Below are 439,322 nucleotides of genomic sequence, written 5' to 3'. Positions count from 1 at the left end.
CTCTGGGCTCCAATCTAAATTACATCCCTCCCCCATCCTAGCACTTCACATCAGCCTGTTTGCAACCTGTTATTACTTCCTGGCTTTCTTCCCAGCGCTTATCACCACCTGAAATTATCTTGTTCACTTACTGGCTGGAGTTGTGTCCGTTTTCCCAATACTAGAATGTGAGCTCCAGAAGGGTAGTCACCTCTTGCTCATTACTGTGTGTCCAGTGCAAAGATTGTCCCTGCCCCCTGGTAGGTGCTAAGGAAATATGTGCTGAATAAATAAATAACTGGATGACATGTAGGGGAGGGGGAGGTGCGTTCCAGGTGTGACAACAGCATGGGTGAAATACAGAGGAGGGATTAATTGCAGGGTCTATACTGAGAACAGGAAGTAGCTTAGTTTGGCTGGAGGGTGGAGAGCACAAAAGGAAGTGAGCAAGGGTTTGATGAGTAGGTTAGTGAGTTAGGGCCAGATCTCCACACCACAGTGTCCAGCTCTTAGCTTGTATTTGTGCCAGCAGGACAAGGTTTTAGATAAGTCTCTCGTTTTTATAAAAGAATAAATTTCTAGTAGCTTCAGGTCACATAGGTAGTGAAAATTCTATCAAAAGACCTATTTCGTAATAATGCCCGATGGGAGCATTTTGTAATGAGCATAGACCTTTGTGGAATGTAAAGTGCTTGCTGGAGAAATGTCTTCTGTGCTCTGACAATAGCCCTAGGAACCACACAAGGCTGGTTAACAAGGCTGGCTAGCTCTGGTCACCATTCCAAGAAGCCTCGTGGTGTGGTGGAAAGAACAGTTGCCTGCATCAAGTTCAGAAGACCTAGGCTTTCCTTTTTTCTTTTTTTTTTTAATTTTATTGGGGAATGTTGGGGAACAGTGTGTTTCTCCAGGGCCCATCAGCTCCAAGTCGTTGTCCTTCAATCTAGTTGTGGAGGATGCAGCTCAGCTCCAAGTCCAGTTGTCATTTTCAGTCTTTAGTTGCAGGGGGCGCAGCCCACCATCCCATGTGGGAATTGAACCAGCAAACTTGTTATTGAGAGCTCACACTCTAACCAACTGAGCCATCCGGCCGCCCCGACCTAGGCCTTCTTTTTGCCAGTCGAGTGACATGGGCAAGACTCTCACCTTCCTTAAATTCAGTCACTTATTCATTCACTCAGGCGCTCCTTCAACAAACGGTTTTCATGTGCCTGTTGTGCGGGTTAATTTTATATGTCAACTTGGCTGGGCCACAGTGCAAAGCTATTTGGTCAACATTATTCTAGATGTTTGTGAGGGTGCTTTTTGCCTGAGATTAACATTTACATTAGTGTACTTTGGGTAAAGCAGATTGCCCCCATAATATGGGTGGGCCTCATCCAATCAGTTGAAGGCCTGAACAGAACAAAAGACTGACCTTCCCCAAGCAAGAGGGAACTCTCCAGCTTGACAACCTTCAAACTTGAACTGCAACATCGGCTCTTCCCTGAGTCTCTACCCTGCCAACCCACCCTACAGATTGTGGACTTGTCAGCCTCCATAATCATTACATGAGCCAATTCCTTAAAATAAATCTCTCTATATTTACACATCTTATTGCCTCTGTTCCTTTGGAGAACCCTGACTAATATCGCTTACTATGTGATTAATTCTGAAGACAGAGCAGTGAGCAAAATTGACAGTCTGCAGCTTCACTGAGTTTATATTCTAGTGGGAGAAGGAAACAATAAATAAACAACAAACATTAATCGCATAATTAGAGATGTGCTCGAGTGTGTAGAGCCCCAGGGCGTAGTTTGGACTGACCTGAAATCCTGGTCAGGTGAAGAGCTGGGCAGAGCAGCTTTTAGGCAAGGGCCAAGGCTTTCGTTCCAGTTTCCTCTTTTGTGAAATGAAGAAGATCCACTCTGTTGTCATAGAGAATGTGTAGAACGAGCTCATTTTTGTTTAAAACAAAAAAAGGATGGATATGTCTAGCAGGGTGGAAGGAATTGTCACCTTAACAGATGGCAGCAGGCTCCTTAGGGAGAGAATTGTCTCTCTTTAAGATAACATTTTGATGAACCACCTGAGGTGGGAAGCGTGTACATACCCAAGGGCATTACCTGTCAGACCAGCCAGTAGGAGAGATGCATTAGAAACAAGAACTGGGGTGGCACCTGCAAAGAAGAGAGGAAAGGAAGGACGGTGGGAGGTGAAGGCAGAGCATGCTGACAGAGGACCCAAAGACTATTCTGAACAGCATGTCAACCTTCAGCTTTAAAAGGTTTGTGTTCCTGTGACATAACCCCACTCTTTAAGACCCTCCTACCTTAGGAATGTTTGCAATACACACGTGACTTCTTGTGAATGAGAATTTTTCTGCAAATAGAGGAAAGGAGCTAAACTCCAGGTCTCAGTTACCACGAGGCCGTGTTGCCCCAGGAGTTATATACCAGAATAGCCAAAGGATGCAGAGCAGAGCCTAAGACCTCCACGGAATTAGGAAGCAGAGCCAGACAAAGGTGACTGTGCCCACGTACACCTCCTGGAGAAACTGGCTTTTGAGGAGGGAATTGGAATTTTCAGTAGGCACAGAATGAAGGGTTCAGGCCCATTTTACCTCAATCTTAAGACCCAGCTGAGTTCTGGGTGCCCTGGATATGAATGCATAAGAAAACAAAGTGTAGAAAGCTTGACACCAAAATGCTAACAGGGGCTATTTCCAGATGATGGAATGATGTGATTTTGTTTACTTTATATACATGTTTATGCAACTGTCTAAATCTTTTACAATAAGCAGAGAAAAATCCAACTCAGCTATTTTCATTTTTTAGAAATAAATCTCCTCCTGCTACCAATCCTGCTAAAGGTCTCTCATCACCAGCAGGGGACATGGCGAGGGGCTGGGAAGGAGAGGCGAGGTCTCCTTCCTCCACTGCATTTGGAAACATGACTCATCTTGCTCCTTAGGCTTCTATGGAAATGAAAACAGATCTCCCAAGGAGACTTGCAAATTGCCCATCTCTCCCTTCCCTCTCTCCAAAGTGAGAGTGAGAGGAACCCAACTGTCCTGCTCTTCTCTCCAGAGAGCTAATTCTGGGCCATTTGCCTGCCAGACCAGAGCTGCCTCCATTTTGCCCTCAAGGCCGGGCAAGTTAACGAGTTGGGTGTTCATTTCTGTTTTTTCCCCTCCCAGCTCCATATTCGGGCCTGGGTTCCAAAGAAGGCCTCCTCTCTCCGCCATCTCCAGAGCCCTCCTGCAGCCCCCAGCTTGTGCTGCCCACAGGACCTGATGTCAGAGAGGGCTGCAGGCCTCCGAGCAGGGCAAGGCTACCTCCCCGGCCCTCCTGTAGACCCCAAACTAAGACTTGCAGCCTGGCAGCGCAGTTATCATACGACGCCTCACCGACTTCCACAACCAGCCTCTTCCTTCAATTCTGGGCCAGGTAAAAGTCTGGTTCCAAAGAGCATTTGAGAAGGGGTTTGAAAGGGAAATAAAGGTAAGGAAACCCTAGAGTTCAATGTAAGAGTACATTTAGTAAATGGTCCAAGGGAGAGAAATTATTATCAAGATGGTAACAGTTGTACCATCTTGTACTGAGAGTCCCCTCTTTTCTTTTCTTTTTGTTTTTGTTGGAGAAAGATGGCAGACACTTTATGCTTTATTGCTTTGGGAGGGAGTGGTGCTCAGGAGCTCTCGGTGGGGCGAGCCCACTTCCTCTTCAGTGTCACCGGCTTCTGGCTGCGCAGGATGGCGCTGGCTCTGCAGGTGGCGGCCATGCGCAGGTCTGGAAGGTACTTGTTCTTGCGGATCATGTGCTGGCTGCTGCTGAGGGTGGCCCGGGCGTTCTTGTTGGTGGCGGTCCGGGTGCCACAGGAGGTGGCCGGCTTTCGCTGGCCAGATCTCCGCTTCATGACGACCACCACACCTTTGCCATCGGCTGCTGGCTCCACGCCCACCGTCTTGCAGTGAGTCAGCCCGTTGTAGCGGAAGGAGTTGCGGGCCTTCAGATTATTGGGCTTGGTGCTGTACGTCTGCTTGTTCCTTTGGATCAGGACGCTGGAGCGGTTGCGCACGACCATCCATTGCAGATGCGCAGACATGGTGACAGCTCCTCTCATTGCCGCAGCCGGAGACGGAAAGAGCGAGTCCCCTCTTTTCTAATCTTCCTGGCTTACCCGCTCCTTGGACATCAGAACCAAATAGTTCAATCTTTCCTTCGCAGGGACTGCAGGGGATCTAGTCTTCTTGCCAATATTTCTGAGGGTTCCTGGAGAAGAGGTACTTACTAGTAACAACAACAACAACAATAATAAAAAAATAATTAAAATGTCCTGTGCTTATTGGGTCCTTATTAGGGTGAACCCTATGAATTTGCCTCTCTTAACCATATTTGAACACAAAACAGCAATTTCATATGGTTGAACTGGAGTCTATGTGACATGAACCTACGAAGTGATGTACCTACCGTTTCTTTTTTAATCCCCATGGCAGCCCTATGAGGTAGACCCCGTTATGCTTATTTAATAGAGTAAAAGTGAAGCTCAGGGAAGTTAAGTAACTTGCTCAAGGTCACACAGCGTGTAGGGTAGAACTAGTCATCAAAACAAGGCTGTCGGCATCCAAAACTCACAGCTTCATCGTCGTCATAGGTCCTGTTTCCGTATAATCTGAACAGCTGCTCTGGTTTTTTTCCTGATCGTTCCAGGCTGTCCTGTAATCACTTTTTCCAGGCTGCTGCCACGCTCCTCATCACCTTCACTCAAAGAAAGGGCCACTCTTCTTCCCCTCACTCCCCAAGCAGCACTAGCCCCAGGTTAATTCCGGGGTCCTGGCAGCTAACAAATCTTGCTGACAGCTTGAGTAAATCCTGAGGAAGCTGCAATTCAGTAAACGAAAACTTAAAATGGATGTCCTACTGGAAAACTCAAATATAGACATTATAAGGCCCCTGAGTCACGGCTCTCTGGTCCCTCAGCCTTCCCCCCCCACCCCACAACCCCTGCCACACTATGGGGCCTTCCCTGCTCAGATCAGGTCTTCTGTCCCTACCCTTTCTTTTCTGGGTCCAAACCATGCCCCACATGCATTTCCTGGGTCCTCCAGAGAAAGAAAACAAGAACAGCATTTATAACCAGACAATGGCAACAACAAAATTACAACTAACCATATCTCCACCCAAAAAAGGCTCGCCCTTTATCTTGTGGTGCAAAGTGGTTAGCTCTTCTGGTCTCAGCATCTCCTTCCGCCTTGCTTCCCAGACTTGCTTTGCATAACCAGAGGCCAAGGAGTTATGATGTTCAGAAAAACGCAGTCACCCACCAAGGTGAAATCTGCCTTCGTACAGAAAATGCTGCCAGGCTGCGTTTTTCTGTTTGTTTGTTTGTTTGTTTACAGTTAAATATATATAACATAAAATTTTCCATTTCAGGCAGCTTTTTAAAATAGCATCTTTTTTTCTCATCCCTGCTAAGTTATAAATCAAACAGGCAAATGAAATCTGTGGAGAATGTGAATGGCAGGGGGCTGGGTGGGGGTGGGCGTGGGGTCATCGTCTTGCCAGGCAAGAGGCCCCCAAGTACCTTGCAGGGTGCCTGCACTTCTCCCTGGCACCGCCTGAGTTACAGCTCCATCTGCCTGGTGGCCTCCCTGCTGGGAGTGAGCAGCAATGCCAGCATACTCCTGAAACTGCTTTCTCCACAGTTACCAATGACCCAGGTTCTAAAGCTCTTTCTTTTTTTTCGAATTTATTGGGGTGACAATTGTTAGTGAAATTACATAGATTTCAGGTGTACAATTCTGTATTACATCATCTATAAATCACATTGTGTGTTCACCACCCAGAGTCAGTTCTCCTTCCATCACCATATATTTGATCCCCCTTACCCGCATCTCCTACCCTCCCCCACCCCCCCAAAGCTCTTTCTTGGTGCTCATTCTCCTCTGACTCTCAGGAGTGGCTGACACTATTGCTCACTATGTCAGCTGGCCTTGGTCCAGACTCTTCCTGCTTCACCCAATCCCCTCATGGGTACCAGGTTATTCTCCTTTAAGTACAAATAGAAAATCTCATTACCTTACTCAAAAATGTCCAAAGATGCTTATTGCCCACTGGTCTCAGTACAAACTCATCACCCATGCACGCAAGGCTCTCCACAAAACAGCCTCAACCTGCCTTCCCAGCTCTCTCTCTCACTGCAACCTTGCACAAATTTTGTTCCCCAAGTCCACCCTCACCATTCTTTCTTACCTCCCTGCCTTTGTGTATTTCCTCCCGGAATCTCCTTTCTCTGCTGGCCAAATGACTTTCCATCATCCAGCTCCATGCTACTGCTTTCTTGAAAATCTCTCTTGGTCATTCCCAAACATAATTGTAATAGTTAAGCTGCTGAAACAAAGACACCCTAAAACACACAGGTTTAAGTAAGCCCTCCTTGATGACTGCCTGTTTTCTGACCTTAGTTCTCCAGCTTTCCTTTTGATTCTGTGAGCTATTTGATAACCTCCCAATACTAGTCCTTCTCTGCTTAAGCTCCCTAGAATTGGTTTCTGTTGCTTACAATCAATAACCGTGAGTGACACCCCTGCCTCCCTCCTAGATTGCTATCGAATGAGATGCTGTGTACATGGGTGCTCTGTGAACAGGGAAGCCCGGCAGAAATGTGATTTATCATTCCACTCTGTAGTCCCCCATCCGTCACCTCCCATCACCCAGCTCCCTCCGACAGAAGAGAAGCTGCGAAACAACTCGCAATCACATTAGCCAAAGGGAATCAAGGGCCAGAAGAGCTAGCAATGAGGCCCCAAAATAGAACACTCATGTTACACTCGATAATTACCTCCCTGAATAAGACTTTTGCAATTATATAATCCCAAATTTTTTCCTGCACTGTAAACAGATAGCAAATAATCTCCAAAACCACTTACTGATGATTCCTGACTCCATTAGGGAGGTTTAAGTGCTTTGTTTAGATCCTCTCTTACTTAGCCACCAAGAGAGAAAAAGTCGGCAGCTCCCCCTGCAATCCCCCCTGCTCCCCCCGCCCCGGTCACACGGCCTTCCCTGTCCACACAGCTAGAAGAAATCTCTCCCTTCTCTAAACGCCTCTGGAGCAATTCTTCTTTTTTTTCCCCAATATAATTTACATACAGTAAAATACACAAATCTTAAAAGTGTACCATTGGATGAATTTTACATATTTCGCACATGCCCAGGGATCCACTACCCAGATCAAGACAGAGAACATTTCTAGAAAGTTAACCTCGTACCTCTTCCCAGCCAATACCCCACTGGGAACCACTGTGTTGATCTCTATCACCATAGACTGTTTTGCCAGTTCTAGACTTCATAAAAATGGCATCATGTAGTATGTACTCTTTTGCTTCTAGCTTCTTTCATGTAACAAGTTTTTGAGTCCCCTGCTTCTTTAAATAACCTTTATCACTTTGTACATGAAAGCTTCCTTCCTTATGTATACATGGCTTGGGAGCAGGTCCACGTCAGATGGCACCGTCCACAGGACTCTCAACCAATTAGATGCTTAATCAATCGTTCCCAAATGAATTCACCAGAGAAGATCAGGACCGCACACCTGACTGCTCTGTGCCCCTTCCTATCTCTGTCATGATGCTGTGCACATCTAGCCAGGCTCTGAGCCAAGCCCCCCATACACATTAGTGTCACATAAGTGCTCACAACAACCTAGGTGCAGTTATGACTTTGTCCCCATTTTCCACATGAGGAAACTGAAACTCAGAGATGTTACATTACTTCCCCCAAGGTCAGTTTACTGGGCAGTGACAGAGCCAGGGCTCAGCCCTTGGTCTGTCTGACCCAGAACCCAGACTGCTAACCCGCTGCCTCGTGGTTAGGATGGAAGCTAACATAATGTCATTTGTGACAGCTCATGAACCCCTCCCGTTGGCCCCTCAATACACACATTATTATGCCCGTCTTTCCTACAGGTAGGAAGGCTGAGGGTCAGAAATGCTGAATAACTTGTTCACAAAACTAGCAACTGGCAGAGACTGGAAACTAGAATCCCTTTCAACAGAAAACCCATGCTGTTTGTGTGACACCCTGGGCCACTCTTGTGTAGAATGACCTGACTGCATGAAAGGGCTTTATCCGCAAGTCTCTGTGCAGACTGCACGTTTGTTTTCTTGAACCAGGGAGATGCTGGGATCAATGGCCGCCTTCACAGCACAGCAGTGGATGATGGTCGTCTTGATGGCGCCAGGCTACGACTATGGCAGCATGTAAGACGTCGTCCTCAAATGTTCTAAAAAAGCAGATCCAAATGAAAAGGACATGTCCTTTTATTCAATCAACACGAGTTAATGACATGAGCCAGGCACTGCCAGGCCCGGGGGAACATGGCAGATCTGGTTTTGAGTCTCTTGGAGGCTCTGGGCCTGTGAGGGAAACAGGCATGAGTAATGAAGGGTAAGTTCAGGGCCATGAGAATCTATAACAGGGGTTTCTAACTGAGCCTGGGCAACCTAGGAAAGCGTCAGAGAGAAAACGCGTTTCATTTTGACCTAAATTAGAGTCAGAGTCAAAGGAAGGGACTAGAATGTACGTGCTGGAGAAAGAAATTCAGGTAGAGGGAGGAGGTGGTAAAAAGAGCATGAAGCAGGAAGAGAAAACATGGGGCGGTGAGTGAGGGGATTTCATGAGAACAGAGACATTCACCTTGTTAACACCCAAGCACCTAGTACCACACCAGGCACAAATGAGGCACTCTAAATATCTGGTTGTGAACGCTTCAATGAAATTCAAACGAGCTGGGGCCGGCCCGGTGGCTCAGGCGGTTGGAGCTCCATGCTCCTAACTCCGAAGGCTGCAGGTTCGATTCCCACATGGGCCAGTGGGCTCTCAACCACAAGGTTGCCAGTTCAACTCCTCGAGTCCCGCAAAGGACGGTGGGCTGCGCCCCCTGCAACTAGCTACGGCAACTGGACCTGGAGCTGAGCTGTGCCCTCCACAACTAAGACTGAAAGGACAACAACTTGACTTGGAAAAAGGTCCTGGAAGTACACACTGTTCCCCAGTTTAAAAAAAAAATTCAAACGAGCTGAAGTAGAGTGGGGAAAAGAACAGCCTGAGTTGGAGCCTAAGAGGTGGGAAGCAGCCAGCTCACACAGGGTCTTAAAGGTCATGTTTAAAGGGCTTGGATCTTATATAAGGGAAATGAGAGGGTATCTGAAGAATTTTCAGACATGCCATGATCATATTTGCATTTTTAGTCACTTTGGCTACTGAGAAGAGAGTGACCTGTTGAAGGGGCAGCTCAAGAACAGGACGAACAAATGAAGAAACAGGGGCAGCTGGGTGGCTCAGTTAGTTAGAGCATGAGCTCTCAGCAACAAGGTTGCCAGTTCAATTCCCACATGGGATGGTGGGCTGTGCCCCCTGTGACTAAAGATTGAAAACGGCAACTGGACTTGGAGCTGAGCTGCGCCCTCCACAACTAGATTGAAGGACAACGACTAGGAGCCGATGTGCCCTGGAGACACACACTGTTCCCCAATATTCCACAATTAAAAAATCTATTAAAAAATATAATACCAAAAATTAAAATTAAAAAGTTGGGCTGCTTTAAAATAAAAAAAAATCAAATGGACAAAACTCATAGACACAGATAATAGTTTAGTGGCTACCATAGGGTAAGGAGGGAGGGAGCTGGTAGATGAGGGTAAAGGGGATCCAATATATAGTGATGGAAGGAGAACCGACTCTGGATGGTGAACACACAATGTGATTTATAGATGATATAATACAGAATTGTACACCTTAAATCTATGTAACTTTACTAACAATTGTCACCCCAATAAACTTTAATTTAAAAAAAAGGGGGGCAGCTCAAGATGATGGTAGTGGTGGGGATGGAGAGCAGTAGAAAGAGTCAGGAGATATTGGGGGGGTGGAACGGTCAGGACTTGAGTCAGGGGTGACTCACACAGGCTTCCGGCTGAAGCGACGGACTGGTGCAGCCATTCGTCATCACAGGGACCCTGGAGGGAGAGCAGGTTCTGCGGAGGAAGATGAGGTCTTATACATGTTGAGATTAAGGTGCCTAAGACACATCCAAGTGACAGCGTCAAGTAGATTGCTGTTGGCTGCGGAGGTTGGAGCTCAGAGAGGGCTGTGGAGAGGACTGTTGACATCTAGATGGTAACTGAAACCACAGGAAGAATGAGATCACTCAGGGAGAGGATGAAACGAGGAGAGGAGAGGCGAGGGCCTAGAAGTCAACCTTTAATGGCTACAGAGAGCAATAAGAGAAGCTGGCAAGTGAAATCAAGAAGAGGAGAGAGGCAGGTGACAAACTGGAGCGTGCAGGGTCACACAAGTAAGAAGGAGAATGTTTCGAGAAAGAAGCAATCATCTGAGTTAAGTAAAAATGAGAATTGAAATGTTTCCAGTGGATTTAGCAACATGGAAATGATGGATGACATCAGTTGCTATAAAAATATAAGTGATGACTATTGTCTCAGCCCTAAGGAAGGAGGCTATCTGTGTTCAAGGAACAGGACTCAGGAATCCTCTAATAAGGCTCTGGATGCCAGGACCTCACACGGTACTCTAATCCTCTCCCCTTTGGGGTCAGGATTTCTTGTCTTTGGGGGAAGGAAAAGCTGTCTGGGAAGATCTTTGGACACAGAGGGCAAGGATCTTGGATAACACACTCTTAAAGCATCAGAAAGGACATATGACTTAGTGAAGAAACCATAGAGCCCCATAATTCATTCCACAACATATTAATTGAGCCTCTGTTATTCACTTAACACATAAATCTCAGTCCACTATTTCTTGAGCTCCTACTGTATGCATTCCATTAGTTAATTTCATAAGTCTTTCTTTTCATCAAAAATTCAGAAAGCAGAACTTTTTCTTTATGCTTTTATCTCCCACCAAACTGGGATAACCCCGCTATCCTCGGTAATTCACCATTCTCCCAAATTCCCGTGAGTCCATTCCTTCTACCTAGAATGTCCTCCAACCACATAAATCCTCCTCATTTTCAAGGCCCAGTTCAGATGTCACTTCCTCTGTGAACTTTCCCCAAATGCCTCAAACAAACTTACAACTCCCTTCTCAGGGCTCCTAAGGGTCAGAATAGTACTTGTCTTTCTATATGTGTTGATTTCCGTGTGGAGCTTCTGTCTCCCTAGCCCATCTGTGCCTCTTCTTACAATCCCTAGTCCTTAAGCCTAGAGCACTTAGATTTTTCAAAAATCACTTACCCTCTCCTCTGGTCAAAATAGGGCTCTGCCCCCAGACTGTGAAGATCAAAGTGAGCTGTTAACTCAGAAAGTGCTCCTCTAGTGCCACCTCCTGGCTAGATGAGGTATGACAGCTCTTGACTCGGCTTTCTCTCCTTGTAAGAACCTCAACTTTCCTTCCTTCATTTGTTTGTTCTATGCCAGGCTCTGAGTATACTGATGAGCAAGACAGACTCAGTTCCTGAGCTTAGGAAGTTTAGAATCTAGTGCAGAAGACAGTCTCAGATCTGAAGTCTGATGGAAGCTGTGATCCTGAATGTTTTGAGGTCACAGGAAATGGGTGGCCAGCCCAGCAAAGCCAACGCCAGGGGGGCCCATCCTGAGTGGCCACCAGCAGCCACCAGACTTCCAGAGGCACTAGACTCTTTTGAGCCCCTGACCCCGCTCCACCCCACTCCACCCCATAGACTAGGCAGGCTGCAGCAAGCAGCAAGCAGCAGTTGGGCTCTTTGATGTCACAACAGCAAAACACCAAAAGGGAACTTGAGAGCCTTGCTCTTTACTATCCAAGCCACATGTGAGCCTTCCTGACATCCCGTAACAGTGTGCCTTACACCAAGTCGCAAATAAACAAGCAGTAGCAAAAAAGGAAGACAGGGAGAAAGGGAGGAAGGGAAGAAAGAGAGGGGGCTTCTTTGCCTGTCGGAGGCTGCCATTCGTGGGGGCCATGACTGGGGCAAGAAGAGCAGGACATTGCCCTCTTGTGGCTACCTGGGCTCTCACTTGGGAAGCGTATCTGTGCCAGGGAGGTGCTCTACATTTTACCTTCCACACCGTTCTTCGTCACTTTTTTCAAAGCTTACTGATAACAGAGAAAACCAGTACACACCACACTACAAAACAATGCATGTCTCTTTCGGTGCCTCTGAATGGCTGGGTCCTGGAATCCATGTCTTATATGCTTGAAGCCCTAACATGAGAACCACAGTGTTAGAGTGGGGAGAGGACTTCATTCTTTCATTCATTCATTCTGTAAATATTTATTGAGCCCTATTAGGTGCCAGGTGTTGTGTTAAGTGCTGAGAACAAAAGAGTGAACAAGAAAGCTCATGGTATACACTCTCATGACATTTCTGTTCTCTTTGGCAAGCTAGGAAACAAAGCAAGTACACAACTTTTAAATATTTACTTATTTATTTTTAATAGGTGGTACATTATATGATTCAAAATACAAAAAGGTGCACAATGCAAAGCCTCCCACTCCTGCCCCTAGCTACCTAGTACCCTCCATAGAGGCAAGCGATGTTCTCAGTTTCTTCTGTACCCACCCGGAGGAAACATATGCATATACAAGCAAATATAGTCGTCTCCCCATTTACTATACAAATGCTGGTATTCTATACACTCTGTACTGCACCTTGGGGTTTTTTTTCACTTAACAATATTAGCTTAAGGAATCATTCTATATCAATACATAGATTTCTATCTTTTTTACAGTTGTATGGTATCTCATTGTGCGAGTAGTGCATGATTTAAAATAATGTTATGTTGTGATAAATGTTATGATGCAAGCAGAAAATAAGTAGGGAACTGAATTTCAAAATAACAAGGGAGATCTGGCTTTAGATACGGTGGTTCACACTCAGGAAATGACACTGAGGAAAGGCAGTTCACACTCAGGAAATGACACTGAAGCTGAGTCATAAAACATAAGAGGGACTCCACCAGGGGAACACGAGGAGGAAGAACGTGCCATCAAAACCAAGGATTTGCCAAGGCAGGAACGAGCTTGGCAAGTTGGAGGGGCTGCACACCCAATGGCTGGAACCAGATGAGGTGGAGGAAGCAGAGCCAGGTGGTGAGGGGCCTTGTAGGCCAGGGTGAAGAGCACACAGGTGACTCTAAGTGCAACTGGAAGCCACTGGAGGGTTCGAGAGAGAAATGGGCATGCCCTGATTTAAATATCTGTAAAAAAATAAAAACTTCACTTAGGCAGTTATATAGAAGGTAGATTAAAGGACAAGAAGAAGGGGATCAATAAGGAAGCTGATGCAGTAGCCCAGGCAGAAGATAACAGCATGGACAGAGGTGGCAGCTGGGATGAAAACATGAACAGCAGTGGGATTTATTTTGGAAGTACAGATGACAGGATTGGAGGTGGATTAATCTCATACATCATTTAGCCCAGTTCCTTCACTTCCCAAGCTGACCAAGCCTCGTGACTTGCTTGCCACAGATCAGAGAGCTCCTTAGTGATAATATCCAGGCCTAAAATCCAAGGTTTCTAACTCCCAGGTCGGTGTTCTATCACTCTAGGAAAGCAGGAGCTGGAATTGGAGAATAGAAACTGTATTTTTTGAATCCTGTCAACCAGTAATTACCAATACATTCAATTTTTAAAATTGTTTGACAGCTTTTTATTAATTTTCTTGATTTGCTCCCCCTCCCCCAGAGTAGAAAGAGACAGATCTGGGGTGAGTGGAATCTCAGGTCCACCTCTGCCCATGGTTAAGCCTGGAGCAAGAGAGACAGGCAGTGTGGGAGATGGGGACAGCAAATGGAAATAGGATAGTCAGGGAAGACCTCACTGGTAAGGTAACCCTGGCTGAAAAACCCTAAGGAGGTGAAGGTTTGAATGGGCCTTGCAAGGGTAACCCAGGTGGAAGACACAGTTGGGGTGAAGACCCTCGGACAGGAAACAGGCATGTCTGAAGGGTTGGAGGCCACGGTGAATGTAGTGGGTAAGAACAGTAGAGATGTGAGCAGAGAGAACAGTACGATGAAAGTGGGAATGGGGGGTCAGATGGCATAAGTCTTTGTGAGCAGTTGAAGGCTTTGGCCTTTACTCTGACATGGCAGCTGTGAGAGCGTGTGACCTAAGAAGTGACATTATCTATACATTTTCACAGGATCACTTTGCTGCTGTGTAGAGGGCAGACTGTAGGAAGCAAAGTGGAAGTAGAGACCAGCTGAGATTGCTGCAGTTGTCTAGGTGAGAGAGGATGATGACTTGGCCCATAAATGTGGCCACAGAGAAGTGGTCAACCAGTAAGACTTTCTGACAAATACATGAGAAAAGGAGTCAAGCATTACTCCCAGGACCTGGCCTGAGAAACGGGAAAGACAAATGTTATTAAATGAAATGGGGCAGATGAGGAAGGGGTTTGGATTCAGAAACATTGGGTTCAAGATGCTAGGGAGACATCCAGCGGAGAGGCTGAGCCCACTGCTGAACATACCAGAGTTCAGGAGACAGACCTGGTCTGGGAACCGTTGGCACATGGATGGTGTTTAAAGCCCAGGACTGGATGAAATCTAGTGAGTGTAGAGTCAAGGACTGTGCCCTGGCTCACTCTGCGTCAAGAGGACAGAAAGCAGAAGAGGAACCAGCCAAGGAGACTACGAAGGAACCATCAGTGAGATAAGAAAATCAGGAGGTATGCTGTGCTAGAATCCAAGTGAAGTCTATCAAGGAGGAAACAGCAACCATGTCACATGCTCTTTATAGGTCAGTTGAGGACTGAGAATTACCAATGTGCAGTCACTAGTGACCTTGACAAGACCCGTTCCATTGGAATTGAGAGGATGGAAGCCTGGTTGGAGTAGGTTCAAGAGAATGGAGAAGAAATGGAGCCAATAACTAACAGCTTCCTTTTTGGGGGTTTTGCTAAAAAGAGGAATAGAGAACGGGGTGGTAACTGGTGGAAGAAATGGGAGAAACAACAGCACATTTGTATGCTGATGGGAATGATCCAATGGAGGTAAAATTGGGATGTGGAAGACGGGTTTGATGGGGCCATTTCCTGGAGTTGGTGATAGACTGAAGTCTGGTGCACAAGTAGAGGGATTCTTTCTAGACAGAAACATGCATAGTCCAGGGGCCCTGGTTCTCAAACTCGAAGGTTCATCAGAATCACCTGGAGCACTTATAAAGCAACTGCTGCCCGTCCCCACCCCCCACACACTTCTGATTCATTAAGTCTGAAGTGGGGCCCAATAATTTGCATTTCTGACAAGGTCTCCAGAAAAGCCTTTAAAAACCACTGACCTACATTTATGTGAACTGAGTAGATGTAATGGGAGTCTGTGATGTTTCATTCTGATTGTTTCAATTTTCTCAGTCAAGTAGGAAGTCATTAACAGAGTAAAGATGGGATATTAAGTGTTGGGAGACTTGAGGAAAGGAAGAAGGTATGAAATGGTTATCTCGAGAGTAGGAGTGAACAGATGGGGAAATGCTGATGATTTCCCTAAGGTTAACGATCATAACTTTAAAATGAGACACTAGTTGAATGTCTTTCTCCAACCACCTTAAACTGCACAGGGGCAGGTAGGTGGAGAGCTGTATGTAACCAGGACTGTGGTTTGTCAAATTAGATGAAGAGAAAGGGGCAAGGGAGTGAATGAAGGTGGGGAGGGAGAGTGGCGAACCATGGAATTTCAGCTGGCAGAGACAAGATGCACGGTAAGGTAAAATGAAAAGGGGACTCCCCTTTCTCAAAAGTGGGTACTTCCTTCTCACAGCCTTACCCAAACTTGTCTTCATCTCTCTCCTCTCTGGGCTTGTTAGCATGACTCTCTCTTCCAGCCTCAAACCCTGGTGTTTTCTCTATAGCAGTCTGCTCACCACCTGACAAATCTGTCTCTCCACCAGAATTGAAGCCCCACTGAAGGCAGGGGCTGTTGGTGTTTGGCTGATGCATGCAGAGAACTCTGCCTGCCGCGTAGCAGCCCTCCCTACACTGTCCTCCTTATCCAGGCCTGGCCAGCTTACTCTCCAGCCACAGACCCAGGACATGTCCTACACTTGAAGATCTGGATGCCTTGATTTGGGATGGCGGGCATCGAAAAACTGAGTGCCTAACTCTTCAAGTGGAGAGACTTTGGGGAAGCAGTAATCTGAGAGTTTGGGTTTCAGTGCTTAAGAGGAACAAGATTAAGAGGACAGGCTTCTGCCAAATTGTACTGATGACAGAGACCCAGGCCCTTAGGGCGCTGCTCATGCCTAAATCCTAGGCCAGCCACATAAGGTTGTCCTGAGGACCTGGGTCCTTCTTTAGCAAACCAAAATACAAAATTCATAGAATTGCAAAATAAGGGGGTGTGGGACTTCTGCACATGGTCTGGTATTATTCCATTTTTGTAAAATAACTTTAAATTAGGTGTGTGTGTGTGTGTGTATACACATACACACATATATTTAGGAATACACACATGCTATATATACTGATTTTATGAATATATCATAAAGTAAATTCTTTTTTTAAGAAAAGTGGCTTAAAAGAACAGATAGCAAACGTTTACCAAGGTGTAGACAATTGTTATCCCATATATGTAATTGAACTACTTGTTTTGCTTTTAATTAGAAAAACACTAGTTAAAATAAATTTAAAGCCCTGTAAAAAGTATACAAATGGCTTCAGAGGTCATTTCCGCTTTCCAATGAAGAAATGTGTCAGAGCAATCCCGACTTGCCCAACATCACACAGCCCGTTAATGGTGGAACAGAGTACCCAGGAGTAAGAGCTGAAGCTGTGGAGGATGACACAGCAAGGCGCGCATGAGGTTTCCACCCAGATAAGGAAAAGCTAGGAAGAAAAATCCGGTATCAAAAGGGCAATCTTCTGAGTAGATATCCCTTTTCTCTTCTTATAAGCACCCTGTGTGTATCTCCCACAAAGCCAAACGTTTTACAGTGAAATCCTTCAACTGAATTCTGAGAACAAGACTGAGTCATTTACCTTCCCCTGTGCCCAACAGCACCAACAGGGGCTCACAAAATACAGGCTAAATGACTGAACAGATGAGTTACTCACATGCAAAACTGAGCAAAGCAGCAAAATTGGGAGTTTCCTCAGGGAGCTTTCCTTTAAAGGGCAACTCCTCAGTAACTTTTTTTTTGAGCACGTGAGCAGCGCCTATGGCCAGCAGGTGGGGCCAGAGTAATAGCTTTCCAAACTTTAGCCAGCCACACTGGAGCATTAAAAAGGTAGATGAAAGCAATCAGCATACATGACACGAATGACATTTCTTACCCCCGCCGCCCCCCAGCAGAATAGCACGAAATCTCATTTCCCCGTCCCTCAGGCCACCTACAGCTCACCTGTGAAGGTAAAGGGTTTGGCACTAGAGAGGTTTGTGCGCAGGTGCAAAAGCAATGGCAGACACCATCCTGAACTCACGGTTTCTCACGGTGAAACAGCCGCCTGATCAGGGCAGGGGAAAAGCGCACAAAAAACGAGACGGTGTGCAGAGCGGCCCCCGCAGGCTGCAACGGGCTAGAGTTGGCGGGGTCGCAGGAGTATAGCATCAGGTGAGCAGATCTGCACTCCAGCGGGCTTGAAGCCGCAGCCCACAATGTGGCTGCGGGCACCGCGCACGCGCTGATCAGTCACCGAGCCCGGCAGCCCAGAGGAACAGCGGCACTGGGGGTTGGGAAGTGCCGCTCTATGCTCCCCCGCAGGTGGGACTACAGAGCCAGTCCTGGAAACCTGGAAGCATAGCCCTGCAGGTCTGTGGGACCGTCTCCAATCCACTTAACCTCGCTGTGAGGTGGCATATCCCATAGCAATGTCAGCTTTCCACGTGCAAACCCAGCAGCTGTAATAAATATTACAGTTCCAAAGGCTTCTCAGGAGTAAGGAGTTGTCAACTATCAGATCTGAATCCTAGGGACACTTGCACTCTCATTTTCAGAACAAAGGGTCCTACATTCACGACACAGACCACACTTCAAATAAACCATTTTTCAAATAAAGGTCAAAGTAAGTGGCAATATTCAAGTGCTATCTATTAGCTCAACAAAAACAGAAAACTTTTAGTACATGACCATTTATTTTCTCACACGTAGAAAAAGCTCTGAACCCCTAAAATAGTTTAGTGCGATAGAAACCAGGGCTTCCAATATTTTGGGTCTCTATTTAGTAGGCTACAGAGAGAAATTATGGAAAGGTGCAAACTAATGCACATTCATTGGGCCCACTGTAGGTGATTATGCCAAGTGAAAGCCCTCTCCATAACTGTAGGATTCCTATATAGCACTATACAAGGGAGGAAGAATTAAGTGGTTAGGTATTTTGATTAGACTGAATAATCCTCCATTATCAGTAATAAAAACCCTGCTTTATCTTGCAATTTAAAGAACTGCTTAAAAAAAAAATCAAGGGATGGTTTCTAAATGTTCTCCAATAAAAGGAACCTGCTCCTTGGAGAAATGGGGCTGGGGCAGAGAAAACACAGAACTATCCAGGAACATCTTGTAGTACCAGTAAATAAGGGCTCCAAAAAATGTTGGGGGAAGTGAAAAAGACACAAGAGCCAACTTGAAGGGGCTCCCAATGGCCAAAGCTGGGACAATATGAGCAACAAAATAAATGATAGCACTGACTCATGGAATAAAATATTCCTGAGTCCATATTGGTGTAATTGAGTAAATAAAATGAGAGGGGACAGCTCATTACAGAATTCTGATTAGTCTAAATGTAAAAGGAGTAATATAGTGAATTAACACAGCAAACGCCACTTGTTGCAGGCAATGACAATTCAGAGATGTCAAAATCAGTGAACCAAAGAATGATAGTTTTAAAGCTTATCCCGGTTATTAATTACAAAGGGAAAATCATTAACTTTACAGTGGAGAAATCCAGCAGACACTACCTTAACCAACTGATCAAAGTTAGTATCACCAGTAATAAGACATACCAACATCATGTATCCTGATAAAATGTGCAGAGAAGGACACGTGACTTTTATGCATTCTTGCCAAAAAAATAACCTCAATCTAATAGTAAGAAAATATCAGACAAATCTGTGGGGCATTCTATCAAGTAACTGGCTAGTACTCTCCAAGTGTCAAGGTTATAAAAGTGAAGATTAAAGAACTGACAGGCTAGAGGTTAAAACAATTAAATGTACATGGGATCCTAGATTGGATGCTGAGCCAGGAAAAAAAAGACATTCCTTGGACAATTGGCACAATCCAAGTAAAGTCTGTAGATAAATTAACAGTACTGTATCAATATTTGCTGTTTTGGGTAACTGTACTATGGTTATGTAAAATGTTAAAATTTGGAGGAAGCTGAGTGAAAGGTATATGAGAACCCTGCATACTATTTTTGCAAAACTCTAAAATTACTCCAAAATAAATTTTCTTTTAAAAAAATGAATATATTGGGGGACAATAGCCAATCAAATATAACTAAGATTAAATTGAATAAATGGAAGATTTATACATTTTGTTCATATTAAAGGTTTAAATGCTTTGAATTGACACTGATGATAGGTATATGGTGAGACTGGTCAGTTTCCCCTCATTTTCAACAAAGGAGAAAAGGAAACAAACATGGCTATTCAAAGTCTTACATTCACAAATGACAACAGAACAAAAGCATTGAGGACAAATAGTCAAAAGTCAACCATTTCCACTGGCAAAGTTGTCAATTAGCAAATAAGAGAACTAGTTTAGATGCATTTTGGGGTCTTCACCAAACCAACTTTTGGACCAAACTCTTAGAATGAACATAATCTAATTTCTATACTACAAAAAATGCCAATTGGTTTTTAGGTGTTTTTTTTTTTTTTTTTTAAATACACAAATCCAACATCCTGACCACCCCCAACACTGAGGGAGAATAAGGTGAGCAATTCCTTAGGGTCTCCAATTCCTTTTAATTTGCACCCAAAGCCACACCAGTATTTTCTATAGGATGTGAAAAGACCAGGAAGCATTGGCTTAAACTAAACTAACATTTCAAATTACAAAAAAGCATCTTGAATGATCTCATATCCAACCTGAACACAAGGTAGGAAAATATATGTAAAAATTGCTTTTGAATTAGTTTTTTCTCAGGATATTTTCCCTTTTGAAGGTGAAATACCAAACAAACCCATGGGAGTCCTCAAGTCACAAAAATTTGAAAATTGGAAACACTAAATGTTACATTTCTAATTTGGAGACTGGACATCTTCAAACTGATGAAAACACAAAGGACTCCCCAATTTGGGGGGAATGTTATTTTATAAAACTTGGCAAATAGGAAGGAATATCCAGGTATACTGTACTGTGTCTCAGAAAGGCAGAGAAAAGCTCTCAACTTGAAGTGTCAGCTATCATGGTAATTACAAATCAGCATTTATTAATTTTACCACACCCTTGATTTAGTAGCCTGGACTCTGGATGTCATTTGAGGACAAAACACTGTTCACAGTATTAAAACCCATTTTCAGAACCCTTTCTTATAGAAGTTTGCACACATTTAACTAACTTTTCAACATTGGGACATCTTAAGGGCTAAAAATCTTTAAGGAAGAGGAGCCCCAAACCTTAGAAAATAAACAAGGGTGAATAAAATATCATTATGGTTACATGGTTCACGAAGACCCACACCAACTGGAATTTATTCTTGGACCTACATCCATGTGGAATCCTGTCTACATAAGCCGTATTTCAGATTAAACACTTACATGCTTGATACTGGGCTCTCTTTGCACACAAGACATCTATCTGGCCAGGTTTCTATTGAGTTAGCACAGTGCCTGGCACCTAATAAGCACTCACAATGAAATATTTGTTGAATGACTTAGCAGTGGCTCTACCTTCTTTGGGAAGTATCCAGAAATAAAACATTATAAATTTTGGCCCACCTTTGCAAAGGTCATGGTTATCTAGCCCTGGGTACAAAAACAAGCCTGAACGATTTCATCTCAGCAAAACTTTCTAAAAATAGTTGCCACCTCACTTATTTAAACTCCTTATACTCTAAATCTTTCATGAAATATACCAGACTCAAATAATACTAATAAATGGTAGTAGAAGTGATGCTCAACAGGATCTCACGTTTATTGAGAAGTGATTAATGGTAAAAAGAAAGGCAATGCCCTTTCCTCATTGGCTGAACAAACTGAAGAAACATTCACTACACGTTTTACAATATTTTTCTCTTTCCAAAATGCATTTCTGTAAACAAGTTTTTACCACTGTTCTTAGCTGTGAAATCAAATTAATCCTGACTTAATCAGTATAATGTACAAGAACAGAACATTTCTTAGGACTCCTAGTATTTTACTTTGAGTAACAAAGGGTAAGAGAAAATGAACCACCCTTAAAGACACAACCTTGGGTAACACTGTTAAATTCTCCAAGACAAAAATTCTTCATAAAAATGTTCTTCTAGTTCGGAAGGGAAAAACCAAATTCCCAAGTGTTCTCCAAGTGCAAATGTCAAAATGGGGGGAGGAAAGGGTTTAAAAATTAGAGAAAACTGTATGCACTTACGGACTTTAAAATCCGAAAAACATAGTAAAAAGACAAAAAAAAAAAAAAGCATTATGCTCTGAAATCACAACCAAAGCCAAAATAAAAAGGGACATTTTTCACCTACACTATCTAGAGGGATTTTTTGTTTAGTTTTTTCTTTTTCTTTTTTTTTCATTTTCCAGTTAAGTCCTATGTCTTTTGTGAAATTCCAATACTTAAACTGCAAGTCTGCAATCGTCTCTGAAGTCAATGAAATTAAGAAAAAAGTCCTAATTCTCTTGAAGGTCATTTTTTTCCTCTTAGGATATGCAGATGCAACAGTTGCTGCAGTCTGAAGAACTGCCCTTTATTTTCCACGACCTTGACGTTCCTAGAGGTTAAAAAAAAATTGAAATGGTTAAAATTTATTTGAATATGCTTAAGAATTAAAACTTCATAGAATAACTCAATAGAAATTTAATTTGTGCTACACAGAGTATTACCTATCAATAAAAAATTTTACTTCTTATATTTTAAATGAAAGTAGTAACATTCAAGCATCACAATAAATACAAAATTATTTTTCTTTGACTTTAAAATTTCTTACATGATTTGTTTTCCTATCATAGTTGGTTTAGGCTAGTACTTGTCAATCCCCCCAAATATGGGATTAATGGAAATAACTCAAACATCCATCTACAGCCTGAAGAAGGGAGGCAGCGCACGCACACGCACGCACACGCACACACACACACACACACACACACACAACACATACAGTATACTTTAAAAACTAAGAACAAAAACACACCTAACAGTACTAGAGTCATCCCATACTAGTCTCAGAGCCTTAGACATATTCATAAGCCTCAATTTTCATTTTTGTAAAGTGAGGATACGTATCTCAGAGGGCTGTAGGAGAATTAATGAGCTGACATATAGAATAGAAAGCTCTTAGTCCACAGCAGGTAAGAAAATTATCCTCTTCCCCTAGAGAGTTTAAAATACACACAGAGATGGATTTTGAAAACTGACTGCAATACCTAAGAATTCCCTGAAACAAATCTAAATGCTCATTTCTTATTAAGAATCATTCTTTACAAGCCTTTCATAAATTTATCCTAAGCAGCTTTCCATTTTACACTAGCTCATATATTAAATGTATGACTTAATCCACATGCCTTTTAAAAGCAAAAGCCTTAACTGGTTAGGAGCACAGCCTGAACTTGATTCATCAATCTACTCGAGTAGGATCGCTTGCTGCCCTTTACTTACACTGCGCTAACTATGGTTCTGAAGTCACACGATTCCTACTAAAAAGAACAGTGACTAGAATTTAGGGACTTCCATGCTCCTGTACATAATGATGATCTTTGTAATTACCCCACAAAGACTATTACTGACCAAGGTTTACCTAGTTACCTAACCAAATAAGAACCAAGATTCAAACCTTGGGCTATATGGCTCTTTTTCTATACCATGTTATTGCAAATATTTAGGTAAAAGTCAACAAAGTTAAGTGAGGCTTTGATGAACTGAGTATCCTATAACTAAATTACTTCATGGATATAAAAACAGTAAACTATTTATTCAGAAAGAACAATCATCTTTTTGTGATGTCCCACTTCAAGTCTCCGGAATTCAGGGATGAACTCAACAACATACCAACATACAAGATGTGGGGTATTGTGTGTTTTTTTCCAAATAAGCCATTTTGAAATTTCAAATTTAATAAATTTAATAATTCACCCATACACTATCTCTGGATATCAAACTCAATTCAAGAATAAGAAACTCAGTTCAACATAACAGATCTCGAAAGTTTTAATGTTCTTGGGCTACAGTACTGACTTTTTCTTTCTTTTTGGTCTTTCTATATATTCTCCCAAAGTTTTGATGATGAATATATTGTTCATAATAGGAAAACTGCAATTTAAAAAGATCTCTCGAGTTGACCAAAGTCAAGCTTTCAAGAGTACCTTGGGTCTCCTATCAATTTTAAATTCACATACTTGGGTTTTGCCTTTCAGTTTGGATGGACAGCATTGATCTAACCTCTCTTCTATTACTGATCAAAATCTGCCTTTGGCTTCAGGAAATCTGGACTCTTTGATGTGTTTCTTGATTAACTTTCTCATTCCTATGCTTTTATTATTCTTTAAGCCATGAATGTCCATTCTTCTGTCCTTCGAGGTACAGTTCAAAACCCTTTCCTACTTTGAGACTTCCTTAACACCTGCAGCTTTCAATGTGCTTCTCAATCTGCATCCACAATTGAAAATTAAATTGCACCATCTTGTTTCATGTAAAATTAGTCCCAACTCAATCAAAAGCTCCCAGAAAGCAAAGAACAGGTCCTCAATTAACCTCACTCAAACTACTTAAGCAATGGATAGCAGGCTACAATTGACTTTTAAATAAAATTCTGGTTCTCATCACAAGAAAAAAAAAATTGTAACTGTGTTAGGTGATAGATGTTAACTAAAGCTACTGTGGTAATCATTTCTCAACATATACATATATCAAAATCATTATGCTGCATGCTTTAAACTAATACAATGTTATATGTTAACTGTATCTCAATAAAACTAGAAAAATATTCTATTATCTCTTATTTTAATGAATACAATCCTAATACAAATTTAGCCCCAAATTGTACCAACAAAGTAGAAAACCTAGACTTCGCCAAATCCATTTTTGCCTAAGAAACACACTTATATATATAGTTCATCAGCATGGTTACTAAAAGCCATTTAGAGTAATCAGAAGAAATTCAGAACAGCAATGTATATTTGCACTTACAGCATCAACTCATTTTTCAAACACAAAATTTGGTCTTCTTTATAATATGCTACCGAGTCTCACCAATACGTGTTCAGTTTTGCCTCAAACATAGAACCATTCCTGAATCTTAAATACACAATGATGCCAAGAAGGCAAGTACAAAACCTGTGTCCTAATGGAAAGCTATATGCCAGGTTTACGTTATGCAAATTACATAAAAATGGCATTAGCTACCTTTAATCTCCTGCTCAACATCAAGAAAACATCACATTGGTACAATTCAGCCAGGTGACTAAATTGCTCTATTTCCAAATACAGTTGAATCCCCACTTATCCTCAAGGGATATGTTCCAAGACCCCCAATGGATGCCTGAAACCATAGATAGTACCGAACCCTACATATACTATGTATTTTCCTATACATGGGTATACCTTTTCACTTAAAGGAAGCACTTGACAGCTTCTCTTTGACATGTCTGAATTGCCAGCATCACTATTCTTGCGCTTTCAAACCATTATTAAGTAAAGGGTGACTTGAACACAAGCACTGCGATACCACTACAGGTGACCTGATGACCAAGATGGCTACTAAGTGATGTGTGGGGGAGCGCACGTGTGCACGCACTGGGGTGTTAGCATACAAGCGTGGATACTGGACAAAGGGATTATTCACATGCCTGTCAGGATGGAGCAGGATGGAGCGTGAGTTTTCATCACACTACTCAGAACAGCAGCCCCCAATTTGAAACTTATGAATTGTTTATTTCTGGAATTTTTCCACTTAATATTTTTGGACCATGACTCACGGCAGTTAACTGAAACCATAGAAAACGAAACCATGGATAAGAGGGGACCACTGTACAGTACTGATGTATACACAAAAACTAAGCTTATATAGTTGTAAATAATAAAGATGACATCCATCGTCTCGGAGATTATAGATACTTAAGCATTCAAATCATCCTATCTTACATAAAAAGTAAAATAAATGAATTTGGCACTAATTTAAAAAAACTAAATGATTCACAAGATTTTAAATACTAGGAATTTAATACAAGATTTAAATTAGTTTTTAAACATTTTCATTTTAAAAAATATAGATTGGAAACAGGAAATCAGTAACATCGTGCTTGAAGGGCCTCCCAACTGCCCAAATCTGTGACAAGTGGAGCATTACACAACCTTAATGATAAGTGAACTACTATCATAGTAACATCTGAAATATTAATAAGAATTAGCAATTAATGCTAAAACTAAAGGGTGAAAATCTGATGAGGAACAAGGCATTTATATAGTCTCAGACTATTCTTACTAAAAGAAAAATAGTAGCTTTATAGTGAAGAACCTGCTGAACACCTTAGACAAGTGATGCAAGTTAACATTACCAATAATGGCATAAACTTCCTAATGTGATGTGCCCTGAGGACACAAAGTCACGTATGTGTAGTATTCGTGCCAGAGAAGCATATTCTGAATATACCTAACAAAAAAAACTTAGACAAACTGAGGGACATTAAACAAAAATAAATAGCATATACTCTTCAGAAATGTCAATGTCAAAATCTAAACAAAACAGGGTGGGGTATATGTGTGTAACCACTGCAGATTAAGAAACTAAAAAGACAAGAAAACTAAAGATCCTCTACCGGAACCCAGACCACACAAAAAAAATTGCTATAAAGGAACACCAAGACTACTGCTAAAATATGAATAAAACCCGCAGGTTACATAATAGTATTGTCATTGTTAATTTCCTAACTTTAATAATTGCAATGTGATTATAAGTGCATGTTCTTAGGAACTACACAGCAAAATAGGAGAAAGGGGCATGATGTCTGGAATTTACTCTCAAATGGTTCAGGAAAAAATTACGCATGTTTCCAAAAAGGATGATAAAGCAAATTTGGCAAAATATTACACTGGTAAATATGGGTGAAGAGTATATGGAAGTTCTTTGTACTATTCTTGAAATTTCTCTCTAAGTTTCAAATTACTTCAAGATAAAAAGTTAATAAAATGGGAAGGGGTGACAGTTTTCAGTTACTTCTTTTGCAAAAATTGGCTGCATTTAAGTTATGTTTAACAATTCATAAAACCTTGAAATGTTTTTATTTCCTCAGACGTATACTAAGTCATCAAATACAAGAGTATTTTAGCAACAAAGAAAACAAAGTCTGCCTAGCAGCTTTTTACAAGTCCTTTAGAGTGAGAAAAGTTAATTCAGAATGTTCTAACACAAGGACCATTCTTTTTAACCACTTCTGTACATTAAAACCTTCTAGGTTTCTGTGAAAGACTTCCCTTACAAGCAAGTTTTCTTTCACTTTTGTGACTATTTCCTATTACCACTGGGAAAAATTCCACTAAATGCCTTGACAATTTATGGTCAAAAGGCTTCACTTGTAGGTCAGCTGTATTTATTGACATTTCTAATCAACCAGTCCTACCCTGGCAATATTTACTAAAGAAAAGACAAGGGGCGGGAAGAGGTTTCTAGCCCTCAATATATGGTCCTTCGCTTAAATAACTAGAGGTAAAACTCACACTACTCATCCACCCCACGTCAGCCCCTCCCCACTTTACATCTATAATTATAAAATAAAAAATTTCCGTCTCTAGAGGAAATATCCTAAGAGCCACAAGGTGGCAATGTTACTTAAAGTCTGAACATTTGAAATCTCTGTAATACATATACAGTTGACCCTTGAACACAGGGGTTAGGAGCACTGACCCCCCACCGCCCGAATACAGTCGAAAATCAGCATATAACTTTTGACTCCCCCAAAATTTAAATAGCCGACTGTTGACTCGAAGCCTGACCCGTAACATAAATAGCCGACTAACACATTATTTTGAATGTTACATATATATTACATACTGTATTCTTATAGTAAATTGGAGAAAACATTAAAATCATAAGAGAAAATACATTTACTGTACATATTTTGTTTAAATCTATGTATAAATGGGACGTGTGTAGTTCAAACCCGTGTTGTTCAAGGGTCACCTGTAAATAGAGAGCTTATCTGCTCTCTATTTAGCTTAATATCCTTTCTCATTTCTACTACCAACCCTTTCCCTCCACTTTTAAGTGGGCCATAAAATACAACCGAGGCATATTTATTTGTTGGGTATAATTTTATTAACTTTAAAATCTGATAAATGTTTATTCCCCCAATTAAATCTACTTAATATGGCCCTCCACTAATTTTTCCTATGTCCCCCCCCCCCCCTTGATAGAAAAGAACACAAATTTCTGTACCTCTGGCTAAAATGAGAATTCTTAGACAGGTTAACATGAAAAAAATGTGATTACATATTAAAATCACTTTCATTGCTTTCTATGGCTTATCAATCTTTACAGTTTCTGATATGTGAATAAGAGTTAAATGAGGCTAATGGCAGAAAGACTGACTTATATGTAATATTCTGCCTTCCAGAGACAAAGGAACAAAAATATTTTTCATCAGTTCTCCAATTTAAAGCAGGTCTGTAATATTTTATTAAAACAATTTAAAGCAGGGCTGCAATATTTTATTAAAACTATCTTCTATCTTCACGAACACTTTTGAGTTTTTCCAGGTGCAGAAATGGACAATTAGTTGAGATGAATTTAGTTGGACATTTAGTTGGAATGAATTTGTGGGAACTGAAATAGGAGCACCGATACAAAGTAAATGCATTAATAACCTTTCCTGCCATCAAATTCTTTATCAAAATTGTTAATTAGGGGTTGGCCCTGTGGCTCAGGTGGTTGGAGCACCGTGCTCCTAACGCTGAGGTCACGGGTTTGATTCCCACCTGGGCCAGTAAACTGCACCCTCTACAGCTAAGATTGTGAACAACAGCTCTCCCTGGAGCTGGGCCAGAGGTTGGTGTGAGCTGCCACGGGCTGCTGAGCGCAAGGCTCATAATACCAGCATGGGCCAGGGAGCTGTGTCCTACGCAACTAGACTGAGAAACAAGGGCTTGAACTGGAGTGGGGGCGGGAGGCGGAAGAAGGGGGGGGGGAAAAAACACTGTTAAATTAGTAGCTGAACTATATACATTTCACCAAAAGGGTCAGAAGTAAAAAGCCTGGATAAACACTATTTCAGTCCTTGAATAATAAATCTGACTAGTAACAGAACAAGGGATAAGATAAACAGATATGTTAACATTTTTCAGCTTAACTAAACGTAAAATTAGAAAACACTAGCTCCAAACCAAATGAAATGGTTTGACAGGTTTGACTACTCTCCGGATCACTCCTTGGTTCTCCAGTAAGAACTACATTTGAACCGAAACTAATTTCACAACAAAACCAATTTCTCAAAACACTTCAGAACATTTGTTATAAATAAACAAATATGGTATGTAATAGCTTGTCAAATCCCCTCTACTCCCACAATAAGCATACTCTGCATTTGTACCTTCTTTCAGTCTATTCCAAGGGTTGGGTCCAAAAATAGAAAACCAGTAGCACTATTAAGTACCATAGAAGTTAGTGAAGAATTTGGTTAGTCCAAGTAAACAAAGGTGTGTGTAAATGTATGTGTACACATGCCTATATAAGCCTGGCAATATGGATCACAATCATCCATAAAAGACCTGTATGTAAACACTTCATTTATATATACATTTGATCTTCCTAACAACCTGATAAGGTATTTTCCTTATTTTTAAAAAATACTAAGGCTTGGGCCAGCCTGGTGGCTCAGGCAGTTAGGGCTCCATGCTCCTAACTCCGAAGGCTGCGGGTTCGATTCCCACATGGGCCAGTGGGCTCTCAACCACAAGGTTGTCAGTTCAATTCCTCGAGTCCCGCAAGGGATGGTGGGCAGCGCCCCCTGCAACTAAAGATTGAACACAGCACCTTGAGCTGAGCTGTCGCTGATCTCCCGGATGGCTCAGTTGGCTGGAGCACGTCCTCTCAACCACAAAGTTGCCAGTTCAACTCCCGCAAGGGATGGTGGGCTGCGCCCCCTGCAACTAGCAATGGCAACTGGACCTGGAGCTGAGCTGCGCCCTCCACAACTAAGATTGAAAGGACAACAACTTGACTTGGAAAAAAGTCCTGGAAGTACACACTCTTCCCCAATAAAGTCCTGTAATAAAGTCCTGTTCCCCTTCCCCAATAAAATCTTTAAAAAAAAAAAAGAAAAACTAAGGCTCAGAGTTTACATGCTCAAATCAGTAATAGTAGCAGATATGACACCAGATCTTGTTCTAGAGCCCCAGCCTTTCCACTACTATACATATGGTATGTTAACAAGACCACAGAACCTAGGATTTATGCTTTATTGAGAATACCAACCTAATACATATGTATCTAAATATTTTAAAGGCCCATCAATGTAATATAATTAATAGAATCCCTTCCCACATCCCAAAAACTGATTACCTTTAAAAATCAGCCTTCAACATCTTAGTCTGGGCAACTTCAGGATAGCTAGTGGCGATTAAAATCTTATAGCTTAAAATTATCTAACAACTAAAAAATTAATGTGCCCACAAAAAGGAAGGTACAATAAAATGTAAAACTTAAAACATTAAAGCCTCTTAGAAGTAGCCATAATACCTCTAAAGAGTCGGTTATAACATGAAGTTACATGTTATTAGGCAAAAGACACTGCCACCTTTTAATGGACAAAAAGTATAGGCAATTCACCAGAGGCTCATAATACTGATAGCTGATGAAAAATGGGCAAGCTACTCCAAAGACCCTTTTAGCCTTAAGGTAGGCCAGAGAGCTGAAAGGTACAGCCCAGCCCCGCTTATCAGACACATATGAATTATAACATTGTTTCTAAAGATGAAGTCTCGAGACTAGCAGGTAATGGGGGTTGGGGAAAGCAGGATTACAGTACTAAGTAAGAAAACGTCAGAAAGCAAACTTGCAGGAAAATGAGCATGAGGAACGTGAGGTGGGGGGCACTCAAAACACTGACTGATGACATACATAATCCAGGAGTTCTCAAACTTTAAATACAAGAGAATCACCTACAGACCTGATAGAATGCAGATTCCAGAGCCTCACCTCCAAAGAGGCTCATTCAATAGGTGAGGGAGGCCAAGAATCAGTGTACGTATTCCCATATGGTAACTTGTACAAACGGAGAAACTTCTCTTCAATCACTCCTAATCCTGTAAGAAATACTTAGGGAGCTTACTAAATAAAATTTCTAGTTTAGTTAAGTCTGAAGGCAGAGCCTAGTTATCGGTATTTTTATAAATACTTTCCAGATGACTCAGTTTGTTTTCAATCTTTTTTTTTTTTTTGGTGGGGGGCGGGGGTTTATACAATGAAGCTCTCACCCAGGTCCACCCTGCTCCTCTCCCCATCCCTTTGCCGGCTTATGGACTCCAAGTAAAGTAACGTGTCATAAATGATTGAATTACCCAAGAATTTGTCTGGGTTCTAGTTCTAGCTATGCCACTAAAAGTAAGGTAATCTTGCAGTTTGTGTACAAAATGAGAGTGGGGTATACTTAAATCTTCCCGCTTAATTTTGTAACATTATCCAGAAACATTTTTGTTCCCCCTTATTCCTGCTGCCTGCCATTAACAGCAACTTTCACAAGGTTAGGTAGAGTAGATCCAATTCACTCCATTTTGATGCTCCTGATGAGAGACAATTAAACCTGAGTGCTTAAATAAAAGTTGAAATTTCAATTACGCTCTCCTCACAGACCCACAAAGAGGTGACTGGCTACTGGCATCAATAGGTAATAGAACATTATTGTTAGCTATTTTGAATAAATGTGAAGGTGCAGCACGGTATAAGAACAAAGCTCTGGGGCAAAACAAATTCCAGCTCCTCTACAACGCAGCTAAGTGTCTTCAGAAAGTTACTGCTTTTTGAATCTCAGTTCCCTACCTGTAAAATGGAGATATCTTAACTATTCCACAGGATTATTGTAAGGGATTAAATATATGAAAAGTGCCTAATATATAGATGTCAAAGAAATGACTAAGTATGGGTAAATACTTCAGTAAGGGGAAGAGCAGGATAAAACACTATACAGAATATAAACGTATAAACCACTTGTGTAGGTGAAGATGAGAAAGAAAAATGTCAAAATGAATGGTTCTCTCAGAGTAGAGGAATTATGGGTGATTTTTCTTTTTTTCCTACACATTATAATTTGGTTATACTTTACAATGAAAAACAAGTGCAATGGTAAAATTTGAAAATAGTAATATAAAATTTGCACAGTACAAACTTTTTACATGCAAACACTTTAAAGTTCTATATGCTTATCCACATCGATTACCAAAAAAGTTCACATGAAGCCAAAACTTATGTCTACCTTTTCTAAATGGCTTCATGATTACACAAGTGATATGGCCAAATTTTTAATTTCAACATATGTAGAGGAGTACTAATTATTCCATAAGAACCACCAGATATTACAGTAGCAGTAAGTGCAAATAAATTAGAAAGAAAAGAAACTGCCTGCCTCTTCCCTTTCCCCTCCATATCCAACAATTCAAACTTGGGGATTAGCCATTTTCCTCCATCTTCCCACTATCTTTTCCCATCCATCCTTCCAGACCCTACTCAAATCCAGTCTTCCATAAAAATGTCTTTACTCTAGTCATAACTGGTCTTGCTATTCTATTCTTCTGCATTGGTCTCATACTATAAAATTATCACTTTAATGTACTACACTGTCCTATACTGTCCCATTTATATCATCTCATTGCTTGGTATCTCCTCCCTGTGGTTAACTGGAGTTAAACCAGTTCAATGAGGGATTATTCAGCAAGCATCAAAAATGATTAGGGCGCTATAGGTTGAACTAACTGTTATAAGCAGAAGAATTTGGTTCGGGAAGGTGGCAGCAGCATGCGTATTTAAACTGAATTACCTGTGTCTGTGGAGGAGAAAGGCAGAAGGGGTGATCTAAGCTACCACACTCAGAGCCGGTTTCCTCGCTCACTTATAGACTTGCAGGATTCAATGGTAGAGATTGTTTTGTTTGCCCTAATTCAGAGAACAGCACTTTTTCTCTGAATGAAACTCCTAAACAGCTGCAGGTAACAGTTCCTTGCCTTACTGTCTCTTAAACTAGGGCAGTCAAAGCCAGCTAGGTACCCTCTCCATCTCCTGTGAGATGTATGTCTGCCTCATCCCCTTCTCCCTCCAGACTAAATAAACCAAACACACCTAGATGAGCTGCTGAAGCTGCAGAATCCTTACATTTCTTCAATTTCAAGACTCCCACACCAACTTCCGTCCACCATTCCTGTTTTAAAAAACTCATGTCATCCAATGAGTTCCAAATTACTCATATGCTTCATAGAAAGATGCTTGGGGGATCTCCCAGGAGGAAAAGGAAGCTAAGCATGTAAAGTTAGACATTCATGGGGGTTCTGTTTAAGGTTTTGTTTGGGAGCAGGAGGGGGAGGGGTAATTCCACTACAAGATTGAAAATTGTTAGTCATATCTGTTAGCCATATCAAAAACAGAATACTGCCATTTTTAATACTCAATTGTATTTCAGACATTTCTACATGGTCTAATGTACCAAAACAGCCCATACTAACTAAATAAAAGCTGGTTTTACTTCACTAAATCTCTATAAGGCTTGTAACAGACAGCTGAAAGACTTTGTGGGTAAGGAGAACTGGAATAATAGAATCAACAAATGCAGTCTGTTAAATGTGTCGAGACTAAAACCTTCAAACTCCTAAGAACAAAGCACTCTGATGTTACTTTTATTCAACAGATAGCCGGTTGGCATTTGCATTCATCAAGTGCTACCTATCTGCAGTCTCTGAATAAACCGATTATACCTCACTGCTTGAAATTCTAATTCAAGATATAACACTTTTTCGGGCATCCAGTTAGCTAGGTTGGTTAGAGCACGATGCTCTTAACAAGGTTGCCAGTTCGATCCCCACATGAGCCACTGTGAGCTGCGCGCTCCACAACTAGATTGAAACAACTACATGACTTGGAGCTGGTGGGTCCTGGAAAAACACACTTAAAAATTTTTAAAAAAGAATAGCTATAATCCTTTTCTTGTTTTCTTTCTAAAGCTCAGACTATTCCATGTCAATCTATTTCACTTGCTCCCTCTTTAACCCACGCTTTAAATTTTGTTATTTCTAGTTCTTTCTTTCTTTGGCCCTCTTTTCTCACTGCATGTTGGCTCTAGAACTGCACTGCAGAAGTAGGAACAGCTCTGCTTTCTTAGCTTGTGAGACTTTGCAACGTTATTTACTCCCTTCTGTGCTTCAGTGACTTCATCTGCAAAACTGAGCTAGTTGTACCTACCTCACAATTTGTACCTACCTCACAATGATATGAGAATTATGAGAACTTACATATGTATTCAGAACAGCTGTGTACTGACAATATATAAAGTGTTCAGCCATTATTTTTATTACCAATATTCTTGAATAATTTAAACTCTTTCATGCCTTTGCCTATACTGAGGGCTGAAAACTCCCAAATTTCTATCAACAGATCTTTCTCCTGAACTCCAGATCCTATGCTCAGCTTATTGTCCCACAGGCACCCCAAACACTATTTCCAAAAGCCAACACATCTCCAAACCCTAACCCTAACCTGCTGCTCATCCCATATTAATTTTTTTAATCACTAGTCGGCAAACACATCTACCACATTCTTCAAATCCAACTTCCCCATCTCCATCATCTTGGTTCATGCTCTCAATGTCTTTTTTTCCCAGACTAGCCTCTCAATCTTTGAGTCACTTACACCTATCTCTCTTCATTTAAAGAAACGAGTTTAGATAAATTGCTAACCTGAGTTTCCCTTTCCCTATCTGCAAATATGGGAGGAGATTGCTTCCCAGGGTTGGTGTGGGGATTAAAGTCTGTGAAAGTATCTACCAAAGTCAATGCTCAGTATTTCATCCTTCCTGTCCTCCAAACTGTCACTCCACATTAACTACTACCCTTTCTCCACAATCCACTGAAACTAAATAGGATAAAATCCAAAGTCCTGCATAAACTGGGCCCAACCAACCTGTTCAGTTTTATCATTTACCATTCTTTTCCACATTATACTTCTCATTATTCTGAAAACATAACCTAAGCATTCACAAGACATTCTGTCTCTTCCTAGAACGCCCTTCTCCCCACTTTTCTGGGTTTGGGGGCTAGAAAGACTGTGGCTCTTTGGGTATAGTTCCAACATATTTGTTAAGACAAAAGTGAAAAAACAAAGACATGTCAGAACTTCACTGGTTCGTCAAGTGATTTGAGGAACTTCTTTGCAAAACTGGGTAATTTAAAATTTCCCCAAATTTTTGTTATTCAAAACAGATCAGAGGTACAAACATGACACGCTTAAGTTTAACTGCATTAACATTTTTTCTATCACTTTAAGTCTAGAAAAGCAACATAACTCAAGTCCTGATTTGTATATCGAATTTGCCAGTTTCCACTGTGTAAACAACATGGCTGATTTCAAATACCAATGTGGTATCACTGAATGTGGCGTTGAGATGTATAAATAGCACAGTATTATATATTGATACAATGGGTGTAAATAACATCAAGAGGGATGAATCTGAATATTATGGTTCAATGGTAACAATGGTATTTTAAGTTTATGTAGTTTAATTTTAATTCATATTACAAGCTGTAATTTATAATGTAATTTAATGTAACACCTTTTAATACAATGTATTTAAGTTTCTGTAATTTGTCTCATAATGACTTTTTAACAACCAGCTTGCTAACATTCTTGAAAGCTAAACAGCTGGCTCACAATTAGCCAGATCCGGCACATCTTTGGACTTACACTGAAATACCAACTCCACCATTTATTAGCTATGAGACCTTGTATAAATAACCTCTTTGCACTTGCTTCCTCATCTGTAATATGAGAATGATATATTAGATGAGATCGCTTACTTTTATGTGCACTATGTGCCAAGCAATTACATGCTGAACACTGTGCTATCATTTGAGTACTTATTACTCATTCTATTTGACATAGTTCAAATGTTATTCCGCCATGAAGCCTTCCTTCATTTCCCCAAAGTTATCACTCTTCTCCAGAAAACCAAAACATTTCTTCATTCTTCTAGTACAACTCTTATACCATATCCATTCTGTTGTCCTCTTAACAACACTGGTCTATCCAGCAATCAACAAAAAATTTTTTTGAAAAATGGATACAAAAGCATGAGTCAAAGAGATCCAAATTCAGTGCCATCTATTCTCTTACAGTCCTCCTTTAAGGAGTTGCAGAAAGGCATTATTTTATCATCCACAAAGCAAGGAAGGTGATGAGTAATACAAATAGAATTTCCTCAACCCTTTTGGCAGATAGACAAGTAAATTCATCTGCAAGACAGTAGGTAGACAGAGAAAGCCTTATAATTTTACATAAGTTCAGGTTTGCCATCCCAATTAAAACAGGATATCCACTAGCTAGTCGTGAAGAGGAAATTTAAAACAGCAGTGGAGCAGGGAAACATTAAATGGAAAGGAACAATACCCATGGTTATTTATTTCCTAAGGACTTAATAAGAAGAAAACAATATATTTGGCTAAAGTGATGTTTTCTTCCTCTCTGACTTTTGTTATCATTAAAACTTGGCTATTCTTAAATTTTTCTAAAGTTGAAAATGGAGCTATGGTAATTACTTTGAATATTTCTCAACAAGGGGCAAAATGCCCAAATTAAAGGGTTATGAGGGGGAAAACAATGGCTGTAAGGAAAAAATATACTTCCTTATAAAGAGAAACATTACTTTTGCCAACCCTACAGAAAAACTGGATTTTAGAAAAAGAAAGCATTTCTCTTCAATAATCATGCCTATGGTTCCTTTAATGAACAAGTCTTCAGTACATTCTAGGTAACAATTTTTTTCACTAATACTTAACACAGTACATATATTAGAAAATAATTACCCACATACCTAATCTGTAGTTAAGATTCATTAGAAATCCACTAATTCTTTCTGCCTTCATGTCCTTCTAGCCTCAAGTCCTTTATTTTTTATATGTCATTAAGTATTTAGGTACTAAATTATTGAACAGAAACAATAACCTTCCAAAAAAGACCTATTTAGTAGCATCACCTCCTCTTCCACGAACTTCAAATGTTATCTTGGACCAGCTAACCCCCTCATCCCTGGTGTCTCTGATTTAGATTATCCTATGTATGAATCTTCCCTACAACTCTGTCTAATAAAAGATCTTTTAGAAACCCTGTGACTAACAACTCCATTTTTAGAAAGTTCTCCCTTTCACTTACAAAAATCTTCCTCCCTAAAACCTCTACCCATTGGTTCCCGTGCTCTTTGGCATAGAGAATAAACCTACCAGTTTTAAAAGCATTTGATAACTGCTATCATATTCCCCTTCCAAATCATCTCTTCTAAGCTAAAGATTCTGCCAAACACGAAGGCACATTATGATGAGAAATAACGGTAACATATTATGAAACACTGGGAAGAAGTGAGCTGTATGTATTTAAAAATATATCTATTATTACCACATACTTGTTCACCGTCCTTGCAAAGGTTACATGAAGGAGCTCCTCCATCCTTATTTAAATTAGACTCAAATACTTTTTTAAAGCCAACTTTGTACCTGTCTTAATAGATTTTCTATATCGAAGTAACTGCATAAACATTTCATTCCACTCCTTTTTACTAATTTAACCTCCAAACTTCCCCCTTGAGAAACTCATTCCACAAATACCAATTAGACTTACTCTTGAACTGTACAGGAATTCCCGTTCCAAGTTATCTATACAGTGTTACAGATTTGGGCTTTTCTGAACCTATCTTCTCTACATCTTTCAAGATTCAGCTCAGAGATCACTTCTTCCAGGACTCTTCTATGACCAATCCACCCACAGACCAGGCTGGGGTTAGGCAATCTTCAACCTTCCCAATTGGCACCCTGTACAAACTTTGAGAATACACTTTTCTGTTTTGTGCTGTTACCTGTCACTAGAGTAAGGATCCCTGATAATACACTCCTGGTTTCTCTGTAGTGTCTAACACACAGTAAAGCTGTTCAAAGAAAAGATAAAAAGCTTCATCTCATTCCTTAAACAGCACAATAAAATTTAAGTATGTCCAAGTCACCATTTTTAAGTTGTCTGCTTGAAAATAGGAGTTAATTTTAGAGGTACTGAAATCCTGCAATTCTATGATTATCAGGTGGGTACTAGACTTAGCAGGGGATCACTTCCTAAGTTAAACAAATGTCTAACCACTATGCTGTACACCTGAAATTAATATAGTACTGAATGTCAGCTGTAATTGAAAAATTTTTTTTAAAAAGAAATCCTGCTATTCTCACCTAACAGAAATGAAATTTTTAAATATACACCTTGAGCTGTTGTCACTATAATCACATCGTCTCTAGATGTCTATCTCTACTCGCCCATTAGCTTTCCTATTATTCAAAAAATTCATTTACCCAAGTGCCTGAGTGTAACCTGGCCTAGGCTTTAAGAGAATTATGCAGTTCTTAGTCCCCTCTACTATTCTTTTTAACTATAGTCAAAAAGCTAGAAATACAAGACAAAAACTAAACCAACTATTATGAGGTTTATTTAAAAACATTATCATTCATGCAGGACTATTACAAATACTGCAGACTATTCCAAAGTTGAGACTGAATTAGATCATGTGACAGAACAAGCCAGTAATAATACTAGGCAAAAATGGCTGTGATGCTGCTTCAGTGTTTCTGCCAAGATACGTGCCCAGTATCAGAACTTTGGAATAGCTGTGACATCATTTTCAGGATGAAGTTTAAGTATTTCCCTACTTACTGAGTTACCATGCCCATCTGGCACGAAGATGTTTTGCAATCTTGTAAATAATACAAAGGCACACACACCCAACCTAAGGGAATCTACTGCCTCAATAAGCTACATATCAGCCCCATTCTCATGAAACTTGTTTTGTCTTGGAAGCCTAACAAAGACTGGAAGAACAGTTTACAGTCAGTTATGTAAGGATGTTAAGGATAACAGTGGGCAACGGAGTAAGGCAATACTGACTGAAACGGTAACTGGGTTTAGAAGTAATCACAGGGACCTTTCTGAAACCCCAGCAAGTTCTTCTTACAGAAGGGTAAACTAAAAAGTAATCTGACACAAGTATAATAGAAGCTTTTTTTTTTTTCTTGGTGGTTTGTTCACTTGCCTGAGCACAATTAGGATACTTATTCAAAGGTCTTTATGGAATGGTTTTAAGGAAGATCCATTAATTAGCTTAACAAAGACCCTAAACCTTATTACATTCACTCTGAAAACATCACAAGACTGGCCAATTCCAACATATGAATCTTATACCTACTTAAAAAGTTAAAATTATCATTCACTGAACCACTCAAGTGAATTTAATACAAACACATACTTGATTAAAAGTTTACATAAATTAACAGTCCTCAAATTTGCTACTTCGTTATTATTATTATTATTATGTGTGTGTGTGTGGCTTAAAACAACACAAATTTATTCTGTTACAGTTCTGGAGGCCAGAAGTCTTAAATATTTCACTGGGCTGAAGCCAAACTTTCAGCAGGGCTGGATGCCTCTGGAGCTCTATGGGAAATCCATTTCCTTGCCTTCTAGCTTGTATAGGCCACCTACACTTTGATTTATGATCTCTTTCTCACATCACTCCAACCGCTTGCTTTCATTGTCTCATCTCCTACTTCTTCGTTTGACCTTCTTGCCTATCTGGGCTACTTTGTTTTTAAACCAGTTTTCCCACTGGCGTGGCCGGTTAGCTCAGTTGGTTAGAGCGTGGTGCTACGTTCCGCATAGGCCACTGTGAACTGCGCCCACCTTTAAAAAAAAAAAAAAAAAGTTTCCCCACTGGCTCTAACACATATCAGTTTATCTTAGCATCTATGCTATGCATTCCTAAAAATATTCCTCTCTTTGTCATCCTGCTTTTAATCACAAGATGTAGGACAGAACTTTGCAGACGAAAGGAGCAGATTGATAGTATGAGATGGGTATTATGCATGTTTCAAGTGGTTAAACTAAGCACCTGGATGCCCTCTATACACATTAAAAATCTGTCATGCCACTACATGGTCACGGCTCCCTTCCTTGAACCTCTAGAAACAGGAGCTTCTGAAGGCATCTTTAGAGCCTTTCAGCTATCTGGCAAAAATAACCAGTAAACTATCTTTTTCTACAAGATTATGGCAGATTTTAAGTTAAAACTTTGGAGAAGAGGAGAGTTTAAAGGACTAAAAAGGAGAACGTTTCTGACAGCCAACATTTCCCCAACACTTTGAGCATCATTGACAAGTGTATCTCCATTTCTTATTTGTCTGTACACACTAGAATATCAGATGGCAACCATCCTGCTTTAGTTGGACAACTATGCACCTCTGATTCTGTTATAGAGGTGGAGACTCTACCAGAGTCCTCCTCCCACTGCTCAAAGGATTAAGTTTTTATAGACATAACAAGTGCCTCAGATCCTAGATCAAATATATAAGGTCCCTATGAATTCACGACAAATTTAAGGAAAATACATTTACATAAGTTTGTTAGGTTGTTTTTTATTTTATACTTAAGGCTAACCACTCAGGATTCTCAATCATTTTATGGAGATCTTTTTTAAAATTTTCCTCCTGGCCCATAATCTTTTCACCCACTTCCTATATTTAAATATGTCTAAATTCTAGATAATATTAATATATGATCTGCCTCAACCGATAGTTTATCACTTCCTTTTGGTCCTAAAGTTTACATTCACTCAATACACAGGGACCAGGCATTACCAACTCTTTCAAATAAACTCAACTCTTTAGTTTGGACCTATTCCCCATCACTCTGCCCAACATTCCCACTTGTTACAAAGGAAACAAGAGAAAGTGACCCTTCAGGAATACAAAATATTAAAGGCAAGAGGTCAGCTTTTCCTGATTAGCTGTTTTCCAAGTTTTATATAATAAACATTAACTTTTCCAACGGGGAAAGGATTTTGAAAAAAGAACACTACTAAGGATAGAAATAAGAAAGTTCTAAAAAACATCCTCTTGACATTGCCAGTTGTCAGCAGGCAGGTTGAAGAGCAATGTCAAGGCTTGATGACACACCAACTCTTGAAAAAAACCACAGTATCCCTTAGGCCAAGTTAATTCCAACAGAACTTTTATCTTTTTTTCTGCCTTATTACAGCCTCAATCTTTTCCTACTTTAATTTCCATGATTCTATTACATCAATCATTCCCTTTGCATTTCTTTTAAACTCATTCATTCTTCAACCCTTTCTGCATCATATAAATTCAGTTTCTCAACACTTTGTTTTCAAGCCCACATATGTCCTCCATTAATGTTCCCACATTCCTTCACACTAAGGTTCAAATAGTAAGACCAATTATACTTCCATAAAGGCTTGAACTGTTAAGTGATACTTGTGTTATTTACAGAGCTTTTATTAACAGTCAATACAACACCTCTCCTGTTCTCTCTAGTCCTTCTCCTTCCCTAAAAGTCTTAAGAATGGTAAGCTGGTTACCTTTTTAACACTTTCTTCTTCCTCTTGGCGTTTCTCATAGTGTGAGAAGTCATCAAAAATGGAAGTGGTGTGCTTGTAGCTGGCTATGATTTTCAACACCTGCTTAGCTTTTTCCAGAGGCACTTCCTGAGTGTCCCTGGAGTTGGTCACTGGTTTATTCTCGTTGTTCTCTAGGCGAATGTGTCGCAGCTGGCTATTGGGAACGTCCTTCACAAAAATCCACCTGACATCAAAACGACCCTTCCATTTGTCCTGGGACCAGACACCTGCACATGTGTTGTAGTCCACAGCAGATTTCATTTCCGCAACGCCACAGAAGTGTCCACTGCCGTTGACACTGAAAAGTAAGTAAACGGGGCCTTTCCCGTTCATGGAGCGATAAGCAGCATCCAGTCTCTTGTTACCATGCTCTGTGCTGCACCAGATATTATACTTAATGGAACGGTGGATATCGTCCTCAGAGTAGCTCTTAATGATGAAAACCCGGCCATGTTTCAGATTCCAGTCAAAATCCTTGGGGTTATAGTTATTAATGGACCGTAGCTTCTCCAACACTGGGTGAGGTTCTGAAGGAGTAGATCCAGACCCGGCCTGAGACTGTCCTACTCCATTACCATCCACTCCATTATGACCAAACCCACTGCCACGGTTCCGAGGTGCTACCCAGCGTGTTGGCTGAGCTGCCTGTTGCTGGACTGAGAGCTGGGCAGGCTGTGGTGGAGGTGGGGGCAACGGCTGTGTCTGTTGCCCTACTGATGCCTGAGCCACTGGTGGGCTATTGTTAGCCTGCTGACCTACAGGCTGGGGAGACCCCTGGGTTGGCTGCTGACCTATATTCTGAACCAAAGCCTGTGAGGGGGCTTTTGCAACAGGACCCTTGTTATCCCAAGTTCCAATATCCATGTTATGCTTTATTGGGGGTGGTGGAAGACTTGACCCTGCAATGCCATTCTTGGTCTTCAACTTAGGTTGCTGTTTTGCAGGCTTGCTAGCAATATCAGCCCAAGAAGCTGGTTTTGGAGGAGCAATGGTAGCTGGGGGCAAACTATTAGAGGCCACAATGTTACTAGTAATGGATCCACTACCAACAGCAGAGCCTACAACTTTAGGAACATTGCTTGCAACTTCTGTGCTACCCAACTTCAGGGCTGCCATCCCTTGGTCTATAGTATTCATGCCAGGAGCTTTATTGAGGGTCTCACTGGCAAAAGCTGACTGTCCGTCAATCATGGCTCCACCTAAGGAGCTAGGTGCATAAGCATAATTGCTACTATATCCAGAGCTCTGAGTAGACTGTCCCTGAGAACTGTTATTTCCCCACGCTGAGAAGTCAATCCCACTGGGAAAGAAATTAAAACCATGCTGACCAAGAAACGGAGTGCTACCAAGGGCTCCTGGTTGTCCAAACATTGCATCTGGTAGGAAGTGAGGCTCTCCGTTGCTCAGCTGTCCATAAGAAGTTAGATATGGCATGGCTGTGTCGCCCCCAGTAGACCAAGCAGCTTCACCCAAAGAATAGGAGAAGCCAATCGAGGGACTGTAGTAACTGGGTAAGTAGGAATCTGACATGGCAGTATATGCATTATTCTGTGGAAGAAAAAAAAAAGAGGGGCAAATCAAAACTAAACACAAAAATAGACAATCAGGACATTTACTCTCCCAGTTATCTACACAATTCAAATATTTCCACTATTACCATAAAAAAGGTAACCATTTCAGACGTTCTCTTCCCATAAACTTGCTATTTTTTGTATTGCTAGATATTTTGGTTTAATAATTGAAATGTTTAAAATTAAACTGGCTTACAGTGAATATAAGCCTTAACTCTAGCACTGTAATTCAGTAAAGGGAAAACCCCAGATCTCACCAACAGTTAAGTATTGCTCTATAGAAAGTGTTGAGATGATGCTTTTATTAAAATCAGTATCTCTGGATGTGAGTGGGAATTTTGGCACAACAAAGGAGCGTTCAAAAGTTTCCTATTAAAACTATAACAGATAAAACAAAAAGAACTGGAAATTTCAAGTTCTATCCCAAAAATCTGTGCAGCCATTCTCAATCAAACCAAAAGGCAAGGTTCACTATACATAGTTTACAGTGGCAGCCTCTTGGCAAGCTACCTGGGAACATCAACAGATGTCACTATTAAATTATAACTTGGAAAGGAAATATAGAGTAGCTTCCAGAGCATTTAAAACTAGAAAAATGTTACTACCTGTTCTGCTTCTCCTATAAAATTAATGGCTGTAAGCTGAAATGCACACCTAACCTTTTCATTAAAAACAGGAGCATAATTCCAAAGACACTATACAGTCCATCATCTTTTAAAAAGGAATCATCCTAAACAACCAGAAATATAAACTTACATGCATTAGAAGACAGGTTACACTGCAAAAACCTCAATCATTTATCCGAGTTTGTGCTGAAAGTATTTTCACTTCTTTTTTATGAATCCTATAGTTCACATAATAGTCCTTTAAATAAGCTAGAGGTACCTAAAATTGATCTCTATAGATGTAGACACAGCTCAACTCAAAAGTAAACAATACTTTACCCTGACTTCAAAGTAGCTCTTGAACATAAGAATCCGTTAACTAGTCAAAATAGGGAGTTTTGCTCTTAAGATATCTGGAAGACCATAACTACATTAGGCCTTAGGTTTGTATTACCACCAGTAGTATTTGTCCCTAGTCACTAAAACACATCTCTTCAAAAGTAAATGTTTCCACTAATGTGGTTTGATAAAATGGTAATGCTTCTCTCTGCCAATTTAAATTTTCCTTAAAAACAAAAACAAAACAAAAAAACTGTCTTTTCACACGTAGACCTCTCTTAAAATTAAGTATCTCTCGAAGATAGTGTTCATATTTTAATAAACCCAAACCCATTATGTATAAGAAATTCAGTCTATAAAAACCAATGGATTAAGCCTGAAAGATTATTCCAACATAAGGCAATGAAAAATTGGTTTAAAAAAAAATAAATGAATTACTCTTGACGACAAACTACAATGGACAAAGAATCTCAGGCTGTCTATTCAACCAAGATTTATATTTTCCCCAATATTTTTTAAATAAAGACATTTCAACTTTAGCTTACAATGCACTTAAGAAAACAAATGCACTTAATATCACAGGTTATGCCATTATATAGCTGAATGCTTACACCTGAACTGGCAGGTTCCCACCTGCCCCTGAGCTCAAAAATCTGAATTACACAATGCTTCACAAGAACTACCTACAATTATATTTCCAAATGCTCCCACTCTCCCTGTTATAATTACGTAAGCAAACTACTTCAATAGCAGGAACCTATTAATAGTTCATTCCTCTACTTCCTCTCCTACTTTTCCTGATTAACTGGTTGTCTTCTGCAAAAACTTTTTTCCAATCACTTGCTTAAGTGGTTTCTATACATTCAAAGCAGAAATTTTTACATAAGAAATCTAAAACTTTTATGTAAGAATTGGGTCCAAATATGGGCATACTTTAATACGTCAAGTTATTCTAGACTATTACACATATCATACAGCATCTGTTCAGAATTTATATAAATGTTCCATAAGCTTCTTTTAGGATATTTTGGATGAGTTATTGCCAATTTTCCTTCTGATTTATTAGTCTGGGGAGTTATACTTAATTGCTACAACTTTGTGACTACCTTTGGTATGCAAAATACTTATACAAAAGAACTATAAAGTTTCCACGTGCAAGGATCACGTACCTGGATGCAACTAATGTTCACATCAGAAGACAAATTACACTGCAAAAACCTCAATAATTCTTGATCTTAGTTCGTGCTGAACAGTATTTTATCTTCCGTTAACTTGATTCTGTAAATACTATAGCTCCCTTAAGTGAGACTCCAGAGATATCCAAGTTGATCTCTACTGATGCAGATACAGCTGTACTCGAAAATGTGAGTACCTAACTCCAAAATAGTTCTGCTAATCTAAAAACCACTTACTAGTAGCCACAGAAAAGGAAAACTATTCAGTTCTGTAGTACTGAATACAGTTCAGGTGATTTTATATTAGTTTTTCCCATCACAAATGAATCCAATTTTCCAAACAGAAAAGATTTCGGGGGTGAAAATTCAGAATGTTTAACACTGGAAAGTATTAAGTTTTGCACTGTATATTCTTGGTAAGGAGGAAGAATTACTCAAACAGATGTTACTGTTAGTACATTGTAAAATGTCACCAGGACTAGTCTCAGTACAATATGTTTGCTGACGAGAGATGGAAATTTTAATGATCTATGACATTTGTAACAACTTTTTAATATTAAGAAAGTCACCCCCAGAAAACGAGCTTTATTGATAAAGCAGAGAAAGAACAATGGTATACACACTTTGATCAGGTATGTAAATGGTTAACTACTCACGGGCCTTGCCTGTGGACTCAAGTAAGGTTCAAAATCGTCATCATTTAATCCATCCTTTTGATGTACAGATCCATTTTGTACTAAAGAGAAAAAATTCAAATTAGGAGTGCCTCCATCGTACAATCTCCCTCCCAAACTAATCAAATATATCCTAACCAGGGAAAAACCTTACTAAATAGAGCAATTAAGTTTGAATCTCAAAAGGATAAAGATGAGAGTGACTGCTGAATAATATTCGTCAGTGAAAGTCTCCCTCCACCCAGAGCAAGTTGAACTAAAAAGGTCATTTTATTGGCTCCTCTAGATTTCAATGTCCTCCCGCTTCCCCTCCCCCGTCACATGTGAGTACTTCCAGAGTGTGATCCACGAGGATGAAAAACAAAGGCCTTCTAAGACCTACAGGAAACTAAGGACCTGAGTGAGACATTTCAAAACCGAACCCACCCCCACCCTTAATGAATTACTCCTTGTTCGCTAAAAAGCTGTTAGCCAGCTGCAAGAACACACCGAAAGAGTCGAATACTTAAGTATGAGGCACCTGCGAACTAAGCGGCTTGAGAAAGGTCCTAGCCCAGGGGCGCTTCCCGGAGACCCCGCCCCCACTACTCCGGGTCCCCCTCCCAGCCCGGGGCCACTGGCGGAGCTGGGCTCACCTTTGTTTCCTTGACCTTTTGGTCTCTGCGGGCGAAGGAAACGTCGCCGAGCAGCAAGTTGTCCGAGGAAGAAATGGAAAAGGAAAGACAAATTAAAGCCTGGCCCGAGAAAGGAATAAAGGAGCAGGCCTGCGGGGAGGCGTCAGGAATGGTGGGGAGGGGGAGGCAGGAAAACACGCTAGGCCGGGGGCCCGTGGAGAAAAAGCGGACGACGCGCCAGAAGCAAAGCGAGGCGGCCAGGGATTCAAGGAAGGGGAAGGGAACAAGGAAGAAAAATGAGGCCCGCTGAGAAGGGAACGCGGCGCAGCCAGTGAGAGCCGAGGCCCAGGGAGAAGCGGGAAGAGCGGGCTGAGGGCGAGGCGCAGGGCGCGGCCGGCCTGTGAGGCCCGAAACCCGGCCCGCGAGAGGCGCCGCCTCGGCTCGGCCAAACCGGGGGCGGCGGGCCCAGGCCTAGTCAGGCTCCCTCTCGCCTCACACAATGGCCGAGGCATGAGGGCCGGGCCTGTACCTGCTCCAGGAGGCTGCTGGCCGACATGGCTCTCGGATCCTCACGGGTGGCGACGGCGACAGACTCTCCTCAGGGTGGCGGCGGCGGATGAGCCCCGGCGGCGGGAGCAGGCGGCGCAGCGGTGGCTTTTGTCCCTGACACTCGGGGGCCTCGGCGGCGGACGCAGCGGAGACACAGCGCGCGGCTCGGGCTCCGGCTCCGACTCGGCGACGCTCTAGCCCGAGAGCTCAACGCCCGTCTCTATGATTTTACGCGCGCGCCCGCCCCTCGCAGCCGAAATAAGGGCGCCGCGCGGCGGAGGCGGACGGCGAGCGCGGCGCGACGCTGACTCTCATATTCACTCACCCACGCGGAAGGAGCCCGGCGCGAAGCACCTCGGGAAGGACCAGGCGCGGCCGCACCGCCCTCTAGTGGGCTGGAGGAGCGGAAGCGGCGTGCACGTCTTCCCCATCCCCGCAGCCTCAGGGTTGGGGCCTAGGAGGGTGGGGGCGGCCAGGAACGCGCCACGAGGTTTTAACTAACACCAGGAGGGAGTAACTTCAGCTTGAGAAAACCTACCAAAGCTAGTTTTTCAGTTTGGAAGCGACCCCTGAAGACTGAGAGACCTTAAGCCCGCTTTCCAGTTGCAGATGGCACTCCATCTGGGAGGGAACCTGAAGAGGGGTCACAGAGCCTCTAGGGAAACATCATGGGGGCCCTGCCTCAGAAAGACCTCCCCATCCCCCCGCCAGGAGCCTGGTTATCCATCCGCTGTTAGCAGACTGTAAAAAATGTGCAGCGAGAACAAAAACATCCACAAAAATATGCTCCCCTGCAAAAGAGATTCATCCTTTGCCATTGTAAGGAGGAGAATCTACAATTCTTTTTTATGGAAGTCACTGGCCCCCCCATTATAATCTGTGAAACTGTGGATTTTACTTCCAAAGAAGACACACCTCACATCTATACAAAATTTTACATGTACTTTCACGGAGTCCAGAGAATCTCTAAATCTACAAACTTCATGAGGGAATGTCCTTATCTGGGAAAGGAAGGAAATTAATGCTACTTGAATTACTGCTGTGGGTTAGGTTGTGTTGTTAGGTGCCTTCAGCTACGTTAAAGACTTTCAGCATCTTCAAAATAGCTATCAGTTTCTCCATTTTGCAACTGGGGAAACAGGTTAAGTAATGTTTCCAAGGTCACAAAGCTATTTAACAGTCAGTTGTATCTGACACCAAGCACATAATAGTGTCCCTCCACCCCCAAGAGAAATCCTGTATTCAGGAACCAGAATACAGAGGTGATCCAAAGAATGGGAAAAACATTTTTAATCAGAGGCAAACCCAAGTCAGGCAGGGATATTTGATCCTAGGACAGCCCATCTCCTAATAGCTATTGGTATTGCAAATAGTAGTAAACAAATAAATAATGCACTGTTAAGTGTCAACCTGATATCATTCACTCCCTGAATACAGGAGGCTTTGGTGGACTCCACGGTGAAATAAATGATAACACGGCATCTTGGATTTTGCATCATAATTTTGCTCAAAATGCTCCAAGTATTTTTTTTCTGCCCATAATCACACTTATGGTTGGAATAAATAAGGTCAGGCACCAAATGTGATGGACTCCTGGAAGAGACGGTAAAACGTCAAGTCTCAGAGCATAGATCCCAGCAAGGGAATAAAAGAAACCTAGTAACCCCCTTTTTTAAAAAAAGATGCTCAGCCAATTAACCCCATGGCCCAGATTTATATATAAACTGTAAGCAATTGCCTACACTTACCCTTGAAAGCAGCATGGTATGATAAAAGTATTGACCAAGAGTCTTATCCTGGAGGGAGCGGGAGGTGGGTGATACTAACTAGCTGGCCTCCCCACCTGATTTGCAACATTAGGTAAATTACTAAACCTTTCAGAGTTTCCCTCATTTGATCAAGGGGTTAATAGTATCTCCTTAAAAGGTTTTTGTGAAAATAGTTTAAAAAAAAAAAAAAACAGATATTAAAGCAAGTCTGGTACATTGTAGGTTACTTTCTGTAATCCCATTAAGGCACGAAAGTGAAAATTCCCTCCTTCCAGTGATAGCTTCATAGTGCCTGAAATTTTGATTCGTTTCTTTGGGATAACTTTCTGGGACTTCCCAATTAAAATGCAAATATCCTTGGGAAAGGGTAGTCTCTAAACCTGGATTAAGTTCACCAGATTGGTTTTAACAGGCCCCTGAACAGAACATACAAGACTGATATATTTAATCACTGGAAAAAGGGAGAGAAAGTCTGGAGTGTGGGGTATCATCTTATGGGACAGACCCCTCATGGTTTGAGAAAAGAAATGTCCTGAAAATGGGTTTGTGTCCTAGTTTCAGCTCTGCAACTGTGTGGATAAAGTATTCAATCCCTCTTTTAACCAGTAGCTACTGAGGGCCAGGCACTGTGCTGGAGAGTCTTAAGAGTTTACTTTCCCTTTAAGCTTATAGACTAGTCAGGAAAACTAGTCTATAAGCAAATAGTTTTTCAATTACAGTTGTGCACAGTGCAATGAGAAAGCACAGACAGACCTAGCCTAGTTGGGGGAGGAGGGGAACGGAGCCAGGACGTTTTCCCTGAGATTGGGAGTTTCAGCTAAAAACTGAAGGATGGCCAGACAAGGAGAGAAGGAAGTGAAGTTACAACATGTGCAAAGTCCCCAAGCAGGGAAAGAGTTTGGCACTGGTGAGGAACTGAAAGAAGGTCAGTATGACTAGCACATAATAAGAGAGGGTGGCACCAGATGAGACTGGAGAATTGGGCAAGAAAGGAGAAAAACAGGGACTTTAGATGTTAGCTACAAAGGATGCTCGGCTAGTAGAGGGTTAATAAAAGCACAGCATTCTCAGGTTTGTGTTTTAAGAAGTTAACTGGCGGCAGTATGGGAAACAGATTTGGGGAGAAAAGAGAAGATTAGGAATTAGAAGAGTGTTGCAGTAAAATCTAGGCAAAAAATAATGGTCTAATATAGTGGTAGTGAGGACAGTAAGACATGAACAAAATGGACATTTTAGGAGGTAAAATAAGAAGTCTCGGTGATAAACTGATGGGATTGGGGGAAAAGCACTAAAGAAGAAGCAGGTATCAAGAATGATACCTGGTTTGATTTGAGTAGTTGGGTGGATGAGCTGCCATTTTCTAAAGTGGGGAATACTAGAGGTTTGTGGGGGTAAGGAAGGATTATAAATTTACCTTGGACCTGCTGGGTTCCAGGAAAATATAAAACATCAGAAATATTTTGTAAACAATTAAAGGGTTTGGGGCACAGAGAGAAAAACAGGGCTGAGAACACAAATCTTGGAGTCTTTGGTATAGGGATGGCAGATGAAGCCAAAGGAGTCCATGAGATTTCTTCAAAAGAGAGGGAGACCAAAAGGCCCAGCACCCAACCAGAGAGGTAGAAGGGGAAACAAGGAGAGTAAATCATTTCCTCACTCAGAGTCTATTTCCAAGACTGTAAAATAAGGAAGCTGAACCAAAACAACCTCTAAGGTTCCTTCTAGTTCCACCATTTTAAGACTTCCGGAAGGTGGAAACCAAAGAAATCTTTCTGGATATATAAACGGGGCAATGGGGATAAGAGAGAAAAAAGAAGTAGGAAAGGAGGACAGAGTTTACATACTCTTCAGGGACAGTAGACCTCATTACCCAAGTCACCCCCTTAGTAAGGCAGAAATAGAAGAGACCGCCCCCCTTGAGAAATGTTTATATCCTTCACGCAACTGACAGTGTAAACACTTTTAAAGACTTCTGTTGGTCTCTCTAGTCCACACAGTGTCCAAAGCTCTCCACTCTCTTTATCCTGTGTATTTCTCACTGTACATTTCATGCTCCAGCCACACTGAAGTTTTTCCTGGAACCCATGATTTTGCACATGCAGTTCTTTCTGCCTCAAATGTCCTTGCCATCTCTCCCACCTACCTCCTATCTGTCCTAGACCGTGCTCAGTGAAGGTTTATTTCTTCCCCCAAGCAGGAAGAAGTTGCTCTACTCTTTGTTCACCTATAATATTGCTCATATTTCCTTATGGTAACTTATTTTAGTATATTAACATTATCTGTTTGCATAAATATTTCTTTTGGAAGTCTTGGACAGTTGAGAATCTAACGGTACATGAATCTTCTCAGAAAAATGGCCATACACCCAAATTTTTGCTTGATTTCATCAAGAACCCTCTGCCCCAGACCCATTCATCCCATGAGCCCCAGTTAAGAAAGCCAACCCCTAACTTACATATTGCCTCTCCTATAAATCTATGACTGCTTATAGGGCAAAGAACGTTTTTCATTATTAATCTTTAGAATCCAGTGCTATTTGTTGAATTAATTTATCTCATTCATCTTCAAAATTCTTCCTGGTACTGTTAATCTCCATTTCATTAATGAAAACCTGGTGAGGCCAATTGTGTTAAAAAATTAAATGTGCAGACTTAACTAGCTTAATTGAATGTTAAAGAAAGGTACTGTGGAAATCCCAAGGTAAGTTGATGATTGGCTTTTTAATGTGCAGGTGTGTTTTATGAATCACTGGATGGAGGTGTGAAAAGAGCAATAGTGAGAATGAGGCTAAAGGAAGAAAAGACAGCTGGGCCAGGTGGCCTTAGGACACTAGGAATTCACAGCTGTGTACATCCACGAGCAGCTGTTCGAGACATGAAGGGCAAAAAAGAACAAGACCAAGAAAGAGCCAACAGTAAAGGAGCCTTGAGATTCAACTCAGAGTCTAGAGGTGAGAGCAGAAATTTTCAGCAGTCTTCCAGGAAGTGAGAAAGGTAATGATAATGTAATGAGTTTTTCATAAAGCTAATTCAATGTATTAAATTAATAAAGCTTATTCAAGAACAGAGGACTGTTCTTTATTCTGAGATTATTTCTCTCCTTTTTGAGGTAAAAATGCCCCTTCTTTTCAAATGACGCCAATAGAGTTGGCCATTTAAAAAAATATTCTTATTTGGTAAAATAAGTTGGGAACCCCATGTTGATTAATTAAGACTTTTTTTATGATGTTTTTTATTGATACATGGCATTTGAAAGTCCAAGTAGCACTGTGCTACGGAACAGTTTACATTACAGTCTCAATCTAAGACAATAGGCTCAAGAGAAAAATGGACATAAACAAGATTTCTGGAAATAGTGCCAAGGGGAAATGAAGGCAGGGAACCCCTGAACGGACTGGTTCAATTTTAAATCTGTGCCAAGGGAAAAACAATTAAACCAATGAATGTGTATCTAATTTACTTGTGATAATTTTTGCAGATAAATCCTCCCCTTTTGGTCCTTGGGTGGTAGCTACAGATAAATAAAGCAAGAATATGAGAGGCCATGTCCAATTTGCTCAGAAAGACTAACGAGAATGTCCTAGTCATGGAAGTGTTAACTTGGAATTTCTGAGTCATAGTAGTTTCATTTTTTGTTCCTGGAGCCGGGGAATATCTGCTTTTTGCTCAGTTGGCAAAGGCTTTACAATACTGTCAGTGTTCTATGGAGTAGGTTCCCTGTGTAACAACTGGTACATGGGGTTGGGCTCTGCACAGCAGGAGCTTAGCAAAGCAATGAAGGCGTTCTAACCAGGGACCCTGACATCAGCATTATTTCAATCAGGGCCATTAACAAAGTGATAAATCAATACTTCCAGTGACAGATGGACAAATGATCTGGGTTCTAAAATCCTTCATCGGGGAAGTGAAGTTTTTCTCCCTCCAGTAATCCCTCTTCAGTACTCTTGAGAGATGGTGAGTGGGACTTGCTGCTCCTCACATAGCAAAATCTGATCAGCAACCACTGCCCCAGATCTCTGAAATCCCAGCTAAGTTGCATCCTCATCTAGGCCCAGACCTACAACTGAAAATTTTAATATACTAAAAGTTTAATGTAAATAAAATGAGACAACTTAATGAGAAACTAAACATGTTATCAAATAAAACATCATTGTAAAATGATTCGTTGAAGGGTACCTTTTAGGTATTAAGATTCTCTAGTACATTTGAAGATTCTGTTTAATAAATTTGATGGGTACATATTAAAAATGTACCTATTGTTTAGAGTAGAAGATAAATGTTAGTTTCTTCATTGTAAAATGAAGAAAATGTTATCCACCATGTTGAATTGTTGTGAGGATCAAATGGAGTAACATCTGTAAAGTGCTTAGAACGATGCTTGCTTGGTACATAGTTTCCCTTCAATAAGTATTGGTTATTATTATTATTACTATTATTATATTATTATTGCATCAAATATCCATGAGCTCTACTACATGCCAGGCACTGATCCAGGGAATGTAGAAACAGCAGTGACTAAAAAACAAGAAAGATTCCTGCTCTCATGGAGCTTCCATTCTAGTTAGGGGAGAAAAAAAAGAAATGCATGTCAGGCGATAAGTAAAACAGAGAAAAATAAAGCAGGGTAATGGAAAATAGGAAGCCAAGTGCAGGGGAAAGCTGTCATTTTTCATAGGGTACGTGGTCAGGGTAGCTCTCTGATAAGGTAACATGTGAACAGACTTGAAGGAAGTGAAGAAATAAGCTTTGCAGTTATCTAGGGGAAGAGTGTCCTAAGACATTATTGAATCAAAAAAAAAAAAAGAAAAAAGAAAAGCGAGAGAAGAAAAGAAAGCTACCAAAATAAGGAGGTCTAGGTTTGTAATACAGTGACAGGGTTTGTAGAGAAGTTATGCCCCATCTAAGATAGGCCTCAGTTCCAGTCAAGTGTTGTTATGAGGAAATGGGGAGCCAGTGTTGTCAGAGCTTGTTTTTGTTTTTGTTTTAAAGAAAAACTGTATCTTGAATATTTTCATGTGAACTGCCCTAATGTTTGAAACTGTGTGTAGGCATAAATGGATATATATGTTCATCAAGAGACTTGCAAGAATATTCAGAGGCATTATTTATAGTAGCCCCAAACTGGACACTACCCAAGTGCCCATCATTAGAATGGCTCAGCTGTGGCACAGTAACAGTTTCTACACAGCAATGAGAAGGAACCAACTGCAGTTTCATACATTATAGGTGAATCTCACAACATAAAGATAAATGAAAAGAAAGCCAGTCACAAGAGTTCAAAAACAGGTAAAACTAAGCTATGATGTTAAGAGAGCTAGAAAGTGGTTAACCCAGCTGGGTGAAGTTTTTTTTTTCTCGATCTGGAAGCTGATTTTATGGGTATATTTCGTTTGTTAGATTTATGAAAATGTATAGTGATTTGTGCCTTTCCTGCACACATTTATACTTCAATAAAAAGTTAAAACAAAAACATGGGCCAAACAAAATAAGTCTTCAGACTGAATCAGGATTGTGGGATTCTAGTTTGTTCTATAATACATAGATTTCTTTAGAGAAAACATTAGAGAAGTTTAAAAAAAAACTTATACTTTGAAATGCAGGTAAACCCTCATGTATGCTTTCCTCGGAGAAGCTCCTACAAGTCCAATGAGGAACTTGTCTCCAGGGTCATTACCCAGCCTCACATTTACCCTTGTATGTAATCCAATACTGTGGCTCATTCTTGCCCTCAAACTAGAGAAATAAACCCATATATACCACATTACAAGCCATAACTATCAATAAAGGTACAGAATTGGAAAACATACACGCAGAACCCAAAGGCGATTTCAAAGTAGTCTGGTCTACTTTAGGTTGAGAGGGCATCAGAAGTCTTTAGACTGAGAGGCTCCTAAGACATAACAGAAATTTGGGGTAGTTGTGAAGTAGTAGGAATCATACTGGGCTGAAAGTATCCAGGAAACAGGTGTCTTAGCCTGGGTCACCCACCATAGGTAGAAAAATCAATCGGGTGTAAAAGATAGGTTTTAGAATCTATGTGTCCTGGGGAACTTACCTATGGTCACTGCACAAGCACACCCCAAATGTGCTTCAATTCAGGTGGTTGATGGAGTTAGGAAGGCTGTTCTAGGTACTGACAACTGCAGTCTCTGGAGGTATGCTGAGGTTTGGGTCTTGGGAGTGCCTTGAGAAGAAATGATTGTCTCTTGAGTAGAAAGTGTTACTGACATGGCAGAATTTGGGAACCAAACGTTATTTGGGTTGGGAAGTGAGTATGGATAAATAAGTTGGAGAAAGTAGAGCCTTCTAGAGTAGGGGTGTCCAAATGTTTTTCAACGTTTTTTACCAAGGGCCATATGCGGTAAAATACACAACAGCTGGGCCACTCACTCGAGGTGAAGTACGTATTGCCTCACCTGGTTTATTTAAGTAAACTAAATATATTTTTGGAATTTGCTGCGGGCCAATTAAAAATGGATTGCAGGCTGCAGTTGGCCCATGGGCTGCAGTTTGGACACCCCTGTTCTAGAGGAAGTCAAATTGCATAGCTTAGGGCAAAGAAAGGTGTTCCAGGATTGGGGGAAAAACCTGGAAAGGACTCAATTAGAGCCGCCTAAGGAGAGAGATTCCAGGAGCAGAGTCCAAATCTAGCAGAACTGATCCCTTGCAGTCCCTTGTCTAGTGCAACAACCTCAGTTGTTATTATAGTACATTTCAGACTTACACACGAACTTCCCAGGGAAGAGGTGTCCTAGGTATGAGGAAACTATAGTAGGTAAGTTGGCTGCAAATGCAGGGTCTAGCCTAGTTTTTTCTCAGAAAGGACGGTTTCCTCAGTATTATTGCCCAAAGTAAATCACAACCTTATGCCTATTTTCAGAATTCAACCTTTTCTTTATCCTTCCTACCTCGACCTGGATCAGTTATAACTCAATGAACTAGTAATCCTGTATTTTTTTTTTTTTTTACTATTTTTATAATCAAATGTTACCACTACCTATACTTTCCACCATACAAACTTACCTTTAGTGCCTTTTATGAAAATGGGATTAAATGCTACCTCCGAAGAGTGTCATACTATCTGAATTAATATTAACATCCAAGGCATTTGGATTAGCATTGGTCCTTCTTCCCTAGTGTGGACAGATGTGTAAAAGAACCTCCACATGAAGTGGCTTTGAATCTTGAATATTCAAGTCTATTGTCCATTTTTTACTTCAGAATAACTGTGAATGTTTTTGTTTTGTTGGGAGGAGACAAGGAAGGAGCCTGAAAATTGAAAAGGGGAAGAAAACAAGGGGCCAAACAGGGACATGGCCAAGGTGAGACAGTTGTACAGTTGACTCTAAGGCCTTTGTGGAAACTGCATGACAGGAAGCTTTGGGGCATTTACCTTCCAGTAGCTACACTCCAGTCCTGCGCTGGATTCATTTGATGGAAACTTGGAGAAGCCGAACATAACTCTCCAGTGGGGGTACTCTTAGAGACTGCCCATGATGCTTACTCTAGAGGCAACAGCAGTAAGAGACTAAGGATTTGTGTGTGTTTTTCCCTCTTGTATAAATAAGCCCAACTCCTTGAAAATGGCGTAAAAAAACTAGCCCAGGGCCAGCCCGCCTGGTGGTTCAGGTGGTTGTAGCTCTGTGCTCCTAGTGCCGAAGGCTGCCGGTTCGATTCCCACATGGGCCAGTGGGCTCTCAACCACAAGGTTGCCGGTTCAACTCCTCGAGTCCCGCAAGGGATAGTGGGCTCTGCCCCTGCAACTAAGATTAAACACGGCACCTTGAGCTGAGCTGCCGCTGAGCTCCCGGATGGCTCAGTTGGTTGGAGCGTGTCCTCTCAACCACAAGGTTGCCGGTTAGACTCCTGCAAGGGATGGTGGGCTGTGCCCCCTGCAACTAGCAACGGCAACTGGACCTGGAGCTGAGCTGCACCCTCCACAACTAAGATTGAAAGGACAACTTGATTTGGAAAAAGCCCTGGAAGTACACACTGTTCCCCAGTAAAGTCCTGTTCCCCTTTCCCAATAAAATTAAAAAACAAAAAAAAAATACTAGCCCAAAATGGTCTCTCCTAAACCAGCTTTGTTACAAACCTTCTCCAGGAAGAACTTCCATACTCGCTGACCCCTGCCCCCAGGCTGGATTAGGTGCTGGATCCTTTGTTGTCTCAGCTCCCAGATAAGAGCTCTATCACTGCACTCACCCCCAATATGATGATCTGTTTCAGTATCTCACTAGAGAAGGGCTTAACCGTTCTGTGCCTCTGGTAGTCTGCTGAAACCTATGGACCGATTCTCGGAATAATGCTTTTCAATGCATGAAATAAAATACATAGGATTACAAAGGAAACCAATTGTATTGAAATATAGTTAACTCCAGACAACCTCTGGGGTACGAATTTCTTGAGTGCAGAGACTATGTTTTCATCTCTGTAGTGCCAGTGCCTGGCACAAAGCCTGGCACATAGATGGTACTTATAAATGTTTATTTAATGAATGAACAGAAAGATGGCTACTGCCAAGTCAGCCTGAGGAATGATTCATTGCAAATGCCTATGCACACACCAATGGCTTGCATGTCTCACCCCATTTGAGATCATCTAAACCAGGGCTGTGAGGGAACCCCCACTCAACAATGGGTGCCATAGCATCTAGCAATAATGACAGACTATTGGAAAACCAGGAAAACAACAAAACTCGTGAATTTCCAGAATATTTAGAAACTAAAACAGGCTCTGTCTTTAGGAGGAAGAGATCTTTTGACTTTGGAAGCACAATATTCACACTACCACAGCTCTGATGAAAGGAAGAAAGGAACGTGAGCTAGCGTGTAGGTGTTCTCCAGGGCTCCTCCTCTGCCCTGAATTGGGACGCTTGTCTCTAGGAAAGAGAAAAGTCTCTCTAAAACCCACAATAGGGATGATGTCCCTTCTAGGTTCAAGTGGCAGTTTTAGGCTTAGACAGAAATATTGGTTTTGTTTATGTACCAACAGGAAACCTGAAGAAGCAAGAAATAAAAACCACTTCTCACTAAACGTATAGAAGGGGGTCCATAGGTTTGTTCTAAGCTGATTGCTACATCTATTAAATATTTTGAAAAGAAAAATAAAACCCCAGACAATTTTAAAGCTGAAAATCACAACTGTAGGGGTTCAGAAATCTCACCGTTAAGGCTTTTAAGACTGACCCTCCCAAGTTAGAGGGCTTCTCCAGCTATATACAGCCACCTGAAGGATGGCAGAACTCAGTTTTCACTTGCTTGACAACAGGGTTTCCAACATCTGTTGGGAGAAACATGGCTTCGGGTGGGTGCCTTCTTTTAAAAAACAAAAAAAAGGAAACTACAAGTCAAAGTTTTGCTTTTAATTAAAAAAAAAACAAAAAACAAAAAAACTCCCACTCCTAAGGTGTGTGCTTTCTTTTTTGACCTATTTTTCTTTTAAATTGTCTGCAGTTTCCCTATATTTTTCCTAGTGCAGTAAACAATGCAACCAAAGAAATAAAAACCAGGATCCACTCTTGCCCCAAACACTGAAGATGGTCAAAGAGAAGGAATCACAGCATGGAAAATGGCCCAACTCTAAATATACAAACATTAAAAAAAAAAAAAGGTACCCCTCCCACCCCCCGGACCCTAAAGACATTATTACTGACATTCCTGGTACATTTCCTATAATATAATGTTGCAGACAATGCTTCTTTCCCAGGGAGTCCAGCTCGCTCAGGAGGAGACATCTACTCAGTCCCTCAAAGATAGGCTGGGGATGTTGAGTCTTCCTGCCAAGTCTAAGGTGTGTTTTTTTTTTACGAGCTCAATATTTCACAGAAACATCTGTGGTATAAATGGTATAAATGAATCTAAAAGGGGATGAAGGCAGGCAGACACCTGTCACTGTTCTCCGAATCAGCCAAAAAGCTGAAGAGCGTGGGATCCAGGAAGACAGATGCCACTAACAGTTGAGGGATGGAGGGCAGAACAAGAGGAAGCACCAAATGAGTGGCTGCTTTTGGTTCCAAAGCCAAAAATGGGCCCCACCAAAAAGGGCAGCTGGTCTGGATGAGGAACTTCCCTGCTTCTGGAGTCATGCAATAAAAATGATGGCCTTGGAGGCCCCCCTCCCCACAACAGCCATGGTCCAAGAACCAGAGCAATTTACACATCACACAGTTCACAAATGAATGGATTGATTCTACTTTAGGAAGGTAAATGCTTTGACCAAGTTGGGGGCAATGTTGGCTTGAATCCCAAAGCATGGCTGCGATATCCCTGGACTTGTATTTCTGCAAGGCCACAGGCCCCTGATGCTACTTGCTTCATGGAGATGTACCCTCCCACTTATCACTGGCCTCTCCCATGATGGTAACTCTCAGAAATTTCAAGAGGCATCAGCTAAACTTTTGGAAGTAAGCATTTCTTTGCCCCATCCTGGCCAAAACACTTCCCTTTTTAAGCTGCTGCTCCAAGCAACAGAGTTCCCTTCCAAGCAGAGTTCAATTTTCTTTTGTTTCAGAGTTTTGCACTAGTCTCTGAGAGCCCTTTCCAGGACACAAAATAAAGTATCCTTCTGCATCCACATGTGAGTGGGTTGCCTTCCAGTGTCAGGTCTGTATTCCAGAGTTTGGTCAATGCCTCTTTACGAGAATAAAATCACATGTGTACACAGACAGACAGACTAGCCTGGAAAGGGCTTTCTGGATAGGGTTTCTGATTATCTTGATGCCTCCCTAAAAGAAATAACTTTCTTGCTGTAAGAAGATTAGAACATTGAATGACCTACTCTCAACTTCTAGAAGGGAAGCTTGTTTTTGTCGATTTTTCAATGAGGGGATGGGAGGGACCCAACATTTTCAGTTACAGCAACGAGATTTTGTTTTTGTTTTTGCTTTGTTTGTTTTTTTGTTGTTGTGTGTTTTTTTTTAAAAAAAGGATCCTGTGTGGAAATGAGTGGGACAATAAAAGTAAACAAATAATTAAAATTTCAAACCAAAACATATCTGCTGGCCCCCACCGCCCCATTAATCCTCTAAGACCACAATCTCCACATTATGGACTTGATGCTGGTGTTCTTCCATCTCAGCCACAACTTTCTCCTCAGTCCTCAGCTCTGTCTCCAAAATGACCGCTTTGCCCTCAGTGTCCTCGGCCTCTGGGTCTGGGGCTGGGTCAATCTCGATGATGGTCTGCCCATCCTCTGAGGTGCTTTCTACAGCCTGGATTGCTGAGGTCAGGCCGGACTCCATGGCCACCAGCTCCACAGGGCTCACCATAGTGGTCATGTTGCCCAGGGTACTCCCATCCTGCATGGCCGTAGAGCTTAGCAGCGCCAAGCTAGACGAAGGGTGGATGGTCACTGTGTCTGGTGAGCTGCTCTTGGCCGAGGAGACCACTGTGGCGTAGCGGAAGAGCTGAGGGCCAGAAGGTAGTGTGTGGACAGTCACAGGACTAGAGCCCTGGCTGAGGGTGGCCACTGGAATATTGCCCATGGAAAAGGACTGACCCACGGGAGTGATGGTGATGGGCGAGATGACTGTGAACTGAGGCTGCTGCACAGGCGGAGAAGGGCTCAGCACGGTGGTGGAGGCCGGCCGCTGCAGCCGGGGCCGTTTCGGAGGCTTCGGCGTGCTCACAGGCATCAGTAACACATTTTGAACCGTCTGGGATTTCAGCCTGTGATCCTGAGCTTGCTTCTTCTGCTCTTCCAACTGGCGTTCCAAGTCTGTGGGAAAAGAAAGACAGACTTTGTGTGGAGGGAAGTATAATCTTGGGAACTGTAAACTGGGAGTGAGGAGACTGGGGGTCTTGTTCTGGACTTGTCACTATGTAGCCTCAAGAAAGTCACTTCATTGTTTTCAAGAAGAAACTAGACTGGATGATTTTTTTTAAATCCCTCCAGGACTTACATTTCATTGTGTGATTACAGGCAAGGAAACAATTCAGAATCTTTTAAGGCTGTGATCCTACTGTAGCTCAACTCTAGATGCTCCTATGGCATTTTGTCACCTGTCACCAAAATGCAAACCAAACAAGCCTCCAGTTGGTCTAGCAGCTTATATATCCCCTGCCTTGGTGTATAGATGAAAATAAGGAATATCTGCACAATCCCTTTGGAACTGCCAGGAGCCACAATGGCCACTCTGGAGCACAGTGATTCCCAAACTGCCCTTCAAGACAGGAACACTTTGCTGGTGACCCAAATGGCCTTAGTCTACCATTAGCTCCCAGAGAAGTCTGCAGAAAATTAAAGAGGAAGTCCCTAGAATTACAGAACTGAAGAACTGAAGGAGGTCTTAGAGTTCTAACACATTCATTTTAACAGAGATCCAGAGAGGTAGAGTGGTTTACTTAAGGTCACAGAGCTTGGGACAAGACAAAAGTCTCTGATGGCCAACTTGGTGGCTTTTCCACAACAATACACCTATCACTACCTCTCTCCAGTGTCCAATCCAACCTTGGTGACCATTGGTGAGTCTGGCTCTAGACCAGAATTTCTCTATTGCTTAGCACCTGATAACAGACAATAATTAATCAGTGATACCTTAGAGCTCTTTGCTCCCTCTGGAACACCAAGAGCAAGTCAAGCCCTTGCTTGGAATAAAAGGAGTATGTAAGGATCAAGAACACGTTCAAAATTTTAAAATACGGCACATTTTCTATCTTCAGTAGTAATCAAAGAAATGTGAACCTAAACAAGATACCAATTAAATCTATAATTTTTTTAAAGTTATGCCAGGGAATATTATAAATAACAATGCCCCATTTGGTGAGTTCAAACTGGTGACATACATTGGTATAATCTTATTGGAAATTTGATGGTAATTCACAAAAATCCATAAAAAAATTATCAATACCATTTAACCTCATGCTTAGTCCTGGGAAGTAGCTTAAAAGGACATAAAGAGAAAAAGTTATATTCATACAAGTTCACTGCAATAAAGAAAGCTACTAAAGAAAATTTGTTTTTAATTTAAATGTCATCCCTAGAAAAATGTCCAGGTAAAGTACTAGGTAGCAACTTGGAAAATATTAATATGTCATAGTGAAAAAAATCAGAAAACAAACTTTATGATTAAAACTATCTAAAAAAAATAATATGGACAAGGAACCAGAAGCCTACATTTCTAACAAAACCATTTTTCAGGTAGTATGAAATTTCAAGGTGGAAGACAACACTGGATTAGAATAAGCAGAGTCTACTTTGGGCTTCACTGTCCAGTAGTGATGTAGCCGCCTGCAAATCATTTATCCCCTCTGTCCCTCTACTGGGTCATCAGTAAAATAGGGATAATAGCCTATGACATTCTTAGGAGGACCAAATGAAAAAAGGGTATCTCTGACAGTACTTAGCAAACTGAGTTTAAAATATAAACTAGGTATAAAAATAAGTAGAAAACAATCTAAATGTTCTTCTCTGATCTTTCTTGCCTTTTGGCTCTATGACTATTATATACATTCTGCATCACTCCAAGGCTGATCATCCATACTTCTGACTTGTTTTGTATCTTCTACCTGCCTTACCTCCTTCAAAAGCCTCTCTTGATTCTTTCCAGGTACTCCAGGTATAAGTGATTACTCCCCTTGCTCTTCCACCATACCCGCTATATGCCTCTGTCACAAAACAGATTACTTTTTGCACTTATTTCTATGTCTGCTTTCCCTTGAGTTCCTTGAAGGCCCTCAAGAGTCTCGTTCAACATTATATTTCTAAAACCTAGTTTGGAGACTAGCACAAAGTAAGTACTTGACAAAAAGAGTGAAATTATCCAATTGCTCATAATTTCTGATTACCACAAATAACGGAGAAGATGCTAAATGTATACCTATCAGAAGACTTAGTATTAATAATGTAAAAAAGACAAAGGCCAATTTGTTTCTTCTGCCACCAATATTACTGGATTAATGGAGCATTCTAGCAGACATCTTAGTCCTCCAAAAGACACAGAAGGAGGACGGTGATGCTGGTTTCTTTCTCTTTTCCTTTGTGCCTCTTCCGCTTCCCACCATTTCACCTCATCTGGGGCTGTGTATAAAGAAAAAGCCGAATCTGATACTATGTGAATTGAAAGAAAGAAAAAGAAATGGTGGGGGAGGGAGAGAGAAAGGGAAGGGGGAAGGAGAGGAGGGGAGGGCAGAGGAGGGAGGAGAGGGAGGGGGAAGGAAAGAAAGAATCAAGCCAGTCCCAACAGAAATCAACAAAGAAATGGCAAGACTCAAGGATATTAGTACTATAGTATCATCTAAGAAGAGAGAGAAGTTATACATACCTGTCAGAGTATAAAGAAACTGCTCTTCTCCCTGTTCTACTTGGTTCCTTCTGTTGTCCAAAACCTTCTTGACCGTGTCCATTAGGCCAAATGTATGTGCCACATTGTTGAGAACAGCAGCATCTATTTAAAACAAAGGACATGTCTGTCAAGTTGAAACAGAAAGTTTCTACCAACTCTCTATTGTGCTGTTTATAAATATAAAACAATCCAGAAATGATAGGACTATTCTAATGGTATTTTTTAAATTTTAACAAAGATTTATCACATGTATAACTAATTTTGATTTAATTGTTGTATCTATATTAATATTTTAAACAATATATTCAGCTCTAAGAGAGAGAGAGAGAGAAAGAGAGAGAATTATTTTCTAGCACCAGTTATAAAGGCAAAAATTACCTGTGGAAAAAGCATGGCCAGACCTGAGTTCAAAACCCAGCTATGAACTTTGGACAAATAACTTTTATGAGTTTTAGTTTCCTAATCTGTAAAATGGGGCTAACACCTATACCTCATGAGGATAACAGAATTGCCTATAGTTGTTAGTGTTTTATAAATGACTGATATTGTTAGGATTAATTCACTTACCTGTGACCTGGAAGGGAGCCTGGATGAGGCGCTGCTGAACCCCCCTGAGTAGCTCCTCTATTTCCTTCTGTATATTGCATACAACCTCTTCCATCAGCCCTACATCAGCTATTCCCTTCCAGAACATCAAAGTGTCCTCTGGCACAAGAGGGATAAAACAGAGGGTAAACCAGGGATGCTACATATACTTAGGCATATCTCTACAATGTGTCAAATTCAAAATTATTTCGATTCCAAAGGATTCCTTGTTGGGACATTTCTGGAAAAAGTAAAGCAGCTTTTGGAATACTAGCTGCCTCCCTAAGTTGGTAACTGATTATTTGATCTCTTCAGCAAAGTAGTGACTTAGGATAATTGCCTCAGTTTGTCATGCCCTCAATTTGTCATGGCTCTGGCTATAAGGAACAGGTATCTTCCAATAAATATATTAAACTAAATATTAAAGAAATACTAAATATTTACTTGAACAATTTGATTTAAAATTAAATATTAAAATTTTTTAAATAATAAAAATATTAAAGATATAATTTTTTTAAAAGGATATACTCCCCTAATCATATACTTAAAAAAAAAAAAGGTAGAACAGTTGACTAGGTGGTGTTATGAGCTCCATGAGGGCAGAGGCTCTTTTCATTTTCCTCTCTATCATCTAGCAACAGTACCAACTAAAAAGTGACAGCAATAAATATGTTAAATAAATGAATGAAGGATGATGTAAAGCTTGTCCTGGTCCCCTCTAAGTGAATTATCATCCTCTACACCACCTGCTACCTAATTTTTATTTCTAACATCTCGCAGCTTGGTTTATCTAAGAAATGTACCAAAGTTGGAGGCAGTTTGACACGATGAAAAGCATGGATTAAAAAAAAAAAAAAAAGCATGGACTACAGAGTCAAACTGCTGAATTCAGCTCTGATACTTATTGGTTGTGTTACTGGCCTTAGGCAAGTTGCTGAACCTCTCTGAATCTCAATTTCTTCATGTGTAAAATGTGACTTTGCAGGGCTGTTGCATGGATTAAAATAAGAGGTTTGCAGTTATAATTAGTATTAATATGCATGAGAAAAACCAGCAAAAGTAATTAAGAGGCCTTCTGTATCCATAATCATAATGGTGATAAGGTCACAAAACCCTGCAAGACATTTGAGCCCCGTAGAAAAGTACCTGAAATTTCCTCTGAGTCTTTCTTCACGTTCTCCTCTGTGGCCATGGTGACAGCAGCAGTGAGAGCTGAGTTCCATTCCAACCCTGCCTCTTCCATGCTCTCTTCTGAGATGGCAATCTGTGTGATGCTACCTAAAAGCAGTGCATTAGAGACAAGGCTGGTGAATTTTATGCCAAAGTCATAGCTATCCTCTATCTATCCTCACAGCCATTCTGGCCTTTTGCCTGCAGATCCCTACATTAAAAACTAGAACCCTAGGTAAGCCAGGATGAATACTGGGTTTTCTAAAGAAAACCTGCCTTGCAAAAGAAAATGTTTTCTTTGCTCTGTACAGAAAATGAAAGATAACTTATAAAATCACAAAAGCAATCTGCTTTCTGAGCAGTTATGTTTTGGAAAGAGACTGAAGGTGGGCATGATTGCCAGGCTGCCTGCCCCAGGCTTAGTAAGGATGAGGAGGACCTGAAATAATTTAGGAGAAAAATATGGTGCTTAGTCAAGAGCCCTACTACATACAAGCATGTTGGATACTAACCAAATAGGGCTACCTGAAGTTGCTGTAACTTATTTATCAGCCTATGTAAGAGAAAGCAAGAAAAATGAGACCCAAAAAAATCAGATAAGAAGTGACCCATGAACGGCATATTCACATAGGAAATATGTGTGAACTTTTGCTATCAATTCTATATTAAGATTTTAAACAAAAAGAATTGAAAAAATCAAACTGATCCAGACAGAAATATAGACAAGTGTGGACTCTACACATTGGAGTCTATCAATAATCAAGCAAAGAAGTTTATCAATATGGATAATCAAGTAAAGGAGTTTTGCCCAAGTAAAAAGGAAGTAAGTAATTTCACATCATTTTTCACTTTTCAAGTGAAAAGGTCACATGAACAAAAATTCAAACTGCTAGATATTATATCTTAGGTTCCAAGAGATTTGGCTTCTACTCACCCAGTCGTTACAGAATATTAGGTCTGGCCATAAAAAGCCTTAAGAGGTCATTTTTAAAGCACAGTACTTCCCTAACATCCTTTAGCATTCTTGCATCTCTGACAGGCATATTTAAATCTTCTGGAAGTAGCTGAGACAGATTCTAGCTAAGATCGTAGCTGTGCTAAGTCTCCAACTGGACCAACTGGATAATAATTTCACATGGCTACATCTTTCCTGGAGATGGGGAGGGAGCCCTAGTCCCTAATGCAACAATATTGAAGTTAAGTGTGTGCCCATTCTACTTCATTCATTAGCAAGCCTCAGCTTGGTTATCTGGAACCCTTCCAGGCAGAGCTCTTTGATCCTTACAGCATAGTCTCCAGAGTCCATCCCAGCCAAGGATACATTGTCTTTGATACATCTTAGTACAGCAATTGAAAACCATTCACCATTACTGCTTTGCACACTAGTAGAGCAAAGGATTTTCAAAACAATCTAATTTCAAAGATATGCCAAGTGGCCCCAAAGCGAGACCAATAAATAAACATTATAACTACTGAACCATCTTTCTAATGTTTACCATGCATTGCAAGAAAGAAATAAGGAAGGAGGTTGGACCAATAGGAACCAATGGAAGAAAACAAAGATCTGCTTCTAAACACATGGAATCTCACTCAAGATTACCATACTTTCAGGGCCGTCAACACTCATGAGAGCTGAGATTAAGAAACACAAGGAGAAATACGGGGAAAAGAGCTACTGAAAAACACAGTGGGTTTTCAGGTGGTTTCCTACCCCCTACCATCGGCCGAGGTGGGTGTCTGCACCACACTTGTCTGCTGTCCTGGCACTGGAGCTCTTGCACTGCTGATTAGAAGATCAAATTTGGTGCTTCTGCAGGTATTGGAGCAAACTTTGTCATGTTGGTAAAAATCAATCTGTCCAGAGTCCATCATCTTCCTGCACAAAGGGAGACAAGAAGTACCAGTTCAGCCTGCACTTCATCTAGAGGGAACTCGGTAGGCCTCAGGGATAAATAGAGACAAAGTTGCTGAGTCTACTCTTTAGATCAGTGAAACCTAATAGTATTAAAAGTCATTAGATTGCAAAAATTCTAATTGAGACTATAAAATTTTCATTGGTCCTGCCCACATTTACAAGAACTCCTCTTCCCTCCCTACTCTACTCATGAGTTCTCTTTTAAGTCCCGTTATCACTAAGCTTTAGGTAGTGATAAAAGCTAAATTTCTTTATAGAATCTCACTGAAAACTCCTGACAAAAGCTAAATTTCCTCATAGAATCTCACTGAAACCAAACCAAAAAGAGGAAAAAAAGACTACCTCATATGCCAGCACAATTGAGAAATGCCACAAAGGAATTAGAATTTTGTAATGAGATTCTGTTGTATTAGTATTCGTAGACCAGCAAGCTCTGTTGCCACTTTAGGAGACATAAAACTTCAGTATATTTCTTTCCTTAAAAAAAAAAATTGATAACAACTCTCCTATAAATACAGGGCAAAGTTGATTATACTGAACCCCCACTATAAAATGTCCTTATAACTGGATTCACAAGACACTGTTACAGGCCCTGAGCAAAACCATAGGGTATTTTAATTACAGTGAACTCTGTTATAATGTTACTTGTTTTTCACTAAAGACTTTTTAGGCATTCTCATTCCTTTTCACATTTGGGGAAAGTTGGCATTTGCTTGTTTTTCTGGGCAAATAAAACAGGCCAAGAACAACAAAAATGAAAATTTAAGGTATTCCTCCCCAATTTCATTCAACTACTAATTTCTACATATAAAATCTGGAATAAATTTTTTAAAAATTATGTGTCTCTGACTATAAAAATATGTGAAGAAAAAATTAATATTTTCTGTGAAAAATACAGAAAACTATAAAGAAAACAATTGCCTTATAAAAGAAATCCCCCAACACAGTAATTTTGGCATATTTTCTTCTACTAAATTTTACTTACGTGTGTTTTAACACAACTAAAATCATACTGTTTAATTGATTTTATATTTTGTATTTTGGTTTCTTTCTTTTCATTGTAAGTATGTTTCAATGTTAAAACTCTTTAGAAATATTTTAATGACCACACAATATGCCACAGTATATGCTCATATGTATTTAGATGAGCCATAATTTACTTTGGCTATACCTTGACTATATATTAAAGCGGATTGTAATTTTCACTATACTAATGTTGCAATGAACATCTTTATGCTTGAATCTCTACAAGTACTATCCATAGATTTTTCTTAAGACAGATTCCTTAAAAAGAATTAAAGAGAAAGGGTAAGGTGTTTTTGAGGCTCTTGATATATGTTCTGTGGGGAACTTTCAATTCTTGACCACATTTTAAAATTTTCTATCAATAGGTGAGTGCTCAAGGAATACCAAGTAATGTTAATCTTCAGAGGGGAAAAAATTACAATAGTAAACCTGTTACATAAAGAGATGGGGGGTGGGGATGTTATACATTCTGAATTTTCCTTCTGTGGTACAGTGACAGCAAGGATTGCATTCACCGTGCATCACTGGTATTTATTAACAGCACCCTTCTACTTTCCCAGAGTATCCCAGGATTTGTTGGTCAGCCTACACTTCTCCATACTGTTACACTTCCTCAGCACCAGGCTTAGCTCTGCCTATGCTTGGGAATCTCAAGCAGGACTGTCATCTACTCCTGAGTTTCTCTGCCCAGAGAGGATGCTACCCAACATCCTGACATCAGAAAAATTTGCCCTAGATGTTGGGAGTAGTGAATTTAATTCAATTTTCCTTCTCTCACAGGTATTTTAAGAACAAGTTGATAAATGTCAAATAATACATGGATTGCTTAAACCAATCCTTCAGACAGAATAAAAATTTCAAATTAAAGAGAAAAGACTGGATTCTCTGGATTCTACCAGGACTAAGTGCCCCAAAATCGGTTGAAGAGTATGTTCTTTGCTATTAAAGCTCACCTGAGCATGATTCCACCCAGACGAATGGCTCTCTTCCAGTCCTTTAGGGTGGACTTGCCAGCCAGATGAACAAAATGCTTGGGGCTAATCAACTGATCATTGAACTAAAGTGAAAAGGAAAGTCCAAAATAATCCAATGTCAATTTAGGCAGGCCAAGACGGAAAGAAAGAGATAACTCTACTTGCAATGTACAAAAAATACCCAGATGACATCTGAAGACATAGCCTTGTATTATCCAGCCTCCTGCCCTTTTGTGCCAGAAAAGACAATCCTTCTCTGAGCACTGACAGTGCCCTATCCTGGTACAAAGCTACAGATGACATGGGGAGGATCAGAAATTAACATACTGATTAGCACCTAAAATTCATTTATGCCCTGAATCAGTTGGTTGGGTTCAATGTTGCAAAGGCTATTTAAATAAACTGAAGTAATCTATCCAGCTCTAATGACAAGATTCAGGATATAGCGGAAAGAATTAATACAGTAGAAACCAATAACATGCAGAGCCTTGAAACTCTGTAATCTTTAATGATTCTAGGATGATGATAATGATGGTGACTACTATCTATGGGTATAGCTGTGACTACCAATGGTGACAGAATAAGCAATAATTTCACATTGTGCTCTCATGATTTTTTTTTATGAATAATAATTTTCAATAAACTCTACCATAATGCACATCAGTGTAAGGCATTTTATATATATTATCTCAATTCATTTTCTAGCAACCTTAGAGCATATACATACATATGTGATTACTCGTATTTTAATATATGAGGCTCTGAAATATTAAATAACTTGCTCAAGTTTACCCAGCTAGTCAGTGATGGAGATGGGACTCCATTCATCCAACAATTATTTGTTGATAAATACGCCAAGCGCCATTCTCGGTGCTGGCGATACACTGGTGAACAAGATAAACAAGTTATCAGCTCTCAGGGAACTTGTATTCTGGTGGGACTTGAATCTAGGTCAATTTCACTCCAAAGTTATTTTTTTCTACTGTGATGCAACGAGATTACAGTCACAAAATTTAAAATATTGATATGAAGGCCAGTCGGTGGTCCAGATGGTTGGAGCTCCGAGCTCCTAACGCCGAAGTCACCAGTTCAATTCCCACATGGGCCAGTGAGCTGCGCCCTCTACAGCTAAGATTGTGAACAACAGCTCTCTCTGGAGCTGGGCTGCCGTTAGCAGCTGGAGGTCACCCCCAGCTGCTGTGCAGCCATGGGCTACTGTGTGCTGCCTTGGGCTAAGGTGTGCTGCTAGGAGAAGCCGGCAGCCAGTGTGAACGGCTGGCAGCTGGTGAGAGCTGGCGTGAGCTGCTGTGAGCGGCTATCAACGGTATCAGCCGGGGGAGCGCAAGGCTCATAACACCAGCATGGGCCAGGGAGCTGTGTCCTACACAACTAGACTGAGAAACAATGGCTTGAACCGGAGTTGGGGGGGAGGCGGAAGAAAGGGAGGGGAAATATACATTGATTTGGTGGAAGAGAGAGAAGAAGCACTGAAACCACACCCTTTGAAAACAAGAAGCCCCAAAATAGGCCCCAGCGAGGAGAAAAGACAATTACCTTAACACACTTCACATTTATTCCTGGACACACAAACTTCTTCCAGAGGAGAATGGCTTTGCTCTCCCCACATGTTATGGGGTAAGCAATTTCCATATCCTCATTTGCTTCTATAGTGCTTGCATCTGAAAACGGAAAAAATACCAGTTATTTATCGAACACTCTTCCCCAAACCTTAATTCAAAATCTCTAGTCTCCTGGTTCCTTTGAGAGGCTAACACTGGCTGGTATTGTTTAGAAACCCACTGAAAGAAGTTTGGCACAACAGCTTTCTTACTGAGCTCCCACAATACACCACACCAGACACTGTGCTATATGCTTTTACATGCTTAATCTTATTTAGTTCTTACAACAATGCTGTGAGACAGTGATTATTTCCTATATTTTATTAATACATGTATGTATGTAGAATACAAAAGGTGAAGTGATTTTCCCGAGGACACACAGCTAAGAAGTGGGAAAGCAGGATACAAATTCAGGTTTGTCTAATTTCAAAGTTTCTTTCCACTGACTGCTTTACAATCAACACCTCATTAGTCTTCATCAGCAACTTCCCTAATGACAGGGATCAACCTCCACTTTCTTTGTGGGATTTTTATAGATGAAAAAGCTTTCCAGCAACCCTAGCAAATTGATGTTAAACAATCAACGGACAGCCCTTGCAACTGAGTCAGTGGTGTTTAAGTAATCATTGTGCTACCATCAAATTGACGGCTGCAGTATTAGCAGGGCACACTGGGTAGAGGATAAAAAAGTAAGGCATGAAAGGTAAGAAATCTCAACCTAGGAAGCTAAGGTCAAATGTATTAGAATAACAAAAAGACTTACCAATCCCTTCTTCAATTTTGTGTATCGTGTGAGTTTCTACTGCTACAACTGCTGTGTTATTCTCGGACCCAGCTTCATAAATCCTGTTGTAAAAGTGTCCATCGATAAACAAACTACATAAATCATGAAAAAATTAATATTCACAGCATGGGGGTTAAGAAATTTGTTTTACTCTATCTCAAAAGGAATAAAGTAAATATACTTTACAACTGTATGTTAGTGCTTTGACTAGTTCCCCATTGTTTTTAAACTCTAAGCTGCCCTTGACTACTTAGCATCTACTACCATGGAAATCAATCAATAACGTTCCTCATCTCAAAGGAAATTTCCTCTTGCTACTGTATGTACACCAGATTTTTCCTTTTATAACTTTAAAAGCTCATGACATAAAATGCTGCCTCAAATATAAGATTAAGTCATATTACAGAACAAGACTAGAAAGTAATACTGCTGCACAGTTCAAGACAGGAAGAAACTGTTGACCATAGAAGTTGATGTCCCTTGTTGGAATCTAGGCACTGAAGCATTTTTTGGCACTTTAGCATTTTTTTAGGCACCATAACCAACTACTGACTTGAGCAGAGCCTAGTGAAAAAAAAAGTAAGAGAGAGACTATGCCCAAAGTAACTAACAGTAACTAGAGGTACCACTTTGGAAAAGTGTCTCTTTAAAATGTTTCTATTTTCTAAGAAATGGGCTCATATAACTTAACATGATAAGTGATGTTCTTTGTTTAATATGTATAATAAACCTAATGTGTTCATTATTGCACCTTGTTATTTGAAAGCAGCCTGAATAATCTCCTTTGCATCAGTGATTACCCACCCCCCACAGTGTTGCCTCTAGTTCTGACCTCCCTTCTGAATTTCACCTCCCTTCTGAATTTCACACCAGGACAGTTAACTGTTAAAGGAATAAATACACTTGGATACCCCATAGGACTTCGTTGAATTCATTATGTCTAAAAGAAGCAAGTTCTCTTCCCTTTCTTGCCTCCCAACTACTCTTCTTCCTACACTCCCCATCCTTGTTGGTGGCACCACCCAGCATTCTGTAGCCTAACACAGAAGCCTAGGAATTACACTAGATTTCTCCCTTTCCTCCTCCTCAACCCCCACATAGGCAGTCACCAAATCCTGGCAGATGAGTCTCTTTAGTACCAGCCATCCTCCCTGTCTCCATTTCCACTGCTACCGCCTTAATTCAGGCTGCATCTCCTTGCATCTACTTCTATATTCCCACTAGAGTAATCACCTAACTTCCTCCTTAAAACCCTTCGAGAACTCTCTCCTTGCTGTGAAAATAAAGCCCCAAATCTTTGATTTTATACTGAAGTCCCTCCAAGAACTAGCCCCTGGTTTCAACTCTCCCCAAACCCCACTTTACAATCCAAGCCCTAGTCATACCAACTATCTGTGGTTTGCAAAACTGTCATCTTCTCTTACACGTTCTTCTGTCTTTGCTCTTCTCCCTCTTCCCAGAACATCCTTCCCCATCTACTATTTGTTCTTTTTTTTCCTTTTGAATAGCCCCACGATGATTTTTCTTCCACCTCAATCTCTCCAGTGTAATCACCCACTTCCTCCTTTGTGATCCAGCTGTACTTTAGGCTTTTGTCACCACCACACCTAAAACACTTAATACTAGTACTGTATACTTGTTTACCTGTCTGTCTGCCCTTTTGGCAAAGTCTAAGGGGTCCCCAAGAGCAGAGATTATGTTCTATTCATTTGTTAATTTTGTATGCCAGGACTGTAACATACTAACTGGAACATGGCAAAGCATCCATTAATGGATGGTCAATAAATGAGGGTTGTAAAAAACATGCAAAACCACTGCTTCAAGTAAGATTAGTAAACTCATTCTAAATTGATCAATATGTACAAAATCCCTTAAAAGAATAAATTCTTATTTATACATAATTTCAATAACCAGTAAGTTGTACCTGGGGTAAGAAATAGGGGCATATTCTATATTTTTATGAGTAAACAAAGTTTTATCCTAGAAAAATTTTCTAAAGCAACTCAGAATAGTGATGGGTTTGGCTTAATTTTCTATACCTACTATAACTATAGTCAAAAATCGTAAAACATTCAAAATGTTAAGACACTGTTAAGATACTGACATGCTTTATAAATCGTTAACGGAAGGTAAAATTATGTTTACTAGAGCTTTAAAGTTAAGTCTATATTATTGTATTCTAATTTTCTGAAAACTGAAAATCCACATATAGTTAAGTTCTTTTTATCCAGAATGTCAAGGAAAGATATTCTGATTAACTGAATGTTGGATTAAGATTATTACATGAACTAAAGGATACCCTACTGATCTGAAAGAGTTTATACATCTTCCTAAGAACTTAAACTTTCTTCTAGGGAGCATGAGCATGAAAGAGGAAGTGGGGAGATTATTCTACAAATTGAACTAATATTCCACTACATTTGGACTGAATTCCTCTACAGAACAAGATTGAAGTCAGGGGCGGCCTGTTAGCTCAGCTGGTTAGAGCACCGTGCTCTGAACAACAAGGTTGTCAGTTTGATCCCCACATGGGCCACTGTGAGCTGCGCCCTCCACAACTAGATTGAAACAACTACTTGACTTGGAGCTGATGGGTCCTGGAAAAACATACTTAAAAATAAATTTAAAATGTTAAAAAAAGGAAAAAGAATGATGTCAGCATATTTAGTAAACTTACGTAGTACTAAAAACACTATCCCTGATCTCATTATGTTAGAAATTCTATTATGCATCCAAAATAAATTGGAAAGCCAAGAACAGTAATAGAATTCTAGTATCTTCACTCCCCGAGAAATTTTTGAGTATGTTTTACCAAAATTGATCTGAAAGGTTAATAACCACTCTTCCTTTGTTTTTGTTTTTTAAAGAAAGCATATGCTGAACAAGTCATCTTATGTTGAAAAGCTCCCAGAATTAAAAGCCTTCTAAATACCTTAGTGCTTATGCTTTTTTTCAGGGGGAAAAAAAAGTTAAGTGTGGGCATATTTTAAAGCCAATCTATTGTTATTCTGAAAGTATCATCTTGTACAATGTGTCAGGTTCCATGTAATCATATGGGAAGACAGTTATCAAACACTCTGCTTTATAGTGTATTCCTGAAATGTGTACATAATAAATACTTGAAAAAGTATAAAATGTCATATATGTAAAAGCTAAAAAGATTTATAAGTCCTATATATTAAAATCTAAAAATATTTATATAAAATCTCTAATTATTTCTTTTGGATAAAATCGTTACCAATATATTCACAGCAAGTCATTTGTGTTCTTTGATTATTTCTTTCCTTCCTACTTGAACCTGCAACCAGTCAGGTTAAGTACTGAGGCTGAAGACAGACACCTGATGAGTTCCATCACTGTCTCAAGTATATTAAACTTATGAGACTTGTACTTCTTATCACTAGTATCAATGTTTTTGTTCCCCACTCATTTTTATAAGAGGCTAAAATGCAATAAAATATTCAAATAATTAAAAACACAATTAGAGAAATCAACTGAGCATCAATTGGCAGGCATCTCAAAATGCAGTACCTCAAAACGTTTATTCATGAACTCATACACTAAATTCAGTGTAAACAGTGGATTGGGAGTCAATATATATGCTGTACAAAGATGCTTATATCTGATCAAACAATGGGAGGTTTCCAGAAAAGACAACATCATTTGGAAAATAAGAAACAGGCAAAAGAAAAATAAGTGGAACTAAATCTTCAAAATAATTAAGTCTCCAGCAGGAAAGTTTTTTTCTGCCTTTACCAGGGACAGGATAAGTGACAACTGGAGCACTTTGGGAAGATAGAAGAAATGATGACTCCATGAGAAAATAAAGCTACGTACCCTTTAATTCTTCTTCATGTACCAAAGGGTAACAACTACAAGTATGTGTATGTGTAGCAAATGGAATGCCCACACAAGTGAATTTGAATAAGCACGCATAATCTGTTGGTGCCAATGAAAATGTAAATCACTCTATTGACTGTATGTCCGAAATTATTTATATCAGCTTTCCCTTACAGATCTTAGACTATTTCCTTAATGCTTAACAATATTCAGAAATGTAAGCAAACTATGATTATATTCCTAAAGCTAAAAAGTCCTTATCTTTTACAGATACATACTAAAGTCTGGGAGTTGCTTTAAAAAAGATCAGGAGTGGGTGGAAGTAGAGAAGAAATAAGACTGGCCATGTATTGATAATTGTTGAAGCTGGGCAACTTGGTACTTACATGGGAGTTCATTATAGTATTTTATTTTTGCGTACAGTTGAATTTTCTGTACTAAAATGTTTTTAAAATTACCAAGAGAGGTTGTCTTTCTCTAGAAGTGTTTAAGACAAGGTACATTACTTAGTAGTTCGGAATTAGACTATATGTTTGCCCAAGAACATTTTTAATCATATGAAGAATCTTTTATACATTCCCAGAGATAAAAATAACTGCTTCTCTCTCTGTAGATCCAATTCTTATTTACCCTTCAAAAATTATCAATAGATAATTTTTTTTTGTTATTGTTGTTTTTTTAACTTTTATTTAGTTACGTGTGTTTTTCCAGGACCCATCAGCTCCAAGTCAAGTAGCTGTTTCAATCTAACTGTGGAGGGCGCAGCTCACAGTGGCCCTTGTTGTTAAGAGCACCGTGCTCTATGGGGCGACCAGATGGCTCAGTTGGTTAGAGCGTGAGCTCTGAACAACAGGGTTGCCAGTTAGATTCCCACATGGGCCAGTGAGCTGCGCCCTCCATAACTAGATTGAAGAACAACGACTTGTAGCTGATGGGCCCTGGAGAAACACACTGTTCCCCAATTAAAAAAAAAAAAAAAAAAAAAAGAGCACCACGCTCTAACCAACTGAGCTAACTGGTCACCCCGAATAGATAATTTTTTTAAAAAACTTATTTCTTCTTTCAAATTCATAGTGGTCCTCTGAATTGAAAGCACTTCCTAACATGCCATTTAGCACTTCTTAGATTTTGCCACATAAGTGATCCTTTTATTTATACGTATGTGTTTTTGGTTTGCACATTTAGACTGCAAGCTCCATGATAGTCCAACACCTTCATAACACATGACATAAGAGTAGGCAGTTGATACATATTTTTTGATGGACTAAGCTCGATAATTTGTCCATCCATGAGAGTCTAGAGAGCTTCTGGTAGGAATACTTTTATAGTTGCCTTGCCTAATCTCCTCTGACTCTAACTACACTGTCTTTTGGTAAACATGTACCAAGGCCCTGTGCTAAACAGTGTGGATAAATAAAATGAGGGAGCTATGTAACCTAACCTCAAGGGGCTCACAGTGGAGAAGAGGGGGAGTGACAAAGAAACAGTTAATCATTGTAATAAATATTAAAATGACGAATACAGCACACATTACATTATAGAGATGAAAACTTAGCCAGCTCTGAGATTGATGTTGAATGTTCCATTGTGATAAACAATCATAAATTTATAATTTCCCCATTCTTTAAACCTCCCAAACTCTTCAGAATATTCAAATCTCTAGTCACTTACCCTTGTTGCACAGGCTGTAACTGCAAGATCACTTGAGTTTTAGTGTCTTCAGGGTTCTCCCCTTCATTTCCTTCAGTGGGTACCACAACCACATCCCCCACTGGGACACTCACTTCCGCATTGGCCATCTTTCACATGAAGTCAGATAGCTGAGTCTGCTGTCAGAAACAAGAAGCACCAATGATTTCCTCTGGTTTGAAAAGATGGCAACCATAAGAAAGGAACACCAAAATAATGACTACCAATTCCAAGGGTCACCCTGGAGATCAAGGATGAGAACATGAGAAAGGGCTAACATTAGGCTCTGATCTTTCCAGAAATGCCTCAGTACTCATTTGCTGTTATAGGTTTTCTTAGTATGAGTGATTCATCCAATAGTGTGCTGAAGCCAGCTCTATCAGCTCCTGAGAACCGATTGTACATGTATCTTCCTAACTCCAAGTTTAGTGACGTCAACTTGGTAGTTTAGAATCAGTGACTGGGAGTATATACACCACAGAAATTGGCAAGCACTACAAATCAAGTTGGGGTTTTTGTTTGTTTGTTTTTTTCCTAGAGATCTGGTTTACAGCACACCACTAGCTCCATCCCAAACAGTAAGCTCTTAGAAAGTAGGGCTCTATTTTCTTTGCAACCAACCGTTACACCTCATCAAGTGCTCTGTCTTTGGTAAGTACTTGTAAGTATCTGCTCTATGGGAAGAGAAAGATGACTTGCATTGTGTAGTTGCTTAATAAATGCTGAATCCAACTGTATGACCTCTAGGAACTTAATACCTCTTTGCCTCAGACTGAATGAAGAGATCTCACCTAACATCTACCTTGCTGAACTGTTAGGGAAACCAGTGTCCAGTACCCCGTGTTCCTTGACTCTAAAGTATCTGAAAGCATTGTCCCAATTTCAATGAAAACTCAGGAGGGCCACAGGATATTCTGCAGCTGTTAAGTCTTCACAGTTGAAAATAGAGAGTCACTTAAGAGAGTACAGGTGAGAGCACTGTATTTACTTAGAAGTGAGTATGTGAAGATGCCTAGGCCTGTGCTGAATGGAGTAGGCACATAATGGATGCACGTTTGAATATGTAACTGGTAGTCAGATGACCAAATCCACATCTCAGCTCTGCCATAGCACTTGTTTGCCTATAATATACATACTTAAGCACAGCACTCAGTCTCCCTCATTTGGCCCCAAAATACATTTCCAGTCTTATCTGTAACTATACTATCCCAAGAATCTTAATTTAAACTCTAGCCATACCAACCACCCACTGTATTCTGAATATACTAGGTAGGTGCAAAACTAATTGCGGTTTAAAAGGTTAAAAATAATTGCAAAACCACAATTACTTTTGCATCAACCTAATACAATACTTTCAGGTTTCTGTACTTTGTTATTCCTTAAGCCCCAAGCTCCTTTCTCCCTCATCTCCTTCTCCCTTCAGGCCCAATTCAAAGCCCACTCCTCTACATAGCCACTGCCAAACCATTTTCTTTTCTGCAGTGCCGCAACAAGTGGTTTGTAGCTCTCCTCTACTGTTTATCACACTGAGCCCTGTATTGCAATTAATTGAACAGATATTCATCTTCATAACTGCACTGTACTCTCTGTCAGGATAGGTGATACTTATCTAAAAATTTTTTTGTCTCCACAGACCTGCTCATCATAGGCACTGACATAGTTTGGTTCAATCAATTTTTGTTTGTATTTGACCTAGTTAAAATTCCTTATATCTGACTTATACTTCTGCCCTTTATGATTCTCACATTCAAACTTTGTGCCGGAATTTTATACCTCCTGTATCCAAAAGCCTCTTAAAAATATCTTGTAGGCACCTTAAACTTAACTCAGGTACCCTCTCAAACCTGCTCGTGTTTCCTCCTTCAGCAAATGGCACTACCCTCCACCCACTGGCTCAAGCCAGAAACTAAGGAGTTATTTTTTACTCCTCTCTTTTTTCTCTTTCTAAAGCTAATCAACCACAACATCCTTTATCCATTCTATCACCCATATATCTCTTTTTAACCATCTCCCATTCTCCGTCTGTGCTGCCACCACACTGTTACCTGGATTTTTCCAGGTGCTTCTCATCAGTATCCTAAACTCTGTTCTTGCTCTCCAATCCATTATCTACAGAGCAGACAAATTGATCTTACTAAAGGCCACAGGCCATTTCTCTATTTAAAAATCCTGCAGTGGATTCTCTTTGCTGCTAGAATAATGTGCAAACACATTAACATGGCTGACAAAATCTTCCAAATCTTTCCCCTGCCCATCCTGCTAGTCCCATTTCTCATAGTTCCTCTCACATTGTGGGCTCCTGTCATTGAATTTTTCCCAGTTTCCCAAACATGCCGTATTTTCTCACTGGAGCCTTCACACCTGTTTCCTTTATCTGGAATTGTCTTTTCCTTCCTCTTCGGCTAGTCACTACTAAATTTCTGTGACTTATTTAAAACATCACTTCCTCGGGAAGGCCTTCAGTGACTTCTATGACTAGATTTGAGCTTGTGTGCTCCCTCAGTGCCTGTAGCATGCGTCCCAGCCATCATCTCACTTTATCAGCCTCTCCACCAGACTACATCCTGGGAGAGCAAGGATTGCATTTCTTTTTCAACAGGTCCCCTGTGCCTAGTTCAGTGCCCAGGACACAGCAGTATAATAAATAGTTTTCAAATATCAGACTTGTCTACAAAACTGCCTATCTAAAACTTTCTAAGGAAATCTGGCACATAGCAGGTATGTAATATTTTTCTTTTAATAATTTTTTTTTTTTGTAATGAATGACTCACCTTACCCTAAAAGACTTCTACAATTTTCTACTTTTCTACCTTAGGGGATATAAATTTGCTTAGGCAGCTATGCTAAGCTGCCAGGCTTAATGCCCATCATTATGGCCAGTTCAACAAATATTTACTGAGTCTCTACTCCACATCAGGCATAGTTAGGCTCCTTGGATATGAAAAGGGACAAAATAGGAACTACAGAAGGAAAAAGAGATGCATGACATTGTCACATACTAGAGGAAAAAAGTAATTGCAAGATAATACAGTACACAATCTGAACTTCTGTAAATTAAAGGTTTAAAACTAGAAAAAAATAAAAGAGAATCAATGGATGGATTTGGCTGGTTTCTGGCAATAGAACCAAAACAATTAGGCCCCTTGAGTCTAGAAAAAGCCAAAAAGGGATATGATGAAGCATACAAATACCGTCAAATCCTAGAAAACTGAACCAATAGACATCTTCAAAGTTTGAATTATAAAAATGTAGGTGAATTAAAATAATAATCACAGCTAACATTTGTTAGACACTTGTTTACTGTCAAGCACTATTGTTACTATTACATATTTAATGAATTTAAAAGATGTAATACCTTAACCTGTATCAAACTTATATTATTCCAAAAAGGTGGTTTAAATTTTTAAAAAATTAATAGTTTAGGTGAATTAACAGGTTAGAGAAGCAGAATTAGTAGGATGCTTCTAGATTCAACCTTCTACCCTATGGTTGAGTCGTCTCTACAACACTCTGAATAAGTGGTTGACTAACAACTTGATTAATACTTTCCTAGGAACTCATATTTTATTCCTTACCCCTCCCACACCTGGAACCCAGGAGGAATGTTCTGGCTCCTTCTCTTAACTTCTGAGAGTTATCAAAGAAGATAATTATAATCATCCACAATATGTCTCTCAGTGTCAGAGACACAGGTCTGATTCAACATGGCAATTCTTACATTCTTTAGAGAAGTTGGTTTGGGTTGAATATCTCTTATTACCCTAAATACCATATTCAAGCAAGTAACCTGAAACCAGTTCTTCAGTCTAACTGCAAGGTCATCTCTTTGAGCTGAGTGTAAACTGAAAAGTAGCTCTTGTTTATAGCAACAAAAACTCCTGAGGCAAGACAGTGAGTTGATCCTTTGGGTATTTTATGGAAGGGGCCTTCCAGTATTCACTGTGTTATCATACAACACTCCCTGTAATTCTAGGGGAACACACATAAAGCTGTCAAATTTATGTGAAAAGTAAAAATCATTTTATAGTTATTTTCAAAGACAAAAAAGACAACTTGAAAACAAATTCATGTCTGCTCACATAAACCATCGGAAAACTAAACAAATGACATCTGACCTACTTTGGATTAAATTTTTTTTTTTGTCCTGAAAACTAATGTTTAAAACATGACAAGGTGCAAACACGAATGTCACATGATGACTGGCATCGAGTTGGTAGTTGATAAAGAATAAAAGAAATACCAGATATCCTGAAATTTTCTAACCCCAAATGTATTTATTCCACACTGCAGTGTAATTTTTGTAGACTGTGTATTCTTCAGAAATTTCCAAGTTAAAACTTGAAGCCAAAACTCCTTGATTTTTTTTTTCCTTCTTTATTCCTTCCTGAGCATTTAGGTGATCCAGAGTATATTATACCAGATACAATGAAGCCAACACAAAGGCTACACAGGACCACTGTGAGGGAAATAGCCAGAGCAAATGAAGTTCAGGGTAAGTCACTATTGGAGACCACTTATGTAGGTGTTTGGGGAAACAATGGAATAAAAGGATTATTTGAAGGGTCATCCTACTAGAGTCCAGGGAACTTCTGCTTAGGACAAAACCTAAATAAGGCCCAAAATAACCCAATGAAGTTGAATACAAGTGAGCTATTCAATAAATGTTTGAAGTAAACATTAATGGTTGACTGCTGAAAAAAATCGTCAGTAGATATTAAATACACATAATTGATAAAAGGCTGACAAATTAGGGGAGACTGTCCATTTAATGAAAAAATCCCCTCCAAAGCACTTTGGTAACCATCAGGAGAGGCAGAGTGGGGGTGGAGGGGGGAGAATTCCTCTATGAAGACTAGTATTATCTGTTTGTCCCTTTCCCTAATCCTCTAGGTTAAGGAGGAAAACCCCATTTCTTGGTTCTCCTAAACAGAGCCCCTTTGGTGTCTGCTATGAAGTGGTTTTGAGGTTTCCCTCATCTGGAGACGGGAATACAGGCCTCCTTCTGCTCCTAGGACAGCCAAGCCTTCCCCTGATCCCTCGGTCAAGGCTTGACAAGCCTTCCTTAATCTTGTGGATTACGCTCCAGGGCCCGCAAATCAGATTATGCTCTCATCTCTCCCACTCCTCAGGGGACACCTGGCCAATTCTCCTGTCATTTCCCAAAGTAGGGGGACTCTGAGCGTTCCCTCAAATATCTTCTTTCCGGTCCTCAAAAACCTGTTTCCCCACCCCCGGACATACCAGGTTACCCCGTTTTCTACCTCTATTTGAGATACTCAAATCCTTCATTCCCTCACAGATTTGGACCCTTTTCATTCCTTCTTCAGGAAGCTTTGAGGGGTCTTCCTACCGCCCCCTCATCTATAGAAAGGCAGAGGCACCTGCCTTTCCCACAGGACTGAATGGTCGAAGCCTCAAACGCGCCCCTCGGTCGAAGCCTGGACCCTCCTTTCCTCAGACCCCATTCTCTGCTCTTGTTCCCCAACCAACGCTCCGAGGGTCTCCCTCCGGGCAGGCATCCAGGCTTCCCTCACTTTTCGCTCCCCGCCCCCAGCACAACCCAGGCCTCTCCCCAGCTCCACATCGAAAGGCCTGGTGCTCCCTGGAACCAGCCTCTGGGGATACCCCTAATCCCGGACCCCTCGCCAGGGTCCTGGGCGTCCGGGCCTCTCAGTCCGGACTCTCTCCGGCCCCTCTTGGCCCTTCGGACGAGGACTTCCGGGCACCGCGGTCTGGGGGCGCTGGGGCCCCCCCAGTACCGGGCTCGCCGGCCCCCACTGCCCTCAGCCGGGGGCCGAACTCCGGCGGCTCGGCTAGCCGCACTGGGGGCGGCCCGGCTGCTCGGGCGGACCCAGCGGCAGCGTCCCCCCACCCCCCCGCGGCGCCGCGACGTCCGCTCGCTCCCCGGCGGCGGCGGCGGCACGCACAGGGCGTGGGGAGGCGCCCGCGGAGGCAGCAGCCCCCCGCCCCCTGTGCGCCCGCCCGCCCTCGCCGGCCGCCGCGCGGCCCCCGCGTCCGCCCCCCCGCCCCCACCCCACCCCGCGCCCGCGCCCGCGCGCCCACCCCTCCCCCTCCTCACCGTCTCCGTCGGGCGGGCGGGCGGCGAGCGGCCAGGGCGGGCGGGCGACGGAGCATGCGCAGAGGCCGCCACGGCTGCTACTGCCACTGCCGCCGCCAGGCCGGGCTTCAACACTTCCGGCCGCGGCTGGCGGCGAGCTGGCGCCTTAAAGGGGACGCGTCCCTATTGCCGACCCTGGGGAGGATGAAACAGCCGGAGGGATCTGAGTGAGCATTTACCTAAGCAGAGGTCTTCTGCTCTGAAAAGTCAGTGTTGAAAAAGAAGCTAGGGACCCTAATAACTCTTCTGCCCCCACTTCATGGATGAGGAAAAGGAGGCCTAATTAAAGAATCACCTCATCCACAATTGGGCAAAGGCAAGTCTCTTGACTTCTGAAGAACTCTGCCCCTTTTACCTCCCAAATCCTGTTTTATGAAACTTACATCTTACCAGAGCTCCAGAAATTATGACCCAACCATCAATTTGGCATCAAAAGATCTGGCTGAGTATGTAAAGTTAATAACTGGTCACAAGTCCTTGAACAAGCTGCTTACATTCTCTGATCCATGCACATTTGCCAAACCTTCCTGGTTTTGAGGGCCTAGGTGAAGGTTCTTTGGGGGAGTTATTTGACAGCAATAAACCTCAGTTTCACTTAAGGCATAAGGTTGTTATGAGTGTTAGATGTTCTGGGAAAAATGTTTAGGAAAATCCCTGGGGCCAGTAGTAGTAATTAGCAAGTATTAAGACCTTTCTATGTGGGAGATTGCCCGTCAAAATGGCAGGGTAGGTAAACGCTGTGCTTCCCTCCTCACGACCACATCAAAATTACAAGTAAACTACAGAGCAGTCGTCATTGAGAATCGCCTGAAGTCTACCTGAACAGAAGTCCTAAAACTAAGGATGTATAGAAGAAGGCACATCGAGACTGTTGGAAAATAAAAGGATAGTTAAAAAAAAAAAAAGACCTTTCTATATGGCCAGGCCTTGGGGAAGATGCTTTTGTCTCATAATCTTCATAGCAACCCTACTAAGTAGCTTCTTTTCACTCTTGTCTTACAGAAAAAAAAAAACAGGAAGCCAAAAGAAGTTAAATCCCTCAAGATCACAACCTGTAAATGGTATAACCAGCATATAAACTCAGGGCCTTTCTTACTCCAGAATCTACTTTTCTAACCACTGCTTTTAACCACTAAGATGGTTGCTATCGTTATTAAGAACAAATGAGGTGGTAGTTGGTATGCAGGCACTTTTTTGAGAGGGAAAGGAGAAGTGCTTCCCCATCTTGCCTCCTGTAAGTCATGTCTCTGCTCCCCATCCCCTCTGTCATGAAAAGGTGACAGAGTTTTACAAGTTCTTGATTCAAGGACAGGTAAGGCAGCCCAGGAGTAATCAACAGAACTGAAGTTGGGGCGGGGGAGGGGGTGGTCAGGCAAGCTGAATTTTCTAGGCTTGGCTTTAGCAGCTCAGGGTTCTCAACCAAGTCACACCTCCCTTAAACCTTGATTTCTTCATCTGTAAAATAGAGGTGATTTGCCCACTGTGCCCAACGCTCTCAGGGCTGTTTCAAAGATCAAAGGAGGAGCCTTAGTATCCATGTTAGTTTAGTGTCTGTTGGTGTGATCAAGAACTTACACATTAGCGGATGATTCTGAATGTGATGGGGGCTGGTCATGACTGGATTCTTAACCTAGGTGAACTATTCCTAGTGGGACCATTTATATCTTTTGATTATACATCACTCATTGAACATTTACCAAAACCCTGTCCCTGCCTTCCAGAAGCTCTAGGTCTACCTTCAGAGACAGAATTGTAAACATACAGGACAATACTGTGTGATAGGTGTTATGCTGGAGTTATAAACAATGCACTGAAAAAGTGCAAAGGACTCTCCCTGGAGAAGTCCTCAAAAGCTTCACAGAGGAGGCGGAGGTATTTGAGTCTGGTCTCAAGGATGAATAGTTCATCAAAGGGAAAAGTGGGGAAGAGCATTCTAAAAAGGACGACATGTACAGAAACAAAGAAGTAAGAAATGATGGGAGATGGGGATGAAGGAGGCTGGAACCAGAGGGTTGTCATAAGGAGGAAGGAGCTATCCTGCAGAGGGTGGCGACCCCCGGGAGGTTTAAGTCCTCTCCAGATACACGGCTAACACCCCGCCCCAGCCCACAGGACTTGCTTAGACCACTGCAGTAATTTCCCAGGACTCAGCAACCCTGTCCATCCCATCCTAGCACCTAGCGTAATCTCTTAAAAGAGATAAAGTCAAATATGATCTCCCTGTTTAAAAACCTTTTAATAGCCTCCCATTGCACTTAGAATGAAACCCACATCCCCCTCCAAGACCACCATGCATGATCTCCTTCCTGCCTTCCTCTTCTCTGCCCCTCCGCCCCTGTGCCTTCCCTGACTCCCCACCTAAAGTGGGGTCCCCAGCCACATTCTTCTCTATCACTGCTGCCCCTGGTTCCATCAGGGCACCTGTCACATTCATTTGGGGGACTATTTTAGAGCAAAACCACAGTTGACAGGACTCCCCTCCCCATGCCCGAGTTACTTTCTCTCAACACCCTTGCTTACTTTCATAGCAATCCCCACAATTCGAAATCCCCTAGATTATTTATTTACCTGTTTTGTGTCAGTCTTTAAAATTTACCCTACATATATTTGGAGCAGAGTTTGGTGCATGGCAAATGTTTGTTCATCGAATGAATGAATGATCTGAAAAATTATAAGATACAGACTAGAGAGGAGAAAGACCAGGAAAAGAAAACTATGTGGGAGAAACTGCTATGATCATGCAGGCAAGAGAGAAAGCGGGCTGCAGGCAGGGCAGAATCAGGACACATCAGCAGTGTGATGTGCTCCAGACAGTTCCAAATTGGAACCAACAGGCATTAGTGGCCAACCGAGTATGGGGGGTGAGAAAGAGAAAGGGACAAGGTGACGCCCAGGGAAGAAACAAAGCAGGAAGAGTTAGTTGGGGATTAAGGGAAAGTAGAAATGATGAGTCCATTTGGATTTGTTGAGTCTGAGTTGTCTGAGGGACATCAAAATGAAGGTGTTCAGAAGGGAGTTGGATGACTTGTCCTAGGCAAGAGGGCTGGAATTTAGGACCTGTCATGTAGATGGGACCACAAAAGCCAAGAGTGGATGAGGTCACCCAAGAAGAGTGTGCAGAGGGAGGGGGCTAAAGGCCCAAACCTGGGGAACATTAAGCCTTTGAGGAACCTTCAGGGACCAACCAGAAGTGATCAGAAAGGTTAGGTTCCTGGACAGAGGGGAGAGAGGAAGCCCAAAGAGCAGTCAGGGAGCTTCCAGGAAGAGATGGCACCAACAATGTCAGATCTTGGCAAAGCTCTGGCAAGGAAAAAGAAGCCACTGGCTTTGGCAACTAAGAGGTCATTGCCGATACTTCCAAGGTGGGGTCACCTCCGAGGTTGGGGAGGAAGCCAGATTGTGATGGATCAAGTAGTAAATGGGAAGGGAAGTGGCAGAAACAGCAAGTGGAAACAATTCTTTAAACATTTTTGATAGAAAGGAGGAGCTAAGACAAAGCAATAAAATGACCATTTTTAAGAGGAAAGTCATGTGAAGGCTTTCCTTTTTTATTTTTTTGTTCACGAAATTGTTTTTCCTGCTAATGACGTGTTCACTGTAGAAAATTGTAAAGCGCATAAAAGAAGCAGAGGGAAAAAAAACACTTTAACATCTGGCATATTTCCTTCCAATCTTTTTTCTATGCATTTTTTTCCTTTACCTGGATGAAAATTCTTGAATGTATAATTCCGTCTTATGCTTTTTTTCCTACTAAACATTGTATCCTAAGAATTGAAGAGAATTTTTCTTCTCCTTCTCCTTCATCTTCTTCATTTTTGATTTGAGAGACAACTGAATGGCCAATTTGTTTGTATCCTCCCCTCTAGCATTCTTGGGGTCTCTCTGATATCTGAGCAGATCGATTTTGTTTGGTAGATGATTCAGTTCATTTTGGGTGAATATAACATCTGAACAGTGGAAGAGCCAAAAATAACTTTGGGGGCAGCTGGGAGGGTTAGGAGAAGCCCCAGTGTGAGATGTTCAAGGCATCCAGGTCCCCTAAGAGAGAACAAGGGTGTGAGCTGGGCACAGACCCGCAGTGGCTGCAATCAGTTTTGAAACAGCAAGAAAACTAATGGGTGGTAACACCCAGGGCTGCTGAGATCTCACTAGCTTCCAGGCATTGCGCTAAGCACTTTAGATCTATACAACCTCCCAGGTCCTGTTATTAACCCAGTTTAACATGGGAGGTTAAGAACTTTCCCAAGTTAATCTGTTTATTGGCTGAGTTGGATGTAAACATAGGCAGCTGCCCTTCAGAGCCCATGCTCCTAATGACCCCTCCACTGTGGATCTTCTATCCCTGGCTACACGTAGAGTTACTTGGGGAAATTTTATAAAATACCCATACCAGAGTCCGACCCCAGATGAATTCAGGTGGGATCTATGAAGGTAGAGCCTACACATTAATCTTTTCTAAAATGTCCCTAGATGACTGATGGCCTGGTGTAAGAACCATGACTCTGCTGGCTCCTGAGTTTATTTACTCCATGCACAGTAACAGCAACAACAGCAGCAATAATAATGGCTAACACTCACTGAGTGCCATGCCATTCGAAGCACTTTATATTAACTTTAATCCCCATATGGTAGGTACTAGTAGTGTCCCCATTTTACAGATAGGAAAACTGAGCTTGCCTCGCTGGTGAGTGGTAGAGCCAGTACCTCTTAGCCTCTTAGCTATAGCCTCACCATTCTGATTTCCCAAGACTAGCTGCTCATCAGATTGAAAAGAAAAGAAACTAACATTGCTTGAGCCCCTTTCTTTGTGTCTGCCACTGTGCTAGGAGATTTCCCATAGATGAAACTCCTGGTAAGGAATTTGCTTTCTGGGTAGGGAGTGTTATCCCCATTTTCCGGAAGAGGCAAGACAGGCTCAGTGAAATTTCATAGAGGCACACCCTGGGTCACAAGGCTGAGAAGCCGCAGAGCTGCCACTCCTAATGGGGCCGTCCAAAGTCCAGGCTCTGTGCCAAGCCAAATTTTTCCTCTTCTAGGGTGCCACCTCCTGCCCAAGCCAGAGGTTGAACCTCCAGTGCCGCTAGGACCAGGCCTTGAGAGGAGTCCGCAGCAGGCCTGCTGGGGTCAGACCAGCCATTGGGTTCAGGCGCCATCTGGAGGGCAGCTGCTCCTCTACCAGCCTGCCGTGGCCTTCCCAGGATGTGGGCCCCGTGTGGCCAGAGCATCCAGTTTGGAAGAGGAGGTGGGAATCCTGAGCTTGTTTGATATCTCTGGATTGGTAAATGTTGATAACCAATTAAAAAAACAAACCTTAAGCATCCTTTGGGCCCTACATTACCCATCTGTGAAGAGGTTGTAGCCTATGTGTCCTCAGGTGGCAGCCTCTGGTAGCTGCTGTCAGCCTGGAGCAGTGTTGCCAGCTGCCTGGCCAGCCACTGACTCTGCAAACTCAACATGTCCACAACAGAATTCATAATTTCTATTCCCACCTCCCTTAGATCCTCACCACCAAACCTGCTTCTCTGTCTCTTCCGCCTCGGAGAATGTCACCTCTATCACTCAGTCACCTCCCAAAGAACGCTCTAATGCCACCTCCTCTCTGAATCTCCATTTGGCCCAGACCATCATCATCACCTGACTCTGTTACATTATAGACAGAACCTCCTAACTGGTCTCCCCACTTTCTGTTATGCTGCCTGCCAGTCTTCATTCTGAATTCCTCCAATGACTCCCCTTCCCCTTAGAATTAACCTTGAACTCTTCATCATGGTCTACAAGACCCTACATGAGCTGGTGCTGGGATCTTCTCTTGACTCCTTTCCTTTCTGTCACTGCTCCAGCCTCACTGGCCTTCTTCAGCCTCCCCCACACATGGATTTCATAGCCTTCGCCCTTACCGTTTCCATGGAATCCTGGAATGCTTTTCTTCAAGATCTTCAGCTGCCTCTTCCTCATCCTCCAGGTTCCAGCTCCTGAGCCAGTCCTTCCCTCTTCTTACTGTCTCCAGTGCGTCCTCTCCAGATCACTTTCTCACATTTCCTTCATAACCCTCACTGTCTCCTGACCTATATTGTTCCTTGTCTGTAGCCATTCCCCTCCCCTCCCCCACTTCCCCTTCCTTTCTACCCTATCCCCCACTCTACCTCATCCCCCCCCCACACACAGGTACACACTACAATGGAATCTCCTTGAGAGCAGGGACAAAATCTATTTTATTCACCGCAGGGCTCCAGCCCCTAAACATTGCCTGGTACATAGAGAACAATCAAAAATATTTGCTTGGGGCAGCCGGTTAGTTCAGTTGGTTAGAGTGGGGTGCTAATAACACCAAGGTTGCCAGTTCAATAAAGGAGGGCAACCGGGTGGCTCAGTTGGTTAGAGCGCGAGCTCTGAACAACAGGGTTGCAGATTCAATTTCTTCATGGGGTGGTGGGCCGCGCCCCCTGCAACTAAAGATAGAAAATGGTGACTGGACTTGGAGCTGAGCTGCACCCTCCACAACTAGATTCAAGGACAACGACTTGGAGCTGATGGGCCCTGGAGAAACACACTGTTCCCCAACATTCCCCAATAAAATTTATTAATTTTTTTTTTATTTTTGCGTATTAAGGACTGCCTACACTTGTGTGTCTACCTCTCTACCCCCCACCCTCTGCATCACATTCTCGGGAGCCAGAAGCCACTAACAGATGGAGAGTGAATCAGAAAAGGAGGCAAAGAGAGAAAAGGAGGAAGTTCTGCCAATGGATAAAAGAAAAAAACAGTCTGGGATGAATCTAGATACAGTGAAGGGAATCATCTCCTGCCCCACCCCTGCCCCAACTCACTGCCCACCACCAGGACCAAAACAAAGGCTGACTTTTTGGTTTGGGACTCAGAGAGGATACCATTCAAGTCCTGCTGGCTCTGTGACCTTGGATCAGGCTCTGTGACCTTGGATCTGTCTCTGTCTCCGCCTCAGTTCTTTTATCTGTAAAAGGGAGATGGTAATAGTACCTCACTCACAGGGGTGTTGTGAAGAGCAAATAAGGTAATCTACACTCACAAAAGGACTTAGAATAATGTCTGGAATGTAGTGAGCACTCAAGAAATGCCAGCTGGTATCACTATTAATACTCCGACTGGCTCCACCCACCTGCTTTACAGAACTCAGACCCAGTCAGCTGCCTCCATTGGCCACAGGACCTTAGCTAAGGTCCTCTCTGGGCTTCAGTCCCTTGGCCTACTGCTTTGCCAATTAGAGTGTAAGCCTTCTGAGCTGGTGACCAACTTCCAAACCCATACTGGCAACATCATAGGCAGGCCCAAAACCTTGCTACCATCTTTTCTTTAAATTGTTTTATTCAGTTTTAATATTTAAAATCATGGTAAAATATACATAGCACAAAATTTACCATTTTAACCATTTTTAAGTATGCAGTTCAGCGGCATTAAGTACGTTCACATTGTTGTGCAACCATCACCACCATCCATTTCCAGAATGTTTTCATCATCCTCAAATGAAAGTCTATTCATTAAACAATAATTTCCTAAACTTCCCTCCCCGCAGCCCCTGGTGACTACTATTCTATTTTCTGTTTCTATGAATTTGACTATTCTTGGTATCACAAGTAAGTAGAATCAGATGACATTTGTCCATTTGAGTGTAGCTTATTTTACTTACCATAATGTCTTCAAGGTTCATCCATGGTATCTGTACTTCATTCCTTTTTATGGCCAAATAATACTCATTGTGTGGATATTCATTCATTGTTTATCTCTTCATTCTTTGATGGACATTTAGATTGATTTCACCTTTTGGCTGTTGTGAATAATGCTGCTGAGAATATGGGTGTACATATGTTTCTTCAAGACTCTGCTTTCAGTTCTTTTGGGTATGGAAATGGAATTGCTGGATCATATGGCAATTCTATTTTCAATTTTTTCTGGAATCAACATACTGTTTTACACAGTGGCTGCACCACTTTATGTTCCTACCAACAGTGCGCAAGTGTCCCAATTTCTCCACATTTTTACAAATATTTGTTATTTTCTGGGTTTTTTTGATACCAGCCAGGCTGATAGGTATTAAGTGGTTTCTCACTGGTTTTGATTTGCATTTTCCTAATGATTAATGATGTTGAGCATCTTTTCATGGGCTTATAAGTCATTTGTATATCTTTAGAAGAATGTGTATTTAAGTCTTTAGTCTATTGTTGAATTGAGTTTGCTTTTTTATTGTTGAGTTGTAGGTGTCCATTATATATTCTGGATATTAACCCCTTATCAGATATGTCATTTGCAAATATTTTCCCCCATTCTGTGGGTTGCTTTTTCACTCTCCGGTCAGTGGTCTTTGGTGCACAAATGTTTTACATTTTTATGAAGTCCAATTTATTTTTTTTTCTTTTGTTGCCTGTGCTTTTGGTGTCAAATTCAAGAAATCATTACCAAATCCAATGTCATAAAGCTTTTCCCCTGTTTTATTCTAAGAGCTTTATAGTTTTAGCTCTTATGTTTGGATCTTTGATCCATTTTGAGTTAAATATATTTTGTATGTGGTATAAGGTAAGAGTCCAAGAGTCATTACATGATCAGCTAACACACAGAAGCTCAGCATGCAGGAAATCCACTAAGGTCAAGTTTCTAAATCAGAGAACTTATTCCATAAAGTGATTATAGATTCTCAGGCTCCTAGCTGGGTGAACATTTCTCCTTCCAGCTCTTGATTATTTTTTTTTTCATATAGAAATTTATTGTCAGTTTTGGAGGCCAGTAGTCTGAAATCAAGTTTTCAGCAGCCATACTCCCTCTGAAATCTGTAGGGGAATCCATTGTTGCCTCTTCCTAGCTTCTGCTGGTTTGCTGGCAATCTTTGGCATTCCTTCACTTGCAATTGCAGCACTCCAACTCTCCCTCTTTTTCTTTTTTTTTTTTCTAAGGAGGGTGCAGCTCACAGTGGCGCATGCGAGGATCGAACTGGCAACCTTGGTGTTATCAGCACCACACTCTATCCAACGGAGCTAACCGGCCACCCCTTGATTTTTTTTTTTAACAGCTTTATTAAAGTATAATTTACATACTGTAAAATTCACCTTTTTTTTTTCGGGACAGCGGTTAGCTCAGTTGGTTAGAGCACGGTGCTCTTAATAAGGTTGTCAGTTCTATCCCCACATGGGCCACTGTGAGCTGCACCCTCCACAACTAGATTGAAACAACTACTTGACTTGGAGCTGATGGGTCCTGGAAAAACACTTAAAATAAATAAAAGTTTTTTTAAAAAATCACCCTTTTATAAGTGTACAATTCAACGATTTTCAGTAAATTTATAGAGTTGTAAAACTCCTACTGTAATCTAGTTTTAGAACATTTCCTTCACCCCCCAAAAGATCCCTCATGCCCTCAATCTCTGCCCTCACCTCCAGCCTCAGGGAACCACTAAGCCTACTTTTTCTCTATAGATTTGCCATTTCTGGAGATTTCGTGTAAAAGGAATCGTAATATGTGGCCTTCTGAGACTCACAGCTTCTTTGTGAGTCTGATTTTTCATCATTTGTGTTCCTGTGACTATGTGTCCTCATTATTTCTCTAACCTTGTCATATACCCCATATTTAATACGAAAGTATAGATAAGCAAAAGGAGAAAAGCTTCACTTTCCCACTAAATCTTTCCTTCCTAACAGATTCCACTGTAGTTGACATTCCTCTTGGGCATTCTGTGCAGTCAGAACAACTTATTCCTGTCAGAAGACCTGAGCTCACCTCTTGCTACTTTCTGGTTATGTGATCTGGTCCTCCCAGAGCTTCTGTTTTCTCATTTGTAAAGTGAGCAGTATAACACCACTACCTACCTTAATGGTTTGTGTGATGATTTATAGGAGCTAATGCATACTAAGTGCTTAACACAGGGCCTGGCATTTGATAAGCACTCCATAGAGGTAAATCATAAAATGCTTCTATTTCAACATTTTAATGAGTGCATACTATTCCATTGTATGGATATCCCGTAGTTGGTTTGACTTGGCTCGTATTGCTTTTGAATGTGTAGGCCAAAGGCCAGTAAACTATAGCTCCCTGGCTGTTGCCTGAGAAATTAAGAATAATTTTCACATTTTTAAATGGTTGGCAGAAAAAAAAAAAAAAGAATACTATTTTATGATATGTAACAATTATATGGAATTCAAATTTCAGTGTCCATAAATAAGGTTTTATTGGAACATAGCTATGCCCAGTTGTTTATATCTTTTGCTGCTTTGCAACAGCAGAGTTGAGTGGCTAGCAAACACTCTATGGCCACAAAACCTAAAATATGTACTATCTGGCCCTTTACAGAAAATTTTGCTGATACCTGGTGTAGGTAAATTTCCATTTCTCCTGCTTTATAAAAAACACTGCAATGAACATCCCAGGCCTGTGAGTCCAGGCCTCAGTGCTGTCTTCAGGCTTTCCTGTATCCTGCCGTGTGGATATAGTTTCACTCTGGCCATCTTGGCCTTTCCGTTCTTGGATTGTAGCACATTCTGCACTCTCAAGGCTTTGCCTCTGCTTAATTAAACAGCCCTTCTCTCCCACTTTGTCTGGTTGTCTATTTATTACTTAGGTTTCAGCTTCAAAGTCTTTGCCTCAGGAAAGCTTTCCCAGACATCCCTCTTCCAGCCCAATTCAGTGTTGTTTTCCCTTTGCTATTCTTTCCCTTTACTAAACTTAAGCGTTGTGAAGTCAGGTCAGTGACTTCAGGTCTATTGGATCACAATAAACATTTGCTGTTATAATGAATGACCCCCTTACCGCTAAATCTCCTCTTAAAACATAACTTTACAATGGAGGACATATACTTAGGAGATGGAATATCTGTTGCTGAATTGCTGTCCAGAAAGGTTGTTGTTACCAGCAGTAACAGTGTTACTTAACTGGTGTTTTAAACTATTGCCTCTATTTTATTTAGTTACTTATTTTGTTTTGTTAAGGAGGGTGCAGCTCACAGTGGCCCATGCTGGGATCAAACTGACAAATCTTGATGTTATTAGCACCATGCTCTAATCAACTGAGCTAACCTGCCACTCTGCCTCTATATTATTAAAGGAAAAAGAGAGAACATCAACAGCTTTAGGAAGGTGTACTCCTATGTACACCTGGTAAAAGAGACTTTTTTACAAAGTCAAAGTTTTAAGTGATTCCATCAGGAACCTGGGAGGAGTCGGGACATTTCTCCTGGCTGCATAAAGCAGTGTGCTCTTGGAGAAACCTACTACCCCCACTAGTAGTTACTTTGCTTAAAATCTCAATTCTCTGATTGGTTAAGTGGGAAAACTTGGAAGTGGGCAAATTTAGAAGTGCTCTTCCACTGAGAAAATCAGCGGCTCCAACAACAGAAAACTCATTAACCAGGCTTCAGACCAACACGCCAACAACATGCAAAATAACATTTAGGATTATAACTGGCTACCTCACGTAGCGCGTGACACAAGCCTAACTCATTTTATGTCACAATATGTATCACAAATAGCAATTAAACACATTATAAGCGTCTAATTTTTCCTATATACCTTAAAACAAGGGCGCCAGGACCAACGATCACCAGCTGCCCAAGTACCAAAAAATTATGCTTCCGAAATCTCTTGATGTCGATTCCGCACGCAGAACAATCAAGCTGCCCTGCGTGTGCCACTCACGACAGAAGCCCTTTTTAAATTTCCACTTACGAAAACAAAGTGGTAACGTTGGCAAATCCCTATTTTGATAAAGGTGAAAAGAAAATATATGTAACTTCGTACCCCATATTCCTGGAGTTGAGGAGGAAATTTCAACATCTTCTGAGGCAGAGGGAAATCTTCACAAGGAAACTATATGATTTGTCTTTTCATTTTTATTCAGAAGCAAAGTAAAAAAACAAAACAAAAACGTGGTTGATATGCAAATAACGCAGTGCTTGCTGGGAAGGTGCAAGCGGGCGCAGAGGAGGAGACAGAGGTTGCTGGAGGGAACCGCAAATCTCTCCGCGCTGCAGTGGGCGGGGGGTTGGGGGGGGGCGTCGCTCTTGCTGTCAGCTGCGCGGAAAAACCCGTTTTCAGGGGCTGTGGCTATCTATTTGGGGAAGACACGACTCCACCCTATTAAAATTGAAAATGCATAAACTTGTGCCACTCCTACCCATCCACCTTGAAGCGGCCTCAGCACGCGAGCACTGGAGTCACGGGATCATCGTAAGAGCGAAAAACGCAGCAACCTAATCTTCACTGTCACAACAACGGATTAGCAGAATGTAGTGTGTTCATAACGTGGAATGCTATCTGCTGCACTTTCAAAGAGTGTTAGACATCAAAAAACACTATATCATTAACGAAGGAAAAAGGCAATACTGCACTTGAAATGATTGAAGTATATCTAACAGATATAAAAAAATGAAAAGGGTGTTGAATTGGGTACCGCATGATACCATTAATATAATAAAGAGCATACACGTGTGCACATGAAACCCAGTGTTACCTATTTTCTAGGCCCCATATTTGTATTAACTTTCTTAAAAAGATCTGGAGGAACACAAAATGATTATCCCTGGGAAGCAAAGAGGGGATCAGGATGGGGGCCACTACACACAAGACTAGATTGACTTGTAATATTCTAATTTTTAAAAGGTATAATGGATTATTAGTGTAATTTTAATACTTGTGTAATTAAAATATAGGCCTTGCTCTATATTTTCTCCATTTATTTCATTTTTTAAAGTCAGGCTTAGTGAGGTATAATTTACATACAGTAAGTTCACCTTTTTATCATACAGTTCTGTGAGTTCTAACTCATACAGAGATTTGTCCGTTACCACAATCAAAATATCAAACATTTATATCACCCCAAAAAGTTCCTTTGTCCCCCTTCCTAATCACCCCCTCTGGATTCCCAATCCTGACACCAAGTGCTCTTCTCTGGCTCCATAGTTTTGCTTTTTCCAGAATGGTATAAAAATGGAATCACTCAAAGAATGAAATCTTACCATTTGCGACAACAGGGATGGACCTAAGGGTATTATGCTAAGTGAAGTAAGTCAGACAGAGAAAGACAAGTACCATATGATATCATTTATAATGTGGAATCTAAAAAAACAAACAAAGGAACAAACTAAAACAGAAACAAACTCATAGAAACAGAGAACTGATGGTTACCAGATTGGATGGGTGGGGCTGGGTGAACAAGGTAAAGGGATTAAGAAATACAAACTGGCAGTTACAAAATAGCCACGGGGATGTAAAGTACAGTTTGGGAATATAGTCAATACTATTGTAATAACTGTATGTTGTCAGGTGGGTACCAGACTTATGGGGGGAATCACTTCATAAATTATATAAATGTCTAGCCATTACACTGTACACCTGGAACTAATATAATATTGAATGTCAACTGTAATAGAAAAATTTTTTTAATGGAATCATTCACATATACTTCATTTTTATTATAAAAACGATAGGCATGTGTTCATTGTAAAGAAATCAAGACAGTACAGAATTGTAAGAATGCCTTCTCCAAACTAACAGTTTATAGTATTTACCTTGCCAGACTGTTTTCTATGTATACATCATACATAGATTTTTTTTAAACAAAAAAATACAGACTGTTAGGCATTTTACTTTCCTTAATATATTATAATATGTGGAGGTCCCTGTCCTCTACAAAGTAGAAGCTGCAAAGAAGGGACTCATGTAAACGGCTAACACTATAATAGGAAGCAGATGTGTAGTATACATTGGTGGGAAGACCAGATACAGGCACTGTCAATTGGGTCTGTTGGGACTTCTATAATCCACCAGTCATCTCTTAAAAACAAATCATTTCACACCTCTGCCTTCCCATTGCACGATAAAATACCATGTCCCCACCATAGCCTACAACGTCCTGCCTGACCTGACCCCTGCCTGCCTGTCCAACTTCATTGTCTGCCACTCTCCCTATCACCTCTTTAAGTTCCAGCCACTTTAGCCAGCTCTTTTCTAGCAGCTCAGGGCCCTCCATCACTAGCTTGATAAATCTAGTTTATTCTGGTATTCTCTCCTCTTACACTTTTGTGTACTTGCTAGTGGTCTGTTTCCCACTTCAGACTGTAAACTCTCTAAGACCATTGTCTTCTAATAGATACCCAGCACCTCGTTAAAATCTTGGCACACAATGAGCACTCTATTTGTTGAATGAATGTACATTTAAATTGGGTCTTAAAAAAAAGGATAGGAGTACAAAAATAATAAGTGGTATGCCAGAATACTAGAATGAAGACAGCAGTGGCAGGGAAGTAACACCAGGAAGATGGCTTGGAGCCTAATGGTGAAGGGGCCTCAATTTTGTGAATTTGGAATGGTGGCAGAGAAAGGGTAGATTGGAAATTTGGTGGGATGAGGATGGAAAGATACAAAGATACCGAGGGCAAGTTGCTGCACAAATCCAGGTCCGAGGCAGCTCTTCCTGATTTCTGCTGGCAGTTACCAACACTTGCTCTGGCCTATCCCAGCCCTTTTAACATTCCTTTGTTTCCCCATCTTAGTGTGGGACCAAGGGTTCAGACGGAATTTAGGCGGAACCGGTCTTGTTTACATGCCTAGCATCTGATAAATACAGCAGTTCTCACCAAACATTTGACGGATGGAATAACTGAAAGAATCAGTTTAATGATTAGAGGACGGGTTCAAGAGGATGAGAGAGAATTCTGAGTTCAAGTTGAGACTCAACACTTACTGGCCAGGACCTTGCTTTATCTATCACAAGTTTCCTCTAAAATATTAAATGATTTATTGGAGGTGAGAAGCTTGGCAAAGTTCCTGGTAGACGGTAAGTGCTCAATTACTATTATTAATTGTCAATTCACAAGCACAACCAGTCTTTTGTCCCCAGGTTCTTGTGCTGCCAACTCCCCTGTTGGGGTCCAACACAATACCTATGAGTACTGCTGTCCCAGTTAATATCCCACGTCCTGCTCTAGCAACAAAGCCACCAACAAAAAACGGCGACCTCTAAGCCATCATAGCGTGTCAATTACCGGTCACGGTAGCGATATACACAACAGGCTCAGTTGGAAAGAGACGGCTAGGGCAGGGTTCGTAACGCTGAGCTCGCCCACGCTTCCAGTTAACCACAAGCAGGAAAAAGCCCAACCACTGGAGCTCAGCAACAGCCCAGGACCACGACCACGTGTCGGAGGGCAGTCTGCGCCTGCGCAAGCCAGGCGCGCGCCCGCCGGCCGGAAGAGCTGCGCGTTTCCGGGTTGGAGGCGGGGAGCGGTGCCGGAAGTACTCGGGGAGGGCCGAGCAGTCGGACCGGCTGCTGAGACGATCGCTTCTCTGGGGCAGTCTCCGCATATCATGGGGAGATAGACGCTGCTGCCTGTGAGTCTTGGGCCCTGGCAGTTGAGGAAGAAGAGCGGGAGGAGGGAGTCAGGACCCAGACCCACAGTCGGTCAGTGTTTGAAGAGCCAGGTTGTGGAGGAGACGGGGCTGTGAGGAATCAGGCTCTTGGGACGGGACTGAGGGGCTCGGGGCTCGGAGAAGACGCGGCTGTGGGGACCCGGGATGCCGACGGGACTTAGGGAACGGGAACGGGTATGAGTTCTCCGGCACTTGAGGGAAAGCGGTCTGAGAGCGACAGGATTGTGAGGACCCGCGCTCCTAAAAGGAGAGGGTCGGAACGGAACGGGGCGTTAAGACACGGGCTCCTGAGAGGTAAAAGCGGAGCTTGTGAGGACTTGGGCTCCTAAGAGGCAGAAGCGGGACAGTGAAGACCTCGGCTCCTAAGGATTCAGAAACAGAGCATAGAAGACTTAGATCCTTGAGAAGCAGAAGCAGTAAGAGAACTCTTGGGTTTGGGAGGAACAGGAGCGGGCAGTGAAGACGGGCTCCTGTGGGGACAGGATCGGGGCTTGGAGCCTCCGAAGTACCTGAGGGAACTGGGCTGTGAGGACCCGAACTCCTAAAAGCGAAGAGTATAAGGGGCCGTGGTTGTGAGATCAGCCTCCAAGGGAAAGGGAGAGAGATGGAAAAGATACAGTGATCCTTTTCCCCCCGTATTCTCTGAACCTAGAGTGGTAAAGGATGTGTTCGGGGGAAAGCGACTCCTCTTTCGCTCTGCCTATTTGGCGTTTGGCAGGCTTTTCTTGTGTAAGATACTTAAAATCTAGGAAGCCCAAATGCAAGCATCTTCATTTTCTGCTTCATTCTTGCGAAGCTCGGATGTGAAGTTGAAGCAGTTTGAACTCAGTTATATACTTGATAAGTGCTTGAAATCCCATTCCACTCAACCCTGATTGAGCACAGATCTCTGCATCTCAAATAAAAGAATGTGAGAGATGGAAGGGCCCAAAAAGATCATCTTTTTTAAACTCCTATGTTACATGTAAAGAGGCTAAGGTTCAAAGGGGCTTAGGATCACAGTGATTGATTAAATCATGATTTTGATACAGTACCCTGCTCTACATAGCAAATGGAAGTTGATGCTTGGTTAATATCCCTTGAAAACATGCTTCTAGAATCTTTGCTCTAACTTCAAACTCAAGAGGGAAATTTTTACAGATTCTACTACTTTATTTTGAGTCTTGTTACCGTATTGACATTGGTACAGTGAATGTCACTATCATTTAGGAAACCTTTAAATGAAGCCCACCCAAAAATATAGTAAGCCATTTGGAAAGTTGGAGATAAGTAAGCTCCATCCTATATTTTTAGCACAAGCATTTACTGGAGATGCCTGCTTTTAGATAAGGTTGGCAGGGAGACTTGGATCAGTCATGTCCCTTCTTCAGTAATATCTTTTACTGAAACCTACTTAGGCTAACTAGGCACCATCATAAACACTTTCAAGTATTAGTATATCATTTAAGTCTCACAGCCCCACAAGTTAGATATTGTTAGTCCCATTGTACAGATAAGGAGATCGGTTCAGAGACTTTAAAGTACCTTGCCTGAAATCACATGGTACTGAGTGGCCCAGCCCTAGTCAAACCCAGTTGTGTTTGTTTAAAACCTTTTCCTACTTTTCTAAGTGGATTCCTCTCCATATCTCAGTTTGCCCATCAGCAAAATAGAATAATTATACAAAGCATATCATTGACTGAAAGTACCCCCTCCTTAAGACTCATGGCAACTTCTATAACTTATTAGGGTACTTATGTAGTGTGGTGTTTAAGGAGAACTAAATTCCTGTGATTTGAAAGTATCATGGATATTCAAGATAGAAAAATGGGACCTGAATAGAACTTTTCCTCACACTGGAGCAAGATATATTTAATTTTAAGTTTAGCAGGCCAAGAAAGACCACTTTGAAGAACAAAGGCTTACATTTCATTAACTTTATAATTAATTGTAATGTGAACTAGATGATTGGCAAAAATGGTCTAACTTAGTTGAAACTACTATTTTCCCCCAATGAGTTAGCCTACACTATTTGCAAGTGCCTATACTTATGTAGATGATGAAAACGTAACACCAAATTATGAGGTGAAGCATTCCCATACCACCATTTCAAAATACTTGATGGTTTAATTAATGATAATTTGTTACTGAGTTAATATCCTCATCTGCATTTACAAAGTATACTTATTTCACTCATTGGTGGTTCTAGCATTGATTTGAGTTATTATAGCAGGATTTCAAAGTTACCTGATCAGAACATCATTGTGTTTGAGCAGATATGGCCGTAGAACATATTAGTTTTGACCTGAGGTCTCTGTGGAAAGCCCCCAAATACTTTGGAGGCAATACATCAGCAGTGCATACAATCTGCACTGTGAAACAGGTCTGTTGGAGGCAGAAGACAAACTTTGAAATCTGTACATATGGGCTTAATTTAAAATCTTACACTAATTGTTAGAGCTGGAAGGGACTTTAGAATTTGGCTGGTCCCACTGTAGAAACTCTGGTCAAAGGGTCCTCACATAATTCGGTGGCAGAAGATCGTTCCCAGCCCTCCAGACTTGGGTCTTTCTTGAGCCACAGTACCTTTTATCAATCTCCTGTTGACAATTTGCCACTGTTTTTTTTCAATCCATTTTCTTTTTTTAATGTCTGAGGTCATAAGAATGGTTATAGGATGCCACCAACACATAGTAGGATGAGTGAAACCTTTTAGTTTTAACACACTGGTTTTTATAAATAAGATTTAGAAGAGGAGAGCGTATATGTAATATTAGCAAACATGTTTAGAACATGTTCTCTTTTGTGCTTACCATGTACCACACACTCTTCCAGTGCTTTAGATACATACATTTAGTCAATTGCCACAACACTCCTATGAGGTATGCTTTGTGATTAACTCTGTTTTACAGATGAGGAAATTGAGGTATAAAGAGATTAGATAACTTGTTCAAGGACGTAAAGTTAATAAGTGGCAGAGTTGGTACTTGAACCCAGACACTGTTACCAGCATCCATGCCCTTGACCACTGTACTATACTACTTTTGTGTTAAGTCAAAGCCACCTAAACAGCATCAAATTAGTCCAAAAACTAGTGGAAAAAATTCCACGTTTCTCTTGCTCTCAAGTCTCAGACTACAGTTAATTGACTCTTTTTGGTTTATTTAGGACGGGAAATATGAGCTCATTTGGTTACCTCTAGAAGCCAGTGAGGAGAGAAACAACCAGGTAGAAAACCCAAGTCGTGCAGCATAGTGATAGGGCTTTTATGCCATCGGGCTGGTCGTCCCCTTCTCTCCAATATTTTGTTTAAATAATAAATTCCTAAACGTTTCAGAGGTAAAGGGTGTTAAAGCCAGTCTGGTCTACCATTTTTCTACTATTCCACAATTTTCTTCAATTAAAAATAATAATAATCTGTTAAAGGAACAGATGCCCAGAGAAGGCCAGGTCTTGTACACTACTACAAGGCCTCCGCTGGTTTCCTACCCTTTGAAAAATCATGTCTTTTTAATACAGTAATAGGATTGCAACTGGATTTCTGTTGAGGTACAAAGTCATTAAAAGGAAAAGCAGGGCTTGTCATCCTCAGCCTGTCAACCATAGTTTAAATGTGATGGGTTAGGGGAGGGAGGATAGGCTTAGCTATTTAATTGAACTCCCAGCCGTACAACCTTGTTTTGATAGAATTATTAAATATTTTTCAACTGTAGATCCCTGGGGCATTACTTTCTGGATTTACTTTGTGAATCCCATAACGTGATTGCCACATAGTAGGTACTAGTAAGGGCTTCCTACTATTACAATTGTCCTCTCAAACTGTCCCACAGTTAGTGTCCCACAGTTTTTATGCAGCAGTACATCCCTAGCTCATGGCATTCTAAGGAAGTGAGCGTTAGAAATTTGAGTAGCCGAAAGGTACTCAGTGGAATTCAGGTTATTTACGGTCACTTCATCCCACCCTGCTTGGTCAGCATCATTCACAATTGGGCTCCATGATAGTTGTCAATAAACAGGTAATTTGGATGGAGAGTCATTGACCATTCTGATCAGGTTGTGATGTTTTGTTTTTTAAATTTACATACCATAAAATCCTTTTTTGGGGGTATGGTTCCATGAGTTGTAACAAGTACATACTGTCATGTAAGCACCATAACACTTAGGCTACTTAACAGTTCTGCGCCCCCCAAATTTTCTCTCATGCTGTTCCATTGTAGTCAAACCGTCTCCCACCCCAAACCCCTGGCAACAACTGATCTGTTCTCCACCCATATAGCTTTGCTTTTACCAGTGTCATAGAAATGGAATCATACAGGGAGTAGCCTTTTGAGTCTTGCCTCTTTCACTTAGCATAAGACATTCGAGATTGTCCATGTTATTGCATGTGTCAATAATCCTTACTTTCTATTGCTGAGCAGTATTTCCATTGTATGGATAAACCCATCGTTTGTTTATCCATTCACCAGTTGAAGGACATCTGGATTGTTTCCAGTTTTTGGCAATTTTGAATAATGTTGCTATAAACATTCACATACCGATTTTTGTGTGAATATAAATTTTCATTTCTCTAGGGTAAATACCTAGGAGTGGGATTGCTGGATCAGATGATAAGTGTATATTTAATTTTATAAGAAACTGCCGAACTTTTCCAAAGAGACTGCACCATTTTACACTCACACCAGAAATGTATGATGGTTTCAGTTGCTCCACATCCTCCCCAGCTCTTGGTTTTGTTTTTTCTTAATTTTAAATATTCCAGTAGGGATTTAGTGGTATCTCATTGTGGTTTTATTTTGCATTTCCCTAATGGCTGTTGATATTGAGCATCTTTTCATGTGTTTATTTGCCATCTGTATATCTTCTTTGGTGAAGGGTCTCTTCAGATCTTTGACCATTTTTCAATTGGATTGTTTTCTTATTGAATTTTGAGAGTTCTTTATGCTGGATAAAAGTTCTTCGTCATATATGGGATATTTTCTCTTACTCTTTTTATTTAGGCTTTTTATTTTCTTTTGCAGAGCAGTTTTACATTTTAGTTTAAGTCCACTTTATCAATTTCTTTCTTTTGTGGATTGTACTTTTAGTGTTGTATCTAAGAACTCTGCCTGACCGAAAGTCATGAAGATTTTCTCCTACATTTTCTTCTGAAAGTTTTATACTTTTACATTTTTACATTTAAGTTTATGACCAGTTTTGAATTTATTTTTGTAGAAGGTATGAAATATAGGTTAACGTTCATTTTTGTTGTTACTACTGTATTTTTTTGTTATATTTAAAAAACGGATCAATATTACCTGTTTCTTCAGAGGGTACAAACCAAATAATAGTTTTACAAAATTTTTCATAGGTAAAATATGCATATAGTACAGAATTTGGGGTATACAATAAAAAGTAAGTATTGTACAAAATTTAGAATATACAATGAAAAGTAAGTCTTCTCCCAACTTGGTCCCATAGGCCATCCAGATACTGCCGTTGTCCCCCTCGTCCCCCAAGACAACCACTGTTATCATTTTCCTATGTATCTTCCCAGGAATAATTTACATTTGTGTGTCTGTGTGTTTTAATAAATGAGATAGCAAATTATTCTCACTATTCTGTACTTTGCATTGTCACTGAACAGTGTATCTTGGAGATCATTTATTGAGCTTCCTCTCTTTTTTTTAAAACAGCTTTATTGAGATAGCCTTCACATATCATATAATTCACCAATTTAAAGTGTACAATTCAGTGTTATTTGGTACATTTAGGATTGTGCAACCATCGCCACGTTCTAATTTTAGATTATTTTTGTCCCCCTCCCAAGAAAAACTCCACCTTGCAGCCTTAGGCAACTACTAGTTTACTTTCTGTCTTTATATATTTGTCTATTCTGGACATTTCATATAAACGGAATCATATAAATATGTGGTCTTTTGTGACTGGTTTCTTTCAGCATAACATTTTCATGAGTCTGAGTCTTTTTCAATGTATTCCGTTATATAGTTGGACCCTAGTTTGTTTAACGATAACTACTTTTGATGGACATTTAGGTTGAAATTTCTTGTATAAATAGTATTCTATCACAAGTTCAACTAGAATATAAAAAGCTAAAATGAAACTACGGGATCAAAACAATATATACTTTTCTAATTTGGGTAGATACTGCTGAGTAGCTCTTGATAGTAGTAACCTCTAGCTAATTCATATTCTCTTCACCCCAAAACACATGAAATGACTGTCCATAAGATTTTCAAACACAGTATAAAACTTTTTCATTGTTTCCAAATGGGGTATAAGAAGTAGCTTGTAGTTTTAATTTGCATTTTTATTATGAATGAGAATATGGATCATTTCATTATTTTAAGAGCTGTTTGAATTTTTTTCTTGAACTGTCATATTTTTTGCAGTTTTTCTTTTGAGTGATTGAGTGTTTATTGATTTGTAGGTATTTTTTATACATGGAAGAAATTAGTATTTTGATATGTATTGTGTATGTTTTTGCTAGTTTGTCTTTTGTCCTTTAACTTTTTTATTTATGTTGCCATGTAGACATTTATATTTTTATGTACTTGAATATGTCAGTCTTGTCTTTTATGGCTCCTGAATTTTGGGTCATCTTAAGAGGGCTTCAGTTACTCTTGAGAATATTTTTAAAAATGGAAGAAATAATTGTAGATTTATATGCAGTTATAAGAAATAACACAGAGAGAGCCCTTGTAAACTTTGCCCAGTTTTCCCCAGTGGTAACATTTTGCAAAGTTATTATGTAATATGACAACCAAGATATTGACATTGATACAACTCACCAATCTTACTCAGATTTGCCCAGTTTTACTTATACTCTTGTTTGTGAGTATATGTATATTAAGTCTTACGCATTTTTTTTCTTTGTTTTACTTTGTCTTTGTCTTTTTTTTTTCCAATTTATTGGGGTGACAATTGTTAGTAAAATTACATAGATTTCAGGTGTACAATTCTGTATTACATCATCTATAGGTCCCATTGTGTGTTCACCACCCAGAGTCAGTTCTCCTTCCATCACCATATATTTGAAGTCTTACGCATTTTAATCACTGTTATAGGTTTGTTTATCCATCATTACAGTCAAGATACTGAATAATTCCATTACCACAAGGGTCTCTGGTATTACCCTTTTATAACCACACCCACCTCCCTCTCACTCAACCCCTGACGAACTCACTAATCTGTCCTCTATTCCTAAAATTTTGTCATTTGAAAAATGTTATATATAAATGGAATCATACAATATGTACTCTTTTTGGATTGACTTTTGCTCTGCATAATCCTCTGGAGATTCATCCAAGTTGTTGTGTATATCAATAGTTCATTTCTTTTTATTGCTCAGTAATATTCCATGATGCGAATGTATCACAGTTTGTTTAACCATTTACCTGTTGAGAGACATCGAGCTGATTTGCATTTTTGGCTATTACAAATAAAGCTACTATGAACATTCATGTACAAGTTTTTGTGTGAACATAAGTTTTCATTTGTCTAGGATAAAAGCCTAAGGCTGCAGTGGTTGGGTCATATGGTAGTTGCATGTTTAGTTTTTTGTTTTTGTTTTTCCATTTCAAATGACTTGATTTAATTCCAGGCAGTACAGAATTTGGGATAAAACTGAAGAACACACTTTGGGAGGATTCTGGGTTGGGTTTACTCTGACCTCACAGCTAATGTTGAAATGACGGAATGAGAAGAATTAAAGAGATGACCCACTGCATGATTATTATTATTTTTATTTTTTACAAAAGTTTATTCTTAAATGTACAAGTCTCCAAGACAACACTTCATTCTAGCTATCGGTGGCAACACATGTTATGGCAGGGAATCCAGATGTTAAAACAGGAATGGAATTAAGGCTCACCATTGCCCCAGGCACAAGGAACAGCGCACTTTTTGCCAGACTTCTTTAATTCCTCCTGTGGCCAGGGAGCCTTTTTTCTGGCTTTTGCTTTTAGCTCGAGTTTCTTCTGATCCTCTTTTTGCTTCTGCTTGAATGCCTATCTTCCTCCTCTATCTTCTTGACCTGCTTCTTGGGCTGCTTCAGGGGTTTCTTCTTGCCACCTTGTTGCCAGACATGGCACCTCTAGGGTTTTCCCCCCCCAAAATAAACTTTATTGTGTAATTTGCATACAATAAAATGTACACATTGTAAGTTTATAGTTCTATGAGTATATATGCAGCTATGTAAGCCTCACCCCACTCAAGATATAGAACGTTTATAACCTTAGAAACTTCCCTAGTGCCCCTGTGCAGTCAGTCTCTGCCCCGTCTATCAGTAGAGATGAGTTTTACTAGCAATAGAATTTCACATAAATGGAATCATACAGTATGTATTCTTTTAAGACTGGCTTTTTCCCCCACTTAAATATCTTAAGATTCATCCCTATTGTTTTGTGTATTAGGTTTTTTTTTCTTTTTCTTAATAAACTATTTCTTAGAACAGTTTTAGATTTACAGAAAAATTGTGAAGATAGTACAGAGTTTCCATATACCCTATACCCAGTTTCTCCAGGAACATCTTCCATTAGTATATAGTACATTTGTTATCATTAATGAATCAATATTGAAACATTATTAACTAAAGTCTATAATTTATTCAGATCCTAGTCTTCCCCTAACGTCCTTTTTCTGTTCCAGGATCCCATCCAGAATATCACATTACATTTGGTCTTCGTGTTTAGGCAGTACATGCTTAGGTGTTCAAGAAAGTGCAAACCGTTTTACAGAGTGGCTGTCCCATTTACATTCACACGAGCAATATACGAGTGATCCAGTTTCTCTGCCTCTTTGCTAGCATTTGGGGTTGTCACTATTTTTTATTTTAGCTATCTGATAGCTATGTAATTATATCTCATTGTAGTTTTTATTTGCCTTTCTTTAATGACTAACGATGTTGAACATCTTTTCATGTGCTTATTTGTTGTCTATATATCCTCTTCAGTGGAATGTCTGGTCATGTCTTTTGTCCATTTTCTAATCAAATTACTTCTTTTTTAAACTGTTGAGTTTTGAGAGTTCTTTATACGTTCTAGGTACTAGCCTTTTTTTTTTTTTTGAAATATTTTCTCCCAGTCTGTAGCTTGTCTTTTCAGCCTTTCCATGTCGACTTTCAGGAAACTTTAAATTCGATGTAGGCTAATTTATCAACTTTTCCTTTTATTGATTGTGCTTTTGGTGTCAAGTCTAAGAACTCTTTGCCTTGCTAGAAAACTTTTTTTTAAATTTTATTGAGGAATATTGGGGAACAGCGTGTTTCTCCAGGGCCCATCAGCTCCAAGTCGTCTTTCAATCTACTAGTTGTGGAGGGCGCAGCTCAGCTCCAAGTCCAGTTGCCATTTTCAATCTTTAGTTGCAGGGGGCGCAGCCCACCATCCCATGTGGGAATTGAACCGGCAACCTTGTTGTTGAGAGCTCTCACTCCAACCAACTTAGCCATCCGGCCGCCCCCCAGAGAACTTTTATAGTTTTACGTTTTACATTTAAGTCTATGATCCATTTTGAGTTAATTTTTGTATACAATGTGAGGCTTAGGTTTCAGAATATTTTTTAAAATCTCCTATTTTTTCTCTACTATATGATTTTATATTTAAAATTTAAGTAGTTGATCCACCTGGAATGGAGGAGTGTATGAAGGGAAGAATATATATACCCCCCTCATTCCAGATGGATCAAATATTTAAATTTTTAATATGAAACCAGATGTTTTCCAGATGTACTCAGTTATACACCACCATTTATTCAATAACCTATCTTTTCCACATTGATATACGCTATGAGCATTAGTATACAAGTTTGTATGGTAACATAAGTTTTCATTTTGGGGGGATAAATGTCTAACCATGAAATCCTTTACCTGTTTTTTTGGGCGGGAGAGAAGGATTATATTTATTGTTCTTAATTTTGGTATAATTTACATACAATAAAATGCACAGATCTTAAATGTTCACTGTGATTAGTTTAACAATTGTATAAACCCATGTAATCATCACCCACCCAAATATGTTATGATGTTTTAAGTCAACAAATAAAAGAACAATCTAGGAACCTAAGGGCAGCGTCAGTCTGGTAATGAGTGTTTGGTTATCATCTGCTTTGTTTTGTTTTAATGGAAGAAGTAACTCATCCCAAGTTATTGAAAACTCAGAAGCATAGCTTGTTTCTCAGCAAGATCAATTATTAATAGTATAGTAAATTGCAGTCTAGTTTCTTAGGGAAAAACATTGATTTTTTTTTTCCCACATTTACAGAGATTCCAGTTATTTCATTGAAGTGACTTATTTCATTAATAACCACTGGAGTTATTCCTTAAGGTTAATTCCTAATTTGATATGTGATTATTCATATTTGGTACCATGCAGATAAGCTATATTTTTTGTCTATGGGTCTTATAGAAATTCCCATTATACAGAAATCTCTATTACCAAAAAAGTCTCCATTTATTTTTAGCAATATTCAGTACTATTAGAGAAGTCCTTTGAAGGTTGTGGGAATGTTATTTGAGAAGTATAGTATGTTCAGTGTGGTGAGCATACTGATAATCAAAGGCATTGTCATAAACCTTGCTCTGGAAAAATAGTTTGCTTTCATAACGTTAGAACAACTACAGTAGTCCCCCCTTATCTATGGGGCATACCTTCTAAGACCCCCAGGGGATGCCTGAAGCCACAGATAGTACCAAACCCTATATATATATATTAATACTATGTATTTTCCTATACATACTCGTACATATCTATGATAAAGTTTAATTTATAAATTAGGCTCAGTAAGAGATTAACAACAGTAACTAGCAATAAAATAGGCCAATTATAACAATATAGTATAATAAAAGTTATGTGACCGGGGTCTCGCTCTCTCTGAAAATACCTTGCTGTACTCTACTCACCTTTCTTCTTGTGATGTGAGATGAGATGATAGCATGCTTATGTGATGAGATGAAGTGAGATGTATGACGTAAGCCTTGTGACATAGCATTAGGCTACTGTAAGGGTGACTTGAACACAGGCACTGTGACACCATAACAGTCGATCTGATAACCCAGACGGCTGCTAAGTGAGTGACAATCAGGCAGGAAGCATATACAGTGTGGATATGCTGACCAAAAGGATGATTCACGCCCCAGGCACAAGTGAGCGGGGCAGGACGAGATTTCCTCATGCTGCTCAGAAGGGCGCGCAATTTAAAACTTACAAATTGCGTATTTCTGGAATTTCCCACTTAATATTTTCAGACTGTGGTTGACTGAAACCATAGGTAACTGAAACTGCAGAAAGCAAAACCTCCGATAAGAGGGAGGCTACTGTATTACTATGTCACCAATCTTTTCCTATCCTGATTTTTCCAATGGTAGCATTTGTGGGAAAGGGAGGAGGCACGGATGAAATGTGGCTACAAAAAACAAGTGATCCTCATGTTCTGCTGTCCCCCTCAGCCAGCTGTTGGCCAAAAGTTTCTCTTGGTCATTTAACCAGTGCAGTTAGTTGCTTTGATTAAGGGTGAGGCAGGGGAAGATGTCATATTGGTAAGACAGTGTGTTGGGGAGGAACTCAGCAATGGGGCAAGAGGAGAACACATGCAGATACTCACTTAGGTTGCTAAGCTTTACAAAGTTCTGAAAACCATTGCCGTGTTTCCTGCAAGTTAAAATTCCACAGCTTTGGCCAATAACGGTTTCACATGCTGCTAGTTTACCCCTAACAATAGAATATTCATTTTCTAGGAAGAGAGTCTATGTTATTATCATCATTAATTGATTTTAAAAGTTGTATATGAAAGAGGTGGAGATATTTTGGTTTGGGTTTTTTTTTTTTTGTTTTTTGTTTTTTGGTGCCCAATAGGGATAAGGAGGTATGTTTCTCCTCATTCAATTTGCCTGGATCCTGGTTGGTGAAGATGTGCCAGGCCACGGAACTGAAACGGTTCTACGGCAAGGGTGGTGCTTGATGCCAGTTGTTCATTTACAGGTAGCTTTTGAAAATGGCTGCCTCTCATTTCACCGGGCTCACAGCCGTTGCCGATGTTATTAAAGATCTAGACACTCAGATAGCTGTAAGTAAGCAATTTGAGGTCACTGTGGGAGGAACTTGGTGAATGTGCTTCTGATCTTGGCGACACCAAAGCTGATGTACACAAATTCAGCCTCATGGCTCTAAAATTTAGGAGTCTCAGCTACTCCCGGCTGGGGACTCTGCATGTACTTAAAGATTGGTAACACTCAGAGGAAATTTGCTCCTGATGACAAAGAAAGTTTTACTTTTAACAATTGCTAAGCGTTGTGTTTATTAGGCATAGCCTGACACAGACTTAAGCATGTTTGGAAATGCCAAAATGAACTAATCTGTTTTCTGAACTTTTGTGATTGGGTTTTAAGTATGTGACTGTGCCATGATTTATTTGAATTTAACATTATTTGAAGCTCAAAGATAATGCATGTATACTTAACCGTGTATTCCATTTTTACAAAGTCTTTAAAAATGTCTTGCTCATTCCAGTTTATTTTTGTATATAAGATTCTTCATTTCATTCACTTTCTTCCTTATTTCAATTTTGTGGACTATTTCATTTAGCTTTTGGAGAAGAGATGGTTTCTAAATATCAGGTGAGAGCAATGAATATTCTTCATTCCTTCCATGTTTAATGTGCAGGTATCAAATGGTCGCTATCCTTGACATACTGAAGACCCTTCAAAGTTTGACAGACCTCATATGATTTGACTTTCAAAACTCATCCTTTATTACAGGTGCCTCTGGAGTTAATTCTCGTGTTTTCCTTCCATAGTTGATTGGCCTTGGTCCTCATACCTCCAAAAAGAAACAGGATCTCGATAAGCTCTATGAGCTGAAGTCCAAAGCTCGGCAGATTATGAACCAGTTCGGCCCCTCCGCCCTAATCAACCTCTCCAATTTCTCCTCCATAAAACCGGAACCAGCCAGCACCCCTCCACAAGGCTCCATGGCCAACAGCACTACAGTGGTAAAGATACCAGGCACTCCTGGGTCCGGAGGGCGTCTCAGCCCTGAAAACAATCAGGTATCGTCCTCTGACTTTTTGCTCTTTCTAGTCGCCAGTTATCTGTTATTTGAACCAGTAATGCTTGGAGAGGTGTCCATGTCAGGTGCTGCCTCGTCCCCTCAGCTGAAAAAGGTCTTTTCCCTCCTTTGGACTTCTAAAGTTCTTTGTTTAATGATCATGTACAGCATTTATCAGTTTTCACCTGTGGTATTTATGTGTGTATATGTATACTTACATACTTATACACACACACACACACACACACACACACACCACCTTGCCTATGACAGGTTTTTACATACTTATATATATAAATATATGAATGCTAATATAATTGTTCAATAACATAAAATAGTAAAATAATTAATGGATTACTCATTATTCTTATAATAAAAGTACTCTTGCCTCCAGTCTTTGCATCCACCTGCTGCCATTAGTAGTTTTCTGCAGTGATTCTAAAATCTGCCCCCTTCTTGCTACCCATGATCCTGATTCTGTTCTCCGGAGCCCTAAGAAGTAAGAAATAAATATAATTTCTTAACTTGGGCCTTGTAGGCTGGATAGAATAGGATAAGGAGACAATATTTCAAATGAATGAGGGAAGGGACTAGAAAGGTGAATGGGGAGGGTTGGGCAGATTGTCAAGAGACCAGCCTATGCTGAATGTGGAGTTGATTGGAGAAGAGCAGGAGATAAAATTGTGCAGGTAGGATTACAGCAGAACTTACTGGGCCTACAGTAACCAGTTTCCATTGGAACTCTTAGTCCATAAACAATCTTTGCAAATATTTAATAGAGGAATAAGAGTAATAGAATAAAAGTAGTATGTCTTAGGAGGATTAACTTGGCAGTAAGGGGCCAAGAAAGGTAGGAAAGGGAGTAAACTTGGAGAAAGACCAAGTCAAAGACTTTGCAATAAATCAAGACAGGCATTGCAGTCTTGAATTAAATATTTATTTTAAAAATTATTTTTTCCTTAGTTCCAAAGTTATACATGTTTATTACGGAAACATTAGAAAAACTGAAAGAATCAGCCCATAATTCCATCACCACCCCAAAATTACTATGGTTAGCATTTTAGTGTATGTCTTTTGAGTATTTTTTTAAAAATGGCATACATATATGACATGAGTTTTCCTTTATGAAAGAGGAATCACACTGTACTTACTTACACAAATATTTAGTTATACAAAGATGAGCACATGTTCCCTGCCCTTGGGGAGCTTTCAGCCTATTAAATCAGAAAAAGGCAAATTTATAAATGTACACAATGATGGAAGGGTGCACGGGGTACCCCAGAGGCCAAAGGAGGAAGTGTTTGCTTTTACCTGCGTGGACTGGGAAAAGCATCAGCTGAGGCACCATGAGCTGAGCAGGTAGAAAGGAGTGGAAGAGCATGTCCAAAGATAAGAGAGGCGTTGTACAATTTGTGGTGGTCAGGAAATTGCAAGTTACTTAATGTAGAGGGAAGGTGAGGCACAGTGAGAAAGAGATAAGACTGAAATAAACTGTCTGACAGATGTTGGCCTCCCTTCCAAACTGCTCTGTCTTTCCCTAGGCTGCTTCTGTCTTGAGAGTTAGTCTTGTAGCAGTATCACCCGGTAGGCCAGACTGTTAACTCTTTGGACCATACAAACATTGACAGACAACCTTTCTTCATTACAGGGTAATACTGGGTGTGTTTTTTTGTTTCCTTGATACTTTGCTGAAAAAATCTTCTCCTAATTAACTTTAGGTATTGACAAAGAAGAAATTGCAAGACTTAGTAAGAGAAGTGGATCCTAATGAGCAATTGGATGAAGACGTGGAGGAGGTAAGGTGAGGTTGGGTACCCCAGAGACTGTGTCCCTGAAAGCTAGCATAGAATAGTGGTGAAGAGGCAGACAAATCTGAATTTGGATCTTGGCTCTGCCCCTTACCAGCTTTGTAGCTATGGACAAGTCGCTTAAGCTTTCTGAGACTCGGCTTCCTCCTGTGTTGGTAGGGTATTATTTATCTGTAGGATTATTGTGAGGGTCTCATTGGAATAACTTACACAAGTCGCCTAGGAGAATGCCTACCACTTTAACAGCAGCTGCCACTTTTGCTTGTCAAAAAGGGCATAGTCTGCTGCTGAGAGGCAATCATTTTCAACAATTTTAGTTTCTAGAATATTTCTCCATATTTCTAAGTAATATACTTAAACAGATATTCTTTGGTTCATGAGTTTTATAATAGTCTATTGACTTCCTGTTATGCTAGATGAGAATTTTGTTAAACCACTTACATCCAAGCCATACACTCTTTCCCTCATTTTCCCAAAAGTCTTTTTCCCAATGTTTTTTAATAACTCGAAAATCAGTTATTTACATTATTCTATGTAGATATTGTTCACCACTGAGCCAAGTCATGTCTGTGATTACCTTTCTTGTATAACTTATTTTCTTGAAGTTGATAAGTGACTCATTTTTATTAGTTTTTCCTTTGTGCCTTTTTAATTCTGCTTTTCCTTTCAATTCTGTTATACACCTATCAAAATTGTTTTCCAAATGGAAAAATAATTTATTGGTTTGGGTCATTCTCCCCACCCCTCCACACCATCCCCCCCAACCCCTGGCAAGATTTCAATCCCTGAATACTCCATGCTCTTGTGGCCACTTGCACAAACCCCTCCTGGGTCTTCCTTTTTCTCTTTTTCTCTTTGGATTTCTTATTTCTTAGATCACACATCCTCTTCTTACTTCATGCCCTTTTTTTGTTAGAGCACATTTTTTTATTACTTCTTACGAAAGGATAGATGAGAAGTAAACGTCTATTAGTGAAAATACCTACATTCTAACCTCACACTTAATTTTTAGTTTGGCTGGGTTTAGAATTCTTTTTTTTTTTTTTTTTTTTAAAGATTTTATTGGGGAAGGGGAACAGGACTTTATTGGGGAACAGTGTGTACTTCCAGGACTTTTTCCAAGTCAAGTTGTTGTCCTTTCAATCTTAGCTGTGGAGGGCGCAGCTCAGCTCCAGGTCCAGTTGCCGTTGTTAGTTGCAGGGGACGCAGGAGTTGAACTGGCAACCTTGTGGTTGAGAGCCCACAGGCCCATGTGGGAATTGAACCGGCAACCTTCGGTGTTAAGAGCCTGGAGCTCCAACCCCCTGAGCCACCAGGTCCTAGAATTCTATTTTGAAAATCGTTTTTTCCTTTCAATTGTGAAAGCATTGCTCTATCGTCTTCTAAAAATCTCCTATTAAGAAATGTTATGGTGTTGTGATCCTGATCCTTTTTGGGTCTTATATTTTTCCTGTTCTGAATTTTCATACAAGCCTTAGTATGTATCTTTTTTTTTTATTTGTTGTGCCAAGTTCTTGGAGGCTTCTTTTATTCTAGAAGCTCATGGCTTCAATTCTGGGATGATTTTGTATATTTTTGTTTTTGTTTTACCTTGCTGAGGAATATGTAATGATAGGGAAAGAAAATGCAGGTTATAAGAACAGTATAATTCCATTGTTCTTTTCTAAACCAGAGGACAAATATTTGCCCTCTTTGTGTCTGTATGGTTAGTTGTTTGTTTTTTGGCAGCAGTTTTATTAAGATATTAGTCACATACCGTAAAATTCATCCATTTGAAATGTACAGTTCAGTGGTTTTAGTATATTCAGAGTTGTGCAGCTGTCAACACAATGAATTTTAAAACATTTTCATCACCCCTAAAAAATCCCATACTCATTAGCAGTCACTCCCCATTTTTCCCCAGCTCCCACAGCCCTAGGCAACTAACTAACTACTAATAAATATATTTTCTGTCTATAAGATTTACCTATTGTGGACATTTCAAATAAATGGACTCATAATATTTGGTCTTTTGTGACTGCCTTATTTCACTTAGCATAATGTTTTTAAAGTTCATTCCTTTTGTAGCAGGTATCAGTACTTTGTTCCTTTTTGTGGCTGAATAATATTCCGTTATATGTATAAACCACATTTGTTTATCCATTCATCCAGTTGATGGACATTTGGACTGTGTCCACTTTTTGGCTATTATGAATAAAGTTGCCATGAACATTCATGTGCAATTTTTTTGGTTTGTTTTTTCCTTCTTTTTTTTAATTCCTATACAAGTTTTTATGTGGACATATGTTTGCATTTATCTTGGGTGTATACTTAGGAGTGGAATTTCTGAGTCATATGGTAACTCTATGTTCCTTTGAGGAACTGCCTGACTGTTTTTCCAAAGTGCTACACCCTTTTATATTCCCACCAACAAGTGTATGAGGGTTCCACTTCCTTATGTTAGTTTTTTTGATAATTTCTTCTCTATTTTTGCTCTTTCTAGGATGACAGTCTGTGGGATATTGGTCTTTTGCATTGATCCTCTTAGGTTTATCTTTTTTCTCCTATTTTTCATTTCTCTGTAATTCTAAGTTCTGCTTGCTGGGGAGATTTTCCTTAGTTTATCTTCTAATCCTTTTCACTTTTTTTTAACATAAAAATTTTAATTTCCGCAAGCTTCTTGTTGTTGACTGGTTCTTTTGTTATTTTCCCAAGCCATTCTGTTCTTATTTTATGGTTGTAATATTGTCTCTTATCTTTCTCTCTGAGGATATTAATTACATTTTTTGAGATTTTCTTCTTTCCCCTGCATTGTCTTTGTTTCTTCTAGGTCCTTTTTTTCCCCCTTTGGTTTGTTTTCTGTATTTTCTTTTTTGTGTTAGAGACTTTCTTCAAATGTCTGTTGATCCTGGCTATTCATTCTTAAAGAATAGCCACTAAAAAGCTGATTTGAAGCAGAATTTATTGACTGATGGGCTTTGCCCAATAACATACTGGTAACATAACTAACAACCAGCTCTAGAGAAAAAGACACTGATTTTCAGCATTTCCTGATTTTTGTGGTGTAAATATTCCCACCATGCCCTATTTTAAGCTATCAATATGTCACTGGATGTGAAATTGGGAAGAAATGCATATAATTGGCTTTCATGAGCTCATCTCAGCTAGCTCCAGCATACCACTGGCTTCACTTCAGAATAATTGGTTTACACAGCAACCTTCTTATTGGGGGATTCCCTAAATGTCAGTATCTGTAAGTCTTTTCTCTGGAGTCATTTAGTATCTCCAGAGAAAAATCTTCCTGTTTCCCATCTGGAGGGTTTATCTCTAGCTCCTAACATTCTGGAAGCCAGGCAAGAGCAAGGGGCTGTGTCTGTTCCCTACCTCTGCTGCGTCCTGTGCGTTCTTATCCAGAGCCTCTCCCATTCACTTCCTATAGGGCATAAACCTACTGTGTTCTGGGTCGGGTATGTGGAGGGAGAAGTCACTTGGCTGCTTTTGGAGTGCAAGGGTCAGTGGACTGCTCTCTCTATAGACATGTAACAGTTCCCCAGGTTTTAGTTCCATACCTCAGCCCAATCTTCTATGATAAATGGCACCTCCAAATCCTGGATCTCTTAGGGGTTATGAAGGGAAAAATCAGTTTGATTCTCATTGGTGTCCTCTCTATAGGTACTTGTGTTGTACCCTCTGTCTGCTAGTTCAGCTCCTCTTCTTCCTCTGTTACCTCTTTAGCAAAAATTTACTTTAAAAGTTTATTAGAATCTCTTGTCCGTTAAGGTTTTTTTCTCCTGTTCTTATTGTCTTTGTGGCTGTATGTCTTTTTTTCTTTACTGTTATTTTTGTGGGTTTAGGAAAGGAGAGGAGGTCATTTTTGGAGTTCATCTGCCATGTTTAATCAGAAATCTTTCCTTTAGATAGTATCCATTTGGTTCCATTGGAAAGATGACAATGCTTTAATGGTCCAGGAGAACAAGGAATGTGTATATCTATGGTTGTAATTTTACTTAATTTTAATTCTTGGTCAGTAGAGGAAGCCATGGGGGAATGTATTAACTTATAACAATTTTAACTTTTTCATGTAGATTTTTAGCTTCAGAATTCTGATTTTGCTCTTAAAACAGTCCAGGAATAATTTATAACGAAGTGGAACGAACCCGGAATTTAGACTCAGAACCCTGAAGCTGAATCCTAGTTCCACTGCTTAGTAGTTACATAGCCACGAGCAGGTTCGTCTCCTTGAACGTTAGCAACCTCTGCTGTAGCATGAGGATAAATTCCATGTCCTACTTTTTTCCACAGGATTATTATAAGGACTAGGTGAGATAATGGAAATTAAAATGCTTTTAATAGACTGTGAGTGAGGAATTATAATGATTCACTTTTGTTTTCCTACCTAATTCAGAAGACAGTATAGGGATGAGGGATTGGGCTGGTTAATGCTGGCTGGGTAGAAAGTACTGAAAGCTCACCCTTGGAAAGGTGTAAGTTGCGCTCCAGCTGGTTAATGAGATCTTGTGTTTCTATTGCCTCCTCACTCCTCCTCCCCACCTTAGCCCAAATGCTCATTACAGGCCTGCTCACAGAAAGCCTGACGAAATGTGTGATTCAGGCAGACACAGTTGTCCCAGCAACAGGAGCCTACCCTGCCAGTGACGTGGTTACTCTCCCCCACTTGTGTCTTCCCCAGATGCTGCTGCAGATTGCTGATGATTTTATCGAGAGTGTGGTGACAGCAGCCTGCCAACTCGCTCGGCACCGCAAGTCCAGCACCCTGGAGGTGAAGGATGTACAGCTGCACCTAGGTACGTGCTCTCATCACGCCCTGAGGTTCCCACTGTTACTGCTCCAGGACCAGGAGGAAAAATGCAGTCGGAGGAACCTGCGTGCTGGTAGCAGACTTTCTGGGCTCTGAGATTTTTGTGTTCGTTCCATAGTAGCATTAAATGGAAAAAGAGAAATGCACCCTTGGTAAGGGGAATGAGCTCTGGCTCTGGGTTTGCCACTTTCTAATTTATCCTTATCCTTCCTACTTCATCTCTCTTAGAGTCTGCTTCTCCTTTGTAAAGTGAAGATCAGAATATCCTCTTTACAGGGTAATTGTGAGGATCGTGGATTACGTCTGTAGAATGACTAGCACAGGACCTGGCGCAAAGTCAGAGCTTAGTAACAGTAGCTATTATATCTCCACCATTCAAGTAATGGTGCTTCCTGTCCAGTTTTTAGCCTGCATTCTTCCCCCAGAAAATTATCATCGTAATGCACATAGAATTTTGTATTCTGCTTTCCTACTTAACAGACACTAAATTTGAGCTTGGGTTTTTCTGGGAAATACTTATCCAACCTTGATAAGCATAATCCCTTTGAAATGAATAAGCCCCCTTCTGCGTTGTTACAATGTGGTGAAAAGGCAATTTTTTTAAGGGTCTCATGGTTGAAGTCAGGTGGTGGCTGAGGCGCACATTGTTTGGAAGGAAGGAATATTAGTATCCAAGGCTGCTAACAAAGTACCATAAACTAAGTGACTTAAAACAACAAAATTTATTTTCTCATAGTTCTGGAGGCCAAAAATCTAAAACCATGGTGTCAGCAGGGCCCTGCTCTGGGCAATGCCTCTATTGAAGACTCCTTCCTTGCCTCTCCCTTGCTGCTTCTGATGGTGGCCAGCAGTCCTGGGCACTGTCTGGCTTATAGCTGCATCGCTCCAGCCTGCCTCAGGCTTCACGTGGCCTGTGCGCGGTGTGTCTCTCCGTGTCTCTTCTCCTCTTCTCATCACTTACCAGTCAGATGGATTAAGGGCCCACCATACTCCTGTATGACCTCATCTTCACTAATTACAGTTGACCCTCAAACAACATGTGTTTGAACCGTGTGGGTCCACTTATCCACAGATTTGTTTCAATACATACATAGTCAGCCCCAGGTTTCGCGCTGCAGATTCAGCTAACCGCGGATGGAAAACAGTATTTTCTACCACAGTTGGGAATCTGTGTGTGCAGAATACCGACTTAAGCTATGCACAGATTTTCAACTGCGTGGGGGTCCCTAACTCCGCATTGTTCAAAGGTCAACTGTTAGGACTTCAAGATATCGTTTAGGGGGATACAGTACAATATATTGCTGCACATATTGTGTGCGTTCACTCCTGGCAGCTGCTCTCTTTCTTTAAAGTTACTTTGCATATCTATTTCCTGGTCCACTTTGTGTTGATTGTAAAGTTAAAGTCCCAGAGAATAATCTTAATGTCACTTTCAAGTATTGACAACAAATATTAGCAGAAGGCTTCAGATACTTTTATTTTCAAAAAAATATTGGAAGAGAGCTGTATATAAAATTATTCTAGAACCAAACATGAATCACTAATTCACTCAATATTTACTCTGTATTAGACACAAAGTATAACTATGAAACCACTAACAAATTTGCAAAACAAATGTTCTCAGTACTCTTGGGAAGTGTAATAAAGGAGTTCCCAGGTAGGTCCTTTTGAATAGATACTTATTCCCTAAATAATCTCATGTAAATAGAGTTGATCCTTGAACAACACAGGTTTGAACTGCATGGGTCTACTTATATGTAAGTTTTTTTCAGTAAATACACACAGTACTGTAAATGTACATTTTCTTCCGTACAATTTTCTTAATATTTTTTCTCTAGCTTACTTTATTGTAAGAATACAGTATATAATACATATAACATAAAAAATAAGTGTTAATCTACTGTAAGGCTTCCAGTCAACAGTAGGCTACTAGTACAGTTTTTGGGGAGTCAAGTTATACACGGATATTTAGGGAGTGGCGTGGAGTATCGGTGCCCCTAACTCCCGCACTGTTCAAAGGTCAACTGTAAAATATTTTTTATATTGGGTATGCTTAAAGTGCAGTACACCTTTATTTGTGGGTGTAGGGGACCACGCAGCTATGCCAGTTACTGACAAAGTAGAATAAACAAAATCTCTGCCCTCTGGGAACTTCTAGTGACAGTCTTACAGGGATAGTCCCAGCCAGCAGCACAAGGGCTTGGAGCTGTGGTGTAGACATACCTGTATCTATGCCCGTATCCTGTTATGGGGGAGGAACAAACTCTCCTCTGCCCTCGACGGTCTATCGGCTGGTCTAATCAAATAGGCATGAGACAAATTAGCAAGAGAGAATAACCAAATGTAATACATGCCTTTGTATGGGAACCCTGCATACCTGAGAGAGCCAGAGAACCCACATGCACGAGAGGTTCAGAGATAGAAGGGAGCATGGATATATATATATGACATCCTGAGCTAGGGATGAGGTAAGGTGCTTTGGGAGCTTCAGAGGGTCATTGCAGGATGATAAGAAAAGCAGACCTTTAATAAATAGAAGTTTGCCCTGCCCTATAGACAGGTCAAAAGAAGTTATCTCTGATTATCTCTTATGGGCAAGACCTCTAATTCAAATTTTTCTAGGTAGTTAAGGAGGGGGCAGAAGTTTCTCTTGAGCCTGCGACTAATGTTGCCTTTAGCTCAACACAAACTGCATACCACAGAGGCACAACTTGGAATGACTCGTTCTGGACCCCACAATATGTTTTTATCCCAGGCTCTGGGATTGTATTATGTCATTGAATGTGCTCAACCACCCTGGCAAGTGGTGGCTACTGTTGCTGCTACCATGGAAAAGATGAAGAAACTGAGACCCAATGTCATTCAGCTCCACGGTGAGGCAGCAGAGCTGGGACTTGGCTCTTCACACCAGAAGGCTGGGATGGCTTTCTGTTCCTCCTCTTCCTCAGGGTTTGAGAGAGGTGACTTTGAGCGTAGGAGTACGACAGCTGAAGAAACACATGACTTTCCTTTTCTGTGGAGCTGCATGGAAACCTTAGGGTGCAGCACCCACAGCTTTGACTCATTTACCCCTTTTGTCTTTGCAAGAAGGTTGAATGGTGTCCTTTAAAACCTTGGAGGCGCCACATGGAATTCCCCATTGGTCCCTCTGCAGGGTGACTGTTAGTACAGTTGCATCCCCCCACCCCAACCTCTGGCTGAGGGTCACACTGCACGCGGACACTGCCTTCCGGGTCCCCTCACCTCTCTACTGGCCTCTTCCTTGCAGAGCGCCAGTGGAACATGTGGATCCCTGGATTTGGCTCTGAAGAAATCCGACCCTACAAAAAAGCTTGCACCACAGAAGCTCACAAACAGGTGAGGAGCCATCAGAGCCCCAGGGCAGCCGGCTGACCCCTGGAGCTGTGTCTCAGAGGGAGGGCACACAGTTATCGCTTCCCCCCCACAGCGTGTTTCTCTCTAGACCAAAGGTCAGGGAGGGCAGGGGCAGCAGGCCTCCATGGGACATCAATCAGGTATTTCCTTGAGGCTTCACGGTTCCCACGGGGGTCTCAGTTTTTTCTCTCAACTCTCATGAGCATTGCTGAAGCTGGTGATCTAGGTTCTTCTAATATGGATGGAACATATTACGGAAGAACTCACCCCTGCCCATCTCCTTAATGAAGTCTTCCTTCATTGTTGCTGATCTGAACGTCATGTGTGGCCCTCTGACAGAGGCGGGTTAAGGAAAGCAGGAATGTGCATACTTGTGGCGGGAGGTAGCACCCAGACAGCCCTGCCAGGCATTCTGGCCTCTGTCCTAGCTTAACCTTTGATCTCTGTCTTTCTTACCGTGGAACGAAGGGGTCAGTGTGAGAACCTAATACCACTTCTGCCGTGGAGCAAATTGGCCCTGTCACTGGTCTAATGGCAACGTTAGCCTCCCTTGACAAGGCTGTTGTCTTTTCTGTCTTAATTTAACTGGCTATTCTGATTTGCAGAGGGAGCTTATTGTACGCTTGACAGGCACAACTGGGCAGTCTTGGCTGAGTGTCCCTTGTGTTTCCATAGCGTGGGATCTCGGGAGTGGGTATGTTTCCAGAGCTCACAGAGGAAGCCCTACAAGGAAGCCATCAGTAGCCCGAATCAAAGGACCTCTGTTCTGCCGAAGGGAGTCCCTCTGGACAATGGTCATTTTGGCTCTGCTCCCAAATTATCCACTTTTTAGCCCTATTTATGTAGCTATGTAGGATGTATGTGTTGATCAACAAATAACGTGGGGACAATCTCTTAGTCAAAGAGAGCGAGCAAAGCAAGTCAGTAATTTTTGCCTGGGGATGGTTAATAGTAAGATCTGAAGGTTTCCCTGATGGGTTGTGATGAGTTTCCCTCATCACAGGTCCTGTGAAATGGCTCCCTTTATGTGTGGCAACAGGCTTGAAACAAAGCCCCTTTCCTATTTTCTCCATCATCAGAGAAGAGATTGGGGTGTGTGTGGGAAGCGTAGAAAACACATGCTTTGATGGCCTTTCCTCTAAGTTCCCAAAAGGCAAGAGATGTCACCTTTTGCTTTTAAATTTTTTGCTGTCTGCTAGCCTAGAGCAGTGTGGGACTTTGGTCAGTGAAATAGATCCACTGGTCTATCTCAATATCTCTGAGCCCCTGAGACTCTCTCAGGTTAGAAGGAGCCTGCTGAGCTGCCCTGTGCCTGTAGGTTCCCGAGGGCTCCAGCCTGGGGGGTAGACCATGCTGCCTGCTAGCCGCACACGGACGTCCCAGGAAGTTCCTGACTCTAACCTGTGTAATGGCGTATTTCTCTCTCTTTTCAGAGAATGGCGTTGATTCGGAAAACAACCAAGAAATAACACATGGAAAGGTCAGGGAATGGACAACAATGTATTTGGAGATACTTGAGCTGAGATCTCAGCCATCTCATCCTTGGATTTTTTTTTTAATGCTTTACAGAGAAGCATATATTTTTTATTAACAGTGCAGCAATATCTATAATGACTGAGAGGATCTGCCAAAAGAATAAAGCCTCCTACCCCCACTTCCGGCCCCATTTCCCTGCCATCTCAAAGAGGAGTAATGTATCTTCCAGAGAAGATTTTATTTGTGGTTTATTATATAAGTGATTGAATATGGGACAAAGCAGTATGATCTTGTTTGGTGAGACAGTATTAGCAGGATTTGTAGAGGTTTTTGTTTCTTTCTCCCTCCCCTTTTGCCCTGTACTTTGTAATGTCAGTGTTTATATGAATATGACTTTCATTTGCTTTTCCAGAATAAAGAAGTTATTAATTGAAAGACACAGGGTACATGGCTTACAGCCTTTGAAATCCCAGGAGTTAGGAGCAGCAGCGAGGCTGGATGTAGCTCTCTAGTCAGCAGGTGGCAGCAGTGTTGCCCATTTTTGTGATTGAGAAAAAAACCCAGGGGTTTTCCATTACTTGACTCCAGGGAAGGCTATACCATCAGTAGAAGTTTGAGTCCAGTTTCTCTGTCATAGAGTCGGGTAGGGTGACCTTCTCTCATGAGCCACAAACTGAAGAGGCCTCCTGGTTTGGGCAAAGCCTTTTCTGACCTGCTCTTCTGGAACTCCTGGAGAAAGTTGTGTTCATCCTGGGCCTGAAGAAGGGGTGGCAGTAGCCTTGGGGAAAGGCCTGTCTGTGCAGGTACCTGTCTGTTCTTAGTTGTTGGTATATTTGATCCTGGTATTTTCACCATTGTGCAGAGGAAACCAGGCCCCTTGAGACCTCAGGGTCGTGACCTTGCGTGGCACCTAGCATCGCCCTGCCCTGTGCCCAGCATAGTCCGTGTGGATTGTGAGAGCTCCAGGGCCTTCAGGGGGTTTGGCTGTTCCAGCAGGGGCCAGCAGAAGAGCCACGTCCACCTTGCCCTGCTTTGGTCCTCTGTCTCCTGCGACTTGGCCGGCGCTGCGACCCTGCTTGTCACTCCCTCCCACCCTGAGTTGGCCCCATGACCCATCTCTTCACAGCCGCCTAGATCTGAGTGAGCAGCTACAGGCTGTGCTGATGTTGCTCTTGTTCTCAGCCAAGGTATCAACATAGTGAGCTCCCAAAGAGGCAGCCAGCCTCTCCCCTTCCTCCAGCATCACCTGTCACTCTTGTGGCCTGTCACCAGGAAGAGGATGGTGAAGGGTTTTACTTTCTCCAGAACCTCCTGCTGCCACTGGGTGACACCCTCAAAGAATGTGCTGTTGGTGCTATCAAACAGCGCAAGTCCTACTGCCGGGCTCCGACAGGAGAGCAGGCTTGCCCTCGGCAGCCAAGAAGGAATCCAGAATTCGTTTTGAATCCTCCATTGAGGATAGAAGGGGACAAGGGAATTTGGGCAGTTTAATAAAGAACTGGGGTGGAGTCAAGAGACCAATTCTTGATCAGCTGTGTGACAGGTAAGTGGCTTCATCTGAGTGCTGTCCTATTTGCACCTGGAGGGGCTTGTTCATCCAACAAGCATTCATGAGCTGAGCTTGGGCCTGGCAGTGGGCGACAGTGACGAACAAAAACACAGGGAACAATCATGCGATTGGATGAATATAAAACTGCCACTGTGACAGGGGCTTCAAAGGAGAGGTTCACAGAGCCAGGGGGAGTGGGGCCTGGCCAGTTGAGCCGCAATTTGAGGGACCCAGGTGAAAGGGTGGGGATCTCTTTCAAGGAAAGAGAACTGCATGGATGCCAGCCCTGAGGCAGTGTGGTGAGGCGAGTAGGGCCAAGTCATGTAGTGCCTTGCAGGCTGCAGCAAAGAGCGGGCTGTACCCAAAATGTAACAGGAACCATTGCAGGATTTTGAGCAGGAGCATGACATGGTCAGAAGTTGTTTACTGCGGCCAGTTGGCTCAGTGGTTAGAGGGCAGTGCTCGTAACACCAAGGTCACCAGTTCGATTCCCACATTGAATCGAATGTGCATGAGCTGCGCCCTCCACAACTAGATTGAAAACAACGACTTGACATGGAGCTGATGGGTCCTGCAAAAACACACTGTTCCCCAATATTCCCCAATCAAAAACATTTTTAAAGAAAAGTTGTTTAAAGTGGAACACTCACAAGGCTTGGTGACTGGATGTGGGGGTACAGGAGAGAGGAGTGTCACCAAGTGATCTGTAAGGGATCTTCTGACTTGGTTTGTCCATCACTTGTGTAGCTCGGCCCCCCACCCTGGGTACGAAGCCCTCTGCCTCGCTAGGCTAAGTAACCACACCTACTTGACTTTGCTGAACCCACGGAGGACTTAACATGTGCCGACGTGCTGGAGGGGTAGCCGGCAGATGGATTCGTGTGCTCGTGTAGGGAGGGTTGCAGAGTGCTTACTAGGTGCCGTGTGCTATGCTAAGCACTCTGTTTGCATTGTCTCATTTAATCCCATTTTTCAATGAGGAAACCAAGACAGTTTAATCTACCCAGGATCACACAGCTAGTAATGATGGTGCTGAGATTTCAGCCTGTAGAGCCTGCACTCTTAACTGTGCCCTAACCCGTCTAAGTCTTGTGGAGACAGAGATGAGAGTGACTAACAAATGAGGACAGCATATGCAACGCCAGTGCATCAATGTGGCAGACACGGTACAACATTAGGAGCCACTGGCCAGCGATAAGCAGAAAGTAAGCTTGAGGGGTGGACTGCTCAGGTTTAGTTGGGGGTCCAGGGGCCATCCTTTGGAAGTGTGCACTGGGAGTGTGTGTGTGTGTGTGTGTGTGTGTGTGTGTGTGTGTGTGTATGTCTTGCAGCGGGTGGAGCGTGCAGTGTGGTAGGCCCAGCAGGCTGGCTCTGGACTTCTTACCCCTCTTCAGCCTGAGCAATTGCTTATTTAATTGTTGGCCATTTTAGTACTGTGAGAAAGAGTCCATCTGACAAGAGTTTTCTGATGCTAAAAACAAGAATGTAAAAAAAAAGTTTGAAAACCACTGTACAAGTAGTGGGGGAACCAGTGAAATTTTAGGTGGAGGACTGATGTGGTTATACAAAGGTATGACAATTAATTCCACGAACTCATCCTAGAGGAAGTGCTACCTACCTCATTGCTGAATATCACTAAGGTCACCTTTGAAGTACTTCCCTTCGGAAACTGCACTGACGCCAGTGCCTAGTCCACCCTTCAAAGCAATTTTGGAACTCTTTCTGGAATGGCCATCAGAGCTGTCGTATTACCCTTGATGTCCTGAATGTCATCAAAATGTCTTCCTTTCAATATTTCCTTTATCTTCGGATAAAGAAAGAAGTCACTGGGGGCCAGGTCAGGTGAGTAGGGAGGGTGTTCCAATACAGTTATTTGTTTACTGGCTAAAAACTCCCTCACAGACAGTGCCGTGTGAGCTGGTGCATTGTTGTGATGCAAGAGCCATGAATTGTTAGTGAAAAGTTCAGGTCGTCTTTTTCACGCAGCCTTTTCAGCACTTCCAAATAGTAAACGTGGTTAACTGTCCAGTTGGTACAAATTCATAATGAATAATCCCTCTGATATCAAAAAAGTTGAGCAGTCTTGTTGCAACAAGTTCGCGAACTTAATCGTCAGACCTTTGTATTTACATGTTAAAAGCCTCACTCTGGCTGCCAGTGTGGAGAGTGGAATCCGGAAGCAGGCCAGAGGGAACCAACCAGGAAGTTGCTGCAGTTAATTTGGACTAAAGGGAAACGAATAAGGAAGGCTTGAGAGGTTTTTCCTGAGAAAGCATTTGCGAAAGGCAGCGGTAGGGCGTGGTTGCAACAACAGGTGAGTTTTGAGGACATAGAAGGAGCCTTGTGGGACTAGGAATCCATCCTGAAGAGGGTCCCCTGTGCCTGCATGAGGTGAAGCAGGGAAGAGGAAGGCGAAGCTGGTGGACTAAGGGCTTACAATTACCATTACCTGTAGTTAAAAGTGTAAAGGCCCCTAGAGTCACCCAGTGCAGCCCCTTATTTCACAGGTTAGAACATCCAGGTCCAGAGAGGTCATGTGACCTGTCCTAGGTCACTGGGCAGGCCAGAACTCAGACCTGTGCTCTTGGTCCAGAATCCATCCTACATGGCATCCAAGGCCCCTCCTTTTGTCCCTTCCCTTCCTGGTGGATGGGCTCTCGTCGTCAGGGGTGAATGGTATAGAAGACGGGGAATAGGGGCCTGCCCCTACCATACCCACCGGAACCTTTCCTAGCCAGCTGTGTCCCAGAACTGAAGCTTCACCTGCACCCCAAACTCAATTTCCACAAAATGCCCAGAAAAGACCACCCCCACTGTCTGGGTGACGCCCTCGATAAAGGTACCCTCCATGTAGTGTCTCAACAAGGATGATTTGCCCACAGTCAAGTGTCCTAGGAGTACGATAGGGAACCGGTACTGCCAGAAGGCTTTTCACTGGGCGCCGGAGGCCAGCAGGGAGGGGAAGCAAGGCCAGAGCTGAGGCACAAACCACGCGGCCCTGGGGCTGGTTCAGACTTGCAGTGAGAGAAGTGGAGCCAGAACCCAAAAGCGTTCAAGGGCTTCCGGGGCTGGGCTCCCCAGGACATGCCCATTCTCAGGCTTAGGGAAGCTGCCACAAGCCTCTGCAAGGACACATCGTAGTGTCATTTGAAACCACCTTGCAGAGCTCGGTCCCTTCAAGACAGAATCAGGGCTTCCCCAAAACAGAGACTCTGGTCCTATATCCATCCTGAGTGGTCCCCCCAGGTAGTAGCTTGAAAGACTATGGGCAGCCATCCACAGCCCCCATATATGCTAGGATGTCCCGTTTCCCTCTCTGCTGGCCTCAGTCCGAGACCTGGGCCTGTACCTGCAGGAGTGAGGGTTGTGCAATGTAAAGCTTGCCTTTCCCAGTGGGACCTCCACAGGCGATACTCCCCCTACCCCTCAACCACAGACAGCACCTGCTCCCTGCCAGGGCCAGGATCCTAGGAATAAACATTGATAAAGCGAGGGGGAAAGTCAAACAAGATTGGCCATTCCCGTTGGTATTTGTTGAAGCGGAGTTATGGATACAAGGAGCTCTTTATCCTATTTTATACTTTATATTCTTTATTCTTGGGTATATTTGAAAATTTCCATAATACTTTTTAAAAGCCTAATGTCCCCTGCCTGAGGCAGTCTCCCCCAGAGAACTTTAAAGTTCTTGGCTTTGAAGAGCTATGGCAGTAAGATACAGGGAGCAGAGCCTCAAATCTCCAGAGAGCCACTCAGGGGCCCTAAAAGTTCAGAAAAGGACCTGATATATTACGCTAGGCCAAGCCTTGATGGATAGAGTTTTGACAGATGGAGGTAGGACATTCCTGGTAAGGGAACAATACACGAAAGTCAAAGGGAAGGAACTTAACATTTATTGGGCACTTAACACATGTCATCATATTTGATCCTCTAACAAACCTGTGAAGTGGGACTAGTTCTCATTTTACCATGAAGAGACTGAGGTTGAGCGGTAGAGGACAAGCTGGTTCCCACCCAGGTGGCTTCAGTTCCAGCCTGAGCATGGTGGGCAGGATGGGTCTTCCCCTTTCACCCACTAGGTTTCAGTGGCTCCCAGAGCAGATACAGGATCTTCAGAAAGGATCCCATGAATGGCAGACCTTGGCTCTGTTCCTTCTAAGGGTCAAGGGAATGGATTCAGGCCTAGAGTACAAGGTATCGAACCGAACAGAAGAGGTGGATGGACGGTGTGTTTCAGGCTGAGGAAACAGCTCACAGAAAGGCCTGGAGGCTGGGAAGCCTAACCTTGGAGAGGCACCTTTGCTTGTTCAGAATGGCCTAGGGGCAAACCCAAAGGGAAGATTCTGGATTCCAGTCCATATCTCCAGATGGGGGTCAAGATCGTTAAGAACTTTATTCAAGTCCAAAATCCTCGTTATTATTTCCCAAAACGATTATTTTGGTTATCTCAGTTCCCTCACAGCGATTAACAGCAAAACCCTCAAGGGAAGGATTAGGGGATTTCCATTTTGTGAATTCCTACTGTGTGAGAAGCACAGCCTTTGATTTCTCATCTAATCCTTTCTAAAACCTTGTGAGTTAGGTATTATTCCTTCTCTCCCCTACCCCCCATTACGTATTTCTCCCATTTTACAGATGCAACTACTGAGTCTTAGGGAGATGAAGTGAGTTGCCCAGGGTCCCACGATTAATACCATGTTTCCCCAAAAATAAGACTGGGTCTTATATTAATTTTTGCTCCAAAAGATGCATTTGGGCATATTTTCAGGGGATGTCTTATTTTTTCATGTACAGCAATCTACATTTATTCAATAGTCATGTCATCTTCTTCTGGAACATCGTCATAACGTATTAAATATGTCCATCTGGCTGATGATCTTAACTGGGGCTTATTTTCAGGGTAGGTTTTATTTTCGGAGAAACATGGTACATAGTGGATCTGAGATTCAAACGTAGGTTTGACATAGTGGATCTGAGATTCAAACGTATTTTTGGCAGCTGGGATAATGTGATGGTTAAGAGTACTGCAGGCAGATCAGATAACACAGGGAAAGGGGAGAGGGCTGGGGCGCCCAGGCAAAGGAAACAGCATGTGCAAAGCCCAGGGCTTCAAGTGGTTCAGGATTTGGCTGGGCAAAGTGGGTTGTCATGCAGGGTCTCTGCTCCCGCTCCCCGCACAAGAACGCAAGATATGGTGAGCCATAGATAGAGGAGCCATACCACTATATTCTCAATGGGCCTGGTTGAGACACAAAAGCAAACATCCGCCAGTACCCCAACAGGGGTCTCCCTGCACCCCAGTCTCGCTGACAGCTGGCAAGACACAGGAAGTAGGATCCACACAATTTGCAACCCGCCATCCACTTCTCTACCAACAACCAACCCCCTAGCATAACCATGGCAGTTATATTAGTGGCTAATGGCTAACTGGTTACAGCTGATGGCCAGCTAGTCACAGCTGATGGCCATCCAATCACAGTTGATGGCCATCTACTACCCAGCCAGCACCTTTCCACATGAGGCTGAGAGCCTGGAAACTGCTCTCTGGGACTCTGTCCCCACACTCCACCCTTACAGGGTCTCGCCTCACAATCTACGCGACAAGAATCTTCCATGAGGGGCCCTATGTCAAGAACCCAGCTCATGAGAAAAAGTTCCAGTCCAATTCAAGTAGTGTCCCAGGGGGTGTCCCTCGATGTCAGCCTACTTTCTGGGCACAGCCAGACTTCCTGGGTACAGCCAGGGTTCCCAGGGCACCGTGCTGGAACAATAGTGGCTCACAGCCAAGGTGCTTACATATTCTTGACAGCAGCCGGTCGAGACACAGGAAGCAAACATCCGCCAGTTCCACCACATGGTGGCACGTTCCCAAGCAAACAGTCAACCGGTCCATCAAATCAGGGATGGAAGGCAATTCCCCATAGTCCACAGTCATTCGTCAGGGCTGTGCACCGGCCCCACAATGTGTGCCCTCTCCGCAGGGCGAGGGCTCCAAATCCTCCCCAACCTGGGGTTGAGGGACGACCTTGACCTCACCTGCATCCTCCACCGAGGACTCAGCAAGTGTTTTCCTCCTGGGACTACAAGTCCCGCATCTGAGCTGCCTCAGCAAGCACTTCCCAGCCCACAGGCCGCAATGGCCTTTGCTTTCTCCGGCCTATGCCAGTTGGAGAACCGTCCACGTCCTCCCACCCCTCCAAAGGGGTCCAACTCCTGAGGACAGTGGCCACAGGGCACAATACACTGTGTGGGGGGTCACATGTCCTCCTACCCAGAGTCAGACATCATTCCTACCTGGCCGGAATGCTGCTCGCCGCTCCAGGTGTCCGATTGAGTGGAGGCCTCGGTGTAAAACGTCCAAAGCTCTAGGAGCCCACGGCAGCAGCGGACCACCAAAAGGAAGACGACACTTGCTTTGGCCAAGAGGGTGGCGTGCCATCCAGAGGCTTGAGAGGACCACCAGTCACCGAGGGGTCATGTTTTTCCCAGGCAGATCGCATTTCCTGCTCCCAGCGCCGCTCCTCACGGGCTTCCTGAGACTGAGTGTTCATATGTACAAACTGCTCCACCATCTTTCAGAGTTCTGGCCGGCACCATACCCTGCTCACTGCGCCATGTGTCATGCAGGGTCTCTGGCCCTGCTTCCCGCACAAGAACCCAAGATATGGTGAGGCCAAAAAGGAACAACAACAGAGCCATGGATAGGGGAGTCATACCACTATATTCTCGATGGCGGCTGGTCGAGACACAAAAGCAAACATCTGCCAGTACCCCAACAGGGGATCTTTCTGTACCCCAGTCTCACTGGCAGCTGGGCAAGACACAGGAAGTAAGATCCACACGATCCACAATCCACCATCTGCTTCTCTGCCAACCAACCAATGAACCCCCTAGCATAGCCACGGCAGTTACATTAGTGACTATTGGCTGACTGGTAACAGCTAATGGCCAACTAGTCACAGCTGACGGCCATCTACTACCTGAGCCAGCACCTTTCCACGTGAGGCCGAGAGCCTGGAAACTGCTCTCTGGGGCTGTGTCCCCACATGGGTGGAGATGCAGCAGGCACCAAATCAGGAAGACGCAGGACTGGGGCCAAAGGACTTGGATTTTATCCTGTAGGTGATGGGGAGCCAGGGAAAGATTCTAGGAGGGGAGCGTGCAGGTTAAATCTGTAATTTAAGATGATCCCTTTGGGGTAATGGGGATGCTAAATCACAGAGGAGACCCGAGTCCCGAGACCCTCAAGAAAAGTGTCACAGTCTACACTAGAGACCAGGAGGCCTGAACTGTCACAATGACGGCAAACTGGGGCCTGCTAGAAGGAGAGAGGACCTGCTTCTGAACAGAGGTGGGAGGTGAGGCTGCAGCTCTCAGGTCAGCCTGCCCTTCCCTCCACTGCTGTTCTCGGTCTTTTTCTCTCTGGCCAGCGGGCCAGGCAGGGCTGCTTCCTACTACATCCAGAATCACATCCATCAAAGCCATGTACCATCTTCACAGGTTTTGCCACACTGAGGGGGCTTGTGAGGATGGGATCAGAGCCCTGGTAGGAACTTTGAGGCCTGAGGATGGATACTGGAGCACTAAACTGGCCTGGGTTCACCAATTCAGCCACTTTCGCTTCCAGCCCTGATTTTTAGGTCCCTGTCTGTGAAATGGACAAAATCAGCCTGACTTCACAGGGTTGCTGCAGGGTTAATAATAAGCCACTAGCAAGAGAAATAGCTCACAATGTGTGAGCCTGTCGACGTGGTAGGGGTTCATATATCATTTAATCCTCATAACAACCCTGTGAGGCAGAAACTTGTTTTCCCCACTTTACAAATGGGAATTTGAGGCTGAGAGAGAGAAGTGCGACTCCAGCCTGCTGAATATTCCTGGAAGGACGCAGCTAGGGACAATGGGCATTGTGTCTTCCTTGGAGGGAGATCCTACCCTAGGTAGGCCAGGGCTTCAGGCTGCTTCTCCAATGCTCAACCAGGATTCTGAGAAGGGAGCGGGTCAATTTTTTCTTCCTCTCTTTCTCCAGGGATGTGGGGCTTTGTTTGGAGCACCTAACAGCCAAATCCCTGCCTCCATCCCCAGGATTAGCTGCTTATCTCCCAAACAAGCTTCAGTTTAGACCTGTACTCCTATCTGGGAAACTCCTGGCAATTAGAAACCACAGACCAGGGGCGGACGGGTGACTCAGTTATTTAGAGCATGAGTTCTGGGCAACGGGATTGCGGGTTTGATTCCCACATGGGCCAGCGAGCTGCGCCTTCCGCAACTAGAATGAAGTCAATGAGCTGCTGCTGATCTCCCGGATGGCTCAGTTGGTTGGAGCGCGTCCTCTCAACCACAAGGTTGCTGGTTCAACTCCTGCAGGGGATGGTGGGCTGTGCCCCCTGCAACTAACAACGGTGACTGGACCTGGAGCTGAGCTGCGCCCTCCACAACTAAGATGAAAAGGACAATCACTTGACTTGGATGGAGCTGATGAGTCCTGGGAAAAACACACTACTAAATAAAAAAAGTCCTGGAAGTACATACTGCTCCCCCAATAAAGTCCTGTTCTCCTTCCCCAATAAAATCTTTTTTAAAAAAAGAAACCACAGACCAAGTTGAAGGTCACTCCGTTTCTTCACTTCATTCTAGTTTCTCAGATCTCCAGGAAATTCCTAGAAGGTGCCCCCTCTCTTATTTGCCTTGGGGCTCCCCTCTCTACTTACTGGCTTCTTAGCCTCTCTGGGCCTCAGTCTCCATATCAGTAAAATGGAATAACCATAGTACCTACCTCACAGAGTGTGGAAGAAGTGCTCAGTGCTGGCAGCTGTTCCTTCTGCCCAGATCTCTCCTCTTAGCTCGCTCCTTCTCCAAGTTTCAGCTCAAAGGTTATCTTCTCAGAGAGGCCCTCCCCAACAACCCAACCACCTGCTCTGAAGGAGCCCGACATTCTCAGTCCCATCTCCCTCATCTGTGCGCTTTATACCACTTACCATAACTGGAAATAGTTTGGTTCACTTATTTACTCGTGGTTTTCTCTCTCTTCCACTAGAACGTCAGCCCCAGGCAGGCTTTTCTGTCCTGTTCATTGCTGTATTCCCAAAGCCCAGAACAGAGCAGATGCCCATTTTTAAAAACTTGATGAAGAAATGGCAATGTGCTATAAAGCAATCATTTCCTTCTCCTGGTCTAAGTTTTCCCATCTATGAAATGGGAGCAATTATGCTAACCTTGCAAGATTATAATAAGGATGAGCAAATCTGTTTTAAAAAGAGGCAGGGAGAAAGCAGTGCACAGGGAGACCCATCTGGCCCAGCCCCCAGGGGGAGGAAGCTAAGAAATTCGCCCTGATTGGAAACCTCCCAAGAACCCTAGTGTGTAGACATTTACAGTTGACCCTGGGACAACTCTGAGTTTAGGGGCACTGACCTCCCTCGCAGTAGAAAATCCGTGTATAACCACACTCGGCCCTTCACCACATATGCGGATTCCCAACCATGGAGCTCACTCTTGACTAACACCGGTTTGAACTGTGCGGGGCAATTGGAAAAAGCCGCCTATAAGTGAACCGCGCAGTTCAAACCGTTCTATTCTGTGCTGTTCAAGGGGCAACTGTATTAAGGCCTCATTGAGATCAGTACCTGCTTGGGGTAGGAAAGCAGGATCAAGAAGAGGGAGGATTTATCTGTGATGTCACAAGAGTGGCTTCAATTGACACCATAATGAGTGATAAAGAGGGGTTTGACCTTCAGAATTGTCCAGATTTAGGACAAGAGGACTGGTTCCTTGAACACCCTCCCCCCATGAGATCAACGCTGAATGGGGGCTGCCCCTGAGGAGTGGGCAGTTCCCAGAGAGTGTGCCTCCTCGTCCTGCTGCACTCCCAGCATCTGGGGCTGGGGGGGCGGGGTGAGGGTGAGGGTAGGGGTGGGGGTGGGACGGAGGCTATGGGTCTTCAGCCCTGCTTCCCAGATCTGGCCCAGCCCCTGGCCTTAGAGCAAGGGCACTGCGCAGCAGCAACCGTACCTTAATCCTATGCTCAGACTCATCCAAGCCTGAGGACCTAAGGAGGCTGCAAGCCAGGCTCGCCCTGAAATTCCCTGCACCCATCCTCGCCTGTGCAGCGGCGTGCAGACGCTGAGCCTCTCAGCGTCCAAGCCCAGGAGTGCTGCTGGAAATGGCCATATTCCAGGCCAAGGGAAGAAAGTTGTGATGACACTTGTTGTCATTCAATTCTCAGCATGTGACGGGGCTCTGGCTGAGCATATCCATCACCTCATTCATGCACACCCCATCCCGTCCCTCCTCCCCCCAGGTAGGATCTTCTCTGAGGAAACAGGCTCAAGGACAGGAAGCTGCACACTTGCCTCTAGACCTTTCTGGTGGAAAGAGGCTGAGCTCTAAGACCCCAAAATCCAGGAGGCGTGACTGTGCCAGGATACTGTTTATATGAACCCTCCGGGTACATTCTGCCATTTTGCCCTTCAGAGAAACACTTTCTCCATCCCACCAACATTTCTGAGGTTGGCACTGCTTTAACCCTTTCCCTCTCAGTCAACACTGGCATGAGCCTGCATGCTGCTTCCCGCTGGGAGGCTTAGGGATCTGAGTCTTGTTGATGAGCCGGATGCCCCCCCAGTCCTCCTCCAGCTTGATGTCCCCCAGCTGCAGGGCCTGCTGGATGGCGTCAGCGAGTGTGTTGAAGACCAGGTCCACACTGTAGTTATTTTTGGCCGAGGTCTCCATGAAGGCCATGCCCAGGGAGGCAGCCAGCTCCTCCGCCTCCTGGGCTGAGACACAACGGGTGCTCTGCAGGTCACTCTTATGGCCAACCAGGAGGAAAATTGCCTTGATGGGACCCTGAGTGGCGGTGACCTCCTGGTGCCAATCTCGGATGTGTTCAAAGGACCTTCTGTTTGTCACATCAAAGACCAACAGGACACCCACCACATTCCGGTAAAACGACCTGGTGATGCACCTGATTGGGTTGGAGAGTAAGTTGAGAGACGTTCATGCCTTCAGGACACCCCAGAGCCAGGACCTCCCCCACATCCACGGACTGCCTCCCACTCCTCCCCCATTATAGCCCATTTCACACTGCCCTGTGCTTCTCTGTTCGTGGAGTCTGTGTCGCTCCCAAGAGACTGGGGAGCAAGGTTGAGTCACATACTCTCCGGGCCATTCCTGTATTGCTGGAGGATGCCTGATGGCTTCCTGACCGCATGTCAGCTTCTCCCTTGTTTGCCCAGCACACTCCCGTGCGTCCTTCTAGGCCAACACAAATCTCCTTTCCTACCTCCTTGACGGCCCTCTCTGTGCTCCTCTGGGCTCTCTCAGCACCCACATCACGCACCACCTCTAGGTTTCAATGTCGGGTCGTCCCCCTCTACCCCTAAGGCTTGAATGTCCCTCTGGGGGCACCAGGTCTCACACGTATCTGTCTCAGGGGCTTGGCCCACCCAGCTGTATCTGTAGGTTGAATGACTCAAGAGTGAGGGACCCAAGACTCAGGGCAGGGACAGCCAGACCTCCACTCAGACCACCGAGGCTGACCTCTCTGAGGGATCCCCACGGCCAGGTGGACCTGCCTGGATCCCTCGGGACCAGAGGTCCCTCACTTTCTGGTCCCACCCACCTCTCTTCCTTTCCCCGCCCACCTCACATCCACCGCACCCTTCCCCACCCCGCACCTGAAGCGCTCCTGGCCGGCGGTGTCCCAGAGCTGCAGCTTGACGCGCGGCCCCGCCGGCAGCTGCAGCGCGCGGCTGTAGAACTCGACGCCCACCGTGGGCGCTGACTCGAGCTCCGGGGTCCCGGTCGCGCCCTCCACATAGCGCCGCAGCAGCGATGTCTTGCCCACCGCCGCGTCCCCCAGCAGAGCGATCCGAAACTGGTAGCGGCAGCCCACAGCCTCCATGGCCCGCGTCTGGCCTCCTGACTGCCCCACGGTCATTGTCCGGCCCTGTCCGGCCCCGCCCCTCTCCCGCGGCCGGGAAGGCCGGCCCCGCCCCAGATGGTCACTGAGCAACCCTCGTCAGCACAGGGAGACCAACCCCCCCAGGAAGCAGGCGGGTGGAAACACTTGGGCAAGTCAGTCTCTCTGAGCCTCAATTTTCTCCTCTGTAAAATGGGAATAATAGTAACCCCTACTTCGCAGGATGAAGGGATTAAACTAGATACTGCCCTGGCCCGAGGCTAAGTGCTAGAGCGGCCACATCATTCATTCATCCATTGGAATAGTTTCTCCAGCCCCACTCTCCTGTTAGTTTCCCAGTTGGGTTCCTGCTGCTGGACCTGGAGACACCACTCTAGAAAGCTGATGGTTTATAGTTACTCCCTTCCCCGCTCAGGTGCCCCTTTCGTGGAGCCCCACTGACCCTGGCCTGGGTCCTGCCATTCAATGTTCAGGTTCAATGTTCAACAGCCCCCACTGCTTCCTCCCTGCCTGCCTGTGCTAGGTCCCAAGGCTCAGAGAAGGACGGGACACAGTCAGGAAGAGGACGCAGGACGGACACAGACAATTGTGATTTCAGAGGGAGTGCAGTTGGCCTGTGGACTGGACGGTTGACATTTGTGAGGCCAGTCAGCTCCTTATGCTGTGTGGGCAGCAACCCTTTGAGAGGGCCATAGCATGTCCATTTTAGAGCTGAGGAGACTGAGGCTCAGATGTGTGGCTTGTCTCAGATCACACAGCAGAGCTGGGACTCATAACTGGGTTTGTCTTTATTACCCCCTTGATGTGCCACAAAAAGGGATTGCAAAGTAGTCCCAAAAGGACCAGGACACAGTGGGCTTGGGTAAGGGGCAAGGGTAAGGCAGGCACATCTGCTTCCAAGATCTATTTCACCCTTTCCAGTCTGGCCTCTGGCAATCCAGGGCATCAAGACTGGAGTTCTGGCTGGTCCCAGAAGGTGGATTTTAGCAGTTTGATTTGTTTTAGCAAATTTGTGGGCTGAGGGGAAGTCCTCACTGCTGCAAACATCACATCATCACATTTCCTCCTCACATAACCATGTGAGTAGGTGTTGTTATTTTGCCCATGTTTACAGATAAGGAAACTGAGTCTGAGAGAGATTAAATAACCAGCCCAAGGTCCTTCAGCAAGGAAGACTGAGACTAGCTTCCAAGTGTACCCAAGGCCAAAGCCTTTGCTATTTCTGTTGCTGGCTAGACAGTTTGGGGATCTGGGAAGGCCTAGGTTTTCTTCTGGCTAACTCTGAACAAGTCAATGAAAAGCCATATTTTCAGGTCTCCAAGTAATCCTGGCTCTTGGTCACCTGCATGGTAGAACCTGAAGGAACCCGTCTCTGCTCGCCCCCTACTTCTAGGAGTAGGAGAGAGAGGAGCCTGAGAATCCAAGAACCACACGAGGCGCCTCAGGAAGTGTGTGTGTGGGAGAGGGATCCTCCCGTGTCCGCTCTGCCTAAACCAAGAGAGTCTGCTCCCTCCCACCCGCCTCACTGATTCCTCCATCAAGATGTTCTCTGGGGCAGGGGAGGGCTCAGTTGGTTAGAGCGTGAGCTCTGAACAGGGTTGCCGGTTCGTTTCCCACATGGGCCAGTGAGCTGTGCCCTCCACAACTAGATTGAAGACAACGAGCGCCACTGTGCTGCCAGAGGGGCGGCCGGGTGGCTCAGAGCACAAGCTCTCAACAACAAGGTTGCTGGTACATTTCCCGCATGGGATGGTGGGCTGTGCCCCCTGAAACTAAGATTCAAAATGGCAACTGGGTCAACGACTTGGAGCTGATGGGCCCTGGAAAAACATACTGTTCTCCAATATTCCCCAATAAAAAAAGTGAGGTGGAGATGTTCTGGAAAATATTTTTTGTGCCAGGTCCCTGGCCCTGACAAAAAAGAAGCCCCAAGCTCCTTCTTTACCTACCATTGGTGCTCTGAGCTCCAGCCATGCTAAGCATCTTTCCCCTTCTCAGTCCTCTGCCAGGAACACTCCTCTTCTGCCCTTCAGAGAACTAAGTAACCCCTACTTCAAGCAGGAACCTCTCACCGACTGGCCAATGAGGTCACATGCCCTTTTGTCCCCTGTGATACCTGTCTCCCCCTAGGCTCAAGTCCCTTGAGGGTAGGGACCAATGGTTGTATCCTCAAGGACTGACACAAAGTAGGAACTCAGTAAATATTTATGACTAAATGAATAAATGCTATTCATTCATTCATTCACTCACTCATTCATTCATTCAGTCAGTCATTAAGTCAAATACCACAATAGAGCAGGACTCAGAGAGGTCAAGGGTCAGAGAAGACCTCTCGGAGGAGGTGTTGTTGAAGCTGGGTCTCCAGGGATAAGTGGAGCTGGGGAGATCAGGGAAGAAGGGCCAATGGGCAAGGGCAGAGACGCAGGAAGCAGCTTGAAATGCAGTTTGAACCCAGCCTTCCCAGAACCCTTCGTGGTCAGTGCACCGTCAGCAATGGGTTCTTTGCACTTCCTCTCCCAGACATTTCTGCTGTGGGCTGGGGTCATGTGCCTGCCACTGACTGCACCTGGCACTTGCATCCAGATATCAGCTGACTTTGCCACAGACTCACTATGTGATCTGGGGGCAAGTCATCTCCCCTCCCACTTGCTTCCCCTTCTAAGTGAGGAAATCATGGTGCCCACCTCACAGGGTAATTCTGGAAGAACAGTGTAAAATAGCAAGTAAGGTTATGCAAATTTGCATTAGACAGATCAGGGTTTTAGTTCCAACTGCCACTTACTAGCAATATGGCCTTGGCCAAGTTTTATTCATTCATTCATTCATTCACTTAGTCATTATTTCAATAAGTGCTGGCCATCTCTTATAGACCAGCAGTGAAAATAAAAAGACGCAATTCCTGTTCTTGGGGAGCTCACATTATAATGGGGAAGGCAGAAAATAAATACATGTATAATGTGATGACAAGGAGCAATCAGTACTATAAATTACAAGCAGGGCAATGGCTTGAAGGGTGGTCTGAGGTGCCATCTGAACAGAAACTCAGGGGAAGTGAGGGAGTGAGGAAGTGGTGTGGCTGTCTGTGAGATCCGGGGAGGATGGTTCCAGGCAGGAAGAACAGCAAGAGCAAAAGCCCTAATATGGGAGCAGGGCGGGGTGCTCCAAGAAGAGCAGAGAGACTGGGAAGACGGAGCAAATGGAGGAAGAAAGTGGTGGGCTCTGATGGCAGAGAGGAGGAGCGAAATCCTGTGTGGCTTCAGAGGCCGCCCTGAGGACTTCAGCTTTTATTCCGAACGTGTAGAGAAGTCAGTGATTTGGGGGCAGGTGAATTACACGATCGAATTGTTTTCTTGCCTCCTTTTTTGTTTGTATCTTTATTGGGGTGTCACTGACACACAATAAACTACACATATTAAAAGGAGTTATGACATAAGTGTACACCCATGAAGCCATTACCACAATCAAGATAGTGAACATCTCTCACCCACAAGTTTCCCCATGTCCTTTTAAAATTCTTCTCTCCTGACTTCCGATCCCAGGCAACCACTAATTTGCTTTCTGCCACTAGAGATTACTTGGTATTTTCTATAAGTTTATATAAATGAACTCGTACAGTATGTAGTCTTTGGCTTCTTTCACTCAACATTAAGATTGTATCAATTTTGAAGCACATATAAAGTTCCTTTTTATAACTGAGCAGTATTCCATTGTATGAATATACCACAATTTGTTTACCTAACCCCCAGGACATCTGGGTTGTTCCCAGTCTTTGGTATTATAAATAAAACTGCTATGAACATGTATGTGTGCTTTCATTTCTCTTGGGAAATACCTCGTAGTGCAATGTCATAGGGATGGTGCACGTTTTGCTTTTTTAGAAACCACCAAACTGTTTTCCAAAGTGGTTGTACCATTTTACAATCCTGAACACTGTATGAGCGTTCCAGTTGCTCTCCTTTCTCATTATCACATCATATTGTCAACCTTTTTTTTTCTTTTCCTCTGAAAAGGTTTATTACACACAGAGTTGGGGTGGGGCTCAGTCCTTCTTGGCTGCTGTCTTCCTCATGGCTGCAAGGACATTGTTCAGCTCCTCTCTCTTCCTCTTGGCATGGATGTGTCCCCACCCTTCACTTGATGAACTTCAGAAACCACTTGTCCTTGGAGACCTGAGCAGCTCCATGGCATGCCGCTCACAGGGGGCAAGGCCACGTACCTCTCAGATCATATCTCACATGAACTTGATGTGCTTGGTGAGGCGCCCGCCACGGTGGCTGTCCTCCGCTTGCTCACGTTCTTGGTCACTTTGTGGCCCTTGACGAGGCCCACGGCCAGAGGATAATGCAGAGCCATGGCCACGTGGGGTCCAACTAACCTCAACCTAGCCATTCCAGTGGTTTTGTGGTGTTATCTCATTGTAGTTTTAATTTGCATTTTCAAGGACTGATAATGTTGAGTATCATTCATGTGTTCATTTGCCATCTGTTTATCTTCTGTGGTGAAGTCTCTTTCAAATTTTGTGACTTTTTTTGTGTGTGTGTGGCCATTTTCCTCTTTATTTTATTTTATTTTTTTTTTTAGATTTTATTGGGGAAGGGGAACAGGACTTTATTGGGGAACAGTGTGTACTTCAGGACTTTTTTCCAAGTCAAGTTGTTGTCCTTTCAATCTTAGTTGTGCAGAGCGTAGCTCAGCTCCAGGTCCAGTTGCCATTTTCTAGTTGCAGGGGGCGCAGCCCACCATCCCTTGCGGGAGTTGAACCGGCAACCTTGTGGTTGAGAGGGCACGCTCCAACCAACTGAGCCATCCAGGAGCTCAGCAGCAGCTCAGCTCAAGGTGCCGTGTTCAATTTTAGTTGCAGGGGGCACTGCCCACCATCCCTTGCTGGAGTCGAGGAATTGAACTGGCAACCTTGTGGTTGAGAGTCCACGCTCCAACCAACAACTGAGCCATCCGGGAGGCAGCTCAGCTCAAGGTGCCGTGTTCAATCTTAGTTGCAGGGGGCAGAGCCCACCATCCCTTGCGGGACTTGAGGAATTGAACAGGCAACCTTGTGGTTGAGAGCCCACTGGCCCATGTGGGAATCGAACCGGCAGCCTTCGGAGTTAGGAGCACGGAGCTCTAACTGCCTGAGCCACTGGGCTGGCCCGCCATTTTTCTCTTTTAATGAGTGTTTTGACTTTTCACTATTGAGTTTTAAGAGTTCTTTGTGCTGTAGATACAAGTCCCTTGTTGGATATGTTTTGCAAATATTTTTTTCCAGTTTGTCTCTTGCTTTTTATTTTCTTAAGAGTGTCATTTTAAGATCAAAAGTTTTTAATTTTGATAAAATGTAACTTAATAGTTCAACATCGTACTGGAGAGGCTAGTCAGTTCTATAAGATAGGAAAAAGAAAAGACATCCATATTGAGAAGGAAGAAGTAAATCTGTCTTTATTCATAGACATGTGAAAAACCCCAAGAAACTTACAAAGAAGCTTCTGGAATTAATGAGTTTAACAAAGTTGCATGATACAAGTCAATATGCAAAAATTAATTCTATACCTGTGTACTAGCAATGACCATTTGGAATCTGAAATTGATTAAGAATAATACCATTTAGGGGGGGCCAGATAGCTCAGTTGGTTAGAGTGCAAGCTCTCAACCACAAGGTTGCCGGTTCAATTCCCACATGGCATGGTGGGCTGTGCCCCCTGCAACTAAAGACTGAAAATGGCGACTGGACTTGGAGCTGAGCTACGCCCACCACAACTAGATTGAAGGACGACTTGGAGCTGACGGGTCCTGGAGAAACACATTGTCCCCCAATATTCCCCAATAAAATGTATTTTAAAAAAAGAAAGAATAATACTATTTACAATAGCATCAAAAATATGAAAAACTCAGAAATAAATTTGACAAAATATATACAAGATACAAGACTTGTACACTGAAAATTACAAAACATGTTGAGAGAAATTAAAGACAACCTAAAAAAATGGATATACCATCCTAATGGACGAGAAGACTCAATATTGTTAAGATGTCAATTGTTACCAAATTAATCTATAGATTCAATGCAATACCAACCAAATCTCAGTAGGCTTTTAAAAAAATACAAATTAGTTGACTTTAAAATTTATATGGAGATGCAAAGGGTTCTGAATAGCTAAAACAATTTTGAAAAAGAACAAAGTTGAATGACTTATACTACCCTATATTAAGGCTTATTAAAAAGCTACAGTAATCAAGACAGTGTAGTATTGAGTACAGAAACAAACCTACACATATGATCAATTGGTTTTTAACAAACGTGCCAAAGCAATTAGATATAAAAAGACAATCTTTTCAACAAATGAAGATAGAACAATTGGATGCCATATGCAATAAATAAATAAATAAATCATAAATAAAACTTTGACTCTTACCTCACACTATGCACAAAAATTAACTGAAAATGAATCATAGATCTAAATGTAAGAGCTAAAACTATTAAACTTTTAGGAGAAAACAGGAGAAAATCTTAATGTCTTTGAATTAGACAAAGATGAAAAATAGGACACAAAAGGCACAAACTACAAAAGAAAAAAAATTACTATATTAGATTTCATCAAAACGAAAAACTTTTGCTCTTTTAACCCCCTGGCTGCTGTGTTGAGACCAGAGTGTAGGGCACAGTAGTTAGGAAACTACTGCTATCTTGTCAGTCAGCGATAATGACAGCATCAGTGGAGGTGGTTACGAAATGGTGATTCTTGAGGCATTTTAAACGTGAACACAGGATTTGCTGGTGGATTGGAAGTGAGATGTTAGAGAAAGAGAAGAGTCCAGGGTCACTCCAAGGACGTACTGAGAAGGGGAAGAGCAGGTTGGGAGGAGGAAAGGCTGTGTTCTGAGAAGCCTATTTATCAGACATCCAAGTGTAGATGTCAGGAAGCAGCAGGATCTATAAGGTCTGGAGCGCAGGAGAAAAGTGGGGCTGGAGAAAAACCTTTGGAAGTCGTCAGAAAGTTTCTTACCCTCTCAGTCTGCTGCCTTCTCCACAAAATGGAGAAAATAGCAGTATTTACTTTTTAAAGTGTATGTAAGGATAAAAACTAATGAATAGATTAAGCACAAATAGGTGCTTAATTCTTGACAACTATTATTTGTTTGTATACTGAGGCTTATTCATTCGATGGACTAAACATGCACATGGCACAGTGATTATGAGTGTGGTCTCTGGGGTGTACTCCCAGATTCCAGTCCTTACCTCGTTTGCTAGCTGTGTGATCTATTCCTCAGTTTCTTTATCTGTAAAAAGGGCACAATTATAATACCTATACATAGGGTTAGTATGAAAAGTAGCTGAAATAATCGAGCATAGTTTACTTAGTAAGGACTCAGAAAAGTAATGTCTATTGGCAGAAGAGACAAGCCTTGAATAAATAATGCATTCATCTTATGAGTAATCAATTGCCTCTCCCTAAGGTACCCTCCCAAGACTCCTCTCCGAGAAGACCTCATAGAGCCCCTCCCCGAAACCCACTCAGTTGCCGCTCCTCCTGCCCACCTCAGTCCAAGCGCAACACTTGCCCAGCTTTGAAAATCTTCCCAGACTGAACTCCACAAGGCACGGCGAGTCTGATTCATTTGTAGGCCGAGTGCTATACGAAGGCGAAAGAGCTGCTTCTGACCCTGAAAAATCCCATGTACTTGGTTGCGCCAACCCCTGTAGTTTCCCGCCTCGTACGCACAGATACCTGGAAGCCGGAAGCACCGCCCTCCGTCGGAGGGCTAATGGACTACAACTTCCAGCGGTCTCCGCGGCACGCTGCTCCAATCGTAAGACGCGGCCGCGTGAGCCGGAGTCTATATAAACTCCTTGCCGGCACCCACTCTCCCTTTCTCGTCGCGTTCCTCCTGATTAGTGCAGTTGGGAAATTGTCCTGCTGTCCCCCACGCCCGTCTTCCACCAAAACCACCATCCTTAGCCTCGCCGCCACCGGCCCTGCACTCCCCGGCGCCGCCCCCGGGGCTGCGGAATGTTGAGTACGGCACGGCGGAGCCGGGCCTTGCGGCCTGCTAGGCCCAAGGTCCAGAAGCGCACGTCGGCTGCATGCGCCGGAAGAGGGGCCGGAGCCGGTGAGAGCCGCGCGTTTCTCCCGCCTCGGCCTGCGCAGCCCTGCGCTCCGGTGTGACGGGTGAGTAATGCCGTCAGTCGCCTGGTGTACGCCAGTCCTGGGCCTGAAGTGGCTTAATTGGGGGGAGGCCGCGTGGTGGTGTCAGCCACACTTTCTATTGGATCTGCCTGTGACAGCTACCTGCTGAGTGACCTTGGGCACCTAAATTATTTGGCTGTACAACACATGTTGTCACCCTGGTGGATATAAGAACAAGGTTATCTGGAGTACGGGTTTTACAGTCGTTCAGGTTGTATTTTGAAGCCATGTTCTTCGTAAATTGATAGACGACTTCGAGCAAGGAACTTAATTGGTCTAAGGCTCATAATCTGTAAAAAGGGGATGCCAAAATGGACCTTGAGACAAAACAGTGGTACGTAGTGTAAAATACAGTGGTATTTGGGACCTATAGGATGTCTGTTCTCTTTTTGGGCTTCAGAATGTTCCGATAGGTGAGTTTCAGTAGGCAGTAATGATGCACAGCATTTAGGTGAATCTGAGGGCTGAGCAGCAGTTGGGATTCTCATGTGACGTGGCCTAGATTGCCATGTGGCCCTTATCGAAGCTGCAGCTGCTTCCACATAGCTGCTGTGGTCAAAGAGGAGCCCAAAGGAACAGTTTTCCTTGACGGTCGCCGTTCTGTTTGCTGTAACAGATTGACAACATTTCAGGAAAATACAGTTCCTGACATTCTCAGGGGTAAACCTTGATTGATGTCTTTCCAGAGGCCGGAAGAAATGTTTAGTTGATGGGGTCCCAGATATAGGGTTAACAGAATAAGGCTTTTGAGAAGTAGCTTGTTGAGGCAAGGACCGGATGGAGGGGCAGATGGGAGTGGGTTGGGCGTCTGTACTGGGAAAATCTAGTGGCAAGGGGCAGAGATCTTGGCAGTATTTTAGGTCATTGCCCTCAAAAGCTTAAGGCATCAGTACCAGGACTAAAGGGCTGTTAAGCATTTATGATTTAGAAGACCAAGCAGAACAACAAGATCACTTAGGACAATTGTGTTCTTAGCTGTGCCGGATGAAGATTGCAGGATGACTCAAGTTGCATTCCGGTGAGGACTCGGGGGTCACAACAGTGGTGGAACAACCTCAGGACCTGGTAGGTTCCTTGTGGAGAGTAATTTGGGAGCTACCTGGTGGGGTAATACAGCATGTTCCCAAGGGCTGTGGCTGGTTTTAGCCATGGGCTCTCCAACTGCATGCGAGAGCAACCTGGAGAGACTTTGACAGTTCAGGTCAGCATAATACCTGCAGCTGCCACTCGCCTTTCCTATATCCTCTCAGGAACTGGGCAGAAAGCCTTCCACCTGAGTCCAGATGTTTCTATCAACATCCATGGGTGTATTGGACCAACTTTTTGGTTTAGAGTTTTCACACTTTTTTTACAGGTTGCCCCCAAGTTTCCTGGCTGTGCCTGATACTGAAGGACCTGAAGATACCAGCTTGTGCTGTCCTTGTGCTTTAGAGTAAGGTAAGTTAGATGTTGAAGACCGGAAGCCTGACCCTCCGGTTCCCTTTCCCATCGGATCTGAACACCGGTCTTGGTGGTCGTAAAAGGAGGAAAAGTAATACTGAAGCTGGCCTCACAGTGCTTGTAGTCTGCTATATAGCACGGGGGCTAGTTTCAAACAGGGCTGAATTCTCTCTGAATTTGTTTCCCCCTCCGTTTTTGTTTGTTTGTTTTTTTTGGTTATTTTAAATCGGGGAACTGTTTCTCCAGGGCCCATCAGCTCCAAGTCGTTCTCCTTCAATCTAGTTGTGGAGGGCGCAGCTCAGCTCCAAGTCCAGTTGCCGTTTTCAATGTTTGGTTGGAAGGGGTGCAGCCCACCATCCCATGTGGGAATTGAACCAGCAAACTTGTTGAGAGCCCACACTCCACCCAACTGAGCCATCCGGCTGCCTCTCTTCCTCCATTTTAAAATGGGATAATCTTAGGCTTAAAAGGAGGACCTGAAGCTCTGGGCAATTTGTAGTGATTGCTGGCTAACAGTTCTGTATTTGGGAGGGATTTATCAATGGCTTTCTTGCCTCTTGATTAAGAGTGTCATCCTTTTGTAGATTTGTTACCAGTAAGCTGTCTTCATCTGTAATAATGGATCTACAGAATTGGGTAAGTTGGATGAAGCTTTATCACAACTTCCTGGAGCTTCAGGTAGTGTTTAACTATTGTGAACCCTAAGAATACACTCAGGTCTATAAAAATCTCAGCTTTTTAATACATCATTTACACCTGCCTGTGTACTATACTTGTTAGCTGTTGATGGCCAAGGAATAAAAATACATGTCTGCAGTGTGACTTGGTCCGTTAGATTTGCCCACCCTAACGTCCCAAGAACACATTCTGCTGTGAATAGAATGTGGAAGTGGGGACAGCCCTGCACCTGCGGCAGCAAGTGCTTTGACTAGTGTAACAAACCAACGGGATCTTACCCCTCCCCAGGGAGAGGAGGAGATGGATTGGATAGAAAAAAAGTAGTCTCGCTCAAGGTATCTTTTTTAGGGTGACTGGTCCAGGATGAAACCTAATCTGAGTGGACATCTATGGATGATAAATGCGGATATGGGACTGAGACCAGCTTTAGGAAAATGCCTGTGAGTGGCAGTGATTAACTGGGGCAATATTAACACACTGGCTTATACTTCCTTTTCAGGAGAGAAGCTCTGGGAAGAGGCAAGCTAAAAGACAACAGGCTTGGAGGAGACTATTCTTGCACCAGGACAGTAAATCCCCTCAAACCCCTCCCTATTCCCCTCTACCTGCTGGTTCTTGGAATGGGCCTTTGGCTCACGCGGAGCAAGCATGCAAGGCATTTTCCCCTATCCATCCAACCCAGCAGCACAGATGGTCTTGTGTTCTGTTCCCTTAATAAAAACTCTTGATACAATGTTGGAGCTGTCAGCTTCTTTCTTCAGTCTCAGCCTGGGGAAATTTTGATGTCCCTCATAGTGTTTTTTTCCATCTGTTCCATAGATCCAAACTGATTTAGTCTCAATCTCTTCATAAAAAAAGGCTGACCTCTCAGAAAGGATATGATCCATTCCATAACTGCAATTAGATGTTTCTCCTTTGCTGAGCCTAACATTGGTGCTTCCTTAAAGATCTTTGAAGGCTTTTTATGGCATAGGCATTTGGACTCAAGCTGTATCTCCCCTGCCACCTTCCCAACCAAACTGGCGCAAAACTAAGATCAGATGCAGAATTCTAGCACACACCCAGACTTTCAGGCGGGTCCTGGAGATGACAATGTAAGTTGGAAAATGGGATTTTCTGAATTGGGAAATAATCACAAATGATGTGTAAAAGGTCTTCAATGCATTTTAGCTGCCATCACTTCCTAATGCACACTGGGCTATGCAACTTACTTGCCTGCTAGAATAGTCTTTACTAGTGGCTAGACTTGAGGCAAATGTTGGGGGGGAAGGAGTGCCTGAATGGCAGATGAAATTGCCCACTATTTGACATACAGCAGGTAATCCTTGCATTCTGATGCCAGACACCCTTAAGGACTTAGGTGCCTGTCACCTGAGAAGGGTCCTTGACTTTACTGATTCATATGGTTAGTAATTCCACTTTGGTTTTCCAGTATGGAAAACTACCTGGATAAACGTCTTGACAACTTGAAACTTTATTCAACTCTCTTCCATAGTTGGTCCCTTGGTTTTCAAACACAAATGACTCACTATATCAAATGAAGGCAGCAGAATTGCAGTAATATTCATAATCAGGAAATTTGATTGTTAAAATCTTATAAAACATTTCCAAAAAGGTAAAAGTTCAGTGTGGTTTTTTTTAAAGGAGTGTCATCTCCCTCAGTCCATTGTGGCTTGTCCTTTGTCCTGGCTACACCATGGCAGGGATCTCGGAAGACACTGTGTCCAGGGGCTGCCAGTGACAGTCCATCAGTGCATCATACAGCTCCTCACTCTGCTCCATGAACTCCTTGTTGGCCTCAGTCACGTCCAGCTGCGGCATGGGGTCTGGAAGAAAGGACGCGTTTAGGGAGCACCAAGGGTGAGAAGCACTCAGCAGCCACAAAAGATGGGTTTAATTCCCTACTCAGGACTTCCTATCTGTGTCCCAGTTCTCTCCTTCCTGGCAGACGCTGATAACTGCCTTTTCCTGACTGGATGAAGATAGGATAATGTACTTAAGTAAATGTAACGTGTAGTTAATACTCAATGGTAGCTGTTATTCCACATTTATTAAAAGCTACACCTATATCTAGCCATCACTTGCCCTGGATTTTCTGGTGTAGTTACTTCAATTTTGGGTTTGGAAAATCTGATCAAAATGACTAAGTCTAAAGCACTATAATTCTTAGACGATTACTTAGCACTGAAAATGTACCTTGGCTATACACAACTTGGGATGGATTTCACAAATAAAATACACAAGTGTTGAATGAAAGACAGTACATACAACTGTATCATATAAAGGTTAAAAACAGGCAAAACTAAACCAGATTGTTCAAGGATACCTATCTAGGTGATAAAACTAAGGAGAAGGAAGGAAATGGCTACAAGAAGTGGGTTGTGATTAGGGGAAGGATGGCTTCTGGAGACTGGCAATGTTCTACTTGACCCAAATGCAAGTTTCACGGGCAATTGCTTTATGACTACATGTTGAACTAGACATTTGTTTACGTACCTGTCTATAATATGTGTTCTCTTCCACTTACCAAAATTTAAAAAAATAATTACTATGATAACAAACATACTTTTAGTCTTGTGTTGGTTTAAAATGTATATTCACAAACACCCATTCATTAAAACATTTTAAAACTGATTAGAAAATTAAAGAAGACCTAAATAAAGACATCCCATGTACTTGAATTGGAAAAGATAATTTTAAGATGGCAAAATTCCCCAAATTGATCTACAGATTTAAGGCAACCTCTACCAGAATTGTAGCTGCCTTTTTTTTTTTTTGCAGAAAATGACAAGCTGATCATAAAATTTATATGGAAATGCAAGGGACGCAGAATAGCCCAAACAATCTTAAGAACAAATTTCTAGGACTCATACGTGCCCATTTCAAAAGTTACAGCAACGCTACTATAATAGACTGGCAGTGGCCTAAGGACAGACATACAGATTAATGGAATAGGATTAAGAGCCCAAACCACACCTACGAATTTACTGTAAACCGCTTTTCGACAAGGGGACCAAAACAATTCAATAGGTAAAGAACAGTCTTCAACAGATGGTGCTGGGACAACTGTCAGTTGTATGGTGACTGTTAACGACTTACTGTGGCGATCATTTTGTAATATGTACAAAGACTGCATCATGTATATATGAAACATACATAATAAAAATATAACACTAATACACTATACAAATATAATGTATATCAATTATACCTCAAAAAAAGACTACCATTATTCAACAAATCCTCTAGTGGATATTTTATCTGTACTATCACCACTGGGGGTAATATCAAGTAAAATTACTGATTCAAAGGATATGAAGAACTTTTTAGAGAAAAAGTATATTCTAATTTGTATTTATTATTATTAATGTGATGGTTAAATTTTATGTGTGAACTTGGTTAGGCTATAGTGTCCAGTTGTTTGGTCAAACACCAGTCTAGATGTTACTGTGAAGGTATTTTGTAGATGTGACTTTAACTAAAGGAGAGTACCCTCAATAATGTGGGTGGGTCTTATACAATCAATTGAAGTTTCCCAAAGAAGGAATTCTGCCGCCAGACTGTTTACATAGAAATCCTGCCTGAGTTTCCAGCTTGCTGGACTGCCTTACAGAGTTTATTATACACACACACACACACACACACACACACACACACACACACACATCTCCTATTGGCTCTGTTTCTCTGGAGAACCTTGACTGATACAAACAATATGTTTAAACTTTCCCCCCCCCCCCCCGTGGTTGACAGGCCATTTGTGTTTCTTTTGTAAGTTATCTCCAGCTTTCTCACCTAGTCTTTAGTCTGTCTTCATTCCCATACCAGTCAGTACTGAATCTTTTTTCATAAGTCCTATGCCTGTTCCTGCAACCAGAGGGATCTTTCTATCTCGTAATTTTAATCAAAGTTATAGGAGTTGAAGCTTTGAATATTTACACAGGCTCCATGTGGAAACTGTTAACAGAAAGCAGAATTCGGTTGATTCCTCCACTCAGTGTCGGTAACAGCTATGGGAACAGATTAGTAAAGGGCTCGATCAAGGACAGGCCTTTGCATGTGCTGAAGTCTACGGACACATAAAAGCATTCTTCCTCAATCTGAAGACAGCCTGGAAGATGGCCTATGGAAGCCAAGGACTAGATTAAGAAGGGTAACAATCCTTGCTGTGTCCCCCTCCCTCTGTGGCTTTTAGGTTCAAATGGGAGGCATTATAACTCAGTGGTAAAAAGCATCAAGTTGGGATGACGGCAGGGGTTCCAACACGGCCTTCATGTCGTGCTACTAAGTTGCAACTTGCAGTTATGTTGACCTTGAACAAGTAATTTAACTTCTTACCTAAAGTTTTCTATTCTATAAAATCAGGATACTAATTGTGGTACTGACCTCAAAACTGTTGTGAAGGTTAAATGAGTTAATACATGTAAAGTGCTTAGAACACTGCTCTGCGCATATGAAACCTCACTATTAGCCTCAATTTTCTTTTCTGTAGAAGAATGGGGATTAAAACGGTACCTAACTCATCATAATGTTGACAGGTAGCAGTGCTTAGCACAAAACATGTTGTTGTCTATTGTATTACTAGTGGATGATAAAGAGATTGGAAAATTCTATAGGGCTACACATAGATATTATAATCAGGTTTATTATTTCTAAAAGGGAGGCAGTATTTCTTTGAGGGAAGAGTTGAAGATTAAATATGGAAAGACAAAGACTCCAGGCCTGACTTTCCCCCCACTTGGGCTGCTGGTTTCCCCTCTGTCAACTGGAGACCCTGTGTCCTGTCCAGCCCACTTGCCAGGCGGCCCAGTGGCTCAGGTAATTGGAGCACTGTGCTCCTAACGCTCACGTGGCCAGTTTGATTCCCACATGGGCCAGTGAGCTGCGCCCTCTACAGCTAAGATTGTGAACAACAGCTCTCCCTGGAGCTGGGCTGCCGTGAGCAGCGGGAGGTTGGTGTGGGCTGTGGGCTGCTGTGTGCTGCCTTGGGCAGCCAGGAGCGGATGGCAGCCAGCATGAGGGACCAGCAGCCAGCATGAGGGACTGGCAGCCAACATGTGCTGTTGTGGGCTACCGTGAGGTGGCTGCCTCGGCTGAGGATGGGGGTAGGGGGAAGGGGGGAGGGTGGGGCGGGGGGAAGGGAGCACAAGGCTCATAATAACACCACCAGCATGGGCCGGGTAGCTGTGTCCTACAGAACTAGACTGAAAACAATGGCTTGAACCGGAGTTTGGCCAGGAGGCGGAAGAAGGGGGAAAAAAAATGCTATGAAGTGGACATGTTTGTTCTTTGCCTGAAGGTGATGTTTCCTTTAAAGGATATTTTGCTTATAGGCCACATTTTCCCTATGACCGTCTCTTGAAGGATAATCCTTAAAATAGATTTAGATTTTAATCTCTTGAGTTTTTTTGTACCTTAAAAAAGTTTTATTTACTTAGAAATCAATTCTGATTTTATGACTTTAAATTTTACTTCTTTAAAACTTAACATGTTCAAAAACACATTGAAAAAATTTTGTTTTTCATAATTTTTCAAACTTTAGAGAATCCTTTAATTATTAGGGTGGTGCAAAAGTAATTGCGGTTTTTGTAATTATTTTTAATCTTTTAAACTGCAATTACTTTTGCACCAACCTAATATTAACATCAGATTTAAAAAATTATTTGTATGAAGGTTAGCAATTCCTTTAGTTTTATTTTCCTTTTTTTCTGTTAAATACAATAAATGCTTTTAATTTAAAAAATTAATAATGGCTATTACTATGTAGTAGGATTACAGTGGTTTTCAGTTACTTCATAATAATTTACTGTATTTTCCAAAATTTCAATCATAACTATTACTTGAAAAGGAGAAAAACATGCAATATTATACAGAAAAAATTAAACCATGAAATAAAAAAATGATGATTTTCACAAACCTGTCAAACAAATACCGTGTTTCCCGGAAAATAAGACCTAGCTGGACAATCAGCTCTAATGCATCTTTTGGAGCAAAAATTAATATAAGACCCTGTATATTATATTATATTACATATTATATTATTTATATTATATATTATATTATACTATATTATATTATTATTACAAAGACTGGGTCTTATATTATAGTAAAATAAGACCCGGTCTTATAGTGAAATAAGACTGGGTCTTGTATTAATTTTTGCTCCAAAAGACGCATTAGAGCTCATTGTCCGGCTAGGTCTTATTTTGGGGGAAACACGGTACAAGGCAGTAGTATTTTTTGCTAAAGATCTACATCCCGGAGTAGAATGCCACTCATCTAGGGAGTGATCCGCTCCCTCCCCTATAGAGCTGCTTCCCTGTGGTCTCTGGGACCTGTACTCACACCACTGAGTGGCACTCATACTCTTACTGTAATTATGTATGTACGCAGTTCCTCCAGGCAGAATTCACCTTGCATTCCTTCAGCACCCAGCTGAAGGCTCAGTGCCAGCCACAAAGCAATCACAGCATATGGCTGACTGAGGAATGAGTGATGGACTCCTTCCTTACCTTCCAATGCATCATCTCCAACTTCTTCATATGTCTGTCAAGAGACCAGAGACATAGGTGAGAAGGATGGTGAAATCATGGCCCATGACTAGGATGGCTTATTTTTAACAAGAGGAACTAGGTTTTTCATCTTTCTCCATTTTTTTCCTGAAGCCCAAGCTCCCATTCTTATTAGTCCCATCTGGGAGAATGGCCCATGTCTCTAAAGGATGACGTAACCCAAGAAAACAGACGTGCCAAAGTAGTTACCTGCATGGTGCTCTGGGTATAGCCATACTGGGGGTAGCTATAGCTGTAGCTGCCTGTATTCTGGTCATAGCCCCACTGCGCATAGTAGTTCTGGTACTGCTGATAATACTGGTTGTAGCTGTAACTGTACATCTGACTATATTCCACTGGCTTCACACGACTCCTTAAATGAAGAAAGAACCCAAAATAAACAAATGTGAGCAAACATTTCCATAACACTTATTAATTGGCCAGGGACTGCTCTAAGTGCTTTATACAGATTAACTTCCTTTAATCCCCACAATAATCCTGTGTAATAAGTACACGTTATTTCTATTTTACAGTTGAGGAAACTGAGGAACAGAGAGGTTACGTAACTTGTCCAAAGTCACGCAGCTAATAAGTGATTCAAACTCAGACAGTCTTGCTCCAGAGCCCACGCTTTAAAGAAAGGAACTTTCAAAGGTTAGGTTTGTCTCTTTTATCACAAGTTCAGTACTGACTTTTCTTCTTCTCAAGATCTTAGGGGGGCTGCTTTTCTGCCAGCCAATAAGGCTCAGGAAAATATGGCCTGATGAATCTGGATTTAGGATGATTTAAGAAGCACTTCAAAGCACAAAATATCTTATCACCTCTTGCCCGCAAAAAAATAAGACGAGTGCTCCAGTAATCATATCATCATCACTGTAGTCATACCTACCATTTATGGAGTATGTACTCAGGCGTTGCACCAATTACTTCTCATATATGGTCTCCTATTTTAAGTCTTGTATGACCCTATGCTAGAGCTTTTATTTATTATTCCCATTATACAGACCAGAACACTGAGTCTCTAAAAGGTTAAGCAATTTACCAAGGCCACACCCAGGACTGGAGCTAAATATAACGCCAAGGCTCATGTTTTTAATACCATCACATACAGGGTCAGCAGAAAGATTTCTTATCCTGATTGCACAGCAGCCCCAGCTGCAGCTAACCAAAGACAGAATGTCAAGTATGCAAAAGATCCATTGCTTTCAAAAACATTAAAAAACCCACATGTGAATACGCTTATGAAACAAACAGGCCTGGAATGACCGGCAGTCCTAGCTGAGAGGAATCAACATAACCCAAGCTCAAGTCATGACAATGCTCTTCCAAAGTCACTGAACTAAGAAGGGCCAGAGTCTCTCATAAATGCACACCAAACACACACAGAAGGCACGTGTGCCAGCCGGTTTATAAGGAGACCAACTGTGACAGTGTGGAATGCACTATGTCCTCATGATTGGTGCATTCTATCTCCACAGTGAAGCCAGAGGAAACCAAGTCATAAGCAGGAGTTGAACTACCACAGAAATCTGTCACAGGAACCACAAATGCTCCAGTCTGAATGAGCTCTTCCCAAATTCCTTGTGAATTCAATGTCTGCTTGGTGAGGACTCAGCTAGAGCAGTTAGACAGATTCCCCATCCAATCACCTCCCAACAGTGTGGCTCAATGAAATCCTACTGTAGAGACTCCCTCTCCCGCCCAGGGCCAGGCTGGAAACGACAACATTTTGCCTCCATGACTCTCCTTCCATGGATGTTTCCAAGGATGTTCAGGTAACGGCAGGTATAGTTTCCCTGGCCTGCGTCTGCGTGTTCCTGTTGTTTTTCCACACCTGGCTTTTACAGTCTCACTCTTAAAGAGAACTCTTATTCCTCAATTCCTCGTGCTTGAGGGCACCTCCCCCGCAAAGGCAGGCACCAAATACCGACAACATTCCAGGAAGAACTAGACAGAATATAACGTCCTTGCAGAAGGGACTTTGTTTCTCTCGTCTAGGATGGGGCCGACAGAGTTATAGGGATTCAGTTTCTGTTGACTAAATGAATGGTAATACATCGGAAACAACTTAAAAGTCAACATCAGAGGAAGTGCTAGGCAGAATATGCAATCAAAAGAATATCCTGAAGCTGTTAAAAATATTATAATGATGATTGTGGAAATGTATGGAAAAGTGAGCGTGTATAATGACTAAATGGGGGGGGAACAGCTTTGTTATTGTAATTAAAAATGAATAAAGAAATAAGTCTACCGCATGTAAATTGACCCATATGTAATGTGAGGGTGCGTGTATCTATATACCATGGATGCCCATGGAAGCCTGGAAAAGAACTCAGAAATTATAATGAGTCATTTCAGGAAAATGAGGAAACTTCTTTCTTTTACAGAGTATCCTTAATTTGTTTATATATATAATAAAGTTTAGAACAAATAACATTTTTGGCAGGGGGAAGCACTCAGGCTGATCTATGTATTAAAAACAGTTAAATTGCAAAGAATCCCCAAATCTTTTACTGCTTTAAAAGCACAGAGTTTCTCAGTCTTGACATTACCAACTTGGAAAGAGGGAGGTGAGCAGCTAAGTCTGTTGTGGGGGCTGCCCTGTGCATTGTAGGAAGTTTAGGAGTATCTCTGGCCATTACTCATTAGATGCCAGCAGCACCTTCCCCTCGAGTTCTGACAACCAAAAATGTCTCCAGATGTTGCCAATGTTGCTAGAGGATAAAATTGCCCCCAGCTGAGAACCACTGCTTTGGCCAAAGAATGGAAGATTCTATGCAGAGAAAAGTTGCCTTACATCTGAGTAAGAAACCTGCTTGGACTTGTTTTCTGCCTGGCATGCAGGTACAGTAGTGATGTAAATATATAATATTTTGTTGGGTGTTTGAGTCATTAACTCTTAGCCATTCCCATAGCAAGGGACATTCACAGGTTTGTAGGTTTCTTTGATATAATAACAGTGGCACTACTGGGCAAAGAGCAGGGACATTAAGTATGTGGCATCAAACTGCTTTTCCAGCACTGCTATCAGCAATGTCCGAATGCATCTGCCTCCCCCAGTCATAGGTCTCTCCCCAGTTACGCTTCTGGAGGGGCGGGGCTATGCTGGTTCATCTCTAACAGCCAGCACACAGCCTGGCAAATATCGGGCATTCCTTATTTGTGAGCTGAACTGAATCTCCCTGCAAACTTCTATCGAGCACATGGATGCCCTGATTATCAACAAAAAGGAAGCAGTGCCCAGATGGGGGACAGTCCACAGGCCCTCTACCTTCCCTGCAAGTGCAGGACTCACGCTTTAGGAATTGCCACGCTCAGCCGCACTGGCTTAGACCCCAGTCCTACCGCTCCCTGGCACTCTGTCAGGGCTCTCTTCTGTTCCAGTTCATCTGTGAATTTCACAAAACCATAGCCCCTGCAGGAAAAGAAACACAGACTATAGAGATCACAAATGGGAGGGAGGTGAATGAAGTCTAAGAATGGCAAAGGGGCTGAGAAGGGAGAGAACTGTGGACAGGGATGAGAGCCCCATCAGGGAGGCGGGCCACAGAGCACCGCGGGATTCAAGCATGGAGGATTCCGAGACAGGTAGGAATCCCCACTTTCAGTTCACCGTTCTCTCAGTACCTTCGCTGATGGGGCTCTAAACAGTAGCTTCCCTCTCAATCCACTAGAAAGTACTATTATCATCATCATTACAGCAACAGCAGTAGTTAATAGTTGTAAAAGTTCATTCAGCAAATATATACTGAGTCTTCCCTGTATGCCAGGTATTGTATTAGGCACTGGGCCTCCGTAGTCATTAAGCAGACATGGTTCCTGATCTCCTGAACTCATATTTTACCTGAGGGAATAAATGAATGATAGCTGGTATTTAATGAGCATTTATTTCCCAGGTACTATGCTGAGCATTTCCCCAAGGTTATCTCATCGAATGATCCCACAATTTGATGAAGAGGGAACCAAAATTCAGAGATTTAATAACTTGCCCAAAGTCATAGTAGATGCGGGATTCAAATCCAGCTCCGTCAGACTCCCAGAGCCTGAGTTTTTAACTACTACACTGATCAAGAGTGAGCCTTTCTTGAGGTTTTTCCACTTCTGAAGTAACAATAATAAAATAGCAAACACCTATAAAGCTTTTCCTATTGCTTTATTTATATTACATCATTTAATCCTTCCATTGCCCCTATGAGAAGATACTATTAATCAGTCCTGTTTTGAGGAGATAGGGTCAGCGTCACTTGTCTACTGCATTATCCCTGGCCAGTATAGGAGCCAGGATTCAAACCAGGCAGTTTGGCTCCAGAGCCTGTGCTCTTAACCACCATGCTGCCTGGCCTCTCTATAACACCTCCATCTATGAGAAAAATGCTGAAACTAATAGGGCGGGCATCAATAACAGGTAAGGCCTTACTTAGACACTCCTGTCTGGTCCAAAACCACCTTGCCTCCCCGACAGGAGGGGTAGACTTTGACGAAGAATTCATACAGCATGCCATCATCCACATCTGGGGTCAGGTCCCCCACAAAGAGGGAGTACTCAGGGCTGAGAGAAGAGAACAAGATTCAGAGACAAAGACCAAAACCTTTGTTCTGACAAACTCCATTCTAGTTAGACCTTTCCTGGGCTTTCTTAGGGAACGACACATTGATAGGTCCCTCAGCGGGTCCTCTTTTGCTTCATTTGGCAGTCCTGGCAGAAGAGGTATAGCAGTAGTCTTCCTGCCCCACCCAAGTCCTTCATCCACTGCACAAAGCCTGTCTGGCTTCAAGTATCACATGAGTACAGACAGGGGACAGGGTCAGAGGTGCTCAAAATATAAAAGCAGACATTCTGTATTCACTGCATATTTTTAATTTAGATGGCGAAAAGACAGAGAAAGAATGAGAATTGGACTTTATCTTCTAAAGACCTAAAGACTAGCTAAAATGAAATCTCCCAAATTTTAGAATAGGGGTCAGCAAACTTTTTCTGTAAAGGGCCAGACAATAACTATTTGAGGCTTTGTGAGGGACCTATGGTCTGTCGCCTTTTGTTTTTTTCACAAATTTTTAAAAATGTAAAAACCCATTTCTACGTAGTTCACAGGTGATACAAATCAGGCCATAGTTTGCCAGCTCCTGTTCCAAAACATTCTTAAAGGAGAAAAAAAGCAAACTCTCATTTCAAGTGAGACATATTCCTTATATAAAATTAGAATACACAAAATGACAAGGAAAAATAAAATTACCAGTAACCCAACCACTATGAACACTTTGATATATACTTTTCTCTTTTCTTTGGCTTCTTCTCTTTTACAAAAGTTGGGTATGAGTCGTTTGTTTTGTTTCTAGCATTTTTTTTTTTTTCAGGAGAGAGCGCAAACGCAGTCCCCCACTACCACAAATTATGCAGTCAAGTTTCCCACATTTGGGGAAATCGCAGGGGTCAGCACATCCGGAGTGCAATGGATAAGCCTCACCCTGGGAAAACCACCTTCGTGATCATGGTATCTCCTCTGCCAGGTAAGTATTTTTTTCTAGCATTTTTTTTTCACTTTTAACATCACCAACACCCTGACATCTCAGTATTCTGCTACAACATGACTTATGAATGGATAAATAGCACTCCAGTTAATGAACATATTGTAATGTAAACCGCTTCCCTATTATTAGATTTGTTTTTCCCCCAATTTTGCCCACTATATGTAATATTTCAATGAACACTTTTGAAGCTAATCTTTTTTTTTTTTTTTTATTCAGTCTCCGTAGAGACTGTCAAAAATTGCCAATGCCGACTATATTTCAAGTCATCATGGTGGGGTATTGGGAAAAGTTTTCAATTAGCAATAATCGCGCCTCGGATAAACCTCATTGGCTACGATACTGCCACTGCGCAAAGCTAAGGCTAATCTTGCACACATCATGAATAAGTTCAGAGAAGCATAATTATGGGGTCAATGGGTACAAATCTTTCTCAAGTTTTTGATACATTGTTTTAAAGTTTTCAAACAGCAACCTGAAATGCTGAATCAACTTATAGTGCTCCATCAGGTCAGTTCTTACGGAATAAAACCTCAGCACTGTGGGCGGTAATGGGGTAGAGGGACAGGTGAAGGACCAAACCTAGAGAAGACATGGGCCTCAACATGAAGCATACCCGGAAGGTCCACCAATGGGGAATGGGAAGGTGTCGTCCTTCAGGAGGGGGCAAGGTGGAGTGAAAGTCAAGCGCTATCCTCCTCTTTGGCAGTGACCAGCAGGCACAGTGATGCCTCTTGTCTCTACCTAGACATTTCTCCTGGGGCTTGAAGCTACTTTGGGGCTTCTCTGTGCTTACCTGTTATCCGGTTGCTTCCCATAAGTGGCATAGTTCAGTTTAAAACGTTTTGCCTGGAAATTTAAAAACAAACGAACTAAAACAGAGAAAGGAGTTTCGAGAGTCAAACAATATTTGAAAAAAACTGAAATAAATTACCTTGGCCAAAACATCTCCCCCTCTCTAAGCCTCAGCTTTTTCTCCTGTATATAATGAGGGGTTTGCTCGGATGGCCGCTAAGAGCACTGCCAGCTCCATGGTTCTATGAGCCCAGGTGTGCCAGCTTGGTGCAGCTGTAAGCTAAGTAACTGTGGGAAGAGCAGAATGTAACTCTCTTGAAATGTGTCCTCACTACTGCCAGCCTGTTCTACTTTCTCAGTCAGGCAAAGGGTCTAGTTTCAAGTCTTCCATTAAGGGAGGCAGTGGTACAAAGTGCAAAAGGCATGGGTTTCAGAGGCAACCAATCTTCAGTTTGCAGCCTGTCTCTGCCACTTAATAACTGGGTTGCCTTGAGCAAGTTATTCCACTTCCCTGAGCTTCAGTTTCCTGGTCTGTCAAAGATAACAATGCCTACTGTTCAGGGCTGTTATAAAATTAAATAAAATAATGTACACATATAGTAGAGATTCATCATAGGATTAAATAAAATAACATACATATACAGTAGGGATTCAATAAACGATAATTATCGATGAGAATAAAAATGGCAACATCATCATTATCTAAGCGTCCTTACAGGTGTGGCTCCTGGAAGGGGTTTCCCGTTAATTTTATGCAAACACTTCTCAGCTGTGGCCAAATCTGCGAATTCTACAAAGCAGTAGCCAGCTGGGATCCTGGAAAGAATGAAAAGAGAGAAAAAAGAATGGTTACAGATGGGATTCCCAGATGAGAGACTGAGTCTTGGCCTGAAGGGAGGGGAAAAATGTTTTTCTAATCAGAGCACATACTGTTTTTGTTCCCTACCAAATTCCAGTTCAGAACTAACTTATGATCTTGAATATAAGGACTGTCAATCTGGGCCAGTCACAGACTCAGCAAACATTTATGTACTGTATCACCTATGAAGTACTTTTGCCAAAGTCAATCCAATCAATCCCTTAGATCTAATGTCCAGTTTACAGGAAATATTAGGGACAGATAAAGTAAAACACCACCACAAGAAAACAAATAAATCTAGAATATGGGACCAGAATCCAGAATGTAGGACCTTATGTAAGACAATTAGTCTTAGCTCTTTAAAAGTCAATGTTAGAAAAAGAAGAGGTGGGCTTTTCAACATTAAAAAAGAGAAAACAGACAAAAGAACTAAATGCAATGCAGGATCTGATCTGACTGGATCCTAGTTCATTAAAAAAAAAAAAAGCTATAAAAGATAGTCTGGAGACAATTATAAAAATTTGAATGTAGACTGACCATGATATGGTATTAGGGAATCACTGTTTATTTTGTTAGTGTGATATGAGCTTTGTGGTATGTAAGAGAATGTCCAGTTTTTGGCAATGTATGTTTAAATATTTAGCGGTGAAGTGTCACAATGCCTGTAATTTACATATGGTTCAGCAAAAATAAATTATTCATATATCTCTATCTACTTGAAACAGATAGATTTAGATAGATAGGGAAAATATGGCAAAATGTTGACAATTGTTGAAATTAGGCGCTGGCTATACGATAGCTCATTGTACTATTCTTTGTAGTTTTGTTTGAAATTTTTCAAATTAAAAAAGCTTTTTAAAATCACCTACCACAGGTCAGGGTGATCAAGTTGGAGAATGTGGTTCCGATCCTCAAGAAACTCACAGTCTAGCTGGATAGACAAAGTAAACTCATGGACCTTACCTAATTGAGGGATGTCTGTGAGATTCCTGGTGTTCTAATTTTGAAAGCATCCCTAAGAGACGTAAGTAGGATGTGACTATATCCTCTGACATCGCTTTCTAAGAAATTCTGAACACTGTTAATTTCCTTAACATCAACCTTAAAGCTATTACCAATGAAATAACCCAAAGTTTTCTGGAAATATTACTCTAGATTTTCAGTTCAAATAATTTTATGGACACAAAGCCAAGAAGAGCAAGGGCAGTATTCAAGCCCAAGGATCAAAGGACGGCGTCTACAAGCTCCATAAACGTTTGTGGATGCTAAGAATGGTGGGCCAAATCTGTGCCTTTTGTCTTGTGTGTGCTGGAACCTTAAGGCTCACAGATGTAAAGACCACCACCAGTAAGAGGTGACCAGTACCGAGCACTCACTATGGGCCGGGTACTGTGCTAGCCACTTCACATGTACCATCTCATCTAATCCTTACATTACTCTATGTGGTGAATGAAAGCATTACTCCTGTTTTCAGGAGGAGACTGAGATTTAGCAGGATTGTATGATAGGCCTTAAACCACACAGTTGGGATGTGCCAAAGGTTGGACTGGAACTCAGGATAGTCTGACTACATTCTTTCCCCATTTTATTATGAAAAATTCCAAACATAAAACCCGAAAGAACTGTACAGCAAACACCCACATACCCAGTACCTACAATTAATGTTTTCTGATACTTATTTTATCACATAGCTATCCATCCTTCTACCCATTTATTGTCCTTATTTTCTGACACATTTCAAAGTAAGTTGCAGATATCGGTATACTTCCCTCAATTACTTTAATATGAATATTATTAACTAGAGTTCAATTATTGTTTAGTTTTTTGTGTATGTTTTTTTGTTTACACACAATGAAATGCACAAGTCTTCTAGATGCTGAGTTATTTCCACCATAGATTAATTTTGTGTATTCTAGATTTTTAAATAAATGGAATTACACCGTAATGCTTCTTTCATGTAACATAACACTTTTGAGATTCTTTCATGTTGTTGCCATGTAAGTAGTCTGTTCCTTTTTATTGCTAAATGTATTTTATTGTATGAATGTACCAGTACATATTCATGGATACCTGGGCCGCTTGCAGTTTTCGGCCATTGCCATAAAGCTGCTACAAACATTCTTTTTCCAGTCCTTCATTTGGTGGCTATATGCTTTCATTTCTTTTGGTAAACACTTAGGACTAGACTTGTCCCCAGTGGTTTTACCATTTTATAGTCCCACCAGTGATGAATGAGATGTGGCTGATCCATATCTGACTGCATTCTTTTATTTCCTTTTTTCAATTTAAAAAAATTGTGGTTACACACTGTTCCCCAATAAAGTCCTGTTCCCCTTCCCCAATAAAATCTTTAAAAAAAAATTGTGGTTAAATATACATAAAATATATAATTTTAACCATTTTTAAGAGTACAGTTCTGTGGTATTAAATACATTCACACTGTTGTGCAATCACCAACTGCATTCTTAAGCACAATGCTCGACTGTCTATTATTTTTCCTTGGGTCTTTTTCTCTTATTTTCTCTGATCTTGATTTTTAAATTTACATTTATGTATTTCACAATATTCTTGTAAACTCCTTCAAAATCTCTGTCAAATAAGGTAGGATATAAATGTAATGTGTAAGGACCACCGTAACAGCAGAGTTTATTAATCATAGGTAGAGAAGGATAATTCCAAATCTTATTTCAATAAATTAAAATGTGAGAACACATATCAGTATTTTAAAATGTAGAAAGCATTACAGAATGTATCTTAATACTACCAATTGATTATCTGGGGTTTTCTGTCTACAAGAACAAGAAGAAAAATATTTAGACCAGCATGATCTACCAGTCAGAAAATGAGTCCCTGGTTTTTGGGGTTCTAAATACAAAAAGTACTTGTCAACCAAACAGCCAGAGTTGATCACACTTCCTATCTCTCATCTGTATTTTTCAACCATTTGATGTTTTAGCGAGATGATTTAGTAGAGTACCTGGCACAGAGTAGATGCTCAATAAACATTGTCAAATTGATAAAGGAATCCTTTCATTTCTAACTAGAACCCTAAGGAAACCTAAGACCCCCCCAAACAGAAAGAAGAAACTGGAGGCAATAGAGCACTACTTTCTGAAAATATTCTCTGCATTGTTTTGGTTACGTATTTCTTGTCTCAGTCCCCCATTAGAATGTAATAAATTCCAGGAGAGGAGAGACTATGTCTGGCTTGTTTCAGCCATGTATCCTGGGAATCTAGAACAGTAGTGCACAGAATGTCTCTATAAATAAAATTTTAAATAAATGGCATAAGAATTAAGGGTACTCATGTCATTGAGGACAGAATTGAATTTAAGTCTTGGTTTGTCATTTAATAGTTGTTTAACTTTGAGACAGTTATTAAGCTAATAATAGTACTTAGTTTAGCTCAGAAGTTTTTGTGATTTTAAAGGTGAAGGAGAGGTTAAGTAACTTACAAAGGATCACACAGCAGACACAGCTTTCAAACAGTCTGGCTCCAGACTGCAGTCCTTAAGCAATATGCTATTAATTCCTCTCAATAAACCCCCAACGTTAGCTTTTATAACGTTGTAATAACTATTATTAGGGGTGAGAAGCCCTGACTCTGCGATGTTTACATTCACCTGAATGATACTTGCAGCGTAACTAGGCGAGAACTGAGAAGATGGAAGGAGAGAACGTACCCAGTGAGGCGGTTTCGGATAATTTTGACGCTCATCACGGTCTCCCCCATGGTGGCAAAGGCCCGAGAGATGAAATTCTCATCCATGTAGGGCTCCAGCTGCATAAACACAAGAGCACAGCGACTCAGCCCAGCATCCTGGCTCCAGAACCCCACCCCCTCAGCCCAGAGCTGACTACACGCTGCGGGTGAGGGCGGGCAAGTGTGGGACAGGTTTTCGTCTGCAGAGTGGTCTGAATCCCAGCTCCTGCGTTCCCAATCCCTTGCCTCCCTTCCCCTTATACTTGCTCCTTTTAGGGAACCTCCCCTAGGATTTAGGAACCCCATTCCTCCCAATCCTAGAACCACAGCGCCCTTCAGTCGTTGGCATTCCCCATTCAATGTCCTCAAAGAATTTCCCTTTCCCTTCCATGAACCCAGGCGGGGCCCCAAAACCCCTACCCTCAGTTTCAGCCCCTTTCCCAAGATGTTGGGACCCGCTTCTGTGTTACCCAAAAGAACTCCCCTTCCCATTCACTTCCACCCTTTTGGGATCTGAGGATTCCTTCCCCTCAGACTCTTCCTCCCTCGTGATACTAAGATTTCTTCTCGCCGGACCCAGGCGGCCGCCCTCACTCACGTCGCCCATCCACAAGCTGGCCGCCATGCCCGCAGCAGGGCCTGGGCTTTGCGGGCTGCAGACCGCGCCAGTTCGCTGGGCCGGGGCCGCCACGGAGCATGCGCCTCCGACGCCTTCTGCGCATGCGACTCAGCTAAGCAGCGCTTCCGGATTCCCGCGTGACCGTGCGGAGCTGACTTTATCCTGCTCCAGCTGGTGGGTTGCTCAGGTAAACGGCCTTGTCGGGTTTCTTTCTCACTTTATTTAAACACACACACGTACACATAAAACTACAAAGCTAACATATGCTCATAATAAAATCTTGCAAATACAAGCACCTTTTTAAAAAAGTGAAAGGTCCCCTTTAGGAGCCTGGACGATCCACTTCCATTAACTGTGAACTTGGGAAAGCCACTGGTCTGCCCCAGTCACCCAGTTCTTAAGACACGACTTTTGTTGAAGCTGGAATGGGATTCTTCCATCATTCCCATGTATAGCCCTGGGATGCAGGGAGGTTAAAGGGAGTGTAAATTGGGGCATCTGTCATCCCAACCAATCAATCCCCAAGGTTTGTCACCCTACTTTCTTGAGTCCCACATCCACTACCCTAATCCAAACCCGCCTAGAACTTCAACCTGTCCAGAACAAAGACCCTCAGTAAACGCGATTTCCATGACTAGATATAATCCTGACAGTTTGACTCCCCTACTCTGTCCTGGGCCTTCCACCTCACTTTGGTGCCCATTTCTTAGACTGGGAAGCTTGCTTCTGTAGGTGATTATTCTAAGAGTGAAGCTTACCCAGAATACTTGAGGATCCCTTTCTGGGGCTCCCTGATGGAACACTAGTCTGAAGGCACACTAAGGCCCATCCTTACCAGTTTATACATCCTAAACTTGGTGTGTTGGGCCCCTTAGTCAAACACTCAACAGTCTGAAAACTTGAGATCCAACCATGAGTTGTCAAATTTCCAGCTTTATCCTACTCACTGTAATGGTAGTGCAGTGGTTGGGTGCTTTGGCTATAATTCAAACAAATGGAGCACCCATCCCAGTCCTTTCTCACTAATTATTCTGACAGGTTATTGAACTGCTGAGACTAATATGGATAATAGCAGTGCTTACCTCATAGGGTGCTCTGAGGAGAAAATGAAAAGTTTGGAAAGCACTTGGTCCAATGACTAATCCAGTAAATTCTCCAACATGGTAGTTGGATGCCTTCAAATGATAACTGATAGCAATTTATTTTGTACTATCTTCCAGGCCCTGTGCTGTGCTCTTTGCTTATTTTTAAAATACGGAAAATTTTAAAATAAGGGATAGTTGTACATGTTTCTAATCAAATTCCTACAATGGCATAGGCAACGAAAAAAAGTATCTGCTGAATTTATAACACAAACAGCAGTCCCTTACCCCATCTATCCCTAGCCCCAACTCTCACTCCCTTGGGCAACGGTTTCCAAATCTTTTCCCTAGAATCTGCATATTTCTTAATGACATACTTTCTATTCATTTATAGTTTCAGGTATTTTAAGCAACTGCCCCTCCTACATACACACTTCTCCCTCTTCTAATTATAATTTTTGTCAAAGCAATAGTGAACATTTACATTTTGACTGTCAATATTTTTTATAGCTGAGCCATATGGGGTACTATGATTACATTTGTTTTGGGGTAACCAATCCAAGTTGGAGGAGGATGGAGGGGGGAGATACAATTGAGTACTTGATGTGTTTGAACACACAAAAGATTTACACTTCTGATAGACTTTGGCACTGCATTAATGATACTTATACCAAAAAGCTAAGCACATGAAAACCAAGGCAATTATTAACTCTAGGGAACAAAAAACTGTAGGATAGTCATAATACCAAAGACTTACAGAGCATTTACTATGTACCTGACACGGTTCTAATATATGTAAGGCACCAACAGAGAGCTTTATAACTCTTAATGTGAAATATAAGGAAAAGGAATTGAAGTCCTGGGCTCAGATGTGGGCTGATTTAGATTCCAGCCTGTGCACTTGACTTCAAGCAAGTCACTTGAACTCTCAGGGACTGTTTCCTGAGGGACAAAAATTCCCACCTTGCAGGGCTGACATGAGGATTAAACAAGCTATTATTGCCTATAAAGTACTCAGCACAATGCCCATACTCAGTACTGGCCCATTTTAAGCCCCAATCCACAATAGCTATTATTTAGAATGGTACTTTCAACCTGCTATATTGTCAAAAGGGAAAACCTCCAGTAAATACAACCCAAATGGACATTTTTTTTTTTTGGAGGGGCGGGGATAGCAGACACAAATGCTTCTTCACAAAGAAAATATAATCAAAACTGATTTTCCTTTTTCAGAAGTCAGTTTCCAATCAGTATAGTGCCTGCATTAAAACAAAAAGTTCAAGGGGGGGAAAAATCACAGAATATATTTTAAGATATTTTACATCATATTCATTTTTCCAATAGTCACTGACATCCAAGAATCCTGGCACTAATAACTTTCCTGTTACACATATACATACCTCCTATATCAACATTGTCCATTGTAACTTTCTGCAATTACAGAAACGTTCCACATACGAAGTCTGACAATTAAGTTCACAAACTCATCCTAGGAAAAGTGCTACATACTTCATTGCTGAATATCACCATGGCCACCTTTGAGGTACACCCCTTGGGAAGCTATGCACCAATGCCAGCACCTAGTCCACCCTTCAAAACAATTTTGGAACTCTTTTTCAGCCTTTTCAGCACTTCCAAATAGTAAACGTGGTTAACTGTTTGTCCAGTTGGTACAAACTCATAATGAATAATCCCTCTGATATCAAAAAAGGTTAGCAACATCATTTGACTCTTGATATGGACTGGCGGAAATTTTTTGGTCATGGCTGACTTCCACTATGCACTTTGATGCTTTGTTTCAGGATCTTATTGGTACACCCATGTTTCATCACCAGTGATAACACAGTCCAAAACATCGTCTTGCATCTCTGAAAGGTCTTGGCAAACTTGGACTCTCCTTTGCTTTTGTTCATCGGTGAGCTCCTTCGGAACCACTTTTGCACACACCTTTCTCGTGCCAAGATTTTCCTAACAGTTTTTCTATTGATGTTTACTTGGTCTGCTATGCTTCTCAGTCAGCCGATGATTTTGACACACAATTCGATGAATTTTTGCAATGTTTTCATCAGTTCTGCTCATTAATGACTGCCCTGACCTCTCTTCATCAGTGACGTGTTCTCTCCCCTCAGAAAAAACATTTAATCCATTTGTACACTGCTGTTTCCTTCATGGCATTATCCCCATAAACTTGACTAACATGTCCCTGATTTCACTTCCACTCTTGCCAAGTTTAACAAATTTCATGTTTATTCGTTGCTCTAATTCAAGCTCAGACCTTCTTGCGACGGCACACAAAAACACGCAATAATGAATGCCACTCAGCAAGACACCAACGTACATGAACACGAACACAGCTGTGAGACACTGATACACCAAGGTTATGAAAGCTTACCAAGCTGTTTACGGTGCTGCCAATATAAGTGCATGGTGGTTAGTTCACAAACTTAATTGCCAGACCTCGTATTTAGGCATTTGCATAGCCCAATACCAGAGGCACTAGCCACATGTGACTATTGAGGACTTAAAACGTGGCTAGTGCAATAAAGGAAGTTAACTTAAAATTTTCACAAATTTTGATTTAAATGTAAATGGCCACATGTAACTAGTGACCACCATATTGGACATTGCTCTGATTTGGTTGCTCAAAGGCCTATGAAAATCAACAATAATATGCATAAGTTGTCTTAAGAGTTATTATGGTTCATGATCTTTAGTCAATTACATCAGTTGCTGAAAATGATGTAACAGCAAGCTTAACATTTCTAGAGATGTGTTGTCTTGGGTTGGGATTAGAATGTTAAAAGATCCATTCCATGTCTCATTATGAAGCATAATTTAAAAAGAACAAAGCCCAGTGATTCCTGAAACATAAATACCAAGTATCAACTCCTTCATGATTTATGGAACAGCCACATCAACAGCTGCCTGGCACACAGGACATCTTGATATCACCTTGTCCCAGTCTTGACAAGGTTGCTAGGTGTGGGTTTATCCTGCCCTTCCCAACATAGCAGGTACTCCCTTAAAAAGGCAGGGAGTGTGTAAAAAACAAGTGGCCTGTTTTATAAAACTCTACATTTATTCAAAATTTTAAAAGATTTCACTCTCCCCTCCAAAATACTTTACATTAAAAAAAAATCAAACTTGTTTCCTATTTTCTCAGCCACTGTACAAGCTGCTGCTTCCCTTTCTGGGGACCAGCCTCTGCCTCTCCAACCCTCTTCCCCTCCCTCCCTTCACTCTCAATATTGCTATAAATTTGTTTATAAAACCCTCCTTCCCCTTTCCCCATGTCCTGCCCTGCAGGTGTAGCTTCCCTTTGAGATTTCAGGCCCTTGGCTGCAGGTAGGCAGGCTGGATAAGCACTGCAGGGCAGAATGCTTTGTGCTTCTGGGAGAAAGGCTGGTTGGCTTTTTTCTTGATCAAGTGGAAGATCATTGTATTCCTCTCCCGCTCCCCCCCCCCCCCCCCATGGACAGCTGTTCAGGGCCAAATATTTGGCTTGGGCTGGTAGCCCTGCCCCTTCTCCAGTTACCCCCAGGCATAGGTCCATGACATGACAGCTGGGTCTGATGACTGTACCATTTGCCTGCCTGTAGACTGTGAAGGACAAGAGTGGCACATGACCAGAGTAGGGCTTAATGGAGCCCTAACTTCTCAGAGTGTGGGAACCAAACCCCCGGGGGAGGAAGTTTTGGTTTTGGTCGGCAAAACCAGGGTCAGCCAGGACCATGAGAGGTAGGGATGAGGGGGAAAGATCTAATCACATAGTTCTGAGGGAGCAACATTCCTTGACAAAACCCCCTCCCCTCTTCCATTCCCGTCCATCCAGTAGGTTCCAAGATGATTCCAGAAAAGAGAAAGAAAAGGAGGAAAAGGGTTCTGTTCTGCTAATGGGACAAAGGCAGGAGGTAACAGAGTACTAGGGCTGGGAGAGGCCTGCTGGAGTCTGTAGTCATCACGGCTTCCGTGTTCCAGGACGAAGGGTGGAGGGGCCGGGAGCCAGGCCCTCAGACGCTTCATCAGCTCTGTTCCTTGTCCTTGACTAGTAAGACTGTGTGCTGGCCCCCACTAGACACAGATAAGACCACTCGGTTCTCCAGTTGTTTGCCTGTCATCTCCACGGGGCTCCAGGCATCCTCCTCCTGCCCTGTGCCCAGCTGGAAGTTGGTGCCCATGCCCCAGGCAAAAACACGACCTACAAGGAAGAGAAATGGGGCAGCTGTCTCCAGGATCCCTAGCCCCACCTTTCTGTAGTGAGACATAGAGTGAATTTTGGCCTTAGCCTATAGCAGCCTGGTAATGTCCCAGCCTCTGGGGGTTCAGGGAAGCGGGGAAAATCCAAGATGACGGGTAAGTGCTTTGCCATCCAGAGACCACAGCCCTTACCCATGGCCAAAGACCTCTCCCTCTGCCTAGGCACAGCATTCAAGGCCCTACACAACTGGCCATGCCCCAAACCCCCATGCCAGCCTCCACTCCCAGCACCACCCACCTTTGAGACTGCTCTGGATGTTCCTGTGCCCTCCTTTGCTTATCATAAAGGACTGAACCTTCAAGATGTATTGGAAGCCCCAAGTTCCTCAGGAACTTTTCCCAGATAATCCCAGATCAAGCACCTCCGCCAGCCCGACTTCTCAGGATCTCCATGGCTGTCCCACTCACCCACTCAGGCTCTGGCGACTGCTCACACCCTCCTTTGCTATGCTTGCCAGAACCCTGACTACGAAGCCTTTTCTCCTAATAAAATTCTAAGTATAACTCCCTGGGAAGCTGGCACATACTAGGTTGTAAATAAAGGGATCACCATGGTGGAAATGTAAAGCCTGAGTTAGGAGTCTGAAGTCTGGAGACCTGGGTTCAAGTCCTACTGCCTGGCCTATATCCCCCTTTGCTGTTTTTCTGCTCTACAGAACAAATCATCTTTATTAAAATGATTTGTTTACTCATTTTATGTTCATCAAAGCCAGAGCTTTTGACAATCAGGAGAAAAGCAATGTTACCATAAACACTGCTCTGCATCTCAGCTCTATCTGATGGTGGACCTCAGAGCCTCCTGGGCAGTTTGGTAAGAATCACGACCCCCAGGCCCCAACCAAACCAAATGTGGGCAGCCCCACTCACCATCCTTGGTCACAGCATACCCCACAGAGGCCCCACAAGCCACTGAGGAGACAGCGGGCAGCCTGGAGATGAGGGTGGGTATGCTCTTCTCCTCAGCTCCCTCCCCAAGGCCGAGCCGCCCATACTCAGCCCGGCCCAGGCTGTATGCTTTTCCTGTGGGAGGGAGAGAAATGAGGCGTAGCAGAGGGCGTGTTCCAGGTTGGCCAGGTGAGTTCCCATACCCATGGGAGCCGGTCCCTATTCCCAGGGTGGTGAGGAGGAGGTCTGCAGTGTCTCAGTTTTGGGAGAGGCCTAGGAGAAGCCCCATAGACCCCCACTGAACTCATACTTGGAAGAGCACCAGAACTCTAGGGGGTGGGGGGTGACCCCTATAGACGCATACGTGGCCCAGCCCATGGAGCAGACCCAGGTTCCAAGGGCCATGTTCTCAAGAGTCAGGCCAGGCCTGTGCCCAGGGAACACGGTATTCTCCCCAGGGGTCCCACCTTCTGAATCCACGCAGACTGTATGGTGCTGGCCACCAGAGAAGCCCGCCCAGGACTTGGTGGAATTCTTGAAGGATGTCAGGTTCTGGGGTACAAAGCAAGATTCTGTGCCTGGGGTTCCTGGGGGAAAAGGCCAGGGGAGTTGTCAGGAGTGAAGGTGTCCAAAGAGCTGTCCTCCTCCATCCCCTCCCACACGGAGGCTACCCCACCCGCCAGGGTATGGATATTCTCACTTTATACATGACAAAAGTGTGGCTCTGAGGGGTGACCCCAGCGAGGGTGTACACAAATGAGTGGTGGAACCAAAATTGGAATCTAGGTCACTGTGGGCTCTGCGAGATGCTGGGCTTGAGACTCACCAAGCTGATGATAGTTGGAAAGGCCGAAGCCATATACATGGCCCTCGAGAGAGATGGCAAAGGTGAAGTAGGCACCACAGAAGGCATCCTGGAATTTCACACGGCCCCGGCTTCCCCTGGATTTCAGCATCACACACTTAGGAACTAGGAGTCGTTCTACAGGCAGAGAAGCAGCCAGGGTCAGTGGCAGACACAGACTCTCCTCTCTGGCCCATGTCAGTTTCTCCTCCATTTCTAAAGCCCTTGGAGAGAGGCTAAGCAGGGACTTTTCTCCCTATTATACAGAAGAGGTTACTGAGGCCAAGAAAGTACAAGTGCCTCAATCAGACTCCCACAGCCATAAGTAACATTTACATGGAACTTACCAGGTGCCAGCCACTCTTTTACGTTAATTCATTTAACCTCACAACACCCCAATGAGGTAGATAAGTTTAGAGATGAGGAAACTATGCCCAGGGCTCCACAGCCAGGAGGTGGCAGGCCCACGATTCAAACCCAGGGTAGCCTGGCTCTGGAGTCATAGTTCTTAACTACCACCGCAAGTGTATCTGATGTCAGCCTGAACAAACAGAGAATCCCTCCTGCCTTTGATCTTCATTGGGGGTGGACTGTCAAGCTGCCCTGCCAGAGGGACCTAAGTCACCTACCAAGGCCCTGCCGGCCACCACGATTGGCAAATAATTCAGGCACACGGCCCAGCTGGCCCTGCTCCCCGCAGCCCAATGTGTAGAGGTCACCATCAGCTGTCAGCATCACCAAATGGTCATTTCCTGAGGATGAGAGGAATGCAGGGGATGCAGGGCTTGTCTGTAAGGCCCAAAGCTGGGCCAGCCCAGAACAAGGTTTTCCAATTCCTGCCCAGAGCAAGTACCCCCAGGCTCACCTGAAGCCACCTTCACCACGGACACACTCAGCTGCACTTGCACGGGTACCATGCTCTTCTTCATGGGCTCCAAGAGCCCGATCACACCATTATTATCCTGGAAGGGAGGGGCACAGAACTTCTCAGCCAGTCCTGCCTGCACTATACCAGCCAGATCCAGGCTTGCAGGCAACCACAAAACTGTCTGGTGAAGGGCACTGGTGCCACTGGGGGATGGAGAGGTGAGTAGGAGCCAGGCCACATAGTGAAATATTTATGAATGAAATCACACATGGTCTGTGATTTGCATTAAAATAACAGGAGCAGTGCAGTGCATGGGAGAAAGGAAATAAGTATGGCCACAAATTGATCATTGTTAAGACGACTAGATGGGCGTCCATTATTCTGACTACTTTTATGTATTTGAAATTCTCCATAAGAACTTTTTTTTAAATGGGTAGTTTTTATTTGTTTTTTGTTTTTGTTTGTTTTTAAATTTTTACTGGGGAGTATTAAGGAACAGTGTGTTTTTCCAGGACCCATCAGCTCCATGTCAAGTCGTTGTTTTCAATCTAGTTGTAGGGGGAGCAGCTCAGCTCCAGCTCAAGTTGTTTTTAATCTAGTTGTGGGGGGGCGCAGCTCACTGGCCAATGGGGGAATCGAACCAGCGATCTTGGTGTTATGAGCATTGTGTTCCATCCACTGAGCAAACTGGCTGCCTACCAGTGGCTCATCTCCAAGCTCAAGCGTTGTTTCTCACTGGCCCATTTGGGAATCAAACTGGCGACCTAGGTGTTGTGAGCACTGTGCTCTAACCACTGAGCGAACCAGCCACCCCTCTCCATAAGAATTTTTAAAATGGCCCTGATGAGGAAACACCTCATCAGATTCCTTTACTTTTGACATTTCCAAATAAATACCAAAGTACCAGAACAATTTTAATGGTAAATCTGCTTTTTAAACTATACTCTCATGTCTTGGAAATTGTGAAATGTGACAATTTGTCCCTCCCACACACACACCCCAAGACCCCTGAGAAATGTGGGAGAGGGCTGGGAAGAGGAAGGGGGGGTTGAAGGCAGGGAGATGGGTGAGAACAGCAGGCTTCCTGGATCAGCCTCAGCCAAGGCATCCTTGACTCACTCACCCCTTTCCCAAGACACACACTTTGTAACATCAGACTCAAGGAAACAGCCAGTGGTGTAGACAAGCTTGGACGAACAAGCCACAGATCTAGGTCTGGGCCCAAGCTCTGCCTCTGGGCCTTGATTTCCCCACAAGTACGTACAACAGGGGTGTGGAGATGAGTTATCCTTGGGGCCCCACCAGTTAATTCTGCCTGCCAACCCCCATGCAGTCTTCCAGACCCAGTCTTACCCGGAAGGAGCCCCAGAGGAAGACACGACCATCCTCGGTGAGGGCCGCTGTGTGACTGTCTCCTGCTGACACTTGTACCACCTTCTCTTGCAGTTCCACTTTCCCAGGGACCATCTCTGAGCCTTCCACTGATGTGTCCCTTCCAAGCGCACCCTCATCATTGCAGCCGAAGGAGTAGACCTGTGCCCAGGACGCCCCCATTAGCGCAGGAAATGTATATGGCTCAAAGTTCCTTTCCCAAGTCCCCCAACCCCAGGCCCTGTCCAATTCTGTGCCACCCCCAACCTACCTGGCCACTTTTGCTTAGACACACGGTGTGCATGCCCCCAGCCTCAGCCTGCACAATGTCTTCTGGAATGGGCACCAAGGCTGGCTTCTTCCTCTCCATCACATTCTCGCCCAGCCCCAGCTGGCCCACGTCGCCCTGGCCCAGTGTCAGCACCAAGCCTGGTTCTGTGTTGTGGGACCTATGTGAGACTGAGGGGTGAAGAAGACAGCCCCTGAGTGTGTAGGGTGACGGGAGACAGGAGCAGTCATTGCGCGGGCTCTAGGACCACACAGACATGAGTTCAAGCCTCTGCTCTGCCACAGACCATTAGTATGACCTTTCCCAGCCTGATTTCCTCGTTTGTTAAATGGCAATCACAGAAATACCGATCTCATGGGGTTTTTGTATAGATTAAAAATTGAGCACATTATTACTGTGAGAAGGAGGAAATGGAAACAAGGAGACACTCAATATTGTGAAATGAAACTTGGTGGGGAGGGGAAGCACAGTGAAGACACAAGATAGTTTTCCTGATTAGCTGTCAGTTCCTGATAAGGAGCCATAGTGCAGTGAGGGCTCAGGTAATGTCTAACCTTTACTGACTGCTTACTCTGCTAATGTCAAACTGCTCTGTAGTTCCCAAAATTACACTACAGACCTTCCATATTCAAGATCTCATTTTAGAGGAAAGGAAACAGAGCCTCAGAGAGGTTGAATAACTTTCCCAGGATCATAGAGCTAGTAAGCAGTGGCGTTTGCACTGAAACCAAGGAAGCCTCCATCCTCAGGCTGTGACCACTTTTGGACATATTCACACTGATAACCTCTGTTCCTATCAGGGAGCAGATGCAGGCCCCGCAGCTGAAGAAGGAGGGGCAGGAGTAAGAGCCCACACAGGTATTTGCGGAGAAGCGCCAACCAGTGGGCGGCCCAGAGCCATCTACAGGCCAATGGCAACCGCCCGCAACTCCGGACAGCCAATGGCGTCCAGCCCCTCCCTCGGGGGGTGTGGCCACGGCTGCCAGGGCCACGGTGGCTGCGCAGAGGGAGCCACCTGGTTTGGTTTTCTGGTCAGGAGGGCTCGGCCCACAGGCACCTCGGAAGGAGCGGGCGCCAGGAACGCGGCGTGACGCACCAGCCCTCACTGCCCGGTTAGGAGAGTCTGCAAAAGACAGGCACTGTCTGAGTGTGGGCCCACACTACCGCTTCCCAGACTGGGGGTGGATGGCCCTCCTCCCTGTCTCCCTCCAGGGTTCCAGGCAAAAGGAAACCACAGCCACCCCCCTCAAATGCTACCTGGATAGTGCCTCAATTTCCTCACCACAGGCCAGTGAGGTTGGTGTTGTTCTGGCCTCTATTTTATGAAAAGGGTAATCCAAATTCAGCAAGTAAGTGACTTGCTCAAAGCTACGCTTTCTAGAAAGTGGCAGAGTCAGGACTTGGACCCACGTCTGGAAATTAGTGGTCCTAACCATACCCCATTATTGCCTGGGGCAAAGCCCTTGGGTTAGTTTTTGGCTAGTACTGCCTGAGTGCTTTTCGACTACTTTCTGTTCCCTTATGATTCCCAGAGGGTGGGATTCAATCAGCTACAAGGAGACTCTCCAGCTGGGGAGTTCCTGGACTTCCAGGCCCTTTAGCTTCCAGTATCAGGGAAAAAGGAACCCAGTCCCTGATTCTGGGGGTTCAAAGAGGCCACCCATAACCAGATAAAAGGCCAAAGCCAACTTACCCTTCACCTTCTTGCTTTTGGGGAGGGCATCTTCTGGGGGTGACCTTCTCTTAGTTACACGCTTGGGTGGCATCTTCTTATCCTGAAAAACCCAGACATATACTTACTTCATGTCAGAAATGGCAATCATTTTCCTGTTCTAATTAGGAAATGTTTATCAAAAACGGACGACTTGAAATAAGGTTTTGCCCAGCAATTCCACTTCTCAGAATTTATCTGAGAACAAGAACAGAATAATACACCAAAGACTAAGTTCCAAATATTCTCTACTGTATTCTTCATAACATTAAAAAAATAATGGAGCAATGCATGCGCTGGCTAGTTAAGATGTGGTATATTCACGATAGAACAGTATAAAGCCATTAAAAGTGATGCTTTCAGAGATTTTTGAATTAGGAAGATGGTCACCATTGCCAAGTAATATAAGCAGATTGAAGAACCCCTCCCATTTTTGAAAAATAAAGCACACACACACATAAAAATAATTGGAGAAAAATGTGAAGGAAATACATCCATTATTAAGAGTGGTGACCTCTGGAAAATGGCATTATGGGCAACTTTTGTTTTTCTCTTTGCACCTTCCTATATTATCTAAGATGTTTAACAAGGAGCATTACATATTTTTTATTATATAAAATTAATGACTCTGGGTGGTGAACACACAGTGGGATTTATAGATGATGTAATACAGAATTGTACACCTGAAATCTATGTAATTTTACTAACAATTGTCACCCCAATAAATTAAAAAATAATAAATAAAATTAAATTAAAACACTGAAGATTAAGTATATCCCCTAACTCTCGCAAACCCTGAGGTAATCACTAGTAACTATGTAACTAATGGTTAATAACCAAATGTCACTTTGATGCATTACTGTTATTATCAGATTACTGTTATTATCAGACTTAAAAAGATGGCCTCATGAAATAAAACCTTAAACCAGACCATTTGTACACTTTGATCCAAAAGTGCCACTTCTGGAAGGAGCCTGGCTTTCCTAAACGGCCCAACAAGAGATAAACACTATATATATATAGTCACACTAACATACAAACACCAGATATTACAAAAGGAGGAAAAGAAAATCACCTATGGGTGACAAGAAGGGTTATTGGACCTAGGATGATGATGGTCCAGGGTAGCTGAAAGCCTCAGCCCTGAGCCCCTCCCCTCCTTTAACTGCTGCTGCTTCCCAAGGTCTCTCTGTGTCTTCCCCAAGGCTGCTGAGAAGAGACATTCTTCCTCAATTCTAATCCAGCCCAAATTGTGTCCAAAGACTTTTTCCTCACACACTGGCAGCCTTGGAAATCTTGATCACACCTTGGTCTTTCAGGTTGTGAAACACAGTCAAGTTGTTTGAGCTCTGGAGTGTGAGCCCTCTGTCAGGTAGGGCTGGCTGGCACATTAGAGCTCCCCTGATGCAGAAGTGGTGTAGCCTGTGGCAATTAAGAGCACAGCCTCTGGAGCCAGTCTGGGCTCAGCTACTTTCTAGCTGAGTGACCTGCGGTAAAGTTACTTAATCCCTTCTCAATTCAGTTCCCTCCTTAGTAAAATGGGAATAATAATAGTACCTACACCTTTGTGATATATAGGATTAAATGAACTAATATTTTAAAAGTAAATAGTAAATGGTCAGTAAATCCACACTGGCGTTATTATGTCTAGGACCTAACCCTCAGGCACAGCTCTAGACTAATCTAACCCTCCTGGCCTCCATTTCATAGATAGGGATGGAGACTCTACCTAAGACTACAAATGGAATTTGCAGAACCACAAGCTCCCTGCTCAGGCTCAGCTGTGGGCCGAACCAGCAGCCCCTACCTCCCTTCCTTCCAGTAGGTCCTAGAGCCTCAGCCTCTCCAGCTTCCCACTCCACAGTATATGAACAAGGCCAGCAGCCTCTGAATTTCTGGGCGCGTTCTGCCGACCACCCTGGGGGAGAACAGAGTACTGAATGGGGAAGCAGTCAGGAGCCTGTGTAGGTTGGGCCTCTGCAGGTTGTGACTGGCCCAGTTCTGACTGATGAGGTGGCAGTTCTGAGCTTCACCCAACTTTTATTCTCCTGGGATGGGACTCCTCCCCTCCAACCCACTTCTTTGAGACCCCTCTCCCCACAATAAAAATGCACATTCTTTGGGACTGGAGGGAACTGGATTCACCTGCCAGAGCTGTGGCTTGTTCACTGGGCTTTTGTGACCATGGTTGGCCAGCAGCCTCAACCTCCGAATTATATCCCCATCTAGGAAAGGGGATGCCATGACCACTTCTCAGGGCTGCTGTCAAGACTGAATGAAATGTTTGTAAAGGGCTCTGCAGTGCCAAACACACAGTAAGTACAGTAAATCCTCACTTAACATCGTCAGTAGGTTCTGTGACTTTAAGTGAACCAACTACAGCATCTCATCAAGAAGCAACGTTGAATGAAACGTTATTCCTTATTTAATGACCTGCTGCATTCATACATAGCAGCATTGATTCATTCCACAAATATTTATTGAATGCCTAGTAACACTGTTTGGCTTTGAGATAGGTGTAGCAAGAAAAAAGAACACTAACCCTTTTCCTGTTCTCAGGGAGCTTACATTCTAGTGGGAAAGAAAAAACATTATTACAGGTGGTGCTGTGTGAGGGTAGGCAAGGTGATCTATAATAACTTGGGGGTGTACCATATCGTGAATGTACTCAATGTCACGAAACTACACTTATATAAATGGTTGAAATGGTAAATTTTACATTATGTATATTTTACCACAATAAAAATAAAAGAGAGGACAATGGGATAGGAGAGGAGAGTGGTCAGGGAGGGGACATTTAAGACCTGAAATATGTGAGAAAGGCAGTAGGGGAAGACTGGACGAAAGCACTGTGGTAAACAGTGGGATGTGCAGGAATGTGGGGAGGCTAGTCTGGCTGTGGCTGGAGCGTGATGGGTCAAATGTACAAAGGGAGCAGGTTGGATCATGCAAGACCTTTTAGGGAAACAGGCAAGTTTTAAGAATGTCTTCACCAGATTTGCATTTTTAAACAATTGCTCTGGATACTGTAAAGAAAACAGGATGGACTGGAAGAAGAGGTTATTCAAATGAAATGCCAGTGACTCAATTTGGTCTGAGGCAACAGAGACCAGTAGACAGAACAGATCAACTTAGGAGACAGACTCGATTTGCCAGTCGGTTAGATGTAGGGAGGAAGGAGAAGGAATCCAGAATGACTTTTCCATCCTAAAAACATCCAGGGGATCCGGCACAGGCCTTAGCTTGGCCCAAGACAAGGAAGGACTCCCAGGCTTTGGCTTCGATGACTCGGTGGGGGTAGATTTCCATTTAGTGAGATGGAGAACACTATGGGACAGGCAGGAGCCAAGAGACCGGGGGCTCCATTTTATCAGGTGTTTCCATTAAGTCTGAAGTGTTTGGGAGCCATCCAAGAAGGGATGTCAAGTAGACAGAGCTGGTGGATTGAGGGGTGTGGGATATAACAGGTACCCCTGTTATATGTGTTATATGTTTCACATGTAGCACAGCTTACCCACTGGCCAGGCTGGCAGCCAGCTCACTGTGTCCAGGGCCCCGTCCTGCCAAAGGCAAATCTTCAGTCAGCTCCTCAGAATGACCTGTAGCAGTTAGCTGTGCTGGGGAGGGAGACTATGGTGGTACGAAAAGTACTCAGAACAAGAAGTTAAGTGAAAACACAGGAAACAATTATGTCAGCACATTGGTACTGATGCTGGGCTGACCTGTAGACAAGGCCTAGAGTGGAGACAGAAAAATATCCAGGAGGGGGTTGGTGTCACGGGCTACTAACAAAAAAAAGTGTGTTATTGTGGGTTGGAACCGACCCAGTGAACCCACTTGTCTTCTGGCAAATATTTTGGGGCATCTCACTGCAAGGTAGCCACAAGGATCCCACTGGATAGATGAGGAAATTGAGGCTCAGAAAGCTGAAGTATCTTTCCCAAGATTGGAAGAGGAAATCAAGATGTGAACTGTTAGTCAGACTCCAGAGCTGTGCCCTGACCAGCTTCCTCCCCACCACACTCCTCCATTTCTCTGCCTGCCTAGGAGCTGTCGCTCATATCCTCTCCCCCCAGAAAAGACAGCAATTTGTCTCTGGTCTTGCTGCTCCCCCGCCCATCCCATTCTTCAAGTCACTCCTGAGCCTTCTAAACTTCAAACCTGAAACAAGCTGCTTCCTTACTCAGACACCTCAGTGGTTCCCTCTGCCTTTATCTAACGCCCACATTTCTTAGCCTGGGACTAACGACCCCGAGGCTCGGTTACTAACTTAACTTTTAGCTTCTTCTCTTATTTGTCACATCCTCCTCTCTCTTCCCCCCCCAATCTTAGAAGACTTACTGTTCTCTCCATGCCACTTGCATCTCTATTCCTCCCCATCCCTTATCCTACTGGAAGAACTTCTACTCAAGTCTCAAAGTCACCTCGGTGGTAAACCACCTCTGATCTATCTCCCAATCCTAAAGGAATCATTCTCTCCTAGAGAAATTAGGGCAGACTTTTGGAACATAATTACTTTAATTTACATATCTATCCACTATACCAGTCTACTTCTTAAAATATGAGCCTCTCCTATCTTCTATATGCCAACATTTTACTTCTCACAAACTGAAGAGGAAGGCACTAGCATTCCTATTTCACAGTTGAGGAAACTGAGGCTCAGAGAAATACTATTACCTGCCAAAGTTCACAAAGCTAGTAAAGGAGAGCCAGGAATAGAACCCAGGTATAGCTGATGGATTAAAAAACAAAAGTCGGCTAAAGGCGGGCCGTGATCCGGGCAGGGCTCAAGGCAGCCTGGGCAGGCCTTCCCAGGAACCCCCATGAGCTCAGCCAAACACAAGGAGCAGAGGGCAGAAGGCAGCTGACAGGGAGAGGATGGTGAGACCAGAGAGGAGACACTGAAGCAGCCAGGGCCTGAGAGGCTGGGCCAAGGGACATGGTGAAGGACCACGGGTACAGCTCCCTGCTGCAGCGGAGTTGAACACTGGCTCTAGAGTCCATCAGACCTGAGTTCTCTTTGAGCCTGAGAATCCTCATCTCTCAAATGGAGGTCTCTGGGCACTGCAGAGTGCTGCTGTGAGCAATCCTGGGGCAGGGCAGGGGATGAGAAGGCACCTCCTCAAAAATGGAGCCCTACACTCATCACCCACCTGCATCCTCTAGTGCATAAATCAGGCCTTTGTACAGACTCCCTGTCTAACTGCTCTGGGTGTGTTCTTAATTAGTGAGTGTGTGGGCTGAGAATAAGCAGGAGTCTTTTGTCCCCACCCCTCACCTCCAATGGACAAACACAGCTTCCATCTTCAAGGAGCTCACCGTTTGGGAAAAGAATGAGATACAGTCCCAAATAACTGAAAGTCAGATACAGAGTCAGCTTCCACCAATAGGCACCTATGCTGTGCCAGCCTCCCCTAGAATGCTCACATCTGCCCTCCGAGCTAAGTGTGATCATCCTGGTTTTACAAATAAGAAAGGAGAAGGCCCTCCAGGCCACACAGGGATGGGATAAGCGGGCAGGCCTCCTGCTCACTCCCCACCAGGGCCAGGACTCCCCTTGCCCACTTCACCCTGGGCCTTCATTTCCTCGTGTGATGAATGAAGTCACACCAGACTGGAGAGTACCAGGGGCCTGAGGTGCCTGCTGTGACCCCCGTGACCTCACCACAGCCTCATTTCTGCAAAGGGAGACAGAGCCCTCTCTGACCACAGCAGCTGTTCCCATTGCTACCCCCTGTTCCCCAATGTCAGGAGGCAGACACTTGCCTGCCAGACTCAGAAGCTGAAGAATCTCTTTGTAACAAAGGTCCCCAGGGAAGGGAGGAAAGGGGCTCATCTGTCAACAAACATTTGCTGAGCTCCTGCTATGTGCCAGGCACAGAGCTGGAATACTTCACCCTCAAGTTCTTCACCAGGGGTAGCCTCCTGTATACAGAGCTGCGCCTGGGTCTATTTTTCCCCAGAAGGAAAGGGCCACAGCTTCCACCAGACATTAGAATCACTGCTTTATGGAAAGTATAGGATATTAGTAACCCTTACCATATACCTCTTACCTTGATTTTACAGATAAGTGAATACTCAGGGGAGTTGGGTGGGTGGCCCAAGGGCACTCAACTAGTAAGTTGCAAAACTAAACAGGATTCCTGCTCTTGGGATGTTTTTGCAACAGAATCAGTGGTTAACTCCGAATTCATTGTTTCTGACTCCATTCTAATGCCCTTCTTGGATGAAGCCATCTCTGCCTCCTCCACCCCCACCCAGTGTTCCTCAGTCTTGCACCTGAGACCTTTTAAAAACCCAGTCCCCTGCTGTATCTGGTACCCTGTGTTCCGGTCAGACTAAAACACCTGTGAGATCTCTGACTGCAACACTCACCTAGACCTTCATCTTTGCATATGCCGTGCCCCCTGCCTGCATCACCCTGATCCCTCCACCCCCGGTGTTCCTGAATAACTACAGCTCCTTCAAAACCCCATTCAGGCGCCGCCTCCCCTGCAAAGCCATCCTTGACCCTCCTGGGCTGGGTTGGGCGACCCCCTCAGAGTTCCGGTAACACTCCATACCCTCAACTTACGCTAGGGCACAGAAGTCGCACTTGGTTGGAGCATCTCAATTACTATCTGATGAATTAATTGCCAGCAGCGGCTCCCGGGTATACTTCCGGTGACCACATTGCCGTTCATGTAATTATGCTCCTACACAGGTCTCCCCAAGGACACGGGGAGCTCCGTAAAGGTCACACGGGGCCTTTCTCATCATTGTTCCCCAGCCCTGTAAGCGCGGCACGGGGTAGACAGCCAGTGAATAATCTGTTGACAGATGAGTCGATGCGAAGTTCACAGCACACCGCTCCAAAGGGTCAACAGTCGTTATCGTGGTGCCTCTCGACGCTGAGATTTCTTTCCCTGCAGCAGACCCTCACCAGCTACCCTTGAGCTCCTAAAGCAGAACCTCATCGGGAAGGATTCGTTCCCCAATCTACAGCCACATTCTCGAACGAAAGCCGGACAAAATCACTTTCTTAGTTTCGGAAACGCAGCCCCGCCAGGGCAGCCCGCCCAGGCCCGCGGGTCTGCGCACACGGGCCAGCGAGGTCACCGCGGCCGCGCGCACCCCGGCCGGCCGCGCACGGGCCGTTTGAATCTCCCGCCCGCGCTGCCGCCGCGGGCCGGCTGTGAGAGGCGCGGCGGCACAGGGGCTGCGGGGCCCTAGCTCGGGCGAGACGGGGCCCGGCTGGCGCCCGGGCGCCCCGCGGGGCCGACAACCCGCGCGCCCGCACCCGCGCCTTCCTGCCGCCCGGCTTCACGTGGAGCCGCCGCCGTGCGACCTGGCGCGCGCTAGCAATGGCCGAGGCCCCCCGTGCTCCGTCTGTGGCAACTCAGCGCGCCGCCCTCCACCAGAGCCCTTGGTCAGAGACACGCGCGACCCACCTTGGTGCAGGTCCTCCGCAAGCAACTCCTCCGCTCGCCTGCCCGGCCGCGAACTGCCCCAGAGCATGCGCTTTGCAGGCCTCGGCCCCGACCCGGGCCAGAGAGCAAAACAAAGAGCCCGGCGGCCCCTGGTGGCCGCACCAGGAAGTGTAGGTGAAGCGCTGGGGCTGGGAGCTCTTGACCAAGCTCCCTCCGCCTGTACTCCACTGTATAGAGGGTGTATATTTTGAAGACCTCAAATTGGGCAAGTGGACTGACAACCAAAATAACCACTGGGAAAGGGGCGGCCAATTAGCTCAGTTGGTTAGAGCACCGTGCTCTTAACAAGGTTGCCCTTAACAAGGTTGCCAGTTGGATCCCCACATGGGCCACCAGGAGCTGCACCCTCCACAACTAGATTGAAACAACTACTTGACTTGGAGCTGATAAGTCCTGGAAAAACACACTTTGAAAAAAAAATACCACTGGAAAGCAGGGTTTGTTTGGGAAAATATGGTGTGGAAGGGACTGTACTGAGAGATTCTGATCTTCCCTGCTCTCAAGAGGGTCTCTGTCGGAGAAAGATAAGAATTCAGACTATCAACAACCACACGGAGCTATGACAAGGGTAGGCGCAGGGACATCCGGCTTAGCCTGGGACTTAAGGAAGCCTTTCCAAGTTGACTCGAATTGGCCAGGGCATTCTAGGAGAAGCATCTCTTGCAACGACGGGGAGCAATGAGAGTCCAGGTTGGTTTGTGGGAAACTGCCAAGGTCTGACTGGAGTAGAGGATGCCTGTGGGAGTGATGGTGGAGAGCACTGGAGAGGGAGAGTAGGGCGATGGATGCAGGGTCTTGTGTGTCTAAGCAGTGCAGCCTCTATCCCCAGGCAATGGGGAATGATGGAAGGGATTTGAGAATGTGAGTGATGTGAGAGGTTTGTGTCAGAACAAAATGGAGAATGGACTTGGGGGAAGGGGAAACCAAGAGTGGGGGGATCAAGTGCACCAGATTAGGAAGACGGTGTGAATTGGGGTTGGGAGCTGGAAAAGGAAAATAAGCACCAACTGTTTGGATACAGGATGGATACAAACAATTCTTGAAGATTTCAGATGTGCCAGGAGGTGACATCTCAGGCCATTTGATTGGGGGATTTCCCAGGTCAGGGCAGTGACCTCTGCAGAAGGGTATTTTCTCTATTTGATGTTGATTCTGACTCTGAAAGTCATTCTATCATACCTGAACGCTAGCTGGACACTTTTGATGAGTTTTTTTAATGATGAATTTCTTAATAAACTGAATTTCTTTTATTATGCAAAGCCCACCCCAAAACACTCCCCATCTTCAGGGTCTCTTACCTCTCCAAGTTTACCTCTGCCTCCATCATGGACTCCTCCTTTGCATGATATGTACTGTGAAATTTCTCCAAGTTTTTAGCCCTGGGGTCTCTGATCTCTCTTTGCTGTCTTCCTCCAAGATCTTATTCACATGGCTTAATGTAAATATAAAAAATATTGTTATTATCATCTATTTTGTAAAACCTTTTACTTTGTTAACTACAGAAATACGGCCAACCATGTCCTTACAAAAACCTCATGACAGGTGGAAAATGAGAAAAATGAGGTTCAAAGAGGTTAAGCGTGTTCTCTGGGGTCATCAGACGAGTGGCAGAAGGGAACCTGAACTCTTGTTCAGGGCTGAGCCATCACCTTTTAATGGAGAGGGCCGTCCGTCCAGTCTGGTTCTGACCTACACCCTAGTTTTCAGTCCTACGTCTCTACCCAGAAGACCCAACACCCAAAGTAAAACTTGTTTCCCATGGATCTAGACTCCCCCCAACTTCATCCTTCCAGCAAAAGTTGAGGTTCTCTGAGAAGTAGAGTCAAACCTTCTTTTCTGATTCCTCCCTCTCCTCTCCTCTTCAAGTTTCTATTTCTGCCCCTCTGGTCTAAAGTACCACCATCGTGGTCTCTGCTCCCACCTCTTATTTCTTCTCCTCCATTTTATTCCACCGAGATCCGCAGGTTGGTCTCCCTAAATCGCCACTGTGAGAACTTGCCCTGTTTAGAAATCCTTAAAGACTCAGGTATTTCTTCAGTGCTGTGCTTGGAGCACCAGGCAGCAAATACCCCAAGCTACTGATTTCCAGTTTATCCCCTTAGCCTCTGTTGTACTCTGAAGGTGCCCATGCTTATTCTTCCCCTCTCACCTTTATCTGGGCTGTTCTCCCTACCAGGTGCCTTCCTTCCTGCCTAGCTGAATGCTTGATGATATATTTTAAGATTCAATTCAGGCCCCATTTCCATGAAGCTTTCCTTGGCCCCACTTATCTTCTCCTTCTTTAAACCCAAATATCAATTTTACTTTTCCCACATGCTATGATTGTTTCATTTATTGAACAAAAAACATGAGAACAAGCAACTGAACCCAACCAAGAAGTGACACAAATGATAGCATTATAAATGAAGGACACTAAAAGTCATTATAACATATTCCATATGTTCAAAAGTTAAGTAGAGACATGGAAGATATAAAAACACTCAAAGTAAAATTCATGACAATATCTAAGATGACAAATACACTGGATGGAATTGGCAATAGATTAGATATTGCAAAAGCAATGATTAGTGAACTTGCAGGCATAGCAATAGAAACAATACAAAATGAAACAAAGAGAAAAAAATTTTTTAAGTAAAAATAGCATTAGTAAGCTATGGAATAACTTTAAGAGACATACTATACAGATAATTGGAGACTCTGAAAGCAATGAGGAGCCGGGGACAGAAAACATTAAGAAATAATGGCTAAAAAACATTCAAACTATAAACCTAAAAATCTATGATGGTTAATTTTGTGTGAGTGAACTAATTTTGTGTCAACTTAGCTAGGCTATGGTACCCAGTTTTTTAGTCAAACATCAGTCTAGATGTTTCTGTGAAAGTGTTTTTTAGACATGATAACTTTTAAATCAGTAGACTTTGAGGAAAGCAGGTTAGCCTCTATAATATGGGTGGGCCTCATCCAATCAGTTGAAGGCCTTGAGAAGGAATTCTGCCAAATCTGCCTCCAGGCTCAAAACTGTAGTATCAAGTCTTGGTGAGATTTCCAGCCTGCCAACCTACCCTACAGATTTCAGACTTGCCAGCCCCCATGACCATGTGAGCCAATTCCTTAAAACACCTATCTATCTATCTATCTATCTATCTATCTATCTATCTATCTATCTGCCTGTCTGTCTGTCTGTCTATCTACACACATACATCCTACTGGTTCTGGTTCTCTAGAGAACCCTGACTAATACAAAATACAAGGAGCTCAAGGAATTCCAAGTATGAAAAACGGCACATCAAAATCAAATTTCTCAAAACCAATGATAGAAAACATGTGCTATGTACAGAGGAACAAGACAAGAATACAATGTACAGAGAAACAAAAACAAGGATACAATGCAAACAAGAAGACAACCAAGCACCATTTCTAAAGTACTCTAGCAAAATTATATCTAGTAAAGTATACCCAGCAAAAACATCGTTCAGAAGTGAAGGTGAAATTAAGGTAGTTTCAGACATACAGAAGCTGAAAGAACTCATCACCAGCAGACCCACAGAAAAAGAAACATTAAAGGCAGACCTTTGGGCAGAAGAAAAGTGATAGATACCAGGTGAGAAGCTAGATATACACAAAGGAATGAAGAGCACTGGAAATGTAACTACATGGGTAAATATATAAGATTTTTGCCTTTTTAAAAAAGACAATTGCCTTTTTAAACAAAATTATAATGCATTGTGGGTTTTATAACATATATAAAATACATGACAATAATAACAAAGACTGTGGGGTGAAAATATTGTCAGGTTTTTATACTACAATAAGTGAAATGGTATGAAATCAATTGAATGTAAATTCTGATAAGTTAAAGATGTGTACTATAGGGACGGCCAGTTAGCTCAGTTGGTTAGAGCGCGGGCTCTTAACAACAAGGTTGCCTGTTGGATCCCTGCATGGGCCACTGTGAGCTACGCCCTCCACAACTAGATTGAAACAACTACTTGACTTGGAGCTGAGGGGTCCTGGAAAAATACACTTAAAATAATAAAAGTTTAAAAAAAAAGGAAAAAAAAAGATGTGTACTATAAACCCCAAAGCAACCACAAAAATTACAAAACAAAGTTATGGCTAGTAAGTCAGTAAAGAAGATATGATATAATCAGAAAAAGATACTCAAAAAAAAAAAAAAAAGGCAAAGAAAGAGGACAAAGGAGCAAAGAACAGATGAGACAAATAGAAAACAAATATCAAGATGATAAGACTCAAACCTAAGCTAATCGTATAAAAATATGGTGTAAACACTTCAATTAAAAGGCAGAGATTGTCATAATAAATTAAGAAAGCAAAACCCAACTATACACTGCCTACAAGAAATACACTTTATAAATACACAAATAGTAAAAATGAAAGGATAGAAAAAGACATATGCTGGTAACACCAGTCAAAAGAAAGCTGTAGTGGCTATATTAACATCAGACAAAGTAAATTTCAGAGCAAAGAATATTGAGATAAAGGTAATTTCATAATTATAAAGGAATTAATCAAAATGCACAATCCTAAACATATATGCAACTAACAACAAAACTTCACAATATACAAAGCAAAAACTGAGAACTTGAAGAAGAAATAGATAAATCCACAACTATAGCTAGAAATTTCAGTACCCCACTCTCAATAACTCATAGAAGTAGGCAGAAAACCAGCAAGGATATAGACCTCAACAACACTTTGAACCAATTTGAACCTTGACATTTATAGAACATGTCACCATTCATCATACTCCACCTTGTTTCTTCAAACAACAGTAAAACACATTCTTTTCAAGTGCACATGAAACATTTACCAAGATAGACCACACTCTGAGTCATAGAACAACAAGTCTTGGTGTATTTGAAATGATTCAAGTCATACAAAATATATTCTTAGAAAATATACAAAATATATTCCATTGTAAATGGAATTAAATTAAAAACCAACAACAGAAAAGATCTTTCAAAAACTCCCAAATATTAAAAAATTAACACACTTTGAAGTAACCCATATAACAGTATTTCATTCAGTTCAAATACTTTCAAATTCCCTCTTGAAGAAATCAAAAAGGAATTTGAAAGTATTTGAACTGAATGAAAACACAACATACTAGATTTGTGGGATATTGTTAAAGCAGTATTTGGGGGAAATTCATAGCACTAAATGCCTATACTAGAAAAAAAAGAAGGTCTCAAATCAGTGGTCTCAGCTTCTACCTTAAGAAATGAGGAAAAGAATAGCAAACTAAACCCCAAGTAAACCTAAGAAAGAAAATAAAGATCAAAGCAGAAATCAATGAAATAGAAAAACGAAGTTATCAACCAGTGTTTGCTATCTGCCAGGCACAGTACTAAGTACTGAGCTTACATATAAGGTCCTATTCCTTGAGGATCCCTCAACTAGTAGGTTAGATGGACATTGACTGGAAAATAGTCACATCAGAATGCTAATTATTATGATGGAATGCTCAAGGTGCCAGATGCTCAGGGGAAGGGGAAGTAAGGATGGTGGTTAAGTTCAGGCTCTAAAGACTCAGACCTTCAAGTTCCACGCTGCGTGATCTTGGACAAATAATCAAACCTTGATTGTCTTCCTTGTCTATAACATAGATTTAATAAAAGGCCCTGCATGGCACAGAGCTATTACAAGGTTTATAGAATGCCTAACACATAGCAAGTGCTCATCAAATGTCAGGTACTATTATAAAGACGTGGGTTCCATCTATCAGAGGGAAAGACATGCACAAAAACAGAAAAGGGTGAAAAGAGGGAAGCATGGCCAGGAAACTACTCATCTTTTTCCCAGTCATGTAAAGCTAGGCAGATAGATTTATAATTCATTACAACTGAAACTGAGTTTTTATGGTGTAGTGGTTACATTAGCTTAGTACAAAAAAATTCTGTGGTTTAAAACAGGTGGAAAGTTAGTTATTTTTCTGAGGTGTGATATATAGATTGAGTACAAGTTCAATTGAGTACAGGTTCAATTACCTTGCATGGTGCATGTCCTTCCACTCGCTACCCATTTTACTTGAGCAAGGTCCTCAAATCCTCCAACTTTGTAACCTTGCGAAATGGGTAGTTACCTACTTTACAGAGGTGCATGTAGTAGTAGGTGAAATAATGTACATATAATCTTACCATATGGCCTGTTCAAAACTAATGGTGTATTATATGGTTTTGGAGTTAGCTTCAAATCCTGGTTCTGCTTTCCTAGTTATGTGATTATGGGCAAGTTACTAATCACAATTCTCCCTTTTTCTCCTAGAAAGGTAGGGTCATTCTGAGCCAGGTTCAGTATAAATGAATGGTGGTAGAGTTCAACAAAATTTATTAGACACTGTATCCCTAGTTGTTTGCTTGAGAAGTCAGAGAATTTTAACAAGCTCCTAGTACTTACGGTACTGTAAAAAGCTTTTTACAAATTAACTCATTTAATTCTCACTACAACCCTGAGGTAGGTACTTTTATCCCCATTCTATGAATAAGGAAATTGAGGCAGAGGTTAAGTGGGTTTCCCAAGGTAATATGGACAGCATGTGGTAGCACCATGGTTCAAACCTAGGCAGCACGAGTCCGTTTGGCAACTGTCTGCTCATGTGCAGAAAAAGGCCAGAAAAGCCTGTTTGGATATGTTGCAAGATGTTTAGCACAAAGGGTGGGACCTAGAATACTTGCTGACAGCTTTGCTTCAGCTATACTTGGACATCAGGAGAGAAATGCATGTATTTCCTGCCCAGCATTATTTATCTAGCTCTACCCTGAGATTTTATACACTCTACAAAAGCTAACTTTATTCAGCCATTTTACTGAGCAACTGCTCTCTAAAGACTGTGCATGTGGTATTATCAAGACAATGCGTAGGGCTGGTCCTGGGGATACAAACAGGACCTTACATTTCATCTGGGATCCCTCCTAGCCAGTCTGCAGGGGTTGGCCAAGTTTGTGCAGAGGCTCCATTTCCAAGTTGTGGATTTGGGTAATTTAGTCTTTGTGTTCCTGGGTTCTCCAATCTCAAAATGGGTTAATACCCACTTCATTGCTGTGGAAATTAAACATAAGCCAAATGCCTAGAACAGTGCCTGGCACAGCTGTGTTTCCCTGAAAATAAGACCTACCCGGATCATCAGCTCCAATACGTCTTTTGGAGCAAAAATTAATGTAAGGTAATTTTTGCTCCGAAAGACGCATTAGAGCTGATGGTCTGGCTAGGTCTTATTTCTGTGGAAATATGGTAAGTAGTTAAGTGCTGCTACGTAAGACAGATGACCTCTCAGATGTTTAAAATGCCAACAAGCTATCCCAGATTGTTCTCCAAAATCATGGCTATACACAATAACCAGCTCCCATTCTCAATCACTTGTAAAACTGCCCATCGACACATCCCAGTTTGGGCCATTATCCACTAAACCCCAAATTCACCTTCCTTAAATCTGACCCCAATGGCTTCTAAATGGGTTCATGGCTATTCCACCTCCCCCAACCTCTCAGGTTCATATAGCTCCACCCAGAATACTCTACCTTCTAGATGGTTCCCAGCTAGTACTCATCTGAATCAGGGCCTATGACTTCAATACAAACTGGCAGCCTGTACAAGGCTTCCATTGTGACTCAACCTCACACCACTTAGGCAATTTTCTTTCAGGCCCAAGTGTCCCACCCAGATACTGACAGATAAGCCTAACTGCTGTGCAATTTTAACATTTATGACCAATCTCTGTTACTAACATCAATTTGCCTATACTACATCCTGGAACTCAAGGATATGATTGGTCTAATTAGCAATCTAGGCCTATCATTTAACACTATGTCTAGTGGGCTATTGTATATTCATCTGAGACCACACCCAAATTCCTAAGATGGATACCTGAATTTGACTCACCATTGAATTTAACCAGCTATTGAACTAAATGAAAATACACCTAGTCAGCGCGCTTTTACTTGGGCCCCATATAACTGGTCAGGAACCAGTTATCTTCCCAATGGCAAACAACTGCCAATATGAAGTTAAACATTAGAGACCATGAGAATACATAGGACAGACAAGAGGGCAGGGCCTTTAGTGTGGAACCAATCAGACATTAACCGCTATATGTAGTTTTGTGTGTTTTTTTAAAAGATTTTATTGGGGAAGGGGAACAGTGTGTACCTCAGGACTTTTTTCCAAGTCAAGTTGTTGTCCTTTCAATCTTAGTTGTGGAGGGTGCTGTTCAGCTTCAAGTTGTCCTTTCAGTCTTAGTTGTGGAGGGCGCAGCTCAGCTCCAGGTCCAGTTGCCATTGCTAGTTGCAGGGGGCACAGCCCACCATCCCTTGCGGGAGTCGAACCGGCAACCTTGTGGTTGAGAGGGCATGCTCCAACCAACTGAGCCATCCGGGTGCTCAGTTGGCAGCTCAGCTCAAGGTGCCGTGTTCAATTTTAGTTGCAGGGGGCGCTGCCCACCATCCCTTGCGGGAGTCGAGGAATTGAACTGGCATCCTTGTGGTTGAGAGCCCGTGCTCCAACCAACTGAGCCATCCGGGAAGCAGCTCAGCTCAAGGTGCTGTGTTCAATCTTAGTTGCAGGGGCAGAGCCCACTATCCCTTGAGGGACTCGAGGAATTGAACTGGCAACCTTGTGGTTGAGAGCCCACTGGCCCATGTGGGAATCGAACCGGCAGCCTTCGGAGTTAGGAGCACAGAGCTCTAACCGCCTGAGCCACTGGGCCAGCCCTATATGTAGTTTTAACAAGGACCCCACACAAAATTTTTCAGGATATCAACCACATTTCCAAACAAACAAAAAAAATGAACCACAAGTATGTATATAGTCATTTTTATTATAATTCATAAATACAGCAGAAATATCTTTAATAGGACACTTAGGTTCTCATGGGCCTCAGCTTTCTGTCCTTTCAGTCTAATTTCAGTATCACAATTTTTCACCTTCGGCATTCTGAAACGGTCTCTGGGCCTAAGTCCAAGGACAATCTCTTTTAGAGCTGCCCATGCTCAGTGCCTTGTGCAATTCCTTATAAATTCCAATGAGTCCAATGGAACATTCCATTGCTCTACTGGTTAAAGTTCTGGGGCTATACCTGAAAAGTTACATTTCTATCCTCCTGTTACCCTTTTACACTAAAGGGCAGTTACTTATGTTCCAAAAATAGTACCACTTTACCAATGCTCCCCACCAAATAAAGGACCCAAAAGCATTGCCAACCACCAGCAAGTAATGTGAGGCTCCTCTTCTCTCCTGAACAAAAACAGAAAAATATTAGTCATATTTATAATTTTACTTAAAACTTTAAATTTTAGTATATACTAGATGTTTCCTGCATGGTTTGTCTCCTCAGTCACTGTCCATAGGACTCTGAGAAGTTGTAGGAATATGCAGGTGCGGACTCGGAAGCCCAGCTTCATCTCCAACGCTGTGGAAAGGGACTGTACGTCATGGGGCAGAGCCCTACGCTCCCCTACGCCACTTGGACAGAGCCCCGGGGAGAGTGACCTCCCGGAGGTATCCACGTTGGAATGCCCGATTAATCACACACTAGTGTCATTAAAGGCAATACTGCCAAACAGCATTATCCCTCAAAACCCTTTAAAAGGATTTCATTTTTTTTCACCCCATACTACACAAGTAGAGTTGAAAAGAGCCTGTTGGGTTAGTAACTTTTTAAAAATCATTATCAAACCAGCCATTGTTTCACCTCTAATGTCATGGGAAGGAATAGCACATGAAACCAAACGCTTATCTCCTTGGACAGACCTGAGGGACTACGCACATTATATGGTTCACGTGCCAAGCTTTGCTGTGAATTTGGTTAAGTCAATACTAACTATCACCAAGTTTCTCATTTTCAAAACAGAAATAACCCCTCTATCACATGAAGATGTGAAGATCTTAGCAGTTTCATTTGGGAAAAAAAAAAACAAAGGCCAAGTTCCTATCTGGATGTATTAAACAGCAAGCAACAGCATCTTCATGAAAGGGGACTGAGCTCAGAATGATTAAATATCACATGCAAAATGTTGACAGGCAAACACTGACAAACCTAAAGCAATTCATAGATTTACTTACCTCCAACGAAGTTATTTGGAATCTTGAGTGAAGGCTGCAAAACAAGGCAGGTAAAGAGCTTAATCCAGCAGTACAGTAAAACTGATTACAGCAAATTTTCCTTTCACTGCTGATCAACCTAGATCCAGATAGGGCGCTCCAGAGAGCTGTTTCCTGCATGGTTTGTCTCCTCAGTCATTGTCCACAGGACTCTGAGAAGCTGTAGGAATATGCAGGTGCGGACTCGGAAGCCCAGCTTCATCTCCAACGTTGTGGAAAGGGACTGTACGTCACGGGGCAGAGCCCTACGCTCCCCTACGCCACCTGGACAGAGCCCGGGGAGAGTGACCTCCCGAGATATCCACGTTGGTTACTATAACTTATTTTAGACTGTGCTAGGAATCGACTTCATCCAGTTGGCAGCGACTTCCCAGGGATAGCCATGTTGAGGTGGATCCTACACTTGAGTCAACGAAACTCGAGTTCAAGACCGCTCAGCAGTCACAGATCAGTACCCGATTTTTCATCCAGGCACCACAAACATATCTAGAAACTACAACAAGCGATTAGCACGTTGCTGAAATGGTAAACGCACAACCGTTTTAGACAGCATTTAAGCCTCCGTATCTCCATCTTTAAACCCGTCATCTGTTGTCGTGAAATTATCCTTAATGACAAAACAGATCGGCAGAATTAAGAGCCGTCATTTCGAAAGCAGGACTTAAAACGCAGACGGGCGACAGGAATAATGCACTGCATGCAACTCCACTGAGGACACACGACTCCTGGGAGGCAGCGTAATAAATGGCACGATAAGCAATGCGGGGTAGTGGGGAGAGGCTGCGCTTTTAGCGTCTCAGTGAATAGGGTGGTAACTCGGCGCTCGCACCCGTTGGTTATGGCCCTCACTCGCGGCTCGCGAGGCCTCCACAGCCCACATCCGACCCAACCCCACTGCACGAGCTAAGCATAGTTAGCACGGAAGACGCTAAAGGCAATCCTTACAGATAGTATAGTCTCCACAGGAAAAGCTGGTGGGCAAGCCAGGGTACTAGACCTAGAACTGACAAACCACGCGCGTAAAAACACTCACCAGACCACAAGTACAGAGCGCGGAACTCTTCCCCCAAAAGGCCGAAAGAGTCGCGGAATCCTTATTTATACCTTCTGAAGCGAGCGGAAATCAAGAAATGTCTATTGCGCCTGCGCCCTGGCCTGCGCATTTAGGGACTCAGAAATTCGCTAAGGATGCTGGGACTCTACTGTCAGCTAAGCCCCACCCCTACCTGGCTCAAAGGCTTCTCGCGACGCGGGCGCCTTCGCGCGGGACCTTGCTGAGGAATGTAAATTAAAGAAACTGAGTTTTGTAAGCTCGCAGGCCGGTAGTACATTCCTGATGTCAAATCTACTTATCTACACGCAGTTAACCCAATCTGGAGAATATGCTGTTAGATTAAACTCGCCAAAAAATGACTTTGGCATAATAAGTATGCAAAACAGAAAAAGACATCTAGAGAAATGCGAGGAGTCTCAGAAAGGATCAATCTGCACTGTCACATGTGAAATAAACATTTGATAGCTGCGTAGGTAATTAAGACAAGTACTCCTACACAGAATTGGCTAAAATTAAAGCCTCCTATGCATACCAATGAATGTACTTAATACTACTGAACTGTAACTTAAAAATGGTTTAAAATGGTAAATTTCATGTTAAGTATATTTTAACACACAGCTAATGTAAAGAATTAGGCAAGAAACCTGAAGATATATGTGAAATGTGAAATATTGCAAATGTGATAGAATTTCAAGTATAGTGTTAAATGAATAAATATTACATAAATTGACATAGAGCCATCATTGCTGGGCTATCATGAGTAGAAACATTTATGGTATTACTTCTATAAGGTTTTATGCTGGGTGTTTTACTTACATTATTTACTATCACAATCATTCTAAGACATTGGAACTATTACCCAAATTTTAAGATGTGAAACAGGCCCAAAGAAGTGGTTCTCAAAGTGTAGTTGGCAGACCCTGAAGTCGCTGAGACTCTTTTGGAGTCCATGAGGTCAATACTATTTCATAATAATACTTAGACTTTCTTTGCATTCTTCACTGTGTTGACTCTTCACTGATGCTGTGAAATGAAATCATGGGTGAAACTGCAAATGCCTTAGTACGTTTCAAGGCCCTGTCACCAAACTGTACTGGTAGTTGTATTCATCATCACAAATTTACAGTTTTTTTAAAAAAGTCGATTTCACCTAAGAAGTTCCTTGATGAAGAAGTAAAAATCATTAATTTTATTAAGTCTCGACTTTTGAGTATCTATCTTTTTAATATTCTGAGTGACAAAGTGAGAATTACACATAATGCACTTTTGCTGCACACAGAGGAAAAGAAGTGCAATAGTTATCTTCAGGAAAAATACTTATGTGATTGAGTTGTGTACTGAAAGAGCCACATTTTTTTCATGGAATACCATTTTACTTGAAAGAACTTGAAAGCTGACAACTTTACCAACTATATATCTGTGCGAGACTGGGTTTTCTTCATTTACTTAAACCAAAACAGTATGTAGTAACAGATTGAATGCAAAAGCAGATACGAGAATTGAGCTGTGTTCTATTAAACTTAAGAGATTTGAAAAAAATGTAAAACCTCGCCACTCTTCTCACTAGTTATTTTTCATAAAAATATATTAATGTTATAATGAGTTATTTTGAAATACATTGTAAATATTTTTTTTAATTTGTCAGTTTTAATTTTAGTACAGTAAGTATAAGTAGATATCACCAACAGATACTGAAGTTCTTTGGAGTTCTGCATAACTTTTAAAATTGTAAAGCGGTTACAAAACCAAAATGTTTGAGAACCAGTAGTTCAGAGGAAGGAAGACAAATAATTCTGCTACTTCTCTGGTGATATTACCTCTATTTGGTTACCTTTCAATCATTCATTCAATATTTACTTAGTGGATATGACTTATTTGCTAGGCATTGTGCTGTAGACACAAAAGTGATTCTAGATGAAACACTTTTTCTGTCCTTAAGAGCTCACAGTGGGGGAAATAAACATGACAGCAAATCATACTACTACTGTATGGCATGAATAAAGTATTCTGAGAACACAGAGGACAGAGGAATTGAACAATATTAAAGGACAAGAGGGTTTGCCTGGGGAGTTAAAATTTGAGCTAAAACTTGAATGAATAATGAAGGGGTCGGTGTGGATGATGACAGCATTCCAGGCTGAGCTAGGAGGCCTGTGGTCTGTCGCCCAGGAAGAGTGAGAAGTCAGCTTGATAAGGAACATTAAAGGGAGAAGTGCCTGGAATGTTCATGAGACTGGAAAGTAGGTAAGAGCTGAATTATAAAGTATTTTGTAGTCTAGGCTAAGTTTAAATTGTATCTTGCTGGTAACTATGGGCCAATAAGTTTTGAAGTAAAGGATTGCTGTGACTATCTTTGCATTTTTAGAAAGGTAACTCTAGTGGCAGTATTGAAGGATAGATTGGAGAGGCTGGAGGTTATAAAGTCCTCCAGTCTTTGAATGTGGATGGTAAACAAGAAAAGAGGAGATTTAGGAATCAAGAGACATTTCCCAGGTAGAGAATGCACATAATTTATTGTCCCACTTGTACCAGCAAGAGAGGAACTTGCAGATAACACCAAAATTTCAGGCTTGTGAGGCTGAACATACAGTGGTCTCTAACTCTGATAATTGAGAAAGTAGGCTGTTGGGGTAGACACTGGAGGTGCATATGTTACCTCGGGAACATTTGGGTATACGAGTATATATGTCCAAAGGGCAATTGGATTATAGGGTTGGACTCCAGCAAGAAAGCTGAATTGTACATAAAGATTTAGAACTTATCAGAGTAAGAGTGATGCCAGAAGTCACTCTGGGAGAGAGAGCAGGGAGAGTGATGAGAGGACGTGAAAACCCATCATTTAAATGGTGGTCAGGGAAGAAGCCAGCAGGACAGTGAACGCATGATCAGAGGAGAACCAGGAGACACTGGTGTCTGAGAGGCTAAGGAAGGAGTTTTGAGGATCAGCACATGGTCGAAAGCATCAAATGCTGCAGAGTAGTCAAATACCTTAGGAGCTGGAAACAAGCTTTTAACTGAGAAGTAACTGGTGACCTCAGGGAATGCCATTTTATTTTAGATTTAGATTTTAATGTGTTGAGTGAACATGGCTTTAGAAATGGAAAAGTGTGTAGAAACTAGAGACCATAACCGATGTCAAGAAGTCTGTTCAGTTGACACCTCCATCATCTTTTTCCTTGTCACTCATTTAGCTCACTGCTTTGAAGGTACATAAATTTAAATTGCTTGACATTAGTATGTGAAGGGAGTGTAGGAAAAGCCGAAGATAGGGCAATAGATTGAAAATAGGGTCAAGGGAAAATTTTGAAGGGAGTAGGAAATAAACATTAAACAAATGAATGATTGAATAGTGTGTGTGTGCCTCCTCAGTATGGAGGGAAACTGAGGATGTTTATTCCTGTCAGATGACCTCTATGTTTTATGAAGGTGACAAAAATTCTTGGGGAAAGAAATTAATAGTATCCACAAAGTAGACAGTGGGAGTAAGTGGCCCAAGTTGCTGGTGGTCCTGCTTTTCCCTTCACGCCTCCTAGAGCTGGAATTCAAAGTGGTTGGCTGGGCCGGCCCGGTGGCTCAGGTGGTTGGAGCTCCGTGCTCCTAACGCCCAAGGCTGCCGGTTTGATTCCCACATGGGCCAGTGGGCTCTCAACCACAAGGTTCCCAGTTTGAGTCCTCGACTTCCACAAGGGATGGTGGGCTGCGCCCCCTGCAACTAACAACGGCAACTAACAACGGCAACTAGACCTGGAGCTGAGCTGCACCTTCCACAACTAAGATTGAAGACAATAACTTGACTTGGAAAAAGTCCTGGAAGTACAGTCCCAATACAGTGCTGTTCCCCAACATCCCCCCAAAAAAATGGTTGGCTGTTTTGGTTTTAAGGCTTGGCTTTCTTGTCTATTCTCATCTTTTGTAAACACTTTCTATCCCATCCCCTCCCATTTAATATCTACTGGACATGCCCTGATAGTGGTTTTACAAACCTCTCACTCTCTACTACACACTAATCTAAATCCGTGAAAACCCTAAATTTATTCTTTCGCAAACACTGGGCAATGTACACCTTCAAAACACCCCTCTGGAGACAATGCTTAACCTCGAAGGGGTAATGGCAATTTGAGGTCTCTTTGGAGGGCTAGTAGGAAAATCTGGGAGCAGGTAGAACCCAATGACATGAGCAGTTCTGACGCATGGTTTCTTTTAACCCTTGGTAAAGGGTGGTGCACTAATCAAGGCCAATTTCTGAAGTGACAGGTAGAAAGTGAGTCACTGGGAAGGCCACCTGGATTGAAACTGGGCTGCTAGCCAGAAGAGGAGTACGTGAGGTATAAACTGTCTTATTGCGATGTCAGCCTGAGGTCTAATGCTCTAATTATACGTGGTCCATACACAGTAATCCTCGTAGGGAATTGATTGGGATGCAGTATATTCATCCTTGAATATATACAGTGATTAATTTGGTTTGACTTTGGCGAAGCAACTTCACCTCAGGTTCTTCACTGGTAAAATGAGTCTATTTCCACTTACCTCTTAGACTAAGGGTGGGATAAATGGGATCAAGGACCTAGTGCAGTCCCTAGTATATACTGTGGGGTTCCCAGTCGGCTTTCCTCGTTGAGGCCTATTCTTTTTCCATTTGTATCTGTGCACAGAGACACAGCATGACTGCTCTTCATGTCTGGCTACGTTACTGTTCTTACTATTATCCTTCCCCCATCATCTAATCTCGTTGAGGGTGCCTGGCAGTATTTTAGGTACCATTTTAAGCTGGCTTAAATCTTTTGGAATAGGGTAGAATATAAAATAAATACTTCACACCAGAAGAGTATAGTTTCTTTTAATTTCTAAATTACTTTAATAATTAATATTGATAGGAAGACTGATATACAATGCAATTATTTATTTTACAAAGATTCTGTACATCAGGGAAGCATCTGGAAGTACAATACATCAAGCTTTTATTTCTTCTTTACATTATGATTGTGAATTGTTACTTACACGGAAAGGGAACATAAAATGCATTACATACATATACATATATATATAAACACCTAAAAATACTTGACCCCCAAAGTATCTTGTTTCAAAAGAACACAGATGAGAAGGTGAACTAGATTCCTTAGTGGCACATAGAAAGCAGATAAGTAGCTCAGGAAATCAAATCCTTTTTCAAGCTTGGCACATTAAGGGAAAGTAAGGCAGTGAAAGAAGGATTTGAAAATGTCTTCTGAAGCCACAGAGAATGCTGGCATACGCCAAATAATCTCCAAACCAACGAGACACGAAGGTTAGAAGTCAAGTTAGCAATTAATGTGTGGCCACCTTACATACAGACCTCTAACAACACTGTAGAGTTGTCACTTCCCTTCCCTCAGTTATACCAAATGTGAATGAGTTTTAAGGAGATGTGGAGCCAGTATAAGGTATTGACAGTAACTGAGAAATCCAAATACGTCCCCATACCCCATACAGACAGAAGACACTACTCTTTAAGGTCACTTCAGCTTTTTTGTTTTGACCTGATACTCTGATTCTTCAGCAAATCTTACATGGACATGAAAGGAGAAAAGAGAAACATCTACCGAAACGATTACATACAGAACAACAGGGACCATAGAAGAAATCAGAAGAAATTTATAAAACAGTAACAATTTTCTGAGCATGAAAGTAAAGGGGAAAGGCCACATTGATCAGTTAAATAGAAATGATTTTTTTTCTTCCACTTAGTGTGGAATTAGAGGGAAATAGAATTAGAGGGAAACAGTGAGGCTGTATGGTTTTCAATAAAAATTAAAAGAAAGTAATGAGGCTTGTTTTAGGAAATCATATTAATATACATTACAAGATAAAAAAAAGGGATGGGGGCTGAGCCCATGCCCAGGCACCAAATGCACTGGCTACATCTTCGAAGAAGAGGGATGAGTGAAATGGAAACTGCCAGAGAGCAGGAGGGTGAGCAGCACTGCGGAGGAGCAGCAGTGGGTCACGATCACACCCCTCCTAATTGTTTCTCCAAAGACCTTTTCCTATCTAGCACCCCACATCCTGAGGGCCTTGCTGTGATTCTAGTTGGAAGAGTGGGGGCCGCCAGTACAAGTGCTCCCACAGAATTGCCACAACTCTTCTTTATGGAGGAGAATACATCTATTGATCAGAATGATTTGAAGTATCATTTGGTACAACAAACGTACAAATAGCCCGTGAAAATCTAAGCCACAAGTCAGTTTTTTGTCAAGTTGGCTTTAACATAAAGTCCTTTTTTTTTTGTTGCTTTTGTTTTTGTATATAGAAAACATACAAGTTTTTGCATTTTCCCAACTTGGAATCTGGTTACAGCTCAAATTGTTTAATAGAAAAAACATAAGTTTCCATGACTTCTTTAATTTTTTTTTTTTTTTTTTTAAATAAAAATCAGGATGACATGTCAAAAAGGATGAACATGTCAGATCCTGAGCTTCTCTCAGGCTGGACTGACTGAAGAGGACTGTATTGCTGTGTGACAAGAGATACAGTGTAATGCTTTCAACTGACATACCAGCGTGGTATGAAGGCTTCCCCTGGAGGTGGGGGCCCCTCTGTGAGAAGGCTGCGGCCCTCCAGAGGTTTTCCCCACCACCAATTGATTTGATGACTGGAATTTAGCCACAAGTGGGTCTCACAACCAGGAGAGAGCAGGTAAGGCTGACGGTGTGAACCGTGCCTTAGCACCGGCAGATGTCTTGGGGAGAGGGTGTGGTGCGATAAAACTCGAACCTGCAAGTGGCCCAGAACATTGGTGGCTGGTAAGGGAAGACCTCTCAAGTATGCTGCTTTATTAAAAGGTTCAAAAGCACTGACAAAGTGTTCAGTTTTGCTCAAGGCAGCACATGAGAATCCATTCCAGTGAAATGCTACATTCATAGAAGTGCCATTCACCCCAGAAGTACAACCCGGGGAACTCAATTCTGGCTGTGCTGGTAAGTGCTCAAAGTTCCTGCCGTGTCATTCTGGAGACTGAAGCAGCAAAGCAGCTCTGTTTTCAGGGGTTGTTCAGTTCCTCTCAAACTTCAGCATCATGGACGATGGTAGCTAAAACAAAACAGACAATCAAAGAGCTGGGTTACCAGATAGTGCAGATTGCTACATATCAAAGGGTTAAAAATAATTGCAAAAACTGCAATTACTTCTGCACCAACCTAATAATAGTAGCAAAATGTTACGTTCTAATTTTTAAAAATTGCTTCTCCTCCGCTCTAATTCTACCTGACTTTTCTGTAGCTTCTGAAACTCCTGACCCTCTTTCTTGAAACTCTCTTCTCTTGGCTTCTGTAACACTATCTTTTCCCCAGTTTTACTTTTTCTTTAATTGCTTCTCCTCGGTATGCTTTCCTGGTCCATCTTCCTCCGTCCAACCTTTAAATACGAAACAATTTTTTGCCTGAGAACCACAATCTTTTCTCACAAATTTGCTATCTTTAGACCTTGCTTTTTCCTTGCACACTAGGTTGAATATCCAACTGCCTTTTCGACATTTCCACTTCAGTGTCACAGGTCAAACTCAACATGTCTAATTTATTTCCCACTTTGTTTATTGTCTGCTTTCCTTTTTTACAATAAAAGCTTGTTAAGGACAGGGACTTTTTATCTTGTTCCTGCTATATCCCAAGTGCCTTGCACTCCACCTATCATGCAGTAGGTGCTCAATAAATATTTTAGTGACTAAATGTCCTCACCTGTTCACCTGAGGCCTTGATGTCACAGACCTCAAAAATCCCAGGTGAGAAATCTAAGCGTCATTTTAACTACTTCCCCTGATTCATCCCTGGAATCAAAAGACTGCCAAATCTTGTTGATTCTAACCAATCTCTTGCATTCTCACTATCACTTCCCTGGTCTGAGATACCAGTATGCTCACTATGGCTATTTTAGTTACTTCCTAACTGGTTTCCTTACTGCTAGCCCCTCTATCCTTCCACACCACCTTCCACAGTTCCACCAGAGCCTGTTTTCAAATACATGGAACTCCAATGGTTCCGATATCCAGCATAAAAGCCAAACCTCTTCAAAGTGCTACCATAAGCCATCTTGTTGGTCTTAGCTTCACCACACTGTCCCCATACATCCTTTGCCCCATACATTTTCTGATACCCGGAAACATTGCACTTTCCTACTTCCCATAGTCTTGCTAAAGATGGTCCTTCTGCTTACAATGTTCCTTCCTTTCTTGTTCAAATAATGAAATAATTATTTTATATACTTTAAGATACAGCCTAAATGTCACCTTCTCTCTGACTGTTTCCTTTATTGTTGCTCACTATAGTTTCTAACAACTAGTGATAATAAAAATAGCTAACACTGACATAGATAGGAGATGGTGGTGTTGGGACACGAAACCTGGTAGATTTAGGACTAGGAATGACTGAGGAATTTATCATACTGATTGTACTATATTTAGTAGTACACAGGTCTTTTCCTAGATTAAACTACAGTCTCCTTGGGCGCAAGTGTGGTGTGTTATTTGAGGTCATATTATAGTGCCCTGAATAGTGTTATTGCCGTTCAAACAAAATGCCTTCTCTATTCCTGCCAGAGTTCAGTACAAAAAAAAATTGTAATTAAAATAATCTTTTGCCTATATTGTGATAGAAAACATTTAACAATGTTTTCCAACTTTGCTTCTTCCTCCTTTTTACAGCAAACTGGAATTGTCATTATGTTTTCTTTATAGCCTCTTTTTATAAATGTTCTGAGTCACCTAGATACAGTGATTCTATTTTTTGCTAGCTGATTCTTTAGGTAATGGGTGGGTCCTTAATCACAACAGTAATTCCAAATCAAAACACATCTTGGCTTGTTTCATGAAGACAGTTAATTAAAATGAAATTTTACACAAAACTGGTAAGATCAATTGTGCTAGAAAGAACTGAAACCAGAGAGGGCAAGATCTTACCTAACTCAGCAACAATTTCCTCATACATAACCTGGGACAGTGAGGTACAGGGAAGAGAACACCGTGTGGCTTTTTAGTCATTCATTCCTTTCTCCAAATCCTAGTTCTGTAACTTACTAGCAAGTCAAACAAGGTATTTAATGCTCTGAGCCTGTTTCTTCAATATTATGGGGGATATTAACACACCTTGAAGGTTTACTGCAAGGATTAAATAATACACATAAAATGCCACATTCAGTATAGGCATTTACTACTGACTCTAAGTTCTTTCGATGTAGTCTCCTTGCAATTGACACTGAGTGTCCTCTTTTAACAATGTCTTTCCTATCTGAACAACTCTGGTATGTTTATTTTTTGGTACAGCTCTACTTAGTACACAGTATTTGGGAGTTTTGGCTCTTACCGTGTAAAATGTTTGCTCTCCTCATGAACCTCCATCTCTGAGCTTTTAAATTCATTTAATTCTTTTCTTATGGCAGCCTGTGGAGTAGAAACAAAGATGTTGCAGCATGTTCTGTCTGCTGTGGCATAACAGTGTGATATGCCATCTGTCCTCTATTGTGCTTAACTTGTGAGTCACTGTAGCCTGGGCAGGCGACCCAGAAGGAAGAACGAAGCCAGGTCAACACACTGGGGGAAGGTTTGGGCGAAGCTTAGAGACAATACACGTCACCTTCCCTGACACCATTCATCTCATAATAAACCTAAAACTTCCAGTTAAAACACCTGAAGAGCTTAAAAGAGATATTATAGCTTTTTTTTTTATCGTTTGCACAGCATATAAAAATGCTTTTCCAGTTTAAGAAGTAAAATATGGGTAATTACTAAAATATCACCCAAACTCCCTTCAACCAACATAACCACTGTTAAAAACGTGCTTTTTTCCCTTCCAGATTTTTGTACTCTGTGAGGTAGTAGCAGGGATTTTCTTTTCTTTCAGTTTTGGTACTGGCGATGGAATCGTTAGTATCAAGTTTTGGTTTGTACATCTTGATGTTTTGTATCTTGATTACCAACTTAACATTATATCAAAAGTAGACATTTTGTTTATGGTTCCCGCTTTTAGTTGCACAATCAGGTAACCTTCTAGGTAGTGTCTTGCATCCTTCAGAAAGAGGGAGAGAGACACACACACATACACACACACCTTGTCAGCAGGGGTCAGTTTGGTCCAAGGTTTGTCGGCTCGCCGGTCGTAATCTTGAGCATCTGTCACCTCCACATATTCATTAAACCTCAGAATCTTCCTGGCAAGTAGTTCGGCCACAGTTGGCCTTTGACTGAGCTGAAAGAAATGGAGCCTCTTAGTTGGCTATGCCAGGAATCAGGCATTGATGAAGCGTTCAAATCGCCTCTAACTCAGTGCGTTAACTGTATATTGGAATCACATGGGGATGCCTGGGTCCACCATCCCCAGAAATTCTGGGGATTGGGAGTTTCTTTTTTTTTTTAAAGCTCCTGAATGCACAGCTAAGATTGAGAACCACTGCTATAAACCAGTGTAACCAGTATTACCAGTGCTTCTCAAGCTTTAACATGCATGCAAATCATTCGGGGCTCTGGTTACAATGTAGATTCTGATTAAGCAGGTCCTGATGTTCTCCAGCTCTTACAAGCTCCCATTTAATGACAATGCTACTGGTCCATGGGCCACGTTTTGGGCAGCAAAAGGATTAGGGCTATAAACTCACATATAATACATTAAAAAGTGAATACATTTAACATGAAAAAAGTATCTAGTAGGTCACATTCAGAGTGGACAATGCCCAGGAGAGCAGATTCTGTAATACATTATGGTTTAAGATTGCAGTCAGGTAACCTGCTCAACCTGAAGGCATCAAGTCTAGCGGTGGCCTCTAGCTACCCCCAGTCTGTCAAGGACGATTCCTCTATTCCTTGGGAAGGGGAAGAATCAGGAAGAAAATGTCTAGATCCCTTACTGTGCTAGGGATTCTTATAAGTTTTCAGAAATATCTACAGAACTCAGACCAAATTAGAACCTACAGGAGCCAATTACAAACTGTTACGGTGGGAAGGAAAGGAGAAAGGTATTAATCCCAGAGTCGAAAAGCTAAGACAGGTCTGGTACATGAAAGATTTGATCTGGGACCAAGGAAAAAATCCTAGTTGGTTTTTCATACTTTTCAGGTATTACTAAGGGTCAGTTCAGTATTTTCCCTGATTAGAAAATAACCTTATCTATACTTCAGCAGGTTTTGGAATCTGCATCAAAATCCCAGGTCTATCAAATGAAAGGTGAAATTTTCTGCAAACATTTATTGAGCACCTTCTTGTGCCAGGCTTTCTTTAAATAATAAAAGTGAAAATTAAAATGCTCTTGATAATGCTGAGTTGTTTTCTATATTTGCATCATGTATTTTATTTTTATAGCAATCTATGGGAATTCAAGTCAATCATTTATTTCCGATAAAATAGTTCAAATAGAAGATATGTACTCAGTAGACAGCCTGAAACCAAACACTCGGGCAACATACCTTTCTAGTGAGCCGACGTTTAATCTCTCGTTTTTCTGCCTGACGATCAGCTTCATTTTTAGCTATAGTTGACAGTCAGAAACAAAGAATATTCAAAATGGCAACTTGCATATCAAACTTTTCACTAATTATATCGCAGATATTTCTTACAGGCTCCAAGTCAGAATAAAAGACAAACATTGAGAATGGCTAACCAAGAGAACTTTCTTGCCAAGTGGTGTAGTCAAATACTTAAAGCAGGGATATCAAACTATGGACCCAAATCTGGCCAGTTGCCTGTATTTTTACTGCTCATGAGCTAAGAACAGTCTTTACATTTTTTAAAAGTTTGATAAGTACCTACACAATAGCTTCCTTTTACTTTTGGCCTGTAAAGCTGATAATATTTACTATGTGCCCTTTAAGAAAAACTGCAGACTTTCGCTCAAGAATAACCACTTAGAATGGAGATCACACTAAGTTCTGTGTGATACGTCTATAAAGGCTCCCACACTTTAAAATTTACTAAGTGACTAAGTCGCATGTATCTAAATAGTGATGAGAGAAGGGGATGGATTGGCCAAACTGGGCACGCCCACAAGTAACCTGATGAAGCCTAATCTTCCACTGTGAAGGTGTCCAGGGCCAAATTTCACCCTATAATGTGGAAAAACAAACCTGTACTAGGTTAGAATGCTGTTTTAGGAAGTTAACTATGTACACAGAAAAAAAAATTAAATACGTGGTTCTATTTTGTGACTTTAGAGGTATGAAAGTCTTAAGAGATGAAAAAACTGCTGCATTTGGGACTTGCTTTGGGCCCCAGCCTTTAGACTCCATTAGGAACAGGAAGGTCTCCTGCAAATGCACAGCCATTATTTTAATTCCCTGAAGACAGAGAAAAGTTGGGCAGTGTCCACCACACACTGTGAAATCCTCCCAAATGCCCAAAGTAGTCTCAGGATATTGAGAAAATTAAAACAAACTTTTCTGTAGTATCCAAGTACACAAACAATATACCATAATGATATCTTGTAAAGGAAGTTTGTGGGAACTCCTTCAGGGAAAAAGATATGAGTAGTCCTTCCTCGGCTGGAACACACTCTCTCCTTGACCCCTGTAGAAAATGCTTCTCTTCCTTGTTATGTATATTAAAGTCAGAAATATACAGAGAAAATCTACACAATTTTATTTCCATAGCTGGACTTACGCTGTAGTATATTTCGTTGTTCTAGTTCTTCTGCTGTTGGTCTTTGACTCAGTCGTCTAAAAGGAGATAAATAAGAGTATTGTCTATGGTAAACCTCCCAATCCTATTTATAAACATTTGTTTTGGTTTTAGCTTATATTAGCCCCTACACTAGCAAGAAATCAATACATTTTCAGACTGTCTCATATGTCATTTGTTTATCTGAGTCATTGTTTATGAAACAATTTTTACATTGAAAGTGTTCACACACACACAAAAAAAAAGTGTTCACACAGATGTTACATGTAAACAGGAGGCCAGGGTTCTAGTACTACCTCTAACGTCACCAAGCCCTATCACCACAAAAAAGCTCAATTAGACCCTGAATGTACTCATTGTATAATGAAGGTTTGCGATGGACTGGTGGGTCCCAAACAGATTTGCTCCTTCAACAAATAAACGGCACGATTTGATGTTTTGACATATGTATACACCTATGAAACCATCACCATGATCTTGATAATGAAACATATCCATCACCCTAGTATTGGTTTCCTAGGGCTGCCATAACAAATTACCACCAACTGGGTGGCTTAAAACAACAGAAATTTATCTCTCACAGTTCTGGAAGCCAGAACTCCAAAATCAAGGTATTGGCCAGGTTGGGTCCTTCTGAAGGTTCTTAAGGAGAATTTGTTCCCTGCCTCTCTCCTAGATGGCGGTTGCCAGCAATCCCTGACTTTGGCTTGCAGACGCATTACTTCAATCTCTGCCTCCATAGTCACACAGCCTTTTCCCTGTGTGTGTATGCCTGTGTCCAAATTACCCTCTTCTCATGAGGACCCCAGTCATAGGATTAGAGCCTACCCTATTCCAATATGACCCCATCTTAGCTTGATTATATCTGCATACACCCTCCTTCCAAATAGGTGGTACCAGATGTTAAGACACTTTGTTGGCAGGTGGTGGGGAGACACAATTCTACGACAATCTCCCACACAAAATCTCACTTTCTTTTGTAATCTCAACTTCCCTGACCCTAGGCAACACTGATCTGCTTCATATCACTAAAATTATTTCTTGCTTTTAAAAATTTTGTATAAAATCATACAATGTATACTCTTTTTGGTCTAGGTTCTTTCACTCAGCGTAATTACTGAGGACCACCCAAGTTGTGGCATTATAAATAGTTCATTTTATTGTTGTGCAGTATTGCACTGCATGACTATACCACAATGTGTTCATCCATTTGCCTTTTGACAGCTATTTCTTTCTTTCTTTCTTTCTTTCTTTCTTTTTTTTTTTTTTTTGGCTATTACAAATAATAGTTAATGGAATGGCTGGATCATATTTAGGTATATGTTTGATTTTTTTAAAAGAAACTTACAAATTGTTTTCCAAAGTAGTTCTACTATTTTAGATTCCCATCACCAGTGTATGAAAATACAGCTGCACCTCATTCTCAGCAACTCTTGGTATTATCAGTCTTTTAAATTGTGCAATTTTAGCCACCCACGTGGGCTTATAATGGTATCTCACTGTGGTTTTAATTTCCATTTTCCTAGAGAAAATGTTAAGTATCTTTCCATATGCTTATTTGCCATCTGTATATCTTCCTTGGTGATGTGTCTGCTGAAATCTTCTGCCCCTCTCCCCCTTTTAAAACTGGGTGGCTTGGTTTTCTTACTGAGTTTGGAGAATTCTTCATATATTCTAGATATGGGACCTTTATCAGATACATGGCTTGCAAGTATTTTCTCCCAGTTTGTGGATTGTTTTTACAGTTTCTTAACAGTGTCTTTCAAAGAACAAAAAGTTTTCATTTCGATGAAGTGCAATTTATCAATGTTTTTCCTCTTAAGAATCATGCGTTTGAGAGCATATCTAAGAAATCTTTGTTTGATCCATATTGTTCTGAAAGTATTACAGTTTTAGCTCTCAGGTTTAAGTCTGTGATGCATTTTGAGTTAAGTTTTGCATATGATGCAAGGCATGAATTGAAATTATTTTTGCGCCAGCACCATTTGTGGAAAAAAACATCCTTTCTCAATGAAATTGTTTTTGTCCCTTTGTCAAAAATGAATTGTACAAGACTGGGTGGGTCTATTTCTGGGCTCTCCTGTTTCACTGATTTGTCGATCTTTATGTCAATACCATACTGTTTAGGTTACTTTAGCTTTATATATGCCTTAAAATAAGATTGTGTTAATCCGCCAACCCTGTTCTTTTTCATAGTTGCTTTGGTTATAAAATAAGATTATGTTAATCCGCCAACCCTGTTCTTTTTCATAGTTGCTTTGGTTATAAAATAAGATTGTGTTAATCCACCAACCCTGTTCTTTTTCATAGTTGCTTTGGTTATTCTAGATGCTTTATATTTCCGTAAGAATTTTAGAATCAGTTTGTCAATTTAAAAAAAGCCTACTGCTAGACTTGTCGGGTGATCACTTAGCAAGGTATATAAATGTCTAATCACTATGTTGTTCACCTGGAAGTAATATAATATTGTATGACAACTATAGTTGAAAAATAAATTTTAAAAAATGAAAGTAAAAATTCAACCGAGAAAAAAACAAAAGCGGGGAATATTTTGCTTGGAATTATTTGAATCTATGCATACCTTAATACCGAGACTTCTGACCCATGAATATGGTATTTCTCTCCATTTATTTAGGTCTCCTTTACTTTCTTCAGCAGTATTTTATACTTTTCAGTGCACAAGTCTTACACAACCTTTTGTCAGATTTATCTACAAATATTTTTGATGCTATTGTAAATGTTAATCTCTTGTATTTTTAGATTTCAATTTCAGATTTTTCATTGCAAGTGTCTAAACTCTTCTAAGACTATGACTTTGAGTGAAATAACACTTAAAGATGAGCAACTAGCTTTGCAGTAAAGGGAAAAGGAATCAATGATTAAAGATCCCCATTCTTAACTAATTCCTAATCTTGATGGTTTCTTGCTGACAATCAGAAGGCCACAGTTTTGCATTAAGAGTGCCAGGTGTCTAAGATAGGAGAGGAGAATATATTTTAGTTAATTACTTTGTAAAGAATATGTCAAGAGTCCCACCTCCTTTTCCTCATTCTACCACGAAATACATCTGAGTTGGGCAAATACCTGCCTATATACCTGGACTCTTATGTGTATTATATGTACAAGAAGCTGGCCTGCATTCAGTGTCTCTGCTTTTGGTTCCAGGTGACTTGAAAAATGTACTAACACTTTGAAAGGAGGCAGTTACATGGAACATATGTGATAGATACAATGAAAAATGTGGGTGTGACCTTTAATTGGATTGGCATCTCATGGTTGAGCAGCTGGATAAATGACAGAGGAGTCTTGCTGTCCTGGGAACCACCTGAATTCTCTAAAGCTTAAAAAAAACCCACGTATTTATGTCTATCTTATGGTTCAAAGCTGTGAGCTACGTCAACCTCACAGTTTAAAGCTCTAAGAACCATCTAGTTCCTTAGTTTCCAAATTCTTAGAGGATACCCAACTAGGTACAATATGTATTTTTAAGAAATTATGCTATTTCTAAAATTAGAAAACAACAACAAAATGATAATGAATGCTTCGTCACAAAGTAAGTCTCCAATATACATCCCGGCATAATCCAATCCAATCAGTGTACCGCAGCAAAAGCCTACCGGATAAGTGTGTTCCCAATCTGGTGCCGTATTTCATTCCACTCCTCTTTGCTTTTTCGAGGCCAAGAATTCAAGTTCAACTCTGGTTCACTGGGTCTGTGGTTCAATTTCATCGCCAGTGTGTCTTTCCTCTTGACTTTGTTGGCCAGAGCACCTTTGCATGAGGGAAAGAACAAAAACATAGAAGCTTAAGGCTCTTCCTCACCTGGAGCCAGGCACGTCTGAACAAGTAATAGCACATCTCCAGCTTCCTACGCGGCCTCCAATCACCCAGCTAACACAAAGGTGGGGGTAAAGCTAAAGACATCTAAAATCTCAGCTGGATGGACTCATCTGAAGGTATCTGCTCCCTTCTACCAGTCCTCTGTATTTTTCTCCTTAGTCAAAATTGCTAGAGAAGAGAATCGAAGCGTGGGACAGCCCTCTGAATTACAACGAAAAGGCATTTGCACTCACACACCTCATAAAATTCCTCTTCTTAAGGCAGCTTTCCCATGTTTAGGAATCAGAATTCCATTGTTTGTAGATTTGTGGACCGAACATGTTTTTTTTCCTTTGCCCCACATAGTTAAGTTCATGAGACTGAAGGAGAGCGTCACCTTTGTCTTTTCAACACAGCCCAAATACCAGCTTTCCTCTCCTCCTCATTCTTTAATACCATCCAGGTAAATAATTTTGTAATCAAAAACAGACAAAAAAACCGAATGACTCATCTACTTGGCTCCCTCCCACTGGCTTGTTATAACATTGGGAATAGCAAGGACAAGTCCCTCAGAGGGGCTTCCAACATCAGGTAGCCAGATGGCTCAACGAGAGAGGGTGCCTGTCTCTATTTATCTCATACTTGCTAAGACCAGCAAGTCGCTTTATCTGGAAAAGAATTTTCTCCTCTGCTTTCCCCTCTCTTTCTTACTCTGCTGGCTTTCATCTTCATCCTCTTCGTCTCGGTATTGAATGGGACCTTCTGAGTCCGAGTCGCTCTCCTTCTCTTCCTCTTCCTCCTGCAAGCACTGCGGTAGTTTGGGAACGACTGAGGTAGGCGGCATGTCTTCATCAAACGCAGATGCAGATGGGCGGGTCTGCTCCTCTTCTTCTTCATCGTCTGGACTAACAAATTAACATAATTATACTTTCCTTTCAGAAACATAAAGGACAACTGATTTGCAAGGCAAAATACTGAATATCTATGGAAAAGTCCATGAATGAAATAATTTAGAATTCCTGTAACAATCTTGCTAAGAAACTTTAGCAGCTATTCATCTAAAGGCTCTGGGTTCAATCTCAGCTCTACAACTTACTTATTAGCTTGTATGTTACTTTTCAATAAATGGGAATGATACCCACCTCACTGGCTTGTTGTGAAAATGAAATAGACAAAAACGCACTAGTGTCTGGCACATAGGGCCCTGGTGATCTACATGGGAAATGTAAGTTTGCTTCAGTCTGATTAAATAAGAAGACTGTACAGCACCTAACACTGTACCTGGCTCATGACAGATACTTAATGCAAATATTTAACCCATTTCCCTTTGGTTTAACAATGCAGTAGGACAAAATGATGATCTCATCCCAGGAAGCAAAGAAAAACAAAGATGAAAACTAACTTCACCCCTTTACCCTCTGGAGGCATAAAACTATGTCTTAGTCTACTTTCAAACTCCTCACAGGTCTCTTTTCAGGATGTGAAATAAATACACCAGCACGTACAAAGATTATGGCAAGACAGATAAGTAGGATGTTGCAACAGTTCTATAACAATTCTTTTAGTTATTAAGGCACATCTCCAACTTGCCAAAAAGTGTTCATCTTCAATCGCAATTTGTCAGAATTTTAAAGACAATAGTAGGTGTTAGTACCAAAGCTGGTGTGAACAGATTTAGTGTTTGGGGACAGATGAGGGAAAGAACAAGCTGATCAGTTTCAGTCTATGGGGCTGTAATACTGAGCTATCTTTCAGTGCTCCCTTCTTTTTCTCTAGACTTCTCTTTGTCCTTTTCTACTTTCAGATTTGTCTCATTTCATTCTCACAAGCCTATGTAAATAGGCATTATTCCTGTTTACAGATTAGAAAAGGAACAGAAAGGTTACGTACATACTCGTATACTATTACAAGCTAGTAATTAAGAGATAGAGCTGGGCTATAAACCCAAAGCTACCTTACTCCCATGTATCTTACACACCATGTATCATGTTAAAAAATATAGTGGTTTTAGGGCCGGCCCAGTGGCTCAGGCGGTTGGAGCTCCATGCTCCTAACTCCGAAGGCTGCTGGTTCGATTCCCACATGGGCCAGTGGGCTCTCAACCACAAGGTTGACAGTTTGATTCCTCGACTCCCGCAAGGGATGGTGGGCAGCACCCCCTGCAACTAGAAAGGGCAACTGGACCTGGAGCTGAGCTGCGTCCTCCACAACTAAGACTGAAAGGACAACAACTTGAAGCTGAACAGCACCCTCCACAACTAAGATTGAAAGGACAACAACTTGACTTGGAAAAAAGTCCTGGAAGTACACACTGTTCCCCAATAAAGTCCTGTTCCCCTTCCCCAATAAAATCTTAAAAGAAAAAAAAAAAGTGTATATATATATATATATATATATATATATATATATATATATATATATACAGTGTTTTCAATTTTCAAGAACGTTTGTAATTTTTTGTATCATCACGAAAATTTCTGCCATGGAAACAATGTTATAGAAATCAGGGCAAAGTCCAAATTCTAGCACATGTCCTATTTGTTGAGTATTCTTCTTAAATGTATTCACATTTTCTTTTTACACATAATTCTTTCCAAGAAGGGCTAACTAGGAAATGAAAGTAGAATAAATAAGAGGCAGGCTCTAAAAGCACTCACACTTTCAGCATTTCAATAGTGATGGGAAGTGACCTGGTGCGACCCAGGGTACTGCTGTCCTCAGAAAAGTTGTCACTGTTCTCGAAGAGCAGCGAATGGGCTCTGTGAGAGCCCTCCAAGGACGGAGTCATGGGAAGTGGGCTGGTCAGGGCCTGCTGGATTCGGATATGCAGTGGCAGTGGGGGCAGCCTCGAGGTCACATGGGGCTCCCCAGAGCTGTGGTCCAACATCCTCTTGGGTACTTCCTTTTTCTGGTCTTCCTGCTGGGGAACCTCCTGGGGTTGGTCTAAGGAAGGTAGAAACTCAACTTCTGGCACAACTTGAAAAGTCTTAGCAGGGACGGGAGGGGACCGTGGGGGTTCTGGAGGTATATGAGTAGGCAGTGGGGGGGAAGGAGACGGAGGTGGGATCGTGAGCGGTGGTTCGGAGCCCGCAGAGCACGTGCTCTTCTCTCTCAGATCACTTGGTGCTTTTGTGGCGGTGGTGGCAGCAGCAGAGTCTGAGGTGGGTACCACAGTTGATGGAATGCCTCTCTTAGGCGGTAAGGGTGGGGAGGGTTTTGATAACAATGTACCACTGTTTATTGCTTGGGACAGTTCAGCTGGAAAAGAGAGAGAAAACCTCAATTTAAAATGGCTGTACAATACTTTGAGGGGACAGCTCAGGGCCTAGAATTGGAGCTGAGCTCAGTCTTTCAGGCAAAGTATAGCATTTCATGGCTTTGCCATTCCCTAGGTAGCTCAGCCTAAAACAAAATTTATGTTTATGTATCTATGAGGCTTAATAAATGTATAGAGGTCTAGGAAGACCACTACCTTAACAGTCTGATAAGAAATCTCTTCCTTCTTTGATATGTTAGAGATGACAACTTTTGATGACTTGATCTTGGTGTAAAGTTAGTGTGAATAGAGACAGAAAAAAATGCAGATAATAGGTTTTTTTGTCTAACAGTATCTATTTAAAAATTTAAACAAGCAAACAGCAATAAAAAAACAAACACTGGGTCAGCCCGGTGGCTCAGGTGGTTGGAACGCTGTGCTCCTAAGGCTGAGGTCGCCGTTTCGATTCCCACATGAGCCAGTAAGCTGTACCCTCTACAGCTAAGATTGTGAATAACGGCTCTCCCTAGAGCTGGGCTGCCATGAGTGACCAGCTGGAGGTTGGCGTGAGCTTCCATGGGCTGCTGTGTGCTGCCAGGAGCGGCTGGCAGTCAGCAAGAGCTGCCATGAGCTGCCATGAGCTGCTGTGAGTGGCCAATCAATGACCAGAGACCGACGGCCTCAGCCGGGGGGGAGCGCAAAGCTCATAATACCCGCATGGGCCAAGGAGCTGTGTCTGTCCTACACAACTACACTGAGAAACAACGGCTTGAACCAGAGGTGGAAGAAGGGGAAAACAAACAAACAAACAAACAAACATCATCTGGCTCTGTTACCAGATCCTGATAAATAGTGTTATCTAAATATCTCAGCTCTGTATTGTGAAACTATCAATAATGACATCTTGGATTTTTATAGCAAATGCAAAGGCCTTTGAAGGAATCAAGTGCTTTCCTATTCTTGACTTCATATTCTCCTTATATTAAGAGATTATCTTTACCATTTCACAGAAGGAAAAACTCAGGTCACAGAAGTCAGGTGACTTGCCCAAGATCATACCACACACTGGTAAGGGCTCAGCTAGTTCCCAGGTCTGTTAGGCTCCAAACTCTGGGTCTCACTGTATTTGATTTTATTAGTGTCCACCCCTCTTGCTGTCCTTTATGCCAACCCCCACCTCCACTCTGTACTATACTATGGGCTCCTTGATGACAGGGCCCTTACTTATCTCCATCAGCATATCCACAGGTCTGGGCACAGGGTTGGGCACAGTGCCTGGCACAATGTGGGTTTTCATACATCTTTATTAGATGAGAGGCCCCTACCCTACATCATGACATGTATCCCCATGTGATCACTCAAAACCCACAGTGACTCAGGTGGTGATTCAGCTGAGTCCCTCTGGAGGGCTCCAAATGGCTTTTACGAAGTGGATCCTCACATCGCACAGAGGCCAACCTTGCAAAATAATTAAATAGCAGCCCTCTTGATCACCAACCTCTAACCCTTTATCCAAATTCCTTCTATTGGCCCCAATAATTGTTTTCACATGGTTCCATGTATCTCAAGTTTCCCCAAGATAAAATTTATTTGCCTTAAATCCCATTTCATGGGCAGCATTCAGAGTAAAAGGCTAGGTAATCTGATATTTTAATGTCTCTCATTGCAAGTAAACTTTTCAAAGGACTTTGGAGAAAAACATTGCATACACATTTAAATAAGATTTTTAAAAATGTGAATTTTAGGATCAGTGCAAGAGATATTTTTGGGTAGACTGGACTTTTGCTGCCTCTCTAAAAAAATAGCACTTAGCTATGTCCCATTTACAACAAAACCACCTCTGATAAGACCAAATTTGAGTAATTTAATGTGTGACATGATAAGGCAAATTACCCTTAGTAATCTAAGGAAAACACACACCTAAAGATGTTAAATATACCCTGACAGTGGCATTTGGCTGTGGTTCTGTGGGACAGATGCCAGAATGTTCGTTGGAGGGGTTACAATTCCCTCCTACCGTTCAGCTATTTGTGGTGCTCCTTCCTTAGCTCTAATACTCCTAATTAGTCCTCAGTCCTGAGACTGTTAAGCCAGTTAGTAGATGCAGCAATGTCTACAGCAGTTTCCAGATGTCTGGATTTCATGGACCAACACAATTAAAAAGAAATTCTCAACCAACCTTAGGTGTCAATTTTAAATCCCTCCAAAACTTGGTATTAAGTAAACCATTTATAAACATACTCCTTTCATGAAAAAAATGGACTTTTAACACCAAAGAATAAGGTCGTGATTTCAGAATAAAGGACAGTCCTTTAAATCAAATCTATTTAACCTAAATAAAAACTTTGTGAACTGTGCTGTTTTTCTCCTTCTACTGAGAAACACTCATGGACTGACGGTGAACCCTGTCACAGGGCCTACTGCTTTGAGCTAGTCACCTTAGGCCAAGAGTGACCTATGCAGTTTAGCCTAGGATATAGTACACATAGTATCGTTTTATATGTTGTCTACTGTGAAAAGAGTGGCGCATACTACCGGTTTAGAGCAGTGGTTCTCAATGTGTGGTCCCTAGATATGCAGCATCAGTATTATCTGGGAACTTAAAGAGAAATGCAAATTCTCAGGCCCTACCCCAGACTTACTCAGAAACTCTGTGTTTTACCCAGCTCTCCAGGTGACTGTGATGAGAACACCTGTCTAGACAACATTTTGAGAACACAGGTATATAGAACAGAGTTCTGTACATAAGAGTTGAAAAGCCTCTATTTGGTTTCTGTCTTTCAGTAACTGCATCCTTGAATGAGTCACAACTTCTTCTTGTTCTACTTGCCCTAATAATATAATAGATAAAACCAGTTTCCTACTTCACAAGGAGGTTTTGAAAATAACTATATGAAAGCTCCTCAAGTTCTTCAGAGATAAGTCACTATCCACCCAACGCAGTGATAATAATAATAACCTTCATCCTGTTTTTATCAAGCTATCCCAGCCTGCCATATGCACAGTGAATTCTAAGCCTGTTTTTCAAGGTTCTAGTCACAACACACAGGTTGGTGGTATTAATCACCTAACAAACATACTTTTGATTCCTCAAATCATTAACAAGAACTTGAAGCAGTACTAAGCCTAGTATCATTTTTCCTGAAAAACTACCTTCCTTCCTCTCCTCCCTTTCTTGGAAATTCCTCTAACAAGTTATGCATTTATGTGAAGAAAACAGACTTAACTAGGCGTTCAGGTAAAAAAAAAAAAAAAAAAAATTACTACAAGCAATTATTTCCTATGTTTTCTCTCTTCAACCACTTATTTTGTAAGAGTAGCATTCTTAAGTCTCCCGAGATAAAACCTGATTTTATCAGGACAATTTAAATAATCTTTTGCAGTTCCCCATGAAGATGTTATGCCAGACACTGAATCACACATTACACTGGCATCTATACAACCATCTTTTCCTCTGTTGGGCTTATGCTGAAGGAATGCATTGGCAGTTTAAAGTAGGTTAAAAGAAACCTTTTCTCCATGCTAGTCAAACCTGTTGTGATCTTCACATGTCCAGTCCCCCAACTATTGACAGAATTTCAAAAACACTGATTTAGGAGAATAAATATTAATCCCCCCTTCAACTTAATTTTAGTGATATCTGATTTCAGCCTGCGTCCATTCACAACCATCTGCCTCATTGTCAAGACTTTTCTCTATACTGAGCGGCTTCAAAGGGATAAGATACAGAGATTTCTCTCACAGACCAAATCAATATTGTACCAGTTATCCAATAAAACAACCATCCCAAACCCAACCCACCCCAAAACAACGGAAACCCAAAGACTTACTTACCAATGACAGGGTTGCTATTTCTGTGAGTTGGTTTAGGGGGAGGAATGGGGGGCTGTTTGGTCGGGACTGTATGAGGGAGGCTTGGGGTAGCAGTAGTGTTAGTGCTGGCAGGAGCAGCAGGCAGAGTCCTGGGTGCTGGGGTAGGGGGGACAGAGGAATTAAGAACAGTTTTTGGTAGGTTTGTGGCAGTAACAGTGGCAGCAGGTGCAGTGGTGGTGATAGTGGTGGCGGTAGACGAGATGGACCTTGCTGTGCTGCCAGAGGAAGCGGCATCCTTTCCTTGACCTTCATTTGCTTCATGAGAAGAGGACAAGGGTCTTTTAGGGGGAAGTAAAGGCTGTTTGGGTGCATTCTCAGGAACGGGCTCTGCTTCAGAATTAGGCTGGCTTCCAGTTGAGCCTGTGTAATAACAGATAGGATTTAAAATGGAAGAGAGAGTAACAAGACAGATTGAAAAAGCTAACATGTCTACTGATTATGGCCAACTTCATCCATTATTTAATTTATAGATCAGTTAACAGGCAAAAGTTTCCCAACCTCAACACACTTAAGGTATAGGACACTTTCTCAATCAGAAGAGAGGCCTGTTATCACAGTGATTCTTCACACAAGAGCCAGGGAGAGGCACCTCAGAATCACGTGGCGGGGGAGGAGGAGGAATGTGTAGCTTGAAAAAGTCCTACAGGTATCTGATATTTAACATCCCCTTCTGTCCTTGAAAATCACAAATTTAGCTATTTTGTGAATGAAAAAATGAGAGGAGGGAAAGTCTATGTAAAGGTACAACTAGTTGAGGAATTGCTAAAGAACAGAATTCCCTCTGGATTTTATTTCTTCTCTGGCTCTTGCAAACCGCGGCAGGAAACAAGAATGATTGATCTATGGCTCTTAAATGCAAAAATCCAGCGTTCCTTACCTAGTCGCTTCTTTGGGTCCTCTTCTGGGACAGGGTTCCTGAGACTTGCTGTTTTTCCTGTCTCTTCTTCTACATGGACTGGACTAGAAGGTCTGGCACTCCCTATGGGGGTGGTGTGGCCATTCTTTAACATGACTTGGCTCGATTTCCCTGACTCTTCACCACCTGTACGGTCCAAAAGGAAAGAGCAAACTGACGGAAAGGGCCTGGTCATCTTATCCCATTTCCCCTTCTTCCTGTTCAGCTTATTCTGTAGATCTAGATTATTATTACTTTTCGAACCTTTATAGTAGTAACTGAAATTAAGTAATTCCTTTTTATAATAAACATTTGATTCCCTATTATGTGCCACATGCCTTGTTACATGAATAAGACAAACTTATTATACATAAATAATTATAATGTTAAACATTAAGAGCTACCAATGGATAAAGCGATATGGTAGGAATAAAGAAGAAATAATTCTCTTGGGGTGGGAATGGGGTTAGGAAAGCTTCACAGAAAGTGGCAGCTAAACTGGGTCTTAAAGGAGGAGTAGGAGCTTACCACACTGATGACAAGGTGGGGAGAGTCTATTTAGGAAGAAGGAATAGCATGTATGAAGGTAGGAAATTATTCGACATGTTTGGGAACTGGTAACTAGTTTGGTCCGGCAGGAGGACAGATGCACGTGAGAAATAGTTACGGCTAGGACTGGAGGGGCAAGCAAGAGCCAGGCATGAAGGATACCAAACACCATGTACAAGAGCCTGGACGGAATCCTGCAGGTAACAGGAAGCCAATGAATTAAAGTAGGAGAAGATATGATCTGATCTGTCTTTTAGACGGTTAACTCTGAGAGCTGCGAGATGGATGGATTACGCTGTGATTGGAACAGGAAAACTAATAATAAGCTACTGTTAGAATATAAGTGAGAAATAGCAGAGGGTGCCTGCAGGCATCAGGAGTGGAGATCAACGAGTAGCACTGACAGATGGATCAGAGGTAACCGTGATATACATGACAAATTCCTACCAACAAAACTGTAGGCATGATCACTAGGCTGGAGGCTCTGGAACGATCATTCATCACTATGAAAACTGTGGGCAAGATTCTTTCATGGAGCAATTAGACAAACATTCCCAGTTACTGCTGACATTTTCTAGACTCCTTTGGAGGAGACCTGAAAAACTGACGTCAGAGACTAAAAACTCTGTCTCCCCTCCCAGTGTCATGGGGACAGGAACTTAGGTGCTCTCTATATAGTGTCCTTTGCTTTCCATAGTGAGACACTCTGGGTAGTATCATTTTAGTGTCTCTTGAGTTGGTCATTCGAGTTCTCATAGACCAGTCTCCCTCACCCCAACCCACCACTTCCTACTAGGAGATCAGACAGTATCATTCTTCATGCAGTCTCAGTATGAGATGGGGAATCTGGGCTAGAAGTAGTGAAGAGACTAAGGCAAATGAGCACTAAATAAAAATGTACTTCTAAAGCTGAAATATTCTGACAGCTACTTTTTTATTTTAAAACAGGGGAGGGAAAAGATGACAACAATTATGCAGACAGAGTAAGTTACTACTTATGTTAACATAGCCCAACTTTAACAAAAACAGGACTCTCTAGAATATAAAGCAATGAATCATTTCAAAGCCAACAAAGACTGCTACTTTTGAAAACCATACAGTGAAAAGTTTAAGACACATTATTAATTGGTTTCTACTCAGCACACCCTAGTAAAATATATGCAAAAGTGATCAGTTTTCTTTTAAGTTACTTAGTCAGGTCTGACTATTTTAAAGTAAAATTTCTTATATTTAATGCAAAAGATTTCTGCAATGCTAATAGAGTGGAATAGAAGTAGTATCTGGCTTTAATACCCCCCACCCGCACCAACTCAGAAAATCTATTAAATATTTTATAATAGAGTCAAGTTGGAATCATAATCATGCCAAAAGCCATCTTCACGTATGAAAAGAACTTTCAGGTTCAAACACTGCTTTTGGCCTAAACTGGAAATATATAAGCCAGGCCCTGAGGCCCATCTCTGAGGCTCCCCTGATAGCAAAAAAGCCGAGGTCAGTTCTCTGGTTGGCAGAGTGGCATCTGGTCCAATGGCTGCACTCACTTATCAATCGGGCCTTTGAGTTTCCAGGCTAAAACAACTTGGATCAAGAGCCAATAGGAAACATAGGACAAAAGAGACTGAATGAAGGTGAAAAACAAGAAAGCAGTAACGTAAATGTTTGTGGTGAATGAGCAAGACAGATGAGAGGCAGGGAAGGGCATGGAATGAGGGAGGGTCATTATCAAAAAAGCAAGGGCCAAAGGTGCTGCAACAGAGGTATTATAATTGTACTTAACTACCTAAAGACCTAGGAGATTTTGTGTCTACTGTAAAAAACAAACAGACTCATGAGAAAACAAAAGGTATACATGTTCATAACAACCATGTAGAAAATTCAGAAAAGTAGAAAGAAAAAAACCCCTATATTCCCATCTCAACATCCAGAGGTCACCAATGCTAGTATTTTAGTATTTCCTTCGAGCTTGTTTTCTCTGCTTAGTTTTTATATAGTTGAGGTACTAAGTCTTTAATATACATAATGTAATTACATTCTGTGAATAAGCAATACATTCACATAGTTCAAAACCTAAAAGATATAATACTCTATCAGTCTGGCTCCTTTTTTCCATCATCCAAAGGACAGGACATTTTAAAATCTTGGCTGTTAGGTTTCGTCTCACGCAAAGTAACTTTAATGAAGAGAAATGAAATGCAACCAATGAAACTATGGTCTTAACTCTTCCGATAAGCTGCTTCATAAAAGTCACACACTGGAGAAAGTCCTGACATTATTAAATCAGCAATGAGTGTTGAAATACCAAAACATGAGTTTTATGACAAACAGAAGATTAGGGCAGCAATATGGGTGTGAGACAAATTTGTTCCTAAAAAAGGAAACAACACAGATCTGCAGCTGGCTCAAATCTGAGGATATTAGAGACAGAGAATGTCTACCCCAAGGAGCTTTCACCAACCGCTCCATTTCAGAGTTAAAGATCACAGCCAGATAACTTAGACACTTGGAAGGAAGGGTGAACAGTTTTTCCCTCCCAGCAAGAAAACAGACTTTAAAAAGAAAATAGGATGTAATTATTAGAAGAAATAAAATCATTTCATATTTATACCCTTAAGTTGAGAGTCCATTTAAAAAAATGTTATTTTCACTTGTTTTAATATTTTTCCTTTATTAGATATTTTCATTCCCACAAAAATACTTGCCTTCTTTAAAAAAATTAAAAATAGATGGGATAGCATTGAGTTTTATAGAAATATCCTATTATTATTCAGTTTTTTTGCTGTCAAGTATAACATGACGACAGAAAAATGTAAAACATAAATGTAAATTTCAATAAAATATTATAAGGAAAACACTTGTGTGATCATCATGGACATTAACAAATGTTTCCAGGGCCGGCCGGGTGGCTCAGGTGGTTGGAGCGCCGTGCTCCTAACGCCAAGGTTGCCGGTTTGATTCCCTCATGGGCCAGTGAGCTGCGCCCTCTACAGCTAAGATTGTGAACAATGGCTCTCCCTGGAGCAGGGCTGCGGTGAGCAGCCGGAGGTCCGCTTGAGCTGCGGCGGGCTACGGAGTGAGTGGCCAGCAACCGGTGAGAGCTGCCTTTAGCTGCTGTGAGCAGCCGACCGACTGCCTCAGCCGGGGGAGCGCAAGGCTCGTAACACCAGCCTGGGCCAGGGAGCTGGGTCCTACACACTAGACTGAGAAACAACATCTTGAACTGGAGTGGGTGTGTGAGTGGGTGGCTGGAGGCGGAAGAAGGGGGAGGGAGAAAAATGTTTCCAGACCCCTGAAGCCTCCTTCTCTCTCTAGTAACACACCTTTTCTTCTCCCACAAAGCAATCACTCTCCTAACTCTTGCAATGATCGTTTTTTTAAAAAATTATAGCTTAACCTCTTAAGCATGCATCTCCATATACTGTAGTTTAATATTGCCTGCTTTTCTTTACATTTATAGAAATGATACAATATATATTCTTTCATGACTGACTTCATTGCTCAATATTACTTACGAGATTCATATTACAACATTTAGGTTTGTTTTCATAGTTGTATAAATAAGTCATTTTATAAATACATCACAAGTTATTTATATAATTTTACTATTAATGGGCTTTTGGGTTGTTTCCAATTTTGCTCTACTGTCAATAAATACTGCTGCTACAAGCATCTTTGTACATGTCTCCATACACATGTGTATACAGACTATTGTTGGATACATACCAAGTTCCAGACATACTTATACATAGGTTTACATATCTCCAGCTTTCACAGATTACACTAAACTAGTTTTCAATGCAATTATTCCATTTTAACACTTCTACCAACAGTTGTCTGTGAATTCCATTTATTTTATACCTTTACCTCTTGCTTTTGGTCATTTGATTAAGTTTAGGTTTTCTAGTTTACATGCAGGATTGTCTTATTTTGGTTTTAATTTGTATTCCTTAATTACTAATGAAGTAAAAAAAAACCCAAACACCTTTTCATTTGTTTATTGGGCATCTGTATATACTCTAGTGAATTGTCTGTTCAATGCTTTTGTAGACTTTTCTATTGAGTTGTCTTTTTCTTTTAGAATAGACGTTTTGAAATATATATATTCTAGATACATGAACAGTTGTTTTTTTTAAAGCCCCCCCTCCCTCCCAACAACAGCAATAACAAAAGAAAGAAAATTCACATACCTAGTCAGACCAAAGACCAAGTGTACAGAGACAGCATATGCTATTTAATTAATTGCAAACTTACCCTGCTCAGAGTCTTCCAACAGAAACCCTCTTTTAACCAGCTCTTCTCTTGGTTTTCGCATAGATATTTTTCGCTCTAAAACTAACATTAAATTGGAAAACAGCACTCAGAAATGTGGCAGTTAAAGGTAAACTTTAAGCATTCTAACTCCATATGCAAAAGAATAAAGTGGTTCAATTTTCTAGTCTCTGGAAAGAAAAGAATAGGAAAACTAACTTTAAATTTAAAAACTTAATTTCTTCATATGCTGTGCTACTAGGAAAGTAGCATTTCCAAAAGGAACTATCCTTACATATATATTTTTTTATCCTTACAAAATTCTTTTTCTTTTTTTAGTAGAAATTTCAATAAGGTATTTATGGATGAACTTTTTCTGGGAGGAAGTGGCCAGAGAAGAAAAAAAGAAGCATCTTAGATTTGCTACAGTTCAGGAACTCTGTTACCACTTGAAAAATAAACTTTAATCCCATCAAAATACCAACCCGGGAATGAGGTTTTAGTATACAAGACTTAGTGAGTGACCACTTGGTTTTTTAATTCTAAAAGATTCAATTCTCTCTTCAAATAGGGAGTTAATAGAAGCTTGGAAAAAGAATGAAAAAGATAGGAACTTTCAAAATATGTAAATCTAACTCAGAACATATATTTAAATTTTATTATCTCACCTTCTGATGTCTCTTTGAATTTATCGCTACTTTTTTTTTTCCGCCATTTCCAGGGCTTGAAGATCTTCCCAAAGCCTGAGAACTTGCTCTTCCTTTTGGTGGGAGGTGTCGTGTCTCCTCCTGCTTCCACACTGTCCATGATCATGCCTGGCTCTGCGGTGGGCGGGCCTGCTTCTTCTGTGGCATGGTGAGGGGAAGAGAGGGAAGAGAACAGCCAATTTATTATTTCAGCATCATCTTGAAAATGTCCCTTCCCCTCTCTTCCTGTGGTAGTTGGGAAGGATCAGAGCAATGATAAACAACCATGCAGACAGTCAGACTCCCTGACATCACATGGACACCAAACATCAAAATCCATAACAGATAAATTACTAAGGAGGAAAAGGAACCAAATCAAGCTGACATAACTTTAGAACAAAAATTCAATGAGATGATCATAACCAGCTCAAAATCTCTTAAAGGCATATACACACAAATGTGTCTTCCCAATATGATTGAGATCTTGCCCCGATGTAGCCTAATGTTGTTGCCATTCTCATCCTTTCGGCGTGGGGGATGGGCTACTACTACTATCCCAGCTACTACTACTATCTCCTTGTCACTGAAGCTGGGAATTCCACGATTCGTGAGTGATTCACTATTCTTTGCTAAATATTGCCCTCTCCCTGTCCTCCTCTTTCAGGGTATAAATAGTGCAGAGAGGGGGTAACACGTTAAGTGTTAACACCTTACTTGTACCTGTTTTTCAGATTATTTTCTTCCTTCACAAGACCCCTGGCAGTTTTGGAGCACAGGAAGGGGTTTGGGGTGGGGGGTAGCGGCACAGAAAGAGTGTGCTTTAAAATGGAAGGAAATTGTTCTAGAAAGTAGAGCTGAGATTCCATTTTGCCTATCACAATGTTGCTTTAGGGACAATCCTCATTTCCAGGATTTTACAAGAAACATTAACTGACATGATAAATGTGCAGGATTGAAATGAAAGACCATAAATAAGTCCCTCATAATGACCACACATGCAAGGTTTCGTTAGGTAGCTTTAGTGGCAGAGAAAGGAGCAGCCAAGACTAAGGCCAAGAATAATAATTTAAAAAAAAGCAGGAAGGCAACAAAAAAAGCAGGAAGGCAACACAATACAGCTTTGCACTCCACCTACTGTCCCAGGGTTCTCTGGAGAAGTCTAGAGGAGAAGAAGAAAAAAAAGTCATGTGGAATAACAGTCCTGGAATTAAAGTGGAACCTTTACTTTATAGAAATACATCGAGGACCACATACCATATTATCCAATGTAATAAGTTAACATGTTTACTATAAACAATTTCACATCTGGAGCAAATAACATCTTTCTGGATGGGATAAAAAGGGCATAATAAAGGCACTAAAATTTTTTTTAAAATATTGTAGATATTTTTTCATAAGAGAAAATACACAATCAAAAAGCACTTTTTAAAAAAGAAATATTAATACTATCACAATCTATCTTTTCTAAACTGATAGACCTGGGTCTAAGGAAGTCCATTGATGAAGGTCAGGTTTACACAACTGTAATTATCCAAGTGACTGTAGCAATGATTGCTGATGCATTATTTTGCTGTATCCAGATAACGTAAGCAAAACAGGGTCCTGGTTACTGAAGTGCAACAGACCGAGAGGGCAGGACAGTGGCTCTTTTCTTCCTAGTTGATTTACTTGAGGGAGTCCTGGGTGTCAAGTACTTTAATTCTTTACATGAAATGCAATAGAATTTGATTATCACACTGGACCATATTTTAGTTTAGTTGCCAGAGATATTAGAAGAACTTCTGTCACAACAATTTCCCCTTGGTGGTGTCCTGGGATGGACCCCCAAGGGTGAATCCATGGTATTGCTTTTAAGAGTTAGTGCGTTCACTAAGACAGCATTCTCCCAATTATGGAATGTCAGTAAGACCTCAAGTATTTCAAAGCATTCATAATATCATAATATTTAACCTATGTTAATGATAACTCTTTGAGAAATGCAGCTAAGTAACATAAGCTGCTCATTCTCAAATAATAGCCTTACTTGCGTAGGCAAGGAGGGAGTGAAACTTTAAATGTCCTGCTAACCCATCCACTGAGTGAAGTTTACTCAGTTCCAAAAGACACCTAGTAAAATGCTTGTTTGATTAAAAGTAATAGGGTACATTAAAAAAATAAATAACCAAAAAAACAGATTAACAATATGAAAAAAGAGATTAGTGCCATGTGATATTTTTACGAAGAAAAAAAGCCATAAAACTTTAGGAATGTTAGATGGTAACACATTCACAGAAAAGTCCCAGACTGGAAAGTCTTTAAATGAAATAGAGCCAATGTAGCCTGCTCCCACTATCTTCTCAGATACCTGATCACTTTCTAAAGTCGAACTTAATTTATCCCTTTTAATTCCTCATTATATTGAACAATATATTTGTGTGCCCTTTCTCTTATATATTCAAAACAACAAAATAATGACATCCTTTAAAATATATTTATGCCTGCTAGAATATTAACTCAAAACAAGTTGTTTATATGAAAAAGCACAGGGATTGGTAGTTAGCTCAGTTGGTTAGAGCCTGGTGCTAATAACACCAAGGTTGCGGGTTCGATCCCCGCATGTGATCCACTGTGAGCTGCGCCCTCCTTAAAAAAAAAAAAAAAAGCACAGCGAGTGTGGAAAATACCAACAACTTATGATAAAAAAATGAATGTGTGCACTGTTACATCTATTGCTAATAGTTCTCTTCTATGTAAAGAAAGTCAATGAATACAGTCAGCAAAAAGAGCAAGTTTTTTCCTTTGGTGCTTTATGCAAATGTGCTTAATTTTCATGTTTATAAAACTCTTAGAAGTGGATATACCTGTTGCCACATGCATTGGGGTTCAGCCACACCCAGCCCTGACCCAGCTATTCCCCCCGATTGATTCATTCATTCATATTCTTATATTCTCCCTCTTCTCCCCCTTCCCTCTCCATATGACAAACAGAACATTATTTCAGTAACTCCCAAATCTGTTCAAATACTTGGAATCAGCCCAGTTGCCTTTTCAAAATACAGAATCTCCAGGAGGTGGGACCTAGGAATCTGTTTTTTTAAATCTTCACAGGTGATTCTCATGATCAGTCAGGTTTGTTAATCCCAATCCCATATTATTACTGGAAACCTGATGCATTTAAAAGAGACAAAGGCAGACGTTCTCTACATGCCTGTAACATAATAGTTTGTTGAAGAAAAATAAACTAGAAAATCATGGCATCATTCCAGAGTTTCCTACTGAAGCACAGTATTCCTACAGAAGAATTGTGAGAGTCTTCCTGTGTTTCTTAGTCTCAGATATGTTTAAATTAAAAATAAACAATACAAAAGTTTGCAGATATTTTTTCCAGATTTATAACATATTATGTTCCACGTGCACTTGGAAAGTCTATTGTGCAATTAGTAAGTATAGTGTTCTATATATGCCAATTAGGTCAAGTTGGGTAAACATGTTGTATAAAGCATTAACATTCTTTGTGATTTGTTGTCAGCTTGTTCTATCAGTTACTAAGAGAGGTATGTTAACATTTCTACCTATGAAAGTGGACTTGTCTCTTTCTCTTTTTAGTTCTATTAATTTCTGCTTTACATATTTAAAGGTATGTTATTAGATATATACAAATATAGAATTATATCTTCCTGTTGAACTGACCCTTTTATCATTATGAAATTCCATATATCACTCTAACACTTTGCCTTGATTTTATTTTTCTATCTAGTTTGACAATTGTTGTCTTTTGAAGTGTTTAGTCAATTTATATCTAATGCTTTTACTGACACAGTTGGGCTTAGGTCTATCATTTTGCTATTTATTTTCTATTTGTCTCATTGTTCTGTGTGCATCTTCAACTTATTACAAGTTATGTTAAGTTAGTACTTTTACTACTTACTGAACGCAAGAATTTTGCATTTCAATTTTATTTACTCTTTGTGTCATTGTCATATTTTACTTCTCCATACATACAACAATAAACCACAGAAAACATTATTGTTGTTTTAACAAAAAATATTATTTTTTATTTCCTACATATTTGCTTTTTCAGGTACTCTTCATTTCTTTCTACAATTCTGTGCTTCCAACTAGGATAACTTTATATCATCATTTTTGAAGGATATTTGCACTGGGTATAGTATTTTCAGTTGGGAGTTGAGTTTTTTGTTCATTTAATTTCAGCACTTTATAAATGTCATCCCATTGGCTTTTTTCCTGTTGGACTGCTTGTTTTTGTTTGTTTGTTTGTTTGTTTTTAAATATTGGGGAATATTGGGGGACGGTGTGCTTCTCCATATCCCGTCAGCTCCAAGTAGTTGTCCTTCAATCTAGTTGTGGAGGACGCAGCTCAGCTCCAAGTCCAGTCGCCGTCCTCAATCTTTAGTTGCAGGGGGCACAGCCCACCATCCCATATGGGAATTGAACCGGCAACCTTATTGTTGAGAGCTCACGCACTAACCAACTGAGCCATCTGGCTGCCCCCCAGACTGCTTGCTTTTGTATGTTTCATTCTTTGGAGGCTTTCAATTTGCCTATAGCATAAGTGATATAGATGGGATTCAAATCCAAGTCTCTCCGACTTCACTCACAGCCTGTGATCCTTTTGATCATGCTGCCCTCAGAATAAAGATTAAGCTGAAATCTTACAAGTCTTTCCAATATCTGGCTTCATTCACTAACAAGGTTTTTAGACTATAATTTACAAAAATGGCACATTATAGGATTTAATTCTTACAACAACCTGGATGATTGGTATTAATCTCTACCCTATATAATTTAACTGTTTGGTATTCATCTCAAATATTGCTCACTATCAAAATTTATAAAGGGTACAAATTCTAAAGTTAGGTTTCTTATTAAAGCCTCCTTATAAATTAATTTGCCACCAGCTATAAGCACTCCCAATTTCAATAGGTACTTTATCAATGCTTTGTTCACTTCTCTTAGAAGTCTTTACTTTGTACTTAAACTAGATGTAGCAATCAATTTTTATGATTTAGATTATTGTTGTTAGATCATTTACATTATTTTTACATCAGAATACTGATTTTTCTTTTTTATTCATAAATCATTGCCTGGATTTGGAGTCTTTCTTCACTGACTGCTGTGCACTATGTTTCCTTAGAAGATGCTTCAAGCTGAGGCAGATTCTTTATGCTGTTAATAACATACATGGGAGAGAATTCCAAAGTCATACTCTTAGGCACTTTTGGTGGAAATTAGCCTAGGAGTGCTTTGGAAACTCTTTTAGCCATTATTCAAGAGCAACAACTATAACTGATTAAAATAAAATGTTGATAAAATTCTTCCCACACACTTTTTGCTTAGGTAGGTGCCTGCTGAAAGAAAGAAATTTTGAAGCAAGGGAGTGTTCCCATGCATGAAAGATCAGAAAAAGAAAAGGAAACAGATTAATCATTCATTCCTAATGAAAAAGAAAAGAGGTAAATCATCTTCTCTTTTCCCCCATAATCCATTATGTTGACACCAGAGGGAAATCACAAAAACTTGATTCCATCAAATGTCCTACATAGAAGAGTGGGATCTTCAAATAATTAAATGATAATGGGGAGGTAGCCAGTTAAGCCTTTCCTACTTAAATCCAAGAGTATTTTCAAGAAGGGAAGGTAGCAGACTGAAAGTAGACTAATGGTAAAATTCACAGGAAACACCTACTAACTCAGCAGTCTTCCTAAATCCAACCTTGAAGAGTTATGAAACAGGTATTGGTCTCCCACTACCAAATTCATTTGGGCACATATTCTCTTGTTATCTGGCTAGGTATTATTTATCTGGAATAGTGGCTAGAGCCATGAACCCATTTTTTCTAATTTAAATTCCAACTCTGTATAAATTACATAAGACTATTTTCTCTAATAAAAGCGTAAGTTCTCATAACACTTACATAAAAGTCTAGAAAACTTAGCTTTAGAAGATAGAAGCTACCCAAAGATGTTATTTAGGGTATTAGGAATGTCTTAAATGTGCAACAATAGGTGTATAAAAATATATATATATAATCATTAAAAGTAAGTTACTAGAGTAATCAATAATCCTAGATTAAAAGTATAAATATAGGCCGGCCCAGTGGCTCAGGTGGTTCGAGCTCTGTGCTCCTAACCCCGAAGGCTGCCGGTTTGATTCCCACATGGGCCAGTGGGCTCTCAACCACAAGGGTGCCAGTTTGATTCCTCCACTCTCCGCCCCCCACCCCGCAAGGGACGGTGGGTTCCGCCCCTGGCAACTAACAATGGCAACTGGACCTGGAGCTGAACTGCACCCTCCACAATTACGATTGAAAGGACAACTTGACTTGGAAAAACCCTGGAAGTACACACTGTTCCCCAATAAAGTCCTGTTCACCTTCACCAACAAAATCTTTAAATAAAAGTATAAATACATTTTTATATGGAAATTATATATACCACGTTATCCAAACTATGCTAAAATATGTTAAAACGAACGGAAGGAACTAAACCAAAATGTAAATATATTTTGATGGTAGGATCACGGGAGACTTGTGTTTCTTCTTTCTAGCTTCCTATATTTTTTGTGTATGTTTTTACAATGAACATGTGTGGCTTTTATAATTGGGAAAATGACAAATTTACTTTTTACAATGGGAAGTGGGAGCTCTCAAACCGTGACTGTTAATGAATGAAGTCAAGTATATACATAAATACACAGCAGAAAACAAGTCTTTCTAAACATTAAGTTCCTATAAAAATGAATTATTTCTCACATGAAAATCATAGTCTGAAATAGTAAGCAAATTAAACCACTCAAGGATATATTTCTTTGGCATTTGGAGTAGTGACACATGTTAAAGTGAGTAGATTTGGATTTCCCAAACAACACTTTCTAGTCCTACATTCTTTTGCCATGGGGACAATCTTGTGCTAAAGGAGCTCGAGACCAAATTTAATGGTGATCTAAATTCACCCGGTGTACATTTTCCAGCTGTAGAATGAAGGGTTTTCAAGTACGCATAAATCCTTGTTATCAGTGGCTGACTAGGTTTAACTGAAGTCACTCATCTGTGGGGCATTCTGGCATCCATTCAAACTGTTGGTACCCCAGTTTACTGTGAATTGTTGTCTGACAGGAAGAAAACACAACTGCATCACTTAGAAAAGTAGAATAAAAAACTGACAAGTGAATAAATTATACAACAAAAAGTATATTCAGGTACCTAAAAATCTTCCCTCTTTTTTATTTCTAATGAAACAATACCTTAAATTTGCTCTACACTCATAAATAAAGGGCAGAGAGAGGTGAGTTTGAAACTGTTGATAAGCAAATTTGCACATCAATCATTTGTTCTCAACAACTCTGATTTCATGACCACCTCTCTCCCATTTTCAATTTGACAGAAGAAATACAGGCTTGGAGTCACATTTGGATATCCTAATGGTTCTGTTTAAACTAGCTATGAAATTTAAAATGGGCTATGGCCCCATTCTGCTTTCTGTGAGAGCCAAAACAAGGTAGTTTCCCTTTGTTTGCTAGAAAACAGGGTGTAGGATGCTGGCTTTAGTTTATGATTGTGTGTTCTAAAGAAAACACATTTTTCTTTAAGTCATGCAGCTGCAGGCCACTAGGAAAGCATGTTACAAAGTTGGAGGTCTTCATGTTTTTTGAAAGGGGTGGAGGTTGGGAGAGGAAGATAACTAACCGAACTAGAGAATGAAGTTTCTGGTTTGAGCAGTGCCCTGAAACTATGCCCTGGTATTTACACTACGTACTCCCTCCTTCGACTTGTAGCACCTCACATTTCATAGGCTTGTTTCTTATATCATGTACTATGCAGAGTTCTAGCAGTTTCTTTCTTCAACCCCCAGGTTTTTCTGGTCAACATTTAATTCAAGTTTTCTAGTTCAAGTTTAGCTGTTCCAGATGAATTCTGGAATGATTTTTAAATAAATGTATAGTATTATTAAAAAGTAATTAGCATTGTTCATCTTCAGATAAAGTATTCATTAACTATTTGCGATAGATATATTTTATACCCACATTACCTCCTAGAGATAAAGGATAAAACAGGGTTCAACAATGAGCAAGGGTCAAATTTAGTGTTCATTTGAGCATCCGATTTACAGCCAGTTCTTAATCATCCATATTAGAAGGCAATGTAAGGCACAGGCAATGGGAGCCAACGGGAAACTTAGTTCTCAACGTGGCCTTCACCACGCTCTCCCTTCACTAGGCTTGGTAATAAGCAACACAGTTACTGGGTCTGTCTTAGTTCCATCTCTATTTCTTATACTTTATCAGATTTTAAAAACTGTTTAGATTTAAAGTGCACAAAGTTCTTTGATTTTACCAATAAAATTTTTATAATAGTCAGTTATTTGTCCAAAATTTTAAAATCTATAGTTTTGTGCAACAAGATACATACTCCATTTATCAAGAGGTGCCAATTATCTCTTTTTTTAAGTTTAAGGTATACAGCACAATGACTTACATATATTGTTTGATTATATTTAGAATCTAGTGGTTGTCTGTTTAATGATCTTTTATGCCTATCTAGCTTGAAGCAGATCTTGCTTTTATACAAGCATGTTAACAGCATAAGACTTCGAAATGGAGGACATTAATTTATGGTACTTACACTCTTGTACTTACGCATTTTTGCCTCCTAAGAGGATTATTATTGGATTTAAAGAACTATGTTAGAAAACTGCAACAAAACTACAGAAAGCAAAAGCTGCCACTAATGAACAAAGCAGGCTTTGTCCAGTGCAGGCACGTAACTTCCCTAGGAAATACTGCATAGTTATGACCTTTGGGAAATAGAAAAAATTGGGCAAAGCACTCAAGAAGATAGAGAGAAGGTCTCTCTGTACTTGCAGGTACAATTAGGTCTGAGATTCCAGCTCTGGGAAAATACAGTTTTCTGGCCATAACTGAATCAAGAAGTGATGCTGTGTTACCCTTGGCAACTTGATAAAAATTTTCTGATAAAAAATTCCAAGTTGAGAGTAAGTTTTCATAGTGAGGTGCCAAAATATATTCTCTCATGAAAAAAAAACAAACCTTAAACTTTCCTTCCAAGGTTTACTTGCAAGTAGAAAGAGGGATACATTGTGTGATAACAGGCTATTCATAAAATCCAATGGAGCAGAAAGAGGGTACAATAATTTTTGGTTAGTATTCCACATATGATAACAGAAAATCCTGTAAGGAATCCACAAGAAGACTCCTATACTATCGCTTCCTCCTCATTCCTGGATTATATGGAAAAAGCGTGCCTGTTCCTTCTTTCTTAGAAGACAGCATTAATTATTAAACCTACAAGGGTATGAGGAATATCTCTGATAACTGATGACTAAATAATGCTAAGTGTTTTTCTTTAAAGTTCTAGGAAGTAGTTTACTTTTAATTAACTCATCTATTATTTATTCCTATGTTAATGCTGGTATATAGCTATATTAAAATTTATTCATCCATGGATAAAGAAGTTGTGGTATATATACACAATGGAATACTATTCGGCGGTAAGAAAAGATGATACAGTAACATTTGTGACAACATGGATGAATCTTGAGAGTGTAATGCTGAGCGAAATAAGTCAGACAGAAAAAGCAGAGAACCATGTGATTTTACTGATATGTGGTATATAAACCAAAAACAACAAAAGAATAAGACAAACAAATGAGAAACAGAAACTCATAGACACAGACAATAGTTCAGTGGTTACCAGAGGGTAAGGGGGGTGGGGGGTGGGAGATGAGGGTAAGGGGGATCAAATATATGGTGATGGAAGGAGAACTGACTCTGGGTGGTGAACACACAATGGGATTTATAGATGATGTAATACAGAATTGTACACCTGAAATCTATGTAATTTTACTAACAATTGTCACCCCAATAAATTTAAAAAATAAATTTTTAAAAAATTTATTTATCCATTAATCTCCCTGCTGATTTTGCCTCTGACTGACAATATATTTCTCAATCCCATTATTAGAACTACTCCCATTATCATGTGCATGAGATTGCAGAGCAAAATAAATCAAATGATGATGGAAAAGGAATGTAGATAAGAGAAAATATTATAATACAGTATCTTTTAAAACAATATATTCCTCTGTAAAAGAAAAGTGGTAAAAAAAAAAAAAAAGAGGCTAATTATGAATGAAAGGGGTATGAAGGGCCAAAAAGGAAGAGAAAAGAAAAGAGCTAGAGCTGGTAAAAGGAAAGGCAAAGAGAAGGAAAGTTCCAAACTAAATGGTTGGGCAGAGCTTATTAAAATTCTTTGGTCTTGTGCCTAATTTAAGGACATGTGCTAATAGCTGGTTGTTTTAATATGATACAACAGTAAAGAATTCTAGTGAATACAGAAACAGCTTTGATGTTGATCGATCAAGAACTACAAAGTATTATTTGAAATTTTTATCTGAGTAAATGTACAAACTTTCTCCTATGGACATATTTCACTTAAGGATACATTTTTTTATATGAACTGCCGAGGATAACTTTTTACTTTCTTGAATGGACACCACAGCATAAATTCCTACTCAGCATTCGGTAACTCGATTACTTCACCAGTTCTTATCTTAGATCCTATGGTAAAAACTCTAGTTGGATACTGACATAACATCTCATAAATGTGGATGAATCTCATGCAAAGATTATTTGTTTGAAAGCAGACTCTTTTTGGTTAACAGCTCTGGACATCCATCATAAGTCAAGGGAGTCAATTAACTTAGAAAAATAAATATGTCTTATCTTAAACAAATTTATAAATATTTTGAATTTTTTCTTTTAATTATTATTTAAATTCTAAACGAGAAAGTAAACTTCCTAAGTGCACAGACATGAGTTATACCTATACAGGATCTACTATAACATTCACAGTGCCTTGAAAATAATAAATCAATTCAATACATTCAGTAACTTATTCTACGTCACTTGGCTTGCCCAAAACTAGCACCATCAATTTTAAAGCTCAAAACTAACTACTATATTACAGGCCTAGAACCATAACCAAATTATTTATGTTTTAATTTATTTTGTACATTTATCCTTCCAAAGAATCTGGTAAGACTTTTCAGACACTTACTCATTGAAATGCTTTTTAAATTTCATTAAAAATTGTTATGTTTGGTAAAAGCCTTTGAAGTAATGTTATACGTCCTCAAACTTGTCAATGTTAAGCCTTTATGACTTGGTCCTGATTTTCTCAAATAGAATACAGTCTGAATTACAAATAATAGAGTCTGTCCATTAAAATAGCTTATAGTCACCTACAAATTATCTAGGTAATAGGAAATAAAACCTCAAAACTAAATCTAGAGAGAACATGAAAATTTATGTTAGGTACCTGAGTGATTTCTATTTCTTCTCTATAGGTCTCTTAATGGGGATATTGGTAATCATAAAAATCGATGAATTTGATTCTCACTTTTCTTTAGAAGCACAAAAAATATCACACTTTATCCACTCAGATGAAACGTTTTGTATAGTAGATAGATGTTTGGTGGGCATTCTTCCTAAATATCAGCACCCACCAGTAAGTTATACCTGCTTACCCATTTCTTGCTTTTCAAAGACCTTTCATTTCCACCTCAAGGACCTAGCATTATTTAGGTCCTTATTACACTTGTTAATAAAGAACTAATCTTTGGTGTAGAAACCACAGGAGAATTTAGTGGCCCAGAAGTGAATTCACCAAATTCCGGAGAGTGGTTACGTCTGACAGCAAAGAAGCAAAATGTCATCATAAGGGAATGTGGGCACAGAGAGAAGGGTAGGGTGGGGTGGGATATATCTCTGTTTTACATTTTATTTCTAAAGCTGGGTAGTGTCCCCAGAGGGTCCTTTATATTTTTCTCTATACCTTTTTCTACTTATGAAATATTTCATTTATAAACGAAAAAGTGAGTTAGTGAATTGATATGGACCAGCCCTAGTGAATGAGGTAAAGTGAGTCAACCCGACTTCAGTATTAAAAATCTGTTGCTGAATGACTCACTTTGCAATCCATGTGCCTCAGATTCAGTAAAATATTAAAAATACTTAGGAGGAATTTCATCTAGCAAGGTCTCAGGAGAAAACAAGAAACTAATTCATTAAATCTAGAAACTAATTCATTAAATCATAAGACATCTGGGAGTGATACCTGTATTCCTTCACTTTTACACTTTTCTTTAGTCACAGACATTTTTCATTTCTGAAAAAATAAAAAAGCAGCCTAGGACTTAACATGTTTTCTGCTGCTTCCTAAGTCAAAAAGAGACGGTATACATCTTTGTGATAGTATAATGTCAAGAAACGATTCACAGGTTTTCCTCCACTTTACTTATATTTAACAACCTTTAATGAACATCTACTTAAAACTATTTTTCTCATCTTCATCTTATATAAAACCCCACACTGGGGAAATGAGCTTTCAGTGACAAGGGACTTTCATTTCACTTAAAAGCTCTGAAACTCTGAGCTACACTAACAATGATCAGCTTGGTCTCTAGCTGTTTCTGAGATAATAGCACGTCAAATGTAAAGCACTGACTTCAGAAATGTTTACAGCAACGTGTTGCCTTACGAGAAATGGAAACACCAGCACAGTGGAAAGAGCCTGAGATTTATTTGGAAAATGTAAAACTGCGTCTAAAAATTTAAGTCAATTATTTTAAATGGTCCTGTTTATAGAAGTCAACAGTTCCAGTTCTATACCACATAGACATGTATCAATTGCCCAAGCCTTTGCAAAATACTGGTAAAACACCACTGAATTCTAAATATCCAGTTTCTGTACCACTCACTTATCTTCTGCAAAGGCAAGAAATTAACAGATGTTTTCCTAGAAATATTGTAGTAAAAAGAACTCCAAAGGGATCAAGTAAAACAAAACTATGTGTGGTAAATTCATATAACCAAATGAAAAATAACTGTGTTCATTCATTTTCCCCAAAGTTATAAACATCCCAAGTTATAAACACCAAAATCCTCACATTCAAATCCCTATAAAATATTCAACTTCACCTGCCTCGTCTCTGTCAAGATTTTGTTTCTTTGCCTTTTATTACTCACCAACTGCATCTGGATTTACCGGTCTGGAGACATCAGCTTGCCCCATGATTATATTGTCTGATGTGCCTCACGACAACAGACTGTCCCGAACCAAAGCAAACTTTTCTTAAAAGATAAATCCACATGAGGAGGGGACGTGCACTCCTCTCTCAGTGTCACTGCCAAACATCAGGAAACGGCATGAGGTCAATCTGCTGGCGTTTGTGTCCCTGTATCCCGTCCTGGGCACTGGTGGTTCTTATAAATATGTCTTCACGCTGGCTCTCTTCACACCGGAATGCCTGTCATTCCAGGGCGCACACTGTGAAGAGCAGAAGTGCAGGAAGGGGAGGAGACTGCCAACCACATTCTAGCTGCTGAGCAACACAGCCCTAAAAGTCCACACCTCCTTTTCCCGACACTGAGCTTGCTTCCAGCTCTCCAGACTCAGACATAGAAGAAAGGGAGCCTGCTCGAGAGTTTACCAAAGAACTTGTAAATTTTATCACACACACAAAAACATCAGGGTTATGCATAGCAGGCTAATGGGAGCAGAAGGCCACTCGAAAGTATGACACGCTTGCCTCAAAAATTATCAGACTGTTTTCACATTTCACGGCACTGCTTGCTCTAAAATTGTATTTCCTACCTGTGAGTGTCATACCCAAAGCAGGATGAGATCTATATACTAGGAATTAATAACATTAGGAACAATATTTTAGGATTGTGTATACCTTTTCTAAAAATACAAAGAAATATTTCTGAAATTTTTGCTTACTAAGATAGCAAATTTGAAATAAACGTTTGGAAGGTGTTACACAGGATTTCTCTTTCTGCTAAAGCTCAATAACCACCGTATGATCTTGGGGAAATATAAAGAAGTAGCCCCACATGCTGGGTAAAATACATGGAAATACCAGGTAACCACATACAGCAACCGAAGGTCCAGCTCACACACTGATTTTTCTTTTTTACTGAGCTATAACTAATTTACATATAGCCAAATACATAGATATTAAAGATACAGCTTGATGAATTTTTTATTTACATACATGAATGTAAACAAAATTGACATACACTAAATTTTCTAAATGCAAGAAAGCCACACACAACGCAAACTTACCACAGGGTTTGGTCACATACTCTGGATTATTTCACTAACACCTCAAGATAAAATGGGGAACTAACAATTTGAGCACTCTATTAAGGAATTCTACATTGGTTATTTATATAATCATCACCACAACTAACCGTGCGTTGCAAAGAATATATTATTTATCCTACTATCAGATAAGAAAACTGAGGCTTGTGAGGTCAAAGCCCATATCTTACGTCATAACGTTTGTAAGTGCCAAAGCCCTAATATTTCTTCAACAAATGACAACTACCCAAAACACGGAGCTTCTAGTTTAAATCTTTGTTCTACAAACTGAGATCTCAGAAAGGTTTCTAGTATATGGATTTTCCTTTTCCCTCTCCTTAGTCCTTTCTCCTTTCCCCCCATTATATTATTCCCATTATCTGCTTTGACACAAGGGGGAAAAAAGCTATTGTAACAAATAAGAAAACGACAATGCTAAGGCATCAGTAAGAAAAAGAAAGTGTAGAAATACTCAGGCAACATTTAATTGTTAAGACTGATAGTAGTCAGAAAAACATTATGATGTTGACCATTAAAACAGGAAAGGGCAAAAGGAAAACTAGAAAGAATGCTCCAATGTAAGAATGCCCAATACCTTCAAACCCTGGCAAGTATTAGCTTAAAAGCAGAACATGTACAATAACACTTTCCACTACTGTAAAATGGGGAGGCAAAAGGTGGCAGGTGCACTGCCCAGTGCCCAGTAGGTACTCAACTAATCAGTTACCATCATCATGATGGAGATAATACAGCATATTGCTTAAGAGGATGAGCTCTGGAGGCAATTGAAATTTTAATTCCAGATCTATTACTCGGTGGTAACACTAGTCAAGTTACTTCACCTCTCTGAGCCTTGGTTTTCTAATCTTTAAAATGGGTAATACCATACTTACCAGTACACGGCAGCTGTAGGGATTAAATGACATGAACATAAATAAAGCCCTTTGCAATGTGTCCGGCACATGGAAAGCTCTCAATAAATGCAAACAATAATTATCACAGTTGTTATAGTAAAAAAAAAAAAAAAAAAACAAGTCAAGAAAGGAGAGGCCAGGTCAAGAGCAGCCAGATTATGGTACATGACAAAAAACTTAGTCATTACAAAGAGGTTAGTCAGAAACGGAAGAGGATGACATTTCTGTACCATGAATCCCGAGAGCAAGCTGGAAGAAGCAGGCCAAGGAGGAAGTCTGAACACAAGCAGGTTTGGGGTACAGAAACAGCAAGCAGAAGGGACAGCCCAGACAAAAACATCGTGGATAAGTTCAAACCAGCCCCATTAAACACAAACATACACACAGAGCCCAGGAATTGTACTGTAAAATCCATGTTGACAGGACCACACAAGAGTAAAACAGATTTATGGTTCCTGGTATAGCTGCTGTTTACCACCTGCCAAATTTAAACGCCCATCTTGGCTTGGCTTAAAGCGGATTCTAGGTTATTGTGAAGGTGGCAATAAAACTTAAAAGATAAAAGAATAACCAAATTCTTAGCGATCATCTGACTCAATCTCCTATTCCTGACAGAAAAAGGAAACTGACAGTCGAAGAGGTTAGACGCCTTGCTCAGAGTCAGGACTAAAACCCAAGTTTCCTGATTCTATCTCCAAGACTCACTTCAGCTTTCATATAAATGGTCAAGGAAATATTTATTTCCTAAAGATAGTCATTTCCCAGGAACTCCATGATCTACAACAACAACAACAAATCTCTCAGATTTTATTGCCCAAGTACCAAGCCAATAAATGTTCCTTGACATTTTCCCATTTCATTCCAAGAATCAATATTTACTTTGTGCCAACTGGTAAACAGACAAGCAGAGAGAGGGGAAGATACTGGTCCACTGATGGCATTACAATTTAACTATCAAAGCCCCGAGTTCATTCTAGTTTTCCAGGCATTGTATTTTAGAAATGCAAAGGGAAGTCTCAGTTTAACTTTATCAGAAGTGGACAGCTATCTCTTCTTAGTTGTCACTTAGTAAGAGATACTCTCTTTTTAAAGTACTTTTCCTCCACAGCTTACAGCTTCAAGGAATGGGGGAAGTAACAGATCAAAATTTGTTAATTTCTTCCTATTTTATTTAGGAAAAGTGCAGTAAGGCCTTATAAAAAAGTTTAATAGGCAAAGGAATCTAAGTTGCAGCTTAGATTCAGGCAGCACTTGAAGCCCTCTAACCAGAGCCTTGTTTTATCAAAGAACTGTTTCTAAATGCTGCATGTAACCTATAAAGAGCTGAGCATTTAAAACTTTTAGTGACATTTAAAACTCCAAAACTCTGTTGGTAATCACATCATATCATATACTAACATGAGAACATGCTTCATATTTTCAATAAACAGTTTGTAAGATCAATCATGAGAGTATAATGCTTCCATTTACATGTACTTTTATGCTGAAGTACCAATATAAATTGGATTACCTAGGAGAAAAAACTCTTAGCTATTTTAATTACATCTCCCTCAGCTTAATTGAGCACACTACATACTTTCTTATGGCCTGAGATGTCCCAAGGAGGTGAGCTCTAGTGGGAGGTTAGGAAGCAAGTCACTTTCCTCCAGGAATGGTTGACCAACAGAAATTATTAAGAGGTCACACAGATACATATTCAAGTAAAAGATGAATTTTTAACTTCTGACTATATAATTGGGGGAGGGAGCAGCTTCCTATTCTTTACCCCATGGTCTCACTCTTAATCTCGTCTAGCTGGCTGTGGACAGTTGGAGGAGATAACATCTTACCGCGAATAAATAACCCGTGTCTCAAACTCCATGTGGAAATTAGAAAGCCTTGCCAGTCCCTTGTAAACTCTTCATCATCTCATCTATTTGTACAAATTGTTCCCTTGGCCTGAAATTTCGTTCCCATATGCATCTAGGAAAGGCCTACTCATCCTTTAAGAACTGGCTCAAATGTTGCTTCCATTAAGAGTCTTTCCTTAATCTCTCAGGCAGAATGCCAAGATTTACTGACCACTGCTTATGTGCCCAGCAATGTGTTGGTGCTAACAACAGTGTTTGCCTTTCAACATGCTTCCAGTCCGGGAAACAGTAGAACGTGATGAGTACTTAGGTACTACGCAAACACATACTGGCGGGGGCGGGGGGTGTCTCACTTTGTTCTGAGAAATCAGAGAGAACATCTTGAAAGAAGTGAGACCTAAACTGAAAGAGTCAGTCGTAGAAGGGATGACAGAGGTGAGGACAAGGAAGGAGCATCACAAGATAAGGCTGGAGGTAGAGAGCTGAGATCATGGCTGACTGTGCTGGACACACCCTCCTCCACTGCAGTGATCTTCACACTTCCCTGGTAGGCTAGAAACATCTCCTGCAGGGACCGCGATGACTTTATCCTGAAACTCTCAACTCTTGGCACAACTTAGTGCACAGTGGGCACGCAACAAGTATGTATCAACCTGGAAGGGAAGAAACAGCATTCTCCACTTCTAAGCTTTGCTCACAGAATCTAGTCACAAAGGGAAATTAAGATGCAACGCGCTACAGATGGAGGCGGGAAGAAATGTGGAGACCGTGGACTACCCCATCATCCAAACAACCTGAGGTTGCTGTGAAATCTCACTTTTGGGCGCGCGGGGGTGGGGGTGGGGGGAATGGCATGTTCATGATGGTTTTTGAGAATCTACTGCTTTGTCAGTATTATAGTAACAACTTTCAAAGGAGACAAATTTGTCAGGTGAATATTTGCATAAAACCTCATATAATCACTACTGTTAGCCTCAAGCTCCTCAGCAGAAAGCCTTTGGCTTCATGTGAATTAGCCTGAGGAACAGGCTGAGAGAGAGAGAAGGTTCAAGTTAAGGCAGGGCCACTGGTATCACCGGATACTCATCTACGCACCCCAAATAACACCAGATTCTTTCTGTAGCTGGCTCATTGGATGCAAAAACAAAACAAAAACAAATATACTTACCTCCTATTCTACATCAAATACTGGAACTCTTGTTCCTTGCCTACCTCCACTTCCAGAAGGCAGCACAGCTGACCAATGGAAGAAAGCAGAGGCTTTGGAGTCACATATAACTATGTAAAATTTCAGCTTTCCCATTTATTGATTAGGTGAACAAGTTACTGAACTTAGATGAGCCTCAGTGTCCACATCTGTAAAATGGAGATAATTACTCATAGAGTTGATGTGAGGATGAAGTAAGAGACTCTCTGAAGAGTTTAATGATTGAAGGTGCTTCATGTATTTGGCACCCTCTTGTTCCACTTAAGATTCTTTATAAGGGGCGGCCAGTTAACTCAGTTGGTTAGAGTGTGGTGCTCTTAGCAACAGGGTTGCCGGTTGGATCCCCACATGGGCCACTGTGAGCTGCGCCCTCCACAACTAGATTGAAACAACTACTTGACTTGGAGCTGATGGGTCCTGGCAAAACACACTTAAATAAATAAAAAAGTTAAAAAAAAAAAAAAAGATTCTTTATATAAATGAATATTCTCCCCCCTCCCCAAATGTTTAAGTTTAACCACCACAGTTTTTTAGGAAAAGTGGGAGGTTCTGATATGCTTTTATGTCACAGTGGCTCTATATAAGGCAGGCATGAAGTTGTGTGCATGTTTACAAGCCTGTAATACGTTGGACTGTGCTGATGGGAGAAAGAAACTGAAATTATGCCAGCAGGACTGCTTTCAGCTCCATGGAATGATAGAACTTAGGCTAGGAAATTGGCACTACAGAGAGTCTACCTTTTTGCTTTCAATTAAGGTTTTTGTTTTGAAGACAGTACGATCTTAAGGATGCCCTAGGGGTCAGGCGATGCTTCTAGAATTGAAGAGAGAGTTACAAGAAATTATATTAACCAGGAAAGTTTCAGTTAAGAAAGATGAAAAGGCTTTTCTATGGTTGGGTTAAGGGTTTGGGGAGTTCCTTCGAGTTAATGGGAAAGGTAGGCCTAGGTAAAAGTGAGAATTAGCTGAGTGGAGATGAGAGTATATGGCCAAAAAAATAATCGAGCAAGAAGATTCATAGGTTCTGGGGATGAGGGAAAAAGGGAGGTAAGAGGAAGATAAAAATGACATTCATGGAACTTTAAACCACTAGTTTGTAACAGCAGGCAGTTGAATGAAATTATTGCCAAGCTCCCTTCAGGTTCTGAAATTCTACAGCAGAATCAAACCAACAATTTCACCAGTTCAAGGTTCTGTATTAAATAATGGCTCCAAGAAATATTTTATTATGGCGAAGAGCAGTGGTCATAGTGTACTTTATGTGACTAATCTGACTCAATGATTGCCATATAATGCAAAACAGATGTTTAAAGAACTGGATAATTACTGGGAAACCACAATCCTCATTTATTCTTTCCACAAATATTTCCTGAGCACCTCTAAAGTATCAGGTATTGTTTCAGTGCTGGGGAAACAGCAGTTAATACAATGAGGGAAAAATCCATGCCTTCGTTCTAGTATGACAGATGATGACAGGAAAAATTATTCAGGAAAGGGAAATCGGGTGGGCTGAGAGAGAGAGAGTGTGCTAAATTATAAATTGTGGGAGTGGCAGGAAAATGACAGAAAGATCTGAAGTAAACAAAAAACTCCCCAATTAACTTTTTCTGCCATCTTCCTAATACTATAGTTTCTTCAGTTCCAACAGAAACAAAATAAAAGGCAACATTTCCAAACGTACTAAAAATAAATTTTAATTACTTTACAGTACATTTTAATGACATGGTTATCAAATGTGCTGCTCAGTTCTCCGATATCTAAAGATGCACTATCCAATACTGTGGTCACCAGCCACATATGATTATTCCCATTTATATTAATATTTAACATACTTTATATTAAATACAATGTGCAATTCAGTTTCTCAGTTGAACTAGCCACATTTCAGGTGATCAACAGCCACACATGGCTACCACACTGGGCAGTGCAGATATAGAATATTTCCATCACTGTAAAAAGTTCTTTTGGACCTGCTAGCCTAAAGGATTTTTAAAGCACACAGAACTCTTTCAGTATTTCAAAGCACTAACTCCATGTTTCATCAGCATGTGGTATCTACTTTCCATGGCACCAACTACTAAACACCAACTACTAAAGGCTGTATATACTCTGAAGGAATGTTGACAGTTAAGGGAAAAAAAAAGTTTCCTTTTATTCAGTACAAACTACTAAGATATTTATACTCTTTCTTTAGCAACTGAATTACTACTTTTTCTAATAACACTCAGTTACAATCTTTGACTATTAATAACAATTCAAAGTCTAAGGAAAAATAATGGTTTTATTTCCATTTAAAGATTTACTGAGAATTATATCTATTTGTTATCAATTGAACAAACTCCATCTTACTGGCCATTCATTTAATATTCTTTCTACTCCAAACTGTACTTTTTTCATAAGCTGAAGGTAGATTTTATGCAGTTACAGTTAAAGTAATTGAGGAATCGTAATCTTGAAAAAAACATACTTTATAAAACCACAAGACATTCATAAAAACTAACTTCCAACTGGCCTCTATTAAGGAACCAGAAGGTATCAATGATGTGTAGAAACTAACCAGTCAGAATCAAGTAATGCTCCCCAGTAAAGCGGCATTCATCGCTGGTGACTCAGAGGTGGCTCTGAGCCACTGCCACTGCTCTCCTTCCTCCTCTCTTTCATAACTAACTCATCTGGCCCTTAATTTCATGTTAAGTGAGTGAGAAAGAAATCTAAATATTACCAACACGGCCACATATCCAGTGGGAAGACAACAAATGTCTGATAATAGCTGTAACATTTATAAACATTATTCAGAAATTTCTAACAAGGAAATCTCCTTAGACATTCTTTCCAGTGTATGTGCAGGAGAATATAACCTTCATCTTCTACTAAATAAAAATTCTCAGTGACGAACAGCTGGTTATATAGGGAATCAACAGTAATTCCTGCAAAAGAACCAAGGATGACTACATAAACGGTGTTTCTATAAAACTTGCTCTAGCCAGTAATTCAAATGCACTTTATTCTTGTTTTCCACGCATGAAATATCTCTTTTGTACCATTCCCTTCCCTCAAAACCCTGACTCTTTCACACCACAGAACCTAGGAGATGAAGCACAGGAAAAAAAGTTACATATATAATTTCTAAATTAAAAAAGAATGATATTTTAGATTATATATACCCTTGCTTCTAAATCTTGTTTTAAAATGTAACAGTGAAACACATTAATAATTTGAGAAAATAATCTAGTGAGGTCAGAGAAAAACATGGACTTCGGCCTTTACTCACCTGTCTATGCTAAAGCAACCAGCCCAAACTTAGTTTAATCTTCTTGAACAATTCATCTTTATTAGTGCTACTGAGACTGTAAAACTAGTCACCGAATAAAACAATTCAAGATGCAAATTTGATGGTTTTTTCAGCCTAAAAATAATTTCCTTTATTGAAAAATCCCTAAATTAAACAGGCTCCAATCAGTTATTAAACACTGTCCCCATATTCACCTCATTCCCAGGTTTCGGAATAACACCTATCCTAAAACCCAAGGAAGAGCTGACTACCAGTTAGTCGTGTTGATTTCAAGTGAATGAAAAGAACAAAGATAAAACGCTGAACTGATTCTTCTGGGATTTATCACCTTGGGGAAAAAGTGTTCTATATATTTAAACAATTTTCTAAATCTTCCTGGTCTGACAGACTGTTTATGGAATACAAGTCTCAAATTTGACATCCTCCTATGTGTGCCTGGGGTGGTAATAATTTCTTTCTTCCCTGCCTCCAGTTTCTTACCTATTCTAAACAGCGATGCCACAGTGATCTTTATAACAACACCAATTTAACAGTGTTCTTCACAGCTTACAAAAAAATCCTTCAAGACCTGACCCAATGCCTATCTTTCGATCTAGTCTCTTCTCTCCCCACTCTCCCATACCTGCTCGTCTTTAGTTTTAGGACTAGTCTTTAGTCCTATTGAACAACCTGGAGTTCCTAAACTGTAACGTATTCTCCCAGGTCTATCTACCTAAGCATTTGGCATTCTAGCTCCCTGGAATGTTCTCTCCCTCTCCACATTCCCTAATTTAGCTAACTCCTGCTCCTACAAATTTCAGTTTATGCGTCTCACTTCCTTTAGAAAGACTCTGAACATCTCCTTTTCTACATTTTAAGACTGAGTTAGGGCCAGCCCGGTGGCTCAGGCGGTTAGAGCTCCATGCTCCTAACTCCGAAGGCTGCCGGTTCGATTCCCACATGGGCCCAGTGGGCTCTCAACCACAAGGTTGCCAGTTCAATTCCTCGAGTCCCGCAAGGGATGGTGGGCTCTGTCCCCTGCAACTAAGATTGAACACGGCACCTTGAGCTGAGCTGCCACTGAGCTCCGGATGGCTCAGTTGGTTGGAGTGCGTCCTCTCAACCATAAGGTTGCCGGTTCGACTCCCGCCAAGGGATGGTGGGCTGTGCCCTGTGCAACTAGAAACAGCAACTGGACCTGGAGCTGAGCTGCGCCCTCCACAACTAAGATCGAAAGGACAGCAACTTGACTTGGAAAAAAAAGGCCTGGAAGTACACACTGTTCCCCAATAAAGTCCTGTTCCCCTTCCCCAATAAAATCTTAAAAAAAAAAAAAAAAAAAAAGACTGAGTTAGGCATCCACTTCTGTGCTCCAAAGTCACCTTGAATATACCTTACCTAGAGGGGTACATATTACTCTTATTATAATCATCTATTTACTTATCTGTCTCTCCTACATTCTGAGAAAGCTGAAATTGTCTTTATATCCTCAGCAAGTTACATACTGCTCAGCACATAGTAGGCATTCAATAAATATTTGGAAAAAAAGATAGAGGGAAGCAAAGGAAGAATAGGGTCTTTTACTAGTTTAGCCTATAGATGTCCTTTCAGGTCATGGAGTATTTATGTTGGGAAAAGTGCCAGGCCTGTAGGTAATGTACATATAATAAATCACCGAGCAATTTCAAGACAAAAAGGAGGAAAAAAAAAGGCAGACAAATACTGAGATTATCGTGCAAGCTATGGGTTACATGTTATTATAAATTCACTTCCGTAGATGCTTAACAGCAAAGCAATACAATCTTTTAATTATAATTGCTTTTAGATTTATAAAAAACTTACATAAAAAACTAGCTCTGTTTTTCTTCTAGTTTCTAAAAGAAACACAAAGATTAAAGTAGCACCACCAGTTTTTAATCACTCAAAGCTGATTTCGGGTCTCTGCTTCTTCTCCCCTTCATTCCTGTTTCCTGGTTTCTGATCATTTCACTAAATGGTAAAAGTTTCCATCAGAAAAATCAGAACAGGAAGAAATAAAATACTAAATTCAAAATGATCTACTGTTACATATTAACATCTCTAACAATAGATATGAAAAGAAAGCTAAAACTTAGAAAAATAAACTAAGTTCAATTTCCCACGCATTTATTCTCCCCATTCTCTATGAATAATAACTAACATTAATTGAGCATGTATTATAATGCCAGGAATTATTCTAAGTGTTTTACATGTATTAATTTATCTAATTCTTATGACAAACATATGAGAAGGATACCATTTATTATCCCACTAAATAGATGAGGAAACTGAGTCACACAAGAGTAAACTTGTCCAAGGAGTTCAGAGCTAACAGATGGCAAAGTAAGGGTTCATATCTAAGTCATCTGGATGCAAATCTCTACTCCTAACTACTACACTATACGTGTAGACCTAAATATAGAATTAGATTCACACAATATTTCCTAGATGTTTAAAAAAGGACGTTTATTTTTAACCTTATAAAAACTCTAGGAGGTATTACTTTAAGAAAAGTAAAATTCAGACACAGAGCAGTTATGTAAATTGCTCAAAATGACAATGTTAAAATAAAAAAACAAACGTGTTTTCTTAGCTCATCCCTGATATTTCCAATATGACCACCAATAAGAATAATGCTTATCTCAAATGCAGTTTTTAAAGGAATTTCTTAGAAATTGAAAGGTCTAAAATCAAGAAAAGTTGGCTACCGGGGACAGACACATTTCTATCCCTCCTCCAATTAAATCTACAATAAAAATACTCCAGATCCAGTGTTTCATGAGGAACCCAAATAACTGAAGCACAGGTTTACAACACCTTTAACCTACATTATACAACAGCAGGCATTATTATTAGCATCATACAAGTATGTTTCATCACCAAGTACTATCTATCTATACTCTCGAAGGTAGTTAGGAAACCCCTGGTTTTTCCTATTTCCCCATGTTCACCAAATTCTCCTGTTAGATACAAGACAAAAACAATAAAACAAAAAACTCTCCTCAAAAAAATCACCACTACACTGTTCAAAGAGAACACAGATACAGAAGAGAAAACAAAAACGCTACATAAGCAAGTTTTGTTTTAATAATTTCCTAAGTACAAGTCATGCTGAATAACATGGCATGAAATTACAATAACACAACTATTTTTATCTGTATAAAAATACTTATTCATTCTGCCTAGCATTAATAGTTCTTAGTTTACTCTTTGAGTGAAACTGTATCTTATTTATTTTCCTTCATGGTAGCTAGGGTGGTGTGCCAACAAAAATTTATTGAGTGATTTAATGAATCAATCATCCATCCACCTTTTCACCTTTTGGTTGGTGTTACTGAGTATGACAATAAACAAGCAAAACTAAATGTACTTCATTGTAACCAATGTTAAGCCATTGCCCTGGAGACATAAGATTACAACCAGGACTAAACAAGAACACACCTTCAGTATTAAGTAAGCCAAGCTTCTCATCCTAGCAAAAACGTTTTTTCTTTGGTAAGACATAATTCTTGAGAGTTCTTGCTATTCAAACTCTTTGATTATTGAGTTCTAAACTGACGAGGGAAAAGACTGACCTCTGGGGAGAAAAATGGACAAAACAAAGCAGCCAGACCCATCTGTTTTATAACATGTAAATTCTTTTGGAAGATCAAAGAAGAAAAACAAGATATAAAATAATCAAAGGAAATTTAAATATGAAAATTTAATATATGAAATATATAAGATGTTTCAATGGCGAGGTCAAATGTTGTATTTCATCTTTTTATGCAATGAAAAAAAGGAAAGTTGTAGCTACAGATGTCACTCTGGCTGCCAGCAGATGAAAACACTGGTTTGATGAGGAAAAAACAAAACAAATCTTCAATGAGGAATTGGAGGCCACCAGCACCATTCCACTAGCCCATTATACTACAATCACATTTTTTTTAATAGAAGCCTCCATTACGGGGTGGGTGGGTGTGTGCACCTGTGCATGTGTTTTGGACTCCACTGATGTTTCAAATTGGAATCTTGTAAAATCTATCCAGCCACTGAGTCAGTCAAAGCTCTATCATGAAAGGTCATATTTAACATTATACAACTCTGAGCAAGCATGAGAAGCCAACCACTGAGGTTGTTTTGAAACTAATGGCTTCCTGCCTAATGGGAAATGTTCATACTAGTTTCATTACCAACTTTTAAATCCCAGTGACCACACTTAAACTGAATATGAAGTTCCCAGATGTGAAAAAGCTAAAAGCGTTAATTACCACCAAATTAATATTCTGAGAAACGTTAAAGGGGCTTCTTTAAGAAAAAAAAAGATTTGAAATATGAATAATAAAATGGCATTAACTACATATCTATCAATAATTACTTTAAATCCAAGTGCATTAAATGCTTCTATCAAAAGACATAGCATGGCTGAATGGATAAAAAAACAAAACCTATGCATATGCTGCCTACAAGAGACCCACTTTAGATCGAAAGACACCGACTAAAGTAAAGGGAGGGAAGAAGGTATTTCATGCACGTGGAAACAAAGACATGGAGAAACCTTAAATGCCTATTACTACGTGAAAGTAGCCAATCTGAAAAGGCTATACATGCTTTATCATTCCAACTATATGAAATTCTAGAAAAAGCATAAAAGGAATGAATTCATGATACATGCAATAACATATGACTCTGAACAGCATTATGCTAGGTAAAAAGAAAGATGCAAAAGGCTACATATTAAACAGTTATGTTTATATAACAACATTATGGAAAAGGGGACAGAACTCAGATAAGCGGTAGCCAAGGGCTGGGAGTAGAGGGAGGAAATTGATTATAAAAGAGGCAGGGAACATTTCGGGATAAAAAAATATTCTTTATTTTCAGTGTGGTGGTGATCACACAACCTTCTATTCTTGTCAAAAAACAAAACTATATACTTAAAAAGGGTAAATTTTCTTGTATATAAATTATACCTCAAATAACTTATTTAAAAAAAAGGAATCCTAGAGAGCACCTTGCAACTGCTTAACACAGACTGAAAACTCCATAAAAACAGGGTTCATGTCTTATTCATGTTTCTACCCTAGAACCTAGGATATCACAGCTACTATGTTTACTATGAGCTTGGAAGCACATTGCAAGCATTAATTCATTACATTCTTACGGCAACCTTGTGAAAAAGGCAAAATTCATATCCATATTTTACAGGTAAACTGAAGATCAGAGAGTAATTGTCTTGCCCAAAAAAACACAGCCAAGAAGTGATAGAATTGGGATCTGAACCCATATTTAACTCCAGAGGCTTAACTGTTATGACATGCTGCCTTCCTGATTTTGCTCAGTGTTTACTAAACAAATGAATGCATGAGGAACAAACCCATTGTGTTAGTGTGGTAGGACAGGCTGAATCTAGCTCATGGGGAGAATAAAGTATGAGTTATGTTTGAAAAGGCCACATTATCATATAGAGCTGTGGAGTGATTATTTTAGGTATAAAAGGTAAGCTGCGCATGTAGATCATTTAATTCCCTTGAACGATGGCTTTTTATTCTCTTTTACCTCCTTTAAAAAATTAGTTTTATATATTTCATTTTTAACACTGAGAAAGATAAAGAAACAAAAATGCCCCTAACCCCCAAATCCAAATAAAATCCCTATTTACAGTTTGAAAAATGTAATATATATACATAGCAAGATAATACAAACCATACAGGAAGATACAAAATGTTAAGTGAAAGTCCCACCCCTGCTATCCCTGTCTTTTAATTTTAATTTTTATAGTCATTGCCTATGCAGCGTCCATGACACATTCATAAGGGCTCAGATGGAAACCAGTCTATGTATTTAGTCAACCTATCACACTTGCTTTGACTTTCTAAGGCGTAAGTAGTAGTCAGAAGTGATGACAGTGGTGAGAGGGCATGGAAGACAGTCCTAAATGTCAGCGTTACTACTGGTCAGGCTTGCATCACCAGTGCTATGGCTCATCTGTTCCTATTGACAAAAACACACAATTATATGACATCTGTGTTATTGAGGCTCAGAAACTGGTGTTCCCCACACTCCGTTTCCCTTAAGATTGGTAGTTCTACCTTATGGGAAAATTTGAAACCACTGTAAGAAATACATACCAATCCGTACTGTGTGCTTACTATTGGGCAGTGGGATATAACAGTAAAAAGATCTTGCCTTCCATAAGTTTATAGTCTTATTAGGAAAGAAGATGAAAGAAGATATTTAACATATATTTATAATAATATATGTTAAATGCCAACTGAAAACCAGAGGGAAAAAAAGACAACTAACATCATTTTTGGCATCATTTAATTCCAGAGGAATTTATCTCCTACACCCTAAGGATCTCAAAACTAATTAAGTTCATATTTTGTCCTTCATTCTTAAAGAGGAAGGGAGGGAAGGACTGTGTTATTAGCACATTTTGAGTTTCAAGTGGTAACAACATAACATCACAAAATTTTTCCCCCCATGAACTTTGAAGTGCATTAGCGTTGGGCATGTCTCCTTAACCTGTCCTTGAACAGCTAGGAAAAACCCCTTTATAACATAATAATGATTTATAAATTCAGATACAGAGTAGGAAGAAAATATTTGACTTTAAGATATAGTTTGTTTTCTATCTCAAAAAAACTGCTTCTCATATTTCCCGTATGATACAAATTCTAACCTAAAGGAGATATTACCTTGTTCTGTTCCCAGAATACCATGCATATGAATAAAGTCTTTACAACTAGTTTGAAATTCAAGATTCATATTAATAATCGATTTCATTAAATAATTATTTCATCAAACACATACCAAAATTTTTTTTCAACCAATTGTGTTCATTTCTGTGGAAGGGAGGGTATATAGAAACTTAATGAAATCGTCAGAGGAGTTAAAACATTTTGGAAAGGCAATTTAGTACACAAACAGATCCCCTCTTATATAAAAAAACCTTTAGAGGTTTCATATGCCACGGTTCCAGTCCCATTTTCTCTGGCATACTATGGGGAGAGTGGCTGTTAACCCATCAATGGTTGATAAGGAGGAAGAAATGAAAGCAGGAGGAATGAGCCATTTTTAAAAGCAGTGAGGTGAGGTTGGGGCGGTGGGAGAAATGCGTAAAGGAAGTCAAAAGGTACAGATTTCCAGTTATTAAATAAGTAAGTCATGGGGATGTACAGTATGGTGACTGTAGTTAATAATACTGTATTGCATTTCTGAAAAGTTTCTAAGAGAGTAGATCTTAAAAATTCTCATCACAAATAAAAAAATTGTGTAACTATGTATGGCGACAGATGTTAACTAGACTTATTGTGATTATTTTGCAACGTATACAAATTTTGAATTATCGTGTTGTACACCTGAAACTAATATATTTGTCATGTATACTTTAATAAATTTTTTTTAAAGTAAAAGTAGTGGGGTAGGAAGCATCATAGTAGCATAAACTGTATATACCTCTTCTCTGGGCCCTTTCTTCCCCTAGCACTTACAATACAGTGTAGTCATTACTTTTTCTTTTTTAACTGGTAGCGGATACCAATGTGGATTAATACTTGCACTGTATTCTTTGAAGCTGGGGACAAAAGGGAAGGGAATAAAATAAAGAGAATCAGGGTAAAAGCTGTTTTATCCTTTTATCATCTTCCTCACTCCATGACCTTGAATGTCTGTTCCACACCAACCCTAGCAGAATTCTGGAGGTCTGTTTTCTGGAAGGAATAACACAAATGGTCTCTGGACAGAGGGACACAAAAGGGAGTTGATAGTGGGAATATAGCACTAAAACCTGAGAGGAATTAAGCGAACACATGCACAATTAAAGTTGACTGCAGCAACCCCCATTAGTCCTCTTCACCCCTTACCACCTAAACAAAGATAGAAAGACTGCCCTTGGGCCCCTGATAACTGATATGGTCAAGTTCCTCAATGATAGACAAGTTTATAGTAAGGCCCAAAGGCAACCAGCCTATGCATTTAAAGCTTCCCACTCTTAATTGTGAGAAGACAGCTCATTATTACTAGACATCAAAGGAAAACTCTAAAACAGAGATCAAAACAGAGAAAAGCAACTTTGGGGGACAAAGCAGGGCAAAGAAAATTTATTAAAATAGAAGAATATTATGGAAGAAACATTCAGAGAATACAAAAGACCTCCTAGGAATTAAAACATACTAGGAAAACGAAAAATTTAATAGCAGATAAATCTTCCAGGAAGTAGAGCTAAAGGAAAAAGATGAAAATCAGAGAAGTATTCCAGGAGGTCCAACATCAAGAAGCTACGGGCAATCAAGAAAGAGAAAGACGTGAGATTTAGGAGAGAAGCAGCGTCGCCAGGTGACTAGGAATATCCCACAATGACATCTGTGTACCACACATAGAGTGGCACCTCTCCAGATTGGAGCAGTGTAAGTCAAGAGATATACTGAAGGCTGTCATTACCAAGATCTCTGCTGCTATGTATTTATCTTCTTTTCAAAGATAAGAACATAGTGCCCAGGTGAGCATGGTGAGCTGGTCTTGACTACATGCTAGTGAATTTCTTCTTAAAATACTCAGCTGCCTAATGAGCTCCGAACTCTCATTTCACCTGACAGACATGTTCTTCAACCTCCTCCTGACAGCTGGAGGGAGGTCCCAGTCAGTTTAGGAGAAACCACAGAGCTGCTCACTCCCTGTGACCAGATTTCTGCCAATGTCCAAGGCCTGGTCCACACTGGAGCCCTGCCCAATACAATTTCCAGGGCTAAGTCTTGACTTTGCCCATGACTTCCATAGAAGAAACCCTGTGAACCTCAGGAAACTGAAGCAAGTATGGTCCATCAATTCCTGGGGATCCCTGAGATCCTTTAGGAGTCCAAGAGGTACAACTATATACTTACTCATATTAAAGAATTATTTGCCTTTTTCACTGTGTTGACACTTGTGCTGATGGTCCAAAAGCAATGGTGAGCAAAACTACTAGTACCTTAACACAAAGCAAGGCAGCACCACCACCAAACTGCAATAGGACTCATATTTTTCACTATATACCGTGTTTCCGAAAATAAGACCGGTCTTATATTAATTCTTGCTCCAACAGACGCATTAGGGCTTATATTCAGGGGATGTCATCCTGAAAAATCATGCTATGGCTTATTTTCCGGTTAGGGCTTATTTTCCGATTAGGTCTTATTTTCGGGAAAACACAGTAATTGCAGTTAAAAATAAAACCAGCTTTAATCTAAGAATGTCCTTAATAAAAATATAAAAATTATTAGTTTTAATAACTCTCAACCCTTTGGTACATGTCTTTTTATTATCTGCATGATGAAATGGTAAGTATGCACAAAGCATGTACTTAATATAATGGTTACCTTCAGGAAAGGCACTTGTGTGACTGAGTTGCAAGTGGAACTAACCAATTTTTTTCATGAAATACCATTTTTGCTCGAAAGACTGAATGACAAACTATGTTATTTATACTTAGATATTTGACAAATATTTTCTCAAAATTGAATGAAGTGAGCCTGTTACTAAAAACTGAAAACAACAAAACCCGACAGTTCTCATTATCAGTGATATAAGTCAAGTTTTCAAGAGAAAATTAAAAATTTCAAAAACCTATCCACAAGAGTGAGTTTGACAGTTTCCCAATAATTAAAGAGCTTTCTAATGAGACCAGAGGTGGTATTAACAAACGTTAAAATGAAAAAAGTTAAATTTTAAAATAAAATGTGTAAACATCTGTCCATGTAAAAAAGGTCCTAGAGGCCTTAGGTTGATCGCACTAGAACCTGATGGACAAAAATTCCCCAGTTTTACTTTTAGAATACCAAACATAATTCTTTTTCAATACATCTACATAACTGTTAGCTAACCTAACTGTAAAAAAATTCTTGCCCCATTTATAGGGACTCCATCTTCTCAGAAACAAACTCATTTTACATTCAGAATTCTTTTCTTTGTCCAATGATATTGAGTGGACCATAACTCAATAAACCAAATTCTTATCATACGTATGTTTTATAAGCAACTAATAAAAAGAAATCAGTATAACATTTAAAGAAAAAATGGAGGTGACAACGAGCCTGGTTGTTAAATATATAACTATGATTAATTTCCATTTTTTTCTAAAACCCACATTATGAATATAAATGTTAATTAATTTCAAAATTCCAAGATCTAAAGTATAAGAGGAAAAAAACTCACTACCACAGAACACAAACTTTTTCTCATGTTAGTGATCAAAAGCACATTTCAATTGACAACTGGCCAACTATAACTTCCATACAACTCTCACTTTGCTATTCTGTAGTAAATTTAAGTTATATTTAATTTAATTTAAATCTAATTAGCGTAATAATACATTTACTTAATTAGATTAAATTTAATTTAAGTTATACTTAGGTGAGGTAGGAGGTCAGAGAGAAAAAAATAAGTTTCTAGTAAGAAACCTTTGGAGTTGTCATACATTACTCTCATTTGTCATATGGACATGTTCTTTAGGATTTGTCACCAGGCAACTACAATCAACTCGATTTACAAAATTGTTCATAAATAATTCCCTCAAGAATTAACTTGGTAATTAAACTACAAATTTATGAATAAAGCCCCAACTGCCCTCTAGTGTTCACTCTAAGGATTTCACTGATGAACTTGATGTAAAGTACCTTTCAGGGGGGAAAAAAAAGCGGAGGTCCTAAAGAAACCATTTAGGGTCATTAAAATCAGATAAATTCTGATTTTGCAAGGTTTTCAAGAGCAGTCTTCTCAAAGCCAAGACAAAAGCTATTAATCTGAACAATCTGATTAATCCTACATGTACGCAAAGTTCCTAACCTCAGTCATCTGTGGTAATTGGGCACCAGTAGAATATAATAAACTTGGTAACATTTTTACTATACTTCTTCAAGTTTCAATGGCATAAAATGAGATTCAGACTTTTCCCACTTGGTAAAAACATCACCAAATACTTGAATGAAAATCTTCCTCCAACATGCAGATGAGGTTAAACAAGGAAAACTGTTTCTGGTTCCTTTTTTGCTGATGCATATTTTACGTGGGAAGTACTTCATAACTAGTCTTCCTAGTCTATAATATGCTTTTTTTATTACATATCCTAGATTGCATCTCTTTTTGAAATTAGAGTCAATAGAAAAATGTCAATACACAGTAACTGACATTTTAGTCACAAAGATAGATAAAATACCTTTATGTATCGAGATTTACATTCCCTTAACCATGTGGTTAGAGAATTCAAATTTTATTTTAACTTGCCAAATGGCTCTTTGTTTTACTTCAAGTAATTAACATTCTAGAGCAGCAGCTCTCAAAGCATGGTCTAGAGACCAGTGGGGGTCCCTAACAGCAAGATTAGAATTATTTTTATAATATAATAACACAAAGAGGTTATTTGCCTTTGCACTCTCGTTATCTTCCAGCTGTAGAGTCAATTTTCCAGAGATTACATGACATGTGATAACACAACAGATTCAGATTGAATGTAGAAACAGATATGTGAATCCAGCTGTCCTCTATTATAGCAGATCTTAAAAAGATTTGCAAAAATGTAAAACAATGCCACTCTTCTCACTAATTTTTTTGTTTATTTTGGAAATTATTTTTCATTAAAAATGTTCTTTATATAATATATAATGGGTTCATTATTTTAAAATGAATTGATGTTTTCAAAATTTCTCTTTTAATTTGTAATATTGTAACTACCAACACATATAAGTCATACAAACGAAACTCTCTGGGGCCCTCAGTTATATTTAAGAGTATAAAAGGGGCCAGCCCGGTGGCTCAGGTGGTTGGAGCACAGGTTCGATTCCCACATGGGCCAGTGAGCTGCGCCCTCTACAGCTAAGATTGTGAACAACGGCTCTCCCTGGAGCTGGGCTGCCATGAGCAGCCAGAGGGCGTGAGCTACCGTGGGTTGCCGCAGGCTACTGTGCTGCCATGGGCTGCTGTGTGTTGCCAGGAGTGGCTGGCAGCCAGCATGGCCTACTGTGGGCTACCCATGCGCTGCCATGAGCAGCCAGTGGCCAGTGTGAGTGGCCGGCAGCCGGCGAGAGCTGCTGTGAGTGGCTGACAGACAACTGGTGACCGACGGCCTCAGCCGGGGAAGCACAAGGCTCATAATACCAGCATGGGCCAGGGAGCTGTGTGCTACACAACTAGACTGAGAAACAACAGCTTGAACCAGACTGGGTGGGGGGGAGGAAAAGTATAAAGGGATCCTGAGATCAAAAGTTTGAGAATCACTAATCTAGAGAGTAGCATACTGAACATGAAAAAAATTAATTTACTGTCAAAGGTTTAATGGAGGTGAGGATAAAACACAAACATCATTTACGAAGAAAAATGTAAATGATACTCACCAAATGGATCTTCCATGCCACTACTAATCAGTTTAGGGAGGTGGGATATAGTTTCTAAAAAAGAAAAAAGGGTAAAGAATATATTTAAATCTGAAATCCATCACCTTTTATGTTTTCAAAGAAATAAACCCAATTCAATAACAGTGATTATAGTTTAAACCTGACACATTATAGAAATGTACAACTTACTATGTGAGAACATTGCCAACTGAGATTTATTTTAAGGGGGTTGAAATAGATTTGTAATATAAAAATATCATAAAACATTTAAGGACAATTTTCATTTTAAAATATGTCATTCTCAGTCTCCTCAAATAAGTTCCCTTTCCAATCCCATTTTGAATTTACTAGAGTGTAAGGGAAAAGACAAATTTTTATGTTAAAAAAACAGAAACAAAAAACACTCCCCGAAACTCACATAAACACCTGAAAAAGGATATGAGAATATCTTGGAAGGAAGGCTTAAAGAAAGTAAGTTATTTTAGATACCGGAGGGTGGTTTAGTAAGCTGTAAATTTAAAACCCTCAAATACGAAAATAAAAAAAAATGTTTTGAAAGAAATACGACTAAGTATAGAAATCCAACCTCCCTCACCCTTAATCAAGACAAGTATCAAATCTGCCCAGTCTTGCTTCCTGTCTCTTTCATGGTTTTGATCCCAAGAGCATTCCGTAATAAATAGTCTGAATACCAAACTCCAATTTAGAGTCTGCTTTTCAGAAAACACAGCCTACTACCACTGGGTTCCACATGTGATCAGAGAAAATTGGGACTATAATGTGGTTGTAGAGTAGAACTGTTCAGAGACTAAATGGCAATGAGGCCTCCATCACTGGTGGTAGGTGTAACACAGGTAATCCCTGACACAAGGTGCTGGTCCAATTCTTAAACTTTCACCAGTAGTGAATAGTGCTGGTCTGTCTGTAGAAGGGAATAATCTAGTTGACTGGATTTATCAGGCACTTGAAGAGTTAAGGGCAGGGGGGCCAGTTAGCTCAGTTGGTTAGAGCACGGTGCTCTTAACAAGGTTGCTGGTTCAATCCCCACATGGGCCACTGGGAGCCGCACCCTCCACAACTAGATTGAAACAACCACTTGACTTAGAGCTGATGGGTTCTGGAAAAACACATTTTAAAAAATTTTCTTTTAAAGTTTAAAAAAAATAGACTTAGTTTTAGTATATGTGCTGCCGAAGCGAGCACAAAAAATAGATTTAGTTTTAAAAAAAGAAAAAGATAACAAAAAGCTAAGAATAATTAATAGTCAATTGAAAGTCAAATATGAAAGCCACAGGGCCTCCTAGGTAACACAGAAAGAAACAAACTCTTTTCTGTGGCAGCAGCAGAACAGAAAAAGCTGAAGACCAGGCAGGCCCAGGAGTTAATCATCAGAGTAGCCCAGCTCCAAAGGTTATTTCTCAGCCCAGGAGGTATGCTATGCCAGTGTCAAGGCCCTGATTAGGAAAGAATGAAACCCTAATACGTGAAATGGAGACAACTGAGTTGAAATCCCTCCAAAATCTCAACTACCCAAATACTCCTTAACCCCTTGAAACTACAAAAGCAGCCGGGCCTTCCTGTGAGAAATGCAGAGGCCTCCCCACCCTGCTCAGTAAAAGAATGCCCCCTCAGGATCTGACAGCTGCAGGCCTCCTGGTTAGTAGGCCTTTAACTTACAATTAGTCACAGCATCACCCTGCCCAGATGTGCTGTGCCTGATAAGGTCAGAAAGGACCCATAACCTAAGGGAGCTGCAAGACTAGCCAGATGGACTGACAGAGTCCTGGAGTAGTGACTGCATTCTGAAGGTGCTTGAACATGAGGACCAGAACATAAGATTGAAAAGGGAGAGGCAACTGATCATGCTCAAGAGATACAGGATTTCACACCCGGGCAAAAACCTCAGGATATGGTGTGAATGTACCACTAGGATGGTTCCTAAAAGCTGGAAAGTGATGGCCCGTGTTAAGTAGCAAATGCCAAAACTGCAGTGGCAGACAGTGCAGGAAGGGATTAAAAGGCTCCGGGATTAAGTCAGCTTGTTGAAGTGCTCAGAAAACCTACCAAATGGTTCTGTTCCTTGGAATGGTCGGAGGCTGTCATAAGGAAGGTGCCAGGGAGAAGGCACCAGTGATATTAAGTTTAATAGCTGTTCTCCTCCACAGTAGAGGTTGTTACACAACTAACCTCACGGATGACAGGACCCTGAAACGCAGACCAGTCTGCAGTATGTAACTGTTAACCAGACGGACACAATTACTACCATAAAGACCAGCAAAGTCAGTGACAGTCCAAGGGACCTGACTCACAGATTTATGGAGATAGCTCATAAAACACGATACCACTAGAAGCAAAATGACAAGCAGCCAATAAGAGCAGTTTTCTCTATGTAATGCCAACATAAGGACGTCCACACCTGTAGAAAATTTTTTAAAAGAATTTATTTGAGCCCAACTGATGACAAATGGCTGGGAAGCAAGATCTCCAATGTTCCAGAGAATGAGTTTGCAGTTTCTTTTATGCAGTTGAATTAAGGAGAGAATGTAAGAAAGATTTCATAAAGGTAGGAGAGCAAGACAGGGACTGGATTACAGGATAGTTAACAAGATTCCGTGCTCTCTTTCAGGGGTCTGGAAAAGAGGGTTACTTCTACATTTCAGAGGTGTGCTAACCTAGATGCACAAGAACAATGGACGGGGCTGGCTTAAACCTTTCACTAAAGAAGTTACAGGCCCCGGTGTGACTACCCGCCATGACCTGCCCTGTTAGGAATTTATGGTCAGATCACCTTGTGAGGTTCCTTTCCATTAGATTTATCACAGTGCCCCTTTTTTGTCCACAGTTAACATCAAAAGAAATCAAGGATAGAAGAAATCAAGACTCTAAGGGTGGTCATCCCAATAAAAAATCAGAACCCCATACCCAGTTTCGAAACCTGAGCCAGTTCAGATCTGAACCCACTGCCTAAAGGCCAAGTACCCAGGAGAAAGGAACCGGTAACACCAAAGCCAAGTGTAACAATTCCCTAAGAAACCTACGGCTCTAAGAGACCCACCCATACTCTATGGGTCTCATGGACTCCACACTCAGAAGGTCCCTGCACATCAAGTTTAATGCTCTGTAGTTGCTGTCTTGAAAGTCTTAATTTTATCTGTGAATTTGTGTTCTGTAAGTAAAGTATGATGGGGAAAGTGAAACATGTGCTGGGGGCCTGAAGCTTCAGCTCACACACGGTCCACCTCCTCCCGTTTTCCCAGGACAGGGCTCTTGGTCACACCCTCTGTGCCCACCCGGCCATCCTTTCCCTGCCTGGGCTGGGAGTGCCGTGGCACTTTTGGTGGCCCAGTTCCCTCGCCCACTCTCAATGCAGGATTACTGGCCACACAGATTATGTCGTCAGCCCTGCTTATGGCCATTCACTCGGGTAACTGTACACTGGGGAAATGGAACACTAACGTTTTGAGGACAGGTTGACATTGACACCTGGAGTCTGGAAGTGTCATCAGGGACTTATGAGGACCAGGATATAAATTGAGTCCTGGCCAAGATCCAGCTCACAATGGGCCTGCTGGGTCTGTGGACCCTCCTGGTGGTCATTTCCCTGGTCCCTGAATGTATAATTGAAATAGACATGCTTGGAAATTAGTGCAACCTCCATTTTGAGTGCTTGGCATGTGGGATAAGAGTTATCACACTGGGGAAGGCCAAGTGGAGGGAAGCCCCTAAAATCTGCCCTGCCTCACCTGCCAAGATAATAAATACAAAATAAAGCAATATTGTATCCCAGGGGCGAGGGAGGGACGATGACAGAAATTAGTGCTACACTCCTAGAGGACGCAGGATTTACCAGTGTGGTCACTGCAGAGACCAGACAAATCCTGGAGGAAGGCAGATTACCACAGACTCAACCTAACAGTAGCCACAACTGCAGCTGCCCGTTTGACCCTAGGAGACCAGAGATGCCAGATGTGGTATCTTTGCTGGGGCAGATAACACAGCCCCAGGAGCATAGTATGCAGTTACGGATTGGAGGAATAAGCTCTTTTTTCCTTCAATCCTATAAGAAAATAGGATCAGAAACCATTCGCAATCACATAGAATGGATTACAGCATACATTCACAGGACTATGTGTCAATTTTGCTGCCCTCTCACATAATATAATCCTGAGAGACAGGGATCTCAACTCCCTGAAGAACATCACACCGACCCTCTATATTCGTAACATTGTGCTAATTGGCCCAGATCAGCAAGAGGTGGACGGTAGGTTGAAGGCCTTGCCAGGACACATGCCCTCCACAGGGTGAGAGGTAAATGCTACAAAGATTCAGATACCAATCATATCAGTGAAATGTTTATAGGCCCAATAGTCAGGGGCACGATAAGATATGCCATCCAAGTAAAGGCATCCAAGTGAATAACCATCTTGCATCTCCCACCATTAAGAAGGAAGCGCAACACCTGAGAACATCTCTCTGGCGTTTATACCGAGTGACACAAAAAGTTGTCACTTTTGAGAGTCGCCCAGAAGAGGCAAGGGCTCTGCTGTCTAGTTGGTGATGCAAATAATCTGGCAGATCCTGTGGTATTATGGCAAGCCCCGTGGGAGAATCACCACACAGACCCCTGGGGTTCTGAAACAAGGCAGTGCCATTTGCAGGGGAAAACTGTACGCCTTTGGCAAACAACTCCCGGCATGCTACTAGGTCCTAGTAGATATGGAACATCTGACTATGGGACACCAAGTGACCATTTATCCAGAATCGCCCGTCATCACGACCTGGGTTCTGTGACACTCACTGAGTTGTCAGGTTGCGTAGACCCAGCACCAATCCAGCACAAGATGAAAGTGATACATCCAGTGTCGAGCACGAGTAGGACCAGAAGTCACAAGCATCAGCAGAAAGGCCAAACCCTCGTATCATCCGCCACTGTTGCACAGGTGCCACCCCCTCAGCATATACCTCTGGCCATATGGGAACCCTTACAGCCAGCTGACAAAGGGAAAAAAACCACCTCACCTCTTCCACAGGTGACTGTAAGTGGATACAAGTCAAAACTGTCGTGGCTGCACTACAGCCTTCCACAGGGGGTGGCACTGACGGACAGTGGTAAAGCAAAGCTCTCCCCGTGAGCAGAGCTTCAGGCAGTACAGCTGATTAGCTTCTTTGTGTGGACAAAGGAGTGGTTTGAGGTTAGAACACAAGCAGACTCATAGACCAACATCCTGACGCACTGCTCAGGGGACAGAAGAGAAAGACTAGCAAACTGGAGCAAGGAGGTCTTAGGGGAGAAGCGTGTAGGACATAGGAGTAGATACATCTGGAGATCTTTCTATCACACGTTAGGCACTGAACAACCAAGCAGACCGTGATTCAAGCAGTTGACATCAGCCATCTCTTGTCATAGCATCCCGGTGCTGACACAATGGGCACATGAAAGAAGGTGGCATGGTGACAGAGATACATATACACTATGCACGGACAACAGTGTGAATTCCCACTGACCAAGGATGCTTCTGTTGCCACCAAAAGTCCAATGGCCAGCAGCAGAGACAAACGCTAAGCTCTCACTATGACACAAACGTTTAAGGAAGCCAACCAGCCATTTGATGGCAAGCTGACTGCATACATTACATCTGAAGGATGGCACTGTTTTGTCATAAAACACTACACTGAGTGGGTGCTTCAGCTGTGCTTTCATCAGGCTGCTCTAGTCCTCTTTCAGCTTAGCATCTTCTGGATGCTGCTGCATCTGATGCCACCACAGATCCCATGGCCCCAGACCCTCTCCTGCACTGATTACAGAGGCGGTCCCCTGTCCTGAAATGCTGTGTGGTGGGATGATGCTTACTAGATTAAACATTTCCTAAATTCTCATTTAGTGCTCACTGCACAGCCCTAAGGGCAGGCAAGGCAAACCTACACGCAGAATATGTCCCTATTCCTTTCAGAATAAACTGTCCAGCTTTCCAGGGTGGAAGGGGCCAAAGACAGTTCACCCCCGAACAGTGCAAGGGCTTAGAGGCACCAACTGCCTGTGCAACCGAAAATCAGCACATAACTTAAGTCAATCCTCTTTATGTGCAGATTCCCAACTGCGGATCTAAAATACTTTAAGGAAAGAAAAAGTACAGCCACTAGTCTAATTTGTTCTTAGAAGATGTTTCACCAGCTAAACTGCCAAATGGTTTTTTAAGACCATGTAAAAATTCAACTAGATTATAAACAGATGCTGACAGCAGGGCATTTCTAGAAAAAGTGGCAAACCCTGATAGGTGAATGGGTACATCTCAGTTTGCAAAAACTAGAAAGTTGCTGCCACCGTAAAAAAAATTGGTAGGACCAGGAGGGAGAAAAGGCAGTCAAGACCTCAGACGTCACCCTTTTCGTTAAGGCCTGTGTGCTGGTCATCCACTTCCCAACACTTTTCTGTACCCTCCACCCCCACCTCCAAATTCTAACAAATCCCCTCCAAGTTCCCTTCTGACTGCAAATTTAGAAAAGGGTAAGGAAATATATTGGTCAATTTTTTATTACAAATTACAAATGAAACTAGCCAAACAACAAATTAGCTAAGTTACTTAATCAAATGCTAAAAATCTTGTTTTGTATAAACTGCTTTTAACTAAACACCAGACATTCATCAACACAGGGATGTACTGGGCCAGGCAACATAAACACAAGCGGGTTTACACAGGACAACTGACTATAATGCTTTTACCTCCTAACCAAAAGCATCTGTTTTTTTAATATCAAGAAGATTTAAAAATAAAATTTTAGAGGCATATGAAGCATTTGCCAGTCTGGTTCACACTTAACTGGTAGCTGTGACAATGTCCATAAAATCTAAGACAAATAATAAGAAAAATCATTTCAGTTTTATTTTATATCTGCGATACTTAAAACCTTTCATCTACAGTTTAGCTAACAGATATTTAATGCTGCTGTTGCTAACAGTAGCCATAGTCTTGGTGGTATTAACATTAGCGCATGAGAATTGGGAAATGCATCTATGGTGTTCCCAGCTTGAGCAAAACCCTTCATGTGTACAGGCATCCGTTCGGCAACTTTACTAACTGTGCGAGGTCGATCCAGTGAAGGAACTGCAGAAGCATGCACTACAGACTAGTAACTTCTGATATTAAAAGCAAAGACGGTTCTTTAGTCTCAATCACCCTAGTAGTAGTCTTCATTCTTTGTTTCGCTTTGAGTGTCCAAGATAGCCTCAAGTTGTAAGTACAAACATAGATGAATCAACCATCATGTCATTCTTTTGATGGACAAGAATCTTTTATTCAAGATTATCCTTCCGCCTATTCTATTCCTTTCCATGCTACTGCCATAATACTAGACCCAGGTTCTTCAAAACAACCTTCTCTCCTGAGAAAGCTCAACAAGTGAATATATTTACTCAGGCAAAACTAAAGAATGAGGGCCGGCCGGGTGGCTCAGGTGGTTGGAGCTCCGTGCTCCTAACTCTGAAGGCTGCCATTTCGATTCCCACATGGGCCAGTGGGCTCTCAACCACAAGGATGCCGGTTCAATTCCTCGAGTCCCACAATGGATGGTGGGCAGTGCCCCCTGCAACTAAGATTGAACACGGCACCTTGAGCTGAGCTGCCGCTGAGCTGTGGATGGCTCAGTTGGTTGGAGCACGTCCTCTCAACCACAAGGTTGCCGGTTCGACTCCCGCAAGGGATGGTGGGCTGTGCGCCCTGCAACTAACAATGGCAACTGGACCTGGAGCTGAGCTGTGCCTTCCACAACTAAGACTGAAAGGACAACTTGACTTGGGAAAAAAAAAAAAAAGGCCTTGAAGGACGCACTGTTCCCCAATAAAGTCCTATTCCCCTTCCCCAATAAAATCTTAAAAAAAAACAAAAAACCAAAAAAAACTAAAGAATGAAAATTTACAGGGTAGATGGTTAAGAGAACTCTGATTATCTCTCATTGAACAAATCAGAAAAAGTTGGTTTTAAATATCAATCACTCATACAGAACTGGTAAGTCATTTTAATTACAAAAGATAATATTGCAGAATAATTTAAACTCCTGTCCTGTGGCTTCAAGTTAGATTAAGAATACCCACCTTCAAAGAGTTCTGAGAATCGCATGAAATATTTGTTAAAAACTAAAACAGTGAAAAACTGGACTGTGCCTGTACATAGCAGGTGCTTAATAACTGTTCAGCTAAGCAAGTAGCTATTAAGAGCCAATTACATGCTCAGTACCATGTTAGGTAGCATACAAAGATGAAGTAAGTTCATGGTTTTATCCTTAAGAAGCAATACTAGTAGAGAAGAGACGGTCATGTTAACAAATAGTATTAAAACCATATGATATGTATAATAATGGAAATAGAGGTAGCAAAGGAAAGAGTTCCCCTTTTCCTTTTTAATCACATGAGAAGTAGAACTGGACTTCTAGGTAATGCTAATAAGCTCACTCCACTCCTTGATTTTAGTTGCAAAACAAAACTCTAAGTAGATTGTGACTCTATCGTGATCTAAGCTTGATCAAAATACACTATCAAGGTAATGAAACCAATTTACATTGGCAAAAAGCGGCAATTAAAGTGTTATTTCCATTTATTCCTTGGACTTGACTTATAAGTACATCATTAGAGAAATAAACAAAATTAAGAAACAAATAGTGTATCATCTGCAATTCCAGAGAGACCTACAATTGTTCAGACACATGCTACGACCTTAACATAAGGAATAAATATGGTAATCTACATGTACCATTTTTACCTGTCACCAGAGAATCTACCCTTTTGACTGGAAATTGGAAAATTGTAGAAAACTTCTACAGTTCCCTAAAATAACTTTATTTGTTATTTTGGAACTATTTTTGTTAATACTCTGCACAGAAATTTGGTAGCTACAAATAGAAAGAATGAATTCATAACTTCATTTGATTTTTGCCTTATCACAAAGAAAATAAATAAAGCATTATAGGTTACAATCATGCTTTCAGTAAAAATGGAGTTTTACAAATGTCTTTAAAAGTCTGCTCAAAAAAAGTTATGCTTAAAAAAACTTACTTTTAGGCACAAATAATCAACATTTAACATATTGCTTAAGGGTAAAGACATAAAAACGGGACTAATTTTCCCTTTCAAGGAGTACTGTGACCTCCACCTCCTAGTTAAACATGTTCCTTCTGTTACCACTGAGGCATGAATCATCTCTTTAAAATAGAGGTGTGGCTCTTGGATAAGCAAAAGTACTCAGGAAACATCAGTAGTGAGTTATAAAGAACATTACTTTCAGGAAATACAGATCTCAGCAAAAGGCAGTTCACCATCAGTGAGAATGACAAAATCTACACACAGAAAAATGTAGCTCTTTCTTTCTGGCATTACATACAGAGGGTGCCAAAAAATGTATACCCATTTTAGAAAGGAAAAAACTATATTAAAATTGTAATACTCCATATATATTGATAACAAAAGATGAAACCAAGTCATGTGTATACATTTTTTTGGCACCCCGGTACATCACATTCTGCGAAATTCCTCTAAAACAAAACATACTTTTAAAAGCTACAGTATTCAGTGATATATCAAATATTTTTAAAAAGATTTTTATTAAAATATAGCTAACATACAATATTATATTAGTTTCAGGTGTACACCATAGTTATTCAACATTTATAGACCTAAAGAAGTGATCACCTAAGTCCAACAACCATCTGACACCGTATCATGCTGCATGCTGTACATTACATCCCCGTGACTTATTTGTTTTATACCTGGAAATTTGAACCTCTTAATCCCCTTCACCTTTCTACTCCCCTTTTAAAATTTTTCAATTACAGCTGACATTCAATATTATTTTATATTAGGGCCAGCCAGCCCTGTGGCTCAGGCGGTTGGAGCTCCATGCTCCTAACTCCGAAGGCTGCCGGTTGGATTCCCACATGGGCCAGTGGGCTCTCAACCACAAGGTTGCCGGTTTCGACTCCCACAAGGATGGTGGGCTGCGCCCCCTGAAACTAACAACGGCAACTGGACCTGGAGCTGAACGGCGCCCTCCACAACTAAGATTGAAAGGACAACTTAACTTCGAAAAAGTCCTGGAAGTACACACTGTTCCTCAATAAAGTGCTGTTCCCCTTCCCCAATAAAATCTAAAAAACAAAACAAACAAACAAAAACTAAGACCATAAAGACCCAAACAAATGAGCGATAAACAAGAACAGAATTTACAGTCACATGAAAAATTGTTTGACTTTCTTAATTAAAATGTTAAGACAATAATTATGCAGTACTATCAAACTGGATTTTTAAAAAACTCTTATTTATACTATGTGTGTTTTTCCAAGACCCATCAGCTTCAAATCAAGTAGTTGTTTCAAGCTAGTTGTGGAGGGTGCAGCTCACAGTGGCCCATGTGGGGATCTAACTGGCAACCTTTTTATTAGAGCACCATGCTCTAACCTACAGAGCTAACCGGCCACCCCCTGGAAATATTTTTAAAATATTAAAATCCATTATTAGGAAGGTTGGTTGTGAATAAACAAGTATTGTAAACTGTTCGTAGCACTGAAAATTAAAGTATTGATGATATTGGCAATTTGGTAAAACCAATAAAGCACTATATAAATGCTCATACCTGCTGATCCAGTGATTTCATATTAAAAGGAAAACATTACATGCACAAAGACCTATGGTGGCAGCATTATTTGTAATAACTGTTTACCATCTGTAATGGTTAAACAAGTTGAAACCAACAACATAGGAATCTTTAATTCAGTGTATTTTCATATACTTGTATAGGTACTCTTTAGTAGGGAGAATAAAGAGGTAAACTACACAGGGAAAAGTACTCTGCCGAGATATGGACAAAGTGCTTTGGGATCACTCAAAGAAAGGATGAATCATTACTCCTTTATACCAATTTCTGACACTGTGTTGCCAACCAAAGTGCTAAGAAGAGAGTAAGCCACGGGGTGGGCAGGGTCAAGTACTCTGGTTAGCAGCTGGATGGCATGTGTAGGGTGAAGTTACCACGAGGGATCCCTAAGAGATTAAACATGTTGAGTTCCATCAGAATGAGCCACCCATAAAGGAAACTAACAAACCAAGCAATGCACTAACGTTTGGTCAGACAATCATAAAATTGTCACCGACCCTTAACTAAAACAGTCAACATCTATCTAAAAACTACTGCTGGAAACTGGGCTAACAAGTTCATACCTGAGAGGATAAATGTAGAGAATCTTCAACAATGGAAGTTTTTTTTAAGTCACAGATTTGATTCAAGATTAGATTCTATTTTAAATGTATACGTGACAAAACACCCCGCAACATTATACGCTACAAATACATTTCTAAATTTCAGTGCACTGACAGTTCACACCCAGAGGTTTCCCTTACCACTCAGTACCCTAGAATGGAAGGACACACTCTATACCTGTGCTGTCTCCCTGGTACAGCACTGACCACAGTACGGCCCCCGTTTCCTTTGCCAGGTACAATAACTTTTCACGTTATTAAACACTATATATAGTTTACAAAGACCTCCGACATCCATTAGCTCATCTGACACCTCTAAAGAAAAGTTTACTATCCCAATTTTATAAATGAGGAAACTCAAGTTTAAAGAGGTTAGCTGACTTGGATATTCACAGCTAGGAAGGGACAGACCTGGAACTAAAACCCAGGTAAGTAAGTCCAAAGGTAAGTAAGTCCATCCATCATACACAGTAACTACGTCAGAACTTTCAGATTGTCAAAACAAACACCTGGTGCTTTAAATATAATAGAGAAGTTAAACTGAAAACCAAGCTTGAATCTAAAAGTTATATAATTTCAACCATCTCGCCCCCAAAAAAATCTAACAGCCACTGAACACACTCCCTCTCCTAAAACCCCCTGGAATGTTTTTGGTTGTAAATCATAAAATCCTAGATTTGAGAGATCAAGTAATGCAGACCCTTTTAACAGATGACAAAATTGAAGCACACGCCTTGTGACTTTGCTCAGAGACGGTGGCAGCAGCACCTTCTCTTACAGTATAGTGTGTCTTCCAAGGCCCACATCAACAATATTCAAGAAACACTGTCTTACTGAGACTGTAGGAGACCGAATGGGTAGACTACTGGGTAATCTGTGTCTGACTTCAGCTGGGTGCTAACTGCTGTTCAGCAGCCCTTTTACTCATCTCTGGTTGGCTCCCGTATCGTTTAGACAACTGCTATTCCAAACTTTCAACACTCTCTGAAGTTGTCTAGCCCACTCTCTCCTTTTATCATGCTGCAGATAACCCAACCAGTTGTTTCAGAAAGGAAGATAAAGAAAGAGGTCATCAGATATTAAAACACTCTCTATAAGGCAGAAATTATGATCCTGAGCTTTGGAGTCCAAATACATCTGGATTCCAGATCTCTTCCGATATTTGTTCAGTGCCTTTGGAGCATTTAGTTAATCTCTCTGAGTGATAATTTCTTCAACTGTCAAATAGGAATGCCCACCCACTCTAGAGAATTTTTGTAAAACTGTATGAAATAACATATAGAAAAGTACATAGCTCGGTGTCTGGGTACAGAATACACAGGAACTACTCCAACTTCAATTTCCATCTCCAGCACTTCCATCTCCAGCCTCTCCCTTCCTTTCTTCACGTTTGCTTTTCAAGGCTCACCTCTCCTTTAGAGTCTAATTCCTCCCAAGGCTTCTTTATTATCTCCCTTTTCTCTGGTGCCTCTCAATATCTGACTCTCTGCTAGCTCCTTTTCCTTTACTTCAAACAAGCCAAATCTCTCCCATCCTTTAAAAATCAAAAACAAAATTTAAAAAAAGGCCCTCAATCCTGCCTTTTTAGCACTTACTTTCTAAACATCTCTCCTAAACCCTCTAACCTACCCTGAAGATAGCAAGCAATTCCCTTTCAAAACAGATCAGATTGTCAATTACATGCTTAAAAATCTTTGATGGTTTAGCAAGTCCCTAAACAAAAAGCCTGAACTGCAAAGCATTTTGAATGCTTCTCAGCACCCAGCCATCAACCTTTCCTTCCACCAGCCACTGTAACTCTTCAGCTGCTCAACCCCAGCAGCGGTCCAGAGACCCCTAAGTATTTCATAACTTTCTAAATTTATGTGAATATTTGCTTATTTGCAGTTTTCTGGGCTGAAAATCTATTGCTCTTCTCAAAATTTCTAGAAAGGGTATCTGAACCACAAAATGTTAAAAACCAACTGATGGGGCCGGCCCAGTGGCTGAGGCGGTTAGAGCTCCATGCTCCTAACTCCGAAGGCTGCCAGTTCGATTCCCACATGGGCCAGTGGGCTCCGCCCCCTGCAACTAAAATTTAACAGGGCACCTTGAGCTGAGCTGACTCCTGGATGGCTCAGCTGGTTGGAGCGCATCCTCTCAACCACAAGGTTGCCAGTTTGATTCCTGGACTCCCGCAAGGGATGGTGGGCTGCACCCCCTGCAACTAGCAATGGCAACTGGACCTGGAGCTGAGCTGCGCCCTCCACAACTAGGACTGAAAGGACAACTTGACTTGGAAAAAAGGCCTGGAAGTACACACTGTTCCCCAATAAGTCCTGTTCCCCTTCCCCAATAAAATCTTTAAAATAAAACACCAAACTGATACCGTCTATCCATACCAGACTACTCACTCCCCCAGACACACACCTTACACCTTCGCATTTCCATTCCTACTCTCACACTGCTCCCTCTGGCTAGATCAACCTTAATAGTAACTGGTCTACCCAGTGAATTCTTACTCATCCCTCAAGAATGAGCTCCAAAATCACTTCCTCTGTAATCCCCTTCACTGTCTACCAAAATAGAATCATTCAGTCCCTTACCCATCTAACACACCTCTATTTAACACTCACCATTCTGTTAGGTGTTGTCATGTTGTAAGCTTTTCAAGGCAGAATCTATATACCTTCACATTTTTGTACCGCCAGAACATAACCCACATCCTAACACACAATGGGAAAGAAAAAAAAAAAAATCTGAAAAGAACCATTTTTGCCATTGCATTTGTGTGCTGATATTCTCCACAACTGCTCCTGCTTACTTTTGTTATTCATTCACTTATTCAACATAAAGTCCCAAGGAAATACCTGGAGCTGTGTGCCAAGCAGTAAGGATGCAGACTAGCACACAGTCCCTGCCATGAGAGTTAACTGTGATGTCCCTGCCATGAGAGTTAACTGTGATGATATAGAACAAATATAATGGTCTTATTTGGTAAGTGCTATAAAAAAGGTCTACATAAGGGGTTATGGTAGCCCATGTGAAGACATGACTAATAGTCACAGAACAGTTTACAATGGGACATCAGCTTCTCTTCGACCAGAGAATCCATCCATTTTCTGTTTCGTTCTTTATAAATAATTTTCTTCCAATGCTTCTTTCCGTTTTCTAACAGTAGCAACAGCAACTTACTGCAGGAATTTGAAGGGCATAATTCAACCAAATACTTAGCCTACCAGCTTCTAGAAACAATTGCACAAGCTAGGTAGAGCGGGAATCATCATCCCCATGTTAAAGATGACAAAACTAAAGTTCAAAGAGGTTACCCCTCAAAGACGCACAGTAAATAAGCGAGGACTGTACTTATTTAGTACTTATTTACAGTCTGACTCCTCCCTCTTTCACCCCACCCCTAATCTGTCTATAAACCTCAAAAGGGAAAAGACTTCTTTTGTTTTCACTGCTTTGTCCTCAGGGTTGGTCTACAACAGTACTTAGAACACAACAGGCTGTCAATAAATATTTGACTGAATGAATTAATTTGGAAATAAGACCAGCAGCAAAAAACACCAGGGAAAAAAGTTCCTTCCCATTATGATGGCATAATAACAGAGAAATTTAAAACAGGCTTCTACTAGTGAGAAAGGCTAGATTATATTGACTCAATTCCATTGGTATGTTATGCATTTTACCTAAGAAGAATTTAAGGGAGGTGAAGTGGGTTTCTATTTCTGATGTCACATTCATGGCATGTTCTGACATAAATCCAAGCCTTAAAACTGCAGGTTTGAAACTGATTAAAAGTTTTTATTAAAAGCAAAAACTAAAGAAAGCATTTTCTTGAGACTTGACTCTTTGGCTAGAAAAGTATCTGAATTTCAGTTCTTTTTTCAGGGTTAGTTCCAGCAGCCAAAGCTGCTGTATATATGTTCTCCAATATATTTCTTAATAAACCTTTAAGCAAAGATTAGTCAAAACCTCAGTCCAGGAACTCACCACCCTTCCACTCCGAGGGATCCATAAAATTGCCATTCTGACTAGCTACAAAGTAATCACCGCATACCATTAAGACAAGGTAATGGGACCAACATTCAGTACGACTTATGGTTCAGAACGACACTGTTTACAATTTTAGAAATTCCAGTTCCTTATAAATCAGTTTGCTCTGATTGGAAAATATTTTCATAATTTCTCTCCAATATTTAAATTTCAGTAAATCACAGGCGTTGGTGGTACAATGTGTAACTGCAATAGGTGTGAGGTAATGGAAAGAGCAGTGGACTTGAAATATGGTTTACTGTTTCCTATCTAGGTTAATTCTGTGACCTTGGCAAGTCACAGAACATTTTAGAGGCTGTAAATTTAAGATTTATCAGCCATAAAATGAAAGAACCACCTCACAGAATTGTAGTGAGAATCAAATTACATAACGTATATGAGCTGTTTTCAAAAAATAACACTGATAGCATTGTCACGTGTGAAGAAATAAGTAACAGCCAGTCATTAGCAACTGCTGTTCCTTAGATTATTTTTAAAACTACTAAAATAATTCTGTGGATGCTTTCTTCAAAGCATAGCCAGGAAAACACAAACAATCCCCACTCACTGACGGATTAAAAATTGAACAATTTCATTCAAGACCTCTATCCCTATACAATATTACTAACACAATCTGGGATTCTCAGAGTAAATCACTTCCATGATGAAATATCAAAGTAATAAAGTACAAAGGGCTTTATTTGCCTATTTGGCAAAGGTTGGAATTTAATCTATATAACCTCTATAACCATCCCTGATTCACGTAAAGGTGTCCTGGTTGTTCTCATTTCAGACTTGAAATACTAAATCTATTTTTCAAAACGAATATTTGCAATGGCCTTTATAAAGCATGATCTTCAGCTGGATATCTAGCAATTTAGTCTTCCAACGGGACATACTTAAAGTTACCACTATCTAACAAAATTTGATCAAATCCACACAAGTCACCGGTTGCAGTAAGAATCTCTCTCTCCTCTTGCAATCCTGATTCATTCCTATTACTTGGTGAACTAGTCCTTTCTGTTGCTTTCTAGACGCTACCAAGTTTCTGATGTCTCTCTATAAAGCAGATCCTTCTATTAAAGAGCGTTTTCTTTCGACTTTTGGTTTTAAGCAGGAGAAGTAAGAAAAGGATTTGAGGGGGGCGGGCGGTGAGGAACCGGGCGGCTGGATGAAGTGCTTTAGTCTTTTTCTGCATGCAATGAATGAACAGGCTGCTCGCTGTGACCTATAAATCACTTTCTCTCCTCCGAGATTCGAGACGTGCGCTACCATTCTGCCTATCGCATTGGTTCTTGGGTTCCCCGATCACAGCTGCGCCCCATACAAACATCGCAGCAAATTCGATCCCTTCTCCGTTTCCTGGGGAGTGGGACTCACTTCTTTGCCAAAGGCCCATCCCCCTACCGAGAAAAACGCCTGGAGATTCGTGCCCTGGAGCTGCCTGGGACTGAAGTTTAAGAGTTAGACAATAACTTAGAGGTTTTCAACAGAAATTCCGTCTCCCTCTGCCTGGGACCGAAGCTTCCGCTCGGCACAGCCGGGATGCAGAGGTCTGAGGCACGATGGTTTTGAAAAATGGACTTTGATCCGATCCGGTTACGGTAACCGGATCCCCAGGGACAGGTCCCCGTCAAGGACTGGCCCGGAGGGCTCCCCGGAGGAGGCGACTCCACGCACGAGCACAAAGGGGTGCAAAGCAGCCCAGACAAAAGAGCCCCGCCAAGCCGCCGGGGGCGGAGAAGGCGAGCCTGCACCGGGCGCGCTGCAGGTTGAGAAGCAGCCGCCGGACCGTTGTGGGAGGGCGGAGGAGGAGGCGTCGGCCCCGGCCCGCCCCGCCCTGGCCCTAAGAGACCGCGGCCCAAGCCATTTCCCTCCCCTTGACCGCGACCCCCTGGCGGAGCCAAGAACGTGGCCCTGGCCTAAGAGACGCCTGCAGTCCGACCCCGCGCACTTCTCGCTCACTTTCCCTCGCTCGCCGAACTCACCCGGGTCGCTGCAGCCGCCGCCTCAGCCTCCACAGTAGTTTCCCCCGGAAATCCTACTTGGCCCGCCGGCCGCCAGCGGCAGCCAGAGCCTTCGGGCCCCGGGAGGGGGGTGAGAGGGAGCTGGCCAGACAGAGAGGGGTAGGAAGTGCCGCCGCAGGGCCTTACGGAACTTGTAGTCCCCGAGCAGTGCCAGCTGTGTCTTGGGCGGGACAAAATGGCGGGAATCTCCCGGGGCGGTCGGCCCCACACCGGCTCTCTGGGCATGCGCCGCCCCGCGGCTGGAACCCCGAGTGTAAAAGTACTTGGCCGTCTTCCTGGCACCACGGGGGACAAAGGTCTTTGGACTTGGAAAGACCGAGTTCAATATACAGAGCTCCAGGCAAGTCCTAAGGAGGGAGGTGATGTTAAGTGTGCTCTTTTAGAGAACTGTGCAGCCCCTGTGTGGCCAAATTTCAATTATATAATCTCCCTATAAGAAAAGCTACTGAAGACCAATTGAAGTGCAAAAAACTTCGAAGCTAGGTAACCTCAATTATATGCATAAGGAAGAAACCCAGGAATCATTCTTGACACCTCCTTCAGCCCATTAAGTCCAGTTATTCTACATCCCAAATATCTCAGTTCCTTTCCATTTTCTCCACTACCGTTACCTAGAGGAAGCCACCATCCCACTTCAACTTTCACGAGTTTCAGGCCTCCCGGAGAAAGCAAGGCAGGGAAATCTTTGTGATTGGATTACAACAGTAGTGCTCTCTTGAGGTGGTCACACTTCCAAGGAGTTTGAGAAAGAGGCATTTCAAAGGTGTTAACCTAGATGCACAAAAAACAATGGACAGGGCTTGCTTGAGGCAATGATAACCTTACTAGAGAAGTTATATGCCTGAGGTGTGACTACCCACACCTGCCCAGCTAGCAATTTATGATCAGATCACCCCTTGTGGTTCCTTTCAGTTAGATTTTTTACAGAGACCATTTTCCGTCCACAGTTTGTAAATATTCATCAATTGGGATGTGTATACTTTTCTATACTTATCTGCATATATGTTATACTCCCAATGTAATTTCTGAAGTGGGAAGTGGCCTGGACCAGGCCCCTCTTATTGTCTGAGGGGCCGATTAACAGTAAAGATTATTTCTAACCATTAATATTTCTGGATTTGGGGCTTATGGGCACTGTTGGAGCATAATGTTAACAGCAGAGGCTTTGGCAACAGAGAACTATCCTGCTTATTCCTATCTGTGTGCCCTTGGCTAAGTTATTTAAATTCATTAAAATTCAGTTTCCATCGTGTACAATGAGCAATGTTACAGTACCTAATATGTAGGTTGGTGTGAGAATTAAATAAAGCAACACACATAAAGTGCCCAACAATATACCTGATATATGTTAAATGGTCAATAAATAATAACTGTTATGGTCGGTAATATTAGTTTTCATCTTTCTATTTATTTTTAAGTTTTCAACAACGAACATAGACACAGGCTGCAGGTACAAGGATATTCATTGTAGCACTGTTTGAAATAACAGAGAGAGAGAGAGAGAGAGAGAGAGAGAGAGAGAGAGGGACAGAGAGGGACAGAGAGGAAGAGAGAGAAAAAATCTAAATAGCCATCTATTGGAGAATGGGCAAATCAACTGTGATATATTCATAATACAGAATACTACAAAATAGTTAAAGTGAATAAAGCTACAGGTGTCAGCACGGATAAAATGTTGAGGGAAAAAAACATTGCAGGTGATATACAGCTTAATACTATCTACATAATTTTAAAATACGACAGACAGTACTGTTTAAGGCTTCATACATACATAATAAAAATACAAAATCGTGTGGAAATAAAACCTTCAGGCATGTGATTACTTCTGAGGAGAGAGGAAAGGGAATGGGTGAAAGGAGGGATACATTGAGGCTTAAAATATATCTCTGCTATTTTGTTTCTTGAAAAAATTTGCAAGAAAATTAGACAAAATGTGAAAATTTGATACAGTTGGTGAAAGGTACTTAGGTATTTGTTATATAAACTCAATTTTTCTTTATGCTTGAAATAGTTTTCTATTTTATAAATAGTTTCTATTTAAAAGAAAGCACGGAGCAGCGCAGTATACAAAATATGTTACTTTTTTTTTTTTTGTAAGGAAAACAGTAATTTATTTATACCAGCAATTGCTTTTATACCAACCTAAAATCATTGGCTTTCATGGTGGGACGGGGGAGAGGAAGTATTGGGTTTTGTTTTTTAAAGTTTTTTTTGTTTTACTTTACATACAATAAATTTCATTCTTTTTGGTATTCAGTTCTATGAGTCAAATGCATACACTTGTAACCACCACCATGATAATCTAAATTACCCATTAACCCAAAATATTTCCTCATGCTATCTCATAGTCAGCCCCTCCCCCCCAACAATGGCATTTACTGATCTGTTTTCTGTTCTTGTAGTTTGGTTTTTCTCCAGAAAGTCATACAAATAGAATAAAAAAATTATGTAGCTTTTTGAATCTGACTACTTTCACTTAAAATAGTGCATGTGAAATTCATCCATGTTGATGCATGTATCAGCAGTTTGTTCCTTTTTATTGCCGAGTAGTATTCCATTGCATGGATGTACCACAGTTTGATTCTTCATTCACCAGTTTACAACATTGGGATTATTTCAGTTTTTGTCAACCATAAATAAAGCTACTATAAACATCTGTGTACAGATTTTTGTGTAAACATAAGTTTTTATTTCTCTTAGGTAAATACTTAGGAGTTGAATTGCTGAGTTGTATGGTAAATGTACATTGTAACTTTATTTTTAAAAACCCAAACTATTTTCCAAAATGGCTATGCTAATTTGAATTTCCACTGGCAAGAATGAAAGCTTCAGTTGCTCCATATGCTTATCAGAATTTGATATTATAAGATGTTTAAAAATATTATGTTTTTAGCCATTCCAATATGTGTGTAGTGGTATCTCAATGAAGCCTACATTTCCCTAATGACTAATGATATTCAGCCTCTTTTCATGTGCTGATTCGTCATCTAAATATCTTCTTCAGGGAACTATCTGTACTAGTCTTGTGCCCATTCTATTACAGGTTTTTGTTTGTTTGTTTGTTTTTAATGAGTTGTGACAGTTCCTTTTATTTTCTAGGTACAAGACCTTTATAAGATACATGATTTGCAAATATTTTCTCTGTCTGTGATTTGTCTTTTCTCTTAACAAGTATTGTTCAGAGCAGAATTTAAAATTTTTGATTAAGTTCAATTTGTCCTTTTTCCTCTTGTGATTCATGTCATATCTATGAAATTTTTGCCTAAGCCAAGATCACAAAAATTTCTCCCTAAATTTTCTTATAGAAACTTGTAGTTTTAGGTTATCATTTATTTCTTTAGAAGGATATGTGCATATCTTTTTAAATCCATAGTCTATACCTGGAAAGATACACAGCTTCCTTCTGGGTTGGGAAATAGAGTAACTTTACACTGTGTACCCTTTTATGCTATTGAATTTTTCCCTAAATGTATACCTTACAGTACCTTAAAAACTGCAAAAAAATATGGGATTTTTTTTTTTTTTAAAGCTAAGAACTGAGAAAGTGTTGGGAGACTATTGAAGCAAAGTTCCACCGAACACAGTTGAAATGCACCACAACGGTTTGTTAGACTGGAAGATTTCACCGTAGTTCCAAATCCTGCCCGCCCTCTTCTTTCATAGCTGTGAAAGGGCTCTACAAGCCTGGCAATTCTCACCCGCTGAGAACTAAGTCCAAGTAACTTGCAAATAATCAGAGAACAATATGCAAATGAGTGGATCTGACTGTATAAAACTTACTCAATATAGCTTTGAACCTTGCAAAATTTAAAGACTTAATGTTGCTGCCACCTGCAGGCCACATCTCTCAATAACATGTTCATAGAAAATACCGAGGGAATTACTCTCGGAATTCAGTCCTCATTGGGGCTCTGGATTGGAGAAAAAGTAACATAAATTCTTCCCTTTTCCCTTTCAGCTCAAACCCAGATTGGTGATTGGGGACTGTGGCATCCGATTGTCTGGGTTTGAATCCTGTCTTTACCTTGGGTAAATCAGATAACTGCTCTATACCTCAGATTCCTTATCTATAAAATCAGGATGATAACAGTAGCTCCCTTGTATGTTGGAGGATTGAATCAGGTCATGTAAAGGGCTTAGCACAATGCTTGGCGCATATTGAGCACACAATACATATTAGTAGTAGTTGTTGGCCAGAATGTCAGAGCCTTTCCCATTCTAAACTGACAAATTGTACCTTGACACACACTAGTCCAATGGAAAGACCTTTAGCACCTGGCTCCACCACTTAAGGCTTGTAAACCTTGATCAAGTGTCTTAACCTCTCTGAACCTTACTTGACCTCACAGGTGGTTGGGATATTATATGAAATCATCTATGTAAAGCACCAAGCACAGTGCTTGGCATGGAGTGGACAGTTAACAAGTGGAGTGATGGTGGAGTGATGATTAACACGGCAACCAACTACGGCCAAAGGTTGGACAATCAGGTTACAAACAGGCAGGCCACAGGTAGTCACTAACCTACAGATATTTTGGTTCAGCCCTCAGTATTTTACTATTTTTAAATTACCTGCAATAAATAAATACATAAATAAATAACCTGTCATCATTAAAAACAGAAATTTCACCTTCTGAACTTCTCTTTTAAAATGTGAAGCTCTGACAATGACTCACCAGATCTACAAGGAAGATGGTATATAACAGGGAAGCCTAATTTCCTCCGAGGGAGCCAAGTAATGTTCCCTTAAGAAGTGATGTTATAGCTGAGACATGAAGGTTGAATAGAGGTTCGCCTGGTAAAGAGAGGAGGAACCGTGCTCGAAGCGGAGAGAATAGCAGGTAGGTCCGAAGGCCCTGAACAGGGACATTAGTGCTTCCAGGTAACTTTAGGAAAGCCTGGAGCACAGCGAGCAAGGGGAAGATGGGAAGACGATGAGACTCCAGTTAGCACCTTAGGGATTTTGAACTTGATCGTGAGGAGCTGAGTAGTTCAAGGCTGGAAGCTAGGAGACCGCCAACTGGTGTAACAAACTGAGGGGGTAGGCAGGGTCAGAATGGAGTGGCAGCTGAGAAAGCAGAGTACGAGGGCAGTGTAGGATCTGTATCTAGAAACTCTGGGCATACACAGGACAGCATGTCAGGTGTGGCCTGGCAAATGGCAGACTTTACAAAGACCAAGTTAAGTTGGACACCAGAGTGAGTATTTTATGTTGATTTTAATAGTGGAAAAATGAGAAGAATAAAGATTTGACCAAGCACATATAACAAACGAGATTCAGACCTAGATTCATCATACCTATCTCTAATTTGTTGCTCCTCCTACTATATTAGTTTTCTCAAGGTGAATAAACTCTGCTGAGTATTATTAACAATACTATGGTGTAGATAATAATATACCCCATTTATTAAGAGCTAGCTAAATGTTAGGCTCTGTATTTATGTGCATTATTATCTTATTATTTCACTCAGTTAACAAATACAGTCCACCCAAGGGACGGTTAGGCACTGGGGACATGGGAATGAATGAGACAGTCACCATCCCTGTCCTGTGGGAGTTCGCAATCAGGAACTGAGCAGTGGAAGAAGTAATTACAAAGGGTAATTGGCAGGTAGTATAGGGAGAGTATAACAGTGAACCAACCTAACCTATCACGGGCGGCAGGAAGCTTTCAGAAAGAAGTGACTATTCTCACAATAACCTGGTGAGATAGATGCTATGAATATCTCCTTTTCACAAATGAGAAGATAGATGTTCTCGGAGAGATTAAGTAACTGACCCACTAGACGGTGCTGGAGCCAGGATATAAGCCTGGAGCTATACCTAGACCAAAGTTCATTCTCTCAGCTTCTAAGATGTTTCCTAGCAGACATTTCTATTTAGCGTGTCCTTTCCTTCTAAGGGTCATGTGAGTGAAATGGACTATTAACTGAGATGTCTGCAATGCAGGAAGTTGAAATCATGCCTTACAAACTGTGTAAGCATGTCTGTGTCAGGGTTGGCTGTCAATTTTGGAATGAAAGCTATTTGGTGACACAGCTCTTGCGCTAATGTCCGAATGGATGTTCAGTTCAATTGAGTATGATTCAACAGCTAGGTATTGAGCGCCTACTATGTGCCAGAAAGGGTGCCAGACATTGTCAGTTACAGGAATGATGAAACCAGGTCCCTAAATACGAGGCAAAAGATTGTCTTAATCTCTAACAAACTACAAAATTAAATAACAAAGCCATAATCCTGGCAGTCAGAAACTGTAGGTAACTTATTGTAATACCTACCAGGTTTTGAGCATCAACCATCTTCCCGAGATACCTTAATGAAAGTAAACATGATCATGATCATAACTAAAAACTAAAAAGCACATACTGTGAGACTGTGTTGAACAGTTTCCACATATTATCTGTTTTAAACCCTGTTCTTTCAAGCCATGTTCATTCTATAATTCTAATATAGTATTAATGATACTAATATTGCCCACGTTGCAGATGAGAAAACTGTGTTTCAGAGATGTTTGCCTGAGATTCCTAGAGCAAGTATGAATAAATGGAAGAGCTAGAATTCAAACCCACGTCTGCCTGACTCCAAAACGTGGGCTCTGGACCACACCATTGCACCAGACTATGTCTTCAAGAAGAATCGGCTAGTAAAAACCAGGGAAAGGTGGTATGATCTGCATAGCCAGACGCACATCAGACAGAAGTAAATATCAGTGTTTTTAAAACCCTCCAGGGAAGTAAAGAAACAGGGGGTCGGATGGGGGTGTGTGACCAACAATGTCTCTAGTAATTACATACTAGTTAATCCCTAAAACAGAATCCACGCAAAATACTTATACTATCATTTTTCTATCACTTAATTCTGCTTAAATTTACCTCTAGAATTATCTTTAAATTTAATTAGTAACTAAAGCTCAGAATTTTGGGTATCAAGATACACTTCCTTTAATTCTTATTTTTTATGTATGTGGTAAAGAATAGAAAGAAACTATTTCACAAAAGTCAATGTCAAGCAAATAAGTGACCATTAAGGATGGGGTGCAAGCTGTGCTTAGTAAACAGGGAGGTAAAAACCCCTGAAGGAGGTAGCCATCAGCCCTGGGTCATATGAACATCCTGTCTCCATGATTACTTGTTGCTGTGGGAAGGGAAGTATGCAGCCTCATTCCAGGTGTTCAGATATGGCCAGAGGTGAAATCTGTGTAGCTGAGGAAGTGCCCAGAATTGGCTCTGTGACACATGGACCAGGAAGATCACTGTTGTGTTCAAACATCTGATGTGTGCATTTTCACCTGCTTATTTACCCTTATGTCAACATAAAATGCAAGAAAAGAAACAAATATTTATCAAGTGCCATGTTGTATATGCTATATTATTGTCTCAACAACTCATTTCGTACTGTAGAAAGGGTTCAGAAAGGTAGATCTACTAACACAGCAACTATAGCAAATTACTTATTATAATTATCCTATTACTAAAACAATAATGATTGCTTCCATTCAGTGAGTGCATACTGTGTGCCAGGTTCTGTGCAGGGCACTTCTCATATACATGATTTCATTTAATCTTTCTGGCAACCCTATGGTGTAAGGACTATTATCTACTTTACAGAAAAATGGACACGTTCAGGAGGTTAAGCAACTTCCCAAGGTCACACAGTGAGCAAGTAACATCTGTTTACATGACCATCTCCCTACCAATTACTGTAAATTTCTTGAGGGCACGGACTGTGTCTTACTTATCTCTGTATTCCTAGTCTCTGACACTGTGCCTGGCCCAGAACAGGCAGAATTCAGTATATATTTTTGAATAAATGAAAGAACAAACAATGTTTTCCAAGATAAGTGGTAAAGTCCCCACGAGGATTTAGGTTTCCTGTCTTCAAGTCAAGCATGCTTTCCATAATTACGTAATGCCTGCTTCAATCAAGATCCTGATTATCCACTCACATGCCTCTTTCACTCTAGAAATTCCCTTTAGACAGACAGCAAGTGTGATGCAGTGATTACACTTCTAGATCTTTATCTTATAATAGAAATACCAGAACAAGTGTATAAGAATGTATTACTAGGGTGTCCACTATCATCATTTCAGAGAAAAATCTGAAAACTAAATGTCCACCAATGGAGGAATGATTAGATGGTACAACCATTCTACAGAATATCATATAACTTTGAAGAGAGCAAGGTAGATCGCTGTCTACTGGTATAGACTAATGGACACAAGGCTGTATAAGTGGAATAAGCATGTTTCAGAATGTTAAGTATGGTTTGGTATGCATAATAATAATAATCCTGTCTTCAACATTTATTACACATTTTGTTTTCAGGCACTCTTCAAAGTACATTGCATGTATTACCGTATTTCACTGAATCTAAGATCATTTATTGAATGTTTATAATATGCTTGGACTTGTGCTAAACGTTCTGATTTTAGAGATAGAAAAATGTGGGGAAAATATGTTTCTTAACAATTAAACATGGTATTTTGCTTAATCCTCACAATAGCATAAAGTAGGTACAACCATTTTTGCGATCTTGCTGATGAAAAAAACTGAAGCACAGAGAAATCCAAGTAATTTTCCTGCCTGTAAGTAGTAGAATATAATATGATCCCATAAAAAAACAACAAAAGAGTTCTGGATAAAGACAATGGCTGTGATTTCTCATGCACCTAGTTTTCCTATCCACTCCCTCCCCTCCCGACCCGACCAAAACTGCAGTAAACGACTGTTTTAAAGCATAAGAAAAGGGACAGAGGACAGTAAATACAACAGAATTTTGCAGGTAGAAAAGCAGATGAATGAGTAATAATAGGCTTGGCAGACTCAAGAATGCTGAATCCTGGACCAGAAACTGGAGAAAGCTGAGAAGCATCATCTGATATGTTCAGGAATTAATATACCAGTGGTATCCCTGGAAATGGGGGTGAAAAGCAGCTAAAATAAAAACTGGTTGAAGGCCTAGTGAGACAGGTTAGTTAGCATGTTGTTAGGTAGACAGGAAGGTCCCTGGTGGAATAAACAAAGGCAGCCATAACCTGAAACTTCAGGTTTTGAAATCACTCCTTCGCTCCAGGACAAAATGTAACAGTGCCTTGAAGTTAATCGTAGAATTCCTTTTGGCCAGACAAACGGAACAAATCTGATAGATAGAAGTGGGTTATTTTGTTAATCCCCTCAGGATGGGCAATCAGAACAAACCTGGTAGATGAATTTCATTAGAAGGTGCCAGTTCCGTTCTTCAAATGGGCAAGAGAAGATGTAAGAATAAAAGCCTTTGCCCCTTGCTGGGCACCCCATTTGGGACCCCCTCCCGCTCAGAAGTTCTGACCCTTTGCTTTCAATAAACTATCCTGTTTTTTAAATTCCTCGCCTCTCCTTGGTCCGTGCTTCCATTCTTCATTTCATGAATCACGAGACACGATCCTGGCACTCACTCAAAAATCTCCTACATCACTAGTTCCCTTCCCTCACTGTACCTTCTAGGTTACTACCCTTCCTCCACCTCAGCAGATGTATGGAAGTTTATTCTCTTGAGAGAGTGAAACAGACAATCTCTGGAATAATGGTCACCAGATACAGTTAAGGACATCATACAAAAAAAAAAAAAAAAAAAGGGAATCAGTACACTTTTCCCACACTCTGGTCCCAGAACGTTGGTAGCCAACCTTCACTCCCTGGGCAGATGAGTCGTCTATGGGGAAAATGAAGCCCAATATGAAAGATATAAAGATAACAGCATTGAGATGGTGCTGTCAGGATGGGACTACTGGGCAGGACAAGGAAGTGCTGCGTCCCCCTTCTTCTATGGATCTCTTCCGTTTGGCTGTGTTGAATGTATTGAATAATGTGTTAGATTTTTAAAAATCACTGGTATCTACTATGTTTGTATGTTGCATTTAAAATCAGCAATATAGAGAAAACCAGAAAATTTTAGAGTTGGAAAAAAAAAAGATAATGCCGCTGAAGACTCCCAGCTAATGGTAACTCATGGTCATTGACTCTTGGACAAATGACCTCATGGTCAGTGGCTCCCAGCTTCATGCACAGAGCTTCCAATCAGCCTTTAGTCTCCCACTTTTATTCACGAGCAGAAAGACAAGGATGACCAGACAAGAGGCTTCCCTCAAACAGAAAAGAAAGTCACTTGGGCCAACCCGGTGGCTCAGGCGGTTAGATCTCCATGCTCCTAACTCCGAAAGCTGCCGGTTCGATTCCCACATGGGCCAGTGGGCTCTCAACCACAAGGTGGCCGGTTTGATTCCTCGACTCCCACAAGGGATGGTGGGCTGTGCCCCTGCAACTAAGATTGAACATGGCACCTTGAGCTGAGCTGCCTCCCGGATAGCTCAGTTGGTTGGAGCGCGTCCTCTCAACCACAAGGTTGCCAGTTCAATTCCTTGAGTCCCCCAAGGGATGGTGGGCAGCGCCCCCTGCAACTAAGATTGAACACGACACCTTGAGCTGAGCGTGCTGCACCTTCCACAACTAAGATTGAAAGGACAACAACTTGACTTGGAAAAAAGTCCTGAAAGTACACACTGTTCCCCAATAAAGTCCTGTTCCCCTTCCCCAATAAAATCTTTTTAAAAAAAAAGAGAGAGGAAAAAAAAGAAAGTCACCAAAACAAACAGAAGAAAGAAATTTGGAATAAATTGAGACAACATGTTACCATGCAAAAGGTCTGGCTGCTCACCACACAAAAGCCAAAACTCAAGAGTTGAGGATGGTGAAAAGAAAAGCAGGTTTATTTCAAAATGCCAGCATTAAGGGAAGACAGTGGACTCCCTGTCACAAAGACTGTCCCCCTTCCTTAATACCTCCATAAAGGTTTTATAGGCACGCAAGGAGGGGCAAAGCAAAGGAAAGAGAAGTTGGCCACGAACTCCAGGAAAAAGCACTTCCTAGAGGCTGATCTGCCCCTAGGTCAGGAGTGAATCCCATACATATGCAAAAAGCCCTCCCAAGTCACCGGGCCAGCCACAGTGCCCTGGCCTGAAGTAAACAGAACCATTGAAACTGGTTGCATAGTAAACATATAGCAAACAGAGTTATTAAGGTTTGGTGGGAGGGCAGGGAAGCAAAGAAAACGATTTTCAGAAGTCCCAAGACAAACCTCATTCAAATCGAATTACATCAGAGGTTTAAATTTCAAAAATAGAAGATATAGGGTCACCATTACAAATACAGAGAACAGAAAACTTCTCAAACTATCATGCATATCCTCAAAGAGAAGAAAAGATACCTGAATATATGGGGTGAGAGCAGGAAACAATAATAAAGAACATTCAAAAGGGGAAAAATGGTTTGAAATGAAAAAACATGAAAGCAAAAGGCATAGCCCAATAGAAAGATTGGATGATAAGATTGAGGAAATGTCCTAGGAAGTGTAACCAAAAGACACAGATAGGGAAAATAGGAGGAAAAAAGATTAAGAAAATTAAAGGACCAGTCAAAGAAGTGAAATAGCTGAATATAAGTTCCATAAAGAGGGGCGGATGGTTTGTTCAGTTGGTTAGAGAGAGGTGCTCTTAGCAAGAAGGTTACCAGTTCGATCCCCACATGGGCCACTATGAGCTGCGCCCTCCACCACTGGATTGAAACAACTACTTGACTTGGAGCTGATGAGTCCTGGAAAAACACACTTAAATAAATGAAAGGTAAAAAAGAAAAAAAAGTTTCATAGAGAGGGAACTTATTTTTAAAAGTTGAGGAAATCATAAAATAATTAAAGAACATTTTCCATAAGTCTCCAGATTGAAAATGTCCACTGTGTACAGCACAATGAATGAAAATAGACCCATTAAGACTCACTACTGCAAAATATGAGAACACTCCAGCCCCGCTCTGTATAGGACTCAGATACAGACAGGTCCTCAAGGCTGGGCAGTGGGAGTAATATCAGAGAGACATCAGCTGTCTTCCCATGCAATCTTTTCTCTTCCTCCTCATCACTGTAAGACCCCAAATAAACATATGCAAATAGTAAGCACTATACAACAGCAGTTGTGATGTAAGATCTGAAGGCAATTTCTGGGTATAGGCCGGGATCGTGTCTCGTGAAGCCGAAGAATGGAAACACGGACCAGGAAGAGACAAAGAGTTGTAAAGGAAGATAGTTTATTAAAATCAGGAGAAGAGGTTGCAGCTCCCAAGCGGGAGGGGGTACCCGAAACTGGGAAGCCCAATAGCTAGGGCAAAAAGCTTTTACTTTTATACTTTCCCCTTCCCTGCTTGGAGCCTTCTAATGGAATTCATCTATTAGGTTTGTCCTGTTTGCCCATGCTGAAGGGATTAATGAAATAACCTATTCCTATCTACTAGATCTGCTCCTTTGTTTGGTCAAAAGGGATTTGAGATAATTTATTAACCTCAAGGCATATTCTCATATCTCCGTTCTGGAGTGAAGGAGACATGCCAGAAGCTGGAGTTTCCGGATATGGCTGCTTTTTTGTTTATTTCACCAGAGACACCCCCCCCACCCCCACCCCCCACCCCCCCACCCCCCGTCTACCTAGCAACATGTGAACTAACCTGTCTTAGTTGGGTCTTGAGAGGCTATATCTGAAGTCAGCCTAAGTTAAAATCCAGTTCTGCTTTTCACAGCCGGTGACATTGGCCATGTTTCTTCATGGCCTTAGTTTCCTTACCAGTAAAATGCAGATGATAATATCTATCTCAAAAGATAGTCATAAGAGTTTTTTTATTGAGATATATTTGATAACATCATGTAAGTTTAAGGTGTACAACATATTGATTTGATATGTTTATATTATAATATGATTGCCACTGTAGCATTAGTTAACACCTCTGTCATCATATAATTATCTTCTAAGTGTTGGGAACAATTAAGATCTAATTTTTTAGCAAGTGTAATGTTTATGATACAGTTTTGTTGTTTATAATCATTGTACTGTGTATTAGGTCTCCAGAACTTACACTGTAAGAGTTTAAAATTCGATAGTTTTTGCAATGTTTTAGCACAGTACCCAGAACATAGTGAGTGCTTAATAAATGGTAATGATGACTATTACCTATACGCCACCTACCTCATCTTACATCTAATAAAGACTGAACTTCTGGAGTGGGCCCAATTTAAGGTCAATCAGTGACAGATTCTTTAAAAACAGGGCAAACCTTGTACATACAAATGAATATTATTTACTTCAAAGTTGTCATAACCTTGGAGACAGTGCACTTTTTCTTTTTTTTTTAAATTTTATTGGGGGACAGTGTGTTTTTCCAGGGCCCATCAGCTCCAATTCGTTGGCCTTTAATCTTGTGGAGGGCACAGCTCACTGGCCCATGTGGGAATTGAACCAGCAACCCTGTTGTTCAGAGCTTAAGCTCTAACAAACGGGGCCACCCGGCTGCCCCGGCAGTGCACTTTTTCGAGGGATATTTCCACTCTCCAAAACATTGTTTGGATACTCAATTTAGACATGACTATAGGGCCGATGACACTTTTTTTTTTTAAACTTTTATTTATTTTAAGTGTGTTTTCCCAGGACCCATCAGCTCCAAGTCAAGTAGCTGTTTCAATCTAGTTGTGGAGGGCGCAGCTCACACTGTCCCATGTGGGGACCAGCAACCCTGGTGTTATGAGCATCCCACTCCAACCACCTGAGCTAACCGGATGCCAGACACATTCTTTTTAACATCCTCATTGGTAGAAATCTTTGTCTTCTATAAAGATAAATGTTTCGTCTTCTATTTGAAATAATCAGAAGTTGGTAAATAAATAGGGTACAGGAGGAAATTAAGTAGGACCAATTTTCTTATACGGTGCTGATTTTATCCTTTTAAAATAAATTTACATTTTACAGCTAAAAGCAATGAAGTCCATTTACATGAAAACAAAAAGAAAACTACCCATAAGCCTACCTCTTTAATACAAGCACTATCATTTTGGTGTGTTTTGCTTATCTTTCCTTAATATATAGTTTTTAAAATAATACATATAATTTGTAACATGCTAACCTAATTTAATATTATATCATAAGGATATTTTTCATGCTGTTGTAGAGTCAGTCCTCAGAATAATTTTAATGGATGTGTCAGAATTTACTTAACTACTTCTCTTTTGTTGAATATTTAGTTTCAAGTTTCTTTTTAAGTGAGGTATAATCGACATATAACATTATATTAGTTTCAGGTGTACAACGTAATGATTCAATATTTGTATACACAGTAAAATGATCATCACAATAAGTCTAGTTAACATCTGTCACCATACAATCACAAAAATATTTTTTCTTATAATGAGAACTTTAAAAATCTACTCTCTTAGCAACATCCAAGTATGGAATACAGTACAATTGACTCCAAGTTTCTGTTATGAAATATGTAGCTATTTCCATACTTTAGCTTATTTCCTCTGCTTGGATCACCAGAAGGGAAATCAAAGAGTATAAGGATTTTGATTGTTCTTGATATTTACTTCCAAATTGCTTTCCAATAGGTTTTCACTAATTTATAATGCCACTAGAAACATTAGAGTACCCATTTCACTGCATTGAAAAAAAAGGACTTGGTATCACAATTTTAATAAATTAGGAACTAGAAAAATATTTCATACAAACCAATTTTGAAGTCAATAGGTTTGACTTCACTCTTTTTCCCAAAACTGAAAAAAAAAAAGTAAACAAATGGTAACAAATTGTGAATAAGTCTGTGATTTCTCAAAATAAGTACATTGAAGGGAACTACTTATTTAGATGTTTGCCTTCTGGTATATTTGTTTTGTTTTTTTAAAATTAATCTCATCACTTCATATTCACACCTCCAAGGAAAAACATAGAAACAATTGTAGTCAACTTGACAAAACGCCAAAGTAATGACTCACATCCTGTCCCCTCTAGAGTTCAGTGTTGGCTCTAGATTCTTGGGCCTCCTGCTGCTAAGAACCTGTCGCTGCCTAAGGGCATCCTGGGTGTGGGAGCTTCTCTTTGAAAGAGGGGAGATCATATTTTAAAATGAATGCAGAAGACTGACCCCTGCTTCACATTCTTACACAGACAACACCGGCTAAAAATCAGGGCCCCAGCAGGGTGGCAAATTCCAGATAATCCTTCCTCCCCTACTAAAGCAATAATCTTTTTGTTTGCTTTGTTTCGAATTATTATTATTATTATTATTTTAAAATTACACAAGAAATATACATCCATCGTAAAAAAAAATGATACGCAAAAACAGTAAAAAGTACAACATATTCCCAACACCAAGCAATAACTATTAACCTTTTGAAGTACGGATTTACTTTCATACTATTTTCTCTATGTACATGTTTAAAAAAATAATAGCATAACATACAAGTTGTTTTGAAACTTTCTTTTTCACATAATACAGCTTGGTATATCTATATAATGTTTACTATGGGCCAGGTAGGATTCCAAGTGATTTTACATGTAAGAACTCACTTAATCCTCATGATAACTCTACAAAGAAGGCAACAGTAGTTAGTATTCCCATTTAATGATTAGGAAACTGAGGCAGAGAAGTTAAGTAATTTGCCTAAGTCCACAAAGTTAATAAATGAACTATCTGGAATAGTTTTTCTGTCATTAAATTCATTTCTACAAATGTTGTTAAATGGCTGCAACATATCTCATTGTATGGATCAAGTATCATTTCTTTATTCCATCTCCTTTTATGAGACATCTAGATTATTTCCAATTTTTGCTATTATACCCATCACTAGGATGACAAACCTTATGCTATACCTTTGTGCTTCCTTAATTATTTCCTTAGGCTAAATGCCCTCAAACACAGCTGCATCGATTTTTATTTCCTCCAAAAAAGGTGTTCTTTTCTCCATGTTCTCCATGACCTTGAATGTTGTAAATTTTAACACTTCCCTACAGCAACTTTTAAAAATTCATTTTATCAGTTCTGATAAATAAATAACAGCACTAAAGAATGAGTGAGGGCTGGCCCAGTGGCTCAGGCTGTTGGAGCTCCGTGCTCCTATCTCAGAAGGTTGCCGGTTCGATTCCCACATGGGCCCAGTGGGCTCTCAACCACAAGGCTGCCAGTTCAATTCCTCCAGTCCCGCAAGGGACGGTGGGCTCCGCCCCCTGCAACTAAGATTGAACACTGCACCTTGATCTGAGCTGCCTCCCGGATGGCTCAGTTGGTTGGCTCAGTTGGTTGGAGTGCATCGTCTCAACCACAAGGTTGCCAGTTCGATTCCTCGACTCCCGTAAGTGATGGTGGGCTGTGCCCCCTGCAACTAGCAATGGCAACTGGACCTAGAGCTGAGCTGCACCCTCCACAACTAAGACTGAAAGGACAACAACTTGAAGCCTGAACAACACCCTCCACAACTAAGATTGAAAGGACAACGTTACTTGGAAAAAAGTCCTGGAAGTACACTGTTCCCCAATAAAGTCCTGTTCCCCTTCCCCAATAAAATCTTAAAAAAAAAAAAAGAAGAATGAGTGATTTCTCTAGAGTACAAAAGCCAGGGTAGGGTGACTAGTTAACTCAGTTGGTATAACACCAAAGTCGCTGGTTCAATCCCTGCATAGACCACTGTGAGCTGCACCCTCCTAAAAAAAAAAAAAGAAAAAGGCCAGGGTATAAAAACTTTCCCTTTCCGTAATTTTTTCCAGCTTTTTTTCTCAGATGCTGAATTTCATGGCTTACACACAACTCATCACAGAGGAATGAGGAGTGTTAACCTGGTACAAACCCGCTTACATAGGCAAGATTCTTGTGGTCTACAGCTCAGCACTCACGAATTCACTCACTCATTCATTCAATGAATATTTGATAAGTTATTATATGAGTAGCACTAAGCTAGTCAGGGGTTATGGGGTTCACAGAAATAAAATATTTAGAACAATGTTAAATAAAATATTTAGCACATTACCTGGCACATAACAATTGATCAATAAATCAATATTTATGCCAGGTACTATACTAAATGAGTTGATTATCTCATTTAATCCCTACAACAACCTCTAGGAACTGAGTTCTATTATCATCCCCATTTTGTAGATAAGAAAACAAAGGCCTAGAGAGATGTTCCCTCTAGGCCTGGAGCAACAAACCTGTGGTGTTCAGTTTGAACTCAAGACTCCAGGATCTGTGCTCTTTCCTTCCTTAAGAAGCATACAGTCTTGTTAATAATACTAAAATTGAAAACAGCTGACAAGTATTAAGTACTCTGCTAGCACTCTGCTAGGTCTCTATGATCATTTATTAATAATTCATATGACAACTCTATGAAGTAGGTATTGCAATGATTGTTTTACAGATGAGAAAATAGACATTCTGAGAGTTTAAATAATTGGTCCAAGACACAAACAGCTGTTAAATAGTGGCTCTAGAAGCCAAGAGATAAAGAATTACTGTACAGGGAACATGATGAAATGTGAAACAAGTGATGCCACTTAGCTACCATCAAATGTCGGAGGTCAGAGGAAAGAGACTTCGTGACCTTCTTGTGTTCCAGGAATAATTGCAGAAGGACAGAAAGGGAAAATCCTGGGGACTTGTCAGGCCCTGTGTCGAAAACCTTCACACAGGTTAGTTCATCATATCTTCTACATGATGAAGGTATTATTATTCTCAATTTGACAGATGAGGAAATCAATTCTTTAGGAGTTGATGCAATATGTCCAAGGTCACATAGCTAATAAATGGTATGGCTAGAATTGGAACCTATTTGTCTCTCAAGCCTGAGCTCTTAACCACTATGTGGCATGCTTTCCATTGTTTGATCTTGCTTTTTTGTTGTGTAGGAGTCACATAGGCAGAAATGAGTGGGAAGGCAAAGGTGAAATAGTATCAAGAAAGATTAATACATAAGCAAGAGTACTGAGGTGTATCCAAAGAAAGAGAAGCAAACCTGCTTGGTCAGTGCTGAAAATTCATTTGTTTTGGGAAGGAGCCCATTGTTCGCATAGGTTTTCCGACTACACAAACTATATAGATGTCTGTTTCTGCCACTATAATGGGAGCTATCAAAGACAGGGACTGTATCTTAGCCATTGCTGTAACCCAGCATCTAGCACAGTGCTTAGATTGTAATTCTAGCAGAGAAGTTGGAAAAACAGGGAGTGGTCACACTGCATACATCTCTGGATGGCAATTAAGGTAGTCCACAACACAGATATCCTAAACAAAATAATAGGCACTCAAATCCAACAGTGTATTTAAAAGATAATAATATCATGATACATAGGAATTATCCCAGGAATACAAGGATGGCCCAACAACAGAAAATGTCAATATAATTCACCACATTAATGGACCAAAGGGTAAAAAAAGCACATGATTTTTTTTTCATACTTAATAGAGAAACTTGATGCAATAGCATTAAGATCAGAACGAAGTCGTGGACGCTCAGTATGACCACTAGTGTTATCTAGAGTATTTGAGAGTCTGCCCAATTCTTTCAAACAAGAAACAGGTGAAAGAGGTATGTACGCTTTCTATTTGCCACTCTTGCCAATGACATGACAGTCTGTATGGAAAACACAACATAATCAGCAGGCAAACTATCAGAACTACATAAGAGTTGTTAATCAAGTTTGCAAGAATAGAAATCATTTGACAAAAATCAATAGTGTCCGAATATATGGTGATGGAAGAACTGACTCAGGGTGATGAACATACAATGGGATTTATAGATGATGTAATACAGAATTGTACACCTGAAATCTATGTAATTTTACTAACAATTGTCACCCCAATAAATTTAATTTAAAAAAAAAAAAAAATCAATAGTGTCCTTCTATACCAGGAATAACTATCTTAAAATGTAATTAAAATATAACGTAATCTATAATAGCAGCTAAATGATAGTAAATAGTAAGGATCAGCGAACTTTTTCTGTAAAGGACCAGCCAGTAAAGTTTCTACTTGGCGGGCGCGTGGTCTCTGTTGCAGCCACTCAGCTCTGTTCATTGTAGTACAAACGCAGCCATAGACAATATTTAAATGAGTGAATGTGGATATTCCAATAAAACTTTATTTACCAACACAGACAACAGGCTGACATGCACAGGTACATAATTTGCTGACTCCTGGCATGTAGTAACTGGTCAAAATTCAATGCCTAAGAAGTTCATCCAAAAAAATATTTAAAGTCAATTAAGGGACATAAGAAAACCAGAATAAATGTCGTAATTGGGATAACCTCAGTAGTGTAAAGAATTTATTCGTTAAACAAATATTCAGAGTGACTAACATAGGCCAAGCATTGTTTTGGGTACTAGGGATATAACAGAGAACAAAACAAAGCACCTATCCTCATGAATCTGATATTCTGGTAGAGAAGCAGTGAATAAATAAAGTTGCTCAGCAATAAATGCTATGAAAAAGATTAAATAAGATAGTAATGGGGAGTGAGTGTGCTACTTACTTTAGGATGGTCAGGGAAGGTTTCTCTGACATGTTAGAGGTGAAGGAAGCCTACCACATTGAATTCTGGGGAGGCAGTGTTTCAGTCAGAGATGTCAGTTCTCCCCGCAATTAAGCTATACCTTTTCAATGAAATTCCAATAAAAATGCTAGTAGTAATGTTGAGAAACTAAAATTTACTCTAAAATGAATATGAAAGAATAAAGGTCTATGAAAGCTAAGTCTATTTTGAGGGGGAAATAAAAGTAGGGATACTTGCCTTACTGGTAGAACTGGCTTTACCACAGAGCCACAGTAATAAAAAACATTGTGTAGCTGGCACCATAACAAAGAAGAAGACCAATGAAATAGAATGGAGAGCTTAGAAATAAAGTACATACACGGGCACCTAATATGTGATAAAGGTGGTATCACAAAGCACTGGATTGTTTTTCAGATAGTGACAAAAAAATCTAATTCGCCATGTGGAGAAAAAAAGCTCGATTTTTACTTGAAACTATGTTAAAGGTGGACTCCAGATGGATTAAAGACTGAAATGTTAAAGTTAAAACTATAAAACTAATATAGGAAAATCTGTTACCTAGGGATAAAGACTTCCTAAACAAAAAGACTCTAAATCAGAAGGCCAAAATTTAGGACATCTGCTTAATTAATGACATCACAAAGTTAACAGGAAGGTGACAGAATGGGAGAAGGTATCAGCAATGTTTAAAACAAACAAGGAATAATGTCTAGAATATACACAATTCCTACAAACCAACAAGACAGGAAATCAAATAGAAAAAATAGGCAAAGGATATAGATAATAATAGATACTGGGAGAAGGTATTTACCATGTTTAAAACTAACAGGATGCATGTCTAGAATCTACAAAGGATTCCTACTAATCAATATGACAGGAAAGCAATTAGAAAAAGACAAAAGATATATAGTTTCACATACTAGGTAGTCTATACAATTTTGTATATAAAAAAGCACATGAAGAAAAGTGCTCAAATGTAATTATAATCAGAGAAATGCAAATCAAAACAACTAAGAGTTATGTCGGTGGGTGAAATGGGTGAAGGGGATCAAGAGGTACAAACTTCCAGTTTTAAAACAAATAAATCACGAGGATATAATAATGTACAGCATGGGGACTATAGTCAATAATATTATATTAACTTTGCTTGGTAACAGAGGGTAACTAGACTCATCATGGGGATCACTGTGCAATGTATACAAATACCAAGTCATGACGTTCTACACCTGAAACCAATATAATATTGTATGTCAGTTATGCTACAATAAAAACAAACAAACAAAAAAAATCAAGAGCTGCCACTTTCCATCTATCAAATTGGGGAAAACTAGAAAGATGGGTTAACACCCAAGTCGGTGAGGATGTGAATGACTTCTTGTGCACTGGCTGTTGGAATGTATATAGTGCAGCTATTCTGAAAAGCAATCTGGCAATATTTGGCAAAATTGAACATACCCATAGATATGTGGCTCAGAGGAATATTCCTTATCAATTTACAAATTTGCTTATTTTAGTATTTTATGATAATAGAGAGGTGAAGGCATCTAGGTTTTAATCAAGTGACTGAATGAGTAAAACGTGTCAGATGCACAGTGGTTATGTGCCTGGTTTCTGGAGCTAGACTGTCTGCGTTGAAATTTAGTCTCCATCATTTATTAGTTCTGCCTTTGAAGAATGGAAGTAGAAAATCTGAGTAACCTCTCTGTGTCTCACTGTCATCTAGAAAATGGGAGTAGTAATTACCTTACATGGTGGTTGTGAGAAGTACATGAATTAAAACACTGAAAGCACCTGCCAGAGTTCAGCACTATTTAAGTGTTAATATTCCTGTTAATATGACAACATATGCATATTGGAAGTTATGAGTTAGGTTTCTATAAAGCAACAAGAGCATATCACAAAAGCAATGTTACTTTTAAAAAGAAAAGGAACATTTATAGCACAATAACACTTATGTGAATTGAACATATTCATGTAACTACGTATTTTGTAAGACAGGCAGCAAAGACTTACTCGTACATGGAACATATGAGTGGCTGCCTACAGCATAGAGGGAATGAGAATCGAGTTTAGGAATAAAGGGGAAGACTACAAAACAAGAAAGAGGCTTTCTTGAATCATTATGTTGATATGCTGTGAAATGAGGAACAAGATTTACCCATTTATGCAATCTGCAACTGAGGGGTAAAAGCTATCTTGAAAACATTCAGGGGAAAGCCAAGAAAAGGATCCCAGACCCAGAGAAATGACCAAATAACCAACTTGGCAGCCCCCTCACCTTAGAACTTATGATTAGGTAAGATAATACCATCCTTACTATTTAAGGCAGCTTTGGATTTATTTTCTGTTACTTGTAGCCCAGAGCATCCTAATAGTATTGTCATCTTTCGAGTGACAAACTGAGCTCCAAAGAGAATTGTGATTTGTCTAGATGTAGCTCAACTGGGGTGTTAAGATCTAAGTGGAGGTTCCAGAAAAAAGATGAAAAATTGAAGTAACCTACAGTTTTTAGCAAGGCAAACTCACACCAGTGTGTTAAAAACTCTGGAAGTATTAAAACGATCAATATTTATCCCACTAAGAACTGTTACTTTGAACAAATCCATTAAAAGTCAAATGGAAAATAGGAAGAATTATGTAGAAGCTCCTTACAAATTAATAAAGAAAAGATGAACAATGAAGAAAAGGTAATTTACATAAAAACGTGCAATAAACATATAAAAAATTTAAACCTCGCTGACGAATACTTTAAAAAGAAAATTAAAACTAGTTACCCTTGATCATGATGGGGGAAAAACAAGATTTCATGGTCACACTGTTTTGACAACAGTGTTGGAAACCTCAGTTATAGCTGGTAGGAGTGTTGAAAACTGGGACATTTCTGGAAGGCATTTGGTAATGCGTGGGAAGTCTTAAAATAGTGCATATTCTTTGACTCAGCAGTTCCCTAGAATTTATTCTGAAGAATAATCATAGATGTCAATAAAGATTTAAATAAAAGCACTGGCATTGCAGGCTTGTTTATAAAAGCAAACAATTGAGATTAAACTGAAAATCCCAAAATAGAGGAATCAATTAAATTATGGAAAAGCCTTATGATGGTTACCAATAGCAATTACAATTCTCAATATTTAAACACAGACTCTGCTAATTAGCAGCTGTATAGCCCAGGGAAAGTGAATTGATCTCTCTGCACTTCAGTTTCCCTGTTTATAAAATGGGTCTGCTGTGAGGATTCAATTAACATACCTAAAACACTTAGGATAGCACCCATATACTAAGAACTCAATAAACGAGTTTTTTGTTTTTACAGCATTGTAGCCTAATGTCCTAGAAAGATGTTAATAGTAAATTAAACAAAAAAGGTTACAAACGAGTATATACATAATATTTTTACAAGTATATCTCACATACATAAATTTACAAAAATAAAGACTAGGATAAAATAGTACATCTCTTTGAATAGGATTACAGATTATTTTTCTTATTTTTGTCTGTATTTTAAAATTTTTTCAACAACAAACACATGCTACTTTTATGAAAGGTAAAAGCTATCACTTCTATCAAAATTCAAACAAAAATTTCATTTTTTGTTCCAGTTGGTAATGAATCCATCCCAAATTAGCAGGGTAATTGGGTAGAGTCAGAAATACACACATTTCTCTTCATAGCTTTTATTACCACATAGTATGAGCTCACAGTCTTCTTTTACATATCTTATGTACCAAGGGTAAAACAATTAAGAGATTTTTCTTTCCAAAGGCTAATTTATTCCCATTTCCCTTCTCTATGCAGAAGGATTATATTGATTTCTCCATGTTTTCCTGAGCCTTTGATGTACTTGCCACATGAGAAAACCAGTGCAAAGAACAAAGTTTTCACTATCATCCTTCCTGAGGGAAGAATGCCTGGCTGGTAGTAGTGAAATGCGGCATTTATAAAGTCTTCTTTTTTGTAACAGGTGACGACAGACCCCAATGGTGGACAGACTGTCTTAGTCACATGAGCCTTTTGGGGTCTATTTTCTCGAGGTGAACCAGAGGTTTCAACTGCTCCGCAAAGTTCCGCATGTCATCAGAGACCATGTCCTGCCCAGCTGGTGCAACAACACTTAATTCCACCAGATAGGAGAGCGACAGGGCCTCGGTGCTGTCTGTGTTCCCTGGCACCAGGATGCGGAAGATCTTGTACACCATAATCTTCATGATGCCCTTCCGGAACAGGTGTCCCTTGGCAACAAACTCATGGTCCATGCGGAAGCCCATTTCCATCAGGAAGTCAGTGAGGTTCTCCGATGTCGCAATGTCCACGCAGTTTCGCACCAGCGCATGGCGGTTCTTGTCTCCCATTTCAGGCTGTCCCAGGTAGCGCAGATGCCAGGGTGCCCCTGCCCTATCCATAGAGCGCCGGGCCCTTAGAACAAAAGGACTCGCCTGCTGGCCCTTAAGGAGGAAAACCATCTCATGGTCAAGGAAAGTCTCAGGTTCCATGTTGTCGCACAAACCACGGAGGCGGTGGATGAGGCTTTCCAAACTGTGATCTAAAACACTTCCTGAGGAAAGGAAAAAGCACTACTGAGTCCCAGCTTTCATTTTGGGTGATGGAATTAGCAAAAGATTGAAAACAATAAGTGAAAAACCCAAACAATTTAGTGTAGTGTTTTGTGAAGCACAGGCCCAATAAATGAGATTTTAGAGGGGTTATACTGCCAAGGTATTAGGTAACATTATGAGAAAGTTAATCCCTTTTCGATTTTTTGCATTGTCTTATTTGGTACTAAAAAGTCTTTAGGCCTTCTGTAACAATGCTCACCTCCAACAAGCTTTGGGCCCAGCACCTTTAACAGGTAACAGAATCTATCTAGAATGTAGTAATACTGTTTTGTTGTCATTTATTTTCAAAATTATCTTCATTTCCAGCAAACAGGTTTTCTATTTATAGGAGAAATATAACATTTCCTTGCTATGTAATATATTTAAGTAAAAGAGAATTAACTGCTTCATAGAAATATACTGATTTTTGTTCTCATTCATCCTCCTGGCAGCATTTGACATAGTTGGGACAGATCATACCTACTTTCAAATCTATTCTTCCCTTCGCCTCTGGGACACAACTTTCTCTTGGTTCTTCACCTATCTCACTGATCATTTCTTTTAAGTCTTCTTTGCTGGGTCTTCCTTATCTTCCCAAAATATTGGAGGCTCCTAGGACTCTGCTATTCTTCTCTAGCAACAATCTCGCCTCCCTAGGTGACCTAACTAGGTCCTACGGCTTTAAATATCATTTATGTCCTAAGGACTCCCACGTTGGTATCTCATGAACTACAGACTCATACATCTAACTATCCACTCAATCCAACTGTCCACTCAACTTCTCCATTTGGATGCCTAACACACACCTTCATCTAGATATGTTCAATATCAAACTGTTGAAAATCTTATTCCTTATTGGAATCTTATTCCTCCTGCAGTATTCCCCATCAGAGTAAATGGCAACTCTCTATTTGGAAATAGAGTTTGGCCCAAGCCAAAACCCACAGAATCATCTTCAACTCCCTTCTTTCTCCCATATCCTACATCCAATCAAAAAATTTTTTTTTTTTTTTTTTTTTTAAAGATTTTATTGGGGAAGGGGAACAGGACTTTATTGGGGAACAATGGTCAAATTGTTGTCCTTTCAATCTTAGTTGTGGGGGGTTCTGTTCAGCTTCAAGTTGTTGTTCTTTCAGTCTTAGTTGTGGAGGGTGCAGCTCAGCTCCAGGTCCAGTTGCCGTTGCTAGTTGCAGGGGGCACAGCCCACCATCCCTTGCGGGAGTCGAACCGGCAACCTTGTGGTTGAGAGGACAGGCTCCAACCAACTGAGCCATCCAGGAGCTCAGCGGCAGCTCAGCTCAAGGTGCCGTGTTCAATTTTAGTTGCAGGGGGCGCTGCCCACCCTCCCTTGAGGGAGTCGAGGAATTGAACTGGCAACCTGGTTGAGAGCCCACTGGCCCATGTGGGAATCGAACCGGCAGCCTTCGGAGTTAGGAGCACGGAGCTCTAACCGCCTGAGCCACCGGGCCGGCCCCCAATCAAAAATTTTTAAATATATGCAGAATCCAACCACTTCTCACTCCCTCAGCCACTTCCACGTACTCCAAGTCTCCTTCATTTCTTGACTGGTCTTTGCAATACCCTGCTTCTACCCTTGCCCCTCTCTTCTCCATACAACTGCCAAGTGGTCTTTTTAGAACAAAAGGTAGATAATGACATTCCTCTGCTCAGAACCCTCCAATGGCTTCCCACGCCATTCAGAATAAATCCCAAAGTCTTTTCCATCGTCTATAAGGCCCTCTAGATTGTGGTCTCTGCTACCTCTCCAACATCATTTCCTCTCACTATCCCCCCTAGGTCACGCTCTCCAGCTACAGCGATCTTCCTGCTATTTCCTGAAAATGCCAAGTATCTGACAAAGTATTTCTCTTGAGAGCCCCATCCTTTAGTCCCTATACTTAGAATATTCTTCTCTCAGATATCTGCATACCTCATTTCATGACTTTCTTTAGATGTTTTCTCAAGTGTTATTTTATTAGAGAGGTCTTTCTGATCACCCTAAAATAGTGTATTTTCCTTCAATTTCTTTCCACTTCCCTGCTTTATTTTTCTTTAGCATTACCACCTCTATTTTTTAGTCATCCTTCAATATATTAATTATGGATTGATTTTGTTATCTTTCTTCCTCCATTTCTGATACTCCAATGGTAGGAACATTCAAATATTTATTGTATACATCTGTTAATAGAGTAATAAAGTAAATAGAGTATATTATCGTAACTGTGGAAAACATTGATAGGAGGACTCGCTTGACTAAATTTTTGGAAATGGGTAATGTTGAAGGAAAAGCAACAGGTTAAGTCTCAATAATCATAGGAAAGAAGATCATGGGAGCAGGAAATGGGTCCTACATTTGATACATTGTATCATACATTTAGGACAGTATCAAAAATGTTTGTTGGGCCGGCCCGGTGGCTCAGGCGGTTAGAGCTCCCTGCTCCTAACTCCGAAGGCTGCCGGTTCGATTCCCACATGGGCCAGTGGGCTCTCAACCACAAGGTTGCCAGTTCAATTCCTCGAGTCCCGCAAGGGATGGTGGGCTCTGTCCCCTGCAACTAAGATTGAACACGGCACCTTGAGCTGAGCTGCCTCCCGGACGGCTCAGTTGTTGGTTGGAACACAGGTGTCATTCCTCGACTCCCGCAAGAGATGGTAGGCTGTGCCCCCTGCAACTAGCAACGGCAACTGGACCTGGAGCTGAGCTGCGCCCTCCACAACTAAGACTGAAAGGACAACAACTTGAAGCTGAATGGCACCCTCCACAGCTAAGGTTGAAGGGACAACTTGACTTGGAAAAAAGTCCTAGAAGTTCCCCAATAAAGTCCTGTTCCCTTTCCCCAATAAAATCTTTAAAATACATATATATATATATGTTTGTTCATTCTTCAAACATTTGATTAGCTTTGTAAGTGTTGGTTCATTCAAAGTATACGCACTGAATGCTTTGCCAGGCTATGCTAGGAAGTAGGGGGCTTGCCCTCACAGAAACTACAGTTTAGTGGGGGGGAAAACAAAAAATAAATAAGTAAACATATAAACTGATATACAAAGAAGTAAAAGAGAGATGGGATAGAGAGCAACTGGTGGGGGTGGAGAAAAGACACCTCCCTGAGGGGTTGGAGTAGTGAGAGATCTCTCTAAGGGAATGACAACTGAGCTGAGGCCAGGATAAAAATAAGGTGTTTATTTGAAAAAGGTATTGCGGCAGAGGGATCATCAAGTGCAAAAGCACAGAAGCAGAAAAGGGCCTGAGGAACTTAAGGAAATGAAAGGCTATCAGTGCGGCTGAAGTGTAGTGAGTGAGATGGCAGATGATAATGAAATGAGGATTTGTCACGGGCCAAAGCCTGCAGGCCTTACATATAGTCCATGGTAAAGGCTGTATTTTATTCCACAGCCTTGGGGACTCAGTCCAGTCTATCAGTTCCACATTTTATTCTCCACACAATAGGGAAAGACATGAATAGATTTACATTTTAAAAAGATCATTCTAGGGCAGCCTATTGGCTCAGGAGTTAGAGAGTGGTGCTCATTAACACCAAGGCCGCAGGTTCAATTCCCACATGGGCCAGTAAGCTGCACCCTCCACAACTATATCGAAAACAATGACTTGAAAACAACTTGACATGGAGCTGATGGGTCCTGGAAAAACACACTGTTCCCCAATATAAATAAAAATAAAAATAAATCATTCCAGGAAAACTGATGGACTCTTCACCAAGACACAGTCATGGGGGGAAAAAAGTGGGGGCAAGGGTAGACTGGTCCAAATTAAAAGACATAAAAGACACAATTATCAAACATAATGCATTAAACCTGATTGCATCCTGGTTACAAATCACATTTTTGGGACAATTAGGGGGACATTTTTGAATATAGACTAGGTATTAGATGGTATTAAAAACATATTATTAATTTTTTAAGATAATAATGATGGTATCGGGGTTATGAAGAAAAATATACTTTTTTTTAAGAGATGTATTCTGATGTGTCCAGGGATAAAATGTTATGAGGTCTGAAATTTTCTTTAAAAACAGCAGAAGAAAAAAGATGAAACAAATATGGCAAAATTATAGAAATTGAAATCTAGATGATGGAAATGTAGTGTCTACTATATAGTCTCTATTTTCTATAGGTTCGAATTTTTTAATAATAAAACAAGTTTTATAAAAGATGACTAGCTTTTGTGTGAGAAGAGATGATCAAAAGTAATAAGTAATAATTACATCAAAATGTAATAAGTAAGAGATTGCTAAAATAGTTCAGGGATGATAAACCAGGGTGTGGTACTGCAGGTGGAGAAAAGACACATTTAAAATATATTTTGGAAGTAAAATTAATAGGACTTAGAGATATACAAGATGTAGGATAAAAGAAAAAATGGAGATTGACTCCTGAATGCTTGGCTCAAGCAACTGGTGAATGACAGTGGCTCTTACTGAAATGGGAAAGACCGAAAGAGGAGCAGCTTGAGGAGTGAAAATTAATAACCCTATTTTGTTCATATGAAGTTACTAAATGAATGATCTGAATTAAAGCCTAAACTCTTTCACTAAACATTATATGACCTTCTGAAAATCATTAACCTTTCTGGGTCTCGAGTTTTCTCCTCTGGGCAAGTTACTTTACCTGTTTCCTGATCTATAAGATGGAGCTAACTAATAAGAGTATCATAGAATTACCCTATGATCTAGCAATCCCACTTCTGGGTATATATCCAAAAGAATTCAAAGCAGGATCTTGGAGAGATATTTGCACACGCATGTTGATTACAGCATTATTCACAATAACCAAGAGGTAGAAGCAATCCAAATGTCCATCAACAGATGTATAGCTAAAGAAATGTGGTATATAGAATAACATAGAATATTATTCAGCCTTAAAGAAGGGGATCCTGTCACTTACTACAATATGGATGACTTGAGACTAAGTGAAATAAGCCTTCATAAAAAGACAAAAGTTCTGATTCCACTCATAGGAGGTATCTAAAGTAGTCAAAATCAAAAACAGAAAGTAGAAAGGTGGTTGCCAAGGTCTGCGGGTGGGAGGGAGGGGAATTAAGTGTTTAATGGGTATAGTGTTGCAGTTTTGCAAGATGAAAAAGTTCTAGAGAGCATCTATACAACAACGTGAATATACGTAACACTGCTGAACTGTAGATGTGAAAATGTTTAAGATGGTAAATTTAACGTTATGCGTTTGTGACTATAAATAAAAGTAAAAATGTTTTTCAAAAGTCTGTTGGGTGCCCGAAGTTACACAGGCTGCTTTTGCCTAACAGGCTCTCATCTCCACAGAAGCTGAACAGAAAAGAGGAAAAAAGGTAATCCAAGCGCTCAGGTTCACTTACCCTGCAGCAGGTACTCCATCATGTTAATGGTGCCCCCAGTGACAGGCATCATGGTGACCGGAGGTGCCTCCATGGTGTCTAATTAAGTTGAAGAACTTAGACTGGATTCCGAGTCCCCAATCAAGTAAAGCACAGGATACACCTGGAGAAGAGTTACACAACTTAGTACATCAGAGAGGTAAAGACACCAGATCTGCTTGTGTCATTGGCCTTAACATCGAAAGATTCATGGGTTCATTCAAAACTTTTTGAGTAACTGCTATAGGCGTTTCAGGAACTAATGATATAGAAATACACAAAGGAAACCCGACCACGGAGTTAGAGCACAATTTTCTACTCTCAAGGTCTGCAATCTTTACAAATGTTCTGTTCAATCTCGAAGAAGTCATCAAACCTCTCACCCTGGGACTCAATGTCTTCCTTGTAAAATGGGGTCAACGATATTTAACCCCCAAGCCTTTCTGGCTCAGATGACATAATGGACATGTAATAATACTCAGAAAAGCTGAATGGTGACTAAGGGACTTGCCTGTCCTTCAATATATAGATAAGGAAGGATATTGAGCACCAGAGAAGAGCCCAAGGACACAGCAAATTGGTAGCAGAGCGCGCACCAGAACGAAACCCGGGCGTTCCGCCTCTCTGAAAACGGCTTTTAAAGCGAGCCAGGCGGAAGCGTGAAGTTACGATGATGGTTTAGGTCCTCCTACACCAGCATCGAGAACACGTGACCACTTACACCTCCGTGCGCGCTCTAGCCTCTTCTCATAAACCGGGGAATTATATCTACCCAAGCACTTCTAAGCTTATGAGCGACAATTAACCCCCAGCCTTAAAGTTCAAACCCCCTGGACAATGCAACACTCCTTCCTCCTCTTCTCGCTTCCGGCCAAGAAGCCGACGTAGTACCAACCTCCACACCGCCGCCGCGCAGCCTAAGGGAACCGACAGGGCTTGAAATCGCGCTTTGCCCGGCGAGCAGCAGCGCATGCGCAAGACGCGACACTGCTGTATGGAAGATGGCGGCCTCCGGGGAAGCGTTCTTCTGGGAGTTACGGGGTGTGGGGAGAACCTTGACGTCATAGGCTGCCTCCAGGAAATTTTTTTTTTTTTCAAGTTCCACGACCTGGAGATGTTTTTGTTTAGGAAATCTCTTGGAACTGACGGGGGGGGGGGGGGGGGGGGGAGAGCCCGGGAAAGGGAGCTGCAGAATAAAGAGACTTATTTCTAAAACAAAGACTTTTTGTTGGGTACCTGAAGGGGAAAAGAAAAGACATTTACTGCTTAGCATAATGTTCTGAACAATTAAAGAGCTCAACAGTACACTTAATATTTGTTCACTTTACTGTGTATATTTTAACTTCAATTTAAAAATACAGAGTGTTAAGTAAATTCAACGAGTATTTATTGAACGCTGCTTCTGTGTCAAGCAGATAGGAGGGGGCGGACAAAGTGGGGACTAGAGTCAAGTGAATGAAGCACTCTCCTGGAGCAAAAAATTTAAGGGGACACCAAAAACCTCAGTAACTAAGAAAATAATACTTTAATGCAACATTTTACAAATTTAATACCAAAAAACCCTTAACGAACAAAATACCAAAATTTCAAATTTGGATTTTCACAGCAGCCCTAGGAGCCAAGTATTACTGTAATTTTACAGATGGGGAGACATAGGCAAGAAGTTAAACGTGCAAGGGAGTGGAGAAGCAGGAATACAAATCTAAGCTGCTGATTTCAGAGCCCACACTCTTAAATTATTACATTAAACGGACACTTCTAGCTCTAGCTCCCCCACTGTAATCTATACTACTGTCCATTCATTCATTTTTAAAAATTGAATATTTCTTAAAAGTCGATTGTGTTCTAGACATTCGGTTAACTGTTGTTGACTTTATCTCTGCCCTCAGAAGAGTTTATGGGCAAGTTGTGGCAATCAGACTTAAACGGAGACAGTACCATGTGATTCGATTTAATAGGATAATGGAATATAAATAGCTCAGCTGCTTGGGAAACAATCAGTTTGCTTGATTCATCTTGGGGGCATCAGGGAAGGATTCCTGGAAAAGGTAATTAATGCTGGGGTGGCCGGATGGCTCAGTTGGTTAGAGCGTGAGCTCTTAAGGTTGCTGGTTTGTATGGTGGGCTGTGTCCCCTGCAACTAAAGATTGAAAATCACGACTGGAGTTGGAGCTGAGCTGCGCCCTCCACAACTAGATTGAAGGACAACGACTTGGAGCTAATGGGGCCTGGAGAAACACACTGTCCCCCAATATTTCCCAATAAAATTTATTTTTTTAAAAAGTAATTAATGCCCAAAGTAACCTGAAAGAACAATACCGTGTTTCCCCCAAAATAAGACCGGGTCTTATATTAATTAATTTTTGCTCCAAAAGACACGTTAGGGCTTATGTTCAGGGGATGTCATCCTGAAAAATCATGCTAGGGCTTATTTTCCGGTTAGGTCTTGTTTTCGGGGATACACGGTAGGTGTCAGCCAGATAAAGAATGGAGGAAAGGGAATTCTAGGTAGTGGGAACAACATGTACAAAAGGTCATTGAGTTCAATAGAATTAGGATACAAAATCTGAGGTTAGGAGGGATGAGAAATGAGTCTGGAGGAGTTGGGCCCAGATTCTGGAGGATTTTTCACATCAGACTAAAGTAGAGGTGTGAGCTTTAAAGAGATCACTCTGGCTGCAATGTGGAGAAAAGCTTCGGAAAGCAGGGCCTGGAGAAATAAGACCAGTTAGGAGCTTTGGCACAACTCCAAATGAGAGATAATTGCAGAAGAAAAGACAGATTTTAAAAATATAAAAGAATCATTTGATAAGTAAACAGAGGTAAAGACAGCGAGAGGGAGTCACAAATGTCTAAATTTCTACCTTGGATGCCATGGTATTGCTTTTTTCTGAGCTAAGAAACACAAAGTCATGTAGGTGAGGCAGGAAAGACGAGTTCATATGTAGATACAATAAGCATGAGGTGTTTCAGGAACACCCAAGTGGCAGTGCCCAGCCGATGTGCAGGGGAGAGAGAGCTGGGCTAGAGGTACAGATTTCAGAGTCAGAGCTTCAAAAACAGTAGCTAAAGTCATGAGAATAAATGAGATTACCCTGAAAGAGTATACAGAATAGGACGAGAAGATGGGTAAGAACTGAAACTTGTATAGAATTCTGACAGTTATTTGAGCTGCATATACCCCAGGGCTTAGGATGTACCTCCTGATAAGCCTGGTGGTTCACAATATTGGGCAGAATGACAAGTTAGTGCTGTAATGACTGGAGGAGGTTGTAAAATTGCTGGGCCTCTCTTTTCCTATATAGACACTAACCAGAATGGAAAATTTAGTGAATTATGGGTTCTTTGAGGCACCAAAGTATTTACTCAAATTTCAGTTGGCATTGTGTAGTAGGGTTAAATTAAAATAATAATAAAAATATATATATATATATATATGTATATATACAGGAAATGGGTGAATAATATGGTAAAATTTGGATAAGGCCTAGGAATTAAAGGGATGAGTTTCTCTGATAAGGATGTGAGGTCTGGAGCTTAGAACTGGGCTCACATCTGTCCTCTGCCACTACACAGCTGTGCAACCTTGGGCAATTCACTTCCCCTCTCTGAGCCTCAGCTTCCTTTTTCTGTAAAATAGAGATAAAAAAAATTTCTAAGGCAGAGGTTGCAAAAATAAAATGAGACGTTTATGAAACACAGCATAGTGCCTGGCTTATTGCAAAAAATCAATAAATGGTAGCTATTATTATTATATTTGATATCTCTCATTTGAGCAAATACATTCTGTCTTATTGAATATACTTTGTGCAGATCTCACCCCCCTCCCCCGGATGGATGTAAACATCTTGAAGGGAGGAATCATTTATTTTCTTTATATGTATGTGTCTTAGCTTGGGCTGTTATAACAAAACAGCATAAACTGGGTGGCTCATAAATAACACAAATTTATTTTTCACAGTTCTGGAGGCTGGAAGTCTGAGATTAGGGTGACAGCATAGTCAGGTTCTGGTGCTAGCCCTCTTCTGGGTTATAGATTGCTGACTTCTTGTATCCTCACATGATGAAGAGCACAGCAAAGCAAACCAGGGCCTCTTATAAATGCGCTAATCCCATTCACAAGGGCACTTCCCTCAGGACCTCATTTAATCCTAAGCACCTCCTAAAGGCCCCACCTCCTAATACAATGATATAGGGAAGTAGGATTTCAACGTACAAATTTCGGGGGACACTGACGTCCATAACAGCGTGCTTTACATGTACTAAGTGTTCAAAAAGTTTGTGGAACACATCACACACAATAGCTGCCAATTATTGAAGAGTTGCTACACACCAACAACTTTACACTATATATGTGTAAATATGCCAAATACCGCTAAAAGGTAGATATTACCATCTCTACTTGACAGAGGAAAAAAAAAGAGGTTCAGAGAGGTAAGGTGACTTGCCTAAAGCTAAACAGCCAGCAAATGGCAGAACTCAAATTCAAATTCAGTTCTTTCTGACACCATGCCTTTCCTGTGCTTCCTTCTGAATTCATGGACTCTTTCTCCACAGCGAATTTCCCCATTATTACAAGTAAGAGCAGAAAGAAGGAGAAATGTTCATGCATTAATGATTCTCAGCCAATCACTAGATTGGGCTCAAAGGAATAGGACCAGTTTTTGGCCAGTCTTCATTAGGACAGCTGACCATCAACATGGATTGTAAGGCACACGTACTTATACACAATTCCTTTATGAGCTTTCTAGAATGGCCTTACTGGAAATAAGATAGATCTACCCCTCTGTTATATGCAATGCTAGGCTGTCAACCTTAGTGTTGCAGACTAACATTTTCCCAAGAATGAGCTGACATTTACTGGCTGCTTCCTATATGCATAGCCCTATGGCAAGATATAATTGTTGCTTTTCAACCTAATTACCTCCAGCCTCCTTATCAGTTCTTGTCGGTCATCTACTCAGAGTAAAAGCCAGAGTCCTTATTATGCCTACAGGATCTGCCCCCATTACGTTTCCTCTTTGACCATATTCCAACCATCCCCATGTGTGCCTGCCCACTCCCCATCCACTCAGCTCTAGCTACCATGTTTCCCCGAAAAAAAGACCGGGTCTTATATTAAGGTTTGCTCCAAAAGACGCATTAGGGCTTATATTCAGGGGAGGTCATCCTGAAAAATCATGCTAGGGCTTATTTTCTTGTTAGGTTTCAGTTTCGGGGAAAAACGGTCTGCTGTTTCCATTACTCCTGCTTGAACACGTCAAGAATGCTCTGTTGTGAAGGGCAGTCGCCACATTTCAGTCTCTTCCTGAAAGTCAAGGGACCATTAACCCCTCGGCAGGGCCCTATGTCCCTGCGTGGTACTAGTGACGCGAGTGGGGAATAAAGTCCCGACACACAGGTTCAGATAGAGTGAGTAACACAGCTTTATTTGGGAACCAATATCTCTCCAGAGGCCAATGCGCTGGTAAGCACAGAAGGTTATACAAGACAAAATAGAATTTAATAACGAACCGAGTCCCAGAATCAATCAAGATGGAGAAGGTCCCTGGTCCAGGAGAGGCGATTGGGCCCATGATGGGTCTGAGGCAAGCTGGTCCTGCAGGGAAGAACTTCGGAGAGCCCCAGAGTATGGAGGCTTGCTGCTTGCAGAGGGTCTTAGCTGGAGCGCCCAATCGGACTTCTCACAGTAGTGCTGTGGAGTTCTGCTTTTATCCTCTTTTCCTTGAACTTGTTTACTTCTTAGGTGATAACCAGAAGTTGTTTTGGTGAACGTGTTTATCACTCAATTTTGTTATGCTCAGTTTCACACAAAAACATGTTTTTCACTTCACTCTTATCAGTCTCACACATGTGCAGCCATATTCCTAGCTCGCGTCCCTACTAGTAAACAACTTGTTTTGCAAACCTCAATCCAACATATATGATCCCATTTTCAGATTTTTGTAACTGTTGTACAGTCTGCCTGGAGCCCTCCTTTTCCACTGAACTGCAGGATTCACTCTCTTGCTTCCTTCTGGTCTCTGCTCAAATTTTTATTAGAGAAGCCCTCCCTGACCACCTATTTCAAATTGCAATCCACTATCTGCCCTGTCCCTGACCTTCATACCCTGCTATATTTTTCTTCACAGCACATTTGACAAGGTGACACAATGCCTACTTACTAATTTATCTCCCTCGCTGTCCACTTCTACTGAAGCCATAAGCTCCATGAAAGTAGGGGCTTTGTTTTATTCACTGCAATATCCCCAACTCCTGGAATGATGCCTGACAGTGTAGATTCTTGATAAGTTTTTGTTGAGAGAATGATTGGTAGAGAACAAGGGTTAACAGAGAGGTTATTAAATTTTCTTGGTCTCCTATATTTATCTAGCACAGGATTCGGGGTGGAGGAGGGACTAAGTCCTTAAATTACAGGCTGGGACACTGAATCTTTCTTCTATGTAGGTATGTGCTGTTCAATATGGCATATATGAGCCATATGGGGTTATTAACCACTTGAAATGTGTCTAGTTTAAACTGAGATATTCTATAAATGTAAGATACATATTGGATTTTGAAGACTTACTATGAAAAAAGGAATGTGAAATATCCCTGTAATTTTTATATTGATTACATGTTGAAATGATATTTTGGATATGTGGGGTTTAATAAAATATATTATTAAATTTAATTTCACCTGTTTCTTGTCACCTTTTTTAATGTGGCTACTAGAATATTTAAAATTACACATGTGGTTCACATTATATTTCTAATGGATAGCACTGCTGTGGATTTAGAACCAGACAGATCTAGGTTTGAATCCTGGCCATTCCTTAGGTGGCCTTAGGCAAGTTATTAAACTTCTAAGGCCTTCGGCATTGCCTGGCACATACTGTATGTTGTTGGTATGCAATGAATCAGAGTTATTATTAGGAGAATGGTTTAGGAACTGGGGAATGTTTAATTTGGAAAAGACTTGAGAAGGGTGGAACATACATCTGTCTTCAAATATATAAAATTAAAGCAAAGCCAACAGGGAAAGAGTGGAGAGGTAGAGGAGGGGAATATCTTACATTTAGTGAGAATCAGGTGCCAGATACTTTATACATATTTATCTCATTTGAACCTCACAACAATGGGTACTTTAACCCACTTAATAGATGAGGGAACAGACGTTAAGTTACTTGCCAATAACCAGTCGAGTCATGATTAAAACCCAGATGTGTGTGCCTCCAGAGACTTTGCTTATTGTCCTAAGCTACTTTGCCTCCTAAGAAAAATTTGACTTATTTTGTGTAGTTCCAGAAGACAGGACTAGAAATGCTAGGTGGAAATTACAGGGAGACAGATCTCAGCTTTATATGTAAGGAACAACTGATAACAGTGATGGTGTCTAGTAATTGAAAGGACTGCCTGGCTGAGAAGTAAACTCCTTTCCAGTGGAAATATCGAAGCAGAGATTATGGTAGGAAGAATTCTTGCCTGGAATGGGAGACCGAACTATTACACTGCCTCCATTCTTAGACACTATCCAGTCTAAGTCCCAACATTTACTTAATAACAGAGTTTCAGGCAATTGAGATACACCTCCATATACAGGTACATATGTATTAGAAGACAAAGCCTAATAAACATGGACACAAAGTACATCTTAGAGTTGAAAAAAACGTGGTAGTTGATTTCATAATTCGTAGAGACACCTCGCCTTAGTAGTTCTTCACCTCTGGATTTTTTTCCCTATTATGAAAATGACAGCAGCATTATTAATAGTAACCACCAAGAGCAAACACCCAATGACAAATAATAAATGATACAATTCTTGCTCTTAAAGAGTTTGGTTTGCTAAGAGACAGGTAAGAAAGACATCCCTGGTTATTTTGTGCCGACTATTCTTCATTGGCTGCTGACTCAAGAGTTCACCTCCCTTCCCCACCCCGTATGACAGGCAGCATCAGCCATTTCATCCTCTTAATCTCCAGGCGGGGACCTAAGAAAGTCTGTTGCAGAAGGGTAATTGACTTATTTATTTGCTCCTTTCCACTTAGTCCAGTCAACCCAACCCCAGTCTCTGGTTGACCAGGTGTTGAGGTGCCTCGAGGGGATAGGGTATAATAGTTAATGTATTACACGCATCCATAAAAGATTAACGATTAGCTCTGTTTTAGCTGAACTGTAACTGTCTGTTTGGGTTTCTCCCCTCCCAAGTCTGTCTGGGGAAGTCAGTGTTGTTTTCTGTCTGAGGATAATTAACCCACTGGGTCTCGCATTTCCTAGATGGAGGCTCTTTGACATCTCCCCTTTAGTGTGTGCTTGCTGGGTACTGTACCAAGCTCTGGGGTAAGCACTTTCTGTGAGCACTCATTTACTCCTCATACCGGCCTTCTGAGCAGGTGGTGTTCTTCCAGTCTCCTAACTGCACGAACTGTGAGTCTGTCATGCGGTATCTTTGGAAGTAAAAGCATTTGTTTCTGTTCCCCTTCATCATCATTAACCCTTTTTTGGGGCCAGAGGGTCATCTACTGTCATCCTCACTATCGACTCAAACATTTCCTGGGGGAGACTCTTTGTACAGCCCAGAGGAGGTGACGGCAGCCAAGGAGACTCTGTGGAGAAGCAGAAGGGCTGGGTTAACACCTAGTGCTTGGGGTTTAAGATGGTTCAGGGAATCCGGCTGCTTGGGTTAAAATTCTATCACTGCCTAGACTCGTAAACTTGGGAAAGTTACTTTGCCTCTGTGAACCTCATGTCCTCATCTCTCCAGTGGGGAGAATATTAGTACTTCCCTCTAAGGTCGTTATGAGAGCTGACTGGTACGCTTGGCACATAACAAGTAACAAGTATCAGTAACATTTTAAACTATTATTGTGTTATTTGGACTCTGTTAAACAGGGGTTAAAAACAAACAAACAGGTCACATCTGGATTCAGCTACAAACTGGTATGTGGTCTTGAGCTAATCACTTAATTTCTCTGTGTCTGTTTCTTAATCTGTAAAACAGGGAGATTTTCTACTTGACAGGATTGTTGCAGTGAGTATAGATGATATATACAATGTGTTTAGCATATAGTAGGTGTTTTCAGACACTGCCTTCAAGTAGCTTGGTTGAAGACGCAGGACATAAACATTAAAAAGAGAACTAATGAAAAGAAAATTTTAAGGAGAATTGGCATGTCTCTATATGGACATAGAAAGGCAAACTATGGCATACAATTCAGTCAACACTTATTGTTTATCTGCTGTAGGCCAGGCATTGTTCTGGGCTCTTGAAATATAAGAATAAGCAAGACGGCCTAAATCCCTCCCATGACAGAGCCTACATTTTAGTAATAAAATATTGTATACCATTAAAAATAATTACAAAAGAAATAATGTGAAAAATGCTTATAATGTCAACTAAAAAAGCCAGTTACAAAGTCATATGTGCAATATGGTTTTAATTATATAGAGTCTCTAAAACTTCTGTGCACAGAGCTAAAAAAAAGCAAAACATTCTAATACTAACAATAATTGTCTTTGTTTGGTTAATGAAACTAGAGATTATTTTTCCTCCACTTGTGTCTGTTTTCCAAAGTTTTGATGAGCACGTGTTACTTAAAAAAAAAGAAAAAAGTTAAACCAAATATCCATCAACAGATAAATGGATAAGCAAATTGTGATATAGTCACACAATGGAATAGTACTCAGCAATAAAAAAGTACTAATACATGCAACAAGATAGATGAATCTAAAAACATTCTAAGTGAAAGAAGCCAGACATAAAGAACATATAATTTGTGGCCGGCCCGGTGGTTCAGGCCGTTAGAGCTCCATGCTCCTAACTCCGAAGGCTGCCAGTTCGATTCCCACATGGGCCAGTGGGCTCTCAACCACAAGGTTGCCGGTTTTACTCCCATAAGGGATGGTGGGCTGCGCCCCCTGCAACTGGCAATGGCAACTGGACCTGGAGCTGAGCTGTGCCCTCCACAACTAAGACTGAAAGGACAACAACTTGAAGCTGAACGGCACCCTCCACAACTAAGATTGAAAGGACAACTTGACTTGGAAAAAAATAAAAAAGGCCTGGAAGTACACACTGTTCCCCAATAAAGTCCTGTTCCCCTTCCCCCATAAAAAAAAAAAAAAAAAAAGAGGATGAGATAAAATTGGAACCCTCATACAAAAAAAAAAAAAGAGTATATAATTTATGATTCCATTTATATGATGTTGTAGAACAGACAAAACTAATCTATAGTGAAATCAATTAGATCTCTGCTTGCCTGGAGTGAGGAATGAGAAGGATTGATTGCAAAGGGATACAAGGGAAGTTTGGGGGAATAAACAAAGAAGGAAATGGACATAGTGTCCTTGGTAAAGACCAGGTCATCCAGGGAGCTAATTCCCAACATTGTTGTCTTTCCTGTTTGGCCAAAATATCATTGACTGATCCCACCTGTTTGTCCTTGTGAATATAATTATATCAGGAGGCATTATGCACCAAGAACCCATAGAAAATCCCATCTTGGCATTACTTGCAGACGACAATAATGGTTGAAGACTCAGAACCCAGCTCCTACCACGGTGGGGAAAAGAGACTAATAATAACCCTTAATAGTTCACATGGGCACAGCAATCTATAGTTCACCAAGTACTTTTTATTCATTGCAGTCTACTCTCCCACCATCAAGAGAATGAGATAAGAGGAGGGGCTATGAGGCAAAGGATAAAGAGGCAGACACACCTCACCTAGACTGAAATGCTGACTCCGCCTCCTATAAGCCAGATGACCTCAAGCAGTGACATCCTCTCCTATGGCCATTATGAAGATAAAAGGAAATGTACATGACACACCTAGCAGAGTGGTATGTACTGCGACTGGATTGCTGGTATTATGGTCACCCCAATTTTATGGATGTAGACATGGCTCAATGGAAGTCATGAAAAAATTGTAAGCAAGAGCTGAGACTTTCTGAGACATCTCCCAGATGGAAGAATTCTTCATCACTTCTTACCAGAAGAGGCAAGAGTGGACCGTGCAGGGAATCGAGGCCATGTCCAAGTGGTGACTTACGGAAAGGTCTGCTGACACAAAATCATAGGATCATAGACTTAAAAGTGAGTTTTCAGACTTGTTAGTCCAGCTCCCTCTCCTCCACCCCACGGAATGGATGGGGAAACCGAGGTCCAAGGAGCAGAAGGGACTTGCCTAAATGACTCAGCATAGAATGGCAAGTCCTGAATAATGGGCAGACTCTTGCTATTTCCTTCTGAAACCAAGCTCTTTAGTCATGTAGACTTGGGGTCGATTCTTGACCTTGTACCAACTAGCTGTATGATATAATATCTCTAATGCTCCACATCTGCATTTGTAAGATGAAGTAACCATTTACACTGGTTTGCTGTAAATATCAAATTATATAGTGCATATAGAGTGCACAATTTAAATAGCTATACATTACCCACTTACAGATGAGGAACTGAGGCTTGTTGAAACTTCCCTTGGTTCAGGATTATACCTAAGGTCAGAAAGAGAGCCTAGAAGACATCGAAGAAACCTCTGGGTGAGAAGTGGGTGGACACGGGGTGGGCTAAGTTCTCCTTGCACCTGCCACTGGGAGCCACCTTTCTATCCAGGAGCTCAAGAAGACACTAACCATCCATGGTGATCTTCCCCACATCTGCCACCTCAGCACACAAACAGGTTGTGAAACAACCTGGGCAGTGACTCAGCCTGGAGGCCTGTTCTGCTGGTCAGTGCAGGCAGGCTGGGGCTGTTGGGTTGTGCTTTGAAAGGACATCATGTCTAACAAACACATTGCTTGTCAAAGCCCTGACGGGGGTGCCAAGCACAGACTGTGAACTCTGGTCCCTGAGGCGTCATAGGTGACTTAACTGGGGTGCCTAAATTGTATACAACATTTCCTGGTTGTTATTCTGGTCTAACAATGTCCAGGGCCAATGTCAGGAAGAGGGGAATGTGTTAGAGGCTGGGGAGTTAATAGTTCTCAAGAGGCAGCTTGATGCGGTAGCCAGAGCCTGGACTTTTGGGGTCCACATTATGCAGAGCTGAGTTCAGATCCTGGCTGTGCTGTTTATTGTCCTTGTGATCTTGGGCAGGTGGCTGACCCTTCCTAGGTTTCAATTTCCTTATTTTACAAAATGCTCACCTTGCAAAATTGCCTTTTAGAGCTAAAAGACATACATTTCCTGGAACATAGAAAACGCTTCATATATTGTTATTAGGACCCTGTGCCAAAATCTACCCCCTTTCCCACTCCAAACTGAAATTATACCTCCTGAGTGAAGGGTTTATATTGCAGTGGCACTTTCCCAGTTAGCCAGAAGTGGTGAAAAGCAATCAGTACAACTGTCACACATACATGCCCCAGGCCACTTGTATCATTGCTATCATTGATTACAAGATTCATTTCCTAATATTAGAAGAGAAAAAGACATTTTATTATTATTATTTTAATCAACTTGACTGGGGTATAATTTACAAAAAGTAAAATGTATATATTTGAATTGTGAAGCTCAGCGAGATTTGACAAATGAATATGCCTAATGTAACCACCACTACAAAAGAGAAAAAGACATTTTGAATTAAAGGGTATGGTAGACTGAAAATAGTCCCCAAAGATAGCCAGATCCATATCTCTGGAACCTGTGAATATTACCTTATATGGTAAAAGAGACTTTGTAGATGTGATTGAGTTAAGGATATTGAGGTGGAGAGATTATGTGGGTGTGCCCGAAATGTAATCACAAGTATCTTTATAAGAGGGAGATAGAGGAATATGTAACTACAAAAGAGGAGTAGGCAATGAGCGACAACCAGGATGGCACAGTAGGTGAATGTTGTGTTTACCTTTTCTCACAACCACATCAAAATTATAACTAATCTACAAAACAACCATTATTGAGAATCGCCTAAAGTCAAGCTGAACTGAAACCTTTCAACTAAGGACATGCAGAAGAAGCCACCTCCAGACTGGTAGGAAGGTCAGAGATACGGAACGGGCTGGTCCCACACCCACGTGTGACCTTTAAAGACCGGTAGGGCTATTTCGACAATGTGGGTGCCCCCCCTTACTCCCTAGAGGAGCGAGAGATCCCAGCCCCACTCCAGCCCAGTGTTCCAGTGCTGGGGAGAGAAGTACCCATAAATTTTGGTTGTGTAAACCAGCAGACATTGTGACTGAGACTGAGTACGGCTGCACTCCCAGGCACACCTGTTACAGGGACTGTATGGGGACTTACCCACCAGTGGAATCACTCGCTCTGAGCTCCAGCGCTGGGGCAACAGCTGAAAAGACGGCAGGACAAATGCTGGGGAATTGTGTTATCTGGCTTGGGATGGGGGCTGGAGAGGCAGCTTTCTCCTGGACGGGGGAACTGGCGGAGGCCATTGTTTCTTTGTTGAGCCCTACCACTTCTCGGCATGTGAACACAGGTGGCCGCCATTTCTGAGTCTCCGCCCATTCGTTCGCCCCACCCTGGTGATTTGAGACCTGGGCCACCCAACTTTTGGGCACACCCAAGCTGCTTCAAGTGGATTTTCATGCCGACCGCCTGCTTTGGCTCAAGCTACAGACTTTCCTGGGATCTCTCAAAGGTTCCCGGAACCCAGACAAGCAGCATCTGGCTTGAGCGTGTCCTATACCTCTGGCTGAGCAGCCCTAAGTTGGCACCAGTGGCAGCCAGCCTTGGTTCACGGCTTGGCCTCTCAAGGTGCTTCCAAGCACAGCACGGGTGGCCATCTGTGCATTTCTTCCTGGCTCCTGCTGGGTGGCCCGGGGTGGGACACCGGCTGTGGCTGAAGTTGACCTATAGCAGATCCCCTCCAAGGTGGTCCTGGGACTGGCGCCCCCAGTGGCCAGCTTCAAAACGAGCTGTAGCATCACCCAGCCCACAACACACCCACAACACACTCTTGGCAGGCACCAGAGTCTTGCTGAGGCAGATCCTGCTCCATAGGGTCAGCCCCTGCACAACAATTCTTCCACTGTAATCAAGACCAGTCCTCACAACCAGTGTGCCCAAGGGTCAGTCCCTCACATTGATGTGCAATTATCACCCAAGGCTCAACTACAAGAGAAGGGCACGCAACCCACACAAGGGATACACCTGGAGCACAAGGCTCAGGTGACCAGAAAGACTGCACCATTGAACCCCACAGCACACCTACTACATAAGGCCACTCTACTAAGACCGGAAGACATAGCAGCCCTACCTAATACATAGAAACAAACACAGGGAGGCAGCCCAAATGGGGAGACAAAGAAACATGTCCCAAATAAAAGAACAGAACAAAGCTCCAGAAAAAGAACTAAGCAAAATGGAGATAAGCAATCTATCAGATGCAGAGTTCCAAACACTGGTTATAAGAATGCTCAATGGTCTCAGGGAGAACTTCAATGGAGAGATGAAAACCATAAAAAAGAGCCAGTCAGAAATAAAGGATACTATAATGGAAATGAAGACTATATTACAGGGAATCAACAGTAGATTAGATGAAGCAGAGGATTCAACCAATGATGTAGAAGATAAGGTAGCAGAAAACACCCAACCAGAACAGCAAAAAGAAAAAAGAATCCAAAAAATTGAGGAGAGTTTAAGGGGCCTCCAGGACAATATCAAGTACAACAACATTTGTATTATAGGGGTACCAGAAGGAGAGGAGAGAGAGCAAGGAATTGAAAACCTATTTGAAGAAATAATGACAGAAAACTTCCCTAACCTGGTGAAGGAAATGGACATACAAGTCCAGGAAGCACAGAGAGTCCCAAACAAGATGAACCCGAAGAGGCCCACACCAAGACACATCATAATTAAAATGCTAAAGGTTAAGTACAGAGAGAATCTTAAAAGCAGCAAGAAAAAAGCAGTTAGTTACCTACAAGGGAGCCCCCATAAGACTGTCAGTTGATTTCTCAACAGAAACTTTGCAGGCAAGAAAGGAGTGGCAGGAAATATTCCAAGTGATGAAAAGCAACGACATACAACCAATATTGCTCTGCCCAGCAAGGCTGTCATTTAGAATTGAAGGGCAGATAAGGAGCTTCCCAGACAAGAAAAAGCTGAAGGAGTTCATCACCACCAAACCAGTATTACAAGGAATCTTAGAGAGACTTCTTTTAAGATGGGAGGATGGTAAAGGATGGGTGAAAGGAGAAGGGATTAAGAAGTATAAATTCATTGTTATACAGTAGTCATGGGGATGTAGGGTATAGCATAAGGAATATAGTTAATAATATTGTAATAACTAGGTATGGTGCCAGATATGCACTAGATCTATCAGGGTGATAGATGGGAATGGGATTGGGGGTAGGGTGAAAAAGATGAAGGCATTAAGAAATACATATTGGTAGGTAATACAGTATGGGGAATATGATCAACAATATTGTAAAGATCATGTAAGGTGCCAGATGGGTACTGGATTTATCAGGGGGATCACATCATAGACTGTGTAGATGCCTGACCACTGTGCTATACACTTGAAGAGCTGAAGTAGAATAATATTGAATGTCAACTATAACTAAATATATCGGTATAGTCACAGGATGTGAAGTACAGCATAGGGAAGATAGTCAATGGTATTATAACAGCTATATGTGATGTCAGAGGGGTAGTAGCTCGGAGGGTGGGTTATCACTTTATGAGGGTTTTAAATGTCTAACTATTACATTGCTTTGTACACCTGAAACTGAAAAAGAAGACAGAAAATAAGCACATGAAAAGATACCTAAAATAATTAGTCGTCAGGGAAATGCAAAGTAAAACCACAATGAAAAACTATTATATACCTACTAAAATGGCTAAAATTAAAACACTAACTATACCAAATGTTGCAAGGAAGTGGAGCAACTAGGACTCTTCAGATACTGCTGGTAGAGATGTAAAATGGCAAATCCACTTTGGACAATAGTTTGGCCATTTCTCATAATAGTAAATATACACCTACTACATGATCTAACTGTTTCACACCTAGGTATTTGTCCTAGAGAAATGAAAGCATATGTCCATGAAAAAACTTGTACTTCAATGTTCATAGTAGTTTTATATGTAATAGCCAAAAACTGGAAACAATCCAAATGTCCATCAAGAGGTGAATGGGTAATCAAATTTAGTATTTGAGTACCATGTAATACTACTCAGCAATAAAAAGGAATGAACTATTGAGATATGCAACAACATGGATGAACCTCAAAATAATTATGCTGAGAGAAGTCACAAAAAAAGATTACATGCTATCTGCTTCCAGGTATAAAATTCTAGAAAGTGCAAATTACTCTGCAGTGACAGAAAGCAGATAATTGGTTGCCTAGCAACAGGGTGGGAGTGAGGGGAATGAGGGAGGGATTACAAGGGGCACCAGGAAGCTTTGGAGAATGATAGACATGTTCATTATCTTGAGTGTAGCAATAGTGTATGGCTGTATACATATGTAGAACTCATCAAATTGTATTCTTAAATATGTGCAGTTAATTGTATATCAATTATAATTTACCAAAGCCTTTTAAAAAAAAGAGGAATAGGCAATGTGATGACAAAAGCAGAGACTGGAGTGATGTGACTGCAAGCCAAGAAATGTGAGCAGCCACCAGAAGCTGGAAGGGGCAAGGAATGAATTCTCCCCTGGAGCCTCCAGAAGGAACCAGTTCTGCCTCCGTGATTTTAGCTCCATAACACTCATGTATGACTTCTGGCCTCCAGAACTGTACATTTCTGTTGTTTTAAGCCACTAACTTTGTGGTAATTCATTATAACAGCAATAGGAAACTAATAGAGGCTGTGGTTGTCTTATTAGTTATAAAAATTAATACTTGTAGTGTATATCCACACAATGGAATATTATTCGACAATAAAAGGGAATAAAATATTGACACATGCTGGATGAACCTTGGAAACATTATGCTAAGTGAAAGAAGCCAGTCACAGAAGATTGCATATTGTCTTGTTCCATTTATATGAAATAATCAAAATAGGCAAATCCAGAGGGACTGAAAGTACATCCATAGTTGCCTAGGGCTAGGAGCAGGATTGGCAAAGCTATGCAGGGTTTCTTTTGCGGGTAATGAAAATGTTCTAAAATTTATTGTGATGATTGCACATCTCTGTGAATATACTAAAAACCGTTTAATTGTATGATATATGAATTGTAGCTCAATAAAGTCATTAAAAATAACACTAAACGCTAGCATTTACTGAACATTGGCCAGACAGTGTGCTATTGGTTAAGAGTCTTATTTAATTCTTGAATAATAATATAATGACATCTAACCTCAGAACTTGCTATGTGCTAAACACTATTTTAAAGCATTTTACATATATTAACTCCTTTAGTTCCCCATATCAACCCAATAATGTAGATACTATTGTTATCCCATTTTAAGATCAGAAAACAGGTTTCAATAACTTACCCAAGGTTGCACAGCCTGTAAGGGGAAGAACCAGGATTTCATCCCAAATCGTTGGACTTCTGAGCCTAAGATCCTAACCATGCTGTTTGCCTGCAGTACATTTGCACATGGGACTGGCCCCTAGACTGGCTGATTGGACCAGCAGAACTAGTCCTTTGCACTGCTCAGCTACACTTCTTGTATCTTCGTAATAGATTCCTCTTTTTAGCCTAAAGCTTGGTATTTTTCTGTTACTTACACCCAAAAGGGCCCTGATTCACCAAAAGGCAAATTCTACCCACACCAGGGCAGAGCAGGGGCTTCCTAAGATCTTGGTGAGTACTGAGCATGTGCTACTGACCCTGGCACCTGGGGGCCCCCAGAGACCACATGCTGGATAAAAAATGGCTAAGTGCTCAGCTTCTTCCAGGCTCAGCAGCTCAGCAGCCCTTGCTGTATGTATTCCAATGTGTAAAGACCGTGTGAATATTTTTCAATTAAAATTTTAAAAAATTGTGGGGGGTTTATAAAACGTATCATTACTAAAGTTCATTTGTAGGCAATATAATATTGCAATTAAAATCCTGGCTTCTGTGGGTGGCCAGTTAGCTATGATGGTTAGAGCATGGTGCTAATAACACCAAGGTTGCCGGTTCAATCCCCTCATGGGCCACGGTAAGCTGTGCCCTCCTGGAAAAAAAAAAAAAAAATCCTGGCCTCTGTACTCTATACGTTTATCCCAGAGAAATGAAGACTCATGTTAACACAAAAACCTGTATGTGAATGTTTAGAGCAGATTTATTGGTAGTGGCTGAAACCTGGAAACAACCCAGATGCCCCTGAATAGGTGAATAGTTAAACCATGATATAGCTATGGAATACTACCCAGCATGGAATACTACTCAGCTATGGAATGCTACTCAGCATGGAATATCACTCAGCATGGAATACTACTCAGCAATTCCAATTCAAAGGAACGAAACGGATACACACCAACAATCTGAATGAATTTCTAGAGAATTAGGATAACTGAAAAAAAAAGCTAATCTCAAAAGGTTACACTTGGTACAATTCACTTGAAATGACAAAATGACAGAAATGGAGATCAGTTACCAGTGCCAGGGATTAAGGAAGGGGAGGAGGCAGGATGGAACTGGGTGTGGCTATAAAAGGGCAACATGAGGAATTCTTGTGGGGATGGAAATATTTTGTATCTTGACTGCAGTCAACATTGTGATATTGTACTGTAGTTTTGCGATATGTTACCATTGGGAGAAATTGGGTAAAGGGCACAAAAGATCTCTTTGTATTATATCTTTTTTTATTGTTATAGTTTATTGGGATGACCATGATCAACAAAACTACATAGGTTTCAGGTGTGCAATTCTGTAATACTTCGTCTATATATTGCATTATGTGCTCACCACCCAGAGTCAGTTCTCCTTCCATCACTGTATATTTGACCCCCTTTACCATCTTCTATCATCCGCTTTACCCCCTTACCCTCTGGTGACCACAAAACTGTTGTCTGTCTGTGAGTTTTTGTTTCATTATTTGTTTGTCTTGTTCCTTTGTTGCTTTCAGTTTTATATTCGACTTTGTATTATATCTTACAACTGCATGTGAGTCTATAATTATCTGAAAAGAAAAAGCTTAATATAAAAAATCCTGGGCCCTGTGTTCAAATTATGCCTCCACCATTTATTAGCTCTGTGCCTTAGAGTAGGTTACTTTTCCTCTCTGCCCTCAGTTTTTATTTGATTTGTTGTGAGAAACAAATGATATGCATATAAAATGCTAAGTACAGTACTTGTTACATTGTAAGGACTTAATAAATATTAGTATAATTATAGAAAAAGTAGAAAATATAGACAATCAAAATGAAAAAACAATTTAAATAACCACAATTCTACCACTCTTAGCATTTGTATCAATTTCTATGTTTTTAGCTGCAAATGAATAAAAAACAAGCACAATGTGGTATCACTTTAAATGTACTAGAATGGCTATAATAAAAAATTTTTAAAAAGGAAAATAACAAGTGTTGGTAAGGATGTGGAGAAATTTGAAACCCTCGTACATTCATGCTGGGGCTGCAATATGGTTCAACCTCTGTGGAAAACAATTTGGCAGTTCCTTGATAAGTTAAACATAGTTTACCAGATGACCCTGAATTTCCACTACTAGATATATACCCAACATAATTGGAAGCAGGCACTCAAACATGTACATATACACATATGTTCATAGGCGTATTATTCACAATAGCCAAAAGGTGGAAACTGCCCAAGTATCCATCAATGGATAACTGGATAAACAAATTGTTTGTATACATACAATAAAATATTATTTAGCTATAAAAAGGAATGAAGTATAGATACATGCTACAACATGGATGAACCTCAAAAAAACATTATGCTAAGTGAAAGAAAAGGCCATACATATTGTATTATTCCTTTTACATGAAACACAATAGATAAATCCACAGAAATAGAACATAGATTGGTGGTTCCCAGGGGCTGGGGTAAAGGAGGATGGGAGAAACTGCTTAGAGGGTTAGGAATTTTACTCTGGAGTGATGGGAATATTTAGGAATTAGAGGTGGTAGTTGCACAACATTGTGAATGCATGGTTTGCCACTGAACTATGGCATTCAAAGTGGTTAATTTTATGTTCTGTGAGTTTCATTTCAGTATTACTTTTTAAAAACTCTTCTCAGAATTGTTTAAAAATGTATTATCTCTCATATTATGAAGTCCTGAGATAGAGTACCTCTAGAATTATTTCAGTAGCTCAGAGATTTCGCCAAGGACCCAAGTTCTTTCTTTCTTTCAGTTTTTCCATTCTCAGCATGTTGGCAGATGGTTGTCACAGTTTCAAGCACTGTAAGCAGACATAACATCAGCTCCAATAGATTGTAGTGGAACAAAGAAAAGATACCTATTCCTGTAAGTATCTCTCTTTTTAAATAGCAGCATTATTGAGATATAATTCACATATCATACAATTGACTCATTTAAAATATACTATTAAATGGTTTTTAGTATATTCACAGATTTGTGCAACCATCACCACAATCAATTTTAGAACACTTTGAGCTGGCCCAGTGGCTCAGGTGGTTGGAGCTCCGTGCTCCTAACGCCGAAGGCTGCCAGTTAGATTTCCACATGGGCCAGTGGGCTCTCAACCACAAGGCTGCCGGTTCAACTCCTCGAGTCCTGCAAGGGATGGTGGGCTGCGCCCCCTGAAACTAGCAACGGCAATTGGACCTGAAGCTGAGCTGCGCCCTCCACAACTAAGATTGAAAGGACAACAACTTGACTTGGAAAAAAGTCCTGGAAGTACACACTGTTTCCCAAAAAAAGTCCTGTTCCCCTTCCCCAATAAAATCTTAAAAAAAAATTTTTTTAGAACATTTTATCACCCCAAGAAGAAATTAAGCAACCATTACCTATCACATTTTCCCCCAACCTACTCCTGATCCTCAAGCCCAGACAACAACGAATCTACTTTCCGTCCCTATAGATTTGCCTATTCTTGATGTTTCATATAAAAGGAATCATAAAATATGTGGTCTTTTATGACTGAATTCTTTCACTTACTGTAATGTTTTCAAGGTTTATTCATGTAAAATATATCAGTACTTTCATTGATATGTGGTATATAAACCAAAAACAACAAAAGAACAAGACAAACAAATGAGAAACAAAAACTCATAGACACAGACAATAGTTTAGTGGTTACCAGAGGGTAAGGGGGGTTGGGGGGTGGGAGATGAGGGTAAGGGGGATCAAATATATGGTGATGGAAGGAGAACTGACTCTGGGTGGTGAACACACAATGGGATTTATAGATGATGTAATACAGAATTGTACACCTGAAATCTATGTAATTTTACAAACAATTGTCACCCCAATAAATTAAAAAAATAAAAATAAAAAATAAAATAAAAATAAATAAAAAAATAAAATATATCAGTACTTAATTTACGTTGTTGAATAATGTTCCATTATATGAATTTTCTTTGTCCATTTATTGGGTGATAAACATTTGAATTGTTTCCACTTTTCAGCTAGTATACATGATTCTGCTGCGAACATTTGTGTATAAATTTTTGTGTAGACAGCTATCTTCACTTCTCTTGGGTATATGCCTAAGGGTACAATTGCTGGATCATATGGTAACTCTGTTTTACCTTTTGAGGAACTGCCAGACTGTTTTCCAAAGTGGCTGCATCATTTTACATTCCCACTAACAGTAGAAGGGTTCCAAGTTTTCCACATTCTCCTTTGTCTTTTTGTTGTTGTTGTTAAACCCATAAGAAACCTTTCCCAGAAACCCTCCAGCAGACTCTCCTTCCTCTTATCGGCCAGAACAAGATCACATACATAGCTGCCCCTAAAACAATCACTAGCATTGCCATGACTGGCTTAGAGTTAAGTCTTCAGCTAAGCTCTGGATGTGGACACCTGTTCTAAAAAGTGAATACCTGAACAAAGTTGGAGTTCAATGAACAAAGAAGAAAGAGGAAAGAGACTTTGGGTACATAACAATATTCTGTTACAATGTCTTTCAGGGCTATTACAAAAATATGAATATGTTTTTAAATGGAAAAATGAGATCATACTATACATACTGTTTTGTAACTTGATTTGTCACTTAAGGAAATATTGGATACATCTTCCATGATCATACGTATTGATCTATAACATGATTTAATGGCTGAATGACAGTTGCGACTGTTTTGAGTTCTGTAACATATAGAGCTTTTCTGACTTGGTCTTGGTACGCTTAAAATCAGATTCATACAGGCATTTAAGTGCTGGCTCAGAGAGAAAGAGACGGATGATGGCAGAGACTAATTACTTGGATCCTCCATATCTTGAAATCAAAGCAAAAACTCAGGAGCCCTCTTTTCTGAGAAGAGAGATTCGTAGATGCTCCCTCTACTTTCCTACACTTTTCACTTCAATTCTCTTTACCCGCTGGGGAGCTTGCTTCAGTAATACCATATCTCCTTTTTCCTTCTTGCTGGCTGTTTTCCCCTCCCTTTTATGTCCCTCTAGAGCAGGAGTGTCCAACCTTTTTTCAGCGGTTTCCACCAAGGACCATATGCGGTAAAATACACAAACAGCCGGGCCACTCACTCGAGGTGAAGTACGTATTGCCTCACCTGGTTTATTTAAGTAAACTAAATATATTTTTGGAATTTGCTGCGGGCCAATTAACAATGGATCGTGGGCCGCAGTTGGCCCGTGGGCCGTAGTTGGCCCGCGGGCCGCAGTTTGGACGCCCCTGCTCTAGAGCCTTCGTAGAACTCCTTAGAATGATATTTGAGACCCCTCATAATTGCATTAGTCAGAATTCTTCTAGTTGCAAGTGACAAAAAAGCCAACCTCATGATAACAAAAGAGGATAGGTGAAGACACAGGCTATCTGCATCTAGAAACTCAAAAAACAATCAAAAAGAATTTCTCTCTCTCTCTCTCTCTCTCTCTCTCTCTCTCTCTCTCTCTTTTTTGGGAAGGGTGGTAATCACTTTGTGAGGGGTGAAAATGTCTAACTAGTGCATTGTTTTGTACACCTGAAACTAATAAAAAAAAAGAATTTCTCTCTCTCTCTCTCTCTTTCTCTCTCTCTCTTTTCATCTCTCTCTCTGTCTTTCTCTCTAATCTCTAAACTTGACTTTCCTTTCTCTTAGCTTCCGTGGTGAAAAAGAGCCCTTTTCACCCCAATAGTTCCAACAAATGTACTGGGGAGGATTGTGATTGGCCTACTTAAGGTTACATGTCCATGTTTGTATCAGTCACTGCTGTGTTCTAATTGGCTAGACCAGATTCGATTGCACACCCACATCTGGAGACATAAAGGTGGGGGCAGGTCCACCAGAACTACATAGAATGAGAGTAGGATAAGTGGATCTCTTAAGCAAAATAGGAGCGTGCTGTTTCCAAAAGGTGTAAAGGAGGCTGGGTGGCTCTGGGGCTTGTTTACAACTCAGTATCCATTCTGATCAGCTGGTGCTTATGTCCTAGTTTTTAACTATTTTGAACATTACCCCTGCTCATTTCCATCAAAAAATACTCTTGCCCCAGTTTATTAATTTTCTCAGCTAGATCATCTGTTCCTGCCCTCATAAGCACTCATCCTATGGTCCAACCCACTGGTCATACTTCTCAGGACCTTACTCTGATGGGAGAGTCTGGCTGTCTACTTTCAAGCGTACCCATCTTCAAAGACCACCAGTTCAACTACAATCTCCTCCAGGAAGCCTTCCTGATTGCCCTCATGTGGAATTGACCTCCAACCTGCCCTACTCCACCTGAATGCTCTTTATTAGCACCTCTCTCATTGCCTCTTCGTGTGGAATTAGACTTTGACCTGTCTTTACCTCTCTTATGAGATTCCAAGTTGGTTGAAGACAGGGCTGTGTCTTATTCATCTTTCTTTTCCCAAAAGTCTGTCACACTGATCCTCTGCCACTTGATTTGTCCTGTGACATGGGACAATGCCCTTTACCTCTTTGAATCTTGGTTTATTCTTTTGTAAAATAAGGGTGGGATAGCCCTTACTTCAGTTTTTTTGTGAGGACTGAAATTCATACATACATCATTTATTGAGCATATATGTACTACTTGTGTCAGAGACATGAGGTGCCTTAAAAAGGGCAACTGCCTAGTGCTGGCAAATCTGGGACTCAATGTCCCTTTCTAAATAAATTATGCTCCTGACCACTGTTCCAATCAGCCCCCACATAGGAGAGGGACAGTGCCTGGCACACAGTAGGAACGCATTGAATGTCCCTAAATGCTTAACTCTGTTAAATTGAATCAAATTTTGCTTTGGCTGCACTTTCCCCTGGACTGTGGTTTGCCCCTCTCTAGTTGATCCTGTCTGTGTCATCAGCCCATGTGACACACACCTCCCCTGGGGGCCCCACTTAATTCCTGCTGACCTGGAATGTGTCTTCCCAGCACTCCTGTAAACTGGGAGGAGCTCAAGGGCAATAAATCCTGAATCTGGGACAGCCCAAAGGTCTTTGTTTGCACTAACCCAGACAGCAGCTGGAACTCCCCGCCAAGGGAGATGCTGCCTGGTGGGGGAGGGGGAATGTGTGAGCCTTCCCATCCTCCCCCACACAAAGGAGTCCAAGGTCCAGGGCTGCAGGTCTCCTGTCTTGAACGTATTGCTCACCCTTTGGTTTCTGAGGAATCCGTGGTGGTAAAACCACTTCTTCACTGCGAGCCTTCTCACTTCGTAACAACCTTATGGCTAGGTATTTGGGAAAAGCACCACGGGGATCTGGATCCAACAAACTCATATTCTTGTTTCTGGAAACATTTTTTTCCCCAAAAGTTATTTGTTTTCCATTTACCAAGCAGTTGATATGTGCCAAGTGTTGTACTGAACATGTTATGTACATTATTTAATTAAGCAGTTTTCAACCTGGAGACTATTGACTCTTTGGACTAGATAATGCTTTGCTGTAAGGGACTGTCCTGTGCACTGTGGAATGTTTATCAGCATCCCTGGCCTCTACCCACTAGATGCCAGTAGCATCCTCCCATTTATACTGACCAAAAAATGTCTCCAGACTTTGCCAAATACCTTCTGGGGCAAAATCATCTCAGGGTGAGATCCACTCATTTAATTGAATATACTTTACAACATACTGTAGATGGGTAAAACAGACTGTAAAACAGACTGTTTAATATGTTGCCATTTTGTTAGCATATTTAAGCATAGAAGAAAGATCTAGAAGGTAAATTCTACGAAAAATAAATGAGTACTCTCTAGGGGTGGATTATTAGCAACTTTTTTATTTTCTTCTTTCTACTTAGCTATATTTTCTGATTTTTCTATAATGAACAGAAAACATCTCTTTATTTTTTTCCTGTCTGGTTCCACAAAGGAATGGAATTTACTTACAGGAAATACATGCAATAAAATAAGAAGCAATACATTAAAAATTTAAATATTAGGGACAGCATGGAACAGATTAAATAAATCAGAAATAAACTCACACTGTTTAGTTGATTGATTTTCAACAAGGGTAACAAAACAAATGGAGAAAGGGTAGTCTTTTCAATAGACGGTACTAGAACAACTGGATATTTGAAGGACAAAAATGAACCTCTATTATTACCTCGCACCATACACAAAAATTAACATGAAATGAATCATGGATCTAAATTAAATTAAAATTTTTTCGGGAAAAAAACCCACAGGAGGACATACCAGTATCTATACCTTGAGTTAGGCAAGATTTCTTAGAACAGAAGAAGCCTGAACTACAAAACAATTGATATATTGAACTCCATCAAAATTAAAATCTTCTGCTCTTCTAGAGAATGAAAAGGCAAGCCATAAAAAAAAAGAAAAGAAAAAGAAAGAAAAGGCAAACCATAGTCTAGGAGAAAATGTTTGCAAGGATAAATCCAGAATATCTAGAATATATAAATAACTCACTACTTAATAATAAGAAAACAACCCAATAAAGAAAGTCAGCAAAAGATTTAAAAAGACCATTTCAACAGATATACAAACTATACAAATGGCCAATAAGTGCATGAAAAGATAGTCAAGATCATTAGTCGTCACAGAAATACAAATTAAAAATCATGAGGTACCGCTACATACCCATGAGAACGGCTAAAGGAAAAAGGCTGACAAAACCAAATACTAACAAGGATACAAAGCAACTGGAACTCCTACCGTGTTTCCCCGAAAATAAGACCTAGCCAGACAATCAGCTCTAATTTTTGCTCCAAAAGACGCATTAGAGCTGATTGTCCGGCTAGGTCTTATTTTCGGGGAAACAGGGTATGTGTTGCTGATGGAACTGCAAAATGGTACAGCCACTTTGGAAAATGACTTGGAAATTTTCTGTAAAATTAAATATGCACTTACCACATGTCCCAATAATTTCACTCTTATGTTTTTGCCTGAGAGAAATGAAAACCTATGCTCACACAAATAGCTGCTTTATTCATCATAGCCCAAATTGCAAACAACTCAAATGTCCATCAACTGGTGAGTTGATGTGCCCACACAATAATATTCTACTCAGTAGTAAAAAGGAGTGAAATACTGATACACTCAACATGATGAATCTCAAAAGCATTATGCTAACTGAAAGAAGCCAGCCACAAAAGATTGCACAATGCATACTTCCATTTATAAGAAATTCTAGCAAAGTCAAAACTGCAGTGACAAAGCAGATCAGTGGTTGCTGGAGAATGGTGTTGGGGGAAGGAACTGACAGTAAAGACGCCCAAGAAAATTTCGAGGGAGATTAAAATATTCCATATCATGATTGTGGTGATGGTTACATGACTCTATACATTGGTCAGAACTCAATAAACTGTAACACTTACAATGGGTAAATTTTACTGTATGCAAATTATACCTCAATAAGGCGTACTGTAAATTTTTTGATGTCACGGCAAGCCTATTAGAATGGTAAAATGGAAAAGACCAACTGTATCAAGTGTTGAAGAGGATGTCGAGCAACTGGTACTCCCACATATTGTTGGTGAGAGTGTAAAATGGTACAACTACTTTAGAAAACTATTTGGCAGTTTTTTTGCAAAGTTACCCGTACATGTCATTCAACTCAACAATTCCACTTCTAGGTATCTACCCAAGAGAAATGCAAATATATGTCCTCAAAAACACTTATAACTGAATATTCATAGCAGCTTAATTTAAATAGCCCCAAACCAGAAATAAGCCAAATGTTAACTAACTGGTGAACACAGCAACAACTTGTGATATATTCATACAATGAAATAGCTAGTACTTTGTCACTCTATGAGGGATATAAATGATAAATGTCTAACTATTACATTGTTTAGTGCACCTGAAACTAATAAAGAAAGAAAAGAAAGAAAAAAGAAATAGCTAGTACTCAGCTACAAAAAGAAGGACCTACTGATCTAGGGAACTCATGAATAAACTTTTTCTTAAAATTTATTTTATTAAATTTATTGGGGTGACAATTGTTAGTAAAATTACATAGATTCCAGGTGTACAATTAAGTCTGTATTAATGAATAAACTTTTAAAACATTATACTGAGCAAAAGAAACCATACGCAAAAAGCACATACTTGGGGGTCCGGCCCGGTGGCTCAGGCGGTTAGAGCTCCGTGCTCCTAACTCCGAAGGCTGCCGGTTCGATTCCCACATGGGCCAGTGGGCTCTCAACCACGAGGTTGCCAGTTCAATTCCTCGAGTCCCGCAAGGGATGGTGGGCTCTGCCCCCTGCAACTAAGATTGAACACGGCACCTTGAGCTGAGCTGCCTCCCGGATGGCTCAGTTGTTGGTTGGAGCATGGGCTCTCAACCACAAGGTTGCCAGTTCAATTCCTCGAGTCCCGCAAGGGATGGTGGGCAGTGCCCCCTGCAACTAAAATTGAACACGGCACCTTGAGCTGAGCTGCCGCTGAGCTCCCGGATGGCTCAGTTGGTTGGAGCCTGTCCTCTCAACCACAAGGTTGCTGGTTCGACTCCCGCAAGGGATGGTGGGCTGCGCCCCCTGCAACTAGCAACGGCAACTGGACCTGGAGCTGAGCTGCGCCCTCCACAACTAAGACTGAAAGAAGAACAACTTGAAACTGAACAGAACCCCCCACAACTAAGATTGAAAGGACAACAATTTGACCATTGTTCCCCAATAAAGTCCTGTTCCCCTTCCCCAATAAAAAAAAAATCTTTAAAAAAAAAAAAAAAAGTACATACTTGGGTCAAATATATGGTGATGGAAGGAGAACTGATTGGGTAGTGAGCACACAATGTGACATATAGATGATATATTACAGAATTGTACACTTGAAACCTATATAATTTTACTAACCACTATAACCCCAATAAATTTTAATTTTAAAAAAGTGCATACTTTATAATTCTATTTATGTGAAATTATAGAACAGGCAATTCTAATCTGTACTTGATTGAATGCAAAACGAAAAGAAATGGCAAAATAGAGCCATCAAAGATATTTAAGCAGGAGAATTACATATACATGACTGTGTTTGAGGAGATGACTTAAAACTTGTTTGAAAAAAAACAAACAAAAGCAAAAACAAAAACACCCCCAAAACTTGTTTGATATGATTTAAAACAATGAGAAGATGATTTGGTTTTCTTTCTCATATAATTTGTTGATTTTTTGCATTTAAAAAAGTACTTAAAAAGTTGCTGTAATTTAGCCCAATAACATGGTCTAGATACTGTTTCAGCATTAACTATCTTAAATTTAGACTAAGCAGTTTTCTGCTTGTTTATTATTTCTTTGTTTGATATAATGATTGTCTTACTATTCAACAAGAGACCCCAAAACAGAACTTGATCATTTCCCCCCATTTCTTCCTTAAGATGACATCTCTTTGAAATTTCAGAATCCTTCTTACTTTGTGTATCATGAAATTAAAAGAAGAAATCAGAAAAATTGGATAATGACTATTGATCCCTAATTCTTTCTTTTCAAATGCCTTTTCTTTAGAAATATTTAAATTAGATTAAAAATATCGCCTTATATATGTCATCATCTCGCAAGAAACAATCAGGTTATCACGGATCAAACTCTCTTCAAGAGATGAACAAATGATTATTCTTCTTTTCTTCAATTAGTTGTCAATTTATTTGATGACTGCTGTATTCATTAGTAAATGCCCTAGAACGAAAATATGGTCTAAAGCCTAGTTAAGTAATACATTTCATTGCATTTGTTTTTGTTCTAATTTTTAAATGCAAAACTTTGTGATTTGCTAATAAACAAATGAGTGATTAACAACAACAACAAACTAACCTGTCGTGACAAAGCAGAGAGCGTTGTCTGGGGGACACAGAAAGGAGGCTTGGGGGTTCACTGCAAAGAGCTAGCTATAAGGGAATTTGGAGTCTCCAGGTGGTGGTTGCTTAGGTATGTACTTCTGTCAAAACTCGTAGAACTGTGTGCATTTAAAACACGTGCTTTTTTATTGCATGCAAATTATATTTCAATTAGACTGATTTGAAAGCAAAAATAAATCAGGGCAGGGAAAGGCACATTAGAGGAGAATACCAACTGCAGGGGGAAGAAAGTCAAATTCAGAGAGGCTGGAGAGTCCTGTGTTGGTTGGTTTGTAACTTTGGCTCTGAGCTTTGTTTCCCCCAAATCTTACCCTCTCTTTAAGGCCTACCTGAAATGCCACTGCTTCTAGGAAACTTCCCTGGCTTCCCCAGCTCGCAACAATTTATCTTTGAAGTCAATGTTAATTCTGCATATTAAATTAAAAGTCCTCCATAATCAAATATAGTGCTTTCAGTTTATTACACGCTTTCAGTCTATTATTTCAGCTGATTCTTGCCTTAACCACCAGCCAGCACGAGGATTACTCTTCCCACTTTAGAGATGAAGAAACTAAGCCTCAGGAAAGGAAGTCACTTACCTAAATCTTATAGCCACAAGTTGGAACAGAGCCTGCCTGAGTACCTGAGCCTCCAGGGCTCCTTCCCCTGGACTACAGCAGAGGGGTGCGTGGAAACAGTACTGGCCAACGAATCTAGAGCCCTGCTAATTCACTTGGGAAATTCCTGGGCAATATTAATATTGCTAGACCTCAGCTGCCACAGGTGTAAAATGGGTAAACCCTACCCTGCTTATATGTCCCAGGGTTGCAGTTAGGATTGCCTGGCATAGTCTCTGCTTGATAACTAAGTGACCAATTAATATTTAGTGTAATTAACAAGTATTTATTGAGTTCTTACCGGCACTATGGTAGACACTGGGGATACAACAGTAAACAAGGAGACAGGCAAGAAACAAATAAAGGTTAGGAAAGGTGCCAAATAGAAAAGAAATGGGAAGGGATGAAGCTAGGTTGAAAACCAGGGATCAGGTCAGAACTCTAATGAGATGAATTAAAGGTGAGAACTGAAGGTTTAGAAGGAGCTAGTCCCACGCAGGTCTTGGAGAAGAGCATTGCAGGTGGTGGGTGTTCTATATGTTATTTTTCATTCCACAACTCCCATTTCACCAATGTGGAAACTGAGGCTGTTAGTCTAAGAAAATGACATTTCCCCAATCCCTGTCTTCTGCCAAAGGGAGGAACTAAATTAAGTAAACAGGCACTCTAAGCATTTTCTCATTTGATTCGGACAACAATAATTTTGGATGGTAATGCTCCCATTTTATAGATGAGTAAATTAAAGACAGTTATCAAAGGTCATACAGATACTTGATTCTGTTTATTTATACTCTACCTCATTCCAGATGGACTTGCACTTGGATTTGAGCCTCGTATGTCTGGTTCCAAAGTCCAAGCTCTTTCCCTGACACCAGACTGACGACACCAGACTGACGCAGAGCGTCTGAGAGCTGGCGACGTAACAGCCAGCCAGGCAGGGAAAGACAGCCAGAGCAGAGGCCGAGTCCAAACGGTGGGGAGTCCGCTATTTCGGGAACGCCACCACCTTGACCCAGCACTAGACCAGGCATCCTGTGGACACAAACATATATCCCACACTTAGTTAGTCAGTCCCTACTACATGCCAGGTCATGCTGTAGGCTCTAGAGATAAAGCAGTGAACACGCTAGAGACAAAAACCTCTGCCTTCGTGGAGCTTGGAATCGAATGGAAAGATGAGTGAGCCACACAAATGATTATGCTATTAGACAAAAACTGCCTTGGAGAAACAAAAATACTTGGTAAGCTTAGGTCAAAGGAGGAAGAAGTATGCTCAGGGAGGGGGTGGGGAGCTAGAGGACATTTTTTGGATGAGAGGACTTTCGAGTCCAAGTTAAATAAATTATGCCCACCTACCAAATGGAGGTAACAGTAGGCTCTACTATGTACATAGGGCTGTTGTCAGGATTAAATGAGGTCATGAGGTCATGCCTGTGAAGAACTTAGTGGAGTATCTGGCACATAGGAAGTCCTAAGTAAGTCCTACTACTGTCTCCACTCCTAATAAATAGTATCTGTTGTCTTAGTCAGCTTGGGCTGCTATAACAAAAGTATCTTAGACTGAGTGGCTTAAACAACAGAAATTTATTTCTCACAGTTCTGGAGGCTGGGAAGTCCAAGATCAAGGCACCAGCTAATTCAGTTCCTGATGACAGCCCTTATCTTGGTTATGTCCTCACATGGTGGGGTGGGGGTGGGGGTGGGGGGAGAGAGATAGCGAGATAGCACACCCTCTCTTCTGTCTCTTCTTATAAGGGCACTAATCCCATCATGAGGGCTCCACGATTATGACCTAATCACTTCCCAAAGCCTTGTCTCCAAATACCACCACACTGGGAATTAGGGTTTCAACACATGAACTCGAGGGGGCTATGAATACTGAGTCCATAGCACCTATTTTGTAATAAACAACAAGATCTTTGAAGACTTCTCACTGCCTATGGGATGAAGTCCAATGTTCTTTAGATGTCCTGCAAGGCTGTGCCAGATCTGCCCTGGGCTTCCTTCTCAGCCCCACACTTCTTCACATTCTCCCTCTGTCCCTACCAGGCTGCCTTCTCCTTCCTGCTTCAAATCTCCCATGCTGTTTCCTCGGCCACAAGTCTTTGTTCCACACTCTTTAGTCCCCTTCCAGCCTTGATCAATCCTTTACATCCGGGGTATTTCTCTGAGAACTCTGACAGTAAGTGTGGGCATCCCTGTTGCACTTCCATAGCTCTGTGTTTTTTATTTCCCCCAGGACTCATCACAAGTATTTGTGTGATGTTCGTCTTTTCCACTGAACTTTAAGGCCCATTAGGGCCAGAACTGTGTCTGTCTCCTTCACGGCTGTACTGTTAGCATCTAGCCATGTCTGCAACAAAGCAAGCACTTGCTAATGACATTAACAAAGAAAAGGTGATCCTTCTTGAAATGTGAGTTTCAATACTCAGAACTGGGACAGAAGCTCAAGGCTTCCCCCAACGGGAACCAGCAGTGTGGTCAGAGATGATTCAGACATGAGGGGAAAGAATTTCTGGTGCTATAACCAGCTGAGATATGGTTTTTCTCACGATCAGGGTCATCGCACGCAGGCTGACGTGAGAGGAGATGGACACTCAGGCAGTGTACTTAAGTGAGTCGCCCAAGGTCTCTAGCCATGGGAGTGGGCATGGGAGTAAGAACCTCTCCTGGCCCTTTCAGCCTTGCAGCTGTTGCCTCCAACCTCAGGAAGAAACAGTCGAGACAGGAAGCTATAGGACTCAGGGAGGTGACAAACTATGAAAAGAATCTGAACATTCAGGCTTGTGAGACCTCAAGCAAGTCATTTCCCCTCTCTGGTCTTTATTTTCTCCATCTGTAATAAGAGAGTGTCTTGGGTCAAGTACCTTGGTAAGCAGACTCTGGGATGGGAGTTTGCATACAGGAGGTTTATTGGGGATCAATATCATAGGACAGTAAGCGCACAGCTGGGCAGAAGAAATTGGGCTGTAATGCTGGCCTCGGCTGATCCGAAAGGGAGAACTAGAGCTGGGAAAATCCTTTCAAGTTTCAAATGGAGGCAAAGGGGCCAGGCCTTTGTACACTCCTGTCGCATTAACCAGTCATTGGAGGTAGATTGCCTGCAGTGGGTGTAACCATGAGCTAGGTAGCTGCCTTCCACCCAGGGAGGGACTCAGCTGAGATCTTTCCCAGTTGAGTGGGGGTGTGGGGAGGAATGAGAGCCACAGTCTGGATTACACACCACAGCATTCACGACAGAGGAATGTAGATAAGCAGTGTTCTAACTGATCCACGGAGCCCTTGGGCTCCAAGGTGTTCAGTGGGTGGGAAACGGCTCTTCTTGTGTTTAAGTTTCTGCAAAAGTCCAACATATGTATTTCCTTGGAAGAAAAAGCTCTGCTGCTCGGTTGTAAACGCTCTTACAGCACCTCCTGTTTCTCCTTTGAGGTGCCGATCACAATTACAATTTAAATAATTAGTTGTGTAATGACCTAATGTCTGTCTCCTCCACTAAATAATAAATGCTAAGAGGGCGGGAACCATGCCTGTTTTGTTCACTGCTCTGTGTCCAAGGCATTTATGTATTACATGCACATCTGTTGAGTGAAAGCATGGCCTTGGCTTCAGGACCCGGGAAGCTTGTTCAAGGTGCAAATTTCTGAGCTCTGCCCCTAATTACTGGTCCTCTAGGAGAGTCTAAGGCACAGAAAGTTGGTGAACCACCTCTTCATTCCACCTGTCCTAGGACTTGGGTGAAACTTGCTGGAAGAGACTCACCCAGCTTGTTTCTGCCCACTCTCAGAAGTCCCCAATCCAAGCATGGCTTCAAAAGCCAAACAAAGAATCTAGCCACCAGCAACCTTCTGCAAACTCCAACCTGGGTAGATGTGCAAAGGACCTGGATTGAGGGCTGCAGAAATCTAAAACAGATTCATTAGATCCAAGCTGGAGCCACAAGTTTTCAATTCCACGTGTGAATTGACTAACAGGATAAGGAAGAAAAAAAAAAAGGCAGACTGAGGGCCTTAGGGAGTTTGAGGACAAAAGCAGTGCTTGGAAATCTGACTCACTATGGTTCAAACCCTGTTTCTTGACGTTGGGCAGATATCTAAATACTGAATGGCTCACTAGTGCTAGATGCTAGGTACCTGAATTGTGCCAAGGGGTTTTCATGTATTGATCTGCACAACCCTCCTCTGACCCTAGGTAGTAATTCCATTACATAGAGAAGGAAATTGAGAACGGAGAATTAAAGTAACTTGCTTACGGTCACACATACTGAATGTCAAAGCTGCAATTTGAACCCAGGTCTGTTGAGTTGGTGTCCCTAGACTCCACTGAGGTTCAACATCTATAAAATGGGACCACTCCCTTCTCACAGGCTTGTTGTGAAGATTATGAGTTTAAATTTGAAAATTTGGCAACAGTTACTCAATAATGCTACCTAGAAAGGAAATGAAAACATTTTGCTTGTTTCTGCGGGAGAGGAAACTCAAGGCACCGTGATGGTCAGGACCAGAATCCAAGTTTTGTACTCTAAGAGTCTGATTTCTCTCACACCCTCTCAAATGACTCGAGAAGAAGGAACAAGTGTATTGGGAACACTGCAAAAATGACGAGGGTAGAGGTTAAAGAGGACATGGAGTCAGTCAGAGGTGGCTTCCTGGAAGAGGCTGTTTTCATTTTGTGACGGCAGTTAGAGCAAGCAGGGAATCAGGAAAGGGCTTAGCTTACTCATGATGTGGTTTTCCTTCGCTTACTAGAGTTCTTGGTGCCCAGAGAAGTTCAGAAGCTTGACCAAGATCACATAGCTACTAAATGGACAGGCATACGGGCGTAGGGGATGGGGGGGTCACATCTAACTAGCCAGTCCTTATGACTGGTTCTGTCTCCTTGATACTAGAAAGGGAAGGATGAGAAGCAGGCAAGCATAATACGGTGGGGCAGTGGATGAGGGAGGTTCCCCCAGATTCTCAGGCTCTGTGCCACGGGGGGAGCCCAGTAGTGGGAAGACCAACCAAGGCTTCAGGGTCAAGCAGACCAGCTGGAATCCTGACTCCACCTATTATGTGGCCTCAGCAATGTCACTTTACCTCTGAGTCTCCATTCTCTTGCAGGATTGCTGCACAGAGAAATAGCTTCCAAATAGACTCCAGAGCTAGGCTTAGTGAGAAAATAACATGGCCATTATTTTTCAGTAGTGCTTGGCCTGCCACAAATGGGTGAAGGAGCTGGATACCAAGGGACAGAAGTAGAATTTCAATACCAACCACTCCCAATCCTGCAGGCACTAGGCACAAGTGCCCAGAAGGACTGGAGCTAGCAGGTCAGGTCCATGATGCAATCACAGCTTCCTGCTTATGCTAAGAGGTGAACCATGACCCTTAGGAAATGGAAAAACAGCCCATTAACAAAAGTACAAAACAAAACCTCGGTGAACCTTTATTTCTCATCATACGGAACTGATAGCAAAGCCAAAGACTTATGCACTTGAACACTGAATACCTCCCACCCCTGGGACATTTACAGAGGCATCATGTCCCCTCTAGAATCCGAATCCCAAGGCTGGAGCCTCTTTCCTCCTGTCTAGTTTCATTGCAGGGAGGGCTTTGAGGCCTGAGGGGGTGCCAGTGGCTGCCCCATGCCTGCATGGGTATGAAATGTGACACACTGACCAGGCTCCTCTCCTGCCCCACCCCAGAGGAGGGTTAGAAGCAAGCAGCATCTTGGCTCTTGCCTTTCTTCAGTCACCTCCAAACTGGTCAGAGAAGAGGCACATACTGCCGGAAGAAGGGTAAGGGAAGTCATAATTCACAGCTTGTTTCCTATAGAAAGTGCCTGGGATCAGTCCTTGGCTGCTTCTGCCTCTAAACAATCCACCTGAAGTAGAGGAGAGGGGACAGAAACTGGATGGTCCTTGGAAGGTAGCCAGGAGAGACCGACTGCAAGTGGCGAGGGAGGGGGGTGTGTGTGTGGGGGGGCGGGTGTCCCCAGAGGTCTTCAAGATCCCACAGATTTGCAGTTCACTGCTGGCAGGTTGGCCTGACAAACCCAGGGTGAAGACTCATATGTCAGAAACTTAGCCCCGCCCCTCAAGCTGCAAATGCGGAAATAGAGGTCAAGGAGGTTTGGCAAAGCAACCATGGACACCTGGCCAGTGGAACGGCCCAAACAAGAACCCTGGGGTCTCCTGCCTCTCCCCTGGGCCACATGCCACCTAGAAAGGCTCAACATTTAGACAAACATCTGCAGTAGCCATGGGAGACAGCAGGGTGGGGAGCTGGGCAGGTGCAGCTCTGGAGAGAACAGGCTGCTTCCTGTTCTCCTCCTCCAAGGCATTGACTGTGGCTCTGGAGGGGAGGTCCTGAAGAGGTCTGAACTTCACCCATGAAGGACCGAAATACAGAGAATTTATAATCTAATACTCTCTACTCTTCAGAAGGCAAAGCGTTCAACAGACCCAAATTCTGTAGAGATAATCTACTTTTTTTGATGTGCTTGGTCTCTGTCTTTCCTGGGGTCTCATACCACCAGGAATGGGACAGACGGGTAAGAGGGTAAAAGAGGTCCCAGAAAGTGAAGTAGGATTGGGGCAATTAGAAAACAAGGCTGCCTGACAGAACAAGTGTTGGGAGAGCTGGATGCACAGACCGGCTGTGACCCTGATTTTCACATTGATGGGTGAATGGCAGGTGAGAGGTAATGAAATCGGAATGAGGGAGGAGCAAAGGAAAGGTGCTTGGAGTGTCAGTCCCTGGAGGTGTTGGCCCCTCTTCCTGGGGGGCCAGCCAGGGACCTTCCCAGCCCAGGAAGGCCACAGTATTTGTGGTGCCTGGGGCCCAGCCTGCTGGCACACAAGTTCAAGCTCAGCGCATTTTCCTTCCTGTGTCCTCTGCGCCTCTGGGTTCAGGGGCAGGAAGGGCATGGCTCGTGGGAATCTGTTAGTCCTCTTCTAATTGCCAGGGGCAAAGCTGAGATCCTAGAGATCCTCTCCATTCCAGTAAGAAAAAGGAGGGTGTGGCTTGGGGTGTGGGGTCTGCACATCACACAAAAGCCCACCCCCAGAGTGCGGTGAGTGGGCGTTGAGACAGAAAGGGGATCGGGTCTGTCTCCAGACAGAAAAGTCCTTGCAGGGAAGGAGGATGCCTCCAGGGTCAGCTGCTCCAGGCTCAGGTCCTATGCAGGAGTCAGGTCATGTATCGGGTGATGGCACGCAGGGCGTAGAGCAGGGCAGCTTGCATGCGGGCCTCCAGGAGCAGCAAGTTCACGTGGACCTGGGGCACAGACGAGGGCTTGTTGGCATCTGATGTCAGTCCTCGCCATCCGCATCCCTCCCAGACTGCCACCATCCCTGACCACTCACCTCACCCTTTCTCTTCCCTATACAGATGCCCTGCCCTTTCCTGAGGCTCTCAGTGGTCAGGTACAATGAGTGCTGAAGAATTTCAAGCACATCCATCCCAATCATGACTAATCTCTTTATCCCCCAAAGCTAAAAACAAGAGCTACCACTGGGCACCTGTGTGGGATCAGAGGTTTACCTTCATGTTCCACTTCATCTTCCCAGCAACCTTGAAATGCAGGCAATATTTACTTCCATTGTAAAGTTAAAAAGCTCAGAGAGGCAAAATGCCTCACCCAAGGTCACACTGCTACTGAGTTACAGTGTTATGATTTGAGCCCAGGTCTTCCTGGCTGCCACTGAGGACCCTGGGAAGCACATTTCCATTTTACCAGTGAGTAAATTGAGTCTGAAATCCCACAGCGGACCCAGGGCAATATGCCCAGGTATCCCACCTGGCAGCACAGACTCAGTCTGGGCTACCTCATGATTGGATCCTGAACCCTTGGCCCCTTCCACTGGCCAGGCTTGTCTAGTTCCACCCTCTCCCTACCCACCCCCTGGGCCTTACCTTCTCTGAATGGCGGAAGTGCCTCCAGAAGAGGCTGTACATTCTTCGGGTGGTCTTCTCTGGGTAGCAGGCCACCGTCTTGATATAGACCTTGAGGTTCCGCTCTAGGAGCTGGTTTACCTCTCCGTAGTCATAGTCGTCATATCTGGATGGAAAGGCCCCCAAGGCATTACTCACCCTTAGCTCCCAGAAGTAGCTCTTCTCCCCCAGCCCCACACTATAGAAGGAGGAACAGAGTGGCAAGAAAAGGCAGAAGGTAGGAAGCAACTAAAACCTCGGTTCTTCTTAGAAAAATAGCTGATGTCAAATGTCACAGGCCACCGGGGACCACGCCAAAGGATGCAGAGCACGAGCATGCTTTACTGAGTACCAACTGCGTACCCTGTGAACATGTCCTCCCGGGACCTTAGAACTCCTAGCACACTACTGCAGACAAAACCATGGTACACAGTACACTGTCATACAGCAGCCTCATTTTAAAGATGAAACTGAGATTCAGAGAAGTGAAGTCACTTGCCCTAGGTCACACAGCTGGAAAGGGGATTCAAAGCCTGGCTCCAAGGTCACATTCACTACTTAAAGTCAAGGCTATGGAAGATGGAGCAGGAAGTCAGTGCAAATATTTACCCTGGAGAAGGAAGAGGGAAAGGGCAAAAAGGAACTGGTACTCATTATACAGGTGGGCAAACTGCGGCAATTAGCTTGTTCAAAGTCAAACATCAAGTTGGTGACCAGCACAGAAGCTACTTTGTGACTCCCCAGTCCAGAGGGCCAGTGAATGATCACAGATCAGCGTGGATGGGGAAGACAGGTTGAAACCCGGAGGACAGACTTGGTAGATAAAGGCATAGGATGAAGGATCATGTTGGAGAGTGGAGGACCCTGGCCCTGAGAGCTGGCCAGGAACTAGCCGCTGTCTAAGATGCCCATCCATCCTCACTCAGCCTCCCCTGCATTAGAAACCTGCCAATGACCAGCAAGATGGTAGTTCAAGTACAGTTCAGTCCACCCAGTGAAATATGGCTTATAACTAGTAATACACTGAAAGACACATTTGTACCTTTTTAAAAATTAGGGGATTTTTTTTTTTTTCATGCTTGGAATAAACTGTTAAATGAGAAAAGCAAGAAAAAAATCATGTGTTCACTAAAATATGTTCACGTTTGATTACATGAGTAAAATATGTGAAATGAGTAGGCAAGAAAATCTTGTTTTTATAAAATTATTTATGTTTTGATTATTCGTGATGAAAAAAAACAGGAAAGAAATACTTGACAATAATAAGACCTGGTAGGATCATGGAAATTTTGATTTCCTTCTTTTGTTTTCTGTTTTTGTTTTTTTTAACTTTTATTTATTTTTAAGTGTGTTTTTCCAGGACCCATCAGATCCAAGTCAAGCAGTTGTTTCACTCTAGTTGTGGAGGGCGCAGCTCACAGTGGCCCATGTGGGGATCAAACCGGCAACCTTGTTGTTAAGAGCACCACGCTCTAACCAACTGAGCTAACCGGCCGCCCCAAATATTTTGAAAAACATTTACGAAAAAATATTTTCGTAAATACTTTTTCAAAATTTATGAAAAATCAAGCTGTTTCTCTTTATAGACATCAAACATATATTGTTTAAATGAAATAATCATTATAAGTTCAACTATGCAAAAGCAACTAGATAAGAAAGAAAAAAAAAGTAATGGAGAAAAATGCCACAGGATGTGGATGTGGTTGTAGAGTCAGAGGATTTGGGGAAATAGTTTTTTTCTTAATTCTTTGAATTTCCCACAATGTTATCACAGTGAGATATTTTTTAAATTAAAAAATAATTGTTCTGTATATATCCTTGAGAAGTAATTTCACAACAAGGACTTATGTATGAAGACTTAGGTATAAGACTAGTCAGCACACACGGTTTGTAGTAGTGAAACTGCAAACTACCTAAATATCCAACAAGAGGGAAGTGATTGAATAATTGTGCTACATCCAAAACAGAATACCACGCGATGGATTCAGCAGTTAAAAAGCATAAAAGATCTGCTGATATTGACAAGAAAGGCAGTAGAATATTAGGTAAAAAAGCAATTTGCAGAAATATTGCGTATGATCCCATCAATTAAAAAAAAAAAAAAAACCTACTCCAAAAAAATAAAAAAATCAGAAAGTACTTAGGTAACAAGATGAAACTATAATTCATCACTCTACAGAGACAACCATTACTAAATAACAATTTAGTACATTTTTCCATGCCTGCACACACTTTTAGTTAAAAAAGAGGAAGAAAAAAAAAAAAAGGAACAAATGGAAGATACTAGTTGGTGACCAGCTCTTTCAATACATTTTGAACATTTTTGCATGGCAATATCAATAGATCATTATTGTAATTTTTAATAGTTGCATAATACTTCATTAAATAGACACATCATTATCTAAAGTACCCTGCTGATGGGCATTTATGTTGCCTTTATTTATTATGAGAAAAGAACTGCTACTTGGAATGGAACTATGAGCGTAACTAAATCTCTCTCTCTCTGATAACTATGGATATATATATATACCGTGTTTCTCTGAAAATAAGACCTAGCCGGACAACCAGCTCTAATGCATCTTTTGGAGCAAAAATTAATACAAGACCCGGTCTTATTTTACTATAATATAAGACTGGGTCTTGAATAGCATAGAATAGAATAGAATAGAATAGAATAGAATAGAATACTGGGTCTTATGTAAGACCCTAAGTAAGGTCTTACATAAGACCCTAAGACTGGGTCTGATATTAATTTTTGCTCCAAAAGACACATTAGAGCTGATTGTCCAGCGAGGTCTTATTTTCGGGGAAACACGGTAGTTACCTCCAGGGGGTGGGACTAAAGAGTTTCATTTACAAGGTTGAAGGAGTGAGCACATCTGTTATCTTTTATAATCAGCAAAGAAATTTGCTTTGAAAAACAGCACAAGCAGGAAGAAAGGAAAAGGAAAAACAAAGAGAAAAAGGACGCTGACTCCTACGGAGGACTTGCAGTGCACTGATGCCCTGGAGGAGGGGACCTGTGCTCACCTGATGCCAAAGATGCAGTGGATGTAGTTCCAGATGGCCCTGCGGAGCATGGAGGTGTCCACTCCACTGTGCATGGCGATGGTGTTGTAGGTGAGGCTATAGGCTGCCTGGAACTTCTCGTCCAGCAGCTGTCCACCCTCAGGGTACAGCCGCTGGATCAATGAGTAGCCATGGTCTTCCCAGGTATAATCCTGAGACATGTGGGAAGGGGCAGTGAGCGGAATCTTTGGGGCCCAAGCCTGGCCAGAGACATCATCCTCTGGAGCACACCCTGGCTCTCTGTAATGCCCCTCCCCACCCCACAAATCTAACCCACTGCTTGGTCTGGGCCTGAGAAGCTGGGGGGATGCAATTTGGCAATGACCCTATGATCAGGTCCCCCTGAGCTTAGGGCGCACATGGTTCCCTTCGTGATCCTGGGTCTCCTTCTTCCCTCATGGAATCCTGAGGGAGAGAATGTGTCCAACTCTAACCATTCAAACCATCTACCCTGCCCCCCCCCCCATTGTTTGAAAATTCAGAGCAATGCCAAGATTAGTGGGGAGAACCTACCTGGGCACGGAAGGTGGGGGGTGCCTGAGTCCCTCGCCGGGTGAAGTCCTCATATCCAAAGGTGGGGTCTTCTACAAAGCACAGCATGTCTGGGTGTGGAGAGGGCTCCATGATGTCAGCTGAGGATGTCACAAATCGGTCACAGTGAGGCCAAGGCACGGAGCACAGAGGCCTCCACTGTTGATTAATCATCAATAGGGGGCCAGGCAACAGAGTACAGGGCCAGAGAAAGCCCCTCAATATGGTGAGGGGGACCAGGGCTCCAGCTGGAGCCAGGGGAGGGGGTGAATCAGACCCAAGGACCTGGGGAAGGGGCCCCCAGTAATAACAGCAATCCTAACAGTAGGAGTTCTTTACGGAGCCTCTTACTCGGGGCCTGGCTCTGTGCTAAGAGCTCTGCTTCTCTTGTTCCATTTACCCTACTCATCAATCCTTCATGTGGGAGGAGACTGAGGCCTTGAGGCAGGAAGTGACTTATCAGTGGTCAGACTGCCAGAAAGGCTAACAAGCCAGATTCAAACCCAGGTCTGACCCAAAATATAAGAGGTGCAGTGCAGGGAGGTGCCTACTCCTCAGCAGAGATGGTGTAAGAAGGGGGTACCTGGAACCCGGACACCTGTGATCCTGTACCTGAGGGGGTTACCAGCAGGCTCTCCGACTTCTCCAGCTCAAAGCGGCTCTCCATCTCCTCCTGGGACGCTCCCTCCTCCCGCAACAGGCTCTCCTGCAGCTGCCTCATGCGTTCCATCAAAGCCTCCACGTCTCGGGCTGCCTCAAAGCCCTGGAGGAGGGACCCAGCAATCATCATCTACTCCTTCCCCCACCCCCGGAAACTCCAGACATCTTTCCCACATGCCAGGCAGTCCTGAATGGGCAGCTCACATGGTCTGTCCTTCCCCAAGTGAAGTTTAAGAAGCTACACAACAGACATGTCTTCTCTGAGCATCAACTTCCCTCACAGGTAAGGGATTTTTCAAGTTATCTGTATTTTTCTATTAAAACAAACAAGGCCATCTTATAAAATAAGAGGGAAACTTTGTATTCTGAAAGTGCTAAAAAACAGGAGATTTTATGCCCAGGGGGCTGCATGCTGAGAGGCCAGTCACACGGTTATTTCATTTAATCCTCACAACCCACTATGAAGTAAGGGTCTTCATTCTTATTTTATAGATGAGGAAACGTAGCTTCCATGTCCAATAACTATTCTAAGACCTCTCAATGTGAGATAGGGAAGCAGTGCTTTCTACCCAAGGATGAGAGGCCATGCCAGCTTCCTCTCCCATCAAGACCCTGGCCAGTGACTTACCCCAGAGTTGTTCAATGAGTCCCTGGTGGGGGGGCTGCTCTGCTCACTGGGCGGTGAAGGTGCCTGGGGGGTAGCGCTGCCCTCCAGGTCCCCTTCAGGGAGGATGCCACAGCCAAACACGAAGGAGGCCAGCGAATGACAGTGAGTGAGCAGGACCAGGGCCTGGATGAGCTCAGCCAGGGACCAGCTGTGCTCGCCTGTCTTCAGCAAGGCCTGGAGAGGAAAGAAGGCCAGACTTGCTCAGCGCCTGCCTCTAGGCTGTCTGCCATGCCCCAGCCTGGCATCTGAACTCCCTCAGGGACCTGCCTCTCTGCCCACTGCACCTGGATGTGCTCCTTGGTGATGAGCCATGGTCGATGTGCCAGCAACTTGTTGATCTCATTGAGCTTGCGCAGCTTCTCAGGGGCACGGTGGAGGCCAAGCAGCCACTCAGGGTCACCGCCAGTGTGCAGAAACTCGGCCATGTGGGAACCCACCAGGTAGGAACACTGGTGGCGGGCAGCCGCCTGTGGAGGTGGTGGAAAGAACATAGGTCACTCTGTTCTTTCTGTGCCCTGCTCAGGGGGGTACCCTATGGAGGCTGACATCACAGGCCTCACTGTTGCTTGAGAGGCAGAAAATTTAGGTCCTAACGCCAGCTCTGCCACTGGTTCGTTGTCGTACTTTGGGCAGGTCATCTACCCCTTTATGCCTCAGTTTCCCAATCTGTAAAGTGGGCATTCAAGAGGCCACTCTTCAAAATCTAAAATTCTATGGATGATCAGATAAAGCCTGGGCTTTCCTCTGCTTCTCTTCCTCATCTATGGAATCAGTTCAGGAAGTCCCCAGTAAAGAGATCTGAGGACTGAACCCCCCATGTGGCCGCCCCCACAAGAGTCCGGCTCAGACAGGCTCACCATGATGGCAATATAGTGGCGCCAGGAGCTGGCCAGGGGTCCATCTGTGTGCAGTAGCAGGTAGTGTAGGCGCCAGAATCTGCTAAGGTAGTCAGGGTGCAGGCCCATTACCACTGCCAGGTGGTCCACCCGCCCTGAGGACATCAGGGCCTCCAGCCCCAGGTGCTGCTCGAGGCTCTCAGCTCCCTCCTGAAGGACCTGCCAAGCAGAGGTGAGAAGAGGATGGGTTCCCATCCTACCTTCCCCACCAAAGAGACCAACATATTCACTGCAGTGGGGTTATAATAGCAAGAAACTGAAAACCACCATCATGTGCAACAACAGAATAGGGGAAGAAAAGATTTTATTAAGGGACTGGCCCAGTGGCTCAGGCGGTTAGAGCTCCATGTTCCTAACTCCAAAAGCTGCCGGTTCGATTTCCACATGGGCCAGTGGGCTCTCAACCACAAGGTTGCCAGTTCAACTCCTCGAGTCCCGCAAGGGATGGTGGGCTCTGCCCCCTGCAACTAAGGTTGAACACGGCACCTTGAACTGAGCTGCCTCCCGGATGGCTCAGTTGGTTGGAGCGCATCCTCTGAACCACAAGGTTGCTAGTTCGACTCCCGCAAGGGATGGTGGGCTGCGCCCCCTGCAACTAGCAACGGCAACTGGACCTGGAACTGAGCTGCGCCCTCCACAACTAAGACTGAAAGGACAACAACTTGAAGCTGAACGGCACCCTCCACAACTAAGATTGAAAGGACAACAACTTGACTTGGAAAAAAGTACTGGAAGTACACACTGCTCCCCAATAAAGTCCTGTTCCCCTTCCCCAATAAAAAAAAAAAGATATTTTATTAAGTGATTAAAGCAAATACTTATTAGACCCCTTATATAATAATAGCCAGTACTTATATAACACTCACTATGTGCCAAGCACTGTTCAAGCACTTTATCCTTATTTGCTCATTTAATCCTCACAACTATGCCATTAGAATTCTATTTTCTCCATTTTTAGACAGGAAAACTCAGGCACACAGATTAAAGTAGTCTCTCCTGCCTTTATGGAGCTTTTATTCCAGCAATGCAAATCCATACAGCCATGGGAGATGGGTGCAAAATTGTTCACATTTCCTGAGTGCTTTCTCCCCCCCGCCCCCAGAGCTGAGTTTGGAGCTACCCCTGCATTATCTCATGAATCTTCCCAGGTATCTTGAGAGGTGAGCACTATTTTTCCCATTAACAGATGAGGGAATCAAGGCCCAGAGAGGTTTCATTCCTTGCTCAGGGTTACAGATCTAGTAAATGACAGAACCAGGATTCAACTGTAGATGAACCCCCAAAGCCTATCTATTTCCAGTATTATCAAAGAGGAGTGGTGATTTGTAAATGAAAAAATAAAATTCAAGAACAATAACCTGAGCTTAAAATTCTGGGCTACAGACATGAATAATCGGGGGGTGGGGTGGGGGTTGTCTGCTTTCCATTCACAAGGAGTGGAGGGAACTGGGGCAAGTTCAGTGGTTTGTTAACAGCTCATTAACTACTTGGCCTACACATTTAAGAGAGCCAAGACGACAAGGAAACAAAACTTTTGTCTTTGTTCCTTGAAGGTCAAAGAAAAAGAAGGGACTTTTCTGTGCCTGCATTTTGAGGGCATCCCCACCATCACACCAACCCCACACTAGAATGTCAACTCCATGACGGCAAGGATTTGTGTCCGTCTTGTTCTCTGCCATATCCTCAGAGCCTAGAACAGCGCCTGACAGATGACTCATTCAATAGATATTTGTTAAATAAATGAATCTGATTCTGTAGATGAAAGAGGTCTCTGTTATATTAAGTGAAAAACAAAACAAAACATTGACCCCCCCCCAAAAAAAAAAAACATGTTGTAAATTATGACGATGGTTCTGTACGAAAAAAATCCGGAAAACAGTGGCAAATGGTTAAGTGACACTGATTACACACCTCGGTGGGGAGTGGGATTACAAGAGACGAGAGCTTTCTGAAAAATGGGGAAAAATTTTGAAATAATGAACATATATTACTTTTGAAGTTGAAAAAAAACTTTAATGTATGCAAAGTCAAGGAGGAGAAGCTAAACGTGATAGTTCTATCTTCTTAAGGAAAAGCAGGCCTTGTCCTGGGAATTAAAAGTTTGTTCATTATCTGGCTGTGTTATCATCACTTTATCTCTTTGAGCCTATTTCTTCCCAGCAGAATGAGGTTGACAAGCCTGCTTCACAGAGCTGTTTTGTAGATTACATGAGTCAGGAACCTGAAGGAGTAGTTTCAGAGCTTCTATTTCAAGAGACTTTAGGAAAAGACCCCCACCCACCCAATGTCCACATCCCTTTTTCCAATGAAGTTACAGTTCCTAACCCCTTCCCATCCTACCTCCTCTACTGGGATGAAAGCGCTGGGTCGAGGGCCTCGTGGAGCCCGGCTCTCCCTCTGCTCCTAGAAGGAAACAGTCACGGTAAGTTGGAGGTAAAAGGGAAGATGAAAAGGATAGTTCTCTCTCCAGTTTTCTCCTCCTATTCGAGGGGCCACAGTGAGCTTTTAAAACCCCCTTTCTGGTGTAACCTGCATGGAGGAACCAGGTGGGAAACACACACCTGTTCTGTAGGTAGAGAGAGGGTAAGCAAGAGAGAGGGCTCATCCCACAGGCTGAGTTCTTCAGGAACTGGGCAGGGACCTGGGAGGCCAGGACTGGGTGGGAGGGGCCTGAGACAGGAAATATACAGCCACCATGTTGCACATCTCTAGGAGGCCACCTTCTTGCAGCCCTGGAGAATCCATACAAGAACCTTCTCATTTACATCCTGAATCCAGGTTACAAGTATCCTAGATTCTTATGATGTCGTCTCTCTCAAATTGTCATTTCTTCATCCCTCTCGCCATCACCACCTCTCACAGATCTCATCTGGATCACCACCCACAGCCTCACCTATGGTCCTCCCGCCCTCTCCTCTCCTATCCATCCTCTACCAAACTGAGGAAACAAATGAATACATAAAATATCCCCCCTGAGCTCCACCTCTAGGACTAGGAGCAGACTTAGTGAGTACATGACCCCAGTGGTTTCTATAATAAAAGAGGGCAAATTTTCTGCAGCCAGAGCAAAATTTCTCAAGTGCAAATCTGATCATCTGGATTAAAACCCTGCCTCTACCTCCCATGGCCTTTGAGATAAATTAATGGCTCAGGCCCACCACCCCGCCACGGGTCACTCCACTTGCAGAGCTAACTCTTACAATCTTCCAGGGCTTGGGAACCTTCTTTGGACCCGCATCTGTGACCCCACAATTCCCAGTGCTTTTGCTTCTGAAAACATTGTCCTCTGGTTGTCTGATTTTGGTCTCTCTACTACTAGATCATTTTGTGGAGATGAGCCAGATCACCCACATTAGCCTGAACACAGAGAAAGCAGAGGCGTCCAGGGAATCAGGGCAGGGCGCACACGGCTGACAGTAGCAGCCTTTCTGGCGAGCATGTATTGCAGCTCTTTGGAAACCAGCAATTCTGTACTCACTAAATCTGCTTCTAGTCAGAGAGGTGAGGTTCAGGGAGGATGTTTTACTTACTCATTTGTTTTGATAACTGGGAGGGGGGCTCTCAGCACTGGCCTTGGAAAGAGTTTACCCAAACCAGTTATGCCCTCAACAGACAGAGACAGTGTTCCCCTAACTCTCCCCAACTCATTAAAGTCCAGACTTAGTACCGATGGACCCAGGTGTCCAGGGACTAAAGCTTATAATTGAACCTTTCTTCTCAGATGGTCGAAAGACCCCTGAGGAAAGCAGAGCTTTGGGGCTCTGAAAGACAACAAAGGAAAGAACAACAGGACCTGGAAGTCCTGGGTGTGAATAACAACTTGCCACTAACTTGCTGTGTGACTCCGAAAAAGTAACCTAGACTCTCTGGGCCTTAATCTTGGACAATAAAAAAGGTAGGTAGTTGGGCTGATTGCTCGGGCCTCTTTCAACCCACACTTCTGGGAGTTATCAGGCCAGGCTGGTCCAAGTCCAGCATAGAAACCACCACAAGCCCCAAGCATTTCCATTTCAGCTTCCCTCCTCCCTCACCAAAGAGAAAAAGCCTAACAGCTCGGTGTAGGAGATAAGAATTGCTGACTCCACAAAGAGGGCCTCCCCCTCAGGGGACCTGAGGACAAAGAGAAAACCACAGCCAGGTGGGGTGGGGAAGGGCAGGGTAGAACTGGGGTTTGGGGGCGGGGAGGCAGGGAGGGCCCATCAGGGTGCTAACAAGGTACAGGGAACAGCATTGGGTGTCTCTTCTCACTCTAAAATCTGCCCCAAGAGCTGTCAAAGGAAGGAATTGGTACCTGTGGGTCTTTAAATGATAGGTCTGGATCCACCAACATTTTCAGCTCTAATGATGATGATGGTGATGATAGACAGTTAAAAGATAGGGGCTCTTGACAACAACTGCCTGGGCTCAAATGACATCTCCACCACCACCTGCTACCTGTGTCAGCCTCAGTTTCCTCACCAAATCATAATGCTAATAGTACCTACTTTCACCGGGTAGTCATGAGGATTTAATGAGATAATGCCCTTACCTCAGTACCTCTATCGCAGTAAGCACTTAATACAAGTCAGCTACCATTAACCTCATTGTTATTTCAAATAATGGCTTCTCAACCCAAGCAGTACTTTAGAATCCCTTTGAGAAGCTTTTTAAAAAATACCATTGCCAAGGTCCCACCTCCAGCAATTTTAACTGGGTGGGGCCCAGCATAATTTACAGTCAAGGTGGAGGGCCATTGTTTCTCTCCATTTATTGATCACTTTCTCAAGTATAAGGCACTATGCTAAGTGCCTTCCAGGTGGAACCAAAATTAATCTGTTCATTGGACAAATATTTTGATGACTACATTGCAGACAGCAAGAGCACAGGATTGAAAAGACAAAGTCTCATCCTTCATAGGATTTACAATCTAATGGAGAATGACAAACACACAAATGATGAATAGGATTTCAAGTCGTAGATTAAATGAAGTAAATGAAATAGAGCAATGAGAGTGTACATTGGGGTGGGGGGGTGTGCAATATTTTAGTCTGAATAGACAGGGAAAGCCACTGAGGAGATAGATAGCCTTTGAGATGATTCTCTAAATATCAAATAGCTAAATGAGTTGATGAGAAGGCAGCAGGGCCTGTAAAGATCTAGGGGACCAGCATTCCAGCCAAAGAGAACAGAAAGCGCAAAGCTCTGGAGGCAAGACCAAGTACATTCTAATGCAGAGGTTCAATACCCTGAGTGATTCCGTGACCTTGACACCCAGAACTTCAGGGGAAGCAGACAGGGCAGGGTCTCACAGCCAAGAGATGAGGCCTCCACACCAACCTTCCCCTTTTCCAGGGGTTAAGAAGTCAACAATAACAATGGTAGGTGATAACTGGGATTACGAGTGGCTAAGCATTTATTTCACACGCACTTTAAGGCAGGAACTACTACTACAACGGTCCCTATTTTACAGATGAGCAATAAGGCTTAGAGACATTAAGTCAATTCTGGTCACTCAGCCAGGAAAGAGGCAACCGAGTTGGGATACAAACCAGGTTTCTGCAACTGCAGAAACTGGTCCCCTTCTCTAAATTTTTCCATCTCTTAGTAGTCCCAAAGCTTTGCATCTGGGGTTCACCAGGAGTGAGAAGCTCCTCCTCCCTGCCAACATCCCTGGAAATCCACCTGCCCCCAATCACAGCACTGGTCACACTGTGTTGTTTCTTATGTTGAGGGTGCACATTGGATCTAGTTCCCTGTTGTCACTCGTATCCAGCACAGAGCAGTCCCATAGGACTTCCTGCAGTGATGGGATCTTCTATATCTGCATGTCCAATAAAGGTGGAAGCCTCTAGCCACAGTGGCTGAGCATTTGAAATGTGGCTACTGCAACTAAAAAACCGAATTTTTAATTTTTAAAAAAATTATCAAAATTTAAATAACCACATGTGGCTAAGGGCTACCATAATGAAGAGGACAGGTTCAGTACACCTGATAAAGGTAAGATCCCCACCCCCATTTTGCAGATGAAGAAAGGGAAACCAGAGGGGACAGGTGACCTACCCAAGGTAACATAGTGTGGGCAGATGGAAAGCCAATGGTTGCTGTTCCTATAGTTCCAATTGAGGGGATCACACAGGGCAGCAGAAACACTGAAGTCAGACAGCCCTCTTGGTGGTGGCCACTCAAGGAGAGCCATTCAACAAAGATAATCACTGCAGAGCTCAGTGCCTGGCTCCTAATTTAAGGGCTTACTAAGTGTTAATTTTTAATATTAGCTCAGGTACTTGTATACAAGTTTCTTAATCTTCATCAGTTTTGGGGTGGGGGTCTTCTATTTTGCACTTGAGGAAAGTTTAAGGTTCCAAAGGTTAAGTGCCAGCTAGTAAGTGGCCAATGTGAGATTTGAACTCAGCTCAGTCTGACTTCCAAGGGTTCTGTCCACTACCCACATCGGCCTCTTAAGAGAAGCCACAGCCTCTATTCTTAGTATCCTATCCAGACCCTGCAACCCACAGGACTCAGCTACAGACACCTGTGAAGTCCCTCTGCCAGCTGGGAAGGGGTAGATCCCCCACCCCCACCCGGTGGGCAGTTGTGGTCTGCTGAACTCAAATATTTGCCAGGGTTTACACCTGAGAGGGAGACAACTCAAGCAGCCTCTGACCAGCCTTGTGGGGAGGTGGTGTGTGAGTGCTGGCACAAACTCATGCCCACTGTGGGCTGGACACTAGGCTAAGTGCTTTATACATGTGATCTGGCCGGTTTCTTGCAACCACCTGGAGGAAAATAAGTTTTATTATCCCTTCTTCAGAGACAACTCATTGAAGCTCTTTCTGAGTTCTGTTCCAGAAAGGCACAACTCAGATCTGACTTCAAAGCCTGCACAATTCACAAGGGTCAGCTAAGTCAAAAGGGGCAAATAGTAACAAGCCCTTATTAGGTACTAAGAACAGTGCTGGGGATGTGACCTACAGAGTGTTTCTAGTCCAGCAAGGGAAATAGACAAGAAATGCCTGATTATACAACTGTTACACTATAATTAGGATAAAAGTTCCTACAAGGGAAAAGGGGGACTGGAAGAGGGTATGCAGAGAGGACTTATCTGGTGGGGGAGGAAAGGCTTCCCTGAGGAAGTGATGTTTGAGGAAGAGAGTCTAGAGACTAATAGAGTTCTGAAAACATACCAATACTAGAACGAAGCATCTGAAGGCCTTGACCCACTGAAAGGGAGTGTGGTGAAGTGGTGGGAATTGAGGGGATTGTACATGTGGGTCTTCCCCCTTGGGCCTTGGACTACCAGGCTTTGTAAGTTCAGCACCCTGCTGTCTTCTAAGGATTCCACTTAAAGCAGACATCTTCCCAAGGTCCTCTTTTCTTGAGAGAGTATGTAGCAAGGGTTCAGCCATTACCAGCTTTCCCCCTTGCAGACATGTGGCTTCCATCTAAAGGCCACTCCCTCAGAGCCCGCCCTGACCACTTCCCAGGCATTGTCCCAGAGAAGGATGGACCAACTCTCACCTCAGGCAGGAGGGACAGGCTCAGGCACACCCTTGTGAGACACGGGGAAAAGAGAAATGTGTGATAGCCACATTCTAACAATAGCTAGCATGTTTGACAGTTACTAGTTCCTTGCACTGTGCTTTGGCCTTTGCTTGTATTCTCATTGAATTCTCCCAATAATCCGTCAGAGATACTATCAAATCTCCATGGGAAGAGGTTGTGGATCAGAGATGTGATCATTTGGCCAAGGTCACACAGCAATTGAGTAGGAGAGCTAGTACATGAACCCGGAGCTCTTCAGGCTATAGTGACCAGGTGCTCTTAATAAATATTACAGCAGGTCCTCAAATAACATCATTTCATTCAGTGTTGTTTGTTTATGTCAATTGGCCTATGGTAAGATTGGTTTCCTTATTCATCATTTCCCTTAAAGTCATAGACCCTATCGACGATGTGAAGTGAGAACTTACTGTATTTCCATTTTTTCCCAAAGGAGGAAACCGACTCAGAGAGTAGAGTGACTTGGTCAAAGTCACCCAGCTGATGGTGAACACATAAAGCAATATATAGATAATGTATTATAGAATTTTACATTTGAAACCTATGTAGTTTTGTTGACCATTGTCACCCCAATACATTTTAATTAAACAAAAAAAAGTCACCCAACTGAGAAACAGCAGGAACAAGCAGGTTTTATTCTTCCACGTGGGGCTTCTAAACTATGGTGGGAAAGGGTAAATAAGCTAACAGAAAACTCAGGACACAAACTATCCACTGCTGGAGGTAGGATCCCCCAGAAACCATGCTGCTCAGAGAAGCCCAGAGATTTTCCCAGGGTCAGAGTTTAGGACTAGCTCTTGTCTGACTCTCAACTTCAGTAATACACTCGCACTACTCTCCAGGCCTGGAAACTAAAGAAACAAGCAAAACTCCCTGTACTGCCAAGCACATTCGGAAATCCTGGCGGTACACAGGCCAGAGAATGAGCTACTCTGTGGGGTTAGTGAAGGAAGCATCTCCATAGCCCCTCCTGGACCTCAGTGTTTTCTCATCCTGTAAAATGGGGCTATAGTATAGCTTATATTTTGCTAGTTTATTCCTGAGGGCTCACAGAAAAGGCAAAACCCAAGCCTGGCATCTAGTAGGTGCTTGATAAATGACAAGATGTCCATTATTGAGGGTGGTGGTGATGGGGGAGGGGAATTGTTAAATTAGGCCCAGCCTTACTCCTATCCTCACTGCAAAGGGGAGTCCCTGCGAAACTTCTGAGACGTCAGATTCCTTGGTACCGCAGTCTAACGGCTCGTGGTTCAGAAGCTGCGGCCAGGGTTTTCTCCCTCTCCCCCTAGCTTTGGCCGCTGCGGAGTACCTGGCAGCCAGCCAAGGCCCAGAAGCGCCCGCGCCCCCCTTCCAAATCCGGGGTGCAGGTGGGGGCGGCGGACGAGGTCGACCTTTGCTGGCTAGTTCTAGATGTCCCATTTTCCACAGCGGGGGATTGGAGCAGGGTCGTATCCTACCTAGAAAGAGTCTTCTGCCCGCCAGCCCCAGCCCAAGGGAAGGGGGCGGGGAGGAGGAGTGGTCGGGCCCCTGCGGCGGGATTTGCCTGGACTTGACGACTCTCTCTACGAGAGCCCAAACGCAAGGAAACCTGGAGAAAGCTCTCTCCTCTCCTAGGCTAGGAGTCCGAGGACGCTCCGGAGGGTTCCATAGCCCCGGGGAAGAAGGAGGGGGCGGAGAGGGCCGAGGCTGCCAGTTGATGCAACCCCACTCTTGGGTTACGCGCTCCACTCCCTCTCCCAGAGCCCGGGGGGGCGCACCGACTCTGCTTAGGCCAGCCAGAAGCTCGGACGCGGCTCGGGGTTCAAGGTAAAAGTGGCGTCGCTCGGCCGCTGCTTACCTCTCCGGCCCCGGGGCCGCTGCCGCCACCGCCGCCGCCTCGGGCGAACGGCAGGTAGCTCTTAAGCTCCGCGCGGCACTCGGAGTCCGCAACCATCATGGTGTGCGCCAGGACCCAGCAGCGGCTCGCCGAGGACCCGTTCCCCGGAGGGTGTTGTGGACTGATGCACGCAGGAAGCCGGGACTGGGGGCCGCTGGGGAGGTTCTAGAGCCCCGGGGTGTCTCTCAGGGTTCCGGAACGCTCTGAAAGCCCAGAATCCAGGAACGGCCGCTGCCTCGCTGGACTCTCCTCTCGTCCGGCTTCTGGAACGGTGAATGGCCTCGGGAGCCTAGGATTGCCCGCGGTGCACGGGTTTTCACGGCCCGGGGTGTCTCGGAAGTCCGCAGTGGCCAGGGCTGCTCGCAGACCAAGCGCTCCTCAGCATCCCCGCCGCGGAACTGGCAGCGCTCACCCAGCTCTGACACCAGCAGCTTGGCTCAGCCGGCTGCGGTCCTTGGGGGAGGGCGGGGACACAAAAGCCCCGCGCCGCAGCCAATCAGATGCCTGTTTCCTGGGGAGGCGTGGCGACACCGCCCTCAGGAGCCAACTGCTCAGCCAATCAGCACCGGGAGGCGTCCGGGAACTCTGGGAGCTGTAGTCAGCCCCGGACGAATGCTGAAAACTTTTGCAAAAGGGTTTTAGTCAGATTGTTGGCGATACCAGACGAGAGTGACAACCCGGAGAGTCATTAGAACTGCGTGATGAAACGGGAGTTCACCGGGCTAGGCCCGAGAGCGGGTATGAAATCCCTCCCAAGTAAGTTCCTCAGCTTTTTCAGTTCCTGGAGGGACTGGTTAGGGTTAGGAGAGGTGGTGCTAATTATAGAGCTGAACGCCAGATTCCGGCACAGCCTTGTTCCCCTGGCCTCCGGGAGGGCTCTACCTAAAAACGTGTCAGACACAGGGAATCCACTTTTTTGAGGGAGTTTCTGGAAATGTCTTCATTCATTGAAATGCCCTTGGCAACCTAAAGTCTAAACCCCCTTCTACTCCCTTGGGGCCTCCAGTCCTGTCTTCCATTCCTGCAAACCGTTTCTAGAAATTTCCATCCCTGCCACCCCTTTCTAGAAATTTGTGACAAGGCTGTCTACTGGGTCTTTTCTCACTTCTCTCTCCGGCCACTCCTTCTCTGACTCCTCTTTCTCCTCCCACCCCCTGGAACGTGGGTGTTTCCCTAGTTTCTGTTTTCATCCCTCATCTCTCCAGACATACTCTCCCTCCCTGATCTCGTTCATTTCCTGGCCCAACTCTGTTGGGAGACGCTTCCACCAGCCCATCAGCACCCAGAAGCTGAATTCGTCTTCTCCTGTCCCCTTCCCACAGTTCCCCTTCCTTCAGTTTTTCTTCAGAGCTCCAGTTTTTTGTTTCAATTTTAAAGTCATTGTTAACTTTGGATAGTCTTGGCTGGAGGGAAGGTGAACTAGATGACCTCCAACCCCTCTGAGACTTTGAGTCTAGGCTTGTTATTCCAAAGATGACCCTCTGACTTAGTCACCTGCCTCCAACTTCTTGGGAGAAGGAAAGTAATCTCACCCTCTGTTGAGATCCCAAGGCACTTGAGCCAGGTCTCTTTTATGTATAACACCGGGTGTGGTCTCTTTTATGTATAACACCGTGTTTCCCCGAAATTAAGACCTAGCTGGACAATCAGCTCTAATGCATCTTTTGGAGCAAAAATTAATATAAGACCCAGTCTTATGTTATATTATAAACCTGGTCTTACAGTAAAATAAGACTGGGTCTTATATTAATTTTTTCTCCAAAAGATACATTAGACCTGATGGTCTGGCTAGGTCTTATTTTTGAGGAAACACGGCACTTATCACGTTCTACCTTGTATTGTAATTTTCTGTGTACATGTCTTATCTGACCCTTTTAATTATAAGCTCCTTGAGGGCAGGGTCCACATGTTGACATCTTTGTCTTCTGCCCTATGCCACCTAGCTGTGTTCTGCCAATAACATGTCCTTGGTGACTGCATCTTCCTTTTAATTGAATTCCCCCAAATCACCCAATGTCAGATTCAGCATTCATTTAAAAAATCTACTCTGTAATGTCAATGTTTAGATCAAAAAGCTTTGTTGGTATTTCATGAGCTACAGAATAAAGGTCAAACCCCTAGATTGACAGTCAATATCTGCCAAGATCTGTTTCAATTTACCTTTCCAGTCTTAATCACTTGCCACATCCATGTTTTTTGTTTGGTCTTTAAGCCTTTCCTCCCTTAGTTCTCTTTGCAGATAACTGCCCACTGAAATCCTACCCAGCATTCAGTGCCTTTAGTCATGTTTGTGGCCTGAATGAAGCCTTCAAATTGCCACTTCCTACAGAGAGCATTGCTTCTCAGCTCAGCTGAAAGTCCTCTCTCCCACTCGTCAACTCCTCAGCACATTGTTTCTACCTCTACCACTGGTCTTCAAGCTTGATGCAGCCTTGTCAGCATGTCTACCTACATATCTTACCACTTCCCGCTAACAGTGGAATATATGTTATTGACCACTTTTGCTAAGGGAGGAAACTTGAGCTTACATGGAAAGGTAAAACTTCATGTCAGGGTCATATAAGAACTTCTTATCACTGCACCAGTCTGTGTCAGAGCTCCTTTAAAGCAGTAACTATATCTAATTGTCTCTGTATCCCCTACTAGCATGTAGTGAATCCTCAGTAAAGTTTTGAATGTATGAATATGAATTACTCTCCTCTGTAGAATAACCCTTTAGAATCTTCAAGGAAGAGACTAAATCATGCCCAAAGTTTCACTTACAAAGTTAGTGATTTTGTGAAAAGGCAAAGCAAGAAATACTGATACTCTAAACTGGATGAGCTTTGTGACCCAGTCTCCAAGGAAGGGAAGCTTGAAAGAGGCACAGATACTACCATTTGCTGAAATGTCCAACAACAGTCCGGGATATGTCTGATATCTCATGTAACTCACCACAACTTCATAACGTAGGCATTATGCCTCTATTTGACAGGTGAGGAAACTGAGGCTCAAGAGGTGTGTTGGCCATGGTCAGACATCTTAGTAATATGTTGAGTAAGGATTCGAACTCAGGCAGGAACGACTCCAAAGCAGAAACTCCACTGCACCACCGATGAGAGAAGGACCCGAATATGTAAGACGCAGGCTGGCATAAGGAACTAATGTGTAAAACAGAATTCCAATATATTAATTGGGAGTGAGAAACACAGTTTTCAAGTGGTCTGTAATGAATGGGCCAGCAGATTCCTCTTTATAGGAAGGCCTCCATGAAAAACTAAGTTACTGTATTAATCTGAAGGTGGTTAGGACAGCTAGAATTTGAGCAAAAGGAACCAGTGAAAAGATGAATAATTGAACCGGCTCTGTGCAGAGCAAACCTGCTACTGCTCAGTGCTCTGGCTCCTTCCCTCTCTTTCATTCAGTAAATATTTACTGACCATCTAGTATGTACCAGGCACTGTGCTGGGCTCTGGAAATCCAGCCAGTAAAGCCTCCAGCCCCGCGGAGAATGGCCCGGTTACCTAGGCTAGATTTACTCCTCCCCTCCCCTATGCCCAGTATTTTTGGCTCAGTAAAGATCTCCACCTTCTGTTACCATACTCTCTGACTCTTGCATCAGCTATGCTGAGGCTACTGATTGGCCAAAGCTTTTATTATTCCTCAATCACATTCCAGTCTCGACGAAACGTCTAGATTAGGTTTGAAATGTTTTTGGTTTCCTCAGCTTCAGACCCTCTCTCAGATTTTAACCCTAATGGAATTCATTCTTTCTGCATTAATATTCTAATCCCAAATTGTGGGATCAGGTTGCTATAATGACCTTGCCTCCCACACCTGGGGCTGTGGTTTATCACCCAGATATAATTTTCTGAGCTCTTCTTATTGTTCTCACCATACTCCCTCCTCCCATCTCAGAATACAATTCCTGCCTTGGGGGAGCTTTCAGGAGAGAAGCCAACTCCAACAGGTTTAATAAAGCCACTCACCCTCTGTGGCTCATTCCCATATTCATCCATTCAATCACTCATTAAGCAGGCATTGTGCTACATGCTGAAGGAGGTCCTTCCGGGCTGACAGGTGCGGAGCTGTGAAGCTACACAATTAAAATTGAAATTGTCCCCTGGAGTTGTGCATCAGGGGGCAGAACAACCACAGACTCAGAAACAGAGCCTACTATCTCATAAAAGCACCGCCCAGGAGTCCTAGTTTTTAGCAATGTGACCCAAAGAATTTTTTTTCAGTTCTTAGGATCCGGTTCCTCATCTGTAAAACAAAGGAGTTGGAAATTAGCTCTAATCCCTTAGAGCCATTATGGAGATGACTGGTGTGGGGCAATGCATATATTCAGTTTCATTGATTTTATACTGAGAACAGACACCAGGTTTCAAAAACCTCAGCCCTCTTAATAAAAATTAAATACAAAAACTGGCCAGTTGGGTGCTTTTGGATAATTCACTGAGCCTTCCAGTTCGGTTATGTCGGCTGAGTGGGCCCTCAGCGCCCCCTGCAGGTATTACCCTGCTACAGCTCAGAATAGACTAGAAAAAGGATGGATTGAGGGCCGCCCTCAAACGTTTTGAGTTTATAGCATTGGCAGCTCCCAATGATGTCACTGCCTGAGGGTCCTGAAAAGAGGCCAGGCAACAGCTAAGTAAAGATCGTGTGGTTGCTGAAGATTTCCCTGCTGCCAGTAGGGAGTAGACTCCCCAAAGATCTCCCAGCCAGAATGCACTTCCCATTGTTTTGTCTTAACTCCTGCATCTTACAGGCAGGAAGCCTGAGGTCCAGAGAATAAACCATTTGCATAAGGTCCCCAGAAAGGTGGTCAGAGAGCGGAGACTGCAACCTTGGGGTCCAGGGCCCCCAATCTAGGGCCACTTGAACCGAAAGAAGCTGCCCCAGTAGCGTCACACTTCCAGAAAGAATAATTCTTTTTACTCCTGGTATCCTCCTCTATTTCCCCCTCTCCTCCACTCCGAGAGGCCCTATATTCCATTCTCAGTCAAATACTCTGAGCCTGTTCCTGGAGCAACGCCCTTGTCCTTTTTGTTATCATCCTGGCCCACCTCTTCCTATTCTTAAGGCTTCTGTATCCCTACACGGTTCCCCACCCAACCCCCACAAAAATTTTTACTTGTAATAGGAGATCGGAGTCGAAGTTTTCAGTTCTAACCTTTTCTAGCTGTGTGTGTGTCATTTCACCTCTCTGAACCTGTTTCCTGCTGTGTAAAATGGAGCGATCAAGTTTACCTCCACTGGGGCTGTTGTGAGGATGAGAGCTAATGCGTACAAGTCCCTTCACAAGACTTGAAGCAGGTTAAGTGCTCAATAAGCTGTAATTGTTATTATTGATGTTATTGTCATCTTAAAACATCGAATTCAGTGACAGGCAGATACTGCGTGTTCGAGAAAGCGGTTATAACCATTAATATTTAAAATTTGAAGCACGGAGCCTGGCATTCAGCAAGAACTGAAGACGTAAACAGTGGTTAGTATTCTTGTTTTTTTGACCAAAGGGTTCCCAGTACCTTTGCAGTCTTAACGCCTCTTCTGAGCAAAACCTGCACCACTTCGTCCTGCTCAGCAACAGGCTCCTCTTACGTAAACCGCGGCGGCCAATAAGCAGGAAGATGGGCGGGGTTATCTAGCAGCCAATTGCAGCCCGCAGCGGCGCGCAGGACTAGCTCAGGCCGGTTTCCAGGGTGGTTAGAAAAGCTAACCCCTGAGGCTGTTTTGGGGGTGGGGAGTGTCACCAAATTCTCCTGGCTCTGCCTATCAACCAGGCTATGATTGGTGCAGACCTTGGCAGCCCACCCCTTCCTCCGCCCGGCCCCGCCCTCGTGGGGGAGAGTGCTGGGACTACCCCTTCTGCTTTTCGAGTTTCTTTTTTTTCGTCTGTCCTTTTCTTCTTTTTGATGAACTTTTGGTTGTAGTTTAAGTTTTTCCCTTCCAAATTATGTGATACGTATTCTTGCAGAAAATTTAAAATATACAGAAAAGTATAAAGGTAAAACAAATATTTCCCCCCTTTATGTTTTTTAATGTTTTTCAGGCTTTCTGGCTTAAGCTGGTATTATTCTTGTTCGTTGTTTTATTGTTGTAAAAGCATAAAACTGGAAGTTTAACCAGGCCCCATCAAAGGGGCCTGGTTAAAGTAATAAGCATATTCGTCCACACAATGAAACATCACGCAGCAAAGAAACGGAAGGAGTTAGCTCTACGTGCTTTACATAGGTGCTCTACATGAAATGAAAACTTGTGCAGGATTTAATATTAGGTTAAAACAGAAAAACAAGTTGCACAATGATATATATGGAATGATCTCAAAAATATGCATGTACATAATTATACAGAGGCCACAATAGTCTGGAAAGATGGGCAGTTTCCAATAAACTTAGCATCCTGTTACCTCTAGGGTAGAGGCGAGTATCAGTATAGAGATTATAAGACTTTTCATGTACTTCTTTAATATTAGTGGGTTTTTTTTAAATTCCAAGATGTATTACGTTATAACTTTTAAAAGAGGAGGAAAAAAACCTTCAAAATCCTAATCCCACTACCAAGAGAGAACCAATGATATAACATGTTAGTTTTTATTCTTTGCATTTACCGGGAGTGCCAAAAAAATGTATACACATGACTTGTATTCATCTTTCATTATCGGTATATATTGAGTATTGCAATTTTAATACAGTTTTTTCCTTTCTTAAAATGCATATACTTTTTTCTGGCATCCTCTGTATTTATTTATCATATATATTACTGTTATATATTTATTGTCTTTAATTTATGCTTATGTTTATAGTACATAAATAATCTATAGTTGGGTAGCCTGCTTTTTCCACTTACTGCATTTCATGGTAATTTTCACAATATTAAATATTCCTTAAACATAATATTTAATGGTTGCAAAATGTTCATGTGTGATATAATTCGTTCATTAATCCCTATTGCTGGAAATTTAGGGTTTTCTTCCCAATTTTTCATTATAATATGTCAAGATGAGATAAAACTCTTACATAAAAAAAAATACATTATAGCCCTGATTATTTCCTTGTTAAATTTCTAGACACAAATTCATGAGTCGAAGGCTATGAACAAATAAGACTCTTTATGCTAATTGTAAAACTTTTTTTTTTTTAATTGTAAAACTTTTTAAAGTTTGTTTCTGTGAACATTGTTGATGCCTGTCTTAGCTCTAGCTGCCACAGCAGAATACCATTGACTGGGTAGCCTGAACAACAGAAATTTATTTTGTCACAGTTCTGGAGGTTGGGAAGTCTTAGATTTTGGTGAGAGCATGGTCGAGTTCCGGTGAGAGCTCTCTTCCTGGCTGGCAGGTGGCTGCCTTCTTGCTGTGTCCTCACATGGCAGAAAGCTATCAAGGAAGTTCTGTGGAGTCTCTTCTTAAAAGGGCATTAAGCCCATCGTGAGGGCTCACTCTCATGCCCTCATCTAAACCTAATTACCTCTCAAAGACCCTATCTCCAAATACTATCACATTGGGGTTTAGTGCTTCAACACCTGAATGTTGGGGGGGACACAACTCAATCCACAACAATGCCTAAGATGGGCCAGGTGCTATGCTTAGGATGGGGTAGAGGGCTGAATAATATCCTAAATTTGGCTGCCAGGATCAAATTGGTGAGAAAGAGAAGCAAATATAAGTCACTTAGCTAAGCAAACACACCTGAAAATAGTCTGACCAAGTCAACTGGACTTAAAACTCTTCATGGTTCCCATTGTCCAGGTTGTGTTTGTACATTCCATGGGTCATAGATAGTCTGTGGATATATACTGTTCTGTCCTTTGGGTTTTTTAAAAAATTGAATAAGTTGCAAAGATTGAAAAATTAGGAGAGTTCACACAAAATCCCCAATTTATGAATTTTCTTAGAAAAGAAGATGTATCAACACTGAGCCTACATTCCTGGGCCATTGGTGGGACTAAGTAGCTGGGCTTGTCTTTTCCAGTTCTCAGTTCCCATAACAATAACATGCAGACCACTTAATCATTTATATTACTTGCTTGGCCTCTGTAGGAACCTGAGTTTGAAACCACTGGATGGGGTCAAGATTCTTTAACTTGGCATTCAAAGCCTCCATGATGTGCCTTCCCTTTCACATTTACTTCCTTATACTCTTGCTCAAACACACCCTTGCTCAAGGTCAAAGTGTAAAGCAGTGGCAGAATAGGAATTAGAACCAGGGTTTCTCAACTCACTATCTAGGCACTTTTAATGATCTCAATTTGTTCTTCACTCATTAACTTGAGGTATTTATTTTTCTTGATAAGGCCAGGCCAAAGTCACCCATTTTGCATAAAACCAAATGGAATGGAACGTCCAGAGGTGGAAATTTTGCTACTGGATGTGCAGTTTCATATGTTGCTCTTACCAGCTTCTCACTCTCCTTGCTCACTGTGCTAAAGCTTCCTGGCTGCTTTGCTGTCCATTGACCATGTTAAGCTGCTCATCTCAGGGCCTCTGCCCCAGCTGTTAGACTTCAGTTTCGAATGCTCTGTATCTTCATAGCTCATATTATTACATTTTTTAGGCCTTTCCCTATTAGCTCACTCGATAAGGTGACAACTTTATAAGATCACACTATACAAAATAGTTCACCTCCAGCCACTTCATGTCCCCTTACTCTGCTTTATCTTCCTCCACCTAACATATATGCTTGCTCATTTTTTTGTCTTTCTCACGTTATGGAAGCTCCATGAGGGTAGGACTTTGTTTGGTTTTCTATTGTATTCCCAGCACCTAGCACAGTCCTGGCACACAGTAGGCATTCAGTAAATATGTATTGGTTCATGGGCCAATGGTTTGGCTGGATGATCAGGGACTTGGAAGAAACATGACTGAAAAATTGGTGACAAGAAAATGCGGGGAAGAGTTATGAAGATAGACTTCTCTAAATAGGCAAAAAATGTGAAGATATTTGTGTCCCATGTGAATGCTCACCAAAGAATGACCTAAGCAGAGGAAATATTAGTAATCAAGTGGACAGGATGACCTATTATGTGGATACCAGTCAACCTCTTTCCACAGCCACCGCTGTCATCGCTCAAGGTGATATTAATGGGTTCATCAACAAAGTGGCCTTAGGAGCAGGAAGGGAGGTTATTTCCTGGTCTCAGCAACATGGACTTCCACTCACCAAGGCCAACCTGGCTATGCTACTGCTGAGTGCCCAATCTGCCAGCAGTAAAGACCAACACTGAACCCCTGATTTGGCACCATTCCCAGGGTGATCAGCCAGCAACTGGTGGTGGGTTAATTACATTGGACCACATCCATCAAGGAAGGGGCAGTGTTTGGTTCTTACTGGAAGAGATTCCCTGGATACAAATTTGCCTTCCTTGCATACAATGCTTTTGTTAAAACCACCACCCGTGGATTGCCGAATGCATTATGCACTGTTATAGTATTCCACACAACATTGCTTCTGATCAGTGAACTCAAAGCAAGTGAAGTGTAGCCATGGGCCCATGCTCACGGAGTTCACTGGTCTTACCATGTTCCCTACCAACCTAAAGCAGCTGGCTTGATACAATGGTGGAACGGCCTTTTGAAGACTCAGTTACAGTGCCAGCTGGGTGTCAATACCTTTCAGGGCTGGAGCTTGGTTCTTCAGAGGGCTATATATGCTCAGAATCAGCATCTAATATATGGTGCCGTTTCTCTCATAGCCAGGATTCACAGGTCCAGGAATCAAAGGGTGGAAACAGGAATGGCACTACTCACTATTACCCCTAGTGACCCACTAGCAAAATTTTGCTTCCTGTTTCTGTGAACTTATACTCTGCTGGCTGAAAGATCTTAGTTCCAAAGGGAGGAATGCTTCTACCAGGAGACACAGTGATTCCATTGAAGTGGAAGCTAAGACTGCTGCCTGACTATTTTTGACTTTTCATGGGTATGAATCAACAGGCAAAGAAGTGAGTTTACCGTGCTGGCTTGGGTGATTGATCTTGACTATCAAGGGGAAATTGGACCACTACTTACAATGAAGGGAAGGAATAGAATGTCTGGAATACAGGAGATCCTTAGGGTGTCTCCTAGCATTACCAGGCCCTGTGTTAAGGTCAAAGAAAAACTACAACAACTCAATCCAGGCAGGACTACTTATGGTCCAGACCCTTTAGGAATGAGGCTTGGGTCACCCCACCAGGTAAAGAGCCACAACCACCTGAAAGTTTCCCTTTGAAGGTAAAGAAAATAAAGAATGGGTAGTGGAAGAAGGTAGTTATAAATACCAGCTACAACCGTGTGACCAGTAACAGAAATTAGGACTGTAATTGGCATGAGTATTTCCTCCTTATTTTGTTATGAACATGTTTGTGTGTCTGGTGTACACAGATACACACCTAGACCACACACACACATTTATATATAGCCAACATCTTTTGTAGCAAATAGCTTTGTATAGATATACAGCAACTTTCATATATATAAATGATATTTTATATATAGTAACTATTAAAATTATTTTGCAATTTTCAGAAAGCACAGGGGCTAAGTCTGCAGACAGATCTAGTGCTCAGACTATATAAAGAATTCTTAAAACTCAACAACAAAAAGACAAACAATCCAATTCAAAATAGGCAAAAGATTTGAATAGATATTGCTTAGAGGAAGATACATGAATGACCAATAAGCACATAAAAAGATGCAATATCATTAGCCATCAGTGAAATGCAAATCAAAACCACAATGAGATACCACTTTACAACCACTAGGATAGCAAGAATCAGAAAGTCAAGTATAACAAGTATTGGCAAGGATGTGGAAAAGCTGGAACTCTTATACATTGTTGATGGGAATGCAAAATGCTGCAGCTGCCATGGACAAATAGTTTGGCAGTTCGTCAATAAGTTAAACATAGAATTACCATATGACTCAGCAATTCCACTCCGAGGCATGGATCCAAAAGAACTAAAAACAGGTGTCCAAACAAATACTTGTACATGAATGTTTTTAGCAGCACTATGTATAATAGCCAAAAAGTGGAAACAAGACAAATGTCCATCAACTGATGAATTAATAACCAAAAGTTGTATAGCCATACAATGGAATATTAGCCTGATATAAAAAAGGAATGACATACTAAAACATGCTACATCGATAAACCTTGAAAACATCACACTAAGTGAGAGAAGCCAGATATAAAGGTCACATGTTGTGTGATTCAATTTGCATGAAATATTCAGAATAGGCAAGTCTATAGAGACTGAAAGCAACTAGTAGTTGGGTGGCGAGGGGAATGGTGAGTGACTGCTTAATGGATATGGAATTTTGGGGATGATGAAAATGTATCAAACTACTAGAGGTGATGTTTGCACAACATGGTGAATATACTAAATGCCACTGAATTTTACACTTCAAATGGTTAATGATTAATTTTATGTTATGTGAATTTTACCTCAATTAAAAAAGAAGAGTGAGCAAGGAGGAATCTGTGAAATCTGCTAATTGTGAGGTTGTGCCAGATGGCACCAAGTGAAGCAGTGGCATATGTGTCCCCCTCTTTGTTCTTTTGCCTGCTCCCAAGCTTTTTGTTCCTTTCCAGTGCTTGACATTAAAGATCCTTGAAGTAGGGTACAAATGGTTTAGGTGTTTTCTGCACTAATATAGGACTATACATAAAAAGAAAAGAGAAAGGAGGAAGAGAGGGAGAGAAGATGGAAAGAAGGAAGGAGGAAGGAAGGCCTGAGGGATGGGACACAATGATTATGTTTACAAGTGGCCAATATGGCCCTTGGAAGATTGGTGGGAACTCCAACCACATTACCTCCTCCTTCCCCATCATTCCCCTGCACGCTCCAGATGGACGGGCTGAACTATTGTCAATTCCTCAGTAACCCATGGTCTGTCTCAGTGCCAGCTTCTTCCAATGCTGTCATTCAGCCTTGAATGCCATCCCCTCCCTAGCTGCTGTTTTATCTCTTCCACCATGAGGTCCCTTCAAGCCCCAGGTCTGGGTGGTGCATATCCAGTGTCCTCCCCTAGCATTCTTCGCTCGCCCCCATCAGAATACTTCCCACACTGTTGTTTAGCCACTTTTCTTTCTCAATCGGCTCTAGTTTCCACAAGGACAGGAGCTGTGATTATTTTGTAGTTGTATTCCCAGTGTAGATGAAGTGCCCAACATAGAGTACATGCTAAATATAATTTTTAATGCATATGAGGTTAGACAATTAAGTTCGTGAACTCATCCTAGAAAAAGTGCTACATACCTTATTGCTGAATATCACGATGGTCACCTTTGAAGTACTCCCCTTGGGAAGCTATGTATCAATGCCAGCACCTAGTCCACCCTTCAAAGCAATTTTGGAATTCTCTTTCTGGAATGGCCATTGGAACTGTCGTCGTATTACCCTCAATATCCTGGATGTCATTAAAATGTCTTCCTTTCAATATTTCCTTTATCTTCGAGTAAAGGAAGAAGTCATTGGGGCCAGATCAGGTGAGTAGGGATGGTGTTCCAATACAGTTATTTGTTTACTGGCTAAAAACTCCCTCACAGACAGTGCCGTGTGAACTGGTGCATTGTCGTGATGCAAGAGCCATGAATTGTTAGTGAAAAGTTCAGGTTGTCTAATTTTTTCACGCAGCCTTTTCAGCACTTCCAAATAGTAAACTTGGTTAACTGTTTGTCCAGTTGGTACAAATTCATAATGAATAATCCTTCTGATATATAAAAAAAAAAAAGGTTAGCAACATCGTTGCAACAAATTCGCGAACTTAATTGTCAGACCTCGTCCATTTTAAAAACTGAAAATGGAATATGTAGGCTATGCAGGAATGCATATTCACCAATAGTGGAATGACTCCAAGTTCTGTTTGTGAGAATCAGACAAAAGGTGACTCTTGTTCAGAACAGATGTCACCCTAGTACACTGCTTGGTGAGCACAGTGTGGGCTGAATTCCCGTCCTCCCCGGCCCCTTCACTTAGGTGTCTTTATGCAGTGAACAACTTGCAGCACATACCACATACAGCAGATCTGGAAGGATCCTTAACACCAGTGATTCTCAACTTTGGCCACATATTGGAAAAACCTGGGGAACTTTTTGAAAATACCCATGCCCAGGCCTCAATCTTAAAGATTTAGATTTAATTGGTTCTGGATTAATTTTAAAGCTTCCCAAATATTTCAATAGGCAGCCTGGGTTGAGATTTACAACTTGATTTATAGTGTGAAAATCTCAAAGTAGGCTCTATTGCAAATGTGTGTTTGCACTATATAGGCATGCATTGACATGCTGATGGAATTTATGTCACAGCCCAAATGCTAAGGCCAATGGCAAACACTGGCACTTCCACATTTACTGCTAGGAACCTTTGCCTTTACCATCCACCCCTAGATGTCCAGGCAAGCCCCAGCACCTGTCTCACTAAGAGGAGGGAACTAACAGGCAGCTGAACCACTACACAGGAACTGCAACTCGAGATCAGGCGCTCTGAAGTAAAGTCCATGCTCAGCACAAACCTGGTTGGGTGACCTTGAGAAAGTTTACTCCACAGTTCCCTGCATTAGTTACTTTGGTTATAAAATTAAACTATTGATACGGATATATTTGCAGAAATATCATGAGATGAAATGAGCAAAATAATTGAAAAATACTCCATAAGTATAAATTGTTAAGTAAGTCCATTGTGTAAAATTCCACTGAAATTAATGAGTTCATGTGTCAGTTCTCAATGACTCTGACACGGATGGTTAGGAAGCTGCTTAGACAGATTTTCTCCTGCAGTTCTCAGAGCTACTCTGTTCCCTGCCTTTCCAGAATTTTGTTTGTTTTCTTGAGATTCATAGACAATAGCTCATTCTTTCCATAAATCAGTTTTTCTCCTCCGTAAGCCAGCCACTGCTGGTTTCTGTTACTTGTAAACAAAAAGGATTTTAACTAATGCAATAAACCAGCGGAGCACGTTCCAAATTGTATTCTGTGAAATGCTATGTCCTAAAATGTTAGTATTTTATACAAGAATAATCCTTAACATGTTTTTAAATCTTCAAATAACATTCATATCAAGAGCTGTATTAAATATGTGTGATTATTCTTATTATACTTGATAATCTGCCTTTACAAAAGTATTTTATGGCCAAGAATATCAGTAAATTTCATGAGAAACTAGTTACTTATAGTACAGTGGTCCTCAGACTTCAGTGTACATCAGAATCACGTGGGGCATCTTGTTAAAAGATTGCTGGGTCCCACCTCAGTTCTAGCAGGTCTGTGATGGGGCCTGCTAATTTGCATTTCTAACAAGTGCCCAGATGCTGCTGATATTGCTAGCTCAGGGACACTTGGTAGTCTTAAGTTAGGCTGCTCCCAAAATTACTCATTTCACCTTTTAAAGAATTCAAGCTGATGATTCTTCTTCAAAGTTTCAATTTTTTGCTTGCTTTACTCAATCATCATTAGACTGACTTTTATTTATAAAATGTCAAGAGCAGATGGTACACCCCTATTAAGGAATCAACTCAGGAATATCACTCCTAATAAGGCAATTGTTGATTATAAGAAGTCACAAAAACTCTATTACCTACAAACTTAGGGGATTTTGTATGCCTTTTTTTGGTCACAAAAAATGCAAAATGGAAGATGTTTATTACTTGTTCCTTAACTGATTTTTAAACTTTTTAAATTTTGGACTGTTGGAAAGGTAAAAAAAAGGCATATGACTTAACATGATCATTTCTTGCACTTCATCTTTGAGGTAATTTTGTTGCTGGCAGCTTGAATCTCAGCTCTCATACCGCAGGACTGTCTATAATAAACTTTCCACCAGCAGCGTCATAGACAAGTGTTTTCGAAACAGCCAGTGTCTTGTTTGCAAGGGCAGGGTCAATGACTTGTCCAAGCTTTATCATTCAGTGGCCCTGAAGGCCTTTGTTTACAGGTAGTAGGGTCTTCCAACAAATGATTCCTTGTCATTCTGGGGCAAATGAACTATTGAACTGTTGAATTAAAAAATGTCTTGCTAATGGCCCAAAATGTCACCTCTATTTTTTCTTTTAAATTTTTTTACTGTTGTATAGTGATATTTTATTTTACTAATTTATTTTTAAGGAGGGCGCAGCTCAGTGGCCCGTGTGGGGATCGAACTGGCAACCTTGGTGTTATTAGCACCACGCTCTAACCAACTGAGCTAACCAGCCACCCCTCACCTCTCTTCTTTTGCCTAGAGGTGTTACACAACTAGTTTGTATAATAATTTACTTAAACAGGGCCTTAAAGTCTAATATGAATCAAGAGCATATTCGGCAAAACAAAATAAAACCTAAGAAATGATTCTGATTGTTATTAAGACATAGGAGTCAAAAAACCTGGATATCAAATCTCAACTCCAATTTACTAACCACAGGCAATACATAATATCTAATTTGAGTTCTCTCAATCTGCACAAGGATAACCAGTTCATATGAAGAGTTCTCTAATCCATTTTGTAAATGCAAAATGGATTGATGGTACCTGGAATTGTATCTTTTAAAGCAATTATTCCTTGAATTGGGGTTTATCCTTCAAGCTTTCTCTGAACCTCTAATGTCAGACAGGCCTTTCTTTGTGTCATGCCTGCCTCCCCCAACTACCCCCATGGGGCACAGCATTTATGCTGTGTTTTATCTTCAAGCTCCCTATTGTAGGTACCGTCTGACTCATTGTAGCAGTCCAGTAGTGTCTCTCTACCCCTCTCCAGATAGTAAAAGACATTAGACACAGTTCAACGATGACAATTTATTAAAATTTGTTGGCAGCACAGTTAGATATGAGACCAGAACTATGTCTCCATAGAAGTGGGCAATGATATGTAGCCATTATATGGGGAACTGTGTGCACTTAATCCTCCTGATTCTGTTTTAGTTTATTGATGGCCTGCTTGTGCCGCTCAATTTCTTTCTGCAGACGTTCCATCTCCTTTTTATGATGAATGATCTCATCTTCATGGTGTTTCTTCAAGGCTGCCAGTTGTTCTTCAGTCCGAGCTCTACAAGTACACAATGGCTCTGGGTTTAATCCTAATCCTTCACCCCAAAGAGATTTCTAAGCATAACCTGCAATACCCAAGGCAAAGGAGTCCCAATCCCCTGGGAGTCTGGCTGATCAGCCTCTTCTATCCCCTCAAGCCCCACTAGGGAAAGAATACTCCACCTTAAGATGCATCCATCCTTGGGAGATGACCGAAATGATTCCATTTTGCTGGTACTAGTGACTGAAATTCCATCAGTCACGAGCTATGCCTTTCAGATTCCTCTTTAGAGTAGAAAACTCCAGAGAGGTGTGACATAAGTCCCTTATAACTTACTAGAGGAACAACCAAGAGAACAGAATCCCTTTTTTGGGGAAAAAGAGCAAAACGAGGGGGGAATAGACAAAGGGGTGTAGTTAAAGGACAACTATATGTGATCTATCCTAATTTATCTAGGGCTTTCTTTGCATGGCCCACTGTAAAAGCCATGGGGGCCAGTATTTGGTAGACAAATTTAGGTCTCAGCAAGAAATGATTCAAACGTTGGTTTGGCCACGTTTGGGCCTCAGCTTTCCTTAACTGTAAAATGTAGTGGCCCAATTAGATGGTCTCTAAGGGCTGTACTTTGGCTTTCTGGTATGGCAGATACCATGGTGATAATTTTTAAGAGTAAGCAAGAGAGAACAGAAGTGAAAAGATAGGCCAAAGGAGAAGCAGACGCGAGATTAGTTCTATGCTGCTTCCTACTGTGGAGAGAAGTCAGTAAAAGATAACCCAGGGTTAGGGAAAAAAACGTAGATAGGGGCCAGCCCACTCCACATTCCTAAAGGTAAGAGAAATCTACCCAGCTGGGCGGAGCCGGGCGAAAGTCTCCAGGAAGTGGGAGGGGGAGTTCCAACCAGGAGAAGCTGTATCCAGCTCGTAAGACCAGCTCACTCTGGGGGAACTGGAGACCCTTTGCAGCTCTATAAATAAATTGTTGAGAGGGTCTGAAGAGTAAGGGAATCCATCCATGCGGGACCTAGCAAAGCTAAGGCGTGTGGAAAAGAGCGTAGAGGGGTGGTGGGTGGGTGAGGACCGAGGGAGTCAGGTTCAGAGGGTCTACAAGTATTGGGTGGGCGGATCTTGACACTGCGAAGAATCAGGGGGGCGTTTCGCACCTCCGGGAGAATTCCACGGGTGGGGTGGGTAAATGATTCTGGAAGAGTTGAGCCTTGGTTTGAGAGTCCTGGAGACCCGCAAGTGGACATGGCTTGGGTTTTAGGGCCCTGGCAGCGACGGCGCAATGGGTTCCGGGACCCGGGAGTTTCGTTGGGATATGGGGCGCCCCACGTCAACGGAAAGGGATGGGCGGGGAGACGCTAAGAAGGCTTGTAAGGTTTAGGGCTGGGCTCGGGATCCCGTGCCTCACCTGAAGTATCGTTCCTCTTCGGCCTGCTCTCTTTTTCCGAAGGCCCCACCAGCTTCCCGGATCGACCCCGCGCTGGAGCCGACATTCCCTGACTGCGGAGAGAGACACGGACTTTGGTAAAGGTGTGGAGGAGGAGACGGCATCCGCGCTCAGCGCTGGGGCAGCGGACACTACAGTGGGCATACCCGTTCCGAGTAGTTTCGGGCTTGCATGGCCCTCACGCCCCACACACCGAGCCGCATCCGCACTGCAGACGCCGTGACTGCCATGGTTGTCAATGCCGCACCTCACAGTTGCAGACGATGCAGACTGTCTGTAGGCGCTAACGTCGCAGATGGCCAGGCAGCCAATCTTTTCCATGGAGAGGCGGGATTAACCCAGGAGGAGCGAATCATGAAAGGAAGGAGGCAGGGTTTTTATAGTTCGCAGCGAATCCTGAGCAGGAGTCGGGCCTATTCTTAGCCAATCCCTAGCAAGGTCTCCAGGGCCAAGCGATTGAAAAATAATAATGGAGGAGACTGGAGGGGAGCCGCAAGAGGAACCGAAGTCATCAGAATGAGTCGTGGCGTCCGCCCCACTCCACGATGGCAATCCTAAAGTTATTAAACACACAAAGAAAGCCTTCCCTTTCCTGGACCACTAGCATCAATATGATGCTATAAGATTAATAAAACCAAAGAGATTAATAAGATGCTATGAGGGATTGTGGTGGAGGATGTCTACGTCCAGGATGCTGACGTCTAGGATGCCCCAACTTAGTTAGTTGGGTTGCGGGCAAAAATATTGTATATGCAAATATATATGGTTTCTTAAGAGGTGTCAATGTTCTTTTGTTACATTTACATTTCACTCTCAAGTCTCAGCTTGTGTCACTTCAAAGAAACCTTCCCTCACCTTAGTCATTCTATCATAGCTCTCTGTTTTGTTCTTTTCCTCTCTGTACTTTTCACCCTCAGGAGTTATCAGAGCCTTGATCAAGTAGGCACTGAATTAATATTAGTATTTCTAAAATGCATTAATATGTTATCGAATGGGCTTGATAACTGGACTTTTACCAATGTGGTGCAATGAAGTGGAGAATAGCATAAATAGTCTAGGGAAGGCTTTGCCTTGATGTTCTTTCAGCCATCTAACAAATGTGAACAAGAAAATAGTAATTTATAGCCTTTGCCTATGTTATTTTCTCTCTCTGGGCCCAGTTTTTTTCTCCTTTAGATGATAGGATTGGGCCAAATTATCTATCTTATTCATGATTATAAAACTACCTTTTTTGCAAATATATGGTGATGGAAGGAGAACTGACTCTGGGTGATGAACACACAATGGGATTTATAGATGATGTAATACAGAACTGTACACCTGAAATCTATGTAACTTTACTAACAACTGTCACCCAAATAAACTTTAATTAAAAAAAAACAAAAACAAAAAAACTACCTTTTTTGCTGTCTATGGAATTGTAGAACAGTTTTTATTAATCATCTTTTGGTTGGGAAAAGTACCAGACCAGGTTTGTGTGACTTAGATGGGAGGAAATGCCTGCGGGGCACATTTTCAAATGTTCCTTGCAGAAAACTTGGAAAAACACAAAAGCAGAAGGATAGATATGATAATCATTTATAAGCCCACTATCTAGTGATAATAATTTGGTGTGTTTCTAGATGATATTTAAGGGCCATTTCAGTTGCAGAAGCTGTGTTTCTAGTTCTCAGGTACTGCTGTTTCTTGATTATGTCCTAAGCTGAGCAACTAGTGGAGGGTCTTATTGTGCAAAAAATCGATCTAGGCACTAAGATGGCTGTAATTAAAAAAATGGAAAATAACAAGTGTTCGTGAGGATATGGAGAAATTGTAACCCTCGTACATTGCTGGTGAGACTGTAAAATGGTTCAGCTGCTGTGGAAAACAGCTTGGCAGTTGCTCAAAAAGTTAAATATAGAATTCCCATATGACTCAACAATTTCACTTCAGGAATTTGTTGTATACCCCCTAAAATTGAAAACTCATCGAACTCAAACAAATACTTGTACGTTCATAACACCACTATTATCACAATAGCCAAAAGAGGGAAACAACACAAATGTCTATCAACTAATGAATGAATAAACAAATTGTGATCTATACATACAGAACAGTGGACTATTATTCACTCATAAAAAGTAACAAAGTCATGATACATGCAATACCTTAAATGAACCTTGAAAATATTATGCTAAGTGAAAGAAGGCAGACACAAAAGGTCACATATTGTATGATTGCATTTATATGAAATGTCCAGAATAGGTGTATCCATAGAGGCAGAACACAGATTGGTTGTTAGGGGTTGAGAAGTAAGGGGAGAGGGTGTGAAGAACTGCTTAATTGGTGCAAGGTATCCTTTTGGATTAATGAAAGTGTTTTGGAACTAGATAGAGATGGTGGTGGCACAACACTGTGAATGTACTAAAGGCCACTGAATTGTTCACTTTATAATAGTTAATTATATGTCATGTGTACTTCACCTCAATTTTAAAAAGAGTGCTTAGATTAGACGTACCTGGCTGGGCAGGGAGCCCTTTAAGGGTCACAAGGAAGGGGGCGGGGCTAGAGAGGCGGGCCTGTAAGAATCTTGTGAGACAGCGCCTGCGCAGGGGTGTCACATGGTGGCTGGGCCGGGGAAATGGCGGCTCCAGGAGAGAGTGGGGCTTCGGGTGGCGGAGGCAGTACAGAAGAGGCATTTATGACCTTCTACAGTGAGGTGAACCACGAGTGAGGAGTAGTGGCACCGGGGCGACCCCGTCTGGGCCTGTTCTCCCGGCGGGCGAAGGCAGTGGTCCACCTGGCCTGGACCGTTGGGCGGCTCCTCCAGTCTGGCCTTTGGGACCGCGGGGGGCTGGGTGTGTGTGTGTGTGTCTCCCTGATAGCTCCTGGGGGATCCCCTGGGCAACGAAAAAAGGGTCCGGGTCCGACGTCTGCGGGTAGACGACGACTGTGGCTAACGAAGTACCTGGGTGCGCGGAGAGTTCCCCAAGTCCGATGAGTGGGGGGCTAACAGAGGCTGGCCTTCCTGGGGGCCACTTAACTGTCTTGGCCCCCGTTTTCTACACGGAAGTACTTTCTATTTAGTTCTCTGTAATGAGTTGTATTAGTGGTTATTTCTGCCATTCACGAATGCCAGGCACTATGCATCATGCCAGGTAGGCATTATCTCCATCTCACAGATGACAAACCTGAGGTTTAGGTAGGTGAAATAATTTGTTCTGGGTCTTAGAGCAGGAACAGCTTGGTATATCGTGTTAGGAAGGGAGTAAGTTTGGTCTGAGCTTCGTTTAACGATCGCATTTCCAGCGCCTATTACATAGTGGTTACTCAGTAAATATTTGTTGAATACATTAATAAATGAATAAATGAAAGGAAAGCATGCCATTTGGAGTCAGGTGACCCCACATTGGATTGGTGTAAGGCAGTTAACTTGACCGTGATTGAATTCTTTCAAGGCATTGATGTTGCAGATCTTCAGTTTCCACGTCTGTAAAACGAGAGTTAATATTAAAACGAGTTTTTATGAGGGTTAATGGAGTTAATGTATAAGAAAGGGTTTCATAAGCAGAAGCATCTAAGTCTTAAGGCTGAAGATGGAGCTCTTTAAGTTGGCATGGATTTGAGGAATGGAGTTGTTCCCTGCCAGGCTGTGAGCTACTCAAAGTGAAGCACTACATCATGGTCATCTTTTATCTCTGGTGTTTGTAACAGTGCTTGTTACATAGTAGTCCCTCCAAAGCATTAAACTTAAAAATGGAAATTAGCACATCCTTTATAGTCTGTCCTTTTGAAATACCTAATTCACTTGAAAGTGTTGATGCACTGGTACCAAAGTTTGACCTCTAATGACTACTCAGCAAGTATAGTGGAACTTGATTTACTCACCAACTCTAAGTTAAAAAAAAAAAAAAAAAAAAAAAATTAAAAGGAATCCTGGTTTGTTTGAATTGGTTGAAAGTCCCTAAAAGAGGACCCTTCAACCAATGTTTATTGAGCACCTGGCATCTACTAGTGTTCTGTTTAGGTACTGGAGATATAGTAATGAACAACAGAGAGAAAAATCCCATCTTTATTTCATAGAGCTTGCTGTATTATATTGTACAATAAAAAGATGTACAATATAATGTCAAGTAGTGATTTAAGTGTTATGAGGAAAAATAAGTCTGGGAAAGAAGATAGAAAGTGTAGGGGTGGGGCAGGGAGTGGCATGCCATTTATAAAAGAGTGAAGGGGGAAGATGCTGAGAAGGAATGACTTTTTATGTTACTGAAATTCTTCCCAAACTCATTTGGCCGGAAGGATAAGGATGTTAAATAACATACCAGACATTCATTCCAACTAGCATTCTAACTCTGACAGTGGCACCAGGAATGTTTTCCTGGGACTACCTATCTGGTGCCTGTTCTCCTTAGCATTGTCTTCAGGTCAGGAATTTTTCTCTTAGAGTTAGGCAGAGTTATTTGCTCTCTCCCATGTACTTTGTTAATGTTGCTTTTAATATATATTTCAGTGTAACTGTATTTTTTTTCTTTAAAAAAAGTAAATTAAGTATGAACACACACAAGTACATCTTCCATCATTAGAGTGGAAGTTCTTTGAAAGTGGTGGCTGTGACTTATTTATTTTTGAATGCTCTTCATGCCTGCACTGGAATCAAACTGTTTGGGTTAAAATTCTGGTGTACAAGTTGGGTAATTGGGAACAAGTCAATTAACCTCTCTAAGTCTCAGTTTTCTTACCTGTGAAATGGGGATAATAGTAGTATTTACTATGTTGGCTTGTCGAGAGGAATAAATATGTGTAAAGTCTTTACATTATTAAAATTCAGTAAATGGTAGCTGTTGTAATTATTCCTCAAAGTGGTTAGCAAAATAGCTTGCACACAGGCACACTGACATTGCTGAGCATGTCAGTGAGTAATTTGTTAAGATGACAATTCAGAATTTATTTATTTTTATTTTTATTTTTTAAAAGATTTTATTGGGGAAGGGGAACAGGACTTTATTGGGGAACAGTGTGTACGTCCAGGACTTTTTTCCAAGTCAAGTTGTCCTTTCAATCTGGGTTGTGGAGGGTGCCGTTTAGCTTCAAGTTGTTGTCCTTTCAGTCTTAGTTGTGGAGGGCACAGCTCAGCTCCAGGTCCAGTTGCCGTTGCTAGTTGCAGGGGGCGCAGCCCACCATCCCTTGTGGGAGTTGAACCAGCAACCTTGTGGTTGAAAGGATGTGCTCCAACCAACTGAGCCATCCGGGAGCTCAGCGGCTGCTCAGCTCAAGGTGCCGTGTTCAATCTTAGTTGCAGGGGGGCAGCCCACCATCCCTTTGCAGGACTCGAGTTGAACTGACAACCTTGTGGTTGAGAGCCCACTGGCCCATGTGGGAATCGAACCGGCAGCCTTTGGAGTAAGGAACATGGAGCTCTAACCGCCTGAGCCACCGGGCTGGCCCCCAGAATTTATTTTTGAGCTTTACTAATAAAGTTTTTATCCCTTTTATTTCAGGTAAAACAAATAGAGAAGAGAGATTCAGTTCTTACGTCCAAAAATCAAATTGAAAGACTGACCCGTCCTGGTTCCTCCTACTTCAATTTGAACCCATTTGAGGTGAGCAGTGTGATGTTGCTGTGGCTTCGTGATAGGGAGCTTTGTATGGTTACAGCAGACTTACATCAGAACACACACCTAATTTGTATTGTAGCTGAAATTGAACTTGGGTGGTCTTATTGTGAGCAGAGCTGGAGAGGCAGTATGTTATGGAAAGTGAGATGGTATTTGCCCTATCAAATATTCTCCATCTTTTAGCAACCTAAATATATGCAGCTTTATTTTCAGATGTGAAGAGATAGCTGGCCTTGATAAACTTAGTATCTTATGTTCAATTTACTTGTTAAATCTTTTCTGTTTCATCACAATAAAAAAAAGTGAAGAAACCAGCAACCAAAAAATGATCACAAAATTATAGACAAGCAAATATACTTTTTGTGCTTTCTTAGTTTTATAACTTTAAACTTTTCCTGATTATAAAAGTAAATCATATTTCTTATTAAAATTTGGAATGTAAAGAAAGCAAGGATAATCATGTATAATCTGACCTATGAGAAATAACCACTCTTAACTGTTTACACTCAAACTGTTTTATTTAAGTTTTATTTAAAAATAAGAAGGATCATATACTTCATGCTATTTTAAATGCTGCATTTTTGCATAAAATATTTTTTACATTTTTTAAAGCCTCTATAATTATTATTCAAACAATTCCTTTATTGTAGGATATTTAAACTAGCTTCTAATTGTTCACAATTATAAGTAATTTGAAATAAATTTTGTTACATCTTATAAAAATAACACTTACTGAGCACTTGTAGAAAAACCTGTTTTTATTGTGGTAAAATATACATAACATATAGTTAACCATTTTATCCAGTTGTAGGTGTAGAGTTCGGTGACATTAAGAACATTCACAATATTGTCCAACCATCACCACTATGCATGTCCAGTACTTATTCATCATTCCAAATAGAAACTCCATACCCGTTAAATAACAACTCCCCATTCCCTTAGCCCCTGGTAATCTCTGTTCTGCTTTCTGTCTATTACGAATTTGCCTGTTCTAGGTAGCTCATATAAGTGGAATCATATAATATTTATTCTTTTATATCTGGCTTATTTTACTTAGCATAATATTTTCAAGATTCATTGTTTTTTGAAGAATAATTTTTCAAGAATTTTTTTCATTTTAAAATAATCTCAGATTTGCAGAAAGATTGCAAGTATACTAGAAGACTTTCTTGAACTATATGAGACCAAGTTGTCAATATGATGCCCCATCACCCTGAAATACTTTGTGTTTTTCCTACAAATATTATTCTCCTACTGAACTACCATATAACCATCAAAATCAGGAAATAAACATTGATACATTGTTGCTAATCCTCAGATCCCATTCAAATTTGCTTGTTTCAATAATAACCTATATAACAAAAGGATACAATCCAGAATCTCCTGTTACATTTAGTTGTCATGTCTCTTTAGTCTTCTTTAATCTGAAACAGTTAGTTCCTCACTCTTTCCTTGTCTTTCATGATCTTGACATTTTTGAAGATTATAGGCCAGTTATTTTGTAGCATATCTCTCAACTTGTGTTTATCTGATGAGTCTTCATGTTAGAATTGTTTTATGCAATGTTGGCAGGAATATCACAGAAGTGATACTGCATTCTTCTCTTTGCAATCTATAAAGTGGTACATGATTTTGATTTATTCCATTACTAATGATGTTAACTTGATCATTTAATGAGGTGCCTGCTAGCCTGTTCATGAAGTTACTTTTTTTCCCTTTTGTAATTAGTTAAGTATTTTATGGGGAGGTACTTTAAGACTGTAATATCCTGTCTTTATCAAAGGTTCAATTTATTCATTCATTTGTCAGTATGGAATTGGGGTTTCCTAATTTATTCAGTGGGTTATATTTAGATATCATTTATTTTGATGCTCAAATTGTCCCAAATTTGGCCAGTAGCTTACCTTTCAACACAGCTCCTATCTTTTTGATATGTCTTCATCATTCTTTGATTACTTGGGCCTCTGGTACTTTACCTGACCCAGCCTGGAGTCAATTATTTCACTGAGGAGCTCTGGTTCCTTTTAGTGAAGAATGGTATTTAAAATCAATATTTGGGTACTAGGTGTACTCATTGCTATTGCGATGTCACTCCTCCCAGATTCTGTTGGTAGATAGAGCTAAGGGGTGGTGGGGGCTGGAGACTCTGTGTCTGTGTGTGTACATACACACACATATTTACATCCAATTTTAACACCACAGGGTTTATTCTAGTTTTTTTTTTTTTTTCTTCCCATGTTCATTGCTCCCTTCTCTAGTGAGAAATTTACTTTTTTTTACTTTTTTGGGGAATATTGGGGAACAGTGTGTTTTTCCAGGACCCATCAGCTCCAAGTCAAGTCATTGTTTTCAATCTAGTTGTGGAGGGCACAGCTCACTGGCCCATGTAGGAATCGAACCGGCAACATTGGTGTTATGAGCACTGTGCTCCAACCACTGAGCCCGCCGGTCGCCCCAAGAAATTTACTTAATTGAGCCTCCTATATGCAACTGATTTCCCATTGTCATTCCTCTCCTCATGTGAATGCCCTCACCCCCACTTTACTCTGACACCAACACCAGGCTGCCTCAGTGTAAAAACCCTTCTCTCCACACCTGAGCTCAAAACTCCCCTGCCAGGTCACTGTTCTATGTGGGTGTGCTCCTCATCTGGCTCTGATTCCTTGTGTCTGCCCTCCACCCCCTGGGGGCTTTTTTCTTTCCGCTTGGGCTCCAGCATCCTCCCCACCAATCAGGCGTCCTTCCTACCCTGCTCTGGTTTTGATACCCTGTGTCAGGCTGCCTTTCTCTGTGAACACTCTCTTCATCTAACTTGGGCTTTGATTCCACACCCACCTGCATGGAGGCCCTCTTCGCTTAGCTCAGCTTTCAACTCTCTGCCAGCTCTACTTCACACAAATACTCTCTGTACCCTGCTAGGGCTCCGACACCTTGCATTGGGCTGCCCTCTTACATTGGATGCCCACCTGCATGGGCACCCACCTTACTATGCAAAAGCTTCCATACCCCGTGCTAGGCCACTCTTTTGTGGAGATGGCCTTGCTTGGGCTCCTGTACCCTGTACCCTGGTCCTTATGGACACTCTCCTTCCCCTGCTTGGTCTCAAACACCCCATGTTGGGCTGTGCTTCCAATGCAGATGCCTTCCTTATTCCTCTTGGGCTCTCACACCCTGCACTGGGCTACCCTCCCATGTTGACAGTCTCACCCTGCTTAGGTTCTAACACCTATGCCAGGTTGCCTGTCGAACACTCTATGCCAGGATGCCCTCCTTAACCCACTTTTGGCACTCCACGTTGGGCTACCCTTCCACGTGGATGCTCTTCTCACCCAGTTTGGGCTCCAGCACTGTGTGACTGGCCACCACTCCCAGTGGTCACCGTCTTCTCTTCATTCCAGATCGGCTGTGATACTCTGCTCTGGGCCATCTTCACTCCCCACCCAGAGTAGATGTCCACTTTGCCTGGCTCCATTTAATGTATTTGGATTGCATTGCTCAGAAAGAGAAGGGGAAGATGAAAAGCTTAAAGAGTACTCTTGATGTGATTTTGGGGAAGACATAGGGGGAGATAACTTGTTTGAGCGGTAATAAAGAATTTGGTGATATGTTTCTATTTTTTTAGCCATAGTTTTAAATAAATTGAGCATAAAAAGGGGCTAAGTAATCATATAACTTAGCCATTTATTTAAGGTAGTGTTTCTGTGGAGATCTGATTGATGAGAAGTGACAGATAGTTGGGACCAGTATGAAGACTAGGCCCTAGCAATTACTGTGGTTCTGGAAGTGGACTCACTGCCACATAGCTCCTGTCTTGATGATAGGAAGTATTTGATGTGTAAAGATATGGTAAGATTGGCACACTCAGGAAGGTGTGAGATTGTGTCTGAGTGGGCAGGACTCTGTGACTGTCCATTAGAGCTTTTGTCTCGTCTATTTCATACAAATGTGCTGGCCACTTTAAAGGGTGGGTATCATCTTATAAAGTTGCTTTTGACTCTAAGTCAGAATTAGGTATTCCTAAGCAATTTAGGAAATCAGTGACTCCTGTTTTTCATGGAACAACTGTTGAGACATCCAAGTGAGTTGAATTTTTCTACAGGGGACTTTTTCTAGTAAGGAGAAGTCATGCTGTCATCTCAGCTATAGGTTGCAATGTGAATAGTCTTTCTATACACCACCTTACTGAGTGGCAGGTAGAAAAGGGAGAAATTAGACTGGGAATCTGAGGGCTCTTATTACCGGAATCCATTTCCAGGGAGCTTTTTTTTTTTCCTGCCTGCCATTTCTACAGCTGTCTGTTTGGACACATTTCTAACCTTCAGCCGTTACACGATCATCTTTCTTACACATTCTATGATGATTCTAGGTTAGGGGCCCTCCCCCTCTTCCTTCCATAAGTGTAGATGAACCTGTGCCCCTGCCCTGTCCTGCCCTTTTCGTGTTCCTTCTTTTGGTTTGACTTTACGGCCTCAGCAGGAAGTACCACAGACTTTTATTTGTTGTTTATCTTGTTCAGTACCTTGGAAAAGAGGTAGTTATCTCACAGGACTCTGGAACTCGTACATTATTAGCATGTCAGAGAATTCAGGTGTGACGTAAGACTGGATTCCTCGTTTAAGCAGAAGATCCCAAAGGAGACTATTATAGTTTATTTGAGTTTGGGAACTTACATAAATTTTTGCTGCTGTGTAATGACTAATTAACTCTGTGTGTTCCAAGGCTGTGGGTTTTCCATTGCAGTATCCCCAAAGCCTGAGGCACAGTAGCAGTTTTGGAAAAACCTTTCAAGAATCTGAACATCCTATGGGCTTCCTTAGAGCCATATTGGTACAATGGCATTAATCATTTTTGTAATTACTTGTTACTTTTTCATTCCTTCCCTGCTGGACCTTAAATATCATGAAAACAATAGTGAGCACAGTATCTAACAATCCTAGATGCCCTAAAAGTTGGTACTCAGTGTATAAAGCTGGCTTCAAGGAGGTTTGGGCTACAGGTATACACCCATTGTCTTCACTGTTTCACTGTGTTTCATGGCCATCTCCAACTCTTAAAGATAGAAAAGGAGTTGGATTAGCTTTGAAGGCACTCAGTAAATATTTGTTGCCAGTGTTCAGTGCACATGTGATATAACTCTTGGAAAAATAACGTGTGTGTGTATTTATGTATGTATACATACACTTTTTGCCAAATCACCTGAAAGTAAACTGCAGACATTGTGATGTCTAAATACGTTAGCATGCATCTCCTGAAAACAAAGACACATTTCTACGTAAGCACAACACCATTACCACATCTAGGCAAAACAACATTAATTCAATAACGTCATCCAGCGTAGGGTCCATGTGCAAATGGCCCCAGTTGTCCCCCCAAAATCTCAATTACAGCTATTTTATTTTTTTTAACTTGAAACCCAGTCAAGGTTTATGAATTATGTTTAGCATCATTAGTTCTAGGCTAGCTTTATTTGAGGATTTTGTGTGTGTGTATGTGAAAGTGGAAGTTTTCCATCTTTTCTCATTCATTTTGGACACCTGCGGTGTGTTGGACTTTGGTTTGCTCTAATATATCCCTTTTCCCCAGAATCAAGGTAAGGTAAGGTTCTCCTCTGAATATTTGTGTATGTACAGTTATCTCCCTTGATCTGTAAATCTTCTATAGCTGCATTCTTCCTCTTGAGTGACTTTTTCCCCAATTCCTTTATCCCTTGGGAAGGTATGAGGGGGCACACTGACTTGAAAATTCTTTGGTTTAAAGTTTTTCTCACCCCCATTTGTATGCCTAGCATTTAAGAATGGGTATGCTCTTGTTATAACCTTAAAGTGTATTAAATGCAATGGTGATTCAGCTTCATTGCCAACCCCTAACTCTGTTGCTATAGGTGGGCTGTTTGAATGTTTTGAAAGCTTGCATAAATCTTGACATTACCATGTTGCCAGGTTTTTCTAAGACCCTCTAAGCACCTGACTAAACTTGGCAGATTACTTTTCAGTTTTAATTTCTCTGGTATGTATTTTTCATTTCAACATTCATTTTCATTTTTTTCTCTTTGCACCCCTGAATAACTGATCCTCAGTTCTTCTAACTGAAGGCACTTATTTCTAACCTCCATCATCATTTCTTATCAGTGCTTCTCAAACTTTTTATTCCCCTCTCCCCCTTTCTTTGCCCCCCCCCCCACTCCAGTTCAAACTGTTGTTTCTCATGTTCAAGCTGTTGTTTCTCAGTCTAGTTGTGTAGGACACAGCTCCCTGGCCCACACCGGTATTATGAGCCTTGCGCTCCCCCGGCTGAGGCAGTCGGTCGGCGGTCGTCTGTTGGCCACTCACAGGAGCTCACGGCAGCTCTCACCAGCTGCCGGCCACTCATGCTGGCCACCGGCTGCTCATGGCAACACACAGCAGCCCGCGGCAGCCCACGACAGCCATGCCACCACGCCAACCTCCGCCCGCTCATGGTAGCCCAGTTCCAGGGAGAACCGTTGTTCACAATCTTATCTGTAGAGGGCACAGCTCACTGGCCCATGTGGGAATTGAACCGGTGACCTCGGCATTAGGAGCACGGCTCTCCAACCACCTGAGCCAGCAGGCTGGCCCCTCAAACTTTTAATGTGATTCAGAGCACTTGGGGAGCTTATTAAAGTGATGATTTTGGATGTAGTCGCACTGAGGTGGGGCCTTGCTCTTCTGAGTTTCTTTTCTTTTTTTTTTTTTTAGGGTTTTTGTAACACTTTTTAAAATTAAAATTTATTGAGGTGACAATAGTTAATAAAATTACAAAGGCTTCAAATATACAATTCTATAATACGTCATCTATATATTTCATTATGTGTTCAGCACCCAGAGTCAGTTCTCGTTCCGTCACTATTTCTGAATTTTTCACAAACCCTTCTCAACCTCTTCTCTGCCCTTTCCTCTGGCCTGAATACCAAGTAAATATAATAGGTGCTATGTTGAGTCCTACACTGTGAAATCATCTGCTTTAATTATATATCTTAGAACTTTCCCTTCCTAAAAAAGTACTTATTATATGGTAATTAAAAAATATTTATTTTCCTATTTATTTTCAGTAAATAGCAGTGTGTTCAGCAGGTAGTAGCTACTATATAAATATTTGAATGAATGTACGTGTTTGTGGTGATGGGGTTAGAATCTTTGATGAGGAATGTCAACACCGGGACACCCAGGCTTGGAGAAGAATGATTAAATTTATTTTTTTAAGACAGCATTGCTCAAAAAAATACAGATGTCTCTGCCATTTGGAATCAGAATGCCCCAGGCATTGATTAGGTTTCCAGGCATTGATTCTGGTGTTCACTCTGGGCTGAGAACCATTGGTCCATGTAAAGTAGAGCCAAGTGGGCATTTCTGGATTGAGGTGAAAATCAAATAGCCAGCCTAATTTTTTCCCTATAGTGTTCTTTGCTTTCTCCACATTTGCAAAGATAAGAAAAGGTTAGGGAGTGGGCACTTTTCTTAATGACTGAAGGAGAAATGCAACATTTCCTCTTGGTCTGGAAACGTGTCTCTGGGTATGAGGTAAATTATTGTTTTTCTGATGGACTGAAAGTAACTACTGTATTAATTGAGAACCCTAAAATAGTATAGCTATTATTTTATTATTGATTTGCTCCTTTATATTTCTTGAGCGTTTTTTAGAACTGTGTGCCAGGCACTGTACTAGAATAATGAGGGCTATTTTAGGTGTTGATTATAATATGTATAATTATTGGGTACCTCTTAAATTTATAAATTCTTTTAATGTCTTTTAGTTTTGATTTTGATTTTTTCAGGTTCTTCAGATAGATCCTGAAGTGACAGATGAAGAAATAAAAAAGAGGTTTCGGCAGGTATGGTACTATTTCCTTGTAATGGATAAAGTTGGAATCTTTTTTTTTTTTTTTTTTTAAGATTTTATTGGGGAAGGGGAACAGGACTTTATTGGGGAACAGTGTGTACTTCCAGGACTTTTTTTCCAAATCAAGTTGTTGTCCTTTCAATCTTAGTTGTGGAGGGCGCAGCTCAGCTCCAGTTCCAATTGCCGTTGTTAGTTGCAGGGGGTGCAGCCCACCATCCCTTGTGTGAGTCGAACCGGCAACTTTGTGGCTGAGAGCTTGTGCTCCGACCAACTGAGTCATCTGGCCACCCAGGAGCTGAGCGGCAGCTCATTGTCTTCATTCTAGTTGCGGAGGGTGCAGCTTGCTGGCCCGTGTGAAAATGGAACCGGCAGTCCCGTTGCCCAGAGCTCGGGCTCTAACCAACTGACCCACCCGTCCGCCCCGAAGTTGGAATCTTTTGAAAATGCAAGCACATGGTGATTCTCTTAGGACTTGCTATTATGATTTTTGTGCCAAAATATAAACTTTTTTGTTTTTTTCTTTAAATGTAAGGCTATAACTCTTAGATAAAACCCTCATAGTGACATAAAATATTAAATAATTTAATTACCATAGCTTACCTCTGAGTAGAATGAATTTTATATCCAAATAGAATCTCTCCAGCTCTTAAAGAGGGAGAAATACAAGGTAAATAGTAGAGCTTTCATGGAGTTATACTTATTAAATCCCCTGGTTTCCAGGAGAGAACATGTTAAATGATTTGTAACAGTTACTTTATTTTATTTTTAAGACCCCATTCTTCAATAATTTTATCTTTTGTAAACTTAAATGAATATCCAAGAGATAATTGGTTTAATATGAGGAGTACTTTCTGGAAATTCTCCAGGAAAGGAGATCTACAACCTCTGATTCTTTTTCATTCTAATGTTTAGTAACTCGAGCTACAAAGTTTTAGAGTAGCCCTTTATTTATTTATTTATTTATTTATTTATTTATTTATTTATTTATTTATTTTAAGGAGGGCGCAGCTCACAGTGGCCCATGTGGGGATCAAACTGGCAACCTTGGTGTTATTAGCACCACACTCTAACCAACTGAGCTAACAGGCCACCCCCATATAGTAGCCTTTTAAAGACCCTTCCAGTTTTGACAGCCGAGTAACCCCCCAGCCTTTCCTTCTGTGAGGTGAATAATCATACTCTCTGTAACCTGTCCTTACAAATTGGATTTTCTGTATATTTCATGTCTTTTTTTGTACTTTCTCCAACTTTTTAGTATCTCTTATGTATTGTAATACATATTTAAAAGGGCTTGACCAGTGCTGAATATTGTTCTCAGCTCCTGCATGGCGTACTTGTTAATATCCAATGTTAAGCTTACTTCTTCTGTACAGTAATTGCCCCCACATTGCTGACTCATAATCATTGTATGATCTGCACTTAAGCCAAGATGTTTTTTATCTTTGCCTACTCAATCATTTCCCATTATATAACTTCATAGTTTTTTTCTTTCTGAGTTCTACTCTGCACTTGAATTCAGCTTTTCTTTCCTTTTGTTAGAATCTCAGGTTTCCTAATGTAATTCAATGTATTAGCAGTCTTTCCCAGTTTAATAATCAAGCAGTGAAATCCATAGTCAAAACAACTTTTTATGGAGCTATGCAAAGAACTCAATAAGAGTTCTTATTTAGTCGTTAATATGACCTAATAGTTAATATGACCTGGAGCTGAATGACTTGAGTTTAGTCTTGGATGTACCTCTTACAAGCAGTTTGAACTTGGGCAAATTACTTTCAGCCTTTCTGTGCCTGTTACCGTATTTTTCTGTGTATAATGTGCTCCCGTGTAAAATGCGCTCCCATGTATAATGCGCACCCATGTTTTTGGCCCAAACTTTCAGGGAAAACAACCTTTTGTTTTAATTTTTTAATTCAGATTTTGTTTACAATCAGGTACTTGTTTTTTGCATTATAAAGGAATTTTAGCATTTAGTTTTTAACATACTATGGTACAAGAAATTTTATGTAACGTAATTACAAAACACAAGAACAGATACTAGGTATAAGAAATTTTATGTACTGGTAACAAATTTATGATATTTATGCATCATAGAAGGGCAAGAACTCGTTGCAAGTTCTCATTACAAGTTCTTCATAAGTTCAACGAAACCGATTATTGTTTTCCAGGGTATTATTTTGCATACGGATATCATTATTGATTTCTAGAGTTACACTTTTAACTCATAAGCATAAATAAAAGAATTAAAAACATTTATATAGATATGGAATTACTACTACCCCTGTATAACGTGCATCCTTATTATTTTTCCCTCACAAATTGAGCATAAAAAGTGTATATTATACACGGCAAAATACGGTACCTCAATTGTGAAATGCACGTAATAATCGTGTCTACCTTGTGGGGTTGTTAGAAGAATTTAAATGGAGTAATGCACATCGAGCACTTAGAATAGGTCTTGGCATGTAGTACGTCCTCTCTGTCTGCTAACTATTGTCAGTGTGTGTTAGGCACTATGCTAAGCTCTTTACATGCGTTATTTCATCTCATCCTTAAAACAACCCAGTGAGATGTAGGTATCCAGTATTGTCCACCTTACAGAGGAGGAAGCTGAGGCGGAGATAGGTTAAGTGAATTGCTCAAGGTCTCACAGCTGGTAGGTGATTAAAGTTGGAATTAGACCCTAGGATTCTGTCTCCAGTAATGCAGGATTTAGCATTAGATTCCTACTTATTATCATCCCCCAACATTGCCCCTCTGTTCCAACTAGTTGGTTTCTGTCTGTTGATGACAATAGGTCAGTGGCTCTAAACTATAGGTGTCTCAAAGAATCACCTGTGGCGCTTTTCGTGTTTTAATATAAAAAATGTTTAATTATATGTACTTTAAAAAGAACAGAGCAATGAGCACCCATATACTCACCATCTATATGGAATAGTTCACTTCATTAACTATATATTTTTGGCTAAATTGTTGAAAAGTAAATTATAGACACTATGGTACTTTACCCCTAAATACTTAAGCATGAATTCCCGCCCCCAAATAAAAATATATTTTTTGTATAACTACCTGTCACACCTAACAAAATTAACACTAATTTCTTACTATCATCTGATTCGTAGTCTAGTAGAGGTTTAACAAGTACAGAGTGCCAGAGACTGATTCAGAAGTTCTGAGGGTGGAAAGTAGAAGCTTCATAGGACTGGAGCACAGCCCGAACTGAGAACCATGGCTTTATATTAGAATTTCTTTTAGGAAAGAGACTATGTCTCATACCTGTTTTCTCTTCCTTAGTGCTCAGAATAAGGTACTCAGGACTTTTTCAGTGTCCCGCTCTCCCCCAGATCATCACATCTTCATAATGTCAGGCTTACATTTATTCTCAACTTTGTGCTTAAAACCCTAAATGTTTCCCAGTTGTGCATTTACCTTTTGGTGCTTGAATTTTGTTTAAAACCAGTATTTCTGAGCATTTTATGATATGAATTTTTAAAATATGCTTCTGGCTAAGTCTTTTTTGCCATAATACCTTAGAACTTTTGGCTGTAAGGAGTGCAGGCAAAGAGTAAATGTTCCTTTCATTGACAAACCTAACCTTTTCTCTTATTATAGTTATCCATATTGGTGCATCCTGACAAAAATCAAGATGATGCTGACAGAGCACAAAAGGCTTTTGAAGGTATTTGTAAATTTACCTGCTTCTGAATAAATATATTGTCAATGTTAGGGACTAACTGTTCCTTGTCCTGGATCAAGAAAAGAATGTTATAGTTCTGCCTTCTGGTCATGAAGAAGCTGTGGTTTTCAGTAGAACGGTTGTCATTCCAAAGCAAAATGTTGCTGTTTAAAAAATAGACCTTAACTTTGCTTTGTTAAAACTTTTATGTGTCAACAAAGACTGTTTTTGCATAGGATCATTTTTTTTCTTTGAACATAAAATATAATTGGCAGTATATTGTCACTGAATTAAATTTAGATGTGGTGTATTTAGCCTTGAGTGTATATTTAATTTTCTCCAAGGCTCTCAAGGAAAGTCATTGCTATAGTTGTATGTTTTTAATTAGTTTAACAACAGTAAATAATTGAACAAAGTAGGGAATGCTTTTAGACAACACAAGTCCATTTACACTGCCTGAGTATAGTTCAGACTTGCAGAGGGTGTTTGCAGAAACAGTTAATTTCAATGTTTTGCATTAGCTGTGGACAAAGCTTACAAGTTGCTACTGGATCAGGAACAAAAGAAGAGGGCCCTGGATGTAATTCAGGCAGGAAAAGAATACGTGGAACACACTGTAAGTATTTATAGTGCTGCTGTGTTTATAGGAAGTATTAGCAAGCTGTGGGCACCTTGTAGGAGGGTAAATGTTGACATAGCAATGCCTCCTGGCGTAACTGTGACTGTTTATGTGGTCTCCACCACTCTGCTGTGGTGGTCGTGAATAGTGTGTGCCGAAAGCTATAATTCACCCTTGGAGCTCAGGATGAGGAGTGGCCAGGACACTGCTCCAACCTCCTTCCTTACCAGTCCTGTGTTGTGGAGAGAGGGCTTTTCTTGTCCTCTCTTTACATTCATATTACCCCATCACGAGCGTGGAAAAGTGGAACAGCCATGGTGACACTTGACCCTTGATTTTTATGCTTGTCCATGAAGGGGTTGGAACATGGGCTTGAGATAGGTTGGCAAGGGGATATGAGTAAATTTTTAAAAAAAATCAGAGGAGCTAGATATCTGTATTAATAAGAGGGAAGGACTCAATTGAAATAAATTCAGTTAGAGCTGTATTATTTTTTTTGCATTACCTAAATCTGAGTGGTGGCAAATGATAAGTGGCTTGCTTGAGGTAAGAAAGGTCTTTGTTTTAACTTTTTACTTGCTGGGGCAAGAATCTTGAGGCCATTTATAAGAGCTGAGTGAATATGGATGTGACCTTTTCTTTGAAAAGCTTTGATATCTGAAACAGAACTTTATAACCAGTAATAATAATGAGTCTGATTTAGATGAGGAAAATGAGTAAAAAGAGGCGACAGATGGCCATAGCTATGCCCTGCTGGTCAGGTGTTGGATATGGTACCTGTAGGCCCATTCTAGTAAAAATCAGAAAAGTACCCGCCAATTTGACCTGGAATGATTGGTGATAGATATAGGTACCCTTCCTCTGTGTTTTGCGTGTAAAGGAGCCATCGTTGGTCTTTCTCACCACAAGGTGGCAGTGGGACCTTCAAGAGCTTGGAACCCACGCGGCTTATGCTGGTGTAATACCCTGAACGATTGTTTAAAGGAGTAGTGTCATTCTTGTGTGAATGGGTGTATTTAATTTTTTTGGATCTCAGTGGTTGCCAAAGTGATAAAAATAGTTAACACTTTATGAAAATTATTGGGTTAAAGCGGTTTCACAGTGAAAATGATCAAGAATGCAGTTGTAGAAATGCCAGGAAAACAATACTTAAAATATTCTGTAGCTTCTTCTAAAACTTGACAAGTGTATTTTCTTTGCTATAAACACGTAACTACAAGCTGTGAAAGATAAATGGGTTATGTGTTGAATTTATCAAAGGCTCTTTGGATCTGGCCTAGGATTTGATAAGTTGGGGACCGCTCCCTCACGGCCCCCTTTCATCCTTCCAGGTAAATTGGATTTTACATGAGGTTAGAAAAGGAACCCAGGCGCATAGTTTTCCGTGATTGCATTGCTGTTTTGGTGGGGAGGGGAGAGGCTCATCTTTTTCAGTGCAGACTTTTGTTACACCCATAGAAAAGTGCACTTCATGTGTGCAGCTTAACAATGTTCTCAAAGTATGAGTGCTCATTTTTTGATGAAAAAAATTCTTTTTAGGTGAAAGAACGAAAAAAGCAATTAAAGAAGGAAGGCAAACCTACCAATGTGGAGGAGGATGACCCAGAGCTGGTGAGTTAAATATGGGAAAAGCCACCTCATCTTGTGGGCTTGGGCTCACTGATTGGTGGGTTAAAGAGAGGGAAGCCCAAAGATGCATATGTGCTATGAACATTTTATTTTAACTTAAACTATTAAATGTATGTTCATTCACCCTTTTGAAAAATTCACCTTTTTTTGGACATAGGACTTGGCCTTTTCTTTGAGTGTGTCGGCTGATTGGAGTTTGTAGTTGACTTGATTTTATGAATCACATGAAACATTAGCCATAGTTTCTATAATTTATTTTGATGTACATTAAAAACTTAGGTATTGGTGAAACAAACCAAAAGGAAAATCCTAGATATTTATGATTTTTTTTCTAGTCTTTCCCAGATGTCTCACTTGTACCTAATTCAACAGCAGTTATTGTTAGGGACTCATGTTTATTGAATCTTTCTAAAGCATTCTACTTAGTTTTAAAAGAAGCAACAGACATTTAGTTTTATAACCACATCCATCAATTTCTGTGATACTTACATCACGTAAGTACAAGGGTCGTTGCAACTGGCACAGGCAGCTTTGGGAGGAACCATGAATGACTCTTAACTGGCTGTGTACTGGCCCTGAGTTCTGTGTGCTCCAGGTAATAACTTACAGAGATACGGAGAGCATGGGGCATCCAATGGGTTGTTCAGTGGAGATTGATGAAGACCAAGATTCTACTTAAACATTTGGGTCGGATTACCTCCCCAGCCTGTAAAATTTAAAGGCACCTTAGTCTTGCCTCAATTTAGGTCCCAGTGAAACTTATCCACATACCTGTCTTTCTTTGGAAGATTTATGGCTGTCTTGCTAAGGAAACTTCCTTGTAACTCCTCTTGCTTCAGTGGTTTTGCTAACAGCAACTGGTTCCATCTTCTGTGTGGTAACATTTCTTGTGAACTGTTAGGCCATGTTGTCTACTGACCACCTGCTTTGGGTTTACTCTGTTCCAGTGGTTTAGTTTTTTTTCTTCTCAGTTTTATTTTCCCTTCCCTTTAATTTTCTTCTCTAGTCTTTTCTGAAGACCCTTTTACACATACTCCTTGGTTCTTCTAAGTTGTTAAGAATCCTAACTTTTTAGTTGTCTTTTTTTGTCTGATTACAAAGGAACACACATGCTAATGACAGGAAATTTGGAAAAAGCAGAAAAACATAAAAAATTAAAAATCATCAGTAACTGTTCATCCAGGAGAGTTTAGAGCTTTTAAAGATAGTAAAATATTCATTAAAGATGCTTTTACTCCTCTAATATTTGTCCTTATTAGGGACTGGGGTTTGTCAGCATTGCTTTCATTGAGCGATGGCTAACAGGGTAACAGTATGAAAAGAAATGAGAAATTTTGGGACTCCTTTACTTTTTTCTTAACGCGTCAGTCTTTGCTCCAGTGTCTCTGATTTTAGGATACAGGCCCTGTGAAATCTGGATGATGGGTTATTTCCTGTATTTCTTTGTATATTTAAATACTTTATATCTGGGGGAAAAGTTTTAAAGATAGAGTTCTGTTTTCTATCTAATGTGTTATCTATTTCTGTCAGTGTGTCAGTTGGAATATAAATTCAGCTGCATACAACTGAGACCCAAAATGATGGTGGTTTGAACAAGCTAGCAGTTTGTTTTCTTTGGGAAGAAGAAGGCGTTGGGAGGGCAGCCCTGGACCACGTGTCATCTCAGGACTCAGTCTCCTCCTTCCTGTGACTCTTCCAACAAGGCCGTTGCCCCCACCCTCACAGTCCAGAATAGAGGAATGGGGCAAGAAGGAATAAGCCTGCTTCTTCTAAGAACGTGCCAGGAAGTTGCTACATTATCTTTTCTAATATCCCATTGGCTGAAGCGTAAGTTACATGGCCACACCTAGCTACAAGGAAGCCTAGGAAACAGAGGCTTTTATGTTGGGTGGCCCTGTGCTTTAAGATAGGGATTTTATTTTATTATTTTTTTAAATAAAATTTTTTATTGGGGAATATTGGGTAACAGTGTGTTTCTCCAGGGCCCATCAGCTCCAAGTCTTTGTCTTTCAATCTAGTTGTGGAGGGCGCAGTTCAGCTCTAAGTCCAGTAGCGATTTTCAATCTTTAGTTGCAGGGGGCACAGCCCACCATCCCATGTGGAAACTGAACCCGCAATCTTGTTATTGAGAGCTCGTACTCTAACCAGCTGAGCCATCCCGCTGCCCCTCCGGTAGCTCAGGTGCAGCTCGTTGTCTTCAATCTAGTTGTGGAGGGCGCAGCTCACTGGCCCATATGGGAGTTGAACCAGCAATCCTGTTGTTCAGAGCTCGCACTCTAACCAACTGAGCCATCCCGCCGCCCCAAGATAAGGGATTTTAGATGGAGGGAGAGCAGAGAATGAGGTGAGGTTGGGGGGACAACCAGCACCCTTGCCACAGTCCTTAGACCCCTAGGACTGGTCTGCTTGATAGCAACTGCCTATCTCAGTGAAGCACTTTGTTCGCTGCCTAGCACAGAGTAATTATAAAATATTTGTGAGAAGAAAGACAAAGGTATTTTTGGAAGGTCTTTGGAGGAAAGGGCCCTCCAAAATTTCAAATAGTTGTAAGAAGAACTTTTTCTTTATTGGTGCCTTTTACTAGAGCAAGTTTCCTATGTATCATCTGTATGGTGAAAGTGGCAGACAGATCTCATAGGCGGATGTGTTACTTATCTCCCAGGAGAGCATCATTAATTGGTTCTCTTTGAAGAATCTTTTGTCCTTGCTGGGTTCTAATCTGCTTTTGTCTTGGGCTCCATCAAAAGTACTTGATTCAAGTTGCTGGAAAAATATTTACTTAATGCTCCCTCCACAACTAGATTGAAACAACTGCTTGACTTGGAGCTAATGGGTCCTGGAAAAACACACTTAAAACAAAAAATAAATAAATAGAAAAAGACATAGGGCTGAATGGATAAGAAAATAAAACCCTTACATGTGCTGCCTACAAGCAACTCCAGATTGAAAGACACACAGAGACAGAAAACAAAGGGATGGAAAAAGATATTTCATGAAAATGGAAACAAACAAACAAAAAAAGCTGTGGTAGCAATACTTATACCAGACAAAATAGACATTAAAACAAAAACTGTCTCAAGAGACAAAGAGGGACCCAGTAATCCTACTTCTGGATATTTACCCGAAGAAGACGTGTGCATCGTATGCTCATTGCAGCATTGTTTACAATGGCCAAGATGTGAAGACAGCCTGGGTGTCTGTTGATGGATGAGTGGATAAAGAGAAGGTGGTCCATATATACAAAAGAATGTTGCTTGGCCATAGGTTCTTGCCATCTGTGGGGGGCCTGGATGGACCTGGAAGGTATTGTGCTAAGTGGAGTGTACGAGAAAGATGCAATGTGACCTCACTTATATGTGGAATCTAAATAACAAACCAAACAGAAACAAACAGTTTTGTTCTTAATTTTTTTATAGTTCAAACAAGCAGTATACAAACAGACCATGAAACTCTTTGCTGAGCTGGAAATTAAAAGGAAGGAGAGAGAAGCCAAAGAGATGCATGAAAGGTATATCAGCATATTCATTTAAACCATATCTAACTACCTTTGCTCTTTGAGGATTTTCCCAATAAAGGTATTATGTAGTATGTATTTTAAGAGACTGTCTAAAATAGTTCTCTGAAACAGCCAAACTTTTGAATCACCAGGGTACAAAATTCTGACTTTTGGGAAGTACTAAATAGACCTGTCCTTAGGGAGTTTCTAATCACAAGTGCTATGTGTTTTCTTCCTGATTTCCTGGAGTAAAATAGGCAGTTATTGAGGCCATTGTTACTGAGGCCAAAACCTTGTGTGTGACTAGTAGCTGTAGCTTTGGTGAGTGTGTTGCATTGTGCAGTGTAATCAGTGTTTATCGTTCTAAAGTACGGTTTCCCTGGCTCATCAGAAATCTGGAGGTTAATTTAGTTTATGTATTTTGTGTTGTTGATTGGTGTTTAGCAATAATGAAATTTTGCTTGTTGAGGTTATGTGAAATGTCCTTATTTTAGGATAGGGTTATTTTTTTTTTTTTTTAACCGTAAGTTTTATTATTTTTTTCCAATTTTTTATTAAAAAAAATTTTTTTTTATTTTTCAGTTTCTGGGATAGGGTTTTGTGCAGAGTTCCTCTCATGTTAGAACCTCTGCTGTTGAATAGTGATTCTACTGAAGTACGCTGGCCGAGAGGTTCTCGAGGTAGCTTTGTCAGTGGCTGAGCCCAGAACCTTCCATTAGTGTGGCCGGGCTTTGATGATCTTATCTGTCTGTCTGTGTAACAGGGGAATTTATCTCTTGCCCCACAGCCCTGCTCACAGTCTTATCTGCATGTTTTAGAATAAGATATTCCTGAAAGTACTTTGAGCCCTTTCTAGACAGTCATCTTTGGAGAACCGTAGGGAACTGATTTCCTTTATATGCTTGCTTCTGTGGGGACATGCCTTAACTTATATTGTTAACACGATCTCTTAAGTATCATATAAATACTATGGTCTGGTTTTCCCCCTAGGAAGCGACAAAGGGAAGAAGAGATTGAAGCTCAAGAAAAAGCCAAACGGGAAAGGGAGTGGCAGAAAAACTTTGAGGTAAATTTCCACGGTGGCCAGGGATTCTTATTCCAGCGTAAGAAAACTTCCCAGCATAGAAACACGGTTCTCAGGGCATTCCCAGGACTGACTGGGGCAGACATGGCAATGGGACGGGGCATGTGGGGAAGAGAGGAAGCTTTGGAGCATGAGTCTGTCCTGGCTCAGCCACGTGTAAGCTCTGTAGCCTTGTTGAGGGCAGTGAGGACCCCTGAGTGGTGGGTGGTTTAGAGACTGTGGTAGGCACAGCTGCCGAGTGGGCTCAAGAAGAGTGGTTTGCACATTTAATTTAGGAAGTGAACATGGAGTCGTGTCCTACTTAGAGGTCTCAGTAGAAACTGAGCTTCATTCTCCACCCCTGCTTCCAGCTCTTAGAAAACTCAGGGATTTCTGAAAGTGAATCTCAGACCAGACTGGCTCAGGAGATTACAAATGACTAATAAATAAAAGAAATATTGTTTAACTCCCCCCCCAAAACAAAAGAAAGAAACAAACAAACAGAGCTTCTTGTGACCCCAGTGTCCTATCTGCCGAGAGATTTACGGCTTTTGAACTTGACTTCTTTTTAATACTCTAGTTACATCCTTCAGGTACTTAACTAGTAGTCTGAATTGAGCAACATTTGGTCTTCTCTTCTATAACATTTAGGTCTCAGTAGGGATTGGCTAAGCAGAGTTGATGCCTTTGTTTCTGTCCCACCGCATGTATGAAAAGAGAGAATGAATAGGCCCCTTGATAAGGAGGAAGAGATCCTAGTGACCCCCTCAGCACAGCTGGCTAGGCATTGTGCTGGCTTGGAGCCTCCATCCACATTTTGGTCAGAAGGAAAGGTGCAGTGGAAAGAGTGGCTGTACCATCAGCCAGCTGTATGGCTTTGAGAAAATGACTCAACCTCTCTGAGCTTGGTGTTGTCATTTGTGAAATGCTGATGGCATTATACACACCACAGGCAGCTTTTTGTGAGGTTTAGAAATAGCATATGCTAAAAAAAAAGAAAAAAGAAATAGCATATGCTAAATGTCTAGCCCAGAAGTCCCCAGCAAATGGTGGCCTCCGTGTGATGAGTATTACTCATGTTGTCCTCCTCTTCCCACCCGTGGCTGGCTTCTGCCTTCTAGGGATGGTATGATACTTTCCTGGGCCCATGGACATGGGTGGAAAGCTCTACTCTGCTCTACTCTTGGATTATTCCTGAGGGCTGAGCTGGGCTACAGGGGGATGGCAGAGCACCTTCCGGCCCTCTCTGTCATTAACTACCGTATTTTGCCATGTATAAGGTGCTCCCATGTATAATGCACACCCACGTTTTTTGGCCCAAATTCCCAGGGAAAAAAAACTTTCGTTTTAATTTTTTTTCCCCCTCATCCCCCGCCCCCACTTAATTTTTTTTTTTTAACTTTTATTTATTTGTGTTTTTCCAGGACCCATCAGCTCCAAGTCAAGTAGTTGTTTCAATCTAGTTGTGGAGGGCGTAGCTCACAGTGGCCCATGTGGGGATCGAACCGGCAACCTTGTTGTTCAGAGCACCGTGCTCTAACCAACTGAGCTAACCGGCCGCCCCTCGTATTAATTTTTTAATTCAAATTTTTATTTGTTTACATTTAGATACTTGTTTTTTGTATTTTAAAGGAATTTTAGCATTTATTTTTTAACATATTACGGTACAAGACATTTTATGTAACAAATAATTACAAAACACAAGAACAGAGATACAAGGTACAAGACATTTTATGTACCCGTAACAAATTTACAATATTTACGCATCATAGAAGGCCAAGAATTCTTCATCGTTGCAAGTTCATCATAAGTTCAACAAAACCAATTATCGTATTCCAGGGTATTTTGCATATGGATATCATTATTGATTTCTAGAGTTAATACTTTTAACTCATAAGCATAAATAAAAGAATTAAAAACATTTATATAGATACGGAATTAGTACTACCCATGTATAATGCACTTTCTTATTTTTCCCTCACAAATTTGGGCAAAAAAGTGTGCATTATACACGGCAAAATATGGTGGTTTTCTCACCGCAGACCTCTTTTGTGATTAGGAAAGTCGAGATGGTCGTGTAGACAGCTGGCGAAACTTCCAAGCAAACACAAAGGGGAAAAAAGAAAAGAAAAATCGGACCTTCCTGAGACCACCAAAAGTAAAGATGGAGCAGCGCGAGTGACCGCCTGGGGTCACAGCCACAGAACCTTCCCCCAGCTGTCTCCCCTCCTGCTTTGAAGGACTCATTCTTTCCTCCCATTTCCACCCCAACATAGAGTAGTATTTGCTTTTTAGTCCATTTTGTTTTCAATACAATTTAATATCAATCAGAGTAATTCTTTTGTACATTGAAATAAGGGGCTCGGTTCAAAAAGAAACCTTCCCCCACCCCTTACCCCCAGGCCAACCAAGATTGGAAGGTGCCACCATTGGTGCTGCCTTCTTTTCCCTCAGCCTGTAACTTAATGTTTTGTACTTCACTGACTTGTGATGGTTAGAAACTTCGTGTATAGTTTGTGGAAATCACCCAATTAAACATATTGCTTAAAATGGTGTTGCCTTGACTTCAGAGACAAGCCTGGGCCACCTTCGGAAGCCCCTTTGCTTCAGTGTCTTGCTTCTGGGTGTGGCATCCTTTGAAGCCCCACATCAGACAGGGAAGGCACAGAGCAATCGCTCCATGCCCCGACTTCCCATGGCGTTTGGCATGTGCTCTTCCATCTGACTGACCAGTCTGCGTGGCATGAAGCTCCGAGCCACCCAAACCTATTCTCTTTCCAAAGAGCTAGCCGTCCTCCATCCAGTAGTGCCCTGTGTCCTAGCCTGTCTACATTCATTAGTGGTAATATTCTGTATGTGTAATAAATTTTTATACCCTAACATTTGATTTTGTCTTCTTCAGGTATTGTTCCAAGGTGGGTCCCTTGCCTGGTTTGGCCCAGCCCTGAAATGCTTTGGAGTTCTGGCTCCCTACCACGTATTTGCTAAACTTTATTTATCTACAAACTGAGAGTATTGGTTACTCTGGCCGTTTTTACGGAGCAGTAGCCATGGTACATAGAAGGTAGCTAGCTCCACAGTGCTCGGTGTTGCCAATCTGATTTGTGTGTTAAATGAAGATACTGATTATTTTGAGTTTTAAATGAATTGATGTTTGAAAGGACACAGCTTATTTTATATATTCAAATGTCCTGCTGGCCATGAGAGACAGGATCAGCCCTGGGGAGGGACATAAGATGAGAAACAGAAAGACGACACCTAAAATGTGAAGATAGGAGAAACTGGGTGACTTGAAACTAGACTTTTTAAGTGTTTTGTAGATGAGTAAAGAGGAACAGTAATCCCAAGGCACAATGTCTTGTAGTGCCGAGAGGTCCTGCAACTTGGATTTGCTTCCTTATGGGAGGGGACAGAAGCTTGGGTGTCTTACTGTCCTTCCAAATGCAGCTGAGCGTATCCAAACTACAGATGAATTAGAGCCCAGGGGTGGCTTCGGGTGGCTCTCCTTAAAACTGGACCAAGGCAGAGAGAGGGAACTGTTTTGTCGCCCTGCAGAGTGCTGCTGCGTGTCCCGAGGTCATGCAGACTCCTGTGCCAGGAGCTGCAGCTATGTCATCTAGCCAGGCAAAGTGACACCCACCTCTCTTCCTTAGAGGTCATGTGGCGGTCCCACTTCAACTGTCTGCAGGCTCGTGACAGCCAGGCCCTGTCTTTGCCCTCAAAGAGGTTGTGCCAGCAATTAGCTGTGGATATCCTTAATCATTCAACAAATACGCTGGTTGAGGAATAAAGTGGTGAATCCCATGGGGGCCCCTGCTGGGGTACATGGGTACGTGAACAGGTGCAGAGATCATGAAAGGCACAACGTGCCCACTGCTCTGAGGAGAGGGCCCTTGATCCCATTCTTAGCAGCTAGGGACTGTTTCCTGGAGGACGTGACCTTTTTAAAGTTGGAAACCAGAGGCTGATGTCTCCATGAGGAATCCCTAACATAAACAAATTGGGGAGTATTTGCTCACATAAGAAGTCTGGTGGCAGGCAATTTCAGGTATTGTTCATGGGCTCAACAGCACCCCCAGGGAACCTGGCTCTTGCCGTGCTTCCCCTCCATCCTCTCCGGAGGTCTTGTTATCTTACAGTTGATAGAAGATCGTGGCAGCATCACACCTCATGCCAGTTGCCAAGCAGAACTCATTCAGGAAGCCAGAATTTTCCCCAAAGTTGTCATTGGCCAGAAAATGGTCACATGGCCACCTCTAACTGTAAATTTGGGAAAACAGCAAAGGAGAACGGCAGGCTATAGAGCAGGGCTTGCCCTGGAGCTGAGCATCTACTGTTTCCAGTTAAGTTTTATTGGCAAGGAAGGAAGAAAGGGAGATTGCTGCGGATGAGTAAGTGTGGAAAGATGTTTCAGTCAAAGGAAACGGCATGTGCAAAGACCCAGAGGAAAGAGCACAGCGCATTTGTGGAACTGAATGCCCTTTTTCATGCCTGGAACATCGAAGTGGGTTGGGGTGAGACCAGGGAGATCAGAAAGTCATATTAAGGAATTTGTGGTTCAGTCATGACATCCTATTTTCCCAGATGGATCAAAGCCTTTCCATTTCCTTTCTGGCACATTTTAGCCAGACCTACTCAGAAGGTCAGCAGTGGTCCCAGCCCATTCTCAGTCCTGCTCAGAGCAGTCTTTTCAGTGATGGCTTGGAATTGAGGCAGCTACAATCAAGACGCCTCCGGGGCGGAGCTGTCCCGTGGCTGTAGCAGCTTCTGCAGCCACTACATTTGTGAATAGGTTAAGGGGCTCTTTGGGCAGGACAGGTTTGCTGGAGGAGTGCCAGGGCCCAGAGAGACTGAAGGGCGTGATGAGCCACTTCACTCCTCTTCCTGTGGTTTACTGGGAGTAATAGCAGATAGCCAGACCCCGACCCCTCCCACTGGGCAGCCTGCTGCTGCCTGAGGGGCTGCCTCAGGCACAGGTGTAGTGGAAGGTAGGTAGAGTTAGAATGCTGGCATTTGGCCCAGAGACTTCAACCCTGAGCCTCTACTTCCTTGTGTGTAAAGGGAATTAATCACCTCAAGCATCAGCCATGGCCCTTGGCAGCCCAGTCACCCAAACCTCACCAACCCGCACCACCCCGCCCCGGCCCCCCGCCCCCATCCCGTGACTGTAGTCTCAGCAGCTGCCAGGAGCAGCCACAGCCAGGTCCCACCTTCTCACTCTTCCTGCGTCCCTGGAACTCCAGTGGAAGTGGGAGTAAGTGCTCTGGAGGCTGCAGAGAGTCCGGCCCTGCCCTGAGGGTGGAACCTCATTGAAGCAGGATCCGCCCCTCTCCATTTCCTTCTTCCTTCCGCCCCCCCCGTGCCCCCCCATAGCTATCGTGGAACGGGCACAGAGGGGCTTGCAGTCCCTTTACTGAGAATGTGCTGTGCCACTCACTAGCTTTGTAATACGGGCAAGTCATTTCCCCTCTCTGGGCTTTAGCTTCCGCCTCCGGTAAAAGGAGGGTAAAAAGACCTCCTCTGTCCTTGTTCCGTGAACTCTAGGGAGATCCTGTTGATTGTGAAAAGCACAAACCTTGCAAATGGAGGCAATAGGCCTGCGTGTGAGGTCAGACAGACTGAAGTCTTGAAACCTCTGTGAGCCTCAGCTTCCTCATCTCTTACGGAGGCCAGGAAACCAGGTGCCCTTTGCAGCCGTTGCACAGTGAGGACCTCGCCCTGCCCCTCTCTTCAGCATGGTGGTCCCTGTTCCAAGAATCGGGTGCAAGATCAGAGGATTGAGGACACCTGGTAAAGTTGTTAAAAAGACATTCTCTGCAGGCCCTGAAGATTTGGATTCAGGGTTCAGGGTGGGGTGTGTGTGTGGTGGGGAGACAGACAGTGGGTCTTTCTCAAGCTCCCAGGTTAACTTAGTGCTGTAACACCAGGCAAGGACAGCTGGTCCTGCACGAGGTGGGGGGTGGTAGAGCTTGGGGTTCTGTCAGAGATGCGAGTATCCTCCCCCCACCTTGTGGTTCAGTGGGCAGCCCTTATTTAAGATGAGGGGTAGATAAGCGGAACTAGAAAGAGCCCTTAGGTAATTGACTTCCCTTCTCTAGTTGCTGGCTGCCTCTGGAGTCCCTTCAATCCTGCTCTGTTCCATGGGCCACCTACCTTGGAATCTCCTGGGTGCTTGTTAAAAATTCATTTAACTGGTGGCCCCCACCCCCAGCACTGCTGGATCAGAATCTCAAAGTAGACTCTGAGAAAATGCTTTTTATTAACTTTGATTTTTTTTTTTTTTTTTAATTTTTATTGGGGAACAGTGTGTTTCTCCAGGGCCCATCAGCTCCAAGTCGTTGTCCTTCCATCTAGTTGTGGAGGGCACAGCTCAGCTCCAAGTCCAGTCGCTGTTTTCAGTCTTAGCTGCAGGCGGCACAGCCCACCATCCCATAGGGTAATCAAACCCGCAACCTTGTTGTTGAGAGCTCGCACTCTAACCAACTGAGCCATCCGGCCGCCCCTGAACGTTGATTTTTAACAAGTTCTCCAACAGATGTGGAGAAAGCATCTGACTCCCCTAATTCTGGGACACTAGACAGGAACTTGGCTAAATAAAGTGATTTTCATTTACTGAGTTCCTGTTATGTGCCAGGCATCATACTTTGTGTAACGTAGGGAGTATGTGTCGCAGTTACTGACCCAGGAACCAGAGGCTCATAGATGCTCAATGGAGGCATCAAGCTGACGACCAGAGGTGGCGGTCAAACCATGATCCAGCGGATTCTGAGTTGGTATTTGAGAATGTCCACCTATGCTATGGCCCAGTTTGCTTTCCTCTGTGGCCTTACACCTTTGCTTCCTGCTAAACCCAATCTGGGGGTGGAGGTGGAGATAAGGAGTAACTTTCAGCACAGAACACCCAAAGGTAGAGACCCCAGAGCAGTCCTAGACAAGGATTTGTCTTCTCTGTCAGACTGGGAGCTCATGAGGGCAGGGATGGTTGCGTCCCCCCTCAGATGAAGGTGGTATCAGAAGGCATAATGTTGTTGCCCGGCAGATTGGGTATCCCTGAAGGCAGGACTGTCTCTTCCTTGGTTGGGGGCACCTGTGGGCAGGTTGTGTCACCCATTGGATGGTGGCCTCCTGTGAGCAAGACTGGCTGTGTGTCCCGTCAGACGGTGTATCTTCTGAAAGCAGCTTTGGGTCCTTTCCATGAGCTTGGGGCTCACTGGTGTTGGGACTGCACCCATTGAAGCTTGGGCTCCTGAAGATAGGCCTGTATTCTCCCTCAGATTGAGGGCTCCTGAGGAGAGGGCTGGGTCCTTTCCTAGGTCAGAGCCCATCTTCCCCATCAGACAAGGGGTCCAGTTTCTCCTTCCTCTGCCAGCCCAGGCCCAACCCTTCCTTCTAGAGGGGATACACATTGGATGGGACCAGCCCTGTTGGCTGAGCTGATATGCAGAGGGATTCCTTGGCTGGATGTGAGTATCCCCTGTGACCTTGGGGTTGGGGGCCCGCCCAAGGAGCTGGCTTCCTGGCTCATGCCCTGCTGACCCAGCAGAGCCAGTAGGCAGGCCTCCCCTAATTCTTTGTCCTGCTGCTGCTGAAGTGGGTTTGGAGCATAGAGGAAAATGAGTCACACACCTAGGTCTGGACCTGCCTTCTGCCTCCTCCCCATTCCTTGCCCAGCTTCCTGAGTTTCCTAAGAAGCTTTCCAGGAAACATGCTCTCTGCGGCCCTCACCGTCCCCTCAGCTTCTTTGTCACCTTCTAGACCACTGTCCCTGCTGTTTCTCAGGTAAGAGGCTGGTGGCCTGGGTGAGAGGGTCAGGTTTGGCTGCTTTGTCTAGCTGCCCTGCAGAATCCTTGAGGCTAGTCAAGCTCTAGTGGGGGAGAGGGGGTGGGGACCGAAGACCTGGGTTGTGTGTGACTTCCCTGCCATCAGCACCTGCTCATGGACACCCAATGCCCCTTCGTCACTCACAGACACAGCACACACCTTTTCACCCCTCAAAGACATTTAGCACACACAATCACCAACAGATACAGCATTGCCTCACCTCACACAAACACACCCTTATGCATTGACACAGTTCATGGCCCTTCACAAACACGTAACACACAACAGACACTTGACATCCACTGAAACAACCCATGACCCTCACTACACACAATACACAAACTGCCACAACGGACACAATCCCGTCACATGATGCATGTCATTACCCACAGGACGAAACACACATTTTATAGACACGTAACATGTAACAGCACTGACAGATGCAAGCCACAGAAGACCCTCCCCTCACTCACTGCAAACAAATCTACACCACAGACACACACACACACACACACACACACACACACACACACACCCAAGGCAGCCACCTGTATACATCACAGGAACACCCCTCACCCCCAAACAGGTCCCCAAGATCCTTGGGTGCTAATCCTCAGCCTGGGCAGGCGCAGGCTGCACCCCCACTGTCACCCACGTAGGGCCCTGCTTGTGCATTGGGGAGCAGCCAGGAGCAGAACCCGGGGTCCTGGCCACGCGACAGGAGGGACTTTTATGCTGCTTCCTATGCCCAGGGACTAAGCACAGGCTGATAATACAAAAAGCTAGCTAACGTTTGTCACATGCCTTCTGTGGGTCAGATGTCATGCTCAATGGTTTTACAAGCAGGATCTTATTTAATTATACAGTACCTGTGTGAAGTAGGCACTCAGCCTCGTTTTACAGCTATGTTGCGATACAGGCTCAGAGGTTAACCTGCCCAATCTGCCACGGCTAGGAAGCAGCAATGGGATTTAGGTAAGGATAAATCTGCCACCAGAGTCCAAAATAGTAATTTAAACTATTTTTAATTACTTTTATTTTTTAAAGAGATAACCAATGTGCACACTGAAAGTTCAATAGGTATAAAAGAATACACAGGGAAAAGATGCTTTCTCATTGTTCTCCAGCCACCCACTTTCGCTCTCTGGAGGAAACACAAGTTCCCTCTTAGAGAGAACTGCCATAGGGTGTTCTAGATACAAGGGTTCCAAGAACAGTGCCCAGACTCTGGGGGCTTTCCCATGCCCTCCCCCTGCCCAGGCACACAGATAAGCTGCCTCTGTCTGCCTGGGTGGGGAGCAGGGCCAGAAGCTCGAGGGCTCCTTCCAACTTAAGTCCTAAGTCCTCTCCTGCCCGAAGTCCTTAGGGCCCCCCCACCTTTGAGTCCCCTGGGCCTGGATCTTCTCTCCCCCCACCTCCCCAAGGCCCTGGCCACACCCCTGACACTTCCCTTCAGGATCCAGTACACAGGAGGTGACCCCTCTTATAAGCTGGGGGCTTCTCCCCTCAGCAGTTCTCACTTTGCTGTCAAAGGTGTGTCCAGGCTGGACAGGGAGATCAGGTGGGACTCCGCCCTGGCCAGAGGAGGGAAAGGATGAGAGAGAAGAAGAGGTAGAGGAGAGAGGAGACAAGGACTAGCTGCCAGGCACTGTCCTTTACTACAGACCTAATCCCATTGTGAGACGGGTGGTGCCATCCCCACCTGATGGATGAAAAATCTCAGGCTCCGGTGTCCGGGTTTTAAGTGTATGAGTTGGGATTCAAACTCCCAAAGTTGGAGGGAGGATGAGTAATTGAAGGAGGGAGGGAGGGAGGGAGGGAGGGTGCCCTGGAGTCAGAAACAGATTATGCCAGTGAGGAAGAAGAGAGGATTCGGGGCTGTACATCTTAGAAAACAGTCTCAGAAGAAACTGACTGCTCAGGTGACCTTTGGGTTCTCAGGGATCTCTGGTTTTGTAGTAATGCCTCTCCTCCAGTGACTCTGTTCTGTTCGTTTGCACTATTTGTCTATCCTTTTCTTAATTACTGTAACTTTATAGTAGATCTTGATATATGATGCAGCATGTTTCTTGACTTCTCATTCTCCAAATTGTCTTGGCTAAACACGTACCTGTGTACCCACTGCCAAGTTAAATAGAATGTTACAGGTATAAGAGAAGCCTCCGGCCTCCTCCCTCTCTCCCCAGAGGGAGTCATATCCTGAATTTGTCATTATATATGGGTGCGTGTGTATTGTAGCCATGGCAGTAATAATGTTTTAAAGTTTTGAGAAATAGTATCACACTAAATTTTCCTCCTGCAACTTTTTTTTTTTAGTTTAGCATTGTGTTTATTGTCCATGTTATTACATGCAGCTCTGTTCATTTTAACATGTGTACAGGATAGTTGTATAGAAACATACAAATATATATGTCCTTGTACACAAGGAAATATTAGTCTTGCCAGTGCACCTGGAAAGGATGTACATATTTTTAACTTTATTTTGAAATTAATTTCCAAATTGATGGTGCCATCTGTAGTCTCTTTTAAGCACTATTTTGAGAGTTTCCATTGTTTTACATCCTCCCCCATACTTGGAATTGGCAGACTTTAATTTTTTCCAGTCTAGTGGTTGCTTGTTTAAATTTGAACTCCTGATTTCCTGAAACATTGATCATATTTTTATCTTTCTTAGCCTTTAGGCTTTTTCTTTTATGAGTTGCCTACTCCTTCTTTGACCCATTTTTCTATTGGGTTTGTCTTTGAGTTATTAATTTGTATGAATTTACATTATATTATGCCTGAAAATTCTTTGATATATGTATTGCAAGTATCTTCCCCTGGTCTGTGACTTGCCTCTTCACTATTTTTGTAGTATCTTTTGAAATACGGTTTCAAACTTTTTGATTTTTTTTTTTAGTTTCAAACTTTATGTGGTCAGATTTATTCAACTTTTCTTTGTTATTTGTAATTTCTATGTCTTAATTTAAGAAAAATTTTCCTACCCTTAGATCATAAATATATTCTCCCCTATATTCTTCCAAAACTTTTTATATTTTGCTTTTTATTGTCAGGCTCTTATTGCCAGTTGGAATTTAATTCTGGATATGGTGTGAGGTTGGGATTTAGTTTTCTTATTATTTTTCCCCCTAATGGATACCTAATGATTTGCACCAATATCTACTCTTCTCTTACTGATCCGTAGTGACAACTCTGTCATATGTATCAAGTTTCCGTGTGTGCTGTTTTTAGGATCTCTATTCTGTTTCTTTGGACTATTTGCTTATCCATTTGTTAATACCACCCTGTCTCAATACTATAACTTTATGATAAGATGATAAATGATAGAAAAAAATCCTATGATGTGTCTTTATTGCTCATATGTCCTGTTGCTCTTCAAAAATGTCTTGGGTAGTTTTGAATCTTCGCATTTTCATTTGGAATTTCAGGATCACCTTATAAAATTCTTTGAAGAACTCTATTGGGATTTTTTTCAAGTGCTTTACTGATGTGATTTTTTTTCCTCCCAGCCTTATTAACATCTATTGGGATAGAGTGAGGGGAGCAAGAAGTAGGAGATAAGGTCAGGTTTTGTGGGCATTTTAAAGGATTTTGACTTTTCCTCTAAGTGAGACGGAAGCCACTAGGGGGAGTTTGATTGAACTAGCACTGAGCTCATAGATTAAATTGGGAAGAATTTATATCTTTATGATATTGACACTCATACACGAATATATTACATTTATCTATTCATCTAGTTCTTGTTTAATTATTTTTCAGTGATTTTTATAATTTCCTCCATCAAGAGGAAATTGCACATCTTGGCTTCCAAAAAAATTATTTGCCAGAATAGTTTTCTTGCTATTATAAATTGTGTCTTCTTAAAAATGAGTCATTTCTGTTTATTACTTTTTTTATAGAAACATCATTGATTATTATATATTTATAGTACATCCAGAAATCTTGCTGAAGTTTTTGTTGGTTCTAATCTAATCATTTGTCCATGGAATTGCTTTACGTTTTCTATGTAAATAATCATAATGCCTGTGAAAATGATAGTTGTGCTTTTTTCCCCCAATCTTAATAACATTTTATTTTTGTCTCATATTCTTTGCAACAGAATGAGGTACTTGTGATTATTCCCAATTTGCAGATTAAGAAACTAAGGCTCAAAGAGGTAGATTGATTTTTTTCAAATTCAGTGTTGCCACAGAGTTGATGGCAGTCAAGATTTGAATTTAAGTTTCTGATTTTAATACCCATGCTCTTTCGCTAGGGTATTCTTCCTCCCACATTATCCTCCATCTATAGATGAGAAAAGGACTGCTCACAGAAGTGAAGTGTCCGCATCAGTTGTCTAAGTGAAGGGAAGATTGAGAGCAAAAGGAAGTTAACAAAACCTCTGTACCAGTTATGCAGGACTGAAATGGGGTTTAGGGTATCTGGATCCTAATTCCAGTTCCACCACCTACGAGCTATGTTACCTTGGACAAGTCATTTCCTCTCTCTAGCCTCGCTCAGTCATTCAATAATAAACTTTATGGAGGAGCACCTACAATGTGCCAGGCAATGTTCTAGATGATGGGACACAGTAATAAACAAACAAACAAATCCCTGCTCTCAAGGAACGTACAATACAGTTGGGGAGACAGATAATGAGCAAAGTAAAGAAGTAAAATATATGGTACATTAGATGTGATAAATGCTTTGGAGAAAAATAAAGCAGTGTAGGGGCCTAGGGCATGCCAGGGATGGTTGCAATTTTTTAGGGTTATCAAGAAAGTCCTCACTGAGAAGGTAGCATTTGAGTAAAGACCTGAGAAAAACTTGAGGCAGGAATGTGTTGAGGAAAACAGGAAGCCAGTGGGACTAGAGTGGGGGGAGCACGAAGTAGAAGATGAAGTCAGGTTTTGTGGGTATTTTAAAGGACTTTGGCTTTTCCTCTAAGTGAGATGGAAGCCACTAGAGGGTTTTGAGTGGAAGGATGATGTGATTTGACTGATGTTTAATAGGCTCAACTGCGCTGCTGTGTTGAGAACAGACTGAAAGGGGTTGCAAGGGTGAAAGCAGGGAGACCAGTGAGGGGGTTACATCCGGGTGAGAGAGATGATGGAGGCTTGAACCAGGACCATAGCTGTGGAGATGGTGAAAAGTGTCAAATTTGTCTGTCATCTATCATTTGAAGTTGAAAGTAAATTATTTAGTTTAAAATTAAAAGTAAGTTTATTTGATGACGGAAACTTTAAAATATCTTATACACCCAAACATAAGGCAACTCCTTAAATAACCAATCTTCTATTTTTGCGATGATAAGATCCCAAAAAAGTTTTTTAGGCCAACTTGAATATATAAACTCTTAGGAATAGAGATGATATAGTCCAGAGTTTCTCAACCTTAGCACAGTGAACATTTAGAGCCAAATAAATTTTTGTTGTAGAGACTGTTTTGTGCATTGTAGGATATTTAGCAGCATGGCTGGCCTCTACCCACCAGATGACAGCCACCCCTGACACTGCTCCCCACCACCCTCACCGGTTTTGACAACCAAAAATGTGTCCAGACATTGACAAATGTCCCTGGAGGGCAAAATAGCCCCTGTTGAGAACCACTGATAGAGCCCAATGCCTACTTATAATATTTCATTTATTTCTTTATTTACTCAAATACTTAAATATTTTGGGCAATAATTTATTATTTTATGTATAATGCTTTTTTACATTCTCAAATTTCATGAAACAAATTTATTCCAACCCTTTATGTGCATTGTTCATGTCAGATCTTCATTGTTGCTGTTCTTTTCTGTCCTTTAGCAGAGTTTTCCAGGTTGCATTTTCACTTCCATCTATACTGTATGAAATACAGCACCTAACATTATATATGTTGTCCTATAATAAAAGGCTGTCACAAGAAAATGACATTCCAAGACACAATTATCCTTTATGTAACATCAGGACGTTTTCTTTTTCACTGGCGCTCTGATCTCTAAAATCTAAAGAAGTCCTGCACTACTTTAAAAAACAAACAATAAAAAAAACCGTTTCTTATTATAAAAAATTGAAAGCACATACCAGAGTGCACTTAATGGTGTAATGGATCCCCATGTGCCGTCAGCCAGCTTCAACAATTATCAACCCATTTTTTCAACTGAGGAATGCCCCATGTTATTTTGAAACAGATTCCAAATATAAAATTTTATCTGCAAACATTTTGTATGTATCTCTAAAAGACAAGAATTCTTTATAATTGAATGTCCAGTAAATATTTAAATTTCTAATAAAAATGTGTGTGTGTGTCTCTCTCTCCCCCCCTCCCTTTATTTCTACAGTTTGTTTGAATCAGGATCCAAAAAAGGCTTACACGCAGCAATTCATTGCTAGGTCTCTTACTTCTCATTTAACCTATAGGTTCTCCCTTCGTCTCTTTTCTCCCTTATCATTTATTTATTGTTTGTTCTGCACATTCACTATGTACTGAGTTTGCTGAGTGTCCCTACGATCTGTTCCTCTTTTATATTTCCTGTAAACTGGTGAGCTTGCAGATTCTGTTCTATTTCTTTGGCAAGACTATTTCATAGGTAGTGTAGTGAATTGGGCATGCACAAACACAACTTTGTAAGAAAAGTTTTAGAGAGGACGAGTGAAATAAATCCCTATATACCTGTATAAGTTGCCTATAGCTGCTGTAACAAATTACTGCAAATATGGTGGCGTAAAACAATACACATTTATTTTCTTACAGTTCTGGAGGCCAGAAGTCCGAAATCAGTATCAATGGACAAGGAGTCGGCAGGGCCATGCTCCTTCCAAAGGCTCTAGGGCAGAATCTGTTCCCTGGCTCTTCCAGGTTCTGGTGGCTGCTGGCATTCCTGGCCTGTGGCTTTGTCACTCTGCCTCTGTGGCCACATTGCCTTCTCCTCTTCTGTCTGTAATCAAATTTCCCTTGGCTTCTCTCTTAGACCGAATACTTGTGATTGCATTAAGTCTCACTTGGATAATCCAGAATAATCTCCCCATCTCAAGAGCATTAATTTCATCACACCTGCAAAATCTCCGCCATTAAGGTAACATATACAGGTTCCAGGGATCAGGACCTCATATCTTTGAGGGCCATTATTCAGCCACTACAATACCCATACCCTGGATTCATTATTTTGCCTCCCTCCTTTCTTCCCTCCTTTCCTCCCTCCCTCCCTCCCTTCTTTCCTTTTCCCCTCCCTTCCTCCCTCCCTCCCTTCCTTCCTCTCTCTCTCTAGATATTCCATATATATCGACATTTTCTTATATAACCACACTATCACGATCATTTAGTAAAATTTATGATTCCTTAGAATCATCTAAAATCTTGTCCATATTAAATTCTCCCTGATTTTCTCAAATATGTCTGTCCTGGGCATCTTCTGTTTTCTTCTCAGGATCTACTCTCCATCCTTCTCCATCCCACTCTGTGCCCCTGGAGACTGATCTATATGGACGACATTATCCATTTGCATTGCTTCTGCTTTGGCTCAGCCAATGGGGCACTAGTAAGACATCAGACGGTGGAAGAAGAGAGAGGTTTGGTATTTATTTCCTGGTTCCCTGCCTGCCAGGTCACAGACGTTCAGCTGCAACTTGCTACCCAAGGCCTCAGCTCCCATGAGACAGCCCTCTCCAAACAGCTACCTTCTTTGGCTTGCAGTAACTGCTCCCTCTCCTCAGTCTTTCAGATGATAAGGGCTCCCTACTCTTGGCAGCCTTGGAGTCCTACACTATTCCTTCCGGTTCTCTTTTGGTCCTGTCTGTATCTCTTTCAGGTCCCTTCAACCACAGGTTGTCCACTTCAAGTGTGCCAGCTCTTCCCAGGACCCTAACTGATACATCTGTCTTTTTTGACATATTTGATTTGATTTGATTTTGACCCAGTTGGTTTGAATGCTCCAAGTTCCAAACAAGATCCACAGGTTGCATCTCTTAAGTCTCTTTCCATCCAGAACCGTGTCCTCCCCATGTGGTTGGTCTATCGAGGGAAGCAGATCAGTTGTCCCATAGAATGTCTTTGTTCCACATTCTGGATTTGGCTGATTGCTTCTTTGCAAGGTTCTTTCATTTGTTCCTCCGACCCCTGTGTGTACTACAAACTGAAGGTTAGACCTCAAGTCTTGATTAGATTCAGAGTTGAATATATATGTATATATTTTTAAAGATTTTATTGGGGAAGGGGAACCGGACTTTATTGGGGAACAGTGTGTACTTCCAGGACTGAGTTGAATATATTTTAAAGTAGAATTAATAGAATTTGATAACTGGATGGATGTGGGTGTGAGAGAAAGGAGAAGTCAACTTAAGTTTGCTTATCTGTAAAATGTTGATAATAATCTCTGCCTACCTACCCTGCTCATTGATAATCTCAAAAGAGGTACCAAAATGCAGCTGCTATGTGAACACATAAAAGGGACGATTGAAAAACAGGCTGAGCTGCACAGTCCTGGGTTTGAGCCACGTATTCTGGAGACTGTGGCCAAATGTGTGCTGGTTGATCCTGGGAGTCGCTTCTTGGTTTGATGTCCCTCCTGGAGTGTGGCGGCTAAAGGACAGCCGAGAAGGTGAAGCCATTTTTGGAAAGAGGATCCAGGTTGGGGAGCAGAGCGAGGGTCTTAGCTTTCAGGTCATCAGTTTGTGTGAAGGTTAAACGCCATGAACAGACCTTGTCCTCTTGTGTCTCAGGGCGCTCAACCCTTAAAAGGCCTCTAAGGGAGATGAGGAGGGATGACCACACTGGGCCTTCTCAAAGTCCCTAATGGGAGGCCTGGGCCACTGTGGGAGCGTGGAGCACTGTGGGTAAATGAGCATGAGGAAGGAGGTGACTCTGGGCAGGTGTGAGGAGGTGATAGATGTGGGCACCTGACTGTGCATGTGAGGGAAGGGACATAATTGTGAGAGACTGTCTGCACGATACTATGTACTGAAAGTACATGCGCATGCAAGGGTTATGTGCATAAGTGGTTTGAGCATGTCTACCTGTGGGCGATGTGGGCAGAACTGGGGGAGAGTTCTAGTTCTTAGGTCTGAGGCACGTGTAAAGGTGGTTTGTCCTTTGAGATCCATTTTTGGCTTTGATAAGGGACAGCAGTGGGTTCCTAGTCAGCAGGGGGAGGCTAGCCCCCAGATGGAGCTGAGGCTGGACCCTGCCCCGGGGAGTCAGGAGCCTGCACGCCTGGCTCTGCTTTGCACCTGCCTCCCTGTGGGACCCTGGTTCTGTGCAGACCTGTTTCCCTCTCTGTGCAGGAGGGTGCTGGACTGACTGATATCTGAGGGACTTGCTTCCTTAGGCAGTGTCCCCTACGGTGCCCGGTGCCTGGGGGTGCTCGATAAATGTTGGTTGAATGAATGAGTGGGTAAATGGCCTGGAATCAGAGGCAGGGGAGCTCTGGTGTATCCCTTACTTATTTACACACAAAGCCTCCACCCATCTGACTTTTACACACTCACACACACATGCACTCCCTGTTCACCCCTCAGTTGTCCACAGCTATTCACCCTCTCTAACTCTTCTGCTGCTAAACTTCTGCTCAGGGTGTTATGACACTTCCTCTCTCGCCTAGGTCTCTAGCGCTCTGTCCCCAGGAGTTCCTGGGGCTCCTTGGTCACCAGGGATGTCCAGCCCAGTCATGCTTCTGACCACAGCAGCAAGTCTGAGCTCCTCCCTTCTCATCCTTTTGAATAATCCAGCTGTCTCTCCCTTTCCTCCTTTCTCCCTTTCTTTCAATTCTTTCTCTCACACATATACACAGACCTGCAGACACACTCACAGGCGCACGCTCACTGTCTGTCTCATCCTTTTGTGTTTTAACTGCCTGGTATCTCCTCCATCTCAGGGGCTCTCTCTGTATTTACATTTGTCTTTCTCCCTCCGTCTCTCATTTTATCCTGACTCCCTCTCTGCCTCTCACTCTGTTTTTCTCAGTCACTCAGTTGCTCGTGTCTCCTCTCTCCTCTTTGTCACTCTCATGCTCAGTTTCTGTCTGTCTGGAGTGCAGACTCTTTCATTTCTTGCTTTCTCTGGCGTTTTTCTCTCTCTCACCTCAGCTCCCTGGCATGATGGCCACTGACCCCGCCCCCTCTGCTCTGTGAGACACCTCTGAGCAGTGCCCAGGGCTTGGGTGACCCAACTTGGGAGTTCCTGTGGCATCTGTTGGATGGTCCCTACGGTCACAGCATTTCCTCCTCGGGGGTGACTGGGCAGTGTGTGCTCTGTTTCCTCACTTCTGCAATTTCCAGACAGCACAGAGGCTGGGTCTGCAGACAGAGACACTCAGCTCCTGCAGCTGGAGCCGCTGTCCCTGGAACAGGTAAGGGGGGTCCCAGCTCTGGCTGGGCAAGGGGGAGACATAGAAAAATGTCCTCAGGAGACCAGGTCATGTCCCTAGACTAAGCAAATGGTGATTTTGTTTTTAAGGGACTGTCTTGGCATCTTCCTCAGGCCCAGAGTGTCATGTTTACAAAGAATTCCTTGTGACTAAACTTTTCCAGGGAATCCAGCTCCCCTCTTTCGCTCTCTGAGGCACGTGACCTCAGAGACCTACCTGGCAGGTGATGATGGTGATGAGACGGGAGCTCAATGCCATCTACATTTCTAGTTGTGTGACCTTGGACATGTTGTACCCCCTTTCTGTACCTCAGTTTCCAAAATTGTCACGAGGATAATGCCATCTCTCCAGCAGGCTTCTTGGAAGAGGTGAAGGATCCGGTACAGGACTGGGTACTTGGTAACTCACCGGATGTTAGGTTTTCCTGGAGGATGATGACAATCACCAGGTAACTGGTACAAAGGGCCTGGCCCACAACCAGTTTCCCCATCAGGTCCCAGGTGGTAGGGACAGGGCACAGGCTGGTACGGGCCCCCTCAACCCCCATCCTTCTCTGGCAGGAAATCAGACATGGGCTTGGTGCACCGGGGCTGCTGCCCAGACACTTGCTCACTTGGGAAGAACGATGGAACCAGCAGAGTCTCTCTGCAAGCGTTCGGGCAGCTCTAATTTAGATCTGACTGAATGTGCAGCTGTGTTCCAGGTGTGTGTGTGTGTGTGAGAGAGAGAGAGAGTGTGTGTGTGTGTGTGTGTTGTTGTTGTTGTTGTTGAGGGGAGTTGAAGGGTGGTAGGAAGCAAAAGAAAAAGATGTGCCTGCCTTTAGGTACTGAAAACACAGCCAAGGGAAGAAGTCTGCTCTGGAGGTAAAGACATGGCCCTGGGTATGAGGGGGGCACCAGGGTTTTGATTTCAGCTCCTGTTTCCCAGCTGGGTCCTTGACCAATGCAGGAGCCACACTTTCCTCCTTTGCAGATTGGGGTTTAAAGTCTTGACCTTGTGGGTTTGTGGGGGAGGATAAAGTAAGAGGCTGGGTGGGAAAGTGCTTTGTTAATCGTAAGATGCTGTATAAACGTGAGCCAATGTGTTACTATTAATACTGACCCTGCAATTATTATTATTATTATTTTTGTTTTTTCTGACCCTGTGATCTTACTGTAAATGCCTTAAGGATGAGGAATTTGTTTTGGTCATGGTTTTATCCTTACTCAGCACAGAGCTTGGTGCGTAGTCTAATGAATTGAATAGATGAACAATAAAGTAGTGTGTTGTAGTTAGAAGAGAATGGACAGCAAGCCAGGGGCCCAGCATCTGGTCCCAGCTCTGCCCCTGACACTGTTGTCACCTTGGGCAAATCCTTTCTTTTCCCTGGGCCTCAATTTCCCCATCTGTCCAAAGAAGGTTTTGGTAAGGGTTTCACAGTCTATGGCATTAATTACAAAATATGTCTCCAGGCTTGAGTTTCTGCTTCTGATTGGTATGGTGGGGGTGGGGGTGTGATGAGAGGCTGGGATCCTGTTTATCCTTCTGTAGGGAGACCTTTACAGAGAGACCTCCCCTCTTCCAGGCCTGTGAGCAAGGCCTTGTTGAGGAGAGGGCCTGGTCCTCTTTTTCAGTGGCAGCCCTTCCTTTCCCACATTTGTTTCCCACATGTGGGCCCAGGAGGACACTATAGCCTGGGAGCACTCCCTGACCTGTCCTGGGGGAGTGTGGCTGGGTTAGGAGGTGAGCCAGTTCCCAGAAAGGGAAATGCTGGGCCCCCAGCACAGCCACCTCTCTCACCAGCCACTGTTAGGTCCCTTGGCAGCATGGTGGGAGGGCAGAGAAGCCTCTGGTGTATGCATGTGTGTTTGTGGTCGTGTGGGGTACACTGGGGAGTTGGCTCTGGCTGTATCCACATGTGCCTGGAGCATGTCCAACTTTCAGGTGGGCCTGGTACAGCCAGCAGTTCCCAGAAGCAGGATAATTACATAATCAGCTGAAAGGTTGATACAGTCTGTTTCTTTCTTTTTGTGTGTCTTTGGCCAAAGGGAATCCAGAGCCAGATTGTGTGTGTGTGACAGAGAGAGAGAGAGAGAGAGAGAGAGAGAGAGACACATACACGGGGGGGGGGGGGGGGGGGGGGGGGGGAATGCGAATATGGGGAAGGACCACCACTCAACAGCCTTTCCCCAGCCCCTTAGTTCTGCAGGAGGGGGACGTTCAGGGTCTGGGTTTGGAGGTGAGCTCAGCTGGCTGATGGGAGAAGCATGTCACAGATTTATAGGGTCCCCTTTACAGTTTATTAAGTCCATTTCAATTTACCAAGTGCTTTACTATTTGCCTTTTATCACTCCTAAATCTTACTTCCTTTCCACAACAATGCTTGAGGTGGGTGTGGCACTCTATTTTGCAGATAACGATCCCAAGGCTCAGAGCTGGAGTAAATAGTCACCCAGGATGGTGGGTGGCACTGCTGAGGCCAGAACTCAGACCCCTGACCCCAATTCCTACAATTTCTCTTCAGTTGCTGCGGTGGTTGCTTTCAAAGGAGGAGATGTGACTGGTATGGTGAATGGCTGATTTGTTTGTTTATTTATTCACTCATTCATTCAACAAACATTTTCTGAGGTGTGGGGAAGAGGAGAGGAACTCACAGCCATTGAGCAATAACCACCATTGCATAGATTGTTTCATTTCACTCTTATAGCTACCTGGTGAGGAAGGTTGTTTCATTATAACCATTTTGCAAATTAAGAAAGGGAGGCTTTGAGAGCCAAACATCAAATAGGAAAGAGCAGAGCGAGGTGCAGATCTGGGTCTGAGCGACTCAGGTGGTCCTGGCCCTAGGTACCCATGAGGGTACCAGCGGGACTCAGGAGCAACTAGGCTGGGAAGACATCAGTGTAGTTCCTGGTATCACGTGGGGGTGTGCCCAGTGCTGGGGAATCCCAAAGGAGGAAAGGCCTCCCCACTCCCTCCTCCCTGCCCTGCCTGACTTCCAGGAAGCAAGGAGGGGGCAGCTGACTCACAGACAGATACCATCTGGGTAACTGGGCCCAGAAGGAGAAACACAAGCCAGGCTCTGGGGATGCCCTAAGTCAGCTGAGGGGAGACTGAATGTCATTAATGTGATATACATACCTCATGAGTCAGAGTGGGCCCCCAGTGAGAGGGAAAATGGGGAAACTCTGGTACCCAGGCCACCCCCATCTCTGGGGCCTTAGACCCTGTCCCTGACCTCTCCCCAGACAAGGAGCTCCATTCATCCACCAAAAAATGTACCCAGCATGGTGCTAGACTCCTTGTACTGGAAACTGCTGGGGGGAGGGGGTCTAGTGCAGAATTCATCAGAGGTCAGGATACTTGCTCCCTTTACTCGCCCCTCAAATCCCTCTGCTTCTTGGAGAAATGGTGATGAAACCACTCCATGAGGGGACTCTTCAGCAGGTATGGCCAGCATGGCCAGGCCAGGGCACACAGGGCAAGCAGCAGGGGAGGTCAACATAGAAGGGAACTCATGTATAGAGCACCTACTGTATGCCATGCACGGCAGAGGTTTATCTGCCTTCAACCTCAGAGCCATCCTGTGAGGTTAACGTTGATTTGATTCTCATTTCACTGAGGAGAAGATTCAGACTCACAGAAGGGAAATGATGAAACTGTGGTGTGTTAGTGGCCCCAGGGAACTGAAGGGCTGGAGTGGCTGAGGCTGGCATGTGAGGGTTTGGAAGTGATAGATGTGGGACAGTGCGAGTGTGTGTGTGTGTGTGTGTGTGTGTGTGTGTGTGTGTGTGTGTATCTATTTAGTAACTATTTCTTGAGTGTTTGCTGTGTAGGAGGCCCTGTTATGCATTTTGTTGAAATGCCAGAAGCCTTGCGCCCAGGGAATTACCAACCCAGACGGAAAGAGAAATCAACAGCCATTACAATGCAGTGTGATACGTTGTGTTATGGGAATCAGAGGCGTCACCTCGATCTCTGTCCGGGGTAGAGAAGTAAGATTCAGTAGCCAACATTCACTGAGCTCTTAATATGGATCAGGCATTTTGTTCTTAATCCTTACAAGAGCCCTATGAGGTAGGGACTATTATTACTATTATTGCTTTTACAGATGAGTAAACAGAGGCTCATGGAGGTTAAATTGTCTCAGGCAAGAAGTGGCTCATAGCATTTTGCCAATTGTCCCCAGCTGCCATCAAAAGATCTGACTGGTTCCCAGAAGCTTTTAGAGTTAATAATATATCTGAAAGCCTGATATAAGTGGCTTCAAGCTGGGGTGAGTTTGGCGTGAGTAGTCAGAATGACAGTGGCATACTATTTTGAGAAACACTTGATTTGATCTAGTCAGAAGATTGTCTGGATTTCCTGTAGATACAGCTTTTTAGAGCTGTTGATTGTGAATTCCTTAAGTTATGCTAAGCACTTTACATACGTTGCTCAATGAATCTTCACACCACTCTGGGGAGATAGTGCTTGGAATATTATCAGCTCCATTTATAGAGGAAGGACTTGAGGCTCAGAGAGTAATGTGCGTGTCCATGGTCATGAAGCTAGGACAGGACAGTGACAGGATTTGAATCCAGAGTAGGTGGTCTTAACCACTGTCCTTTCCAAACACTTTCTATCCTTTATCTCCCTGGATACTCACAGAAGTTCTATAAGGTAGATGTGTTATTGTCCCCGTTTTACAGATAAGGCCCAGAGAGGGGAAGCAGTTTTACCAAAGGTTGCTATTAAGTCATAAATCTGAGCCATATGATTCTAAGTGAAAAATACACAATGTATTTGCAAATCTGCCATCTCTTGGGCCCGCTTTTAAAATTTATTTATTTATTTTTAAATTTTTTTGTTGGGGAACAGCGTGTTTTTCCAGGACCCGTCAGCTCCAAGTCAAGTCGTTGTTTTCAATCTAGTTGTGGAGGGCACAGCTCACTGGCTCATGTGGGAATCGAACCGGCAACCCTGTTGTTCAGATCTTGTAATCTAACCAACTGAGCCATCTGGCTGCCCCTAAAATTTGTTTATTTTATTGTGGTAAAAAACACATAAGGTAGATTTACCCTCTTAACTTTTAAGTGTCCATTACATTATTGTTAACTATATGCACAGCGTTGTACAATAGGTCTCTAAAACTCTTTCATCTTGTATGACTGAGACTCTGAACCCATTGAATAACAACTCCCTGTTTCTCCCTTCCTCCAGCCCCCGGCAGCCACCATTCTACTTTCTATGCATTTGAATACTTTAGATACCTCATATAAGTGGGACCATTCAGTATTTGTCTTTTTGTAATTGTCTTATTTCACTTAATAATATCTTCATCTTCCATCCATGTTGTTGCATATCACAGGATTTCTTTCTTTTTAAAGACTGCATTGTAGTTCATTATATATACATATCACACTTTGTTTATCTATTCGTCTGTTGATGGACATTTGGGTTGCTTCCACCTCTTGGATATTGTGATGTGCTGCTATAAACATGGGTGTGTAACTATCTCTTCAAGATCCTGTTTTCAATTCTTTTGGAAATATACCCTGAAGTAAGATTTCTGGGTCATATGAGAGTTCTATTTTAATTTTTTGAGGAACCTCCATGCTGTTTTCCACAGTGACTGCACCATTTTATATTCCCACCAGTGGTGCACAAGGTTCCAGTTTATACACATCCTCCCCAACACTTGTTATGTTCTGCTTTTTTGATAGCGGTCATCCTAATAGGTCTGAGGTGGTGATATGTCATTGTGGTTTTGATTTCCATTTCCTTGATGGTTAGTGATGTTGAGCATCTTTTCATATGTCTATTGGCTATTTGTATATCTTCTTTGGAGAAATGTCTATTCAAGTCCTTTGCCCATTTTAAAATTATTTATTTATTTACTTATTTACTCATTTATTTATTATTATTGAGTTTTAAGAATTCTTTATATATTCTAGATATTAACCCCTTATCCAATATAGGGTCTACAGATGTTTTCTCCCATTCTGTTGTTTGCCTTTCTACTCTGTTGATGGTTGCTTTGGTACACAGAAGTTTTTAAGTTTGCTATAGTCCCATATATCTGATTTTACTTTTGTTACTTGTGCTTTTGGTGTCATACCCAAGTAATTGTTGCCAATTCCAATGTCATGAAGATTTCCCCCTATGTCTTCTTCTAGGAGTTCTATAGTTTCAGGTCCTATGTTTAGGCCCTTAATCCATTTTGAGTTCCTTTTTGTACATGGTGTAAGATAAGGGTTCATGTTCACTCTTTTACGCGTGGCTATCCAGTTACGTCATCACCATTTGTTGAGAGACTGTGCTTTCCCCGTTGTGTAGTCCTGGCACCCTTGTCAAAGATTATTTGGCCATATATGTAAGGGTTTATTTCTGGACTCTCTATTCTGTTCCACTGATCTGTATGTCTGTCTTTACACTGATAGCGTACTGTTTTGGTTATTGTACTTTGTAGTATGTTTTGAAACCAGGAAGTCTGAGGCCTCCAGCTCTTCTTTCTGAAGATCGTTTTGGCTATTCTGGTTTTTTTGGAGATAAGATTCCATATGAATTTTAGAATGTTTTTTTCTATTTCTGCAAAAAATGATATTGGGGTTTTGATAGGGCATTGAATCTGTAGATTTCTTTGGGCAGTATGGACATTTTAACAATATTAAGTCTTCCGTTCACGAACACAGCACGTTTTCCATTTATTTGTATCTTCAATTTCTTTCATCAATATTTTATAATTTCCAGTGTGCAAGACTTTTGCCTCCTTGGTTAAGTTTATTCGTATTTTATTATTTTTGATGCTGTTATAAATGGGATTGTTTTCATAATTTCCTTTTCTCTTAGGCTCATTTTTAAGTTTACATTTTACCAATGAGAAAATAGGGATGCATAGTCCTGGCGTGAGTTTAGTGTTTGAACCAGGATTTGAGTCCAGCTCTAGCACTGCCTGGCAGCAGTGAGATGGATACAGAGTAGACCCTTACCTCTGTTGACACCCCCAATTCAAATCCTAACTTTGGGGAACAAAGATAAAAGCAGGGCCCCAGGTCAAATGTATCTCTTCCTGGGGCCTTGCAGCATCTGAAGCTCCCGTTCTCAGGCTGTAGAACAGTTGTGTGAGTGACCGAGTTGGCCAAGGAGTGGTTTGCTTCCAGCACGGCTACAGCTTGGCTTAGGAGAGATAGAATGGGCCTTGGAGTTCAAAATCGTGTCTGCCACTGTCTGTGGACCTGTGGACAGGTGGACAGGTCTGTAGACAGGTCTGTTTCCCTCTCTGACCTCATTTTCTTCCCTGGAAAAATGAGCATTTTGTAAAGCTGACCTTGCAAGGCTGATTTGAGGAGGCAACGTGGTCATGGGTGGTACCTTTAACTAGTAAATGATGCCCAGTGCCCTGAGCTTAGGTGGGCTGACTCTGGTTCCCCTCCAGTCATGCCCTCCCCACAGAGCGAGGAGTCCTTGGGTCCACGTGGGGCTGCCCACTTGGAGCTTGTGTCCCTCCCACGCCTACTTCTTGCCCATGCTCTGCTGAAGAATGCACCCCCAGGCTTGCGGAGCTGCGAGGAGCTGCTGGTGCACAGGATGTGCATGAACTTGGACATGATGGATTTATAGTTTATAAATATTTAGACATTTGTACTCTTGACCCCATATGGCCACACAAATATTAGAGGCCAGTCTGAATGGTAAACCCAACTTCCCAGCCCACAGTTTGCACTGGGGAAGTGATCAGCACATACTTCCTCCTGCCCAGATCCTGCTGCGCCCTCCCCTCTGACTGTCCAGCTTTCTCCAGGTTCCCGAGGGGCTGGGAATGTTAGACAGGATGGGAATGGTAGGCAGAGTAGGGGGTGGGTCTGAACACTCTGCAGGACAGAGGGTGGGAGATCCAGATGGCAGAATTTTTCTTGTCCCCGTGAATAGTTATGGTCCCTCTAGCCCACCCACAGCTGAGTGGGCCTGCTACCCAGCCTGGATGCATCAGGGACTGTGCCCGCATGTTGAGTGGTCTGACCTGCCTCCTCCTTCTCCCTCCAAATGGTCATTCCCTTCCAGAGCTGTTGAAAGCTTTGCTGGCATTAGTAAAGCCCTGTTTGGAGTGGCAGAAAAGCCAGTGGTGGATTAGAACCCCTGGGGTCAGTGGTGACCCATAGTCCCCTCCCAGGGCTCCAAGGCACTGGGCCAATAGAAAGAGGGAGGCCTGGCTATTTGTGGCCACTTTGCATGCTCATTTTTGGAACTATTGTTAGAATCGTAAGATTTTGCAGATGAAGAAACGGAGGCCAGAGAGGTGAAGTCACTTGCAAAAGGTCACACAGCAAGATAATGGCAGAGCCAGAAATGAACTCAGGTCTTTTCTGACTGCAGAGGCCTTATTTTCCCCACCTTACTATGCTTCTCCCAGAGAGACTAGCTACCTTTCCTTCATGCTAGTTTCCTAATAATAGTCATCTGGGGCTTGCTCATTCATTCAGTCATTCAGTCCCCAGTGTCTGACTGGGGACAAAAAGATGAAAAAAGATCTAGTCCCTGCCCTCAAGAATCTCCCAGCCTGGTGAGAAAATGGCCATAGAAGTCAAGTCTTACAACATATTGTGTCAGGCGCTGCACTGAGGAATGTCCCCAGTACCATGATGACCCAGAGAGGAAGGCAACTCTTTCTGCCCGGGACAATCAAGGAAGGCATCCCAGAGGAAGCACCCTTTAGATTAGGTCTTAAAGGATGAGTAAGATTTTCCTAGGTAATGCAATAGGCAAAAGGCATGCTCAGTAGGGGCCACAGCATGTGCAAAGGCATAGAGGTTTGAGGAGAAATGGAGTTTTTAAAGAAGCAGCAGGAAGTTCATTGTGGCTGGAGTAGAGGGCAAATAGCAGCAGAGGCTGGTGGGAGATGAGGTGGGAAAGGAGTTTGGACTTGATCCTGGGCAGTGGGGAACCATGGAAGGTGTTAGATCAGGCTGGCAGTGTGTGGAGGCACAGTACCTCTCAAACTTCAGTGGGCACATGAATCACCTGGGAATCTTATTAAAACACACATTCCGATACAGCAGGTCTGGGGTGGAGTCCGAGATTCTGCATGTGTGAGGAGCTCACCGGTGACGCTGATGCTGCTGGTCCAAGGACCAGTTTGAGTAGTGAGGTTGTAGAGGGCTCACTCTGCCTTGCGTGGAGGCTGCTCCGGGGAGAAGGCAGCCACTGGTTCTCTTAGATCGCAGGATAGATCAAGCCTCTACCATTTTCTTGGGTCAGCCCTCTTGCAACTCTCACAGTTGCAACTTGCAACTCACAACTCTGATCAGTCTTGTCAGTTGCTAGGTATTTGTTCATTTGACAAATGTTTACCAAGCTCCTGCTCTGACTAAGCTTGCGCTGCTGGGCACTGGGGATAAAGAGCAATTGGAAATGCCACTTTTTGGTTCATGTCATCACCCTCTCTTGCCTCCAAAATGATCTCTCTGCTTCCAAACTCCTTATGTGGCTTAGGGGGTGATTTGGGGCCTGCTGCCCTCTGAATTCATCACATTCTTCCCATTTCTCAGATATCTAGGGTCACACTGACCTTTCAGTTCCTAGAACATGACCATTTGTTTCCTGTCTGAGTATATGTATAGGCCCTTTGCACGATACCCGTTTCCTGGAATAATTCCAGATTTTCTCTTGCTGTTTTCCTCTCACTTCTTAAATTTCAGCCAAGACAAGATATAGGTTTTACAGGGCCCTAAAACTTATATAATTTGGGCGGCCCTCTTTGAAGAATAGATACCACATTACAAATACATAATTAACTAAAGGCCTAGGAGAGGGCCTTGAAGCTCAAACTCTATTGGCTTCATGGTAAATCTGCCTCTGGTTTTGTTTATATGTCACGTCCTCCGAGAAGCCTTCCGTGGTCTCCCTATTTAAAGCAGTGCCCTACCCAATCTTCATCATGTCACTATTTTTATTTCTTGTATTGAATCCATCACAATTTGAAATTCTCTTGTTTATTTTTCTCTCTACTTATTTTTATCTGTTTCCCTGACTAGAATGTAAGCTCCTCAAGAGCAGGAATCTTACCTATTTTATTCCTGCAATATTCCCAACTCAATGCAGGGCACCTGACAGGATGTCAATAACTGTTGGGTGAATGAGTAGGCATAGTCTCTGCCCTCCAGGAGCTACAATCCAGTGTGACAGGAGGACACACACAGGCAATTTCAGTGGGCTAAAAGCTGTGGGCTACGGGAGCCCAGAGGATGGGCATTTAACCAGGCTGGGGGCAGAGAGCAGGGTGTGAAAGAGGCTTAGGAAAAAACACCTGGGGGAAAGGAGACCTGAGCAGTCTTGAAGGTTGATCAGTAGTTGTCCAGGCAGAGAGAGGGAGGGAAGCATGAATAGGGGCACGAGGGTATGAGCCCCCAGATGCAGAGGAGACTTGGCTGATTACGTTTCGGGCAATTTCAAGGGTTCCATTCATGCAAAGGGACAGCTGGGAACTAAGTTTGGGAGGGAGAGTTACATGGGGACCAGGACCTGGGACTGGATAGAAGGTCACAGAAGTAGGAAGAGCCAGAGAGACAGGTACTGGGGGCACGAAGAGCGAATCTTTGGGCAAAGGCCACAGGAGACCCAAGGGTAGGACTCTTCCTTCCAGACACAGGACCAGAATCAGTGTGGGAGTCTCGGGCAGAACCCTGCCTTTGCCCAAAGCCTTGCATCAATAGAACCCTTGAAGTCAGACAGCCCTGAGTACCCATATTCACAGGTTGGGTTCCTGTGAAGCTCACTCTGGGATGGAGATTAGCATGCAGACACGTTTTTCCTGGAAAATTTTAAAGCAAAACCCAGATATTGTATAATTCCATTTTAAAATACTGCAGTACGTATATCTAATAGATAAGGAATTTAAAAATATAAAAATATATAATCATATCATCACCCTTCACAAAATTAGCATTAACTTCCGAATTCCATCTATTAGTCTGTGTTTGACTTTTCCCAATTGTCTAGTACACATTTTTTACAGTTAGTTTGTTTGAATCAGAATACAAACAAGGTCCACACACAGCATTTAGTTGCATAGCTAAGCTTCTTGAACTAGAATTTGACATTCTACTTACTTGTTCATTCCTCAACTCATGCTTTGAAAACTGCTGTCCCTCTAGTCACATGAGATAGATTTCCATGTTGCCACATCCAATATTTGCTTTTGCTGTCTGCATTGTACTTGATTTCCCTGTGACTCTTCACCCTGCTGGCCACTTGCTCTGATGCTCTTGAAACTTTCTTCCATCAGGTCTCCAGCATGGCACTCCCCTGGTTCACCTCCTGCCTCTCTGAACGTCCTGTTTTTGCCTCCTTCATAGTTTTCTGCTCCTCCTCTGACTTCTCTTTTAATGTTGGGCTCTTCAGAGTTTAACATTGGATCCTCCTCATGTGTCACAGGCACTCCAAATGTGATGTGTCCCCAACTGAATTCATCCTCTCCACCCCCACGCTGTTCCTCCTCAGTGTCATCTCCATGCCCTAGCCCCCATCATCCCAGCCCCATCATCGGGTCAGAAACCTGGCAGTCCTTGACTCCTCTCTGTATATCCATCAGTACCCCACCCATCACCAAGTTCTGTCCATTTGATCTTCCAAATAACTCTCACACCATCCATTTCCCTCCGTCAGCTCTGCCATGGTCCAAGCCTCCTTCGGCCCTGCAACCAATTGCTGTTATCTCTTTGCTGTCTCCCTGCCTCTGGTCTGAAGCCCCTCCAGCTCATTATGTACACAGCAGGCAAAGCCATCTTCCTCAAACGCAGGTCCAGCCTGTCCCTTCCATACTCTGTATCCTTTGGTGACTCCTCATTTCCTGCAGAGTCAAGTACAAACTTCTTAGCCTAATACTCAAGACCCTTCTTAAGTTGAGTGATACTGACTGTGTAGGCCCTGTCTCTCGTCATCCCACCCTCCTAAGCTGTAGCCAAACCTAATGTCTCCAGTTCCCTGAGGACAAGGTACATCCTCTCCTGTTCTTCCAGGTCTCTGCGCATGCTGTGTCTGCCCCACGGTCCTATCAGGCTAACGCCTCTTCCTTCAGCATAGGCAGGAGGTCGTTTCTGATCCTCAGGACCAGGGGCACCGTTGCAGAATTACCCTGACATCTGGAATCTTCAGTATCATAACACCTCTCACTTGTTTGTCTATTTCTGAATGTCTCGCATGCAAAATGGTCTGTGAGCTGGCTGAAGGGCAGAGACCGGCTCTGTTCTCTGAGGCCTCTGGACTCTGCCCAGGGTCTGGAGCAGGGAGTGCTTGTCCAATGAATGCATGAACGAGAGACTGAATGGGTGAGTTGGGCTAACCTGTGTGTGTGCCCCATTCACACGGTGAGACGATAAAAAAAAAAAATCAATGAACACAGAAAACAGTCCATCAACAAAATACCATTAAAAAAAACTGAGGTAACATTGGTTAATAACATTATGTAAGTTTCAGGTATATAGCATTATAATTCGATAGCTGTATACACTCTAGTGTGCTCACCACCAAAAGTCTAGTTTCCATCTATCACCATATGTTTGACCCCCTTTCCCCATTTTGCCCTCCCCCTACCCCCTTTCACCTCTGGTAACCATCAATGTGTTGTCTGTATCTATGAGTTTGTCAAAAACCAAAATGTTACCCAAAGACAGGATCATAACAGTGGGCAGGCAGAGCCGTATTAGAGCCTGAGGCAAAAGGAAGAATCAGTAATACCAATTTTGATTTTTTAAACTATTGCATTAAAATATTATTTATCTAGATTACTGAAGTTTTTGGTGCCCCCCTTACATTTAGTACCTAAGAGGACACCTCATTAGCCTTACCCTGCCTAGTCCTGGTCCTGGTAGGAGGACTTTCTCAATAGGCCTTGGCAGGCATGGCACACGGGCCAGGGCCCAGGAGGATGTCCTGGGTTGAGTCCTCTGGTTGGAGAGGGACAGTTTCCGGAGGAGAGTTGCCTCCACCCCATTGAGCTGGAGCCTAAACCCAAGCAGAGGAAGAGAAGTACTTAGGGATGGGGGTGGGGGTGAGGTGGGGGATGGGTGGATGTGACTTCCTCAAAGACCCAGAGTGAGGAGCTCCACGAAGTCCCAGCTGTAGGCTGCCTCCTTGCCTCTCTCAGGCCCCAGGAACAGGGTCCCCCAAGGCATGGGGGCCTAGCAGGAGAAAGAAACAAGGCCAGTCCCAGATGAATATGCATCTGGGCTCCAGGTAGAGGGAGCGCGGCCTGAGGTTGTAGAGCAGCAATTTTCAAATTTCTGGTCTCAGGATCTTCTTATATCCCTAAAAATGTTTGAAGCCCCCAGGGAACTTTTGTGTACCTGGGTTATAGCTCTCAATGTTCAAAATTAAAGCAAAGACATTCTAAAACTTTTTGTGTTTAAATATAAAAACCAATAACAAACTCATTCCATGTTGACACAAATAACATTTTTAGTGAAAAATAACTAGAGTTTTCAAAACAAACAATTTAGTGAGAAGACTCCCATTGATTTACATTTTTTGCAAATCTTTTTAATGTTGGGTTTAATAGAAGACAGCTGGATTTTTGTATCTGCTTCTGCATTCAGTCTGTGAGGCTGTTTTTTGGTTGAAATACATGAAGAAAATCTGCCCTCACACAGACGGGTATTTGTAAAGGGAGGGATATTTTAGTGTCTTTTTCAGATAATTGGTGATCCTCTTCTTTGATATTACATCAAAGCTTCACAAATGGTAGTTTCTTAAAGGTTAGTTGCAATGTGAAACCTGGATCATATTAATGAACTTTTTGTAATCTGTTACCTTGTGATATATTGGTCTATATTACCCTTTGCATCTTTTACCTATGCATAATTTTGAAACAGTGTGCCTTCCTCATTTGGCAAATATCGGTTCACTGAGTTATACGGGTCTTCCAAATACTGACCTTTCATTATAAGACATCAAAAAATTGCATTCATTAATCTCCCCATCAGTCTCATCAGAAAATTCTTTAAGTATTGGAAAGCTGTCAAGCTCCTGCTGGCAGATACAATTTTTCCAAAAATTCGAATTTTCTCTTGAAACTTGAATTTTATCATTGGCAATAAGCAGTGTTTGTTTTCCTTGAAGTGACATGCTCACTCATTCATGTCTGAGAAAATGTCTGCTAAATACTCAAGTCTGAAAATCCTTAGTTTGTCATTTTTTCGAGTGATAATGGTGATCATCAAAAAAGTTCAGCTTACAACTCAAACAATTGCATTAAGTGCTTTCCCCGAAGACAACCACTGTATTTCAGTTTGCAGCAGAAGTGGTTCATGCAGATTTCCCATTTTGACACAGAATATTTAAAAAGATGTGTACTCAAGATTTAATACAAGTAGTAATTTCCTTGCTTCATCAAGGACGTTTTAAAGTGTGTGTGTTCATTATTTATTTCTTCTTCTTTTTTTTTTTTTTTACATTGTGTGCAAGACAACCACTGTATTTCAGTTTGCAGCAGAAGTGGTTCATGCAGATTTCCCATTTTGACACAGAATATTTAAAAAGATGTGTACTCAAGATTTAATACAAGTAGTAATTTCCTTGCTTCATCAAGGACGTTTTAAAGTGTGTGTGTTCATTATTTATTTCTTTTTCTTTTTTTTTTTTTTTACATTGTGTGCATGGCTGTGGAGAATATGACTCTTGCTACAGTTTGTGCTGCTGCCTTGGTTTGTGCTAAGGAGCCAGCAGTTTTGCTCACCATTTTGTACCATTAGCACAAATGTCAACACGTGAAAAAGGCAAATAATGTCTTGGTATTATTATGACCATAGTTTTGATCTCATGATCCCCTGAAAGGTCTCAAAGAGATCCCTCTTTCCTCCCTCATTTCCAGGGAACCCCCTTTAAGAACTATTATCTTAGAGCTTTGGGATCGATGGCAGGGCTACCTTTCACAGTGGAAAAGTCCCAGCAAAGTAGAAGCTAGCAATTTTGGGAAAGCAGCATAAAACTGTGTAATTCAAATCAGCTATGTAATTCACAGTGTGACCTGAGGGTGAGTTTTTTTTTGTGTGTGTGTGTTTTTTTAAAGGAATCACAATGATTTATTGGAATAATGGAAGCTACATTTATTTAGTTTATCATAGACAAATCACCACCACACTAAATGAAACAAAGCACAAAAATTTTCTCAATCAACAAAATTCCAATTAGAGCCAGTTGTTTCTTTCCTTCTTTGTTTGTTTGTTTTCTCTTTTCAGTCGTTTCTTTAAACTCACCTATAAGTATCTATCTATCTATCAGCTTTTTCAAGTGTTTCTGTTGCTCTGGGCTCCCTAAGGGATGGGCGTAATTAACAAGGCTTATCACCCGTTCCTTCATTATTGGTTCATGGTGCTAGGAATAGCTGTTGACTAGGTAGACAAGGTCCTTGTTCTCCTGGGGCTCATAGTCAAGTGGGAGAGTGTTAAACAATCACACAAATACAAATATGATTACAACTGCACTAATATTTACAAAGAAATACAGGAAGCTTTGAGACAGGACCTGACTTGGTCCCGGGGTCAGTGAAAATGTTCCTGAAGAAGTGAAATTCAGCTAAGGTCTGAAGCATGGGTTGGAATGGCCAGGTGGAAGTGGGGTGCAGGTTGGGAAGAATGTTCGAGGCAATGGTATGGTATGCATGGAGGTTCAGGTAGAAAAGATCTGAGTAGGTTTGAAGACCCACCTGGAAAGTCCCTTTTGGCTGGAGGTTGGTAGGAAGGTGGCACAAAATGAGGGTGGAGTAGTAGTGGGAGGTCAAGGCAAGGATCATCAGATGGCCTTTTTTTCACTTCTTGGAACCAATCAAGCTCTTTCCTGCCTTGGTCCTGGACCCAAGCAGATCTCTCTGTCTTCCTCTGCAGCTCTTTCAAGCCACAACTGAAATGTCACCTCCTTTCTAAGTAGACCTCTTTTTTAAACTCTCCATATCAGCACCCCATTTTCTTTGTATAGCAACTGTATTTGTTTACATTGCTTTTATCTCCCCTGTGAGCCTGTGCGTTTCCTGAGTGCAGGGCCCTGTTTGTTGTATTCGCTCTGTCTCTCCTGTGCTTCGCAGTGAGCCTGACCTGCTACTGGTGCTCAGAAATATTTGTTGGATGAATGTGTGAACAAACAAATGAATACAGAACTGAATTTGAGATCCTGGCTCCATCCCTTAACAGCTGTGTGGCCTTGAACAAGCCACATAACTACTTTATACTCAGTTTCCTGTTCTGTAAAATGGGGATTTTACCTCTGATCTCAAAGGGCTTTTGTGAAAGTCAAGTGAGCTAGTGCATGTGGATGTACCTAGCAGGATACTTGGCTCCAAAAGAGGTGCTGCTAAGTGTTGTCTTTCTTGCTTCTCATTTCTCAGTTCTATGTTCTTTTCACTGCGTGATAACAATAACGTGTGATGTGCCTCAGGCCCACTTAATCTCATCTGAGTCTCATGCCATCCCTTCTTCCAGAGCTGCTTCCCTGAGTCTGCCCACAGCACCAAACATCATCAGAGGGGCTTCCAGGCTCATGTAATGGCAACATACTGGGAGGAACGAGAGGGGAGGGGAGGGGAGGGAGCAACTGGTTCTGATGGAGAGTGGGGTGGGGGAAGGGACTGTTGAAAAATGGACCAGACTTTGGGTACTGGGATTATGGCTAGTTTTAATCTTTTTTAATATACTTAAAAAACTTTATATTTTGAAATAATTTTAGGCCTTCAAAAAAGTTGCAAAACAGTACAAAGAGTTCCTGTATGCCCTTCACTCAACATTCTCTAATTTTAACAATTTACAAAAGCATAATACAATGATCAAAACCGGGAAATGAATGTTGATACAATATTAATTAAATTATAGATCTTATTTGAACTTCACCAGTTTTCCCCTTAATGATCTTTTCTGTTCCAGGATACAATCCAGGATCCCACATTACATTTAGTTGTCATGTCTCCTTAGTCTTCCTTTAACCTTTGACAGTTCCTGAGTCTTTCCTTGTTTTTTATAACCTTGACACTTTTGATCAGCACTAACGAGTCATTTTGTAGAATGTCTCATAATTTGGGTTTAAATGCTGTTTTCTCATGACTAAATTGAGATGATACATTTGGGCAAGAACACCGCAGAAGTGATGTTGTGTCCTTTTCAGTACATCATATCAGAGGTCCATGACACGTCTTATTGACGATGACAATGCTAATCTTGATCACTTGGGTACAATATTGTCTTCTGGTTTTCTCCACTGTGTACTTTTCTTTTAAAATTATATTTAAAAAATTTTAATTATTAAAATAATAAGTACACCTTAAAAGTACAAACAAACATTAAGTATAAAGTAAGCAAACTTCCTTTTGACCACTGTCAATTCTTTGAGGTGTACCTTCTAGATCGTTTTTTATTTGTTTTCACATATATAATGGCTCACAAAACTTTTTTTGGGTTTTGTTTTACTTAACAATATTATCCTCAGACAATGTTCCATATCAGTACAGTCAGTTCTAACTTGTTCTTTCTAATGACTGGCTAGTATTTCATTCCCTGGATGACCCTCATATTCTGTATTTTCCAGATTTCTTATGAGCACATCAATTATTTTTAAATATAGGACATTTACCATCAACATTTTTATTTCAAATTTCATTAAAAGAAAAATATTCAAAGTTTGTCAGAATATTAACAATTTATATTATATATTTTATGACTAGAAATAGATTATCTAAAACTTTAGGTCAAAATAAGCCAAAGAATACAAAGGTATATTTTAAAAAGAACAAGAGAAAAGAAACTGAACTGCCATTGATTTTATTGAATCTCAGATGGCGTTCATTTTAGAAACACACCTTTATTTTATGTAGAAAGAAAAAAAAGGCTGCCAAATAATTGGAAGATGCCACTGATTTTAGAGCTTTAAAAATGTACAAAATGAGAGTCTTGGAACTGATGAAATAAGATAGTCCCTTGTCAGACCTTCCTTAACCAGAATTCCTGTGTGGTCTTCCAGGCATAGGCAGGACACAGTAAACAGCTACCGCTTCCAGCCCAGAGCGATGGCGACAAATGACTCCTCTCGTGTGGACTCCGAGTTCCGATACACCCTCTTCCCAATTGCTTACAGCATCATCTTCGTGCTGGGGGTCATCGCCAACAGCTACGTGCTGTGGGTGTTTGTCCGCCTTTACCCTTCCAAGAAACTCAATGAGATAAAGATCTTCATGGTGAATCTCACCATGGCCGACCTGCTCTTCTTGGTCACCCTGCCCCTGTGGATTGTCTACTACTACCATGGGGGAGACTGGATTCTCCCTAAATTCCTGTGCAATCTGACTGGCTGCTTTTTCTTCATCAACACCTACTGTTCAGTGGCCTTCCTGGCCGTCATCACTTACAACCGCTTCCAGGCGGTGACACGGCCCATCAAGACGGCTCAGGCCACCACCCGCAAGCGTGGCATCTATTTGTCCCTGGTCATCTGGGTGGCCATTGTAGGTGCTGCGTCCTACTTCTTTGTGCTGGACTCCACCAACATAGTGCCCAACAAGGCCGGCTCAGGCAACGTCACCCGCTGCTTCGAGCATTATGAGAAGGGCAGCAAGCCCGTCCTCATCATTCATATCTTCCTCGTGCTTAGTTTCTTCCTCGTCTTCCTCATCATCTTCATCTGCAACCTGGTCATCATCCGCACGCTGCTCATGCAACCCACGCAGCTGCAGCGCAATGCGGAAGTCAAGCGCCGGGCCCTGTGGATGGTCTGCATGGTCTTGGCCGTGTTCATCATATGCTTTGTGCCTCACCACATGGTACAGCTGCCCTGGACCCTGGCCGAGCTGGGCTTCCAGGACATCACCTTTCACCAGGCTATTAACGATGCTCATCAGATCACCCTCTGCCTTCTTAGCACCAACTGTGTCTTGGACCCCATCATCTACTGTTTCCTAACCAAGAAGTTCCGCAAGCACCTCACCGAGAAGTTCCACAGCCTGCGCAGCAGCCGGAAATGCCCTCTGGCCACCACGGAGACTGGCACCGAAGTGGTCTTGCCGCTGAACCATATCCCTGTCAATTCCCTCAAAAATTAGTCTCTGATGGTTGGGGCCCGGCCCAGAGCCTTCTCTTTCGTGGACATCACTACTGATGTGGGGGAAAGAGGGGTATCTGCTGGGGTACGGGCACGTCCTCCCTGGGCGCTGGGGGCCCACTAGATATAGAGGCATCTCCTCCAGACGGGGATGATGGCAGAGCCAGACTGCTGGAAAATCCAGAACTTGAATGAACCCCTTTAGCACCTTTCGAATCTTCCACAGTAACCTTGGCTGATGACCTCATCCTGGCTGCCTGACCCTGATAGCTCTGGGAGGAAAGTCAGGGCCAGGGGTAAACCTTGGGGGAAGACTGAGCCACCCAGTTCGCCTGAGTAGGGCAGCAACCCCAAGTGAGTATGGCCGAAAGTTTTGTGCAATCACTCCCTTTATTACTATAAAGGTAGAGCAGGGGTTTTGGGAAAGGGACACTCCCTGCGCAGTGTGGCAGTATCTTTGGGGCAGACTTTTGAGCTAGGATGGTACTACCTTGTCTCCATCCATGGAAAAAGGTCTCTGTGACACTTCTTCAGGGACGTAGTTCAGTGGAAACTTCTCCCCACTCACCCAACAACCTGTCCTGAATGGTCGTGACCAGAGAAGATAAAACATGCAGAGACCAAACACAAGGACAGAGAGCTTGTTTCCTGAGGCTGATGTGACTCTCTGCACAGGCCTTTCCCCAGGCCTGGGTCAGCTCTGGTGGAGTGGGAGAGACACAAGTGCCACATCCATCCATCTGTCTCAATAACAGACCCCGATGAAGTTCCTCCTGTGGGGTAACCACCCACTGTAGGGGGACAAAGTCCCCTCAAAGCCAAACTCGGGCTGTCCAGGGCACCGTGATGCTCAGAGGCTTCCGTGACAACAGGAGCTTAGGCTGGGAAGTGCCTGTGTGTGTGGGAGGCCCCAAGAGTAAAAGGAGCCTATCAGTTCTCCCTGCCTCGCTTCCTAGAGGGCCCTTCCAAATTTAGATTCCAGGAGGTGGGAGGAAGAGTTATGGTCTTAAGGGCCAGCAGACACTTGAATTCTGGGTGCAGAAGAGAAGTGCCAACTTCTTGAGGATCCCTAAATGCCTGCCTGTGATATTCAGCAAATATTTTCAAATGAGCCTCCTGTCACACCCTGAGCTGGGTATCTGCAGTATGAACCTGGAAGCCCCAGACCCAGGGCTTGGAGGAGACTTCTCTGATTTCCAGAGTCCTGGAGGCCGTCTGAGAAATTTTCCTCCCTTCCAGCTAGCGTCTGCATGAAGTTGGGATCCTTGTTCCCTGTCTACTGGGCAAGCACTGGATTGATGATTTTTATAACTGCCTCCCAATGGGCCCGTAACCTGCTTGGGTCTGGGATGGTAGCTGTAGGCTGGACTTATGCTGGTGACCAGATAGCATACTAGAGCTTTGGTGTCACACAGACCTGGGTGCACGTCTTGGCTTTGTCACTTCCTGTTGATGGATGGCGAGCTGAATTTCCTACCTCATAGGGCTGTTATGAGCAGTGAATTAAGTTGTGGAGGCAGATACCTCTTGATCAGGGTGACTGTCCCTCCCAGATTCTCCCTTTTTCTGAGAATTTGTTGCCCTCAATCCTCCTATAGAAGCTGAATGGATAAGAGGTGAGCATCTGGCTCAGGTTGGGCCAGTCAGGTTCTCTCTCTCAGGAATAAGTTGCAAGATTCAGGGATGCTTTTCCAGGCTCTGTAGGTCACCCACCTGAAGATTTATAAACTCTGGAGCTGTGAGTGTGTGTGTGTCCACATGTGTGTATCTATCTGTATGTATATGAGGGGAGTTGGGAGGGTGGTGGAGGGCGGCCACATACATGAATGTACTAGAGAAAATGACTCTGCTCCGAGAGAAGATGGAGATGTGTAAAGCAAAGCAGAGACCAGAAGGAGACCCCAGGAGCCTGGAGAGAGGAGGGGGCGGTGCTTCCAGGGGCCTGCTGGCTCTCCTCCTCCAGGCTAAGCCCTTCTTGAGGCACAACTGCACTTTTTCCTTTGGGGCCTGTGAGAGTCCCTTGTTAGGACACATTCTCTCATTTTGCTTAAGCTGATTTGAGTTATCTATTATTTGCAACCAATAGAGCTCTGAATGAGATAAATGCTTATATGCTAAAGCACAGTGTTTCTTGAATTTCATTCATTCATCTACCCCTTTCTCAATTTTTGCCCTATATATGTACCAGCTGTATGTTTACTTAATAAATGTTTTTTTCTTTAAATCGACTCACTTTTTAAAACTTAAAATTTTAAAAAGGATACTTTGTAACTAAATTGTAAATGAAAACAAATGCTACCTGCCATACCTGGAAGGTAAACATAAACATAAAGCATAATTATTAAAATAATTATTTTGTTCTTGGTATTCTGTCTGAAGTCACCTCATATGCCCCAGGGACTTAGATAGCGCACTTCAGGAAACACTGCTATGATGTATATAAGGTGTACAAGGTCTGCCTACAGGAAGTGCTCAATAAAGAATAAGTCTGACAGTTCCGAGATGGTAACTTGTGAGCACCCCCTGCTTCTCCCAGAATATTGCCGCAATGCACAGGCCAAGGTCTCACTTACACCTAGGGCCCATGGGGGTGGGGGGACTATTGTACTTTGTAGCCCATTCTACAGCCCTGCTGATCCCCTCACCACCTGAATACAGTCACCTTTCCACCCCCTGTGACCTTTACCTGGTTCTGACCTTCTCAGAGGCTCTCTCCTCTTTTTGACCCAGAATACCTCCTACAGGTAGCCTTCCTGAAGTCCTCCAGGCAGGGGCGTTGGCTTCCCTCTAGCAGCATTTTGGGCTGGGAGGGTTCCAACTTTTTGAACCTTAATTACTATGGTTACTGAAGTTTTTCCCCTTCAGTGTCTGTCTTCCCTACCCTGGGGCAGGAACTGAATTTTAATCAGATCTATAGTTTCCCACAGAAGGGCTAGAATTGAGACCTGTCCCCAAAGCTTACTGCTTTCCCAGGATGTAGCATAAACAGACATATTGACATATACATGCACTTCTTTTGAAAGGGTTTAAGAGACCCTTCAGGAACAGTTAGGGAAGGAATTTAATTCATATCCTTCCAAAATTCTATGTCCACATTTTAAAAACAGATGTCAGGGATTTTTCAGAGGATCAGAACATTTTGGAGTCACAGGGGTCCAATTCCTTTATCTTACCAAGGGGAACATGGGACTCAGAGGGGCTAAGGGATTGCAGACAGCACACAGCATGAAACTGCCCTGAACACAGAATTGGCTGCTAATCTATGTCTCTCACTTCTTGCAATGGTGACAGGGATGGTAGGAAAAGCTAAGTTGTAATTCTTTCAAAGAAATATCACCAATCAGGGTTTCCAAGCCATCTTGTACATCAAGAAGGCCTCATCCTGCATTTTCCTCTGATCTCAGCCTTCACCCCAGAGAACTACCAGTGATGTCAGTTAGCTAACGTTGGTGCACACGACACCTGGCTCCTCACCTCATCGAGAAGAATCATAGACACAAGAGTGGTACGTGTAGGTCATAGCCGACTAGAACTGAGCATGTTTCTGCCTGTTTTTACTCATCTATGTTACATCTGTGCTTGAGACCTAAGGTCACAAATAGTTATAATAAAACCCTCTAGTAAAATAACTGGTTTTTGTGCAGACTTGTATTTCTGTAATACAAATTATGTTTCCCCTGACATCCTGCCAGCTAGCCATCCTTCCACAACCCATTCATGCATCCATCCAGCCATCCATCCATCCATCCAGCCATCCAGCCATCCAGGTATCTAACAAACACCTATGAAGTACCTATTTTGGTCCAGTAACTATGCTAAGCACAGTTTCTTTTCAT

The 439,322-nt window shown here is 41.8% G+C and overlaps 13 protein-coding genes, 3 long non-coding RNA genes, 9 other non-coding genes and 2 pseudogenes across 52 annotated transcripts; 9 read left to right on the top strand and 18 right to left on the bottom strand.

The window, feature by feature from the left end:
- Positions 1 to 3,475: 3,475 nt before the first annotated feature.
- On the bottom strand, positions 3,476 to 4,872 carry LOC148755586 (large ribosomal subunit protein eL28 pseudogene; annotated as a pseudogene). The gene is made up of 2 exons (XR_016018593.1): positions 4,593 to 4,872; positions 3,476 to 4,229 (listed from the first exon to the last, which is right to left on the bottom strand). The product of XR_016018593.1 is annotated as a large ribosomal subunit protein eL28 pseudogene (transcript).
- A 16,130-nt stretch (positions 4,873 to 21,002) lies between these two features.
- Positions 21,003 to 46,681, bottom strand: LOC148755584 (uncharacterized). The gene is made up of 6 exons (XM_088789764.1): positions 46,576 to 46,681; positions 46,231 to 46,444; positions 45,723 to 45,747; positions 45,070 to 45,149; positions 40,685 to 42,271; positions 21,003 to 21,813 (listed from the first exon to the last, which is right to left on the bottom strand). The coding sequence occupies exons 1-4, from the start codon at positions 46,679 to 46,681 to the stop codon at positions 45,114 to 45,116; spliced, it is 381 nt and encodes a 126-aa protein (XP_088645890.1). The 3' UTR covers positions 21,003 to 21,813; positions 40,685 to 42,271; positions 45,070 to 45,113.
- YTHDF2 (YTH N6-methyladenosine RNA binding protein F2) lies at positions 40,637 to 42,253 on the bottom strand. The gene has a single exon (XM_088789765.1). The coding sequence runs from the start codon at positions 42,251 to 42,253 to the stop codon at positions 40,637 to 40,639; it is 1,617 nt and encodes a 538-aa protein (XP_088645891.1).
- A 10,680-nt stretch (positions 46,682 to 57,361) lies between the features above and the next one.
- Positions 57,362 to 88,105, bottom strand: GMEB1 (glucocorticoid modulatory element binding protein 1). 6 transcript variants are annotated; one of them, XM_088790763.1, is made up of 11 exons: positions 87,920 to 88,105; positions 81,984 to 82,157; positions 75,887 to 76,044; positions 70,355 to 70,467; positions 69,527 to 69,651; positions 67,952 to 68,055; positions 65,776 to 65,933; positions 64,034 to 64,165; positions 62,870 to 63,007; positions 62,282 to 62,404; positions 57,362 to 59,736 (listed from the first exon to the last, which is right to left on the bottom strand). In XM_088790763.1, the coding sequence occupies exons 3-11, from the start codon at positions 76,012 to 76,014 to the stop codon at positions 59,036 to 59,038; spliced, it is 1,722 nt and encodes a 573-aa protein (XP_088646889.1). In that variant the 5' UTR covers positions 76,015 to 76,044; positions 81,984 to 82,157; positions 87,920 to 88,105; the 3' UTR covers positions 57,362 to 59,035. The 6 variants fall into 6 exon arrangements, with proteins under 6 accessions (XP_088646889.1, XP_088646887.1, XP_088646892.1 ...); XM_088790761.1 differs by having other exon boundaries at positions 75,887 to 76,041; XM_088790766.1 differs by having other exon boundaries at positions 70,355 to 70,437; positions 87,920 to 88,103.
- On the top strand, positions 82,148 to 87,342 carry LOC148755583 (uncharacterized). The gene is made up of 2 exons (XR_016018592.1): positions 82,148 to 83,083; positions 87,059 to 87,342. It is a non-coding gene; the product is annotated as an uncharacterized LOC148755583 (long non-coding RNA).
- A 5,450-nt stretch (positions 88,106 to 93,555) lies between the features above and the next one.
- LOC148755581 (U11 spliceosomal RNA) lies at positions 93,556 to 93,689 on the bottom strand. Its single transcript, XR_016018803.1, has one exon. It is a non-coding gene; the product is annotated as a U11 spliceosomal RNA (small nuclear RNA).
- A 3,551-nt stretch (positions 93,690 to 97,240) lies between these two features.
- On the top strand, positions 97,241 to 122,317 carry TAF12 (TATA-box binding protein associated factor 12). 4 transcript variants are annotated; one of them, XM_088790758.1, is made up of 8 exons: positions 97,296 to 97,366; positions 109,357 to 109,441; positions 109,960 to 109,991; positions 110,171 to 110,422; positions 112,140 to 112,217; positions 116,899 to 117,013; positions 120,296 to 120,384; positions 121,836 to 122,317. In XM_088790758.1, exons 3-8 carry the CDS (start codon positions 109,974 to 109,976, stop codon positions 121,869 to 121,871), a joined length of 588 nt encoding a protein of 195 aa, XP_088646884.1. In that variant the 5' UTR covers positions 97,296 to 97,366; positions 109,357 to 109,441; positions 109,960 to 109,973; the 3' UTR covers positions 121,872 to 122,317. The 4 variants fall into 4 exon arrangements, with proteins under 4 accessions (XP_088646885.1, XP_088646883.1, XP_088646886.1 ...); XM_088790757.1 differs by lacking the exon at positions 109,960 to 109,991 and having other exon boundaries at positions 97,243 to 97,366; XM_088790759.1 differs by lacking the exons at positions 109,357 to 109,441; positions 109,960 to 109,991 and having other exon boundaries at positions 97,241 to 97,366.
- Positions 122,318 to 133,838: 11,521 nt separating this feature from the next.
- Positions 133,839 to 135,378, bottom strand: RAB42 (RAB42, member RAS oncogene family). Its single transcript, XM_088790756.1, has 2 exons — positions 135,100 to 135,378; positions 133,839 to 134,387 (listed from the first exon to the last, which is right to left on the bottom strand). Exons 1-2 carry the CDS (start codon positions 135,360 to 135,362, stop codon positions 133,964 to 133,966), a joined length of 687 nt encoding a protein of 228 aa, XP_088646882.1. The 5' UTR covers positions 135,363 to 135,378; the 3' UTR covers positions 133,839 to 133,963.
- A 2,855-nt stretch (positions 135,379 to 138,233) lies between these two features.
- Positions 138,234 to 143,101, bottom strand: LOC148755578 (large ribosomal subunit protein eL36 pseudogene; annotated as a pseudogene). The gene is made up of 2 exons (XR_016018590.1): positions 142,876 to 143,101; positions 138,234 to 142,616 (listed from the first exon to the last, which is right to left on the bottom strand). The product of XR_016018590.1 is annotated as a large ribosomal subunit protein eL36 pseudogene (transcript).
- Positions 143,102 to 143,212: 111 nt separating this feature from the next.
- LOC148755573 (uncharacterized) lies at positions 143,213 to 146,375 on the top strand. Its single transcript, XR_016018591.1, has 5 exons — positions 143,213 to 143,506; positions 144,500 to 144,589; positions 144,879 to 144,961; positions 145,549 to 145,600; positions 146,142 to 146,375. It is a non-coding gene; the product is annotated as an uncharacterized LOC148755573 (long non-coding RNA).
- Positions 144,034 to 144,168, top strand: LOC148755577 (small nucleolar RNA SNORA16B/SNORA16A family). Its single transcript, XR_016018792.1, has one exon. It is a non-coding gene; the product is annotated as a small nucleolar RNA SNORA16B/SNORA16A family (small nucleolar RNA).
- Positions 144,638 to 144,768, top strand: LOC148755576 (small nucleolar RNA SNORA44). Its single transcript, XR_016018798.1, has one exon. It is a non-coding gene; the product is annotated as a small nucleolar RNA SNORA44 (small nucleolar RNA).
- On the top strand, positions 144,992 to 145,124 carry LOC148755575 (small nucleolar RNA SNORA61). The gene has a single exon (XR_016018799.1). It is a non-coding gene; the product is annotated as a small nucleolar RNA SNORA61 (small nucleolar RNA).
- Positions 145,995 to 146,068, top strand: LOC148755574 (small nucleolar RNA SNORD99). Its single transcript, XR_016018785.1, has one exon. It is a non-coding gene; the product is annotated as a small nucleolar RNA SNORD99 (small nucleolar RNA).
- A 725-nt stretch (positions 146,376 to 147,100) lies between the features above and the next one.
- Positions 147,101 to 163,822, bottom strand: TRNAU1AP (tRNA selenocysteine 1 associated protein 1). Of its 2 annotated transcripts, XM_088790754.1 has the most exons (9): positions 163,675 to 163,821; positions 163,057 to 163,154; positions 159,231 to 159,330; positions 158,516 to 158,568; positions 156,611 to 156,742; positions 155,489 to 155,608; positions 152,404 to 152,566; positions 152,155 to 152,188; positions 147,101 to 147,468 (listed from the first exon to the last, which is right to left on the bottom strand). In XM_088790754.1, exons 1-9 carry the CDS (start codon positions 163,699 to 163,701, stop codon positions 147,332 to 147,334), a joined length of 864 nt encoding a protein of 287 aa, XP_088646880.1. In that variant the 5' UTR covers positions 163,702 to 163,821; the 3' UTR covers positions 147,101 to 147,331. The 2 variants fall into 2 exon arrangements, with proteins under 2 accessions (XP_088646880.1, XP_088646881.1); XM_088790755.1 differs by lacking the exon at positions 155,489 to 155,608 and having other exon boundaries at positions 163,675 to 163,822.
- On the bottom strand, positions 157,546 to 157,709 carry LOC148755572 (U1 spliceosomal RNA). The gene has a single exon (XR_016018812.1). It is a non-coding gene; the product is annotated as a U1 spliceosomal RNA (small nuclear RNA).
- LOC148755571 (U4 spliceosomal RNA) lies at positions 157,939 to 158,079 on the bottom strand. The gene has a single exon (XR_016018787.1). It is a non-coding gene; the product is annotated as a U4 spliceosomal RNA (small nuclear RNA).
- Positions 163,823 to 165,981: 2,159 nt separating the features above from the next.
- RCC1 (regulator of chromosome condensation 1) lies at positions 165,982 to 182,529 on the bottom strand. Of its 7 annotated transcripts, none has more exons than XM_088790748.1 (12): positions 182,433 to 182,481; positions 178,517 to 178,619; positions 174,985 to 175,066; positions 174,307 to 174,414; positions 173,274 to 173,461; positions 172,985 to 173,164; positions 171,629 to 171,725; positions 171,393 to 171,515; positions 170,746 to 170,901; positions 170,387 to 170,506; positions 169,902 to 170,054; positions 165,982 to 168,975 (listed from the first exon to the last, which is right to left on the bottom strand). In XM_088790748.1, exons 3-12 carry the CDS (start codon positions 175,055 to 175,057, stop codon positions 168,800 to 168,802), a joined length of 1,374 nt encoding a protein of 457 aa, XP_088646874.1. In that variant the 5' UTR covers positions 175,058 to 175,066; positions 178,517 to 178,619; positions 182,433 to 182,481; the 3' UTR covers positions 165,982 to 168,799. The 7 variants fall into 7 exon arrangements, with proteins under 7 accessions (XP_088646874.1, XP_088646875.1, XP_088646873.1 ...); XM_088790749.1 differs by having other exon boundaries at positions 178,517 to 178,562; positions 182,433 to 182,455; XM_088790747.1 differs by lacking the exon at positions 178,517 to 178,619 and having other exon boundaries at positions 182,433 to 182,529.
- Positions 182,530 to 191,284: 8,755 nt separating this feature from the next.
- On the bottom strand, positions 191,285 to 193,614 carry LOC148755566 (uncharacterized). The gene is made up of 2 exons (XR_016018589.1): positions 192,549 to 193,614; positions 191,285 to 191,720 (listed from the first exon to the last, which is right to left on the bottom strand). It is a non-coding gene; the product is annotated as an uncharacterized LOC148755566 (long non-coding RNA).
- Positions 191,791 to 191,997, bottom strand: LOC148755568 (small nucleolar RNA SNORA73 family). Its single transcript, XR_016018790.1, has one exon. It is a non-coding gene; the product is annotated as a small nucleolar RNA SNORA73 family (small nucleolar RNA).
- On the bottom strand, positions 192,693 to 192,897 carry LOC148755567 (small nucleolar RNA SNORA73 family). Its single transcript, XR_016018789.1, has one exon. It is a non-coding gene; the product is annotated as a small nucleolar RNA SNORA73 family (small nucleolar RNA).
- Positions 193,615 to 200,432: 6,818 nt separating the features above from the next.
- On the bottom strand, positions 200,433 to 274,864 carry PHACTR4 (phosphatase and actin regulator 4). Of its 6 annotated transcripts, none has more exons than XM_088790746.1 (15): positions 274,616 to 274,710; positions 257,366 to 257,419; positions 224,727 to 224,754; positions 223,578 to 223,754; positions 222,913 to 222,993; positions 218,098 to 218,262; positions 217,182 to 217,580; positions 212,749 to 213,349; positions 210,803 to 210,996; positions 209,890 to 210,043; positions 206,255 to 206,310; positions 205,066 to 205,127; positions 203,718 to 203,855; positions 202,974 to 203,050; positions 200,433 to 200,709 (listed from the first exon to the last, which is right to left on the bottom strand). In XM_088790746.1, exons 4-15 carry the CDS (start codon positions 223,720 to 223,722, stop codon positions 200,694 to 200,696), a joined length of 2,088 nt encoding a protein of 695 aa, XP_088646872.1. In that variant the 5' UTR covers positions 223,723 to 223,754; positions 224,727 to 224,754; positions 257,366 to 257,419; positions 274,616 to 274,710; the 3' UTR covers positions 200,433 to 200,693. The 6 variants fall into 6 exon arrangements, with proteins under 6 accessions (XP_088646872.1, XP_088646871.1, XP_088646868.1 ...); XM_088790743.1 differs by having other exon boundaries at positions 200,551 to 200,709; positions 224,731 to 224,754; positions 274,616 to 274,754; XM_088790745.1 differs by lacking the exon at positions 224,727 to 224,754 and having other exon boundaries at positions 274,616 to 274,864.
- Positions 274,865 to 293,610: 18,746 nt separating this feature from the next.
- MED18 (mediator complex subunit 18) lies at positions 293,611 to 305,030 on the bottom strand. 4 transcript variants are annotated; one of them, XM_088790737.1, is made up of 3 exons: positions 304,900 to 305,030; positions 303,987 to 304,128; positions 293,611 to 298,596 (listed from the first exon to the last, which is right to left on the bottom strand). In XM_088790737.1, the coding sequence occupies exons 2-3, from the start codon at positions 304,057 to 304,059 to the stop codon at positions 298,043 to 298,045; spliced, it is 627 nt and encodes a 208-aa protein (XP_088646863.1). In that variant the 5' UTR covers positions 304,060 to 304,128; positions 304,900 to 305,030; the 3' UTR covers positions 293,611 to 298,042. The 4 variants fall into 4 exon arrangements, with proteins under 4 accessions (XP_088646863.1, XP_088646864.1, XP_088646866.1 ...); XM_088790738.1 differs by lacking the exon at positions 304,900 to 305,030 and adding an exon at positions 304,726 to 304,878; XM_088790740.1 differs by lacking the exon at positions 304,900 to 305,030 and adding an exon at positions 304,601 to 304,707.
- A 34,183-nt stretch (positions 305,031 to 339,213) lies between these two features.
- Positions 339,214 to 357,365, bottom strand: SESN2 (sestrin 2). The gene is made up of 10 exons (XM_088790735.1): positions 356,927 to 357,365; positions 349,891 to 349,953; positions 347,512 to 347,709; positions 346,939 to 347,121; positions 346,616 to 346,828; positions 345,940 to 346,090; positions 345,310 to 345,428; positions 344,758 to 344,948; positions 341,710 to 341,854; positions 339,214 to 341,070 (listed from the first exon to the last, which is right to left on the bottom strand). Exons 1-10 carry the CDS (start codon positions 357,023 to 357,025, stop codon positions 340,984 to 340,986), a joined length of 1,449 nt encoding a protein of 482 aa, XP_088646861.1. The 5' UTR covers positions 357,026 to 357,365; the 3' UTR covers positions 339,214 to 340,983.
- Positions 357,366 to 372,681: 15,316 nt separating this feature from the next.
- Positions 372,682 to 374,683, bottom strand: ATP5IF1 (ATP synthase inhibitory factor subunit 1). The gene is made up of 3 exons (XM_088790736.1): positions 374,525 to 374,683; positions 374,340 to 374,431; positions 372,682 to 372,946 (listed from the first exon to the last, which is right to left on the bottom strand). The coding sequence occupies exons 1-3, from the start codon at positions 374,606 to 374,608 to the stop codon at positions 372,799 to 372,801; spliced, it is 324 nt and encodes a 107-aa protein (XP_088646862.1). The 5' UTR covers positions 374,609 to 374,683; the 3' UTR covers positions 372,682 to 372,798.
- Positions 374,684 to 376,946: 2,263 nt separating this feature from the next.
- DNAJC8 (DnaJ heat shock protein family (Hsp40) member C8) lies at positions 376,947 to 401,192 on the top strand. The gene is made up of 9 exons (XM_088790734.1): positions 376,947 to 377,076; positions 379,859 to 379,960; positions 387,768 to 387,824; positions 391,442 to 391,508; positions 392,027 to 392,121; positions 393,664 to 393,735; positions 397,170 to 397,261; positions 398,240 to 398,315; positions 400,372 to 401,192. The coding sequence occupies exons 1-9, from the start codon at positions 376,999 to 377,001 to the stop codon at positions 400,492 to 400,494; spliced, it is 762 nt and encodes a 253-aa protein (XP_088646860.1). The 5' UTR covers positions 376,947 to 376,998; the 3' UTR covers positions 400,495 to 401,192.
- A 2,349-nt stretch (positions 401,193 to 403,541) lies between these two features.
- Positions 403,542 to 439,115, top strand: PTAFR (platelet activating factor receptor). Of its 3 annotated transcripts, XM_088790731.1 has the most exons (4): positions 412,976 to 413,172; positions 413,524 to 413,634; positions 416,369 to 416,439; positions 434,413 to 439,115. In XM_088790731.1, the coding sequence occupies exons 2-4, from the start codon at positions 413,578 to 413,580 to the stop codon at positions 435,485 to 435,487; spliced, it is 1,203 nt and encodes a 400-aa protein (XP_088646857.1). In that variant the 5' UTR covers positions 412,976 to 413,172; positions 413,524 to 413,577; the 3' UTR covers positions 435,488 to 439,115. The 3 variants fall into 3 exon arrangements, with proteins under 3 accessions (XP_088646859.1, XP_088646858.1, XP_088646857.1); XM_088790733.1 differs by lacking the exons at positions 412,976 to 413,172; positions 413,524 to 413,634; positions 416,369 to 416,439 and adding an exon at positions 403,542 to 404,102; XM_088790732.1 differs by lacking the exons at positions 412,976 to 413,172; positions 413,524 to 413,634; positions 416,369 to 416,439 and adding an exon at positions 404,143 to 406,091.
- Positions 439,116 to 439,322: the final 207 nt, after the last annotated feature.

The sequence above is a fragment of the Rhinolophus sinicus genome, chromosome 14 (assembly GCF_057876585.1).
Source record: "Rhinolophus sinicus isolate RSI-liver-muscle chromosome 14, RSI-T2T, whole genome shotgun sequence".
NCBI lineage: Eukaryota > Metazoa > Chordata > Mammalia > Chiroptera > Rhinolophidae > Rhinolophus > Rhinolophus sinicus.
Note: the sequence above shows the minus strand (reverse complement) of the source record. Positions and strands in the feature narration are given on the sequence as shown.

What these genes read in the sequence shown, in the direction of transcription:
- DNAJC8 (XM_088790734.1), top strand. Translation starts at nt 376,999, where the DNA reads ATGGCGGCTCCAGGAGAGAGTGGGGCTTCGGGTGGCGGAGGCAGTACA. An exon ending in TTATGACCTTCTACAGTGAG is followed by an intron (nt 377,077 to 379,858) that starts GTGAACCACGAG and finishes CTTTTATTTCAG; the next exon opens with GTAAAACAAATAGAGAAGAG. An exon ending in AAGAATACGTGGAACACACT is followed by an intron (nt 392,122 to 393,663) that starts GTAAGTATTTAT and finishes AATTCTTTTTAG; the next exon opens with GTGAAAGAACGAAAAAAGCA.
- GMEB1 (XM_088790763.1), bottom strand. Translation starts at nt 76,014, where the DNA reads ATGGCCAATGCGGAAGTGAGTGTCCCAGTGGGGGATGTGGTTGTGGTA. An exon ending in CAAAATTGAAGAAGGGATTG is followed by an intron (nt 69,652 to 70,354) that starts GTAAGTCTTTTT and finishes TTCCGTTTTCAG; the next exon opens with ATGCAAGCACTATAGAAGCA. An exon ending in GACACCCACCTCGGCCGATG is followed by an intron (nt 64,166 to 65,775) that starts GTAGGGGGTAGG and finishes CACTGCTTTTAG; the next exon opens with GTAGCATCACACAGATTGCC.
- RCC1 (XM_088790747.1), bottom strand. Translation starts at nt 175,057, where the DNA reads ATGCCACCCAAGCGTGTAACTAAGAGAAGGTCACCCCCAGAAGATGCC. An exon ending in CGTGGTGAAGGTGGCTTCAG is followed by an intron (nt 171,516 to 171,628) that starts GTGAGCCTGGGG and finishes TCTCATCCTCAG; the next exon opens with GAAATGACCATTTGGTGATG. An exon ending in TGGTGGCCGGCAGGGCCTTG is followed by an intron (nt 170,902 to 171,392) that starts GTAGGTGACTTA and finishes CTCTGCCTGTAG; the next exon opens with AACGACTCCTAGTTCCTAAG.
- LOC148755584 (XM_088789764.1), bottom strand. Translation starts at nt 46,681, where the DNA reads ATGGGGAAGACGTGCACGCCGCTTCCGCTCCTCCAGCCCACTAGAGGG. An exon ending in CCAGCAGCCTCCTGGAGCAG is followed by an intron (nt 45,748 to 46,230) that starts GTACAGGCCCGG and finishes CTTCGCCCGCAG; the next exon opens with AGACCAAAAGGTCAAGGAAA. An exon ending in AAAAGGTCAAGGAAACAAAG is followed by an intron (nt 45,150 to 45,722) that starts GTGAGCCCAGCT and finishes TTTTCTCTTTAG; the next exon opens with TACAAAATGGATCTGTACAT.
- RAB42 (XM_088790756.1), bottom strand. Translation starts at nt 135,362, where the DNA reads ATGACCGTGGGGCAGTCAGGAGGCCAGACGCGGGCCATGGAGGCTGTG. An exon ending in GCCGGCCAGGAGCGCTTCAG is followed by an intron (nt 134,388 to 135,099) that starts GTGCGGGGTGGG and finishes CAACCCAATCAG; the next exon opens with GTGCATCACCAGGTCGTTTT.
- TRNAU1AP (XM_088790754.1), bottom strand. Translation starts at nt 163,701, where the DNA reads ATGGCGGCCAGCTTGTGGATGGGCGAC. An exon ending in CCAGCTTGTGGATGGGCGAC is followed by an intron (nt 163,155 to 163,674) that starts GTGAGTGAGGGC and finishes GTGTTTATGCAG; the next exon opens with CTGGAGCCCTACATGGATGA. An exon ending in ATCCGAAACCGCCTCACTGG is followed by an intron (nt 159,331 to 163,056) that starts GTACGTTCTCTC and finishes CATTCTTTCCAG; the next exon opens with GATCCCAGCTGGCTACTGCT.
- PHACTR4 (XM_088790741.1), bottom strand. Translation starts at nt 236,685, where the DNA reads ATGGGGCAAGCTGATGTCTCCAGACCGGTAAATCCAGATGCAGTTG. An exon ending in CTCCAGAGAACCCTGGGACA is followed by an intron (nt 223,755 to 224,730) that starts GTAGGTGGAGTG and finishes ACCATGCCACAG; the next exon opens with AAGAAGCAGGCCCGCCCACC. An exon ending in GTTGGAAGACTCTGAGCAGG is followed by an intron (nt 218,263 to 222,912) that starts GTAAGTTTGCAA and finishes TGGACCGTACAG; the next exon opens with GTGGTGAAGAGTCAGGGAAA.
- ATP5IF1 (XM_088790736.1), bottom strand. Translation starts at nt 374,608, where the DNA reads ATGGCAGTCACGGCGTCTGCAGTGCGGATGCGGCTCGGTGTGTGGGGC. An exon ending in CCCGAAACTACTCGGAACGG is followed by an intron (nt 374,432 to 374,524) that starts GTATGCCCACTG and finishes CTCTCTCCGCAG; the next exon opens with TCAGGGAATGTCGGCTCCAG. An exon ending in GAAGAGGAACGATACTTCAG is followed by an intron (nt 372,947 to 374,339) that starts GTGAGGCACGGG and finishes GTGTACTTGTAG; the next exon opens with AGCTCGGACTGAAGAACAAC.
- TAF12 (XM_088790757.1), top strand. Translation starts at nt 109,370, where the DNA reads ATGGCTGCCTCTCATTTCACCGGGCTCACAGCCGTTGCCGATGTTATT. An exon ending in ATCTAGACACTCAGATAGCT is followed by an intron (nt 109,442 to 110,170) that starts GTAAGTAAGCAA and finishes TTCCTTCCATAG; the next exon opens with TTGATTGGCCTTGGTCCTCA. An exon ending in TCAGCCCTGAAAACAATCAG is followed by an intron (nt 110,423 to 112,139) that starts GTATCGTCCTCT and finishes AATTAACTTTAG; the next exon opens with GTATTGACAAAGAAGAAATT.
- YTHDF2 (XM_088789765.1), bottom strand. Translation starts at nt 42,253, where the DNA reads ATGTCAGATTCCTACTTACCCAGTTACTACAGTCCCTCGATTGGCTTC.
- MED18 (XM_088790737.1), bottom strand. Translation starts at nt 304,059, where the DNA reads ATGGAGGCACCTCCGGTCACCATGATGCCTGTCACTGGGGGCACCATT. An exon ending in GATGGAGTACCTGCTGCAGG is followed by an intron (nt 298,597 to 303,986) that starts GTAAGTGAACCT and finishes TCCTTTCCTCAG; the next exon opens with GAAGTGTTTTAGATCACAGT.
- PTAFR (XM_088790731.1), top strand. Translation starts at nt 413,578, where the DNA reads ATGGACGACATTATCCATTTGCATTGCTTCTGCTTTGGCTCAGCCAAT. An exon ending in GCTCAGCCAATGGGGCACTA is followed by an intron (nt 413,635 to 416,368) that starts GTAAGACATCAG and finishes TGCAATTTCCAG; the next exon opens with ACAGCACAGAGGCTGGGTCT. An exon ending in AGCCGCTGTCCCTGGAACAG is followed by an intron (nt 416,440 to 434,412) that starts GTAAGGGGGGTC and finishes GTGGTCTTCCAG; the next exon opens with GCATAGGCAGGACACAGTAA.
- SESN2 (XM_088790735.1), bottom strand. Translation starts at nt 357,025, where the DNA reads ATGATGGTTGCGGACTCCGAGTGCCGCGCGGAGCTTAAGAGCTACCTG. An exon ending in CACTGCATCTTTGGCATCAG is followed by an intron (nt 341,855 to 344,757) that starts GTGAGCACAGGT and finishes CTTTCCATCCAG; the next exon opens with ATATGACGACTATGACTACG. An exon ending in ACTTCCGCCATTCAGAGAAG is followed by an intron (nt 341,071 to 341,709) that starts GTAAGGCCCAGG and finishes TCTGTGCCCCAG; the next exon opens with GTCCACGTGAACTTGCTGCT.